This window comes from Eptesicus fuscus, chromosome 23 (assembly GCF_027574615.1).
Source record: "Eptesicus fuscus isolate TK198812 chromosome 23, DD_ASM_mEF_20220401, whole genome shotgun sequence".
NCBI lineage: Eukaryota > Metazoa > Chordata > Mammalia > Chiroptera > Vespertilionidae > Eptesicus > Eptesicus fuscus.
In genome coordinates this window covers 5385645-5865973 of record NC_072495.1, presented here as the reverse complement: position 1 = coordinate 5865973, position 480329 = coordinate 5385645, and the positions used below count along the sequence as shown (strand labels likewise).

Below are 480329 nucleotides of genomic sequence, written 5' to 3'. Positions count from 1 at the left end.
GAATCAAGTAGCTCAGGTGGGAGGAGAGAGGGAGCGATGGAGACTACAGACAACTGGAGAGCCCATGTCATGTCTAGAGCACCATTCCAGATGGTGGTTGCTATGCAGGAAGGCAGCCCTGGTATCCGTTCACTTCCTGCCAAGCAGCTGCAGGGAGGTGGTCACATGGCCCATGACAAAAGAAAGAATGAATAAATGAGTCTTCACATACTTGGGTAACAACACTGGATTCAGAAAAACGAGAGCTCAAGAGGAAGGTCTTGATGAAGTTTGTACAGTGACCAATGATGAACAAGGTCGAATGCCCTGTGGGCATCACCTGAGAGTTGTTTAAAATGCAGAGCCTCAGGGGCTACCGCAGACCTATTCATCAGACTCTGCATTTTAACAAGACCCTCGGGGATGGGTGTGCATATTGTAGTTTGAGAAACCAGCTGGCCTCTAAATGCCTGTGTTACTTTTTTTGCTGTCCCGCGATACTTCAAGCAGAACACTTCAGTCCAGGGAGTGTGATGATATTAGGTTGAACCTTGTAAAATTACAGTCAATTCTTTTGTGACTTACAAAAACGGCAATTTCAAATGAGATTTCAATTTCGACCCAAACTATAAACTGTTCTGCACATGGGTCTACAAAGCTCCGTAGGCACACAGAGGGGGTTAACACAGTTCTTTAAAAACTGGGAGTTACACATGAAATGCAAATTTCTAGTTTTCTTAGAACATTGCACGGTGTGCCCACACTGCTTCCGCCTGCCTGAATGTCAACAAACAGCTGGAGTGGGGGGGTGCCCCTTTGACAGGGCATGAGCTCTCCCGTTCCTCTCAGCCCCCCAGGTGACCCCTCACTCACTTGTTTCTTGCCAGGACCCTGCAGGTATGTGACTGTGGGACCCCTGCTAGATAGTGAGGTTTAAAGGGAAGCAACACAGGTCACCTTTGAAGCTGCTCCATGAAGGGGCAGGTGTGCTCGGTGATTTGGGTCCTGTCATAGGTGCCCCCTATCCACACGGTGGTATTTTATTCAGCCATAAAAAGGAATGAAGGCTGACACCTGCTACAGGTTGATCCAGGCCCCCACCCTCCCGAGAGCTCTCTGCATCTGTCCCAGCTTGTGCCCCGTGGCTGCTGCTCACCTGACCTTTTTCCCTGGGCTAAAGCTACTGAGGGCAGTACAGCCTTTCACATGTCTGCTGCTTCTCTCCCCTTGGGGTGTTCACAAAGACCCTTCCTGGAGTGACCCCTTTCTCTGGAAACAGAGCTTTTGCTTTTGATGTCAAACCAGCCCATGCCTACTCATTCCACAAGAGCTGAAGGGGAACCAGCCTCCTTCCTCCACTCACAGGGAGCACACAGGCCCAGGCCCCAGACGTTGTCCTGAGTGTGTGCCTTGGGGTTACCTGAATGGGCTGGGTTTTTACCTCCTGTTGCACTCGGTCAGCCCCTAGAAGACAGCCCTTCCTCTGCACTGAGTGACATATTCCCACCTGATTCAGCCTCACCTGGCAAAACTCTGCAAATTTCCCCCTGAAATAAAAATCACGGAAGAAAGAGAATGACGTCACTTTGGAAAGAGAATGACATCAGTATCTAAGCTGACATCACAGAGGGGAAGGAAGGCTTATGGGGAATCTATAATATTAAAAGCATAATATGCTAATTAGACCGGATGTCCTTACAGATGAAGCCGCGGCAGAGGCAGCCGCGGCGGCGTGGGGGCCAAGCCCCTTGCACGAATTTCGTGCATCGGGCCTCCAGTGTAGTGGATAAGATGGCACAGGTCCTGGGTTCCAATCCTGACTCTGCCATTTACTGACTATGTAGCTTTGGGCAAGACATTTATCTCTGTGCCTGTTTCCTCGGCTGCAAAATGGTGAATAATAACAGGGTCCACTTTAGGGCTCTTGTGAGGGTTACATGAAATAATGTCGTATATCTCTATGCCACTTATGATTTGCCTATACAATGACTAATTTACTATTTTTCCTTTAGTTGGCTCACTTTTTACCTTTAATATTTATTAAACTGCATCATAAGGAATAATATCCATGAATCATGGTATGAAGTTGCTGGCTACTTTTTTTATTATCTATCCAAAGGAATAATGAGTAAATTTAAAAAATGGATACCCACTTGCTCCAATCAGGAGAAGACACTGAACAACCTCGAACTGGGGGACATTCTACAAAATGACTGACTAGTGCTCTCTGAAAGTGTCAAACCCACCAGAGGCGGGGAACAACAGACAAACTGTCACAGATCCGAGGAGATGGAAGAGAAATAAGCACTATAAATGCTGTGGCCTCCTGGATTAGATCCTGGAACAGAAGAAGGCCATTCGTGGAAAAAGTGGTGAAATTCAAATAAGGTCTGTAGCCTAGTTAATAATATGACATCACTGTCAATTTCCTGTTCTCGATCACTAACTATGGCTGGGAATGATGTTTACATTAGAGCAGTGGTTCTCAACCTTTCTAATGCCACAACCCTTTAATACAGTTCCTCATGTTGTGGTGACCCCCAACCATAAAATTATTTATTTTTGTTGCTACTTCATAACTGTAATTTTGCTACTGTTATGAATCGTGATGTAAATATGTTTTCCGATGGTCTTAGGCTCTACAGCAAACACAGCAAATTCTAATGGTCAGGCTGCTGTAGAGCCTAAGACCATCGGAAAACACAGATATTTACATCACGATTCATTAACAGTAGCAAAATTACAGTTATGAAGTAGCAACGAAAATAATTTTATGGTTGGGGTCACCACAACATGAGGAACTATTTTTTTTGTGTTTTTTTTAGGAACTGTATTAAAGGCATTAGAAAGGTTGAGAACCACTGCATTAGAGGATGCTGGAGAAGACTCTCATTGCACTGTTTTGCAACTTTTCTGTAAGTCTAAAATTACTTCAAAATAAAAAGTTCTTAAAAAATGGGTGCAAGGTAAACAGTCCTTTACTTTTGCCCCACCCCATTTCAGCACCTGGCAGAGTTGCCCGTGAATCCCAGCTCCTTCACTTCACAGAACATTGGGGTTGAGTGAGTGGAAGGGGTGTGGCCCCCATCAGCTGGCTAACTAAATGGGTCTCTCCTTCTTGCATTTCTTTTTAAAAACTATTTTTATATGTTTTTATCGATTTCAGGGAAAGGGAGAGGGAAAGAGAGAAACACCAATGATGAAAGAGAACATCAATCGGTTTATCATCACTAAACACGGCCATGCCAAGATCCACGCCCACTGTATCCTGTTGCCTCTACTTTTATTGGGGACTTAGGGGCGTTTTCTGTTGACAGATCATTTCATCTCAATGGATCTGCCTGTTCTGGCTGTTTCACTGGAATCCCACAGTGAGTGGCCTTTTGTGTCTGGTCTCTTTCAAGGATCATCGATGCTGGAGCACATATCAGCACTCCACTCCGTTTCATGGCTGAATAATATTCCATTGTGCGGGTAGACCATTCATCCGCTGATGGACACCTGGGTTGTTTCCACCTTTGGACTGTTGTGAATAATGCAGCTAAGAACATTCACGTACAAGTTTTTGTTTAAACGCTTGTTTTCATTTTTTCATGGGTAGGGGTTTCCCATTGGGATGATGGCAATGTTTTGGAACTAGGTAGATGTGATGGTTGTAAAACACCGTGGATGTACTAAATGCCACTAACGTGTCCTTCAAATTTTATGTTATGTGAATTTTATCTCAATACAAAAAATGGGTACCACCCGGAGTATCTACCACATTTTGGAAAACCTGTGCTTATGTGAGCCCAGCACTTACCACAGCGCCAGGCCCTGAGCGAGTGTGCCGAGAACATTGGCCAGTGTCATTATCATTGCCAAAGCCACGCCAAATTCCCAGCTCCCACTCCAGAGCTCTTTCTACAACACGACGCTGCTTTCACCGTGAAAGTTCCTCCAATTTAATCTCCTACTCTCCTTGAAGGTCGGCAATAAAATCCCAGGGCCGCTGGGAAACCAGCACAGAATGCTCTGCTCTGTCACCCAAGAGCTGCTTTCGCAAGACGCACACCTGGCTGGCACGACACAGCTGGCCATCGCCTCCGATGTACGCTCAGAACAACACAGAGTGAACATTCAACAGACACCATACTGGTTACTTGTTGACGGAATACAAAACCTATTTCGGCAGCTTATTCAACAATCCTTGCTTCCTCAACAGAGTGCACGCTTTATTTCCCCAGAACTCGACCCTACAATTTGCTGGTTAAGTCGCAATGCCCTGGCACTGTTCAATGGAGTTTAGAATGCCCACTCCCCAGTACCTGGAGACATATTCTGGCATTTGGGATGGAAGGAAATGCCTGGTTTGTTGTCAGAATCCCATGAGGACCCTACGGAACACTGGACACATCCCAGCATGCCCCAGCTCAGGGAAGCATCTTTCTGCTCCGCACTGGTGGGTTGGGGATAGTTTACTACCAGTGATCAGTGAGCTCTTCCTCTTCCCTCTGCCTCCAGATCTGTTCTCCACCTTCTCAAAATGTACCTGGGCCCCAGGAAGAGGCTGGCCTTTATGGCTATCAACAGGCTCCTTGCCTTCTGGCTTTTGATTGGGTTTGGTGGATGGGGGGCACAAGGGAGATGAGAGGAAGGGAGAAGAGAGGTCACTCTCGCTTCCTCTGCTCACTCCTGTCTTAGGGCTGTGGTCTGGAGAACTTTGCCTTCCTCTCTGAGCACAGCTGCCCTATTCCTGGGCCCAAAGGGTTTTGGTCATACTGGTCCCTCCGCTGCTTCATCAGGCTGGGTGGCACCACTGCCCCTGTTGCTAGACCCTGGACACTTTGCCCTCCCTTGTCAGTACTTTAAACTGTGTCCTTAAATAATTCTTCCATTAAATTATCTTGGAAATCCCAGCTGCAGGTCTTCTGTATCCTAGTTTGACCCTGACTGACAAATCTACATATCTATCTATCTACCTATCTGCCTTTAACATAGAACCATTTGAAAATAAGATACTTCAGCCCTAAATTCTTAAATCCCCATTGTACCTCGGGTCTAGAGATGAGGACTATCAGAAGCAACCCTAATGGTCAAGGCATGTCTAAGTGGAATTATCCAAATGGCCATCCTCACCCTTACTAATAACCTGACAGAGCACCCAATATGTGACAACAATTTTTCAACTTCAAAAAAATATATATTTTTTATTGATTTCAGAGAGGAAGGGAGAGGAAGAGAGAGATAGAAACATCAATGATGAGAGAGAATCATTGATTGGCTGCCTTCTGCATGCCCCACCCTGGGGATTGAGCCCACATGTGCCCTGAATGGGAATCTAACCATGATCTCCTGGTTCATAAGTCGACACTCAACCACTGAGCCACACCGTCTGGCTGTACAAACCATTTAATGGTCCCACTAACCCAGGGAGGTGGAGTTATCCTCCTGCTTACAGAAGAGAAAAAGGTTGAGAGAGAGACTGGATAACCTGCCAGGGTTACAGGGTGAGTGGCAGTGGGTGAACTCAAATCCAGCCTGGATGGGCTCCAGCATCCTGCCCCCCAGCCCCTCCCATCCAGAGCCCACATCACGGCAAGTCAGACCCCTGTGCCTGGGAGAAAAGCTTGCTGACCCCGAGAAGGATGTCTAAGCTGCAGTTTTGAATCACCCTTCAGAATTCATATGCATTCGGGCAAGCCAAGGCTAGGAAGCTGGCGGTGGAAGAGGCAACCTGAGAAGGTATTGCAGGACGAACCTCAAGCTCATTCCTGAATTCCTCAAGAGCCGGGGAGCCTGCTCTGCCTTTGACAGAGGGAACTGTTGCCTGCTCAGTGTCCCAGATGCAATGCACCACGGAAGAGGGCTCGATTGGGATGCTAAACAGCCGTAAACGACATTGTCACCAGCCTTCATAAAGCACAGTGACTCACAGCCCTAATTAAAATGCAGAGGGGAAAATGTAAAAAAGGCTGCCACGGAGAACAGTGACCTTCTGCAAAACTGCAGGGTTATTTCTTCCAGGAAAAGAGGTGCCCATGAGTGTGTGTCTGTGCATGTGCAGGTGTGTATGTGTGTGTGTGGAGGGGGGCTAGAGTTGGGAGGGTGAATATTATTCTCCTAAGAAAAGTCGAACTAAAGCTATTCTGGCTGCCCAACTTTTATTATGAAATACTTCGACGCAGAAAATTAAAGAGCACAGCACTTATAAACTTCCAACCAGATCCAATGACTATTAGCATTTGCTGTATTTGCCCTGTCTGCCATATCTATCAATCAATTGATTGATCCTTCTATCAATCCATCTATCCATCATTTATCTATCCATCTATCATCTATCTCCCTGCCTCCCTCTTTCCCTATCTTCTATCTACCTCCATCCTTCCTCCCTTCCTCCCTCCCTTTCTTCCCACCTACACGCCTGCCTACCTACCTACCTACTTACCTACCTACCTGCCTACCTACCTTATCTTTTACAATGAACCATTTGAAAATAGGATGCTTCAGCCCTAAATTCTAAAGCAAACATAGTCTAAGAATAAATATAATCTTCCATAAAATCCATAGTTCCATTGTTACACCCAAGAAAGTTAACTATACTGGGGAAATGGTACCGAATACCCAGTTAAGGCTTTTTACAGGATGGTAACCTGAGTAGTGAATCAGACCCCTGCGGCTTAGGAGAGAAGCTCATCTACTGCCAGCAGTGGCTGCTGAGGGCTCTGGAGGGGGAAGACTTTAGGCTTCCTGGGAGCTGGTTCTGGCCGTCAGTCTCAAGATGAAATGTCCAGGGTTCACTGCTTGGCACCAGTTTGGGGCCAAACAAGATATCCCGTCTGGTTACACCACGTGGTTTTAAAAAGAGCCCCCCTCAAAACTGAATCTCATCCAAGACAATCACCCGTTTTAACTGCAAGATGTGGCTCCTAATAACTTCTTGCCGTTTCTGAAATATAAACTGATAAGGCATCGCCACTCAAAAAGAAATATCTTCACGTCTGAGGGCAAGTCTTGAAGAAGGTTATCCCCCCCACCGAGAAATCCTGGGTGGGGAAGGCCGCAGTTAAGGAAACCACATATATCTACACGTAGGGGTTTGTGCATGTTTGTTAAAAAAAAAAACAAAAAACAGCAAAAATATCAAGCCAAAAAAAAAATCCATCCAGTCTCATCATTTTATAACATGCCTTGCAACAAAGTTATTTCATTTCAGTGACTATCATACAGGGGAAAATGACAATGAAGGTCTTTCCAGCTAAGACTGATCTTAATAAACTAACACCCAGATGTTATTGACCCTTTTCATTACCTGAATTCTGGTACATGAACATAATTTGCTTTCATTTTCCTTACTGAGTGTTTTAGAAATAAGAGACTGCTTCCCAAATCAAAGAGAAAAACGTGCCCAAATTTGTCAGTTGCTAACGAGTATTACTCTGATTTAATTCTGTAAGTTACATTGTTATGCTTAAAATTCTTGAAATGAAATACAGCACCAATGTGATCCGCATGGCCCTTTAAATGACCAGAGGATGGACGGACCACATTGTTTGTCCCATTGCGTCCTAGTTACTGGCAAGTTGATCCCTGCCTCAGACACTGAGAGTACTTGAGGGTCTTCCACTGCTTTAGGCCTCAGTCTCTTACGGGTCTGGCACGGGCTGGGGGTCAGAGCTTGCTTGTTTGATGCAGAAGCAGCTTTCCTGACTTGTTGAAGACACTAAATCCTTTAGCTGAGAAACACTGGATGCTCATCAGTATCATCTGATGTGAGCAAGCTCCTTTCTTCACTCCTACCTGGAGACGGTTTCAGAAAGGCCCGCCTTTTTGATCCCCATGGTAGTCACGTAGCTGCCAGGTTTTGCATAGAGAGACTCCCGAGTGTTAGCTAGGTTCCCGGCAGAAGCGGGGACACTTTTCAGGACACCCCTGAAAAATCTGTGGGATTTCTCTCAGGTGCCTTTAGTCCCAAGCTCCCAAAGCATCGTGGATAGCCCCAAAGAAGGCCTCTGTTTTCTGGGGAACCCCCAGTTGGGAAGTGGTGACCTTATAATGAGAGGTGACAGTGTACAGAAATCAGAGGTGGGGAGAGGAAACGCCGCCAGGCTGGACGTGGGAACTGGGTCCTGCAAAGGGCTCCGTGCTTCCGTCCCAGCAGAGAAGTCTTTCTCTTAGGACCTGTCAGCAGAAATCACAGATGCAACGAATGGACCAGGACTGGGCAAATATTTGTCTCGGGCAAGTCACAGAACGTTATGATTAAACATGTCTGAGGGAAGTTAGTCTCAGGGTTGTAAACTGAAATGTCTTGAAGGGCCAGGCAAGACATAAACAGTATTTAATGGTGTGGCCTGTGACCCAAAGGCAACAATAAAACCAAACCAAATCAACCAAACCAAACCAAAATGCAAACTCAAACACACCTGCAGAGCTGCCCTTGAGTCCCAGCTCCTTCATTTCATAGAACAGAACATTGGGGCTGAGTGAGTGGAAGGGGCGCAGCCCCCATCAGCTGGCTAACTAAATGGGTCTCTCCTTCTTGCATTTCTTTTTAAAAAATATTTTTATGTTTTTATCAATTTCAGGGAAAGGAAAGGAAAGGAAAGGAAAGGAAAGGAAAAGAAAGGTAAAGAAAGGAAAGGAAAAGAAAGGAAAGGGAGAGAAACACCAATGATGAAAGAGAATTGTCGATCGGTTTATCGTCACTAAACACGGCCATGCCAAGATCCACGGCCCCTGTATCCTGTTGCCTCTACTTTTATTGGGGACTTAGGGGCGTTTTCTGTTGACAGATAATTTTCATTTAATAAGGTCAAGTGGACTCAATTTTCCAGACTTACAGGATGATGCTCATGATTCTCCTTCCTAGAACATGTGTGTGAGCAACATTAGCATATGCAGGACATGCAAAGGTTGGGGTTGTGTATGGTGGGGGGGGGGAGGCAACTTAGCTGTCCAAATGAGTCGCTTTGATGAAACCAGTGGTAGTTAGACAGGGTTTATTAGCTCCTGTGTTACTTGGTTCATAAAGTTGTATCTGATAGGTCACTTTTTAAAATATTTTTTAAATTGATTTTAGAGAGGAAGGGATAGGGAAACATCGACGAGAGAGAAGCACTGATTGGCTGCCTTCTGCATGACCCCCACTGAGGATCAAGCCTGCAACCCAGGCGTGCGCCCTGACCAAAACTGAACTGCAACCTCCTGGTTCATAGGTTGATGCTCAATCACTGAGCCACTTTAAAAAGGAATTTCCTCTTTGAAAGGACAGATGAGTCAACCAATGGGGCTAAATGTGACATTATCATATATAAGCACTTTACAAAGAGTTAAGACACTGAGGTTCTATCCTAGCTTTGTCAACACTGTGCTGTGTGACTTTCAGCCAGTAACATACCTTTTCTGGGCCTCAGTTTATCCATCTGCAAAATGAGGATGATGGACAAGAGCTGAGGGCAGACTCCTGGATAAGTCTCATTAACAACATACAAACTTCAATCTCCCCTGAGGACACTGATTCATTAGATGTGGGTGGGATCTCTCTTCTTCTAACCACGACCTTGGTGGAGTCTGATGCTGATGGTCCCCTGGGCTGTTGTTGAGCATGTGCTAGATCAGGTGACGACTCGATGCTATCATATATTAGAATGAGAGAAATGGTCACATCTACCATCACCGCAGCCTTCATATTGTTAACCACACAAACCCAACTGACCCTCAGTGGCAAGCCCGTCCCTTTGTTCACAATGAAAACTGGTTCTGGAATACCAAATTCAACTTCTGCGCAACCTGGTTTCCAACAGGAAAAAGCTCCAGTTCTAAAGAGTACAGATTGTTGCCTGTGGCTCTCAACTGCGATCCAAGACTCAGACCCACAGAAACTGAGTGACAGGCACCCCAAGACATACTCTCCAAAAGGCAGCACAGCCACACCTATGTGTGCTCATAATACCCAGGTGAACTGACACTCAAATCTTCCTGCATCCTTGAAAATCAGAATCCACAAGAAAATTTTTTGACAACTGTCTGGGTGGTACCTTGGACAGCGCCTTGCAGTTCAGCTCCAGAGACCCTCAGAAAGCAGCCTACCCCACCAGTCCACTCCTAGCCTCTCACCTTTCCCAGGGATGGTCCTTCCCTAATGAAAAACTCAAACTGGGGGTGGGGTTGCTTTGGCCATCTGGGGAAAATGAAGAAGAGGCAGGAAGAGCAAAGGGCAGGCTAGTCTGGAAACCATCTCCACATTATTGGCCCCAAATGGTTGCTACAGAAGACTTCTGGGGTTCCCTATTTTGTACAACCACTAATCTTGGCATAAAGCTATTGTTTCCAGAACAATTTACCACAAAATCTTCAAAACAACCCCTTGTGAGAGTTATTGTTCTCATTTTGCAGATAATGGAACTAAAGCTCAGAGAGGTTAAGTAACCAGTCAGAGGTCACACAGCCATGCAGTGAGCTAAGGTTGGTTTCAAGTAGAGATCCTTACCAGATCTCTTTATTGTGCTGCTTGCTCTTTTTCTACATGGTCTGGGACTTTGGGGAAATCACAATTTTTGGAGACAAAGTCCGCCCGATTTTGGAGTAGTCTCTGGCTGAACAGATGTATCAGGACATGAGGCTGTGGTTGCTATGGGAGGAGCACACGTAAAAATGCTTACCTGCTCAGTGAGATATAAAAAATTCCCCCAAGAAGAAGCCCTAAACCAGGACTGAGGTCTCCGGTTGTGCCACTTCCCAGGAAGGTGACAGTGGGCAGTTTGCTTGGCTTGCTCAGCCTCAGTTTTCATATCTGCAAAATGGGATTCAGAACACCGTGCCGGTGACCTGGGGGGAGTATTCCTGGGGATATTCCAGGAATACCTTGCGTGTGGCAGGGCCTTGGAGATGGCACAAAGCTGTGCATCCTTCAGGCTTCTGAAACTGGGGCTGCTAGAAAGGATGGGGGTGGGGGTGCAGGACATGGTGGGTCAGAATGTCTCCCTTCAGAGACCTGCCAAGGCTTCTCAAATCTGTCTGCTGAGATGCTTGAGGGCAGAGGAGAATGGATGCCACTCCCACAGGCTGGGCAGGAGGCTTCTACCCTGTTTTATCTAAATTCCAAATAACGATGGGGAGAATCAATGCTACTTTGCATCTTTGTAAACCCCTAGTGCTTGCCAACCCCTGTTGGAGACAAGGAAGAGGAGAGGCTTTCCTTCCTTTCCCTGGGGACCAGCCTGAGGCTCAGCCCCTTCCTCCCTCCTGGGCCATCGGAGGAGGCCAGACAATGTGCCTGCACCCACTGGCCAGCCCTGCACCTCTGCCTGGGGACACCCTAGGGCCTTTCCTCTGTGGTCCCTGAGCTCCCAGGCTGAGCGGGGCTGTAAGGGTTTAATCTGCGGGAAAGAACCTATGCACATTCCCCGGGCTACCTGGGTCCCACTGGAGGTGAGTGCAACCCACTGTAGCCTGAGGGACGGTCCCCCAGTTTCTTTGGGCAGTAAACCACTGACCACCAAACCTCCTGGATCTGGATTTTAAATAATAAAAAAGCAGCAACGTTTCCTGTGAATTGAGCACTCAACCTAGGCTTCACTTTCACATTCATGAGAGCAATGAGGATGCTTGCAACATTGCCGCCATAAAGATTTACACTGTTTCCCATGTTACAGACAGCAGAATGCCGGCTGGGGAGACGAAGGGACTCACCTAAGGCCACACAAGCACAGGGTACATCTAGGGCTAGAACCCAGGGGCGGCCCTCCGAAGCTTCCTGCCCTAGCTCTCCTGCCTTCCTCTGGCGCTCGCCACTCCACGCTGGGTGCCGCCCCGACAGCACGGTGGGTCCCAGCCAGCAGGGAGAACCTCGGCACACTGGTCACAGTGCTCTGGGGCCCAGAGCAAAGGTTTGCAGTCTCTAGGGCTTGGTCTGGGGACTCTCCTCCGACCCTCAGACCCAAGGGCCCCTACGTGTCCCTCGAATTTGGATCTTGCAGGGACCCTGTTCCAAACCTTGGCCACCGGGAGCAAACAAACACATGGCGCGCAGTGCACACGGTCCCGGCTTCTAATCCCACAGAAGCGCACCCCTTGCCAATTAAGGAGGCGCACGGGGAGCCCTAGAGCCGCTTTCCAGCCGGAAGCACAACTTTCCCAGGTTCTGGGAACCAGCGCTCTTACACCCTCGTCCTGCCGGACAGAAGGAAGAGGTGCAGGCGGCCCTGCCATTACAGCGGAGCGCAATGAGGATCCTCTCAAAGTTGAAAGCCAGGCAGGAGCGACGTTCCAAGGAGCAGAGCCCGCCCAGTCTCGGTCCCCCACCGAGGGCGGCTGGCGATGCTAACGAGGCCGCCATTACCCCGGGCTCGCAGGTGCCATACCTCAGAGGAGCCAGGCATGAAGGAAAGCTTAAAGTTCAGGTTGGGCAGGTGCCCAGATGCCCAGGGCTAGCGTCCCCCAGCCTAGGCTGCCCGCTGTGGGTAGCAAGCGGTGCCAGGGTTCCGCCATTAACGTCGGAGCATAGCTCCGAGCGAGCGAGCGCGCGGTTGGAGGGAGACTGGGTCCCCGTAAAGTTGGAGCAGGGTGGGTTGAGGACCCTCGGACCAGAGCCCCCTACCCGGGGCCGCCGCGGGGAGGGGACTGAGGCTGCCCGAACCAAGTTGGGACTTGGCAAAGCCCGCGCCTCTCGCGCGCACTGGGGGCTCACGGGGGAGCAGGTAGCCAGAAGGAACCGGGAGGAAGCCTGGGCCGAGAACTCACCTGCCGCGAGCCGGGCGGCACTGAAGCTGCCTCTTCGGGCTGCGCACCCGCCTGCCCGCGGGTCCTCGCGCCAGCCGCCTCTTCCTCCTTCCCCTCCCGCTTCTCTTCCTCCCAGGTCCGAATCCTCGGTCCACCGCCCTGCGCGGCCGGAGGACGCCAGTCGCACCCACTCACGCCCGGGTAGAAGCTGCGCGCGTCCTTCCCCCGTCCGCTCCGCTTTGTGTTTCTCCGATCCCTCCCCACCCCCTCTTGCCTACCCCTCACCCCTCCTCTCCCTCCTCCTCAGCGATCCCAAGTTCAGGACGGAGGCGGTGGGTCCCCCTCGCAGTGTCGGGCGCCCTGCACGCGCGCCCCTGGCTCACCCGGTCCCGCGGCGCTTGCGGCAGCCCCTCGGAGGAGCCGCGGCTTGGAGATGGCACGAAGCTAAGTAGCTCCTAGCCCAGCGGCTGGAAACGTGGCATAGATATGCAGGGACTGAGCCATGCGCTCAGTGAGGGTCCTGAGGGGGAATTTATTTCTTAATGTCCCTCCTTTATCCTATCATCACTGAAACGAATTAGTGGTGACGTCCAACCCCGCTGGTTTATTGGGTGTGGGGAGGGAGACGTGGCAACCCTCATTAAAAGAGCCGCTCTGGGCTCCAAAGCATACATCTTTTATATAACCTAATTTCCATTTTTTTTCTATCAGGAAACACACACACACACACACACACACACACACACACACACACACACACACACACCCCAGGACAATTTCTGGGAGCCAGGAGGGGGCTGAATGTAGTAGCCACCAGGGCAGTTCTCTTAGGCAGAGAGGACCAGGATGGAGGCAGGGATGGTTATTTCTGTTTCTACATCAGTGTTGGGATAACATTCCTTAATGGGACAGTGGGATACAGCCTCTCCCACTGGGTAGGGCTGGGGGCCCCCAGCAGCCACCAGAAGATTGCTGCCCGAGTTCTGACCCTGGCTCCTGGTGGGCAGCCAGGAAGACTGGCAGCCAGGACTGGGAATGCTGCCTTGTTCTGGTCTTCCCTGCAGCAGGACTTAGGCCCGGCAGCTGGGGAGGCAGCAGGGAAGGGGCAGGCTCACCTGTGGCCTGGTGCACCTGCAGATGGGGAGAGGCTGAGGGCTGGGCTGGGGGAGGGGAAGATGCAGAGAACCGAGCTCTCCTTCCTTTCTTAGGGACCCTAACATATGGGTAACCATATAAACCCTTCTCAAAGCTGTCTTTTCCTGGGCAGATTGCACAGGATTTTGCATTTCACTGTTGCTGCTGCTCACACACTCTTGGGGAAATCAAGCAAAGAGGAGAATTCAGACACACACACTCAGCACCTGGCTCTGGGTGGCTTGACCCTGCCCTCCCTCCAGTCTCACCCAGGGTAGCAAGCCTACTCAGGCTGGGAGCTGTGCAAAGAGGGAAAGAGGAAACACCAGCCCCCTTTGTCACTAATAAATGCTTTTCACGCTGTCTTGCACATCGAGCATGAGAGAGGGGTGTGACTTTGGGGGCAGGAGGAGGGCGTGAGGGATGAGAGGAGGAGGAGGGAATAGAGTAAGCTGGCAGGGGTGCATGGAGGTCTGTGTTGTCTTCAGCACGCTGGAAAGAAGACATGAGACATTCCCTCTTGGTCCCGGGGCTATGCCACTTCCTGACTGTGCCCCACGGGGCAAGTTCCAGAGCCTCAGTTTCCCCAGCGGTGAAATGGGCCTGGGGTCGTTGTGATGGTAGTGGTGAAGCGCTTGGCAGAGTGCCTGGCATATAGTAAATGCTCAGTAAACAGGAGCCAAGAATAATAATAACAACGATGAGAATAAGAACAGTGACATCAAGGCTGGATGGGGCATCCCAGGGAAGCCGGGCTGAAGCCGAGTCCTTCCCGCCGGAGCCCTACTTCCCCTGCCGGAATCATTTCAAAGTTGAGTGCTGGGCTTCAGTGGTGTCAGACTCAGAACACTGCTCCCCTTAATTACCATGGCAACTGGGGAAAATCAGGAAGCCAGGGGGAAGGGAAGCTGCTCTTCCACTGGGCTGGTGGTTCACCTGATCAGAACGGGGACCATGCCTGCACGGGTTCAGGTGGGGCCAGAAGAGGCCCAAGCTGGGGACACCTCCTGTTCTGAAACTGGGGAGAAGGGTGGTTGATACACAATGGGCAGCCACGAGATGGTGGGGTCAGGGCCAAGGCTGGGCTGGGCCTGAAAAAGGCAGAGTTGGCCTGGATTCAGGGAGAAGGGGCAGAAACCCCATTCCCTGAATTCTGTCCTCACTGTCAGGGGTCCTGGTGCAATTGAGAGCAAAGCACCAGTAGGTAATATAGTGCTTGAAGCAGATCTGGAAAGACAGAGCTTCCCAGCCAAAGTGGGAGTTGGTCATCACAAGGGTATGTGCATGGGCATAAGAACAACAGAGAGAGAGAGAGAGAGAGAGAGAGAGAGAGAGAGAGAGAGAGAGAGAGAGAGAGGAAGACTCCCTCACTCTGGTTATTTCTGTGGGATTTGGGTACTCGTAACAAAACCAGTTGTAGCAATAGAAAAAACAATGGTGAGCTTGTGTGAGCACTCAGTATTTCACTAGTCTTGAACCAAGCATTTTATAGGAACATCTCACTGACTCATCATAAAAATCGCAAGAGATGATTCCTTCTTGTTCCCATTTTACAGAGGGGAAAGCAGAGGCTGTGAGAGGTGGTGACTTGCTCAGGTCACCCAGTGAAGTGGTGGTAAAGGAACTATTAGGGCTCTGGTCCTACTGACCCCAAATCGTGTCTCCTCCTGCCTCCCCACCGCCACCTTGTGAAGAAGGGGGAGTGATGATTCAGAGCTGTCTTTGGGGTGGCAGGGGAGTATCTGGCTTTTGGGGACATTCCCCACTTCACTTGTGCTGGGCCATGATCCTAGAGGGCTTAAACAACTGGTGCTGAAAGACCAGAGACTCGTAGCCACGTGGTGGCCCTTGGACTAGGCAGAGTGACCGTGTCCCAAAAGCTCCTGGGCATGGTGGCTCTTTAAGTCTTTCCCCTGCGCATTCACTCTAACCTGACTCCACCAGGACCCCCTTGGTCTTCAGAGGAAGATGTCGATAGTATCACCCTTTTCCCAGATTCAGGAAGCAGAGACACATCCAGGGCTCAGCACAGAGCAAGCTCTCCCTGAACGGTCACCAAGATAACAATTATTCCTGGATCTTCTCTCGGGCTCATAGCCTCCGTCCGTGTGGATGGCAGGTGGATAAAAGGCCTCTCCCAACCGAAGAAAGGCTCCCCCCTCCCCACTCCTTGCCACCTAGACCCTAACCAGTCCCCACCCAGCAGCACAGAGGTGGCCCCTGGGAGCCTAGGGGAGGAGAGGGAAGAAGGTTCGTCGATGCGGCTGCCACCGAGGGGGTAATACATTATCCAGGGCTAATGAAAACATAATTATCTTCTTTTGGCTGCAGAGAAGGGCTAATTTAATAGGCTGCGATCGAAAAGCATCTGCTGAATTCACCCAGCAGTGAAAACACTTGAAGGGCTTGAGCGGCAGGGGTAGCAGGCACATGGTGGCTGGCCATGTCCTGCAGCTGTATCAAGGTGGCAGTGGCCCCAGGGGTGGGGGATATGAGGGTGCAGGGCAGAAGCAGCAGAGGGGGGTGGGGTGCGGCAGCTGACAAGTATCCTATGAGCAGACAGACTGGACTACTTCCCTGCTATGTGATCTTGGTCCACTTCTTTGCTTCTCTGAGCCTCAGCTTTCTCATCTGTAAAATGGGATTAATCCTCCCTCCCTCCCATTGTCTGGGAAGAATAGATGAGAAATGTGAGAGGTATTCTGGGACATTCTTAGTAAGTGTTTAGCAAAGCTCACCCCTTTCTAACACATTGCTGGGCCAGTTCTACTTAGAGGTCTTAGCGTAGCCATCCCCTCTTTGGAGATGCCCCTATTCCGAGCCCCCACAGTGCCTTTCATAACACATGACACTTTAGAATATGTACTTCTTTAGTGCTGGGCCAAGAAGAGCTCCACAAAGGCGCTGCGGGTCTGTCCCATGTCTCCCTCCAAGCCAGTGCTTCCCAAAGCATGCTCCCTGGGCCAGAGGCCTCGGCACTCCCTGGAAACTTACAGAAATGCCAGTTCTTCAGACTGATGGTTGCCAGAGGAGAGGGGGATGGGGGACAGGGTAAAAAAGTGAAGGGATTGAGAAGTACGAATTGGTAGTTACAAAATAGTAATGTACAGTCTAGGAAATAGAGTCAATCTGATTGTAATAACTATGTGTGGTACCAGGTGGGGACTGGAAATATCGGGGATCACTTTGTAAAGTATATGATTGTCTAGCCAGTATGCTGTGCCCCTGAAACGAACACAAAATAATATTGAGTAAAAGAGAAAGAAATGCCAGTTCTTGGACCCTGCCCAGACCTGCTGAATCAGAGACACACCGGGCCCAGCAGTGTTTTCCACAAGCTCTCCAGAAATCCCGATCTTGTTCAAGTTTGAGAACCTCTGCTCCAACCCAAAACCACATCGGTGTTTGTTGAACAAATGAGGGCTCCAGCTATGTAACAATAACTCTCTCTTTTTAGCCATCAGCTTCATGCCAAAACCAGTGTGTGATGTCAGCCAGCCTCTTATTCATCACGCACCATCCCTCACACCCTTCCAGCCTCTGGCCTGAGCTGAAGGCACACAGCATGCCCTGAAAGACCCAGCGGATGCCTTCTGTGTCCCCTGCTCCCATTGCACATAGATCCCCTCCCTTAAGTAGAACCCCCCTACACCACCCACCCAGGTCCCCTGATTCTGGAAAAGAATCCAGCTTTTGACCGTCACTAGGCACGTGGCTAGGGAAGTCGCTCTGATGTGCTTATGCAGGATGATGTCTACTGGTCAGCCTTGCAGTAAGGAAGAGAGGGACAGCACCATGGAAGGGCCCCTGGAGACGGCTGTCCCCGGCTCGGGCACTTTATATGTGGGGAGGCCAAGACCCAGGAAGGTTCAGTGATTTACCCGAGGGCAACAGCCTGTCAGTGGCCCATCACATCCTGTCCTGGCTTCCAGCTCAGGATGTTGATGCTGGGGTCCTTAGCTAGGTCAGGGGTCTCCACAGTGCCCTGGGTCCTCGGGGAAGGCAGGCCAGCAGGGCCAGGGAGCGAGCTTGCCTGAGAATCTAGAAATGTCAGAATGGGTGCGGGTGACACAGTAGCTGCTGCTAGTCAACATCTCCCCCCACCACCCCGGAATATTTGCAAAACTCTGACAATGAAGAGAGGAGCCCTTTAAGACTTAAAGAGGCAGCCTGGGTATACGAAAGAACATTTTATTTGAAGCTGGGACATCTGGCCTTCAGACCTGGCTCTATCACCCATGGGCTGTGTCAGCTTGGGAAAACCCCTTGGCATCTCTGTGTCTTAACTGGAGGACGCTGAACTCCCTGGAATTATATGCAAAATCAAGTAAAAGTGTGCTTTTCTGGGGTAGAGGGTTCATAGTGTTCAGTGGCTCATGGAAGGGTCTGAGATCTTGAAGAGTTTAAGAGCATCTGAACCAGACGTTCTCTCAAGGTGCTTTAACGGGCAAAATGGAGGCAACTTCTTGCTGGAGAAACCCCTGCTGGCTAGTTTGCTGGTGGTGCCCTTTGCTCTATGCAGCCCAGCCAGGCAGAGGCAGTCCCCTAAGTGCCCGACAGATGGCACTGAACCTTCACTGTAGCCTTTCTGTGTTCCAATACCTGCCATGTAGGTCTGAGCTTCTGTTTACTCAGCTTTGGAGACCACTGCTGAGCTGACCTGAGTAGGATCAGAGTTCTGGGCATACCTGGGACTGTCTGTATCTTCTGGTTGCCATCCAGTCTGGTAGCATCTGTCCACAGAGGAGGCAGGTGAGGGTGGGGGCATTAGGGTGTGGGTGAGAGGAGGGGTGAGGGGCCTGGAGCACCCCAGGAGACCAACTGAAAAATAGGATGGAGCTCTACGTTTGCTGTTTATACCCCAATTCAGTCCTTTTGTTCTCCCCTACACTCCCATTGCAGGGCTCCCTACCTGTGCTTCCCACCCTCAACTCAAGACACCATATCTCAGAATCCTCTAAACCTGGAGTGACTGATGGCCGGCCTCACTGGGGTGTGAAAGGTATTTGCATTATGAAGTCAATGGCAGGGAGAAGCAGCCAGTGCTTCCAGGGAACACAGGGAATGGGCTGGGTCTGAGACATTAGGGAGCAGTGAGGCCTGCGGCTAACTGGAGAGGGCATACCCACCTAAAAGCATTCACATTCAAATGTTTTCAAAGCAATGTTCTACCAAACTAGACCACTCTGGCTGCCAGTGTGCGAAGTCAGACCAAGGTCTTAATCAGAACACAAAGTGGTGGTCCTCACATTGGCAGATGCATAAGCACCGCCTGAGAAAGAGAATACTAGTTCCTGGATGCTGCTGCCAAAGATTTTGAGTCTGTGGGTCTCAAGTGGGATTCAAGAGGTTGTATTTTTAGGGAGCTACTTAGGGGAAACTGAGGCAGTGGCCTTCTGGTTCCGAGTCAGTTACTCTGTGCTAGTAAAGCACCCCAGGGAGCTGGCTGGGTCATCATTCTCAGCTTGCAGAGACTTCAAGTTCAATGACACAACATCAGCAACAATAACATCCCTCACCCCCATCAAAGCAGAGACCGCTTACAATTGTGGCCCTCCCTGTCATACCACAGGCCTGCAGAGAAAGGATGACACATCTGGCCTTATTTCTAAGAATCAGGAAAACCCTGAGACCAGTCCTTGGAAGAGGGTGATGGGGAGGTGGTAGAGAGAGAGGCAGGTAAAATTTCATCTTGGTGTTCTAGAAAGCGACCAAAACTGGGGTCAAGGTATTTGACTTCTCATCCTCCATCTACTCTGGGTCTCTGCTTCCCCATCTATAAAATTAAGGGGGTTGGATGGAGCATAACCTCCTCCTCTGTTCTAGAACCCCCTGGGACTCTGCAGCAGTATCTTGAGGCTGCAGGTTGTGCAGGTGGTGGTGGGGGGTAACGCTGGAGGTCTTGGGGACTCCTGCCCTAGTCTCTCCCTCCATTTAGAGCTGACCTGTTTTACCTATGTATCTGGCTTCCGCATTTAGCTTCCATTTGAAAATCCAACTTGAGAGCAACTGGTCTGGGAGCTCTCCGTGGCATCTTCTATTGTCCATTTAATCATTCTGTTTTGGGGGGCCACGTGCCAGACACTGTGCCAGGGGCTGGGGTTCCTGAGACCCCCAGGCAGGAATTCTGCCTCCTGGAGCACTCAGTCAATAGGGGAGCCAGGCGAGTTCTCGGTCCTGAGCAGTGACAACCCAGCCTGCTATTGTGCTGACACTTTGCAGCTGATACTGCCCCAAACCCTGAAAGGGATCCTGCTGGCCTCACCATGGCTTGTAAACCTTAATGACAGAACCCCCTTCCTTCTCCCCAGCTGACAGCCCAGAGCTCTGTTAGCTTCATATGTCTTGGCATTTGATTTATTCAAACTGACACTCAAGCAAACTGTCTCACACTCTTCTCTAATTGTGTGGAAGAGGGGAGTGTGCAAGTATGCGGTGTGATTCAAAAGCTTTGGAGTCAGTCCAGGGTTTTGCCACTTCTAGCTGTGTGACCTTAGGCAGGATAATTACCCTTTCTGAGCTTTCTCATCTGTCAAAATTGGGGATGATGACTTCCCTACCTGATAGGATTGTGATGATTAACAGAGGTAATGTATGTGAAGCCCTTGGCACAATCTTTGGCACATAATACATGCTCAATAAATCCAGGCTCTGCCTCTTGCTTGCTGTGTGACCTTGGGCAAGTTACTTAACCTTTCTGAGCAGCATTTACCTGCCTTTCAAAAGCTTTGAAAATCATATTAACAAACAACTATAAATCACCTGGTATTTAGTAGGCATTCAACCAAGGTCCATTCATTGATTCATTCAATAAATATTTACTGTAGCACCTCCTGGCAGTGGCCCACTTATATCCCCTGGCACCTACCATTCCCAGACATGCGGCTCCAACTTCCAGCTGGCAGCACCCACAACTCTTTTGCAGATGAGCTGTCAGGGAATTAGCATAGCCCCCTACAAGTTCCCTCAACCAGTGCTGACAGGCGTTGAGCTGTGTGGTCTACACTGGCTCCCAGGACTGCCCTGAAGGATTCTGCTCCCATTATCCACAGTGGTAACTTGCCAGCTAACACACTCTTTCTTGGCTCCTTCCTTTCCCTGTCCCCCCACCCCCCCATCACCTCCCAAAGAAATTCACTGCAACCAACACTCGTCTGAATCCATCTGCTTCTGGGAAACGGAAACAAAAACTAAACTAAGACATTGACCGAACTCTTACTATGTGCCGTGCCACACACTGGACTCCATCCTGGGTCTAGATTAATGATTAACTGAACAGACAGGGTCCCAGTCCTGCCATCAGAGCAAACAGACAGAAAACAAAGAAGTCCATAAAAAATTAATTGCAGTTGGTAGAGGAGGCCCCTTCTCTCTCTCCCCGCCCTCAGAGAATGTAAGGACTTTCCTTAGCACACACCCAATTCTTTCCAGAATTGTAATTATTATTTTTCCTTAACCATCCAACGAATAAGCCTTGGCCAGAAGCCACATCTTACTGATCATGTATTTTTCCCCCTACAAATGCCTGGCCCAGTGCTTTGCACTCTTCTCCTGATCAATATTCCATGAACAACCAGTGTATGTTCTAGGCTGTGGGGACACAGCAGTGAGCAAAACAGACCTAGACCTGGCCCTCATGGAGCTGAAAGTCTGGTTGGGGAGTTTGACCATAAAGATAATAAAGACATCCATAATAAAAATAATCTACAAGTAAACAAACACTATGATGTCCAATTGTGGTAAATACTATGACAAAAATAGCAAAGTAATGGAGCAGAGAAGGGGACTGTGCTGGGGGTAATTTTATTTTATTTTTTAAAATATATTTTATTGATTTTTTACAGAGAGGAAGGGAGAGGGATAGAGAGTTAGAAACATCAATGAGAAACATCAATCAGCTGCCTCCCACACACTCCCCACTGGGTATGTGCCCGCAACCAGGTACATGCCCTTGACCAGAATCAAACCTGGGACCCTTGAGTCCGAAGGCTGACGCTCTAACCACTGAGCCAAACCAGTTAGGGCAACTGGGGGTAATTTTAGAAAATGTGGCAGAGAGGGCCGGTTGGAGGATATACATACAATTGGTGCTCAATAAAGGAATGTTCAATATAGGAAGGAAAATCTTTGGGTATCCAGCCAATGAATAATAGCACAGATGAGGATAGCACCTTCAATATGAAAAAAATAGGAATTTCCTAAGCACTTCAAGGAACCCTGACCCCTCTCTGAGTTGATGCCACAGGAAAGGTATCAATGATTCCATTCAGAGATCGGTTGGGTCCGTTCTTTAGCTAATTAACACCCCCAGAGAGGAAGCAGCCTTGGTGTTTGATTAATACTAGTAGGAGAGCTGCTAGAATCAATGAGGGGCCTTCTGAGGTCTCGGGAAATCACATGGCACTGGAAAAACAAGGTCTGTAGCAGATTCTGCAAGAAGTTTCATGCCCGAGAAGTGGCCAAGGCCAGTAGCTGCTAAGACCTACTGCCTGCCCACTTGTTCTGGGCACGATGCTGGGTGCATCATATCCCACACTGCTTAAGGCTCACAAAGATCCTGCGGCTACTATTATAACTCCATTTTCCAGGGGAGGAAACTGAGGCTCAGAGAAGGTTTGGTATCTTGCTTAAGTTCATGCAATGACAATGCAGTGTGTTAAGGGCGGGTGATGAGAGGAGGTGGTGGTGGGAGCCCAGAGGAGGTAATGCCTCCCCAGCCTGCAACAAAGAAACTCCTTCCCCACGGGAGTCTGACCTCCAGGCTGAGGTCTGGAGGAGACTGGAGCTTGCCCAGCAAAGGTGGACAGGGAGGAGGGGGAGGAGTTCATTCCAGAAATATACAAGGACCTGGAAGTGATGGCATATCCAGAAACCCCTGGGAGGCTGCATTTGCCAACAGAGAAAGTAACCAACCCCTTGCCTAATTTTGTGTGGCTCAAGGTTTATTTAGCTGAATGCAGGTCGAATTTCTAGAGCCGTGGTTAAATTCTAGGCTGCCCACTACTCCCCAGAAATGCAGTGTAGAGGCTGTGGGCGCCTCTGGATGGTTCTGGGCCATCAACAGCTGTGGTGGGTTCCGGGTGACCACAGCATCTGACAAGTTTGCCCGCACCCGCTGCTGCTGGCACCCAGAGCACCTCGTCCCCTTGCCCAGGCCCGCGCCCCCACCCAGGCCCAGCGATGGAGCTCTAAGCTTTTTAGCAGCTTGATCAAGTGTCTCTGACTGTGCCTTCAACTCCCAAATTGCTTGATGTAACCCATTCTTTCCTTCTCTATGACCACCTCGCAGTCTGCCATCTTCCTGGGTCACGCCATCAGTCTGCACCCTGCAATCCAGTTTCCTCTCCCAACTGAGAGACATCTTTCCAAAATGCAAATCTGACCTTGTCACCTCCCAAGCGTGGAGCACTTCAAAATCTCCTGTGCCCTCTGGACGAAGCCCAGATTCCTTAGCATTCCTTGGTTCATTTACTCTTCCCAACCACAAATAGTCAATTGAGCACCAATGGATGGTCCTTCTGAGGTTTGATGAGGCTTTAGCTTTTCGGCGGACTTGGATTATTTCCATTTGCTAGGAGTGGGTCCTGTGAGGACACCTCTTCTTTTTGTGGGCTCAGCATTCACATCCCTACTCAGGCCACAGCACCTCACTTTTCTATGGGAGCTCCCCTCCCTCTTCACATGCAGTCCTGGGGCTCTGGTTCCTGCCCCTTAGTTGTCCGGCTTTTCCTTGAAATCATAGAGCTACCCTCAATCCCTCCAATACATTCCTCATTTTGCCGGAGTTTTGTCAGTCAGCTTACAGCTCTTGAAACCTAATGGATGGGGCCACCTCTCACCTTTCAGCCTGAAGAGCTATGGGCTGGCTGTCATCTGTTTACCCCCCACCAAGGTCCACTTGCCCCCTTTCTGTTCCCTGCCTGGTGCCCTTGGAGGCTGACTCAACCAGCAGAGTCCCTTGCCTCTGGCTATGGCTGGATTCAGCCAATGGAAAGCATCAGCACAACAATGGAGGCTAGCGGACAGTGAGGTTGCATTTACTTCCTCCAAGGTCCCTCCCTATGGGCTAGAGAAGCAGGGACGACATTCCTCTTTTAACGGTAGTCCTTTGCACACAGCTCATTCCCAGCTTCTGCTAGCTCTCCCTCCTCTTGCTCTTTGAGGCACCTCATGGTTCTGGGTTCTGCACTCCCCCTTGTGGTTCCCGTTGACCCTGACCACACGTTTACAAACAGACCCTTCATTAGTCTCTCCACCATCACACAGTCTGAGTGTGCATCCCTTGTCGTCAAGACTCTGATATAGGGGAGGTGTCTACCAGGATCTGTGCCTGCTTAGGATCAAGATGAGATGGGAAGCAGTGGTGAGTCTCCCAGGGTCCTGGGAGATGGAAGGGGGATAGAAGATTGGGGGAAAGACAAAGAGACATCTCCCCAGGTATTTATCCAAAAATAGGAGTGCTGAGACGAGACCCAGCTAGAAAGAGCTCTGGGTTGCAGGTCCATTACTTCCTTGCTGTGTGACCTTGGGAAAAACTATTTCCTGTCTCTGAGCCTCATCTTTTCATCTGTAAAATGGGAATAATAGAACCTCCCACATCAGGTTGTAGTGGGGTGTCAATGACATCACTCATTCACTCAACAAATAAGTACTGGGCCCCTACTATGTGTGGTTTTCCTGTCTTCTCTTTTCCTGTCCATTGATTGGAAGCAGAGGCCCTAGGCCCTAGGGCCGTGGTCGGCAAACTGTGGCTTGCGAGCCACCTACGGCTCTTTGGCCCCTCGAGTGTGGCTCTTCCACAAAATACCATGGCCTGGGCAAGTCTATTTTGAACAAGTGGCATTAGAAGAAGTTTAAGTTAAAAAAATTTGGCTCTCAAAAGAAATTTCAATCATTGTACTGTTGATATTTGACTCTGTTGACAAATGAGTTTGCCGACCACTGGCCTAGGGGATAGTGGCATCATAAGATGAGAGCTCCCTGGGTCTCTGGATCACCACTCAATTAGCCTTTATTTGACCTAAGTATACATTTTTATTCCTTTGAGCCACTGAGATTGTAAGGTCTATCTGTTACAGCAGCTGGTACCATCTTAACTTACCATGGGTACAATTAACTAGGAGAAAGAACCAGCAGGACTGGGTGATGGATTGGCTGTTGTGAATGAGTGAGAAGGGGGTCAAAAACGACTTCTAAGTTTTATCTTGAACAACTGTGGAGATGAAGTTGACGTTTCCAGAGCTGGAGAATATGTGAGAGTTCTTTTTTTTTTTTCCTGTGGGAGTAAAGAGTTGAGTTTAGAACACGATGTCTGGGAGACATGTGAATGGAGATATCGAGTGGAAAGTCAGATGTAAGGACTCAGAAGAGGCCTGAGCTAGGACAGTTCAGGAATTTGTTGCCTTGTAGATGGAGTTTGAAGTGCACAGTAGGCACTCACCATTCTCTGAATCAGGATGTGAATCCTTTCTTCCTCACTTCTACTCAGCGTTTGGAAGTTGGTGGGCACAAATTGTCCAAAAGCGATTAAAGAGCCGCCCCCACTCAAACCCGACAGCCGAATAACCATCTATCCTTGCTACGTTCTTGTATACCCATTGCAGAAGCTCTCTGAGCTCAGAGAAGCCTGGAAATTAAGCTATTCAAAGGCTGAATGAAGGTAATTCTGAAGATGCTTAATACTGCCTTCCTGCTGTGTTGGGTAAAACACTCACTCATCTTTGATGCAATGAAAACCACTTGAATCTCTGCCTTTTATTTCTTCAAGCAGCTTCACCTAACAGGCTGGGGTGTGAAAGCAGAGTGTGAAAAAGGCAAGGCCCGCCTTCACCTGCCTCTGGATCAGGCCACCTGTCTCTCCCCTGGGCTACAGGTCTTTTATTCCACGGGGGTGGGGGTTGGGGGGGCTCCTGGGCAGGCTGGGGAGGCAGCTTGGCTAGGAAGAGACCCTTGGCAAAGCTGAGACTTTCACCCAATGGCCTCTAATCCCAGGGTAGAAAACTCAAATGGCCTGCAGGAGCCAGCCAGTTAACGACACAGAAAAATGAGTCGCATGAGGGACCTTGGAGAACTAGAGAGCACCAGTCCTGTTAAGGGGGTAGACGCTATGTGACTCCAGCTGACTGTTGCCATGGGGAATGAAAGTCCAGTATTACTAGATCCTTTGGCTTCTCAAGAAAAGCTTCAAATTCAGATTTCATATGAAGTCTTCTGAGTTTTAACTGATGGTAACTAATTAAATTTAAACAGCATGCTGTGGGCCAAACAAGGAACGGGTGCATGGTGCATATGATACCTGTGCTCGAACCCAGCGTGAACCCTCAGGGAGTTATGGAATGGACATGTGCCTCCTTCCTAAGAAACGGCCCGAGGGAGAAAATGTGTAATCATTCTGGAATTGTTAATGAACTGACACAAGTTCATTGACTCAGCTACATAAATTGTAAACCATAATTTACGGTTCTTTTTCTCCCTCCTTTGGTGAGGTAAACATTTTAAGTTTTTCAACAGGTGAGAAAAAAAATGTACTGAGAGCGAGTTGGGCTCTGAGTGAGGGCTGTGTGTGTCTTGTTCACTGATGAATCCTCAGGCCTGAGTAGATACAAAAATATATTTTTGAATAAAGTAATGAATCAACCATAGAACCAAGTCTGCATGCTTCAGGGTCCAGTGGTTCCCCAAGGCCCATGTTTGCTACACTTAAATTATTCTCTAAAGAGGACACCCTTAGGATGCTGGTGCAACATATGATGGTCCCCACTGAGGCACGCACACTTAGCATTGACAAGGTAACATTGCTTGATGTAACCCGTTCTTTCCTTGATGTAACCCATTCTTTCCTTGATGTAACCCATTCTTTCCTTGATGTAACCCATTCTGTGTAGCTGGTCTGGAATTCTCTTTACTTCCTTCTCTTACCACTAGAATCTTTTAAGCCCTTAAGCTGCAGCTTGAGCCTTCTCTACAAACAAAACTGTCAGTGACCTACAGACAATAGCACCAACAACATTCCCATTTAACGAGCAGCTACTACAGCCTGTATAGCATGTTACTGTACTGAATACCATAGCCCACTGTAACACATATCTAATAAAGAGGGAATATGCTAATTGACCCTCACACATCACAAAGATGGGGGCACCCACAGCCAAAAGGAGGGAATATGCTAATTGACTGCCACACCCTCAAAGATGGCAGAGCCCACAGCCAATAAGGAGGGAACATGCTGACTGCCATGCCCTCAAAGATGGTGACGCCCACAGCCATAAGGAGGGAATATGCTAATTGACTGCCACGCCCTCAAAGATGGTGGCACCCATAGCCACAAGATGGTGGCGCCCAGTCCCCTCAGCCCCGCTGGGGCAGCAGGCAGGCCTGGCCACTCCGTGCGCCTGCCTCTGGAGTCTTCCAGTCCCCATAGCCCCACAGCCACCCAGGGCCGGCCCAAGGCACAGGCAAGCCTCAACTGTTGGCTGCCCAGCTGCCCAGGGCTGCCTGAGGCTCAGGTAACCAGGGCCGGCCAAGGCTTGCGCTGCCAGCAGTGGCAGCAGCAGAAGTGTGATGGGGGTGTCGCTTTCCCCTGATTGCTGGGTCACCTCCCACCCCTGAGGGCTCCTGGGCTGTGAGAAGGGCAGGCCTGGCTGAGGGACCCCCCCCCCTCAAGTGCATGAATTTTCATGCACCTGGCCTCTAGTGGTTAAGTATTTGGGTATCTGAACATATCTAGATATAAAAGACATACAGTAAAAATACAGTATAGGTTACAGGTTTGATCCATGGCCCTGGTTGAGGCATGTGTGCAAGGCAACCAATCGATGTTTCTCTCTCACATCAATGTTTCTCATTCTCTTTCTCTCTCCCCACTCCCTCCCTCCCTCCCTCTCCTCCTTCCACTCTCTATAAATCAATGGAAAAAATATCCTCGGGTAATAATTAACAAAAAAAATTAAGAAAAAAGAAGACATAGTCTCATGTCCACACTAGCTCCATCCAATGCATTCTCCTCACAGCAGTGAGAGTAATATTCTAAAATACACGTATATCCTGTCGCCCCCTTGCTTCACGCTCATCAATAACCTTCTGTTGGCCTTGGGATGGAATGAGTTTCAGACCCCCATCGGATCAGTCTCTGCCCACCTCCCCAGCCTGCCTCCCCCCTCCTTCACACCATGACCTAGACTTCAGCCAAAAACTGCAACTCACAGTTGAGCCATTGTCTGCCTCCGGCACCTGCCTGGAATAACTTTCCACCCCTCTTTACCTGGTTAATTCCAACCTACCCTTCAGATCTCAGTGGAGAGGTGAGCTCCCCCAGGAGGAAGCCTCTCCTACCTCCTGAGACGGGTCAAGTGCCCCCTCGGTTTCCTGAGTCCCTGGGGCACCTCCAACCTGGCAGGGTTCACTGCTCTTGGCTCCCTGGCAGCTTGTCTGTCTCTGTCTCTGTGTCCTGGTCATGACTGGCTGGCTCTCCAATGCCTCACAGAATCGCAATAAAAAGTTTTGAATGAATTATGATCGCTCCTTTCACCTCTGCCTCCTGTCCCCTGCTGGGATCCCTCCAGGCTCTGTGAATTATAAAGTCACCGGTTCTCCAGAAGGTAGGGCTAGGGTGTCTGGAGGGGCCACGTCTGCCTTAATTCAGACACACCCCGGTGCCCAAAATGCCACCATTAGCAAGTCAGTATCTAAGGGAAGCATTGCCCCGCTCTGGGGGGTCCTCAGGTGGAGACCCCACAATAAGCATGCTACCCTTCCCTGTGTATGTGTTGCATGCTATAGTATTGCCAATAGCAATGCCACCAGGGGCCAGAGAAGAGGCTATTTCTGTGAGGCTGTGTGGTGCAATGGTTACCTTCTCTGCCTGGGTTGGAATCCTGCCTCTGCCGTTTCCCAGCGGGGTGCTTATCTTTGCCTCAGTTTCCCCCTCTGTAAAAGGATCTGGATAAGAAGAGCACTCAGTTTTGGGGTTAGAATAGGCATGCAGTGCTATGAAGCTAGTGATGTGTTCAGTCCAGGACTGGGGTATAGTAAGACTTTGAGAAACCCAAGTTATTATCATTATTCTCCTTTAAACTGGAATTGAAATTATGTTTGCTTCTCCAGAAGACCTGGCCTTAGGTCCCAGCTTGCTGCTGACTCTCTGGGTGGCCCTGAGTAAGTCCCTTTCCTTCTCTGGGATTCCCCAGCTGTTCTCGGGTTCTCCCGCCTGGGTAGGCGGGCTCTGTCAGCAGCTGGGAAACAGCTGCTGCATCCCCAGCCGAAACCTGGCCCCTCTGAGGAGGGGTTGGAAGGCTGGCTGGGTGGGAAGTGGGTCTGGGTCACCCAGGGCTGATTTGCCTACAGGAGCCCTGGATGGCATGGCTAAAAAGCTGGTAAACTATTCTTTTTCTGTTGCTGCTACCGTTCCTATTGCTGTCACCGCAGGTACGGTGACCACCTGTGATGGTTTTCCTAGGACCATCCTGGTTTTAGCCTGTCTGAGGGTCACTGGAGGGTCGTGGGCAGCTGGGACCATCTAACACAGCAGACTACCATCTCCGGGGACAATAAGATTGATAACGGGACAGATGTGGCTACTTGCGGCTCTGAGGGGCTGCCCCAGCCGCCTGGCATTGCTGGCCTTGGGCAGGGGAGGGGGAGGAGGGGTTGTTGTGGTTTCCCTTTCTGCACCCCTTTCCACAGAATATCAGCTGCCCAGTGGAGTGAAAGCTGAGTCGTTTCCAGCTGCAGGGCCTTGTGCCCCTGCCTGGACCTCCCTCCCTTTCCTTAAAAGAAATTCTAACAGTGACTCAAGACCCAGCTCCAACATCAGCCCCGCCTCCTGACGTTGGGGCAGCAGAAGCCCTCCCCTCAGCTACTGCCGGTGCCCACAGGCACATCGCCACCCTCCGGCCCCATCTCCCAGTCTGCACAGCAGGAATGATCAGAGCGGCCATCTCTCAGGGTGAGCAGGACAGTCACGTGAAGTAAGACATTTCAAGTTCTTAGACTGGTGCCTGGGGCAGAGTAAGTGGTCAATAACCGCCAGTGACCGCAAAAGGGACGGCAGCAGCGACAGGAAAAGAACAAGTGATGGCAATGCTAGTGGTTGTGTTTGGCGTCCCCCTCTCCCCTCTGGTCCCTTTCTTTCACCTACGTAAGAACTGGTCACATCTGTATCCAGCTGGACTGGCCTGTACACACTCTCCACATGTCTGATGGACAATGTGAGATTACAGGTTTCAAAAGCTCCTTTTAAAGGTCCTTCGGCAAGACAACGAGGACAAGAACAGCCAGCCTTCGCTCAGCATTGGCCCCGTGCCCAGCAGTGTGCTAAGTGCCCAGTGGTCCTGTGGCCGCTTTGAACTCGGTAAAGGCTGGCTGGCCTGGTGTGGCCTATCAAGTGTTCCCCGCGTGCCGGGCACACCACCATACCCTCCCCACTGGTGGTTCTCAGCAGGGGTGGGTTCGGGGGAGTGCATACTGACCCCCAGGGGACACGTGGCAATGTTTGGAGACGTTATTGGTTGTCACAGTTGGGGGTGGGGTGCTCCTGATATCTAGAGGGCAGAGGTCAAGGATGGTGCTAAACATCCCACAAAGCACAGGGCAGCCCCTCACCACCGAGACTTACGCAGACCAGCATTTCAATAGTGCCAGGGTGAGAGAGGCTGTCCGTGTGTGTTACCTCCTATTTCATCCCCCCAGCCTGGGACGTGAGGATCAGAGAGGAGGAAACCAAAGCTCAGCAAGGTCCAGGCGAATGTCACATGGAGCCAGGACACGATCCCGGTGGATCTGATGCCAGACCCTCTGCTCTTTTCGCCTCTGCTCTGGGGTGCAGACTTGGACTCAGTGCAGAGCAGAGCCAGCTACCCTGGCGGGAGGGGGACTCTGCTGATTAGCTGAGCACGGCCTGTCTGAGGGTCACTGGAGGGTCGTGCCAGGACAGAACGGCTTGTCCAGAGCCCATGGCAGGCCCACGGGAATTCTCCCGGCCAGCCAGAGCAGCCACCAGATGGGAGACCAAATAGAATTTAATATCTGACCAGCTGCAGCCGGCAGCCCCCGGACTCGGCAGGCCGCCCTCCCGGCAGATGAGGAGGCTCTTCTGGCAACACTGCCACCCTGCGTGCTCGATTCATGGCTGGGCCTGGAAGACCTCACTGCTGAAGATAGTGTCTCACGTACCACAGACTCATGCACACATGGACGTACACACATGTGCGTGCACACACGCACACACACGGCCTCTGTCCCCGGGTGCCAGGTGCTCTGATGGGCACTGAAACCATCCCTCTCTGCCACAGGCCTGCTCCTCTGCTCCTCTCTAAAGAAACTGGTGGTACTGAGCTCCCATGGGGGGATCTGTGCTCCACACTGAGATTTCTGTGAGAGAAATTGAGCCCACCCTACATCTCCAGACATTGCCACCCCCCGACCCCACCCCCGCTGAGAATCGCCAGTGTGGAGTGTATGGTGGTGTTCCCGGCACACGGGGAACACTTGATAGACAGAGGCCACACCAGGCCAGCCTTTAGAGACCCAGTGGCCTCACCCTCAAGCCCCCCGCCACTCCCGATCTGCTTCCAGAGAAATACAACCAGCTTCACCCCTTGGGAGTCAAGGGGGTGCGTACGAGCTGAGAATCATTCTAAATAAGTGCCTCTCTCGAGAGCTGTGGGAGCCACAGTAATTGAGGATTTATATCTGGCACCAGGCACTGTGATGCATGTGTCACCTTCAGATCCTCATGACAGCTCTGTAGGTGCTGACAGAAACCCCACTTTTGAAGCCCAGAGAGGTTAAGTTTTTCCCCCAAGGTCACAGAGCAAGTACACCATTTCAGGGTTTTCTAGGACACCGAGAATTGCCAGAGATCATGCAGGAGGTCCAGCATAGGGCTGGCATATGGCAGGCAGCCCAGATCAATCCTTGTCCCTGTGGGGTCTTAGGGAGCCCTTGTCAATCAGAGACAAGCGCTGCGCCTAACCAGTCTTGCATGTAGCTACCTCTCAGGTGTGCGTGAGTATGTGTGTGTGCGTGTGTATGTGTGGGGGTGTGGCACTCTGTTCTTTTGTGGTGGTTGAAACACACCTCGTCGCCAGGCAGGGAGTTAATATCATTGACTCGTTCGGCCAAAGCTTTCTTTGAAAATAAGGCCGTGGCCCATTTCACATCGACTCCATGTCTGAGAATGGTTCCAACTCTTGAATTTGCATCTTCTGAGCCTTCACCCTGGTTTAGAAGCTGCAGTCTTCCTTAATTAATTGATTAGCCCAATGTGTCTACGGGGTGAGTGTGTGCCAGGCACGAGGAAGACAGCATGGTGCTGGCATAGCTCTGCCTGGCGTGTCCCGACACAGAGAAGAGCCACTGTTTGCTCAGCTCCTACTCTGTACGGGGTGCTGTGCAGGCCCGACACTGCCTCCTCTTCAAGGCTGGACTACCATCACTTCCGTTAATTTGGGGCTTAGAGGCATCTGTGGCTTGCCCAGGGTCCTAGGATTGGTTGGTGGCAGAGGTAGGACAGGGAGCCAGGCCTGACTAGGGCTAAGTCCCCATCCCTTCTGGGTAGCAGCTCTGCCCACACCTGGAAGGGTGCCTTGCCCTGGGCTTGTGGGGGTCATGAGAGACAGACCCGTTCCGTTTGCTTCCGGGTTATACCACTGCACTCTGCCCCTGTCGGGATCCAAGGCAATGACCCACAGCAGCAGCTCCGCTCCCCTGACTTCCACCTGAGCGGACAGTGCCCCTGGCTCTCCCCCCCAAGGCGCTGGCTCCCGCTGGCCCGGAACACTGGTCCGCCGGGGGAAGGAAATCGCATTACCCAATTACGGTTTGTTTGCAAGGCTCCCCGGGCCAGCCAGGAGGCTGGCTTCCTGACCCCATTCATCAGACATTCAAATCCCCAAGTTCAGGGCAGCCCAGACGGTCTGTGGCTGGATCCCAAAGGACAGTGGCCTGACCTCAGCGGAACGAGATGCCAAGGACGAAGACACGGCTCCCATTCCAGCGGCTCCTCCCTGTTCCCGTGACCTAACTCCTCAGAGCCTCAGCGCCCCACCTGTAAATGAGGGGCAGTAACCGCATTCGGAAGACTTTTTGTATCCATTTTCCTTGCGTACCAGCACCCCTGTTTTTTAAGGAGGCATGTTACCCCTTTCTGTGATGGATTGCTCTTTGTTCCGCTCGTGCCTAGCCGGGGGGCGGGTCACACGCAGCCACAGGGCTGCAGTGGGGGTTAAGCAGGACGATGCCAGCAAAGCACTCAACCCCGCCGGACACTCGGAGGGACCCAAGCTGCCCCCTGCCCCCAGGAAGCCAGACCTGCGCCCGCTGAAACCTCCCGTTGGTGGGGCTGGGACCTAGTGGCTCGCTTCTAATGCAGAGAGAACAGCCAACGCGACGGGGCGTCACCTCTGAGACTAGGTTCCAAGACACAGAGGCCGGTCTTCGTGCCTCCTCTTGCGCTTGCCTGGGTGAGGATTGCTTATGATGATGCACGGGGTGAACCCGGGTCCCGGGTCCCGGAGCCCTCTCCGGGGGGGCTGCCCGGTGCAGAGGCCGCTGGAGGGAGACGGCGTCCGGGCACCAGCCCGCGAGGGAGCCGGGGAGTGGGTCCCCCCGCCCAGGGGCGCCTTGAGGTGACTGGTCTGCTCCCCCCCGGCCTTTAGGAGGATCCAGGGGGCTCAGGCACTGGTGCCCTGTAAGCTCTGAGGCCTGGAAGGTACCGCGCCCCCTTATCCCCGGGGGCGGGGGCGGGCACCTTCCAAGGCCCCAGGGGCTGCCTGGAGCTGCCACAGGGCCGAACCCGTAGATGCGATGTCTCCCCGCCACACGCAGTGTCATGTACACCTCAGGCACAGGAAGCGGTTTGGACACCGACCAGTAGTCAAGCGGTCAGTGTACCCACAGGCTGCAAGGAAAGGCGGCGGAGGCGGCCTCCACAACCTTACCTTCCCTGGAAGGGCGGCTTCCGGCTTCTCTCGGGCGGGTCCCGACCGCCGGCCATGCTACTCTTGCACTTCGGGGCCCATACGGGGTAAAACGAGGGTGACAAGAGCACGAGCATGGAGGTACCCCAACAGCGGCCCGACCGTGACTGCGGCCACGGCCGCCAACCGCCAACCAAGATGGCGACCGAGCGACTCACGCGGCGGCAGTGGACGGACACGCAGGACACAGGGCGAAGCCACGCCCCGGGCGGGACCGCAAACCACGCGAGATTTCATCACTGCTCAGAGCCACCCTGTTCAAACTTAGGAGTCATTTCTGGAATTTTTAAAAATTAACTCTTATTGATTAACTTTAGAGAGAGAAAGAGAGAGAAGGGGAGGAGGGAGAGAGAGAGAGAGAAACATTGCTTCGCTGTCCCACTCCTTTCTCACTCATTTATATGTTATTCGTTGATTCTTGCACGTGCCCTGACCGGGATGGAACCTTGGCGAATCGGGACGAGGCTTCAATCAAGTAAACAACCCGGCCAGGGCCGGGGTTTTCTGACATTTGTGGGCGGTGGTGGCGGCAGGTAACTGTAAGGAGGGGAAGCTAAACCGGGGCTAAGAGGAGACTGCTTCCGCCCTGGCCTGGGAGCCCCGAGCACTGTCCCGCAGCCGAGGCTGCAAGATTGATCCCTGGTCAGGGCACAGACAAGCAACCAAGGAATGAAACAAGTGGAACAATAAATCAATGTTTCTATCTATCTATCTATCTATCTATCTATCTATCTATCATCTATCTATCTATCTATCTATCTATCTATCTATCTATCTTATCTGTCTCTCTGTCTATCTCTATCTCTTCCCCTTCCTGTCTCTCTAAAAATCAATTAAAGATGCCTAGCATTTTTTTTTTAAAGAAGGGACTACTTCATTTGCTATTTTTCTGTTAACTATTATTACTCTGGCAACTACCCTTCCCCCACCCCTGACCAAGTACTCTCTGTGTGCCAGGCACTTTATTAAACCCATTTATCTACTTGCTTAAAAAAATACCCATTTTATAGATGTGAAAACTGAGGCTCAGAGAGGTTAAGAGACCTATACATGGTCACACAGCTAGGGATTCAAGCCAGGGTCAGACTGGCCACTAAGCATTTGCTTCTCGACAGTTTTCGGTGGGGCCTTCTGAGACAGCCTCCTCAGGAACCCTTTGCTCGCTCCAGGAAGCACCCCCAGCCTGTGCTGGGGTCAGTGAACGGCAACAGTGTTATCCTGTCCCAAGAATCACTCAAAGCTGAGACGGGTCCCAGGAGACCCAGAGATTAGTGGGTGTGTGGCATCTTTTCCCTCAGTCAAGAGGGTGTGGGGCTGCCTGCATGGAAGAGGGGGCCCAGATGGCCTATCTGAGCGCCAGACAACCGGGTTCCTCCCACACCCTCTTGGATCTGAGCTCAGAGGCGCTGGTCTCTGGCTTCTGGCTGTAGGTCCCTGGAGGCCCCTAGTGGAGTGTGGCCCCCACCTGTGTAATTGCAGGGTACAGGACCCCCCGTCAGCCCTCCCTCCCTGGAGAATCTCATCTGACCCAGAGGTTTCCAGTTGCCGTGACCTCATCCCAGCTTCCCCATAATGTACGCTCACGTCCACGTTAGTTGATGTTGCAGAGGCCATGAACTGGGCTAATTGTTTGCAAATAGCGAATTGTGAGGTTTCTTGGCTGATTACGGGCCATTAGAGTGGGAAGCAGCAAGGTTCTGCTGTATGATAGATCACTAATGAAGGACCCCGGGGATGCCATCTGCCCGGATGCGATTCAGGGGCCTCCGCATGGCCTGGCCACCCAGCGGCCTCAGATGGCCTCCAGCCTGAGACCACAGGAAGGGCATGGCTCCTGCACAGAGCAGGAGGAGTTCTCCCCTGTGGAGATCCCTTCGACGTCCCGCATTTTCATGGGGTGATGATGTCACTGAAAGAAAGGGCCTCATGGTGGACTTTCTGGCCGCAGAGAAAGCAGACCCTGGTAATATGGACTTCCCGGCCATGCTAAGAGCTATTATCACTACTATTATGATAGCGCTATGTGCCAGGGACGGCACCTGTGGTTTCCACAGATCTCCTTTAATTAATGCATCAACCGTGTGAGGAAGGCACTCTCGCCACTCCCATTTTACAGATGAGAACACTGAGACATGGAGTGGTGACCTCACACAGCCAGCAGGAGACAGAGCTGGGCTTTAACCCCATGTGGCCTGGCTCTAAAACGCATGCTTTTAACCACCACTCCCCAGGAGGGAGGGGCCCACAGAACAAAGATCCGGGGAGGTGTTTGAAAAGCTCTCTACGTGCAGGCCCGCACCGTCCACTCTGATAAGGATCTTGTAACTGGTCAAGTGACGGTCTGGTGTGCCTCACCCTGGTCTTCGTCATCCTGCTTCTATGTTTGAAGGTCAGCAAGTCTCCTGGAGCTGGGATGACTGACGGACATCACAAGAAGTGGGCCGATGTGAGATCAGAGGTCTGGCTGAGTTTTCCGAGGCCCTCTCATGATACCGACTCTTTAAAATCATTCTCGTGGCTCTGCTAGGGGGCCCCAGCCCCCAGTCTGGCCCTGAGACAGTCACTTCCAGTCACAGCCTCCCAGGATCATTCCCTTACCTGCTTCTCTCTCTGTTTTTGAAGCTCTTCACTCTTCCTAATTGTCCTGATTTCAGTTCTTTCTTGTTCTTGTCAAACACCAATTTAAAAAATGAGTCATCATTAACTTCACACCACTCTTCAATTATAATTAGGCCTATTCCCCTCACTCTTCCTCTCTCTCTCTCTCTTTCTTCTTCCACTTGGAAACACCAGAGGAGAAAAATATTATCCTTTTCTGACATTAAAAAAAAAAAAAATCCCTTGCTCTCATAGTGTGATTGGCTGCTCAGCTGTGCCCGGGCTGATCCCAAGCAGCGTGTGCTTCTGGCTGGTTTAAATGCCACATGAGGACCACGGCTGGGGACACAGCAGCTCCGAGTGCCTCAGGAGAGGCCGTGTGGCTGACAGTGGCCTTTGATGGCTCCTGGGGGCATTGGTCACTGAGCCCAAGCTCCAGGTCTCATGGCTCAACCTCCCAAACTGGCCAGCTCAGGCGTGAGTCAAAGCTGAGGTTGCACCATTGGGGACGTGAACCTCCCGTTCACCCCCAAGCAAAGCTGGCCTGGCTTTGAGTCAGCCCTGGGCAGCAATCCTAGGTGCTGCCGATGGAGCATCTCCAAGGACCAGCGAGACGGCTGCTTGGAGGGGCTCCGTTCATTCAGTCACCGAACATGGGCAGCATGTCTACCGGGTCTCAAGGCTCCACTGGGAGGCAGGGAGGCAGGACTTCCCAGTGTTAGGGCAGGCTCTGGATTCAGTGCCTGAGGCTGCTTCTCACAGGCTGTGGGATGTGGAGCAAACCTCTCAGAGGTCTTAACCTCTCTCAACCTCAGTTTTCTCATCTGTGAAATGGCAGGAAAACGAGCACCATCCTTACAGGGCTGTTTCAAGACTTGAAATGGATGATGGTTTCAAGGGCAGTGAGAAGTCAGAAGACTTAAGGACAACGCACCTTCCCGAGGGGGAGGCGCAGGGACCAGCAGTGCCGATGGATCCAGTCACTGGGACTGTCTGGACTGAGTGTTTGGAGTCAGAAATAAAAAAGAAACTCGGCCAACCAATTACGAAGAAGGGGCCGAAGGCACGCAGAGAACGACATCGCCTGAAGTTGAAGAGGATGGTGGCAGCTGTCAGAACAGGGGTTACCTCCAGGGGCACTTATTGATTGGGGGCACATGAGGGAGATTGCAAGATGCCCTGGAAATTTTGTTCTTATTGATTCCAGAGAGGAAGGGAGAGGGAGAGAGAGAGGTAGAAACATCAGTGATGAGAGAGAATCATTGATCGGCTGCCTCCTGCACGCCCCACATCGGGGACTGAACCCGCAACCCAGGCATGTGCTCTGACCGGGAATCGAACTGGAATGGGGACCTCCTGGTTCATAGGTCAACGCTCAACGACTGAGCCACGCCAGCCGGGCTGGACATTTCGTTCTTCATCTCGATCCAGATGGTGAATACATGGGCATATATTCGTGTTAAATTCCACCATGCATATACCTTTAAGATAAATGTACTTTATTGAGGGTATGTTATAAATCAATCCAAAAAGAGAGCAATACACAAATGGAGGGTCTGGGAGAATTTGCAGAAAGGGCCGGGCGAGGGGGGAAAGGAGGAACAAAAGCTCAGCGACCAGGCGGAGCGCCGTGAGCCAGCCATGCGGATGTTCCGTCCCCTAAGAAGGCCGCGCTCTGTAGTGTGGCTCAGAGCGTGGTCCCTGGGCCAGCTGCTTGGGTGTCAAGTGGCAACTTGTTAGAAATGCAAATTCCTGGGCCCCGCCCTAGCTGGGACTCGGGGTCCGGGGGAAGATGGGGACATGTGGCTTTTGAGGTGCCTTGTAGACAGTCCAAATGTAGAGGTCGCTGAAGGTGTGTTATAGGAATGACGATGGAGGGGTGATCGGTGTTTGCTAAGACAAGGAAGGGGGAGGGGCTTGTATTTGCAAAGGCACGGAGGAATGAAGGAGCAATTCAAGTTCTGGGACCTGCCCGTCGGCCTGGTCTGCATATGAGAATGTGTGGAGGTCTTGGGTTTGAGGTTGGTGTGAAGGCTGTGTCTGGGGGGTCCTGGGTGGGAGCCAATGGCCCTTGTGCTGAGAAAAGGGAGGAAACTCTCTGAGGCCGGGGCAGCCCGAGGGCTCCCCTCATTCATAAGCCACAGGGACTTCATAACATACCTCTTCCCTCTTCTCCAACCTGCAAGTGCCTCGGTCTGGCAGTGAAACAGGCCCCGGGCCGTGATTAAACATCCACAGTACACTCGGTTATGTGTCCAATTTAGATTTAATAAGAAGGTTCCTGGACTGCGTAATAAAATACAAGGAGCGCGTTATCAGGTGAGGCCTGATGGGTATTTAATTAGACGCAGCGGCACAGGGCTTCGAGGAGCGGCTGGATGAGGATTTGGCAGCGGGTCTGTCCGTGTTGCTCTCCGGGACAGCAGCCGAAAGCCCCAGTGGGGCACAAGCACCGGTGACGAGCCTTTGTCGGTGCTGGGAGCTGGGAAGCTGGGCATCCGCATTGTCCCAAATGCAGTGCAGATGGGATTAGGTGGGAGGAAGGTCCGAACAGACCCATGAAGGTCACGTGTGAAGGAACAGATCCCTGTCATGTGAGTGGGAGAGACCCTGGAGCAGGCCATTGTCAGGAACGGGGAGAGACAAACAGGTTCATTCAAATCCAGCTGACGCCTCTGGGAAGGGTGTCGTGGGGGCCGCCATGTTGTGGGGAAGCCCAAGCAGAAGCTGGTCATCTGGGGTCACGTGACAGCCATGGCTGCTGCCACCGAGGGCAGCCAGGCTTGGCAAGGAGTGAAGGGCACCGCCTTAGCTGGTCCCCTGAATGCCCACAAATTCCGAGAAAAGACACGATTTGACCCAAAGCCCAGCTTCCTGACGAGCTTGCCCGTGATACCAGCCCCCACCCTGCTGTCCATGGGCTGGCATCCCAAACCAGAAATGTCCCCTGGAGCAACCTCAGCTCCTCCTTCTCACCAGCCCTGGGCCCGCGGGATGCAGAGTCTTAGAAAAACCCAACTCCATTCCCTGCACTGAATCAGCAGAGAACTCCCTGGGGAAGAATGAGCAAACAGCAAAACTATTAAACAGAAGAACAGATGATACGTTCAAGAGAAGGGGGCATTGCTGCCTTATGGGACGGAGGGATTAAAAGAAATCAGAGAAAAATTTGCCAAATTTCCAATTCCTGTTTTTGATACAATTCTAAGGGATGCTACATCTAAGAAGCGACAGGAGGCATTCACAGAACAGGCGGATCTGGGATTAGGGGGGCTGTGAGATGGAGACATAATCACTCATTAAAACCGACAATGGAAGCAGGGACACAAGACGAAGATTGCAGAAAAGTAAACCAGAGAAGAAAAAAAGAGCTTGAGGAATTCACTCAGAACTCAGAAGAAAAGTTAAGAAGATTGTCAATGTAGTAACGTCCAGAACTATTGAGAATATTTTAGCTTATTTGAGCCAAACTGACCAGAAAATGCTCCATCAAATGGCAGTTTTGCAGCTTGTTTTATACAATCAAAGGAGGAGACGTAAGGAGGAAGGGTAGTTGAGTAGGGAGGTGGGAGGAAGAAAAGTGGGGAAATATTTTCTGAAAACCTCTTAACACCTCAGGCCTCAGTTTCCCCAGGCTTCTGGGAGTCTGGCTGGCTGACCTCTGGGGTCCCTGGAAGGAGGGCCACTGTGCAGTGAGCCAGCCCGGCCCCCTCCGGAAGGACACAGCTCTTTCCTGTCTCAGAGCCGGTGGCCTGTGAGGCACCTCAGGGCACGGAGGCTGCGTCTACTGCATGAAACCACATCTTTGCCCGTGAAAGGGGTTAACTGAGACCAGCTCAGGCCAAGGAATCTCAAAGTTTGCTTTTGGAGCAAATTTAAAAATCATAAAAGGGGCTCTTGGCCAATGCTTAGTGTTTGGACTTGAGTGAGGAAGGTCCTGAGAGTTTCTGGCAAACCCACTTGGGTTTTCCCTGTGAAGACAGACAGGAGGATGGATGGAGCGTCCCCGGGGGCTTGTCAGGCTTTGGCTTCTGATGAATTACAGCCAATTTGGCTCAAGGGGAGGGAGGCCTGTGCCCAGTGTGAGCAGCCCGCCTCCTTCTGCTCCAAGGACAAGTGATAGAATAATAGCCCCTTCTACTTCCACCGTCTTATTTGAGCTTCGTGACAGCCTGCGAGGCAGGCGGGATGGGTGTATGCTGCCTTTAATATCAAGAAGGAAATGAGGCCCAGGGAAGTGAAGCCACTGCCCAAGGCCACAGAGCTAAGCAACCGGCAGCAGCTCCGAGGCAGGTTAAGTGCTGGTGCCACCAACCAGGAAGACTCTACATGAACAGCTGACCTCGACCTGCATGAAACACTGTCCTTGTGGTAGATTGCAAAAATGGCAAGGACACTTGGGGTGGAATCGATTTCCCCACCCCCCACCCCCCACCCCCGGATCTGGACTGAGCATGTAACTTGCTTTGACGAACAGAATGCAGCAGAAGTGACATTTCCCAGACCCCCGTGTAGGCTTCAAGAGGACGTAAGCTCCTCTCATGCACTTAGAGCTCTGCCATCGTCACAGGTGAGCTCGGACGAGCTTGTTGGAGGATGAGACACCAGGTGGGGCAGAGGCAGACATCCCGGCTTAAGGCCTTTTGGATCAGCCAACCCGGTAGCTGAACGCAGATCCAGACTGCCAACTTGCAGAATTATGAAGTTCAATAGTGACTCAGAACAACAAGCATTCACGTTTTGGGGTGGATTGTTACTCGGCAAAAGCTGACTGATACATCACAAGGAGAGAGAGTTTCAAAAGCCATCATTGACCTGACCTCAGTGAGACTTGGAGCTTCCATAGAAATAGGACCTTCGCCCCTCATGAGGCCAGAGCCTCAGTCTGTGCTGTCTCATGGTCAGTCCCCTTGGGGACCCACCCAACCTGCTTCCAAAGTCGGGACCACGGATGCTTCGTGCACAGTGAGCAGATGCACCGGCACCCTGTCTGAAGGGACCATTTTATAGGCCGTTAGTGGGTTCACTAAATCCAGCATAGTGTTTAAGAGCATGACAGACAGACAAATCCCGGCACAACTGTACCACTCAACAGTCATTCTACTGCCCCAAGCCTCAGTTTCTTCATCTGCAAAATGGGGAGTATTAAGAGTCCTCACCTTCTAGGATTGCTGCGAGGCAGCAATCACCTAATAATATAAACGGCAGGTACAGGTGTAGCACTGAGTAAACATCACCACGCGTTAGGTATCACCGCTTCTGGGCCGCTCTGTGGTGGCAAACTCCAAAACCAGGCCGCATCGCGTCCTGACGGCTCTTGTATTTCCCAGGGGAGGATGCGCCATCCTCACACTGCAACAGAAAACTGAAAGAGGCCGAGGAACACAGAGCCCGGGGCTCTCAGCCTCAGCACTCCCCACCTTTAGAACCAGGCCATTCTTTGTGCTGTTGGTGACGGGCCTGTCTCGCGCATAGTAGGATGTTGAGCAGCATCCCTGGTCTCTACCCGCTAGATGCCAGCACCAACTTCCTTCCCAGTTGTGACAGCCAAAAATGTCTCCGGCATTGCCTAATGTCCCCTGGGGAACAACACTGTCTCCAGTTCAAAACCACTGACACGACCACCCTCAGATGCTCCAGAAACGGGGCGGGACTTCCTCCAGCACGGGGCACAGCAATAGGTGGAGAGGCAGCTAAAAATAACGGCTACCCAGTCAAGGGCCATACATCACAGCCGAGGCAGCTCCCTCGCCCAGGTGATGCCATCTGCTTCCCAGGTAGGGAGGGAGGCCGAGCAGGGCGAGAGAGGGCGAGAGCGAGGAAGAAACGGGACCGCGTGGGAGGAGGGGGTTTGGAAGGCGGAGATGAAAGAAGACACTGTCATTGTGTGGGTTCCCAGGAGCGGACCCTGAGGTGAGGCTTGGTTGGTGGTGACTTATTGGGAAACGTCTCCAGCAAAAATGGTGGGGGGCCAGGAAGGGGAAGGTGCCCCAGGGAGAGGTGAGAGTCAAGTCCCCGGAGGCTCAGTCCTCCAGAGCAGGGCTGTCTGCACGCAGGGAGCACCCCAGGGCTGTCCCCTTTAGGACACGAGGGAGCTGCACCCCCAGTCTCTGGTTAGGGGTCACCCCCAGGAAGAAGCACATCCCCGGGTCCTCCGATTCTGGCTGATGGGAGTGGATGCACATGGAGGGCTGATGGGCCCCAGCATGGGGAGGGAGCTTTTTTCTTTTTATTGATTTCAGAGAGGAGGGGAGAGAGAGAAGTAGAAACATCAGTGATGAGAGAGAATCATTGATTGGCTGCCTCCTGCACGCCCCCCACTGGGGAATGGAGATGGGCCCTGACTGGGCATCGAAACGTGACTTCCAGGTTCATGGGTCAATGCTCAACCACTGAGCGACACCGGCCGGTCGGGAAGAACCTGGGTACGCACAGGGCGCTGACCGTGTGCGCCACACACACCAGATTGAAGAAATAAACACCCCCCCCCCAAGTGCCAGGCACCGTGCCCACAGCTTCACGCGTATGACCCCACCTCATCCCCACGGTACGCCCAGGATGTGGGTGTCGTTGTTCTCATTAAAGGGGAGGTGACTGTCCAAGGCGAACTCCTGTTCGTGCCAGAGCAGAATCTGAACTCAGCTCCTCCTGGCACCACGTTCTGAGCTGTGACTTCTAGACCGTGGGAAAATAGGAGAGATATAGAAATAAGGGGACCCCATTCTCTTTCCCTTGCTTCAGAGCTGCCTCGAACCCGATTCAGCCAGTCTTGCCCCTGGAGAGCGGCCCGGGTCAGCCCTTCTAGGTGTGGGGGCTGGAAGGGGTTGCTGAGGGGTCAGAACCCTCCGTACGACCACTGTTGATGCCCTGTTGCACCGAGGGGATGCTGGACAAGCTTCGGGGGTGGCGGGAAATAGGATGACTTGTGGGGTATGTTGGAACCCTGATGTGGAGGGTCCCAAGGCAGGGCCTCAGCCCCCAATACCTCCCGGGCCCGGCTGGGTGTGTATAAATGAGGAATCGGGCTGAGGTGGGGGCTGGATTGGCCTGAGGAGCCATTGCCCCGCCCCCTGGAGCACCTGTCTGGACCCTCAGCGTGGCTGACTGTCCCAGCGGGCGTGTGGAGGCAGGCTCCAGTGTGGCCGGATTATCTGATCTTTGACAAGAAGGTTGAAATCCGGAGTATTTTTTTAAATGTAAAATCTCACGAATTTTAATTTTGGCAACAAACCTCGAAAAGCAAGCGAACCCAATTAAGATACGACACTGCAGTCTAAACGGAACGTGCCCACCTGAGCTGCCCGTGAGTGATGATTTTACGTAAGATAAGGTACGTAAAACCTCTCGTATGCCCAGCCCCCCTGAGGCCTGACGCCCAGCCACCTGGCTCAGCCATTCTGTAAGATTTGGGGTGGGAAGGTCACGGCCACGGGCTGCCCCTGTATTTCCCACTCCCCGGCATTTTTGCACTCCCGGTGACAAATACCCCCCGTGATCAGTTTATTTTTCTGCATTTTCCAATTTGCCTACAAAGAACATAGATGTATGAAATTTTTTAAAACCACATTGGCAATCTCTCTAAATAAAGCAAGTCTGGCTGAGCTGACTTGATGGATTCCAGTTCCAGCTTCCAGATACACCCGAGTGGCCTTCCGTCTCCGCATCTGCCTACCCACCTCGCCATTCTCAGTTCTCATACCACAGGCCCCAGCCTTCTCTGGCTCGTTCCTGCTGTTCCTTCCTCCTGAGACCCCCTTCTTGTTAACATTAAAATTTAGGGTGGGAAGGACCTCACCTAGCTCGTGCTTACTCATCTTTCAGGTCCCAGGTTAGAGCTGCCTCCTCCAGGAAGCCCCCCCTGGTTTCCCCAGGTTAAATGAGATGCTTCCACCAAGCTCCCTGCCTCATCCAACTACATGTCCCAGGTTCCCCCACCAGCAGGCTCCCTAATGACCTGCCCATGGGTCTTGCTTGCTCTTTAGGGAGCAGGAGCCCCAAACCCAGACACCTGCCATTATCTCTGAATAGGGTCATTCCCATGGCCACCAAGATACAGCGATCGGCCCTCAAGCAGATGACCCTCATCAAACAACTTTTAACTTCTGCCCCCAGCCCAGGCTACGAGCCTGTGGTGCACTCTGAATCAACAGTTAAAACAGATCCTGTCGCTTCCTTATGACAGCATACTCGTATGGCCCCGTTGTGGGTGGGCGTTATAGGCAGTCTCATTCGTTCATTGCCAGCATGAAAAACACAGCAGTGAGTTTTGTAACCTCTGACTGTCCTCCTTCCCCACGAGCCTCAGGGAATGAGGGTCTGGATCTCTCTCCTGGCACGCCCTGGTGACCAGGACCGCCTTTCCAACCCGCTCTGCCCATTCAAACCTGCCCTGTCCCCACCCTCCCTCCAGGGCCCACAGTGGTGATTCCCTTGACGAACCAGACTCTGCCCAGGACGGTCAGGGTGGGTGGTACCAGGGCGGGGCCTCACCTGCACAGAGACTTGGCAGAAGGCCCTTCCTACTGGGCAGAATGGCTGGGCTCCTGCCTGCCCAGGCCTCCTACCTGCTGAGGCTGCTGAGACCCTTCAAGGCTCCTCCTCCTCCTCAGGAGCCCAGCGGATCCAGAGGGCACCTCTCTCCTCGCCCTCCTCGGGCTCCTGGAAGCCTGGCACTGAGCTGGTCTGACCCCGGCCTCCGTGAGCCCTCCCCCAGGGCCCTGGGCCATGAGAAACAGCCCAGGTGTGTCCCGGGGCCCTGATACCCAGGCCCAGCTGTGCCCATGATCCTGGGGCTGCACATGAGGCTTCGGGGCTGCAGCTGAGGGTGGAGGAGAAGGTGGAGCTGAGACACGGCTCACTCACCTCTGGGCAGCCCCTGCTGGTTGTCTGCCCAGAACGGGGAGCCTGTTAGACACTCAGGCTCTATGAGGACCCCAGGAGGGTTCTAGAGAGCTGGTGTGTGTTTTACAACAGGCGCACCAGTGATTCTCACAGAGGGGCAAGTGGAGGCAAGAGTGGAGGAAAGTTCTGGAAGGAGCCTCTGGTGGAACGGGACCTGGGGGCTGGTCCAGGCAGGTAGCAGAACTGATGGGAAATGCAAGCAGAAGCAGGAGGACTAGCAGACGGTGGTCAGCCAGACGGACAGACAGGCAGCAGCCTGCTTGTCTCCCTCTGAGTCTTCACCCAACTTGTGATTACACATTTGTCTATGTGTCTGTTTGTTGTTGCTGTGTACCCCACTGGAAGGTCAGCCTCAGGAGGGCAGCGACTGTGTCTGCCCTGCTCCCAGCAATGCCCAGGCCTAACACAGTACCTGGCACATAGCAGGTGCTCAATAAATATTCGTGGAATAAATGGATGAATGAAATGGATGCATGAGATGAGGGACAGACAGACCAGCAAATAGATGAGCATATGGATGAATGGGGTAGATAGATGGATAGATTGATGGGTGGGTGGATGGGTGGGTGGGTGGATGGATGGATGGATGGATGGAAGGATGGATGGGTGAATGGGTCAGTGGATGGGTGGGTGGGTGGGTGGATGCGTGGATAGATGGATGAATGGATGGATAAATGGATGGGTGGCTGGCTGGCTGGATGGATGGATAAGTGGATGGGTGGATGGATGGGTGGGTGGATGGGTGGATGGGTGGGTGAATGGCTAGCTGGATGGATGAATAAACGGATGGGTGGATGTGTGGGCAAATGGATGGATGGGTGGATGGGTCAGTGGATGGGTAGATGGGGGGATGGATGGGTGGATGCGTGGATGGATGGATGGATAAATGGGTGGCTGGCTGGCTGAATAAGTGGATATGGTGGATGGGTGGGTGGATGGATGAATAGATGGATGGATGGGTAGATGGATGGGTGGCTGGCTGGATGGGTGGATGGCTGGATGGGTGGATGGGTGAGTGGATGGATGGGTGGATGGATAGATGGGGGGTGGATAGACAGATGGGCAGAGGAACAGAGAGGTGGATGGACAGGTAGGTGAACAGCCACCAGGGTTGGCATTCCAGGAAGCCTCCTGTGCAGTATTCTGACCTATCATTCCATCCCAAGAGATTCTGCTCCCCACGACTGTTTTGAAAGTTTAAAAGTGCATAGTGGCCTAGAATTGTTCGAAGTCACTTTGGCTCAGTGTGTCTCCAGCCTCTGGAATCATACACACTCTAATCTATACTAATAAAAGAGTAATATGCTAATTAGACTGGGAGACCTTCCAGGAGACCTTCCGGACGTTATTCTGGACAAAGCCATGTTGGTGGGGCTGAGGTAGAGGCAGTTAGAGGCCAAGAGGGGAGAGCAGTTGTGGGTGATCAGGCCAGGATGGGACAGCAGTTGTGGGTGATCAGGATGGTGGGGGGCGGGGCCGTTGGGGGTAAGCAGACCAGCAGAGGGGCCAGTTGGGGGGGAGCAGGCAGTCAGTGGGGGTCAGTTGGAAGTGATCAGGACAGCAGCAGGGAGGCAGTTTGGAGTGAGCAGGCCAGCAGGGGGGCAGTTGAGGGTGAGCAGGCCAGTGGGGAGGGGAGGTGGGGATGAGCAGGCTAGCAAGAGGGGCAGTTGGGGGTGAGCAGGCCGCAGGCAGAATGGTTAGGGGCAATCAGGCAGGCAGGCAGGCAGGCAGGTGAGCAGTTAGGAGCCAGCAGTCCCAGATTGCGAGAGGGATGTCCGACTGCCGGTTGAGGCCCAATCCCTGTAAACTGGCAGTAGGACATCCTTCGAGGGGTCCCAGATTGGAGAGGGTGCAGGCCGGGCTGAGGAACATCCCCGCCCCGTGCAGGAATTTCATGCACCGGGCCACTAGTGTTTAAATAGTAGATTCAAAATAAACAGTGAATATAGACACGAAGAAATGGCACTTTTGTTACTTCTCTCCTTTGCCTCCACGTGGAGTGGCATTTCAAATGTATTTATATTTAAAAGCGTGAAACAGGGTGCGAACAGCTAGGAAAATATTTTTGTTTTTTTGTTAAGCACAAATTTTTAGTTCATTTCTGACCTATTTTACTGAATTTGAAGATAGCTTTAAAACTGAAATTTATCCTTTTAAAACGATTGGTTTAAAATCAAAGAATAAACCATGAAAATAAAACTTCTATGACGGCCTTGTTACTGAAAATAATTCTGTCATATAGGGGAGGGGAGTGTTAAAAAAAAAAGATCAAATATCCTCGAATCTAACTGTTTCCCGGAGGCACTCTCCACTGAATTTCTTTTCAGTCTTGCTTTATATTGCCCCATGTATGTATGTGTGCCGACAGAGTAAACAGAGCACTATGTTGCATATGTACAGATAAATACCTATGAATATCATTACCCTTTATACCTTATTCTGTAACTTTCTCACTCGACAGGATGTGTCTAGACCTCAGCATCTGAATGCAGGCAGGCTAGCGCTGTTTGAAATAGCGATGGCCATGAGAGAGGCCGCGTTTTGCTTATTCGCTCCTGTCCTGACGGGCACTGAGGCTGCTTCCAGCTCTTTGCTATCATAAATAACGTGCCCTGAGCAGGCGTTCCTCTGGACGTGGCAAGGTCGGGGCAGGCAGAGCTCTCAGTTGAAAAGTCCATCATGTGCCCTCCTGAAGGCCGCTCGCCTGCAGCTCCTGACGGCCCCGGGTTATTTTCACCCCTGCCCTTTAGCTGGACGGCCCCGGGCCAGGCGAGGCCCCGCATGCCTCTCTCATCTCAGGTGGCGCCTCCCACATGATCCCGTGACCCTGTGGCCATCCCAAACCCAGCACCACGAGCCTTGTGATCTGGGCTATTTAGGCAAGCTCCCCAACCCCAACACACACACACACACACACACACACACACACACACACACACACGCACAGCCCGTGGTCTCTCCATGCCAAGGAGAGATTTCCAGGCCTGATCATGTTACTCGGCTCCGTGTTCCTGGGCTGGCAGGTGGGGCCGGGGATCCCCGGTGGTTCTCATTGTCCACACTGTAGCTTTTCCATCTCCCCGCAAACATCCCCCTGGCCACTGTCCATGCCTGTGAGGGACACCAGGCACACCCCAGTTCAAACCCTGGCCACGGAGGGACTTCCTGTGTGGCCTTGGGCAACACACTTAAGCTCTCTGAGCCTTGGTCTCCGTAACCATAAAACAAGGATAGTCACCCACCTCACAGGAAAAATAACCGTGTCTTCCCATATAGTTGACTTCTCTATTCCCTTTATATACCTGTCTGCCTCCCCAACTAGCCTGTGACACCCTTGAGGGTAGGGACAGCATCTTGCTCACTGGGTCCCCAGAACATGGCATGAAGTAGGTGCTGGGTCATTGAAGAATTAACAATTGATAATGAAATAATTACAGCTACTCTTTGTTGAGTCCTTACTCTGTTGGGCATCATTCTTTCTTCTTCTTCTTCTTTTTTTTTTTTTAAATATATTTGTATTGATTTCAGAGAGGAAGGGAGAGGGAGAGATAGAAACATCAATGATGAGAGAGAATCATTGATTGGCTGCCTCCTGCATGCCCCACACTGGGGATTTAGCCCACAACCTGGGCATGTGCCCTGACTAGGAATCGAACTGTGACCCCCTGGTTCATAGGTCATCACTCAACCACGGAGCCACACTGGCCGGCCTGGGCACCATTCTTTATGTGCATTTTCTCACTTAATCCTGCAGGCCCTCCTTGACCCAGCCCTGCCTTTGTCTCCAGGCTCATCTCTCTCTACCATCCCCTACCTCCCAGCCTCCAGTCCCTGGTGGATCAGATTTATGCTGAAGTCTAAGATCCACAGCTCTAGGGAACCTAAGGGGTGTGTGTGTGTGTGTGTATTTGCGCGCGCGCGCATGCGTGTGTGTGTGTGTGTGTGTGTGTGTGTGTCTGCGTGTGTGTGTGTCTGTGTATCTGTGTGTGTGTGTCTGTCTCTGTGTGTGTGTGTGTGTGTGTATGTGTCTGTGTGTGTGTCTCTGTGTGTTTGTCTCTGTGTGTGTGTCTCTGTGTGTGTGTGTGTCTGTGTGTATGTGTCTGTGTGTGTGTCTCTGTGTGTGTGTGTGTGTGTGTGTGTGTGTGTGTGTGTCTCTGTGTGTGTGTGTGGCTCGGTCGATTGAGTGTCATCCCATACACCAAAAGATGGCAGGTTCGATTCCCAGTGAGGGCACATACCTAGGATGTGGGTCTGATCCCTGGTCAGGGCATGTGTGGGAGGAACCAATTGATGTTTCTCTCGTTCTCTCTCCCTTCCTCTCTCTCTAAAATAAAATAAAATAGCAAAATACATTGAGCATTGTTTGTTTTCCAAACTCCCAACAGCTCCCCCTTGCCCAGCGGTTCCTGCCACTCAACTCCCTTGTCTGCAGGGATGCATTCTTTCATGTAAAGGAACCATCCTCAAAATGCCCAAGTACCTCACTGCTCACTTATTTGAAGGAGGAGGAGGAGACGGGGAAGAGCGGGAGGGGGAAGAGGGGAAGAGAGATGACGGGGGAAAGAGGGGAGAAGAGGAAGAAGAGGAGGAGAGGGAGAGGAGGAAGAGGGGGAGGAGGAGAAGAGGAAGAGGGGGAAAGAGGGGGAGAGGAAGAGGAAGAAGAGGGAGAAGAGGAAGAGGGGGAGATGAATGAGGAGGAAGAGGAGGAGGAGGGGGAGAGGGAGAGGAGGAAGAGGGGGAGATGGAGAGGAGGAAGAGGGGGAGAGGGAGAGGAGGAAGAAGGAGAGAGGGAGAGTAGGAAGAGGGGGAGATGGAGAGGAGGAAGAGGGGGAGAGGGAGAGGAGGAAGAAGGAGAGAGGGAGAGGAGGAAGAGGGGGAGAGGGAGAGGAGGAAGAGGAAGAGGGGAAGAGGGAGAGGAGGAAGAGGGGGAGATGGAGAGGAGGAAGAGGGGGAGATGAATGAGAAGGAAGAGGAGGAGGAGGGGGAAGAACCAGACTGTTCTGTACACTTTGGTCCAGACCACTCACTCCTAGCCACCTTCTCTCTCCCCTCGTCCCACCGTCCTTCTTTTTCTGTCTGTCTGTTGACCCCTTATAGAAGGGACGAAGATTCCAAGCCAGACTTGCACATTTCTAAGCTGCTACGAAGTCCCCTTCTTATTACGGGTTGAATTGGGCTCCCCCTGCCCCACCTCCAATTCCTATATTGAAGTCCTCACCCAGGACCTGGGAATGCGACTTTATTTGGAAATGGGGCTGTAGCAGATGCAATTAGCTAAGATGAGCTCATGCCGGAGTGGCAGAGGGAATTTGATAGGACTGGTATCCTTATAAAGAGAACACCACATGAGAGGGACAGACAGGCAGAGAGGGAGGCCGATGCGAGGACAGGGAGAAGGCCACTAAGAAGTCCAGGAGGGCTCAGGCCCCAGAGCTGAGAGGCAGGGAGCAGATTCTCCCCCGCAGCCCTCGGGAGGAACCGCCCCTGCCGACCCCTTGATCCTGGGCCTCCAGCCTCCAGGCTGTGAGATGATGCATTTCTATCGCCCAGGCCGCCCAGTGCACGGGAGCGTGCGGCAGCCCCAGCAAGCTGGCACACCTCTTGTTCAAGATGGTCAGTGCCCAGCCCAGCCACACAGTGGACTGCCCCCGCCTGTCACAGCCCACAAGTGGGGCCCTGGCGCCCAGAGAGGTCACAGGCGCGCCTGGCCCCCCAGCCTCCCGGGGCCGAGCAAGGGGCGGCTCTTCCCTTTCTGCGACACACTGTGGGTGGCGATGACAGAGGGAAGCAGGGTCCGTCCTTGGTAAGGGCGCTAATTGGCATGAGCTGGTCGTTCCGGCCAAGCCCCCAGGAGGGGCCGGGACTGAGCCGCCCACCTCAGTGGGTCTCTCGGCCTGTGTGTGGGAGGACATGGCCACAGGCCGTGGGGCTGCTGTTTCCCTGCCCATCAAAGTCACGGGGGGGGGGGGGGTTGGGGGGTAACATTCCTCCCAGGAGACAGGGCCGCTGTCTCAGGGCCCACTGGCTTCTCCTGTCGTTAGACAGCCTCTGAACTCTAGGAATGGGACCCCCCATCCAATCGAGGGTGCCCCGAGCTGTCGTCAGCGGTGTTGTCCCGCGTGCTGTGCCACCGTGAGAACAGCCCACAGGCAGCCGGCCGGGAGGGTCCTGCCCTGGAAACCCGGGGGCTTTGGGAGTGAGGGGCTAAGGGAGGCTCCGCCCAGCACGCAGCCCACACAGTGCGCCCCCAGGCTGGGCGCAGAGGACACCTGGTCAGGGGCCTTCGGGCCAGCCACCCGCGGCGTCCCCTCTGCTGCTGGCGCCCCGTGAGCTCCGGTTCAACGACACCATCTCACGCACTCCCCTGTGGGCATGGGAACCAGCTGCCCTCTCACAGGGACCCGCTCGCGTCAGGACAGCGGCTGTTAGAAACGAACGAACGCACCCAGGTCGACATCCTGGCTCTGCCGCTTCCTGAATGGCCGCGGGTGAGTGACGCCACCTCTCTGAGCCGCAGTGTCTTCATCGGGGTTTATGGGCGGGATTGCTTTGTTTGTCCGAGAATGCTAATGCATTAACGGCTCGGGACGAGGGAGATCTCCGAGCCAGGGGGAGGGTTGCCTTGATCAACTCACAATTGCTTGCGAGCCTGTGCTTGTCCACAGACTTGGGAACCCGATCGTCTGCGGCCACTTGGGTTTCCAAAATCCAAGGTCACTGAAATGCCGCTGTGGGTAACTGCCCGAGACCCGGAGGGCGGCGCCCGAGCCCGCAGTGGGGTGCACACCTCCCGAGAGGGCTCGCACGCCTCAGGGTGTGCGCCTTCCTCTTTAGAAATACGGGTCCCACCTTCGAGGAATGCGCAGTCCAAGGGGGAAGCAAACAAGGGAACAGGTCATCTCGATCAGGAATGACAAGAGCTGTGACGGGGTGACACTGCGGCTGTGGGAGGGTACGAGGCCTCGGAGGGTCAGGCGGACTTCTGGCAGAAGCAGGAGGACCGGTAGGGGATGCTGCGAGGGGGGAAGAGCCGTCCAGGCAGAAGGAACAGCACGTGCAAAGGCCGGGGCAAGAGAAAGAGCGCCGAGCGGGGGGGGCGGGGGGGGGGGGTCAGCTGTCTGTCGTACAGCGGGAAGGATGAGAGAATTGGCTAGAATCCGGGGCTTTGGGTGGAGTGGAGTTTGGGCTCTGTCCCAGGGAAGTGGGAAGCCTTGGATGGATGCTCAAGAGACGTGAATGAAGAGAGAACGTGTTAGAAAGATCTTTCTTGCAGGAGAGCTCTCTCCCAGAAATCGGGTGCATTTTCTGAACAGGAACGGCACGTGGGGGTCATGTCGCCACGGCTGGGAATGGTATGAAAAGACATTCAGAGCTGACTCCTCGCCCCGAACCATCTCCTGCCGGCGGAAAGCTAGCGACGCTGCCCCAAGGGAAGCTGACCGCGCAGGCAGTCACCGGGCCCCTGGAGCGCTGGGGGCGCTCAGCCCTCGGCCAGGAGAGACGGTGGTGCAGAATGATGGCCACGGAGCCCCTCGGCCGGGCGGCAGGAAGGATTGCCCTGGGTCCTCCACTCCCTCCCCTGGTGCTGGGGTGGCCGGAGGCTCCTGGCCCAGGTAGGCCGCCAGGCGAGGGGGTACGTGTGATAGGCCCTGGGATACAAGAGAAAACGCCCCCAGATCCCTGCTTTCCGGAGCTTATGATTGTGCAGGTGCACAGGACCTAGCATACAAGAGTGAGTTAGCAACATGGGAAATGCAGGAGAGGCGGAGAGGAAAGGAAGGCGGAGGACCAACCTCTCATCTGAAATAGCGAGGAGTCACAATACACCGCCTGTAGTGGATGGAATAGGAAATACAGGAGCAAAGGCAGGTCTTAAAGTTGCCACGGTAACCGATGTGGAACTAAAAATAGCGATGGACCTCCACTGGGAGGACAGGGCAGGCATGTCCACAGATAAGGCCTAAGGTGGGAATGTCGATAAATACCAACGGACGCGGGCGCGGGTCTGGGAGGTTTGGAGAGAACCACAGAGCAAAGGGAAGACACAGGGCAGGAAGCGCCGAGAGGAGGAAGGGGCGGGCACTGACCCAGGCTCTGCCCCTGACTTACTTCTTCAGCCTGTGCGTGGTCTGGAGGACTTTGCGCATGCACGTAGAGATAAACCCGAGCTAACGGAGTCCAACGCACGGCAGTTAACGCTGTCGACTTGGGAGCAAGGGGTTTATGGATACAACGGAGAGGGGCGGCGAACCTGGACGGGAAAATAATCACATCTTCCCCTCCCCTCCCCTCCCCTCCCCTCCCTGAAGGGCAGCATTTGCCTTTCTTAGGAACCTAGGCCAGAGCCAGGCCGGTGTTATCGGACCCGTGGCTTCGTCACGGATAGAAACCACAGGCCCGTTCATGTCCCCTTGCAGCCGTTGCAAATATCTCCAAACATTTATGCTCCTCCCCCCCTGGAAGGCACAGTTTTTGTTTCCACCGACTCCAAGCGACTCTGGTTCGTTAACCCATTCACAGAGAACACCCATGTTCCCGTATCACACTTGCTTCTTTAACATGCATGTTTTGCCGTGACATTTCAATGTAATCGGTTCCTCTGCAGTCCCGTGTGTTTTTTCACGCATTGAAAACATACGTCTGAGGACGGGTTGGAGGCTTTGTGAGGCCCCCACGGAGTCCAGGAACGAGGCTGAGAGCCGGCTTGGGGGAAGGAGAGGGGCTGGGGTGCTCAGGTAGTTGGTGAAGTCGCCACAGGGCGCAGGAGCCACAGGTTGGAGGCAGCTGGGACCCGGGGGATGGGGAGGGACACGGAGATGGATGTGCAGGTGCCGAGGAAAGGATGCGGCTGGTGGGCCAGTCACAGCAGCAGCCGTGGCAGAGCGACAGGCTACTGAGCTCCCAGGTTCCAGACGCCGGCCCAAGCCCGTGGCAGACATGATTGCATCAGACCTCGACAACAACCGTACGCTATTTCTCCTTCACAGCCTGGGAGGCACGGCCCCGCGGGCACGTCAGGGAGCTGGAATTCAGACAGTGGTCTGCCCACGCCCGGTCCACACGGCCAAGAATGGTGGGAGGGCTTCTTCATGGAACCGACAGAAACCCAGGAGGAGACGCAGCGAGGGAAGCCGGGCCCGGGGTGCCGGCGCGCCTGGGAAGACCCAGCGGAGGCCTTTGCCCTGCCCAGCTGCTCCCCAGCACCCTGGGGCTCGGGAGGCTCCAGGAACCCCGTGCCAGGGGTCTGGGCATCACCACACATTCAGACCCTGCCTAACCTCCCGCCAGTTCATCATTCAGATCTGCCTCCCCATCTTAGCCCTTGGAGCCCTCCTGGCATCCACTGTTAATGCTGCCATAACCTCTAATGGGGCTCCCCAACTTGAGCGCGTGCTCCCGCTATTTCTGGATGCACATGGAATTAGGTTCCTGATACTGGGCTCCCTGGGGGGCGGGGGGCCCTCATAAAATGCTGGGGTGGTACTGTAAGCGTTATCATTGTGTGTTTACCTATAGGACATTACATCGGATTCACTGGTATCGGTCCTATCACCAAGAATGGCCACACAGCCCAGCCAGCGTGGCTCAGTGGTTGAGCGTCAACCAAGAGGTCACGATTGGATTCCCGGTCAGGGCACATGCCCGGGTTGCGGGTTCGATCCCCAGTGTGGGGCATGCAGGAGGCAGCCGATCAATGATTCTCTCTCATCATTGATGTTTCTCTCTCTCCCTCCCCCTTCCTCCGGAAATCAATAAAAACATTTTTTAAAAAAGAAAATGGCCACACATTTCCAGGGACTGTTCTGTTACGAAGGCGACTGGGCCGAGCTGTCCTGCTTTAACTGCCGCTGGATCATGAGAACAGGCCGAGGACCCAGCACGGAAAGGAGCCGCTGCGTCTGGTGAAGGCCAAGGCCGAGGCCGGGCACCACGCCGCACGGACAGACTTCGCAGCCGGGTGAGGAGGGGAGACAGTGACGCCATCACAGGACCCTCGCGGCCGAGGCCTGTGCCTGCGCTGAGAGCACCTCCGCTCTGCCCACCGCAGGTGTTCTGAATTCAAACCTGATGTGTTTTGCAATTGTATTGCATTTAATTTACGGGTTTGTTTTGGCTTTATATATTGTAAGGGGATCATATTACCTCAGTCCACATTTAAGCAGCAGCATCGTAAAAAGATTCCCTGGCGATGCGGAGGGGGAGGTGTCTGTGAAAACATGTGCCCTTTAAAAGCAGTCCGTGTTTGAAAGACACTGAGCCACGTGCCATCCTGCAGGCCACGCTGACGGCTCAGAAACCGCGGCCCATTTGGAGTTAATATTCCAAATGCTTCGCTTCTATCCGGCCTGTCTCCGTGGACAGGCCCTCCGCTCCGGCCCGGTGATTTAACGTCCTTAAATGGGTCTGCACCTATTTCCGGCAATGGTACGTAAGGGTGGGGTGGGCCACCTACAATCCTCACTAGCTCTGCCTGGCGTGGCTCAGTTGGCTGGGCATCGTCTCAGGCATCGAAAGATTACTGGTTCGACTCCCGGTCAGGGCACGTGCCCGGGTGGCGGGCTCGATCCCTGCTGGGGGTTGTGCAGGAAGCAGCCGATCAGTGTTTCTCTCTGTCTCTCCCTCTCCGTTCCTCCCTCTCTAAAAATTAATTTAAAAAATATATAAACACCGACTAGTACCTGATAGGTGGTAACCGCTGCTAATACTGCTATCTCGTGGGCTGAGGGAAGATGTCCAATGTTCCGGTCTCCATATCTACATCCCGGTCAGGAGAACAGAAGGGAAACTGAGTCAAGAGTGGGGAAACGCCTGGGACGGAGACAGGGGAGCGTCCACGAGGTCTGGGAACGAACACTCTGGCCTGGAAACCCAGTCTGGGGGGAGAGGCCCAGCTCTGTGTGATCGTGGAGAAGCCACTGGACCTCTCTGAGCCTCTGGCTCCTGAAACGTTAGCTAAGCTCATCCCGGCCTCGCCCAGGCAACAGAGGGGATGGGCCCCCAATGGGGTCAGGGCTGGGGCGGGTGTGGCAGCAATATGATCGCTGGAGCGGCAGTGAGGAGGCAGGCAGAGATGCTCAGAGGGCGGTGAGGGAGGGAGAGGCAGAGGCCGCGAGATGGAGAAGGGGCGTCCCTTTCCTGCCTTTATTTTCTGTTCCCGCCCTGAAGCCACGCAGGCAAGGTCCCCAAGGCGCTTCCCTCCCAGCTCCTCCCTCCACGGGCTCAGCTCCTCCCTGGCCCAAGCGGGGCTGCTGAGGGGTCGTGGCTGGAAGAGGGGAGAGGCCCAAGGCTGGGGGTGCAAAGCTCAGAGCCCGCCGGCCGCAATGGGGGCCTGTACCCCGCAGTGACCCTCAGCTCTGCAGGATGTCAGGGTCAGCCCTTCTCAAACATTCACCGGGCGCTGGAGGGCCCCCAGTGTGTGCCCGGGCGAGGAGGAAGGTGGGGGGCACGGCTCCGTGCGCAGGGCCAAGTGGCCAGAAGAACGCATTTCCTTCCCCAAACCCGGGGAGCCACAGGCCAACAGCCCGCCGCTTCCTGAGACAGAGCGTGTTTTCTCTGCTTTGGGCTTTGACTCTGAAAATATTTGGGTTTGATCTGAGGTCGTTGGTTTTCCTCTGTGAGCACCAACCGCCTCTGTATAACGCGCTGTTCCGGGGAGGCACGGGGAGCGTTGCGAAAGGGTTTCCCCAGCCGTGTTTGCCTGAATGATGAACTCTGCTCTGTTTTACACATTTGTATAAGAACTTCCCTCTGAATTCAAAAGTGATTTTTAAAATGTGTTTGGCAGAGGGGGCTGAGGGGTGTGTTCAAGTTATGGCCTCATTTATTCCTAATGAGGCGGAACGGAAGTGGACCCAGGGGAGAGATAGAATAAAGAAAGAAAGAGTCAAAGGACAAAAGAAATAACAGAATGAACTGTGTGGGCTCTGAATAGGCCCCTTGTGCCGCGCCTGAGCAGCTGAGGGCTGTGCCGGTGTGAGGCGGGGTGTTATTCAGGCAAGTAGAGGAGGGAGAGAGAGGAGTGAGCTTCTCATGCTAAGGATCCGGAATTTGAGAAAAAAATACATGACATACCTACTCACAGGTATACATGTTCACAGATGCAGACATCGACACATATACACATGTTCACACTCACACATGCCTCTCATGCAATCCTTCACACACTGTCTCACACGCTCATTCCCACAATGCTCACATACAGATACCACACGAGTGCAAGCTCATTCGTCCACACCCTTCCACACCCATGTATACACATTCAGTACATGCATTCTCACACATATACTCCCCCACAACTCCACATACACCCCCCTCACACACGCTGTGTCCTTCCAATTAGCCGTCCCTGCCGGGGGCCCCACCCGCCGCCCTCCCAGCAGGGCTCCGGGGAAAGCAGAGCGGACGCTCTGTCCCCCTGTGCAGCTCACGCCCTCCCAGCCCGCCTCCAGGCCGCCGTCCCCGGCCCAGAAACTGCTCCAAGCTCCCGTCTCCCTGACCCCTTGGCGACGCCCCTCTTTTTGTCCCGTCCTTGGTGTCTGATGGCCACAGCGTGAACTCGGAGCCCCATGAGTAGAGGGGTCCTTTCTGTCTCATTCACACACGCATCCTCTGAGCCGGCGCACAGTTGGTGTTCCAGAAACGTTTGTTGAATGAATGAGTGAGTGAGTGAATGAATGAATGAGGATGTGAAACGTGGAGGAGGAGAGGGTCTGCTCAGACCAGGGCTCTGGGCTCTGAGACTGAGGTGTGGGAGATGATGGGGGGCTGGCCCACTCCAGCTCCCAGCCCTTCCTGAGCCAACTCTGCCCAGCGCCTCCCCCACCCCCACCGCTGCCCCCTCCTGCAGGGCCCGCGGGACTGCTCCTCTGGGGACCTGCCCCGGCGGCCACCGCCGGCTCACCCCTGGGCCTCTGGAGCTTGCAGGAAAGCGCTGTGGTCTGACCAGCCTCCACACCAACACCGCCGTCTGCACCGCCACAGTAGCAACCGCCCGCCTGGCACTAGGCTGCGCTTTTCCCACCCAAATCCTACCGACGGTTCTAGAAGGCAGACCCCAGTAGCATCTCTGTCCTAGAACCGAGCAGAGGCTCCGGGAGAGAAGTGATGGGGGGGACGACGGGGGCAGCATCTGGCGACTGGCGGAGCTAGGAGTTGAACCCAGGACCCGAACTCTCACTCCCTCGTCTCCCGACTTCCCACGTTGGGTGTGGCACCCCTCAGCCCTGTGCTTCTCCACTGGGGCCACTCGCCTCTCTTGTCCTCACCTGCCCACCCTCTCTCCCGGCTGGACCGGCAGCTACTCAGCGGCATGGGAGACGGCCCTGGTCCCTTGCCCAGCGGTGTGCCAGGCCAGTACACCATTCACCAGCTGCTGACCTATTTTCTTCTGGAGAACTGCCTTACGACGTACATTGGCTTACCGGGAAAATGATCCCCCCCTCACCCCAGTGAGGACAGCCTGACAGCACCAAGGCCCGCCCGCCGCGCAGGTGGGATCCACCCTGCAATGCGGCTCCTGCTCCCCAGGCCCCCACGCATCGGGCCCAGCCTCGCTCAGCCCTCGGCTGCCCTGTTCTAGAAAGTACCGCGCCCAGACACACACGCACAGAACGTCACGTCTCGGGCTCCGCGTCCAGGGAACCCGACCTGACCTGTCGGCTGTGTGGCCCGGGCCAGTGGCCAGTGGGAGCTTCACGTGCATTTACTGGATGACAAGCCCCTTCTCTGCCCCATCGGAGCCTCTGCCCCACTCGGTGGGCCTTGGGGTCAGGCCGTGCAGGGAACCGGGTCCCGGCCCGGGGAGGAGCGTGGTTCTCCAGTCACCACAGCACCCCCAGCGCCTGGACCAGTGCCTGACACAGGAGGCGCTCAGTGACTATTGGTCGGATGCATGAATGAGTGACTGACTGACTGACTGAATGAATGAATGAATGAATGAATGAGTGCTTCATCCTCCCCCTACCAGGTGTCTGCCTTTCTCAGTTCCTACCCAGCTCCCTCTGAACCTCCAAGGCCACTTCAGCCATCACCTGCTGGGGACCCTCCCCTGCCCCGTTCACCCAGGCTGGCTTTGACTCCACGCCCGCACAACTCAGGGGTTCACCGAGGGACCTCAGAGGCCCTCAAGGGCGGGGGATCAGAGGGAGGCTGGGCTGTTCAAGACCCCGCCCTAGGGTCACCCAGAACCTTTGGTCTATTTCCAGGAGGTTTGTTTGAACAAAAGTCTCCGTGGCCACTAGGACTAAGCAGCCCTCTGCTGTCTTGCAGTTTTATCCCCCCACCCACCCCCACGCCCAGGACGCTGCCCCATCCACATTTTGTGTGTAGATGTCCTGCTTAGGTTTCCATCTAACTGGCAACTCCTTGAAGGTTCTGGCCTAGAGGTTAGAAGCATGGGCTTTGGCATCAGAAAGTTCTTGGCCACATGATTAGCCCCTCTTAGCCTCAGTTTCTGTAGCTGTAAAATGGGAAAGTAACAGAGGTTCCATCTGAGAGTTCAGGACGGTGAACCATAGAAAGGGCTAAGCACAATGCCTGGCTCCTGGCACATAATAAACGGTACCTTCTAGTATTTATTGATCACCCAGCCAGTGCTTTGGACATAATTGATACTTAATCATCAAAGCTATCACACTGTCCTTTGCAAAGGGCAAGTAAACATGGATGTGTGTGCAGCTCATCTCGTTCTGCTGTGGGTGTGTCCCAGGGACCTCAGGTCATGACCCCTGGCTCTAGTGGGAGCCACTAATTCCAGGTGGACAGGCAGCTGCGTGGCCAAAGAGGGCCCTATCCCTTGCTGCAAAGGGACCAGGGAGGAACCCCGATGTCCCTCTGCTTCTGCCAGCACCCGGCTTTCTCCCAAGTCCAGGCTGGCGGTGACAGACAGCAGGGAAAGTTGGAAGAGAGAGTTGGTTCTCATGTCTCAGATCCGTGGGCGTATCTGCAGCCTACACAGAGCTGGGTGCATAGTGAGCACTTGACAAATCCCGTGGAGTGGGTGCAGGAATGAGGACTGAACGGATGTGAGGTCCGCCGTGGAATTGTTGCCCCGGTGAGGCGTCCCTCCACCAGTGTTTCTGAGAGACTGAAGGAATTCCAGGTGTTCTATCAGGTTCCCAGTTCTGAGCCTAAGTCCTAGCCCACAGGAGGCCTGGGATGAATATTTATGGCGAAAATGAGCTAGACACACCGTTACCCAGAAAGCAGCTGGGCCTCAGCTCTGCGAGTGCTTGCCCGCCGCCTTGCACTTGCCCCGGACTCCAGGCACCAAGCCCTCGAGGCCAGCCACCAGCCTGGCTTGGCCTCAGCCATGTGGGGGGAGGGAGGGTCTGGGAAACAGAGCCAGGGCCCCGAGGGCAGCACTGAAGGCCCTGGGCCGGCCTGCCCGCAGCTCCTGGTGCTGCCCTGGGCCCACACTCGCCCAGACGGCCTGTGCTCGAGGGAGCAGACCGGAGTGCCCAGGGCACTGCCCAGGAGCCCTGGTCCGCACGGCGCTGGCAGCGGTACAGCCTCTCACACGGATGGGCACGCGGCTGCGCTCCCTCTCGGACCGGCTCTCTGCCGGGACCCAGCCTCCGCCCCAGCCGGCGCCTGGAGCCACGCTCCGCAGGGGCGCTGGGGGTCCTGCTCATCTCCCAGTGCGCCCCCTGTGGCACAGACACGTGGCCACGCACCCAGCATCGCTCCACGCCCCCGGGCCTGCCATCCCTCCCGGCACACCTTGCCTCTGTGCCACGCAGATGGTGGCCACAGACCACCTGGTGTGCCCCCAAGAGATGGGACACAGGGGACGGGGCCCCTTTCCTGGAGAGTGGAACCTCTATTAGCCCGGAGCTGAGGCTGAGTCCACAGTGCAGGCCCAGACACAAGCCACGTCGCCTCCTTGCTTGGAGGTGCCCGAGCTGTCCCCTCCCTCCCTGACCCCCCCCTCCATGCCGTGAGCAGGCAGGGGCCCCCTCCTTTGCCACTGGGGGACTGACTCCCCTGGGAACCAGGAGCGGCTCAGACCCCGCAGCGCTGCCCCGCCTGCAGGCTGGACCGGTGTCCCCAGAAGCATCCGTGGCCCTACGTGGCCCGGCCATGCTCCAGGACGTGGCCTCCCCCTGAGCTCCGAGCGCAGGCAGCAGCCTCCCAGGGCCGTGTCCACGCCGGCCCCCTACACGGCCACCCCTCCGCGCGAGCGGGCAGGTCGGAGGGACAGGCCTGGGATGCTCAGACCGGCGGCGCGAGAACCAGCTCCACTGGGGCGACGAGGAGTCGGGACCCTGAAGCCTTCCCTCACCCATCAGGTCTGGGGGTGGCCCTGGCACTGTCCGACCCTGGCGAAGGACACTGGCCTGGCCTTTGGCCCCCGTGGGTTCCCTTCAAGGAAGGCCGAGGCGAAGGGGGTCCGAGATGCTGGGAGGCCCCGGAACGCCCCAGGAGAGCCATCTGCACACACGAGACGCCCCCTCCCCGGGATGCCCAGGCTGGGCTCGCCAGGCCCGCCGTTGGGGAGCAGAGCCCCCGCCCGGGTACTCACTGGCTCCTGGGCCTGCCGTGGCGTGGCGGCCGCCCCCTCAGGCAGCGCTCCCGTCTGGAGAGGCCGGCGGCACTAATCGGCCGCCTGGTGCGGTGCGGCCTGGTGGCTGGGCTTTAATTGACACCAGGTGGCCCCTCCCCAGGGGCAGGCTGGGAGGCGGCTCTGCTGGCCGGGAGGCCAAGCCCCGAGCGCACCCGCACCCGGGCCTGGCCGGTTCAGGCTCCTGGGGAGGAATGAGGGCAGTCAGGTAGCGCGGCGCCCCCTCCTCCCCTCCTGCCACCACCTCCATTGCACACCAGCCCTGCTTCCCCGGGCTCTGACCTTTCTTTCATTTCAGAGGCAGCAGAGTGAGAGCTTCCACAGGAGCGTGGCTCAGGTTTCCCGGGCTGGCTGGGGACAGCCTGGAGTGTGTGCTGGGTCTGCAGCGGCCCAGCTGAGCTCGCTGGATCCCGAGGAGCCACTCTCCGTCCGTGGCCAGAAAGGACCCCAGACCATCTTTCATGGAAACCCTTCTATAATCCAGGCCCTGCATGATGCCCACGCCATCTCCCATCAAACTCTCGTGCCCGGAGAGGTGGGTATTTTTTAACCCCATTTTGCAGATGAAGAAACGCAGGCTCAGAGAAGTTAAGCTTCTTCCCTAAGATCACACAGCAGGAGGGATGCCAAGTCGGGGATCTTCGCTGCCACCTGCACAGTAGGTCATGGTTTTCCAGATAAGAAATCGAGGCTGAGAGAGAGGAAGCCGTTCGCAAGGCCACACAGTGAAGTGAGGAGTTGGGATTTGCCACCAGCTGTGTCGGGCCTGGCTGCCAGGAAGAACCAAGTCCACTCCTGGACCCTCAGCCTCTCTCCTGGCCCTGCTTCTGTTCGGGCTCCAAGTGAATCACAGCTGGGGTTTGGGGGGGAAAAGCAGGGATGTGGAGTCAGAAGACCTCTGCCGAATTTGCTGTGTGACCTTAAGCAAGTTACTCTACCTCTCTGGGCTTCACTGCAGTGAACACCAAATGGGAGGCCATGTTGAAAGGTGTGTGACTGGGGTTGGGGAGTGCCAAAGTGGTCCTTCTGCAGTCCCGGTAGCCCTTCTGAGGGGCCCCCACCCCTGCATTCTCCTCTCTCTGCCAGAGATAGCGGGACCCAGCAGTGAGGAGCACACCCCGACTCTGCAATAAAGACCTGAGGTTGAACCCTGCCTCTGCGCCCCACCAACGCCCTGACTGTCAGAGGTCACGTCACTTCCCCAGGTCTCCATTTCTCACCTCCCAAACCCGGCCTGGGCCGCGAGGACAAGGGAGAAATGGCCCAGCGACCGCCTTTTCACTCAACAACACCGACTGGGCACCTGGCCTGTGGGAGTCACCGCGCTGGGGTTTCATGGTGGACAGAACCATCAGTCAATGAATGGACAGACGATAAGTGAAAAAACACACGAATAAAAACGTCGTTCCCCAGATTAACTCCTCGACACATCGAAGTAACTATTGCTGTTTCTGTGCTTAGCCAACAAAGAAACCTGAGCACCTACTCTGTGCCTGGGACTGTGGAGGCACTGGGCACACAGCAGTGAGCAGCGTGGACAGACGGGTCCCCGTGCACAGGGACTTCTAATCACTAACCACGATCACATGTAGCAATAATGACTCAACTGCCGCTCTCAGGCGGGACAGGCCCCACACACGATGATGCTTCGGTTTCCTCACTGGTGGAATGAACATGCCTGCCTGCTGGGTCTGCCCCTCGGAAAGCTCCAAGGTGGAATGTGGGATTCCAGAATGTTCTTAGGTCTGATCCTCAGTGAGGCTCCAGGTCTCCTTTTGGCCTGACGGAGGGCAGCCTGGCAGGCAGCTCATCCCCCTGGCGCGGACCCAGACCCCACGTGGGCTGGGAGCGCCGAGCCCGTGACTCAGCCGGCCTGGCTTGTCAAGCCGAGAAGGGAGCGGGCAGCTGGCTGGGCCGTCGGCCATGGGGCCTCCTCGGCCAGACGTGGGGCAGGTGACGTGGGCACAGACTGGGGCTTCAGGCTGACAGGGGAAGGGCCCTGAGGTCAGGTGACTGCCCCCTGGCTCCTGGTGGGGAGTGAATGTCACGAGGAAAGAAGGCAGTCTTGTGAGAAGCAGGGAGAAGTCAGAGTGGGCTGCCTTGTGAGGTAATGAGCTCCCCGTCAGTCAAAGGATCCCCTCAGGATGCTGTAGCGGGGTCTCCAGGATTGGGAGAGAGTTCTAGAAAAGCCAGCTGATGTCTATGCCTCCTCCTGGCATGCTTATGGACATCACCTTCTCCTGCAAGCTTTTCCTGAGTCCATCTCCCACCCCAGGCAGGTGGCTCCCCTGAGCTCCTGGGGCCCCAGGCTGACCCCGGCTCAGCACTGACCTCATGGCACCAGGTTTGCCTGTTTGTCCAATGTACCCCCAAGACTGAGCTCCCCCTTCTCTGTCTCATTCACACCATTATCCCCACCCTAGTGCCTAAGCCAGTGGTCGGCAAACTGCTGCTCATGAGCCACATGCGGCTCGCGAGCCACGGTTTGCCGTTCTGTTGACTAATGAGTTTGCCGACCACTGGCCTAAGCACAGAAAGGGTCGCACAGTAGGTGCTCAGCAGATGTTTCTAGTGTTAATAAATGCATAGAGATGATCTTTGACCATTTGAGACTTCGACAGCAGGGAGCCCTGCCATTTTACTCACTCATCCTATCTAATAAGGAGGGAATATGTAAATTGACCATCACACCATCACAAATATGGCAGTGCCCACAGCGAAGGTGGGGTTTCCATAACACAAGATGGCTGCGCCCATAGCGGAAGCCGAGTTCTTGTAACGAGCCTTAATGAGCAATCAGCAGGGACCTGAGGCTGCGTGGCGCTGGGCCGGGGTAGGGGACCTGAGGCTGCGCCCCCCGGCTTGGTGGGGCTTGACAGGGCACCTCAGGCCATGCCCCTCACCTCAGCACCAGGCCGGGGAACCTCAGGCTGCACCCCCTGCCTGGCGGGGCTTGATGGGGGACCTGAGGCTGTGCCAGGGAACCTGAGGCTGTGCCCCCCTCCTGGTGCCGGCCCCCGCCCCCCACCCTGCAGGGCTTGATGGGCGACCTGAGGCTGCCCCCCCCCCACACCTGGCAGGGCTTGACAAGGGTGGGACCGGCTGGGTCTGGATCTCGCCCAATGGGGGTGGGGTTGGCTGGGTCTGGGTCTCGTGCGATTTTGAGGTGCATGTGGGTGGGCGGGGACTTGACTCTGGGTCCCGTGGCACGCCCCAGACTCTGACAGGAGGAAGATTTTCATATACATTTTACTAATTTTCTTTCATCTCTGACACTTGCATTATAGAGAAAGGGCAAATAGCAATATTAAAATATTTCCTCTAATCCCCTTTTAATGTACACGAATTTTGTGCACCGGGCCACTAGTTTGAAATATAAGAACCATTCTCCTGCGTGTGGGACAAAACTAGGCACCGATCATGGGGGCCTGGGGCTGTCGTGTATGTAACGGAGCGACCACAAACCGGGCGCAGGGAGTGGTGTGGTCAAGCTGCCTCCTGCCCAGCCCAGTGTCCAGGGGACATTGCTCAGCTGCATTTCACGTCTGCCTCCTGGGCAAGTTCTTCTAGAATTTCCAGCTGTTGTTCTTTAAGTGGGATCTAATCTCCCCTCCATCCTTTTTTTTTTTTTTTTTTAAATAAAATCTCATTGGTATTGGAAAATGCCCCATAGGGAAAGAATCAGGATGGTGCTAGAACATAGCAGAAATGCTGTCTGCCGGCACGCCCCAAACCTACCCCAAGGCAGGCTGCGGGTATGGAACCAGATGTCAGCGGGAAAAGAGAAAACCACTGAACAAATCGAAAGGAGTCCAGCGCTAGAGGGGACCCAGTGCCCGGCAGGGAGTGGGGCGGGAGAGGCTGGGTCCACAGGTCCCGGCCAGGCCATCACAGGTGCGCGTGACTCCATAGGCAGCTTTCTTGTAGGAAACCCAGCTCTCCGAACCCCAAAGACACATCGGTTCCAAGCACAACCTAGTAAGGAGGCAAACGTCAGCCTTCCCTGAATTACGAGCCAGCGAGCGAGGCCCCACACTAAAGGCTCCCATCCATCATCTCCTGGAGACTTCTCCGCCAGCTGAGAAGGTGGGTGTGAGTGTTATCCCTACCTGAGGCCCGAGGACACCGAGGCTCAGAGGTTTGCAGAAGGCGAAGGTTCTCCCACCGGCAGACTCTGAGAGCAGGAGCCACAGGCAAGCTGTTTATTAAGGAAGCGGCCCCAGGAGAGATGGGCAAGGGGTGGGGAGGAGGCAGGCAAGGAGCAGTTTCAGGCAAGGCCCTGGCCTCAGCCTGACCCTGCGGAGGGCTCGGGAGTGTGAGGTCCACCTGGGAGGTCACAGCAGACAGTCACTGCTGAGGGCTGCCCTGGGGGCTTGCGAACTCAGCCCGGCTCCTGGAGGACACAGTTTCTGAGAGATCCCAGGAGCAGCTGTTAGAAGCCAAGGCACACGGGGAGGGAGGAGCACTCAGAACGGCGGCCACGGGGGCTCCAGGCCATTGAGTGGAAGAGCTGGGGTTCACAGCCCTGGCATCAAACTCCAGAGCTGGGACTTCAGCACTAAGTTGATGGCGCCGGGCACTTGTCTAGGGACGTGTGCTGGGCCATGCCGAAGGGTTCCCTGGCCTTTCAAAAATGGGAAGGGTATATTATTTTTATTTTTATTCCTCAAATGATGGCTGCCCTCATTTTTTGCTGAGTAGCTAATCTTTCTTTCTTTCTTCCTTTTTCTTTCTTTTTAAAGATTTTAAAAGTTGATTTTAAAGAGAGAGGAAAGGAGAAGGAGAGAGAAACATCAGTGGGAGATGTTTCCTGCATGCCCCTCCCCGGGGGTCGAGCCACAACCCTGGCATGTGCCTTGACCAGGAATTGAACCGGCAACCTTTTTGATGCATGGGACGATGCCCAACCAACTGAGCCACACTGGCCGGGGCTAGCTAGCCTTTCTTTTATAAAATAATGGTGACAGTGAGTTGGAGAAATCTTGTCTGAGTTTTGCTTTGCTTTTTGATGTCTTTACTTGGCAAAATAGAAAGCTGAGACTATATACGTTTCCCCTAAGGTTCCCCACCCTTTCATTTAATGGTTCAGAAGACATGGGTTATCAGGATACATGGTCTGTAAAGGATCCAAGGATGTACTCCGAGCTTTCCCCATGGCTGACAGCAGTGTTTCTCAAAGAACTACACGGAACACAAATCCTCCCAGTTAGTGAACGAAGGGGCTGGAGAGTTGGGAAAACTCCCCTCTCCAGCCCTCTCTGGGAGAGCTTACAGGTACAGGAGCATACTAAAGGCTCTGACAAGTCCTGTAACAAAGAGACACACTTAGCTTCACCCAGGCCCTTTGCACCACACTCACCAGTTTGCCGTGAGCGTATTTCAGGGAAGCTCTGGGCACTGGCTGAAGCCACCGCTCTCAGCGCCTCAGAGTGTGATTTCCCTCATTGGCTTGTTAGTGGCGAGATGTGACTTCCCGTGTGGGTAACCCCGGGGAGCTTCCTGAGTTACAAACGGTGCAGGGGAAACAAAGGCCCAATGGCCAAATGCGGTGGCAGCTGAGAGCGCGTGGAAGGGCAGGGCCTGGCATGCATGCGCCTCGGGGGAGCGGGAGTCCCCGCTTGTCCACCTGCGCCCCGGAACAATGACCCACCCCCTGGAGCAATAATCCTGGATTATTCAGACAAACAGTGATTGCAGGGCATGGTTTAGAAACACAAATGCAAATGTCATGTAAGGCCTCAGGAAGGGGTGGGTGAGCGAGTGTGGGGATGAGGGTGTGCGGGGAGGGGGGCAGGTGGGGGAGCGGTGGGAATGAGTATTTGGAAAGTGGGCAGGTGTGGATGTGTGTGGGTGGATGTGGCGGGGTGAGCACGCGGAAGGCAGCTCCTGGAAGGTCAGGTGGGGCCGCCTCTGGAACCTGCAGGCCGGAGAGAAGAGGGTCTGAGCCAGGGGCCAGGACCCCCCCTGTCCAGCCCACTGCCTCCTGGAGCTCAGGCCTCCTTCCCGCCCTCCCGCCGCACTCCGGCTCGGCCGGCCTGGGCCCCGGGGGCTCCTGGAGGAAGTAGGAGAAACACACCCAAGTGTCGTGTGGGGTCCCCGTGTCTGCCCACTTCTCATCAACTGACTGCTGACCCCCGGACTCCCACCGCCTGTCAGGCCGAGCCCCCTGGCATTCAAGGCTCTCGACGAACGTCCCCGTTCAAGTCCTAACCCTGTTCCCCGGGTGCCCCCATCTGCAACACGGAGGGCTTACTCTGTGCTGAACACTGAGCAGGTTACGCCATGTCGTGGAGTATTCATCACACACGAAAGAGGGACTATTACGACCGTTACAGGTGACAGACGGAGGCTCGGAGACACAGTGACTTACCAGGTCGCAGAGCCGCCCAGTGGTTTGCAGCTAAGACCCAGCCCCGGCTCCGGGGTCACCTGCCTGCCGAGCACACAGATGCTCTCCGCTCAGGCAGACTGGTGTGTGTGTGTGTGTGTAGGAGGGGCGGGGGGGGAGGCGGGGCAGACCCCTGAGGCTAGTGTCTTGAGTTTGTTCTTCTCCAAGTGCGGCCCACCCAGGTGCAAGGTCAGCGGCGCCCTTTCTAGCTGCAACTTGGAGCGTGCGTCACCTCAGTGAGCTTCTGTGGCTGCCACACGGGGACGGCCATCCCACCTCCAGGGGCTGTGCTGTAAGCCAGGTGAAGCATAAATGAGCACCTGCTGGATGCAGGAAGGGGGGCCTCGCTGGCGCCCTGCCAGCGCCCTAGGTGTTGAGTAATTCTTACTTGAGTTGGAGTCTGTCCCTTGGAAACTCACATGATTTCTCGCTGCCTTTGCACAACGAAGGTGGATGAATGGCTTTCTTCTGGGAGAGCTTTTCTAATGGCTCCCCCTGCAAACCTGCCAGCACTGCCCTCCCTGCCCTGTACTTAGCTACTTTACCCCAGGGGCTCTTCACCTCGGCGCTGCTGACATTGGGCTGGACAATTCTTTGTGGTGGGGGTCTGTCCTGTGCATTGTGGGGGCAGCATCGTGCCTGGTTGAGAACCGTCGATGCATGGCGATCTCTTGAATTCATTGCCATCTGTCTTTGGGGGAGGCGCCCAGAACTGCAGTTCAGAGCACGGGCCCCAGATTCTAATTGTCTGGGTTTGGGTCCTGGCTCCGCACTGTGTAACTCTGGGCAAGTTACTTACCCTTTCTGAGCCTCAGTTGCTCCATCTGTACAATGGAGTATTTGCGTTCACAGGATTCATGCGAGGATTAAATGACAAATGTAATGTGCTCGCCATTGTGCCTGGGAAGAGGCTGCTGGGAGACGGGAGGCGAGGGTGGGCTCTGCAGGGTCTCGGCCTGGGCAACGGTGCAGAGGAGCCCAGGGACCAGAGGGTCTGAGGCCATGTCCCCGCCACCGGGCAGCTGGGGGCCCTCCTCCATGCCTTGTTTCTGGCTCCCAGGCACTTCCCCTGCCGCCTGTGCACGGAGGTTAATGAGCTGTTCAGTTTCCATGTCTTGCAAGGCCTCCCTCCCTTTCTCCCTCCCTCCCTTAGCTCAACACCTTCTGTGCCTGATTGATGGTGGCCCTGGGGCCACAGAGGACCACAAGCCAGAACCGGGTCAATGTATTAGTTCCAGGCCCCGGGGAAGACTTTGCCCCCTTCTCTTCTGCTCGAAATATGAGATGAGGACTGAAGGTTCTGGTCTTGTCTCACCCACCTCCCCACAGCCACACTGTCTGAGCTAAATGCAGATCTGAGCTTGAAATATCTAATGTTTATTGGTTGTATATGCCAGGAATGGTGTTAAGTTTTTTACCCACTCCTCATTCTGACCATAGTTCTCTTAAGTGAGAGTAGTTATCATCATCTCAATTTTATAGGCAGAGAAACTGAGGTTCAGAGGGGACATCCCTGCGCAGCCAGGTCACACGGCTGGTCTACGTGGGACAGCCCAGGACTGAACTCAGAGGCTGCAGGAGACTTTGCCTTCTTGGAATCTCCGTTTCCCCATCTGCAAAACGGGGCCACTCATATGAGTGTGTCAGACACCAGCTCTGAGAGAGAGACTGGCGGTGAGCTGGCGCCTGGGTCAATTCGCAGTGGAGGAGGAGCATTCTGGGTGCAGAAACTGGGGGTGAAGTTTGCTCTGGAGTCACTTAGGCTGTTCCTGCACCACAGCCACCCTCGCGGTAAATACTGACTCTACAGCAACTGGCACCTGTAGAGAGCTTTCTGGGGGCCAGCACTGCCCCAAGCACTGGTGTTCACTCACGTCAGCCCCACGACACTGGGAGACAGGGGCTCCAGGTTTAATAACCACCCTCTCTCACAGAGGAGGAGACGGAGGCTCAGAGCTAAGCCGCCCACTCGAGGCCACACAGCTTGCACGTGGTAGAACTCGAGTTTGACTCCGGGTCTGTCGATGGGCTCTGACTCCTGAAATGTGTGCAGAGAAGAACATACTGTTCTGCCTGCAGCTCGGGCTCCAGGGAGGCGCTGGGAGTTCCACTCAGAGCTGTCCTGTCGCTCTCCGCTCCCAGCTCTCAGCTCCTTCTGTCCTGAGTCCAACAGTCCCTGTTTCACTGGCTGGCTTTCCAGATCGGAAGAGGTCTTCTTGCATAAAAGCACTCGGTGAACTTGAGAAATTCAAGCTCAATACTTATGAGCCCGTCGTGCTGTGTGTGGACCCAAAAGAGCATGAGGTTTGGGGTCTCGCCTTGGGTTGGGCCAGTTACTTCATCCTCTGCACAGCTTCATCTGTCAAATGGAATTGGGGATTCGGGGGATTCAGGAGATGATGCTGAGTACTTCGTGGGCTGGGCATACAGCAGGAACTCTCTAGGCAGAGTAATAGCTGTGTGTGTGCGTGTGTGTGCATGTGCATGTACACATACGTGTGTGTATCTATGCATTTACACCATATTCATCCCTACAGAGAAACCTAGCCAGATGGAAGAACAATAGGCCAGGCTATGATAATATGCATTACTGTTCAGCAAAAACGCACTTCCCTCCTCCCATACTAGGTGGAGTCTACAGCCCTTCCTCAATGACAGGCTGAGTCATGTGACTTACTTTAGCCACTGAAATGTTAGTGGGTGTGGTTTGAGAAGATGCCTTGAACTTGACCTAAAGTCTAATGAGGAGCCTTAGTTAAGCCCAATTATACAGACCCAGGAGCATGAGAATAAATGCTAGTTGTGTTAAGACGTGGCTTTGGGGGAGGTTTGTTACACAGCATGATTGTGGCAATAGCTGACTGATACACTGGCCAGTGTCACATCTCAAGATTCCTTCTGTGCAACAGACAACAACAGAATTCAGAGCTGTTTTGGCGGCAGTGCAATGCAGTAATTCTCAAATTCTTTATTGGCATAAATAATTCAGACACTGGATTCGCACTAAACATTGCACTAAACACAAGAAACAGCAAGCTTGTCGGCACAGAGGCACACTACCTGTCCGACAGCCCACGTTAGAAAGACTTTTTTGAGAAGTGTAAAAAACGTTATAAATGACTCTGTACAAATATACACTGTGGACCCTCCATCTACCTGGCCTTCCTCTCTTGGATGCATCTGAATCGATGGTTCTTTCCCAGCTACGAGACGTTGGCAACGAGTGAGAGACAGAGACCGAGACAGACACAGAAAGGGGAAAGGAAAGAAGTGGCCTCAAGAATGCAAACCAGCTTCTTACAGGAACGCGTTCTGCGACAGTCAGCACAACCACAGAGAAAACAATATGGGCCGTTGGTCCATGTCGGTCTGTACAAGAAATAGTCTTTATATATAATATATATGTATAATATTTATAGGTATATATACTTTGTGTATAGAAAAGGTAACAGCATAATTTACATACAGAGAAAGCCTTTTTCCAATGACAAATCTCCTAAGGTCAGTAACTGAGAGGAACCAACCACGGAACCATGCGTAAGTGTGGGGCCCAGTGCAAAACCAAAGCTCAGGGGGAGGGAAATGAGAGGCGTGGGGGCACTTGACCACCCAAGTTGGAGATATTCTCGGCCTGGCCCAGCCATGGGCAAGGACACTGACCTGGTGTGACCAGGGCATCTGGCCCCAGGGAATCCCCTTGGCTCCCTGAGATTGAGCCTGCCCTATGGATGCTGACCCCACCTCACCCGGGAGGTGTCATGAGACTTGGGCATCCCTGCCCCCGTCCACCAGAACACACGCATCTAAGAAACACCCACCACCCACCACCTCCCAATCCCAGTCTTCCGTCTTCTTCAGGAATGTCCCCCGAGAGGTGGGACTCCTGGGTCATTTCAGTTGAGCTATTAGTAAGAGAAACCACATTTACTGAGCTCCTACTGTGTGACAGGAATTTGGGGATGCTACTGACATTCATTATTTCGTTTGCTCCACAACCTTGACGGTTAGGGATATACTAAGTGCAACACGGAGCCAAGAAAATCCAAGGGCGGCTTTGGAGGACCTGCTGGCACTGAGAAGTCGATGGTGAGGTCATTGTCCAGACAGAGCTGCTGAGTGGAACCAGGTAAGCAAGTCCTGCTAATTCACAGCGACCACGCACACCAGGGGCAGCCAAAGACACTAGGTTTCCTACCTCTCAGGCCCTGCTATATATTTACAGGGACAGCAGGACATACCCTCCCACCGAGGTGGTTGAGACATTCTTTCCCACACTGTAGTCTGTATGGCAGACTTGGCTTGTGGTCCACTATGACCCCTAGGTCTTCTTCAGCCACTCTGTAACAAACCAGTATTTTGCCCATCACACCTGTAATATTTAGCTGGAGACCTTTAGCATAAGGTCTTTCCCTCAATAAATTTCCATGTTTATGCATGTCCTTGACCTTGATGGCCTATGCACAGAGTGACATAGACTGTCAGGAAAGAGGCCTGGGCGAGAGGGCTGAGGGAGGTTTTCTGGTGTGGCAAGGCAGATCTGTGGGCCTCACAGAGATCAGAGACACGGGCCATGGGAGGAGGCAGAGGGAAAATGAAGCAAAAGCAAAGATAGGGAAGAAATGCTTTAGAGAGAAGGGCTGATGGCCAATCCATCAATAGCAGAGATGCCCATGGACTGAAGACCCCGACAGAGGAGGACCGAGAAACAGAGACCTTGGGACAAGGCAGGCAGGGACAGAGAGGGAGGCCCACAGGCCAGAGGGAGAGGCAGAGAGAACCTGAGGCCTGACTCCAGTAAGCACAGCCCCTGGGACATCTTCCCGGGATACCAAGGCCGACAGCAGGACCAGGGCGTGGTGGGGGGAGAAGTCGAGGCCTCCACTATCTCCTGTCTCCGCCGCTGGACTCGGTTCCCGGTAAGGAGGGGTCACGTTTCTTCCCTTTGCCCAGAAGGCAGGAGGCACTTTCTAAATTTGCGGTGAGTATACCAAGTCAGTCTTGGGGAGCGAAGGGGTAAGGCTGCTTGACGCTGGGCTCAGCTGAGGGTGTGGCCAGCGGGTGGGGGATACAAACTTTTAAAATATGGAAACATTTGTAAAGAATTCTTCAGCAGCTTAATTGGAGGCATTTTATATCCACGAATGGGTCAAAAAGTAGGAGCTCTGGTGGTACTGGGGGACCAGGGCGCCTTGTGAAATGTGGGCGCCGTACGGAAGCTCATGGTGGGGGGAGGGGGCAAGGGCTCCCGACTGCTTAGAAGTCAGGGTCAGAGAAGCCGGGCGACATGATGCCTGAAGTCACCATTGGGGCTCCCAGCCTTTCATTCCTGACAGCAGGGCTGGGATGTGGGGGTGGGTGGGGGAGGAATAACAATCCACAGCATTCCCCGGGGGTGGGTGGGGGAAGAAGGGGCCGGTTCTGATGGTGCTCAGGTCTGGCCAAAGGCAACTCACACTCCTCTAATGCCCAGTCCTGCCAGGCACTGCCCCGCTGGCTGCCCGCGATTGGCAGGGGGCTGCACAGCGCCCCCAGGAGGCGGGCCGGGAGGGCAGGCGGGCCCTGGGTGTGGCAGGAAAGTCCCTCAGGCAGCCTGTGACTACACTGTAGCTACAGAGCAGTTACTTGAACTTACATGAGTTCATATGTACCCATTTAAAAAGTACTCTTATTACTATTGTTGTTACTCTAGTATTATTAGCAACACAGATAGAAAAATAAGCAGAGGAAGATGGCTACACGCTTGGAGGACCAATGCATTGCATTAATTGTCCAGGATGCACTTAAAGCTGCCACTGCCCCAATCCGGACAGGGGGGTGGGGGGAGGTCAACCCACCAGGGAGTGGGCCCAGCCGACTCAGCATCCTTCTTAGAAGGTGCGTGGCTGAGTGTCCCCACTTCCCCAGACAACTTCCCCAGCCCAGGCCTTCGCAGTGCCCGACTGCCGACCGTTCCCCAGTCCTGGGACTGCGGGAACCTGGGATCTGAAGCCCTGTCCATCTCCATCCCCAAACCAGCCGCCTGGGACGGCGGAACTGCCTGCCACCTCTTGTCCACACTGTCCGCTTTATTGCTTCATCTCCACCAGAGTCATTATCGCTCTCCGCCAGAATCAACTAGGGCCTGGAGGGGGACCCTCCTTCCCCGGAAGCCAGAGGGGATGCCCTGAATAGCCCCCAAGGGCAGCACTGGGGTTGCCTGAGGCCAGTCTTAAGTTTTCAGTCCAATAAGGGGATTTGCTTCCCAGAAGGACCGGGACAATGGAGTGGGTGACTGTAGGGGGACAGGGGAGAATGTGCAGGAAGAGCCCGGCCTGGGTGCTGGCCTGGGGTCAGTGCCTGCCCAGGAGTCGAGGTTTCAGACCGTCTTGTCCATGTGTAAGAAAGGACCCGTCCACACCCTCCTCGCCTAGGTGGCCTTCCAGCCAGGAAGATGCTAAGTGTCGCTTTAACGCCCATCTGCATGCCCAGCTACTCCCTGCCTTTCCCGGTTCCCTCTGTCCGCTTCCCTTTTCCTCCGAGGAGGGCTGCAGTGCAGGAGGCTGGGTGTAGATCCCGGTGATGTGGCCGGGAGACAGCGTCCTCCAGTGAAAATCGGACGGGACACTTGTCCTTAACCCTCCCAGGGCTTCCCACTGCGAAACCTTGCCTCAGAAGGAAAACCTTCAAGACCCTCCCCAGCTGGCCGCGCCTCACCTCCACCCCAGGCCCCAGCCCAGCTCATCCACTGTCCCCCTGCTCCCCCACCCTGCGCTGTCCCCGGTGCTGTCTGTCCCTCATGCTGCTTCCTCTGTCTAGAATGGGGGTGCTCCCTCCACGTAATCACGTCTCAGGTCACTGGTACCCCCACTGGATTTCCTTCCACAGGCCTCCGTGGGTTGTAATTTATACATTGCTGTTGGCTCGCTTCCTGTCTATCTCCCCCACTGGGCTCTAAGCTGCAGTTTCATTCATCCCTGATGCCGGGGCCTCAGATAGAGTAGACGCTCAATCAATAACCAGTTGACTACATGCCGATGAAGACATGAGCCCAGATTGTAAACGGACCTGGACGTGGGCATCGCTGTGAGGACACGAGACCCCTCCCACCTGGCAGCCCTCACTCACCTGCGGGAAGGCTTCTCTGCCTAGCGCCTGCCTGTTTCCTCCTGCCGGCCCGGCACCAGTCCTTCCAAAATTCTCACTCTAGCGCTGGAGGTCAGGGTATTTTTAAACTCAAAGAACTAGGCAAGCTGGTATTTTTTTTAAGTGGTGGAAAAGAAAAATTAAGATTTGTTTTTAATCATTAGACTTTCAAATCTAAGAAGGCATGATGCAAATAGCACGTTGGCATAAACAATTGCTGCCCGCTCAATGGAGGGAGGGAGCCATTCTTCTGAGCTAATTTAAGCTACATACATGGCAGCTATTTTTCATCCCTACTATTGTGTAACTTTCTCCTCAGCTCACGGTCCAGGGGGAGATGTTATCTGGCAGGAGATGGGGGTGGTGAAGAATAAGGGGAGGAAGGAAATGAAGAGGCAGTGGAGCCACCAAGCTAGTTATGAGAGGTGATTCTAGAGCTGGTGGTCCACTAGGATCCCAGGGATTTCATCTGGGTGGAAACTAGAGTTTGAGCCTTCCATGCTAGGAAGAAACCAAAAAGCAACTGGAGTCAGGTTCCTTTTCCTCCCCCGTCCTGTACATGCAATGTGCCCTAACCTCACAGATGTCTAGATTGAACTACAGAAACTTTTACAAACCACCTCAAGTAAAGAATGGCTTTCCTACTCCCCCGCCCACTGCCACATGCACGCACACACAGCCACATGCACGCACACACACACACACACACACACACACCATCTTCCCTTAAGGTCCCGGGCCTGCAGCCCAGCTGTCTCTCGCGTGGCTGGGGGAGCACTCAGGCCTTGAGGGAGCTGTTCCCGGAAGAGGAATGATCTCTCTCCAAGCAGCAGACTACCACAGGGTCAGGCGGGGGGGAGGGTCTTAAGGACAAAGTCTTCCTTTCTGAATTTTCCAAGTTCCCTATTGGAAAAGAGCTTCGGCAGGGCCCTCAGAGACTGTTACCAGCTACAGCCAAGACTTCAAATGACTGGATTTCTGGAAGTTTCCAAGACCTTAGTTGTAACTCCACCTCTGCCTCTAAGAAGGGACTTAATGTGGGAGAGTTTACCTTCCCGCTCTGGGCCCACGTTCCTTCTTCTGCAGAAGGAGGGGAGGCATGAGGTGAGCGATGGTCACTCGTTCGCCCTGAGGCTGCAGGTGGTCCGCAGGAGGGCATGCTGGGATTGATGTCTGCCAAGAGCACAGGAGGGGGTAGTGGTGGAGAAATGTCATATATTTGCCCTCCCTAGATTAGATCCCTCTAGATGTAGATCATTCTAGATCCTCATTCCAATAACTTGGCTGATGATATAAATTCAGGTAAACACCGCAGTGACCCGTCATGACATCCTCTATTATTTCCACACTGGTCTCCAAGCCGCGGTTTGGTGGGGAAGCCACCCCACTACAAATCGGACCCCTTCATTGGGAGACACGGTCAGCCAGAATCTCCTTTGTGGCGTCCTTGTGCGGGGAACCACTGTTCATACGCGTGGAACTGGGGTCTAACAGCATGGGGCCTGCGTAGGGACAGGGCCGATCTATCTTTCCCAGCACCCAACCTGCAAATGCTGGTGGTCAGCTGATCTTTTCTGTGGGCCAGTCCTTTGGTCTTTGCTCAGGGTACCATGCAAGATACCAAGTCGGACTCACAGAGGTCGATCTTACTGGAGATTGAGAAACCAGCTTGGGAAAGCGTGGGCAAAACAGCCTGCTATTGGCCTTTTAGAGATTTAACCACACAAGACTGTCTTAAAAGCTCTACTAAGTCCTGCAATCAAGAAATAAATGTAACTTTGTTTTGCCTAAGCATTTCCAGTGCATACTTGTCCCAGAACCCGTCCAATAACGCTGGATGCTTCAGTCTGCTGTGGAATTAATGTCTACGGAACACGTTCGGTAAACTGGGTCTAACCGCGATCACGCATGCTTCAGACAAAGCCCATTTCCTCCAGCTCCGAGCTCAATAGAGACAGTGGCCATCTCGCCCCTGCAGAGGCGACTCCTTCACATTCTTGGGGTGAAGGAAAGGGGCTGTGTGAGCCGAGTGAGCAGGAAGGAAGGGCCCCTTCCCAGCCCCTGGAGGAGGAGCACTCACTGGTGAGCCTCTGGGACAGAGGACCAGCTAGACGTCCAGTGAGAGGGGGCGAGGCCGGCTGCTGGAGGAGCCCAGATGCAGCTCTGCCAACCTACACTCACATTTCCTAGAAACCCGGGCGGCTGGCAGCCCGTCAGTCTGGGCATGTTAAGTGGGACCTTCCCCACAAACTCCCACAAGCGTCCCCACCCTCCCCTGCACTTCCTTCAATGGCTTCCTGTTTTCCCCCCCCTCTCCTGGTCATGAGCTGCAGGGAACGTCAGATGCTGGGGCTATACCATCCCGACGGGCTGCCGGACATGAGCCCCTCAAAATGGTAGTGGGCTCCTGGGAATGGACGAGTCCAAGGACTCATATTTACATTGGCTCTACACTTAATAAGCTGGTTTGCATCGATTGCCCATCCTTTCCTGGCCTGTGAAATGGGGATAATGGTACCTCGTGGGGATTCAGGTGGCCTGGCACATAGTAAGTGCTCAGTGAACAGTGGCTGCTAGACATGGGTCATTACTCTGCCGCCTAGGGCCCAGATGCCTGGGGTCACTTGACCAATGGGTCTCTTTATGAGTCACAGCCATTAAACCTGGCCAATTCACTTGGGGTGATGTGGGATCCACAACACAGGGCCTGGCTGTGGGAACCCCATTACTGCTCAGCCTGGCCAGTGGAGCCCCTCTGGCTGCAGGGAAGGTGTCTGACCCCTTGGGCCACCACCTCACTCTTACCCAGCAACCCTCCCTCTCTGCACCCTGTAAACGTTTACTGAGCATCTACTATGTCCCAGGCACTATGCTCGATGCTAACACCTGGTCAGGGGACTGAAGCTCTCCCACCAAATCCCTGCCCCAGCTGGTTAGAGAACGGGCATGAATTGTAGGGCTTTGAGACAGGAGTTGGGCATGTGGATTAAGAATCAGGAGCAAGGCCCACTGTGGGTGGTATGACGTGGGTGTGTCAGAAAGAACGAGAACCTTCAAGACACTGGGTCCCGTGTTCCGGGGCCCAGACTGATTCTCATTCCCCTCCCTTACAGGTGTGTGCAGGTGAGGGCTGGGTGGAGTGAGGTGAGGCTGGGGGCCAGGGAGAGTGTCCACCTGAGCCTGCGTGGATACTTCCTCACTTTACAGGCAAAACTGAAGGAGGACACAGCGAGCGCACAGCTCACCAAGGTCCATTCCTTCCCACTGAGCGAGAGCAAGAATGGAAACAGACGTGGGGTCACCAACCACATCAGACTGGGTGGAAGCGCAGTCATTCGATGGTCATGTGATGGTCCCACTGCAGACAGGCCGCCCACCCTCACCCACGAAGCCCAGGGCTGTTGGTCCCCAGGGATGGAGGTGTCAGCGAGAGGCAGGGTTGAGAAGAGCGAGGGCAATGTCCCGACCCTCATGGCTACGGGGTTCTGCGGACTATTCTCCAAGGGGGTCTGCTGTGAGACCCAGAGGATGCATCAAGGCACAGAGAAACCTCCTGAGGGTGTACAGGGTGAATTGTGTCCCCCCAAAAAGATGTTGACGTTCTGATCCCCAGGACCAAGAATGCGACCTTATTTGGAAACGGGGCACTGCAGATGCCATTAGTTGACATGAAATCAAGCTTGAGTAGGGTGGGCCCCTGATCTCATGTGACTGGTGTCCTTAGACGAAGAAAGAGAGAGCGAGAGAGAGAGAGACAGCAGGGATGTATGTGCACCTGGGACCACCCAGCATGAAGCCAACTGTCTGAAACCAAGGAAAAGGGCCTTGGGAGAAACCAACCCTGCCAATACCTTGATCTTGGACTTCCAGCCTCCAGAAAGGAGAGAAATGAATGTTGGTTGTTGAAGCTGCCCCGTCTGTGGTAATCCTGAGACTAATCCAGCCTTCAAGTCCAGCTCATCCTCCCATCCTCCAATGCCCCAATTCCCTCCACATCCTGCAGGCCAAGTGGTCTCAGGGTCTGCTCACACTTAAGGACCGGGGCTTTCTACCTCCTGAGACAGCCCCGTGCACCTCAGGGCAAGAGGTAGGAAGTACTTCTCTTGCTGGAGCACGTTCTCTGCCCCTCTGCCCCACCCCTGGCCCTGTTCCTCCCCTGGTTTCTTCTTCAGTCGCACAGATCTCTAGCTCAGAGGTTGGCAAAGGTTTTCTGTAAAAAGCAAGGCTGTAAGGTTTTCAGCTTTCTGAGCCACACTGCCTCTGGCCCGCAGCATAAAGAAAGCATGGTCCATATGTAAATGAAGGTGTGGTCATGTGCCAATAAAACTGTCTGACATTGACACTGGAATTTCATAGAGCTTACACGTCCTACGGAAACCTCTTCTTTTGGTCCCCTCCACCCCCAATTAGAGAATGTAAAAATAAAAACGATCGGTGCGCTGGCTGCGGTCCATGGGCCATGATTTTTGCCAACCCCAGCTCTAGATTTCTTAAGACAGCGACTGGGCCTGGGCTAAGGGTGTGCCACTCCCTCCACGATCCTTAGATGATAAGCTCAGGAGGGACAAGGAGAGGGAGTCGGGTTTGTGTGAGGGGTGGGGCAAGATGCGTGCCCGTGGGATGGGAGGTGGGGAAGAGGCAGAACCAGGTTTCCTGAATACAAGAGTCTAGTCCCCAGAGATCCATCCAGGGCTTCTATTGACGGAGAATCCAAGATACAAATGGAGAGAAAGAGGGGAGCTCCAGAGCAAGACGAGATGTTTCCCTTTGACCAGATAAAGGAAAACCAGGACAACATGATGATTTCCTGTCTCCACCTTCTCTCTGGGATGGTGACATATGCGGACATCCCTACATAAGGCCAAGGGGTGCTCTCCCTGTGAAGGAGTCCCTGTGTTGTGGGTGAAACTCAGTGTGCAAATCCACGACCTTCAGAGAAGGCAAGGTCAAGGCTTCCTGGGGAGTCTGCACTCTCTGGACTGGTCCCCGTGGGAAGCCGGTGTGCATCTGGGTTTGCGAAAGCGAGGCAGACAGAAACACCTTGCTGCTGGGCGTTGGGCACCTGCACCCAACTGTGATGGGACAAGTACACACACACACACACACACACACACACACACACACACACACACACGATCTTTGTTGTGTGGGTTCTATAGCAGGATCACAGGCAAACATGATATAAAAATATAAACACCCCCCTTTTTTTTCCTTGCAAAAGATTAGGCCCTCCTCCCCAAACTTTCCCAGTGAATACAGGTGAGGTCAGCAGGGAAAGCATGGCTGGGCTTTTCCTGGATGGAAATGTCTGACCTTGGGCCTCCGAACAATTCAGGGTGGTGTAGCCGGGAGGGGGGAGGGGCAGGACGCCTGGTGCAGGCTGGCTGCTCCGAGTCTGAGACGAGGAAGCTGGGACAAAGGAAGGATGTGGGCGAAGAGGGAAAAGTTAAGGGCAGGGGATGGGCCCCAGGAGACCTGGTTGGCAAAACAGAGAAGTTCAAGGGTGCAGAGAAGGCTGGAGTGCCTCCCTGGGTCCCTCAGGCGCTGTTTTCAGTCTTAAGCTGGTGCTGTGACCGGTGGGAAATCAGCCTTAGAGGGCCCCATTGGGCCTTACCCAGGGCTCTGGGTGGCCGTGCCAGTTAGTTAGCTCTGCAACAAGAGGAGAGAAGGAGCAGGCTGTGGCTCTGGTGGGCACTTCTGCTGCAGGGTAGCTGAACCCCGCCTGCTTCTCCCTTTCTCGTTTCTTCTCCCAGCAAGAGGCCCAAGACAAGGACTGCCAGCCCCGGGCCCAAGAAGCTCTGGCTGGATTTCAGGCCCTCAGGAGGCCAGCGGGCAGAGCCGAGGCTCAGGCCTGGGGTCAGGTGGGGTGATGTAGCGGCAGCTCCGCTAAGAGCTGCCCCCAGCAACACCGAAGAGGCGGGGGCTTGTGCAAATGTGTGTAAAATGCCCCCAAGACACACACGTGTTGAACTAAGAGTCACAGAAGTCCTGGGAAGAGGAACTGCCTTTAGGAAGAGCCCCCAGGGCCTTCGCCTCAGGGCCCTGCAGGGGACAGTGCTGGGCAGGCACTCGGGAGGGTTCTCTGGAGGCACAGGGGCTCCCTCGCCTGGGGCCTTGGGAAACAGTACTAGTCTCATCACTGTCCCCAGCTTGGAAGCAGGCGTGGCCCCCAGAGCTCCAGCAGGTCTGAGGGTCGCCCAAGGTGGGAAGACCCTCCCCCTGGTTGGATGCTGAGTCTGGCTCAGGTGGGGTTTTGAAGTCTGGCTCCCTCTCTGGGAGGGAGATGTCTGGGGAAGGTAGTGACCAGAAGAAAAGCAGCCAGGGCAGTGCCCGGACGTTCAGAGAGGCCGCGCCGGCCCTGGGCATGCTGTCGGCTGCTGCCCCCTGGGGACAGACCTCCCTTTAATGCCAGGTCAGATGAGTGGGGTCCAGGGCTTTGGGAACGTAAGCCCTGCCCTTACAAGGTATGGAATGTAAGGAACATAAGACATCTCATTGATGTTTCTCTCTCGCTGATGTTTCTATCTCTATCCCCTCTTCTCCCCCGCTCCCCCACCTAAAAAAGACACCAGAAAAATAAAGGAAGAAGAAGGAACAGAAGACAGAGGCTCCCACCACTTTGCGAGCATGACCTGCTCACTGCATCCTTCCTCAGGTATGTGGGGGTCACCGGCCAGGCAGGCATGAAGGTGAGAGACAATGCAGGGCCTGAGCAAACAGACCCCCTGTAACGAGGACACCACTGGGGCTCAGCACAGGCTGGAGTTGGGACGCAGAACCGCTGTAAACAGCTCCCTCCTCGCCTCCCAATGGCACTTTTTAGGGGTGAAGGGGAGGGGAAATCCTTTGCAAACAGGATGCTGTGTGCACCCCCTAAAACCCAACACACACGTGTCCCAGGAACCCGCATCTGTCCTTGTGGTCGACAACATTAGCTGGTGTAAGTGCCGAAGCAGAGGGAAGGGAAAACAATGTTCTAGAAGCCCCTCCCCAGGGCCCCAGTTCTCAGGGCCTGGGCTTCAGGGGTGTCATGGACGAAAGTGAGCTGAAAGGAGCCCCCAGAAGTCATCCTCACTAGGGAGCCACTGTGCTTTCTGAACGGCAGGGGCAGGGCGGGGCAAAAGGGCGGCGCTCACAGAACAGGAGTGGGAGGTCTGGGAACCGACCCAGTGAGGCCCAGAACGCGGGCGCATGCGAGACTGTCTGGCTGCACTTGGGAGCTGTGTGAGGAGGTGCCACCCAGACAGGCTTGGGTTGGGGCCTCTGAGACCAGACGTTTACATAGAAACAGCTTGTCCCTCTGCCCAGGTCAGCCCGTAGCCCCCGCTAAGCTGGCTCAGCCCTGCACGCCCGCCCCGTGTTCCCTGAGGGCTCAGCCGGGACCCACTGCGCAGAAACCAGGACAGCCCAGGACACACTGGGACGCGGAGCCGCCTGGCTCTGGCTTGTCAAGGGGAATCGAGCGCAGATGGCTTCGCAAACACACGTACACATGTGCCCACGCACATGGGTCCCGCGAGCCTGCTCCCTGGGCCTCCTGCCCTTGTCGCCACGGCCCAGGGACTCCACACTCAGTTTGCATCCCTCCTCCCTAACCTGCCCGCACCTTGTGCATCAATTCCGTGTCTCCCTGGCTGGTCCTGTTGAGTCCCAGCTCAGGGGTCCCCAACTCTTCCCGAGCAAAAGGACACAGGTCCGGGGTACAGGGAAGCGACCGAGCTGAGTTGTGCAGTGCTCCCAGGCCGGCCAGGTGGTGCCCTCTGACGGCGAGCCTCTGGCCTCCTAGGCTGGCAGAGGACAGAGCAGGGGAGGAGAGGTGGCTCGGGAGCTGAGGCCGCTGAGCGCCATCCCTTTGTCCAAATGTCACAGCCTGGAGCAGGGAGAGAAGGGAGAGAGTGGCAAGATGTCACACGGATGGATGCGACAATGCTGTCTTTTGTGACCTAGCACCCTCTCTGAGGCCAGGTAGTTTGAGATGAGCTGTTCCCATCCTCTGCAAGAAAAGGTGGAAGGGACTTCTCCTTATTGAGGTCCTACTATGTGCCAGACTCTGTGCCACAATACTTGATCTCATTTAAATCTGAGACTAGCCTGCAGATAGGTACATCGTACCCTTTTAATAGATGAGAAAACTGAGGTTCAGAGAGGTTTAGTGTTTTGCCCAAGGGTGCACAGCCAGGAAGCAGCAGGGTCAGGATTTTAACCCAGAACTCTTCCCACTGAAGTACATAGCCTCTGGACTAAGTAAGGAGGTCACCCAGTATGTGGGCTAGGAGGGGGCCCTGTGGGGCTGGAGTACCAGCCTGCATGCATGTGGAGCTGCCGAGAATGCTTGGTAAGGGCTGGAGCTACAGGAAGAGGGGGTGAGACTAAGTCCCACACCACAGACTCCTGCGATGAGGAGAGGTTTGCTGACTACTGCTGAGACAGAATCTAGGCCTCTAGGGCAGAAGTATGTAGCCAATCTCCCAGGATGGTTCTGGAAGAGACCCAGAAGGTACACAGGTAATCTTTGCTAGCAGCTGGCAGAGTGGAGGGGTCAAAACCATGGATTTAGGGTCTAACGCAGCCTGGGTTCTATTACTTGCTCTGCTCCTTACCAGCTGTGTGATCCGTGGGAAGGCACTTGACCTCTGTGTGCCTTGGTTTTCTCTTAAGTAAAACGGTGACAGTAATGGCACCTACCTCCTGGGGGAGAGGGGCTCTTAGGGTTCAGTGAGGTAATGCAGATGGAATCCTGACATGGCACCGGCCACACATGTTTAATCAGTGATACCCAGACGACAGGTATGTGCTGGTGGTTGTGATGGTGATCTAGACTGGTGCCATGCGATGGACATACAGTGCAACCCAAAAGAAATGGGAGCAGGAACACGGACCCATGAGCTGTACGTTTGAAATGGGAGAATTGTATGCTATGTGAACTATATCTCAGCAAAGCTGTTTAAAATAAAGTCATCTATGTCAGTATAAATTTTCTAATCATACTTTTAAAGTTAAAATGTAAAATTAATCTTAACGATATATTTTACTTAATTTAAATAGCTCCAAAACATTATAATTTCAACATGTAACCAATACTGTCTATGTGATGTAACAAATTATGCTGCATCCTCTTCTTTCTCCTACTTCTGAAATCCCATGGGCTTCACACCTACAGTCCATCTCCATTCCACTCCCCACTCCGAGTGTCCAGTGGCCACACATGGCGAGTGGCTGGTATTGGACAGCAGAGGTCCAGGCCCCACTACTCAGAGGGTGACCCATGGACCGGCCGCCCAGCATCACCTTGGAGCTTGTTGGAAATACAAGATCTTGGGCCCCACCCAGACCTACAGAATAAGAATTCCCTAGGTGATCTGAACACACATTAAATATGAGGTGGCCGTCTCTGGAACACGGGCTTGCCTTGCCTCCAACCCACCATGGGCTGAGACATACGAGATTCTAGAAACCACAGCTCCTCGGATGTGACCACCAGAGGGGCGAACCTGAGAAGCGAGAGGTGAGTTTTGACTTAGCCGCCCACGCCCCTGGAACACGCCAGCTGGAGCTAAGACCTCTTGGTGGGTCCCCTTTGCAGATTACAAACCCCTGCTGCCCCGGCGGCTTCGGGAAGGACTCTGGCATTGACACTCCACTGAGGGAGGTCCCCAGAAACACACGTATTGCCTCAGAGCCACTGGGGTCCAGCCAGGAATAAGGGCGAGGGGAGCACAGAGCCTCCTATGAGGAAGTCAGAGACGCTTGTGGCAGGGCGTAGGGAGAACTTGCCCTACCTGTCTGTGTAACAGAGAATGCTGGGAGCTCAGAGTTGCCTTGATGGGGACAGGCTGCTGGTTTGAGGGAAGACTTCCTGAAAGCTAGGCCTTGTAGAGGGGTATGCGGAATACCTGACATGTGGGGCTTGGTGGGTTCAGGGTACCACCTTGCCACGGGATGCTCCACCCACTGGGCATCAGCCTTCATCGGGGAGAATTAGGCAATGAGGTAGCACAGTAGCCACATGGCAGTGCTAGGGCCCAAATCCCAGAGCAGACTCCCCTGAACAGAAACCTGGTAGGGACAAACGGTGGCGGGGGAGGGAGGTGGGTGCATGGGAAGGAGAAGGTTGGCAGAGGAGTTGGGGAAGGGAGCAACAGGTGACCAAGGCCAGAGGACATGGGCAGCGGGGAGAGAGGCCAAGGGAGAACACCTACTCTGCCGACTTCCAGAAATGCCCGGGGTGAGACAGGCGGCGGTTTCGTTTTGGCAGTTTCTCCAGCATGTCCATGAGCTTGGTGAAGGTAGGTCTCTCCTCTTGTTCAAAGGCCCAGCAGAAGAGGAGGATGTCCTAAAAGAAGCCAATATGTGATGATTTAACATAAATGATGTCTATATTACTCCTTAGAACCTCATTGGATCTGTCCATTTGTATACCCGTTTGTCCCACTTCCATATTCTTCAATCATCCATCCACCCATCATCCACCCATCTGTCCATCTATCCATCCATCCATCCATCCATCCATCCATCCATCCATCCAAAGATCCATCCATGCATCCAACCACTCATTCATCATCTATCCATTCATCATTCATATACCCATCCACCCATCCATTATCCATCCATCCATCCATCCCATCTATCCATCCATCCACCCATCCATGATCTATCCATCATCCATCCATCCATCCATCCATCCATCCATCCATCCATCCTTCTACTCACCTACTTTGTAGGCCAGTGGTCGGCAAACTGCAGCTCGCGAGCCACATGCGGCTCTTTGGCCCCTTGAGTGTTCTAATGCCACTTCTTCAAAATAGACTCGCCCAGGCTGAAAACCCACTTCTGCGCATGGCACGAAGTTTCAATCGCACTGTACGTGTGCGCCCGCACATAGTATTTTGTTGAAGAGCCACACTCAAGGGGCCAAAGAGCTGCATGTGGCTCGCAAGCCGCAGTTTGCCGACCACTGTTCTAGGCCATATGGCAGACTAGGTTAGCCCTATTCTAGAAGGCCTGGAATACTCTGAGATCAATAAAATACTCCTCAATGAGTTTGTGAACATTGTTCTTAATGGGGAGGGAGAAAAGGAATCCACATCACAATTCTATAAGTGCCCTTCAAAGTCATAGAGGGGAAATTTACTTATAGTAATATTCTCACCTGAGAAAGGAAATTTAAGAGGCAGGCAGTCCTTAAAAGCATTCCAGATAATTACTCCCTCCTGACTCATCTGTCTCTGATCAAAGGAGGGGAATTCGCCCTAGATGGTTTGGCTCGGTGGATAGAGTGTTGGCTTGCGGACTGAAGGGTCCTGGGTTTGATTTCAGTAGAGGGCACATGCCTCAGTTGAAGGCTCCCGGCCCTGGTTGGGGGCATGTGGGCGGCAACCAATTGACGTGACTCTCTCACATCGATGTCTCTCTCTCTCTCTCTCTCTCTCTCTTCCTTCCTCCCTTCCTCTCTCTCTCTCTCCCTCCTTCCTCCCTCCCTCCCTCCCTCCCTTCCACTCTCTTTAAATCAATGAAAAAAATATCCTTGGGTGAAGATTAAAAAAACAAACAAACAGAGGAATTCTTCATGCTATGTTTTAGAGGGCAATTATTAATATACTAGTGACCTGGTGCACAGATTCCTGCACACTGAAAGGAAATTAATTAGAAGGTGGCCGGTGGGGCAGGACTGTACGAGATGGGCCGGACACACTCTGGAGCCAACCTCCTGCGGCCCCTCCCCGGCGTCTGCAGAGTGAGCGGGGTCCCTCCAGCAGGTGGGGTCCCTCAGCCTGGCCTACAGGGATCGGGCCGAAACTGGCTCTTCGACATCCCCCAAGGGGTCCCGGAGTGCGAGAGGGCAGTCTGCAAAGTTGCTGTCGTACAGGGTGTGGAACACAAATGCAAGTGTGCAGTAAGCCAGATTTGGTGCCAACAGTGCCCTAGCAACAACATAACCCACGGCCGAAGGTGGAATCATGCGGCCCCATGGGGAATTGGGCTCCCTCCTCTCTGGTTTTGGGGTACATCACCTGAGAACCGTTGCTGCCAAGTCACTGCAGCTCGGCAGCTCCTGTGTTGAGCGTCTGCCCCCTGGTGGTCAGTGTGCATCATAGCAACTGGTCAGACAGTCAGACACTTAGCATATTAGTCTTTTATATATATAGATACTCAGGCTTTTCTGTTTCTGTTCTGAGTTGAACAATGCCTTAAATTTTTTAACATAGATGCTATTAAAATTAGATTACCAGTGATATTTTAATGAAGGTCTTTTTTTAAATTGACAGAAAAAGAAGGATTCCCTGGTTCTACTTAACTTAGAAGTCCATTGCCAGTAAAACCTGGCCAAGTGCTACTGCGCCCCTGATGGTAGGAACCTGAATTGCAGGCACGGTTCAGAGAGTTTTGCCTTCTAAGCTCCAAATCATTATAGGACAAGGCTGTGGGCATGCTTTTTGGTTACCCTTTGGGAAAGCACTTGCAACCTTCACACACACAAAAAAAGAAGGCCCTGAACCTGGCACCATCCAGACTCACCGAGATCTCTTTTCCCACGCCGATCTGGCTGAGGTTGGGTTTCAGGCCTGTGCCCATTTGCCAGATGATTGCCTCTGCTGGCTGGGTCTTGAAAGGCCACTCCCTGGCGTGAAGTTCATACCAGATTGTTCTGTTGGCAGACGTTGTTAAAGGGGTGTTGGTGTGATATGTTACTCGTATCCCTTCACTAACACCCACGCACCCGCCAGCCTGCTGGCTGATCACTCTGTCCCCTATTTCTTCCTCACGGGGTTGCTTAAGGCTTTCTTGGTGTCTTAGAGTCATGCTTATCCCAGGATACCGTCCCTGGTGCCTTGATTAGCATGAATCAAAACCTAGAACCTGAGTAATTTAATAGAGTGTGGCTGTGACCTCTGACCTGTAATTCTAGAGAGCCACTGTAGGGGAATAATTAAGGATATAAGAGTCATTTACAAGGATGTTCTCTACAACATGATGCGTAACATTGAAGAAAGCAGGAATGACGCAAGTGTTCAGTAAAAGGAACAGGCTGCATGCATCATGGTAAACCCATAAAATGACATGGAATCCTACATTATTAACACATTTCAAAAAAAAAACCTTGCTGACATGACAAAAATGCTCAATATATCATTTTAAATTAAAAAAACCCAACTATGTCTAAGATATAATGTTACTCTTTTTAAAAAGGCATTACATATGGGTCGACAAAAGAATGAAGAGAAACACTGTAAAGTGTTAACAGTGGCTATCTCTGTGACAGGATAGGAATTTTCCCTTTTGTGCTTGGGTTTTTCTAAGTATGAATCATCCTGTAGAATAGATGAAAGGAGGAAAACGGTCTGAGTCAGGTTGCCTTGCGTTCAAGTTCTGATTCCACTCCGCACCGGCTGCGTGATGCTGGGGAGGTCACGTCACTTCCCTGAGTCTAGGTTTCCTAACCTGCCAACTGCAGTGGGAGACTGTTTATCTGGGATGCTGAGTGGAGGACAATGCGATGCCAGGTTTATTCTAGAAGGATTGACTTTGTCATCACGTGTTTCATAGACAATGACAGTGTAATGACTGCAGAAAGGTCTGCTCCTGTGAGCAGCACATGGGAATGGACAGGGCCCAGGCTGGGCAGGATAAACGATGCTGGGAGGTGTGGGGGGCAGTGAGGACCATGTGGGTGTTCCTGGGATGCGGGTGTTGGAGCTTTTCCGTGAGGACAGGTCTCAGCTTGAAAGGGTTAAAAACAGAATGATGGGGAACCAGCTATATTGTAAGAAATATTAACCGTGTTAACCGGGACCGTTTTATTCTGATTAAAGAAGGCGCAGTCCTCCCTGGCTGGAGCTGACGTGGAGATGCAGCCCTTCCTCCCCATTTGGAGCTGCCTGTTACCTGGAAAGATGAGCAAAGGTCCCCAGCCCCTTTGGCACACCTGCAGGCCTTTGCAAACCTCCGGCCTGCTCACCTGTTAATTTGGGCACTTCCTTCGCTATTTCCCAGGTAACCCCAGCCCTTGCAAATCACTCAGCCCTTTGAAGACCTCTAGCCTCTGCATTCCTATAAACTGCCCTTTGCCTACTTTCCTTTGTACTTATGTCTATATAAGCAGCTGGCTTATGGGGGGCTGCACAGCAGATTTTTGTGGATAACCTGCTGCTCTCCCATGCTGCCGGCAATACTGGAATAAACGCTCATCTATGATTCAACCCTGTCTCCGCTTTATTGGCTTGAGTAGTGACAGGCAGCACAGATCCACTGTTGGTCTAGTTACAAGCTCACTGAGAACAAGGCTCTGCAACTCAGGGACTCCCTGAAACCATCCTCGGAGCTGACCTTTCCTCCGATCTAGGCTAATCTGTGTAAATCTGCCTTAAAGAGCACGAAGCACCCTGTTACCCTTCTGAATCAGAGGACTGTGTCAATCAGGCTATTTCTAGGGTTCCACTTCTCCCTCAGCATCGCTTCTCCCTGCTGACCTCACCCTTCTGGGGTGGGGAGGGGTGCTGCCGCTCAGGGCTGGGATGTTGCTTTAGATGCTCAGGAAGTTCTCAAGTTAAGTGCTCAGTGGTTGATATCATCATCACAATAAACAGTAACACTGATTGAGTGTTTACTTCTCGGTACATATGCCCTGTCCTTCTGGGAACTGTGAGTAACAAAGCACCCTTTCAATGGCAGTCGTAGCCCCATCTATTGGCCCATCATATCTGAATAACAATGAAAGCTCCATTTTAAAACAGGAGGCACTCTCATTATCCCCATTTTACAGATGAGGAAACCGAGGCCCAGGAAGGTTATGTTATCTTACTCGAAGTCACACAGCAAACAGAGGTTGAATCCAGTTCATCTGACTACAGAAGTGCATCACTGGCCATTGTGCTCGACTGGCAACCCTATGCCCCATCATGCAATGGGGGCAGAGAATTATCTGGGGGGACACCACCTGTAGTTGATGGGTGAGGGCTGGTGAGGAGCACAGACAGACTGCAGGCTGCAGGCGCCGCTCATGTGAAAGGAGAAAGGGAGGCTGTGGGAGCGAGAGCTCGTGCTGGGCTGGGTGCCCTCTGGGTGTTTGCTCACTTACTCCTTACAACACCTCCGTGGGTTTATGATCTTTAATTAGGGCTTTGCGAGGTGAAATGACTCCCTGGGTCACAGCACCAAATCTGGAGTGAGGCTGCCCTACGTTTGACTCCCAGCTCCTGCCTGACATCGGGCAGGTCACTGAGCCCCTCGGAGCCTGTTTCCTCACCTGTCAATGGGGAACGGTCATGACACCTGTTCATAAGAGCCCGGACACAGCGCTCACTGCGCTTCTGAAAGTCCCTTTTGTTCTAAGTCATGCTTGAGCATGGCGTTCCCAAGCACCAAGGGGCATCTAATTGGCAGGAAACCAGAATGCAACAGTGTCAGGAACAAAGGTCTCCTTAAAACTTTCTTTTGCACCCAACTTGCAAGAGAAACTCACTTAAAGAAAAATACAAGTTGCTCAAGATGAAAACACCAGTGGAAAAGTAATTACTTACTTCGGTACATTTTGTTAATTACATTCTTCTTTCTTTTGCTAAATTTATATGAAAATATACCAACTTAATTACCGCAATTTGGTTTCAGATAACAGTTCCTAACTAGATCAAGATTGGTGCATAAACGAATCAGGGAAAATGACAGCCACTAATGGGGTCCAAGTGACAGTCGTTGAGAATCCTAATGTGCCAGGAACCCCCTTCCCAGGTTGTACAGAGGGGGCGCAGTGGGTACTTTTCCGTGGAAGATGGCCTAACATCCCTCCGTGGTGCTCAGTGTATCTACACACACCTGCGGGGCTGCGGCTTTCCCGGGCAGCTTCCCCAGCGTCATCTCCACCAGCCCTGCCCCCACCCGGGACGGCTCAGGTGAGGGTGAGCCGGGCCACTGGAGGGAGGAGGGCACAGTAGCCTTCCCAGCTGCACCTTCTCAGAGCACCCGGCCCGCACCTTGGGGCTGTGTGTCCTGAATCCTCACCCCTCTCTACTCCCAAAGACATCTCATTCAGCCCGGTCCGTGTGCCTCAGTGCTTGAGCGTCGACCTATGAACCAGGAGGTCATGGTTCGATTCCCGTTCAGGGCACATGCCCAGCTTGCAGGCTCGATCCCCAGTGTGGGCATGCAGAAGGCAGCCCATCGATGGTTCTCTGTCATCACTGATGTTTCTATCCCTCGCTCCCTCTCCCTTCCTCTCTGAAATCAATTAAAAACAAAACAAAAAACCACAGACGTCGGGTTCTCTCCCAGGATGGCGGTTGCCCTTTACCGACAATCCTGAACTCTTCTTTCCCAGGCTCGAGCTGCGCAGATTCTGCGCCTTCTGGTTGGCTCCACTGGCTCTACTGGCCAGCTCATGGCAGCTCAAATCACTGTGTACAATCGGCCCTCTTTGCCTTCCTGTCCCACCTCCAGGGTCTCTCTACCTTGGTGAGGTGCTAACTCTCCCTCCGCCCAGGTGCTTAAGGTGGAAATCTGGCCGCCACCCACATTCCGTCCACCATCAAACCCCATCGCTCCCATTTCTGAATGCGTCTCCATTCCCTGTTCCCACACCCGCTGGCACTGACTCAGTGGACAGCACCAGCATCTCCGCCTGCACTGGTCACCCAGCCTCAATCCTGTCCTTCTCTTTTCCATTCTGCACACAGTAATGTGGTTGTGAATGAGCCAGGTAGCCTGCCATGGTCCATAACCAGTTAGAAACCAGGCACGAAGATTTGTTGGGGCCACCCTTTCTACTGCACCCATCAGATCCCCCCAATCTCAGAAACCCAGCCACTCTGCCCCCACAGACAGGTGCCCTGTCCCTCCCAAAAGCAGCGAAGGAAACCTGGGCCGTGGGCCTCTACCGGGGCTGAGGCTCTCGAAGGCCAGGGTGGCGCCTACCCGAGGGCAAAGACGTCCGAGTGCTTGGAGAAGGGCAGCTTGTCCTCCTCCGTGTCGGGGGACAGCTGGCGGATGATCTCGGGCGCCAGGTGGCACAGCCAGCCGTTCTGGATGCGCAGCTTGTCCTCCCGCCTGGAAAGCAAAGCACAGAGTGAGTCCTGTGTCGCTGGCTGGGAGGGTCAGGCCCCAGCGCGGAGCCAAGCCCCTGTGCCATCTCTGCTGGCTTCCTGCACCTCCCTGTGGGGGCACTGCCTGACCTTGTACCTGAGGCTAAGACCCAGTGGTAGTGGCACAGGGAAGGCTGGTCTGCAGAGAGACACGCAACACCCAAACCATCGTGGGGTCCCTTCGCCTCTGAGGCGCACCTCCCCCACTGCATTCCATAAATACAGCCGTCTCATCACTTGTGGAGTCATGTTCTGTAGTCTCCACACACATGTATCAGCGAATACGACATTGGTGCTCCTGGGAAGTACAGACAGAGGTTGCGTGCGCACACAACCTCTCACATACATCATCTCAAATCCCCAAACCACCTGTCCTGGTCCATTCTGTTTTCTTTATTTTGCACAAGAGAAGTTGAGGCTCCGAGTGCTGAGTGCTTGTCCGGGGCTGCCCCTCTACCCACTGCCAGCTGGCCCCAGGGCTGGGGCTTCTTGCGCTGCATGGCAGGCACCCCCCAACTCCACCCCCTGGTCATCTCCCCATGGCGCTGGAGCAACAGGGAAGAGTGGCCCTTTGTTCAGCCTCAGCGGGGAACAGGCCTGTCACGTGACTCCAGTCCTTCCCCACCCTGACACCAGGCTCTGCTCTCGCACCAGGAGCCCAGCGGAGAGCAGGACCAAAGGGGCCCCGTCCTCCTGGAGCCCGAACTTTGGTAGGAAAAGGCGATGACAAGTGACTTAAATAAACAGGAAAGACACAAACGATAAGCACTGCACACAAAGTTAAAAAGGGAAAGTGTCAAAGATAAGAGGAAGCTGGCTTTAGGTAAAATGTGAGCTAAGATGGGCATGACCCAAAGGATCCAGCCCTCTGAACAAGAAAATTGTAGGCAGGAGGGGTAGTGAGACAAAGGTCCAAGGCAGGCCCCGTGTGGGGTGTTCTCGAACCCTAGAAACCAGTGTGCGTGGCACAGGTGACCCCATCCTGTGTATCCATTCGAATGGGTCCATCCAAGCCCGGGTGCCTGGGTTGGTGGCTCCCCTTCCAGCCCCGTCAACAATGCTGCGTGGGCGTCTCTGGGCATCTGTGAGCATTCCTCGGGAGGCACCCTTAGAGGAGACGGGAAGCTGGCTCCCTTCTTCACACTCCATCTTTAGCAAGTGCAGAACTTCCCATTTGAGACGGAAGTCCGACCTCCCGCGAGTCTCCCCTTTCTCCTAGGAAAGGACCGGTTGATACGGGAGAGTGGGCAGGTGTGGGAGAAGGGGATGGGTATCTCCAACCATCAAGAGTGAGGATGTGCCCTGGCTGACGTTGCTCAGTGGTTAGAGTGTTGGCTGCACACCTAAGGGCCACGGGTTTGATTCCTAGTCAAGGGCACATATCTGAGTTGCAGGTTCGATCCCCGGTGATCCCCATTCCCAGACAGGCATGTGTTGGAGGCAGGCAATCAATGTGTCTCTCTCACATTGATGCTTCTCTCTCTCCCCCCCCTCCCATCCTTCCCTTCTTCTCTCTCTGAAAATCAATGGGGAAAAAATACCCTCAGGTAAGGATTAACAAACAAACAAACAAACAAACAAACAAAAAGGAGTGTGGCTGTGACGGGCCAGAGCCCCCACAGCAGTGGGGCCTCTGGGGTGTCTGCTGGGCACCCCAGGCTGGCTGGGTTGGAGGCTTCTTCCAGGCCAAGCTTCTGAGCTCCGCAAGGCGAGGCATCGCCTCCTGAACTCATTCGTTCACATCCCACAGCGGGGGGTCCTGCCCTTTGAGAGCAGCTATTCTCACCCTCCGCTTCCAATACAGCAGCCACTAGCCATCCCGGCTACTGAGCAGCTGACATCCAGCCGATGCAACTGAAGAAGAGAGCTTTTTACTTATTTGAATTAGAGTTAAAATAGCCACCTGTGCCTAGTGGCGACCACCTTGGACAGTGCTACGCTAGACTATTATTTACAACAAATGGATTTTTTTCACTCCTGTGTATTTTAATAGGTTACCTTTTAACATGACCTTACGTGGGAATGAGCACTCTTTAAGTACACATTAAAATTAATATGGAAAATGTTTGTTCATATCCTCCCTGAAGTCGTCCTGCAGACCTCGCTTGGGGGCGGGAGAAGCCTGACGAGAGAGGCTGCAGGAGTCTGAGTTCTGGTTTGGGCTGGCTAGTCCTTCGGGTGGGGCCGTTCTGCGCATGGCAGACGGTGAGCAGCATTCTGGCCTGTACCCACTGGACACCAGTAGCACCTCTTCTGCCTGTTGTGACAACTAAAAAGGTCTGCAGACATCACAATGTCCCAGGCAGGGGCGGGAGAGTGTAGTTGAGCATCACTGTTCAAATTTCTACATTAAATAAGGAAACGGTCCAAATTTCAGTTTTTCACCATCAGTGACACGTGACTTGCTCCTGTGCCCTACACAGCGGACAGGATATACACATCGCCCGCTAACAGCAGGGATTTAAGGACCCATCTGTTGCTTACTAGCTCTGTGACTTTGAGAGACCTCAGTCTCTATTTTCCCACCTACAAAATGGGTACATAGTTTCACATGGCCGGTGCAGGGACGAAAGGGAGACAATGCCTGGCCCAGGGCTGTGTTAGCTGCCAGGGCCACACCATCAGTGGGCTTAGGTATCACCTGTGGGATGTGTTTTTCTACCTTGAGGACTCAGAAATGAGGCTGAGAGTAGAGCCCAAAGTAAGAATGCCATCCAAGAAAGAGGGGCTGTGGCGATGGCGACAGGGGAGTGTGCCGGTCCCCACGCAGCAAACCTCGAAATAAGTGCTGCCGGGGAGCCAGCCCGCCTGGCTTCTGGGTTCTGACTCGAGGCCTCTTTCCACCTCTCTATTTACTGATGTTTTTGATCATTTTCTGCCTATTTTCTTACCTTAGATGCTCTATCTAGATGGTTCTGAAGACTACGGCAAATTTTGGGGGGTGGAGTAAAATCTAAAAATGAAATTTAAGCTTCTGTTCGTTTCCGCATCACACAGAAAGAGCCAGGTCAAGTCTCACCCGACTTAGGATGGTGGGACTTACTGGCAGACTAAAGTATTATGGAGCATGAAGAAAATTCACTTTGGAGAGGCCTGGGTGTAGCGCAAAGACACCAGTTATCCTCAAAGGGGAGAAACTGAAGAGGAAGGAGAGAAACTGTGAGGCTGCCTCTCTGGGTAGACAAGCCATTCGTCATACGTGGAGCTCCGTTAGAGAAAACACGCAGGGTTTGGAGTGTGCGTGCGTGCGTGTGTGCGTGGTGTGTGTGTGTGTGTGTGTGTGTGTGCACACTTTCCAAATTAAAAGCCACACAGGCGGCCCTTCTGAATTATGGGTTGTTTACTTGGGATCAAGCTGTTTTTCACACGGTCACCTCGCTCTAGGGTGAGAGGCGCCTGAGAGTTAATTACTTAACTGGTGGTTAATGATTCTCCTGTGTGATATTGAGGAGGTCTATGCAAATTAATACTAATTACAACTCAGCAGCAGCTACTATTTGTAGTTTCCTGTGCCCCAGGCACGGCGCTGGACTGCATGTGGCATCTGATTTTATCCGCACAAGGACCCGGAGGCAAGCACAACCCCATCCGTCATTTTCCTTGCAGACAAGGCAACTGAAGTTCAGAAAACGTCCATGACTTGACTGAAGTCACAGTTAGTAAGTAAGTGGCCGAGCCATGCTGGGCCCCAGGTGTGTCTGACTTAAAATCCCTCGCTCTTAACTGAAGTCCTGCTCCACTAAAATGAATGGATTCGTAAGAAAACTTGGAGGGAGGCTCTTGGGTGATTCCCACTTCCGGGTGAGCACTTGGGATGAGGGAAGAGTCCTCAATGAAACTCAAGGGCCAGGGCTTTGCAGGATTTGGAGATGCTCGGTGCCCACCTGGGAGTCAGCCCTGCACCCTCACAGGGCGGCCTGGCTGCTCAGCGAGGTGACCTCAGGCTAACACCACGTCTAGTTCACTAAAGCCATTTAGGGTGACTCCCCGTCCTGATCGTTGTCTGTCAAGAACCCCTCTGAGCCCTCCCACCACTTCTCACCTGCCAGCCTGCAGCACCCCGGAAATGCTGAAGAGCCCAAAGTCTGTGATCACCACTTTGCCATTGTCGTAGAAGACGTTCTTGGACTTGAGGTCCTTGTGCAGGATTCCCTTGGCGTGGAGGTAGCCCATGCCCTGCCAGGAACAAGGCGACAGGGTTGTCAGAGGAAACCTGAGTGCTCGCTGCCACCGAGGCCTGGGGTCCCGGTTCACGCTCCCTGCTTTGCCCCTGGGACCACACCCATAGCAGAACCAGGGCCCAGATGCAAAGGCAAACAGGTGGGTGGGAGAAGGCCTGGCAGGTGGAACAGGCAGGATCCCCAAGACACAGATCTGCCCCCTGCCCTCAGACCACTGCAAGACCGGCTCCATCTAGCCCCTCAGCTTCCTGAAGTAGAAACAAAGGAAGATCTCTCCAGAAGAAAAAGGGTGGGGACAAATCTGAGATGAGGGCCCCTGAGAAAGAATTTCATTAGCTGTCTCCACCCCTGCCCCCCATTCCTCTTTGACCTGCTCCTTAGTCTACTTAACCCCGCCCCTGCCCCTGCTGAACACACTGCGTTCCTCAAGAGACGTAACAGGACTTGATCATCAAAAACATGGAGAAGAACCTGTTGAAGGTGCAGCTCAAGGGTGGGTGTCTAGAGATCTGTTTGCCTTTATGAGGTTACATTTTTATTGCTTCTCACCCCTTAGTCCTGACACTTCCAATGGAAATGAAAGATCGGATACAACTGACTAATGAGGCATCTGCCAGAAAACACAGGATGTTCCTGCTTGTTTTAATTCCAAACAACATCCAATAATTGGATGTTTCCCCAGCAGCCAGAGAGAGATGGCTAACACACCTGGGAATTCAAGGGCTTGAGGAGTAAAGGATGCTAACAAGGAGAATGTTCCCCGCCCGGTCCCTGTACATGTCCAATTATCATGATGACGAGGCACTAGATAGGAACCAAACACTGATAGACCAGCCCTAATGGTTGTATCTTGGGGCAAAATTCTTAAATACACTTGGCATAACATTTGCCAAGTCAAGTCTGCTTTCTTTGAAGCCCAGACTATTGGTCTGAAGCCAGACTATGAGTCTCAAGAGGGGGCACAGTCTTTCTGAGGTTCAGGGAGGGGGGGCCCAGACCCTACGGTACCTTCACAATTTCTTGGGCAATCTGCCTGGTTTTATTGACATCCAAGACGATCTTGGCGTCCCGCACCACCGAATAGAGGGTCCGTCCTTTACAGAGGCTGAAAAGGACGAGAGAAATCGTTGGTAGCTGTTGAGATGAGGTTGACCTTGCCTGGCTGGCGTGGCTCAGTGGTTGAACATCGACCTATGAACCAGGAGGTCACGGTTCAATTCCAGGTCAGGGCACATGCCCAGGTTGTGGGCTCAACCCCCAGTAGAGGGTTGCAGGAGGCAGCTGATTGATGATTCTTTCTCATCATTGATGTTTCTCTCTCTCTCTCTCTCCCTTCCTCTGTGAAATCAATAAAAATGTTTTTAAGATGAGGTGACCCACACAGTTATTAGAAGTGACATGTAATAGGGTGGACTTGTGGACATGCCCGTTAATCCTATGGTATAGTAAGCCTGGGACGGGAACTCAGGCTGGTTCTGGGAGGCGGGTCTGGGAGCAAGTTCTTCTGGGCTCTCCAGGATCTTCACCAGCACCCCCACGCCCCACCCCAGCCTCCAAGGACACCTGCGGAATCTAGGAAGTTCCCTCTCTCCCAGAGTCTCAGGAGGGAAAGCTGTGCACACACCAATGATGGACGGGTCCTCAGACCCCACTCAGACAGCACTCTGCCGGCCACTCATCCCAGCTGCTCCCGCTCGCCAGGAGCCGTGGTTTGTGGGGACAGTGATAAAAGACCAGCAAAGTGGCCACTGATGCATACTAATTACCATCAGCAAATGATGCATTAGTCTTCAGACAGAAGTGTGTAAAGACCAATAATACTTCCCCCAAACCAGATGCCTGTCTAGATAGAGGGTTTTTCAAACTATTTTCAGCCTCATTGAGTTCATTTCCAGGACCAGTGGTTTAAGATGAATGACAAGATGGAAAGGGACATTATGCAGTGACAGTCACACCTTCTCATTTAGTTGCTGGCATGCACATCTGTCCTTCCCCTGCAAAGTGAGCCCGACCAGGCACTCACAGACCAGGCACTCAGTAAATAGTCACTGAATGAACGAGTGAGGGAGGGAGGGGATGAATGAGTGAATGAATGAATGAATGAAGTTCCAGATTCACCGGAGCATCCCCAGCCCCTAGCACCACGTCTCACTCACAGGGTCCAATGCTGGCTGAAAGAAGCCGGAATGACATTAGGAAAGTTCATTTTCCATCTACCTCAACATAAGAGCTTGCATTTTTCTTTGATCTATGATTTTATTGCTGAAATACCATAGGCATTCTATTCATTCCCTTAGAATTTATTGAGCCCTTGCTGTGTGCTAGACTTGGCTGAGATAGTGTGGGTCAGGTCGGAGCTCCCGTATTAGATGGTTTCAGGCTAAATCCCAGCTCTCTTCCTGAGTGACTGTGTGTCTTGGTGTGGGTACTTAACCTCTCTGGCCCTGTTTCCTCATCTGTTAAAGGGAACTAATGATTCCTACCTCGCATAGTGAGCAGGAAGATAGAATGAAAAATGGAGCTCCGTACCATGTTGGCACTTGGTGGGAAGTGTAACAGTGGTTAGGAGAACGGAGGCCTAGAGCTAGATGCTATGGGTTAGAATCCTGGCTTGTCAGCCACTGGCTGTGACCCCAGGTAGGTGAGTTAACCCCTCTGAGCCTCTGTTTCACTGTTAGTAAAATGCAGTCAATAGTTCCTGCTTTCTAGGGTTCATAAGAGAATCACATGAAATCGGGTGTGTAACACATGGTAAGTACTCAGGTAATGCTGGCTACTAAGAGAGGTAGCAAATGGTCAACAAACACTTGTGCAAGCCTACATAAGTTTACACACACACACACACACACACACACACACACACACACACACACCATATCTATTATCTCTCTATCCATCCATTCACTCACCCAAAATGCTAGCCCATGATCTCTAAGATTCACTTCCTCACCTGCTTAAGGTGAGAGTCGCAGGGTAGCTGACTCACAGGGAGTCTGATTCACCTGTCTGGGTCGCTGACTCAAAGCTGTCCCCCAGGCCGGTGAGGTGAGGCGGGTGAGGCAGGCAGTGTGTCTGCTGAGGCTGCGGGAGGAGAGCTGGAGGTGGGGTGGGCTGCGCAGCCAATTAACCACATTGACATTTAAATATTCCCAAGGCGGGACTGTGGGTAGATTCCCTCCCCTGGATACTCCGTCCTGAACAGACACCTACACTCCTTACAGGGCAGAGCCAAGAAAATACCATCCCGCGGCAGATGGCGCCGCAAACAACTGCAACAGGCTCCCCGGCTCCCCGGCTCCCCGACTCCCCGACTCCCCTGCTCAGGAAAACCAAGACAGGTTGCAGGCTTCACATGTCCAACCCGTCTTTTTCCCGCGCACCCTCCTCCCCAGCAGCAACCGCGAACATCTGCTTCTCTCACTGCCCCGTGGCGTCGGGAGCCACGGGATAAGCTAACACTGACTGGGGGACATAAATGGTACGCCCACAGCTTGGCGCATCTGCTATGTGAAATATACAAATAACCCACGACCAGCAATTTCTCCCCTAACGAAGCATGTACCCGGCAGGCATACATACTCGTATTCACCCACAGACATGTACTAGAATGTACTAGAATGTTCCAGAATGTTAATAGCAACCTATCCTAATAGCCCCAAGCTGGAACTAACACAAATGTTTACCAACTGAAAAATTGATAAATTGTCATTTATCCATATAACAAAAAGAACTATATTCATACCGTACTGCATAATAAACAAACCATCGCTAACTGCAAAACAACAAAACAAAAAACCCCCCCTCACACACACACACACACACACACACACACACAAAAACGTGAATGAAGTTCATTAAAATGTTGAACAAAAGAAGCCAGATACACAAGACTCACACTGAATTTATACAATGAGAAAGACAGGCAAAACGGATCCACGTGCCTCGAGTCAGCACAGAGGTGCCCCGTGGGGCTGCGGGCTGTGAAGGGCAGGCGGTGCGGCCTTGATCTGGTGCCTGTTCTATGGAGATGCATTTAGTGAAAATCCACCAGGTTGTGCTCTTAGGATCCAGACACTCTGGCAGGTGTATTATCCTTCCAAAAAAAAGTTTACTTAAGGAAATCAGCAAGAAAAGGATGAACCATTCATCCATGGCCTGGGAATTTAAGAGGAAATCTAAGCCAATACTGACACCCCAGGTGTCCATTTCTAACGTCCTCCCTGTCCCCAGGGCAGTGACTGCAGAGGAGCCAGGAGCTCCCGAGGCTGGCTGTGCCCACCCAGGTGTTTTGTCTTCACTGCCTCTGAGACTCGGGCATGTCATAGGTCCTCGGTGAATGGAAACTGTATCGTGGCTACAAACAACACCTATGGCATGGAGATGAACGAGGCCTGCTGGCCTCCATACAGTGTCAGTCTGGGGGTCAGGAGAAGGTGTTCTAGTGGCAGGAGGAGATATTTAGTAGCCCTCTAGGCATGCGCGCGCACACACACACACACACACACACACACACACACACACACTCCCTCTCAGTCTCTCTCTCCTCAACGAACATCCTTTTTCCAAGAGGAGGAGCAGAGACTGAAAATTTCTTATCTCGTCCGCAGGCCACCATGTCTCCCAGCCCTGGCTCCAAGCAGCTCATATAAGGCCGTCTTCCCACCTCACATCCCGGTGACACAGGGAGCCTTTTGGCCAAGATGACACAGCAAGTGTGAGACATTCGTTGTAAACCAGCCTTAAAGAGGCTGTCAGAAACAATGAAATAAAACCATGTGGGTTTATCTCCAAGGGCCTCTGTCCAAACTGACTCATTCTGCCCAAACAGTGGCTGGGACAGAAATCTGGCAGCTCGTGGCGGCCACTTCCTGTCCCTCCCCCAACATCCTCACCACCAGGCCCAGAACCCCGGCTGGGTGAATGGTGGGGAGTGTGTGTGTGTGTGTGGGGGGGGGGGGGGGCGGGCAGCCACCTCTGAAGACAGACTATCAGCCCAGCGCTGCCACCTCGGTGCCCACTTGACCTTGGGGACTCATGTGAGGATGCTCACAGCACCCACGTTTGTAACCACGGGTGGGGCTGCTAAAGAAGCCTCCCGAATGCGCCCACATCCCGATCCTCAGCACCAGATGTGGCCTTACGTGGCGAAGGCCCTGGCCGCTCCGAGGCAGCTCGTTCCAGTCAGAGGTGGGGTTAAAAACACTGGCTCTGTCAGCAGGGATGCACCGTCCCTCCTCTGCCCAATGTCTTCTAAGCACCTTTAAAAACTCAAAACCCCTTTTAATTGTCCTCCGCTCCTTCCCCCTGCCTTGAGCAAATAAATCCCATTCCCAGCAACAGGTTGCACGCTCCATCAAATGCCAGCCGCAGGCCTGAGCTTTCAGGTCGTTCATGAATCTAACTTGGAAGATATTAAACCTTGGGCCTCTGGGGCCTTCTAATCAAAAGTGCCCGGTGAGCTTCCTAAGTGAGAAATGCCAGCTGTGTGCCACCTGCTTAACTCCACGTGCGCCCAGGAATGAAGAGTTATGGGGTTCCATTAAGCAAGGGGCTGGTTGGAGGCTCCTGTCCCGGGCAGAGAAAGATGATAGCAGCCTGCCAGGCAAAGAAATATGCAAAGCAGGAGCCTGGCTGCCTGGAGAGCAGGCTGAGTTTTTGCTAAGGTTCTTTCCCTCCCACCCTCTCCAGCCTTTGATGCTGCAGCAAAGCTCTGAGAAGGGGGAGGGGAAAGGAGACAGACTAGCAGTGTTACTGGGTTCTTCTCTCTAAGGGTTGGCTGCACTGGGCACTTTTAAGGACTGGGATGGGGTTCTTCCCATTAGGGGGCGCTCCTGCCGCTGACTGTGACCCACGCATCTGGGCATCTGGTGACATTCTGCCCTCCCCGGTCTGGGCTGCACAAGGGCATAAGCAGCCGCTGCGGAGGTGCGGGCTTCCAGGCCACTTCCAATAGCAGCCTGGCTAGTCCTCTGCCTCCTGTCGCACTGCATGGTCCGGCCACCATCCAACACTTGCTCTTCTTGACCTTGTCCAAAGACACCCCGGGGCAGGCTGCTCCCTAACTCTGCAGCACATTCCCTCAGCATCTCCTAAGGGTCAGACTATGCATCTCGTTCGGTATCCCTCGAATTGCAACCAATCATTCCAGAACCACAGTGAGGTTTTTGCCAGATCAGCCAACTCGTATTATTTGTCACCTCCTACTAGTTTTCCTTAGATGCACTGCCTTTGGAAAGTAAGTGGATTTTTATAACACTTTCTATCATTACCTTCTATCATGACCAGATTGAAAGCAAGAATCTCTAGCCCCAAAGAAATGTAAAAATAAATACAATGAAAACAAACACATTAGAAAACAAAATTAAATCCTAGCCTGGCATTGTGGCCTGCCCCAGGATCTGAGGTTGAGGCCTCCACTTTTTGTTTTTAAAAGAAAGTTTAGCAAATAAGGGTTAGGAAGGTGTTAAACACAAGACTGAATGGAGACTCCTTCATCCATGGGCTCTCTCCACAGGCACTCCGCCAGCCTTCCGAGAGGGACACTGTGCACATGAGGAAATCCAGGGGCAGGAAGCTTAGGTAACCTACGCAGGGGCACCCGGCAGCAGGTGACAGGGTCAGGATTTGAGTCCAGATCTCAAATCCTCACATCTTTCCAGGATTTCATAAGATCCCTTGGGAAAAGATGATTTAGCCCAGGAGAAACTGATGGCCGGACCTCCACAAACCCTTGTTTGTCCATGAAGCTTCGCTGAGGACCCCTCCCTCCAATTCTAGGCTTTTCCTTCCACCCTCCAAATTCTGGGCCAGCCCATGGTCCATGCGGGCCTTATTGTCCATTTGCTGCTTCTGTGCGGAATGCCCAGGGGTCCCCCAGCGAGAAACAGGGTAGACTGAAGAGGCTAGGTCATCTGAGAGAGTCTGCAAGGCCAGAGGGCAGCACACAGCTGGCCACACCCGGGGGGCACTCGGGAAATGTTCCAGCAATGAGTGAATGGGTGAGTGCAGGAATGAATGCCTCCTGCCACCTTCCTTCTTCCCATTGTCCACTGCAGCTGGAAGGGCAGTGTTTATGACAAGGCCCGTCTTGCCTACTGGCTTAGTGCACAGAACTGGCCATGAGACAAACCGGGTCATGGTGGCGATGAAGCTTCCAGATGCTTCCCTGCTTGAGGTGCCACGTGGCATCAAAAAGCCAAACAGACCCCTGGCCCTGCCCTCCAGGGCTGGGTATCGAAACCTATCAATTCTTCTTGCTCTCTGACCAGAACCACATTTAAAAAGAAAAAAAAAGAAAAAGAAAAAAGCTCAATAGAAGACTGAATATTCTGTCTTTAAAAAGTATATACATACCACCTAATTTATATGCATTAAAAATCCACAGAGAGGACTGACTCTGAGGGGTGTTAGCAGAACTATTTCCAGGTTGTGGGAAAAGGAGCTTTTCAAGTTTTATTTCTTCTTGCTGTTTATCTCTCTTTTCTAATTTTTCTCCCATAAACACGTGTTATTTTTGTAAAATGAGAAAAAAGCAAGGAATAAAGCACCTCTCAATCAGACTGAAATGAAACCAGACACATGTTTATGCTACAGACAGTTTGGAAAATATTGAACTGGCAACAGACTGAGATGAGAAAGTACAGTCTGGGCCGAATTCATACTCCAGGCAGCTCAGACTTGTTCGGAGCTTCTCTGGCTGCGACTCTGAGGGTCGCAGCAGTTTCTGCTCGTCTTTTGCACGGGGGTTAGCATGTTCTGGGCAGAGGGCAAGTGACTGGTGCTGCCCGAAAGCCCTGACAGCAACCCTTTCTCTGGAAAGGTTCAATCCCATTGAGGAAGACAGTTTACTATGGAGTTTCTAAAGTGCTCCAGGGCAGCTGTCTTCCATGCAGTTACTCAGGGATCCGGGATATCCCAATCTCATGGCCCTGTCTTATCATCCTGTGACCGTGTGGCTGGTAAGAGGGGGAGGGGCAGACAGATCAGTGATGCTTGTAACCCCAAATGGCCGTGTCCTTCCGCCCAGGTGACCAGGGGCCCAAGAGAATAAATGGAGATGGCAGGTGAGGAGGGGAAGGGCAGGAGGGGAGAGACACTGGGAGAGAGAGAAACGGGAATTAGCATGGCGTCACCCCACAAGGAATGGAGAAAGTCTAGCAACAGAGGAACATGCTGGGAGGAACGGTTCCTTTCAGAAGCAGAAACAGGAAAAGAGAGTGCTGAGGACACGGAGCTCCTAGGGGCACAGCATCGGGCGCGTAAGAGCTCGGGATCTGAGCTGCACAGATCTGGGTTCCAGAGCCAGCCCTGGTCCCCTGGCCTTTGGGCAAAATGCTCAAAACAAAAGTAGGTGGATAAAGCAGAGCCTACCTCACAGGTGTGGGGGATTAAATTAGAAACTCGTGCATGAAAACAACAAATTCTGCTCCACAGCGCCCCCTCCCAGGCCTATGGGGTACTTCACTTCCCCGTCTCCTGTGCTGACCAATGAAAAGTGACCCCTGTCACTTCCTGGTTGGGGGCTGAGAAGCCCTTTGCTGAATCTTCAGTCTCACTTGTTTTGTGCCTCTGTGCCCATGGAGGTCACAGGATGACAAGACAGGGCCATGAGATTGGGATATCCTGGATCCCTGAGTAACTGCATGGAAGACAGCTGCCCTCCTATGACACTGCCCCGCCTATGACAAACTTTATGTAAGAAACCAGCTCTGAGTGAGCCACAAGGATCTGTCACCTCCATTTGTACAATTCCAGTGGTTGGCAAACTCATTAGTCAACAGAGCCAAATATCAACAGCACAACAATTGAAATTTCTTTTTTAACTTAAACTTCTTCTAACACCACTTCTTCAAAATAGACTCGCCCAGGCCATGGTATTTTGTGGAAGAGCCACACTTGAGAGGCCAAAGAGCCACATGTGGCTCGAGAGCCACAGTTTGCTGACCACAGGCCTATCCCATCCTAACTAATAGAATATGTAAAAAGGTTAGTGCCTACAACATAGAAAGTACTCGATAAATATTGGCTGTTATGGCTAATTGGTGGTCCTCAAAGTACAAACTAAACAAAAATCAGATATTCTGGCTAGGGTCAAACTTTTACGGGGGGCATCGCCAGGGAAACGGAAATCTCAGACGGCAGCTGTGTTTTCCTCGGTACTGAAGCCAGCATGGTCCTTCCCGAAGGCCCACAGGCACCTCCATTTGTACGTAACTGGGCAGCACAGTGGTTTTAAAGAACCAGAGGCGGACGGGAACCCGTGCTCGGTGAGATTCAATTTTGTGTTTTTGTTAATAGCTTTCTCCTGCTCCTTGCAGATAGAAAGCAGGTCACCCCAGGGATTGACCTCACCTCTCAATCATTTAAAAACAGAAAATAAATGCCCAGAGAGGTTAAAAACACAGATTCTGTGCCTGGAAAGGTTGTCATGTGACAATGTTGCATCTTCATGGAAAGATAAAAACTCGATGTAATCCTATTACGAATATTTCCGTGGTGGCCAAGCCTTACTTTGGTAATCTGTTTCAACTGAAAGTCCCGTCATCCCCAAACCCAATTTAGAAGGTGCAGGAACAACATGCAAGTCTGTGCTGATTTCTCAGAGATGAACGAAAATCGTCACTTGAGTTCATCTGGGGTTCTTTTCCCCTTAAGCTCTTAACTCCAGGGCACCAAGAGAATCCCTTCATGTTTTTCTGATAAACCTTGCCCTCCAGGCCTCCTTAAATCCCACAGGCACTCTAGCTTCTACCTTTAAAGCTTTGAGGGCAAAGATGCAGAGATCTTAGGCTGGAACCTTGGTGGGAGCAAGTGCCCAGGCCTGGGGCTGGGATGTACAGGAGAGAAGTTAGGACCAGCCAGACCATTCCTCTACAGAGCTCAGAGCCAGAGGCCTGACCTCATGCCAGTCCCGACACTGTCCTCTCCACCAGGGTGGAAGCTGGCACATCATTTCAGCCCCACTGTGGGTGCGTACGGGCAGCCTCACTGTACATGAGGAAAGGGAGCTTCAGGGTTTAACCCAAACCCTGGAGCCAGCACATGGCAATCCTGCCCCTCTGGCCAAGACAGGACCCCAGGCCTCTGCTTGTGTGTGTGTGTGTGTGTGGTTTTCATCGAGCACCCCAGCGGCTTGCTCAACCTGAGTTGCTCATACTCAGGGAACCCCAGACAAGTAACAAAACTCCTTGGAGCCTATAGGCGATGGAATGTTTGTGTCCCCCAAAATTCATTGTTGAAACCTAATCCCAATTGAGGTGGGGCCTTTGGGGGCAATTAGGTCATGAGGGTGGAGTGGAATTAGTTCATGAGGGTGGAGTGGAATTAGTTCATGAAGGTGGAGTGGAATTAGTTCATGAGGGTGGCGTGGAATTAGGTTGTGATGGGATTAGTGCCCTTATGAAAAGGTCACCAGGGAGCTCCCTTGCCTGTTCCATCATGTGAAGTGACACTGACAAGACAGCCGTCTATGGCGGCGAAGCGGGTTCTCACCAGACACTGAATCTGTCCACACCTTGATCTTGGACTTCCCAGCCTCCGGAACTCTGAGAAATAAATGGCTGCTGTTTATAAGCCACCGGCTAGGGTATTTTGTTATAAGCAAAAGACAGGTTATTTTGTCTGCAAAATGGGGACAACCGATTATATTCACCTCTCAGGGTGGCTGTGAACTTTGGTCACATGCTCAGGACAGTGCCTGGCACACAGGGGACTCGGTCACTATCCACCCCATATGACGAGTGCTCATCTCTGAGGGTCAAGGGCTTCACCCTTTGGTGCCCCCGACACTCCCAGCGGCACCATGTGTTCCAAGCCAACTGAACCACTGGCGCTGTTCCAAACGTGGCGTCTCCTTTCTCCTACCTCCTCCCCTCTACCAGGAACACTTTCTCCACTCCCCATTTCTCCCAAAATGTCTTCTTCTTCTTCAGGGAATAGCCCATCTCACTTCTCTCCGAGTTCCTGTCACACCCTTCGCACACCTCCCTTCAGACGACCCTTTCCATGTGGTGCAATGGTCGCTGAGCTGCTGTCTGTGTTGGCTGAGTGGGAGAGAGAATGAATTATTAACAAAGTCATTTTTGAAATTTTCGATTATGGACACAGGTCTTGAGCATCTAGGACCCAGAACAAACCTTCCAAGTTGATACACACGCCACGGTATCGGGCCAACGAAACATCATCCTGTTAAAATTAGAAGCGAAATGTCAAGGTTCTCAGAGGCAATTTCATAAATAATTCCAAGTAGGCAGCCCGGAAGACGCAGATGATGGATTTCATTGGCTCTCCATATTCTATGTTAGCACACTTGCTGGCAGCCTGAAAATGACATTTCTCTGCCAGCCAGGTTCACCTCTTTTCCCACTGGGCGAACATTGATGCACTTTTTTTTTGAGTTGTCAATTTCAGGTTGCGATTTCTATCCCTGTTCAGTCCATGGGCAGGAGGGTCTCTTCACTTCAGAGATTCAGAATCACCACCTTCTTGGTGCCCAAACAGCCCTGTGTTGCCTGCAAGCCTGACTGTCGCCTCCCAGTACGGCTTCAGAAACCACACAGGAGATGGGAAAAGGGAGCCGGGTCCAGAGGCCTTTCTAGGAGAAAAGTGGAGAAAAAGACCTTGGGTTTTTCCCTGAAAGGGTAGAAGCTGGATAGAGACCCAGGTGAGTGATCAGAGGCTTCACAGCAAAACACAGGCTCAGGCCTGACCGGCGAGGCTCAGTGGTTGAGCATCAACCTCTGAACCAGGAGGTCACTGTTTGATTCCCCGTCAGGGCACATGCCCAGGTTGAGGGCTCAAACCCCAGTGTGGGGCGTGCAGGAGGCAGCCAATCATTCTCTCTCATTATTGATGTTTCCATCTTTCTTCCTCTCAGAAATCAATAAAAAAATTTTTTTAACAACTCACACAGGCTCATTATTTAACGACTCTGTGCCTATTTAACGACATCGTCCCAATGTCACTGGGTCATTGGGGGCTCAAGGAAGACCACCCACTGCTGTCAGCAAGTTGGGGGCTCTTGTTTCTGGTGAACCCCAATGCCTCTTAGTGGTCTTCAATTTCTCGGCTTCCCTCCCTCCAGGCTGCTCGCCACACAGCAGGGGAAAGAACTTTGTGACTTCTCCAGTGAATCACCACCCCACCCACACCACCCCCATAAAGATGACTAAAATCATTCAAATAAAGGTTTTGGCAGGGGCACTGGTACCTAGTAAGTGGGGGGCAAACATAGATTTACAGTTGTGAGTACATGAAACACAGAGTTTATTCTTGTATTATTATTAATTACTGTATCATTTTCCATACAAACAACTGTACACCTGCTTTTGTCTCACCCAGTTGGACATCCTGCTCGCAATCTGGGACCGCTGGCTCCTAACAGCTCGCCTTCCTGCCTGATCGCCCCTAACCACTCTCCTGCCTGCCTGATTGCCCCTAACTGCTTCTGTCTGCCTGCCTGATCGCCCCTAACCGCCTCTGCCTCGACCCCTGCCGCTGAGGCTTTTTCGGAAGGTCATTCAGCTGTTTGGTCTAATTAGCATATTATGCTTTTATTATTATAGATTATTATAGATTTTAGAGCCGAGAGAGAGAGAGAGAGAGAGAGAGAGAGAGAGAGAGAGAAAGAGAGAGAGAGAGAGAGAGAAGAAGGAGGAGGAGGAGGAGGAGGAGGAGGAGGAGGAGGAGGAGGAGGAGGAGGAAACAGTGATTTATTGTTCCACTTATTTATGCATTCATTGGTTGATTCTTATATGTGCCTTGAGGGAATCGAACCTGCAACCTTGGTGTATAGGGATGATGCTCTAACCAACTTAGATACCCGGCCAGGGCTCACCATCTCTTTGATTCTGAGAAGGGAAAGAGAAGTTTGACGTGGATCATTTTGGGAACTATACGGCAGTTCCTAATCCTGGTTCCTGACAGAATTACCTGGAGAGCTTAAACAAAGTGACATCCAGCCCCACCCCAGATCAATTGAATCCGGGTCTTTCTGGGGTGAAAGGTGGAATCCAGGTATCACTCATGATTAAAAACCTCTCCAGGTAATCTGAATGGTAAACCAAGGTACAAAACTGGAAAAGCTGCAACCACTCATTTTAACTCAATAAAGATGGAAAAATTCATTTTTATTGAAATTCATCTAAAAAACTATCTGCTCCCTCGTATCTGTTTTGGTATTTTTGTTTGTTTACAAAACACTTTCATCTTTCTGGTTTAATCTACTACTTGAAACAATTCTGTGGTATAAGGATCAGTGTGCCCATTCTACAGAAGAGGAAGCTGAGGCCCACAGAGCCCAGAGACATGCCTGAGGCCATCCAGCACCAGGATGGAAACCAGGTCTCCCAACTCCACGTCCCAGGGGCCTTCTTCAAACAAAAGGACCAGAGATCATCAGGACATTTACATAAAGCCAGGGCCATACATCTCACAGGAGGGAGGGAGGTTTTGACACTTGACCTCAAAAGATGCTCTTATTAGGGTTGGTTTTTATTGCGATAATGAAATGGCAACATAGAGCCAATTGTCCAATTTGGAGGGAGGGGATGGGGCAGGAGGGGTGGCCTGCTTCTTAGAGAGAAGCCATTTTAAGATAAAGGGAAGGTTTCTGAGTTGCACGGCAGGAACCATGAAGGCTGGGGTGTCCGTCTGTCACCCGCCGCCCCGTCTGCCTGGGGTGACAATGCTGAGTGAGGCTCTGACACTGGTTGGTTTTCTTGAGTGGGCTAAACGTAGCCTCGTGATCTTGCCTGAACTATGATTTGCTTAGCAAGCACTTTCCCTATAAATAATGAATGCCTACACCCAGCCTGCTGCTGATAAATTATTATGAGTTGGGACTTAATGGGGTGTAAACTATGTAGTGAACAGCCCGGCCTTTTGGTCTGCGGCCCCCACCCCACTGCCAACCTCTGGAAAGTGTGCTAAGCTACCTCAGAGCCAATCAGATTGGCAACCCCCCCTGCCCAAGATCACCCTCTGAGCACCCTCTCCTCCTTTTGTTATCATGCTCATCAGCACAGAGGGCCATAAAAATCAGAACCACGGCAAGGAGACGTGAAGGCCAAGGTGACTCGGATTCTTTTAGCCTTGTTGCCTGGGTTTTCATTTGAGTGGTCTGCTCTCTTTTCATTTCTGGGCATGTGACCCACAGTTCATTTCCACAGGTGTGCAGCCTGCTGAAGTTCCCACCTGAGGATGCTTCCGTAGACGTATTAGCTGTGGGCTCTCACCCAGTGATACCAGACAATGTTGACCACTCTACCCTCTGGTCTTGCCTTGCTTCCAGGAGTTGGCTTTAATTATGACCTGCTGTCTGCCTCCACTACGTCCCAGAAGAGAAGCCCAAAGTACTCATTCCCAGCAACTGGCAGTACCTGAGAGAGAGCAGGCTCTCAGCTACCATTCCCAGAACAGCTAAATGGCTGGTTACTCATGAGTGGGGGGATGGGTACGTGAAGGGATGGACTGAAGGACTGGAGGATGAACTAATGAATTGATGGAGGAGTGTTGAGTAGGAGATGTTGAATAGATGGATGATGGGAAGAACAGATGGGTGGATGGGTGGATGGGAGAGTGGACAGATGAATGGATAGAAGGATGCGTGGAGGATTGGTAGGTGGAGAAGAATGGGTGGAAAGATGGGTGGGTAGATGGGTTTGTGAAGGGAGATGGGTGAATGAAATGATGAGAAGTTGGAGGGATGGATGAATGTATGGCTGGGTGGCTGGATGAGTGGTCACCTACTCATAAAGGTTTAGCTTAGGTCACCCAACCCCAGGCAAGGAGGTAAATGAGCCAGCTAAAGATCAAGTATGTTTTAATCATTTCACAAACAAGAAAAGTGAGAGCTAGACAGACCGAAGGCTTGTCTAAGACCACACAGCAGTAGAAGAAACTGAACTCTTGGCTCCTTCCTCCCTCCCTGCTTTTCCCTGCTGTATTCAGCACCGGGTGGAGGCCTATCCCTCTGGAAGTCGTGTAAACAGAGCCCGTTTTTCATCTCTAACTCTGTAGCTGGTGATAAAATAAGCCCCAGGGATGTGCCAGCATCAAGATTGAAAGCAGGCAGGAAGGAGAGGCCAGAGAGAGCAGAGTTCCCATGGGAGGAAGGGCTGCTCGGCCAGCCGAGAAGCAGCGGTTTATTAGCAGGAGAGAATAATGACACACTGGGCTGAAAGGCGGCATCTCCAGTCTTGAGAAACTGTCAAAGGCAGCCCTTCTTGCTTGGAGAGGGATCGAATGCAGGTGACTGAGATGCTCAGACAGTCCCTGATGGTCTACAAACTCCTCCAAGCAAGCCCGCTGGGAATCCTTGATCTGCGCTTCAAGTCCCGAAGGACTGTGCTAACAACTGCCTCGAGGGACTGGCCTCAGCTGGAAAATTCTGCAGATGGTTGTGAGCCTTCTTTGCCTTTGAAGATCTTTGATCTACTCCCCACTTGGCACTCCTTCGGGTCTTTTGAGCTCCTAGAGGAAAGCGAATCCTCTGAATCCTCTTTTGAAGAGGACTCGGAGAGGAATCTTCTGATGAAAAGCAAGAGCAGTGTATCAACCACAAGGCTTGTTTCTGCCAAAGAGCAGATGACAAGAGGGCCGGGGAGGGGGGCCCGCTGCTCCTCGGTCACTCACGGGATGAGGACAGTCACTGTCCAGAGACCACTGCAGGGCCTGAGCCTCAAGAAGGGGGGACTCATTGCAGGTCCCCGCAGTTGCAGTCCCAACTTTAAGATGACGGTACAGCTCACACCAGCTGCATGTCTTTGATGAGCCACCTCATCTCCCTAAGTCCCAGGCTCCTCCACAAAATGGGGAAAGCAATTCAATGAAGCAAAATCTATAAAGTCCTTAGCACAGAACTCAGCACGTAGTAAATGCTCAACAAATATGTTCCCCTTAACAAATATTCAGAGTGTCATTTCATAACAAAGCCCTCTTTCATATTAAAAATGATTAACCAGGCAACCAACTTCCCTTCCTTATTTTTAAAGGACAGTGACGGCTGCACATCAATCACTGGCTTTGAAAACAACACTGCGCAGTGCCCAGAGAGAACATCTCCCGGGAGTAGATTCATTGCCAGCCTCAGCGACTCCACGCCGCCATTCTGATGAGTTTCAGCGCTTCCTGCTGGGAGCTGTTCCTGGGAATGGATCTTCCAGCTGTGCCTCAGACCCCTCCCATGACTGTCACTAGCATCGTCCTTCCGGTTGGAAGAGTGAATAGTTCCATTCCCACCTAAACCTTAGCCCTAACCTGGAAATGCTCATGGTAGCCCCTGCGATCACAGGGGCGTTCAGACCCAACGTCACTGGGCAGGTAAGTAGGGAAGCCTGCCAATAGGTGCAAACCACAGGCCGACCAGCTGTGAGGGTGCAGGAGCTCTCAGGGTCCCTTTTCCATTGCATCTCGTCTGTCCTTTCTACACCAGCTTCTGAATTCTGAAGCCCCTTTGCTGCAACACTGCCTGCCCCGGGCTTCCATGACAACCGTCTCTCAGGCCCCTTCTCATCAGTCTTCCTTGCAGCAGCACTCTGTCCTCTTCTCACTTTGATTTTTTGCTCCAGGGCCACTGGTTCTCAACGTGGGGTTCCCACACCTGCAGCAGCATCACCGGGGAATGTGTGGAGAAGGCAGTTTCTCAGGCCCCCAGCCAAGAGCCAGGGAATCGGAGACTCTGGGGGTGGGACTCGGCACTCTGTGTGCGAGCCAGCCCTCCGGGATCTGAGGCATGGGCAGGCTGGAGCAGCACTGCCCAGGCACCTGCATGCCTATGGCTCCTAGGAGCTCACAACACAGATGGCTCCCGGTTCTAGACCTCGTCTCTGAACTAGGATGTATCGAAATGCCTACTTAACACAGCCCCTTGAAAGACTTGGTGGCACCCCTCACACTCAAATGCCAACCAAACTTTCAGTTTTGCTTTCTGAATCTGATGCAGTTTCCAATCTCTTTCTCAGTGAAGGTGGCCAGCACCTCAGCAGCCAGGCCTCCCCTGCCCTCCCCTCCCCCACCCACCATCCTATCCAATCCTCCCCTCCTCTCTTTCCTTCTCCCCGGAAGGCCAAACAACGCAACCCATGGGCAGAGGGGATTTCTGGGCACTCAGACATGCAGAGCACAGAAAAGGTAAACACTAAATACAGGCTCTTTTTAAAGCAAACCTCTCCTTGGATTTCTGCAGCTCATCAAAAACCCATGAGCACCTACAGGGTGCCAGGTGCCGTGCGCGGATGGACGGATCGTGATAGTCTCTGTCCGTCTTTTCTGCCTCTCTTGCTCCCCTCTGCTTCCAAAACAAACTCTTATTTCACAATCAAAGATATATGCTCCCAATGCGTACAGCAAGGCACCTATTGATTTTCTTGTTGCCAGTCATTATCAAGATTTATTAATCGCCCCCGCTCCCCATTGATTGAAGAAAGCAGAATTCCCAGTGGCCAATCAATCCTGATAGACTCCATGACAAAGAGTCAATATCTATTTATTATTTGATGTATGGGCTTCATTATCTTAAACACCATCAGGCTGGGACCCGCAGAAGTTGAGCAGTGCCCAGGCAGCTGGAATTAGGCTGGGAATGCGTCACCCCAAACCCCAAGGCTAGCAAGTTCCCAGAACAGCGAAAACGTGCTGATCCCACGCTCTCCCCCTTCCTTCCCACTGGCAGACCATGGAGTCCGAGGACAGCGAGGGAAAGGGTCAAACGCCTGGGGTTCAACTGGCACCTGCTGCCAACTCAACAAGTCACCAGCCAGGCACATTTGGGGTTCGGACAATGAGACTGACTGGGAGGTAGGCCAGCCTGTGCCCTCCCGAGGGCCGGGGGACCCAGCAGTGGAGGGTTCTAAGGCATAACAAAGGCGATGACGTAGGCACTGCTGAAACGGGAAAGAGAAGAAGAGGATGGTTTGATTCGGACTTTGGTCTGGGTGGGTCTTGGGTTCCAACCCTGCCCCTCCCGAGCTCCAGGACCGTTGGCATGTGCTTTGTCTTTCTTTTTTTTTTTTTTTTTTTTTTTATTGATTTTTTACAGAGAGGAAGGGAGAGGGATAGAGAGCTAGAAACATCGATGAGAGAGAATCATCGACCAGCTGCCTCCTGCACACCCCCTACCAGGGATGTGCCCGCAGCCAATGTACATGCCCTTGACCGGAATCGAACCTGGGACCTTTCAGTCCGCAGACCGACGCTCTATCCATTGAGCCAAACCGGTTTTGGCATGTGCTTTGTCTTTCTGTTTCCTTGTCCAGACACGGGAATTGACGTGCACCCACTTCAGAGGGTGGCTACAACTTAACATGAGAAGCCCCAGTATCTCCCCACAGGCTCCTCAGCTCGCAGGGAACCGGCTTTAGTGACAACGGGGCCTCTCTCCGCGAAGTCACCGTGAGTCTCCGTGTGCCCACCTGCCAGCGATGCGGAGGAAGCCGACCCCCGGTGCCGGAACCCGTTAGGGGCCTGGTGTGGCCCCACTTGCCTGCTAACAGGACGGTGCCACTGGCTAAACAGAGAAGGCTGTTGGAAATGTCTTCCTTCCCAATGCTCGGCCAGCTCACTGCCGCTCCCCTCTTGGGGGACATTTCTAAATGTCTCTTAGAAACGGGGCGTTCAGACCTGCGGGGCTCCCAGTGATGTCCCATTAGGACCAACTCCAACTGTCCAGGCCGTTCCTGGAGGAGGGACATGCAGCACCACCCTGCTCGCTGCAAGCTCTCCTGAGAAAAGGGATCGCCCCAACGTGGGCTTTCTAACGTGCAGACCAGACTGGGTCCCTCCTCTGGTGAAATCACTGGCGGCTCCCCCGCTGCCTCCAGGAGAAAAGTTTGGATCCCTTAGCACATACTCATGGGGTCCAGCTTCTCGGCTCTCGCTGTTCCTGTGCGGATCCTCTGTACCAGCTCTCGACTGCCCCCACAGCCCCAAGTCCTGACCCCCCCACCTCTAGCCCTTTGCAGATGTTGTTCCTTTTATTAGGGATGCCAACACTGTCATGTCCATCTGGCCAATTGGAATAAGGAGAGGGATCTGGTCCCCACCGCCCCCTATTATGACTCTGTTTGCGAATCATCCAGTGACTGGTCTCTCTGTGAGCTCCATGGGGGTGGAGGCCACACACACGATGAGCATTGGGGCAAATACCCCCAAACCACACAGCCTCCTCATTGCTGTCATTGCATCATTTACTTCCCGTAACGAACACCGTTTTTGTTATCATCACCGTTCACTCTCCCACATCCCAGCCAGCCACCCTCCAACTGGCTTGTACTACGTTTCACTAGGTGCCACTCATTTCTCAGGGAGTCTAGTAACCAGCGCCACTCACTGTGGGCTGCTACGCTTGCCTGGAGCACGGGCTGGGATAATGCGCGTGGACGTATTTTTGGAAACGGGTATTTATGTATTCAACAAGTATTCTTGTATTCAGCCTAATATTTGAGGGGCTGGGATATAGAGGTGAGACCATAGCTGAGGTCTGGCTTTCCTGAGGCTTATGTTCTGAGTGGGGGAGGATGTAGGGAAGAGAGACAAGAAGCAAACAAACAAATCGAGGAACAAAAGAACTGTCGCCTCTGGTGAGGGGTGCCCCGATGAGAATAAAACACAGTGATGGGATGAGAGGGGCTGGGGGCAGCAGGAGCCGCTGGGGATTTGCTTCCTAAGTCCATCTCTTCTGGTTGCCTCTACCGCCCTGCCTGCTTCTTCTCAGGCCCCTGTGCGGGGTGACCCTTCCCCACCAGGCCCCTCAACGCTGGTGCTCTAGGCTCTGTCCTTGGTCCTCGGGTGACCCCTCAGTCTTCCCTGGATAAACCTCAGCTTCCACTGAAGCCCACAGCTTCAATCACCACTTCTATGCCAATGACTCATGCGAGGGTTATTTCCAGCCCCAACCTTTCATCTGATCTGGAGACCAGCATATCCAGCTCCTTACTCAACACCTCCTCTTGGGTGACTTGAAGTTTAAAGAGGTTAAGTAATTTGGCTAAGATACAAGCCAGGCACTGGGACATAAGTCAGAGTAGTCAAACCACAGCCATCCCCTCTATCATCTGATATTCTAATAAATTCTATTTGTAGTGCCAAAGGCACCTGAGAGGAAATATACTGCTTCGAATTGCTGCTATCATGATCGTTATTGCTAGAATATTATCACTATTACTCTAGCAGCTAGGAGGTACAAATATCGAGTGCCTCCAGTTACAGGAGGTATTAAGCTATAGCCTTTCTATATAAGCTCTTCAATTCTTATCACTATCTTGCAAGAGAGAGAAATGTTACCCCATTTACAGATGAGGAAACTGAAGCAAACAGGAGTGAAGAAATGTGCAAAAGACTCAAATTTTTACAAAGGGAGTGTTCATACATACTGTGTTTAGTGAAATGGCGAGTCACAAAATGGGGTTGCTGGCTGAGCCTATCTTCAACGTATAGAAGATCTATCCATCCACGTTCGTACGTCACAGAGCTGCGGGCTCTTCACCAAAACCTGCATCGTTTCCCTCCCAGGAATACAGGGAGCCGTTTCTCAGCCCCCCTGTGGTCAAGGTACCATGCCAGCCCAGAACACATGGAATGATGTCCACCACTTTTAAGCATGTCTCATAGAAACCTCCCACATGTCTTCCCATGCTCTTCCCCCTAGAAGCAAAGAACTTGAACCCTCAGAGGACTCCAACATATGGCAGTGGTCTTGGATCCCTCCACGCATGAAGAAAAGCCACATACAATCCAGGAACACCACCCTGGACTATTACATGAGCCAGAAATGGACTTCTACTGGGTTCGGCCACTTAATGTTTTTAGGCTTATTTATTACAGCAGCTACCATCAACCTGACACATACAAACTGTGAGTTTGCACATACAATATGCCCCCACTTAATGCTGTCCACAGGTTCTGCAACTGTAAGGTAACGACAAAACCACTTTTCCTATAGGTTAACTGATATAGACAAGAGTTGAGTTCCTAGGGCACATCATCAACGTTTTAATGAAACAATGTGATTTGAGGACCTGCTGTATATTAAGACAACTTCCTGGAAGGATACACACCAAAATATGAATGTGATTCTCTCTGGCTGGAAACATTACGGGTGAATTCCACTTTCTTCTTTTTGCTGATCTGCATTTTCAGTAACAAACAACTTGTGTTGTTCAGTTATTTTTTTTAAGTGGTAACAGATGTCCCACATGCTAATTCGAAGTCTTTGAGAATGGCGGAAAGTGGTGGCCAGTGGCAAAGTCTTCTTCACCCGTGCAAGTCTTCTGCTAGTCATGTGACCATTTACCAACAGGCATAGGCAATGTACATGAGATGATGCTAATAATAATAATGATAACGATGCAGCCCATTTATAGCACTTCCTTCACAAAAGTCCCGGACGCTTTACATTCCGGCACAATTAAAGGCAGCCACAGACAAAAAACCTTTCAGCTGCGCTTTATAAAGAGAAAGCAACTCAGCTCTTTGAACATAAAAGGAAGCCGATTCTACTAGATGACGAGGGACGCAATTTTCATGTGCTCGGACCCCCCAACTCTTGTACGTTATATTTAGGACAATCAAACTGGCCTGAAGGAGAAATAATCACAAAGCCCAGAAGTACAGAGTTACAGAAAAAGCGAGTCGAGATCTTAATGGGGCAACCAGTTACTGTCTTAGCCGAAGGCGGGGCCCTCCATTTGTCTGTCTGTAAATAGAGCAGCTCGGCGCTATTATATTTGAAAGCCTGAAAAATAGGAACTGATGTGGAGTTGGAAATACATAATCTATTAAAGAGCTCTGATATTTACCAGATTTAAAATGCTGTGCAAATGAGGCCCTATGGGATTTCATTACTACCGTGTCCCTGGGAGACAGGTGGGGGCTGGGTGTCGCACGCATGGGGGCAAACAGTCAAGCCCGCATAACAGGGAAATTGCATTCACACTCAGGCACTGGCAAAGGGACTGATGACATTCGACAAATGAAACATTTTAAAATTTCTTCGAGAACATGGGGAAATCCTTGGCTTGTACGCAGGAGAGGGGGCCTGGGCTTTCTTTTGTTACCAAGCGCCCAGGTCATTCTGATATGATCAAAGGTAGAAAAATCCAGTGATAAGCTATTGCTCATGGAAGGAGCCTGTTTCCCTTGACCTGGGCCAGGTAGCCATGACAGAGAAGGCACATACTCAATGAATACTCAGATGTACATTTGCTCAGATCCAGGTTCTGCCAGTTATTTGCTCTTTTACTTCTCTGACCTCAGGTTTTCCCACCTGTAAAGTGGGCACAGTGATAAAATGGGAGACCATCCCTGTGCCTGGCCTAAAGCAAAGCACTTGCTGAAGGCTGGTAGAATCTGTTGTTTTTTGGGATCATCTGGAGGAGCTCCGCATTGATAAATGCCGATGAGGGTGAATTAAATAAATGCCCCTCAACCAGGGAAATGGTTTCAGCAATGAGGATCAGCTGTGCCTGCTCAGCTTCAAGTAAAGGGACTGTATGAGGGAACCATAGTCTCTACTGAGCCCGAAGCTCTCCCTCCGTGTCTTCCTTTCCTGAATGAGGGCCAGAGCGGAAGCTGAGGAAGGCATCAGGACGTGGTGATAAACCTTTCTCCCGCCCCACACCCTAAAACATTAAAAAAAAAGAATCTCGCTGACTTTTATCATCTGTTTTCTGGGGATAGACGCACGGGAGTAAGAATATGCAGATTCCTGGAAACGTGTGATTGGAACTGTTTTGGATAAAAACAGCAGTGTGTCCCCACAGGAAAGGTTAAAAGATGTTTAACCTTAAGAAAGGGAATTTGATGACCAGAAGGGTCCACGTGTCAGGAAGGGTAGGAATTTTCCCCGGCAGGTGTGCTCGATGGTCGGAGCATTGGCCCGCAGACTGAAGGGCCTCAGGTTTGATTCCTAGTCAAGGGCATATATCTCGGTTGCAGGTTCCATCCCCGGCCCCGGTTGGGGCACGTGGGGGGAGCAACCAATCGATATGTCTCTTCACATCAATGTTTCTCTCTGCCCCACCTTCCCTCCCTTTCCCTCTTTCTAAAAATCAATGGAAAAAATATCCTCAGATGAGGATTAACAAAAAAATAAAAAGAAAGGGTAAACACCTGAAGTAGAAAATGATGGGAAGAGGCTAAAGAGTAGAAAGAGAACCGAGGCTGTATTTCAGGCTGTTAGAGAAGCTGAAGTCAGACTGAAGGTCAACCCGTGAGAAACCCTTCGGAGGCCCATTGACGGGAGGGTGGACAAGCAAACGGCAGCGATGCACACCGCGGACTGCTATGTGGCCACAGAACTGACTGCTGATGCACGCAACGCTGGGTGAATCTCAACAGCATGATGAGTAACCAAAAGCCAGACACAAAAGAAATCCGCAGCATGATTCCATTTACATAAAGTTCAAGAACAGGCAATAATAACTGGCGTGGTATAATTCAGAACAGAGGGAATGGGGGCGTATGAATTGGCTGGAAGAGGCACAAGGGACTTTCTGGGGTTACTTGGGTAATAGCAACATGGGTAGGAATTTTTTTAAATGCCCCTTGGGCCTGCACCCTTTCTTTAGGACGTTTGCCCTCAAAAGCACCAGGTCCTGCCCCTGCAACAACCCTCCAATGGCTGCCTGCTGCCCTCAGCATCAAACCCAGCCCTCTCCCAGCCTCCCAGGTCCTACAACAGAAGGTCTCAGAGGACAGAGTCACATGGAGGAGGTTCTGTGCTGAGGCCTGAGCCCCATGCAGATAATTAAATGAGACTCCAGGGCAATGTTCTTAGAGTGGGCTGACTTTGCACCAGGGGACATCTGGCAATATCTGAAGACACTTTCTGTTATCCCCACTAGGGACTTGTACTACTGGTATCTAGTGGGAAGCGAGGGCAGGATGCTGCTAAACACCCTACAATGCCCAGGACAGGTCCCTAAAAATGAATGATCTGGCCCCAAATGTCACAGTGCCGAGGTTGGGGTTGAGAGACTGCTGTAGGCATATTATTTCAAAAGTCCCCAACCTGCAACCAGACTTGAGAGCCCCTCCCCCACAAAACTGGCTCCTGCCAGTTTCTTTACCCTCACCTTCTACCCTCTGCCCTCATGTTCTGCTACCACAGTCTTCTTGCTGGTCCTCCCCCAGAACCATCAGAGAATAAACGTGTGTCATTTCAAGCTGCCAGGTTTGTGCTGATTGGTTATGACAGCCCTAGGAAACTGGGTGGCACCCAGGAATCCACGTTACCGACCATCCCCCTTTGGGCTCTGACACAGGAGATCGGGGGGCCCATACTGTGGGCAGCAGTCCCAGGCTGCTTCTCAAACACAGCCCAGTCTCAGGGATCCAGAGAATTCTGTTAGAGCTGGAAGGACCCCACCGCAAACATCCACTGCTACCCGCTCATTTTAGAGATGGGGAAACTGAGGCCTGGGAAGCTCCGCCGCAAGGTGGGAGGATGAGAGATGCTTTCATTCAACTCTGTCTTTACTGGCTTTCAGATTCCATTTGGAGGTTTCCAAATGAGTTATTGCGCAGACTGTCGATAGCTTTGCTATCTTATAATGACCCAATCGTGGAACGATTTAGCAATCCTGCTAATTGCATTTGGGGATATAGCAGTTGGGTAACTAGTTGGTGATTACTCATTCCCAAGAGCCCTACACATTGCATTACAAGGAGGCTAATCTTAGAAATACTTGTTAACGTCGATGATAATTACTAAGTAATTGGCTAGAACACGCCATTGTGAATTTCTCCAGGATCTGCCAGGTAATTATCTGGTCCTGTGTTCCCTGTAAAATAAATCCAGAGTCCAAAAATGGTTCTAGTTCGTTGGCTAGTATCCAACCACCGGCCTCTGCCAGCCAACTGTGCGAATGCGAGCGATTAATCAAATTACTCAAATATTTGCTTTTGAACTGAATGTTAAGAAACCTGGATGGCCAACAAGTGGACGGTGCTAAATGGGAAAGAGGGGTGCACAGAGGCCCCCCCAAGATAAATATATAATCACCCAGTAATGTGGGATAAATGCCACTTCTTTGGAGGCTCATCTGGCTTCTTCACACAAAATACCAAAACACTTCAGAGACCAATTATTTGTCCCAAAGCTGCAGCGCCTTTATCATGGTGCCAGGAAGAGCCTGTGCTATTTGTGAAATTTGCAGGCAGTTATGATGCTCGGGAGGGGGCTCAGAAGAGGGGCTGCAAACACAGCTGGCTTGTAGGATGGAGAGACACATTTTCATAAGGACCACTTATTTTTCAAGGATGGCTGCTAACCGAGCCGTCTATTTCCAATTAGCCAACCCTTGGAAAAGGGGTGAGAGAGGCTTGGGTACCTGGGTTCCACTGATAACCCTGAAAAAGTTGGAGGATGGAGGCAGGAGGTCCTTAGAAAGGCCAGGCAAAAGAGAAAAGACAGTGGATTTCAAATTTCTAATTTGGGGATGTAAAAAAAGGGATTAGAAAGCCAGAAGGTGAAAGAAAGTTCGAGAGCAGACTGGGGGGAGTAATGGGCAGAAGGCCAGTGCTGGGAACAGACCACCTTCCAATCAGACCTGTGCACCCCAAGGAGAGGCTACTGCCTGCCTGCTCATGAAGACACGTGCTGGGTAAGAAAGGGAGCTAAGGGCCTTGTGTTGGCAGGTTGTAAAAATGGCCACAGAATGTCCCGTTCTCTGCATCCATGCCCTTGCAATGTGACACTACAAATCCTCCCCTCCAGAGGCAGGGTCTGTTTCTCCATGCCTTAAGGCTTAAGCGGAGGGTGAAAACGTGTCTTGCTTTGGCCAGTGGATATTAGCCAATGTGACACAAACAGAGATGTGAAAGGCACTTGTCTATTGGGGCTTGACCTCTTGCCATTCTTGGAGCCCTGGGATCACGATGGGAATGAGCCTGAGCTGCCCTGTTGGGGGATGAGAGGCCACGTGGAGGAGAACCGAGGCACCCCAAAGGGCATCCAATACCGACCAGCCCCCATCTGATCTGTCAGCTGACCACAGACACATCCAAGAGCCCAGCTACTGAGCCTGGCTCAGTGCAGAACTGTCCACAGAATAGAGAGAAACTATGAAGTATGGGGGTAGTTTGTCACTCAGCAAAAGCTTACTGATACACTCACCTAATCAGAACCCCTCAGCTCCTGAATATTCCCTGGGCTGATTATTTGAGAGCCACGGCTGTCCTGTGCAGAGTGGACAACCACCATTTTCACCCCATTTAAGGAGAGTTGAAGGACTAGACCCAAATCCCCAATCCTTTGCAAACACCGTTTGACACATGGGTTCCAGTCAACCCACCATCTGCATCAACAATCGTGACAGACAATCACACTCCTACCAATCACCCAGGTCTTACAAATGGATTCATGGAGGCTTTAATCACAAGGGAACAAACCAGACACACCAGTTCTTCCCTGAGCACACAGCTCCCGCCACGGACCTGCCGAGATGTGAGGCTTATGTATTCGGGATATTACTGCTTGAGTTGAGTTCTGGGAGACGGGGGCTCCTAATTCACCTTTGGCATCACGGGCTACCCCAGAACACCGCTGCTGTGGCCAGTCCTAATGCAACAAGGGAGCAGATGCCAGTTTAAACACACGCCGAAGGATTGTTCCACGCCGTTCAACTAAAACTGAAGCTATTTTTTTCAATGTTTATGTTACTGGGCAAGGTTAGAAAGAGCAAATGCAAGAAAATCCCTACCACCTGACATTTTCCTAATGTCAATTCTCTACTAATGACCCCTCTGTGTAACGACAGACCGCGGTTCCTGGACATTTCAAACCACAATGGTAAAGGCCCGCACACATGCTCTGATGCTTTGAGGAAAGCCAGAGTAACAGCCATCAGAATCTTACTCCAAGGGTTAGCAAACTAGGTCCGTGGGCCAACTCAGCCCATTGCCTGGTCCTGCAAATAAAGTTTTATTGGTACACAGCCACGTACATCCATTTGTGTGATGTCTGTGGCTGCCTTCAGACTACAATGGCTGAGAAGTTCCTATAGCAACTGTATGACTGCAAAGCTGAAAATATTTACTATTGGAAAACGTTTGCAGACCCGATTTAGTCTGATCCAGTTAATTTCCATATGGAAAAGGTGAGGCTCAGAGATGTGGTTTCACAAATACCTGAAGCACGGGGGATCTAGAACCGACTTCCTGACACCCTGCGCAGTGCACTGCTGAGGAATTTCAGCATTCAGAGGGTTTTCTGGAAGGGCAAACCTTCAACCACACACCTTGTGAATGGTAGAGTAAACCCGAATCCCCATTTCTTCACTCTGCCAGAGGCAGAGCTGTGGGACTGACCTGGTGATGATGGCCAGGTGGGGCGGGCTCATGCAGGCGCCCATGAACAGCACCACGTTCTCGTGCCGCGTCTGCCTGTAGGCCATCACCTCCCGCTTGAAGGCCTTCAGCTGCTCCTCGTTGTCCCTCTCGATGTCAATCAGCCGGATGGCCACCTCACCGTGCCAGCGGCCATGGTACACCTGCCCAAAGCGGCCCTTCCCGATGAGCTCGCCGATCTCCAGCTGCTCGAAGGGGATGTCCCACTCCTGCAGGAAGATGCTGGTCTGGCTGGCCTTGCGCGGGAAGCTCCGGGCCGAGAGGAGGGACAGGTTCATCTCCTCGAAGTCGTCCTCCGACTCCTCGGCCTCGTCGTGGCCCTCTTCGTTCTGTGGCCGAGGGGGAGAGACTTAGCTGTCCCCGCATTGCCGGGGACATGGTGCCCTGCTGGGTCCGCTATGCGCGGGTGCAGGCCTGGACATGGCTCTCTGCACTCTTCACACCCTGAGAAGCCCAGTGTCTCTGAGACACGCCCCCCGCCCTCCCAGGTATTCAGTGGAGCATAACCCTCCTGGGGATTTATCCGGCCCTGAGCTGTTTTTTCAACCAAGAATGCAAATGGCTTGCCAACTTCTGCACAAGTAGCTTTTCCATGATGCACACCATATAATGGCCCATTAGGCTGGTGCCGGGAGGGGTCACCCCTTAGTAGTTGTCCCAGAGTTAGAACAGCCACCACTCAGGACCCCGAACCCTGACCTGCCCCAAGCCCTCTGCATCAGCAAGGACATCACTCGACTTTGCCGAGTTCCAGGAAGCCCTGGAAAAGCTGGCTTCGCCATCCCCAGTTCTCACCTCTGATGTCGGCTCCACTTCAATTTGAAGTAATGGATTTCCTTCCAAGCTTTAAAGAAAGAGAAATAAATGTGACCCTCAGGTGCAAAGGTGGGCCCCTATATTGAGCTTATCCTGGTATGAGAAGCTTATCCCTAAAGTGAGAAGCCCTCACCACCAAGCCTTCATCTCGAATTTCACTTCAGGGCTGCTGTTGGAAATAGTCCATGACCTCGCCGTAAAAAGCAGCGCACGAGGACATTGTTTTCAATACATTTTTCTGGGCTGCTCAGGGCTCATTTCTCATGACTGTCTTGGTTTCCACTAACCTAACAGCTTCCTTCTACACTGCCCTAAATGCTGTGGGTGGAAGAGTCCTCAGAGCCCTAGGTGTTCCCTAGGAGAGAATTAATCAGGTCTCCAAGGTTCACTGGGATTTGGTATCTTCTGAAAGGATCTGAGTGTTCATGTGTTCGTTCGTTCGTTCGTTCGTTCATTCATTCATTCATTCATTCACAATTCTGTGCCAGGAACAGTGCTAAGCCCTTAGAAGGAAACAGACTTGAAACTGGCTCCTGACTTTAAGAAACATTATATTACCACTGAAGGAACTACAGCGAGTACGCAGATATTGTGCAGAAAGGCTAAACAAGGGCCTAAAGTCAGGTAGGAATTGAATAAATGGAGTGACATGGAAATTCCCAGGGGAGAGGATTCCTGGATGGATTTGGGAGTCCATCGTGTTTAGCTGGACCTTGCAGGTCATACTGAATCGAGATGTGTGGAATGAGAACGAAGAGGAAGCAACACTGTGTTGGACTGGAAGACGCAGGTGTGTGTGTGTGTGTGTGTGTGTGTGTGTGTGTGCGCGCGCGCGCGCGCAGGAGCACGCATGTGCATGAGATGCTTTCACAGGCTCATGAACTGCAGTTGTGTTGCAAACCTGGGAGCATGCTGGATATGGCACTGGGAGCCCAATGGGTGTGTGCATGTGTGTGTGTGTGTGTGTGTGCGCGCGCGTGCGCGCGCCCGCGCGCACTAAGTATATATATTGAAGGTATAGTGTGGGTATTATGGGATGTGCTCTGTGCAGTTGTCCCGGGCATGTGAGTGTGGTATCACTGGGTATGTACTGAGGCTAAGAGGGGATGTTGAAGTACATGGGATGCGAGGGGATGGGATATAGGCACAGTGTGTGTTAAAGGGTTTCTGGGGGGTGATTTAGAGTAGAGGATGTGTATGTGTTATTAGGGTGAGCTACAACAGGTGGGAGGAAAGAATCAATGGATACCATGCCCCCTTCCTATTTCCCCAGCTCAGCAGATTCTCCTACCCACCTCCTCATCTGGGGGCCTCCCCGATCCTGACCCTCAGACCCCAGGAAGCTGCTGACCCTGCCGACAGAGTCCATCTGCTCACTGGAGGGGCTCCCAGTGAGAGGACGTCTGAAAGACGTAAGAACTAGCAGGAGAAAGGAGGGGGTCACAAAGTGGCATTTGCCATCATATTAACCAAATACTTATAGTTATTCCGACGGGAGGCGGAATGACACTGCACTGGATAGCTGATATGCTGGGAGCCCGACGCCCTGGGGGAGGCTCGGGTGGGACAGTGAAGCTGGGATCCCTCCTCATACCCTAGGACTCAGCCTTTCTCTGTTACATCCAGGCGAGTCTACAGCAGCCGGGCTATTAAATCATTTCCCCTCTGTGAGGAGGTAGCGCCCATCCCCCAGGCACACTGAAGCAGACTGCAGGCAGGATTAACTGTTTTCTCCCCGGCACTCCCTGGCTGTCGGTTCCTAACCTGGAGCCCGTCTTGCACAAGTTGTGGAATCGGTTTGTGCACGGCAGAGAAATGATCCGGAGCTCCATGTCAGCACAATATCCCCCGGCAAACTGCTGCTCCTTTGATTTCAGAGATGTACCACTTGGGTCTTTAACAAAACCCATAACACGGGTCAGAAAAACTGGAGCAGTTAGCAGAGACGGAAGAAAAACCAAGTAGGCAAAAATGTGAGTTGAGAAACCAGCAAATCGAAACTAGGTGCCTAACATGCCCCAGACTTTGGTCATAATCAGAGAAGTTAAGGAAGACGATTTCACTTCAGCTGCCCAACCACTGACTGCCCGGGGGCTGAAGATGCCCACACAAAGATGTTCCTTGCAGAATTGTGTACAACAGTGAGATGTGGGAAGATGTAAGATCCTGTAATCAGGAAATGGGTAAGGAAATTACCCCACATTGATACAACATTCTACAGCCGTTAAAAACAATGTGTGCGAAGAGTCTGGAATAATATGAAAAATGCGACATTATAGCATTCTCGGATGAAAAAGTAGGATAGAGACTGTGTATATCATGGGTCACACAGAGATCAACTGTGAATAGAAAGAGCACATATCTAATATTTTTACAGAATAGTCCAAATTTTCCAAAAGTAGCTTATATTATTTGTGTAACAGTATAAGCCTGAGGTCAGTGAACTTGTTCTGTAAAGGGCCAGATGGTAAATATTTTAGACTTTGCGGGCTATATGGTCTCTGTCGCAATGGCTCCACTCGGCAGTTGGAATCTGAAAGCCACCAGACAGTATGTTGCAAACAAATGGGTGTGGACATGTTCCAATAAAACTTTATTTATAAAAACATGCGACACATTGGATTGGTCCACCATAGGCTGTAATTTGCTGACCCCTGGTATACACCTAAATTGTACTTTTTAAAGGGGGGACAAGGACATAGAAGAACGACTTCCATTGAGCGCTGGCTCTGGCCCGCACACTGTCTTTCTGATCCTAGGAGGGTCGGGGGATCAAGTCCAGCCCCTAGCAATCACAAGTGACAGGCAGGGCCAGGGACACAGGGCAGAGCTGACTCGTGGGGGCCTCCTCCGCCTGGGCTGCCACACTCTCCCTCTCTTTGCTTGCCTTATCCCATGTCTCTCCTCCCCTACCCTGCTATATCTCCCTCCCCCCCCCGCCCCCTGCCTCCCAGGATGTCAATTCCAGGAAGAGGAAGGCAGAGGGGTCCTGAGTGGACTGCAGGCCGGGGGGAGGAAGAGGCCACTGTACCACTTACATGGGATTCGAGGTCACTGGATGCAGGACGACCTGGGGCGCCCGGGTCGGTGTCTCCAGCACTGGCACCACATCTGACGGCAGAGATTAGACGGTCAGGACCCGAACGTGGAGTCCACACCCGCCAAAACCTGACTTCTGGAAGCTAGTAGCTGCTCACCAGCTCGTGGGTCCCCGGGGCGGGCCAGTCCCCTCCCCTTCCTCGACCACCTGCTTGGATGCACCTGTGGTCCAGATGGCATCTTGACCAAAATTCCCTGTCGTTACCTAGGGGGCTGCCAGAACCTCCAAGCCTCTGGTCGTCTCCAAATCCTCCCCACTCTCGATTCCCTTTGGAATGATGAGGTCACATAGTTGACCACCTCTCCCCTTCCATGTGGCTCTGGACCTCTCCTGCCCTGGCCCATCCTTCCACTGTGGACCACCTTCCCAGACCACCTCATTGGTGCCATTGCGCCCTTGGGACCCCCCACGCTTTCCTTTTCCACTTCCACGTCCAGCCATTGTCCCGGGGCCAGGTGATTCCACCACACCCTCACTGAGCTTGTCCACCCTGACATTCCCCTCCATCCATCCCACTCCGAAGGGGCTGAGCTCACAGGGACTCACCTGGGAAGATGAACTGCTGCTTGTACTGGTAGTAGTGGGACGCTAGCAAGAGAAAGAAATCACCAAAGTGAGTGCTGCCCTACAGCAGTCCCTTTGGGTGCCCCACTGGGCTCCCACAGCCACGGTGTGGGTTCTCTGCCTGCCCTTGAGGGTTTCCAGACTCCTGCAGACACCCCGAATTCCAAGGGACTGAGACGTGTAAAGACACCAGAGCGTTAAACATCCAAGCCAACCCTCTGGTTAAAAGCTCCCTGAATACAGAGCACCCCAAGTCAGAGAGTCATTCGGAGCACAATCCCATTTTTGGCAAATGCATAAGAATGCACACAGAAAGAAGTGTGGAACCACAATCTAAAATGTTAATTTTTTCCCTTTGGGCAGAGTGATTGCAGTGACTTAAAAAACAAGGATGAGTTTCCTGTGTTTTCCAAATTCTATGCATTGAGCATTGTATTAGTTTTCTTATTGCTGCTGTAACAAATTATCACAAACGTTGTGGCTTAAAACAGAACAAATTTATTGTCTTACAGTCCTTTGGAGGCTAAGAGTCTGAACTAAGTCCTAAGGGGCTAAAATCAAGGAGTGGCCAGGACTGGTTCTTCCTGAAGTTTCTTGCCTCTTCAGGCTCGTGGGCTGCCTGCATTTCTTGGCTCACAGCCCAATCTTGGCTTCCGTCTGACACTGCCTTCCACTGTCTTTGACCTTCTTGCCTCCCTCGTCTGAGGATCCTTGTGATTACATTCAGAGTCCCCCAGAAAATCCAGGACAATCGTTCCACTTCAAGATCCTTAACAAAGTCACAGCTGCAAAGTACCTTCTGCCATATAAGGTAACATATTCACAGATCCCGCGATTAAAACGTGGTCATCTTCGGGGGACCATTAGTCTGCCTACCACAAGTATGAATTTTCACGTGTAGGGAAAAACAGATGTAAAAGAAATATCCTCAACGTCACTGCTGATTCTCCCACAATTCATTTACTTCCAGTTCACCCCTCTCAGAGGCCAGTTCTTCCAGACAATTCCCAGTGTTCGAACTTACTGAGGGGCGGTGGGTGGGGAGGTGAAGGGCCTGGAGCAGGGGAGCCACTGTGTGTCAGGAGAGCCACTGTGTGTCAGGGGCAATGGACAGATCACACAGAGCTTTCTAGTCTCAAGTAAAGGAAGTGAGCAGGGATGGGCTCTGATACGAGTCTCAATGGTTGAAGATACTTCCAGAAACACTGTTATTCATTCAGGGACAAGTTACAGCTGGAAGCGGGCTCACAGAGGATTGGCACAGTGGTGCCAAGCCTGAGGTCTGAAGGCTGATCCTGGAGGCAGGGCTGAATCCTCGCTCCTCTGCTGGCTGTTGGTGAAAGCTTGGGCAGCTCTCTCCAAGTCTCAGTCTCCACGTGTATACTGTAGGGATGATAAGAGTCTCCCCCTATAGGGCTGAGCTCATCCTTATCCTATCTAATACAGAGGGAATATGCTAATTGACCATCACTCCATCACAAAGATGGCTGCACCCACAGCTGAGCTGAGGCCAAGTTCCCATAAGGAGCCTTAACGAGCAATCAGCAGGGACCTGAGGCATAGCTATGCCCTCCCCTGCCCCTGTGGGGCTTGACAGGGGACCTCAGGCCACACCCCTTGCCCCAGGGCCAGGCCGGGGGACCTCAGGCTACGCCCCCCACGAGGTGGGCTTGACAGGGGACTTCAGGCTGCGCCCCCCACCCTGGCACCAGACTGGGGGACCTCAGACTGCACCCCCCGCCCGGCGGGGCTTGATGGGGGACCTCAGGCCACGCCCCCTGCCCCAGCACCGGGCCAGGGGACCTGAGGTTGCGCCCCCCTGCCTGGCTGGGCTTGACAGGGGACCTCAGGCCGTGCCCCCCCACCCAGTGGGGCTTGACAGGGGACCTCAAGGTGCACCCCCAGTGCTGGGTCGGGGGAACTCAGGCCACGCGCCCTGTCCTGGTGCCAGGCCAGGGGACCTGAGGCTACGCCCCCTGCCCAGAGGGGCTTGACAAGGGTGGGACTGGCTGGGTCTGGATCTAGCCCAAAGGGGGGGGGTGCAGCCGGGTCTGGGTCTCACACGATTTTGAGGCACATGTGCGTGGGCAGGGACTTGACTCTGGGTCCCATGGTGCGCCCCAGACTCTGACAGGAGGAAGGTTTTCATATACATTTTACTAATTTTCTTTCATCTCTGACACTTCTATTATAGAGAAAGGGCAAATAGCAATATTAAATTATTTCCTCTAATCATTAGAGGAAATAGAGTCTAATGAATCCCCTTTTAATGTGCACGAATTTCATGCACCGGGCCACTAGTATGAAATAAGAGTGCATAGTAGGGATGGAGTAAGTATTGGCTGCTCTGAATGAGCCAATATCTTTCGAAGCTGTCTTAACAGACAAGAATGATTTTTAATTAAGAGGCAATCAGATAGCTTCAAAGAGCTAAGCCATTAGCTGCCCTTGAGGTTGGAATTGATGGGATAATCCCCACCCCCAACCCTACCCTAGGATGGAGAGCAAATCCTGGCATCTCAGGATCCTAAGCGCCTGGTCTGGCACCTGTACCAGTGGGTGCACAACTCATGTTTGTTGAATTAACTCCCTTTCTTTTAGCTCAGGAAGTGCCCAAATTCCAGGTAGCTGGAATCCAAATGGATGCATTTTTTATTCTGGAAAATGAGTTGCCCGGGATGGGAAGCACAGCAATTCAAGGTTACAGAGCAAAGCTTTAAAAGAAAACCAACCTCCATGATTTCTGGGGCCTTCTTCTGCTAGGTAACCTAGGTTTTGGTTTGTTTTTAATTGCATGCAGGCATTTTGCTGTCAACAAGGGGCTAAAATTAAAGAAAGAAAAATACCCGAGGTTCTCAATAGGCTTAGCTGATCTCTTCCCTCCCGGCGGGAATGGGGGGTTCAGTGGCTGCAGAAAGGTTAGCTGGCAGTGACAGCCTTTTCAGGAGGAGTGGCTGGGCAACAGAAGCAAGCCCTGCTCTGAGGAGGGATAGGTGCCGGGCAATGGGACACCCCGCAAATGCCTGCACGCAGAGTCAACCCCTTCTCGACTCTTCCTGCAGGAGCACAGCTGTGCCTGGTGACTGAAGGGAGGGAGCGGCCGGGAAAGGGGAAGGCGTCACTGTGAGCCCTGTGCTCGCTGATAAGGGACACCAGCGAGAAGCGGCTCCAAGGGACAGCTGGTGATCCCGAGTGGCCTGCCCGGAGCACCTGGTGGCTCCTGGGCCGCTGGCATCACGAGGTCATGAAGACAGAGAGGCTTAGATGACCAGACGTCAGAGGACCAGGAGGCCACTGTGAAAGTGCTTCTACTCTTTCCTAAGGCCTCCCCAGTCAGCAGACTGAGTGGTCTTCTGAATGGAAGGATCCAGAAGGAAGAAGGACCCCTTGCCTCAACCTTTCAGTGGCCTCCTACTGTGTCTTCAATAAAATCTAAATTCCTGCTCGGCCAGTATGCCTCAGTTGGTTGAGCATTCTCCCATGCCCTAAGAGGTCACCGGTCCATTCTGGTGAGGACACATGCCTGGATTTCGAGCTTGATTCCCAGCAGGGGGCGTGCAGGAAACCGATCAACGATGCTTCTAGCTATCTCTCCCTCTCTCTCTCAAAATCAATAAAAACGTATTTTTAAAAATCTAAATTCCCACCCTGCCCTTCAAGGCCCCGCCAGGCCTCATGCCTGCAGCTGTCTCACTTGGCGCCCTGCTCCCTTGTTTGTGGCCCTCAGGCCACTGGACAACTTTTCAGCTCCTCCTGTGGCAGGGCCTCTGCACGTGCTCCCCTCTCTGCCTGGATACTCTCCCCATCTTCAGGACTCACCTGCTGCTGACATTTCCACTTGAACTTGTTTTCTTCTTGAATTTGCTCCCAGCACTGTTCTTCCTATCATTTTCATGTGTGTGTTTGCTTGGTTCACACCTGTCTCTCCCACTAAGCTACAAACTCCATGAGAACAATCCCCACCCTCCCATGTCCTAATCCCTGGAAACTGGGACTACATTACTTCACATGGCAAAAGGGACTTTGCAGACGTGACCATGTTGAGGATTTTGAGATGGGGAGACTATGCTGGGTTCTCTGGGTGCATCCTAAATGCAATCACAAGGGTCCTCATGAGAGAGAGAGGCTGGAGGATCCGAGTCAGAGTCAGAAAAGGAGATGTGAGAATGGAAGCAGAGGCTGGAATAGTGTGGGGCCACCAGCCAAGGAATGCTGGCAGCTACTAGGAGCTGTCAGGCAAGGAGATGGATTTTTCCCCTAGAACCTGGCAAAGAAAACACCCTGCTGCCACCTTGATTTTCAGCTCAGTGACACAAAATTTGGACTTGTGACCTCTATTACTATAAGATAATAGATGTGTCCTGTTCTAAGGCATGAAGCTTGTGGTAGTGTTACAGCAACAACAGGAAACTCATACTGGATGTGTCTGCTTTGTGCATGTCCCCTCTGTACACAGTGCTTTGGACAGTACCTGGTACATAGGAGATGCTCAATAAATACTTGTTCAGGAAATAAATACATGGATGTGGTCAGAAGGCCAGAAGATGACTTAACGAGGGGAAAAACCTGCAGCCCTGGGCAGTGCATGAACTCAAGTGGGAATGTGTGAGGTAGAAGAATCCTTGGGGTCCTGTCACCCACCTACGTCCTTTCAGAGGTGAGAAAGCTGAAGCCGGAGGTCACATGGCAGGGGTGTGATAGAGGATATTGAATCCAGAACTCCAGCCTGCTCATTCAGAGCCCCCTCCCGATGTGGAGGTAACACTCAGAACGCAGCCCGCTCAGGCGTGTGGTCCCTGAGATCCTGGGCCCAGGGTCCCCTGCCAGTGTCAACGATTTAGCTCATAAGACAACTGCCAGCTGCCCCTGTGACTTAGACTTGGGTGGAGACACCAGCTTGCTGCTGACCAACAGACAGAGTCTTTACTTCTCGGAGCCTCCGTGTCCTCGCCTGTTAAATGGAGCTGATAATACCTCGTGGCTACTCTAAAATCAAGTGAGGTCATGTGTGGCAAGTGTCCTGCATGTAAGACTCACTCCACATGCCTTCAAGCGTGCCCCCAAGTGACCCTGGCATGAACCCAACACCTCCTCGCCTCCCCAAGCACTGAGGTACCTGGCAGGTTGAAGGTCTTCTGCTGCCTGGTGCACTGCGGGGAAGGGTGGAGGGGAGACGGCGGCGTGGCGCTGGGAGGGAGCGGGGGTGCTGGCGAGGAGGGCGTGGAGGACGTCGTGGACGAGGGGTTGCTGCTGGAGTCCGGCTGGTACGGGACGGGGATGTGGTCCTGCAGAGAGAAAGCGGGCGGGGGCCGCAGTGAGAGTGAGCGGAGCAGGAAGAGACCCAGCCCAGCTTCCTCAGCCCCTGTCCTTCCAACGTCCCTGAGAGGTGGCAGCCAGCTGTGGAAGGAACGGTTTCTGTAATGAAGCTCCCGCCCACTGTCTGGACCCCAGAGTGAAAGGTTGCCACAGAATGCAAGCACGTAGGTGACAGCCACGCTCCGTTCTCTCGGAATGGGAAAGAGCCACGCGGAGGTGCCCAGTGTGCTCTTCCCATCCCGACACCTCTCCTTCCGAGTGTTTATTAAAGAATCAACAGCCAGACAGCTCAGGAGAGAGCGTGAGGAGCCTCCGCACTCCCCCACTCTCCCCCCACCCCCCGCATCTCCACTGGAACCAGCACTGCCTCTCCTGGCCCCTGAACCTGCTCTAAAGCAAAGATGAAGATAGAATCCACATGTGCATCCTCAGAATGGCCCTGGCGGGTGAGTCAGGAGCTGTGGAGTGGGTTGAACGGTGTTCCACCTGTAACCTCAGAGGGGGACCTTACTTTAAAAAAGGACTCTACACGCCATTAACGTAAGGATCTAGAGATGAGATCATCCTGGGTTGGGGTGGGCCCTAACTCCAATGTCAAGTGTCCTTATAAGAAACAGAAAAGGAGAGACACGCAGAGGAAAAGGCCATGCGCCCATGAAGGTGGAGGTTGGACTGATGCTGCAGCTAAAAGCTGAGGAATGGCAAGGATTGCGGGAGCCACCAGAGGTTAGGAGAGAGGCATGGAGGGATTCTCAGGGTCTCCAGAGGAACCGGCCCTGTTGACACCTTGATTTCAGACCTCTGGCCTCCAGAATAAGTGACGGATGTTTTAGCTTCCAAGGCTGTGCTCATTTGTTAAGGCAGCTCCGGGAAGCAAATGTAAGCAGGATCTGCAGTAGCCAGGTGCCAGGCACAGTGTGGTCCTTCAATAAATGTGTACTAGACAAAGGGAAAAGGGAAAGAAAGAAATGAAAGGAGGAGAGTTGGAGGGGTGGAGAGAAGGAGAGACCGAGGGAGAAGATCTATCTCTTCCTACTAGACTATGTCGTACTCATCTTGGAATCTGCCGAACTTAGCACAGAAACAAAAACTAAGAGGTTGCTCATAAATGTTACATGAATGAATGAATGAATGAATTAATGAATGAATGAATATTAAAAAAGGAAAGATGGAGGGAGGGAGAGGAGGAGGAACTGTCTTTATGGAGAAAGGAATTATCTCTACTTCCTTGAGGATAGGAACCATGTCATTCTCTTCCGTGTAGCAAAGCTCAGGGCTGAATCAGAGAGAGAGAGAGAGAGAGAGAGAGAGAGAGAGAGAGAGAGCTGCAGATGATGCCCACTTTCCCTGGCAGAATCACACCCATAGGAGGGGACTCAGATCTGAATCCCAATGGGACCAGCAGCAGGAGGCTGTGTTCCATTGGAAGGAAACTCAAGCTCCCACCTCATGCAGGGAAGGGCTGATGGCGCCATTCCTCTTTCTGGGCACAGCTAAGATGTGGAAACATCCTTCAGGACCATCCAGTCCAAGCCCTTCACTCTATAGATGGGGCACTGAAACTCATAGAGGAGGGGTGACTTGTTGGAAGCACACAGAGTTAATGGCCCAGGTCCCGACCTCTAGCCGAGAAGCAGAAACACAAGGTTGTGCCATCTCCACACTTGCTCCTCATCATCTCCTCCATCTCCACTTCCCCCTCCATCTCCACTTCCTCCTCCATCTCCACTTCCCCCTCCATCTTCCCATCTTCATCCATCTCCTCCATCCTCCTCCATCTCCTTCTCCTCTGCCTCCCTCCTCTTCTTTCTTCTTTTTCCTCTTTTCCCCTCCTTCCTATTCATCCTTCAGCTCTTCCACTCCACCTCCCTCTTCCTCTTCCTCCTCCATCCTCTTCCTTCTTCCACTTCCTTCCTCCTAATCCTCCTTGATTTCATCTTCCTCATTCTCTGTCTTCTTCTTCATCCATTTCCATGCCCTGAGTATCCAGTGCTGGACTAAATTCTTTACACATATCACTGTATCCAGTCCTCTCCAGAATCCCAATAGTAGTGTCTGCTATGACACTTCTCATTTTACAGAGGGAAACATCCAGGCAGAGAGATCTTGCTCTGATCACATAGCAAGTGAAGAAACTGAGTTCCAGGCCTTCTGATTAAAAAATGCAAACTCTAACCATTATGCCGAATGAAAAAGCTGGGCTTCTGCGAACCTGGATTGACTGAGCTAGACCGGAGAGGAGACAGACAGCAATGAAAAGGAAATCTTCAGACCAAATTGGCTTAGAAATCTATTGCACTAACTACATCATTGCCTGACAAAAAGAATCTGTGTGAAGCCAGTGAGAAGAGAAAGAGGGAAAAAATAACCCAGCTCTATGATAGATTCTGTCCACCTTCATGTCAAAGCCACTTTCTTAATAGAGGTTAATTTATTTCTCTTATCAAATTCTCCTGCTGGCAGACAAGCAGAACAATGTCACAGTAATTGATCTATCGGACCCGTGTTTCTGTCCCATCTGACACCAAGAGGCTCATTCTGCCTATGAATCGAGAGAGGGGGGGTTTTGCGATGGCTCTGAGCTCCTTGTCCCCAAGATGTCACAAAGGAAAGGCTGGGTACAGGCATGCAGTTACTTCCCAGGGGCCTCATTGTGCAAGCCCCCTCGTCCCTTCCAGAGATGGGGATCCCCTCTCCTAGAGACCTACATCTTTCTCAAATAACAAAGAAAAGTGGACCCAGCATGAAATTTTGATTGGAAACCCAAGATGTAAGCTGATGATAATAGCTAGAATTTCCTGGACACTTACCATGTGCCAAGGAACTGCACTAAATTCTTTCAATGTTGATTATTTCATTCTTCCCCACAACAACTCTCTGAGGTTGCTTTTATTACCCACCATAGATGTTTTAAAACATGGCCACAAATTCCTCGGACTCTTCCCATCAACAGAATGGGGTCTACATCTCCTCCCCTTGAATCTGAGTAGGCTGTGACTGTTTCTATCAGCAGAATGCAACAGAATGGTCACTGCCAACCCTTGGCTAATGCAATCAATGCATGGACTCATATTGCCAGGCTATAAAAGCCCATGTATCTTCCACCCTGTTTCTGAAACAGCTGCCATGGGAGAAGCCTAACTATGCTGAGGCAGCCATATGGGAAGGAAGCCCAAGCCACAAGTAGGTCCACATGAGGGGCTCCTGTGGAGCTTCTACAGAGCCCAGGCTTTGACTCATCCCAACCTGGGCACCAGGCCTCTGAGTGAAGGAGCCTCTAGATCGGGGACTGGCGAACTTTTTCAGGTAACAAATCTATTGGGCTTTGTGAGCCATGTGGTCTCTGTTGGAACTGCTCAATTCTGCCATTGTAGCATGAAAACAGCCATAGACAATAAGAGTGTGGCTTGTTCCAACAAGGTGGTAACTGGATTTACCACACAGGTGGTAAACTGGATTTGGCCTGTAAGCCACAGTTGCCAAACCCTGTTCTAGATTATTCCAGCTCCCCACTGTGTAAGTTTTCCCAGTTGAGTCCCTGGACATTATGAAGCAGAGACAAACAATCCCCCCTGTACCACTTCTTAATACCTGCCCCACAGACTCCAGGAGCATAATTAAAGGGCTGTTGTTGTATACCACTAAGTTTGTGCAGCAGTGCATAACTGGAATGTACCCATTTTACAGACAAGAAAACGGAGGCTCCGAGAGATTCCATTACTTGCCCGAGTCTCACAGCTGGTAAATAGAGGAAGCTAAGGCTGGTTGCTAGGTTTGCCTGATTTTAGAGGCCAAGTCCTCAACTAATGAGATGATGCCGCATGGAATCGGATGGTGAATGACTGAAATCTACTAGTAAAAATGGTGGGTGATAGCAGGAGAGTAAAAGGACATGGGATGTGGTGGGGAGGCATGGAGAAGGAGGTCAGAGACAGAGGGAGGGACCATATTATGCACTGCCTTGCAGGGTGCAGTATTTGATTTGTTTTCTAAGTGCACTAGAAAGTTACCAGATGCTTTTTAAGCAGAGGTGACACAATTTAAATTATATTCATTAAGAAGCACTCTGGTTGCTGTGTGGAGAACAGACTGGGAAGGGGGCCATGTCCTCTGCAGCCTCATGCAGAGAAGTGAGACTGGGCCTCTCCAGCGAGAAGTCCCAGTGCTCTTCTGGGTCCTGAACACAGGTTGGTGACCTGCCACTCTCAGGCTGATCCACACTTTACCCACCTTCAGTACCATGCACGGAGGCGTTCTGGGGCTTGAGAAGCCACCTGTTGGCATGTACAACTTTTGCCTCCAACTGTGGGGCTGGAAGCATCCCTGGGATAACTTTGGTGGAGTCCAACCAGCAGACCAAACAAAGGGTGTGGAAATCACACTGAAAATTTCCAGGCCACATTGGAAAGAAAGATGCCTCGACAGGCCCACGTCTGAGAATCAGCAGGAAGTCGAGCAAAGTGGCTGTGGCTCGGAGATCAGAGCCCCAACACACACCCGTCCACCGTCTCCGGCAGGAGCTCAGAAATAGATCCCTGTCCCCTGATGGTTTGACTCAACAGATGTGTCAGAAAGCCCAGAACCATCTGCAATGCTAATCCCGCCAGATGGCGAAACATCTCACAGAGCAAAGAGTGCGGGTCTGGACCACTATGGAACCTGTCTCAAACTCTCCTGCTAATCCCTACTGACCCTCCTCCACACACTCATTCATTCTCATTTCCAAGTGCCGGCTCCCTCAGTTAGACAGGTTCCTGGCACACTCACTCCACTGATGGCTGGACGCCTGCCCTCCAAGCTTGACTCAACACCAACCACACAGAATTAGCAGTGCCCGGGTGCTGGGAGGCGAGGGCAGTGCTCCCGGGTGCCCACCGAGTCCTGCTCCGGACCCCTCCTCCCTCCTGCAGCGGGAGCTCCAGCCGGCCCAATAGAACCCCAGCCTCACCTTGTTGATTTTGTTGGTTTTGGGGAGCGTCTGACTGATGTGCAGGTCCGAATACCGGGGTGGCTTTCGCAGAGGGTTGTTGATGTCACACGGGACCGACTCTGTCCGGACTAGCCTTGCTGGATCCGTAGGGATAAAAGCAGCGATTTGGGAGTTTAAGTATTACTTGGGCTTCTATTCGAGGACAGCAGAGGCCCACCCCCAGGCTGGAAGGGATTCACTAAAAATGACCGCTGTCATGTCAGGGTAGTGGCATCGGGAGCTCTTCGTGGCCGTTGTTTTTACTGTCAATATGTGACTTGACCATGACAAATTACAATAATAAAACGGAAGCTAACTGTTTGTTTTCAATACCATAATTGTTTCACATTGCTGCTCATTTCAGAACTGAACTCCTGTGAAATACAAGAGGTTCCTGATTTCTCAGGGTCTGTAATCACTGGACAAGCTCATTATGGCCACCCATCCCTGCCCCGTCTGACCTTCATGTCAGGATCACCTTTCATTACTTGTCGGATTTCTCAGGCTTGAGCAGCCTGTCCCATGTCGAAACACATTTGTCCTAATCAAGGCCACTGGGGTCCCTGGAGGAAAGGCATGGCTTTCCAAGCCTCCATCTCTGCATCATCCTGAAGCTACACAGAGATCTGGGCACGGCTGATGCTAAATAAATACTCACTGCGCCAAACCACATCACCCAAGCCCTTCTCCCTGTTACCCCTCTGTTATTTCTACACGTACAGGGACCACCGGGAGGGACAAAAATGAGAAACTCAAATTCAAATTTGATGCTAATAAGTGTTACTTATTAGCTTTTTTTATTGCGGGGGCGGAGGGGGGGGGTATTAGTGGAAAAGTTAAAAGCTTTGGACTGACCCAGGGATTTAATTTCTCTGCTTAGCCTGAGCAGCCATCACCATAGAAACCGCCACTGTTTCCAACTTCCTACTAACGATGGGGTGGGGCAGCAAAAATCTGGTGAACTTCTGGAAAGCTCTGTTTGCTTCGCATGTACAAAGCGGGGCCCACGGCTGTGAAGGTGGGTGGGAGGGGGCCCTTCTTCAGATGTCAGCCCCTGAGAGCCGTCTCCCTCCAGCAGGCTGGGCTGGTCTCCTCGTGGGGGGCGGGAGCCAGAGGAACCAGCTACGGATGGGAATTCGGTGGGAGGCGATTTCCCCAACAAAGCTGACCACAACAGTTCAAGAACAGGAGAATTCAGGTTTAAAACAGCCTCACTGAGTGCGTACAGTTGTTCAAGGAGCAGATGGCTCTTAACTGGGATGTGGGTGGGAGGGAGGAGGGGCAGGGGGACAGGGGGACAGGGCACGAGAAGAGAGATCAAGACTTTCCCTTCACTTGCAATTTCCAAAGCAAAGATCATTGAAAACCAACGGCCTGCTGGCTTTGGGACATGTCTCAGCACTTTCGGCAGCTGTTTGCCGCCTCCTTCAGCTTTCCCTTGGGTTTGTTCCGGCAGATTCCCCTGAGCAGGCACTGACCAGGGCCAGGGGCTGGGAGGGGGCTCGCGAGAGGACGAGGAGGAGCTCAGCCCCCGCTTAGCAAGGCTCTACCCCCAGTTGGAGACTTAGCTTTATCCAACCTGTAGATGGGGGGTGGCAGGGAGGAGGCCAGCAAGAATTTTTAAACTTTGAATAAGTTGCTAACATTTTAAAATAAGCACAGAGCACATACAATGAGTTGGGCTTTTCTTTGGTGGGAAATGCTGCAGCATAGGTTCAGGAGCGGCTGGTGTGGCTAGTCTCCCTAGACAGCGCCGGGGCTCTCTCTCCACCTCGCACGGCCCCATCTGGCCAGCTTGTCTTTCTTACGGCACTTGCTTGGCCCTGGAAGGCATCTGAGTTGTAACTGCTGCTCCAGAGCAGCACTTCTCAACCTCAAAGCGCACAGGACTCAGCTGCAGATGCTGCTGAAATGCAGATTCTAATTCCGTGGGTCAGCAAGGGAGGCACCAAGCTCCCTGCTGATTCCAGCACTGCTGGTCCTTGGGCAGCAAGTGTTAAATACTTACCTCCTCGGTGGATGATGAGGAGATGACAGGGCGGGGCTTCTTTGGTGCATTTGTTGTGGCACTTTAACCTGAGAGAAAGAGAGAGAAGGATGGATGGATGCATAGATGCATGGATAAACAAAGTGATGGATGCATAGATGGATGGATGATGAATGGATGCATGGGTGCATAGATGCATAGATCATGGATAAATAGATTGATGGATGCATGAATGGATGCGCAGATGGGCAGATGATGAATGGATGAATGGGTAGATGGATGGATGCATGCATGCATGTATGATGCATGCACAGATGAACAGAAGGATGAATGAATGCATGGGTGGATGGGTATACAGAGCAAAAGCAGAGTGGACTTTTTGAACACCTTTGACAAACCAATATGGAGTCACTGTCAGCCGTGATAGTCATGTCAAGCACTATGTCAAGACTGAGGTAATGGGGTGTAATAGGAACAGGAACACCCAAAACCACAAGTCTGGACACTTGGGTAAAGGCTCCATCGGGACTCCGATATGAGTGGGATCTCCACCCCTCAGGGGCTATAAGAACTCAGAGCTTTGACCATTCAACACAGGTCACGCTGGGAGCATTGAGGGACTTCCACTCCAGAGGCTGTTTGCCGCCACTCCAGTCACCTGGCTTGAGACTACTGTGGACACTGCCAGTGACCAGAAGTTTCCCCTGGATGCTCACTCTGCTCGCTTCTACCACATAAGCTCCCCCTCTCTGAGTGTAGCCTGCATGTGACTCTACTGGCTTACTGGGGAGTTCTCCCCTACTAAACCTTTCGGGGATGCTCCCTTGCCACAACAGTGAGTGGACAGATGGGTAGATGGAGTGATGGGTGGGTAGATGGATCGATGAGTGTGTGGATGGGTGGATGGATGGGTAGATGGGTCAATGGGTGGGTGGATGGATAGATGGATTGGTGGGTGGATGAGTGAGTAGGTGGATCGATGAGTCTATGGATGGGTGGGTGGATGGATAGATGGATCGGTGGGTGGGTGAATGGGTGAGTGGATGAATCAATGAGTGTGTGGATGGGTGGATGGATGGGTAGATGGGTCAATGGGTGGGTAGATAGGTAGATGGATGGGTAGATGTATCGGTGGGTGGGTGAATGGGTGAGTGGATGAATCGATGAGTGTGTGGATGGGTGGATGGATGGGTAGATGGGTAGATAGGTAGATGGATGGGTAGATGGATCGGTGGGTGGGTGAATGGGTGAGTAGATGAATCTATGAGTGTGTGGATGGGTGGATGGATGGGTAGATGGGTCAATGGGTGGGTAGATAGGTGGATGGATGGGTAGATGGGTCAATGGGTGGGTAGATAGGTGGATGGATGGGTAGATGGGTCAATGGGTGGGTGGATGGATAGATGGATCGCTGGGTGGGTGAGTGAGTAGATGGATCAATGAGTGTGTGGATGGGTGGGTGGATGGATGAATGGATGCGCAGATGGGCAGATGATGAATGGATGCATGGGTAGATGGATGGATGGATGCATGCATGTATGATGCATGCACAGATGAACAGAAGGATGAATGAATGCATGGGTGGATGGGTATATAGAGCAAAAGCAGGATGGATGGATGCATGTATCCATTGGTGGGTGGGTGGATGGGTGAGCAGATGAACTGATGAGTGTGTGGATGGATGGGTAGATGGGTCAATGGGTGGGTAGATGGGTGGATGGATGGGTAGATGGATTGGTGGGTGGGTGGATGGATGGAATGCCCCCGTGGTTCAGAAAGCTCTGAGTACTATGGATACCAAATTGTAAGATGAGATGGGGTAGCTACTGAAAAGATATTATCATTGGCAGCCAAGAAATTAACTCCGGAGAGAGTCTGCTACCATACCATTCTCACGGGTCAGCCCTGGGTGGCCCAAGAGAGGGTATACACTTCAGCAGTGCCCACTTCATGCTATAAAGACATTTCCCCCTATCAGTCTGTATTTATCTTTGTCATCATCATCTTCCAATCCAAATAATCATCTACCATTTACTTGAAGACTCATTTGACAGCCATGGTACTACACATTTTACAGACATTATGCCACTGGATCCTTATAACAACCTTATGAAATAGGCATTATCATCATTCCATCTTACAGATGGAAAAACAGATGACCTGACTTGCCCTGGGAGAATACCTGCGTCAGTGGTGGCCTCTAATTTTTCTTAAAGGCTCTCGCTGTCGGAGACAGCCACCCAAGGCAGTGATGGGAGCTCTCCTTCACTGCCGGGAGGGTGGGGCATGCAGGTTCCACACAGAGAGGGGAGCTTATATGTGGTAGAAGCGAGCAGAGTGAGCATCCAGGGGAAAGTCCTGTCACTGGCAGCATCCACAGTGTCTCAAGCCAGGGGACTGCAGTGGCAGCAAACAGCCTGTGGAGTGAAGTCCCTCAGCCTCAGAGGCAGAGTTAGGCGTGGGAGCACAACCGCGGCTCATGCAGAACATCCAAAAGAACCGGCTCTGACGCTCAGGCTCTTCGCTTCCCATGGAGGTCCAGATGTCAGAATTAGTGCCTACACATCCAGGACCTGCTCATCAAGTCCGCAAGCTAGGAAACCACATAGACCCTGGAGGGCGGGGGGCACCGGGACCGAGGCCAAACTGTTGCACAATGCAGACACTATGTCCCACTTACGAAGAATCATATTTTTCCAGTGAAAAATATGCACGATTCCACCCAAATCAGATCCCAAAGGTTTGCCCTCTGAGGTTCTGATTCAGTAACTGAATGTGAATTTCCAGCAAGTGTATTCCAGAGTTTAAGAACCATCATGTAAGAGGGGCACATTCTCCTTCCCAGGTGAGAGATGTCTGGGAGCTTCTCTTACAGAATACACCATCTCCCCCACCCCCAAGGGGGGCGGGGTAAGGCCAGGTCGTATACAGATAAATCTGGTTTCAAATCCTTACACCACTACTTCCTGCTGTGACAACTTGGGCAAGTGGCTGATCAGCTCTGAGCCTCAGTTTCCTTACCTGTGAAGTGGGGACAATCACAGCACCTGCCTCACGGTGCTGCAGTGAGGACTAATCATATGACACAAATAAGGTGCTTGGGACAGATACTTGCAGCAGCAGGTCCTGTCCTTTTTACTAGGTGGTTACTGTCATCATTGCTAATTTGTACAGCCAGCCCCTAAGATCCTCCGCAGACAACCTTCTCTGGCTGGAAAGGTGGGCTGGCTGAAAAGCAGGAAGCCGGAAATAGCATGATGGGGAGCTGGGTGATGAATATCTCATTCTCCTCTCTCTTCGGTAGGACAACTCAGGGGTGTGTCAAGGTAGGGCTGGACCAAGTTGCCCATAACTGCCCTCTGAGGCACCTGTGCTGGCCGCTTTGCCTTCCCTCACTCCCCCACTCCCCTGCTGGTGTGGGCTGGGATCTTCTCTCCAATAAACCAACCATCTGCCCTTGAGTCCTTGTCTCAAAGTCTGTAGAAACATGGGAGGCCAACCAAGACATGATGATTATTACAAGAGGCAAAAATCAGAACACCAGAGTGGTCAGTCCCAGAGCCCTCACACCAGAACCAAGCCCTCTGACCACACTCCCGTGTGTCTCTTTAGCCCATAGTCCTTGATGGTGAATTTCCTTCCCAGGTGCTCTGTCCCACAAGGAGGAAAAGGGGGAGCTGGGGAGCACACAGCTGATGACCAGGGACAAACGTGTGCACCAGCTGGGCCCAGAGGAGCACCGTGACTTAGTGGGAACGGCTGACTGTGGTTCCAGACCTAAGCCTGACCTGAGGTTCTACCCTTGGCAGACCAAGGGGACATCGTCTGCTTCGCTGGGGCCCAGGGTCCTCATGCACAAACTGTGACGAGGGTCACACGAGAAAATGCCCAGGTAAGTGCCCACGCAGGCAGCCAACAGGCAGTGTTTCTGCTTTCAGAGCTGAAGCACACCGAGTGCCCTCAGGATGCCCACATCCAGCCGGGAAAATTGACTTAAAACTTTCATTGAAAATGGTTCGTTTTTTTGTTTTGTTTTGTTTTTTTAACTTTCAAGGCTAATAGAATAAGCTTCAGTTGTCCAGAAAAGTTGCTTACGCGGAACATCTCATTCCCCAAAGGAGCTGCAGGCTAAATGAGACATCCTCTCCGTCTGAAAATTAAATATGTGAATTTATCTGGAGGGCAGGATCTGGGTCTTCCTCATCTTTGTAGCTCCCGTTTCCACTGCCCGCCTCGGTGCCTGGTCTGGGGGCTGGTGCATAACACACTGGATCAGTATCAGAGAGATGGAGAGAGAGGAGGGAAGAACAAGGGAGGATCAACAGATGGAAACCGGGTCCAATGCTACCGATGTAGGAGCACTGATAGTCTCTGTCACAATTTGTGTTTGAAAAATGATATCTGTTTCTTATACTCATTTCCCTTGAAGATGGTGAAATGCAAAAATGTCCCTCTCTGCATCCCTTCTCCCCGCCCTCTCTCCTCCCCCACATGGCATTTCCTTCCTTGCTTTTTCTTGTGGGGATGGTGGAGAGCTCTCCTTCCCCTGTGGGCATGAAGAGGGGTCATGGGAAGGGAGGAAGGCGAGGTAAGCAAGGATGGGGCAGGAGACTGGATTTTCATTCTGAGAGCAAGGGGAACCAAGGAAGGATTTGTAAGCAGGAAGGTGGAAGCTGGATAAGCATTTTGGAAAGGCCCCTCTGGCAGGACCTTTACCAGCAAAGGGCACCAGGTTCCCCTCCTACCTTTCCTACCCCCTTTCCCTAGGTCACTGCGCTCAGCGCTCCTTCACACTTCCTGCAGAATCAGGAAACCAAATCAGGACCCCCTGTGCCTGGGGCTTTGTTTCACTGAATCGCCTGACCCAGCAGTTGTCTCAGTTTGGTTCCCCTACGGTCTCTTCTTTGAGCCAAATGCTTCCAGAAACATCTCCGTATGTTCTCAGTGGAGGATATCAAAACACCCCTTTCCTCACTGCTGACAACACAGTGGGGTTGAACTCTCTGGCCTTCAACTCGTACAAAGAAACCCCCAGTAACATAATGAGAATGGTGCTAGGAAGTGTGAATATATAAATCAGACCACAGGCCCCAGGGGCTGAATGAAAAATTATCAGGAACCCCCAGCACTGTTCTCTCCCTAAGAGGACACTGTACCCAAACTACAGGTTTATTCGCTGCTGGGGATGCCCCTCCAACCCTCTTCATCCCCCAACTTCCCGAGAGAGGAGAGAGTGGCCACAGGGTCGTCATGGCTCCCAGGACTTGGAGGTGTTTATCAGAACACGAAGACCCATTTGTCATCTTTCAATTCAAGAAAGGCTGATGGGAGAGAGTGGCAGGAGGGATGAGAAAAAGACAAATAGCTCCAGTCCAGGGTCAGGTCGAGATCAGAGTCTCACATTCCGTTTTGATTATTTTGTTCAAGGAGGAGCAGAGTGGGGGAGAATTTTTGCCGCCCTTCTGTGTGGCCAGCACTTAGCTCATGTGAGTGGTTAGGAGTCCAGGTTCTTGAATCAGAAGGATTGTATGTAAGTTTGAAGAGCAGATCCACTCACCATGGGAATTTGGGTCAGCTATTTAATCCTAAAGATCTCTGTTTCCTCAACTGTAAAATGGGGATAATAACAGACCTTATCTTCCATGGTTGTTGCAAGGATTAAATGAAATCATGTATGTTTTTAGCAAAATGTCTGGCACTTAGTAAGTCCTCAATATATAATATGATCATCACCATCATCACCACCACCATCACTAACATCACCACTACCACTATCATCATCACCATCACCATCATCATCACCACCACCATCATCACTACCACCACCATCACCATCATCATGACCATCATCATCACCACTACCACCATCACCATCATCACCACCATAATCATCACCACCACCATCACCATCATCACCACCATCATAATCACCACCACCATAATCACCACCATAATCATCACCACTACCACCATCACCATCATCACCACCACCATCACCATCATCACTATCACCATCACCACCACCACCACCATCACCACCACCACCATTATCACCACCACTACCATCATCATCATTACTACCATCACCATCACCACCACCACCATCATTATCACCACCACCACCATCATTATCACCACCACCACTACCATCATCATCATCACCACCATCATCATCATCACATTCAACCCCCACCTCAGCCCCCAGTAAAGTTATAATCATCCCTCACACAACTGTAATTAGTCCCACATTTTTGCTTATAATAGTAAAAATGCATATAAGGGACCATTAATTCCCACTCTGATTATGGCAAAAACTGAAGTGTTTCTATTAATGGAAAAGTGAATTCAGGCTTCAAGCTGGTGATCTCTGAAATACACGCTCATAATTATATCCTGCCAATGTCCTGCCTGTTGTACAAGTACCTGAAGCTTCCAGGAAATTCACAGCAGCTGCAACATCGGCGCTCATCATCACCCCAGCTTTTCAACAGCTGAGAAAATTAGTGCACCCAATGGCTCTAACCAACCATGGCCTACTTCACACTTTTATCTCCTCATCACAGACAAAACATTGTATTTGAAGCGAGAACACAGGCTAGGGGGATATACAGGGCACGAAGGGAACCAACAAACACATGAAATCCAAGTGAAAAGATCCATTAAGAGAGCAAAACTGGATAAAGGACTACATGGCTGACTTAAACAAAAATTAGTAAAACTGACAGCTTTCAGGAAGAGAAAGAAACACAAGCATGTCCAGCCAGGCTACTGCAGGCAGGGGGAGAGGGGGCTTGTAGAAAGTGCATTAAAGCCCCACTGGGACAAATGGAAAATCTAGTGCTGGTTAACTCGGGTTCCAAATGCCACTCTCTACCTTTCTAGGGAGATGCTTATGAAGTGCGCAGTGACCTTAGTGGGAACACATGAAATGTTTCCATTAGCATGGACCTGCCTCCAGAGAACCTGGGTCAGCTGGGACATGGGCCTTGAGTGCTCAACCCAGACAAATCAGAATGCTTGATTGCTATATAACCTGCTGATTATTTTAGAAATAGCACTTAGCCTAGCCAGTGCTGCTCAGTGGTTGAGTGTTGACTTATAAACCAGGAGGTCACAGTTTGATTCCTGGTCAGCACGCATGCCTGGGTTGCGGGCTTGATCCCCAGTGGGGGGTGCAGGAGGCAGCCGATCAATGATTCTCTCTCATCATTGATATTTCTCTCTCTCTCTCCCTTCCTCTATGAAAGCTATAAAAATATATATTTTAAAGCACAAGATCTTTAAAAAAAAAAAAAAGAAAAGAAAAGAAAGAAAGAAATAGCACTATAATGCTAGCACTCTGAAATGGAACAAAGCATACCCCAGTCCCAGGGGTTGGGAATGAGTGATTTACTACATAACCAGTGCTTGCCCACCAAGGGCAATTTTGCTGCCTTCCTCCCTCACCCCAGGAACATTATCAATGTCTGGAGACATTTTTGGTTGTCACAACTGAGGGTAGAGTTGGGGGGCTACTGGCATCTAGTGGGTGAAGGCCAGCAATTCTTTGAAACATCCACAAGAGATCCCTAGACAAAGAATTACCTGGCCCCAAATGGCAACGGTGCCCAGTTGAGAAACACAGATATAAACCCTTCAATTTGTCTCCTACGGTGACCGGTTCAGAAAATACCCAAAGAAAAACAGAGAACGAGAACTACAGAGAAGTAGGAAATAAGCTAGATTTTCCAGACCATTGACCTTGCTTCAACCCACAGAGGCGATATGGTTTTTGTTTCGTTGTTTATACTTTATCCTATATAATAAAGTAATATGCAAATTGACCGTCACTCCAACACACAAGATGGCCGCCCCCATGTGGTCAAAGATGGCCACCCCCATGTGGACACAAGATGGCCAGCAGGGGAGGGAAGTTGTGGGTGATCAGGCCAGCAAGGGAGGGCAGTTGGGAGGGACCAGGCCTGCAGGGGAGGGCAGTTAGGGGTGACCGGGCCAGCAGGGGAGGTCAGTTGGGAGCGATCAGGACTGAAGGGGAAGGCAGTTGGGGGGGACCAGGCCTGCAGGGGAGGGCAGTTGGGAGGGACAAGGCCTGCAGAGGAGGGCAGTTGGGGGGGGACCAGGCCTGCAGGGGAGGGCAGTTGGGGGCAACCAGGCCTGCAGGGGAGGGCAGTTGGGGGCAACCAGGCCAGCAGGGGAGGGCAGTTAAGGGCAATAGGGCCAGCAAGAGAGCAGTTAGGCATCAATCAGGCTGACAGGGGAGATGTTAGGTGATCAGGCTGGCAGGCAAAAGTGGTTAGGGGCAATCAGGCAGGCAGGCAGGCGAGCAATTGGGAGCCAGCAATCCTGGATTGTGAGAGGGATGTCCGACTGCCCTCGAGGGGTCCCAGACTGGAGAGGGTGCAGGCTGGGCTGAGGGATACCCTCCCGTGCACAAATTTCGTGCACCGGGCCTCTAGTATTAATAGAAAATCCATTTCTGCAATGAAGAAAATGCTGAACAACTTATTTAAAGATTCTGATTTGAAGGAATCCTCAAGTGATTAATGTGCCTGGGTTACTTACCAGTACATGTCTTATCACTTTGAATGAATGTATGCATGAGCCTCGTTTTCCATCAGAGAGGTTTAGAAACTTTTCCAGAGTCACCCAGAATCTGAACCCAGCTCTCTCTGGCTGCCAACTCTGGACTCTGATGCTGTCTTACTGAGTGAGGCTCCCTAGAAGCAGATCCTGAGATGGGTATTCCTACAAGTGATTTATGGAGGTTCTAGAAGACACCCCCTGCCTCCCATGCTCCAGCCCATGCAGAAAAAAAAGCACCTTGGTTCCAACTCTTTCTTTCTAGAGTACAGCTACCCAAGTCCCGTCTTGAAATGCAGATGAGAGGAGAGGTCCCAGGCCTCAGCTGCCCACAGAGGAAAGAGGCAGATAACATGATCAAGGCTGGGGAACCCATCAGCACCTTCTTGCAAAGGCGAACTTCAGCCAGCTGAACCCACATTATCAGACAATACTCAATTGTGCTGACATCCGACCACTTAGAATGGAACTCCACTCCGCGCTCATGAACCTATTTGATGAAAACGCCTCGATTTAGATAACTGCAAATTGCTTTCTGAGCATAATTTCCTATTAGTTCATTAATCTCTCTATTCAGAACGCCAACAAGAAAGCTGATGATAATTCCGGAGGAAGTGGGCGTGACACAGAAGCAGGAGGGAAGGGGGTGAGACACTCAGGAGTCTCCTGGCTTCCTGGGTGGAGGGGTACCCCAAAATTAATTCATAACATTAGTCACTGTATTCACTTTTGTTTATTAAGGTCTTATCATGGGCCAAGTAGTAGGCTGAGCATGTTACCTTATTTATCTCAGATTTTAAAAATAATAAAAATCTCATGAGTAAATGAACAAATGGTTCTGCTCATTTTTTCTAAGAAGCTGCCCCCCCACCCCAGTCTCGGTGCCACCTCTCTGAAATTCCACTGGTTACTGTCTTTATCGTGCACTTCTGTTTCACTGAAATTCATTTCTCAACAGCTGTGTCTCCCCTAAACTCCTGGACAGTGGGGTCTGTGTGATACCTGTCTCTGACCCTCATCCAACCCTTCTATCTTGCCCATAAGTGTGTCCAAAACTTCGCTACCTTTGAAAACAAATACCAATGACCTCCCATCCTCGCTGTTCTTAATGCAAAAGTGGCAGGGTTTTAGTCACAGAAGAACACATTCAAATTTCAACTGCGATACCTGTGATGTGGGCTCACCGCTCCAAACTGGAGAGAGCGCTCACCCTGCTGTAGTCACACAGGGACATGTCAGGATTCCCGAGCGTGCCAGACCTTGCAGCAGCGACACAGTCTGCTTCCCACCGAGGCAGGTTTCCTAAGGGCTCAGCAAACTGGTGCCCGTGGCACAGTGGAGCATGGCGTGGCTTGAATTCTGCCATGCTCACACCAGGCATCACTTTTGCAAAAGGTGAGTGAGGAGAAAGTTCTGTAATAAAACCTCGTAACTTGGGGGCAAGGACATGTCACTGACTCCTCCCAACAGTCCTGTGGTGGGTGCTCCTAGTGCGTCCACTTTACAGATAAGGAAACTAAGCTCCCAGATGGCAAGTGTCTTGCTCTGGCTCATACAGGGAGTTGGGCGATGGAGCTGGGACTCAAACTCGGTTCTGGCTGCTTCCAAAGTCTGTGCTTCTAGCAGCCAGCCCTCCCCCAGATCCTCATACTTCCCCCAGTACCCCCACCCCAACCCTTGGCAGGCTCTGAGCCTTTGCTCATTACTTCTTGAACAGAGGACAGAAGCATGGGCCGCCTCTGAGTTCTGCATCCAGTGCCGAAAATTAAACCGGCTCAGGAAGCCTCAGCCTCTCCGACTCCTGGCTGTGTCCCTGTCACCTAATTACCTGACTTCAAAGCCTCCACACCGCAGGTGCGAGGCTGTGAAAGCTGCCTTGTCCCCCACAGAACACGGTGTGACTGCGCACAGCCCGGGAGCAGCTGGTGTTCAGGGGAAATCAGACAGCCATCCGGTTGGACTCCAGGGCCTGGCCTTGTGCCTCTCGGAGTGGGAAAGACCAGGGGCCAAAATCTTCAGAGCTCACCTGAGAGCCTAGGTCTGTGGAGGGCCAAGGTGGGCATGCGGCCTCCCAACACAAATGCTTGGTAATTACTGTCCTGTCTGTCTTCCCTATGTCCATGGAGCTGAAGGCTCCTTAGGGGCTGGAACTAACTAATCCTTCCCACAAGGGACAGGAGCCTTCCCTTCATCACTCAGGTGAGACCTCCAGGCTGGCAGGAAGAGGGAGCCCTGGCCCCTGTGGCTAGCCCACCTCCATCACCAGGCAGGGCTGGGGGGTGGGGGCCTGGAGGAGCCCAAATGAGAGTTTGCAGCCTGGGACAGACAAGGCTACAGAGGAAGAATGTTTCCTGCCATCTTTTTTTTTTCCATACACACACACACAAACACACACACACACACACACAACACACACACACACACACTAGAGGCCCAATGCATGAAAATTCATGCACTGGAGGGGGGTCCCTCAGCCCGGCCTGCCCCCTCTCATAGTCCAGGAGCTCTCAAGGTCAGGAGGCGACACCCCATCACACCTCTGCTGCTGCTGCCACTGCCAGCAGTGCAAGCCTCGGCCGGCCCTGGTTACCTGAGTCTCGGGTGGCCCTGGGCAGCTGGGGGGCTGAGGGGACTGGGAGACTCTGAAGGCAGGTGCACGGAGTGGCCGTGCCCGCCTGCCACCCCGGTGGGGCTGAGGGGACTGGGTGCCACCATCTTGTGGCTGTGGGCGCCACCATCTTTGAGGGCGTGGCAGTCAATTAGCATACCCCCTCCTTACTGGCTGTGGGCACTGCCATCTTTGAGGGCAGGACAGTCAATTAGCATATTCCCTTCTTATGGCTGTGGGCGCCACCATCTTTGCGACAGTGTGAGGGTCAATTAGCATATTCCCTCTTTATTAGATAGATATACTCTTATTGATTTCAGAGAGGAAGGGAGAGGGAGAGAGATAGAAACATCAATGATGAGAGAGAATCATTGACTGGCTGCCTCCTGCACACCCCCTACTGGGGATCGAGCCTGCAACCCGGGCATGTGCCCTGACAGGGAATTGAACCCTGACTTCCTTATTCATAGGTCCACACTCAACCACTGAGCTATGCCAGTCAGGCAGTTTCCTGCCATCTTTTAATATAAGTGGCTCCCATCAGCAGTCAGATGTATATTCATTTGTAATTCTTTGATACAGTTGAATGTTATTGACTGTTTTACAGTCATTGGACCAGAGTGGGTATTTGATACACATTTACGGAAGGAGAGAGGGAGGCCAGGCAGAGAGGCATGTGTGACCTCTGACAGAAGCCTGAGCCTGCCACCGCACCAGGCTGTCCTTCAGTGCTGATTTCTTGAATGCTCACTGCCACATTAGGCAGGTATGATGATTATTCCTCTCATGCAAATGAAAATACTAGAAACAGAAATGGGGGGAATCACCTCCCCCCCCCCCCCACCCCCGCTCAGAGGAGAAACAATAAGGAGAAAAAGACTTCACAAAGTTTAACTCAGGAATTGGCAAACTACAGCCCAAGGTCACACAGCTAGAAAGTAAGAGAGCCAGAATGTAAGCCCATCTTAGTCTGACTCAAGAGCCCACATTGGGCACCATAGCTTTTCTACAGCTTCCCCACCTTTTGCCAGCCATGACCTGGAACGTATGTGTGGACGTGGGGTGGGGGGGAACTCGGGACCAACATGATGCCACAGAAAAGTTAGGTGCCAGGGTTTAAGTCCTGATTGCCACTTCCTGGCTGTGTGACTTCAGGCAGGAGATTTATCCTTGCCAAGACTCAGTTTTCACATCTGTAAAATGGGGAGAATCATCACACACACACACACACACACACACCCCACTGCCCCTGCTGAGAGGAGAAACAATAAAGGAGAAAAAGACTTCACAAAGTCTAACTCAAGGATTGGTAAACTACAGCCAAGGGGGCCCAAGCCAGCTGTCAGAATATTTATGCAAATAAAGTTTTATGGAAATATATAAATGTGTCATGCCAATTTGGATACTGTCTCTGACTGCTTTTGAGCTACATGGCAGAGCCGAGTAGTTGTAAAAGAGACACTATGGCCTAGACCAGTGGTCGGCAAACTGCGGCTCGCGAGCCACATTTGGCTTGCGAGCCACGGTTTGCCGCTCTGTTGACTAATGAGTTTGCCGACCACTGGGAAGGGGCTTAATCACAAGGAACAACAACAGCCTGTAATTATTGGAATCGAGAGTCTAGGTCAGTGGTCGGCAAACTCATTAGTCAACAGAACGGCAAACCGCGGCTCGCGAGCCGTATGTGGTTCGTGAGCCGCAGTTTGCCGACCACTGGCCTAGACGCAAAGCCTAGAATATTTACTATCTGATCAGCTCTGGAAAAAGTTTGCCAACCCTGACCTTCAATGCTATGGAGCTGCAGGTGCCCCCACACCTCAGCAGACAGCACTATGCATTTATTTCTAGCACCGCCCATCAGCTTGGGTTCTCTTTCAGAACTGCTTCCCTTGAGCCCTTCCCCAAATATACAGGTTCATTTAAGACTGATTTCCAAAAAACGGAGCAAGCAATTCAACTGAAAGTCAAGAAACCAAACTCCCATCAGCCATTTCAGGGTCCAAGGAAGCGCTGGCTGACACCAGGCACCGTGAAAAGATGCTTCCAGGTACAGCCACTTACTTGCAATTTTTACACTTGAGGCCAAAAAGCATCCCTTTCCCACAAACTGTGCACGTCTGAGACATCCAGTACTTGGTGGAAAACCTGTGGAAAAGCGACAGAAAATGGTCAAGGTTAGGGTGATGGCGACCCGACTGACCTGTCTCTATCAGGATGAACCCCTTAAAGGTAAGACCTCCAGGCTGGCACTTGATTGAAGTCCTGCTTCTTCCAACATGTGATTTAATCAACTTGCTTAAGCCCCTGGAGCCTCAGTTTCCTCATCTGTAAAGTGGGATAATAACAGTATCGACCTCATAGGTCATCTGGAGGATTAAACAAGGTCATGAATAATGTCAGGGCTTTCACACAGCACCTGACACATAGTGAGCCCTCAATTAATTGGGTTGTGATTGTATTACCTGATCATTCCTAAACAGTCAATCAGTCATTCAGCAAATGTTGCCTGATGTCCTACTATGTGCCAAGTTCAGTCTAGGGCAGAGTTATGGAAGGGGCTGGAACTGTCCTTGTAGCCTCCAAAGCAAGATGAGGCCTCCGGGAAGTCCTGCTAAGCCAGTGGTTGGCAAACTCATTAGTCAACAGAGCGGCAAACTGCGGCTCTTGAGCCGCATGTGGGTCGCGAGCCACAGCTTGCCGACCACTGTGCTAAGCCAGTCCCCATCAATGCTAGCCACATCACCTGGGAAGCTTCAAGAGGGGACCACGCCCCAACAAGCTGAATCCACCAACTACAGGAGAGTCCCCTAAAAGGAAAGCCTTTCAGAACCTCAGCTCCTCTCCCTCCCCAACCACCACCACTTGCTGCAACCAAGGCAGTTTGGAGGCCTCTGATATACAGCGGTGAACCAGCAGGAATGGAGGTGCATCCCTCCATTTCCAGCCCATTGGGGCCAGGGTACTTTCTTCTCCAAGAGATAGCAGGCACTGAGCCAGCGAGTGGAACTGAGCCAAGAACATGGCCAATCCAGGGCGGAGAACTGAGTCAGGGGGTGTTGCTTAGCCAGGGGTGAGGCCAATACAGGGGTGGAGCTGAGCCTAGGGGCAGTGCAGAGGAAAGAAACAAAAAATAGGCCCCTCCTTGATGCCTTTCTCTCTGCATCTCACTGCCTGACCATTGATGTGTCTATCACGTTTCTCACCACTTCCTCCACCACTTTCTCATTTGAGACTTAACAAGTGTCCTGTCAACATATTTCTTTCAAGAACTGTTGATGAGATGCCTTTCCGGGACAGCATGCTCATGCCGCCTCACCCAGCTATGGTGATGCGTCTGCCCTCCACACCCATAGCCCTAATCTCTCCCTCCTGTCCTGGTCTGTTAGCTGTCTAACCCTCCACCAGACCATGAGATCCTCAAGGGCGCAGGTCTACATCTCTCTCAGTGCTGCAGCCATGGCACAGAAATTCTCTACAAATACGAGTGGAAAGAATCCATGAATGAGTGAACCAGTCCCTCAGCCCATTCACGGAGGCCTTGGTGCAAAGAAACCTCTCAGCAGCAGTGTTCAAAGAACACAAAGTGCTGAGGTCAGCTAGCCTGTAGATCCATCACTGAATCGTCCAGGGCCTCAGCTTTCCAATCTGTCAAATGGACATGACCACACTTTTGCCATTTACCCCACTGTGTTTTTGAGGAGACTGTGAGGATAACGAGCTAACCTGTGGAAAGTAAAGAACTTCTTATAAGGGATGACTGGTAGTTACAAATCTCCCTCTGTGTTCCTGCAGAGGTGGCCCCATGTACTCAACACGGCTGGAGCTCTGTACTGACTGACACCTCAGAAGAAGTGACCATCCATTCTGAGTGGGGAGACCCAAAATTAGGATGTAAAGCATTCATTTTGACAAGGATTCCAGTTATTAAGTGGTTATTATATGCCAGGAACTTTGCTTAGCACTTTAATATATTATCTCATTTAATCCTCACAACCAACCTGTGGGTAGGCAGAATTATCTGAGGAGAAAATTGAGCCTCAGAGAGGTTACGTAACTTCCTCAAGGCTGCAAAGCTTGCCCTAGCTGGTTTGGCTCAGTGGATAGAGCGTCGGCCTGTGGACTCAAGGGTCCCAGGTTCGATTCCGGTCAAGGGCATGTACCTTGGTTGCGGGCACATCCCCAGTAGGGGGTGTGTAGGAGGCAGCTGATCAATGTTTCTCTCTCATCGATGTTTCTAACTCTCTATCCCTCTTCCTTCCTCTCTGTAAAAAATCAATAAAAAATATATTAAAAAAAAAATAAGGCTGCAAAGCTTTACTATCTGGGATTGGAGCACAGGTCAGTCAAACTCCAAAGCCCTGGCTTTAAACCATTATGTGCTAATTTTATAAGGGCCGGGTTAATAAGACGCAGACATCTCAGTCCCTGGCCATCACGCTGAGGTTTAGCCTGGCCCATGAGAGAGCAGCATGGTGACATAGCAGCTGGAGTGACATGTGCCCAGCCTCTCCCCACCACAGGGGCCACAGTGCCCAGCCTTCACCATGCTGGGAGGTAGGAATCCAGCCTACCTGTGCTTGATGGAGTTGCTAAGGTCTCTGCGAGAGATCTGCGGGGACCAGCGCGGTACTGACAGTGTGTCTGTGGGGAGAGAAGAGAGGAGGAGAGCCTGTTACACAGAGGGTCGGAGGCTGGCGTGGGCCCATTACATAGAGGATTAGAGGCTGGTGTGAGCTCCAGTCAAACCCAGTAAGAGGGAGGCTCGCCCCTCAGGAAGGACAATGACCACATCACTTGTTAAACCAAAGCCAAGCAGAACACTCGTGTAGCTTGTTTATCTCAACCCACGCAAGGTCCCCCTGGGCAGGGCAGCCAGAGAGTGCCTTGAAGGAAGCCAGTGTGTAAACAATAAGATTAAGCATCACTTCCATCTACAGAGTGCTTAGTGTGTATGGGTGTATGTGCTGGGTGTATGCTGACACGTGCCTCAGTTCAGTACATCGTGAAACAATCCCAAAGATAGGGGTTGTTAGCATCCCCACCTTGAAGGTGAGGAAGCTGAGGCCTGGGGAGAGGAAGTCAGTTGTGCACGGTCATACACCTCAGAAGCAGCACAGTCACTGTGAATCCAGGCTTGAGGGGCTCTAGAGCATGTGCTCTTGCAGGCAAAGTTCTAAAGCCGTAGATTCCAAATGCCAGTCACGCAAGTACCACCTTCCTAATTTTGGTCATGACCCTGTACAACCCATAGAATTATTTGTTTCCTATTTTAAGTTGACTCTTTTGTTTGTTTAAATACATTTATTTTAAAATCAAACTCTATATGAAAAACTAGTATAACTTTCTATATGTTATAGGTAACTATCCTATATAATCCTATATAAGAAAGAGGTAATATGCAAATTGGCCATCACTCCAACACACAAGATGGCCACCCCCATGTGGTCAAAGATGGCCGCCCCCATGTGGACACAAGATGTCCGCCACAAGATGGCCGGCAGGGGTAGACAGTTGGAGGCGACCAGGCCTGCAGGGTGGACAGTTGGGGGGATGACACAGGCCTGCAGGGGGTGGACCAGGCCTGAAAGGGAGAGCAGTTGTGAGTGATCAGGCCTGCAGGGGAGGGCAGTTGGAGGGAACCAGGCCTGCAGGGGAGGGCAGTTGGGGGAGACCAGGCCTGCAGGGAAGGGCAGTTAGGGAGCAACCAGGCCGGCAGGGGAGGGAAGTTAGGGGTGACCAGGCCAGCAGGGGAGGGCAGTTAGGGGGCAACCAGGCTGGCAGGGAAGGACAGTTAGGGGTGACCAGGCTTGTAGTGGAGGACAGTTGGGGGTGACCAGGCCGGCAAGGGAGGGCAGTTTGGGGTGACCAGGCCAACATGGGAGGGCAGTTAGGGGCAATCGGGCTGGCAGGGAGCAGTTAGGCGTTGATCAGGCTGGCAGGGGAGTGGTTAGGGGGTGATCAGGCTGGCAGGCAGAAGTGGTTAGGGGCAATCAGGCAGGTAGGCAGGCAAGCAGTTGGGAGCCAGCAGTCCTAGATTGTGAGAGGGATGTCCAACTGCCCATTTAGGCCCAATCCCACCTAAATGGGCAGCTGGACTTCCCTTGAGGGGTCCCAGATTGGAAAGGGTGCAGGCTGGACTGAGGGACACCCTCCCCCAGTGCATGAATTTTGTGCACCGGGCCTCTAGTTTAAAATATGTCCAACCATGAACCATCTAAACTCATTCTAGAATAAAGGGATGGACTGATGAACAGGTGGATAGGTGGATAGATGGATAGGTCTATGGACTGGTTGGTGGGTGTGTGGATGGATGGATGGATGGATGGATGGATGGATGGATGGATGGATGAATGGATGAACATGTGGGTAGGTGAATGGTTGAATAGGTGAATGGATGAACAGATGAGTGGATAGATGGGTAGATGGTAAAATGCTAGGAGGGTGAGTGGGAATGTGGATGGATAGATAGGTAGATGGACTGGTAGGTGGGTGGGTGGGTGAATGGATAGATAGATGAATGAATGGTTGGAGAGGTGGGTGGCTGAACAGATGATAGGCAAGATGGGCAGATGGGTAGGTAGGTGGATTAAGTGATAGGTGAGTGAGTGGATGGGTGGATGGATGGATAGGTAAATGGATTGGTAGGTAGGTAGGTGGGTGAGTGGGTGGGTGGAGGGTGGGATGGATGGATGGATGGATGGATGGATGAATGTTTGGATAGGTAGGTGGATGAATGGTTGGATAGGTAGGTGGATAGAAAGATGACTGGATAGATGGACAAATGGGTAGATGGGTGAATGAATTGCTAGGTGGGTGGGTGGATGGATGGGTGGGAATGAGGGGGAAACAATACATCACGCAGACTTCAGACTGGATTCCTGTCCCCATCTGGTCTTTTCTTTTTTATCTTAGACTAAATCCCAGTGACCTCCACTGACTGAGTTCTGGGACTTTTTCTGCAGACTGAGCACCAGCCCCCACCTTCCCTCCACTTCCCGGCTCCTCACAGACCTTGAAGGCGCTGAGAGGTGTGAAACAACAGCAGAAATGAACTAGTGCTGCCTGTGAAAGCTCCACCAGCCAGGGAGAGGAGAAGCCAGAGGCTGATCCGCACGCCAGCTCTCATTTCTCAGGCGAGATGAACTGGGCCAGCTCCCTATTTTCCGAGCTGCAAATGCATGCCTCATTTTTCACAGCAATTGTAATGGAGTTGTGTGCTCATGGGGGAGCCAGGCTTGTCTGAACCGATCAGGGAGCATTTAACCCCCAGCCCATTCAAACCCTCTCTTCGGTCTCCTGACACTGGCGGAGCCATCTGAAAGCTGTTTCCAGAAACCCCAGTTCTGCCCTGGGACCCTTCCTCAGAGAGCTAATGATTCTCCAAGCCCCAAAGGGCAGAGAAAACACAAGAGGGACGCAGCCTGATAGATCACTCACTCAGAATCATTGCCAGTGGAATCCCCTCTAGTTTAACTAAAAACTAAATGTCACCCCTTTTGTAAGCCCATTTTACTACTTGTTTCAGTTTCCGAGAAAAAAAAAAAAAAAAGAAAAACATTTGAGAGAGAGAGAAAGAGAGGGAGGGAGAGAGGGAGGGAGGGAGGGAGGAAGGGAGGGAACGCACACGCTTTCTTCCCATTCCCATCTCCTTTGGGGACTGAAGTGAGATTTGAGAGGAAGGATTCTACCTGCTAATTCCTTAAAATGTTTTCTCCAGGACCAGGATGGGCGAAGGGGTGAAGTTGTGCTGGAGAGGAGGGTTAGCTCAGATACACCGCCTCCTCATGGGGAATCCACAAAACTGGGAGTGCCACATGGGAGCTCCATCTCCTGGAGCATCAGTAGGGGCTGTCACGAAAGGTGTGCTGAGAAGGATTTTGAGGCTCACTAGGAAAGAGCACAGAGATTGACTAGCAATGCCTGCCAGGGTGAAGAATAGGGTCATACCTACAAGTCTGCATATATTTACCTCTCTGGCAAGGACAGAGACCACATCTTTGTCTCTGCCTCAATGCCTCAGAGCATAGGGCAAAATAAGTATTTAAAACATGTTTGTTGAATCTAAGATTATCCTATATAATAAAGAGGTAATATGCAAATTGACCCTGACGCCCTCATGTCACAAGATGGCCGCCCCCACATTTTCACAAGATGGCCAGCGGGGGAGGGCAGTTGGGGGGGGACCAGGCCTGCAGGGGAGGGCAGTTGGGGGCAACCAGGTCTGCAGGGGAGGAGAGTTGGGGGTGATCGGGCCGGGAAGGGAGCAGTTAGGTGTCAATCATGCTGGCAGGGGAGCAGTTAGGTGTCAATCAGGCCAGCAGGGGAGCGGTTAGGGGCTATCAGGCTGGTAGGCAGAATGGTTAGGGGCAATCAGGCAGCCAGGCAGGCGAATGGTTAGGAGCCAGCAGTCCCGGATTGTGAGAGGGTTGTCCGGCAGTCGGACATCCCCCAAAGGGTCCCAGATTAGAGAGGGTGCAGGCCGGGCTGAGGGACATCTCAGTTATAATATAAACACTGAGTGTACTGGTCACTCACTATGTGTTACCCATTGAAGTTTCTACCTGGAAGCTGTGCCTTGTTGCACTCAGGGTTCTCATTATTCCCGCTGTACAAAGGAAGACACAGGAGCTCAGATAGGTGCAGGGACTTGCTGAAGGTCACACAGCCAGGCACTAGCAGCTCCTCAAGCTGTAACTCTGCAACTGTTCACAAGTCCTCCAAAAGCCCGTACACCAGTGTTCTCAACTAGGGGCACTTAGGGCCCCCAAGGGACATTGGGCAATGAATGGAGGCATTTTTGGTTGTCATGCTAGGGTGGGGAGGATGCTACCCGTATCTAACAGTCAGAGGCAAGGGATGCTGCTCAGCATCCTACAGTGCATAGGACAGCCCCCCCGCCCCAGCACAGAACTAACCAGCCCCCAAAGTCAATGGCGCCAAGGATGAGAATCCCAGATTCAGACGTTTTTACTTCTCCGGGCATCTCTCTACCCCATCAGCCCCCAAAAGATCCGGATGGTGTTCCTGAGGCTCAAGTCAGCAGACAGCAAGTCCTCTTGTATGATAAGCTCATCTCACTGTTCCACTCATAGTCTAATTATCCTGTTATTCTCAATTACAGCGCCGTCTCGAAAAAGCAGAAGTAATTAAGTTTAGTCGTTTGGTTTCATTCCCCCAATATCTGGTTGAAGGATGAACTCTGTCCATTACATTACGAGCTGCAGCAGCATTCTTCTCAGGCTCTAATAACCTGCTCACAGCGTCACATGAGGAGTGAAGAGCTGAACTCTGAGACCCTCCCTTTCCTTGCTGCGTTTGGATTTCATTACACTTGCCAATGCAAGCCTTAAAGCAAAGGGAAACAGTTTGAAGGGAAGGGGGGTGGAATTCTATGAAAATCGAGGCCTTATCATAACAGAGAAGGCAAACAGCATTTACAGCAATTAAACTGATACAGACACTTCTGCTTAACAATCAAACCGCCTATTAAGAAGTCTCCATAGCTGAACAAAAGATTCTTTTTCTAGTCTAATTTTCTGATAACAAGTCATGCAGACACGGAGGCAGAACTGCTGCCTTCTGTCCCAGGGGGCGAATAACAGACATTTCTCCTTAGACATTTTCATTTCCTCTGCCTGGAAAGGGAACGTGTGAGGGAAGGTGGGGTCTTCTCTCTTCTACAGGCCCCCACAAAAGTGCCTCTGCATAGAGGGGATAAACCAGGAGCCCTGGTCTTTGAAACCACCTAGGTAGCCAGATAGACAAACAGAAGCCTCGACAGAAGAAACCGACATTAATAAAGCATTCATGTAATGTAGAGCTTTGATATGAAAAACTCAGAGTCAGACATCAGAAAAGAATAGAAAAACCTTTAACACAGGAACACCAGGTGAAAAACGGAGACAATAAAGAGAAGGAAGAGGAGGAAAAAGAACTGGAGGAAAAGAAATAAGAATAACAATCAGCCCAGCATTGTGGCTCAGAGGTTGAGTTACCTTGAACCAAGAGGTCAATGGTTTGATTCCCCATCAGGGTATTTGATTTCCAGCTGATTGATGATGTTTCTCTCTCACCGATGTTTCTATCTCTCTATCCCTCTTCCTTCCTCTTTCTTTAAAACTCAATAAAAACGTATTTTTTTAAAAAAAATAACCATCAGAAGAAAATAAAAAATAATAGATATGCTTTTTTGTGGAGTGTTACCATGTACCATGCACTATTGCCAAATAAGGCTTTTACATATACTATCTCATTTAATCCATACCTGACAGTGTACGCATTCTGGTAACCATCAGCTGTTATCATTAGCCCCATGGGACACCCCATTTCGCTTCTAAGGATATCAAGTAGTGATGCCATTTGCCCAAGGTCACACAGCAAGTAAAGGCCAGGACTGGAGTTTTAAATTCAGGTCACATAGCCGGGGCCCAATAAATGACAGTCCATTTCATCTCCATTCACAGATGGGAACAGAGGTTTAGAAGCAATAAATGACTGTATAGCTAATAAGTGACTGAGTGGAGATTTGAACCACAGACAGGAACAAACTGCATTGCATGCTTCTAGTCCAGACTGCCCTCCACATGCAGGGAGTTCAACCCACCTAATGCTGTCCATGCCTCCTCCCTGCGTCTCGGGGAAGGCAGAGGAAATGAGGGGCACCCACCCTGTTTAAGCTCAGGGAAGGGCCACAGAGCCCTGGAAGATGATGTTGTTAACATAAAAACATTCAAACCTGTAGAGAATTTTGTGAGTTTATTTGAGTCAAACTGTCGACAATTGCCGGGAAGCAGAACCTCAATGGATTGAGACAAAGCTCCTGAGAATGGCGGGTTACAGCTATATTTATACATTGCAATCAAAGGAAGGGACATAGGTGGGTTACATGAAATCCACTGGTGATAGACTAGAGAGGTGAGAGAAAGCAAAGTGGGGTTGAGGGGTGGGAGGAGGGGTTAACCCCTTGGATTGGATAAAAGGTAAAATGATAGACATATACTTAGGTGGGTGCAGGAACAATTAACATGATAACAATGAAGGAATCTGCAGTATCTGTCCTGGCGCCCAGGCACATTAGGTTATGCCCCAAGGGGTCCGGAAAAAGGGAAGTTACAAGTTACCCAGACATTTCAAGGGTATGTTATCATAGATGCAAAAAGACAGCTAGGCTCTGTTAAGGTAAAGGTTGACCTTGTCAGTGAAGATACTGGCTTAGGAGGTGACTACCCACCACCACTGCTTTTAATTAAAGTTTAATTTCATCCTTTGTGGTTACTTTAGGTCTCTGAGTTTGCAAGACCACCATGCGGGCCTTCCCTGAGCTTGTCCAGGTTAGCATGTGGCCCCTTTCGTCCACAATGTAATAGCCTGTTGTTCAGTCCTTCTGTTGTTCATGCAGTTATCCAGTAAATGCCTTCTGCCCCTAATTGTTCACATTCTAATCCCTGGAACCTGTAAATCTGTTACCTGACAGACAAAAAGACATTTTGCAGATGTGATTACGGATCTTGAAATGGTGCAATTTCCCCAGGTTATCCAGGTGGGCCCAGTGTAATGATAAGCGAAATAGGGAGGCTGAAGGGTTACCGTTAGAGAAAGAGATGGGACGATTGCTGGCCTTCATGATGGAAAGGAGGAAAGAGCCAAAAAATGCTGCCGCCTTCAGAAACTAGAAAAGGCGAGAAAACAGACTCTTCCCCAGAGCCTCCAGGAGGAGCCAACTCTCCTGCCACCTTGATTTTGGACTTCTGGGCTCCAGGACTTGTATGATAATAAATCTGGGTTGTGTTGAGCCACTGAGTTCGGTAATTTTTTTACAGCAGCTATAGGAGATACATACAGTACCTATTTTGTGCCAGGTAGGGTTTTAGGAACCGGGGGTATAGTGAACAGGGTAAGTTTTCTGAGCTTAGAGTCTATAGGAGGAGGAGGAAAGTGACATATTCCATGAAGGAAATAAAACAGTACGACCCCGAGATTTGTTTTAAGTCAATGGGAACCTGGAAGTTCATTAGAACAGTCAGGATGCAAGGATGCTGGGTGTGGGGAGGGGAGTCATCTCACAATTTTAAGAGCTCCCTCTGGCGGTGGAGGGGAGAATCGCCTGACAGGCTGTGACAAAAACAGGAGTGCCCCACTCCCATCCTCCAACTCCCCACCCCTAGCATCAGGCCAGTGGTCTCCCAGCCCAGCCCTTTCCCACTTGAGCTGCCAAGATCCCACCTGCTGCCCCCAATTAAAAACAAACAAACAAACAAACAAACCCACACCCTGGGACAGGAGCGGTGATCAGCCTTACTTACTGTACATATCCCAAGTGGGAATACACCTCTTAGAGCCATTTCTTCATTTAGTGCAACAACGCTGTGAGGCTGTATCCCTAATTTACAGATAAGGAAACTGATGGTAACTTAAAGCCCATCCCTAGTACTTAGAGGACTTTAAAGTTGAACCCAGTTTCCTATTGAGCTAAAGCCTTGCTACTCTCTCCCCACCACATACACTATTAGCTTCCTATAATACATCTACTTCTGAGACATGTGCATCATTTATTGTTTAAAACATGCAGCCCTATAGAGGGATTGAGCGAGAGAGAGAGAGAGAGAGAGAGAGAGAGAGAGAGAGAGAGAATACACATGGACATGAACAACAGTGTGGTGGAGTGGGGGTGGAAGAGGGTATAAAGAGGATAAACGGTGATAGAAAAAATAAAATAAAAAACCACACAAAATAAACATGTGGTCCTAGAGTTGGACAGGAGCACAAGAAACTGTCGACTGACGTCTCTGAGCCTATAAGCGGTTTTGGATAACAGAGGAGCTACCCTATCCTTAAATGCTTCCCTGGAGATAAAGGTCTCGGAGCACATAATACTATCTATAATAATAAAAGCGTAATATGCTAATTAGACTGGACAGCCAACAACCTTCCAGATGTCATTCCGGATGTCCTTTTGGACAAAGCTACAGAGGTGGGGGCAGAGGCAGTTAGGGGCAATCAGGCAGGCAGGCAAATGGTTAGGGGTGATCAGGCAGGCAGGCAGAGTGGTTAAGGGTGATCAGGCAGACAGGCAAGTGGTTAAGGTAGATCAGGCAGGCAGGCAAGTGGTTAAGGGCGATCAGGCAGGCAGGCAGAGGGGTTAGGGGCAATCAGGCAGGCAGGCCAGTGGTTAGGAGCCGGTGGTCCCGGATTGTGAGAGGGATGTCTGAGGGGTCCTGGATTGCGAAAGGGTACAGGCCAGGCTGAGGGACCCCCCAGCCCCCCATGTACAAATTTTGTGCACCGGGCCTCTAGTTAATAATAACAGCTAATATTTATTGAGCATGTACTGCATGGCAGGACTCAGATTAAGTGCTGCAGATGTATTATTTAATTGGATCTCTGAAACTTCATTTCAGGTAGTAGAGCTGGGATTTGAACTCGAACATCAAGCCGCAGAGCTTATCCTCAGAAACACAACTGAAGTGAAAGTTCCATGTTGCCCCCAAGCTTCCAGCTCAGCCTGAGTGAGAATTTAACAATGACGCTGCTTTCAAATACACAGGAAGATTCTCTTGGGCCCAAAAATACCTGAAAAGAATAGAAACTTAAACTATTCAAAGTTTCTTTGGGGGCCACAGGCCCGTCGCCAGCTAAAGCCCCACTGATTTAGCCAAGGTGCCAACCAGTCCTTGACGAAAGCTGCTCATGACATTATGGGCATAGCAGGGAATAGCTCTATTTGCTTTAATATCCAATTCAAATGGATCAGATCTAAAAGCATTTTAATGACGTGTGCCTCTAAAGGTTATAGCTCCATGATTCTGCCAGGCCAAACTGAGTTTCTTGGTGAATATGGTTATCATTTTCTCCCTGAGACAACGATAACCCACTTCCCAAGCTCCCATTTCATCATCCGGGGGCTATGGTGGCTATGCAGTTGTCCGGGGAACCACTGGCACCAGCGGGTGTGTAGACGAGGTGGGCCCAGGTGCCACGACAGGAATGAGATGCTAGGGATTAACCAGGATTGTGCTGCTCACTCTCTTTTTCCTCCCATTGATTTTTAGAGAGAGTAGAAGGGAGGGGTGAAGGGGGACAGGGGGGGAGAGAGAAACATCGATGTGGGAGGGAGACATCGATTGACTGCCTCCCACATGTGCTAGAGACGGAACCTGCAACCCAGGTATGTGGCCCCTTACCTGGAATCAAACTCACCACCCTTCCGTGTGAGGGCTGATGCCCTAGACACTGAACAACACAGGCCAGGGCCTGTGCTGCCTCCTCTGGATGGAAGAGACTAGTCCCAGGAGAGACCAATTCAGGATCCCCTGGCATTGAGGCCAAACAGAGCTACCACCTAGAAGCAGGAACACGGCAGGAACGGAGATATTGTGGTCAACCCAATCTGCATGGATGGGGGTTTAAACTAGAGACAAGACCTTGAGCGTGGACCTCCTTTGGAGTCAGAGCCAAATCCTTCTTTCTGAACAAGAAGGGCCTCCAGGTCATCCAGGTGCCCACTGGCGTGTGGGAGAGCGCGAGGGACTTGCAGCAGACCTATGTTCCCACATCGGCTCTGCCACTTACTAGCTATGACACCTTGGGCACTTGCACCTGAGTCCCTGTTTTGTCGCCTATAGAAAGAGGGTCATAATATCTCCCTCATAGGAAAGTCAGGAGGATGAAGTGGGGTAATATAATTGGAACAGGGCTTGGCTGAGTGCCTGACATACTGTTATTACTGCTTTTGTCATTGTCATCATCACTCTGCCTCTAGAATTAACACACCAGTTAGAACATGACAAAGCTCTCCAGGACTCTGATTTAGAGCAGTGCTTGGCAAACTGTGACCCTCAGGCCACATCCAGCCTGTCACCTGCTTTTGTAAATAAGATTTGATTGGCACAGCCACACCCACTCGTTTACATATTGTCTGTGACTGCTTCTGCAACAGAGACAATAGGGCCCCCACCGCCAAAATTAATTATTACCTGGCCCTTGAGAGAAAAAGTGTGTCAACCCCTGATTCAGAGCTGAGGAACTCATTTCCTTGGCTGATTAGCAGTGATTTTTTTTCTTTTTCTTTCCCCCCTCAGCTTTACGGAGGTATAATTGGCAAATAAAATTGTAAGATATTTAAAGTATACCATGTGATGATTTGATGTACATCTACATTATGAAATTTTTTTTTTTCTTTGAAACCAGAAGACCTGGGCTGAAGACCCACTTCTGTGACTCACACAGTGGAAATCCTTGGACAAATGGCCTGTCTTCTCCAAGCCCAAATGTGCAGGACCCCTTGGCATCACCCCCTGCTCACCTAGTCCTAGCACCGTGTGGGGTGCTGCTTCAATGCCCATGTAACAGAAGAGTGGGGCTGGGTGTGGGGGGACCGCGAGCAGTCCAGCCGAGGTTCTAACCCACTCCAGTCTCACCCCCACCCCGGGCTCTTCCTAGCGCTCACTGTCTCCTGCAAGGTCTCCAATGACATGCCACTGCTGAATGAATCCATGTCAGCCGTGAAGACAAGGGAAAGGAAAATTAACTCTCTCCTCTCACTGCTTCTGTCTGGGCTAATTAATATGATTATCCACTTGTCACTTGATCAAGGCAGAGAGAAGACCCTGAGGATGTGTATGTTGCAACGGGAGGGGTGGTGGAGATGGTCATGGCCGAGAGGGCAGACAGGGAAAGGGCCCTCTGGGAGTGTCTCCAGGTGGAAGCGTACCTGGGTGAGACAGGGGAGCAGGGAGGGCACGGAGTAAATGGTAGCCCAGCAGACAGAGGGCTGATGTACAAGGCAGAAGGCAAGAAAGTGCAGAGACTGTGAGGGGAGGACATCACAGAGTCACAATTCAAGTCTCTTCGGTCACCCCTTCCTCCTGGCCCCAGCCCTGGCTAAAATTTTTTTAATGGTGAAACCATTGCCCTGGCTGGTGTTGCTCAATGGTTAAAGTGTCATCCGTGCACTGAAGGGTCTCAGGTTCAATTCCTGGTCAAGAGCACATACTTGGGTTGCAGGTTCGATCCCCAGCACTGGTCAGGATGCATGCCAGAAGTAACCAAACAATGTGTCTCTCTCACATTGATGTTTTTCTCTCCCTCACCCTCCCTCTCTCCCACTCACTCTAAAAATCAATGAAAAAAAATCCTCAGATGAAAATTAACAAAATAATAATAAATAAGCAAGTAAATAAATTTTTAAATGATGAAACCAATTTGGAAGCACCTTCAAGATCTAGTGGGGAAACTAGAATATATTTATTTCAACACCCCCCTCCCCAAATCATTCTCCCCTTTTAAAAAGACCATCACCATCTCCTTACTGCTGAGCTGGGGTCCCCAGTTCCCCATAAATCAAACACGTGGACAGGGATGGCACCACCCGACGCTGGAGTCACCCCTGTGGTTTATTTGAGCCCCTCATATGGCCTCAATTAAATCCCACTGCGGGCAGAGAAAGAGAAGACAGCAGAGGCACTTAATTACATTTCATAATGTGCTCACCACTGAACGTACTGAAGTGTATTGGAGATTTTTAACCTCGTAACCAAATAATGGGAGACCCGGGTGCCACATGTGTAATTATCTTCCTTGCGGGGAAGATAGAAGGAGAATCCGATACGTTAACTGTAGGCCAGGTATGCATGCCCGATGGCGGGGGCAGAGGGGAGGGGAGGGCATAACAAGAAAAGTAAGGCAATGAGCCTCTAATTCCATGAGACACACCCACAGATTGGAGGGGGAGTGGCACTGTCATTCACCCCTGATTCTAAACCATGAGACATATCAGGAAATCTCTCTTTCCTCCTCTCAGGTAGCCCTTCCCCACCCTGCTCCTGTAACTGCCCCTCGATATAATTTTACTGCTAGGGTCTGGAAAGAGGAGGGGGTCATCTTAAAATGTCAGAATCTGTTTATGAAACAAGGTAATAAAATTAAAATGCAAAAAAGGAAATAAAATCTTAACATCTAGAAAAATGCAGAAGAATCTCATTGTGGCAATGGATCCACCTCGGTTTGGTTGAGATGTGCTCGGGAAATAAATGATCAAAGAGGAAAGATGTGTGGTGCTACTCTAATATGATCCTGAGGGCGGGCTTGCTGTATTATTTAATATCATTGTCTCAAGGACTCCGCTATAGCATCCTATCTACTCAAGTGACTAAGAAAGGCAGATGGGGAGGAAGAACATGCCGATCCCAGGCCAAAGAGGAAGAAAGCCCCCGTGTATCTGAGAAAGCGACAGGACAGCGCTAGGAGCCAGTCCCGGGCTTAAAATCGCCCATGGCCATTTCTGTCCCTGGCCCTGCCCAGTCCTCCCTGAGTCCCACATTCAATGAAGCTGTTCACTCTATCTAAAAACTCTCCTGCACCCCCTCCCTACTTCTCTTCGCCCCACTCATGCCAACCTCTTTCCCAAGATCCAGCTTAGGCATGGCTCCTCCAGGAAGGCCTCCCTGAATGCACAGGGCAGATGCCCTGCCACGCCCCTCCTGCAGCGTCCTGCGCTACCTCTCCAGGCGACATCCTCATTATGCAGGGAGTCTCTGCTTACATGTCTCTTTTCCCCACCACCCTTGACTGTGAGCTCCTGGAAAAGAGATGCTACCAATTACTCATCTTTATGTGTTCAGTGTCGCAAGCAGAGTTTGGCTTAGCGCTGAGAGGTGAAGGGTTTTTCTTGCTAACTCCAGCAAAAACAAGCCAGCAGCCCAATGCTCTGAATGGCGGCTTCACTTCCCCATGTCCTGTGAGACCTGGGTCAGGCGTCCCAGGAACCCAGGGGTCCCACTCTGCCCTGACCCACAGCTCCAGCCCCAGCTCCCAGGGTGGGACCTCGGCTGGGGCAGCTGACTAGATGAAGCCCATCTGTGCAAAGACAGAGCCCACCACTTCCTTTCCCATCGTTGCCCCTGCTCACCTGTCTGTCCAGGGCCCCCCAGTTACCTTAGCACCGGCAACGCTGTCTATTCCTCCTGACTCTCATCTGTAATGGGTCCCTCCTGAGGACAAACTTACAGTTTAGGTCAATTTTCACATTCAGTCCTCTCAGCCACTCTGTCAGGGAGGTCTGGTATCGCTCCCATTTCACAGATAGAGAAACTGAGGTTCTGAGAGCTTAAATGAGAGAAGCAGAGTTATAAAAAGAATGGGGTTTGGAGTTAGGAAGGCCAGGGTATTTGCCCTGAGTATGCCACTAACTGGACAAGTTACTTAACTTCCCTGAGCTGCTGCCGAGTAATAATGATAACAGCTAACACGGCCGTGTCAGTGTTCCCAGAACTGTCAGCTACTGGAGTCATCTGATGCCTGTGACCCTCTCTCGCATTGTGATTTAATTCAGGGGTCAGCAAACTATAGCCATGGACTGAATATGGCCCACAGCCTGTTTTTATATATAAAGCTTTATTGTCACACAGCCACGCCCATTGTCTATGGCTGTTTTTGAACTCTACGGGCAGAGTTCGGTAGCCACACAGGGACCATGTGGCCCGGAAAGGCTGAATTATATACTGACTGGATCCTTAATAAAAAGTCTGTGGACCCTTGATTAATTTGTACTGCGGTATGGCCTGGGTTTGAAAGTTTTAAAAGGTCTCTAGGTAATACCAATCTGCAGACTAGTTTGGGGTCTGCTCACGTGGGTGTTTTACTTGCCTGAGCTCATTGACTCTGTAACAACCATGACTATTTCGCTCCTGTGTCCTCAGCAACTAGCATAGTGATGGGCATGGACTGGCATTTCCACAAACACTAAATGAATGAATGTTTAAATAAATAAAAGGATGAGTGAATGAATGAAAAATCCACCCCGTGAGGTAGGTACTGATGCCCCCATTTTGCAAATGGGAAAACTGCGACTCAGAGGTCGGCTAAGGAACATGTCCTTCTGGGATTTAAACCTCGAGGGGGAGGCCCCATTTCTGATATTCAGGAAGGAGGAGACACCACCAGCAAAGCTATCGAGGGGGTCCTTTTGTGTTACTCCCTGGGAGAGAAGCCCTGAGCGGGAGGAGAGGCAGCCTGGAGACCCAGAGAAGCTGGGGCCAGCTTCAATGCAGAACCATCTCAGACCACAGAGATACAGGACCTGTCTCTTCCGACCCGAAGAAAATGCTAATTGGAAGCGGCTGGCTTACTGCGCCCTGGCTCCGGCTTAAGTGAGGACAAAACAAGAGTTGACAGACAGAGGCCCCACGCTGCCATCACCACAAATGTCCCTGTGAAGGGAGAGAAACAGCCAGCCCTGTGCTCCATCAATTTCAATTGTAAATGGCCTCATGTTGAAATAGACCCACAGAAACAGCAGTGTCAGTGCGGTGTCAGACGAGGGATGCGCAGACCACGGGTCAGGGCTGCTGGGACAAAGGGCTGCTGAGAAGGTCCCCACACAGAGTCATTCTGTGGAATTCGCAAGTGGGGCTTGGCATCTGGACCCAAAAACAGGCTAAAGGAGCTGTTCGTGGACTTTGTGATGCACGATCTGGGCTTCCCAGGAGCCCAAACCCCCTCTTTTGCCTAAGAAGCAGGGGGTTGACATATGAAGCAAGAGCCTGGCACGTAGTAGGTGTGCATTAAAAGACAGCTTTCCCCTTGAGCAATCCAGATTCTTGTTCGCTGCTTCTCTCTGGCCGGAGGAGACAAAACCTGGGCAAGAGGCTCTTTTGGGAAGAAGGCCACGAGTCTAGGAAGAAGCAGCGGCGAGTTATGGGGAGGGCAGAGCTGTCTAGGTCCCTCTGGCCATTTATTCGTCCCCATCACCGTGTTCTCAGAGCGCGTCCATAGCCCTGGCTTGCCCCGATGTGATGGATGGGTCTTAAGTTCCTCGCACACTACATCATCAATTACTTTCATATTTATTGCCTTGAACTGAGTTTATGGATCTTAAATCAGAGCCGCTCAGAGTTGCCTGAGCTGAAATTCTCCCCCAATGGAAATGTGGCATTTTTTAAAAATTATGCAGCCACCCTGTAGTTAACGTTCAGTGGACGTTAATTGTCCATGGAACAAAGGGCTGCTGAGAAGTTCCCCACACACAGTCATTCCGTGGAATTTACTGCCTGAGTGGGCTCAGCGGGGACAGACCAGGCAAGCGCATTGCGAGAGACCCTGGTTCCCCTTTAAGAAACCCCAGACACCAGGCACTCTCAAGTCTGAACTTCAGGAAATAGTCTGCCTCGCTCGCTCAGCTCCCCAAGACTCAAAGTGCCATCCAAAGAGATGTCGTACTGTCTGCAGTTTGCAGACATGGTGGAGACAGCCTTGTGATGGATCACATTCCAAGGTCAAGATGGGGTGTCTATATTCCAAAGCACCCCAAGTAGGGCTGAGGTGACAAAGATGTGACCAGTCCTGGTCCTAGTGTGGCAGCCGTGAAGGTGAGGCCACCGAGACGGGGACCTGTGCTGCCACGGGACCGTGGTTCATCAGTGAGATGTGTTGTCAGTATCAGGGGCACGGAGGAGCCTCCCCACAAGGACTTGGAGATAAGGAAGGAAGTGGACCCTCCAAGAGTGAAACTAGCCCATGCCCTAGTGGCTCAGAGGCCAGAGAAACCACACAGAGCTAACGCAGAGGTTCCTGCAGTGGGGGATGGGGCTCCCAGGGGACATCTGGCAATATCCAGAAGCATTTTGCAGGGTAACAGCGGGGGTGGTGAGGGGGGAGGTACTACTGGCTTCTAGTGGGTGGAGGCCAGGGATATTGTTGAACATCCGGCAGCACTAAGAATTATCCAGTCCAAATGACAACTGTTTTATAGTTCAGAATCCCTGCCCAAGGAGCCAGGAGGAGATCTGGATCCAGAGCCTGTTGCAATCAGATTAAATGATAGACATATTGAGAGGAGGGCTCAGTCAACCACGAAAGGAGAGACAAAGAGAGTCACAGGGGTGGATGCTGGCTTGACCCTCTCAGCCATCCAGGTGACAGGCATCTGAGGCACTGGACACCATTCCTCCTTCTAGTAACAGCAGCCTGGTTTTCCACTGGGAAATTACCCTTCCGACATCTCAGTCCTAGAGGTCAGAGCAGGCTGAACCTCCCTTCCAGTCCTGACCCAGGCACAGGGAGTCCAAAGCATTCTAACTCCTCGACCACCATGATTGGTTCAGGGGTAAGCATGTGACCCAAGATGGGCCAATCAGAGCCCAGGAAAACCCTGGGACCTTTTTTCCTTAAGGATATCCTCTAGCCCCTAGAGTAGCTAAGCTGGTGGGCTGCACCTGAGCACCCAGGGGCTACCTGCAAGAAGGACCTGGCCTGAGTTGAGCCGCACACTAGAAAAGCAGAAGCAAAAGATACAGAGAAACCAAGGGTTGATATATCATTTAAGCCCTGGAGCATCTCCAGTTATGATTAAATTCTCATTTAAAAATATCTACACTAATATAAGAGAAATATGCAAATTGACTGTACCTCCACAACACCCACCAGCCAATCAGGAGTGAGTATGCAAATTAACCCAACAAAAATGGTGGGTTGATTTGCATACACAGGCACAGAGCAAAGACTGAAGGCTCCGGCCTGAGCAAAGACTGAAGAGGCTTGGCTTATCCGCTGTGGCCAGAGAGAAGGCCTGGACCTGGGTGCTGGAGGAAAACTGGTGCCGGCAGCCAGGGGAAGGAAAGCCTTTTGCACAAAAATTCATGCAACAGGCCTCTAGTATATATATATACTTCATTGACTTAGAGAGGAAGGGAGAGAGAGACAGAGAAATATCAATGATGAGAGAGGATCACTAATTGACTTCCTCCTGCACGCCCTTACTGAAGATTGGGCTGCAACCCTGGCATGTTCCCTCACTGGGAATCGAACTGTGACCTCTTGGTTCATATGTCGATGCTCAACCATGAAGCCACACCAGCTGGGCTCTTCACCTTTCATAACGCTGACTACTCTAGGTTAGTGGGTCTCAAACTTCATGCATCACAGTCCCCTGGAGGGCTTGGTAAAATACTGATTTCTGGACCTTCGAGTTGTCAGTTCACCAAGTTAGGGAAGGCAGCCTCGATCCCTAATAGGATGGTGCACTGGAAGATACTGAGTAGCGTCCCTGGCCTCTATCTGCTCCCCAAGCTATGACAATAATGTCTCCAAACATTGCCAGTGTCCCCCAGGGAATGGGGCAACGGTGCCCCGGGTTGAGAATCACTGCTCTAGATCAAAGACACCCAAAAATGCACATTAAGAAAGGAACCACCAACTGCAACCCCCAAACTTCCTGGGCTCGTGATCATGGTCCCAGCTATTTATCAAGGATTGAGGGTGAGTGTGGGAGTTAGGACAGCTTGCCTAAACCTATCACTCCTATGGACATCTGACATCTGTGAAGCCAAAGAGCCTCAGATCCTACAGCCAAATGGCTCTGTCTTCTCAAAGTTTCCCCAAGTTCTCAGAGAAGCCCCCCGCCCAGGTGCAGTGACTCAGCCCGGTCACGAAAGACAGAATGGCCAACCATAGCTAATCACTGAGGAATGAGTCCGAGCCAGAGACAGCCAATGCTCAAAGACCGTCTGATTGCAAATATCACAGAGGGACATAAATTCACAGAGCGGCCCCAGGTTCCCAATTCTCAAGCTCAGCAAACCAAATTCGAAGGTGCAATCTTCGGAGGGTTTTTAAAAAGCCGGGTGACGGGTAGTCGGTGGGGAGAAGAGGTGCCGAATCCGGGCCTGATGGATGGGTGTGGGTGCAATCAGACTCGTCTTCAGAACTCTTCGCTCAGACACCTGTCCCCTTTGTCCCTGGAGTTTGGCTCTGAATGTGCCCCTGGACCACACTCTCCATCTTCTCTACCTGGTGCTCCTATTCTTGTAGAAAGGCACACAACCTAATGATGGATTTGTTCAAGGCGATCATTCTCGCTTATGTGCAAAACAAAGGCAGGATTGATGAACAGCAAGAAGCACATTCACTGGCCTGATCTATGCCTTTCTCCTTGGAGCAGGCACCAAGGCCTCCAGGCGCATGTCAACATCTCTGCATCTGTCAATAGGACCTTGATTCTCTAAAGACTGAAAGGGGTTGTCAGGGCTGAATGTGTAGAGCCAGCTCAGGGATTTGGAGCCCCAGTCAAAGCCTCCAGGTGACTCTTTTTGCATCTGCTAGCGTCTTTCATCCGGAAATATTACCCTTGAGTGAGGGCTGAATGGGGATGCTAAAGGCATGGGGAGGAGGTTGCGGGGAGGGGCGCTCCTGTGCTGGGAACAGCTCGGTCCTGCTTCCTGAGCCCACATCTCAGTGCTGCCTCTGGCTGAGTCTTTCACCCTCTCTGACATCGGTTACTTCCTTACCTGCAGTATGAGACTCCAACCCTGCAAGGTGGCTGTCGGATTCAACAAGCCTCTCAAATCATGCTGCCGGATTGGCTCTGCCACTTGTCAGTGGTAAAACTCTGGGCTAGTTCTTGCTTAATCTCTCTGTGCCTCACTGGTAATCAAGCACTTAGAATGGTGCCTAACCTTTAGGAGGTGCTTAATTCATATTTAATATTTAACAAATATCCCTCTCCAACTCTACCCATTAGAAAGGGTGACATCAAGCCTGGCCAGTGTTGCTCAGTGGTTGAGCATTGACCAATGAACCAGGAGATCACAGTTCGATTCCCAGTAAGGGCACATGCCTGGGTTGTGGTCTCGATCCCCAGCAGGAGGCAGCCGATCAATGATTCTCTCTCATCATTGATGTTTCCATCTCTCTCTCCCTCTCCCTTCCTCTCTGAAATCAATAAAAATCTATATATATATAAAAGCCTAATATGCAAATTGTCCCCTCGAGAGTTCAACCAGGAGACCGGGAGTTCGATCGCTCGCTATGATGTGCGCTGACACAGGGGGTGGCACGGACGAAGGAAGGCCCCGATCGGCCCTGATCGCCGGCCAGGCCTATGGACCCTACCCGTGCATGAATTTCCTGCACTGGGCCTCTAGTATATATATAAAAAAGAAGAAGAACAAGGGAGGCACTGGTTCATCTCAGCCTCCCCTGTGCTGGCCCAGGACCCGTGTGGCTCAGAGTGGTCACTACTAAAGGTCTAGCTGCATTAAATTAAGGCAGGGCTGTCCTAGTGTGCACACAGATGAAATCGCTCTCACTTACATTAATGACAACTGAGATGCATTCACTATGCTAAGAGCTTGGGATGTGTAGCCTTATTCCGTCTTCCCAATGACTGTGGGAAAAGAGGCAAATATCTCCCCTTCCACAGGTAAGAAAACAGCCCAGAGAGATGCACAGCTGGTGGGTGGAAGCCAACACTGAGCTCAGGGTGGACGCCTCAGCAAGCCCCAAACAATAAGGTCTGCAACATCTTTGAGGGACTTGTGTCCCCTTCTGGCCTCAGCTCACCTCCCTGAGCTCCTGTTCCCTCCACAAATGGGGGATCGTATCTCCAAAGGGGAGTCGGGCAAAGCTCAGAGCTGCCTGGGCTCGTGCACTGGGAGAGGAACAGGGAGCAGGCTTGATTAGCAGGGGGTGACAGAGTCAGGCGTCTGGCTGACAGGAGATTAACCGGGGGTTCTGCAGATGTGAGGCCCACAGACAGGTATGACAGGAGGGGACAGGGTTTCTAACACCATTGGTGCCCTACTGGGAAGAGCGGGGCAGAGTGTGGGCACAGTGGCACCACGTAGGAGACTGGGCTGTCCCCAAGGCCACTGAGTGTGACGGTTCCTTAGCACTGATGCCTGGCCTGCAGGAACCACTGACACATGACCAACTCGAATGCAAGGGAGGCGCCTCCTCAATGTTTCCTAAACTGTTGCAAAGGCGGGAAGGAGTTGGAGTGAAACAGTCAGAGTTTGAATTCCTGGTCCACTCTGAGTCTCAGTTTTTTCATCTGTACATCAAAGCTGAAAACAGTGCCCACTTCTTGGGCTTGTGAATGACAGACTGCCTATCAAGTGCCAAAGACGAGGTCTAGCACTTGCCTGTGTTTTACTAAAAGCTCGCCTTGACTATGTGTTTCTCAGAGACATGAAGGTGCCCAGAGAGCTATCGAGCTTGTAGTAGCTGCTCAATTAAGAAAAAATATCCGCCAAATGCAGGTATGAGCAAACAAATGAACGGAACCTTGGATCATTTGATCATCGCCTCCTGATTTAGATTTATAAAATGCCATTATTACTTTTAAAACAAGGAGATCTTAGTCCAGAGAATGAAGAAACTTGCTCATGGATAAGTTGTGACTTGGCAGCTGTGACTCGATCCCAGAACTATGGGAACCAGCCCCAGAACCGCTACCATGCTGGGCAGAGGAGGGACAGTGCTGGAGGCCCAGGATTCTTATAGGGGTCTGTGAAAATGCTTTCACTTTCATTTCTTTTTAATTGAAAGAAAAAATGAATGTACAAATAATCCCCTATAATAAAAGGCTAATATGCAAATCAACAACAGCGGAACGACCAGTCACTATGATGCACACTGACCACCAGGGGGCAGATGCTCAATGCAGGAGCTGCCCCTGGTAGTCAGTGCGCTCCCACAGGGGGAGCGCAACTCAGCCAGAAGCCGGGCTCCCAGCTGGCGAGCGCAGCAGTGGTGGCGGGAGCCTCTCCTGCTTCTGTGGCAGCACTAAGGATGTCCAACTAACGGCTTAGGTCCACTCCCCCTTAGGTCAGTCTCAGGGAACGGGTCTAAGACATCAGTCAGACATCCCCCAAGGACTCCTAGACTGTGAGAGGGCACAGGCCAGGCTGAGGGACCCCCCCCCCCCCACCAAGTGCACGAATTTTGTGCACCGGGTCTCTAGTCTATATATATAAAAGGATAATATGCTAAGTGTCCAACTGTCCACACAGGAGCTGTCATGACTCGCACCAACCATTTACAGAGAAACGGTACCACAGACCTGGCACCCACAAAATAACACTCAGCTTCCCCCAAGTAGGATACAGGCCCCGCCACCACCACGTAGCGCTAGCCCACCAAATTGCAGCCAATGTTGCCAGGACCCCATGACACAAAATACAGCCCACAACCCAACCCAGCCAAGCCCGGAAATGGTTGCTGTGGGCTGTGGGTAATGACGTCATGTAGCAATGCTCAGCTTCCTCTCCCTAGTGACTAGCCTCCTTGGAATTTCTTCAGCCCAGGAACATGATTTGCTTTATAGCCAGGTGGAAACATTTTACACTTTAACCAAATGTCTGTGAAGCATTTTCCCATGCCTCATCTCATTTGATCCTCACAGAAGTCCTAGAGTAGGTAAATAGGAGACTTAGTGGAATCCTATTTTCTTTTCATTAGCCAGAAAACAGAGATTTAGAAACTTGACCCGACTGAAAAGAAGAAAGAAATGGTGGACCTTGAAAATGACTTCAGGTTTTCTCACTGCACAGAATATAGTCAAATATTCTACAGTTAAATATTTTACCCTTTGTTCTCCCGTGTGATCTACAATAATAATCTGCTTCATGTTGATATTTACTGCTGTGTTGCTGACAATTACCTGAAAGAGAAGTTGGGGTGCCTCACTAGGGTGGGAAAAGTTTAGCTAAATCAGAAAGCAGGTCTAATTAAGCAAGTTTATTCTATTTATATAAAAGTCTAAGTTGACTCATGCATGCACGATACATATAAAGCTCTCGCTGGCGCCAATTGCACGCATGTGTTTCGATCTGTCATTGTCTATCATGAATTTGGTTGACACTTGTATTATAGAGAAAGAGAGAATAGCAATATTAAAATATTTCTTCTAATTAACTTCCTTTCAATGTGCATGAATTCGTGCACCAGGCCACTAGTATATAATAACTCCAGCATGAATTGTGGTTGTCTTGATGACAACATAGTCACAAAATAGAATTTTTTATTTTTTTAATGGAGAGAAGGGCTTGTGAAGGCTGAAGTGGTTCACTGGGGCCCTGCTGGACAGCACAGAGCTCAGTGGGGACACACCCACGGGAAGAAGCAAGGAGCTCTGAGCCGAGGCTAATGGATGGAGCTAAGCACTGAGGCCTGGGATGAACACAGTTGGGGAGTAATAGCTCAAATTGGGGGTGAACGGGGAATATTAGGAGCCCACCCATAGCCAGGGAGCCTCCTCCCTACCTCATGTCAATAGGAAGCCCCGCTGTCTCCCAGCCTTCTTTACATGCATCACATCCCCATTACTCCTTATGCCCTACTCTTTTTTTTTTTTTACTGATCTCAGAGAGAGGAAGGGAGAGGGAGAGAGGGCCAGAAACATCAATGGTGACAGAGAATCATCAATCAGCTGCCTCCCACACCTCCTACTGGGGATCAAGCCTGCAACCCGGGCATGTGCTCTGACAGGGAATCAAACCGTGACCTCCTATCCTAGTTCATAGGTCAACGTTCAACCACTGAGCCACACTGGCCAGGCCCTACACCATACTTTTTGTCCCTCTCTTTATCTCCACTCTGCACCTCGGTCCCAATCTCAGACAGACACCTAGAGACTTTAGGAAAAAGCATGTGATTTTGGAGCCAGGTGGCCAATTGATTTCATATGCTGGGTCAAACCCCAGCTCCACTGCTTTGTAACTAAGAGACACATGACTTCACCTCTCTTGGCCTCAAGTTCCTCGTCTTTAAAATGGGGATAAGAACCTCCCATAGGGTTAATATGAGAGTAACAAGACAACAACCCACATACTTTACCCGGCATATAATAACTACTCAATGAGTAATATCTGTTGCCACCATCAAAAGAATCTCCCTACAGTAGAGTTCAACTATCCCAGAGGCCAGCAAAGTGGCTGGAAGGCCACACCCAGCTCACCATCTGTTTCTGTATGGCCTCACTCTAAGAATGATCTTTACATTCTTTTAATGATTGAAAAATATTTTTTAATTTAATTTTTAAAAACTTTTAATGAAAAAAAATTTAGAGCATTTTATGACATGTGACAATGATATGAAATTCAAATTTCAGTATCTGTAAATAAAGTTTTATTGGGACACAGTCACGCCTTTTCACTCCGATGTCGGTGGCTATTTCTGGATTATAGTGACAGAGTAGTGACAGAGACCATATGGCAGCGTTTCTCAATGGTGGCACCACTGACATTTGGGGCCAGGTGATTCTTCCTAGTGAGGGCTGTTCTGTGCCTTGTGGGGTGTGGAATAGCATCCCTGGTCTCCACCCACTAGACAAATGCCCATAGCCCTCCCTTCCGAGTTGTGATAACCAAAGATGCATCAAGACATTGAGAGCGCAAAGTCATATCACCACACCACCCCCCTCCCCCACCCACCCCCACCCCCGTTGAAAATTACTGCCATATGGCCCACAAGACCTAAATTATTTACTATCTGGCCCTTGTGGGGAAACTCTGCCAATTCCAAGCTAACCCAACTCCCTGGTTGCATAACTGAGGAGACAGTCCCGGGGCGGGGAGAAGGGTACACCGGCTGCTACCGGAAGAGCAGGGAGTGCCTGAATGGTTTCCTTATGTTTGTATTTTTTCTGAGTGTTCTTTCTACTGTATTACCCGGCCTCCAGGGTAGGAAGGTTTTTTAGCTTTTAGGGAATATAAATCAGTACAATTTCATAGAGTAATCTGGCAACATAATTCAGTAGCTTTATAAATACGCACACTCCATGACACAGATATTATTCTTCTAAAATTGCCACCTAAGGAAATAATCATGGATGCACACAAGCTCGGTAGTTATGGCAATTGTTTTGCACTTGTAGAAGTTTTTAGAATGCCCCTGGAGTAGAGAACAGCCCTAATAAAACACGGGCACTGGGTGGGAAGATACTAGGCAGCCAATGAAACTTGTTCCAATAACACACACACACACACACACACACACACACACACACACACATACTCCAAGTTTTATATATAAGAATAAAATTAGAGAGCTACTTAACTTCAAAATATTATAAGAACTCCAAGTAGTCATGTAATTTCTGCAATAGACTGTTATTAGTATTGTGTGAAAAATAAGTTATTAATTTATTTAATTTTTTAAAGAACTTGAAAACCCCTCTCTTCCCTCCCTCCTGAATCCTCAGCACCCAGTGAGGGTGTGGGGTGGTGAAATGAAGGAAACTGGAGAAAGCGTGACTCCGTGGTGGGGATGGGGTGATTGGAAAGGAAAAGCTTAAGCAACTCTGACTTGGCTCTGATTTACAAGGAAGCTTAGGAAATCCCACAGGGTGTGGCAAGGCCAGCGAGAGCTTATGCTTGCTTTCTCTCTCTCTCTCTCTCTCTCTATCTCTCTCTCTCTCTCTCTATCTATCTTTCTCTCTCTCTGTCAGTCTGCGGGCCCATGATCTAACCACTGATCAAAACTGACCAGGGCTCAATTTGTACTTTTATTATTGTTATTAATACCATAAACATATATGTTTTCATCTGAAAGATGTCCTTTATAGTTAGGTGGAAATGTGCAAGGTATAGAAAAACACAAATTTCATGAAATTTAAAAGTAGGACAGTACTAGATGGATAGAAAAATACTGAGGAAGGATATACACATTCAGGCTGTATTAAGTGGACATACTCCAGTAGAGGGGTTTGCCTGTTTTACTTGGTACACTGTTTTGTTTAAATGTATTGCAATAAGCATAAATTGCTCTTTGACTAAAAACTGAAGTCGTAAAAATTCTAGAGAAAAATTTTTCAAAGGATAAGATGCACAGAATAAAGTACACAAATGGAGAATTGAGAATTGACTGGACTTGTTCGACTAGATTAAAAATAATACTAAATGCTCTGAAATCTCTGGAACACCTCTCTCTGGGGCAGGGGGCTGCTCAGAACTCAAGCTCCTCATGTGACAATGTGAATTTAATATCTCTATTAGGAGTAAATGATCGGTCCCGCTGAGAAAAGGGGCCTAACAGAAGATAGAAGGAAAGGCTACTGACATAGTCATGTGGAGAAAGAAGGTCTCTTAACATCTCCCTCCTGTACTTCAGTGTGTTCACCTGTGGCAACTTGGGGAGGAGAAAATGAATCAACACCACAGGGCTGACTTTTAATTTACACCCGTGAAATAATTCTGACGTCGTTCAGAAGTGTTCAACCAGTGTGTATTCTGGAAATGTCACCACTGCCCCTGAAATTTACTTTGATATTCTCTGAGTTTTATCTATTTAAATTTTTTTTTTATTGATTTCAGAGAGAGGAAGGAAGAGGGAGAGAGTGATAGACACATCAATGGTGGGACTCATGGATCAGCTGCTTCCTGCATGCTCCTTACTGGGGATGGAGCCCGTAACCCGGCATATGCCCTGACTGGGAATCAAACTGTGACCTCTGGTTCATGGGTCAATGCTCAACCACTGAGTTACACCGGCCGGGCTTATCTCTCAACTTAATATGTGAGTGTGGAGAGACCGGTTCTCTGACTCCTGTCCTGACATAGGTTAAGACTTGGCCTGAATTTTATACTAGTGGTTGCGGTTGAGATAAATTTACCTTAAAAGAAAATCTACCTTGCTCTCTTCTGCTCCCACCTGTGGTACCCTGGGCCTCTGGGGTGCTCCCCACTCCCATCTACCTGCTGTGGGAGGAAGAATCTTGGAGTAACAGCAGAGGTGACCACCACCCTCTCTCCTCCTGGTGAGACGCACCCACAGTCCTGAAAAAGCACGTCCCCTTCTCTGCAGTTACTCACACCTACACGGGCATCATGTGTGATTTTTATCTAGACACTGGAGTAGCTCGGGCTCAGGGGTGAAATCCCTCCCAGTGACTCCAGACCTTGAGAAAGGGTGGTGTCTGCTAGCCAAAGTTAAACGCTTTGCTGTTCCTGCCCACTCCCCTGCCTCGCCCATTACCTGCCCATCCCCAAATCTTTGGTCTTCAGTAAAACATCAGGACCATCACTAGGTCCACCTTGGGACACAGCAGACTGGACAGACCCATGAAGATACAAAACATCGTGGTGGCAGTTACACAGGCGTAGACACCTGTCAAAACCCATCCAATAAGAAATGAAAATAGGTGCAATTTATTGTACCTCAATAATTGGATGTAACCCTAACCGGTTTGGCTCAGTGGATAGAGCGTTGGCCTGTGGACTGAAAGGTCCCAGGTTCGATTCTGGTCAAGGGCATGTACCTTGGTTGCAGGCACATCCCCAGTACGGAGTGTGCAGGAGGCAGCTGATGGATGTTTCTCTCTCATCGATGTTTCTAACTCTCTATCCCTCTCCCTTCCTTTCTGTAAAAAATCAATAAAATGTATTTTAAAAAACTGGATATAAAATATCTATATCAGACCTAGGCCAGTTGGGGAGACAGCTCCTAATTCTGGAACATCCCAAAGCCTATGAATTAAGAAATTAAATCACAGGGTAGGGGGCGGCGGCGGGCTAGAAGGGGTCAATGGGGAAAAAAGAGGTCATATGTAATACTTTCAACAATAAAGAATTATTTTAAAGAAATTAAATCATGATGAAAATAAAAGATGAAGTTCACGTTTCCTAACTCCAATATCTGGATCTCCTCTGGGACTGACTGCATCTTCTGGTTTGGAGTCGTGTCTTCTGCCTCCTAACATGCCTGGCAACTATTTTATTGAATTCCTCAAATTGTACATGAAAATTGAGATAATTCGTGTTTCTGGTTGATGTTATCTTTCTCCAGAGAGGACTGAACTTTTGCTTTTGGCAGGCAGTTAAGAGAGGGGCCAATCACATTAATTCAATCAGGGGTTGAGCAGAGTTGAGGCTCGGCCTCATCTTTAGAAGCACTGCTCTATTTCTAGTTGACCTTCTTCCTACGGTGGAGCCCCTCGGGCCCCTGCTGGACAACGCTGGTGTTTACCGGGGTCCCCCCATTTGTCCCGAGCTCCAACATGGAGCACAGACATCCTCAGCTTCTCGGGCTCTGAGTGCCACGGTGGATTTAGCCAATACCTTGAGGGGACAACAGCATTTAACTCTGCGCTCCCTCCACGGTATCTCCTTTCTTTCTTGGACCCTCACTCCCCGAGTTGCTCGCTGATGCCTTTAAACATGGTTTTAAAAACATCCTGCCCAGCATTTACAGTTATTCTTGGCAGGAGGGTTGGTCCACAACCTTGGAAGCAGGAATTCCTGCATACCCTGGGGGGACACAGAGCCAGCCCCCACCTCTAAGAAACTTATAAATTTTCAATTTTCATTGAATTACTACAGGGGCGTCGGCTGTACTGTCAGGCTACCAAGCGGGTGCAACCGCTTCCCCCAGCAATGTTTCCTGGGTGCAGTGAGTCTCAGGGAACAATTCCGATTTTGAACATTCTAATGAAAATGCACACGTGTGCGGCACGTCAGAACATCCAAAGCGATGCCAAGTCATCATCTCACTTGAGCCTCACAATTGATTTTTTAAAAAACAGCATTATTGAATTGTAATTTACATACTGTGAAATTCACTCATTTGGAGTGTCCAGTTCAGTGACTGTCAGTAAATTTAGAGTTTGATCATCACCACAATCCAGTTTTAGAACATTCCTGTCACCTCTGAAGACATCTTTGGCCCATTAGCAGTCACTCCTTTTCCCACTCCCAGTCCCAGGCAACCCTTCATTTACTCTCTGTCTCTACATAGTTGCCAAACCCAGGAAAACGGCATTGGTATGATACTATTAACTAAGAAGTTCTTTGTTATTTACATGCACATATATGTGGATGCATCAACTGAATTCTTGCTCTGTACCAACCTATTGACATGTTGCTATCATTAAACCCCTTTGAGGTAGAGAGCATCATTCTCCCCATTTTAGAGATGGGAAGACTGAGGCACAGAGAGGTTAAATAACCCACCTAAGTGCATGCAGCTCATAAGTGGTGGAGTTGTGATACAATCCTGGATTCTGACTCCAGAGGCTGTGCTGCCTCCCACTCCATAATAAAACTCCTTAACATGGGGATTTAGATTAGATATCCTCTTAATCTTCCCATGGTGATTTACAGATGGTAGGGGCTGGATACATGTTTCGGTCTTGGTTTGGATACATAATTCAGTACTATGGGGTATGCCTGGACTGGACCTTTTTCTCTCCCTGCCTTCCTAGAACTTGCTGATAAGTCCAACTCATAAGAACTACCTTTTGCTGCCCATGCTGGAGCCAGGGGGATGACCCCCTATATACAACTGATCTTTAGTTAATAATCTTTTACATTGTATTAACCCATTCACCTATCTAGGCATGTATTTGCCACTAGCTTGTTTTCTGCGGGTATACCAGGAAGCTATTTTGCTGCTCAAGAATAAATGATTTATGAGGACTTTCATTATTTCCTTTTTTTTTAAACTTTGGCATTTTGTTTAACGAATGATAAAAGGGGCTCACATTTAGTACAGTGCTTTTGGGCTTAAAAGTACTTTTTGTGTGTTATATCATTTGATAAATAATGATAATTATCCCCATTCTACCCTCAAGTAACTTGATTCATCTTATTTGTGAATACATCTAAAACATTGAGGTTTTGCTGGGTTCCGGGTCTTAATTAGCACTTAGTATGCTTAGAAAAGGAACCGATGAAATATTATCTGGATTTATTATCATAATATTTAGCATATTGGAATATAAATGAAGAAAGATAATTAGGCATGAAAAATATAGATAAAAGTCAAGATTTTTTTCTTAAGAAGACCTAGATTAATGAAAATCATAAAGAAGAATCATGCAGTGTTTTTAATCATAGAAGAAGAGTCTAAAATGCTTTAAAAACAGAGTAGTTACACAGGGTCAGGCCTTGTGGTTTTAAAATGGCATCTCCCTGGCAGCTCCTGACTCAGATACTGATTCATTCTTTCAGCAAGCACTTATTGGGATTCTTATTCTACCATCGCTCATCAGCCTGGGAAGCAGTTTTACTTCTCATGGAGCCCATCGCCTGGGGTTCAAATCCCCAGGTCTAGGGGTTCAATACCAACAGGAAATAGTACCATTGTCCTTATCAGCAGGGTTCCTGCTTCTTTTGCAGAAGCCTTGGTTCCCATAGCCACTTTCTCTAGCTGCCAATAACACCTATCTTGAACCCATGCAACCAATGACCACAACTTCTGCAAAACCTTATGTCTCTAATTGCTTCTGTCCATCTGCATTCCCACTGCTGGGTCAAAACCATCACCACGGCCACAACCTCCTGACTCCTTTGCTCCCTTTGCCTTTTCCAATTCATCCCCCAATTAATTGCCCAACAGGGAAATCTGATGCATGACTTCTGCTTAGAACCCTTCCATGACTCCCACTGTTCTTCAGTCAAAGCCTGAACTCCGCCATGTGGCCACCAGGCTCTGTGTGCTCTGCCCCTGCCTTATCAGCTTTGTTTTGTAATGGACATCCCCCACCCCACCAACTCCAACCTCTCTCTCTTCTCTCCCTCCCTCCCTTTCTCTCTCTTTCTCTCTCTCCCCCCCCTCCATTTTCCCCTTTTCTAGCTATACTGGTTTCTTTCAGGTCCTCATACCACCACATTCTTTCCTACCCCAGGACTTTTGCACATGCTATTCTCAAAGCCTGGAATACAACTGAGTCACTCCTCAGTCTGCAGTGAACTAGCATTTCCTAGAAGGGACGCTGGGAGATGTCACTCCTGAGAATACATGTGGCATGGGGAACAGCACTTCCTTAGCACTTTAGCATCTCCTGCTTCTTCCTCTAAGTGTGGGAGGAACCCAGCACTCCTGACAGGGCTCTCCTTGGCCTGTCCATGGGCACTCCCATGACCCACTTCTGTGTAGGCCCAGTGGGCTGAACAACAAAGCCAATGGTGGCTCACACAGTGAAATTTGGAGGGTCCAATTGGCAGAAGACTCACTGATGTCTCTTCTTTTGCAAACATGAGACTGAAGGCAGTAGTTTCTCTGGAGGACGTATGCAGCTCTCCTTGAAGTACATCGCTTGGACTCCCTGCAAAACTGCTTTATTGACCTGCATTTTGGTTCTTATGTTTCCTCGTCATTGTGTGACATTTTAGGCCAGACCCAAGAGGGATTTGTTGAGGATGTTGATTGCTACAGTGATCAGTGCCCTGTCAAGGACCTCTGATGTCAGGAACAGAAAGAGTTGTGGTTCTTATACACTCTTGTTTTGCTTCTTATATTATGGAACCAGTGACTGAGTCAGGTGATTGATTGTCTTTTCCTCTTTGCTCTGGCCAAGGAAGTTCAAAAACAAATCTTTGGCCAGCTTCTCACAATTGTCAGCATAGGTGTTATGTCTCTTCTCCTTCCTTCTTGCCCAGCTTTTTAAAAACTAGTTCATTCAAAAAACCTTTTTCTTCTATAATGTATGAATATAAATAGCTCTCAATATTTTCTGGGATAAAGGAAGGCATAGATAAATAAATGTGCAAACGTGCCCAGCCGGCATGGCTCAGTGGTTGAGCATTGACCTATGAACCAGGAGGTCACAGTTCCATTCCCAGTCAGTGCACATGCCTGGATTACAGGCTCAATCCCCAGTGTGGGGCATGTAGGAGGCAGCTGATCAATGATTCTCTCTCATCATTTATGTTTCTCTCTCCCTCTCCCTTTCTCTTTGAAATCAATAAAAATATTTAAATAAATAAATGTGCAAACGTGAGGTATCGTTATATAATTCCTCCAATGTTCACGCCTGAGGGTGAGCGGGCATCCACCACATGCCCTGTCCTAGGCTACATCATCCAATTTGCATTATGACATTTAAAGAAATGGAAAGGCTCAAAGAGGTTGGGTAGCTTGCCCAGAGTTGCAGACCAGCAACTGGCAGACTCAGGTTTTCATGTCAGCTCTGTTTTTCAAAGCCTGTGCTTCGAACTACTACCTTCAACTCCTCCACTGGAGCCCTTGCTGACTCAGTCACTCGTCTCCTTGTCTTCTTCTCACACCCAGGTATTCCAGGAGTGCTCATGGCTTGTCACGTGTTTTCCTGGCATGCAGCACCGTGTTTGGGATATGGAAGAAGTCCAATAAATATTTGTTGAGTGGGCATGAGCTTAGGCTGGGTGTGGGGAGAATTTAATTTCTAAAAGTGGAATAAATAACATTTCTAAACAATTCAAGCATTTGAAAATTCTATTTAATTGAATCTTTTTAGTATATAATGAACCTGGACGGTTTTGCAGATGAGAGAGAAACTTTCCAACCATCTGAGTCAGACATTGTTACCTTTAAGGCAGTGGGAGGTATTAGTTAACGTGTTTAATCCTGTTTGACCCTGTCTACTGGGACAGGGAAAGGAATCTTGGTAACTACAGTTCACAACACTACAGCAGCACAAATAGATGCTTGAAAAGCAGACGCTAGTTGAATACAGCAACTTTTGTTTAACGGAAGAGGCTCTCTGCAAGAGAATCTTTCTTTTGCTTTGCAGCGTGTTTTTGTGGGTGTTTTGTTGTTGTTGTTGTTTTTTTTTGTTTGTTTGTTTTTTAGTTTTATTTAAGGCGGGTTTGGGGTACAAAGTCTGTGGAGACTGATTGTAAACCTCAGCAGTATTGACTCTCTGAGCTCGAATTACACATGTAAAATAATATGCAAGAAATGATTTAACCTTGAGCAAATCACATACCAAATCCTGGATTCCCAGAGGACTGGGTACTTTTTCCTCAGCCATGACACTTGCACAGGCCAACCACCAATGCAGGCAGCTGCCAGGCCAAGACTGGAAGGAGAGAAGTCACACTTAGCATATATAGTGAGGAGGGATTTCCATTTCAGGGCCTGTTCCCATTTCTATGAGAACCCGCCACCAGGCAGGCTGCAGCTCAGGCGGGAGCACTCCGAGCCCCAGCAGGGACCTGCCTGTCCTGAGACACCTGGAATCATCTAGGTTACCTCCGAGCCCGACACAGGGCTCTGGATGTTCAAGGTGACACTGCGTACATGTCCAAGGTGCTATGGATGCTGCTGCCCCAGCAAATCAAGCATGCCATGTGCACACAGACAACTGCAGCCCTCAGAGGGCCAGCCCACAGCCCTTCTCTCAGGGTGCAAAGCCCTCAGGACAGGACAGAATCTGCTGCTAAAACTCACAGGCAGGGGAATCAGGCCTCCCATTCCCTGTTCTCGGTGAGCGCTTGCTCCTTCTTGCTCCCATGGCCGAGCTTTCCTGCTGTTACAAACACGACCAAAGCCAAGAAGGTGTATTCAGAAAGAAGCACAGGAGCCAAGCATCACATATTTTAAATCATGAGAGTAGATGATTAGGAAGAGATTAAAGCTAAGCGAAAACTAAAGGAGATGAATGACCTAAGAGTTAAAAATGAGTTAGAATTCCAATAAATAGAAGATATTGAGAATTTTTACCTTCAATAGTAAGACAAAAGAAAGATTTAAAATGAAAAAGACTGCCAGTCAGTGACACGCAAATGTAAAAGATGGTAAGCAAAGGAGATGAGAGAGTAAGATAAACGGTTTAAAACTAAGAGATGATAAATGAACAATGAAAGAGTAAGCGATGGGTTTTAAGGATTAAGAAAAGGAGTTAACAGAAAAGGTAAAAAATAAATTTAAGAAGTGAGGGAAAACTTTTTTAATCAACATTTTATTCTGGAATACCTTTTGATTTACAGAAAAGCTGAAAAGACAGTACCAACAATTCCTATATACCATTCACCCAGCTTCCCCTCATGTTAACATCTTATATAAATTAAGTTTGCCCTGGCCGGTGTGGCTCAGTTGGTTGAGTATCATCCCATGCACGAAAGGGTCACCCAGTTCGATTCCTCGCCAGAGCACATGCCCAGGTTTCTGGCTTGATTCCCAATAGGGGGCATGTAGGAGGCATCTCATGATATTTTTCTCTCTCTCTTCCTTTCTCTCTCTCTAAAATCAATAAAAACTTCTTTTTTTTTTTTTAAGAAACCAATGTTGGGACATTGTTATTAACTAAACACCAGACTTTATTTGGATTTCACTAGTTCTTTCACTAATGTCCTTTTTCTGTTCCAGGATTCCACACTGCATGTAAAAGAGAATGATTTTTAAAGAAAAGAAAGAAAAAAATTAAAATTACCCAGATACATATAAAAAAGAAAAACGGAAGGATAGAATCAAGATGACAACCAGTGGAAAAGGACAGAAAACATAGGAACAGTCCTGGGTGAATTTAGATACCTGATAAATGACACGCTGGCATGGCAGATCCGTGGGGGAAAGAAAGGTTATTTGATAAATGGTGCTGGGGAATTGGTTATCCGTTTGATAGGGTAGGAGAAATAGAACTCTGCCTTATACCACACACCAAAATCAATTCCAGATGAATTAAAAATTTTAAAAGAATATATAGGACAATATGTTTACAACCTCAGGGCAGAAAGAATTTATTAAATAAGATTTTTAAAAGCCAAAACCATAAAGGAAAGAAATGATGCATTTGACTACATTAATGGTAAAATCTTCTATTCATCAAAAGAGCCAATAAATGAGAAGATATACCACAAATCAGTAGGAGATATTGTTGCCACATATTTATAAAAATAATTAGAACCTAGACTTTTTTTTTAGTTCCTAAAGTCAGTAAGAAAAAGAGACAACTCAATAGAAAAATAAAATGAGCAAAAGACATTTCACAGACGATGAAACATAAGAGGCCACTTGAGAAAAGACCCTCAACCTTGTCAGCACTCAGGGAAAAGCAAGCTGAAAATGGGCTGAGACACCATTTTATTCTACCAGGTTGGCAAATCAGTTCAACAGTCTGGCCACACGGAGGTTGGCAAGAGGATGGAGCAATAGGAACACCTATGCATTGCTGGTGAACATATAAATCAATGTAATCATTCAGTCAACCAATTAAATATCACCTCGTCCAGTGGTTCTCAACCAATCAGGGGTGATTATGCCCCCAGAGGATATTTGGCCATGTCTGGCAGCATACGGTTTCCTTTTTTTTTTTTCTTAAGGTTTTTTTATTGATTTTTTTTTTCTTATAACAGAGACAAAAGGAGAGAGAGAGAGGGAGAGAGAAACATCGATATGAGAGCAAGACATTAATCAGCTGCCTCCTGCATGCCCCCTTACCATAGACTGAGCCTGTAACCTAGGCATATGCCCTGACCAGGAATTGAACCCACAACCCGGGCCTGTGCCCTGACTGGGAATCGAACCAGCAACTATTTGGTGCACAGGATGATGCCCAACCACCTGAAACATACCAGCCAGGGTAACATACTGGTTTCTTAAATGTGCTTGTTGGTTGGGAGAGGTGCTATTGGCATCTTACAGGTAGGGGGCAAGGATCCTGCTAAACATCCTACAATGCACAGGACAGTTCCCACTACAAAGAATTATTCATGTCCAATGCCCACTGAGCTAAAGTTGAAATAATTTGATCTTATCAGGTTGACGACTCTCAGACCCAGCAGGTCTACTCCCAGGAATAGTTCCTTGATTGGTCTTTCCAATGCTTTCCTGATAAAAGTTAAGAAGTGTGTTTATATCTAGGACTAAATCCCAGACTTCCCCCTAGAGAGGCTCAGGACGAGACCCAGCAATAAAGATTTTTAAACAAATGCTCCAGTGATTGGTACCACCCGAAAAGTTTGGGAAACTGTCCTGGATGCTCAAGTGCACCAGGAGAACATCCAGGAGTGCTTCAAAGGGAAAAACTGGGAAAGAACCCAAATGTCCCTCGACGGAGGCATGTACGCAATAACTGTGGTCTATTCATACAACAGAATGTCACATTTCATTGACTTTTAAGATGCCACTGAGTGTCAGGTCATTAATTTATGAACCACTAAGAGAGAAAGAGGCTGCCAATTAGCCTATGACACAGTGCTTTCTTATACTTAACCTGTTAAATTTAGTGTTATTTGAAAATCTCCTAGATTTATTTAGACATTTTATCATGTGTCATGCTGCTCTGTTCTCACAGAGCCTTTCCATATAGACAACAGGCATTGAGAGTTACTCGTTTTCAAGGCCAAATTGCAGTGTAATGCTTTTGAAGACCTTTTAAACTCCCATTAAACTCATTCACGTGAGATGGACAAGGCACCAAGCCGCAGAAGTGATGCCACCTGAGGAGCATGTCCACGTGCACTGGACGGGCGAGCAGTAATGACAACTGCAGCACACCGTGCCAGGCAGACAGTGACAGCCAGGTGCCATAGGTCGCAAAGCGCAGCCCAATTTCAGGGGTGCTAAACTGTGGGCAGACGTGAGCACCTTAGAATCGGGGAAACCAGTATGTGACAGCATGAGATGAAAGAATCTCCAAACCAGAATATTTCGTTTTAAAAGCAACAGAATACACGAAGTAGGATCCCATTTGTATGAAGTTCAAAAACATGCAAAACTAAACTATGTATTGTTTAGGGCCACATGCTTGTGAGGTGTTCTGCAAAGATGAGCAAGACAAAGAAAAACAAATTCAGGGTGATGCATCTGGGGGGTGGAGGGGATGCCATCAGGAGATGCACATAAAAGAATTCTAGGAACTCGTGACGTTCTGTCTCTCAAGTTCAAGTTCAGTTTCTGAGTATTTTTACCAGGCCCAGGACTAGGGAAACTGAGGCACAGGCCTCTGGCACAAAATTTAAGGGGGTGGACAAAACACTCCAGGAGCAAGATAATAATATTTGTTACATTTTTTAATGGGATGCAAAAAAATCCATGATGAACCAACTATCAAACTTTTATACGAGGACAGGAATCGACCCTGCACTTCCATGACCTTGCCTCCCCTGTCACTCTCTAACCCCAGCCCAGGTTCGAATTAAACTTTATTAACAAAAACAGGCAGCCAGTCCACAGGCAATATCTTGCCCACCTGATTTTTTAAAATAGTGCACTAAAGTTTACTAGTATTCTTTAAAGTGTATGTAGATCATACACATACACACATCGGCACATACACACATATGTATATATGCAAAGACACTATTTTAAAAAAATATTTGACAGAGAAAACCAGTGAGAAGAACACGCATCACAACACTGGGCTGGAGGTCACTGCAGCAGCCACGCCCCTGCTGGAAGGAACATGCTGCTCAGCCTTATCGGTCGTTACAGTAGATCAAGGCATGCGTCCGACTGCAAACTCCAAACAGGGGCGGGGGCTCCACCCAGGCCCCTGCAGCCTGGCCTAGAGTCCTTCTCAATCAGCCTCCCCCGTGAGCAGGACTCTGCATTTTAGAAGCCTCTTTGCCATCCACACTTGAATTCAATCTTTATCATACTGCTGTGGGTCAAGTAAAGAATCCTCACTCTCCAGATGGAGAAACTGAGTCCCAGAGAGGTTGACTAACCCGCCCAACGTGGCAGTGAAACCACTAGTTTATGTTGGTTTCAAATCCATCCAGCACCCATTCCATCCTATGCAACTGACTGGTGGCCTTTGGGAATGAAGACGTGTCTTACCTGGTTTACTATTAAATCAGAAAGTGGGGTGGCAACAATAAGCAAAGGGGGTCCCAATGAACCTCTTTTGGATGGGAACATGTAAAGCCTCTCCCCACAGTGTTGCAGGCAGTATAGCCCCGTCCGTGCACCAGGGGGTGGGCGGCAACAGCTGTGTCTCACTGGCTCCCACCCCTCCTCCGCCAAGAGCCCCCATGGGCTGCAGCCAGACTCTCTTCCCTGGCAAACAGCCGTCCAGGGAGCCAGGAGCCTTTTTGGGAAGCAGCACTTAACTCTTTATGGTCACTGGGAGGCCATCTGCAAGGCCATCACTCGAACTCACTGATGGATGAGCAATTTCACAGCTGAGAAGAGCGCGTGTCATTTTCCCGAAAAGCACCCAGTTTACTCCCAGACTGATCACGCAGTCACGGGAGGCTGGCTCCTCGGCATGGCCTCAAGTACCTCAGGGCTGGAGAGGGCCCTGCAGAGATGCTTGTCAGTGTCCTAGGGCGACTCTAACCCCAAACTGGGAGCCTTAGAACAGCCCAAGTGTGTTCTCTTGCAGTTTGGAGGCCAGAATTCAGGGTATCAGCAGGGCCAGGTTCCCTCTGAGACTTGATGGGATGTGTCCTGGCCCCTTCTAGCTTCTGGGGATGCCATCGATCCCTGGAGATCCTGGGCTCACAGCTGCACCCCTCAATCTCTGCCTCTATGGTCACATGACACTCTCCTGTTGTATTTGTCTCTGTGTCTGGAACCCTCTTCTTAGAAGGACACCAGCCATATTGGTTGAAGGTCCCACCCTCCTCCAGTGTGACGGCATCTTAACTCGACTGCTTGTGTTTTCAGCAGCCCCATTTCCACACAAGGTTGTGTTCTGGGGGCTAGAACTTCCCATATTCTTTTGGGGAACCCTATTCAACCCACAGCAGACCCACCTGTCAGAAAGAAGCTGCCACGGAAGGGAAGTGTGGACAGCACAGGTGAGCCTGAACCCCAGGTGCTAAACTAAACCCTGGATGTGGCTCCCGCTCACCTCCATCTCTCTCCCTTGCTCCTACAGGTGCACGTGCTCCTTCTGCCTTGAATGCACGTCCATCCCACTTGTCATCCACTACCCTACTTCGCTATCAGGTCTGCGTACACCGCACTAGTTCACGGAAGCCTTCCCTGATCCCCTGGCTAGCTCAGGTGCCCCTGCTCCCTGCCCCACAATCATTGCTCCCCTGTTCTAGTTTGCACAGCATCCTGGACACCCGCTTTGCAGCTCTCATCACTGGCATGATTGGCTGTTCTGTCTCCCCAGCAGCCTGGAGGTTCCGTGAGGATGGAGGTCTTGAATGTCTATTCACCCCTGTGTCCCTGATACCCACGCAGGGAGTAGGCGCTCAAAAATATTTTTGGTGAATGCACAGATGGGGGATGGCTCTTGAAGAGCCATTTATCAACTCAAAGGTTATGCTGTCGGAAAAGCCACAGTCCCCCAGGCCCCAGAGCTGGCTTTGAAGGAAAAGTGGAGAAGCGCTCGGGAGCCCAAGGCAAACCAAGCCCTGGCCCCTTGGTCAGGAAGAGGTTTAGGAAAATGGTTTAATCCGAAGAGCCTGATCCCACAGTGAGACCCTGCGGAGGCCGGGTAATTCCTCCCTGGACTACATTCTCCTCTTTTGCAGTGTGAGAAAATTAGACCCAGCCGCCTCCCAGAGCTGTTACAAGGAAGACCCCGCCCTCTGACATGCCCCAGGTGCTAAATCCATACTGGGGTGGGAGAGGGAGGGGTCTCTTTAACAGTCTTGGGATGACTGAACCCAATTAAGGAACCAGAAATTTGAGGAAATATTCTCCCTGCTAGGGGCTCGGTTTCCCATTCATAACATTTCTAGGATAGCAGTTTCCTGAGTTTCAAAGGAGAGTCTCAAGGGCCACCACTGTTGGAGGACAGGAGGAGGGGAGGCCCCCAGGGATGGGATGCAGCCCCTGCTGCCCATAACCCAAACGGCTCCACTTTTACCTGCTTGTACCCATTCTGGGGGGATATATAAGGTTTTTTCCCCGAAGAAAGAGATTTTTACTGAATAGTATTAATGATCAACCTTTAAAACTCCTAACTAGAAAAAAGGTTCCTGACTTGAGTTTTATGGGCCAGAAAATTTACTAAATAGGGGAACTGCCTAGAGTTGGCAATGTTTTTTCCAAGCAAGGACACTACACGAAATGCAACCGTCATCTATAATCACCCATCATTTCACTTTACAAAGGACGTTTAACACCAAAAGATTCAAAGGGTGTTACTGCAAACTAAAGGGTTGTTAGGTTCACTAACATACTTCATGGAAACAGTATCGTGTTTCTTGTTGTTGTTGTGTGTGTGTGTTTGTTTTTTTAATCTGGCTGGAAGCTGGTTAAAAACATCGCCATGTCGCAACGCTGGTCTCTGTGTCGTAATTCCATGGGAGCTTGTTCAATACCTGGATTCTGGGCCCAGCCATTAGTTGGGCATTGGGAATCCCAGCTTCAAACCCCAGCTCTGTACCTCTGAGCAAGTCCCTTCCACTCTCTGGCCTCAGTTTCCCCATCTGTAAAATGAGGGGTTGGACTCAATGATATGAGGCCCCTACCTATTCTAAATCTCTATGATTCCAGAACAGAGCTTAAAAATTGGGAGCCCCCAAACCCAATACGACCCACACACGTTTGGGATTAATACCACCTCACACAATGTTAAAAGATTTGTGGTTAGGTGCTGATATTTATAACTTGGAGGGGTTTCTCATAAAAGTCATGGTCTTCAACTTTTGAAAAATTCCAAGGTCTAGCAGCCCCGGTCCCTCCAAGGAGGGATGCACTCACAGAGAAGGACACAGCTCCGCTGCAGGCTTCCTGCCCACACTGCACAGCCTGAGTCTAACGGCGAGGAAACATCAGACAAACCCAAATGAGGGCTATTCGGTAACGTAGCTGGTCCCTACTCATCAAAGATGTCCACGTCACAAACAACCAGGCTGAGGGGCCGTTCAAGCTTGGCACACTGCCACATGTAATATGTGATCTTGGGCTTGCAATGCCAAAAAAATTTTGCTATCCAGGACCCTATTAGAACACTTGCTGATTAAAGTCTTGATTCAAGGTCAAGTTTACTGAATCTGGTAACTCTGCGTGGTTACGTAAGAAGTATGCAACCTAGTCTCAAATGGTTCATAAAAGTAAGAGAGAACTCGGGGTGGGGGATTAGAGAGAGAAAGCAAATGTATGTTGATGTTAAAAACAGACAGGTCTTAGTAAAGGGGGTACAGGAGTCCTTTGTGTTTTTTTGCAACTTTTCTGTAAATTTGAAATATTGCAAAATAAAAAACTGAAACTAAAGATCATCATAGAATTGAGTGATTCTCAAACGTTCGCCTCAGAATCCCCTGCAGGGCTGGTGAAACGCGGGCGCTGGACCCTCCCAGAGCTTCTGATTCAGTAGGTCTGAATGGAAGAAGGCGGGCAGGTATGTGCGTCTCTAGCAAGCTTTCAAAGATGATGCTGTCGCTGTTGGTCCAGGAAACACTTTGTGAAGCCCTGGTCCAACCCGGTTTAAACTGTGGAAGTGACCACCAACAGAACTAGACACAGAAAGTGCTTTGTAAAAGCAGGGCTGGGAGAGGGATGGCGCGAGGGACCGTGGTTTTCATTAGGAACCGCTCTGTATCATTCTGTTTGCTTCTGGGTATCTATATTGATGCCTACAAAGCATCTAGATCAGCACCTGCCTGGCAAGAAGCGGACAGTCAGTGCATGTCAGGGACCTGCTGGGACCTGGGTTTCCAAAACACAGCGCCAATGACAGGCAAAATAGATGCTTTCTGCGTTTGCTGGGGGTGGGGAGGTGGGACGGTGGGGAGCAGCATTCTTGGGGAGAAAAGTTCTCTGGGTTGCTCCTATGTTTTCCCCTTGGAATTGCCGCCACTGAGTCAGGTCAGACACAACCTTCCCAACCTCTCTCCTGATTCTGAGGTGAGAGCGTGGTTTTCAGGCAGCAAACTTTGGTCAAGACAGCTCCTCCTCCCCCTCTTCCAGCGGTAACGAACCTTGGCCTCAAGGCTCATTAAACCCCATTATATAATCACCCCCATACCGAGTCTCTTTATAACCCTTCCGGTGGCTGGTTTCTTGGGAGTAGGCAGTTCGGCTTCATCGCTCTTTATTGCTACCTGCTGCTGCCTCCTCCCCCAAATCAGGCACCCGCCTCAGCCCCAGGCACTCCAGGCCAGGCCCTCGGCAGAAGGACAGCTGTCTGTTGCCTGGTCCCCAGGACAAAGAATAGGAGCTGCTTGGAGAAGAGATGGGGAGAGGGCAGAGTAAGATGGGGGGAGGGGAGGGCATGCCGCTTTCTAAGACACCTCCCGAAGGGCAGTATTTCATGAGACAGGGGCCTCGGACAGAACGCCAGCTGGTGTCATTAGGACCAAGATAGGGACGTCCAGGGACCATCAGTCACTTGTTCCCTCCGGTGGCTGCTGCCCTGAGTGCTGGACCCCCACAGGCAGCTCATGAAGCAGCGCACAGAAAACTGCAGGGGGGAAGTACCCTGTCATTCTTCATCCCCAGGACCGAGGAGCTGCAGAAGCTGGAGCTGAATTCTTGCAGCTGCCTGTCCCCCACCCTGGGACCATGGATGCTCTGAACATCGACACCGAGTCCCGGGCGGTACCGACTGGTGAGCCAGTGCAGGCGCTGCTCTCTCGGAGGCAGCCTCGAGGCCAGGCTGTTCTCCCAGCTGGGCAAGTGAGACAACCTGAACAAGGCCCCTCTGGAAGAGCAAGCAGGCTTCTGTGAGGGCGGCTTTGCGATCTCATTCCTCAGGGGATGGCAGGGTGGCGGGTTCGGAATGAGTGCAAACTCCACCTCCTTCCCGACTTGGTGACCTTGGGTCAGTTCCGTAAACTCAGCCCATTTCCTTGTCTATAAAATGGGGGTACTAAGAGCACCTACGTTATGGAGGAGTGGGAAGCTTAAGTGAAATAACAGGTGTAAATTACTTTAACCAACTTGGTGGTGCCTGGAACCTTGTCAATACACAATAAATGCCAGTGGCTATTACTATCACCATTGTCATCATTGTCACACACTATTCCAGTGCACAACATCCAGCAATCGCTCCCAACGCCACCCTTTATTGAAACTTGGTGTTCGAAGCCCCAGCCCTGTGCTAGGAAACTTACATGCATTCCTCATTCTGTCCCCACTATGCGTCCCTGCAGGTAGAGACGGGCTCAGGGGCTCCATGACTTGCCCAGTGACACCTCAGCAACCACTGAGTTGCTGTCAAGCCAAAATCACTTCCAGCAGCTGGCATGATGAAATGATGCCTTCCATCCAGGAGGCATTTTTTTCATTCTGAAGAAGCCTCTTCACAGCGGTCACAGAGTCTGCCTGACAAGGCAGCTGGCATCAGAGAGACCCGTCAAGGAGTCACTGGCAAACAGCTTACTGGACCAAAAACGTGGAGGGCATCCGATCAGATTGTCCTAGGGCAGCATGGCGGGCGAGAAGGCAACGCCGAGGAAATGCAGCGAGGACAGGGAGCCACGTCCACCGCCCTCGGCTTCTCTGGGGAGCCGTTCCCTCCTGAGTCAGCACCTTCCACGGAGCACAGTGGAAGCCCATCTCTCGTGTTTTGTGCATGGCTAGCCTTGGAGACAGATCCCTCCATACTCGGGGGCTCCTGCCACTCCCTCCCTCCCCAGCTGGTCATCCCAGACCAGGGAAGTAGGACAAGCCCCGAGGAGGTGAAGTCCTCACAGCCCATCCGAGGTGGCTCGGCACCCTGAGGGCCCGAGGCTCGGCCACTCTTCGGCCTAACGCTGTCTCCCAGCATTAGGGTCAGGGGTAATAAGATGGCATGTCACTTCCCCTCACACTGAGGCCACAGCCAGAGCTGACAATGACAAACAGGTAGGCGGACTCGGCCTGGCAGGGACACCGCCCCCGGGGCTCTATTGCCCGGCACGGTGTGTGTGGGGGCGTGGATGGGGAGGGCACTAGAGGCAGGAAGCTCTCTTCTGAAACTCAGAGTGGTGGGAGAATGGGACGATTACAAGCAGGGGGAACCAGCGCCCAGCAGCTGTGTCCTCCCAACATCCCAGCCCAGAGTCTCCACACCAGCTTTCTAAGTGAGTTAGGAGGTGCCCAGGAGAAGCCCTGAAATAGACCCTCATGGAGTCTTTTATCATCCAGTTGGGGAAACTGAGATCCGGGGAGATAGAGACAGGAACTCACTGCAGGAAAGAGATGGAATCTGAGCAGGCTAGAATTGGGCCTGGGTTCAAAACCTACCACACAGGCAACACCATTCACCTTCTGAGCCTCAGTTTCCTTATCTGTAAAACGGGAATAACAATGCCTGCCTCAGAGTGTGGTCAGCCTTAACGGTGGCAAGGCAGGGACAACGCCACACAGGCATTTGGTGGCAGCACAGAGACTCCAAGAGAGAGCGTCCCACGTCCCGATGTGGAGCCTGTGCCACCAGGCTGCCTCGTTCTGTTATTTGTTAGGGTCGACGCAAACGGGGCTGGTCCACGGGGTCCAGCTACTATTTGGTTACACACTCATTCTCCCAGGGAGGCTCCAATGCTCTCGTCCTCCTTTCAAAGAGATCCAGGGTCCTCCCTGCACACCGGGGACACTGTCCAAAGAGGCACCTGTGCTTCCAGGGCCTCTTAGCGCCAGGCGCTGCTCCGCCCGCGGCACAGGAGAAGCCGCTCCGCTCCTCTCGGATGGAGACCAGGGCAGGTGCGAATGTTGGGAGCCATGGTGAACTCAGCCCCGGTTTCCTCGTCTATAATACTCTCTTTGGCAGGAGGAGGGATCTAAATGTGCAAGTCCATGGTTTGGTTTTGTTTTAAACAAGCTATACGTGTTTCTGCTCTGGCCAGAACTAAAGAACAGAGCTGTGGCCAAGCCCTCCGAGGTGGGGCTAGAGAAGAGGCTAATACACATCCTAACAGCAGCCAATTATGAAGCACTTACTGTGCAGACAGCTCGACATACACGAGCTTATCTAATCTCACAAACATCTATGAGATGACTCTATTGTGATCCCCATTTTACAGATGAGGAGACTGAATCTCAATGAGGCTCTTCAATTTGCTCAAGGTCAGGCAGAGGGCTCAAAAGTAACCAAGGTGGGACTGGAACCCAGGCACTTCCCCCCAGGGCTAGGACGTCCTGCCTCCCCCCACTGTCGTCACTCATCTGCTGTCATCACATCTTTTCCTCATCTGGGCTCACTGAGCCACCCTCCGACGGCCACATGCCTGCCACGCAGCCCACTGTCACGGAGCAGGTCTGGTCTCTGACAGTGATCCCTGCTGACTAATTGGTAATTGGCTTTCTGGTGCTGATGTGGGCCGCGAGTGCTATTTTGGTTTGCTTTGTTCAGGGCCTGCACCCCCTGGGCCTAAACAAGCCAGGCTCTGGAACTTCCCCTAACGACGTCCACTTGGGCCTCCTGCTCCTGAGTGGATGCAGGCTGCACATCAGTAGACTGCAAACTGAGTTCGGCCTCACTCCTCCTGAGTTCCCAGGAAATAAAAGATCTGGTCTTGGCCCTGGATGGGCGCTCACTCAGTGGTTAGAATGCCAGCCTACACACCAAAGGGTCGCCTGTTCAATTCCAGTCAAGGACATGTACCTGAGTTGCAGGTTCGCTCCCCGGCCACCGGTGGGGCACGTGTGGGAGGCAACCAGTCAATGTGTCTCTCCCACATCAGTATTTCTCTCTCTCTCTCTCTCTCCCTCTCCCTCTTCTTGGTTCTCTCCCCACCTCCCTCCCTCCCTTACACTCTCTCTGAAAAGCATGGGGAAAATATCCTCAGGTGAGGGTTAGCAACAACAACTAGTTGGGCTTTTCTCAGGGGCTCCCCTCTGAAAACGGCTGTGTCTGTTCTGCAAAACGGGCCTCTGTGAGGAGAAGATTAAGTGCCTTCTAAGACCTCAGCCCCCAGAAAGTTCCATTTCCGCTCTGAGTAATAACAACTTTATCTGCAGCAGAATCCACAGGAGCAGAATGTAAACCACCTTGGGCCATGCTCAGCCCAGTGTGAACCCAAATACATCTTGGAGATGTAAAGATTATACTGTGCTGACCTGTGTGTGGGAGGGGTGAAATAACAAAATATAATCACAGCAGCCTTATCCACAACAGAAAGAGAAAAAGGCTGGGACCGGCAGCTGAGAAACAGGAGAGAGGAAAAGCTAACATTTCCATCCTTGAATACCCTCCGTTATCCCTGCACACCTGCAGGGCCAATGGCAGCAGCCAGTCGACCTGGAGCGCCGATGACACCCCTTCCCTTGAATCCATTCAAAGAGGCGTGTGTGGCGCAGGTGGGAGGTGGCAGGCGAACATTTCAAGAGCATTTTCACCACAGAAAGGAACACGGAGCGAGCGCCGCACCTGGCAGAGAGCACAGCCCTGGTGCAGTGACTTACTTGAGGAGAAGTTGGCCTCGGTGTGGACCGGAGGGGTGGAGGGCAGGAAGGGCCCTTGTCCCACGAAGAAGGAGCGGAGGGAGCGCTCGCACAGGAGCGGGGAGCGCTGCTGAGCTGGGATATTCTCACAGCTGCCCACGCTGCTATGGATCTTGAGGTTCAAGGGCTTGCTTTTCTTCTTGGCTCTGGAAGGGAGACAGAGGGAAGTGTATGCGTACACACACAAAATGAGAGCAGGGAGCGCCAATCTCCTTAGCAGGGCGCCCAACACCCACTCCCTCCTTAACCGGGCCCTGTGGTCATCCCCACCCCCGTTTCTCACCTCCAACCCTTTGCTTATGCTGTCCCCAATGGCAGGAATACCATCCCTTTCTTTGCCTGGTTAATCCCCATCTTTTTTACTTTATTTTTATTTATTAAATTGATTGGGGTGACATTGGTCAACATGAATATACAGGTTTCATGTGTGGGTTTCTATGTTATAAGATCTGTATGTTGCACCATGTACCCACCACCCAAAGTCAAATCTTCTCCTGTCACCTTATATTAGGATCCTCTTCTCCCCCCACCCCCTTCCCTCTGGCTACCACCACACTGCTGCTTGTGTTCTTAAGATTTGGTTTTATATCCCACATATGAGTAAAATCATATGGTTCTTAGCTTTTTCTGACTTATTTCACTTAGCATAACGCTCTCAAGGTCCATGCATGTGGTGCAAATGGCACTATTTCATCCTTTCTTATGGCTGAGTAGCATTCCCCTGTGTACATGGATGAAGAAGATGTGGTCCCTATGCCCACTGGTCCTTTATGACTTGTCTCTGGGGTCCTCCCCTCCAGGAAGCCTTCCCTGACACCCCAACTCCCCAGCAGGGCTGAGTGTCCTCCTCTAAGAAGCCCTCGCTTGGGTTGGCTGTCCCTCCTCAATCCTCCTAAAACAGTCTGTATATATTTCTGTGGCTGTACTTTCCTATTTTCCAAATTCGTTCTTTCAGTTTTTATCATCCAAGTGGACTGTGGGTCTTTGAGGGCAATGATTCTGTATTGTTCATTTCTCTGTCCTTGGCAAGGATAGCACAAAGCCTGCACACAGTAGGTGCTCACTGAATGCTTATTCAGTGACTGATCTGGATTAAGATTCTGGCACTTACCACACTGCATTCTAATACTGTCTTCCACACTCAACTGCGGGCTCCTTGCGGGCAGGAACCTGTGGTTTTCGTTGTTGGATCTCTCAGATCCTTGCTTGGCACTCGCTGAATAGAATGAACCTCCCCAGCTGGTTTGGAAACGTCCCCACTTACAAAGAGCTTAGGTGATCAGTTTATGAGCGTTTGGTTTAAAATGGCATCCAAAGTCAACCTCACTGCTCTTCTCCCCCTCTCCACAGCACCCCATTCAGGTCTGGCCAGGAGTTGGGTGCCCTCTTGTGGCCAAAGTGAACCCTCCTTGCAAATTTCCACGTTCTGGATGGAGCACCCAGGAAGGTGTGTTCATGTAAGACTGAAGGGCTCTCATGTGAGCAGCCCTGCCCGGCGGCCTGCTGCTCCTCTGCTGTAAGGAGCTCAGGGGTGCCCACAGAGTCGCCCCCTCACAGGGCCTGTGGTCAGCCCTGCGTGTCATCTTCCCAGGGCCTGTGGCCAGGCCCAGGACGTGCCTCCCGCTGCAGCAGCACCTGCTGGTGGCTCTCCCTGCCCGTGGCGGAGAAGAGAAGGAAGCAGGGAAGGGGTGGCATTCATTCCACACGAGTGTCCAGTCGTGCAGATCCAAAGAGCAGTGTCATTTAAGAGTGAAACTCTCAGGCCCTGGGGTCAGGGAGACCAGGGCTTGGGTCCTGACCGTGATCTCAGAAGAGTGCTCTCACCTCTGTGCCTCAGTTTCCTTAACTGGACAGTGAGAAAAATAACAGCGCCTACCTACGGAGGATGTCATGACAATTCTACGCGATCGTGCGCCTGGCACAGGGCCCACCACAGAACGAGGGTTCAGGTCACCCGTTGTTAACGTCACTATGACCAGGTTAAATTCGGTGTCTGTGTAGCATGGGTAGAACCTCAAAGAAGCCAGACATTGAAGCCAGACTGTGTTTTTCACCTGAAACATCCACCAACTCTCAACTCACTCCCCCTGGCAAATGAAAAGGGTGCAGTCAAACCCTTCAGCCAGAGATACTGTTGTCATCCCCAAACCACAGGCGGGAACCTTGAGGGCCACCAAGTGACGAGGCCAGTTCCTTGTACAACAAGCATGTCAAACTCAAAGGCTAACATGGGCCAAATAAATGCAGCATGTGGCCTGAGGGCCACAAGTCTGACATGCTTGTTGTACAAGGAGAACCAAGTCTAATCCAGCACAAGTTTAACAGTAGCTTAATGAGAGTCGAATTGCCTTAAACAGATGGGGCAGAGAAGGGGTGTATATAAACAAATGATAGTTGGACAGATGGATGGATTAAAAAGATGAATAAATAGATGGATTGGTGGGTGGATGGGTAGATGCATGAATAGAAGGATGGATGGAGGTAAGAATGGATGGGTGGATAGATGGAAGGATGGATGGGAGGAAGGGAGGGGGGAGGGAAGGATGGGAGAAGCGAGGGAGGGAGGAAGAGAACATGGAAGGAAGGATGAAAATGGAAAGAGTAAATGAATAAAGGACGGAGAGGATGGAGGAAGGCAGGAAGGAAGCATAGGATCCCTGAGGACAGATACAGCTTATTTTTCTTTTTCTAGCCCCTGGCCACCCCCTGCCTAGGTCTCTAGCTGGCACTGCACACAGAGGGCTCTAGCTCAGCACACATTAGCCAGCTGCCTCTCAGCGCCCTCACCACAAAGAATACCGAGGGACTGCCCCATCTGGTGTTTCGTCGCTGCCCCATTTCCTGCTCCAAGAGTCTGTTGGGCTTTGGGTTAAGCAGAGCCACCAGCTCACATGGCCTCTTCACCCTCAGCTTCCTTGAGTGTGGGGTTGTGTCCTCTTGAACTCAAGAGCCATAACCCGGCCAAATCCCTCAGCATCTCGTTAGCAGTGTCTGGAGTGTCTGGCCCGGCCAGTTGGGAGGAAATGACAGGGCTGGGAAAGGCAATGTCCTTGCAGGCATGGTGGGAGGACAGGCGTGAGCTCACCTTCTCCCACACCACCCTGTGCAGCACTATGCGCTAATCCGTTTATGGGGACACAACCATTTCCCAAAACGGGAACAAATGCCCGCTGGTCTTCCACGTGGCTCAGTGAGCTGTCCAACCTCTCTATCTGGCCCTTTAAGTCCTTTGCAGTTGGCCTGGTCTGATGACCTACTAGGAGGCCTCCAGGAGAGGCCCTCTTCAAAACCAAAGAATAGCACCAGTTCTTGGGTGAGAAGGGAGGAGCAGGGGTACCTACGGACCCTGAATTCAGGTGCTCAGATTCCAGACAAGGGGGAGGCTTGAAAAAACAGGGGCCTGCCCAGCTGGTATGGCTCAGTGGCTGAGCATTGACCTATGAACCAGGAGGTCCTGGTTTGATTCTCGGTCAGGACACATGCCTGGGTTGTGGGCTCAATCCCCAGTGTGGGGAGTACAGGAGGCAGCCAATCAATGGTTCTCTCTCATCATTGATGTGTCTATCTCTCCCTCTCCCTTTCTGTAATCAATAAAAAATATATAATTAAAGAAAGAAAAGCCAAGGGCCTGGTAAGTCTAACACTGGGAGGATATTTCATGAGAGGCCACTCTGCTCCTTGGCCACAGGTGGCCACCCTCACTTCTGGCTTGAGCACACCCCACGCGTGGCATTAATAAACCAGGGCTCTGGTGAGCAAGGAGCACAAGGACTCCTTCAAAATGCAGAAGCAGGAGCTTGAGGCATGAGCTGTCTTTCCCCAGGTGTGAAGGAGCAAGCCATGCTTTTAGATGACATATGAATGATATTTTTGTATTTTAATAGTTAAAATTTGAAAAACAAGCTTTCATACCATACCAAATTATTTCCTGGCATACAGCTTTATGTAAAATACACTAAGAAGAAGAAAAAGAGGAAGAGAATGAAGGACATGAAGAGAAACTGAAAGAAGGAGGTGAGAAAGAAGAAAGGAGTAGGAAGAGATGGTGATTGAAAAAATGTTACGTAAATTCACGGTTCAATTCCCGGTATAGGTCCCACCAGAATGCCCTGTCCCCGAGCTACCCTTCCACCCAAACTGGACCCAGACCCTTCTCTTCTCTGACTTGGTCTGACCGTGGAACAAATCACCCAAAGTAACCCCCAAATCCTACTTCCTGAAGCCTAATTCACCCCATGAGCGGCCACCCCTGCCACCTGGTATCTTTTTCCACATCCTGACCCCACCCTCTTGGGGTTGGTTGGGTCTTGTCATAGCACCTCTATGGTTCTTCAAGTTCTGGCCACACTTTTGAAGGACATACATGTTTTTCTGATTATGTGATGACCATGGGCCTTGACCACCTGTCTAGAAGTGCAGGAGGGCAGGGATCATGTGTGACTTGATTTTTGTGGATCCCCAGGGCCCAGCACAGACCCTGGCATATCCGTAGTGAAGCTCTCTTAAATGAATTCAAGAACGTCCTCGTGCTTCCAATGCACCATCCCATAAAAGCTGGTGGGCTCCTCGTGGAAGTGAGTTGGAGGGGCGGCCCTCCAGTGGATCCACTTTGCCTGGATGCTATGAACAGGCCAGGCTGGCCCCCCACCCTGACTATTCATTTCTAATAGGAAGTGTTTGCTGTACAGAGTGCCGGGGGAGGGAGAAGGGTGGTAATGAACCTGCAGGGAGGATAAGGGCCTGCACTAGCCCACCTGGGGGGTGATTCCAGCACTCAGGACTGCTGACGTCAGCAATGAGATCTGGCAGGCTGAGTGGGCAGGAGTCAGGCGCTGTGCTCAGGACATGCTATCTCATTTGGGAGAGGAATAATTATGACCTCCATTTCATAATTAAGGTGGCTGGGGCTTTCAACAGTTAATATACCCAGATCACAACTCCATAAAAGCTTGGAGTGTGGTCACAGATTTCACTGACATCCTATCTAATAAAGAGGGAATATGCTAATTGACCCTCACACTGTCGCAAAGATGGTGGCACCCACAGCCAATGAGGAGGGAATATGCTAATTGACTGCCACGCCCTTAAAGGTGGTGGTGCCCACAGCCAATAAGGAGGGAATATGCTAATTGACTGCCATGCCCTCAAATATGGCGGCGCCCACAGCCATAAGATGACGGCGCTCAGCCCCTCAGCCCCCCAGGGCTGGCCTGAGGCACAGGCAAGCCTCAGATGTCGGCTACCCAGCCAGCCACCCAGGGCAGCCCAAGGCTCAGGTAACCAGGGCCGGCCGAGGCTTGCGCTGCCAGCAGTGGCAGCAGCAGAGATGTGATGGGGCATCGCCTTCCCCTGATCGCCGGGTTGCCTCTCGCCCCTGAGGGCTCCCGGATTGTGAGAGGGGGCAGGCCAGGCTGAGGGACCCCCCCACACACACCGCTCCAGTGCATGAATTTTCATGCACCGGGTCTCTAGTTATATATATAACTATATATAATTAGAGGCCCGGTTTTATATATATAACTATATATAACTAGAGGCCCGGTGCATGAAAATTCATGCACTGGAGGAGGGGGCCTCTAGTATGTATGTGTATGTGTGTGTGTGTATATATATATATATAACTAGAGGCCCGGTGAATGAAAATTCATGCACTGGAGGTGGGGGCCCTCAGCCCAGCCTGCCCCCTCTCACAGTCCGGGAGCCCTCAGGGGCGAGAGGCGACCCGGCGATCAGGGGAAGGCGATGCCCCATCACATCTCTGCTGCTGCCACTGCTGGCAGCGCAAGCCTCGGCCGGCCCTGGTTACCTGAGCCTTGGGCAGCCCTGGGTGGCTGGCTGGGTAGCCGACATCTGAGGCTTGCCTGTGCCTCAGGCCAGCCCTGGGGGGCTGAGGGGCTGAGCGCCGTCATCTTATGGCTGTGGGTGCTGCCATCTTTGAGGGCGTGGCAGTCAATTAGCATATTCCCTCCTTATTGGCTGTGGGTGCTGCCATCTTTGCAATGGCATGAGGGTCAATTAGCATATTCCCTCTTTATTAGATAGGATTGATTTCAGAGAGAAAGGGAGAGGAGGAGAGAGGGAGAGATAGAAAGAAACATCAATGATGAGAATCATTGATCGGCTGCCTCCTGCATGGCCCTATTGAGGAATGAGCCTGTAACCGAACATGTGTCCTGACTGGTTCAACCACTGAGCCTATTCTTAATCGTTCTATTAATCCCACTGTAGGAGCTCATCACATATGCCCATTTTACAGCCGTGCTTGCACAGACCCAGAGCTGTCTAGGCCATCAGTTTCAGGATTAGCTGGGGAGAACCAATCTTTCACTCACAGCCTGGGCATCTGGCCAGAAGGCTGGTCTTGGCCAGTTCTTGACCTGGACATGGACAATGCTGCCTCTGTCCCATGGAATAATCCAGAATCCACGGCCCCCTCTCCAGGCAAACACCACGGTTGGCTGGCCCAGCCTTCCCCACCCCTCTGAGCTCACCCAGACAGCCTGGGCTCTGCCTCCCAGGCCTGCTCTGTACTGGCGTCCAGGCCCGCTGATTTTCCTGCCTCCCTGTGATTAGCGACTAATCTTATTTTTTTGTTCCCCGACCCATAAATCAGTTACAGACCAAATATTTACACAGGCCATCATTTCCGACTAAACCAAGGCTCATGACAGCCCTCATTATTAAAAAGGATGACTGATTTGGGGCAGAGATTTCACGGGCATGTGGATGGATGTTTTCTTTTAGGTTTCCTTCCCCATCCCCTTGCCCAAAGAAAAAAACAATTTCCAAGAAATACTGGTTCAGAGATCTGCTCTCACTGTTTCCATGGGGCCAGTGGGACATGGTCAGACCCCAAAGTGCTGGCCTGTGCTGGCTTCTTCACCCTTCTCTGGGAACCCTTCTCTGGCCTCCCCCTGAGCAGGGAACCATTTGACTCTCAAACATCCCCTAAATCAGGAACCCTAAAGAAGAGAGGGGGAGGGGCCAAGAAGGGGAAACTGGACAGCATCATTACTCTCAGCCCAGGACACGCAAGGTGACCGAGGGAAGCCATGTGTTGAGTTGGTAAGATCACCCGGTGGGGCAGCAGGAGGCTCCGTCATTTCTTAGCAAGTCACCTTGGGCTATGAGGCTGGTTTTTCCTCCGGTCAAGTGCAGGGATTTGCTGGGTGGTCTCTGTCCCTTTCTGCCCCATGTATCTTGGTTCTAATTATGACAGCTGCCATTCATTGAGTCCTCACTATGTGCCTGGCCTTGTGCTAAGCATTCTACAGGCATTAACTCATTCTGTTCTTTGTTGTTGTTAATCCTCAACTGAGGATATGTTTCCATTATTTTTAGAGAAAGTGGAAGGGAGGGGGAGAAACAGAGAGAGAGAGAGAAACATCGATATGAGAGACATACCCAATAGGTTGCCTCCCCATGTGCCCTCACCAGGGCCAGGGATTGAGCCTGCAACCGAGATACATGCCCTTGACTGGAATAAAACCTTCAGTCCACAGGCCTACACTCTATCCACTGAGCCAAACTGGCCAGGGCTCATTCTGTCCTTTAAGATGGGGTTTGTCACCTACAGTGACTTACTAGGACCTCAGAACGTATAAGGGGCAGAGTGAGGATTTGAACTTGGCTGTCTGACCCCAACGCTCTTAGAGTTAAAATACACTGCAGACTCCTTAGGACCCGGTTCTGCTGCTTGGCCCCCTTCAGCAAGGAAGCACCCTCCCACGTGGATTCCCATCACCTGAGGTCTCCATATGAATGCGTCCAGGGTAAGCATCCTAAGCGAATACAGGATTGGCAGTTGTCTGCTTAGGTGGGAGCCGGCAAAGGGCTTTCCCTCTGCAGGGCAGCCGGAAATATTTTTTTAGGCAAACTGTGAGATTTTGCCACTATTGAGTATTTCACCAGAGCTGCTTTATGCTAGGAAAAATGAATTGAGAGTGATTCCTTAAGGACATGCCTAAAGAGGCAATATTTTAATCTAGCAATTCTATGAGAAACACACTGAAATGCATCCATCACAGCCTCAGAGACAGACAAGAGCATCTACCCACTGTGGAGGGCTTGAGAAGAACTCAGACTTAAGTTCCTGGGGCCGGCTAGGCGCCCGCCAACCACCAATCCTCAGCTGCTCTTAGTGTCCTTACTTGTAAAATCTCACCCTAGAAGCTCCTCCGTCCTCACAGTGATGTCTCTCCCCTTCCTGCAGACCTATGGCGTGACCTTGGGCAGGTCAGGCTCTGCCGGCTTTGAGTCCTCTTGTTTAGACAATGGGATCACCCCTCCAGACCTTCCATGCACCCTGGCTTCTGTGGGGGCAAATGCATCAGCACTTGCTGAGCAGAGGGCACAGTAAAACTTCAGCTGGTGTCGCCCCAGCAGCACGGCATTTCCACTAAGTCACTCATGACTGTCTGACGGGGACTCTGGGAAGAGAGTCTGGAACTCTTATTTCCATGTGAGGGTGAAGAACTGTTGCCTGAAATCTGTGTTGTTGCTTTTTCCAGCCAAGGCCTTCAACCTGCTTTCAGCTTTTGCTGATGTGGGAAGAAAACTCACTGCCAATCAACACATTTTGTGTGATTTCATCTATATAAACATAAACATAAATATAAACATAAGAATGTAATTATGTATAAACACACCTACACGTTTGAATATATTTACTACATATTCCTGTGATATATTTAAGGTCACAGAAAAAGAATTGGAAAGGTTTCCACTGAGAAAGACAGTAGAAGTAAGAGGGTTGGGGGAACCTCCAAATTTGACTACGTGTATGAATCTTTTGCAGTGACAATGCCTACTATGTCTGCAATGCACGTGTAATCTACACTAATAAAATAGAAATATGCAAATTGACCTTACCTTCACGACACCCACCAGCCAATCAGGAGTGAGTATGCAAATTGACCCAACAAAGATGGTGGGTTAATTTGCATACACAGGCGCCCAGCGGCGGGGAGGCGGGACGCTTGTGTCATCACCATGGCGCCGACGCAGGCGTTTCACACCGCCCCAGCCACTCCGGGCCTCTGGGCAGCGTGGGAAGGCAGAAAGGCAGCTCCGGGACAGAGCAAAGGCTGTGCCAGCAGCCAGCGTAAGGAAGGCCCATTCTGCACGAATCTTTGGGCATCGGGTGTCTAGTTTGTAAGGAAGGCAAAAGCAAGGAGGGCAGGAAGAAAGAAAAGGAGGCTATATATCAATAAAACTTTATTTTTAAAAATAGGCAGTGGGCTAACTTTGGCCTACGGGCCATGATTTTCTGACCATTAGTCTAAATATCAATTCCAATTGGACTGATGGCTGCCAGAGGGGAGGAGGTAAGGGATTGAGAAGTACAGGCTAGTAATTACAAAACAGTCCCAGGGACGTAAGGTACAGCACAGGGAATACAGTCAAGCGCATGTGATAGCTATGTACGGTGTCAGGTGAGTGCCTGAAACATCAGGGGACCACTATGTAAAGTGTATGATTGTCTAACTGCTATGCGGTGTGCCCAAAACTAGTACAAAATAATATTGAATGTCAACAGTAATTGAAAAATAAAATATCAGCTCCTGGATGTAGGGTCATGGCAGTTTTGGTAACTACTATACCCCTGATGTCCAGGACACACCCTGGCACACAGTAGAAGCTCAAGAAACAGTTGTTGAAAGAATGAATAAAACCCAGCCTCTCTCTATTCACCTGGAAAACTAACAATTCAACTGCTATCCTAAGCCCTTGAAGGGGAATGTGGCTGTTACTCCTTTAAGTGATTTGAACTAATTGTTGCCAGCATGCAGGTTAATGAAACTGACTGATCTTAAAAAAAAAAAAACAACTTAAAAAAAAAAAAAAAACCTGAAATAAGCCAGTCGGAGAAAGATAAATATCACATGATCTCACTCATATGTGGGATATAATGATCAACATAAACAAAAATAGATCCAGAGACAAATGGCAGGGGAGGGCAGGGGTTAGAGATCAACCAAAGGACTTGTATGCATGCATATTAGCATAACCAATGGACACAGACACTGGGGCTGTGGAGGCTTTCCCTGGGGAGTAGGAGTGGCAGAGGGAGGGGGGGTCAATCAGGGAAAAAGGAGACATATGTAATACTTTAAACAATAAAAAAAATAAAACAAAATTTTTTTTTAAAACTGCCTAGCTGGTCATTGGTTTGATTCCCAGTCAACGCACATGCCCAGGTTGTGGGCTTGATCCCCAACAGGGGTCGTGCAGGAGGCAGCTGATCGATGTTTCTATCTCTCTATCCCTCTCACTTCCTTGCTCTCAAAAAATCAATAAAAACATTTCTTAAAAAAATCAGTTCTCATTCTCACATCAAAAGGGTCCCACTCTGGGGCACTTTGCTGGCTTAGAAAACAGAGAAACAGGGCCGATGGCTTCTGCTCAGCATCGAAATAGGTTTCTCAGCCCCCACCAGGCACAAAAGCTGGTCCGTGGTCCTGTGGGTGCCCAGATCTGCGGGCAGAGGCTCCCATCTCCAAGGAAACTGCATCTATAAATGCCACATGGTGTTTTCCAACCATAGGCAAACATTCTGATTCAGAGGAAAATCTACAAACTTTCGCTCCAAAATAGGGACAGGGCTTCAGGGGGAGCCTGACATGGTGGGGGGCAAGGCAGCAAAGGGGACTTTCAAAAGAATCAGGGATATATATATTTTTTAATATATTTTTATTGATTTCAGAGAGGAAGGGAGAGAGAGGGAGAAACATCAATGATGAGAGAGAATCATTGATTGGCTGCCTCCTGCATGCTTCCCACTGGGGATCGAGTCTGCAACCCAGGCATGTGCCTTGAAGGGGAACTGAACCATGACCTCCTGGTTCATAGATCGACGCTCTATCTCTGAACCACGACGGCCAGGCCTGCCGGTGAATTTTTAAAGTACGGGGAAACGGCTGCACTTTTGGACGCTTTGTTCCATGGAGCCCTGGATTCAAGGGCTACTGGCATTTCAACAGGCAGACCAGGGAGTAATGCCACGAACAAACCGCTAAGCCTGTGGAGTCTGACTTTGCAGAGAAGGAACGCAGCAGTGGACACTGAGGCCCGGCCCTCCCCTTGCTCCGCGCACCTGGGAAACTGGGTAAGAGGCTCCCTCCCTCCTCCGCCTGGATATGCAAACGCACCTGCCCTTCAGCATAGGATGAATTATGCATCAGGTTGGGCAGGTTGACAGAGACAGGCAGCTGCCCACCAAAGGCCACTCGGGGTACAAACAGAGCCGTCACATCAAGATGTTGCAAAAGGCCCCTCTGCCCCCGTTCGCCTCGGCACAAATCTCTGGGCTGTGTGGCTGTCTCCATCCCTGTCCACAGCGTCCATCCCAGCTCGCTTGTGGATGCAAATGCATCTAGAGAGGTAGTGTATGTCATGGGCCAAGCGTGAGCTGCAAATTAAATCAAGGAGTGAAGTAAAAATCACACTAATAGAAGTTTCACCATCTCTCAGGGACCTCGCCATGCTGGGCACTGGGATATGCATTTCCCCAACACGACCTCCAATCTTCAGAGCCAATGTGGGAGGCGAGGATCATGTCCCCATTGTACAGAAGAGGAAACTGTGGCAGGGAGAGTGGAAGCTGCTTGCCCCCAAGGCCCACAGAGGTGGCTGGTTTAAGGTGTGTGCTCCTTCACCTCTGCACGTTGTCACTGACACAATCAGGCTGGCTGGGGCTCCACAGAAGGAGATGACGAATGTGGAGGGTATGGAACAAAAAGACAACCAACCCAATGACAAAATGGGCAGAAGACTTGAATCAACATTTCTCCAAAGAAGATAAACAAGTGGCAGCCAACGGGCACATGGAGAAATGCTCAGCATCATTAGTCATGAGCAAAATGAAAAGTAAAACCACCCCGAGATACTACCGCACACCCACTCGGGTAGCTATGATTAAAAGAATGGAAAATCAGTGTTGCTGTGGAGAAACAGGAATCCTCGCACATTGCTGGTGGGAGGAAAAGTGGTGCAGCTGCTAGGGAAAGAATGGGTGCCTCTTTAGAAAGGTAAACAATGACCATGTGATGCAGCAACACTCCTCCTAGATACATATCTAACAGAATTAAACTCACACAATTACACATGCATGCATGTTCAGGCAGTGTTATTCCCAATAGTTACAAGGTGGAAACAGCCCAAACGCCATTCATGGATGGATGGATAAATTGTGGCAAATCCATACAATGGGATGTTGTTCAATCTTGGAAGGAAATTTTGGCACACGCTGCAGCATGGATGAACCTGAAGACATTGTGTTGAGTGGAAGAAGAAAATCACATAAGGACAACTCTTACATGACTCCACTTACAGGAGGCACTTAGAACAGTCAGTCACAGAGAAGGGAGGTAGAATGGCTGTTTCCAGGGCTGGGGGAGGGGAGGATGGGGACCGAGCTTCAGTTTAGGGAGATGGAAAAAGTTCCAGAGACGGACAGCAGTCATGGCCACAGAATGTTAATATGCTTCAGGCATGGATGGCATACCTGAAAATGGTTAAAATAACAACCAAGATGAAATGGGGAGGAGGGGCCTGTGGGGAAAAAGAGGGGGGAAGAGAGAGAGAGAGAGACAGACAGACAGACAGACACACTTGGAGAGGTAACTGCTTTTCTTTAAGACTAAAGGGAAGGCGGTTTCCTGGGAAAAGGGAGCTGAACTGGGGGGAGGAAGCTGGAGGGAGGAAGCCATCAGCTGGCTGGGTCTATTTCCTGTCCACCTCCTCCACAGCTGTCACACATCTTGTCTAGCTGTGTGCTCTCCACCTGCTCAGACCCAATTTAATTGGAGGTTCAGGGCTCCCCAAGTGCCAAAAGCAAATGCCAAGGTGGTGACCATCAGCGAAGGAGCTGGGAACCCAGGTTGGCTGAAGTGCAGCGAAGCACCGCCTGCCCCTGGGGAGGCTGCCGGGCCACCGCCCGGGTTTCCTGGAGTCCCTCCACATGGTCACCAGTCTCCGCACTGTACGGAAACCAGTGAACGGGGAACCCTGAGTGAGAGCGGACACTCAGAGGCACAGCGTGTGCCAGCTTTCAGAAATAACCAGGGCCCTGACCATCTTAGAATGCCTGAGCTGTGCCTACAGCAGAGTTCTGCAGCGGACACCAGGAAAAATGCAGGCTGGAGTCAGACAAACCTGGAATGGCTGCTCTGCTCCTTGGATTTCTCTCCTGTAAGAGGGGTGACGTCTTTCCTAGCGTGGCTGGAGGCAGTATCTGGAGTTCATTTGGGGCGTGGGCTCGGAATAGCAATGAAATTAGGAACCCAGCTCTGCAGCGGCGACCAGCAGCTCCATTTCAGCGAGGTTACCTAATCTCTTTAGGAAAGGGACCCGACTGAGGTAGATAGTGCCATTCCCACAGGGACTCTGCTCACTCCGGTCCTCCCTGGGACTAGCTAGTATGTCCACTAATGAGGGACTGCGGACATCCACAGACAGCTGTGACCTCCCCTTGCCACGTCCAGGTGACGTCAAGAAACCCCTATGACACTGGACCCAGGAAGCCTCCACACCTGTAAAATGGGACTAACTGTAATGCCCACCTCCCTGGGTTGCTGGGAGGGTTTCCTGAGATAACACATGTCACCTCACGGCACACACGGAGCGTGACACGACGTATGCACCAGGATAGACAGATGAGGGGGCTCCAGCTGCCCCGGGCACCCAGGGGACTAAGCCAACTTCGATGCACCTTTAACCATTTTATAGGACATGGGGGGGGGGGGGGTAGATCCACTAAAAAGCTCCCAGCACAGGCAGCAAGACACTGCTCTCCTTGTCCTCCTTGTCCCTGGGGCAGGGAGCCATGTGAGTTCTTTCTCCCCAGACACCCACAGGCTCGGGCTCTTTATGGTTCAAGTTCAATTTGGTTTTCTTGTAAAAGGACGTCCACACAGTTTTAAAGTGTTACTACAGCCCAGGAAGGTCCACAATGAAAAACAAAAGGCCCCCTCAGGAGGGCTTCAGGGGAGCTGGGAATGTTCGGATTCTTCATCTGGACGCTGGTTACACGGGTATGTTTCTCTGATAAAAATTCAAGGAGCTATATACACTGATTACGGCGCATTTTTGTGGACATGTGTTAGATTTCAATAAAAAGAGTGTTAAGTCCCTTGTTATGGGTTGAATTGTGTGTCCCCAAAGAAATGTTAAAGTCCTGACCCCCAGACCTAAGACGATGACTTTATTTGGAAATACGGTCACTGAAGATGTAATTGGTTAAGTTTAGATGAGGTCATATTAGAGTAGATATGATTTGTGTCCATATAAAAAGAGAAACTTTGGGCACACAAGTGCATATAGGGCAGATGATGTGAGAGACACGGGGCACCACGTGCAGATAAAAGCAGAGGCGGGGCGATGCTTCTACCAACCACGGAACGCCAAAGACGGCCAGCAAACCACCAGAAGCTAAAGGAGAGGCCTGGAACAGGCTTGCTCAGCAGGAAGCAGCCCTGCCAGCACCCTGGTCTGGACTTGGAGCCTCCAGCACCGGGAGACTGTTTCTGTGGCTAAGCCATCCAATGTGCAGTACTTTGCTATCGCAATGGCATCTCTGGGAACTAACATAGCCCCTTTGTCCCTCCCTCTGATTCTCAGTGAGGCTCCGGAGAGGTCCCCACTGTCAGAGAGGTCCCCACTGTCAATGCTTTTTTTTTTTTTTTTTTTGGTTAATCCTCATCTGAGGATATTTTTCCATTGATTTTTAGAGAGAGTGGAAGGGAAGGGGAGAGGCACATCAATGTGAGAGACACACTGATTGGTTGCTTCCCACACATGCCCCAACCAAGGCCGGGGATCAAGCCTGCAACTAAGGTCTGTGCCCTTGAGGGAATCAAACCCAGGACCCTTCAGTCCTCAGGCCAACACTCTATCCACTGAGCCAAACTGACCAGGGCTATTAATGGTTTCTTGTGTGTCCTCCAGAGAAGTTGTTTTGATCACTACATCTGTAATCCCTTCCTACCTTTGTCCACGGTTCTGCTGCGGGTGGTCACATCCCAGACTCGGAGCTCCAGGCCCACTTCTCAGAGTGAAGTCTGTTGGGACCTCTGGGCTCAGAGCAGCCCCCACACCCACCCATCTGAGATCACAATTACTTCAATATGGGGGAGCAAAAAGGATGCTCGGAGCAGCTCCCATGCACGAGCTCCAAAACATACACAGCCCTGGCATCAAGATCCTTGAGAGATCTTTCCTGAATGCATCCCCCGCAAAAGCCTCCAGAAATCTCGTATGTCACATTCTGTCCCCTCACTCACCTTGGTTTTCTCTAAGCACCACCTGACATTGTGTTATTTCATGTTTATGAATCTCCTGCCTGGGCCGTCATAGTCTTACTGGCTGCCTCAGGACCTTTGCACATACCGTTCCCTTGACCTGAATACTCTTTCTACAGAAACCCATACAGCTTGATCCATCATTTCATTCAGTTCTGTGCTCCAATGTGCCCTCATAAGAGCAGCCATCCGAACCATATCATCTAAAAGGGCAGGTCTCCCCCCAGCTCTCTCTACCTCCTTTCCTTGGCTCTCATTTTCTCTGTGGCAGTTATCATCATGTGAAGGGCCTTTGTATGTTCTGTTCTGCCTTCGGCTCAGCATCTAAGATGGGGTATAGCATGTGCTAGACATTCAACAAACACCTGTGAACAAATCCACGTCACAGCATGTAAAATGCCAGTGACGCCTGGTCAGTCTGGTTCAGTGGATAGAGCATCAGCCTGTGGACTGACGGGTCCTTGGTTTGATTCTGGTCAAAGGCATGTACCTTGTTTGTAGGCTCAATCCCCAGGCCTGGTTGGGGCTCATGGTGGAAGCAACTGATTGATGTGTCTCTCTCACATTGATGTTTCTCTCTGTCTTCCTCCCTCTTTCTCTTTCTCTCCTTCCTCTCTCTTTCTCTTTCTCTCCTCCTCCTCCTTCCCTTCCACTATCTCTAAAAAAAAAAATTAATGGAAGAAATATCCTCGAGTGAGGATAAAAAATAAAAAATAAAATGCCAGTGATAATTATCACTACCCCATTACTGAGTATTGTCTGTGCATTCTCTCACTTAATTCTCCCATCGGCCCAGGAAAGTAGGGATTCTTGGGAGTTGAAGATGGCTGCCGATGGGAAGGCAGACTGCAAGACAGTGCGTGGGTGAGAGAACAACAGGGGAGTGTGTGGTTGCACGGGGAGTGTTTGTTTGTGGGTGAGGGACAGCTATCCTCCAAGGGACTGTAGGGGATTGCCAGGCGGGGTTCCCCTGACCGGGCAGCCTCCACTGCTGCTGGGATCCCTCCCGGAGAGACCAGCTCTGACTCGGAGACCACGCCATCTTGAAGGGGAGAGTGGATGTTATCTGAAGCCTAAAAATCCCGGGAATCTACACCACCACACACAGCGAACAGCTGCGAACCCAGGAACACCAGACGCCAAGCAACGCGAATACCTGGACTTGGAGGAACTCTGCACCTCCTCACGGAAAGGTCAGATTCCGCCTGGGATAAGGTGAGGTCTGTGATCCAGGCAGGAGAGAGAAACGCGCACAACGGGAGCTAGAGGATCTGGGGAAGTCTGAGCCAAAAAAAAAAAACACCTGCGGCCGCTGGGGCTAGCGTGATCTGCGAATATGGAAGGGGGTCCGCAGGGCTGCTAACAGAAGGGAACTCTAAAAAGAAACCCATAGCTGAACTGGGCGCAAAACGGCAGCCTAAATATTTTAACAGTGTGCCGGCTGCTTAGACCCAAGGGGGAAAAAGACTGCACAGACTTGCACGCAGCGCCAGAGTTCTGCACTTACCCTGGCTCTTCTTTCTTTCTTTCTTTTCTTTCTTCCTCCTCCTCCTTCCCTCCCCCCTCCTTCCCTTCCCTCCCTTCCTCCCTCCCTCTCTTTCCTTCCTTCCTTCCTTCCTTCCTTCCTTCCTTCCGTCCCTTCTTCCTTCCTTCCTTTTTCTTCCCCCTCTTTAAATCCTTGCTTTTGATTACTAAGCCCAATACATAGGATCACCCAATTGGGGACACTCTAAGAGACTGCAGGGGAAAGTTGTGTTTGTGGAACCTGGGGATCAGAGCAGGAATCACGATCAGAGAAGCAGCTCTGGGGCAGCCCATTCCCCCCACCCGGTATTAAGTGCCACAGGGAAAACAAAATCTAAACACTAGCTAGAGAGGACCTATAGACCCGGAGGTCAATCCAGAAACACTGTGACCGAGGGCTTGAATCACAAATTGACTCTTGTGTTAACACAAATAAAGGAGTATAAGAAACAATGAAGTACTGCCTGCTTGAAAATCAGGACTGTGGCTTACAACACTGAGGAGCAGTGGAACGCAGGGAACTTCAATACTGTCCTGACTAGGAAACAGGCGTGCCACACAGAACAGGAGAGGAAGTGAATGACCTTCAATACTGCACATTTTTATTTTTTCATCTTTTACTTAAACTTAATTTTTTTTTCCATTTTCCTCACTTGATTTTACCTTTTTAATTATTACATTTTTATTTTTAATCAGTATTATTACTACTACTATTTTATTTTACCTTTTTTAAAAAAGTGTCATTTTATTTTCTCTTTATTTTGGGATTAGTGTTCTACATTCTATTTTCATCTTTACTTTAGCATCATTTTACTCTATCTCAACTTTACCTTTGTGCCAACACTCTCTTCCTCACTTTTCCCCTTTTGTTGTGCTATTTCTCTTACCTTATTCCTGCTTTAGACTTTCCCTATTCCTTCTTTTTACCCCCTGTTAAAATTTCACCCTACTTATATATCTAATTTCCAATCCCCTGCTCTAAGTCCATACACACCTCTCTCTCTTTCTTCACTATCCAAATTGTGTTTTTTTCTCTGTCCTTTTGATGTTGTTTGCTTGATTGTTTATTATATTGTTTTTTTATGCTTGTTTGTGAGATTATTTCACTTTTTCTTTTTGTTTTGTTTTTGTTTGTTTTTTGCTTCTGTTTTCCCTCGCCTCACTTGATATTAGTTGTTGTTTGTAGTTTGCATTCATCTCTAGGTATTTGTTGCTGGCATTTGTTGGGATTAGTGGCTGTTCCATTGGAGTTTTGTCCCCATATAAATAGTTTTTCCCCTCTTCTTTTTTATTCTCTTTCTTTTTTCTCTTTTTTTCCCTTTTCCCAATTTCATTTTTGCACTCCTTGTTTTTTTCATTTTTTTCCTCTTCCTCTTTCTTATCCCCTAATTCTCTTCTCTCTGGTGGTCACCTTTATTTGGGGTTATTAGTATCATGAACACGTTTGTGTTCAGTGCCCTGTGCATTGTGCCTTGTTGTGTTGTATTTTGTGCCTTTAAGTCAATGCAGTAGAGAGAGAACTACATAACCAGACACCCAGAGAAGAGAGATCATGGTGAGACAAAGAAACAGCCTGTATATAAAAGAAAAGGAGGCATCACCAGAAAAGGAAGTAAACGAAATGGAGGCAAGCAACCTGTCAGAGAAAGAATTCAGAGAAATGGTCACAAGGTGGATGAAAATAATGGAAGATAGCCGAAACCGGTTTGGCTCAGTGGATAGAGCATCAGCCTGCGGACTCAAGGGTCCTGGGTTCGATTCCAGTCAAGGGCATGTACCTTGGTTGCGGGCACATCCCCAGTAGGGGGTGTGCAAGAGGCAGCTGATCGATGTTTCTCCCTCATCGATGTTTCCAACTCTCTATCCCTCTCTCTTCCTCTCTGTAAAAAATCAATAAAATATATTTTTTAAAAAAAGAAAATAATGGAAGACAAATTCAACAATATGTGTAAGAACCAAGAGGAAATGAAGAAGAACCAAGAAGAAATGAAAAATGACATCGCTGCTATAAAGAACTCAATAGAAAGCATCAACAGTAGACTAGAAGAAGCAGAGGGCCACATCAGTGAGGTAGAAGACAAGGTAAGAAAAAATACTCAAGGAGAGCAGCTTCTAGAAAAAGAAATTTAAAAGCAGGAGGAGAGCCTAAGGGAACTTTGGGACAACACGAAACGAAACAACATCCGAATAAGGGTGCCAGAAGGAGAGGAAACTGAGCAAGGAATAGAAAACCTGTTTGAAGAAATAATAACAGAAAACTTCCCTGATATAGGGAAGAAAAAACTCACACAAATCCAAGAAGCTCACAGAGTCCCAAACAAAATGAACCCCAAAAGACCGACGCCAAGGCACATTATAATTAATTTTCAAACACCAATGACAAAGTAAAAATCTTAAAAGCGGCCAGAGAGAGACAGAAAGATACCTACAAAGGATCCCCCATCAGACTAGCGACTGATTTCTCAACAGAAACACATCAGGCCAGAAGGGAATGGAATGAAATATACAAAGTCTTGCAAAGGAAGGGTCTGAATCCAAGAATACTATACCCAGCAAGGCTATCAATCAAAATTGAGGGTGAAATCAGGAGCTTCACGGACAAAAAAGGACTAAAGGAGTTTATTACCACCAAACCAGCAATGCAAGAAAGGCTAAAAAGAAGCAATAGGGCCCTAACCGGTTTGGCTCAGTGGATAGAGTGTTGACCTGCGGACTCAAGGGTCCCAGGTTCAATTCCGGTCAAGGGCATGTACCTTGGTTGCGGGCACATACCCAGTAGGGAGTGTGCAGGAGGCAGCTGATCGATGTTTCTCTCTCATTGATGTTTCTAACTCTCTATTTCTCTCCCTTCCTCTCTGTAAAAAACCAATAAAATATTTTTTTTTTAAAAAAAGAAGAAATAGGAAGCTAAGAAGGAACACAGAGGTAAAGAATAAAAAAGTGACAAACAAGTACCTATCAATAATAACTTTAAATGTAACTGGATTAAATGCCCCAATCAAAAGACATAGGGTAACTGAGTGGGTAAGAAAACATGACCCATATATCTGCTGTCTACAGGAAATCCACCTCGGAAAAAAAGACGCACACAGACTGATGGTGAAGGGATGGAAAAAGATATTTCAGGCAAGTGGAAATTAAAAAAAAAAGCAGGGTAGCAATACTTATATCTGACAAATTAGATCTCAAAGTTAAGGACATAAAAAGAGATAAGGAAGGCCACTTCATAATACTAAAGGGAGCAATCCAACAAGAAGAAATAACTCTGGTAAACATATACGCACCCAATACAGAGCACCCAAATACATAAAAAAAACTTCTGGAGGATATCAAGGAGAGATTGACAGCAATACAATCATAGTAGGGGACTTTAATACCCCACTATCACCACTGGACAAATCCTCTAAACAAAAAATCAGCAAAGAAACATCAATCCTAAATAACTCACTAGACCAGATGGAATTAATCGACATATTCAGAACATTTCACCCCAAAGCCACAGAATATACATTCTTCTCAAGTGCACATGGGTCATTTCAAAGATAGACCATATATTGGGACACAGGCAAAGTCTCTTCAAATTCAAGAAGATAGAAATCATATCAAGCATCTTCTCAGATCACAATGGCATAAAACTGGAAATCAACTACAATAAAAACAATCGAAAAAAATCAAACACATGGAGACTAAGTAGCATGCTATTAAACAATGACTGGGTTACCAAAGAAATCAAAGAAGAAATAAAAAACATCATGGCAACAAACTACAATGAAAAAAAACAATTCAAAATCTATGGAACACAGCGAAAGCAGTCTTGAGAGGGAAGTTCATAGCTCTACAAGCCTACTGCAAAAAACAAGAAACAATGGTAATAAATTACCTAACCCTACAACTCAAAGAGAAAGAGAGCAACAAGCCCAGTGTAAGCAGAAGGAAGGAAATAATAAAGATCAGAGCAGAGATAAACGACATAGAGACAAAAAAAAATACAAAAGATCAACAAAACCAATAGCTGGTTCTTTGAAAGGATAAACAAGATTGATGAACCTCTAGCCAGGCTCACCAAGAAGCAGAGAGAGAGGACCCAAATAAACAAAATCAGAAATGAAAGAGGAGAAATAACAACAGACCCCACAGAAATACAAAGGATTGTTAAAAATATATACTATGAACAACTCTATTCCAACAAACTGGACAACCTGGAGGAAATGGACATATTCCTAGAAAAATACAACCTTCCAAAACTCAATCAGGAAGAATCTAAACATCTCAATAGGCCAATAACTCTGGAAGAAATTGAAGCAGTCATCAAAAAGCTCCCAGCAAACAAAAGCCCGGGGCCAGACAGCTTCACAGGAGAGTTTTACCAAACATTCAAGGAAGAACTAAAACTTATCCTACTCAGACTATTCCAAAAAAATTCAAGAGGAAGGAACACTTCAAAGCTCATTCTATGAAGCCAGCATCACCCTAATACCAAAACCAGATAAAGACAACACAATGAAAGAGAATTATAGGCCAATATCCCTCATGAATATAGATGCCAAAATCCTCAACAAAATTCTAGCAAATCGGATCCAGCAGTACATCAGAAAGATCATACACCATGACCAAGTAGGATTTATCCCAGGGATGCAAGGATGGTACAATATCCGCAAATCAATAAACGGGATACATCACATAAACAAATTGAGAGATAAAAACCACCTAGTCATATCAATTGATGCAGAAAAGGCATTTGACAAAATCCAACACCCTTTCTTGATAAAAACTCTCAGCAAAGTGAGAATAGAAGGATCATACCTCAAGATAATAAAAGACATATATGACAAACCCACAGCCAACATCATACTCAATGGGCAAAAACTAAAACCATTTCCCCTAAGAACAGGAACAAGACAGGGATGCTCACTCTCACCACTCCTGTTCGACATAGTACTGGAAGTATTAGCCACTGCGATCAGACAAGAAGAAGAAATAAAAGGCATCCAAATTGGAAAAGAAGTAAAACTGTCCTTATTCACAGACAACATGATATTGTACATAAAAAACCCTAAAGACTCCATCAAAAAACTATTAGACTTAATAAATGAATTCAGCAATGTAGCAGGATACAAAAGTAACGCCAAGAAAGCTATGGCATTTCTATACACCAATAGTGAACTTACAGAAAAAGAGACTAAAAAAGCAATCCCATTTACCATCGCACCAAAAAAAAAAATAAGATACCTAGGAATAAACTTAACTAAGGAGGTAAAAGACCTATACACAGAAAACTACAGGACACTGAAAAAAGAGATAAAGAAAGACATAAACAGATGGAAGAATATACCATGTTCATGGATTGGTAGAATCAACATCATTAAAATGTCCATACTACCCAAAGCAATCTATAGATTCAATGCACTCCCCATTAAAATACCAACGGCACATTTCACAGACCTAGAAAGAACTCTCCAAAAATTCATCTGGAATAAAAAAAGACCCCAAATAGCTGCAGCAATCCTGAGAAAGAAGAACAAAGTAGGTGGGATCTCAATACCAGATTTCAAGCTGTATTACAAAGCCACTGTTCTCAAAACAGCCTGGTACTGGCACAAGAACAGACATATAGACCAAAGGAATAGAATAGAGAACCCAGATATCGACCCAAACCACTATGCTCAATTAATATTTGACAAAGGAGGCATGAACATACAATGGAGTCAAGACAGTCTCTTCAATAAATGGTGTTGGGAAAATTGGACAGATACATGCAAAAAAATGAAACTAGACCACCAACTTACACCATACATAAAAATAAACTCAAAATGGATAAAGGACTTAAACGTAAGACAGGAAACCATAAAAATACTAGAGGAATCCACAGGCAGCGAAATCTCAGATATATGCTGAAGCAATTTCTTCAACGATACCGCTCCTAGGGCAATGGAAACTAAAGAGAAAATAAATAAATGGGACTACATCAAAATAAAAAGCTTTTGCACAGAAAAAGAAACCATCAACAAAACAACAAGAAAGCCCACTGTATGGGAGAACATATTTGCCAATGTTATCACTGATAAAGGTTTAACCTCCAACATTTACAGGGAACTCATACAACTTAATAAAAGGAAGATAAATGATCCAATAAAAAAAGTGGGCGACGGACCTAAATAGATACTTTTCGAAAGAAGACAGAAGGAAGGCCAAGAAACATATGAAAACATGCTCAAGGTCACTAATTATCCGAAAGATGCAAATCAAAACGACAATGCAGTACCATCTCACACCTGTCAGAATGGTTATCATCAACAAATCAACAAACGACAAGTGCTAGCGAGGATGCGGAGAAAAAGGAACCCTCCTTCACTGCTGGTGGGAATGCAGACTGGTGCAGCCACTGTGGAGAACAGTATGGAGTTTCCTCAAAAAACTAAAAATGGAGCTCCAATTTGACCCAGTAATCCCACTTCTAGGAATGTATCCCAAGAAACTAGAAACACCAATCAGAAAGGATATATGCACCCCTATGTTCATAGCAGCACAATTCACCATAGCTAAGATTTGGAAACAGCCTAAATGTCCATCAGCAGATGAGTGGATTAGAAAACTATGGTACATCTACACAATGGAATACTACGCTGCTATAAAAAAGAATGGATGGAACTGGAGAGCATTATTCTAAGTGAAATAAGCCAGGCAATGAAAGAAAAATACCACATGATCTCACTCATTTATGGAAAATAAAGAACATTATAACCTGATGAACAAAATGATAGATACAGAGGCAGTAAAGCACTGAACAGACTGTCAAATTACAGTGGGAAGGCTGGGGAGTAGTGGGGAGGCGGGGAAAGAGATCAACCGAAGGACTTGTATGCATGCATATAAGCACAACCAATGGACACAAGACACTGGCGGGGTGGGATGAGGGCATGCGACAGGGGGTAGGAGAGGCTAGGGGAAGGTCAATGGGGGGCAAAAAGGAGATATATGTACTACTATGTGTAATACTTTAAAAAATAAAATAAAATAAAATAAAATAAAATAAAATAAAATAAAATAAAATAAAATAAAATAAAATAAAATAAAATAAAAATAAAGTAGGGATTCTTATTCTCTCATTTTACAGATGGGGTACAGAGTGACCCACAAAAAGCCATACAGCTCCTGAGTGGTGGAGGTAAGATTTGACCACAGCTATGTTAGCTCCCAGAGCCTGTGGACTTGACCCCTCCACTCGCCGCCTCTACATTCTATGTGACAGTGACCGTCATGGTCCACTTTGCCTCCCCAGCCAGGGTCTGACCTCAGCAGCATCGTAGAGTGAGGTCCTTAATGAAATGCAAAGTAAAGGCAGCCAACTGTAAGCATCAATTGCCTTTCTTATTTATTCTTCCTGCACAGGACTGGCCTGCTTGTTATAAATAATAATAATAAGTCAGTGAAAAATGATGCTGCCCGGTGCCATGGAGATACATGGAGATAGAAAAAGCCTGCCCGGGCTTTAATGGGCTTCCTGCCACTGGGTGTACTTAACTAGGTGAGGACACTATTAACTGCACTGATGAAAACATTTATTTACAAGAAAGCCACAGAATGAGGGGAACCATTGTGTGGGAGCAAATGTCGGCACTACTCCAATGGCTGGAACGTCCTCTTACCGGGCTTTGTACACGCAGCGCCAGTGCCATCATGCAGGGCAACACTGAATACCTGGTTCTGGATGATAAAAAGGGCCGTCCAGTTTACCTCCATTTGCTTTTCAGCAGCCCTCCCTCCACCACTCCAGGACAAGCCCCCATCATCTCTCACCAGGTCCTCCTGAAGGCTCACCAGTCCTCTCTCCGCGCTATAGGAAACTTTTAAAAAGTTTAAAGCTGGTCACACCACATCTTTGTTTACAAACCTTTAGAGGCTTCCCAGGGCTCATAAAATAAACACCAAATTCTTTAACATCACCTCTGAATGATACCTCTTCCCAAAGGATATATGCAACGGGATGTACGAAGGTTGCCTTATTTTGGGGGAGGAGGAGAGGAAAAAGGTACTGGTAGGTTTAATTCAGTTAGGAATCTTGAGGTAAAATAATCCTGGATTGTCCAGCTAGGCCCTAAATCCAATGACAAGTGTCCTTATAAGAGAAAGGCAGCGGGAAAGGTCACACAGAAGAGAAGACACAGAGGGGAAGGCCAGCTGAAGGTGGAAGTGGAGACTGGAGGGATGCATCACAAGCAAAGGAACACCTGGAGCCACCAGAAGCTGGAAGAGGCATGGAAGTATTCTCCCCTCGTGCCTTTGCGGGGGGAGGGGGAGAACCCCTGCTGACACCTTACTCAGACGCCTGGCCTCCAGAACTGAGAGAATAAATGTCTGTTGTTGCAAGCCACCCCATCTGGAGTAATGTGTTAGCAGTCCCAGGAAATGAATGTGATCGGACCCCTCACTGTCTCTTCCATCAGACTGCTCTTCCTCATTCACTCGCATGCAACATGCTTCCCTGTCCACTCCAGAGCCTTTGTCCATGCTGTTGCCTCTGGCTGCCCCCAGTTAACTTCTTCTACATTTGCAGATAGCAATTCACTCATAACTCTCCTAAAGAGGCTTTCCTGGTATCAACGGCCAAATGTGATTCTCCATCACACACCCTCCCAACACCAGGCACCTCTCTTTGCTAGACCATCAGTTACCATCCCAAAGGGGAGGGATTCAATCATCTCCCACATCCAAATCTGTCTTCTTCTACCTGATATATAATAGACACCCAAATACTTGATTGAATGTTGAAGGGAGGAGTAATTTAGAGAATCTCAAAAACAGGTTCTATAACCGAACATCAAAGAGACCCATCAAACTAAAAGGGGGGAGTGTCTGTGGGTGAGCAGGCAATTCAGTCTGACTCATTTTCCCAAAACCACATCAGAGTCTCCAGAAGCCATTTCCAAAGCCTGTGGATGGTGTCAAACTAGGACGTCTTGTCCTCTAGACGCCCCCGTGTCGGCAGAACTAATTTCCTCATTAAGGATCCTCTTTATCCTCGCCCCCACCAAACTGGAAAATTCCCAGAGACCAAGTCAAAGGCTCAGGTCACTTGCAAACAGGTTCCGTGCAACTCCTGGAGCTGGTGGCCAGCACATCGTGGCCCTTGTAGAAGCTCCTTTCTGGTGACGGGATGCTGAGCTGGGAAGATCACCCAGAGCCACCACATGACACATGCAGGGCCAATTTCCTCCATGCGCAGTGGGACCACTTGGGGAGGGGAAGCCAGGCAGCTCTCCCCCCAACTCGGGTGGAGAACGGGTGAGGAAGGACCGGTTTCCAGCAACAGACTTGTTTCCTTCTCACTCTCTCCAAACTCCAGGTCACCCCCCTTCCCACCTGCTCCCCCGAAAAAGCAGCCCAGAAATGAAGGGGAGCAGAAGGAAGCCAGGACCACACCAGGGTCAGGGGGAGAGAGAGCGAGATGGCTCTGGGCTTGAGTCACAATATCAGATCCACCACGTGCCAAATCTTGGGCAAGTTATTTAACCTCTCTCAGTCTCACGTTCTTGTGTGTAGAGCAGGAATTAATTTGTCCCTTTGGCAAATAATTATGGAGCACCCATAGGGTGCTGGGGAGGCCGGGACTAGGATGAGATGATTATGGAGCACCCATAGGGTGCTGGGGAGGCCGGGACTAGGATGAGATGAGTGAGGCGCCAAGGGCACAGGATTTAAGGCAGCACTGATTTTCAGACCCTCTCCCAACCCCAAGAGGGAACGGCTCCTGAAATACTGCTCTACATGCCCCTCTCTAGCTTCTAGCCCCGGTGCCGGGTACGAGTCCAGAACCCCATCGAGGCCATTCCACGGCCGTGAACTCTAGGAGCTGAAGGGGAGAAAACCAGCCTTCGCTTCCTGACACTGATCCCAGGGCCACGACAAAAACAGCGAAGAAATTGCACCTTGAAGCTCTTAAAAGGCAATTCCATCTCCCGCTGAAAAACCACTTGTATGTCCCAGGCTAGACTGAACTTATCAAACACACACAGCTACCCAGCAATCTTCCCAGAGAGCAGGATTAGAGGCCAAAGGAAATTAACGCAAACAGACCCCATAAATATCTGTCTCTTCCAGACTCGCTCTGCTGGGGTGCCCACCCGCTCCTGACCTGAAAGCTGTGCGCTCCAACCGCATGGAGACAGCAGGCACCGAAATTACCCCACTCCACAAGGAGTAAATAAAACAGGGAAATCAGCTAGTCTCTTGACTTTGCAAAGAAGCTGTGCAGGAAGAAAGAGCAAAACAGCACATTCCTACCACCAGGATGTATTAACATACACAGAAGGCATTTGGGCAATTTCTGGGTAAAAGCTTCATCTCATTTCGGGGCAGTATTTGACGCCTGCACGGCTTCCCATGGGGTTCCAACAAGCCCTATAACCTTCGGGATTATCTGAATTCAAGGAGGCCGTTTGGCATTCATGGAGGGAGGGAATTCATAATCACGCCTTCACTGCAAATGCCGCCTGAGCCGCAAGTGCCCCTTTCATATCAATTGTGTTCAGTGAGGGAAACTCAGCTTTCATAGGCGCAGCCACGAGGGCCGCCTCCCCCCCACGCCATCTCCAGCCTAGTGGGCAGGTGGAGGGTCTGTGGAAGGGAAAGCGGTGCTGGGTAAAGGGACAGGAACCCGAAAGCACTTGCTCCTGGGGCCTTTGTGCAGATCCCAGATGACGCACCACAAGCCGTGGCTCCGAGGGCGCGGCACGTGTCAGCTGCGGGCATTTCCCAGCAAGGAGAGGATCTGACCACCTGCATTGGTTTCCTAGGGCTGCTGGAACCGACCCTCACAAACTGGGTGCCTTAAAACTATGGAGTTTATTTTCTCACAACTAGAGGCTGAAAGTCTAAAATCAAGGTGTTGGCAGGTCCACACTCCCTCCCAAGGCTCGAGAGAGGGATCCTTTCTGTCTTTCAGCTCTGGTGCTCCATGGTATTTCTTGGCTTGTCGCTGCTCACTCTAATTTCTGTCTGTTTTCACGTGGTCCTCTGTGTGTCCCTGAGTGTCATCTCCTCTTCTTACAAGGACAGCAGGTACTGGGTTTAGGGCCCACCATAACCCAGAATGGCGTCATCTCAATTCGATTACATCTGCAAGGACTCTTCTTCCAAATGAGGTCATATTCTGAGGTTCTAGGTGGACATGACTTTGGAGGGGACACTATTCACTCCCACTTGTTGCTCATGCTGGGATTGTTTTATTAGAAGCTACTACCTCTAAGTGTGAAGAATAGGATAAGGTCAGAAGGAATCATGTGTCTGGCCTTTTCTTTAGTTACTTGTCCTGCAAACATTCCTTAAGGGCCTACTGTGTGCCAGGCCCTGGGATAGATGTTGGGGATGCGACTGTGAACTAGGGGCTGGGAGTTCGGTCCGTAAAGGACGGCTTAATGACTGACGGAAAGTCCTACAGAGGGGCAGTCCTGGGGGTCCGAGAGCGGGTGAAAAGCTCGTGGACACATAGTCTGGAAGGTTCCTAGAGGAAGCCGGGACCAAATGGGGGAGCATACTGGTCAGGCAAAGGACATTCCCAGAGAGGAGATGCACCTGCCGATTCTCAACCTACAATCCCATTTCACAGATGGGGAAACCAAGGCTGAAGAATACCAGCCTTGTCCACTCACCCCAACATTCTCCCAGCTATACAATAGGCCCATGTATGTATTGAGGAACTATCAGGTGCTTGGAATCAGAGACACAGGACAATGTGGATCAGAGGCAGGTGATCTTATGGGGCCCCAGGGGTCACCAAGCAGAGGTCCCTAACCCAGTCCTTATCCTGCTAACGTTAGGACCCAAGCTTGGTGGCAAACAGCTGTCTTTTGCTGCTGAGTGACAGTTTCCATCTGCTTCATTACCACCATTACCCCGAAATCTCATTTGCAGCTAAGTGCTCTCATCCCTAATTGGTTCCTGATATATTGGGCTGTGACAGAGCACTTAGAACCACCAGGCCAGGCTGGGACCAGGGGCTGCCCTTGTCTTTGGAAACTGGGCAGTTGATGAGGTGGGAGGATGCAGGCTCTGGAATCCAGCAATCTGGAATTCGTTCCCAGCACCTCTACCCACTGCTCTGAGCCTCAGTGTATTCATCTGTGAAGTGGGGCTGATGACACCTACCTCACAGAACTGTTAGGACAAAGGGAGGTGGTGACTACATTGTCTAAACTTCACTGAGTCCCTGCTGTGTGAAGAACATTAAGCTGAATGTTTAAATGCATTCACTAGTTGCAACTTCCCATCCTGTAAACCGCCTGCAGTGATCAACCCCATTTCACAGGTGGGGAAACTGAGGCTGGCAGAGGTGAAATCACTTGCCCAAGCCACAGGCAGTGTTACCTCTTCTCTTTCAGTATTGGTCATTCTGCATGAAAAACAGACTTTAAAAGTGGTCCATCACATGGGTAGAGAGACAGAAAGCAGGTTGGTGGCCGCATGGAGCGGGGATAGAAGCGGGGATTAACTACAGATAGGCACAAGGGATCTTTTGGGGTGATGGACATATTCTAAAACTAGGGTGTGATGAAAGTTGCTCAAGTCTATAAAATTAATAAAGTGCACCGAATTGTACTTACAATGAGTGAATTTTATGGTATGTAAGTTAAAAAACATGATTTTGCTTCAAAAAAGTGATTTGGTCAGTGGCATGGCTAAAAAATATGAACTATATGCATGTAATAAATAGGAAAGATAAAGCAGATATGAAAATGTATGTGCACATTGCCCGGCCAGTGTGGCCCAATGGTTGAGCATCGAATTATGAACCAGGAGGTCACAGTTTGATTCCCAGTCAGGGCACATGCTGGGGTTGCAGGCTGGATCGTGCAGGAGGCAGCTGACCAATGATCCTCTCTCATCATTGATGTTTCCATATCTCTCTCCCTCTCCCTTCTTCCCTGAAATCCTCCTATATGATAGCGGTAATATGCAAATTGACCCTCATGCCCTCACAAGATGGCTGCCTACAACCAGGCCTGCAGGGGAGTTAGTGAGGGATGACCAAAAAACTGAACAAGCAGGCTGCGTGGGGTGACCAGGCTGGCAGGGGGGTTGGTGAGGGACGACCAAACGACTGCACAGCAGGCTGTGTGGGGTGACCAGGCCAGCAGGGTAGGGCAGTTGGGGGAGACCAGGCCAGTAGAGGGGGGCAGTAAGAGGCAACCAGGCTGACGGGGGGGCAGTTACGGGTGACCAGGCCGGTGGGGGAGTGCAGTTGGGGCGACCAGGCCAGCAAGAGGAGCAGTTGGGGGCAATTAGGCTGGCAGTGGGGGCAGTGAGGGGTGACCAGGCCGGCAGGAGGGGAGGCAGTTAGGGGTGACCAGGCTGGCAGAGGGGGGCAGTTGGGGGCGACCAGGCCAGTAGGAGGGGGCAGTAAGGGGTGACCAGGCCAGCGGGTGGGGGGACAGTTATAGGAGCAACCAAGCCAGCAGGGAGGGGGCAGTTGGGGGTGACCTAGCCAGCATCAGGGGGCAGTTAAAAACAACCAGGCCGGCAGGGGGGCAGTTAGGGACAGTCAGGCCAGCACACAGAGGCAGTGAGGGGTGATCATGATGGCAGAGGGTGGGGCAGTTAGGGGCGACCAGGCAGGCAGGCAGGTGAGCAATTAGGAGCCAGTGGTCCAGGATTGTGAGAGGGTGCAGGCTGGGCTGAGGGGACAACCCCCCCATGCACGAATTTTGTGCACTGGGCCTCTAGTCCTACCTAATAAAATAGTAATATGCAAATTGACTGCACCTTTGCTACGCCCAAGCCACGCCTACCAGCCAAAGCCATGCCCACCAGCCAATCAGGGGGAGTATGCAAATTACCCAACAAAGATGATGGTTAATTTGCATACGCTGAGGGAGGGAGGAGTGAAGACTGAAGACAACTTAGAAGGAAGAAGGAGGAAAAGCGGAAAGCAAGGTGGCTGCCAGAGGGAAAGCCCGAGCGGGGCGGGGCGAGGCGGAGCGGGGTGGAGCGGGGCGGAGCGGGGTGGAGCAGGGCGGGTGGCAGCAGGGCGCAGGTGTAGGTGCTGTATCCCCAACGGCGGCAGTGGCAGCGGCAGCGCACGCGGCCACAGTGGCCGCTTGCAGGATTCTTCCTGCAAATGGGCTACTAGTCAATAATAAAAATAAAACATATGTCCACAAAAACTTGTATGTGAATGTCCATGCCAGCATTATCTCCATCACCAGGTCCTTAACTTACCACACCTGCAAAGTCACCCTAAATCCAATGACTAGTGTTTTTTTTTAGAGAGGAGGGAAAGAGTGATTGGAGAAGGCTGTATGATTGATGTGCTCATACGCCAGTGAGCATCAAGGACTGCTAGCAACCTCCAGGAGCTCAGAGAGAGGCCTGGAATGGGTTCTCATTCAGAGCCTGCAAGAGGAACTGACCCTAAGGACACCTTGATTTTGACATTTTGGCCTCCTGAACTACAAGACAATAAATGTCTGTTATTCAAGTCACAGATGGGGTCATTTGTTACAGCAGCCCTGGGAGACAAATCAACTTCCAACCCCAGAAATGGCAGCTCTTCATCTCGATGTGATTTTTCCCGAGAAAAAACTTTTGGGGGGAGGTGGTCGGCAGGAATTGGAAGCGGGTCGGGAGGTGGCAGGTTACAATATAGGCAGGACACTTGGGAGGGAGGAGCTACACCTATCAATAACTTGATGGATTTCACATAGTAACGAGCCTTGTGATTGGGGGAGCGGAGGATGGGATGGGGTTCATAGGAGGAACACCAGCCTGAGGGAGTTGAGGAAGGCTTGCTGGAGGAGGTGCCACCTGAGCTGAGTGTTCAAGAATAAATGGGGAAGAAGACAGGGGAAGAAGAAGACAAGGAAGGGCAAAAGAAAGAAACAAGGACAGGAAAGACACATGGTTGGGGATTGCTGGAGAGGAACGTGGAAGGACAGGAGATGCAGATGGAGAAGCAGATGGGAGTCATCCCCAAACTCCCCGCAGAGAGAAGCCAGATGAGAGCATTCCTTCAACCAACATGTACTGAGTCTCCACTGAGTGCCAGGCATCAGGCTGGTGACCCTGCAGTGAATGAGACAGCATCCCACAGGAATCACTGAGGGTTTCTCAGCCTCGGCACCCTTGACATTTAGGTCAGACATTTGTTGCGAGGGGCTGTCCTCTGCATTGTAGGATATTAAGCAGCATCTCTGGTCTCTTCCCAACAGATGCCAGTAGCAAATCCCCCCCCTCCACTTTCCCAACTGTGACAACCAAACTTGACTCCAGGTGTGGCCTAATGTCTCCTGGGGAGCAAAGTCACCCAGATTAAGAGCCACTTGCCTTTGGGGGAGACAGCTACTAAATGTGCTTGACTCTAGATCCACACCCAGTTCTCATCCTAAGAAAAAGGGTCACAGAGTAGGTTTGCTTCTTCCTCTCAAGGGGGTGGATCTGGAGAGGACCTTGGCATTTGAGAGGTATTTGAAAAATCGCTGTAATATTGAATCCAAGCCCTGTATCTAGGGAGACACGAGTGAATAAAACATAGTGAGGCCCGACAAGTAATGACAACATTTGAATATGGCCTCTTGCTCCGAAGCATCAAACCGTCGCTTTTGTTTTGTTTAAAGAAAAAAACAAATTACCAAGAGAAAAATTGGCAGGTGACATCAAAGGCCTTGAGGGCATCTGGATTTGATTATCTGCTTCTCATCTTTTATTTAACAAGGAAATGGGAAAGTTTCAGAGCATTCTGGGGGGAAGGAAATAATGGAGCATTCAAATGCATGACAAAGTATGAATTAGGGCTGAGCAGAAAGCTGGGTTGCAGGGTGGATTGTAGGGGAGCCTGAGGTGCTTGCACCCCCCGACACCCCAGGTGGCCTTGGATGCTGGGGCAAAAGCACCTGATTTTGGAACTCAATGCGGACAGAGCAAGTGTTCTGTGGTGTTGAAAAGCTTTGGGGTCCTGGGTTCAAATCGGAGTCTGCCCCTGCAGGCTGTGGGGTGGAGCTCTGAGCATGTCCCGTGGCCTTTGGGAGACTCAAATTCTTCATCTAAACCCTGAGAAGAATCAGACCCGTGGTTGTAAGAATTCAAAGAACTGTGTGAAGCATTTAGCTCAGGGCCTAACAAACAGTAGCATGGAATAGGTGCTAAGTAGCATTATGCTGGTGATTTTTAACAAATGCAAACTCTGACCCCTGCCTTCCTGCCTGGCACCATGTCACATCTGCTCACTCACCATGCTTCATCCATGCCAACATTTTTCCATGAGCACACTAAAACTGTTCCTGCTTCAGGACCTTTGCACATGCTGTTCCCTCTGGGTAAGACAGTCTTCACTCCATTCTCCACTTGGCTAACGTCTATATACCCGCTGGAGCTTGTCTTAAATGTCACTTAATCAGAGACACTTTCTCTAACTGTCCAGTCTAAATCACATCCTCCCCACCTCATCCCTCATTGTGCCCTTTATTTGCCTTCTCCATTTAATATAACTAATTGAGTAGCTATCTGTTTAAAGAACATTGCCGCCTCTAAGTTCTAAGAGGGCCAGGATATGAGTTGGCTGACAAGCTTGCAATCAAATAAGTGAAACCATTCCAGTATCCTGAGTGTTATGAAAGAAACGCACAGGGTGCTGAGATAGAGGATGACAGGGTGGTCAGGAAGGCCTCTCTGAGCAGCTGGAGCTCAGACTGAAAGGATTAGAAGGAGTCGGCCATGCAGAGAGTGGGAGTGGAAATGAGGAAGGTATTCCAGGGAGACAAAGGCATGTGCAAAGGCCCTGAAGCAACAAGCTCTTGCATGCTCCCAGAACTCACTGAAGACCAGTGTGGCTGGAGCTCTCTGGAGAAGGGCTTTGAGAAGGGAATCATGGTTGAGAGGCCAATGGAGACCCAGTGGGAACAGTCACATCAAGGGTGGATGGAGTCATGCTAGATTTTGGAGGTGGGATTGACACACCTTGCGGATTAGAGAAGTCTGGGCGTGAGAGATCCATGGATCACACAGATCGGAAACTGGAGACTTTGGCTAGACCTCTTCCTTAATTTTTCTTGGCTGGCTCTTCCTGAAATTCTCCATGGTTCTCTCTATCCATCATCACCGTAAGCTCTTGCGGAAATGCCCTTTGCTACTTCCCGTGATATTCAAAACCGTGGGCAATCCTGCGGTGAGGACGAAGGCCTGAGGGCCCGCCTGTGGCTGGCTGTGTCGCCATGAGGAGTCAGCCTGGTGATGTGGGGATCAGCGAGACACAAGTGACCACACCCTTCTCTGTTCCTGCCACAACCACCACTGCCTGGAGGAGCTGCGCTGAGCTCAGGGCCAGGATGTATCTCCATGCAGCTACAGGTGAGCCAGCCAGGGCGGGAGGCACTCAGAGCCAGGGTTAGATCAACCACCTCCAGCCTCCCAGGCCCAGAAACGGGCTGCAGGTGGGCTCGTGCCTGTCTCATCCCCTGTGGGCAGTGACCAGGCCTCTCCAGCCTTGTGCTCTTTAGCAAGAGGCAAGGTAGAAGCCCAAGGCACCGTCTGTATTTGTTCAGCAGCAAAAATCTCATCTCCACTAAAAAGATGCTCTTGCGCTCTTCTCCAGGAGCCTCAGCCTTGAGAGGTGATGGCGACTCTTCCCAAGAAAAGATGCAGCCTGGGACGGAGTCTCAGGGCGGAGCTGGGAGGCGGGAGAGAGTGGGAGCCATGAAGACCACAAAAACCTCAGAAATACCACTGGCTGGAGGCAGATGAAGGGGCTGCTCCTTCCTGTCCCGGCAGCATGGACACTCTCACCAGCTCCCTCCCAGCCTCACCCCTCCACCTGTGAAATGGAGCAATGAGCTTGATCTGTCTGCTAGAGGAGTTGAGGATAAACTCCAGCGCTCAGCATGTGGAGAGGAATTCTGTCTCCAGGCTGCCTCTCAACTCAAGACGGCAACATCAACTCCAGAATGTCCAGCCTGCTGGCCCGCTGGGAAGGTTCTGGACTTGCCAGCCCCACAATCTCATGAGGCGATTCCTTAAAATAGAGATAGTTACAGCTATAGATATAGATACAGGATATATATAGAGAGAAAGGTGATATTGATCTAGATATAAATGATATAGATATACATGACATAGATGAGATATAGACATAGATAATAGATGATATTGCTATAGAGATGATATATATATATATATATATATATATATATATATATATATATACACACACACATATACAGAGAGAGAGAGAGAGAGAGAGAAAGACACAAACACACAGCCTGCTGGTTGCTTCTCTGGGAACTCTGAGTACCACAGATTTGGGCATGTTAGCTAATACTCTCCAAAAAAACATTTCCTAGCCAAGGAAGGGTTAAGAGCAGTGACTTAGGGACTAAAACAAGTAAGTATTGTTTCACTTACTTGTATAGTTTGTGTTTGTCACACCAGCACCAGGTGAGGACAGGAAGGGGCAGGAGAGGACAAGGGACACCACAATCACAGCCTTTGCCTCTCTTCCTTCCTCCCTTCTGTGCGCCCTGAGGAGCAGGTACTAGCCTGAGGGGTGAGGTGGGGCTGCATCCTGGCCGGACAACAGGGGATGGGGCACTGGCACAAACACAACTTACTCCCGGAGGCTGACTCGACTTCAACTGCCCAGGCTCCCTGAATGCCAGCAAACACTGCTTCTAAGTCGGAATTAAATGAGTTCAGCACAGAATTACTTGAGCTGTTTGGGGGCCGAGAGGGCAAATTACTCCCCAATACTTTATTCCTTCTGCACTCACTGAAGAGGTCAGAATGATTTGGAGGCAGGATGGGGAAAGCAGCAGCTCTTCATTATCAAACCAGCTCTTTAAGTCTGCCTCCAAATGCCTGTTACTGATGCAGAAGGAGGATCTGATCTCAGGTTCCAGTCTCACTGATCTATTATTCCTTTTGGAGCTGCAGGTGGAACTCGCTCATGAAGCTGCAAATTCTAACACCGCACCGTTCTCTGAAGGGAACTTTAACTAATTAAGTGGAACTTTTCCTTTACCCTAACCTGTGCCCTGCCTGGAGTTGCATGAGGAGAGGCAAGAGAAGAAGCAAAGGAAACCTGGGGGCAGCTTGCACCCATCTGCCCCTAGGGATTAGCTAAGGGGGGACAGATTCTCAGAGCCTGGGGAGGAGAGGGAGGAGGAGGGTAAGGAGGAAAAGGAGGGAGGGTCTAGAAAAGGAGGAGGGAGAGGAGGGGAGCGGGGCAGCAGGGAAAGAAAACACAGAGAATCTACCTGGTGCCTGCACTTCATTGACACCATTCCAGTTCATGTCTACAGCAACCTTTGAAGCAGCTATTATGCTCAGAGAGGTTAAGTGACTTGCCTAAGGTCACACAGCTGCAGGGATCTGAATCCAGTCAGTCTGACCTCTAAGCCCTGTGTCCTGCAGCAGCTGCCTCCGGACTCACACGGGCATTGGAGTCTGAGGGGCCCCACTATTACCAGTGCTTCCCATCTGGAGAGAGCTTTGCCCTCCAGGGGACGCTGGGCAATGTCAGGAGACATTTCTTTGTTGTCACAACTTGGGGAGGGGGTTGCTATGGCACCTAGTGGGTAGAGGTAAGAGAAGCTGTTAGAGACCCTCCAATGTACAGGGAAGCCCCCACCACAGAGAATTCCGTAACCCCAAATGTCAACAGTGTCGGGGAGAGCACTCAAATCACCCACATGCACCCTGGCTCTGGCGTTCCCCTGGGAATCTAGAAGTTCCAGCCAGCATTCATTTTTTTGCCCAACACCCAGGATTAAAACTCACCTAGTAGTAAGCAGATATTTGGGGAATTCTTGCCTCTCCGCGTTGCCCCTGGATACATAAATTCTCATCTAAATTCACCGTCACACTCACAATTTCACAGTGCAAGAGAGACACAACTTTCTCATTAAGGGGCGCGTTCTAAGTTTCTCTCCACTGAGATCAGCAAGAATCTGGGCTCCCTTGAAATGATGTGTGGCTGTAATTAACATTAATGAAACACTAAGTCGCCCCATGCCAGCTCAGGAGAATCACTGTTGGAGGGTCTATGAGCTACAGACCACCCCATCCTCCTCCAGCCCCCGTGCAAATACAATGCAACAATCAGGAGGACCCTGGAAGGGAACACAATCCCACTTCAGCGGCCAGGGAACACGGAAGGGCCAGAGCTCCAAGAAGGACATGGAGCTCCAAGAAGGATCTGGAGAAATAACAGCTACAAAAACCTGCATTTGGTGGGACGAGCCAGTGTGAGATTTAGTCACTTGCAAAAAAAAGAATCCTGTCATTACAAAAGGAGATCAAGTACAGCACCTTTTGAAAGAAATATACTTTTATAACTTTTAATGCAGTCACTTCCTCTGGGTTAAGAGTATTGTCTAGAGGTGCTGCAAGAATCTTTAATAACTGGGTTATAAAACGGAATAGAAACAGGCTCTTCTCAAGTCACCGGGCATGCACAGAGGTTCATGAGAAGGGCACTTTTTCTAGGACCATTTTCGTGAAATCCAATTGTTTGGGGTCCGTGAAAGTAAAGCTACTGCTCAGCAAACTTCAGTCAAGTCATTCCCGTTGAAATAATTCAGAACTGGACTGATGGGGCATCAAATTAATGTGGCCTTCAGGGCTTTATCGTTGTTCTTGTCCGACTGCCACCCAGGAAGCCTCCACCTTTACCCTCAAGCCCTGGCCCATGAGGTTGGTGGGTGGGTGGCTCTTGGTCAGATGGGGAAACTGAGTCACACATGCCTAGTCAGAATTAAATATGTGAACTTCAACCCTCCAAGCCAGGCTTCCTGCCATGAAGATTAATGAGGTGACAACTGTCAGTGGCCAGGAGGCGGTTAAAACGAAAGAGCCACCCAAACACTGAGACTGTTTTTAGCCTCTTGAATACGTAGGCCAACAGCAGCCCTGGCAAAGCATAGGGTAGTGTGACCACCTCCCTAGAAGAGAGGACGGTCACCCTCCCAACCAGCTGCCCTGCGTGGGCCCAGTGGGCTTTCCATTTTGGTGGACGTCAAGGAAAACATTTATTGAATGGCTGTGCAGGGTTTTACATTTAGTATGCAAAGGTGACCTGTGGCGTAACATCTGGACAGCAGACAAGTTTTATCGGGCTCATATGAGGCTTAAATTTGGATTCGTTGGCAACATTTTTTAAAAATAGAGAAATTCCACACTAAAAATTCCATACTTCTGGCTGCTCTTGATAAACTATAAGTCTGATAGCATCCCCTCTTGAAAGCAAGTTTCTCGCTTTCCCACCATCCCCTCTGCTGGCACGCCCTCCCCTCCCTGACCCTCCCCAGGTACACTCTTCCCTCTCGGCAGGGACAGCCCAGCGGCACCTCCTATGGAAAGCCTCCCCAGGCACTCTGAGGATCGATCTTCAAAAACTGTCCGTGTCCAAACCAACAAAAATCATTATATGAGTATCTGAGACCCAAGCTATCTTTAAGGCCTGCGCTTTCTATTTCAATTTTCTCTTTAAAACATAACATGTTTCGGGGATAGGATTTAGTGTATACCTTTTGTTCCTAATTTTTTTTATTTTAATTTTTTTTCAATTATAGTTTACATTGCATAGTGGTTAGACAATCGTGTACTTTACAAAGTGTCCCCCGATATTCCCAGTCCCCACCTGGCACCATACACAGTTATAACAATACTATTGATCACATTCCCTGTGCTGTACTTTCCAGCCCCGGGACTATTTTGTAACTACCAATCTGTACTTCTCAACCCCTCCACCTTTTCTACCCAGTCCCCCAATCCCCTCCCCTCTGGCAGCCCTCAGTCTGTTGTCTGTGTTTATGAGTCTGTTTTGTTTTTGCTTGTTCTTTCATATTGTTCTTTAGATTCCACATAAACAGGAAATCAGAATGTAAGTCTTTTAAACTCCACCTGGAAGTGAGCAGCAATGCCCCCTCGGGTGCCGAGGACTCAGTACAGGTTCTGACCTACCATTTGCAAATACAAATGGGACTTTTCCTCAATAGCGATGCAATGGGCAATGTAACCTTTCCACTGGGCCCTGAAGAGTCATGAGAGCCGAAGTGGCTTTGCTGCTGGCAGCTACACTACCAGCATCATCTCTTTGGGTCATCAGCAAAAAATAGTCTTGCCCCGCCCCGGCCATGCGGTTCTGGGCTGCTGGGTGCTCCACGATCTACGTCAAACAGGCGGGGGTCTGAAGCACAGGACACCGCAGCGGCGTCAGAGGCACAAGAACATGCCAGGAATAAATGGGAAAATCAGCAGAGACAAGAAACATTTTCAATCCCTTGTAGGGATGGCTGTTTGCAAGTGTTCAGCCCTAGCTTTGATGAGTCACTCATTAGAAGAGAAAAAATATGACCTTTTGTGACTGATTCCAGGAAGACTTGGGGGTGAGTGGTGGGTGGGAGTTTCAAGGAGTCAACAGAGTCAAAGACACTGGGAAGAATGAGGCCTGACTGTTTAGACAGTATGTCCTCAGGGCAAGTGAGAACTATGTTGGGTGAGAAGTAAGAAAACCAGTGAACAAAGATGCCAGGTACAGCTAGCTTAGGCTTTTTCATCCTGGCTACGTCAGTTTACACACACACACACACACACACACACACACACACACACAGAGGAAATAGCCTGCAAAGAGGCATCAACAAAGAAAAATAAACAATTAGCTTACTTTTTCTCTCCCAATCGCCCTCAACAGGAGCCCAATGAAAGAGGGGGAGCTGAGAGAGGGAAAAACACAGAAGAGATGGAGGAGAGGGGGCCAGGGAGCCGATGGGAATCAAGACAGTGTGGCACTGGCATAAAACAGAACAGAATGCAGGTGTGAAATAGGCCCACATAATCATGGCTGATTTATATTTGACAAAGATTCCTCAATGGAGAATAGGTGGTCTCTTCAACAAATGGTGTTGTAACAACTGGATACTCATGTGGAAAATAATGAGGCTTGATCCTTACCTCACACCATATGAAAAAATTAACGTGAGACTGATAATAAACCTATCATAAAAGCTAAAACTGTAATACTTCTAGAAGAAACCAGGAGACTATCTTGGGACTTGCAAAGATTTCTTAGACAGGATATAAAAAGCCTTAAACACAAAAGAAAAGAAGTGATTAACAGGACTCCATTAACACTGAGACTGTCAGCTCTTTGAAAGACAACGATACGCAAGTGATAAGGGAAGCTAAATATCCACAAGACATAATCTGACATAGGGCCTACCACACAGTTAAGAAGAAGATAATCAACCCAATTAAAAATTAGGCAAAAGACTTGAACAGATAGCTGAGAGAGAGAGAGAGAAATGGCCAGTAAATCCACAAAAAGATGTTCAACATCTTTAGTCCTCAGGGAAATGCAGTGATTAATTAAATAATGCAAATTAAAACACAACAAGATACTTCTTCATACCTACTAGAATAAATAAAGTTAGAAACCTGACAATATCAAGCGATGACAAGGATGCAGTGCAGGGTTCCTCAACCTTGGCACTCCTCATATTTGGGCTGGATAATTCTTTCCGGAGGGTGAGAGGGGGCTGCTGCATACACTGTAGAATGTTTTATCAGCATCCTTGGTCTCCACCCCGGTGATAGATGCTAGCAGCACTCGCCTGTACCCACCCCCCCCAAAATTATGGCAACCAAAAACAAGTCTCCAGACGTTGCCACATGTCCTGTGGGGACAAAACTGCTCCATGCTGACAACCACCGACTTCTCACACATTGCTGGTGGGGATGTGACAGTACTACCACTCTGGAAACAGTATAATGATTTATTATAAAGGTAAACAAATAATCTGGCCAGTATGGCTCAGTGATTGAGTGTTCACCTATGAACCAGGAGGTCATGGTTTGATTCCAGTCAGGGCACATGCCAGGATTGCGGACTCCATCCCCAGTGTGGGGCGTGCAGGAGGCAGTCAATCAATGATTCTCTCTCATCATTGATGTTTCTATCTCCCTCTCTCCTCTCCCTTTCTTTCTAAAATCAATAAAAATATATATTTTTAAAATAATAAAGTTAAACAAATATGCTATGACCTAGGAATTCTACTGCTAGGTATTTACCCAAGAGAAAGGAAAACATTTGTACATAAAAAATAAGTAAATAAAGCCCTGTATAGAATGTTCATAGCAGATTTCATCCCAAGAGCCCCAAACTGGAAAGACTCTAAAATACCCATCAATGGAAGTGTAGTGAGCCCTAACCCTAGCACTTGTGAATGTGGCCTTATTTAGAAACAGGGTGTTTGCAGATGTGATCAGTTAAGCTAAGGTCATAATGGATTAGAGTGAGCTCTAACTCTAATGGCTGGTGTCCTTATAAGAAGAGGAGAGGACATACAGAGGGAAGAAGGCCCAGTGTAGACAGAGGCAGGGACTGGAATGATGCGGCTACGAGCCCAAAACACCAAGGACTGCCCTGAGTCCCCAGAAGCTAGAAAAGGCAAGAAAGAATTCTCTATCTTGAGAAAGCAAGGCCCAGTTAACCCCTTGATTTTGGACTTCTAGCCTCCAGAACATGAGAATACATTTCTGTTGTTTTAAGCTACTACGTTCGTGGTACTTTGCTGTAGCAGTCCTAAGAAACGAACACAGTAAGGAAGGAATAAATAAACTATTGTGTACTCACACAATGCAATATCAGTAACACATAGTAACAAAGTAATACAAAAGAATGAACCACTAATCTATACAACATGGATTAATCTCAAAAACATCATGTTAAGTGAAATAAGCCAATCACAAGTGTGTATAATGCATGATTCCATATACAGGATGTTCTATAAGAGGCCTAAGCTATGGGATAAAAATCAGAATTGTGGTTGCCTTCAAGGGGGGGTGGGGGGGATATGATGGTAAAGGAGGCATGATGGAATTTTCCAGAGTGAATGAGAAATGTTCTATACCTTTTTTTTCTTTTCTTTGTTAATTCTCGCCCAAGGATATTTTTTCTATTGATTTTTTTTTTTAGAGTAGAAAAGAGGAAGAAGAAGGGGAAACACTGATGTGAGAGAGAGACATCGATTGGCTGCCGCCAGCAGGCGCCCCAACCAGGCCGGTTGAACCCACAACCCTTTGGTGGGTGGGCCAACACTCTAATCACTGATCCATACCAGCCAGAACGATGTTTTATATGTTGACTGGGGTGGTGGGTACCTGGGGATATATGTTTATCAAAATTCAATGAATTTAAAGTCTGTTTTTTATTGTATTATATTAATAATCACTTTTAAAAATTGCCAATAAAGAGGCTAAAGGGAAGAGAGAGGATAGTTGGGAAGCATGTGACCTGCTCACAGTGACAAGAGACAGATGAGGAAAAAGGAGGGAGAAGGCAAAGGGGTCATGTGAGAAAAAGACCCACTTTGTCCCACCTGCAGGAAGCTCCATCATTTTGCTACACCTGCACTCACCACGGTTAAGTAAACTCACTAATTCTTCACTGGAGGCCAAGTGCAGAGCTGCTCGCAGCAAATTGGCCCAGGCAGACATCCCAGCTGCTGTCCATTATAACCTGGGACGGAACATTAACTTCTGAGAGAGCCTCTGGCTCCCTGTGAGCCCCTCGCCTCCCACACTTCGGAAATATTCTTGAAAACCTAAATGGATAACTGAGAAAAACTCAGAACACAGTGCCTGGTGAGCAACCCAAGGCCCCCCAGGGCCGTGTAACACTCCGAGCGTGGAGAATGGCCCCGAGGTCCAGACAGCACCGAGCTCTCAGTTCATGGGATGCTGGGTCCCTAGCCCAGGAGCTGCAGACACAGGAGGTCTCAGGTAGGAAGTAGGGGCCTGAGGCCAAGTCATCTATGCTGCCTTCCCCCACAGCCAAACCATGACAAAAGGGTCACAGCAAATGTGGGGAGGGGCCAAAACCATTAGCTTTGGCACCAGACAGTCCAGAGCTCAGGGGTCAAGACTGCTCCCTACATCATTTCCAAGTGGGAAAAATGCTAACTGGTGCTAAGAGATGCAGGAATGCAAGGAACTGGTGCTCAAAAAATGCTGGCTTCCTTCTGTGAAATGCAGGCAACACCACCTTGATGTTGAGTTGGAAACTTTACGTTTCACGTGAATTATATTCCTTGCTCACAAAGAAGTTCCCTACGGGAGACTTTGTCTTCGCAACAGCCCTTGAAGGAGGGTGTTGCTGCTCTGCCGGTCCCCGGAACTCCGCGAGCAAGGGGAAGAGCCCCCATCGCGGGCAGACCTCTTGCAGCAGCTCCAGGAAGGGGCCCCACACATTCACAGTCTGGGCTGCGCCTGCCAGGGCTGAACACTGCTTGCATAAAGTGTGATGTGATGTTAACATTTGAATTCTGAGAGAGGACAATTCTAAGAGATTTGTCCAAAAGCACAGTAAGGAACGCTTCCTGTCACCAGCCAGGTGCTTCCACATGTCCCTGCCCAGCAGGTCTTCAGCCGGGACACTGTCTCTTGCCACCATCCCTGCTCTACATGAGCGTACCTGGACATGGGCCCTCCCTGTGTAGCTTCTTTCACTTTCACTCTGTAATAGAGAGAGAACTAGACTGATAGCCTGGCGGGGGGTAGGGGGGCGGACAGGAGGGAAAGGTGGTTTCTAATGCTGAGGTGGAGAATCATTCATTCATTCACTCACTCATTCCTCCAGCAAACATTCACTGAGCCTTCAACTATGTACCCAGAGCTGTTAAGCACACAAGTGACAGAGAAGAATAAGACGGCATTCCTACCCTCAAAGAACTCACAACCCAGGAACACAGTAGGGACTCAAAACCTGCTGGATGCACAAGTGACAGGCACAACCACCACAGAAACTGCCTGGGGTACATAGTCTTTTAAGTCCTGCCACTGGGTCAGATCTGTATTGCATTTGCCACCCACCGATCAGCTAAGGACAGGATTCCTCAAGCATTTTCTGAAAGGGCCAGGTAGTGAATCCTTTAGGCTCTACCAAGCATAGTCTCAGTTGCAAAGGTAGCAAGAGACATTCAGTCCATGAGCAAGTGTCACTGTTCCAATAAAACTTTATTTACAAAAACAGGTGGTGGACCGGATTTGGGAAGATGTGATCCTAAGTGAGTTATATAACTTGGTTTCTTCACTACAGCAGAGAGATGGTGATACCAGCTACTTCGTGAGGTTGTAGAAACTGATACTACATATAAAGTGCTTGGTACCATGCCCATAGCATGGTAAGGACTCAATAAACGTTGGCTGTTTCTACCGTTTTTATTCGTTGCACCACAGTATGGTAACAGAAATATGGAGGCAGAGTTGGAAAGAAGTGGAGGGTCAGTTTGGTGTGAGGAAAACCATAGCCATTTAACTGAGAGCCTCTCTAAGGTTAGCCATCAGATCAAGGACAAGGACAAAGCCTTCCTAACTGCCCCCCAGGGCTGTTGCTGTCCAAAAAGCTCTCCCTCCAAAGATAGGGAAATTCTCAAGTCCTCAAATTCTCAAGTTCTACAAAACAGAGGGTGTAAGGAAATGAGTCTGTACCTTCCCTGGGCAAAGAACACGTTTCTTAGATAGTCCCCCATCATATTCACTGAAAACAAAATGTTAAGCCTCAACACCTTGGGAAGTGAAACCCAAGCTGGTGCCAACCTCAGGTGACACCCGACACAGGTCCCCGTCCACCCCGGCTGCTCCCCGCCCGGCTCAGTGGTTAAAGCCCAGGTTGGTGCAGGCATCTTCTCCCCCTGGGCCTGCGGCAGCAGCCCGCCCCTGAAAGGTCCTCTCTCCAATGTACAAAGTGTGACCCTGAGACCCGAGCAGGGCTGGAAGATACGCCCGCCCGGTGACTACTTCCTGAAAACCTTTAGGCCCCTAGAAAATTCACCTCGCCTGCTCCCCTCACAGCTCCTGGGAGCCCTGCCATGGTGGAAGGGCCGAGGAGGGAGGCCTGGAGAGTTGTTACTAGTTTTATTCTTCCTCTATTCATTCAAGTTGACAAATGCCTCCAGCCTGAGGGGAGCAGGAGGGGGAGGGAGGTGAGCTGGAGAGCTCTCGGCAGCCACCAGACATCCCCGGGCCACACTCATGTTAAATTGCAGAGTCCCCACAGGCCCTCGCCCACCAGCTGTAGGTCAGGAGGCCATGGGAGGTGACGCAGGCAGGGAAAAGAGCAGCCCTGGAAAGTGCCATCCTTCCCGCCAGCAGCAGATGGCAGAGCCCCCACTGACTTCTGCTTGCTGTGCCGCCAAAGCCACACTCTCCTGCGTCCTGGGAGGCAGTACTGCATACTTGGAAGAATTAATTAATAGGAAACGGGAACAAAAGGGCTCAGAGCAACTGGACTGAGGCCTTAAGGCTAAAATGACACGTGACACGTCACGAGAGCCCTTCCTGAGGCCCCTGCTGACGGACTTCAGGATGAACTCCCAACCGCCCACAGCTCCTCCTCTGCACCCTCACTACTCCACAAGCACGCACAGGCTCCACGTCGAGCCCTGGGCCATTTTCAGTACCCAGCCTGCTGTTCTCCTGCCCCCACACTCTCCCCTCTCTCTTCACCCGGCCAACCCCACCCACTCTGCAGGTCCCTCCTTAGGTCCAGTGTTGGCAAACTACAGCAGCCCAAAGGCCAAATCAGCCCACCACGTTTTTATAAATAAAGATTTCCTGGAGGAGCTTTGGCCAGTGTGGCTCAGTTGGTTGGGCATTGTCCCATGCACCGAAAGGTTGCTGGTTCGATTCCAGGTCAGGGCACATGCCCGAGTTTGGGGCTTGATCTCTGGCAGAGGTGTGTAGGAGGCAGCCGATCCATCGGTGTTTCTCTCTCTCCCCTTCTGCCTTCCTCTCTCTAAAAATCAATAAAACTATTTTTTTTTAGAGGATGTATTGGAAGACCACTGTGCCCATTCATTTGCTTATCACTTATGGCTGGTTTCACCTACAACCTCAGGGCTGGGTGGATGCAAGAGAGGCCGCAGGATGGCAGACCCCAGGGCTCTTTACTCCCTGGCTTCTTACAGGACACGTTTTCTGACCCCTGTCTTAGAGGACAGTTCCTCCAGGAAGCTGTCCCCGGCTCCCTGGGATGTTTTAGGTGATCCTCATCAGGCTCCTGCAGCCCTAGCCTTACTTTCTCTGCTCCAGGCCTTTCCCCACTGAGCTATAAACTGATGTTTTCAGCCCGACTCCTCTGAACCCTGAACTCCAGGCCCCTCACACAGACCCTGCACGTCAAAGCACTGAAAAACAAGTTTGCAGAATGAACCAAGCCAGTGAGTGTTTTGCTGCTGGGCTGCAGAGCCTAATAAAACCACTAAACAGGGCACAACTCCTTCAGGCAGCTGACACCTCAGGGGGGAGTCTGCACAGCAGCTTTGTGTCTCTGGGACAGAGAGCAGGGAAGGCCCAAGAATGAGCCCGCCCAGCGAACAAAGGAGCCTCAAATTTGTCCTGGAGGAGTAACTGCTCCCAGACCAAACGCAGGGGAGAAGAGAGGAGAGTTTCACTGACAGATGGGGCTCAGACTCTCCCAAATTGGGACTCGGACTCTCAATCTTATTGATGCTTCCAAGGTAGACCCCACCACCCTCCTTGTCCTGCTCCACACACCTTACTGTTCTAGTCTCCTGACTTAGCATTCTTTCCTTCTCCATTGTAAGCTCCCGGGAAGCCAGTCATTTGCTCGCCAGAGAATCCCTGTAGGACTTGGTAAAAATGTATGATGAATGAATGAATGAATGAATGAATGAGACTCAATCATCAAATCCTTCAGTTGGGCATAATGTGTTACAGAGAGCCCGACTTCACTCTGGGGTGGGCCTAGGACCTGCCCTTGCCCCAGTAGGGAACCTAGAGGTGCCCTATTTAACAACAATCAATCATGACTGTCTTGACGTCTGCCATGCTGAGGCCACACACTTGGCTTTGAATTGTTTCCTCATTTCGGCCTCCAGTTTCTGGAGGCATTTCTGAGGTCTCAGCTGTCCCCAATCTTGCTCCTGTCCTGTCTTGGTTTTCAAAGGCCTCACGTACTGCCCGTCTCCGTGTGACTGCTCCTCCCCATGCTGATATCATGCCCTCATCCCGGTTCCCATTATCTTAAATCAAAGTGCTGGGCAGCTGCCCCGATGACTCAAGCCACTGTCAGGAGCCAATGCACAGTGGAGAGGTTGGCCCTGGGAGGAATGTTTCTATCTCCCCATTTATCACACTAAGAAGTTCATTTCAAATTCTATCAAATAAGTCAAAAATCAAGACAGAGAACAGTGCCTTCTCTTTGTCTTTTCCAGAAGTGGCACCACCCTCTATAGCGAATAGATTTTGAGCATTTAATCTGGCAACCAAGTGACACTGACTCCCAGAAGGCTGGACCTTTCATTCAACTGGAGGAGGGAAACACAAGTCTATTCAGGCTTCCCTGAGCTGGGCGGGTCTTGGGCCTCAAGACAGGCAGCCCCCCACCTCCCCGCTCCCGCAGCCCCGGGCTCAGCTGCCCCAGGGCACCCCCATGCACTCACTTGGGCGTGTGGGCCTCGTCCACTCGGTGGCCCAGCTGGAATTCGTGGGACTTGCTCCGATGCAGGGCCGTGAACCCCGGGAGCAAGTGGATCAGCTTCCGGGAGGAGGGCGGTGGGGTCCCTGGGGGCTTCAGCTTATTCTTCCTCCTCATGGGCGGCGTGCCTGGAGGGGTCACGGTGGTGACGATATTAGGGGTGCGTGGCGGGGTGCGGACTGCATGCCGCTGCCGGGGCGACGGGGGCAGGGAACGGTGGCCTGAATCCAGGGGCGGTGGTGGGCACAGGCCCGGGTAGGCGTCCACGGTGAGCTTGTCCACTTGGGTATACACAGGGGCTCCAGGGGTGGGGCTGGCGTGACAGTAGAGCTGGGCGCACTTGGACTGCACCCTGGGGCTCTGGGAGAGGTGGGGGCGGATCCATGGCGTCGGCTCCGGGGCACACACTGGGCTGTTCTCCTTCCCCGTCTCCGTGGTGGGCCACTGGATGGTCCAGTCTTGTTTGGAAAGGTTGCCACCTGAGTTGTAACAAAGGAGCAGAGAACAAAACAGGTGTGTTACACTGTCTGTACTTATGCACATGTGCACATTACATGTATACACTACACATGTGACTGCATATGCACACTACACTGTATTTGCTCAAGGGATACAAGCTTATTGTCCATTTAACATATGTAAAACTGTTTAAGAAAGTACAAATATTTATTAAGTTATCTTCATCATATACTGCATTCCAAGGCCACAAAGAAGCAACCTGGACATTGTCACTAACTATAGCTCTCGCCCTCCCTGGGTGAAATGGAAAGAATGTGTGATAGGGACTCAGAGAGATCTGGCTTAGAACTCTGGCTCCAACAATGACCAGTTCTGTGGCCTGGGGCAAGTTACTTGACCTCTCTGAGCCTCGGTTTTGATGTCTGTAAAATGAGAATGATTACGACTCCCTTGGAGGGTGCAATGAGGGTCAAATGCATTCACTCACTCACCCAAGTGTTTCATAGATATCTGAACCCCTCTCAGGTACCAGACATTATTCTAGGAACCGAGATAGAGCAATGAATAAAAAAGACCAAAGCTCCTGTCCTTGCAGAACTCGCATACTTTGTGGAGGAACAGGGAAGAAAGGGGGATAAACAAATAAATGACACAGGTAAAATGTTATCTATAAGATGCCATGTACAATACATTACCTGTGATTGTCAGTGATAATAAGTGCAATAGTGGGAAAGAAAGCAGGGCTTGGAACACACAAAAAAACCAATGCTGGGGAGTCCCTTCAGTCAGCAGAGAATGAGGAAGTGACAGTGGGCATCTGAGCAAATATCAGAGTGAAGTAAGGAGCACACAATGAAATAGAGTGAGTGAAGCCGTCAGCTCAGAGCCTGGACCAGCACGATGATGCAGACAAGCAGGCAGGTGACTGAGGACGCTGGAGACATCTATTCTGGGTGCCTGGGATGCATCCAATTTGCTCCCCAGGCATTCACTGTGCTTACCTTACCTGTCCTGTAAAGTAGGTGCTATTGATTCATTTTATAAATGAGTTGTGAATGAGTGACAGGACTTGGCTAAAATCCCTTCCAGGGTAGTCACCTAGAGGTAAGCTGGGCCCACTGCCCCCCTTCGCCTACAGTTCTTCACACACACACCCCTCCACTATATTCAAGGAAGCACCAAGTTGCCCCCGAAAGTATCCCTGTCCTGAAGTTGTTTCAAATTAACTTGCCCCCGCCCTAGCCTGTTTGGTTCAATGGATAGAACATCCGTCTGTGGGCTGAAAGGTCCCGGGTGCGATTCCTGTCAAGGGCACATGACCAAGTTGCGGGCTTGGTCCCCAGTAGGGGACATGCAGGAGGCAGCCGATCAATGATTCTCACTCATCACTGATGTATGTCTCTCTCTCTCTCTCTCTCTCTCTCTCTCTCTCTCTCTCTTCCTCTCTGAAATCAATAAAAATACATTTTTTTAAAATTAACTTGCCCTGATGAACAGAGAGGAAGAAAGGCTTTACCCCTGTCCAGTTCTCATCACCATCAAATCCTCGCCTCTCCATGCCTCCATTTCAAAATCAGAAGTTTGGGGATGAAGAGGCAAAGAACCTCATTTCATCGTCCCACTGCCAGCTGCTCCCGGGGCGGGGCCTCCACTCCTCCCTTGGAAGGCTGCTGCGATGGGCTGCATTATATCAACTCTTCCCCTGCTGCTTTGATCCCCTTTTTAATAGAGTCTCAGGGAAAAGGGTAATTTTTCATTTTAAATAGGGGAGGTGTGTACCAAGGTGCTTGGAGGGTTATTCATCGCAACCCTTGCTATCTTGTCATCCATTTCTGGAAAACCATTTTATTTCAAGTCTTGAGCTGGGCGGGGAGAAGGGAATAGGTTTTAAGGCATGAAAGGTCTGGGGATTGATTGAAGACATTTCAAGATGCAGGGGGTTTTCTTTTGATATTCTCTAGTAAGGAACTAAGAAATAAAAGACATTTATTTTCGAGGGAGGAAATGATTTCAAAAAGTCTAGGCAAGTGTCTAACTTCTTCATCCTTCCCATTAAAATGCTATAAACAAGCCAACGCACGACTCAGAATGCGTCTGAATTTCAGAGCCAGCCTCGGATGACATGCGCGTTAGCCCTTCAAAGACAGAACCGGCAGAGACCACTGTTCAGAATCGCCACTGCTTGCAACTTCTGTGAATATTTCAAAGTGCTTGTTAGTTTAATCCTCCAAGCTTTCCAGAGAGAATTAGGTGCTGGTTGAATATATTAGACTGAAGTTACTAATGAAACAAAAAAAGTAAGTTTTTACTTTAATCCTCATAACTTTGTAGTAAGAAATGGAACTTTTAGATGCTGGTTGATAATGTTTAAATAGAGTCACTGGTTATGCAAAAAAATCGTAGTAAGAACAATTATTATTAATGTAAATAATAGTTACTGTTTACTGAGCATTTACTATGTACCAGATAGTCTTCTAAGTATTTTATTTTATTTTTTTAAATAAATCTTTATTGTTCAGATTATTACAGTTGTTCCTCTTTTTTCCCCCATGGCTCCCCTCCACCTGGTTCCCACCCCACCCTCTGCCCTTATCCCACCCCCACCACTGTCCTCATCCATAGGTGTACGATTTTTGTCCAGTCTCTTCCCACACCCCTTTCCCTCTGAGAATTGTCAGTCCACTCCCTTTCTATGCCCCTGATTCTATTATATTCACCAGTTTATTCTGTTCATCAGATTTTTTATTCACTTGATTTTTAGATTCACTTGTTGATAGATATGTATTTGTTGTTCATAATTTTTATCTTTACCTTTTTCTTCTTCTTCCTCTTCTTAAAGAATACCTTTCAGCATTTCATATAATACTAGTTTGGTGGTGATGAACTCCTTTAGCTTTTTCTTATCTGTGAAGCTCTTTATCTGACCTTCAATTCTGAATGATAGCTTTGCTGGGTAGAGTAATCTTGGTTGTAGGTTCTTGCTATTCATCACTTTGAATATTTCTTGCCACTCCCTTCTGGCCTGCATAGTTTCTGTTGAGAAATCAGCTGACAGTAATATGGGTGTTCCCTTGTAGGTAATTAACTGTTTTTTTCTTGCTACTTTTAATATTCTCTCTTTGTCTTTTACTCTTGGCATTTTAATTATGATGTGTCTTGGTGTGGGCCTCTTTGGGTTCTTTTTGTTTGGGGTTCTCTGCGCTTCCTGGACTTGTAAGTCTATTTCTTTCACCAGGTGGGGGAAGTTTTCTGTCATTATTTCTTCAAATAGGTTTTCAATATCTTGCTCTCTCTCTTCTTCTGGCACCCCCATAATTCGGATGTTGGTACGCTTGAAGTTGTCCCAGAGGCTCCTTACACTATCTTCATATTTTGAATTTTTTCTTTTTGCTTTTCTGGTTGGGTGTTTTTTTGCTTCTTCATATTTCAAATCTTTGACTTGATTCTTATGATCCTCTAGTCTGCTGTTGGATCTCTATATATTATTTTTTATTTCAGTCAGTGTATGCTTAATTTCTAGTTGGTCCTTTTTCATATTCTCGAGAGACTCACTAAATTTATCGGCGGTTTCTAGAAAATTCTTGAAAAACCTTATAACCGTGGTTTTGAACTCTATATCCAGTCATTTGCTTCCCTCCATTTCTGTCATTTGTGACCTGTTTCTTTGTCTCCGCATTTTGGCTGCTTCCCTGTGTTGACAGCGTGGTTTTGTATGCTAGGTGTCCTATAGGTGGCTCAGCCTCCCCAGTTACCTGAGGTGGACACTCTTGTGCACCCCTTTGTGGGCTGTGTGCATAGCCTCTAGGCCAATTGGCTATGAGAATCAGCTGTGTCTATGAACTTCTGTGCTGGAGACACCCTTATGGGACAAGACTTGCTTCAGTGGGGCTTTGGTGCTCACTGAGTCTGCCCCCTGAGTGTGTCCCTTATGGATCTGAGGAGTTGTAATCTGGATGGTCCCACTCTGACCACTGGGTCCACTGGCTCTTGGGTCTCTAAGGAGGTGCTAATTTAGCCTCTGCCTGAGGCCACCCAGCAGGAACTACGGAGAGATCTGCAGATTCCTCTTCTTTGTTTGGGGTTTGGAGGTGCCCAGATGAGGTCTAGCTGTGAAGCAATGCAAGCTGCTGTGGGGTCTTGGGCCTTCTTTTGGATGTTCTGGGTCTCTCTGACCCAGCTGCAGTTTGTTAGGTAATTTTAGATTGCAAAGGGCCAAGCCATACATATGCAAAAGCCTCTGTGCACAGCTGGAGTGGGGCGGTGTCTCAGGGAATCCACAGGGCGTAGCAAACAGCTATGGCTGATCCTCAGCACTGCTCTAAGAGGCACCTCTGAGAGAAAGCCGCCCTCGAGTTCCGCCCGATGCCAAACAGTCCAGTTTCTCCCCATATGAGTCTGGGTCCCCAGAGTCTCGCCTGGAACTGGAGTTCAAAGCAGTCAGGAGCTTGTGTCTCCCTCCGGATTGAAAAAAAACAACAGCATACTCAGTTGCCAGCCCTTTCCGCGCTCGTGCCTCCGTAGCTCTGCACTTTACTTCTGCACCTCCTCTGAGTCTCAGTGTGCTTTTCTCTTTCCTTCTAGTTGTAGAATTTCCACTCAGCCAGCCTTCCTGTGGGTCTGGATGATGTCCGTTTTGTCTTTTGGTTGTAGTTTTGAAGTGGTTGTGCGAGGCAGCAATTTCAGGTGTTTACCTATGCCGCCATCTTGGTTTCTCCCTAAGTATTTTATATGCATCACTTTACATTATCCTCCTGAAACCCTATGAAGAAAATTCTGCTACCATCTCCATTTTTCAGTGGAGGAAACAAAGGATTGCCTAAGACACTGAATTGCCCAAAATCACACAGCAGGTAAGAGTATGGCTTCCAATCCAGGCGTGTACCCCTCACCACCACGGCTCTCTCGAGAGCCCCCACACCTCCCTCAGAAAGCCCTAGAAAGTCTGAACACTTTCCCACAGACCTTCAGATCACCGACAGAAACAACGCCTTCTGACCCTCCAAAAGTCAACTATGACACTGGTTTCAGCCATAATCCCTGCAAGGGTAAAATCTGAAATCCAGGAAGAATTTTCAAGTTTCTAGTGTGCATAATTGCAAAAAGAAGTAAGTATGGACAGATGAAAAAAACACAGTTGTCAAATCAATTCAACATTGTCAAGAATCTAAACCTAAGACCTCATGAATGAGCTTGGCATCCAGCCAAACCGTGGATCCCGCTGGGCATTGTCCCTCCCCCAGCATGTCCCCAAGTCAAACTAAGCAAGTGTACTGACCCCAGTCTTTGCAGGTCAGTCATCTGGGAGATGGGATGGGGCAGAGACCTTGGGTTCTGACCTGGTAATGCTTCCCAGGGTCCTGCTCTACAAAGCATTTGCGATTTTACTCTATACTCTAAAATTATGAACAACAAATACATATCTATCAACAAGTGAATCTAAAAATCAAGTGAATAAAAAATCTGATCTGGCCTGATTAACCTTTAGTCACTAACTTCAGGATTGGTAGCTTTTCTGTTTTAACAAAGCTCTTTTTTTTCTAATTTACTTTTTATTGAGATGAAATCCACATTAACCATTTTAAAGTGTTGAATTCAGTGGCATTTAGTACTTTTACAATGCTGTCTCTATCAATTTCAAAATATTTTCATCAATCCCCAAAGAAAAGACCACACCTACTAAGCATTCATTCCCCATTCCCTCTTTCTCCCAGCAACCACTAACCTGTTTCCCATCTCTATGGATTTACCTACTCTGGATAGTTCATACAAGTGGAATCATACAATACGTGGTCTTTCGTGATGGCTTCTTTTTAAAAAAATATATATATGTTTTTACTTATTTGAGAGGGGAGGGAGAGGGAGAGAGAGAGATAGAAACATCTATGAGAGAGAGACATCCATCAGCTGCCTCCCACATGCCCCCTACTAGGGATTGAGCCCTCAATCCAGGCATGTGCCCTGACTGGGATTTGAACAGGGACCTCTTGACTCATGGATTGACACTCAACCACTGAGCCATGCTGGCTGGCTGACTGGCTTCTTTCACCTTGCAAAGTGTTTTCAAGGTTCATCCATGTTACATCATGGATCAGAATCTCGTTCCTTTTTATGGCTGAGTAATATTCCATGATATGGTTAGATCACATGTTGTGTACCCATTCATCAGCTCATGGACATTTCGGTTGTTCCCACCTTTTGGCTATTAAGAACATTTGCATACAATTATTTGTTTGAACAACTGTTTTTTTATTATTTGGGGTGTATACCTAGAAGTGGACTTGCTGGACCACATATTCATTCATGTTTAACTTTCTGAGAAACCACCAAACTGTTTCCCACTGTGGCTGAGCCATTCTACACTCCCACCAGCACTGCACTCCATCCAGACCAAGGGTCCCAAAAGAAAACCCACCCCATCGCTTAGGGATGAGGCCAATGTTATGTGGACAATGTGAGGGGAATCCACGGGGGGTGTTTTCTGTCCTTTCTCTCACCATTTCACCCCAAGGACAGGATCAGTCACTCAGACTGTGCATCGGGACAGAAAGCTAAACTCCAATGGAACCCCTCCCCTCATCTTTTGGGCCAGAAGAACAGAAGAGGGGACCAGAGAATGGGGAAAATACCCCCTAAAGAAAAGAGCTGGAGAAGGGGGTCCCTAATTCTGTGTGTGACATGATACACTTGCTTTGAACAAACCCAAAGAAGCACACGAAAATTGTGAAAAATAACCTGGCCCCAGACTGCCTCCCACAGAAGGCAAAACAGATGTGCAGTCTGACCTAACCAGATTGGTGGCTTCAAAAATCAAAACGAACAAGCAAAAATCGATATTCTCCCAAGGAGACCCAGAATCCCGCAACCAATATTCCAAATGTCCAGGAGATACTCCAAAACCACCGTCACGTTCTATGACACCCATAATATAAAGGAAGAAGAGTGAAAACTCAGACCAAAGTAGGCTCTTAGTAAATGGTAACATTATCTTTGCTCTACTTACTCTGAGAGTTAAAAAGGAAATAATGTCTGATGGATTGCTTCTCCCCAGGGAGAGAAGTGTTCCAACCACACGAGACACACGGGAGGCCCAGGTCTTCCTGAACACCAACCACAATGCCCACGTCTTCATACAGAGCACAGTGTGAAAACCCAGCGGCCCCCGCCCTCCGCCCGCCCAAGTCTCTATACTAAGGCTGATTGTAATGATATAAAATAGCAAATAAGATTAGGAAACCAAAATAAATGGGCTTTCATTATGTACATCAGCTCTGGGCTCAACCATCCAGCATCCTTCCCTAACCAACTGCTTGTTATTCTCCGTCACTGCCTTCCCACGTAGCAAAGTTAAAATGTGTATTCACCTGGTTTTTTCCATTTATTGTTGCTCTCCTCCCCTCCCTATCGACTGCAAGGTCTGAGTGGCTCACACCGGTCTTGTCCAGCCTGGGCTCTATAGCACATGTAGATGCCTGGCACTGAGTGGGCACCCAAAGATGTTGGAATGAACGAAGAAATGAATGAATGAGAGAAAGGAAGCCAAGCGATCAGTTCATTAGTCAAAGTAAAGTGCAAAGATCATTTAGGAATGGGAGGGTAAGCAAACCACAAGGGTAGGCATAGCAGGAGCTTTCTGGTGAGCAGAACTACCAGACTTCACCAGAGCAGACTAATGAGAAAGAGTGCGATCTCCCCAGATCTTCATGGAAAGGTTTGGACAACTACCTGCCTAGACATGTGAAATGAGGAGAAATGATGGCAGAAGATTCTTGAAACATCTGTCAGCTTTGTAATCACCTCTGTGAAAGGAGCCATTTTAAAGAACAATGTCCCGGTAGTTCACCAACTTCAGAAGTCAGACCCTCCCTATAGGATGAAACTGGGAAAGAGAAGTCTTGGGAAGAGATTGAGAACAGACAGCTTTCTTTCTGCTGGAAGCTCTAGACCAAGGGATCTCCGAGTTGAGCACGTCCCTACATTCCCCGCCCCCGCCCCCCCCCCACCACCACCTCTCAAACGAACAAACAAACAACAAATAAATGGTCAAGACCCCCACCGCAGTCTGTCCCATTACACCTCCCAGATGACTGTACCGTGATGCAAAGTTGTGTCTCCCTAATAAACTCTTCCCTGTTTCTGTATGGAACAGAATCGCCTTTTCCAGATTTCTCTCAACGCTTCTCGCCAACCCCAAACAATAAATTGCACAGTTTGGTGTCCGCAGTAAGTGGCCCCTGTATAAATGCGTGGAGCTTATCAAAGGGCAGGACCTGACGCTCCCTCGCTAAGACACAAGGAGGGTAAGAGGCTCTGCACAGAGCCAGTAACACTCCGTGCAGCACCTTGCCAGGCTGCCTAACGTCCGTGCTCACATGCACAGAATACTGCAAAGCGGACAGTGGAAGCACCCATCTGAGAGATCCTTGCAGAGTAAACGGGACCCTACGTGGAGAGTGCTCGGCACTGGGCCCGGCTCAGCACAACCTCAACCAAGGTTGCTCTTATTAGGAATCTCAGCCACTTACATCAGATTAGCAGCCTGTCCCGGCCCCTTGGCCGCAGATCCTAGGGCTCTGTCTCCCTCTCTGACGCACTCTGCTCCCTTTGCTTGTCTTTTGATGCTGTTTGGCCACTGTTTCTCCAGAGCTGGAATATGTCAGAATGTGACTGATGCACCCAATTGTAAAAATAACCAGTTATTTTTATGCTGAGCACATCATCCCTAAAAATAACCGAGTGTCTTAGAAGTGAAGGCGCCACAGCAAATGTTGGGTTGCATCAGGTGCATGCCCACTCACAACACCACGCACACATACACACACACCATGGTCACTTTAAAAAGGATGGAAAGCCCTGGCCAGTGTGCTCGATGGTTAGAGCATCAGTCTGTGCACTGAAGCGTCTCTCCGGTTCCACTCCTGGTCAAGGGCACATACCTGGGTTGCAGATTCCCTCCTTGCCCCTGGTTGGGGAGCATGCAGGAGGCAACCAGTAGCAACCAGTCAATGTGTCCATCTCACGTCGATGTCTCTCTCTCGCTCACTCTCACTCTCACTCTCTGTCTTTCCCCCTCACTTTCTCCCTTCCACTCCCTCTGAAAAGAAATGGGGAACATATCCTCAGGTGAGGATTAACAAAGTAAATACGATGGGACTGGAAAACACACCAGCTTCCATCAGGGAGGGGTGGAGTGGGGTTGACGGCTCCTCCTTCATTCTCACTGCGGGATGATGATGGTGACATTGTATGGAGAACTTGTCAGGAGGCAGCTCCTCGGGGACAGGGATGGAAGAGGCTGCCTCCCACAGCCTCAGAGCCCTGCAGGCTAACAGGTATCCCCGTGCCCCCCATTCTAAGCAGGTGCCATGCTTCCTTCTATTAGCAGGGAGATGGCCCCCTGACATGTTGTCCTGATTTGTATCACCAAGGGACACCCACTCATCATTCCCAGCCGCAGGAGACTGTCCCTTGCCTTTGAAAGCACCCGGGAAGCTTGTTTCTACCCCTTACACTCCAGGGACTACAGGTACAAGGTTCAAAAACCTCTATCTTTTTCAGAAAATAGATGAAACGCAATGTATCAGCACTGTCATCCTTCTAGAGACATCACCCAACCCTGCCTCCTCGAGACACCCACTCTGGAAAACGATGTCACCTTTCACAGGAAGATCCCCTGCCAAAAGGAACAGGCTAGCACACCAAGAGAACACGACGAGGTTTCCACTGTCCCTACATGTGATGCTCTGGGAGCAATTCGGACTCTGCACAGATGCCCTGGTGCCCAGAGAATGACATCTGCCCTAAGGTGCAGGAAGGAGGTTGCGCCAGCCTGCCCGCAGGAGAACGTGGGGTCAGCATGCCTGCAGGCTGGGGCCGGAAGCCTGCATTTCAACACCAGTTCTGCCTCTTACTAGTTGGGCATTTGTGAACAAGGGACTGTGTGAGCCTCAACTTACCTGTCTGTAAATTGGGGAGAATCATATCTGCCAGGTAACATGGTGGCTAAGGACTAAATGAGACAGTGTAACGAAATCGCCTGGCACTGTGTCAGGCATATAGTAAGGACCAAGTCATTGTCCTTGTCGCCATCACCATCAAGTTTATCACTTTGGACGAAATGGAAGGGCTGTAAGCCGCCCAGTACACTTCCTGACCCATGTTACATTCCTGAGTGTCCTTTCTACCCACGAGAATACCACTGTGTTGGGCGAAGAGCATGGTCTTTGGCGTCAAACAGACCTGGATTCAAACCCCAGCCCTGCCACTTATGAGGCACGTGCCCCTCATTCCCCCAGCCTCGGTGTCCTAGGCTGGAAGTGCAGCCAACAGTACCTAGTGCCAGCACAGGTCTGAGGATAAACAGCTTCTCAGCTCGCTCTCGCTCTGTCTCTCCAGGAACATGGTGATGAGAGCCCGCTCGCACAATGAGAGCCCCCATGGAGCCGCAGACCTGCTGTTAAGCCTCCCCAGTCCCCGGGATTCACCCAGAGCACGGAGATCAGCCTCAAGTCACTTGATTCACTGTCACTGATTCAACCAGTATTTCCTAAGGGCCCTGTGTGTCAGGTTCAGAATCACAGCTGGGGACACTACGGAGAGCACAGCCACGGCAGCCCTGCTCCCCCAGTGCATCCTGGGAAACAGTGAAAGCAATCCTGACACCAAGACCAGACGATAGCTCGAAAAGTTAAACACAGAATCAGCTCACGACTCCAGTTTCACTCCTGCAGACGCTCGCCAAAACCCGGAAACAGGCTCAAGCGGCTCCTGGCATAGGTGCTCACAGTGTTTGCAATAGCCAAGTGGCTCAGGGCAACACATTTAGTGCCTCAGAGTCCTGGACAGCAGAGTCTTCCTGGGCTAAAATCACAGCGTCACCACAGTGGTGGCCCCAGGGGGCAATCTGTTTCCTTGCCTTTTTCAGCTGCTCAAGGCCTCCCACATTCCTGTGGCTCCCAGCTCCCTCCTGCATCTCCAGACCCAGCTGAGGAGCACCTTCAAATCCCTCTCTCTGACTCTGACCCTGTGCCTTCCTCTTCCTCTTGTAAGAGACTTTGTGATGATATCGGGCCCCCCTCTCCAGACCTTTCACTCAGTCATATCTGCAAAATCCCTGTTGCCATATAAGGCGCCATAGTTACAGGTTCCAAGGATTAGGATGCGGACATGGAGGGTGGGAAGAGGGGCATTGTTCTGCCTACCCTTCTCTCTGAGCCTTAGTTTTCTCATCTATAAAATGGACATAATGAGTTTCCTCAAAAAATTAAAAATGGAACTTGGGTTTGATCCTAAACTTCTGGGAATATAGCTAAAAACCCCAAAACACCTATCAGAAAGAATATATGCACCCCTATGTTCATAGCAGCATTATTTACAATAGCTAAGATTTGGAAACAGCCCAAGTGCCCATTAGTAGATGAATGGATAAAAAAGCTGTGGGACATTTACACTATGGAATATTATGTAGCTGTAAAAGACAGGGATCTCTTACCCTTTAGGACAGCATGGATGGACCTGGAAAATATTATGCTAATGAAATAAGCCAATGTGAGAAAGACAAATATCACATGATCTCACTTATTTGTGGAATCTAATGAACAAATGAACTGACCAACAAAATAAGATCCAAAGCACAGAAGCATGAACAGACTGACATACCTCAATGTGGGGTTGGGTATGAGATAAACCAAAGAGCTTATATGTTTATATGAATAGCCCATGGACATGGGCAATCGGGTAGTGAAGACTTGTGGGGGAGGGGAAGGGTCAGGAAGACGGGAGTAAAGTGGGTGAGGAAACGAGACAGCTGTAATACTATCAACAATAAAAAATGTATTAAAATAGATAGGCAGATAAAATGGACATAAATAATAATAGAACTGATGCCCTGAGTTTGTGTGAGGGTGACTGAAGGAACAGAATGATCTCTTAGCATGGCACCAGGGACAGAGCAGGTGTGGGGATGGCCAGTCATGGTCCATCCCCTTCTGTTTCCTACCCCAACTCTTTCCCAGAAACACCCAGGAGCCCACTGCATCATTGGAACCAGGATCTGCCAAACTCCTCATCCAAGTTTCAGGCTCAGAAGAAAGTTCCATCTTGACTCCCAGCCCCAACTCTGACAAGAGGGTGTCATCTTCTATTTATATAAAACCCTAAGCGACCAGTCGACCTTTTGACCGGTCGCTATGATGTGCACTGACCACCAGGGCACAGACGCTCAACGCAGGAGCTGCCCCCTGATGGTCAGTGCGCTCCCACAGCAGGAGCGCCACTCAGCTGACCGCCACAAGCCTCTCCTGCCTCCGTGAGCAGTGGCGGCAGCAGGTGCAGTGGGGCCGGGATAACCAGGAGCGGCGCCCGGCCCGGGCTGGGGCTCCTCCCCGGCCACCTGCTGCTTTGCACACTACTACATCCCTTGCAGGATCGGGCCAAAACCGGCAGTTTGACATCCCCAAAGGGGTCCCAGATTGTAAGGAGGCACAGGCCAGGCTGAGGGACCCCACTGATGCACAAATCCGTGCACCAGGCCTCTAGTTCTTCATATAAAAGTGAAAAATGAATCCTCACCCCACCCCCACCCCCACCCCCGCCCACCTGGACCTGGGAAAAATGGGATTCCTCAGGCAGGCTTCATTACTGGGACTCAGTGCCATCTGAATAATAATTGCATTCTGAAGCTGGAATTGATAAATGTCCCGGGCATTGTCACTACTGGATGTTTACCTGATCTACTTGATGAATATTAATTCATACAAAAAACATTTCCATTCCTGAAGCAATTCTGGACGAAACAATCCTCCCTGCCCCCCGCCCCACTACCAGCAGCTGCCAAAACAGTGTGCAGAGTTAAGTAACAACAAGCCCTGTCAGAGTGATTTATGGGGCATGAAACAAAGAGGGAGAAGGACTTCAGCCGCTCCCTCGTTCGGGAACACCTGGGGGAGGAACACTGCGTTCCTTCCAGGGCTGGGACAGTGAGCTTGCAGGCCACTGACAAGAGGGTTTGGACAACATATATCGCTTTTATGCCACAGTATCTGAGAGAGGGATAGGATGCCTCATGCACCCTTGCCCCATGCTGGGAAGCTTATATAAAGGAGTTAACATTTACTAAGCACTGGCTATGATGCAGGGACTTCAGACATGCATTTAACCCTCACTACACACCTGTGAGATTGGGCACATCCTTGTCCCCATTTTACAAATGAGCACACTGGGGCTCTGAGAGGTCAGGTGACACATGTTGAAGGTCACTGCTAGAAAGTGGCAGAGCTGGGTCTGGAACCCAAGTGTGACTCCCAAAGACCATTCTCTTACCACTGCATCAGGGGTCAGCGAAGCATAGCCCACCTATTTCTGTAGATATGATTGACCTGGAATGCAGCCATGCTTGTTCATTTATAGACTGTTGTCCGGCTGATTACACCTTAGAAAGGGTGAGTTGAGTAGTTACAACAGAAACCATATGGTCTTCAGAAGCCTGAAATATTTACTGTCTAGGCCTTTAAGAAAAAGTTGGCTGGGCCTGCTTGCTACCATGCCATTTGTCAGCATGTTTGCGATCCATTTGGAGACCCTGGATACATGCTCCGTAAACGGTAGCCAAAGTCATCATCATAGTCATCATTGCTGCTGTGGTTTCAGTAGCAGTTATTATGCTGCTTTTACTATCGTCACCTCCTCGAGACAGAGAAAGAAAGCTCTCCAACCAGTCCATTAAGGAACCAGCCTTCAAGATAATGTGTTTCCTGCAGTAAATCACGAGATTCCTCAACTATTTAAAAATATTTTAAGTCTTTCCATGTTTCCGGGTCCTTAATGAGGATTGAAATCAAAACTGCATCCTTCCACAAGCTCTTCTGAAAATGCTAAGCTTCTCACCACAGAACAATCCCAGAGGTGCCGTCAGGCACACTGTTGAAAAGGCCACGGTTACTGACCAAGACACGCCGCAGGTGGGAACAGCCACAGGAGGGGCATCGCCAGACATCAGGCCCACTGGCCATCGCCAACCTGTGGTCCTCGCAAGTCGTGAAGGAACTGGACTCAGATAAGTAGGGGGCCAATCAACCCAGTTTGCCAAGGACCAGGGCATCTCCAGGAACCTGGGACTTGCTTTGCTAAAATCAGGAAAGCCCCAGGCAAACCAGGATGAGTTGGTCATCTTCATCCCAAGACACTGGTGCTGTCACCCCATCAGCAGCAGACAGGAACGCCCCCTAAAGTCACCCCCAGAGCTCTTCATGTGGGGGACCTGCTTATTACATTCCAATACCCAGACACGCCTTGTCAGGGAGCAGCTCAGCTCTGCTGAATTCGGACTCTGAATATCACCTCAGCTATCTCCGAACCATCTTGGCCAACACAGAGATGGGAAGTGGGACACACTTCTCTAGAGGTGGTGAGGGTGGGGGGTGAGAATATTGACTCCAGCCCTCCTGCTCATGAGCTGGATCATTGTGTGCCTCTGAGTCTCAGTTTCCTCATCTGTAAAACAGGCACAATCAAAATACTTGCTTCACAGAACTGGTGTCAGAATTAAATGACCCCAAATGACCAGAGGGCATAAACAGAGCATGAGCCTGAATAACTGCCTTGTGCTAGATGCTCTTTAAAAGGTCTCAGGACCTGAATGTTAACTGTGTTGATTTATTTGCATTTCAGACCTAGATGAGAGTGGTCCCTGACACAGCAGCGTTAGCCTCCTTCTGGGCTGGTTAGAAATGCAGATTCTCACACCCTTTTCAGGACCTGCTGAACCCCAATCTTCAGTGTAACATGCTTCCCAGTGATTCATGTGTACATTGAAGTGTGGGAGGCATCATTTGAATGTCCATCATCTCCTGTCAGTCAAGACTTGGGAGGGACATGGGTCTGAAGACAACCCAGGATGGGAGAGTGGGATTCAGGGCACGCTTGCTCTGGCTCTGGCTGCTCACCTGCCACAGTTTCCAACCCCCTTCCTACTGCCTGGACCCCACCCCAGAACCGAGATCGGCTCGGCACATGGAGCCCAGGCAGCCAGGGTTTTAAAAGCTCCCAGTGACTAACTTCAGCCTGGGTGAGACTCCTCCAGGCATCTGTTTAGTTAACGGAGTCAGGCTAAGGCTCTCTTTTTTAAAAAATGAGATGAAATTCACATATGATAAAATTAGCCATTTTAACAGGTACACTTCAGTGGTATCTGCATTCACAATGTTGTGCAACCATGAACCTCCTGGTTCATGAGTAGACACTCAACCACTGAGCCACACTGGCCAGGCAGAACTTCCTTCATTTTAAGTTTGGCTGAATCTAGGGTCAGACATTAATAACATCACCCCCAGAAGAGACCCTATTCCACGAGTCAGTCACTCTCCATTACCTCCTCCCCAGCCCCCAGCACCCGCCAATCTGCTTTCTGACTCTATGGGTTTATCAGTTCCAAGCAGTTCACAGAACTGGAATCATAGTGTGCTGTCTTTTGTGTCTGTCTTCTTTCAAGGTTCACCCATGTTGTAGCATGTATCAGAACCTCATTCCCTTTTTTTTAAAAAAAATATGTTTTTATTGATTTCAGAGAAGGATAGAAACATCAATGATGAGAGAGAATCATTGATTAGCTGCCTCCTGCACGTCCCCACTGGGAACCGAGCCCTCAACGCAGGCATGTGGCCTGATGGAAATTGAACTGTGACCTCCTGCTTCATATGTCGACGCTCAACCACTGAGCCACACCAGTGGGGCAGAACTTCATTCCTCTGAAATCACATTCAACTGGTGATCACATTCAACTCAACTGGTCTGTGAGTCAAAACTCAAATTAATTCCTGTAGAGGCTTCAAGACTGGCTGGACCTCGGGAACAGGCCTTTTGCTTCCTAGAGGGGGCAGTCCCTCCCACACCAGTCACCCACCTTCCCCAGCTCCCCCTCCTGTCAGGATCCATTACAGAGGGACGTGGGTAAAGAGGGCACGTCACGCCAACCTGTTCCACTCAGCCCCAGCGGCTGTGACACTTCCTTTTCGTGGTGGGGATCGGCGGTGCCATAGGGAATGCCAGGCTCTGATGAGACCTGACAGGGAGGGGAGCTGATGGGGGAGACAATGTCACTCTCCCCCGACTCGCTGCACCAGAAACAAAGCGAGGAGGAAAGGAAGCAAACGATTCCTGGGCCTCTCAGGAAACTGAGGCTGCACTGCATTTTAGAAACCTACTTCCAAATCCTACCTGACCACCAGGGTGTCCCTCCGCCACCTAAAAACCACAGAGGCAAGGCTTGCGTGCGGCATTTAAGAAATGGAAAGAGGAATAGAAAATGCACACACAAAAAACACTATTACTTTAGAATATTCCACAAACTGGCTCCATCAAGTAATACAGCTCCACAATGCGTTAAGAGGTGCTGAGGGAAAGAGGGGCCTCGTGCTCTAATAAATTTGGATTAGCTCCCTCTTTTAGAGATTCTCCGAGCCAGTTTTCAAATTAAAGGCTTTGTCAAGTCCTGCAAGAAAGAAAACTACCCTCATTGAATTTAATACATCTGATCAAGGAATAATTTCTCTGTGTGGGGGGACCCTAACCTATTAAATGCATTTGAAAAACCCCTATATCTATTGAATTCTTTATTCAACATGTTTATTGAGAACCCACTCTGTGCCAGGCACAACTTGAGGGACTGAGGATGTGGAAGTGGATAGTTATGATCTCTGCACCCAAAGAGCTTCCACTTTTGTAGGCAGAGACCGGTAAGAAATAAGGAGATAAACAAACAAAAACAACTACGCCTGAAAGCCACTCTTTTAGTATCTGCCTCACAGATGTCTTTATTAAACCTCCATGGCCGCCTCCAATCAGGGGTGACATCTCCCCCTCTGAGCTCCTACAATATTTATGGTCTGTCCCATTCGGGAGGTGATTAACTGCTCTGCCTGCACGAGCTCCCTGATAATGGCGAACATTCACAATCTCTTGAGTTATTACCTACACTCACACAATGCCAGGAGCTCTCCCTTCCCCCAGCTGTGACAACCAAAAATGCCTCCAGAGACTGCCAGACATCTGCTGGGGAAGGGTGGGAAAATCCCGCAGATGAGAAACACTGTCACCTTCTCAGAAAGCGCGTCCCTGGCCACCTAACCTAAAATTATCCCCTCACCTGAGTATCATCACTCACTATTCCTCTGTCCTGACTGTTGGCTGTTCATAAAACTTACCACTGGCCTGGGACTTAAGCTCCTCAGGCACAGGGGCCCAGCCCACCTTACTCTCTACTTCATCCCTCACACCTAGCCCAGCTAATAGGGGCTCAATAAACATTTGCTGAATGAATGGGGGGTGAACGGGATGCCAGCGATGGGAATGGATGAGGATAGGAAGACTAGGTCTCCGGAAGAGGATAGCATGGTTTGACTCTAATTAACTCAGTGATTTAGAAAGCGTAAGGTGATTCAAGTGGCGAGGAAGAAAGAGGGAAATTCAAGTTTGGAGGCTGTGGGCATTTCTGAGGTTCAATTACTGTAGCTCTCTCGACACAGCTCCCAACTGGGAGGAAGTAGAGTCCAGTCTGAGCCTTGGCCAAGGCCACTACCCCTCAAGAACTGACCACCAGTGAGCTGCTGGTGGTGGAACCTTGCAAGCTGATCTGGATTTCTGCCTAACTGTGGTTGGTCAAATAATGAGTCCATGCAATTCACCTGCTATGACTCTATGACTCCTGTCACTGCAGTATCTCCATCAAATGCTGGTTTAATGTTAAGTGAGTCCTCTGTCAGTTTTAAAGATGATACTGACTGGCAATTGAACCAGGACATTTTAACCCTCACTTAACATTCCCAGATACTATGCAGAAGAAATGAGAGGCAGCTACTGCAGTATGGAGATGGTTAAACTGCGCTTAAACAGACCTGTGGCTAGTCTTTGCCTTTTGTTTATTTGTTTTGGGGGGTATTATTTTTGGATGCTTTTAGAAAAGGGAAAATAGAAATTAAAAAAAAATGAGTAAAGTTAATGAGCTTATAAATTGCAAAGCTAAACAGATAAATAAATGAGAATAATGTTGTGAAACAAAACAAAATTAAATCAAAATTAAAATGCACTGTGATGTGTTTTAAGAGAATATCAAACTTGGTAAATCGATGGGTCTTCATGGAACCCACAAGTAAAGATAGATTTTTCTCCTGCTTGCCCACCAAAGTCAGGTCCGAGCTCACACCTTCTCAGTGACAGGTACTTCAGAAATCTATTACACGGAGGGCAGACCTGGCTACCAGAAGCCCAAATCTGGTCAGGGTGACTTCTGCCCTGCTGGCCCTGCCGTGCCCTGTACAGCACAAAGAATAGCCCATTCTGCCCTGGGACAACCCTGATTTCAAACTGTATTACAAAGCTATAGTAATCAAAATAGTATGGCATAAAAACAGACACATAAACCAATGGAACAGAATTGAGAGCTCAGGAATAAACCCACACATATACTGTATAGCCAGCTAATATTTGACAAGGAAGCCAGGATCGCCAATGAGGAAAGGCTAGCCTATCTAATAAAAGAGTAATATGCAAATTGACCATACATCCACCACACCCACAAGCCACACCCACCAGCCAATCAGGAGCAAGTATGCAAATTAACCCAACCAAGATAGCTGTGGCCACAGAGAGAGCAGGGGGCTTGGGTTTCCCTGGCAATGGAGGAAGCCAAGCTTCGTGCACACCCTGGCTGGCCCTGGACTCCACTCAATGCTACAAAGTTTCAATTATAGAAGATAAATAAATCCCAACAAAAATGGCGGCAGCCACGGAGTTGGAGACAGCAAGAGGCTTGGGTTGCCACCGGCGATGGAGGAAGCCAAGCTTCATGCACACCCTGGCTGGCCCTGGACTCTACTCAATGCTACAAAGTTTCAATTATAGAAGATAAATAAATCCCAACAAAAATGGCGGCAGCCACGGAGTTGGAGACAGCAAGAGGCTTGGGTTGCCCCCGGCGATGGAGGAAGCCAAGCTTCCTGGCCTGCCTTGGCCTCCACTCAAGGCTACAAAGTTTCAATTATAGAAGATAAATAAATCCTAACAAAAATGGCTGCGGCCACGGAGCGAGCAGGAGGCTTGGGTTTCCCCAGCGATGGAGGAAGCCAAGCTTTCCGCCCACCCTGGCCTCCGCTCAAGGCTACAAAGTTTAGCCGAAATAGGTTTGGCTCAGTGGATAGAGCGTCGGCCTGCGGACTCAAGGGTCCCGGGTTCGATTCCGGTCAAGGGCATGTACCTTGGTTGCGGGCACACCCCCAGTAGGGGGTGTGCAAGAGGCAGCTGATCGATGTTTCTCTCTCATCGATGTTTCTAACTCTCTATCCCTCTCTCTTCCTCTCTGTAAAAAATCAATAAAATATATTTTTTTTAAAAAAAAGGCTACCAAGTTTCAATTATAGAAGATAAGTAAATCCCAGATACCAGGGCCTCTGCTTGGGTCGCTGGGGGGTGTGGCCAGCCTGCAAACCACCACAGGTTCCTCGCCCAGGCCCCACTCCCCAAAGGAACCCCCATCCTGATCTGGGACACCGTTCAGGGCAAACCAGCTGGCCCCCACCCATGCACCAGGCCTCTATTGTATCTAATAAAAGAGTAATATGCAAATTGACCATCACTCCAACACACAAGATGGCTGCCCCCATGTGGACACAAGATGGCCAGCAGGGGAGGACAGTTGTGAGGGACCAGGCCTGCAAGGGAGGGCTGTTGGGGGTGATCAAGCCTGCAGGGGAGGGCAGTTAGGGGTGACCAGGCCAGCAGAGGAGGGAAGTTGGGGGTGACCGGGCCTGCAGGGAAGGGCAGTTGGGGGGGACCCAGGTCTACAGGGGAGGGCAGTTAGGGGCAAACAGGCTGGCAGGGGAGCAGTTAGGCATCAATCAGGCTGGCAGGGAGTGGTTAGGGGGTGATCAGGCTGGCAGACAGAAGCGGTTAGGGGCAATCAGGAAGGCAGGCAGGCGAGTAATTGGAAGTCAGCAGTCCTACCGGGATCGGGCCTAAACGGGCAGTCGGACATCCCTCGAAGGGTCCCAGATTGGAGATGGTGCAGGCTGGGCTGAGGGACAACCCCCCCCCATGCACGAATTTCGTGCACCGGGCCTCTAGTCTCTTTAATAAATGGTGCTGCAAAGTGGACATCCACATGCAAAAAAATGACATTGAATTCCTATCCTATACCACTCACAAAAATTAACTCAAAATAAATTAAGGTTTTAAACATAAGACCTGAAGCCAAAAAACTACTAGAAGAAAACAGAGGGACTAGCTCCAATCAACAATATGAAAAGAAAACCTACAGAATGGGAGGAAATAGTAGCAAACCATATATCTGATAAGGAATTAATATCCAAAATATGTATGTTAGAATATTTTTTTAAAAAAGGGCAAGAGATAACAAATGCTGGCAAGACTGTGGAGAAAAGGGAACTCTGGTGCACTGTTGGTGGGAATGTAAAATGGTGCAGCCATCATAGATAACAGTATGGAGGTCCCGCAAAAAATTAAAAATAGAACTACCATGTGATCCAGCGATCCCACTTCTGGGTATATGTCCAAAGGAGATGAACTCACCATGCCAAAGGAATGCCTGCACCCCCACGTTCACTGCAGCACTAGTCACAAAAGGGAGACAAGGATACAACTACATGGCCATCAGTGGTGAATGGGTACAGAAGACGTGATGTATATATGTAATATATACAATGGACTATTCGTCAGCCATAGAAAAGAGGGAAATCCTGCCTTTTGCAACAACATGGATGGGGCTTGAGGGCATTATGCCAAATGAAATAACTGAGACAAAGACAAATACGATATGATCTCATGTATATGTAGCATCTAAAAACACTGGACTCATAGAAACAGAAGGTAGAATGGTCACTGCCAGGTCAAGGTACAAACTTGCGGTTGTAAGATGAATGTTACAACACGGGGACTAGAGTAAATAATACTGTATTGTATACAAAGTACCATGAGAGTAGAGCTGCCATGTTCTCACCATAACAACAACAAAATGGTAATTATGGGAGGTGAAGGGTGTGTTTACTACCTTATTGTGGTCATTGTTTCACATCACTTATATACATCGCACACCTTACGCTTACACAATGTTCTACATCAATTATAACTCAATAAAGCTGGAAAAACTAATGTTCCCTGCTTCTTGTTTCTTAATGTGGCTACTAGAAAATTTAAGTGTGGCAGCCCAGGCAGCCACACGGCAAGGCCACGTCTCGGAGTTCTGCTGAGGACCTGTCTGAGGTTTCAATCACTGGCATCAACCTCCAGAACTAGGAGGGCAGGTCAGCTTTTAGATGATTCTGATTCCCAGCCAGCAAGGAGCAGAGACAAACCATCCCCACAGTCCCCTGTCCCAGTTCCTGGCCCTGAGAATTCACTGGCACAGTAAGATGGTGCAACACCAAATTTGGAGGAATTTGTCGCAGCTGGAACAACAGCATTTACAAGTGTCTGTGAACTGGCTTTGCCGTAGTCATCACGGAACCTTTGGAAGGTCGAGTGATTGAGTTCACAATCCTGCAGTCTGTGTGCTCCTTAAGAGTAAGGTCCACATCGGTCCACAGCACAGTCACCCTTGTATCCTCAATGCCCGCACAGAAACCAGCCAATGGAACAGCTGCCTTCACTGGGGCCAGGCACTGAGCTGAGGGCTCTAGATGCAGCGCTGCAGTTAATTCACACAACCACCCATGACATAGAGATGCCCACCCATTGTGCACAATGAGGCTGAGATAGAAGTGGTGAGTCTGCCTGTGGTTCATTAGCCCGTAGGTGGCAGAGCAGTAATTCTAACCCAGAGCTGTTGAGGTGGCTTCCACACCCCGCACTCTACACCCCGAACCATTCCACAACCCAGCACAAAGCAACCTCCAGGAAAATGAATGGCTAGATGGGTCATTTTCTGTCTGCGATGGCTGGGCCGCAAGGCTGGGTGCCCTTTGGCCAAATGTTGCCAGGAATCCAGAACTGGGCTTTCAATCAAGGGCAACTCTTCTTCATCAAAGTTTTGAGACGCCATTCAAGGACTTTCAGAGCCTCTCTGTGAGTAAGTTTGCTGAGAGAGACATCCCTTAAGACCTGTCTATTTGCATCTGAATTTCGAAACCATTCTAGTAAGCGTTATGAGACCCTGAGTGTGGCCTAAGAGATAATGACCTGATGTCTCCCTCCCTCAGTCACCCTCCCCGAAACACCCTGGGATATTAGATGGATCTAATTAATGATTCAAAAAAGAAAGGGTTGGCATGATGCTTATTCCACATCATCACTATACATTTGGATGGAAACGAGTTAACCCTCCCACAGCAGGGTCACTGCTCGTTAAAGAAGGAGCACCCCACTCCAGGTCTGAGCTCCGGGTCTCATTACTAATGGCCCTCTTCCAACCCCTCCATTTTTATAGGCCAGCACTGATGTCACCCACAAGACCTGGAGTGGACCCCAGAGGACTATGACAATGGATAAAGACAGACTTCCGGAGGCACAGCAATGGGGCCAAATCCCAATGTCACTATTTGACCTTGGGGAGGTGGCCTACCCCGCCAAACCTTAATTTCCTCACCTGAAACGGGAAGCTCAGCAGAGGCAGTATCATGCTTGGTTGCTCCCACCACTGACTCAGAGTTTGACCTAGCTCTGTGGCCTGGGACAAGTTGCTTAACCTCTCTGTGCCTCAACTTCCTCATCTGTAAAGTGGGAGTAACAGAACATCTACCTCGTAAGGTTGCTATGGGAATTAAGTAAGCTGAGATGCACACAAGTCCCTGCTCTAATGAGTGGGCTCTTATGGGCGAGCTTATATTGTCGCTGGGAGAAATGGGTGAATGAGTGCCCAGGAAGTGCTTAGCGCAGCGCCTGCCACCGGAGAAGCATTTGATAAATGCTCGTGGGTGCTGTTGTTTATTGTGGTTATTGTCACTTCTGAGCCAGCCTTTGATCCTGCTGAAAACTTCCTGTGGCTGGAGGAGGACAGAGACCGTAGTCCTTGGCTGCGTGATTAGGCAAATACTGTCCTCAGAGACAGGCATTCTGTGTTCTCCGGTCACAGGACACCAGGGGACTGGGAGTTCTGGAAGGCCTGCCCAGTGAGAACCAGACAAAGGAAACTGAAAAGGTTCGGTCCAGAGAAGACAAAACTGGAAAGCAGCATAAGATGGTATCTTCCGATAATCAAAAGCCACATTAAATGTCATTGTCCATGGAGGTCTTCCCTGACCATGGCACCCCCCAAAAAAGGTCAGCTCCCCATTATCAGCTCTCATAGCTCCTACACCCCTCCCTTCCAGAGCATCACTCACCCGGGGTAAATCATTCTTTATGAATGTCTAACCCCTCCCACCAAACCACGAACTCAGTGGGGCCAGGGTCTGGGTGTGTCCCACGCACCACTGTGGTCAACATACTTAGCATCAATCCCAGGGAGATGATGAATGGGAAAGGACCAGTGGTCAGGAATGAGAGGGAAAGGGCACACCCCAAGAAGTCAGGAGGGCAGAATTAAGGCCAGAGAGAGAGAGAGAGAGAGAGAGAGAGAGAGAGAGATGCTAGGAAGCCAGTCTGAGATTGTTCAAGGGTGAAACACGCAGAACAAGCCAGCCTGGAAGGGCACTGACTTACTTGGGAGTGAGCTCCCCGTCGCTGAGGGCATCCATGGCAAATAGGGGCCTATTCCGCATTCTCTCATCAGCAAACATCCACTAGGGCATATTCTCTGTGCAGGGCGTGTCCTACGGTGTGTCCCAGGCCTCCCAAGGGGCTCCAGAGCTGCAGAGAGCATCCCCGACCACATGAGGCCATCTTAAAGTGCAATGAGAATAAAGGTGCTCGAGGGCAGTTTGGGGTTAATACACATGTCTCCTGTCTTGATCCATGATGATGGTTTCCTGTGTGTATACGTCAAAACTCACCAAATTGTATACCTTTTGAAATTTATTATAAGTTGGTTATATCTCAATGAAGTTGTTAAAAAATATATCACCTTTAAAAGAAGTGGAATGAAAGTAAATGATCCAAAGACCAGATGATACAAAGATGCTCAAAGATGTGTGGGGCGGTCATGTGAATAACAGCAAAAATGAAACACAACATAACCCAAACCCAATGGTTACGCAAATTCACCACATCCACAAGAAGAAATGAGAAATAGCTATTAAATGTGGTGTTTTCAAAAGCTAATCAATGACATGGCCAAAAAAAAAAAACAGAGTGAAGGAAAAAGGATGTAAGAGAATCTACATAATTTGATATTGTTTCTATTTTGTTAAAAATGCATAGGGGGAGAAAAAGCCTGGGAATTATCACAATTAAAATATAATGCTGAGTTACACCATTAATTTTTAAAGCATTTTTAAATACTGAAAAAGCCCTGTACAAACTGTAAATATGGGCTCGATCATGGGTGATTTGGTTTTTCTGTTTTTATACATTTTTTTTATTTTCCAGGATTTTTGCAAATAAAAATGATTTTACAATCAAAAAGAGAAATAAATATTACTTTAAAACAACAAATAAAGAGTATGTAAGGTCTTCCCCCACACCAGTTCTGTGGAGAGAATTCAGAGGAGCATTAAATTTGAGGTGACCTTGACCCCCTGAAGACCGACCCCCATGACCCCTCCTAACCTCCTGAGGAAGGTTTGGGGAGCACAGAGGCTGTGGGCAGTCGGAGGGGGGTGCTGGCTGATGTAGATGCCGATTGGATTAGTGCCTGGGTCTGTTTTCCTCTAAGTGGATTAGGCATTTCTTGAACTTGCTCCAGTGGGTCCCGGAAATTCAGCCCAGGACAGTCCTGCGGTTCGTTTTCAGAGCTCGCTGGAATATGTTTAAGCATGTAATAAATACATTTAAGCCTAATTGGATAAATCACTAAATCAGATCGTTATCTTGCAATTTGAAAACCAGGCTCCAGCTCCAGATCCCAGGGGAAGGAGGAATAGGAAGAAATAGAAAGGCTTTGGGCAGATGGCCAGATCACATTCCTACCCAAGACCATCCAACACCAAAGGCAAAGAAGGGCACCCTCCCCCCCCCCCCCCCCCGCCATCCCCCAAACCCAGATGCTCATCAGCTGCTGACTGGCTTCAAATTTACAACCAAACTTTGCAATGGTCAAAGTGTGAAGAAGCATCTAGGTGCTCCCTGCAATGTAGGACCTTTCAGGCGCACCAGTGCTGGATGGAGTCCCAGGTGTGGTTCATCTGGTCTATCTCCTGCCTTAAAGTGAAAGACCTTTCAAGTTCTCCACCAGGACCACCAGAAAAGCCAGAATCATCCTTTTTCAAGTCTGAAAATATGTTACGACAAAGCGCTGAGGAATTGACATTAAGGGGCAAGAACTTGAGAATCCGGCAGGTCTACGTCCAGACCCCAGCTCTGTCATTAAATGTGTGTGAGGCCTTGGACAAGTATCTTAGCCTCTCTGTGTCTCAATCTCTTCCTCTGTAAATTGGAGATAGTGATAGCACCTATCTCATGGTGCTGTTGGGAGGATTAAATGAGATAATACATACAAAGCACTTAGTTCAATGTCTGGCACAGAGTAACCAATCCATGTTAGATACTTTTATGGTCTGAATTATTTTTTTTTATTGTTTGAAGTATTACAAATAGTAGTACATGTCTCCTTCCCCCCCCCCCATTGATCTTTCCCCAGGATTCCCCTACACCCCGACACATGCCCTCAACGCCCCCCCCCCAAGTGTCTTGGGTCCATTGGTTATGCTTATATGTATGCGTACAAGTCCTTTGGTTGATCTCTTACCTCTCCCGCCTGCCCCCCAAACCTTTCCCAGCCATCCTGCTATAATTAGACAGTCTGCTCGATGCTTCTCTGCCTCTGTATCTATCTTTTTGTTCATCAGGTTATAATGTTCTTTACTATCCATAAGTGAGTGAGATCATGTGGTATTTTTCCTTCACTGACTGGCTTATTTCACTTAGCATAATGCTCTCCAGTCCTATCCAAGCTGCTGCAAATTGTAAGAATTCCTTCTTTTTTATACAGAGTAGTATTCCATTGTGTAGATGTACCACAGTTTTCTAATCCACTCATCCGCTGATGGGCATTTAGGCTGTTTCCAAGTCTTAGCTATTATAAATTGTGCTACTATGAACATAGGGGTGCATATATCCTTTCTGATGGGTGTTTCTAGTTTCTTGAGATATATTCCTAGAAGTGGGATTACTGGGTCAAATGACAGTTCCATTTCTAACTTTTTGAGGAAACACCGTACTGTTCTCCACAGTGGCTGCACCACTCTGCATTCCCACCAGCAGTGCACGAGGGTTCCTTTTTCTCCACATCCTCGCCAGCACTTGTCATTTGTTGATTTGTTGATGGTAGCCATTCTAACAGGTGTGAGGTGGTACCTCATTGTTGTTTTGATTTGCATCTCTCGTATGATTAGTGACTTTGAGCATGTTTTCAGGTCTCTTGGCTTTCTGAATGTCCTCTTACGAAAAGTGTCTATTTAGGTCCTTTGCCCATTTTTTTATTCGATTGTTTATCTTCCTTTTGTTAAGTTGTATAAGTTCTCTGCAAATGATGGATATTAAGCCTTATTGGAGATAACATTGGCAAATATGTTCTCCCATGCAGTGGGCTTTCTTGTTGTTTTGTTGATGGTTTCTTTTGCTATGCAGAAGCTTTTTATTTTGATGTAGTCCCATTTGTTTATTTTCTCCTTAGTCTCTCTTGCCCTAGGATCTGTGTCTGTAAAGGTATTGCTACGACATATGTCGGCAATTTTGCTGCCTATGGAGTCTTGTAGGATGATTTTTATGGTTTCCCGTCTTATATTCAAGTCCTTCAGCCATTTTGAGTTTGTTTTTGTATATGGTGTAAGTTGGTGATCTAGTTTCTTTCTTTTTTTTTTTTTTTTGCATGTATCTGACCAAATTTCCCAGCACCATTTATTAAAGAGTCTGTTTTGACACCATTGTATGCTCTTGCCTCCTTTGTCAAATATTGAGTATAATGGCTTGGGTCAATTTCTGGGTTCTCTATTCTGTTCCACTGGTCTATATGTCTGTTCTTATGCCAGTACCAGGCAGTTTTGAGAACCGTAGCTTGGTAATATAGCTTGATGTCTGGTATTGTGATCCCTCCAACTTTGTTCTTCTTTCTCATGATAGTGGTGGCCATTTGGGGTCTTTTTTTATTCCAGATGAATTTTTGGAGAGTTTTTTCTAGATTTTGAAATATGCCATTGGTATTTTAATAGGTATTGCATTGAATCTATAGATTGCTTTAGGTAGTATGGACATTTTAATGTTGATTCTACCAATCCATGAACATGGTATGTTCTTCCATTTGTTTATGTCTTCCTCTATCTCTTCTTCAATGCAGTTTTCCAAGTACAGGTCTTTTACGTCCTTAGTTAAGCTTATTCCTAGGTATCTTAATTTTTTGGTGCAATGGTAAATGGGATTTTTTTTTCATTTCTCTTTCTGTGAGTTCATTATTGGTGTATAAAAAGGCCATAGGTTTCTGGGAGTTAATTTTGTTCCTGCCTCATTGCCAAATTCATTTATTAGGTCTAGTAGTTTTTTGATGGAGTCTTTGGAGTTTTCTATGTATAGTATCATGTCATCTGTGAATAAGAACAGTTTTACTTCTCCTTTTCCAATTTGGATGCCTTTTATTTCTTCTTCTTGTCTGATCACTATGGCTAGTACTTCTAATACTGTGTCAAACAGGAGTGGTGAAAGTGGACATCCTTGTCTTGTTCCTGTTCTTAGGGGAAATGAATTTAGTTTTTGCCCATTGAGTATGATGTTGGCTGTAGGTTTGTCATATAGGGCTCTTATTATGTTGAGGTATGATCCCTCTATTCCCACTTTGCTGAGAGTTTTTATCAAGAAAGGGTGTTGGATTTTGTCAAATGCTTTTTCTGTATCAATTGATATGATTATTTGATTTTTGTCTCTCAGTTTGTTTATGTGATGTATCACATTTATTGATTTGCAGATATTGTACCATCCTTGCATCCCCAGAATAAATCCCACTTGGTCATGGTGTATAATATTTCTAATGTATTGCTGAATCTGATTTGCTAGAATTTTGTTGAGGATTTTAGCATCTATGTTCATAAAGGATATTGGCCTGTAGTTCTTGTGTGTGTGTGTGTGTGTGTGTGTGTGTGTGTGTGTGGTGTCTTTATCTGGTTTTGGAATTAGGGTAATGCTAGCTTCATAGAAAGAGCTTGGAAGTGGGCCTTCCTCTTGAATTTTTTGTAATAGTCTGAGGAGGATAGGTTTTAGTTCTTCTTTGAATGCTTGGTAGAACTCCCCTATAAAGCTGTCCAGACCAGGGCTTTTGTTTGCTGTAAGATTTTTTATCACTGTTTCAATTTCTTTGGTAGTTATTTGCCTATTCAGTTTTATTCTTCTTGGTTGAGTTTTGGGAGCTTGTATTTTTCTAATATGTCCATTTCAACTAGGTTGTCCAGTTTGTTGGAATAGAGGTGTTCATAGTATTTTTTCATAATCATTTGTATTTCTGTGCGATCAGTTGTTACTTCACCTCTTTCACTTCTGATTTTGTTTATTTGGGTCCTCTCTCTTTGCTTCTTTGTGAGCCTGGCTACAGGTTCATCAATCTTGTTTACCCTTTCAAAGAACCAGCTCTTGGTTTTGTTGATCTTTTGTTTGTTTGTTTGTTTGTTTTTCTGGTCTCTATGTCATTTATCTCAGCTCTGATCTTTATTATTTCCTTCCTTCTGCTTACACTGGGCTTTTCTTGTTGCTCTCTTTCTCACTCTTTGAGTTGTAGGGTTAGAGAATTTATTACCATTGTTTCTTGTTTTTTGAGGTAGGCCTGTAGAGCTATGAACTTCCCTCTCAGAACTGCTTTCACTGTGTCCTATAGATTTTGGATTGTTGTGTTTTGTCATTTGCTGCCATGGTGCTTTTTATTTCTTCTCTGATCTCTCTGGTAACCCAGTCATTGTTTAATAGCATGCTATTTAGCCTCCAGGTGTTTGATTTTTGTTCATTGTTTTTATTGTAGTTGATTTCTAGTTTAATACCATTGTGCTCTGAGAATATGCTTGATATGATTTCTCTCTTCTTGAATTTGAAGAGACTTTGCATGTGTCCCAATATATGGTCTATCTTTGAAAATGACCCATGTGCACTTGAAAAGAATGTATATTCTGTAGCTTTGGGGCAAAATGTTCTGAAGGATGTCAATTAATTCCATCTGATCTAGTGAGTCATTTAGGATTGATGTTTCTTTGCTGATTTTTTGTTTAGAGGATTTGTCCAGTGGTATTAGTAGGGTATTAAAAACCCCTACTATTACTATATTGCTGTCAATCTCTCCCTTGATATCCTCCAGAAGTTTTTTTATGTATTTGGGTGCTCCTGTATTGGGTGCATATATGTTTACCAGAGTTATATCTTCTTGTTGGATTCCTGCCTTTAGTATTATGAAGTGGCCTTCCTTATCTCGTTATGTCCTTCACCTTGAGATCTAATTTTTCAGATATAAGTATTGCTACCCCAGCTTTTTTCATTTCCATTCGCCTGAAATACCTTTTTCCATCCCTTCACCATCAGTCTGTGTGAGTCATTTTTTCTGAGGTGGATTTCCTGTAGACAGCAGATATATGGGTCATGTTTTCTTATCCACTCAGCTACCCTATGTCTTTTGATTGGGGCATTTAATCCATTTACATTTAAAGTTATTATTGATAGGTACTTGTTTGTCACCATTTTTATTCTTTATGGCTGTGTTCCTTCTTCGCTTCCTAGTTCTTCTTTTTACAGCAGACCCTTTAGCATTTCTTGCATTGCTGGTTTGGTGGTAATAAACTCCCTTAGTCCCTTTTTGTCTGTGAAGCTCCTGATTTCACCCTCAATTTTTATTGATAGCCTTGCTGGGTACAGTATTCTTGGATGCAGACCCTTCCTTTGCATAACTTTGTATATTTCATTCCATTCCCTATTAGCCTGATGTGTTTCTGTTGAGAAATCAGTCGCTAGTCTGATGGGGGATCCTTTGTAGGTAACTTTCTGTCTCTCTCTGGCCACTTTTAAGATTCTTACTTTGTCACTGGTATTTGCAAATGTAATTATAATGTGCCTAGGCATCGGTCTTTTGGGGTTCATTTTGTTTGGGACTCTGTGAGCTTCTTGGACTTGTGTGAGTTTTTTCTTCCCTATATCAGGGAAGTTTTCTGTCATTATTTCTTCAAACAGGTTTTCTATTCCTTGCTCATTTTTCTCTCCTTCTGGCACCCCTATTTTGTGGACGTTGTTTCGTTTTGTGTTGTTCCAAAGTTCCCTTAGGCTTTCCTCCTGTTCTTTTAAGTTTTTTGTTTTCCTAGATGCTACTCTGGTTGGGTATTTTTTCCTACCTTGTCTTTTAGATCACTGAATTCTTTCTCTGACATATTGCTTGCCTCCATTTCATTTACTTCATTTTCTGGTGATGCCTCCTTTTTTTTGTATGCGGGCTGTTTCTTTGTCTCCCCATGATCGCTCCTCTCCTGGTGTCTGGTTATGTAGCTCTCTCTCTCTCTCCTGCACTGACTTTCTCTGGGCAAGATCTAACCTTTCCATGAGAAGGTGCAGAGCTCGTCCAAGTCTGCGTATTCATGCTGCTTGAGACCTGGTATTCGTGGGTTCACAGCTGGTCCCTGTATGCTGTGGTTGTAGGGTCCTGGCAGGTATCCATTTCTTCCCAGTTGAAGGTAAGGCTAGACTTCTGATCACAGACACTCTCTCCTTCAAGATGGTGCAGTCTCTGCAGCAGAACCGGTTGCTTTGGGAGAGATTTCAGCAGCAGTGGAGGCTGCCTGGTCAGGGGAGCCCAGTCCAGCAGTCCCCAACAGTCCCTTAGAATATAGCTGTCCCTCACTCACAAATAATATGTCCACACACTCTCCTTTTGTTCTCTCACTCACACACTATCTTGCAGCCTGCCTTCCCATCGGCAGCCATCTTTGATCTCTGAATTATTTTTTATAGAACTCAGTATTTTCTTTATGTGGACATACATTATCCCCATAAGATAAAAGCTCCCAGAGGACATTTTTATTTTATTTCAATAAATATTACCTGATATGCAGGCTCTGGGAGAGGTGGTAAGGACATAATAGTGAACAAAACAGAGATGGTCCTTGGCCTCAAGAAGCCTCCAGTGTTATGAGACAGATGTTAAATAAGCATAGAAATAAACATATAGTTCATGACCAGGACTCATGCTACAAAAAGGAAGAACAGGGTATCTCAACAGAAAACAGAGGGGTGCTATTTTGAGTTGGGGGACAGAAAGGAAAAAAATTTTAAGCCAGAATGTGAATGTTTAGTAGGAGTCAACTAGGGGCGAAGAGGGGAGAGAATGCGTCAGACAGAGGGTATAGCATATGCAAAGGTCCTGAGATGAGAAAAGCATTCAAGGAACTTGCAGGGGGTGGGTCAATGTGACTGGATGACATTGAGTAGGAGAGAAAATAGAATGAGATGAGGCCATTGAGGTAGGCAGGGTGGACCGTGCCTTGTAGATGATGTGTTTTAAGCAGGGGAGTCATGTGATTTGAGATTTTAAGAGAGTAACCTGGCTCCAAGTGGAGAAAGCTTTGGAGGGGAGCAAGTATGAAAGCAAGGAGACCAGATAGGATGCTGCTACAGTCATCCAGGCAAGACTAGGGTAATAGTGGTGAGAAGCAGGCAGATTTGACATGTATTTGGAGACATAATTCACATGGCCTGGGGACATACGGCAAGCAAGGAGCGAGGATAGGTCTGGAATCAGAATGACTCCTAGATTTCCAGCTTAAATAACTAGAGAGATAGTGCTGTCATTTACTAAGAAGAGAAAATCTAGTGGAAGAGCAATTTGGGGGCAAGATTTGTATATTCCATTTTAGGCATATAGGGACCAGAGGAAGAGGAGAAATACCAGGAAGTACACTTTCCTGATAGCCAAGAATAAAGGGATGTATCCTAAATGAGGAAGTGGTCAGTGGTTGTACTAGTATATGAGATCAAGTGACAGAAGACAGATGTGTCTGTCATATTATAGGTTGTCAATGAATGTCTGTTGGGTGCATAGATGGAGAGATGGGTACATGGATGTGTGCATGGGTGCCTGGATGGATATGCACATGAATAGAAGGGTGTATGGATGTATACATGCATGGATGGGTGAACGGGTATATGGATGAATGTGTGGGTGCATGGATGTGTGCATAGATGCATGGATGGATATGTGCATAGGTAAATGGTGGGTGCATGGACATATGCATAGGTGCATAGAGGTGTGTGCAGGGGCAAGATAGATGTGCACATGGATGCTGGATGAGTATGCAAATGGATAGATACACAGATGTATTCATAGATGCATGGAGGTAGTGGCTCCAGCCACATAGAATTGTAGTCAGTTCCTCAAGCAGTAACTACTTCTCTCCTTCACAGAACCAACCATTCCCTGTATCTAGAGAACTCTTTATGTCACATCCACTCCCCTAGACATTCTTCAGATCTTAGGTCTTATGTCACTTACTCAGAGAGACTTCACTGAGTACTCCAGCTAACATGGCTCTCTCACTACCTTCTTCACAGCACTGATGAAATTCTCAAATCACCATTTCTTTGTTTAATGGTCTGTCTCCTAATTAGGTGGTTCAGTCAACAGGGCAGGGACCTTGTTCATCATTTCTAAATCTTCAGAACTCAGCAGAGTGCCTGGTGCATCGAAGGAACTTGGTGCCTATAAAATAGATGTATAGGTGGGTAGGTGTGTGGATGGGTGGATGGATGGATGGATGGATGGATGGATGGTTGTTTGGATGGATAGGTGGGTGAGTAGATGGATAGTTATATGGATGGATGGATGGATGATGGATAGGTGGATGGATAAGTGGGTGGGTAGGTGGGTGGATGGATGGATGGATAAGTGGGTGGGTAGGTGGGTGGATGGATGGATGGATAGGTGGGTGGGTGGGTAGGTGGATGAGTGAATGGGTAAGTGGGCAGATGGAAAGATGGACTGATGGATGAATTGATGAATGGAGCAAAGGGAAGGAGAGAGGGAAAGAGTTGGAGGGAGGGGAAAGGAAGGGATGAAGGGTGGCTGGGTGGCTGGGTGGATGGATGAATAAATGGATGGATGGATGGATGGATGGATGGATGGATGGATGAGCGGATGAAAGGGCGGATGGATGGGCGGATGGACGGACAGACAAACAGATGGGCAGAAGAACCTCATTCCCTTCTAACCTGTGCTCAGGACAACTGTCCTAGTCTCGCTCAGCCTCTGCCTAGCTACCAGCTGTCAAAGCCCAGAATGGTCGCAGAGAAGATGCCGAACGCTCCCAAGTGCTAAGGGACTTAAATTCTCTTTGATATGGCAATTCTGCTGTGCAGCCTCAGCCAGAGCTGTGGCGACACCCACTAGCTTGTTCCTGTTTTACTATCTTAGATAAACAAGGCAGGGTCAGGCTACTGGGCACCAGGAAGGAGGGAAAAGGGAGATTTTAAAAGACAAAGAGGGGAAAAAAACACACTCTAACAGGCAAACAAACAACAAAGAAACACTTTTAAAATGCACCATTTCTTAGGGAGGGGGTCAAGTGCCCCACTCAAAATATTCAGAAGAAGACAAGCGAGAGACACATGAAGTCTGAGGGATGACCTCTACTAAGCACTGCCTGACATTAGCAGAGGCAGTTATTAGCATTTGGTGAGATCTTCTTAAAAATACACACGCGTACACAGAACTGATTAAAGTATTAGGGCTCCTATTTTCCTACACTTTTTATTTAACCCTTGTGGAAAGTAGCTTTCTCTTTTATAGCTCTGTTCTCAGGAGCCCTGAACTCTACCTCTGACTTCAAAAAGCCTTTACAGCATTGGCCAGTGTGGCTCAGGGTTAGAGCACTGGCCCACGCATGGAAGGATCGAGGGTTCAATTCCCGATGGCACGTACCTGGGTTGCAGGTTTTATCCTCTGCCCAGTCAGGGCATGTGCAGGAGGCAACCAATTGATGTGTCTCTCTCACATCAATGTTTCTCTCTCTCTCTTTCCCCAACCCTTCCTTTCACTCTCTCTAAAAATCAATAGAAAAAATATCCTCGGGTAAGGATTAACAACAGAAAAACAATTAAAAAGAAAAGCATTACAAAGGCTAGAGAGAGGAGGAAAGAGAACCAAGTCTGCTTTTCAAAAGGGAAAAAGGAGAAGGCGTACCTGTCCCTGACATTCTGAAGACTGGCTGATCTCGGAAATGCTAACCCTAAAGCAGTCAGCCCCTTGGCAGCTCCTGGGCTCTCTCTCCATACATATCTATAAGCTGGACCTCTGCCTGGCAGACATATCCTGTTGCCAATATAACCTCAGCCACACAAGGATGGGCAGTTAGTGGTTAAGATCTCATGTCAACTGGTCTTAACACTTACTAGTTGTGTATCCCTGGCAGTGGCTTCACTATAAGCCTCAGTTTTCTCATCTGTTAAATGGGGATAATAATAATAATAACTGCCATGTAAGGTTATTGTAAGAAATAAATTAAATAACCTATGTGAAAAGTGGATCAATGTTGGCTGTTGTTATTGTTGTCAATGATTCCTGTATTTATTTAATATTTAGAAAGCACTATGTATATGTAAATACCTTATAACTCATTAAATTCTCATTACAACCTTATGAGGTAGTAGTAGTGCTCTCCTCATTTTGTAGGAGATAGAGACCAGAGAGGTTAAGTAACTTGTACAAAGTTATACAGCTACAAGGTGACGGAGATGGTACTCCAACTTCAGCTGACTGATTCCAGGGTCTATGCTCTTAGTTCCTACATTAGGTTTAAGTATGATCCGTCCACAGTTCAGTTTTATCAATCCCTGGCTAAGCCAGTATCTCATATTATCCTTCCAACCTCCGAGTGAGATAAAATTCAGCAGGGATTCATATTGTTCCCATTTTATAGATTCTAACACTGAGGAGCAGAGCAGCTCGGGACTCTCACGTTAACTCTGAGGCTATCACTAAAGTCCATGAGGTCAAGACTGTGTGTTTCTTTTCCACTCTTGTGTCCCCAGAGTTTAGTACAGTGCCTGACACAGAGGAAGTCCTTGGCAGGTACCACCCCAATACCAATTTTGTCCTTAAACAGCATTTCCCAAAGTCTGCTTCAAAAGACACCGTCTCAACACATACTTAGTGGAAACAGAAAGCACAGCCAAGTTCAGGTGGAATCATGACATTATAAGTAAAATAAAAATAAAAAAATAAATAAGTAAAATCAATGCATAGCAACTTATTAAGTACAGCAAGAAGCACTACAGGCAAGAAACCCGTTTGATCCTTTTTTTTTTTTTTTTAAGAAAAATCCCTCAACATCTTTTAGAAAATGCTGCCCTGGATAATAACCTAATTACTAAGCCATTTCATGGAGTGCTTACTGTGCACCATGCACTGGCTTTATATATTACTAGAGGCCCAGCACGCACGGAATCATGCCTGGTTAGGGTCCCTAGGCCTAGCCTGACCTCCATCGCATGGCCTCTGCCGCCCTGCAACGCTATGAAGCTCCCCTCCCCAGGACCCTCTGCGATGCTCACGGCCCTTCGACTGCTCCACGAAACTCCCCCACCCTGCGACTGTTTCACAAAACTTGCTGCTGCCTAGGTGACGGTTCCACTAAGCTCACGACCACCCCACGAAACAGCCCACCACTGCCGCTCAACAGTCCCCAGTCCCGCCCCGCCGCCACCCCGCCTCATGGTGAGCGGCTCAGGGGCTGGGGAAGAGGGGGGACTGAGAGGTGCTCCATGCACTTCATGGTGAACAGTAGCCCGTGCAGTCGTGATGCCACCTAGCTCTTTATATATATTAGGATTAATTCATTAAATTCTTAAAATAGTCCTAAGAAGTAACTATTATAATTATCCCCATTTCACAGATGAGGAAGCACAGATCTGTAAACCTCTTTATCAAAACAAATGAAAAAAACAACAACAAACCTGGACCTACCCTTGTGGCCAAGCTGTCCTGAGTTACAGAGGCAGCCCAATGTCCAAGGTCAACTGGTCCAAATCCTGCCAATTCCAGGAGCTCTCAGCCTTGACCTCAGGCCCTCAAAGGGCTACTAGTATCCAGACCACATGGCTGTCCTTCTGGGACTTGCTCACTCTATGAAATGCACCAGATGGCAGGTCCCTCTCCCCTGGCCAATCTCCCAACTGCCATCTGTACTCCACTGTGAACACAGGACTGGGCCTTAGATAATTCTAGTGCTAACATTCCCATTGGCCTCAGAAGGCATGGAGTAAGTTCCAAAAGGATGAAGTAGTTCTGAAGGGCCTGGGAGACACTTGAGATGGGTATAAAAATGGAAAGGCAATCTGGATCCAGATCGGCCAGCTCCAAAACTTCCCACAGATAGGGTGACCTTGGGGTGACTCCCCAGTCTGATGAATCCAGTCAACCACACTTAGACCCTAGGCTGTGGTTTGGAGCCAACCATCATGGAATGAAAACAGAGAAGTCGCCATTCCTGTCTTCAGAGTGCTCCCACCTGACCCCTCAATTATTTTACTAGCCTCATCTCCTAAACCCTCCTCCAGGTTAACTTACAAAGCCCTGAGCTGGTCATGATTTATCCCACAATTACATGCCTCACTACAGGTTATTCCCATATCTGGAGGGTCATGGTCCCTCAGCCTTTTGGAAACTTTCCCTTTTTATACCCATCTCAAATTTCTCCTCCTCCATGAAGGAAGGCTTCCCTAGCATTCACCTGCACTCTGCCTCCAAAACACTGGCTATTTCCTCCTCCATGTGAACACAGCAGCAGACACAGTCCTTTGCACCTTAGTGCATTGCAGTAATTCCTTATAGAGACAAGAAACACCTAACATGGGGCTTGTCGCCAAGAAACGGTTTCCTAAACACTCAATGAATAAGTGAATCAATCTACTTGTTCACAAGCCAACACAGCAGAAACAAGTGAAAAACAATAGAGGAACACACTCAAGGACTAGAACAGAGGCTGGCAAACTTTTTCTGTGAAGGACAAGACAGTAAATATTTCAACAGTGAGCCATATGGCCTCTGTTGTAACTACTCAGCTCTGCCATTATGGCACAAAGGCAGCCATAAATGGTACATGACTGAGTAGGTATAACTGCGTGCCAAAACAATTTTATTTTAAAAAGCAGGCAGCTGGACAGATTTGGCCTGTGGGCCACACAGTTTGCTGACCCCTGGATTAGATAATTGAATACATCTCAAAATGGCATAAAGGAGATAAGTTCATTCTTAGCAAGTCATCCTCTATTTTGCCCTGAGGACAGCCGGCCAGTCCTAAACAGAGGGAGGGAGGGAGGGAAGAGGGAGGGTTAGGGGAGAAGGGTGGAAGGAATGCCATCTCCTAAGAAAGCCTGAATAGTTTCTGGATGATTAAGAAGATTTTCTCAAAACTCTCTCAGACCTCAGGCTTCAAACCCTCAGGGCAGACATGAGAACAAAACCTAAGTGAGCTACAAGTTAGTGACGGATTCCTACAGGCAGATGCGACTTTAGCCACAAACTTAAAATACAGATCTGTGGTGCTGTTTGGTTTGGTTTGGTTTGGCTTTTTGGGGATTTTTACCATTTTTACTAATACTGTTATTAGTAATACCATGTTTACTAATACTGTCGTTTCTATTGATACATTCTTCTCTAACTGAATGTCTTGAAAAAGAAAGAAAAATAGAAAATTTGTTCAAGGTAAAAAAACAAATCCCAAGAACATTTAATTAAAGCAATAGGTTTCTTGACTATAAAAGAAGAAAGATGTGACATGTCCCAAAATCCAGCTTCCTCCCCTGCCCGTCTCCCAGGGCATGAACAATCCAAATACTTCCCCCAGAAACGCCCTGATGCTGTTACCAACACGCCCCGAACGCATTACATCCTGTCCATCCGGGCAGAACGTGCTTGTGTTGCTCTTTCTTCCCCCTCCCTAATAGATGCATTTGAAAAGACGTCTGAGTTATTGGTTTGCTCTTTCTTCTTCCATCCTGGTTGTTGGCTGATGCTATCTCTCCACCAGCGTCCGGCCATTTCTTGCCTCAAGTGAGAGGTTTCATGCCAGCATCACCCCAGCAGAAACCTGCAGCCTGGCCCATCTCACTAGAGGCAGGGAAGGGGCATCCCAGGATCCCTCTTCAACGCCTCTGAGAGCTGGCCCATGTGGCTTAGGTGCCTGGGCTTCTTTCTTCATCTATAAATTAGGGCACCCCCCTTCCCACTGAAGATAGTGTGGGGAAATGAAGTATAATTGAAAGAGAAGTGAAATCATCCTGCAGGAAAGCCTGAAACATACAATGAGATCAGACAGGTGAGGAAGCCTGAGAGGAACAATGACTGCTTCCCAATAATTATGACAGCAAGGTACCCATTACCAGGCCCCATGGCAACTGCATGCCAGGCCCTGGCCAGGCTTTGCATATTTTATCTCATTTCATCCTCACCATGAGCCAAGAAGTAGGGACAATTATGGTCCAAATTTTTAGGCCAGGAAATGATGGCTTGCAGAGATGCGAGGGTTCAACCAGGGCCATGAAGCTGGTACCTCACACCCAAAGCCAGGAATACAGTCGGTATTTAGTAAATGCTGGTTAGAGCTGAATGCACAAGTGAACTACATAGTAAAATATCGTCGTCTCTTAACTCCCCCAACCTCTGTGGACAGCTAACCCGGCTCTGTTTTCAAAAGTAAGAGGAAGGGAGAGGTGAGGTGACCCCAGGTGAGCAATAAAAATAATCAACCCAAGAAGAAAGCAAAGAAACCCAAACACATCCTGAAACTCAGCGTCATCCTGAAACTCAGCGTGGCTGTTCTTCCTCTAGAAAGCACCCCCTGAATGCTCTTGGCTGCACTGGGCCCCCCTGCCTGCCCGCCCCCCACCTCTGCCGCAGTTCCTCCCAGCCACCATGCTCCCAGTCTATGAAGAATAACAATGGAGACGATAATCACACTAACACTATATATGAGCCCTGCCCTTCTGACGGTGCATCTGAGCCAAGGCCAGGACAGGAAGATGACACTAATTCCTTACGTTCCAAAAATCCACCAAAGGTGCCACTGGGTGAATATGGAGATGCACACAATAATGATAACAACTGGAAGCCGGGCATGAACTGTACAGTTATCCATGAGTGTGGGGACGTGATGACTGGGTCGAGCTCACTCACCGGCGTGGAAGGTCAACCCTGAAACACAGAATCCTGAGGGAAGGGTTTATGGACCATCTTTCCTGTCCTCAGGCATTTGACAGACCCAGATACCAGGCTCCGCCGGGCCATGTGGCTCGTCGGCTCTCACAGCCGGAAGAGACAGGAGAGGAGAGACCTGACCATCTGGCCTCCAGCCCTGAGCTCTCTCCACTACTGTCCCTTCCATGAGCAGTTCCTCAAGGAAGAGAGTGATCAGAGCTGTTGACCTGCAAAACAGAAATTTTAACGAAGTCCCTAGTAAGAGTGGGAGAGTTTATGCATGTGAGTATGAGAATACTCGTGAGTGCAAGTGTGTGTGTGTGTGCATGTGTGTGTGTTGGAGGGAGGGTGTCACAGCAAGGCCCCTAGCTTTCATCTGGTTCCTGTAAACGTGAAAAAGGACCCCTGGGAAAATCATGCTCTGGGCCTGAGAAGCCAGAATCCAACTCAATTATGGTTTTCTGTGCTTAAACAGAGCCTCCGTCTTCACAAAATGCCCTGGCTTTCGTCTGGCCTCAGCGTTACTTACGTTGTCATCATCATTGACATCATTATCCTCCTCATCCTCCCAGCCACAGCACCATCCGGTCAGCGCAGCCGGCGCACGGCACTTAAGGCAAGGCCACCGTTCTCAGCCGGGAACACTGGGCATCTGGGGATTGGGGGGTGGATGCTACTGACACCTGGTGGGTAGAGGCCAGGGAAGGTGCTGAACACCCTCCAGTGCAGACGACAGTGCCCTATAAATGAATGATCTGGCGTCAGATGTCACAGGGCCGAGGTTGAGAAACTCTGAGCTGGCCCTTTACGTGCCATCACTGGAGACTCCCAAGATAAGCTCCTACCTGGGGCCCGAGAGCTGGTGAGCTGACATCCGGTGGCATGCCCAGATGCTGCTCGCTGCTCCTAAGCACGGCTCCCCGGGCCCCCAGTCTGCAGTGAGGAAGGGCCACACTGTGAACCTACACATCCCCTGCCTGGAAGCCCCTCAGTCTAGACCCTTGCTTACTTTGGGGGCATAAATATAGTCCTGTGATTTTATAAAAGACTATGAGGACTTCTCCAACCTCTCGAATAGGTCAAAGGAAGACTGTGATTGATTGCTATCTGTTTTCTGCTCCAAGATGCTAAAGGGTGGCACTGCCCACGTCACCCCCATCCACGGGGCATCAGCTCTGTCAAATTCAGGGGCTTGATGAACGTCCTAGCAAAGCCCTCAGCTGCCCACATGCATTGCAGAGCCAGCTTCACCAGCTCTGGGTCCTGGCGACCATTCTGCTCCTGAGGGCTCTGCCTTCTGGAAGCAGGCTGGAGGCAGAACAGGGAGCAGGGAGAGAAACCTTTGATCTGGCCCATTCATTGGGGTCTGGTTTCCAATTCCGTCCAGCCAAGAACCCAAGTCAGGTCCTGCTCAAATCAGGGAGGCAGCCCCAGACAGGCGAGTGCACACCTCATTGCACTTATTCCTAAATGGTATGCATGGTGACGCCTGTTTCAAAGCCCGGGACACTGATGGGGAAGGGGCTGGACCAAGTGCATTCCGGCCCCGTGATCCAGCCGGGACCCTCAGGCCAGGCGCAGAACTCACATGACTTCTGGACTGTGCCACTAACGGGCCAGGCCAGAGGGATGAAGATCCAGGAGCCCAGCCCCCTGACCCTGGGGCCCACGTCTTTTTTATCTATGTGTCCCAGTGCTGGGCACGTGGCAAAGGCTAAGACACTGATTTCCTTTGAAACGAATCCTGCTGCTTCTCTTTTCAGCCTTTCTGTTAACAGGCTTGGGGGGTGGGGGGTAGGGGTCCTACACAGCTTGAGTCACCCCAAAATCTGGCCCCAAGCTCTTTCTCGAGGTCTCCCAAGGCAAGGAGGCCCTGCCTCTTTGCAGCTCTCTGCAACACCACACACTATTACTTGGAGCCTGCTTTGCGAGGTTCCTTCTTGGCAGCTCATTTTCTTCTCTTAATTGGTCTTCCGTGTGGCAGGGAGACCAATGCCTCTGTGACATGAGCACTGAGGGGCCACGAGGGGCAGCAAGACCCCCTCTGAGCAGACTGAGGCAGGCAGGACCTCTGAGCTTGCTCCATGCTGTGAGCTCACTCAACGCTGGTCAGGAAAAGAGACTAAAGCTGCTCCCACCCCTCCCACCGCCTAGGGTTTCCGCCGGCCCAGGACGCCGCGTCTCTAACACAGAACAAGCCCCTGCTTGTCCCTGCCATCGCCGGGTCCTGCCTGTCTCCTCTCTGGGACTCAGCTTGCCCTTATCTGAAAGTTGAGATGATTAGACTGAGGTTCCTTCCAGTTCGCACCCATGTAGCTCTTTCTCCGCGGCACTGAGCACGTTCTTTGGCTTCTCAGCTGAAGGAAGATTATCCGGCAGCGCCTCCTGGTGACGGTCAAGAGGAGAGGCCCCAGTTGGATGGTGTCCAAGGCAATCCATACAGGGAGGAAAAGGCATCTAAGTGTCTGCAGCCAACCAGCTCTGTGACCCTAACACTGGCAAGCAAGGAGACTAGGGCTTAAAGCAAAAGCACAGTCCTGCCGCACACGCAGGTCCTCCGCCCACCGTGACAATGAAGGCAGAGGTCTTCAGAAGGCAGAGCTTGAAAAACAATGGCAGCACCGGTCACCCAGGGTGTCCTGGTATCTGGTTACAAAGCCTGTCCCCCTCACTTCTCCTCCACAAAGTACCGGTCGGAGAAGGGAAAGACAAAAGTGCTAAAGAAAGAAATGGATCAGATGATGAAGCTAAACTGAGCCTGTTCCCAAGGGCAGGGCTGACGCAGGGCCAGGAGCGCCAGCAGGTCTCCGTTTGCCTGCAGAAGGGAGGCCATTCCCAAGTGAGGAGTAAGGTCAACAGGGAGATCCGGGCTGTGGGGACCCCACCTTCAGAATCCCATGGGGTTGGCGGTGGGACATATTTATTCCAAGAGAAGAACCACAGACCCCCTCAAATGACCGTGAGCCTCCAGGGCCACTACCCAGATGTCACTCGAGATAATGAGATATGGTCCTCACCCCCAGAGCTCACAGTCTGGTAGGGAACAGACAGGGAAAGTGGGCATGGAGGACACTGCAAGTTAAAGCACGTGCTTTGGGTGAGACTGACATGAGTTCGAGCACGGGCTCTACCTAGTACTACCTGTGTGACTCTAGGCAAGTTACTTAACCTCTCTGGGCATGCCCATCCTTCCAGCCCTGGCCACTTGGTATAGTAAGTCATCAACAGCAGCTCCGTGTAAGTGCTGTACCACTTTAAGGGAGACTATCCTCGGTGATCTGAGTGGGCCTGACTCAACCCATTGAAAGGCATTAAGAGCAGAACTGAGGCTTCCCTGAAGAAAAAGAAATTCTGCCCACACACAGCCTGTCCATGGACCTCAGACTTGCCAGCCAGCCTCCACGATCACAATGAACTCCAGGCACTAAATCTCAATCTATTATCCCGCCCTGGCCAGCGGGCTCAGTTGGTTGGAGCATCATCCCATACACCAAAAGGCTGTGAGTTCGATTCCCAGTCAGGGCACACCTAGGCTGCAGGGTTGATCCCTGGTTGGGGCTCATACAACAAACAACCGATCAATGTTTCTGTTTCTCTCTCTCTCTCTCTCTCTCTCTCTCTCCTCTCTCTCTCCCTCCCTCCCTCTCTCCCTCTCTCTTTCTCTTTTTCCCCTCTCCTCTCTAAAATCAATAAAAAACATGTCCTTGGATAAGGATTTTTTTTTTAAAGAATGTTAAAAAAAATAATCTCACTGTATCTACCCCACTAGCCCTGCTTTTCTGACACACCGCTGTGACCACCCCATCCAAGCTGGCCTCCTAGTCACCATCGCATCACTCCATTTTAATTCTCAGCATCAAACTCAACACCACGGGACACATTTCCTGTGCATCCTTTCACTGTGCCCTAGAGCAGCGCTGGCCAGGAGAACTTTCTGTTGATGATGGGAATGCCCTGGAACTCACTGTGCCGACAGGGAGGCCACCAGCTACTGGGGGGCTATGGGTCACATGAAATGGGGCTAGTGCCTGAGAGGTGAATTTTTAATTCTATTTCCTTTTCGTGAATAGAAGGTTAACTTCCACACGAGTCTAGAGGCCACCCCAATGGACAGCTTGGGTCTAGAAAAGAAGGACCACAAGAGCAGGAAGCTGGTTAGCCTTAACCATCACCAAACCATCACCACGTCCCCAGTCCCCAGTGACCGAAACAGAGGACGTGCTATCGATCTTTACAATGAATGAATGAGCCATGTGTAGGTGAGCGGGGCTGCATTAAGTCCCTTGCACTGGAGAATGCTAACGCCGTCCTACACCTGTGTAAGGGATTCCTAAAAACCCACGGAACGGGACAACAGGGGACGTACAAGGAAGGGAGACGAAGGACAAAGATGCTGCAACTCGCCAGACACTGGGGCTCTGGGAGAGGTGGCTCTTTCCCAGCGCCCAGCCCTCCCAGAGGTGGAAGCAACGGGAATAACAGGGCAATCAAGGCGGCTCTTCCTCTTTGTTCTAGGCACAGGACGGCGGCTCTGATGGGCTTCCTTCAACACCCAAACTGCAAGGACCAGGGGAGCATCTGAGGCCGCTGTCCTCTTTTGGAGCCACTTTACATCCAGTTTGCACCTGGCTGTCAGTTCCTCCCTGGACCCGCAGAAGGAGCCGAGGGGGCCCAACAAAGTAAGCTCCAGGGAGGTTGCCAGGGTGGGGGCGGGGGCCTGTCTGTCAGGGGCACCCTGGCCTTCTCTCTCTCCCCTTGCCTGGCTGGCTGAGCCTCTTCTTAGACGTACCAGCATCTCACTCCAAGCCATCCTCCTACTCTGCAGCCGGTGTTTGTTTGAAAACTGGATGAGTGAGCCAGGCATCCTCTGCTCAAAGCCTACAATGCAAGCTCTGAGCCATGATCCTCCGAGGGGGCTGGCCCTGCCCACTTATCTGACCCCAGTTCCCACCGCTCTCCCAGCATTCCCAGTGGGCCAGCCACACTGGTCTCCCTGGCACAGGCTCCCTCCTGCCAGTAGACACTTTGCATGTCCCCGCCACCCCTTTGTCATCAGAACTCCTCCTTCTTCTTTAGGTCTAGGCTCCATCCTGAAGCCTCGAGAAAGTCCCCAAGCCCTGGAACCCACCCAGCACAGTGCCAGATGCATAGTGGGTGCTTGAAAAATATGTAGGGGAGGGAGGGGTAGGAAAAGAAGGGGGGAAGCAGTCTTCCATTATCTGGAGCTTGGGTTTTTCCTTGGGAAAGTGAAGACGCAAATGAGCATACATTATTAAAGCAATCACAGGAACATGCTCTTCAGCAGCCAAGTCAGTGTCACCCTGTGACCTCAGCTCTGTATGACCTTGGGGGAGGGGGGGCGGTGCAGAAATGGGGCTGTGTGCCCTGGGAAACTGCTTGGGGTTCTGCTTTTATTTCTGGTCAGGGAAAGGCAGGCTACCCCTAGAGAACAATCAAGCCAAGCACGGGGAGATGGGCTCTCAAGAAGCGGCAATGTTGAGAGAGACAGTGGCTCAGAGGGAAGAGAAGACAAAGACAAACAGGGAGCGGAATGAGAAAAGCTGAAGGCTAGGGGTCCTTTGGAGACAAAAGAAAAAGAGGGATAGGAAGGAGAAGGAGGAAAGCGAGACGGGGCAGAGAACGGCTAGAGGACCCTGGTGATGATGTTGATGGTGATGGTGATGGTGATGGTGATGAAGGTGTTGGTGATGAAGGTGGTGATGGTGATAAGGTGCCTGGCATATAGTAGGCATTCAATAAATTTTGATGTATGAGGGAATGTTGTATTTTTTTTTAATTTCAGGCCACAGCTGATATGATAAGGAAAGGTGAGGAGACCCTGGCTTTGGAATCCCTTGAGCTTGTTGATGGAATAATTAAGTATTCTTTGGTGTCAGGCTAAGGCTGATCTAACAATCTAAGAGACAAAAGGTTAAACTTTCCTACCTTTGGGGCATCTTGGACACTGGGAAATAAAGATAACCCCAAAATCCAAAGAGAAAACTAAATTACTGGTAGAGTCACAACTATAAAATAAAGTCTCCCCTATCCTCGGAGAGGAGAGGAGAGGAGAGAGGAGGGAGAGAGAAAGAGAGAGAGGGAGAGAAGAGGGAGAGAGGGACAGGGATGGGAACAGGGAGGTGGGGAGAGGGCGAGAGAGAGAAATTACACATATTCTTGGTCAGGTACAAAGCTTTTTTGTCTCCATGAGTTTCTCAATACAACCTGTATCCCTTCAGTCATTTAACAAACATGCATTGAGTCCCCACTACACACTAAAATTTAAAGTATCTAATTTCATCACTGTAGGAGACTCCAGCTGAGGGCTGGGGAGACCGAGATGAAATAAATATAGTAAGAAGGAAGAATCAAGAACTAGTTTGTTCCTTAGTTTGGGATAAAATTTTGGATTAAGGTGAAAGGCAGGAAATAATGGAACCATTTAGAAGCTTCAAGGAACCAATGATAATTTTTGAGGGAAGAAGAGAATTTAAGACAAGAAGGATTGGTAGAGAATGGATCGCTGCTTCCCCCTGGTGGAGAAGAGTAGCAAACACATCATTCGGCTTTCCTGTACTTTCTTGAACAAATAGAACCTGGACGAGGTGCTAGGAACAGAGGGATGAATAGTAGCATACTGCACCTGTCCTTGGGGAGGTCACAAGCAGATGAAGGAGTGAGACAAAAAAGTGACAATCCGTCTAAGGCAGGACCAATTGGTAACAGAAGCATTCATTCATTCACCCAACAAAAGTGCAGAGGCCTTGAGTCAGGGGCTTGAGAATAAGCAGGATTCATGGGGAGGACACAAGTGGGAGGGAATTCTAAGCAGTGGGTTGAGTACCAAGAAGTGAAATCCATGCGTGATCTAGGAAATTCCAAGTAATTAGTAGATCTGTACGACACTGAGGGCTGGAGGGGAAATGTAAACAGCACGGTTCCAACTGGAAGCCAAATCCCAAGGTGCTTTGCAATCTGTGGGAAAGACTATGTATGTGAAGCCACTGGTGAGTTTCACACACATAGCGAGTGTGCAGGAGGCAGCCAATCGATGTTTCTCTCTCATCGATGTTTCTACCTCTCTCTATCCCTCTCCCTTCCTCTCTCTAAAATCAATTTTAAAAAATTTTAAGAGAAATGTGTATTGAGTCCCTACAATGTGCCAGATATTGAGCTGGGGGTGTCTGACTGCAAATAAAGTAGTGAGCAGAAACAGGTAGATCCCTGCCCTCCTGCAGCTCACACTCTACTGGGGGGAGAGGCCTCTGTTAAAAGAAATCACTCCCCACAAAAGGTTAAAATTAACATGAGGAAAGTGGTACGGACACACACAGAGGCAGAGCATGATGTTAGGACACTGAGAGCCGTTTGCTGAGCTGAGCTTCCCTTGTTGCCCAGTGCAACACCTGGCCCTGCTCTCAAGGACTCAGTGGCTTCAAGGCTGGCATCGGAGGCAGGACATGGTCAACGGAAGCTCAGCTGCTTGGAAAGAGCTGATAGAGGCAGGAGGATCAAGAAGATTGGCATTTTTCAACCCATAGTGAGGTGTGAAATGAAAGTGGCAGGTCTTTTCCAGCATTTGGTAAATTATGTAAAATAAAATAGAAAAGAATGTAAAATACTGCGCATAGTAAGAACTGGTACTGTTTCATGAAACTAATTTCAGTTGTGTATGTATATATTCATGTGTTCGTGTATAATGTGTGTGTACAAGGTTGGAATATAAATCATTTGTTACTGTGTGTCTTTTTTTATATTTTTATTGATTTCAGAGAGGAAGGGAAAGGGAGAGAGAGATAGAAACATCAATGATGACAGAGAATCATTTACTGGCTGCCTCCTGCCACCCCCTACTGGGGATCGAGCCCACAACCCAGGCATGTGCCCTGACCGGGAATCGAAACATCACCTCCTGGTTCATGGGTCAACACTCAACCATTGAGCCACACCGGCCAGGCAATGTTTTGATTACTGTGTGTCTTGATCAAAAAAGTTTGAAAAACACCAGATCAGATGCTCTCTCACGGTCTCCCCCAGCCCAGGATGTCACAGGGGTGGCTGCTCAGCCCACAGAGGGCTGACATAAAGGCCTGTCTCAGGCAGAACTGGAGTCAGCTCCACTTATGAGGACTCTGCCACACTCAGTAGCCCAATTCTGATGAGGAGCTATGAACTGAAAAGCAATGACGAACCTAACCTCACATGCTCACTCTCATGCACTGTGGGGGGCAGAGGGAGAGGAGAGGGAGAGGCATAAATTGGTAAAAACTTTTTGGAAGGCAAACATGGCAATGTCCACCAGAAGTCTTAAAATATGTAAACTTTTTGCTGCAGGAACCACACTCCTATGCATTCTCACTAAAGGAGTAGCCATGGATGTGCCCAAAGGTAACACTCAGAGCTAAGTGTCTAAAAACAGCAGTGATTGGATAAATGTATTGACAAAGGCCTTAAAATGTATTGACAAAAATGTGTATGATACAGCATTGTAATTAGGCACCATTTCTTAATGGCGCACTAACTACTAGATGTTTCTCATGTAGGTAGAGAGAAGTCACCTTGAAGCAGGTTTTGTCTGTATTGCATGATTGATAGGCCACTCTTAGTCATGCAAATGTTAGGTGAGCCAACAGTATTGTGCTAGAGTAAGGAATCACATGACCTTTACCGTGTTTAACCAGGGGTGATTCTACCGCAACACCTCCCTCCCCTGAGAACATCTGAAAATATCCAGAGACATTTCTGTTTGTCATGAATGGGAGAGGGATGTTACTGGTATCTAATGGGTAGAGACCAGGGGTGCTAACAAGCATCCTTCAAGGACAGGTCAGCCTCCAATTCATGGTCTCTTTTGATGCTGATCACAGCCCTGATCGGGATCTGCTAGCAAAAAAAGAATATAAAAGAGCATGCAGGGTGGAGGGGAGAGAAACTGGGCCAATGACCTGTTTCAGACAGGCTCTGTTTTGTTCACTGATGTATCCTCAGCCCAACTAGCACAAAGTAGTCACTCAATAAATACTTGTTGAAGATTGCCTGTTGAATCCAGCAAGGGCATCTGTGGTTATAAGTTTCTGCCTGACTGTGCCCGATTCATGTACAACAGTGACACCTTGTGGTGGGAACTGAAACCACCACACAGATGGACCAATAACACTTTTTGGCGCGTGTTTGCAGAGCTGATCCCATAACAGGGAAAAGACCACAGAATTTGTGGAAAATCATAAAGCTAGAGAGAAGCAGGAGGCCTTAAGAGAATGGTATCTGATGTCCTGCTAAAAAAAGGAGGCAGATGCGAGTTTGAATAACTTATAGGAAAGATCAAAGAAATATGACGACATATTTGGATTCCAAACTGATAAGTCACAGAGGTTATTTTGTTAGGTTTAAAAGAAAACACAACAGGTTTTGAAATAATATGGATAAATAATCCTAATTCTATTGCTTAAAGGTAGTATACACATACCTATTGGTCTGGAAGAAGTACACCAAAAAATATATACCAAAATGGTAATAGTAGGTCCCTAGAGCAGTGGTTCTTCAACCTTTCTAATGCCACGACCCTTTAATACAGTTCCTCATGTTGTGGTGACCCCCAACCATAAAATTATTTTCGTTGCTACTTCATAACTGTAATTTTGCTACTGTTATGAATCGTAATGTAAATATCTGTGTTTTCTGATGGTCTTAGGCTCTACAGCAGCGGTTCTCAACATGTGGGTCGCGACCCCCAGGTTGAGAACCACTAGCAGGGTCACGGCCTTAGGAAGGTTGAGAACCACTGCCCTAGAGGGTGATGCTTAGGGTAGTTATTATTGTTTTTATGTTTTCTGAGTTATTTTATAAAGAATGTGTAATGTCTACGTAAAAAAAAAAAAAGAAGAAGAAGAAGGTAAATGTTGACCCAAAATACAACACTTCAGAATGTCTAAGGTAAACGATTCTGGTCTCCTGCGCACATCTTGTATTTCCAGTACCTGGACCCTAATTTTCCAGAACCCAACGTCCCACCACCTCAGAAGGTCTCCTTTGGGGCCGAGTTCCCAGCAGCTGCGCTGACCACTTTCCTCTGCTCGCATGTGGCATTTACCACCCAGAGCTGATACTGTCTCGTCCAGGCCTGCAGCCGCGGGCACCGGAACCTGGAGGCCCTGTGGCAGACCAGACGTCCAGCCTGCTCACCTGACATGTGCACATTCCGGAGGCAGGAGAGGGAGGCATTGAGGCGGGCACATTCCTCCTGGTTGGCTCCGTATTTCTCCACGGTTTCACACACCTGCTCATCCGTCATCTCCAAGAGGTCCTCCAGGCTCAGCTGGCCCGGGGCGATTTCCTAGGGAGGGAAGAGTAAGCAGACATCAAGTGCCTAGAGTGGAGGAATGACGTCTCAGCCTCCACACTGCCCTCTAGTGGTACCTAGCTGAACACCCTGCACTGTGTGAATGGCTACTTGGTGTAATAGTTGGGTCTCTGATTTGGGGGTCAGACAGGCTTGGGAAAGTTTTCTCTCAGCTGTGCCACTCATTAACTAGATGACCTCGAGCAAATCATTTAACCCGCGTAAGCCTCACTTTACTCACCCAAAAATGGGAATCGTAAGTGCACATACTGTGTAGGGGAGTACGTGTGCTTAGCACATGGCGCTCCATAAATGGTCTAGTTTATTACTTGTCTGTGTCCCCATGCAGCTTCTAAGTTCCTTATGATCAAGACTCTAATTTATTTATCTTTGGAGGCCTGCCGTGCCTCCTGCTCAGCTCCTACGGCAGTGTCTTGTCCCAAATTCAGGGTGAACTCAGAGCAGGCAGCCCAAGTCTCCTGACGGCTGTCCTCCACTCTCTGATAGTCTTAGGCAGGTATCCCTTGACCGCCACCAGTAACCATCCCTCTTTCCAGAAAGGCTGTGTCTCCAGACACGATCATATGTATACATACTGAAATTTGTCAAACTTCCATATTTACGCATCTATAAAAAAGAGCCTTCATTTTATAGGACTTAATGGTATCCAATGTTTTTACATTTATTATTGTTGTTATTTTTTTATTGATTAAGGTATTACATATGTGTCCTTATCCCCCATTGCCCCCCCTCCCTCTGTTCATGTCCTCACCCCCCTGGTGTCTCTGTCCATTGGTTATTTGTTATTTAAATAAGAGTTTCAGATAATTGAGGATGGAGATTCAAGGGCAATATATGGCATACCTGTGCCCTCTTGTGGCCCGATCTGTGTGTTACAACAAAATCAGACATTTTCCCTCTACAAACACACACACACACACACACACACACACACACACACACACACTAAACTAGCAACCAAGAAGAGGAAAAGTGTATAGCACTAAAATTCTATCCAAAAAAGAAAAAAGATGCATGCAAAAGCCATGAAGCCCGACTGGTGCCTTTCAAACTCGCCAGGGCAGGGGACAGAGAGAGCAATAACTGAGTGGCTTAGAGGCTTTCTCAAACAGGAACATCTTGCAGGTAAGCCTCACTTTAAGAAAGGTGACCAGAATCTGAAAGTACAAAGTGACTCATATTTAGAAAGGATATTTCCCAACATAAAAGAATTATCCTCTTTGCTGCAGGATACACTTCTGCATTTCAACCTTATAATTTACCTCCCAAAATATTCAATTTACACTGAAGTTTAAGGAGACACACACACACACACACAAACACACACACACATCACAGGAGTAAAGATACTAAAAATGGAGAAAGCCTTGACAAACCTGGGCCAAAAGAACAGATGGACTTCAATTGGATAAAATACTTAATACTAGTAATAGTAGTAATAATAATAATAATAATAATAGAAATGGGTGTAGCACTATTTTAAGTGCTTTTCATGGATTTTCTTTTAAAAAGGCAGCCCACATAAAGTAGGTACTTTCATCATCATCATTAGTCTGTGACTAGAACACTGAAATTCAGAGAGGTTAGAACACTGGCCCAAAGTCACACAGTAAGAAAGTTTGAACCCAGACAGTCTGTCCTAGGAGCTTTCTCTGTACTTCTAGTTCCTCCAGAGAAAGGGGCCCTTTGGTGTACACACTGTGAGCTACAGACAGAGCTGGGAGCCCCTGTCCTCACCCCCTGGCAATGATTCTCACTGATTAAGGGAAGAACCAGAGCTTGGGTACCTGCAGGCAAGGGGAATCAAAATGAGCAACGCTGTGAAACTTGGGAGCCTGCAGGACCCAAACGGGCAGCAGAGTTCAGTTCACTGCCACCGACAGGAATTTATTTCAGTGTGGTAAGCAACTCCGGTTTTCCAAGAGAAGGCAGAGATCTGGGGTTTTATACAAATGCTTTCAACTTTTAAATATCGGCTCAAAAAAATTTTGAACACATCAGCCAAGCAAAAAATGTCTGTGCATCAGATACAGCTTCAGGCCTTCGTTTTCAATCCTTGGTCTAGAAGATCTGTCTCTACCTAATCTGTCCTGTTTGATAAATAAATGGTCCCAAAAGCTTCTGAACAGTGTACTGGGCCATGCAAATAAAATGCAGTGTTTGTACTTATACAGGGCTGTTCCCATTAAGGATATTCACACAAAACTGTCAGCCTGGGAATGAATTAAAGAAACAGCGACTCATACCCCGCCTGGTGTGCATGTGTGAGATGGGGTGGAGGAATGGGGGTGGGGGGTGCATCTAGCCCAGGATTATGGGATCTGGTTCAGGCAAGATCACATCTAGACAAGGTCTGAAAAAGACAAAAGTGGAAGAGGATCTTCCAGGCCACTTCGAGGAGGAAGCAGGGAGCCCCCTAAGAAATGGCCCATGCCCTGCAGGGAGGGAGGCACCCCTTTCCGCCCCAGGTCAGGGAGGCCCTGGCAACTGGAAATGGGGGAAGGACGGTGCTTTCCATCTCTGCCAGCCCCACCCACTCACTAGTGAAATGAGTCCCTTCATCTCTGGGCCTCAGTTTACTGCTCTGCACAATGTGGTGATAGTTGTAACTATGTCAAAAGGTTGTGGCAAGGACTTGAACAATCTCAACACTTGAGGTCCTGCATGGGAAGCCCTCCGCACAAGGCCAGGCACCAAAGATTCGAGGAGAGCTGGTTTTATCTGGAAGGGCTCGGCCCAGATGCTGGAATCAGCGATGACCCAGGATCCAAGAAGGCAAGGAAACCCCACCCTCCTAGAGACCTTAAGCACGCGCTCCACTCCTCGAGGGCGGACACAGACAGCATGTGCTGGCTCTGTTTTGCCATCGGAGAACCTGCCGCTTCCGAAGTTTGCAACAACAATAACAACAACAATACTGAGCTGACACTGACCGAGTGCTGGTAGGTGCCTAAGTACAAGCTGAACATTTTATCGGGATCACCGTATTTCACACGCCAGCTATGGAGACGGTCATCGCCCCATTGAGCAGATGAGAAAACTAACACCCTGAGACTGCAGTCCCTGGCCACATGGATTAACATTAAATATGACTCGAAGTTCAGTTCCTCAGCCACACCACTAACCACAACTCAAGTCCTGGAGAGCTACGCGTGGCCGGTGGCCACTGCATGGGACAGCACAGACAGTACATATGTCCATCACAGCAGAAAGCTCTGAGGTAAAGTGACTGAGTTCATGAGTGGCAGAGCTGAAATGGCCCGTTCAGAAAGGGTCTCTGATGCCTTCACCCAATCCATATTACTGAGGGCCTACGATGTGCCGGGCACAGCCAAAACCCCGTTACCCAAGGGACTGGCTGCTGGCCCGTAGGGAGCAGAGGGCAGGGGCCGCCGCCGGTCACCTCCAGGACTTCCTTGCGCACGTCGACAATTCGGAACCAGTGCCGGAGCTGGGGGAAGCCGTCCAGCTCGGCGTTGCGTTCCTGCAGGGCCACCTTCTTTTTGCAGGACAGCTGCCGGCTGAAGTACTTCACCAGCTTGCTCTGCAAAGACACAGGAGGACACGTCTCAGAGGCACCGCCGCGAGGACAGGCAAGAATCTCCCCTCCCCGCCTGAGCCCATCCAACTCCATACTCTAAAGGAGAGGGGACACGCATTGGGGCCACTTCCACGGGGGGCCTTTGGGCTGCATGCATGTACATCTCTACTGCTCGTGTCCTTGGACCCAGCAAGTCCACTTCCAGGACTCACCCTACAGACACCGTGTCCTGTGCATAAGGACTGTGTGGAGCGGCGACTTTCCATCCTTTTCGCCTTAAGGCACACAAACCAGTTACTGAAATTCTTCAGCACACCAAAAACATAGGGCATATTTTTGTCAATCTGACAAAAAGAGAGTGTAATTTTGATTCATTCACACCAAACGGCTATTGTGTTGGCTGCTGTCATTGTTTTACTTGACAATCTAAGGGAAAAGAGGTCAGTGCCCTGACTAAAGAGTCAGGTGTTGCATGTTTTAAAAACTGTTGTGGCACACGGGTTGAAAATACTGGTGAACGGTAAGGGAACATTTCTTACCGTTCAGTCTGCAATGGCAAGAGATCGCAAACACTCTGAGGGCCCATCAGCGGGAGACTCATACATGGGGGTCCACACACACACCGACAGCCTATGCAGGCAGAACATGAGATGAGGAAGCGTGCTGTGCACCAATACAGAACGGTCTCCAAGACATGTTGATAAATAAGCATGAATACTCTCCCATTCACATGGAAAATGTTAACACGTATGTATCTCCGCAAATGTAGGCACTTTCTGGAAGGATTCCCAACACCCTGGGGAAGGGAGGAGAGAGGGCCAAGAAGAGAGGCGGGAGAAAGGAGTTTACTTAACTCCTTTTGTGCCATTTGAGTCTTAAGTCACATGCAAACATGCACGAATGAACAAATGCTTTGAAAACCAGGTGGACCTGCACGCATGCTTCAGGAGAGATGCCGTGCCATGAGAAAGAAACGTGCTTTCTTGCTAGTTATGTAAAAACTAGCAATGCTAAGCCTGGCCGCATGACTCAGTGGTTGAGCATCAACCTATGAACCAGGAAGTCACTGGTTTGATTCCCGGTCAGGGCACACGCCCAGGTTTCGGGTTCAATCCCCAGTAGGGGGCGTGCAGGAAGCAGCCGATCGATGTTTCTCTCTCACTGATGTTTCTATCTCTCTTTCCCTCTCCCTTCCTCTATCTCTAAAATCGATAAAAACACATTAAAAAAAAAAAAAAAACTAGCAACGTTAACAACAGAAAGGCAATACATGTCTTCAGTGAGCAGTGTGGAGGGCACACCCAAAGCCCCAAAGTGCAGAAAGGATAACTATTTCAATTTACTTTAATTATTTAACAAATACATGTATTTATTTCCTTGTAAAAAAGTTAGAACATTTCAGATAAGACCAAAGCTCCCTCTACTGCCGGCTCCCTCTCCCTAGAGGTGAAGAAGGAGCGTGCTGAGATCAGTGCACCCTTCAGGACCTTTTCCTGTGCACTTTCACACCTACATGTAGAAACGGCAGTGTGGCTTTGTCTCGGGCTGGGTGGCTTTTCTCACATAAATTGCATCATGCACTCTGCCTCTTCCTGCAGCTGCCTCTTCCCCTCAGTAGTAAGCCTCAAGGGCCTTTCCCGTTAGTTCCCAGATCGGCCTCTCTCTTTTGGATCTTCTGCATGAGGGATCCCTTTGATACCAGGGTCAAAAGCTCACGATGCATGCAGTTCTGTGATGTCTGCTGGGGCATCTTTGTCCGCTACGATAAAGCATTTTCACGAATAGCAGCCACACTAGCAGGCACCGTTTACTAGATGCGTGCAGTGCCTGGCGCCTGGGATAATTGCTCTGAATGTGTTTGTTCACTTTTTAATCCACACATTGATGTCAACTGAGGCTGGGAGTCTGAGCCTACTAGTCACGTGCCCAGACCCACAGAACTAATTAAGTCAGGGTGGGACCCCAAGGCTCCTTCTTTATCAGGCTGCTATACTTATGAGTTGTTCAGGGGTCCTCCCCGCTGAACTAGAAATCCAAACATTGGGCATCAGCCCCTCAAGGGCAGAGAGTCTCACTCATTTTGGGATGCTTTCCATGTATTGTGGGAGAGGTACGTATCTGAATTCCAGTTCTGAGGCTTCAGGAAGTCACATCAGCTCCCTGAGCCTCCGTTTTCTCATCTGTAAAATGGGCCTGCGGAGGCATCATATGCGATAATGTCGGTGCAGAAGACAAGCTGAGTCCTCCCCACAAACACCATTTTCTAACCAGTTGTTGAAAGGAATGCTTGGATTCTGGAGAGGAGCTTCCAAGGTCACACTGAGACTGGACCTACCCGTCCCAGGAACAAGAATCCAGGGGTGTCCACACTGTGATGCATTAGCAATGGGGGAGAGGGGGAGGGGTTTAGGACACAGGTGGCGTGGGGAAGACAGGTGGGGAGGGCAGCCACAGGTCCAGAAGCAAAGGGAACCAAGAATCACCTTTCAGGAAATGAGCACAGCTAGTCTGAGCTGTGAAAAACCCAGAAAACGGCTCAGAGCGTGAAACTGGACTGGGCAGAGATTGAGAGCACTTCCCAAATGGGGATCCTGGGATTCAGCAGCCTTTCCCACCAGGTCCCCAAGACTGGGGGCTATCAGCTGACAGGGGTTCTCTCTGAGCCACTGCTATGATATGCACTTTTTAGGAATTATCTAGTTAATCTGCATAGTGATATGGTGATATAGGACCAATTATTGCCCCCTTTTACAAGTGGGAAAATCGAGGCCCAGAAAGGTTAAATAACTTGCCCAAGGTCATTGATCAACTAAATAAATGAATCAGTATTTAAACCCAAGTCAACAAACTCTTATTGACAAAGAATGTCATGATCTACTGTCAAGTGAGCAGCAAAAACAACAAGTACGGTATGGCCCTACTTTCTGAATATAAAATAAACATATGTGTATATCTATATATATAAAAGCCTAAGTGACCTTACGACCGAACAACCGGAACAACTGGTCGCTATGATGCGCACTTACCACCAGGGGGCAGGTGCTCAATGCAGGAACTGCCCCCTGATGGTCAGTGTGCTCCCACAGCCAGCCAACCTCCCCCAGTCCCTGCCCGCCCCCGGCCGGTATACTCTGTGAACGAATTTCATGCACCAGGCGTCTAGTACATATATAAAATAATATTTATAATATATTAAATATGTAGTGTACTATATATATGTAGTATATATATACATTATACATACATATACACATATATAATACAATGTTTAATATCCTACCTAATAATAGACAAATATGCAAATTGACCGTACCTTCTCTATGCCCATGATTGGCCAGGAGGCGCGGGGGGGCGGGACTCGGGGTGGCTGGGGTAGCTGATTGGGCGGGTGGGACACTGAGCTGCATCGCCAGCAGCGGCACGAGCTCAGCATCTGCGCCATGGCTGTGCTGCGGCACAGAAGGGGCCTCTGGGGCAGCGAGCTGACGTCCCGCCGCGCAGACCATCAAAAGCGGGGGAGCTGGGTGCCTGTCCGCTCAGGCAGCAGGCCTTTCAGAAGCGGAGGAGGCTTCTGAAAGGCCTGGTGCACCAGCGATCGAAAGGGAAAGCGTGGGAGCTGGATGCCTTTCCGCTCAGGCACCAGGCCTTTCAGAAGCCTCCGGCGCCTGGTGCACCAGCGGACAGGCACCCAGCTCCCCATGATTGAAAGCGAAAGCGTGTAGGGGACCCTACACGTGCATGATTCAATCATGCACTGGGCCTATAGTATATTATATGCACATATACATAACATATACTTAATATTTAATGTATAATTGTGCATTAAATACATTACAATGGACATGTAAAATAATATATAACATATATATAATACATATGTACTATGCACACACAGAGACTATAAATAAATGCTCCAAAATGTTAGCAGCTGCATCTCTGGGTTATTATAGGTGAGACTGATTTTCTCATTTCTGTGCACTTGTATCTTATAATTTTTCTATAAGCTTGAACTACCTATATGATAATTAGTTACAAATCTCATGAAAATCAGATATTTGCCAACAAAAAGATATGTGGGACATACACAGTGTCTGTCAACCATTTCATCGAATGCATTTTGAATATATATAATCTGTACTGGTAAATGATATATAGTATATATGCCAGGTATTCTGCTAAGCACTTCCTACACACTCTTTCACTTAATCTTCATGATAATCGCAATAATATCCGCATGTATAGATGAGGAGCTTGAGAGCTGAGGAGGAAGCTGCTCTCCCAAGTTACTAGATAACATTCTAAGTTCCCTCTTTCCCCAATTTCCTGACCATTAGAATTATCTGGCGATGTCTGTTTAAATATCAACCTTTCAGGCCCATTCCCTATAAATTTTGATTCAGTAAATCAAGGAAGAGCCCAGGAATCTGTAAAAACATGAGCACCCCAACGATACTGAGAATCAGGCAAATGTGAGCATCATCCCTCTACCCCCTGAATTGTGTAAGGAAAGCAGTTTATTTCTCAGACAAGCTGAAGCATCCAGATCACTGGGCCACAGAGTCAGGGCAGAAACCCTGTTCTGGAAGCCAGGGTGCGGCACCCCCCTGAGCACAGTGGACATTTACCAAGCCGCTCCCGGGGCAGAGACCTCATCCAGGCCCTGCAAATTCAGAGAGCAGTCTGCCCCGGTCCAGGCCTGAAGGAGCTCCCAGTGGGGCCCACGAGACAGATGTGCAAACACGAATCACGAGGCCGAAGGACGGGAGCCAGAACAGAAGGGCAGCCAGGGTTCAGCGTGGGCACCAAGGGTGCAAACGAAGAGAACAGCCTCGCGAGGGCCGTGCCCCTCGACCACAGGATGACAGTGATGGGAATTCTGTCTATGCCAAGACAGGATCTCATTTGTTCATTTAAAGTCCCTTTAGGTGCTTTCTAAATGCAAAGAAGTAGGGATACAAAAATAAATTGTGCCCCCTCTGCCCTGAGACAGGGCTATTCCAGGTGTGGCCTGAAGCACGTGGCCTGAAGGCCAGGCCCCTTGGGTCAGGTACAGAAAACTGAGAGCATTTAGACATTTGGATAGCTAATTGGCAGGATAATCAAGTCTCCTGAATCTAATATTTTCAAAGTAAGGCTTGTATTTCACTTGAGTTTTTTTGGTGCCTTCCATTTTTCTAGTAAATCATTTTATCCTAGTTTACACAAGTATTGGCTACAAAGCACCAGGAAATAAAAAGCTGATTCTTCCCCACAGAAGGTGGGAGAGGCACTGACCTCTGAACTTGGGGGATTTGGGGCATTGAGCTTAATCCCCTACATCACTAAATAATTTTCCAAATGGCTCCAAAGGCACTGCTTTATAAGAGCGCCATGACAACACTGAAGTGTGTGTCAGATTGTTATTGACATTCTACATATGGGGAAACTGAGGCTCAGAGGCATTGGAATGGTGCCCGAGTTCATACAACTAAAGAGGCACTAGGGTCAGGATTTGAACTCAGGATCTGATTCCAGTCCTGTGCTCTCTGATGAAGCAGAGGGTCCAAACAGCCTAGAGGTCACAACTGAGAAGCACAATTAGAAAAGGGCTTTAGTGGTACCTCACCATGCCAAGTGTCCTAATTTATTTGTAGGTCACCCTCAATTCAAGTCCATGCAGAGCTAAACTGTAAAGAGTCCAAAGGTTCCCTCTCCAAGTGAAAAAAAACACCGGGCTTCTGGAAATAGCACATCCACACTGAGCCCGCCCCCTGCGCATGTATTGCCTGGGTGCAAAATAAGCTCTCCCGGGCCTGGGGTCAGAAGGAACCCAGGACTTGGAGAGAGCAGGAACCCAGTGATGCAGTTCTCTGTCTCCACACCAGGGGGCAGTCTGGCACCTTTCAGGCAGATGGAACAATGTCCAGACCCTCCTGGATCTCAGCATCCTCAAGGCCTTATTCCTGTACTCTGCATTCTCAGGGTGGTACATTTAACAGCATAAACAAAACAAAATAAATAAATAAAACTTTAGGGTCAAGACATGTGACAGAACTATAAATAATCATGTCCAAAGTCTCTGCTGTGAAACCAGGAACTTTTCACTCAGAATGAGATAAATCTAGAGACCACGGGGCAAGCCCCTGGGGTTAGGTTTGCTGGAGCCCAAAACCATCCCAGCGTAGGTGCTATTAAAAAACACACACATGAGATCAGAGGTCGTGAAAGCTGGGAGTGAGGACCTTCTAGTGGTCTTCTCTGTAAACCTCATGGCATTGCCAAGGGGAAGTTCGCATCTCCCACACATTTCACACATGAGGAAACTGAGGCTCGGGAATGTGACATAATTGGCCTTATAATCACAGGGATGAAAAGGCAGGCAAGCGCCAGAACCTTCTGTAGCCCTCAGGGCTGCCTGGCAGCAAGCACCTCACATTGCTGCCTTCTCTTTAGCAAGCACAGGCTAGCAGCTGAGTTCAAAGCCATGAACCCATAGGGTCCTGCTGCCCAGAGCTCTCTCCCTCCCGCTGTTGGCATAAATGGCACTTTCCTATCCACCCTGTGACATCCCTTCCCAACCACCCCCAATGTCACCATCATAGCACCCTCATTTTTTTCCTTGGTAGTACTCATCGCTATCCTACAAATTGTCCTGTTTATTGGTTTCCATGGTTACGCTCCCCCATCACCACTATCACACCCCCCCCATCAGAATGTCAGCTCAAAAGAGCTTGGGCTTTGCCTGTCCCCCCAACCCCACCCCTTTGCATTCAGAGCAGTGCCTTGCATACAGTAGGTGCTCAAGACATTTTCCTTGGCCGTTCAGTAACCAGTATCACAGGGGAGGGCAGCCTTCTCTCCATAAACCCAACTCCATTTCCAGCGGGCTCTTCACATTCAGAACCGGGGCCCTGGCTCTGTGGCCAAGGCTCTGGGGTTCTCAGCCCTGGCACGCAAGGGTAAGGAAATCGCCACAGCAGCCACAGCCAGCAGCCCCACGCCTTCCCGCGGTTGCCAGGGTGACCATTGTCATAACATCCCCAGCGCACTGAGGGCCAGCTGACGGGAGAGAATTATTTGACTCGCCAAGGTCTCAAGTAACCTGCTGATTTGCATCCCTGAGCAAAGTCCCCGCTGAGGGCTGGAGGCCTGGGAGACCGTCCTTCTTCTCTCCCTTCCCTCCCCCTCCATCCCAGATAGAGCCCCATCCCTCTGGCCAAGGCAGACAGGACCCACCGGTCCGGAGCTGACCCCCAGGGATGCTGGAATGAAAGCCTGAAACCACCTAGTGCCCACTGCTTTGAGCGAAGCCCTCACTGCTGCTGGTGGCTTCTCCCTTTCTTTACAGTACGACTGCTACCGAATATTACAAACAGGAGAAACAGTTCGTGGTGTCATGAGCTCCTACTAGACGCCAGGCCCACTGGTAGCGTCCTCACATACTCGTTATTATAACGTTAATATTTATGCTATAACAATACATTATGCTATAACATATAGTCTATCTATATACTGTATATTCATAGATATATTTATAGATATAGGTAAGAATTCATAGACATAATACATAATATAATTTGAAATGATTTTATATTATATAGCATTGTTATATATTTATAATAAAATTGACATTTCTTAATACTTTTATTTGCCAGCCCTGTGCCTACTGCTTTAGGTTAATAATGGTGCAATTCTCAACAAACTATTACACAATAATACTGAGTTTTAACTAAGCACTAACTATGTGCGAGGCTCTGTGCTAAGTGCTTTGTTAATATTACTTGTCATGCATCCTAAGGGCTAAAAACCCTTTTATTCCCATTTTGGAGGTGAGAAAATGGAAGCACAGAGTGACAAGGTAACTTGCCTCTGGTCACAAGGATAACAAGCAGGGGCTGAAGTGGCCCCAGCCTGTCCCTGTCCTTATTTCCACAGCACACTTAAAAACTGCTGAGCTTGAGCTTGCAGCAGAAACCCCGAGGGGAGCTTGTTAAGAATACACATGCTGAGCCCTTGCGTCCCCCAAACCCACACATGCAAATCAATGGCCCTTGGGGACAGGGGGCTTCTCTTCTCGTTTATTTTAAACAAGGTCCCCAGATAGTCCTATCAAAAGCAAAAAGTCCAGAACCACAGCCTTCGGTTTTTTCATCTACCGTAATGGCAATTAAGCGATCTGATTAAATGAATGGGTCCAGAAGGGCTGAAACTCCCAGAGAGGGCAGAGTGGCATATTAGGACCCTTACTCCTGAAAAGGAAGAGAAAAAGGCAGGGGGAAGGGGGAAAGATAAAACTGCAGGGTCACCTCAGGCAAACTTACCACTCCCAACCTTTTCAAATCAAGGTGGGGCCTGTAAAAAAGATTAATAAATAATAACACACTTTTGTCCAGGGCTGGGAGCAAAGGTCTAAATTATCTCCCACTGTCCACCTTCCTGTCCACCTTCCTGCCCCCTCTTTATCATTCACCAGGGACCAAGCTATACAGAGAAATATAAGCTTGTAAGGCTTTGCACCTATACGCATTTTTAACCCTGATACCTCCCGGGAAGTGGCACAGAGTTGTAAAAAAAGAAACTGTTTTAAGCCTGTGGGCAGGCTCTGACATAGAGGAGGCGTGGCTGGGGCGGAGTCATGCAGAAGTTCTGGAAGGCCGGGCCTGGGGTCCCAGGGCAACTGGGGGGATTGAGAGCTAAATCCAAGAAGCAGCTAAAATATCTGTGGAGGGTCTGCCCTAAGCAATGTGTTGCCTTGTAGTCCACTGCCTGAACTAGAGGGAAAATAGAACTAAGATTCCAAAAGTCAAGGAAGGTCAGATGAATCAAGGAAAAGACACATAAGCACAGGAAGCACCATGACCCAATTGGGCAATCCTTTATTCTGACTATGGAAGCCTGTTCCCTCTACAGCTGCCCTGCCCAACACTCAGGACAAGTAGCTATGTGCAGGTAAATTTAAATTAATTAAAATTGCATAAGTAATCAATAGAGTGAGTGAACAGGTTTAGTGTCGTATGTGTACCACTAAGAATCCAGAAAACATCCCTTACTGGTCATGATGTGATCTCGGGCAATCAAAGAATTGAATCCCCAAAACACTTAAGCTTAGAATTGTGTGAGATAAACTACTTTCTTTAATGAGTTAGCATCTTTAAGTTCTGGGAAAATCTAGGTGAATAAGAGTCATATTTAGGATAATTAAAATCCATAATGTTAACATCTGAATGAAAGAGTTTTTACATTTGAAGTATTTAATTTATATATTGTCTGTTTTATATAATTTGGCCACTTAGAGTAAGACTTCACCTTTTTAAATCTAATTTGAAATGTGTAACTGAATAACTGATTTAGACATACATTTTAGGTTGAAATTGTATTCAACTTATGTACAATTTAAGAAGTGGCTTAAGGCTCGGCTTATTTATAAGTTTAATTTTTTAGATTTCTATGTGCCATATAAGTAGTTGGGAAGGCTTGTCTGTTAATAATTAGAGCACTTTAAAAAGTCCTGTATATCATCCTGGCTTGGTGTTGCTAAGTGGTTAGAGTGTTGGCCCATGCACCAAAGGGTCTCGGGTTAGATTCCTTGTCCAGGGCATGTACCTGGGCTGCAGGTTCGATCTCTGCATGCAGGAAGCAACCAATCGATGTGTCTCTCTCACATCGATGTTTCTCTCTCTCCCTCACCGCTTCCACTTTCTCTAAAAATCAATGGAAAAAATATCTCCAGATGAGGATTAACAAAAATAAAAGGTCCTGCATATCAAATTTATAGATACAGTTTAATTGTTTAAAGATGTTTAATCCACTAAGGTTGTCAGTGGAAGCAAACATCATGCAAAATCCCCTTATGTGTGACTGCAAAACTTTACTAGCCGTACACAAACAGAATAACAATGTATGTGAGCTGAAATAGAAGCATATGGAGAAGAGGGGTGTTGATATTTTTTGCTTTAATAAACTACACATTAATTTCTAAAACCAAAAAATACGTCCATCAAAGTGAAAATTCCGTTCTCCAGCCACACAAACCACATTTCAAGTGCTCCAAAGCCATATGTGGCTAGTGGCTGCTGTACTGGACAGTGTAGACATGAAATATGTCCATCATCTCATAGGATGTGTCGTTTAAATGCACGTCCAACTTTTAGCAGATTTCTTAGGAAACAAATAACCCAGAACATTTTTCTCCAAATAAACATATAACTCTTTCCAAGATCCTGAAGGAAATGAGGCATCCGTCCATAGCAGAGCCTGGGGAGGAGGGAGAACAGTGCCAGGAGCACGGGCTGTGAAATTTACCAAGAATGAGGAGAATCCATAAAAATCTGCAGGACAAAGCACAGAGGCTATAAACACATCCTCGAACCCCTCTCCAACTTATTTCTGGTGGATTTTTGCCAAATTTTTGATATTACTGTCACCCTGACCCTTGCTCAATACTGAGCAGCTTTGGATGGGAAATCAGGGAGTGGTTCCATCGATTCTGATTTTTTTTTTCCATTTGGTAAATTGCACACACAAGCTAAAGGACTGACCCAAAAATACAGTTGGAAAATTTCAATTTAGCCAGAAAATGGTCCAGCTAAGATGAACCATACAATATCACCATGCCCTTTAAATGCATGGGTGAAGGAAGACTACAGTGAAGTCAGCAGCCCAGCATTCAACTCCCCGCTATGCAACGAAGGAGCCGTGGGGCCTGGGGCCTCGAGCCTCGAGCAGGCCACATAACCTTGCGCAGACTCGATTTTCTATCGATTAGGTGAGAGGTTAGAAAAATAGAGACCTTCCAGACGACTCCAAGTTCAAAAATTCCAGGATTATTCCTAGAGGTGACCCTGATGGGAAAGGCAAAAGCATCCTATGTAAGTTTACACACAAGTCTTGGCTTTGCTGGGCAAGGAAAACCATTTTTTGTGTTTCCTTGTGCTCCATCTGGGATCTTGGCAACAGGGTCAGTGTTCCGAAGAGAATGCAAGCCAGGTGCATGGTGCAAGGGGTTGGGTGTGAGCCTCCTGGTTTTGCATGCAAGCAAGAAAAGCCAGAGCAGGGAGAGTCTCTGCCACCATCAATGAGCAAAGTGAAGTCAAAAAGAGGTTCAGGTTGAGAGTTGTTAGGGAAACCAGGTTCCTGTCTGACTCTCTCCCAAACGAGCTTGGACAGAGTAGATGTAACCCATTCTCCATGATGTTTCTTCTCCCCATTTTCCTCCCCCTCAGCAAAAAGCCACACTTGCTGCTCCGTACCTTCCAGGTACGTTTGGGGGTTGAACGAAGGGTTGAGGGTTTCTGCCAGAAGGTCCCTTCAGAGGTGTGGGTGGTACTGTCCAGCAAGCTTGGGACAGTCTCCCACTCAGATCGTGCTGTGGCCATGGACAAAGGGCCGAGGTCCTGAGACTGTCAACCTTCTTTTCCTGTGGCCTACACACTCCACTTCCCCCTCAGACATGCATTTGCTCGGTTCCCAATGCACGTAGAGTGCCATCCACATTCTTCCCATCATAATCCCCACAGCCTGTTTTTCTAACACCAACTCCACAAGAAGGTTCTTCTACTCCTCAAATGAGCCAAGCTTGCTCCTATCCAGGGCCTTTGCATATGCTGCCTCGTCACCAAGAACCGTCCTCACACACACACGTCTCGCCAGCTGTTCTCATCCTGCAGAGCTTCATTCACAAGTCACATCCATTACAAACAAGACAAATGAGGCCCCAGTCCATTATTCTCTCCCATATCGCCGCATTCTTTTCTTTCACAGCATTTATCACGGCTTCCGTTCATATTTCCTGGTTCTATTTGCTTAACATCCTTCTTCCCTGGCACGACCTTAAGCACCACGAGGACAGGCACCAGTCTCTTTTGCATCCTCTGAATCTCCAGGCCCTAGCCCAGTGCCAAACACATAGTAAGAGCTTAATAAATATGTGTCAGATGACAAAGTGAGTAATCCCTTATACTTTCCTCCTCTCCCTTTGGCCTTCACTAGGGGATCTCAAAGTGGGATACCCACACCAGGCCAGCAACACCAGCTGGGAACTTGTTAGACATACCAATTCTCAGGGCCCAGACTCATGGTATGAAATTCCAGGAGTGACAGTGCAGTGTTTTCACTGGGTGATTCTGATGCATGTTTAAGTTTGAGAGCTCCTCCTCTAAATCCTTCTATGCTACTGAAATGACCTCCCCTGCCCTTTGACCTCTTGTTCATCCTTCAAGTTCTAGCTCAAATGTTTACTCTCCCTGGAAGTCTTCTTTCTTCCTCACTCAGGAGAACAATCCACCACCTTCAACTCCCAAACCACAGTGTTTGTGCTTGACACCTACAAAGTGTTCCCTTGTTGGCTATATTCACATCTCAATTCCCCCACCAGATGGTAAGAATCTTAAGGGCAGAGGGTCTTGTCTTTGTCATCACTGCATTCTCCCAACCCTGAATCCAGTGATTTCCCCCCAGGAAGTAATTAAAACTATAGAAGGAATTTACAAATGAATGAATGATGTGCAGAAAAGAAATGAAAGGTGTTCTCCATGCATAAAACCCACAACTGCCTAAACAGCCCTGGGTTCCAGGACTGAACTCCAAATAGCTTTTGTTTTGTTTGTTTTGATTTGTGTTGGGGTGTGGAGGGGGGTGGTGAGTAAGAGATGCAAGCACAACAGACTGGCAGCTTCAACCATCTGCTGCTAACCTAGGTATGAGGTTGACATCAGAGAGACGTGGAAAGAGAGAGAGGAGATTCTTTCACTCACGTGACCTCTTTAGTGTGGTAACTACCCCACCACTGCTGTCCTATGGCCCCTGCTCTGTCATTTCTGCCAACCATCTCAGCAGCTAATACATCGCAACAGCAGTCTCCATCGTTCATGCTCTTTATGTGTGTTTTCTCAAATCCTTACTGCAAACCCGAAAGGTCGGCCTCATTATCCTCATTTTACCAATGAAAACAGTAGGTCCATTGGCTTCCCTGGTGTAAGTCTAGCTGGGTGTTGGCACAGCTGACCCAGCGTTGTCTGGTTCCAAAGCTGCCCTCCTTCCACAAGCTGTGGTGGCCAACTGAGTTGCTGAGATGGAGCCAGAGGCCAAGGCTGTGGATTTAAATCCAGCAGAGCCAATTAGTGACTATACATCCTAGAACAGTGGTCGGCAGACCGCGACTCGCGAACCACATGCGGCTCTTTGGCCCCTTGAGTGTTCTAATGCCACTTCTTCAAAATAGACTCGCCCAGGCCAAAAACCAACTTCTGCGCATGGGCCACGAAGTTTCAATCGCACTGTACGTGCGCGCCCGCACGTGGTATTTTGTGGAAGAGCCACACTCAAGGGGCCAAAGAGCCGCATGTGGCTCGCAAGCCGCGGTTTGCCGACCACTGTCCTAGAACAATTAATATCACCCAAGGTCAAGAGGAGGAGAACAGGAGACTGATTAGCTTAGGGGCTCCCACCCCCAGTACCACAATCCTATTCAGGGGCCCCTTAGAGGATGTGTCCTGGACACATTTATAGAGGACATTTCCCCAAAATCCCGGAGGCAGCTACAGGCCTCAGCAGGGAAACACCATGCAGCCATAAAAGGCCAGACAACCTCAAGAGGAAAGCACCTCACTGTTCAACAAGGCCCCACTTATAGCTTCCTGTGTTCCAAATCACCCTTCAACTGTCCCCTACAAACACACCCACATCAGCTTCCTCTTGAGCGGAAGGGAGTCACATGTGATAAGGTGTTCAACCTTGGAACCCTATGTTTGCAGAGATCTGGAGCCTAATCATTCTTCTCTATCCATCTATCCACCATCTATCCATCCATCCATGCAATCAAATCATCCATCTACCTATCCACCCACCCATCCATCCACCTGTCCATATATCGATCTATCCATCCATCAATCAATCATGCAAGCATTTCACTCATGGTACCTTCCCGGTACTATATAATGAAAACATGGGAAAGCCAGGATAGATTCCCATCTTAAAAGCCAATGACATCGCACTGGGCTTAGCAAGCTGTAGGTACCTGTTACATCCAAGTGATGTAGATAATAAAATTAGTTTATAACCAACAACATAGTAGAATAAGATAAGATCATGTTTTACAAGTGCTTCTCATAGTGACTGGCATCGAGTAGACAATGACTAAATAGTTGATTTCCTACAAGTGGAAACCACTGTGCTAAGCCTTGAGATAAAATGGTGACCTTGGCGGACTTGACCCCTGTCTTCATGGAATTTCTATTTTGTGGAAAAGAGAGACAACAAGTAAGCAATAAATAAGGTACCCACTGGTTGTGATAAATGCTGTGGTTGCAACCAAGAACTTAAAGCACGTAACAGGAAAGGACCAGCCAAAGGAAATCTCCCTACACCAGGGGCCAGGCAACCACACACAGCATGTGCAAAGGCCCTGAGGTGGGAAAGTACTTATTGGCATGTTTCAGGAACTGAGAGCTGAAATATCATAGGCAAAGAGAAGAAAGGAGATTAGGTCAAAGATGGAAGCAGGGTGGCCATAGCTGCCAGGGAATTATTGTTTACTGGGTACAGAGTTTCTGTTTGGAATGATGAAGAACTGGAGATGAACCGTGCTGATGGCTGCACAACGGTGTGGAAGTACCTAATGCCCTTGAAATAAACACTTCAAATTGCTGAAAAAGTCAATTCTAAGTACTTTAAGGAAAATTGTGGTAAAATATGTTCCTACAGAAGCCCCGTATAACAGATTCCATTTTCCAGATGTAGAAACAAGGGCAATCGGGCCCTCAAACGATTTGCCCCTGCAACTCCTGTGCAGGTTAGTGGCACAGGCAGGATTAGAACCCAGGTCATCCAACTCCATGGCACTGCACAGGGAGCTGCCCCTCTTCCCAGCTTCAGACGCCTCTTCATGCTCAGGTCACATGCAGAAGAAAGCCCAGGCACCAGACCCAGTTCATGGGCAGAGGAAAACTGGTCTCCTCTGGTTATTAGCAGAGTGAGGCACTGGGTGTGGAGGGCGCCGGCTGCGTGGCTCTCACAGGAAAGGAACCCAAGGTGAAGTGGAGGAACCGCACGTCCACGCATCTGGGCAGCAAACTTGGCACACACGCACGGCAGCCTGAAACTTTCCACCGAAATCCCCACGTGCAGCTACGTAGCTCTTGGGGGAGAATTAGCACGGGTCCCCAGGGCTGAGATTTTCCATGTTTAGCTTCAACCCAAAGGAAAATTTTGTTAGAAAGTTTAAAGGGCGTGACTATTTTTAAATAATGAGACACTGGGTTACAATGTCAGCACACTCACAGAAGTGAGAAAGTCTTGTGCTTTGCTACTTCTTTGGTCCTATTACAATTCAAAGGACTCAAATGCAGAATAAAATAAAGAGTTAATCATTAAAAGCCTACCATAGGCCAGGATCTTGCTTGACCCTAAACTAGTGGTTCTCAACTAGAGGCTATTTTGGCACCCAGGGGATGCTTGGCAATGTCTGGAGACATTTTTGGTTGTCACAATTTGGGGGAGAGGGGTTGTTACCGGTATCTAGTGGGTGGAGGCCAGGGATGCTGCTCAGCTCAACATTCTACCATGGACATCCCACTGCACCGCCGCCCCCAACAAATATCCAAGCCCAAACATGAGTAGTGCCAAGGTTGAGAAACCTTCTCCTAAGCCAATGGTTCTCAAACTTGATCCCCTGGAGGACTTGCTAAGTACAGATTGCTGGGCTCCACCCCAGAGCTGTGGTCTGGAGAGGGGCCCACCTTTGCGTTCCTGCCAAGTTCTCAGGTGAAGCTGATGCTGCCAGTCCGGGAATGACAGTATGACAAGCACTGCCTTGGTCACCCTCACAACCCTCTTGAGGCATCTGCCTGTTCTCCCAATCTTATGGGTGCAAGACCAAAGTCACGTAAGCTATGAAGTGACAGAACCAGTATTCAAGCCCAGATCCATATAATCGACGGTACCTTTGGCATGCGTCTTCTTCAACCACAGCCATCCTGTCAATGAGGCCTGTACGTTTCAGATTCAGGGGACCAGGCCCAGAATTCCACAACAGTGTTCTCCTGGAAACACTGCTTATAAACCTAGCAATTTTCAATAAGATCGCTATTGTGTTAGTCTTTTGCAGGTTCTAGAAACTTATCATCGATTCCAAAGTATTTTCTTCATGATTTCATGCCCAATTTACTTTGTGGGGGCCCCTCCCTCATACTTCATTCAGACCCATTTTATTGCACTTGAAGATGTTTATATATCCATAAACCATAGTTTTTTCTTCTTCCCACGTGGATCCACCCTGGGACATCTTTCTGCCTAACTTTGCATCACGTGTGAATGGTGTAATGGAAACAACGTTGGACTGGGAGCCAAGAGACTCGGGTTCCAGCAGATGGGAAAAGGACGGTCTCAAAGTGGAATATTGCAACCTCCCACCTTCTACCTCGAAGGGTTACTGGATTCCCTTGTTAACGGGAATTACCAGTGGGCCACCTTGCCTCGCGGTTAAACATCATCACAGCCAAAACCGGTATGGCTCAGTGGATGGAGCGTCGGTCTGCGGACTGGAGGGTCCCAGGTTCGATTCCGGTCAAGGGCATGTACATTGGTTGCGGGCACATCCCCCAGTGGGGGGGGTGCAGGAGGCAGCTGGTCGATGTCTCTCTCTCATCGATGTTTCTGGCTCTCTATCCCTCTCCCTTCCTCTCTGTGAAAAATGAATAAAATATATTTAAAAAAAAAAAAATCATCACAGCTCACTTCAGGAAAATTAAATCATTAAATGGTCACACGAGGAGTGTGCGGCCACATACTGTATGATTCCATTACTATGAAATGTCCAGAAGAGGCAAATAGAGACAGAAAGTAGACTAGGGGTTGCCAGAGGCTGGGAAGAAGAGGATTTGGGGAGTGACGGCCAATGAGTATAAGGTTTCTTTGGGGATGATGGAAATGTTCTGGAATTGGACAGTGGTGATGGTTGCACAGCCTTGTAAATATACTAAAAATGACTGAATGTACATTTTTAAAGGGGGAAATTTTATGGTACGTGAATTCTATCTTAATTTAAAAAAAAAAAAAAAAGCTTCCTGTGTGATTCTAACATACAGCCAAGGAACTCAGTCTCCGTCTCTATAAAATGGGTATGCCGGTATCACCCCCCTCTCAGCCAGGTCAAGGCTGCCCTAATGTTCAGATGGGGAGAGCTTGGCGGGGCTGGTGCTGTGTCAGGCAGGGCTGTGTCCCTTCCTCCACTAACCAGGAGGTGTTTGTGCCACAAGCACTTTACTGCCCACCCTCTGCCCTGTTCCTCTTTGCCCAAGTCGATGGGGGCTGGGACTCAGCCTGTGGGTGGACAGTATTATCCTGATAACTCGTTATCAGAAATTATTGCCTCATGAGCATCCATCTCCCAAGCTGTGACAGATGCCAGTTTCAAGCCACGTATGCACAGCAAAAATTATCTGGAGGGGATTAAATACCCAGGCACGGGCGCCAAGGAAATACACGCAAACTAACCACAGCCATGGCACTCGGTGTGGCGCGCAGAAAGGTGGGAAGGTTGCTTCCCCTGACCCGGCAAGTCTTCGATCTCACTTCTTTTAAGAGAAAAAGAGAGCTCTCAGTCTGCCCGGCAGCCTCCATTATCAGGCAGCATGAAAGGTTGACTAGGAAACCACCACAGCTTGGCAGTGTCCAAAAATACACTCAGAGCTTAGCCGGCGTCTCCTGCGATTCCCGTGCAAGGGGCCCATTCCGGCTTCCTCTGTCTTCATGCTGTCCCCATTACCTGGCTGAACAGACATGCCTTTGAGGTGGCAACAGCCTTCAAAGGGATGGAAAATTCTCCCCCCGTGGGAATCCCCTTTGGTACAGAAATAAGCATGAGTTGGTAATTTTCCTTTTCTTTTTCTTTTTTTTTTTTTTCTTTTTTTTTTATGTGAGCGAGGTGACTTGGGTGCTAGCTTGCTGCAGTGCAAAGAAACCTGGTGATGCCAGATCATTAGCACGGCAGAAACCACCGAGCAGATGCCCTACAAACAGATTGGGCTCAAGTCCCCAAATGGTTGGGAAAAGTGTTTGGTTTCAAGTCTCCTATGAAAACACCCCCGCAGAAGTTTCGGTTGGCTTGAGAATACAGCCACCCACACCCATGGGCTGGCAGTTTATTGTGTACACTATGTGAGTGTGTGCGTGTGCGTGTGTGTGTGTGTGTGTGTGCGCGTGTGTACACTCTTGCATGCAAACAGCCACACAGACACACTCCACTCAGCAACTTGGCACCTCCGCTAGGTGGCTTCCTTCAGACTCCTGCCTTCTGCACATCAACCTCCTGCAAACCAGTTCCCAGTCTGGAGGGTTAGGAGACACAAACACACGTCAGAGGGTGATGGAATTGGGAACACACACACTGACAGGCAGACTCCCCCTCTCAGCAACTGTCTTAGTGCGAAGCCAAGTGCTATCACACTTGTAAAGTCCTCCAGCTTGAGAAGAGGTTAGTGAAGCTTCTCTCTTCCCACTTTCTTTGAGAAAACAGCAGGAGGTTTCTATGGGGCCCTGGGGTCTCCTGGCTGGCTTTTGTTGGGGTGGGGTAAGGACCTGTCTAAATTAAATCCTGCCTGGAGGTAGGAAGCAGGATCGGATGGCCTGACGCTCTTCCTTAGGTGTGTGTTATTAAAAGCCCCTCCCTTTCCCAGGGCCTTCACACTACAGACCCCAGCATCTTGTAAGCACAGGTTATCTCCAGGCATAGGTATATGAATTTGATTGATTATGTCATGGATCCTTAGGGTCCATGAGCATAAAAATCTCCACTGACCCCAAGGCCATGCATCCAGTAACTCCCCACCCCACCCCTCTTTGGGATACCACAATAAATTGTAGAGAAAGACTTGTGGGAAGTTGAACAGTGTGCAGAAAGACCATACACTAACATCTAAGTGTTTTTTTTTTCTCCAGGAGGCTGCAGTAGGCAGAATTCTAAGATGGCCCCATGACCTGTTAGCCCTTGAGTTTGGCCAGAACACAAGATTTGCTTCTAGCCATAGAATATGGCAAAGATGATGGGATGTCAATCCCAGAATTAGGACTCATTATGTCAATCAATGGAACAGAATAGAGAGCCCAGAGATAAGCCCTAATCTTTATGGTCAATTAATATTTGACAAAGGAGGCAAGAACATACAATGGGGTAAAGACGGTCTATTCAATAAATGGTGCTGGGAACACTGGACAGATACGTGCAAAAAAATGAAATTATACCACCTTCTTACACCATACACAAGAATAAACTCAAAATGGATTAAAGACTTAAATGTAAGACTCGAAATCATAAAACTCCTAGAAGAAAATATAGGCAGTAAATTCTCAGACATTTCTCATAACAATATTTTTCCTGACATATCTCCTCGGGCAAGGGAAACGAAAGAAAAAAATTAAACAAATGGGACTATATCAAACTAAAAAGGTTTTGCACAGCAAAAGAAACCATCAACAAAATAAAAAGACAAGCCACTGAATGGGAGAACATATTCACTGATACATCACAAACATACTGCACAATGCTGAGAGGTCAATAAGTCTCTGGCATCAGATTGCTCCAAGTCAAATCTTGGCTGTATTACCTACAATCTGTATGACCTTGGGCAAGCTCCTTAATCTCTCTGAGCTGAAAAATAGAGGCTACACATTCTGTGCCCAAATACTGCATGGGCATACTCAGGTTGAAAAATTATTCGTTGTTTATCTGAAATTCATATTTAATTGTGCATCCTGAACTTTACCTGCAACCATACCTTGGGGCAACCAGTTCAAATATCCCAATCTAACGCCTACAATACCACTGCAGAGAAATGTGTGCAATCCATATTGCTGATGATGACCAGGACAACTAAAGGTCACATTTTGCTTAGTCTTTTCTATTTAAGAAGGCAAAAATAGTTGTTAAATGTGTACCTTAAAATAAAAACTTTGAAATGCTTTGTCAAAAACGGTTCACATGCTAGGCTTTGAAGGAGGTGTCACATGTCAGGGAAAATCACTTACAAGGAATAACAGTGTCCCTGAGGCTACACAAAGGAGGGAGAGGTGTGACCATCAGGCCCCTTATTCAGGACGGTTACTGATTTAGCCAAGGTCACAGGGCTGGTAAATGGTGGGCCGCAAACTCAAGCCCAGCTGTGTTTAACTCCAAAGATGCTGTTCTCGGCCCATGGGCCAGTGTTTCCTAAATATGTCTCTGGCATACCACCTTTCTGATTTTGCCACAAGCACTGCTGTCTATTTAAAATCACAACTCTGACTTCTTTAAAATTTGTACCAGGTATTCACGTTAATGCAGACCTACTTTCACTATTCATTTCAGCCTGTCCTACAGAGTATCTGTAAGCCATACCTTAGAGATGCTAGTTATGTATTTGCTAATACAAACACAATGAAACATGCAATGATTAACATGTTTGGCGCACATGCCAGACCCCAGCCCCAGATGACCACAGGTACCCTGGGTGGTCAATGTGCCCCACTCTGAGATGCTTGGAACTCTAGAACTGGCAGAAGCGATGAAGGGAGGCGGGCACTCAGAGGAGGAAAGAGAAAAGCTAATGTACTGTGTAGGCCACACACCACAGTTACGGTATGAAAATGATGCAGGACAACCCTGGCTGGTTTGGCTCAGTGGCTAGATTATCGGCCTGCAGATTGAAGAGTCCCAGGTTCCATTTGTGTGAGAGGCAACCAATCAATGTGTCTCTCTAACATCAATATTTCTGTCTCTCCCCCTTCCACGCTCTCTAAAAATCAATGGAAAAATACCCTTGGGTGAGGATTAACAAAAAGAAAAAAAAGAGAGGAAGTTATACAGGACCAAGTACTGCTATGAATGTAGTCTCTTCTCCATCAGGAAAGAGAGGCAGGTGATAAGGATTGGAATCACAGCTCTGCCTCACACCTGGGAACAAGACATGGCTCCGCAATAAGAGAAAAATAATAAATAAAATTATTACAAGATAGGAGTCATATATCCTTGTCTTTCTGAAGAGATTTGGACTAAATTACACCAAGTTCCCCTTTTTCTGATCTGATTCCATGACTCAAAAAGTAGGAAGATTACCCTGGCTGGGTTAAAGCATTGTCCCGATATGCCAAGGTTTTGGGTTCAATCCCCAGTCAGGGCACATACAAGAAGCAACCAGTAAATAAGTGAAACCACAAAATCAATATTTCTCTCTGTCTCTCCCTTCCTCTCTCTAAAAATCAATCAATCAATAAATAATTTTAAAAGTAGGAAGATAGTATGTAATAATTAGTAAGAAAATGATAATTGGGTGATCATGAGAAAAGTTAACATTCATCCATTCCACAAATATTTACTGAGTACCTACTATGTGCCAGGCACTGTTCCAGGTGTTGGGGATACATGGATGATATACCTTTTAAAGAGTTACTTGTCTTCATACAGCTTTTTTTCTAGTGAGATGTAAGCTTTTGATGTGTCCAGGATTCTCTCACTAACTCCTCCCAGCAGCAGTTTTCATCAAATCCCCTGGAGGACTTGTTAAAACACAGATCCCTGGGGCCCACTCTCAGAGTTGCTGATTTGGTTAGGTCTGCAGTGGGATCTGAAAATCTGTAGTTCCAACAAGTGCCCAGGTGATGCTAATTCAAAGGGACCCCAGTATGAGAAACACTACCTTTCAACAATTCTATAAAGTAGGTATTTTTCTTTTCCTCGTTGGATAGATGGGGAAACTGAGTCTCGGAGAGGTTATATTTTTTGCTCAGATTAACGCAGTAGTCAGTAACACCAAGATTCACACCTGGCTTTTTTAAATACAAGGTCTATGAGATCAGCCACTGTGATCCACTGTCTTTGTTCAGGATGGGAGTCTTCCATGCTGATTCAGCAGAGATTGAGCAGGTGCATTTCCAGCAAGAATTTATAAAACTTAAGGACATGACTCCTCAGCTTGTGAATCGGGATGTGCCAGGTCTGGGAGCTCAAGATGACACTCGGCAGATATCTCAGGTGAGATCTGGTCTCCAGGTGAGGGCACCAGCTGCACCCCTCTCCCAACACCCTCTGCTAACTAATCTGCAGGGCTGGATTGACGTCAGCCACAATGGAAACTGCTTTCCTGCCCTGACCTGTTTAGAGATTAGGAGAACACAGAACAGAGAGAAAGAGAATATCAGAAAAAAAAAAAAAGTGAATGGAAAAATCTGCACACGAACCAACCACCTGTAAGAGTACAAGGTGAAAGCAAGTGAGCCTCACACTGTTTAGTCATGAAATGCAAATGAAGAGAAATTAATGTGTTAGCTTTCCAGAAATATCTGGAGAGGAAATATTAAAGCTACATCTGTAATAGTTTTAATTTTTTCCTTTTTTTCTTCCTACAAAGCCATATAAGAATATAACTGGCGTCATAATAACCCTTTCACTGCCCTTCCTTGGGAGCTGCCAATTTGTGATGAGTACTATCATCACACTGCTTGTCTTCTAGAAAGAAAAAAATCAAATGGAAGCCCCTAGTGAGAGCTGGAAGACCCTGGAAGATTCAAGTTGGATAAAGGTAAAGCGGTAATTAGTTCCCAAGAAAGAAGCATTCAATAAGAAAAAGAAACATTTGAGTTGGGTATTTGCTAGAGAGAGTGGTTGAAAGCAATCCGTTTACAGTGTGGCATCAATATCTTCTATTTGTGTTTCGTGTTGAAATGAAAGTGATTCACATATGGAAAAGCAAAACAGACTATATTTAAATGAACCTGTCATGTATCCATTTACATGCCTTCCCAAGTAAACATCAGGAAAAAAGAACCAGAAAACTCATTATATTTTACTTGGTTTATGCTTTTTTTTTTTTTTTTTTTTTTTTTTTTTTTGCAAAACTAATTATTTACTTAGTTTGGCTTTCTTCTGGATTACATTTTAGAATCCACTGGCATGTTTATTGAGCAAGGCTGCCTTGTGAGAAAAACAGGGCTTCTGAAATCCGAACAAATGTGGAAATGCACACCCACCTTCACCTTTAAGGGCCTTCATCACGGCAAAATATTCCTAAGCAACAGCCTTAGGGAGAGAACAGTAAATTGAAGCACAGTTCGTGAAAGCTGCCCTTTCTACTACCTGGAGGATGTCTACAGTTTAGCAATTTACGTTTCTCTATGACACAAATACATAAATACAATATTCAGTCTTTGGGATATGAATGGAAAATCCTCGGGGTCAAAGGTAAAAAAGATTTGTGTGTTATTCAGCATCTGTGAGGTCAGAAAGACTTTGCCATGCTGTGACTCTTACAAGGATGGGGGTGCACAGCATCTGGAGTCATACACCCCCGCAGACAAACATTTTAACATACTACAGAGAAAAGCTATGGACTTTGAGAAAGTCACACTTGAGTTTCCAAAGCAAGTTATAGGATATTCTTTGGAATTGTTAAGGCAATGAGGCCATTGAGCAATGAAATGTCCCATTCATTCCAGTATTTATATTGCTAGAGGTCTTCTGCAGGCGAGGCAAGTATGACATGAACATGCAACACCAAGAAGCAAGTCAGTCACAGCACCAAGACTCCAACTGGGTTCTGACTCCTGAGACGAAGATGCATAGCCTTCTACCATTGGTTCTCAAACTGGGTTCCATGAAACCCTCAAGGGTTCCATGATGGAACCTGGCAGGCAGGAGTCCAATGCCACCAACTGCTTTGGCCTAGTAACCTCACTTTCACCTACTTTTTATATTGGCATCTGTGGTAAGATTTCACTGGGAAAAAGGGGTTCCACATTCTGAACTAAATTTGGACACCACCTCACTGTCCCCACTGGTGTCGCCTTTAAAACAAATTCACTCGGAAGCTGACTTCCACCCTACCAGGTCTAAGCCACCTGACATCATTTACCAAAAGGACAGTGGTGAGGTGGGAGACGATGCCTCCGTGTGTCTCCAGTTCTCTTTCCACTTCCTTCCACCCCAGCTCCTATGTTCTTCCACTGGCTTTACCCTCCAGCCCAAAGACCTAAGATACAACTTACCAAAATGTGGTGTCCATATGCCTGTTAATATCAGGAATAGCCCGTCTGGTGTGGCTCAGTGGTTAAGCTTCAACTTATGAACCAGGAGGTCATGGTTCAATCCCTTGTCAGAGCACATGCCCAGGTTGTGGGCTCGATCCCCAGTAGGGGGCATGAAGAAGGCAGCCTATCAATGAATCTCTCTCGTCATTGATGTTTCTAGCTCTCTCTTCCTCTCCCTTCCTCTCTGAAATCAATAAAAACATATTTTTTTAAATCAGGGAATATTTTAATTGATACCCGCACATGGCATTACTCTGAATCACATGGTATAAGTTATTCCCTTTTTCGAATTCTTCTTCAATTACGTCAAGATTATACCCAGAAGTCTCAGTTTGCTAATCTCTTTCTTCTAACCAAGAAAGATTGTAATAAGAATACCTGCCTCGTAGGATGGCGGTGAGGTTCAAATTAGATACTGAGTGAAAAGGGTCCCGCACAGCGCCTCGCATAAAAAAAGGAGTTCATGCCGGCTAATGGGATCTTGCTTTGTGCCTGTTCCTGTACGAGACTAAGAAAAGCAGGGTTGGATAATGGCCCTGCCCCCAGAAGCATTGTGTTTTATATTTTATCACAATTTAAACTTACTTTTCTTTGTTAAAAGCTTCGAGATTCACAAGGGCCCTGGAGACAACTGGAGAAATGCACTGAGCAGCACAGGCAGGGCCGGAGCCTTGCCTGCGCTCCCTCACTATGGTGCACAGTGTTGCTGCAAACAGCATGGCAGGATGCCTGAAAAGAGGTTCTGGACCGTGTTGCTTTGGGAACTCTTTGTTGAAAGGCCAGTTTAGAAGGCAGATATGTGTCTAGCATGAAGTGTGGCCTAAGAAAAGGGCATCTGTGTGTGCTCACCTATGCTCCCTTGTCACTAGCAAAGGGAAAGATACCTTCACAAAGACTAGAGGGATGGTCATACTGGAAATTCACTACCAAATGCTCCTGCCCTATAGGCCACAGAGAACCTGCTAAAGCAAGTGGTCATAGTACTCACTTTGCCTTTAAGATACCATGTGTTTCAAAGCCTCCATCAGTTATGCCTGATGAACTTCTATGCATCCTTCAAAATCCAAATGAAATTTATCTCCTGTTAAATCTCCTCTATGGCAGACTATTATTAATATACTAGAGGCCCAGTGCACGAAATTCGTGCATGGGAGAGATGGATCCCTCAGCCCGGCCTGCACACTCTCGCAATCCGGGACCTCTCAGGGGATGTCCGACTGCCCGTGGGATCGGGCCTCAACTGGCAGTCGGACATCCCTCTCACAATCTGGGACTGCTGGCTCCTAACGGCTCACCTGCCTGACTGCCTGATCACCCCTAACCACTCTCTTTCTCTGTCACAAACACACACACACACACACACACACACACACACACACACACACACAAGCAAGGAGAATTATCCTGCCCACCCCACTAATGGTGGGCCTGGTCAGGTGACTTGCTTTAGCCAATGGAATGTGAGTTGACAAGATGTTGTCGTGAGACAAGGGTGTCCAGGTAGCTTCGTTCCAGAATGAGAGTCCCACGGAGCAGACTTGAACCTAAGCCATAGCCTATAGCAGAGCTGCTGTTACAGTGACTCACAGACTAATGAGCAAGAAACAGTTGTTTAGTGTAAATCACTGCAGTTAGCCATTATATGTTACCGCAGCAAAAGCTGACTAATACATTCTCCAAACAAAATTTTCCTCCTCTGCTATGGATGTACTTGAACATGTCTCTATCTGAGGACTTACCATACTTTTAAATTTTTTTCTTTACAAGCCCACATCCTTATGAGACGGTTCCTTGAGGGCAGGAACCATCTCTCTCCGTTGCTTATAGTGGCAGACATTCAATACACTTGCTGGATACATTATAGTATTGACTAGACAAATGCCACAATGCATGATGATCACAAACTCTCAACCTCTGCAGGCATCAGTAGCAAACACAGGGATTGTTTTAAACACTCCAGCACATTGCTTGACAAGAAGCCAGAGCCTATGCTTCTTGGGCCAGTAGAGCCACTTGTCCTGAGCCTCTAATCCAGAAAGGACTTCGAATTCAGACATCAATGCCACTCAAAAGGCCATGAATCATTATATCCTGTGTGTTACACATGTCGATTTCCTAAATGGAATCATTTAAAACATATCACCCACTTACATCATTCTGCTTTGGCCTTTCTTTATGTTTCTTCATTTCTAATATTAAGGAACACTAAAAAAAAAAAAAAAATGGATGTGGGTTAGATCTCTCTCAACCTCTGGGAGGTGTTGCAATAAATAAGTCTTAGATTTTTGCCCTAACCGGTTTGGCTCAGTGGACAGAGCGTCGGCCTGCAGAATGAAGGGTCCCAGGTTCGATTCCGGTCAAGGGCATGTACCTTGGTTGCAGGCACATCCTCAGTAGGGGGTGTGTAGGAGGCAGCTGATCGATGGCTCTCTCTCATCCATCGATGTTTCTAACTCTCTATCCCTCTCCCTTCCTCTCTGTAAAAAAAATCAATAAAATATATTTTTTTACGTCTCAAGGCCTGAGCCCTGGGCACTCTATAAAAAAAAAAAAAAAAGAGTCTTAGATTTTCAATGCCATTATGTACTAAATATAAAAATTAATTTTTATCAAAATTAAGCAGCCAAGTTGAGTGGAGGAAAACTTTTTTGCTGGTATTTAGCAGTTCATATTGAACCTTGCTTAATGCTGTACCTTGACTTTCTTGTTAAAATAAACACGGGAGATTAGTATTATTCAAATGATGGTATGTAATATTCTTCTGGGAAACACAAAAAATACATACCATAACCTTAAGATGAATTGGAACCCTGGAAACTTAGAGCAAAACCTTGCCAATATAGGACATTTCTATTATAATATATGCCATTATGAAAGACTGCAGTTCTATTTGTCCACAGGGATTTAAAGTTATCTGTGAGTTTTTAATGGACAGAGAAAGGCTAACAACATAAGTTAAGCAAGAAAAGTGAGACATGGAGCATTATATGCAGATGACCTCAATATATAAAGGGGGAAAATGTGTCAGTGAGTGCTTTTGGATGGTTGGATTATGGAACTGTTTTATACTTCTTCACATGGATGCATACTGTTTTATACTTCTTCACATGGATGCAAATGTTCAACAAGGAACCAGATTTAAAAATATAAAGTAGAGGGCAAACACATTAAAAGGAAGAGTCACCTGAGTTTAACACTTTAGAGGACAGCATTTTTCTCTGACCAAGGCTCCTCGGATGTTGTATTTCAGGAAGACAGTAAGCAGGGACCTTTAAAACAGTGAAATGCCAGCTAGGGAGGCTTACCTAGTTAAAAAATAATAATAATTCATTGGTAGTCAGTCCCCTCAGGGCAGACACTGTTTCCAGCAGTTCTGAAACCAGTCTGTTCCAAATTAACCTTTTGGTGCGAGTCTCCAGCAGGCCAAGAGGTGAGAGAGAGGCCCTACCCTGGACAGGGGGGGCCGGGAATGGAGATAAGGTGACTGTGACATCTAGAAAAGGAATGATGTATCCTGTCCCCTCCCCAGGCTGGCTTCAGAAGCAGAGTGCTCGTCCCCAGGTGTCCCAAAAGGAGAAACACCCTGGGATTTGTACAATGAGTTTCTAGACCAGGACACAAGGACCTGGTTTCCTTCAGCTGTGAGCTGCTCACATGACAGAGGGTTGGAGGAGCTTTGAAAGTCCCCTCTCCCACGGAAGCAAGTGCCAATGAGTAGTAACAATGCCCAGCCTTGTCTGCCCCCTCCCCTTCCAAGCCTCTTGCTCTTCCCCTGTAAACCTGCCCTTCCTACTGAAGTGAATTGAACAATATCTCCCCAAAACTCACATCTACCTGGAACCTCAGAATGAGTTTTATTTGGAAATAGGGTCTTTGGAGATTTAATTAAGGTAAGAATTGAGAGGAGATCATATTAAATTAGGTTGGGCCCTAAATCCAATGAGAGTGTCCTTATAGGAGACAGACACACAGAGAGAAGCAGAGAGGGGAAACCCATGTGAAAACAGAGGCAGAGACTGGAGGGATGCAGCCGCAAGCCAAGGGAACCTGGAGCCACTAGAAGCTGAAGAGAAAAGGGAAGGTTCTCCCTCTACAACTTTCAGAAGGAGCATGGCCCTGCTAACACCTCGACTTTGAACTTCTGGCCTCCAGAACTATGAGAGAATAAATATATATTGTATTTGTGGAATTCTGTTTCAGCAGTCCCAGGACTCTACATTCCCCCAAGTTCTCCACCCTGACCTCTTGAATCTGGCTCCTATACACCACCCTCTCCCATGACTTTTCTTCTCTGTCCCTCTCATAACTCTAATTAGGGCAATTGGCTCCAAAGGAGTTCTAAGGGGGTCCTGCCACTTACTGGCTGTACAATACTGGATATATAGTACATCACACTCTTAGTTCATCAGATTTCCTATTTGAAAAGTACGAAGAATAATATTCTGGGTATATTTCAGCACAGTACCTAACTCTTAGAAAACACTCAACTGACTTTACCTGTCATCTTCAGTAGTGATTTTACTCAGTTATTTGGGTTCCTTTCCTTGGCATTTCCCCCTAAGTTGATCTTCACAGCCTTGGATGAAAGTGTAGCTAAGAGAACAGTGAAGGGTTCTGGGGTTCCTGGAACTACGCAGAAAAATAAGTGGTTGCTAAATAATAAATTCCAAAATGTTACCCCTTTATAGTTTACAAACTGCTTCCACTTTGTGGTTTGTTCTCACAATAACTTTGCAAAGCAGATACTATTATCCTTGATGTATAGATGACAAAACAGAAACTTGGGAGAGTTGAATTCACAGTCAACTCATATTTAATGGGCACAGACCTCCGATTTCTTACCAATCAGATTTGTCAGATTATGAAGAGATTATAAGATCTCTGATTTCCTTCTCTGTGTATCCTGCATCTGCCTCAGTGTCTGGTGACAGCAGCAAGTGTTTGACAATACGTACTTTGATGAAAGTAGCAAGTGATGAACTTTCATATGCATTAGCTAAATACAATGGGAATTTGAGGATTTCACACTGTAGAGGGCTGGGGGTCAGCAGAACATCTCAGAAAGATGAAGCCAATCACAAACACATTCCAGTACCCAGGATTCCAGCTGTGCAATGAAGATCAGTGACACCAACAGTTGGGCTACAAGATCACCCAAAGCCATTACTGTAGCAGCAATAGTCTGTGTCTGCAGTGACTTTTCCTTCCCAAAAATCAAGATGCAAGGTCACTTGCATCAAGTGCACTTAGGAAGACAGTGAGACAGAGAAATTTCAGCTGAGATGAGCATGCATCCCCTCTTTTAACCAATATTCAACTGCACACCTGCACATACCAGGCAGTGGGGGAAGTGTCGAGCAACATTGGTGTGGCCTCTGCCACCCAACTGATCACAGGCTAAACATATCCTGGGAAAATAGTCAAATGTGTGTCTTTCATGGATCCTGGCAAACTTAGAAGCTTTGGCTTGAGACATATCCTAAAATGTTTGCCCTGGCTGGGTGGCTCAGTTGGTTAAAGCATCGTCCTCATATGCCAAGGTTGCAGGTTTGACCCCCTAGTCAGGGCACATACAAGAAACAACCAGTGAATGCATGGATGAGTTGAACAACAAATTGATCAAATTAATGTTTCTCTCTGTCCGTGTCTTGCTCTCTCGCTCTCTCTCTCTCCCTCCCTCCCTCATCAATAAATATATTTTTAAAGTTTTCCTCTTTATTTCAAGATCTGATTCAAATATCTCCTCCTCCTCGAAGCTTTCTCTAAGACTTGAAGAAGATTAACGGTCTCTTGCCTGCACACTCAGAACACCCTCCCACCATCTCCCCCACACCCAGAATTACCAAAGTCTGTTCTACCATTAAACAGACGTTGGGGAAATGGCCAATTTATCACTTTGCCAACTGAAAGATTAGCAAATAATTCCACTTCTGTCTCTTGCATTTCCCCCAGTCCATCGCATTCTACATTCTGACAGTCTCCACATGAGTGTTCCTCCAACTAGACACATGAAACCTTGAGGGTCCTCAGATGACGTCTTGGGGGGCGGGGGTGTGTATAAGTTCCATACAAGAATTTTACAACTTGAGTTTTCACTTCAAAGGTAATTTCTGTAAATGGTACAGGGAATATACACCTGCTGGATCACCCAGATGTCCACCTTGTAAACCAGTCCTGCCCAGCAATTTCAGTGACTACAGGTGAGCTTCAATTATCACAGGCTAATGAGACTAGAACTGAGGAGGATTTAATACACAAGATAATGGGTCCCCTCCCCCAGTAAAAGCCCAATGCAGTCACCCCTGCCTTTCTTCCTTCCTCACACTACTGGAAAGCTAAGCCACCAAAGGCACACATCTGAGGTTCACCAAAGACAAAACAACTGAACAAGAGCTGGTGGAGTCCCATGCAGGGGACATCCAACCCACAGGCCAGATCCAGCCCACAAAAGTTTCTTTTCAATTGTGCATTAGTTGACAGCCTTTGAAAATTAGGAGAAATTACATAAAAGCTGAATGTCTGGCTTCTCTTGAAAAACAGAGGCTCCAGCAATTTTGAACACACGTCCCTGTGTGGGAAACTCAGCTGGAACGCAGCCGTGACTGTCCCCACCTTCAAGTTTGCTCCATCCCCTCCCCGCCTCCTCATTCCTTATTATCTCACACCCGGTCAACGGCAACTCCATTAGGGATGGCTTTCCGATTGAAAGAGGAGGCTGACACCTGGCCTGAGCAGCCCTGGCCTAGCAAGCAGGCAGCTGTTATTGAAGACGCTGTGTTTATTTCAGGACACAGTCTCAGTCACTATGATGGCCTCTGTGGGACCTCTATGCGTTTGAGTTTGCAAACCTTAGCCTTACATGGTGCTTGTGCAGCATCCTAAGCACACCTCTGATCATGCCACTCTCCTGTGCATGAACTTCCACTGGCTCCCACTGCCCATCAAAGTCCATATCCAAAGCTCTTGATGCCATTACCTCAGTCTCGATGGCAACTTCCACACACTGCAGCTACAGATCCTGCGCTTCCTTGCCTTGTCACCTGTTTATTCGCCCTATGACTTCTCCCTATTGCCTCCTAATGACCCCTCAATATCCATCTCAAAGATGGTCTCTTACAACTTCTGTAAGTAAACTCAAAGCTCAGGATGGAGAAGGCGGGTGCCCAGGGTGGCTGCCACACCACAGAACAGGGTGCAGGGGAAGAAGTACTGCAGGACAAAGAAGCAGAGTTTCTAAGCTGGGGGTCCACCTGGCTTCAAGATGGGCTTGCAGCCAACTGATGGCAAACTTCTTGGGAGGCAAACTTAGGAAACTGTGGACTCACTGTGGGTGGAAACACAACACCCTCCTCACTCAAAATCACAGCTATTGTGTCCTGTTCTGACTCCCATAGCAGTGTTTGAGCTCCGAGAGGCAGGAACAGTTTAGTGATCTGGCTCAGGGACAATCCTGGCTCTGCTGTTTACTCACTGTCTGACTTTGACTTACTTAACCTGTCTGAGCCTCAGTTTCCTCATCTGTAGGAATAAGACCTCCCTTCAATGGCTATTATAATGATTACATGAGCCAATATAAGTAAAATCCTCAGAACAGTGTTGGACACATTAAATACTATAAAGTGCTGGCTGCTGCTGTTATTTTTAATTCCACAAATGCCAACTGTGACATCTGGCATATGATAGATGTTCAGTAAATATTAAGCAAGTCGAACCAGCTTTGAGGCCACACAGCGAAACCTTATCATAAAGAGGCTTTTAGAGACACTTCTACACAAGGTGGTTAACACAGTCTTTGGAGTCAGACCAATCTAGACTCTGCTACTAACAGGCTGTGTGACGCTGGGTAGGTTGCTTCACCTCTCTGAGCCTCAGCTTCCTCATCTGTAAAACGGGTGCTGATATTATCTCCTCAGAACTGCTGTAAGAACTAACCACAATCAATATAAAGCTCTTCTACCATGCCTAGCACATAATGAAGGCCCTTAGGTGACAGAAGTCATGATCACAACAAAGTCATTGCATTGAGTCCACTTACTCCTACTTACTCCTTTTCCAACACAAATCTATAATAATAAAAATGTAATATGCTAGTTAGACTGGACGTCCTTCCAGACGTCCTTCCGGACGACCTTCCGGACGAAGCTGGGACTGCGAGGGAAGCCTGAGCCCCTGGTGCCTGCCAGCGGCCAGAGGGAAGCCCAGGTCCCGGGTGCCAGAGGGAAACCTGGGTCCCAGATGCCAGAGGGAAGCTGGTGCTGGCAGCCAGGGGAAGGAAGGCCTACCCTTGCACGAATTTCATGCATCGGGTCTCTAGTAATTATAATGGCATCCACAGAGGATGCATAGCTAGGAAAGTGTTTTGAAACTTTCAAAATAAAAAGAGGTAATCAGGACATAGTAGATGCTCTTCTTACATATATAAATACAAATCCCTACAGAGCTTAGCAAATGTATGTTTCTGTGACAGCTCTTTATGGAGATTGAATACTTTTATTTGCCTAGAATTTGATGCGCTAAATGTAAACAAAGTATGATGAAGAGAGTTGGTCCCCAGACAGAAGCCAGGGCTCCTTCCCAAGCTCTCTGAAGCTTAGCTCCTCGGCAGGCATGTTGACGCGGTATATTTAGGCTGCTAATCACACCCAGGAATGTTCCCACCTATCTGAAGACAGGGCAAACCCAAGTGAGTCTCAAATTAGCAACATCCTACAAAATCTCACCAGGCAATCTAATGCAAATGCTTTCACTTCTTCTCAGAGACATTCTGTGAGAAATTCTCCCTAACAGCCTAAAGTTCATGGCTCAAGATCAGCTCTCAGGACAATGTAATGAGCCTCTTAGTTCAATTCTATGTGGCTGAAAAAGTCCACGTCGATCAACTTGTGGTAAATGAAAGCACAATTTGCATATACAGGGTGGGGCAAAAGCAGTTTTATAGTTGTGAGTATGCAAAACAGTTTATTCTTGTATTATTATTAATAATTTGTATTCTTTTCCATACGAACAACTGTAAACCTACTTATGCCCCAGCAAGAGTTCCCTAAAGAAGATCCAGATAGCCCTGGCTGGTGTTATTCAGTGGTTAGAGTGTCGGCACACACACCAAAAGGGTCGTGGGTTCGATTCCCAGTCAAGGGCAAGTACCTAGGTTGCAGGTTCGCTCCCTGACCCCCATCAGAGCACTTGTGGGAGGCAACCAGTTGATGTGTCTCTCTCACATCAATATTTCTCTGTGTGTGTGTGTGTGTGTGTGTGTGTGTCTCCCTCCTTTCTAGTCTCTCTAAAAAGCAATGGGAAAAATATCCTCTGGTGAGGATTATCAAAATAAATAAAAAACAAAGAAAATCCGGGTAGATCATATGGTAGGGCTAACAACTATCACAAATAAATCTCATGGGAAATTTTACATGAGCTTGACCTCATGTAAGAAGATATTTCTGAAGACCCAGAACCAAGAGAGTTGATAGATTTGATGACTGACACACCAGACCAGTGACCTATTGACAAAGAACAATTACGTGAGAAGAATGGAAACACATCTACACCAAATAAAACACAAATGTTTAGAGCTATCAGATCCCAAATAGAAAATAATCCATTCTTACTTGGGGATTCATTCATCCATCATTATTAAGCTTCTAACACGTATAAAACATGTACAAGCGTGGCCTCTCCCCTCATGGAACTTACAACTTAGTGGAGAGTGAAGGAGAAAGAAAATAAAGGGAAATAAAATGCAATCTATCCTCATTATTCACAGATTTGCCTACTTGCTAAAATGTACTGGTAACTCCAAAATCAATACTCGTCGTGCTTTCACTGTCATTTGGGAACATGTGCAGAACAGGAAAACTTTGAGTTGTCCACTCTACCTTTCCAGAAGAGGTCAAACCAAGGGACATTCTGGTGTCTTATTTTAACTTTCATTCTATAAACAAGTGTCTTTTCCATGGTCTATTTAGAGCCACATCTTCATGCGCCCCTCTTTTTTCTTTTTTGGGTGATTTCACCCCAGCCTAGTGCTAAAGTGCTGTCTTGTGTTTCTGAGAGCAAGAAGGCCAGGATGTGCCTTATGGGGAGTATATGAATATGTGTGTGTTAGATACACTTCGTTCCGGCATGAGCTCTAGTAGTTGGCCATGAGTTCAATGTTACCGTACACTAAATCAGATGTCTTTAAACAGGAACACACATAGCACAAGGTCATGTGTTGATAAGTTGGCACAAACACAACCAGAGGCTTACAGGAACCTAGCCTTGTGTCTCCCTTGATGCAATGGTTCAGTCTTCGTTAATTCATTGAGGACTTTATAGAATTACTGTGGATAATAACAACTGACTGTAACTAAATCTATATACACATTGAAGCAAATGACCAAGCTGAAACAGAACAGGGGTGCCCTTTAGGTCAGTAGAGTATACTAGTATAGTGTATATAGTAATCTACCTTTTGTGTAAGAAAGGGAGTAGTAGTAATTAATATATTTGTTAATATGTATTGGCTATATATATATACACACATATTTTCTTTTTAATGGAGGTTAAAACTAAAATAAAAATTTTCAATGAAACAAATGAACCTATCCATACATCAAGTTGGTGATATAACTATACCGAGAAAAAACTTTATGTGCAATGTCAAGATATTATGTGCTTGGTTATAAAATACACAACAGCATCTATGAAATATTCCTGCAAAAGAAAATAAACAAAAAAAACTGAATCTGACCAAACATCTATCATTTGACAGGAATCATGGTGACAGAGGAAAAGTTAAACCATACCCCCAAGGAAGGTGAAAATTCTACAGGACAATGACTCAATTTCTTTAACAAGTAAGCAATATTTTAAAAATTAAAGGCACTATGAAGATAAAGAATTTAAGAGACATAAAAATCAAATGCAATGTGAGATTCCTGAATGAATACTGATTCATTTACAGGTAAACATCTCCAATCTTTGGGATTTGCTTTAAAATACCAAACACAAGTGGAATGGAGACAAAGGAAACAAGACTGCAAAATGCTGATTACTGTTAAATCTGGGTGATTGTTCATGGAAGCCCACTGTACTATTTTATGTTAAAATTTCCCATTAAGAAAGATTTTTAAAATAACAAATTGGTTCCTATTGACTTTATTCCTTAAAGAAGAAAACTGTTAACAATGATAATTTTAATACCTGGTGGTATTTTACATAATAATTACATAACAAGGACAGCAGCAGTAGCTGTTAATATTATTACTTCCTGCATGCCTGATATAACGCTAAGCATTTTACACATATTATCTCCTTAAATCCCAATGCTGAGAAGTAGGTCCAATTATTATCTGTATTTTACAGGTGAAAAAACTGAGACACAGAGTTGCTCAAAGATGCACAGAGTATGCCCAAAGAGCCACAGCTGATCAAACAGCAATCTTAGACTTGAACCCAGGACTGATTCCAAAGCCCTGGATGCTTATCTATTATAGGACCCTGCCCAACGTGCCTTTTCAGAAACAAAGTAATGCCTGCCTGTTAATCTTTCTCATGTAGCTCTGGAATCAAACAAGAAAGAAAGCCTGCTCAAAACCCGCCAATGAACTTGATTTCACATATCAAACATTTTTATACTGGTCTAAGATCTGCAACTGATCGGGTCTCATTTTGCTGCTCTGACCGGCTCCTCCGCCCTCCAATCCAGTTACACAGGTATGCTGGCTGTTCCTCTGAGACCTCAAGGCCTTTGCACAAGACGTTGCTCCTCCTTTAAGTGCTCTTCCCCCTGCCCCGGGTACCCCCGTAGATCACTACCCCACTTCCTCCTAGTCTTTGCTCAAATGGCATCTTTTCCATGAAGCCTACTCTCCTTTCTTTTTTTTCCTAATACCACCTTCTATCATGCTTTTAGTTTACTTATTGTCTGTCTCCCCTCACTAGAATGTGAGCGGCCCTAAAGCAGGGCTCTTTGCCTGTTTTACTCACAGATGTATCGCCAGCACCAAAGGCAGTGCATTGTAGGTACTCAAAACTGAGAAATTGTGAGTTGGGATGAAACAGGCCTTGGAAGAAGAAAATGGGACTGAAAATACCGTAAAAGGGCAAAGTCAGGGAGACTAGACAAAAGCTGGAACACAGGAGTGTCCAGGGACGACTCCTCCATGGGACCTCAGTTTCAAGGTGACATCTGGGCTCCACCCACCCTCTGCAGTCCTGGTTCTACCTTTGCAAAGACTCTAGTTCCCATCTTAGCAGACAACTAAGGCGACTGGCTGTGAGGAAATGTGATTATACATGTATGACTGAATAGTGGTGGGGGAGAGTCCTCCTCTTAATCTGAGTTAATAGAAGACTGCTCTCATTATCGTTAATCTGATCAAAGAATGGCCAGCTCTCAGACCTGTAGCATGCTCGGAATGAATTTTTCATAACTCTGCAGAGACATTTTCTGCACTGCTGTTAATAATAAACCACAAAGCACAAGGCCTAAAATGTATTTCCATTCCACCACCTCTTCTCTCCTGGCTTTATTTTCCCTCCGTCCACCCTACCCTTCTCGAGGTCTTGGCCGTCTATTATTATTATGGGATGGCTCGTGTGTGTTGTGGTGTTAAAGAACCTGCCTCCAGCTTAGGGGACCAATAAATTCATGTTATGCTTTCGAAAAGTATTTGAGAAGTGGGGTTCATAGGTTAGAGAGTTTTATTCAATTTGAAGAGACGGCCTAGTTTTTCTGTGAGGAGGGGGAGATGAGAAAGGGAAAAGATGCAGAGGAAGCCCGTTTAGAGAAAGGAATACCCCCCTGCCTTCAATGGGCCTGAAACACTCTTCATCCCAGCCACACCCGACTTCATTTGCTTCCTCAAACGCCCCATGCTATTTCCTACCTCCAGGCTTTTGCACATACCGTCCCTGGGCCTGGGCAAGCCCTTCCTCATCTCTAGTTAACGCCATCATCCTTTCAGGTCTTCGTTTTAAAATCACATCACTAGATCCATGAGCAGTATATTCATGCCCCAGGAACCTACTAGCACAGTGCCTGATATGCAATATATTTGTACGACATAAGTACTATATGGGCAAGACTTTGTTCCAGTCTAATGCATTTAACATGTGAGGACACAAAACAAGTCTCTACAAGTTCAAGAAGATTGAAATCATATCAAGCATCTTCTCAGATCACAATGGAATGAGATTAGAAAACATTCAAACACCTGGAGGCTAAATAGCATGTTATTAAACAATGAATGGGTTACCAATGAGATCAAGAAATAAATAAAAGCCCTAGCCGGCTTGGCTCAGTGGATAGAGAGCATTAGCCTGCTGACTGAAGGGTCCCAGGTTCTATTCCAGCCAAGGGCACATGCCTGGGTTGCAGGCTCAATCCCCAGTGCGGGGTATGCAGGAGACAGCCGATGGATGATTCTCTGTCATCATTGATGTTTCTATCTCTCTCCTTCTCCCTTCTTCTCTGAAATTAATAAATATATAAAAATAAATAAATAAACAAACAAACAAACTTCCTGGAAACAAATGAAACACACAACAACCCAAAATCTATGGGGCATAGCAAAAGCAGTCCTGAGAGGGAAGTTCACAGCACTACAAGCCTACCTCAAAAAATAATAATAATAATAATAATAAACTATTTAATCCTACAACTTAAAGAATTAGAAAGAGAACAACAAGAAAAGCCCAATTCTAATAAAGATTAGAGCAGAAATAAATCACATAGAGGCTAAAAAAAAAATACAGAAAATCAATGAAACCAAGAGCTAGTTCTTTGAAAGATAAACAAGACTGATGAACCATTAGCCAGACTCATCAAGAAACAGAGAGGACCTAAATAAATAAAATCAGAAACAAAAGCTGTGAAGTAACAACTGACACCACAGAAATACAAAGGAGTGTAAGAAAATACTATGAGCAACTATATGGCAACAAGCTGGACAATGTGGATGAAGTGAACAAATCCCTAAAAAAATACAATCTTCCAAAACTAAATCAGGAAGAATCAGAAAACCTGAATAGGCCAATAACAACTGATGAAATAGAAACAGTAATCAAAAAACTCCCAGCAAACAAAAGCCCTAGTCCAGATGGCTTCACAGGGGAGTTTTAGCAAACCATCAAAGAACAACTAACACCTTTCCTCCTCAAACTATTCCAAAAAATCCAAGAGGAAGGAACACTTCCAAACTCTTTTTATGAGGCCAGTGTTATCCTAATTCTAAAACCAGGTAAGACACTTCAAAGAAAGAGAACTATAGGCTAATATCCCTGATGAACATAGATGCTAAAATATTAGCAAAATATTAGCAAAACAGATCCAGCAATATATTAAAAAAAATCATGTGGAAGACAGTATGGAGTTTCCTCAAAAAAAAAAAAAAAGATCATACACCATGATCAAGTGGTATTTATTCCAGGGATGCAAGGCTGGTACAGTATTCACAAATCAATAAACATGATACATCACATGAACAAACTGAAAGACAAAAAATCGCATGATCATATCAATAGATGCAGAAAAAGCATTCAACAAAATCCAACACACGTTTTTGATAAAAACTCTCGGCCCAGTGTGAACAATTCATAACCTGGAATATAGAACCGGTATAGCCAACGAGGCAACTGCACGAGCTCCAGGGAACTGTCACCTAGACCCTCATGTACAACCACAACATGTATGGAAGGAATTTTTGATTCTCAAGTTCCTATCTGTGTACCAGCCTGCACCTGGGGACATTTCTTTAGTTTATGGCAGAGGAAAAACTATGTCCTCCCAAAGGGTCCCCATCCTCCTAGCAAACAAATGTCCACAGCAGCACTATTCACAATAACCACAGGGGGAATCAGCCCAAACATCCACTGATGGATGGATACACAAAATGGGTCTATCCATATAATGGTATGTTATTCAGCCATAAAAGGGGATGGAGTACTGACACATGCTACAACATGGGTGGGCCTTTAAGAGTGAAGAGGGCCAGACATGAAAGGCCATGTATTATATGATTTCATTTGTATGAAATATCCATAGCAGGTAAAACCATAGCAACAGAAAATAGATTAGTAGTTGCCAGGGGATAGAGGGCAGGGAAATGGGAAAGACCGCTAACATATATAAGGGGTGTGTGTGTGTGTGTGTGTGTGTGTTGATATTCTAGAATTAGATAGGGGCAATGGTTGCACAACAGTGAGCATATATTAAAAACAATTTTATTGTATGCTTTAAAATAGTAAAATGGTGAATTTTATGTTATGTAAATTTTATCTCAATTTTTTAAAGCCTGAAAAAAAGAGAAGCTGGGTGACTATACTAATAGCAGAGAAAGTAGTTTTCAGAGCAAAGACAATTACCAGGGATAAACAGTAACTTTACATAATGATAAAGGGTCAATTAGCTAAACAAACAACCATCTCAAATGTGTCTACACTTAACAAAACAGCTCAAAAATAAATAAAGCAAAAACTGATGGAACTGCAAGGAGAAATAGACAAATCCACAATGACAGTAGTATGCCAACACCCCCTTCGGTGTAATCAATAAAACAACCTAAGAGAAAATCAGCAAGGAAACAGGGGATTCTCAACAAGATCATCAACCAATTGTATTTAATCGATACACACACACACACACACACACACACACACACACACCCATATACAACACTGTACTCCTCAACAACAGAATATACATTATTCTCAAGTGCACACGTTACATTCACCAGGAGAGAAGATATTCTGGGTCATAAAAATAAACCTTCAAGATTTTAAGAGAATTGAAACCATATAAAATGTGTTCATTGACCATAATTGAATTAAATGAGAAGTCAATCACAGAAAATAACAGAAAATATCCCCAACAATTGGAAATTAGACACCAGATTTCCAAAGAAAATATGCATTGAAAGAGAAGCCTCTAAAGAAATTAGAAAATATGTGAACTAAAGAAAACTGAAAATATAACATATCAAAATGTGTGGGGTGCAGCGAAAGTAGTCCTTCAAGGGAAATTTATGGCAATAAATACTTATATTAGAAAAGAACAGTCTCTAATCAACAATCTAAGCATTCACCTCAAGAAAATAGAAAAACAAGAGCAAAATGAACCCAGACATGCAGAAGAAAGAAAATGATAAGAACAAAAATCGATAAATTTTAAAACAGAAAAACAATACAAAAAATAAGCCAAAAACTGGTTCTTTCCAAAGATGAATATAATGTATAAACCTCTAGCCAGACTGACAAACAATAACGGGGAAAAAACACACATTATCAACATCAGGAATGAAAGAAAGGACCTCACTATAGATCCCAGACACTAAAAGGATAATAAGAAATACAATAAGCAATTCCAGTCATGTAAATTCAACAACTTATATAAAGTGTTCCAATTCCCTGAAAGCCACAAACTACCAAAATTTACCCAGGAATAAATTAAAGAAGTTGCATTTGTAGCTTAAAATACCCTGGGGGAGAGGGGGAAGAGATTGCTAGGTTCAGAGTTTCACTGGTGAATTCTATCAGCATTTAAAGATGAAATAACACCACATCTACATAATCTAAGGAAACATTTCCCAATTAATTTTATGAGGCCAGGTTTACCCTGATTCTGAAACTAAACAAAGGCAGTACAAAAAAACAAAAACAAAAAACATCCCTCATGAATATAGACACCAAAATCCCCAACAAATAGTAATCAATCAAATCCAGCAACATATTAAAGGAATAATGTTGCCTTTGGGATTTATCACACAGCACTATTTCTCCAAAGAAATACAAAAAGTGACATCTAGACTTGTTCTGCCTTCTAACTAATAAATACAAAGCCCCTGCATGGCCCCTTGATGGGTTTTTCTTTTTTAGATATCTGTCTATTTAGATATCTGTCTATTTGCCTCATTGCTGGAGTCCAGGCTCCCCAACCCTGCCCAAACACCACACCTTGTGGATGGGCACACAGAGAATCACTCCCGACCACTTCTGACTGGCATAATACTCTGTGTAGGGTAGGTGCACAGGCAAAGGGAAAGTCACCATTGCCAACAGCCCCCGATCCCAGAGTTCCATCAGAATGGAACTCACACAGGAGAGAGCAAGGAGAAGGTGGCTGTAAAGTTTGGGTCAGAGACTTGTCAGGAGTCTGTGGGCATGGCTATCTCTTGTCTCTACCTGGCAGGTTCCAGATCTAGATGCAAACTCCTCTTGAGAATGCTTCCTCAGCCAAGAAGGACAGGCCTCATTCTCCCTTCTCCAGAGAGCAGAACCAAAGGATGGAGGTCATCAAGGAGCAGATCCAACTCAACAGGTTCGATCCAACAAGTCTAACCATTATAACTCACCCACACCAAAGGCTGCCTTGTGCAAGGACCTGAACAGACACCTCTCCAAAGAAGGTATACCTTACAAGTGGCCAGTAAGCACATGAAAAAAAATGTTTAACACAATTAGTCATTAAGGAAATACAATCAAAGCCACAGGATGGCTATAACAAAAAACAATCTAAAATAGCAAGTGTTGGCAAAGATGTGGAGAAAATGGAGCCCTGGTGCATTGCTGGTAGAAATGTAAAATGGTCCAGCGGCCGTGGAAAACAGTATGGCGGCGTCTCAAAAATTAACAACAGAACTACCGTATTACCCAGCAATTCCACCCCTAGTTACATACTCACAAGAATTGAAAGCAGGGACACAAATATTGCACATCCATGTTCACAGCTGCGTTGTTCACAATAGCCAAAAGACAGAAACCACCCACGTGCCCATCCACAGATGAATGGATAAACAAAATGTGGTCTGTCCGCAGAATGGAATCCTATTCACCCCTAACAAGGAATGAGGGGCTGATACATGCTACAGCATGGAGGAACATTAGAAACACATGCTAAGTGGAATAAGCCAGGCACAGAAGGAGACCTGGTTCCATTCCTATGAGGTACCGAGAATGGTTAAATCCAGAGGCAGAGGACAGAATGGGGGTCACCATGCAGCCGGGGGAAGGGCGGGCACAGAATTTCTGCTGGAGGCGATGAGAACGCTCCGGAGAAGGGCAGTGGTGATGGCTGCACAAGATCGCACTCGATGCCACTGAAACGTACATTTAAAAATGGTTCAAGTGGGAAAAAATAAAAATGGTTAAAATGGTAAACTTTGTTACTTATGTTTGACCACAACAAAAATGTGAATTTTTTAAAAAGGCCGCCTTGTGAGATGGTGTTCATCCCAAGTGACCAAGCCCCAGCGGGCCACGGGGCGGGCGGTGGGTCCCGTGGAGGGTCTTCCTACCTGGACAGGACACTTGGCTGTGGCCGCTGACTTCTCCCTTCGCCACAGACACGTCAGACACGTTCCCGTGGAGGCCCAGCGCCGCCCCGGGTACAAGCGCGCGCCACAGAATGACGTGTCCGTCCGTGACCACGGACCGCAAACATGGCGGCGGGCCCGTGGGCTGCCCCGGAGCTGCGAAATTCCTCCCGCCTAGTGACGTGGCGGCCAAGTGACGTGGTAGCCATGGAAATGTCGTAAAGCAATGCATTGCTCACGTGCTTGTGGCAATGCTGGTGTAAACAAACCTGCGGAGCTGCCAGGCGTGCAGCAGCACAGCGCCTGCCACTCACTGTGTACAGTCCGCAATACTTGAAAAAGATAGTAAATGCTATGTTAGTGGTGTGTGTGTTTACATACTATGCTTCTTCGCATTCTTTTATTTATTGCTTTGCGAGAGGAAGGGAGATGAGAGAGAGAAACATCGATTTGTTGTTCCACTTACTGATACTTTCATTGGTTGATTCCTGTAAGTGCCCTGACTGGGGACTGAACCTGCAACCCTGGTGTATCGGGACAATGCTCTAACCAACTGTTACCCGGCCAGGGCTATCATTACTTTATTTTTTTTTTTTATTGATTTTTTACAGAGAGGAAGAGAGAGGGATAGAGAGCTAGAAACATCGATCAGCTGCCTCCTGCACACCCCCCACCGGGAATGTGCCCGCAGCCAAGGTACATGCCCCTGACCGGAATCGAACCTGGGACCCTTGAGTCCGCAGGCCGACGCTCTATCCACTGAGCCAAACCGGTCTCGGCAGGGCTATCATTACTTTAGAGTGTACTGTTTCTACTTATAAAATAAAATTTTTAAAAGTTTGCTGTGAAACAGGGTGCCACGTTACACAACAGCAGCCTCACACATCTCGTGTTTACCGCGCCTCTTGACTGCATTTTCTCTTGTGTTTGATTTAATCTCTTGTTATTTTATAAATTTCATGGAGCCTAAGTGTACATTGTTTATAAAGCTTACAGTAGTGGACAGTAATGACCTAGGTGTGTACATACACTCACCACTCTCTCACTGACGCACCCAGAACATCTTCAGTCCCGCAAAACTCCATTTATGTAATTACCCTATTCAGGTGTACCATTTTTCATCCTTTAGACCAGTGGTCGGCAAACTCATTAGTCAACAGAGCCAAATATCAACAGTACAACAATTGAAATTTCTTTTGAGAGCCAAATTTTTAAACTTAAACTTCTTCTAACGCCACTTCTTCAAAATAGACTCGCCCAGGCCGTGGTATTTTATGGAATAGCCACACTCAAGGGGCCAAAGAGCCGCCTGTGGCTCGCGAGCCGCGGTTTGCCGACCACTGGGCTATAGAGCCTAGATGTGTAGTAGGCTATACCAGTGTGCCACAAGAATTTTTACAACATGCAATATTTTAAAAATGGGGCACTGACCTCTTTTCCCTTAGAATTCAGGGGTAGGGAGCCTTTTTCCTGCCAATGGCCATTCGATATTTATAACATCACTCGTGGGCCACACAAAATTATCAACTTAAAAATTACCTGCTATATTTGGCCAAACATTTAATTAACTCACCCTAATGCCTTGGCAGGGACAGACCAAACGATTTCTCAGGCCTTATAAGGCCTATGGGCCAGATGTTCCCCGCCCCTGCTTTAGATTGTCAAATAAAAAAATGACAACAGCCAACAATAGCCGTCTGGTATGAATGAATCAAAACTATAGCTATGTTTTTGTCAAGTGGCATAAATATATTTTTTTGGTGTGCCACAAAATTTTAGTAATTAGCTTATGTGTGCCATGAGCTGAAGAAGGTTGAAAACCAGTGGGCCATACCATTTAGGTTTGTGTACGTGCTCTCTGTGATGTCCACACAACGATGAAATCACCTAGACCCGTGGTTGGCAAACTGCGGCTCGCGAGCCACAGGCGGCTCTTTGGCCCCCTGAGTGTGGCTCTTCCACAAAACACCACGGCCTGGGCGAGTCTATTTTGAAGAAGTGGCATTAGAAGAAGTTTAAGTTTAAAAAATTTGGCTCTCAAAAGAAATTTCAATCGTTGTACTGTTGATATTTGGCTCTGTTGACTAATGAGTTTGCCGACCACTGGTAGACCAGCGGTCACCAAATGGTGGTCCATGATGTCCAAAAAGTTGGCGACCACTGGCCTGGATGACACATTTCTTAGATGGTATCCCTGTCGTTAAGTGGCACATGACTGTACTTTTGTTACCCAACTTAGAGTTGTGATGAGCACATGGTTTAAAGACTAAAGCCTGCCAGGCACTGATGAGACGTGAGTCATCTGTGGGCGAATTCAAAGATTCAGATCTGGTATCAGAATCTTGTTGGCTTATGTCACCTGCAGCCCACCAGGTGTGCCATTATCCCGTAGAAGACTCCTATGGGTTTCCTCTCATCCTGGATGTGTTAGCCCCCTGCCTCTCAAACACTGGGGGCTCAGTTAACATTCATTGAATAAATGAATGATACGTTCAAGAATGACACCTCCCAGAATGGCTAAAATATACTAACCACCACAAAGAGCTAAAATGCCCTCCCCTCCCCATACCAATCTATAGGGAAGATGAAAATCAAAAGAACTAAAGGTAAGCCCTAGCTGGTTTGGCTCAGTGGATAGAGCATCGGCCAGCAGACTGAAGGGTCCTGGGTTCAATTCCGGTCAAGGGCACATGCTTGGGTTGTGAGCTGGATCCCCAGTAGAGGGCATGCAAGAGGCGGCCAATCAATTATTCTCTCTCATCACTGATATTTCTATCTCTCGCTCCCTCTCCCTTCCTCTCTGAAATCAGTATATGCTCACACAATTAATGAGCATTTGCCATGTTCCAGGCACTCTGCTCAGCCCTTTACTGCGCAATCCATTTAATCAGCATAACAATCCTATGTAAAATGATCCTGACCTTATAAGCAAGAAAACTGAGGCTCAGAAAGGAGAGTGCATTTGCCCAAGGTTAGTAAATCCTGAACTCAGACTAGAACCCAAGCAGTCCATACTGTAAAGCCCAAGCCCTCCTAATTATTTAGCTATGCTGCTTCAAGCACCCACCGAAATTTCCAGGGACTCAATTAAGTTATTTTTTCTGAGCCTTCATCTCACTTTTCTACTGGTCCAGGGAAATCAAAGGAACCTGTCTTTGGAATGCATCCACTGCTTGAGTCCATGGCTACCTAGCAACTCCAGGAGGGTCATATTTTCAGTCTTTATCAAGATTTCCACTATAGCAAAACAGAGAAATCACCTCAATGCTCAAAAGCAACGCTGTCCAATCGAAATATACAATGCGCCATCTACATAATTTAACATTTTCTAGTAGCCTCAGGAAAATAAAAGAATAAGGTATGAGTGAAATTAACTTTAACATAGTTTATTTAACCCAATATATCTAAAACAATCTGTTTTCAATATGAACAAATAATTAATGGGATACATTAGTTTACATTCTTTTCTTCATACTAAGAGTTTGGAAGCTAATGTGTGTTTTACACTAATCACACATTTCAATTAGAATTCCCCACATTTCGACTGGTCGGTAGCTAATGTGGTAAGTGGCCACCATTCTGGACTTCTCCAGTCTAAAATGTTTGCCTCTCTTTTTCTCATCTTTCCTTGTCTCAGTGGATGCTCTACTTTGTCTTTATCAGTCCTATATTTCTTTTCAATAGTTGTCATCTATAATAGTCACCAATGAAAGCATTTGAGAGACAGAGTATGCCATCATGACTCCCATTAATCCTATAGCTATCACCTCTGATCACATCACCATTGTCATCTGCACTTCCCCTTCGTCCTCTGTTTGCTCTCATCTTCCTTTCTTCCCTCCCAGGCCATTACCCCTTCGGAAAATCCATGGTTGAGCAGTAAACCTCTTCCTCTATCCGTGGCCACCTTAATTCACAGTTCGGGTTAAATCACTGGCTCTAAACCTCAGTAAACTCACTTGTAAAACAGGAACAACCACACTTGTGGTCACTACCCACTTGAGAGGTGTTCCAAAGGTCACAGATACCCTACGCTTTGACTTTCTCCTCCCATTTTTGTCCCTCTTACCGTCCCATTCCTCAGCGCCTCCATCCTCCTTCCCAATGCCACATGTCCCTCATCTTCCTCAGCTGGACACCTCCCCATCCCCCGTATCCAGAGCATCACCATGGGAATGAGGAGGAAGGCCAGGTCCCAGCAACTGGGAGCAAATGAGTGGGAGCCCAGAAAATAACCGACTCTCTGGGGGAAGAAGACTCCCCAGTTTTCTGCCCGTTAAAAGGAGGAGGATAACGAGTGCCCCAGTAAAACCCACCCCAAAAACCCACAAGGACAGTAAAGCCCTTCAGAAATAACTTTTGCCACCGGCTCAGAATTGTGAGACCACCTCCCACCCTTATCTTTACGAGAACAAGGCAGAAGGAAGAGGCTGGGTCTTTGCAGGCTGGCCACTTCGTGTGAAAAAACAAGTCCTCCTCCTGTCCCCACAGGTTCCCAGATCCTTCCCAACTAGAAACAGGAAAGGTGAGATTCCAACCTGACGCAACTGTCTCCTTAACCCTGAGCCCTCGGTCATCAAAACACAGGCAATCAAAAAATAAAGTGAGCCCTAGCTGGTTTGGCTCAGTGGATAGAGCGTCAGCCTGCAGACCAAAGGGTCCCAGGTTCGATTCCAGTCAAGGGCACAAAAATGGGAGGAGAAAGTCAAAGCGTAGGGTATCTGTGACCTTTGGAACACCTCTCAAGTGGGTAGTGACCACAAGTGTGGTTGTTCCTGTTTCACAAGGGCACATGCTGGGGTTGCGGGCTCGATCCCCAGTGGGGGGCATGCAGGAGGCAGCCAATCAATGATTCTCTCTCATCATTGATGTTTATCTCTCTTTCTCTTTCTCTCCCTTCCTCTCTGAAATCAATAAAAATATATTTTTAAATAAATAAATAAATAAATAAATAAAGTAAAACACAATCCCATGCTGAGGATGTGGTGAAATGAGCCCTTTCCCACCATGCTGACAAAGGGCAATTTGGCAAAACCTCTCAAAAGTCCTGAAACTTGGCACATCCACTTCCAGGAATTGAAGGCGGGGATTACTACAAGCCACAAGGATGTCTACTACAGTGTTATTTATAATAATGGAAAAGTATAAACAAACATCTGACAATATTATTTAGGTTAAATAAATTATGGTACATCCATGTAATCCCATGCAGGTATTAAGAATAATATATATATAAAAAAGCCTAATATGCAAGTTGTCCCCTCGGGAGTTCAACCAAGAGACTGGGAGTTCAATCGCTCACTATTATGTGCACTGACCACCAGGGGGCGGTGCGGAATGAAGGAAGGCCCTGGCCGGCAGCCAGAAGGAAGGCCCTGGCCAGCAGCCAGAAGGTCCTGATCAGCCCTGATCACCGGCCAGGCCTAGGGACCCTATGTGTGCATGAATTTCATGCACTGGGCCTCTAGTTTTATCATCCTATATAATAAAACCCTAATATACAAATCGACCGAACGGCGGTACGACCAGTCGCTATGACACGCACTGACCACCAGGGGGCAGTCACTCAGTGCAGGAGCTGTCCCCTGGTGGTCAGTGCACTCCCACAGGGGGAGCGCCACTCAACCAGAAGCTGGGCTCACGGCTGGTGAGCGCAGCAGCAGGGCGGGAGCCCCTCCCACCTCTGTGGCAGGAAGACATCCCCCGAGGGGTCCTGGACTGCAAGAGGGCGCAGGCTGGGCTGAGGGACCCCTCCCCACCACCAATGCACGAATGTCGTGCACCAGGCCTCCAGTATGAAAAGATGTTCCGGACATATTAAGAGAACTTCGTATCTCCAGCTTTCCTCAGATTTCCAGGCTCATCTACCCAACTGTATACTTGAAAAATACAACATGTCCAAACAGGACTTGATTGTCAAGTTCAACCTATTCCACCCCCAGTCTTCACATTTCAGATTATGGCACCACCATTTGCTCAGTTCTTAGACCCAACACCTAGGAATAATCCCCAATTCTCTTCTTTCACCCCCTCCCCATATCAAATTCATGAGCACCTCCCATGCACTGGACCTTCTGAATCCAGCCACTTTCCCCTTCCCCCCATCATCATAATAACTCAAAGCACAGTCAATTTTTGTTTTGACTTCCACAGTAACCCCCTAACTTTTCTCCCGGCTCCTATTCTTACCCTCAACAGTCTCTTTTCATTCAGCAATCCAAAGGATCTTTTAAAAACATAAATCAGTCTCCACCCTCCCCCTATTCACAGAACAAAACCCTAGGATCCTAGGTAAGCCCTCTATGACCAGGTTCCTGCTTCTGTCTCCCACTGCGTCCCTCATCCCTTCCCCACACCCACTCACTCCACTCCAGCCACAGCGGTTTCCTTACTGTTTCAATAACATGCTGAGCACATTCCCACCCAAGAAATTTGCATCTGCTGCTCCCTCTACCTAGAGTATTCCCCATATATTTCATGGTTGGCTTCCTCAAGTCAGTAAAACGTCCTCAAGAGATCCTTGCTGATTATCCCATGCCTCTCCCTCTTTCCATGCTCTTTGGTTTTATTTTGCTCAGGGTTTCTTCATAGCTATGGTACATTGTTATACTAGTATTAGATTGTTCGTTGGCCCCCAATGAACATGCCTGCTGGAATCAGTACCCTTGGATAGTTGCTTCCAAGTTGACTCTGGGCTTATCCATGTAACTTGCTTTGGCCAATGGGACATAGGCAAAGGTTATGGAAGCAGAGGCTTAAGAGGGGCTGCCTGCTGGGGTTTGGCGCCATGGAACACCTCTGCTGCCACCATGTAGGAGATCTGGGCTGTCCTGCTGGAGAAACCATGCGGATGAAAACTGAAGTACCCCAGCCAACCACCAGCCATGTGAACAAAGCCATCTTGGACCATCCAGCCCCAGTCAAGCTACCAGATGACCACAACCCAGGCAAGAGCAGCAGAACTGGCCAGCTGGGTCCAGCCCAAATGGTAGACTCCTGAGCAAATAAATGATTATGGTTTTAAGCCACTACCTTTGGGGTGGCTAGTTGTGGAGCAATAGATAACTGTGACAATAGCTTATCTGTCACTGGCTATGGCAGAGGCTCCTGGATATTCAGCAAACTGATTGTCTCTTCTTCCTGGACTCACCTCCCCATCTTCTTTGCAGTGATTAAATTCTAGCCAATGAAATGCAAGCATAACTGATCAGGGCAACTTTAGGGATGGGGCTTTTAAGGGGCTTTGCCTTCTCCACATTTTCTCCCCTTCCTGGATGAAAACAATGACAATATTGCAAAATGGAAGGGGCCTGGAGTATGAAAGAATGGCCCACCAACTAAGAACATTCATCTTGAATGTTCTGTGAGCAAGAAAAGATTTCTAGTAGATGCCCAGCTTTCGTGGCTCAGTGGTTAAGCGTTGACCCATGAACCAGGAGGTCACAGTTCAATTCCTGGACAGGGCACATTCCCAGATTGTGGGCTCAAACCCCAGTGTGGGGTGTGCAGGAGGCAGCCGATCACTTGATTTTCTCATCATTGATGTTCCTATCTCTCTCTCCCTATCTGTTCCTCTCTAAAATCAATTTAAAAAAAAAATTTTTTAAAAAGACTTCTACTAGAGCCATTACACATGTAGGGACCTATTTGTTAGACCCTATGCTAATTAATACACTGACCAACATTCTCAGTCCACTTGCTTAGTGTATGTCTGGCACCCAGACCATCTGAAAGGCAGGCAGGTGACACTAGGAAGGGCGGGCACTGGCCAAGTCACACATGAATGAAAGCACCAGGAGAGCAGGGGCCTCACCTGTCTTGTTTGATTTCCAGTGCCTCAAGCAGAGCTGGGCTCACTAAATAATTACACCTGCTGTAAATTAAATACGGCCACAAATGCTCTGCAGCTCCTCCCACCAAGCGGAGGAGTCTGCATCACCATCATCGAAATCCAGGCTAGCCATGTGACAGTCACCGATCAGAAAACACAATGGAAGTGGCACTGTGTGACTTCCAAATCTTAAGGTATCTTGCAACTTTCGCTCTTGCCCTCTTGGAACACTGGGGACATGTAAGAAACACAGGCTCTCCCACTGGAGAGGCCACATGGAGGGAGAGGCTCAGCTGTCTCAGCCACCAGCCAATCCGCCAGCTGATGTGGTCACATGAGGGAGCCCGGGCAAGAACGGCAGAAGTACCACCCACCCAATCCCAGTGCACAGAATCATGGAAAATAACAACTTGTTGTCTGAAGTGCAAAGTTTTCTAAACATGATTAAGTCTAAGGGTGGTTTGTGACACCACAATCAATCATAGAGACTGAACATATGAAGACCAAATAATTGATATGTGTATGGCTACATTGCTCTTGCTATATAAGGAGATTCTGTATGTATCCACCCCCAACCCAATCCCTGGTGTTTGCCTCCCCTTCTAATCTAACCAAAATAGAACCCAGGTCAGAACCACCCACACTTGGCCAGCGCCCGCCATTTCTAGCGTCACCTGCCTGCCTTTCAGATGGTCTGGGTGCCTGCGGGGTCTTTTCTGTCCCGTTCACCTTGCAGACCATGAATCCGCAAGCTAGCTTGTGGGTCAGGGTTATGGTTATGGTTAGAAAAAATATCAAGAAGAAAACAACACTTTGTAATGTGAAAATTATATCAACTTTGAATTTCAGGGTCTACAAATAGTTTTATTGGAAAATGCTCACTTATGTATTGTCCGTGGCTGCTGTGTGCTGCAAAAGCAGAGCTGAGTGGTTGTGATGGAAACCACATGGCCCACAAAGCCTTAACTATTCACTATCTGACGGGCCCTGCTGCAGGCTGCCATCAGACTAACCTTGAATCATCTTTTTTACTGTATTCAGTCCCCAACTTTTGAAGACTTCTGCCTCCTCCTTCAAGGGGATGAAACTTGGTGCTACATCAGATCCCAGGAGTTAGCAACCTAAATTCGTTTCCAATGACCCTCTATCGGGTATTATCCGTTTTGTGTCTTCGTTTGGTTTGTTCTTCGTGAGCAGCAAGCCACCCATTGCGATCTAAACCCTCCCCGTTTCTCACTCCACTCAGGGTCCCCAGGTCCCCAACCAGGATAGCTTCCCTGCTTTGCCAAATGTTTCCCCAGGTGAATTCTATGGAACATCGATCCCAAGGGACAGCTTTGGAAAAAAGGAAACTACAGACTCTACCTCTTTGAGTCACAATATACGCATCTGGCATGTTAAAGGCTCTGAGAAGTCTTGCAGTAAAGACACCAGTTTCCCTTTGCTTAACTCAACCGTTCCCAAACATATTAACCATAAATCCGTTTTGTCTACAGAACACTTGTTGACTACCAGCATCTAGAACAGTGCCTGGGTTTCAGCATTTGTTGAAAGTATGAAAAATGACAACATTCCACAGAACTAGGAATCCATAGAACATACCTTGGAAATGCCGCTCAAGCTCTTTCTTCTCTCTCTTCGACCTGGGGTGTTCCCTCCCGTGTCTTCTGTTCCACACATGTAATGCTAATCATAATAGCTCTCATTCACTTAGCACCTGCAGGCACTGTGCGCGAGACCACACGAGACCCTAGAAAAAGTCATCTCTTCCAATCCTCACGACCACCTCTGAGGTAGGTATGTTATTCCATCACTGCCATTTTGCCAAAAATTAAACCATGGGTCAGAAAATTTAAATCACTGGCCCAAGATAAAGCAAGTAGAAAAGCTAGAATTCAAAACTATCCGTCTAACTCCAAAGCTCATGATCTTTCTCCTCCGCCAAAGTCTGTCTCTATAACACACTGTGACTGATGTGCTGGCTCTCCACCTGATATCGCTCCCTGCCTTCTTCCATGCTAGCTGAACCCTGATTTGTAGGAAGAGGCAACAGGTCAACCAAGGCAATGGATCGTGACCCGCCAAGCCAATCACGATGGTGTTGCAACCGGGACAAGCATCTGACCCAGTTCTGGACAAGAAGACATAATTAAACATCAGCTGTGGGGGTAGGGAGGAGGAGCTGTCCTGAGAGAGCCCAACAAAGATATGGACCAGTTATGCCTCGACCCTCACCCACTTCCCTTCCTTCCTGCCTTGAACTTGGTGTAACGGCTGAAGCTTCAGGGGCCATCTTGCAACCATGAGTATTTGCAAAGACATCAGCTCTGATATTAACTTACTGAGCCAAGGACATACCTCCAGACTTCTTGTTACATAAGAAAAAGGAGCCATTATTTGATTAACCACTGTGGCTGGATTTTCCGTTTCATGCAGCTGAACCCATTCCTAATGGACCCGTATGCTTCTCCCCAGATTATTTACTGTTTGGGCTTTATCATTATTTCACATGTATGTTATTAGCCTTGCCTCCCTAACCATGAAGTACACTTCCTGAAGGCTAAGCCCATGCTGCATGTTTTTGTTTCTACAGGGGTACAGGCATGTTAGTAAATTTTGCTTATTGTCAAGGTTTTCGGGGATAATCAGTTCAATTTAATGCTTTAGTGTTTGGGAGCAGGAAGCTGTCACCATCAAGTGGCTGAGATACGTGTATCTATCTCCTAACAGGTTAGTATTTCTCAAAGTGTCAATATGGAAACATACATCAGAAACATCTGAACTGTTTGCTAAATGCAGGTTCCTGGGCCCCCTCCAATCCCAACTGAATTAGGCTGTCTGGGGTTAGAGGATGGGAATGTGCATTTTTAACAAGCTCCCTGGGTGGTTTGGATATGCAACATTTGAGAACTGTTGGGATATAAAAACCCTGTGGGTTCAAAGCACGCATGGGGTTTGGCAGGACTTGGCTAGACCCTGAGTCACCAGCCCCTCCTCAGTGGCCCCACTCCAGCCCTAAAGATCTGGGAACTTGAGACCCTCTCATGGGCAATATGGATAAAGTGATTGGCATGCCCTGAGGCGTATTGGGACTAGGAAACCAACAAACAGATGCAATCTCAATCACTGTACCATCCCACCATGCCAGTGCCTCATCCCCCCGTGTAAAACGAAAACCACCAGGCAGAAAGGCAGCAACAGTGCCCAGGGCCCACTGCGGCCATCGCCACTGTCCAGGGAGCTATCAGAGGGCAGGGCATGTGAACAGAGGAACTTACACAAACCAGCGTGTGGGGCTCCTGGCTCAGCAACAGAAGAGACTGCAGGTGGCCCTTTGGTTTATTTGTGTATTTACTGCATGCAGCTCTGAGCAGAATCCTACCTTGGGCACTGCTCAGACAGAAGGCTGGGTCAGGGCATCCCACACTTTTTCTTCCCGCAGCAGAATCCTAGCCCAGACTGTTCTCCCAAAGCTCCGAGAAAGAAAATACCTGTGCCTCCCGACAGAATTTCCACTCCTCTGATACCCCCCTGACATTCATCTTATTTCATTTCTGAGGATCATTTTCCCCGATGACAGGTGCACAGAGCCATGTATTTCCAGGGTAGCAAACAGGATATTCAACACACACACACACACACACTTTCAAAATGATGACCTTTCTGCCTGCTGACATCCAGCCAAATTCAAAACCTCGGAGGGAAAAGACTTAAAAGTGAATCGGAGAGAGGTGGTCATCCAGACTACAAGGGGGTGGGAGGAGGTACGGGACACAGACGGGCTAAAAGATTCAATTAAGGACTGAAGAGTTCAGGCCTTGGAAACGAACTCAGTGACTGCCAGCTACTGGGAGTTCCCAAATCTAATCAAGCCATGTGTACAGCTGGGCCAGTTTGAGGAAGGGAAGTGAGCCCAGCCCTTCGGATGTTTCAAACAGCCTGGATGCCCCGGGATTCTGTGGACGCCAGGCATATCCTACGGCTCTTGAAACCTTCCTCCTTTGACCCAATGGCCTTCGGAAGAAATAATTGCTGCCATCTTCTTTCTGAGCAACTTTGCATCCACCCTACCCCACCCCCCACCAAAGTGCTTCGAACTCCCCCTCAAGTTCTGTTGGAGAGAATGTTACAACAGCCGAGGATAACTCTCCATCTCCACCTTTCCTCAGGGTCCCACCGAGATTCAAGAGTATCTTCCCACACCACTTGTGTGCTGGTCCGGGCATATTTTTAAACATCTTTTTTACACATTTTAGGCCTGCAACAGCTCCCTGCATCAAAGTAATTCGATTGAAAATGGGTAGCTCAATGGGGATATTTTTTAATGCATCTTGCCTCCTGACATGTATATCACTGGGGAAAAAAAATCCAAGGAGCAAAAGGGGGGCTGGGACGGAGGCGGAGAGAAGAAGAGGTCTATATTTATAGGCAACCCCATTCTGCGAGCAAAAGCCACCTTTTGACCACCTGCAGAATGCGCAGGATCACGTGGGTTCTCTGCAGCGCCTTAATGTCTTACCCAGCACACAAGCCCCCGTGGCATATAAACAAATCCACAAGCGCCAACGCCAGAGAACTCACTCCTCAGAGAGGAAGCGGATGATGATAACGGCCGCAAAAATAATAATAAAGAAAGAATAACAATTACTACTACTACTACCACCACCCTGCCAAGCGCAGACGACAGCAGTACAGTAAAGGACAGCCAGTGCTGGCTGTGCAAAAAGATAAATCACGGAAAACCACATCGTGCCCCCCTTGCAACCCTCCCGCCCCCCCCCCCCCAACAAACAGAATCAAAGGAAAGGGGATGGTGGGGAGAGAGGGAGGGGAGGAAGGATTGCAATCCCCCACCCCACCCCCCGTAAGCAACACCTACCTCCAGGGTCCGGATTTCTTTTTGTGTGAGGTCGTTGGAGGTAGCACATTTGGTCCTAAGCCCTTCCAGGTTGGAGATACTCAGGTCTATCATGTTTTGGACCAACTCGCACTGCTGTAAGGCTTTTTGCAAACTCAGAGGCTGCTGCTCCTCGCTTTTCGTCATGTTTTCCTCATCCATCGCTTGCTCTGCAAGCCCCCTTTCCCTCCTCCTCCTCCCAGAGAGAAAAAAGGGGGGCAAGGGGGTGTAGAGGTAGCCTACCCCCTACGCCTTCCCAGCCACTGCGACTCCTCAATGTCTCATGAAGAAGAAACCTAACATCTCACACAGGGTTGAGGGGGTGGGGTGGGAGGAGGGGACAAGAGCCAAAATTTATTATTTTATTTTGGGGTATCAAGCCGACTCCATTAGAATGTCTCCTCTCTCTCTCTGAGTCTCTGGTCCCTGAAAAGGAGAGATGCCGTTTCTCAGAAGCAAACCAGGTGATGTGATGCTGTCTATACACTTAGGGAGGAGGAGGAGGAAAAAGAGGAGGGGGAGGAGAGGAGGCGGAGGGAGAGGCGGAGAAGAAGGGAAATAGCGCTCACTCTTTACACACCGGCTCCGTGGAGGGCAAAATTATATATTTTTGGCTGGCTGGCTTTTATGTAAAAAAAAAAAAAAATCTGGTTTGCCCCCCTCCCAGTTGCAGTGACACGGCATCGTCCACCGTTTGGGGTGCTTTAGCGCGTTCTCAAGAAGCTGTCTGCATTGCTCCCGCGGCTGCGGCGGCGACTGCGGCTGGCGGCGGTCTCCTCCTCGCGCTGCTGCTGCTGCTGCTGCCGCCGCCGGGTTCCGGGGATGACGGCTGCTGCATTCGCTCCTGCCTCGCTCCACACCGACATCTTGCCTGTCAATCAAAGGGCGGGGGGAGCGAGGGATGGAGCGCGAGCAAAGGACCTGCAGGGGAGCGGGTTGGTGGAGAGGCGCCGTGCGCGCATCCGCCCCAGCCCGTGCCGGCCCCGGCGCGCCAGGGACCCGCCGGAGGAGGCGGAGGAGGAGCGCGCAGGCTCGCGCACCTGGCCGGGGAAGGGGCCGCTCCCGGCGGGGGCAGGGAGAGCGTGGGGCGGGATTTCTAGGGGATGCGGAGCTCGCGTGGCAAAGTGAAATTACTACTGGGCGTGCGTGCGAGCGAACGAGGGCGGGCGGGGTGCAGGGGAAGCGCGCGCGGCGGGCCGAGGCTACTCCCCGGGGCGGTGGAGGTGGCGGGGAGTGAGTCCGGCGCGCGGAGGCTGGGCGAGGGGGCGGGGAGAGGGGGTTTCGTGCGGGGGTGGGGGTGGGGGCCACTACTACAGCCCCGCTCTCGCGAGACGAGGCCAGAGGACTGCTCAGCAGGTGCGCTCCGCCCGGGAGCAGGTGTGCGCCCAACTTTAAAACCCTAAGTGCGTGCTGGCGACGCGTCAGCGTGAACCTGGGCACGTCTTCTCTGGCTTTCTGGCTGTGCGTGCCTGCCTTTTTGTTCATTTGTGCTTTCTTGTTACTGGGGGGAAGGAAAACAAACCTGATGTCTTGCGTGAGCTGTAGGAAGCTGCCTCCCAGAATTGGTACCCTGGCCTGCAGTTACCCTGATGGGTGGCTTTCCATTTGGAAGGGGATGTGCCTGAATCTGATTGTTACCAACTCCCACATGTCCTGCATGGTCTGTCCCTGGCCTACCTAACTGACCTTATACCTGCAAACTATGGCTCCAGAATGGCTTTCACACTTTAAAATGGGGGGAGGGGAAATCAAGAGAATACTTTGTGACGTGACAATTATAAGATACTCTAATTTCAGTGTCCGTAAATAAAGCTTTATTAGAACACCACTCACTTGTTTATTGCGTTTACCTTTGCATTAACTATAACAGCAGACTTGAGGCGTTGCAACAGACACTGTTTTGACTTGCAACGCCTAAGATATTTACGTATCTGGACCTTTACAGAAAAGTTAGATGACCCTGATTAAATCACCGAACATGTTCTTGCCTCCGAGTTCTTTGCACTCTGTGTCCCCACTGCCCAGGCCACACTCCCCCCATCCTCTCCTGTTGCCTCCTTGTCACTCAGTGTCAACTCATCTCCCTGACCATCTGAAAATAATAGTACTCCCCACACAGATTGGCCAAAGAATATATTTAGGATAATTAGAAAAAAGCACCTCTTTCTCCAGGTGAACACAGCTCTATGCCAAGGAACTAGGCTCATGGGGTAGAGTCGAATCAGAACACGGGGCACAACGTATGTCCCTTAAAGGAAACCACTTGAGAAATAGAATGACAGCCAGTGTTGGCAAACTTCTTTCAGGCTGTAGGTCATGGGGTTTTACAGTTCACACAGAGCTGAGTCAGCATTTTCAAAGTCCCTCTGCTGAGGAGAGGCTGCAGGTGGCCAGACTTTTGGACTATGAAGTTTATGGATTCCTGTTCTCTGGTGAAATTATCTTTTCATCTATTTTGTCCCATTATTTGCTTTGTTTTTCTTGAACATATTAATCACCGTTCACTTAAAGCCCTTGTTTCAGTCTAACACCTTGGTCACCTTCGAGGTCTGTTTCTATTGACTATTTTTCTCTGTTTTCGGTAACTTAGTCCTGTCTCTTGGCGGGCCTTATCATTTTCACTGAATGCACAATTGGTGCATGAAAAAAACAAAAAATGAAGAGAGTCTCCAGGTGATGTTATCTCACTCTTAGAGAGGGCTCCCCCTTTCCCTAGAATGTGAGCCTCTCAAATTTTACCTCAACCCTATGACACTGCCAAAGGTTCTGCTTGTTTCTCTCTCCCCAACAGCAGGAAAAAGTGACTCAGAATGTCAACTTGCCTCAATACAATTCCTCTCGCTCCAGAATCTTGGCCCCTCTAGTCTTGGTTGCTTCCAAGCTCTCTGAATGCCTTTAATGATGGTGGTGGTGGTGGTGGTGGTGGTGGTGGTGGTGGTGGTGGTGGTGGTTGGATCTGACCTTTCCAGCTATTTTCCGATAAAGTGGAGACTTGAGCAATGAAAGTCGCCCCCAGCTCAGAAGTCATCAGCTGGACTCTAAGCACACACAAATGCATTGTTTGACCACCTCTATTTTTTGCAACTGATTGCAAAAATATTGAATATAGTAGATATTTGTTATGCTTTGTATCCATCCAGCCTCCTTTGAATATCCTTCCTGTTTGGAAAATGCCCCACATTATGAGTCTCATGTCTCCATAAGAGAAACCAAAGCACTTTTCCAGAAACTTCCTTGCAACCCGGTTTCATGTGATCGAGGCTCTGTCACGAAACAAATCACATGAGATTTCTACTGGAGGGAGCAGCACCGAGGCAGTCTCTCTCTGAGAGTGAGGACGCTGCTTCCAGGTGCCCTGCCCTGTACAGGCTTGGTGTCCACGCTGTGGTTTGGGCATCCTTCCTGGCTGCACAGTCCAAGCCTGGTTCTCCTCTCCTCTCCTCGAGAGTCTCCGGGCTTTGTAAGCACCTGCCTTAGTCTGTTCAGGCTGCCACAGCAAAATGTCACAGGCTGGGCAGCTCCAACAACAGAAGCTGTTCTCACGGTGGTGAGGGCTGGAAAGCTGAGATCAGGGCACCAGCATGGTCAGGCTCTGGTGAGAGCTCTCCTCCCGGGTTGTTCACGGGACCTTCTCGCTGTCCTCACATGGCTTCCCGTTCTCCCAAGGCCCCAGCCCCACTGGGGCTTCACCCTTCTGACTTCATCTTTACCTCTGAAAGACCCTAAATACACACTGGGGGCTAGGAGTTCAATGTGTGGATTTGGGGGGCACAAGTCCATAGTACTACCCTGTGAAGGCCCTTCTGCTCACACTACCTGGAGTAGATTGTGTCATTTGCAGTAAAGAACTCGGACTAACATTCTTGACAATAACTCAAAAACAGGAGATGCAACCAAAATTTTAAAAAATGGAGCCTTTTGGCCTTTCTGGGGAAATGGGATGAAGTGCCATACTGGGGAAGAAGTGGCTGAAGGTGAGAGGCCGCTGTCCCTTTCAGATGGAACACAGGTTCCAGTTCACTAGCGTCCCCACGCAGCCCCCTTCATTCATTATTTCCGTTTCCTGCCTGGCCCCTGTAGGCAATTGCATTTGCTGCTCCTGGTAGAGCTTAAGGAGGTTTGAACCTCAGAGCAATATGAACCTCACCAATTTCAAGCTTGGAGAACTGGAGCTAACGGAGGAGAATTGTGTTGTTGGTTTTCATCCCAGATACTGCATACTACCTCTGACTGACACGTCTCATGGCTTCCTTGGCAGGGGGAGTAAAATATTGCTACTGGGCTACTGCATAGGCTGAACTTGGTAGTATCTCATTAGATGCCACCGTTTTTTGTTTCAACTGTAAGAACAGTCTGATATTCAGGTAGTAGAAGTCCAGTCTAGTCCAATCAAAACTGTCTGCTCACATCCAGTTTAATGCCTTCTTTGCTGCCCCGTCTGGCCACAGATGGCTCGGGAGCCTGCAGTGCAGGCGGGCAGGAGCGTCCTTCCCCGCCTCCTCTCTAGCTCACCTCGCTGAGGCACAGGAGCGGAGAAATGGCTGGGAAAGGGCCCCTCAGCTGAGAACAGGTGAGCACAGGTAGAGTTCTCTCTTGAGTGTCAGGTGCCCTCCCCCCATCCCGGGTTCTTTAACTGGCAGATCTTTGGAGACCTCCATGGGGACCCAATGCACGTTCTAAGTAACCTCTTGCGCACCCCTTTTCCAGTCATAGCCCTGGAAGTGCCACGCATTCCCTTCCTGAGGTCCCTGGCCTGGCGGGCTGCCCTCCTGGGTGCGTCTTTTCAGGCTGACTCAAGCCTAAGAACGCATCTTTGCCCTGCTGATCTCTCTCCTCACCGCCGTGGTGGGCAGCCCCAGGCACCCTTCAACCGGCAGTGAGATGCCGGAAACACCCCCCCCCCCCTTGGTGTTCCCAGTCTGGAGAGTGACTCTTCTTTGAACCATCCTCTCTTGGCTTGGGGGTTGGAAGGGAAGAAGAAGCTGCTCCCCGCCCCCCACCCCCCTTACCAAGGCCTGTCAGAGAAACCTCCTCTGGATAAAATCTTGACCTTGTCTTATATAGGCTGGAGGTTGGTGTTTATTGATGGTCAAAGGACCAGTCTGGCCACCTCTTAACAGAAGGAAGAAGTATTGTTTGTTACCCACTGCCCTGACCTTTGAAGCTTTACCTGAAGTTCTGGGTCAACAGGAAAAGTCTCATTCCACATCCTGTTACATTAGCGATGAGCTGGCTCAGTGTCTTCTAAGTTGCATTGTGAATAGGAACACAGACTGGGAAACGGTAGGTTAGGAGGTAGAGGGGTGGCCCATACACCTGGACTCAGACTAAACTGACATTGACTTCTTGAAGGGCTCAACATACTGCTTTCCCAGGACACTTCTTTTCTCTGTTTTTCCTCTTTTCTACTAATTCTTCAGGGGGAGGAAAATCTCTGAATACTAGTACCCAGGATACCACCAAATCTTCCATAGCTGCAAGAGGATTATTATTGTTCTGTTCTAACTCATGGATCCCCAAAACATAAATGGCTTTTAAAAAATACCTTTGATCGCCCTGGCTGGTGTTGCTCAGTGGTTAGAGTGTCAGTCTGCACACCAATGGGTCTCAGGTTTGATTCCCGGTCAAGGGCAGGTACCTGGGTTGCAGGTTCAATCCTCAGCCCTGGTTGGGAGGCAATCAGTCAATGTGTCTCTCTCACATCAATGTTTCTCTCTCTCTCTCTCTCTCTCTCTCTCCCCTCCTCCCCCCACTCCCTTCCACTCTCTCTAAAAATCAATGGAAAAAATATCCTCGGGTGAGGATTAACAACAACAACAACAAAATCAGTTGACGAGTGCAGATAGAATGTTCCTATCTTTAACCCTGTGCATTTTTTTTCCAACATCAGAAAACTGACTTTTTTTTTTTTGAGTTCTCCTTTTGGCCTTTTGCCTCTTTGGCTCTTAATTTTCCAGTGCGAGCAAAACAACCAGATCACGCTCGTGATGGCGAGATAATTTGAGCTCACAGTAATGGACAATTTAGTCCTGTGATTTATGCTGGCTTTACAAATTAAGCACTCAACGATGCACTGTGAATTTTCAGATGTAGCACCCTCAGGATGGGAGAGGATGCGTACTGTGACCCTCTCCAAGCACTCAGACACACACAGCCAAGGAGGTGAAAATTGCAGTAAGTGATGCCATCAACCAAGCTTGCTTACTTCTTTCTCTCGCTATCATTTTTTAAAATATATTTTTATTTATTTCAGAGAGGAAGGGAAAGGGAGAGAGAGATAGAAACATTAGTGATGAGAGAGTATCATTAATCGGCTGCCTCCTGCATGCCCCACACTGGGGATTGAGCCCACAACCCGGGCACGTGCCCTGACCGGGAATTGAACCGTGACCTCCTGGTTCAAATGTCGACGCTCCACCAGAGCCACCCCAGCTGGGCCTCACGCTGTCTTGTCTGTGAAGTTCTGCATTTGCCCAAATGGTGTCCTTGACTGAACTGGAAAAGGGCACCTGCTCTTCAGAGGCAGCCAGGGTCACCACTTGGGGGGCAGAGTGTCATCGGGATCTCAGACTTGCCCCCCTAACCTGGGCACCTTTTGGGGGAAACCTAGCATCGTAGGCAGCAGCCCTTTTGAATTAACGACTCTTTTGTTTTGTTCTGTTTTTATTTTTTTGTTAATCCTCATCCGAGGATATTTTTTCCATTGGCTTTTAGAGAGAGTGGAAAGGTGGGAGGGAGGGAGAGAGAGAATCCAAAGGCAGCCCACGGGGCCAAATTTGACCTGCAGTTGAGTTTCATTGGGCTGCGTGGAATTTTAAACGAACCTGAACTTGTGGCTAACAATTCTAAAGTGGGATATTTCACATGAAAAAAATCTGATGGCCGATTTCTTTGGAAAAATCCAAACGCCTGGCCCCACTTGAGCTGCAGTTGCCCCAGCAACGTCCAGAGGAGCACAGAGAAGGGGCAGCTGCCTGGGGCCGAGGCTCCCCTTGCCCCGCCTTCACCTGGGATCCCCCCGATTCTGCTGTACCTGCCCGGTCCCCATCCACACCAGCACCCGCAGAACAATCCGCGGACATGGGTAAGAGAGGAAGGAAGCCCAGCAAACTACACGCTGACTTCATTTCCACTCCTTTGCCATGAGCCATCAGTAAGCCACCATCTCTCCCAAAGCCCTACGTGACCTTCAAAAGGCGATGAAGTTTCCCCTCACAGGAGTGGTTTGTAACCTCAGCTGCACAGGGGATCACCGGGGAAATTCTTTATATGTGATGCCTGGGTCATATCCAGCAGAGATTCTGATTTAGCTGGTGTGGGGTGTGACCTGGCCCTCGGGATTTTGAAAAGCTCCTCAGGTAGTTCTAACGTGACCCCAAAGCTGACCCTCCCTCCCTCCCTCCCTCTTTCCACTCTCTACGGCTGCCTCTTAGAGAATTGCCCCTTTTTGGCCTCAGATGTCACAGGTCAAACCACATACAAGTTGAGAATCTTCAGTTTTTACTAAACTGTCTGTTGTTTTCTATATCTACCCTGGTAAGCATACACTACCTCTGGCTGCCCAGCAGTTCATCTTGACGGGTACAAGAAACATATGAATAAATCATCTCTTGTTTTTGGAGGGGAGTCCATTGCTTCATTATCAAAAACAGCTTCTAAAGCACCTCATAGCATCGAACAGTGACCCCCAGGTTTGTCTCACTGGCGTGACGAGCTCTAGTCTACAGTGTATCAGAGTTCAAGGAGACGATCTGATAAAGGACACGTGCTGTTTACCCGGGCTGGAGTCTTAATGGTTTGTCACGTGAGTGCGTGTGCATTGTTCAAAGTGATCACCCCTTTCCAAAGTGCAACTGTGACGCAATTGCTGACATCCCGGCCACGCATTTTCCATGTGCTCCTGCTCGTGAGCTCTCTTCAGCAGCACAGAAAGGCATCTGCTGGCAGGAAAACAAAATCTGTTCCGTAGTCTGGACATATCCAAGGCGAGCTACCTACCCTGGTACAGACCTTTCCCGCAGGCGGCTGCGCCCGGGTCAGAGATGAAGCCCACACCTGCCTCCCGGCGCTCACGTGGGCCATCTGTCCGGGCGGGAGACCAGAACGCCCCTCCGCAGCTGTCTGCAGCTTGCCCTGCGGCACCGTGTTGGTTCAGCTTCCAGCACCCATCTGCGACTTGGGTGGGGAAAAGGAAATAGAGAGAAAAAGAAACGCGTGTAGTGAGTGAGTGAGATTGCCCACCTCGATCCTGGCTGAGCCTCAAATCACCCACAATTCGGTTGCCTTCCGCAAGGCACAGACCCTGACTTTATTGAGCTTCTTTTTGCATTTGAGTCTGAAAAAATGGAACTGAAGGCCCTTTACAAGTCTCTTCTGCAATTTTTGGACTTTCCTTTCCTTTGATGAAATGGGGGGAAATCAGAAACGCTGAGTGGGACAGACCACAGGTTTTCCCCTGTCTTGTGCTTTTGTGCATAGAATCAGATAAATCACTTTGGTTTTCTTGGTAAATTTAAAACACTTGTTGTTTTCGCCATTGGAAGTACAAACGTTGGCTTTTTTAAAGACAGACCTAGTCATTGATTCATTCAATTCCAATATCACTGACTTTCCAATTACAGACAGTCTGGTTTCCTAGTAGAACGACAACAGCGTGGAGCACTGGAGGGCATGATGAACCTTCATCACCAGAGTTGAGGAGGGGCAGGTGACCACGGCGGGTAAGAACGTTGGCTCTGAGCCAGGTGGCCAGGTTCGAATCCCAGCTCTGCCACCTCCTGGCCCTTAAGGGAGTGATTTCGTCTCTCGGTGTCCGGGCTTCCTCCCTGTAAAAGGAGGGCAGTAACAGTACCTGCCTCCTAGGGTTGTCCTGAGGACTGAATGACTCCACGTGTGCAGAGCGCTTAAGGTGCTGCCGGGAAATCAGATGAAACCGCCGCCGCCTCTGAAAACAGAGCCACGGTGGTGACACAAAGGCCAGGGCACTCCCTGCGTGAAGGATTTACATCACGCAGCCGTACCGGTCTGTTTTCTAAACCCACACCAGGTTACACTGGGAAGACCAGTTGAGAATTCCCTAAGTGCCTCATGCTGTCCAGTTGCCTCAGAACCGCCTGGATTGCTTATCCAAACTGGCAAGTCCCAGCCCTGGCCGGGGTGGCACCCAAAGGTAGTCAGCTCGATGCCCTGTCAGGGCACAGGCCCGGGTTCTGGGCTTGACCCCCAGTAGGGAGCATGCAGGAGGCAGCTGATCGATATTTCTATATCCCTCTCCCTTCCTCTCTCTCTCTAAAATCAATAAAAACATATTTTTAAAAAGATGACATCATTTTAAAAAATTGCAAAATTCCAGGTCCCACCACAGACCTACTGGGGCCCTCTGGGGTGAAGGTCCTAGTCGTCTGCATTTTAACAAGCATCTCACGTGATGGTGATGTGCCCTGACGTTAGAAAAGTAGGAAGAGTTAAGAGCTAGTGACGCCTGTGTAGCCAGATACTGCTCTCACGGACCCAGGAAAGCCGTGTCTCCAAATGTCCTTCAGGTGGGCCCTTGATTCACAGTTTCGTCCCATTACGGTATTTTACAGCCTGTGACAGCGTCTGCTTATAATTTTCTGTGAAATGACTCACGATTTTTACAAAAGTAAGTTTATCTTAAAAGGGAAATTTATTTCATTAGTGCCAATGAAAACTAGATTATCTTGCCATAATTAGATGATAACTGTAAAAGTAAATATATATTTTTAAAATAATGTTATTAAATTCTACCTACACACTGTCACCTGCTGAAGCCCTGAATCTGCAGCAGCATCTTTGTTCAAACAGAAGGATGGGCAGGCGTGAGGGGGTACAGACTTCCTAGCGCCACGTGGAGACGCTCCTGGATGCGGCGATTGGGAGGGGGGGCGCCCGGGGAGCCGCCTCACTGGGTGATTCAGTGCCGGCGAACGTGGTGTGTAAGCAGCACCTGAAGCCATTTCCTGGTGAATCAGGGCGCACACGTTGTGCAGAACTGCAGCGAAGTCTCCGTCTGAAAGTTGATGGACTCTGGATTAGCGAAAAGCAAGAACAACAACAACAGCAAAAGCCTCGGGATATCTGAGACGCTGGTAGGCGTGGTTCATGCTGCCCCAGGACCTCCCGCCAATGTCACCTTCGGAGGGTGAGGTGTCGGGCAGATCTGGATGGGACTCAGCTACCCACTCTCTTCCTGTGCTTTGTGACCTTGGGCAAGTCTCCAGAAGCCTTCCTTTCCAGAGCATTAAATGAGATGATACCTGTTCAAGCCGGGAGGGAGTGACGAAAGATGATGTATAAAAAGCCTTAACCGAGCATGGCGCCTGGTTGATGTTCAGTAAATGGCAGCTTTTAAAAATTACCAAGACTTGAGTCGGACCTGCATTACCACCAGTTGTCCACCATCCAGAACTGAAATGTGAGTGCTGACATGTACACATAAGGAACTGGTGGACATTGAAATTGGGTATCAAAGGAACTGTTGGCCCAGAAAGAAACTCACTACAGACCGACTCATTTGCCTGTCACCATAACCATTATTGCTTGTCTCATTTTCGGTTCTTATAAGTGTATTTCTAAGAGCACATGATCTCACTCATCTAGGGGAAATAATGAACAACATAGACTGATGAACAAGAACAGACCCAGAAACAAGGAGGCATGGATTAGACTGTCGGGCCTCGGGGGAAGGGTAGGGAAGGGTGGGGGTAAAGGGGGAGATCAACCAAAGGACTTGTGTGCAGACATATGAGCCCAACCAGTGGTTAAGGACAACAGGGGGGTGGGGGCATGTGTGGGGAGGGGGGTGGGATGGAAATGGGGGGACGAGGACAAATATGTGATACCTTAATCAATAAAGAAATTTTTAAAAAAATAAAGAACTAAAGGTAGCATTAAAAAAATACATAAATAAATAAAATGTATTTGATTACATTGAGAAAAAAAAATTACCAAGGCTTCATATTTTTAACCACTTTTGATAGAACTCTTTGTAAAACACTGTTCTACTTCCTAAATACAGTGTAACCACTTGATGACTCAGCGTTATCATTTTTTGATGTCTCTACAGTCATTTTATTGTCATTGGACACATTTCAAACAGCTCCCCATATTCACCCTCCTATTTGGTCATCTCACATACGCAGTGGGCTGATAAGCAAGCTAAATATCCAACAACAGAGAACTGATTAAGTCATAGCAAAACTACATGGACAGCCAATAAAAAATGCAAAAAGATGCTCCCGCAGTAATCAGAAAAATACAAATATGCTCCATGAGATCTTTTTTGCCCACCAGCATAGCAAATTTAAAAAGGGCCATATTATCTAAGGTTGGTGAGGACATGGCCAGCAAGCACTTCCATGTACTCATGGTGAGAGTGTACATTGATTGTACAACCCTTCAGTAGGGCATACGCCCTAGGAATTCCGTTTCTAAAACAACGATGCAACAGAATCTCTTCCATATAAGCACAAGATTGTTTGTGCAAAACCACAAGTGTTGGTAAGAATGTGGAGAAGTTGGTGGGAATGTAAACCAGTACAGCCGCTGTGAGAACCAGTATGGTGGTTCCTCAAAAAATTAAACACAGAAATGCCATATGATCCAGCAATTCCACTTTAGGGTATACACCCCAAAGAATTGAAAGCAAGGACTTGAACTGAATGATACACTTATAAATGGTTAAAATGGTAAATTTTATGTTAACTATATTTTACCACATTAAAAAAAAAAAAGAATACAGTGCTAAGCCAAAAAGTGCCAAATTTGAACAGAATTTTGCTGCACTTGGGACTTTTTTCTTCTTATTTCACAGTGAAGACTCTTTGCAATAGTACAGAGGATACTGCAAATGTGATCTCAAAATAGGCAGAATGCTACTGAGTTTGTCTTTTTTCATTCTGTTTCATCTTCATTCCTGTAAAAAAGTACTAACAAAAATTTGCCAATGTTTATCAAACAATTAATAATTAAACAATTAGCCCTAGCTGGTTTGGCTCACTGGATAGAGCGCCAGCCTGCGGACTGAGGAGTCCTGGGTTCAATTCCGGTTAAGGGCATATTTCGGGTTGCAGGCTCGATCCCTAGTGTGGGGCGTGCAGGAGGCAGCCAATCAATGATTATCTCTCATCATTGATGTTTCTATCTCTCTCTCCTTCTCCCTTCCTCTCAGAAATCAATAAAGATGTATTTTTAAAAATAATAATTAACAATTAGAGATTGTGATGAGTATGCTCTTCACAAAGTTTACAATTATGAAGGTTCATTAAGATAATGTGTATAAAGTGCTTAGTACAGTTCCTTAGTTGTTATTTTTATTGCATTTAATTTTCAAATCATTCCTATGACATAGGTATTATTGATATCCCCATTCTATTGGCAAGAAAAACCAAGATTTAGAAAAGTTAGGTGATTTGTCTTAGGTCACACCACACATGGCAGAATTGAGGCTAAAAAGCTCCAAAAAGTCAAACTCCAAAGTCTCTGTGTTTGACCACTGTGCTGAGAATATTTTGTCAAGTCTTTAATTTCATGAAAAGATTCTAAATATTCCTAAAAGTACAAAAACGCAAATTTCAATTAATTTTTTAAATTTCAAAATATAATTTACTTAGTTATTACTCTAGTCAAATATATTATAGTACCAGAGGCCCAATGCACAGAGTTTGTGCAAAGGGCTCGGCCCTCACAGCCCCGACTGGCCCTCGCAGCCCCGGCTTCGTCAGGTAGGTCGTCCAAATGGTTCCGGACAGTTGTTCTGTTGTTCAGTCTAATTAGCATATTAGCTCTTTATTATATAGGATTACTATCCTCAAATCATTAAATGAGGTATTCAAAACAATAGAGGTGAAAAGTACATCATTTTAAAGAACCCTGTTTCCTACCCTTCCCTATCATACCTCTCTTGTTCTATTCCATAGAGGCAACCACCCTCAAACCTTATACCTTTTTTCTGGTACTTATCACCATCCTTCTATACTGCAATTTCTTGGTTTATCAATTTTAGGATGGCTACCGGCTCATTTCTCTCACACTAACACACGCCTTACTTACCTCCTCCTATCTCTCCAACATCATTACACAGCAATTGTGTGTGGGAAATGTTTATATTATGACCATATAAATACCGCTTACCACCAAACCAAGTAGATGTCCTCCTTTCTAGTGCAACCCTTTGATTTCCCTAGAGTTAATAATACACTTTTTTTCCCTGGATTTCTAAGTATTATTTCTTAGTATTTTTCCAACTGCTCTGACATCTCTGCTACAGGCCTTTCAATATCCTATATAATAAAAGCCTAATATGCAAATCAACTGAATAGTGGAACTACTGGCAGAACAGCTGCACTGACCACCAGGGGGCAAACGCTCAATGCAGGAGCTGCCCCCAGCCCACAGGCCAGCCCTGCAGCGGGAGACGACCAGAGGCAGGTGGTGCCAGGCTGGCCAAGGCGGGTGTCAGCGGGGGCCCCCCTGATCACCGGCCAGGCCTAGGGACCCTACCCATGCACGAATCCGTGCACCGGGCCTCTAGTTTTTTCTATAGTCAAAGAATCAATTTCATGTTTTTTTCTGGAGACTTGCTGCCAGAGTCTCCATTTTCTTGCTCCAATCTGGACAAGTTGCTCTGTAGGACCTGGTGCATAGCTGTCATTTTGAATCATCTCTTTGCTGTTTATCTTCAGCATTCCCTTTGCCTCGCACCCATTTTGAATCTCTTCTTCGCTAGTCTTATCTTACTCTTTCTTACTTTACTCTTTCATTTCATTGGGGCACATTTATAAAGTTTTACTAAAAGAAGATAAGTGGGAGATGATTTTTTAAAGTATCTACATGCCTGAAAATATCTTTGTTCTAACCTTACTCTTCAGTGATAGTTTGGCTGGGTACAGATTGCTAGACTGGGAAGCTATCAACTACTTTCCCCTCAGGTGTGGCACATCTGTCTCTAACACATACCTATTTTATTCCTTAATATTGTCTAAGTGGGTTTGCTGGAAGAAGCCATGTTTAACTGCAAATCCCTCCAACATTGTCTTCCAATATTTATTGAAATCTCTCATCCACTGTTGTCTCTCCTCCTGTTCTCTTTGTCCTTGTGGGTTAATATTTTTTTATTCTTTATTGCCTGTTAGCCAGATTTTTGGAGGAAAAGGAAATAAATATGTCTCCCAATGTGCTATTTTTAATTGAAGATTCCACAATGGCTGAAAACAAAGCAAACTTATTATCTTACAATTCTGGAGGTGGAAAGTTCAAAGTCATCTTGCTGGGCTAAAGTTAAGGTGTTCATTCTAGGGGACAATCTATTTCTTCCCATTTTCCATCTTCTTAAGGTTGCCCGCAATTCTTGGCTCATGATCCCAGCCAGTAATCACTTAATTCCAACCTCTGCTTCCATTGTCACAGCTTTCTCCCTCTTTCATTTATAAGGACTCTTGTGATTACATTCGGCCTAGCTTAATAATATAGGTTAATCTCTGCATCGCAAGATCTTTAATGGTGAAATCTTACCATTTGCAACAGCTTGGATGGATCTAGAGGTTTCTATGCTAAGTGAAATAAGTCAGTCTGAGAAAGACAAGTCCCATATGATTTCACTCATATGTGGAATCTAAAAAATAAATAAATAAATGAACAAACAAAATTGGAACAGACACAGAGAGTGGACTGGTAGCTGTCAGAGAGGAGGGGGTTTGGGGGGTTGGATGAAAATGGTGAAGGGATTGAGAAGTACAGATTGGTAGTTACAAAATAGTCAAGGGGACGTAAAGCCCAGCATAGGGAATATAGTAAACTAGAGGCCTGGTGCACGAAATTCGTGCACAGAGGGGGGTTGTCCCTCAGCCCAGCCTGTACCCTCGCCAATATGGGACCCCTCAAGGGATGTCTGACTGCCCGTTTAGGCCCGATCCCACTGGGATCGGGCCTAAACGGGCAGTCAGACATCCCTCTCACAATCCAGGACTGCTGGCTCCCAACTGCTTGCCTGCCTGCCTGCCTGATTGCCCCTAACCGCTTCTGCCTGCCAGCCTGATCACCCCCTAACCACTCTGCTGCCAGCCTGTATGCCCCCAACTTCCCTCCTCTGCCGGCCTGGTCACCCCTAACTGCCCTCTCCTGCAGGGTTGATCACCTCCAACTTCCCTCCCTTGCAGGCCTGGTCCTTCTCAACTGCCCTCCCTTGCAGGCCGGGTGCCTCCCAACTGCCCTCTCCTGCTGGCCATCTTGTGGTGGCCATCTTGTGTCCACATGGTGGCAGGATCTTTGACCACATGGGGGCAGCTATATTGTGTGTTGCAGTGATGATCAATCTGCACATTACTCTTTTATTAGATAGGATAGAGGCCTGGTACAGGGGTGGGGGCCAGCTGGTTTGCCCTGAAGGGTGTCCCGGATCAGGTGGGGTTCCCTTGGGGCATGGGGCGGCCTGAGCGAGGGGCCTGTGGTGGTTTGCAGGCCGGCCACGCCCCCTGGCAACCCAAGCGCAGGCCCTGGTATCTGGAATTTATTTTCCTTCTACAATTGAAACTTTGTAGCCTGGAGCGGAGCCAAGCCTGGGGCTCCCTCCGAGGCCGGTAGCCATTTGTGTTGGGGTTATAATTGAAACTTTGTTGCCTTAAGCGGGTGGGCCCGGCCAGGGTGTGCAGAAAGCTTTGCTTCCCCTGTTGCCGGCAGCAACCCTGGCCTGCTCTCTCAAGCTCCATTCTGCTGCCATTTGTTTGAATTTGTTTACCTTCTATAATTGAAACTTTGTAGCTTGAGTGGAGGCTTAGGCCTGGCCAGGGCGGGCGGAAAGCTTGGCTTCCTCTGTTACCTAGGAAACCTTGCTCTCTGTGGCTGTAGGCATCTTGGTTTGGGTTAATTTGCATGCTCGCTCTGATTGGATGGTGGGCATGGCTTGTGGGTGTGTCGGAGGTATGGTCAATTTGCATATTTGTCTATTATTAGGTAGGATAATAGTGTAATAACTATGTATGGGGCCAGGTGGGCACTGGAAATACCAGGGGACCACTTTGTAAAGTATATGAGTGTCTAACCACTAATACACCTGAAACTAATATAAAATAATATTGAATGTAAACTGCAATTGAAAATAAAATGTAAAAAATATATATCTTTAACTTATCACATCTGCAAAGTCCCATGTGCCATGGAAGATAACATATTTACAAATTCTGGGTATTAGGACATATTTGGAAGACCATTATTCTGTCTACCGAAGTGACCAAATAGATACTCTAGAGCTGTGGTCGGCAAACTGCGGCTCGCAAGCCACATGCGGCTCTTTGGCCCCTTGAGTGTGGCTCTTCCACAAAATACCATGGCCTGGGCGAGTCTATTTTGAAGAAATGGTGTTAGAAGAAGTTTAAAAAATTTGGCTCTCAAAAGAAATTTCAATCATTGTACTGTTGATATTTGGCTCTGTTGACTAATGAGTTTGCTGACCACTGTTCTAGAGTAATTGATATGAGTAGCACCAACCAGATACACTGAATTTGATCTCTACATTTGTCTACAATAATATCTCATGTACATCGAGAGATTACTTTCTCCCAAGCACTGTGCTAAGTACTCGACATGAATATCTTATTTCTCGCAAACATCTCTGAGGTAGGTACTATTATTATAATCCTCAATTTTCAGATAAGGAATTTGAAACCCAAAAGGTTAAGCTATTTGCCTTTGGTCGACAGCCAGTAGATGGAAGAGTCCTTATTCAAACCCTGGTCTTCCTGACTCCAGAGCTGGTGCCCTAGTCCATGTCTCTCTAAGCCTCCTTTGTTTGTTGCTAAGGTTCGGCCTTCAGGCTGCTAAACACAACCACCTCCCCTCGCCCTATGATGTGCCAGCTCAGGGTGGCACACCACAAAGGCTGAATGAATATTTGTTGAATTTAACTCCCCAAAAAAGTAATTTCTTGCCAGTTCCCACATAACCCATAGGGCATTCCCAAATTCCCATTTTCTCATTCTCAAACCTAATAAACTTTTATTGGGCATTTACGTGCCAGGCACTGGAGAAATTCAAAGATGAATAAAACATGTGGTTTACTTCAAGGGAGCTTAATTTCCAGTGAGGGGGTCGTGATGATGACCTTGGAGTAATTTTAAACTTTTCTCCTTTCCAGCCCCTTAGATAATCAGCAATGAATTGGAAAACAGGAAGTATCACGTTATTGTCTTCCCCAACTATCCACAATAGGAACCTGAAGAACAAGAGTCTGGAAGCTCTTTCAGATTTCTTTTCATATTAATACTAGTGGCCTGGTGCACAAAATTCATCCACTTGGGGGGGTCTCCCAGCCTGGCCTGTGCCCTGTCACAGTGTGGGAGCCCCCCATGATCCATCACCCCAAAGAGGTAGGCCCTGCCCACCCATCCGGGGCTCCTCAATGGATTGCCCCAAAGAGGTAGGATGGAGCTGGAGGAGACCTGTGGACCCTAGGCCGGGCTGCGGCGGAGGCCTGCAGACCCCCGGGCTGGGCCCGCAGCAGAGAGCGGAGGCCTCCCTCTGCACGTGCCTGCCTAACCCCAGCGCAGCCTCACCCCCATCCCCGATGCTGCAAGGCCCCGCCCACCCACGCCTGCTGTGCATGCCGCCTGCTGAGCGGTGGTGATGTTACAGCGTCCCGGACAATTTGCATATTTCTCTATTATTACATAGGATATTTTTCCTATGCATGCGCACACGTACACACACACGAACACACACACACACATACAGGGACAATTTTAGGTTTTGTTTCTATCTTTTTAAAATGGGAGCATGTTCTACATATTTTTCTCATGGTTTTTCCATGTAGGGGTGCTCAGTGGCTATATTTCCACTCTCACTTCCTCTTAGCTGTTTTATTCTCTTACCAATGCTGGTCAAAACTGTTTCAAGTGTTTTCCCCCCAAAACTGGCAGGAAAGGAACTTCCTTTTGCAGCTCAAGTCCTGTTTACAACAACCTTGAGGAATGGCAGGTCTACCGTTTCGTAAACCATCTGGCACCTGGTCCCCAGAATGACAATTGAAAAGCCCAAATTGGAAGATCTCTCCACTTGTAAGCTTCCCAATGCCTGCAGGATAAATCCCAATCAAAAATGCTTGGCATAGCATACGAGGTTTGTCACCGTCTGGCCCTGGAGCCATTCAGCCTTGTGTTGTGACCGTACACACTCACATCCCACGCCCCACTGGCCTCTGTGGTCTGCAGGCTCTCAAATGCATCCGCCTGCCTGGGGCGCAGGCCTTCCAGCACGTTCTCTTCTCTGCCTGGACAGCTTTCTCTACTCCCTCCTCATCAGGGTACGTTCTACTCATTTTTTGAGTCTCCGATGAAGCATCATTTCCTTTAGGGTCCACCTCGGCCCCTCCCACCCTGGTCTTCCTTCACCTTCCTTCACTGGGTTCCAGGCATCGCACTGGTACTTAACAGACCGTTTTGCCTACAGTTGTCTCTGTCCCGCCCCAGGGTCTGTCTCCTTCACCTGCTGTACCCCCAGGGCATAACGCTGTCAGGGGCGCCTTGTAGGAACCCTAATGTTGGCTGAATGAGTGATGATGAGTGACTCATGGGGAAGTTTCACTGCTTCTGGTTAATACACAAAATAGGTAGGGGCAGTCTCATGTTGAATATTTTGTTCCACTGACAATGAGAAGAAAGAGAAAAAAATCATTTACTAAAATAAAGGCGTCCTAGTTTCTCTTTCAGAAGTACCTCATCCATTTTAAGAGTCCTTCTTTGCTGGTTTGTATTAATTTATTCATGGCTTTCATTATAATCCAATGTTAAACGAGTCTCTCATAACCCAATGGCCTCAGCTTGCTGTTTGTTTCTGTGGTCTCTTGCTCACAGTGGATGGTGTGTGTTTCCTTGCGTGTTTTGTCGTTTGGAAGGAGTGGATCCTTATTGGGGGGGAACCACGAGGCCGAAGGTTTGTCCTTCCAGAGTCTGTGGTTAGCTCATTTCTTGGCCTGGGGTTTCCCCACAGTACAAATTTGAACCCAACACCTATGTGAGTCTCGTCTTATTGTGACAAGTTCGGCAGGGCACTTCCTGCTCCAAATAAGAAAGATAAGCGTCCTTGTTATCTCCCAGATTTTCCCTCTCTTCCCCCCCCCACCCCCGCCTGAAGGTGGAGCTCTTTGAGGGTCCTTGTTCTGTGGAGGCTGCAGTTCCAATCCCCCCAGCGTCGTCCCCCGTCCTTTGGGACCACAACAACCCAATCCGCTCCCCCGCCCCATGCCGACCACCCAGCCACGCTGGTGCCACACCCTCTTTTCCCACTCCTGAGGGCTGTCCCTCTGTTCTGGCATCTACAGGGGTGTTGGCTGTATTTTATCTAGCATTTCTAGACGACTGTTACATGTGGGAAAGTTGTTAGATGATCTAGTCCAAAATATTGCCAAAAATAGAAACCCAGTAGGCTAATTTTTAGATCTTTCCCTCAGGTTTTTAAAAAGGTCACTTTGTTCTCTTCTTGTCTGTATATTTACCACTTCTCTCCTATTCTCTCACTTAAACAGTTACATTATAGAACAAAATGCCGTATGCTAATACTTTCCTCATGTATAAACCACTCTTTCCCCCCTTGTATTTGTCTCTTCTTACTGTTTTTTTCCCCTCTCCTCTCCTAACTATTCTTTTATGTAATTTTCCAGTGAACAGGCACCAAATATAGCTAGTATTTGATCTATATGAAACCTGCTAATTTAACTGCTCTTCTCAAAAATAAAAAATAAAAAATTCTATACCAATCTTGCAGATGGGAAAAAAAAATTGAGGTCGGCAAAACTTCTAGCAATGTTTCCACACGTCCCATTGTCAAAATGCTGGCAAACTTGCAAACACTGGATGGCTGTTTTAAAAAATTCCGTGGGAGGAAGGTGGAGGCGGGTATAGGGGGCATAAATGGTGATGGAAGGAGACTTGACTTGGGGTGGTGAACAAACGGTACAGTGTACAGGTGATGTGCTGTGGAATTGTGCACCTGAATCCTGTATGATTTTGTTAACCAGCATCACCCCAATACATTTAATAAAAAGGCCAAAAAAACCCTCAGTACTAGTATTCCAAGTCATATTTAAGTTATTTTAGACCTAGATCAATTTACTGGGGACTGAGATCTAGGTACATATGCATATAAATATTTCTATTGCTGTGCAAGTACATCGGTGTACTTTATGCGGATGGTATTTGCAGCCCAGGCATGCTATCGCAGAGGGTGCAGTCTATACTGTTGTCCAGCCCTACTCGTGGCTTCCTTGGAATTTCTCATTTACATAATAGCGAGGGAAAATGAGGTAAGTGTTGAACTGACGACTTTTGTCACTGCTCTAATCAAGGTTACATATTAACTAACTTATAAATAAATCACTCTCCATAACAGAAACATCAGCAGCTAAAATGGCTTATAAGCACAGCCACAAAGCTTTTCCAAAAGAACTTTTTTAAAACTCCTTAGTTGTGTCAGCTTTGATTAATGCATATTCTACCTGGCTTTTCTTCTCAACCTCCACAAAGATTTTTTTTTTTAATCTATTTTATTGATTTTTTACAGAGAGGAAGAGAGAGTTAGAAACATCGATGAGAGAGAAACATCAATCAGCTGCCTCCTGCACACCCCCCACTGGGGATGTGCCCGCAACCAAGGTACATGCCCTTGACCGGAATCAACCTGGGACCTTTCAGTCCACAGGCCAATGCTCTATACACTGAGCCAAACCGGTTAGGGCTCCAAAAAGTTTTAAGAGTTTGTAAATCCCAATTTTAAGGATTGATAAAATCCTTTCTGTATCAGTTACCTATTGCTGCATCACAGGCCACACATCTCAATGTAATGGCTTCAAATGACCATCGTTTTATTTGCTCACGAGGCTGTGGGTCAGGAACACCAGCAGGGCTCCAAGGGGCGAGGGGCGGCGGTGGGCCTCATTCCCAGGCTGGGGCTCAGGACTGTGTGAGAAGGCAGCTGTGCCTTCTGGCTGTCAGGGGGCCTCCTTTCTGGCCATTGGCTGGGTTTGGAGTCACTTCTTTCAGCCTCTTTCTCCAGCAGGACAGCCTGGACTTTTTGACATGGCAGATGGTGTCCCCCAGATTAACGTTAAAACTTGTAATCTCAGCTTAGAAGTCCCAGAACTGAATATCCACCACATCTATTGGTCAAAGCAAATCAAAGCCCAGCCCAGACTCAAGGAGAGAGGACAGAGACTTCCCCTCTTGAGGGCACGAGTTGCTTGCGCCCGTAGGGATGGGAGGAACTGTTGGCGGCCACCTTTGCAGACAATCTACCGTGATCACTTTACCCAGATAAACAGCACTCGTTCTGTTTTTGCTACAAATCAACAGATCAGTGTATTAACTATAGTTTAGTACTAGTATTAGGTAGTTTATAGTACTTGCACTGAATATGTGCAGGTACGTCCCCAAGTATAAGTCTATTTAGGGCATTGTTTGAATGTTAGCATCTACAATTTCAAGAGAGAAGGTGCAATCTCACTTGATTGATATTAAGGCTTAAGTTAAATTCAGCTGGTCCTTAGCCTGTGAAATATCACCTGTAGTTCGTTACCCCTCTGGGTCTTCTTCCTGGTGGTCACTTAGGAGTGTGGGAAGACACGAATAAATTACCTGCTTTCCTTATTCTGATAATACCATATTGCAATTTTGGAATAACGGTCTAATCTCACTAATTATTTTCAAAGAAATAACACGATTTTGATTTTGCAAATTTTATCACACCAAGTTCTCCGCAATCGGGTACACCAAGATCTTACCATCGAAACCCTTCCTGGTGTTAAGCAGATGGATAATTTTGACACGCGTATGTATGGAATTAAGTTCCATGACTATCCAAACACGCAAAGCACTTCCATGGCATTTGGAATTATGCAATGGAAAATGTTTCCAGTGATGCCCTTTTATGTGTTAATTTTGCAAAATGTATTCTCAATTATAATTTCAAATCACCTGAGCAACAGAAGAACATTAGAAGTTGTATAAAAACCAAGGACTTATTTAAATTTAGCATTAAGAAAACATTTTAATTAGTTGGCACCAACTGAAGATAACCCATATTTAACAAGCCAGTTCCAGTTGACACTTGCCAGAATATGACATATTGAATATTTGTTTTTGTCTAATACCCCTTAGACTAAGAAAAAAATTTTAAAGCAGAGAGTGTAAAATAATCTACTCCCATGAGACTGAGGAAACTTTAATTAGACCCCTTTAAGGAAGAAATGTGCTGTCGTTAAAAAATTTTTTTAATGTGTACTTTAAATGACCTTTAAATTTCAAGACTTTTTCAAGACACAATTGTCCAATCTTCATATTAACGAACATGCCAGATATTTTAATTTCCTGCATATCTGCCAAGTCTCATCAGTTTGGAACAAGATTTAATTTTAAGGGGCCTCCCTTTTAAAAAAAAATACACTTTCTCATATTTTGAAAGAGGTTGAAAGAGGTTTTTTAAATATATTTTGCCCATTTATATCTTTGAAACATGTGGACGACCTTCAAGTTTAAAAATTCTCCTCCATACTGACTTGGGACAGCCTCGGCTCACCCATTTTCAGTGCTCCTCTCTTGCTTTACTTTTCAGCAGCGCATTTATTTAAAATATACATTTTAAAATCGCATTGTCATTGAAGCTGGGCCAAATGCTTTGAAAGAGCGAGTTGAGGGGGACTGGAGGGCGGGATGAAATGTCTCTGAGTAGCACCTCTTAGTGCAGCGTCTACCCTATAACACAGTGTTGTGTAACGCTGCCCTACAACGTGATGATGGGAACTTGCGTTTTCTTATTACTATTCGTCCTGGGACTGAATCTCCAGTCTTTTGCCGATTGAAGATCCATCTCTCACTTCGCTACCTCTCCCTGAGGGCAGGCAGACAGTCCCCTCGTTTAGCGTACAGACTGTACAACAGGTACTCGCCAATGTTTTTTGGTCTCCGCATTTTCAGCCTCACAAACCCAAAGGCAGTGGGATCCATGCCTGGACTTACATCAGACAGAGCCCGGAATAATGTAGCTACACTCCCGTCACCTCCTTCCTAACACCTTTTTCTCTTTTTCAATCATGATGACCCCACAGAGTCCAGCCCAGGGCAATAATGCAGAGAGAATCAGGAAAGATACCAGAAGAAGAAATATTTTTTTATTTTACCAGCCTGGAGGGCCTGTTATTAGTGACAGAATAAAGTGATTGAGAAATTAACTGGACTTGTTTTCTACTCTGGACACATCACAAAGACTACGCCCCCCCCCCCCCCCAAGCAATTAAACCTCACAGAGTCCAGAGGTGTTGGGTTTGCCTACCTCAGGGGAGCTCAGGTGCCTAGGAACTTGGGGATTTGGAGTTGAATTATCAAAAGGCCAGGCCCTTGGGGGAAGGAGGTGGGAGTGCTGTGTGAGAGGACTGGCCCAGCTCCCTGAAGACTTGTACTCAGGGATGCAGAGCAGCAGCGAGGAGCAGGACGGTGGGTAAGAGCTGCATCGTGTGGTATCCAGGGCTGACCCACTGACACGTGCACACGGACTGCCTGGAGACCTAAAGTGCAATTTTGATTCAGAAGGTCTGGAGTGGGTCCGGCGACTCCGGCATTTCTAAGAAGCGCCCAAAGGTGCCGATGCTATTGGTCCTGGGACCCCACTTTGAGTCGTAAGGGGTAAGGAGGAGTAGGTAGGACTTCAAAGGAGGCCACAGGAAAGTCTAAGTTTGGAATCACTGGAAGCAATGGCAAAAGTTCTGAGTGGCTGAGTTGTACACTGAGGCAAAGCACACATTACCAAGGGCTGCCCATTTCCAAAGGGATCATTTCAGTCTGTACACGGAGCATCTATTCCAACAAACGACAGAAAGAACCGAGCACTAATAGCCCTTCTCCAAATTTTCTGGCCTATTTCCCCACAGCCTCTTAGGATTCTTAAATGACCCCAGGGAAGGGAAGGAACCCAACTCCCCATAGATTGCATTTCCAGACTACCTTGGTTTGAGAAAGGATCAGCGGAGGACCTGAGCCAAATATAGTTAATCTAGAAAAATTAAGAAATGTTAATGTTTTGGCACCCAAGTATCATGGAGCAAACTCATATGAGTTACCCTTTTAATCTCAAACTTAAAAAGAATCGGATTCAGGAATCAATAAGTAACCATTCGTCAGTTTGTCTTTTCCTTTTTTAAATATATTTTTACTAGAGGCCCAGTGCATGACATTCGTGCACTGGGGGGGGAGGGGGTTCCTTAGCCCGACCTGAGCCCTCTAGCAGTCCGAGACCCCCGAGGGGTCTTTAGCGCTGATGCAGACTGGGAGAGGCTCCCGCCACCGCTGCTGTGCTCGCCAGCCCTGAGCCTGGCTTCTGGCTGAGTGGTGCTCCCCCTGTGGGAGCACACTGACCACCAGGGGGCAGCTCCTGCATTGAGCATCTGGCCCCGTGGTGGTCAGTGCGTGTCATAGCGACCGGTCATTCCGCCGTTCAGTAGATTTGCATATTAGGGTTTTATTATATAGGATTTATTTCAGGGAGGAAGGGAGAGAAAGAGATAGAAATATCAATGATGAGAGAGAATCATTGATCGGCTGCCTCCTGTACACCCTACACTGGGGATTGAGCCCACAACCCGGGCATGTGCCCTGACCAGGAATCAAACCATGACCTCCTGGTTCATAGGTTGATGCTCAACCACTGAGCCAGGCCAGCCAGGCCATCAGTTTTTCAATCAACAAATGTTAGGGACTGATGAATGGATTTCCCTAAGCCCTCAAATGGGGCATTTTGGAGCTTCTGACAAGAAAAAGTAGTTGAAGAACTCAAGTGCCCCAAAAGAACTGAGGACTTAAATAAATTCCTTATCAATGATTTTACCATGGTCACCAAAGAAAATGGCCCTTCCCCTTATACACACTCTTCAAATTGCTCTTTAAGATTTTTTTCCTTCTTTAAGTCCTTGCTCTTCATTTAAATATGACTTCACCAGGATAAACATGTCCAGGAGAAAGACCCAGTTTGATTTTCTTCTGCCAGCAGCTTCCACAGATAGCCTCGCATCCCCCTCTCTCATGAAAACAAGTCTTAAAAAGAAAAGAAGGCAGTAAGTGCTGTGTCCAGAGCCCAGTTCGTTCCAAAGCTGACAGGAATGAACTCCAGGGGTCCCTTTTCCCAATCCGATTTCAAGAGCAGATGCCTTTCACTGGTCATTTTGTTTGTGACCTCTGATCCAGCCATCTCCACGACCTGATGTTTTATTAGAGCATTTCCAAATCTGCTGCTGATTATAGAAGAAAAGTGTGCGCCTGTCACAAATCCATACGGAGAGACCAGCTTGATTTGCCCTCAATCCTCCAAGTCTAAAATCAAAACAGAAGGTGAGAAGGAATGGCCATATATTTTGCCTGATCTTCTGTCCTTGAGAGACCAAAAGTCACAAAGTGATCCTACAGTAGTTTTGGTGGGCCAGCAGTTTTTGTTGTTGTTGTTTTTAACTTGTTGACATTTAAATATAGGAATTTCACCAAAAAATCCATATTTCTGGTTTCTCTTGACAACTCAGAAGATCTGGCAACATTTGGCTGCTCTCTCAAATGGCTGAATACTGGCGCAGTGGACATTGGTGATCCTTTGGCCGCCAGCATCTGCAGCCCCTCTCCCACGTTCAGGAGAGGTTCCCGTTCACAAGGCTTGATGAGAGGCAGATGTCTTTCCCATCATTCAAGTCATCTACCAGGTACTCCCTAGCAGATGACCCAGGCCTGGCCGATTTGGCATGTCTCCCAGGCTTTTAAATGGGGTGCTAGTTTTAGGAAGAATCCAGTGCAGGAGAATATTGGGGGATTCTTTATGACAGTAGAAATGGTGGAAGCAACATCCAGGTTCTAGGGGCAGTAGGATCCCAAGGTCAACAGCAGCAGCGGTTTCCTTCCTGGCTTGGTTCTGTGGAGTGACTTTGACCATGGTTTTAGTTCTATGGCCTGTCTTTGTCCCATTTCCCAAGTCCTGTTCTCCAGCCTGCCGGCTGACTGTGAGCTATTCAATATTTCCTTGCTACATCCCTTTTCTGCTTAAATCTTTCATCTAGAAACTCTGCTTCTGAGGCAGGGCACAGTTTCCACCAAATCCTCTTCCTTTATATCCTAACTTCCAGACTACATATAGACATGTGACTTGTGGCCCTGGTCTTCATCTACCTTTCTATTCAAAGTGGTAGAATTTTGGCACTGGGAGAGAGGCTAAAAATCACCTACCATGAGGATCACAAAGTAATGAGAAAAGTTTACCAGAGCTGCCCCGCTTACATCAAGTCCCCTTACATCTCATTGGGCAGAACTGGGTCACGTTTCACCCTGTAAGCCAATCAGGGGAACTAGGGTTGCTGTGGTCGGCATAGTCTACAGTTCAACTTTGGCTGAATATTAGAATCACCTAGAAAGCATTTTAAAATACCAATGCTGGCCAGGTTCAGACGGCTTCACAGGGGAGTTTTACCAAGCATTCAAAGAAGAACTAGCACCTCTACTCCTCAAACTATTTTAGAAAATTCAAGAGGAAGGAACACTTCCAACCTCTTTTTATGAGGCCAGCGTTATCCTAATTCCAAAACCAGATAAAGACACTACAAAGAAAGAGAATTACAGGCCAATATCCCTGATGAACATAGATGCTAAAATCCTCAATAAAATATTAGCAAATTGCATCCAGCAATATATTAAAAGATCATACACCATGATCAAGTGGGATTTATTCCAGGGATGCCAGGTTGGTACAGTATTCACAAATCAATAAACATGACACATCACATAAACAAACTGAAAGACAAAAATCACATGATTATATCAATAGATGTAGAAAAAGCATTCAACAAAATCCAGCACCCATTTTTGATAAAAAAAACTCTCAGCAAAATGGGAATAGAGGAATCATACCTCAAGATAATAAAAGCCTTATATGACAAACCTACAGCCAACATCATATTCAATGGGCAAAAACTAAAACCATTTCCCCTAAGAACAGGAACAAGACAGGGATGCCCACTTTCACCACTCCTATTTAACATAGTACTGGAAGTGCTAGCCATAGGGATCCGACAAGAAGAAGAAATAAAAGGCATCCAAATTGGAAAAGAAGAAGTAAAACTGTCATTATTCACAGATGACATGATATTGTGCATAGAAAACCCAAAGACTCCATCAAAAAACTACTAGACTTAATAAATGAATTTGGCAATGCAGCAGGATACAAAATTAACACCTAGAAATCTATGGCTTTTTTATACACTAATAATGAACTCACAGAAAGATAAACAAAACAAAAAAATCCCATTTACCATTGCTCAAAAAATAAAAAAAGATACCTAGGAATAAACTTAACTAAGGAGGTAAAATACTTGTACTTGGAAAACTACAGGACATTGAAAAAAGAGATAGAGGAAGACATAAACAAATGGAAGATTATATCGTGTTCATGGATTTTAGAATCAACATCATTAAAATGTCCACACTACCCAAAGCAATCTAAAGATTCAATGCAATCCCCATTAAGATACCAACGGAATATTTCACAGATCTAGAACAAACTCTCCAAAAATTCATATGGAATAAAAAAAAGACCCTGAATAGCTGCAGCAATCCTGAGAAAGAAGAACAAAGTTGGAGGGATCAAGCTACATTACAAAGCCACTGTTCACAAAACTGCCTGGTACTGGCACAAGAACAGACATATAGCCAGTGGTCGGCAAACTGCGGCTCGCGAGCCACATATGGCTCTTTGGCCCCTTGAGTGTGGCTCTTCCACAAAATACCACGTGCGGGTGCGCACGTACAGTGCGATTGAAATTTCGTGGCCCATGCGCAGAAGTCGGTTTTTGGCTCTCAAAAGAAATGTCAATCGTTGCACTGTTGATATTTGGCTCTGCTGACTAATGAGTTTGCTGACCACTGGACAATGGAACCGAACAGAGAACCCAGAAATCAACCGAAGCCATTATGCTCAATTAATACTTGACAAAGGAGGCAAGAGCATACAATGGAGTCAAGGTAGTCTCTTCAATAAATGGTGTTGAGAAAATTGGACAGATAGATGCAAAAAAAGTGAAACTAGACCACCAACTTACACCATACACGAAAATAAACTCAAAATGGATAAAGGACTTAAAACCTAAGACAGGAAACCATAAAAATCTTAGAAGAACCCATAGGCAGCAAAATATCAGACATATGCCGTAGCAAATATCTTTACCGATATATCTCCTAGGGCAATGGAAACTAAGGAAAAAATAAACAAATGGGACTACATCAAAATAAAAACCTCTGCACAGCAAAAGAAACCATCAACAAAACAACAAGAAAGTCCACTGCATGGGAGAATACATTTGTCAATGTTATCTCCGATAAGGGTTTAATCTCCAACATTTACAGGGAACTCATACAACTTAACAAAAAGAAGATAAATAATCCAATCAAAAAATGGGCAAAGGAACTAAATAGACACTTTTCAAAAGAGGTAATACAGAAGGCCAAGAGACATATGAAAACATGCTCAAAGTCACTAATCATCTGAGAGATGCAAATCAAAACGACAATGAGGTATCATCTCACACCTGTCAGAATGGCTATCATCAACAAATCAACAAACGACAAGTGCTGGTGAGGATGCGGAGAAAAAGGAACCCTCGTGCACTGCTGGTGGGAATGCAGACTGGTGCAGCCACTGTGGAGAACAGTATGGAGTTTCCTCAAAAAATTAAAAATGGAACTGCCATTTGACCCAGTAATCCCACTTCTACAAATATATCCTAAGAAACTAGAAACACCAATCAGAGGATATATGCACCCCTATGTTCATAGCAGCACAATTTACCATAGCTAAGATTTGGAATCAGCCTAAGTGCCCATCAGCAGATGAGTGGATTAAAAACTGTGGTACATCTACACAATGGAGTACTACGCTGCTGTAAAAAAGAAGGCATTCTTACCATTTGCAACAGCATGGATGGACCTGGAGAGCATTATGCTAAGTGAACTAAACCAGTCGGAGAAAGATAAATATCACATGATCTCATTCATTTGTGGAATATAATGAACAACAGAAACTGATGAACAAAAATAGAACCAGAGAAAAAAAATATTTTAGAATAGAAGTAATCCTGTTATTTGCAGATTTTTTATATTTTCTACAACTTTTGTGATATTATACTATGTTAGTACAGTTTTGATAATATTATTATACTTAAATTTTTTTTCTTGAAATATTAATGTTTATTACATGTAATATTATTATATTTAAAATCTTTTAAAAATGAAAATAAAATACCAATGCTGGGTCCTACACACACACACACACACACACACCACCACACCACACACACACACACACACACACACACACACACACACGTGTCTAATTTAATTCATCTGACTGGATTTCTGGCACTGGAATTTTAAAAATCCTCAGATACTTTTAATGTGGCCCCTCTCTCTTGTCCAGCCCTCCACTCCTCCCCATTTTATAGGTGCCAATACTGAGGTCCAAAGAGATACTAAACAACTTGCCCAAAGGCCTATACCTTCAAGTAATTGCAAAAACAGAAACAAACAAAACCACACACACACATAAATGGCATTCAGTAGGACACCTTCGTTTTCCCAGAATATGCATGTGAGTACCCATTCTTTTTCTTAGAAAGTCGAGTCGTGGAGAGCTCAGCGACGGAGAAGCAGTAGAGTGTGTGGCAGTGATTCTCAAATTTGATCACATCAGAATCCCCTGGAGGGCTTGTTACAACGCAGATGGCTGGGCCCCCCTCAGAGCGTCAGGTTCAATGGGTTTGGGGTGGGGAGAAGAATAATGAGCATTTCTAACAAGTCCCCAGGGGACAGGTGCTGTGCTGCTTGCTGGTCAAGGACCACACTAGTGCAGTGGCGAAGGCTTAGGCTAAGGAATCACGCTGCCTGGTAAGATCCAGTTCTGCCCTGACACCTCGTCAGAACATGGGCAAGTTACTTAACATTTGTGAAATGGGGCTGATATTAGTTTGGGCTTATCGTAACCATCAAGCGAATATAATAAACATAAAGTACTTAGAACTGTGCCTGGCCTATAGTAACTGCTTAATAAATATTAGCTATTACCACTCATTCGTTCATTCATTGAACAGTTATTAATTAAGTGCTTCCTTTGAGCCAGGCTCTGTTCCTGGCACCGGGAGTACAGTGGTGAATAAGCTCAAAGCCTAGCGTCCCTAGGAGCTTGCAATCCGCGGTGGAGGCACACAATAACCTTGCAAATACACAGTATGTCACAGAAGAATGCTGCGCTCCCAGCGCACTGAACAGCAGGCGCGCACAGAGCTTCGTGAGAACTTGATCCAGTCTCGTTCGCATCCTCCAGTTCAAGGAAGTGGCGGCATCATGTTTCTAATGCAAAGGCCCCTTAGCAAGATGGCTCTTACCGTGGTGCCTGAATGAGCCCCGGCTATGGCATTTGATCAAGGTTCTCCACAGCAATAGAACCAATAGAAAAATGAAATATATATACATCCATGTGTCATTTATATTTACGCAGATTTAAAAATATCTATATCCTATATTATACAATAAATATACATTATTACTATATAGCATTATATATTAATAACTTAGTTACATAAGAGATACTTTAAATATTTATATAGTTATGTATATATTATAGAAATTGGCTCACGTGACTATGGAGGCCTAGGAGTCCCACACTGTGCCATCTGTAAGCTGAAGACCCGGGGAAGCGGGAGGTGTAACAGTCTGATTCCTAAGGCCTGAGGATCAAGAGCATAGGTGTCCCAGGGCAGAAGAAGATGGATGTCCCAGCTCAAAAAAGAGGGCAAATTCACCCGCCTCTGCCTTTTTGTTCTAGGCAGCCCCTCAACAGATTAGATGGTGCCCAGTCACATGGGTTCAGGAGATCTTCTCAGTCTACTAGCTCCAACGCCAGTCTCTCCCAGAAACATCCTCGGAGACACATCTCATAAATAACACAAACATTAACCCTCACAGGCACAGTCACACCAGCCAATACCTGAGGTTTTGTTTGAGAGGGAACGTTCAAAACGACAGCGGGAAGACTGGAGAGAGTGTCAGAAGCAAAGAGACGGTGGCCATGCACTGGATGCTTTCTAGATGTTATTCCATTTAATCCTCAGAATCATTGTGGGGTAGACATTGTGGGAGGAGGGGAGGAAGCGATCTGCCCTAAGCTAAGTGGGGAAAGTGGCACGCTGATGACCTGGACAACTATGTTAGAGTTGGCCTGGCAGCAAGCAGAGCGGAGGGCCACTGTCACAGCACAGGCCACATCCGACCCCCTTCTTCTGAAGCCCCAGGCAGGGGCAAGGGGGAAGCCATAACTGAAGCCATGTGTTTGCCCACTGTCCCTCTACTCTGTTCCTGAAGCAAGCGACAGTGATGTAATAAGATGCAAGGGGCAGCTACAGCTACTGCTGAGCCAGAACACGATGACCCCAGGCCAGCCTCATACCCCATATTGTCTTCCTCAACAGGTAAAAAAAATAAAAAAAAACCTTTAATAAAGATGTAAAAGACACTTATTGCTGGGAAATACAGACCAGTAAATCAGAAGAAAATAAAAGTGGTCTATAATCCCCTCACCTGGGGGGGGGGGGGGGGGGGAGCACTAAAATTTTGATGGCAATTCCCCTCTTACCTTCAAACCACAGGGAGCCTGTCCTCTGTGCCCATTAACTGCCCTTTCCAGTTGCACATGTTAACTAACTGGAAGTCCTCTGTTTGTTTGTTTTGTTTTCACTCTGGACTTGTTTCTGGAGGGTGGTTCTCTCCATTTTGATGGGTGAGGGGCATGGGTTTGGGACACATGGAAAGTGTGTGTGTTTGGAGTTGCTTTTCTATTCGTAGCACTCACCTCACAGCTTTGGGGCCAATTGTTTTTCGAGGCTCTTTTCAGATGGCATCTACATTCAAGAGCTGGCGTATCATTTGGGGATGTTTTTTCCTCCGGGTTTTGTAGCGCTGGCGGCTTTCTGTTCCTTTGAACGGCAAGCGTTTGGACTTTGGCGATGCCTGGACTTGGCTTTGGCCGGGAGACTTTAATGTGCAATGATGACCGGCAGTTGCAGGGTGGCCTTGCCTCTCCCTGCTGCCCCTCTCACTGGGCTCAGGGAGGTTCCCGGCCAGGCGGAGAGGGCAGTGCCAGGGAGGTTGAGGGCCCGCGCTTCGCCGTAACTAGGCAACAGGCGCCTTAGCAACAGAGAGGGGGCGGGACCTAGAGAGGAAGTCGGAAGCAGCGACGAAATCTCGCGAGAGCTGCTTTTGCGCGCGAACTCCAAGTGCGAGGGTCCCAGGATTAGATCTGGGCTGGGCTCAGTGCTGACCCCCGGGGACGCCACGACTCCAGCGGGTTGGACACCTTCATCGCCCGCCATGGAAACCTCAGCGCAGCAGCAGCAGCCGCCGCAGCCCTCGGCGTCCAAGATCAGGAACCTGCCCTGGTAGGAGAGGCCTGGCTGCCGCGGGAAAGGGGGTCGGCCTCTCGGAGAGGCGGTGGTAGGGGTAGGCCAGGGGCCGGGTCCCCGCGGGACTTCATCCCTGCGCCCCGGACCTGCGGCCGGGGCGGAGCCTCAGAGGTTCGTCTCGACCTCCCCCAACTACCCAGTCGCCCTCCGTTCTTAGGGCTTTGGCCAGGGCTTTCGCACCTGGATGACAGCACGGGGATTTGATCCCCGTCTTGACATTGCGTCGGCCACAAATGTTCGATGCGATGACTGGTCAAATTCTAAACTAAAATAATAATCACAGCCTCTAGTTAACTTTTATTTAAGTGGCCTTCTGTTAGATCAGCAGGAACCCGATTAGATGTTTGATCTTGACAAAGATCCTAGGAGGTAGGTATTCCTTATTCCAATTTTACAGTTGGAGTAATACAGCCAAAAGGTTAAATGATTTGCATTAGATCCAGAACTAGAAAATGGGTTTGGATTTGAACGCAAGTGGCCTGAATTCAGACTTGTACTCACAACTATGTCCTAATGATGTTTTAAAGACCACAGGGATTTGGCTCAATTGCAGCAAATTCAGGTTGTTCTTGTCTAATAATAACTTCAATTTGTTTTTATCATTGTAAAAACATGTCACTTACCATTTATAGTTGAAAGCATTCTAAAGTGCACAATTCAGTGCCATTAAGAACATTTAGAATGTTGTGCAACCATCCCCCTATCTAGTTCCAAAAATTCCCATCACCCCAGATGGAAACCACATACCCATTGGCAGTCACTCCTCATTTCTCCCTCTCTTAGCCCTCAACAAACACTTATCTGCTTTCTCTCTCGATGAATTTGCCTTTTCTGGATATTTCATATAAATCCAGTCAATATGTGGGCCTTGGTGACTGTCTTCTTTTCATTTACCGTGTTTTCAAGGTTCATCCATGTTGTAGTGTGTAACACCATTTCTTTTTATGGCTGAACAATAGTCCATTGTTTGGATATACCGTCATTATCTGTTTCTGTATATTGGGTGTGAGTTCAATTTTGAGTTCAGCTTGAAATCATAGGTGCCCATCCAAGCTGAGGTTATAGGCAGACAGCTGGAAAGGTGAAATTAGAGTTTATCAACCTCAGCATTATTGACATTTTGGGCCAGATTCTTGATTGGGGGGGGGGAGGGGTATGGGGGTTGTCCTGTGCATTATAGGATCTTCAGCAACATTCCTGGGGCCCACCCACTAGATGCCAGTAGCACCCTCCACCCAGCTGTGACAACGGAAAGTGTCTTCAGGTATGGCCAGATGTTCCCTGGTTGAGAACCACTGGTCTCTATTCAAACATGAAGGTTCTTCCTCTTTTAGTGAGGATACGAAAGGATTCGTGTGCACATAACAGCCTGTTCTTGCATTTATGTGTGGAGTAATCCATGCCAAATTGTATTTCAGGGTTGAAAAATACCGGCCACAGACACTGAGCGATCTCATTTCTCATCAGGACATTTTGAGTACCAGTAAGCATCCGCGTTATCCTAGTTGAAGGACCTTTCAACTTCCTTGGTGGTGTTGTCTCTGCTGAGCAATCACTTGGAAGAGGCTCGCTGAGCTTTATGGGAGGTTGCTGTAAGCGCGGAGTCCTTCGGGTCTTTTATTCCTGCCTCTGCCTCTGATTTAAACATGGGGTTGCAGTGCCTTCCGCCCACCTCGAGGGCCTGCAGTGAGTGAGGCTCTGAGAAACTGATGGAGTCTCTTTCTCCCTAACGCTCAGTTCAGAAGTTTATCAGTGAAGACCGGCTGCCACACCTGCTTCTCTATGGTCCTCCGGGGACAGGAAAGACGTCCACCATCCTGGCCTGTGCCAAACAGCTGTACAAAGACAGAGAATTCGGCTCCATGGTCTTGGAGGTAAACGGGTTATTCTTACTTGACAAAAGACTCCAGTCTCTCTCAGTTCTGCTGCTTCTGTTTTAGTTTACAAGGAAGTTGTCCTGCTGGTTGGGAAAGAAGCAGATATATCAACTCACTTTTTTCTATAATTGACATGTTGGTCTGGATTGGCATTAGCTAGAAGGCAGTTGTAGGGCTTGGTACCTTCCTTGCCGTTGCCAGCTTGTACCCAAACACTCCGTGGTCACTCAGTTGCTGGCTGCCTCCATGTGCCCCTCCATGTGCTTCTCCACGTTTCTGCAGTGGGTTCTTGTCCGGAAAGCTGAGCTGTACTGACTGCAAGCTCCCTTACCCTCTGGCTCCTGGTTAGGTCTGGCCAATAGGGACCCTGGCAGGAGTGGGGGAGGGGAGGAGAACGATGCTTGGTCCTGCCTGGGAGCCACCATGGGCTGACAACATCCCCCTCTACGGGGCACATCACACTGCCTTCTCAGGTGGCATCACCACGGCCCCACCAACCCCTTAAGAGCTGGGGGTGGAATGGGCCCCAGCAGTCCCTGACCTGCTGCATAGCCCTGTGGTTTCCCCACACCCCACCAATACCTTTTAAAATGTCTTCATGTAATTCTCTTCAAAGCACTGAATTTGAGTATGCCACCTCTTCGCTGCTGGGACTCGACTAATACACTTAGATTACAACATTCTAAATATTGTTGATTGCAAGAAAAACACTTAGTTTTTTTGTTCGAGATCTTAGAACCTCGCTGCCACACCTGTTCTCACCTCAATGTGTTAGACACTTGGTAACTTCTGGGTTGCTCTAGGTTGTGGTAGCTAACATTAGCATCATTCTGCTCGGGTCAGAGGTCACTGAGACCAGGCCACTTAGCTATTCCTCCAGAGTTTGCCAGTGATTGTCCTCAGAAGGGGAGAGAAAAGTCAGTCTTTTGCCTTTCAGACTGAATGATCCATCTAGTGAGCTAGGAGTTTTAATACAAATGTGATCTCGTTTTTTGAATAGTGATTATCTCTTAGCTGTCATTAGACTTGGAGACCTAGCTTGCTGAGCTAGATTGATGAAAAGGTACATTAATTCATAAATCATCCACCAACATGTTTTTTATTTATTCTGGCTTCTCTCTTCCACACTTAGCTGAATGCTTCAGACGACCGAGGAATAGACATCGTTCGGGGACCAATCCTGAGCTTTGCTAGCACAAGGACAATATTTAAGTAAGAAATATTTGCATAATTTCTCTCCCCCAAGATTTTGATCAGTGAGATTATACAGCTGAATTTTTTTTAGCCTCCCTTTGCCAGTTTATAAAGGCCGGGAGAAATGACTTTGTCAAAAGCAGCCTAAAAAAGACATAAAGTACAGGGATGGTGGTAAAAAAAAAAAAGTTAAAATGCAAATATTGAAATAAAATGTTATCTAAGTCTGTATTAGCAAGTTCTTGGGGGAAGCATTAACTTCATTTTATTAGTTAACTGAGGAATGATTCCATTCTGAGCCTGAATGAGCTAGTTCGAATTTAGACAAAAATGAACTGAGATCAGGATGAATAACTAGGATGGTGGCTAAAATAAAAAAGATAAAAAGACAGGCATGAGTGAAGGAGGTAGGGGAAAAAAGCTCTAGAGTAATAGGATACTGTGCGGAAGAAAGATGAAGGTGCCGGAGACCATAACAAAAACACAGACGTTAGACCTCAGTTCCCTTAAGAGTTGAAGGAGTGATGGGGGTTTCCTCTGGGACCACAGATGTCGGCTCTGGTCAGAGTTCTGGGAGAAATGGCCTGAAACAGGGCCTGGTGGCACACTGTGAAGATGCAGGTTTGGGTCTGAAGCGGAAGGGAGATTGAAATCTCTACGTGGTGCCATTTGTCTCCCTAGGAAAGGCTTTAAGCTGGTGATCCTGGATGAGGCGGATGCCATGACTCAGGACGCCCAGAACGCCTTGAGGAGAGGTAAGGAGGGCTGCTAGGTCCGGCGTGTTGGCTGATGAGCACATCCGGAGAATTGGGAACCTTGGGCATGAGATACGACGTGGCTCATTGCCATTTTCATTCCTTTCTGGCCCAGAGAAATCTCTGTATACCTTTCTCCATGTATCCCACCTGACGATCTAGGCAAAATATCTCCATTTTGGGGTTTCCCCTTTCCACAGCTTAAAGACACAGGCCCTGTTGGGATTCGTGGTGTCTCATTCTCCTTTTCAGCTGGCTTTGATGTAAGGATTGGGGATTTTGTATCATTTGATGGAAGGTTATGGAAAGTCTTTCATCCCTAAACTGCTGGATGGACATTCTGTTGTTGGTAACCTTAGATACAAAATAGCCAGGAAAATTCCAGAAATTTAGTCACTCAGAAAGCTGACATTACTTTGCTCCTTGCCAATAAATGATTTGGCAGGGAAGGGAGACTATCCTGTGGTTTGTCTGTCTGAAGGGGCCTAGGGCAGCTCATTTCTTTGAAAGGACATTGGTCATCTCACTGAGATCCAGAGGTACTCGGCTCAAAGGAAAGGCTGACCTTTAGGCGTTCTGGGGGGAAGGAGAGGCTGGGGAGGAGGAGGAAGGCAGAAGATCTGGTCCCGGAGCTTTGGCAGTCTTTCTCTGGCATCTAGTTCTGCAGAGTGACTGTCTGTCTGGGCAGATCCCTGTGCAGCAACATTGGTACCTCCCCAGAGAAGCTGGTGCCATAAGCATCTCTGAATTCGGGTTCTTCTCTCGTCATCGCTCTAAGGCTTTGAGACAAGGTCCACCGGAAAGTCTGCAAAAAGCCGCCCCCTCCCCACCTGGTAGAAGGTGGAGCATCAACCTGCCAAACAGAGTTGTATCCCAAGGGCAGGAACACTGGCTTTCATATCTTAACTAGCTTTCCCGTTGCAGGAAAAATCCTGCAATAGGATTTCCTGCTGCACTCTACCCCGCCTCCGTTCCTCCCTTGTGGCCCACCTCACCTTCTCCTCCAGCCTGCCCGTGTTTCCCTTCTCCCCCGGCCCCGCCTCCGCCCCACCCTTGTCGCCCACCCCGCCTTCTCCTCCAGCCCACCCGCGTTTCCCTTCACCCCCCGGCCCCGCCTCCGCCCCGCCCTTCTCCTTCCCCCCCCCTCCCCGGCTTGCTTGCTTCTTCGAAGCTTTACTCCCTTCTGCAGCTCTTGGCTTCTTTGGATGCTGTCTTGATATGCAAATCAGCTGCCATCTTTGTTGGGGTAATTTGCATACTCATCCTGATTGGTTGGTGGGCGTGGCTTGGTTGGTGGGCGTGGCTTAGGTGTAGCGAAGGTGCGGTCAATTTGCATATTTGTCTATTATTAGATTAGATGGGATGGGATGGCAAGAGCACAGGAATCATGGTGCATCTTAAACAGAGAAGCGTTTTGTAAAGCCTGTGGGGTGACATGTCGGTCAGGTTTGGGAAAGAGAGTGGGTGATTCCCAGTCCTGACCACCCGTGACACCCTCTTGTTCCTGTAGCATCCTCGTTTGTTTGCATTCTTGTTACATTCCTGTTCCCTGCACCCTTCATGTGACATTCAGTATTGCTGGGTCCTTTGAAGAATCAGAATGGACATGAGGGGTTTTCTTTTCCCTTGCCAGTGATCGAGAAATTTACTGAAAATACCAGATTTTGCCTCATCTGTAACTATCTGTCAAAGATCATCCCCGCTTTGCAGTCCCGGTGTACAAGGTTCCGATTCGGTCCCCTGACCCCTGAGCTCATGGTCCCACGCCTGGAACATGTCATAGAAGAAGAGAAGTAAGTATATGGCAAAGCAGGAAAGGTGGGGGTCTCGGGAACGAGTGTGGGGTAAGGTGGTATTTGTAAACGACTTCGCCGAGTGCCCAGCTTCAGGGTCTGTTAGCGGTGTGTCCGGGACATTGTTCATGAAAGTCATCTGGTTCTTCTCCCGACTCCATCCTCCTCCCTGGAAGCTGTCCCAGTTTCCTCCTCTTCTTTTGTCATTGGAAACTGCACGCTGCCAAGTCCCTTCTGCTGAGATGCCTCTCGCCTTGTTTGACTGGAAGGGAAGGTCCTGGGATAATACATTCTGTGTAATCAGATGCCGAGCGAGAAACCGAGCTGAGCTGCTGCTTATTTGAAAGGTGCTTTGACTCTGTGATCACACCTCTCCAGGGCTCTTTCCTCCCCAGGAAGCAGGATTCACAGCCAGCTGCTCAACATAGCGATGCTTGGTCCTACGTTAGGGTCATTCTAGACTTGGAGTGGGCTGTGACCACTAACGTGAAGCCGTGGCCCCGAAATACCAGAGTGAATTCTAGATCCTGTAGATCAGGAGAGTAGTTAACTCCGTCCTCCCCTTTTCTTCTTTCGTTGTTTCCAAATCTTAATCATTTCAGGCCATCTTGTTCCCTTGGGGAATGCCTGGGCTCTCAGGGGCCTCTCAGCTCTGCCGTTTCCTTTCAGAGTTGATGTAAGTGAAGATGGAATGAAAGCACTCATAACTCTCTCCAGTGGAGATATGCGGCGGGCTCTGAACATTTTGCAGGTACAGTGCTACTCGTAGCAAATCTCAAGTTGTGGCTGCGGAATAGTTTTTCAAGAAATACATAATAGTACAGCCAATCTGTAAATTCAGAAATCTAGAACTGGGAAGACCTTGACCTCCTAATGTGTCGAGATCTCCCCACCCTTTGTGTTTTGATTAATTGAAAGAGTAATTTGTTGCAAACAAAGGAAAGATAGGGGAGGATCCTGCAGCGTAACAGCCAGCAAGCTGCAGCCCCCTCCCTGGGGCCGCCTTTACCTGTGAGAGCGAGTGCAGGATTCCAGCTCCTGTGCTGGGTGATATTGCTGCCCACCTGCATGCTGCCTCAGCAGTTTCCTCCCGACCTGCCTGCAACTTGGTGGCAGCTGTGGCAGCCACCGCGCTTCTCTCCCCATCCTCTCCCTGTCTGCGCAGAGCACCAGCATGGCCTTTGGCAGGGTGACCGAGGAGACTGTCTACACCTGCACAGGGCACCCGCTCAAGTCAGACATCGCCAACATCCTGGACTGGATGTTGAATCAAGACTTCACCACGGCCTACAGAAGTATCCTTTCTCATGTCCTGCCAACAGCACTCTCAGTTCCCAAGGCCTGAACTTGACCCCAGGAGCTACAGCCAGCACCTCCCCCCTCTGGCAAGACAGTTGGCCATGTGAGAGACTGCTCAGCTTGTAAGATGTAGGAGTGAGACGGCTTGGGTGGAGTGGATACGTGTCTGATGCCCCGAGTTCTTCCTGAAGGACTCTGACCTGGGTACCTGGGAGCCACCTGACCCCCAGATGGAGAGATGCAGCTGGACCGTGGTGGGAACTGCAGTCATTTTCAAGGAGTCGGTTAATCTTATCTTGCTGTGAAAGTAAAAGCTGGGTGCAGTGACATGAAGTCACCTAGGGAGAGTATTTGGTTCTGTTCTCTACTAGACAGCTGCCACCACTGCATCTTTTAGAAAGCCCTTATTGAAGAGGGAAATGAGAAGAGAATTGGGGTTCATGGGCAGTTTCACATCGAAACAACTGTACTGAGATTAGCTCTACTTTCTAAAGTCGCTCACGAGGGTTTGGATTCAAAATTATCCGCAGCACATTTGTTCTGGAACTTTCCCCTTTGCCTTAACTGCTCCTCTCTAGATATCATGGAGCTGAAGACTCTGAAGGGGTTGGCATTACATGACATCCTGACGGAGATACACTTGTTTGTGCATAGAGGTAGCTTACATCATTCTCCAGTTTAGAAGCCGTCAGAAGGGGGCGTGCTTTATGGTTAAGGGTGATTAGAGAGGGAACACGAGGCTTCATTTTCTAAGCAAAGAAATAGGAATGAACCATTATAAACCGAACCCCTCATTTTTAGTTTTGTCTTGTTACTTAAACTTCATTCCGAAAACACTCTGAACCCCTAGAGCTGCTGGGGAGAGTGGACACTCCTGAGGGCTTAAATTTAATTTCCTCCCAGGGTTTGTGTTGTACAGCAGTAAGTAGTATGTTTTAATTCACATTTCGAAAATAACATTTTCCCCAAAAGGAGAGGGAGAAGGAAGATCTATTTTCATGAAAACCAAAACAGTCTCATCTAAACCATCTTAAGTTCCACACTAGGTTGTACCTTCTATACAGACTTGGTTCTCCACACGGGAATCACCCCAGGCCAAGCAGTTGGCCTCTGGGGGGAGAACCAGGTGATCGGTTGTGCAGCCTTTTGGATGCGCTCTTTCCTCTGCAACAGCCAACTGCACAGACGGTCAGGTCCATGACTGCTGCTTCTACCGGCGCCTTTACGGCCTCTTTCTGGCTGGCTGGCATGTTAACTTCTGCCCAAGAACATGGTTGGCTCAAGCCCAGCTTTGCACTTTGTGAAAACTGAGCATAAATTGACTTTTAAAAAAATCAATAGTTTGTTTGTTTTTAAAATTGGGAGAGGAAGCGAGACCAGCTTTTACGTTAACTTATAGAGCCACCCAGTTGCTAAGAGTGGTGTTGGAGACTCCTCCATGTCCTTCTGATCACTCTGGAATCGGGTGGGGCGGGGGGGGGTGGGGGAGGGGCTAAGGGTGAAGACACAATGGAGGGGATGAAAACCTGTCTACATGTTACTTCCTTAGAGGTGTATCTAGTGATCTGAGGCCGAAAGGAAAGTGTTATCCATCTGATCTTTAAACAGCACTTGTCTTCTACGGAATGACAGGCTCATTCATTTCATTGTGTTTTTCCCCCAGTTGACTTTCCATCTTCAGTTCGAATACACTTATTGACCAAAATGGCAGACATTGAGTGAGTATCTACTTCCCAATTTTAATTCTTTTCCTTCTTTTTCCCCTGTTGTGGTTTGTTTCTATTTGCTTGGTTCCAAATTTTTTGTCTAAATCATTCCTGTACAAGTATGATCGTTTTTGGTGGGATTATTTAATGAAAGATGGGGAAGGGTGTGAGATGCTCATTCTAAGAGCATGAGGAAACACAAGGACAGGTATGACTCAGTTACATACTTGAGATAAAGCCCTCAGAGGTTGGTCTGCATTGGCTGTGTTAATGCTTTTGACATTTGGGAGCCTGCTCCAGTGCAGACCTCCAGCTGTGAAGGCCTGCGTACCCAGCATACTGGTGGGGAGTAAGCAAACTCGCTTTTCCACTTTGCCTTATTCAGTGAGCTGTTAGCCCCCAGCAAAGCTGGCCGCTGTCATTTAAATGGACAAAAGCATTGGTTTCAACATCAGACTGTTAGCGTAGGCCAACTCTAATCTGCCCTCATTGGCTTATGGCTGCACAAATTAAGTGACTTACCACTGCTTGTGAATATGATCTTGCTTTCAATGGCTTAACCACTTAAAAGGTGACAAGAGGCCACTTTGGCTCAGTGGATAGAGTATTGGCCTGCAGACTAAAGGGTCCCAGGTTCAATTCCGGCCAAGGGCACATGACTGGGTTGTGGGCTCGATCACCCCCAGTAGGGGACATGCAGGAGGCAGCCAATCAATGATTCTCTCATCATTGATGTTTCCATCTATCTCTTTCCTTCCCTCTCTGAAATCAATAAAAAAAAAGTGTGTGTATGTGTATGTATATATGTGTGTGTGTGTGTGTATGTATGTATATGTATATATACGTTTATATATGTACACACACACACACATATATATATATACATACACACACACACACACATATATTTAAAAAAATAAAAATAAAAGGTGGCAAGATGAAATGGCAGTGTTCTGCTTACTGACTACACCCCAGAACCACAGACCACAGGTGTATCAGCCACACTTCCCAGTGAATTAAGAGGAAGGAAATCTTCATTATAACTCCTCAGTGCATTTTGTAGGTGAAGAAATAACCCTTAACCACATGAACTCTGCACATCTTTATAGAGCTAGAACAAAGTGAAGTTCAGAATACTGCTAACTATTTTTTAGACTTAATTTTTCCTTTAAATTGGTGAGGAAAAATGATGTGTTGAGGACACAGAGGAATGTTAGAGGACACATACAAGGCTGTCGTCCAGGATAAATTCTCATTACCTCCTAGCCGCCTTCGGATGCTCCGTCTTTGATCTTTTTTCTTGTAAAGGGTTGCTGTCTGTGGTATTGTCTGCTCTTACCTTCTGGTTTCCTTTAGGTACAGACTGTCTGTGGGCACCAACGAGAAGATTCAGCTGAGCTCCCTCATTGCAGCTTTTCAAGTCACCAGAGACCTGATTGTGTCGGAGGCCTAGGCGCCGAGGACATTTGCTGGTCTCAGGCCCAGCAGCAACTACAGAGCAGAGGCCTTGGTTACGGGACGGACTGCTGCCCGCATCAGGGGATGAAGCCACAGAAAAATTCTTGTTCCAGGCATGGGTGAGCAGACATACAAGAAGTACCTTGTTTGTGGCTGTTTGGAGCAGAGTGTACAGAACAATTTTGGTGAACAGCTGTCTCGCTGCACTGCCCACTTGTGTTTTATAGGTAGAAAAAGGCGGACACCTTTATTTCAACTGTAAGGCTTTACCCTCTAGTTGCTTGGATGACAGGAAGCTAGCCTACTCCAGGTCATTTTGGACTATAAGGCTTTCAAATCTAACATGGCCCATGTGTCTTCCAACTCAAGATAAAAACAACATCTCCAAAATCACGTATAGTCTGTGACACTGTGTCTACTTGGAGAGCAGATGTTAACAGATTTCTGGCCCAAACTGTTATACTCATAAAATGGACTCAATTCTCTTCCTTTCAAAACTGGTCTTTTTATTTCTCCTCTTGAAGCAGAGGACTTACTAGCAGGTTCCTAATTGTGGGTGGACAGTAGAGAAGACTCATTTTTATGCCATTAGGGGCTGGAAGTTGTGTAATACTCACATACTTACTGCAGGGGGCGGGGGAGGGGAAGGGGCACAAGATTGAGCCTGACTCTACACCTGCCTCTGGGAAGGAGAGGCCTGGTGCGCGTGTGGCAGTTCCTTAGCAGTCAGTGCTGCATTGGCATCCCTCGTCAGAATTAAAGTAAAGCAGCTCTCTTGTTGGTTGTGTTACAAGTGACTTCTTTCCTTGGTTATAAAGACACTGACTTAGTCAGCTTGCATCTGTATGAACACTTCCACCTCTGATACCACAGCATCAGCTTCGGAGGCTGTTTTAAAAGGGAGGAGTCGGTTTTTCCATCACTCACGTGGGACTCGCTCCCCAAGGACCCAGCACCGTTGGAAGCTAATGGCTACGTGGGGCCTCCAGGAAGCCACCCTGAGCCTCCCAGACTACACTATTCGCGATTTTGCAAGATAACCTCAAAATTAAAAACGTGCCCAGTCCATTCCCAGCTGTCCTGTTGTACTCACTGTTTTAAAGGTGACTTTTTTCCCTAATGGAAAAAATGGAACAGAGAGCCAAAGCTTTTAACTCTCCTTCCACGAGTCTCTCATCTTGAAAAGAAATGTTTTCTTCAGCAACAAAGGCGGCAGATGAGAGATTTCTCTCCTTTTGCAACACGTTTTATATTACCCTGGCCTCCATAGCGCACCTAGTAAGAAAGCCAAAGGATAAGATGTTGCATTTCTTTTAAAATTATTTAAAATATATTAAATTTTCCAAAGGCAGATTATGTTTGAAGGAGGTGTCCTGATTAGATAACTACATCACTGGAGGACAGTACTTTTAAGGAGCTATATTTGTGTAGGGGTAGAGCTGAAACTGGCTCACAAGTCCAATGAGGAGAAGCAGCAAAGTCAGACCTCGTACATGAGAATATCGGCTGAAGTGATGACAACAATGCTTTACACAATTAAGGAGACATCTTCACAACTGTTCGACTTCAGTACTATGGTTTTTAGATATCAAGAAAAACACAGTTGTACCTTAACATCTGTTGAGAAAATACAAATAAATATGCTAACGAAAGGCAAACAACCAACAGCTCAGCCATCGGAACAGTCATGCAGTTTAGGAGTAAATCCTTGTGTAACCTGGCATATAAATTTGTCATCTGCACATGCACACCATTGTTTAAAAAAAGAAAAAGCCAATTATAGTGTATTAGTCAGGAGCACAGCCTCTGAGTCACCTGTAATTTAGTTAATACCTCATACCAGAGCCTGCTCCATGAAAACTTTGTCCCGCTGCTCAGAGAGAAGCTAGAGGAAGGAGAGACTTGCCAACATCAACTCTGACACAGGAGGGGAGAAGCTGAGACAAGGCCGCTCTGCTGCACCTGAAGCAGCCTGGGTGAGGCAGGAGCCACGCTTCCCAGCACAGGGAGTTGAAACCCCTGGGCCACTAGAGGCTCGCGAGGCCTAGAACTCTTCTTACCAAAACGTCATTATCTGCACTCTGAATCAAAACTACCAGAAAGAATTCAAGACTTGTTTCTCAGTGGGCTGAAGATTTCAGATAAGGCTCTGTGGCCACGGAAGTGGAGTCCCCTCCTCTCTGACTGACGGTCACATGTCATGGGGAGAAGATCCACTGGAATCTGGTTTTGCTACATTCTGTTCACAATCACAAGGAGAAACTATGTCCATCCAAGACCAGGTGTTTGGCCCATTATCCCAGCTACTCCCTCGCCGGGGAGATGTATCTGCCACAGAGAAAACGCGAGACCCTGTGGCGTTGCTTACAAAGTCCTGTATGTGAGGAACTCTTTCATTTTCTTGGGGATTGGCAGTGCCAGCACTTGGTAGGTGGTGAGGAAGCTCCGGAGGGCTTTCCGGCATAAGTGCTTCAGTGATGACAGGACTCGAGGAGCTGTCCAGAACTGGACGTGACCATCCCTTGTCCTGAAACAAAACAGAAACCAATGCATTCAGCCAGACCTTGGAAATACTTGTTTCCACTGTGACGGATACTAACGTTTCTACTCTGACTTGCACTAGCAGGAGCCTCCGGAGAGTGAAATGGAACCCTGGCTCCTGAAATGGATGTAAAAGCTGTGGTGCTGAATAATTAAGGCTGCTAAGAGGATTATAAGAACTCCAGACACCTCTGACACCCAAGTGCTATCTCTGCCAGCACAGCCCTTGCTCAGTCATACTGTGAGTTCAACAGAAGGACGGACGCCACCTCCTGAATTACAGATGGTCCCTGAAAGGTGGTCTCTGCAGAAAGGGTTTCCATGTAAATTCTGCATCATTGTAATGTATGCGTCCTTGCGGGCTTGGCCCATACGTTGTCATGAATTGTAACTCTAATTACACTGAGATTAAATATTAAGAATAAACGATAACCTATATTGGCAGAACAGGATATTAGAGTTTTATGTAATCTTGAATTTCCTTAGAGCCTTCCTCACAGGCAGGAAAATTCTAAATGCTTTCTTTCCTTAAAAAGCTACATGGTATACTCAGCAGAAACCGCTGCCCATCTGGTCAGCAGTTAGATACATACCCTGTGGCAATAACTCCACCATGTGGAAAAAATGTGCAGCAAAGACCATTGGTCATAGGAGCAAATGCAATTGGAGTTTTCAGTTCCAGGGCCCAGATCCTGAGAAGTCTGGATGAGAAAGAAAAGCATGTTTGCACATTAGCAAACCGGGGCCAGACCCCTCGGGGAACCTACAATGACGTGAGCACCTGCTCCGAGGCCACATAAAGAGAGCCCCCGTTACCTGTCATCCGCCACAGTGGCCAGGTACAAGCCTTCTGGAGAGAAGCACACAGACCTCAGGGAGCTAATGTGGACATCACTGTCATCCATGGGGGGTTCGAGCTGGGTGTGGCTGAGGAGAAAGAAACAGGACAGTAAGGGGTGATGGCCACCCCTCACCCTTCACCTTCATCCCCAGCAGGAGGCCAAACTACCTGGCTATGAAAAGGCTCAGGACGCATCTTGTACCCCATATGGAAAACCTTGGGACTTGCAGACTAGAAAAGAAGACTGGAGAGAAGTGCATTTACTAAGGCTCCAAGTGGCTTGCAGAGGGGGCTGAAGGGTTGCTAACACTCCCTGTGCCAGTTTCCTTATGCAAAGTAGGTCAGCCCTCACTTGAATGCCACGGTACACACTGAAAGTCTTTTTTAGGCTAAGATACATGATAATTATAGGCCTACCTATTATTCGCTTTATAAAACAACAGAGATAAAGGAAAAAAATAGACCAAATTTGTGAGAACATGAAAATTCATTATGGAAATAGCAGTTTCGATAAAAGGATCGTTCTGAACTTGTTACTACAGTTATTAGTAAATGGAAAAAAAGAGTCACTTTGAGGTTTCTTAATGCTGAATCCAAAGTATAGTCTCACTTAGCAGGAGAGTTGAAGGCACTTGGGTCTAATTTCAGAACTTAATTGACAAGAAAGCACTACTGTATACCAGCCTTAGAATAAGCACTGAATCCGTGTCTTTTACCCGGGATGCCCCGACTCTAAAAGGGACATGTCTCATCCAACACAGGTTTCTCATCAGTCACCCCACAAGGAAGCCGTAAGCAGGGATTCGGGTCCTTACTGGAGCGACCTCAGCCTCTCGCCAGTGTAAGGGTCCCACATGATCACGTTGGTGTCGTAAGAAGCCGTGACAAGCAAGGCAGAGTCAGGGGAGAAGTCACAAGAGACGACACTGCTTTGGTGGCCCTCTAGCTTCCGGATTAACGTGTAGGACCGCATGCTCCAGAGGAAGACCTGTGGGAAGCGACAGGGGCCTGGTCAGGGGCGGAAACACAGTATCAGAACGTGAGCAGTGCCCACGTCAGGCCTCATGGCCAGAGGAAGCCACGTTCTCCACCCGCCTTTCTACAGCTCTTCCCAAATGCATCACGTAGGCTTAAATAAAGTAATAGTTCCGCTTTCTCAAGGTGCCTGGCCAAAGGACATGCTCAAGGAGTGAACCTTAAGGAAGAGCAAACGCGGCCAACCTCAGGGAGCCTGCCGGCCAACGGGTCAGCAGAAGCATCCGAGTTCTGCTCCTGAGCGGTTTGCAAACGTGCAGCACGTGTGGAGGAAGACCTCAGCCCCGTGCTAGCTTGTCCCTTCATTTAATACCAAGAACGGGGCCAGAGGGAACTCCAGGCCTACCAACTCCTGCATGTGCCGTGCCATTTTACACCCCTCTGTGCTCACAGGACTGTGGAAATCGGCCCCCACCACGGCACATCGGACACAGCTCATCACTTTAAACCTTCCTGAGAGTCATGATAAATAGGACTTTATTTTCTTTCCTTTAAGAAAACTCGCACTTTCACATAGTTCCAAACCTCAAATGAATGATTAACCACCTGGGCTGCACCAAATAATTGAATTCTTAACTTTCCCACGTCAACCACAGCAAACAGCTCCATGCAAAACTGTTCCCAAAGTATTCTTGGGTTTCCAATACTTCTCTAAAAATAACAGGCAGGATGACAGGGCAAAGTTCAATAAGTAGCTGTACATTTTATAATCTGAAGTGATAATCCTAATTAGGTCGCTATAAACTAGATGGTTCAAAGGAAATCTAGACCCATACATGGGTTGCAACTTTTAAAATCGTAGACTCTCTAAGGGGAAAAGAAACTTAAAAAGCACCCCTTCCCCATTTGTAAAGACAAACAGGCCTCCAATGAAGGTAGCAATCTACGTAAACTTAACTTCCTCTTTTGGCTCATGTCGAAGTGCAAATCAAAAGGGAGGTATGCAGGAGGCAGGGTTTGAGATATATGCCTTACTTACCTTCTCACACACAAGGTGGCTACAAACCTCCAGGTCTTGCTGAACTAACGCAACAGAGGAAATGGCACCCGATGTGTGAAACTTACCGACTTTTCTCCAGCTGCAGAGCAAAGCATGCTGCAGTCCGGGGAGATGGAGCAGCAGTACACCCACTGCAGATGGCCCGACAACACCTGAATCTGCTTACCTGGCAGACAGAGGGCAGACAGTGAGCGGTCTCAAACCACGAAGCAGGAAGACTGAGGAACGTCGTGATGGGCCACCCTCCCAGCTCTGTATCAACTGAGTGCCACCGCCCACTTTTTAATGCATAGAAAGAAATAGGACAAAACCTGTCATTTAAATACCTGAAATCTATTCATATCATATTCTAACACCCAAAGGAAATCACTCCCCACTGTTACACCAAACTCCACGGGATCATCAGGATAATCGGTGTAGACAGATCAGGTTCGATAGATCCCTCTGATAGCAAAGGACATTCTTTTCCAGTCCCCCCACCACCTCAGTTATACTTGGAAGCATCCTTCCAAATCTGAGAGAGTGGATCTTCACTTCTCTCTGTAATGGTTTCCCCTCGTCACAAGGTTCCCACTCCCTCCCCTCCCCCCACCAGGTGTCTGGAATAGCAATGGTGGTTACTAGGGCCACGTGCTCTGGAGTGAGGTGAACATGGGCCTGCACCCTGGCTCCACGGTGCACTTGGCACACAATCCTGAACCACTCACGTCCTCTCTCCAGGTTTCAGTTTTTGAAAACAAAATGCCCACCCATAGGGAAATGAGTGAATAAAGAGTGTCACAGGTAGATCCACCCTGTTAATTCCTATTAAATTAAGAATCTAGATTTCCCATGAAGTATTAATGAAAAAACAAGATTCAGAAAAAAATATGAAGACTAGGATTCCATTCTTGTGAAACATCATAACTCCAAAACCCATAAATGTAAGAGTGTGATTGTCCGAATAGGATCATACAAGTGTAAGCAAAACATGGAAAGAAATATGGAAGACTCTCAGCATGGGTTACACAAGATTACGGGGGGATTATGGAGGAATTCAATAGAAGGGAGAATTAGAAAGATGGCAAGGCTGGCATGGGTGGGAATCAAGCTAAAATAAAAAGAAAAAACTTTAAAAAAAATTTTTGTTTTGTTAATCCTCACCTGAGGATATTTTTTCCATTGCTTTTCAGAGAGAGTGGAAGGGAGAGAGGATGGGGGGAAGAGAGAAACATTGGTGTGAGAGAGTCATGTGGACTGGTTGCCTCCCACACGTGCCCCGACCCCCAATCAGGGCCAGGGAGCAAACCCACAACCCAAGTATGTGACCTTGACCAGGAATCAAACCTAAGACCCTCCAGTACTTGGGCCGACGCTCTAACCACTGAAAACCCCAGCCAGGGCAGGGGAAAAAAAATGTATGTATGTGTGTGTATGTGTGTGTGTGTGTATATTATTTTTTTAAGAATATATATGGTTGACAGAGAAACATCGATCAGACCATTAAACCTCAGAGGGAAGGTAGGGGAGGGTAGGGGTAAGGGGGAGAGATCAACCAAAGGACTTGTATGCATGCATATAAGCCTAACCAATGGATACAGACAACAGGGGGGTGAGGGAGGGGGGTAACAGGGGAATAAGGACACATATGTAACACCATAATCAATAAAGAAATTTTAAAAACACATACACACACACACAAAAAGAATATATATGGTCATTTATAAATGTACTAGAGGCCTGGTGCATGAAATTCGTGCACGGAGGGGGGGGGGCATGTCCCTCAGCCCAGCCTGCACCCTCTCCAATCTGGGACCCCCTCGAGGGATGTCCGACTGCCCGTTTAGGCCCAATCCCAGATCGGGCCTAAACGGGCAGTCGGACATTCCTCTCACAATCCAGGACTGCTGGCTCCCAACTGATCACCTGCCTGCCTTCCTGATTGCCCCTAACCACTTCTGCCTGCCAGCCTGATCACCCCCTAACCACTCCGCTGCCAGCCTGATTGATGCCTAACTGCTCCCCAGCCAGCCTGTGTGCCCCCAACTTCCCTCCTCTGCTGGCCTGGTCACCCCTAACTGCCCTCCCCTGCAGAGTTGATCGCCTCCAACTGCCCTCCCTTGCAGACCTGGTGCCTCCCAACTGCCCTCCCCTGCTGGCCATCTTGTGGTGGCCATCTTGTGTCCACATGGGGGCAGGATCTTTGACCACATGGGGGCAACCATATTGTGTGTTGCAGTGATGGTCAATCTGCATATTAGTCTTTTATTAGATAGGATAGAGGCCTTGTGCATGGGTGGGAGCTGACTGGTTTGCCCTGAAGGGTGGGGGTTCCCTTGGGGCATGGGGCGGCCTGAGTGAGGGGCCTGTGGTGGTTTGCAGGCCGGCCACGCCCCCTGGTGACCCAAGAGGAGGCCCTGGTATCTGGAATTTATTGACCTTCTACAATTAAAACTTTGTAGCCTGGAGCAAAGCCAAGCCTGCTGCTCGCTCCCCGGCCAGCAGCGATTTCTGTTGGGGTTAATTCACCTTCTGTAATTGAAACTTTGTAGCCTTGAGTGGAGGCTTAGGCCAGCAACAGAATGGCTTCTTTTGTAACTGCGGAAACCCAAGCCTCCCTCCCGCTCTCAGTGGCTGTAGCCATCTTGGTTGGGTTTATTTGCGTATTTGCTCCTGATTGGCTGGTGGGTGTGGCTTAGGCATAGCGAAGGTGCAGTCAATTTGCATATTACTCTATTATTAGGTAGGATGGGTGTGTGTGGATAAATATAAATTTTTAAAAGTCAGTCTTGGTTTCTCAGCTATCAAACAAGAATAGTACACCTGCCCTGAGGTCGTTGTGAGTGTTGAATAAATTAAGGCACATCATGTAGGGCAGGGCCCAATACCTGGGAACACTGCATTATTCCCCTCTTCTTTGAAAAGCCCTAATAATTGGTCTAGTCCATTCTGCCCACTCTGTGTCACCTGCAGCTTCCCAACCACCAAGTGATTTTCAAAGCCACTTCAAGAACCTTCCTTCAATGGTGACAAGCTGCCTCTGGACACACACTAGACGGCACTGCCTTTGAATAACCCTCCCGGTCAGCAGGCCTGGCTAGGATTTTATGACTACGAGTCCCACGGGAACGGGAAGGAACTGTACAGAGTTCTCTTAGCGACTAGGGGCCCTCAGGTGAGGAAACTACAAGCACCTCCTCCTCAGCTGTTTGGACAAATGATCGGGCTCGTTTCTCAGAGGGAAGCAGACAGGGCCCCTCTCACGGTTTGGGGAACAGCCATGGCTCAGGCAGGAGTGCGATGCCTTTGCATTATCAGGGATGAGTGTGTCTCTTCATGAACTGCCGCATCACCAGTTCCTCTCTCCACCTCCCTCCAGCCTCGGCGTGCCCTCCAGGTGGGGGAGAAATGACCTGTTAACCAATTCCCCTTCCCTCGGTCACTCCAGTTTGAGGTTCAACACCAGAGATGTGTGGAACTCTTTGCTGGGCTGCTCCTCTATCTAATTCTGTTCAAGGCAGAACTGCATAAAAGCTGACCCCCGCGAGCCTGAGAGAATTCTTCTAGACCTGGATTCTACTTCACAAGAAACTTTATTTCTAACAGGAAGTGCCCAAGGAGGATGACTTCCTCTAGATCAGCAGTTCTCAACTGGGGAGACTGTGCCCTCCACGGGACACGGGCAATGTCTGGACACATTTTGGTTTGTCCCGACTGTAGAACCCATCTACAGGGTAGGATGCACAGCCCATAACAAAGACTTATGCAGCCCAAAATGTCAGTGATGCCATGGTGAGAAAGGCATTCTCCATCACCTTTTCAATAAAGGTGCTATCGATAGTGGCAAAAACTGGTTCTACTGGTTTTAAAAAAAAAACTCAGTTTTTTCCTTACAGTGTATAAATACGTATTCAATCAATAGACAGATATACAGAATTTAAATCTTCAAGGGATGAAGGGAGAGTGATCAAGAAAAAAATGTCTGAAAAGGCTCCTAAAGAAACAATAGAAAAAAAAGATGGAGAAACGCTACCTGGGTAAAAATGACACAGGGAAAGTAGGGAAAGGGGCCAATATAGTATTTTAGGAGTTCCCCGGGAGTCCCATCCCCTCCATACCATGTTTATTCAGGTCCCAGATGCGCAGAGTCTTGTCCCGAGACGCAGAGACCAAAATCAAACTGCCACTGGGTGTGAAGCTCAGATCTCTCACAACATCCTGGTGGCCGGAAAGATTCAAAAGCAGGAGCCCTAGCGGGGCAGCAGGAGCACTCAGTCAGGGGGGAGATGGCACCTGGCCTGCCCTCACAGCTGCACCCTCAGCCAGCTGGGGGCTGGGGCCCTTCAAGCCCCGCCCTTTCCCCCCCCTTCCCCCCCCCTCCCCCCCACCGCCGCCCCGATGAGGACATGCACACGAGCCTCCAGGACCTTGTGCCAGCCAGAAACGACCTACCTGTCTGCACCTCCCAAATCTTGATCTGCCCGTCGTTGAGTCCCGTAGCGAGGATCAGGCAGGAGACATCTGGCCCCGGGGGGTGGTGGCGTGCCCAGAGCTTCCTGCTGGGTGGAGAAGGCCACGGGCTGAAGGCCAAGCCCCAGACAATCTGCCCACAGTCCAGAGTCTTCTCCTTCGGGCTGCCTCGCCCCTTCGTATCATTTTTGCTGCTTCGGCTTTTGGCTTCAAACCCTTTCGGGATGCTGGGGAAGTAGAGAGTTCTTAATGAGTATGCAACTCCCAGGTCAACCCACTTTTCATCCTGGGGATCTAAGACCTGAAAGCCACAGGAACAAACTGGGCCTCGGTGAATTCTGGTGTGACTTTCCTTTTTAGAATCCGTGTAACAGAGGCTTCCCTGGCCTGGGCTCATCCCCTCTGGGACAGCCCTGCCCTGGGGGACCTGCCTGGGGGATACAGTCCCCCCTGCATGGGGGACCTGCCTGGGGGATCCAGTCCTCTGGGGTTTTGGTGTGAAAGGAAAGCGCACTCAGCTTTTCCCACGGGAAAGAAGGCACACTGCGGGTGTGGCGCTAGGACAGCACGGAGAGCCTCACCATCCATCTGCAGCTCTCCCGCCTGAGGAGGCTCCCAGCTCCAGCTCAGAACACTCCCAAGAAGCAGGGAAATATGCCCTTTCTTGCCCACACGTTGCTTGGTACACACTGATTCTGCCTTCACTCGCTATGTTCCAACCAATTACTAAGCCTCTATCATCCACTTCCTGCCAGCAGGATAGTCAACGGAGAGAAAGAACCCATGGAACTACTCAGGGGCACACTGAGCAACCTGACCCTCTTCCTTTAACATTCTCCTGTCACACTCAGTCCCTAACAACGGGGCCTTCCACCGATCTGCCTGGAGCCGGGATCTCAGAGGCCTGAGCGGTCAGACAGCCGGAGGTTCGCCCAGACGCCTGGCCTTTCCTGCCTGTGGTGCCCTGGATCAGGGCAAGCACGGCCTACTTTCCTGTGTGGCCCTGACCACACTCCGGGGTGAACCAAACTAAGGGGAATGGAGATGAAACGCTAGAACTGAGTTCCACGAGAAATCCTGTATCACAAATATGTAGCTGGACCTTTTTATGTTCTACATTTGTCCCCCAAAGTAAGGAAATCACATGTTGTGGTTGAAAGAGACTAAAAGATTTAACCAGCTGACAAAGCGCGGAGGAACTGAAGCAACGTAGCCTCCTGTGGCTCTAAAGCTCTATTCATCCAGGTCAGAGGCGGGCAAGCTCTGCCTAGGCCAGCAGCCTGTCTTTATAAATAAAGTTTTAATGGAATACCACCACGCCCATTTGCTCACCTGTTTTCTATGGGTGCTTTGATGCTGTAACGGCATGGCTGAGTGCCATTGACAGACATATGGCCTACAAAACCGAAAATACTTACTATCTGGACCTTTACAGAAAAAAATTGCTGACCCCTGGTCTAAATGGCCCAATATAGTCTGAGATGTTGTTATTCTGACAAAACATGTGGGTGTGATAATGAATATCTTTTTGATTGGGCCTGCCCAACCCACACATGGCCCCGCACACATCGCAGACCGGCCTGGCCCTGCACAAGAGCCTGAGTTTGCCATCCGGGGAAAAGGCATGTAAAAGGCAGACCATGGAAAAACTTCACAGGACAGCGTGACCCTCCAAAGTTATCCTAATTTCTGTATTTGAATTAAGGGATACTTTTATAGCTACTTTATTCCAAAGAAATTAAGGCACATTAATATGTTAAATCATTTTAATATCACACATTTAATTTCTCTAGAAAGATACTAAAATCTCCACCTTAGGGGTAGAGTTGACTTTCCTGTGGTCCCCAAATCAGGGGCAGATCTGGAATCAGAACATAAATAAGTCTTGGGTATCCTAGCCTACTGCTCAACAGATCCCCTGGACTTCTGAGTTTGTCAATGAATCAAGGGATGAGTTACATGGGAGGTGGGGAGGTGCAGCTTGAAAAGGGATAACTAAGCACAAGGTAGATTCATTGGGAGAACTTAACTTCACTGAAATTAAAGTTTCTAAAAATTGTATTTCTCAAAGTATTACAACTATTTGGTTAGTATCAATTACTTGCTCCATATCAAAAGCACATATGACATTTTAAAATGTGTAACAATCCTGGGCCCGCCCAGAGTGGCTCAGTGGTTGAGCTTGACCTAAGAACCAGATCAAGGTTCAATTCCCCTCAGAGCACATGCCTGGGTTGCGGGCTCGATCCCAGTAGGGGGCGTGCAGGAGGCAGCCTATCAATGATTCTCTCTCATCATTGATGTTCCTATATCTCTCTCCCCCTCCTCCCTTTCTCTCTGAAATCAATAAAAATAACTTTTTAAAAAGGTGTAACAATCCTAAGAAGATCATAAATGCCCCAGATTCCTCCCTTTTTAAAGGACTTAAAAAATTATTTTGATTTATAAAAATAGAGAAATGTGGGAAAAATTTGGAAGTGAGGCAATTAATAGTTAATATAGGAAGACTATATTTACCTACAGTACTGTATATATTTAAGTACAAGAATGACTTTTAGGGAAAAAAGCAGATATTTTACTGATTTTAGAGAAGGGAGAGAGAGAGAGAAAGAGAGAGAGAGAGAGAGAGAGAGAGAGAGAGAGAGAGAGAGAGAGAAGAGAGAAAGAGAAACATGGATTGGTTGCACCCGACCAGGGACCGAACCTGCAATCTAGGTATGTGCCCTGACCAGGATCAACCCACAACCGTTTTGGTGTACAGAATGATGCTCCAACCAACTGAGCCCACCTGGCCAGGGCCATTTTATGCTTTTTAAAAACTTTTTCAGACTATAGACTTATATCAGACTTAATTCTGGATATGAAGTTTAGTCCCCTGTACTTAAAGTGAGTAGATCAATAAACAATGAATGGCCCTATCCAGTTTGGCTCAGTGGGTAGAGCGTTGGCCTGTGGACTGAAGGGTCCCAGGTTCGATTCTGGTCAAGGGCATATGCCCAGGTTGCGGGCTCCCTTCCCCAGTAGAGGGCATGCAGGAGGCAGCCGATCAATGATTCTCTCTCATCATTGATGTTTCAATCTCTCTCTCCCTCTCCCTTCCTCTCTCTGAAATCAATAAAAATATATCTTACAACAGCAATGAATGACCTTGGCATTATCATTAAACTGACTATAGAAGGAACCAAAATTCACGACTAAAAAAACAAAACAAAAACAAACCACACACGGAAAACTACAAGACATTGAAAAAAGAGATAGAGGAAGATATACGCAAGTGGAAGAATATACCATGTTCATGGATTCGTAGAATCAACATCATTAAAATGTCTACCCAAGACAATCTACAGATTCAATGCAATCCCTATTAAAATACCAACAGCATATTTCACAGAGTTAGAACAAATATTCCAAAAATTTATATGTAATCAAAAAAGACCCTGAATAGCTGCAGCAATCTTAAGAAAGAAAAACAAAGTTGGAGGAATCACAATACCAGATTTCAAGTTATACTACAAAGCTACCTAACTCAAAACAGCCTGGTACTGGCATAAGAACAGGTATATAGACCAATGGAACAGAACAGAGAACCCAGCAATTGACCCAAGTCATTATGCTCAATTAATATTTGACAAAAGGAGTCAAGATAGTCTCTTCAATAAATGGTATTGGGAAGATTGGACAGATACATGCAAAAAAATGAAATTAGACCACCAACTTACACCATACACCAAAATAAACTTAAACTGGGTAAAAGACTTAAATGTAAGATGTGAAACCATAAAAATCCTAGAAGAAACCATAAGCAGCAAAATCTCAGACATCTCTTGTAGCAATATGTTTACAGATACATCTCCTAGGACAATGGAAATTAAGGAGAAAATAAACAAATGGGACTACATCAAAATAAAGAGCCTCTGCACAACAAAAGAAACCATCAATAAAATAACAAGAGTGCCCACCCCATGGGAGAACATATTTGGGTTAACCTCCAAAATCCACAGGGAACTCATACAACTTAACAAAAAGAAGATAAACAACCCAATTAAAAAATGGACTAAGGACCTAAATAGACACTTCTCCAAAGTGGACATACAGAAGGCCAAGAGACATATGAAAACATGCTCAAAGTCACTGATCATCTGAGGGATGCAAATCAAAACGACAATGCGGTACCATCTCACACCTGTCAGAATGGCTATCATCAACAAATCCACAAAGGACAAGGGTTGGCAAGGATGGGGAGAAAAGGGAACCCTCGTGCACTGCTGGTGGGAATGCAGACTGGTGCAGCCACGGTGGAGAACAGTATGGAGTTTCCTCAAAAAATAAAAAATGGAGCTCCCATTTGACCCAGTGATCCCACTTCTAGGAATATATCCCATTTGACCCAGTAATCCCACTTCTAGGACTATATCCCAAGAAACTAGAAACACCAATCAGAAAGGATATATGCACCCCTATGTTCATAGCAGCACAATTCACCATCGCTAAGATTTGGAAACAGCCTAGGTGCCCATCAGCAGATGAGTGGATTAAAAACTGTAGTACATCTACACAATGGAATACTACGCTGCTGTAAAAAAGAAAGAATTCTTACCATTTGCAACAGCATGGACGGACCTAGAAAGCATTATACTAAGTGAAATAAGCCAGTTGGAGAAAGGTAAGTAAGTGTCACATGATGTCACTCATATGCGGAATCTAATGAACAACATAAACTGATGAACAAAATAGACCCAGAGACATAGAAACATCAAACAGACTCAAACCTCAGAGGGAAGGCACAGGAGGGTGGAGGGGAGAAGAGATAAACCAATGAACTCATATGCGTATGTGCATAACCCACAGCCACAGACAATAGGGTGGTAAAGGCTTGGGGGAGAGGCGGGTGGGAGGGCAATGGGGGAAAAAAGGGACATATGTAATACTTTCAACAATAAAGATTTACTTAAAAAAATACACACAATCTTTGACAGCTGCTAAAATATATAAAAACTAGGGGCCCAGTGCACGAATTCGTGCACCTTGAACAGAACTGTGGGCCACGAGGCTGTGGTGGGCACAGGGGCGGGTCTCGGCCCATCCTCTGTGCCCCCACCTGGCCCCTCCTGCAGTGGCCCCAGTCCCCTGTCTGCTTGCAACCCTGCTACCACAGCCGCTGCTCCCATGCACTGACGGTGTGGAGCGATTGGGGCTGGCGCCGTCAGTGGGTGCAAGTGGCAGCTGCTTGCCTCGATAGCACCTCAGGAGCAGAGGGAGGTGGAGAAGCCCTGAGGGGCGATTGGGGCCGGCAGCAGCTGCTCGCACCCGCTGATGGCACGGAGCGATCAGGACCGCATTGGGCGCCGGCAGTGGGTGCGAGCAGCGGCTCTGGCGCTGGCAGCAGGTGCAAGCGCCAGGCAGGACCGCAGTGCGCGGGAGCAAAGAATTTTCAGTAACCACCAAAGGCTTGCCCCGATGACAGCGATCGGCGCCCTGCCTTGGTCTGGTGCCCCTGCTCACCTGCTCCACCATCCCACCGCGGCTGACACCCACCACGTTTCCTCTGCCACCTGCTGCCGACGCCCACCATGTTCTGCGTGTGCCCCCTTGTGGTCAGCGCACGTCATACCGACAGGTTGTTTGGTTGTTCCACCGTTCAGTCTATTTACATATTAGGATTTTTTATATACAGATGCCACAATGTCCTTAACCATTCTCTCATCACCCAATTTGTAGCTATTTCTGATTTTTAACTACTGCATAATTAATTTCATGATGAAAATCAGTGCATGTAAATAGAAGTAAATGTCACTAGAAGGACATTTTTAAGGTTTTTGATGCCTATTGTCAAATAGACTTCCTTCCAGAAAGTGCACAAATTTATCCCCTTGACCCCAACAGTGTACAGAGTACCCATCTCAACAAACTCTCATCAGCTTTACCTATTATCAAGGCAACAAATTTCAAACTAAACTTCTAAAAAACTTAAATCTAATAGACAATTTATAAGAAATGCCTAAAGCAAAACAAATGAAACCCTCAAGGGCACAGGCCGTGTTTGATTTACTTAGGATTCTCGCCCCTAGCTCAGTTTTAGGCAAAGAAGATTTGCAACAAATGTTGGCTGAATACATAAATGCAGACAGAGTTACCCTGGAACAAATGAAAAAATGCAAATGCTGGGCCAACTGACTGGGGGCTCACAGCTTTCAGACACTGGGACCTGTCCAGCCCAAAGACAGAAGAGTATCCGAAACTAAACGTGGTAGATAATGAAAAGATAATACCCTATTTTAAAATGGGCAGAGGATCTGAAGAGACAGTTCTCCAAAGCAGATACACAAAGGGCCAATAAGCACGTGAAAAGGTGCTCAACATCAGTACCATCAAGGAAATGCAAATCAGAACCACAAGAAGATGCCATTTCATACCAACCAGGATGGCTATGCTATAATCAAAAAGACTGGCAATAACAAGTGTTGGGAGGGTGTGAAAAATTTTTTAAACTCACACACTGCTGGTGGGATTGTAAAATGGTATAGCCACTTTGAAAAAGCCTGATAGTTCCTCAGTTAAACACAGAAAACATATAAAATCATATTGAGACAGGCCAGTAAGGCAGGACAAATGGAATAGGGAAACTGAGGCAGTTAGCTGAACAAACTAGCAAAGCAATTTACAGTAGATACAGAAGGTCACCTTCCTAGAAATAACATCTAGGCCTCAGTTGCATTTCAGCTCCAGACCAAGGAAAGCAGCAAAACCAGGTGGGCGCCACCAGGACCAGCCACGATGACTGACAACCCCCAGCCCTAACACGGACCAGTCAGTCAAGACCGGGAACCTGGATGGGCACACCTAGGAGACTGATGAATATCCTGTAGAGACCCGCCCCTGAGACCTTCCCGCCTTTGAGAAAGAGATAAAGTCTCAAGACCAAGGACCCAGGGCGCGCTCTTGGCCTAGGGCTGTGGTCGCCAACCGGTGGTCCGTGGAGCAGCCCCTGCCATTCCCTTCCCCTTCTTCCTCCTCTTCTTCCCCCCACGAGCATGCATCTCCAAACCCCAAAGGACCCACAAGACTTGCACCAGTGGCAGCTCCGTCGTCAGAGGCTAGTCCCCTAAACCTGTTCCCCAGGCGCCCTCCGCTGACTCCCCAGGGCGCTGAGGCAGCCCCCCTAGGCTCCCGTTGCTTCTTCAGTGCCGAGTCCTTTCCTGTTTCACGACCCCAGCTTTAATACACGTTCCCTCAGTCACCCGGGCTCGTGTTGTGAAATGTTTCCTGCGCCAAGAACCGCCAAGGGCCAGGTCCCCTTTCTGGTAACAATACGTCCACACGAAGACTTGTACAGCAATGTTCATAGCAGCACTCTTTGTAACAGTCAAAGGTGAAAACAACCCGAATGTCCACCAACTGATAGATGTATAAACGTGGTTATCTCCACACAATGGAATATTATTTGGCAATGACAGGAAATAAAGTACTGATACATGCATCATCATAAATAACTGAAAACATTATGTTGTGAACGAAGCCGGTCAAAAACGTCTACATATTATCTGATTGATATGAAATGTTCAGAATAGGCAAACCTATAATGACACGAAGTAGATTAGTGGCTTCTCAGGGCTGGCGAGTAGAGGGGTTTGGAGGGTGCCAGCTTAGGGATGTGGGGTTTCTTTTATGAGTAATGAAAATGTTCTAAGATTAATCATGGTGCTAGATACACTCTATTTTTTTTTTCTTTTTTTTTTTTTACAGAGAGGAAGAGAGAGGGATAGAGAGTTAGAAACATCGATGAGAGAGAAACATCGATCAGCTGCCTCCTGCACACTCCCCACTGGGGATGTGCCCGCAACCAAGGTACATGCCCTTGACCGGAATCGAACCCGGGACCTTTGAGTCCGCAGGCCGACGCTCTATCCACTGAGCCAAACCGGTTTTGGCTAGATACACTCTAAATGGGCAAATTGTATGGTGGGTAAATTATATCTCAATAAATCTGTTTTAAAAAACTTGGGGCTACCATAATCTCGATGGAATTAGTTTCCCCACGGCCTGCATGTGGGGCTCTGGAGTCTCCGATGAGGGACCCCTGAGCTGTCCCGCGTGCTCCCTCCTGTTCTTGGGCAGGAAGACCCACGAGTAGGCAGTAGTTTGAATAAGCGCTCAGGTTCCTCGGCACTTGGGCTGCCAGAGTACTTACAACTGCTCCTCCAGCGGCCAGGGGATCAGCTTGACAATGCAGTGTCCTTGAGACCAAGCAAACCAGGAGCCATCTGGGGAGAAGGCGACACTCCAGGTTTCACAGCTCGACTTCCAATCGAACTGCTGGGGGCGCCCGGGCTTGAGTTCGGCCAGCAGCAGCGGTTCCTCTGGGACAGGAGACAGCATGCTTCAAACCAGCACTCTCACTTCCCTCCTCACCTCCCTGACTCAGACGCTGAGAGCCACTGTCTCACCATGGCACGGGGTAGGGTTCTGGGAGGGAACTGTCCCTTAAGTGACCTGGGGCAGTAACAGTAGCCAAAGGCCACATTCCACGGTGGTTACTTATCTCTGGCACTCCCCTCTGCTGGTTAACCATGACTCAGTAACCTTTGGAAGGGTAAGCCCAGTGACCAGAGGCCTCCTTTTCCTATGAAGCCTAAAGAGGAAGAAAGGAGAGGGCCAGATCAGGACTAGACCAGGCAAGGCTGTGCTAGATGGTGCAGATCAGGAGGCTTTCAAATGTATTTAAATTCTCCTCAAAAGAACCCGCTCCTGGGAGAAAAGGGTTATCTGAAACTCACTCCCCCCTCTCCCCTCCCTCCCCACCCCCCTCCATTATCAAGACTAAAATACAAAGTTCAGCACTTGCCCTGCTTCCTCTTGCTTAGACCAGAGTCCTGCCCGGAGGAGCTCATGCTCATTCACAGCTAGACTCCTTTTCCGCTTTTGAGAATCCCACCTAGATTAGCACCTGGGAAGCATACCCCGATCTCACACGATCAGAGCAGAAATAAGCCCCTCTGCTTATTTCTTCTCTCCTGTAGTAGCCAATTGCCCTCCCCCTCCCCCGCAGAATGTAAGCATCTTTGTTCGAAAACAGCGAGTCGAGTTCATCCTTGTGTCTGCCGGGCCTGGCACAGCACCTTGTGAGGAGTTAGGTGCTGGAAAGGTGTGTCTTCGTCCTGGTCACCTCTCCTCCACTGGAAGGCTGTCCGTGGCTGGGGAGGCTCGTAAGTTAAAGGCCCTCGGAACTGACTTTCTGACCACGATGATGTGTAATGGTGAGACATGCTAATATATTAACTGGCTTCCCTCCTGCATGAGGTCACTTCCTGATGTGTATGTTCCACTTTAACAGTTCCGAGACTTTGACCCTTTTATAGCTGTTACCAGATAGAAACTAATTTAAGCACCCATAGTTCATATATTCTAGGATACATCTTTATGTCTTCTCACATTGTGACCTCCATGAAATCAGGGTATGTCTTACAAGTATGGTTACACAGGCAGTATCTTTTTTCTCAGTGATACATAGGCCAATATGATCCATATCTTGGATCCAATGAAACAGGTGGTAAGGGTGCATATATAAGTGCACCATATAATCATATCAAAGCTTTGGTGGCTTTGCTATTTAAGGAAGTTTCCTTTATATTCATTCCCTGAGGTTCTATATGTAAATCTAGGTTTTAAAATATTAAGTCTAAACTGGTGTTTGTACAGGCCCCGGTAATTCCTCCTAGAAATTTGTGTTCGTGCACGTGATCCTTTCATTTGTATCATTATTTTTCTGTAGAAGCATATTCCTCTGGATGTGAGTGTTTACATGACAAGAATATTTTACTATATATTTTAAATCCGAAACAGATCTCTTAATGTTATGCAGCAATCCTGCAACAGCTCCTTCCAGGTATTTCCTTATGGTGACACAGCCCTAATCTGGTAATGCTTTCTACACGTAGCCCAATGGTTCTCAACGGGGGCGGGGGTAATTTTGCCCCCCGGGGACACGTGGCAATGTCTGGAGACACTTCTGTTGCCATAACTGGGGGTGGTGCTACTGCTATGTAATGGGTGGAGGCCATGGGTGCTGCTAAGCATCCTACAATGCAGAGGTCAGCCCCCACATGAAGAATTTTCTGGCCCAAAATGTCAGTAGTGCCGAGGCTGAGACCCCGTATGCACACAATGCCAAGTGACACGGACAATGACAAAGTTCACTATTCCGTCCGGACTATATTTACACAGGCTTCACTTCCCCCGCACGCACACTGGCCATCCTCTGGAATACCAGAGGCTCTACATAATGTGGAAAGCGGTCATCCTTGATTTTTCTCTTTTCTTCCCCTCCCAATCCAAATCCATTAGCAAGTTCTGTCAACTCTGTTTCCAGGAGACTTGGCAAACCTAACTTCCCTTCCTCTCCATGGCTACTATTCTAATCTATGCAACATCATCATCTCTCACTAAGCAGCCTTCCAACTGCTCTCCTAGCTCCCGCTCTGGCCCCTATCATCCATTCTCACCTTCCAAAGTAATCCGCTTCAATCACTCTTAGAATAAAATACAAACTCACCCTGCCCTCAAGAGTCCTGCACAAACTGGCCCTGCCTTGTCTCCCACCTGGGCTTATAGCTCTCTTCTTGCTCCTGGCTCTAGCATACCAACTAGCCTTCTCTCACACCTTCACGGTGCTCCATTAGTTCCAACCCCGGGGCCTTTGCACCAGCTATTCTCATCCCCAGGAATGCCTCAGTGGCTGGTGCCTTCTCTTCATTCAGGTCTCAGCTAAATGGTAGCTCCTTAGAGGGCCCTTCTCTGACCCCGGAAAACAATCTCCTTCACAACCTCTCACTTTTCTTTCTTTTTTTAGAATTCTATTATTATTATTATTATTATTATTATTATTATTATTATTTATTTCAGAGAGGAAGGGAGAGGGAAAGAGAGCTAGAAACATTGATGAGAGATTGATGAGAGAGAATCATTGATTGGCTCAAGCCTGCAACCCGGGCATGTGCCCTTGACTGGAATCGAACCTGGGACCCTTGTCCACAAGCCAATGCTCTATCCACTGAGCCAAACCGGCGAGGGCTTCTCACTTCTTTACAGCACAATCACTAATTTGATTATTAACTATCTTCCCCAACTAGGACATTAACTCCACAGGAGCAGGGACCTTGTATGTGTATCTCCAGTTCCTGGCAGAGTTCCTGGCAGAGAACAGGCAGGCAGTAAATATTTGTTGAATAAATATACATGATATACCTCCTTAAATATAAATAAAATGATGCCCCCTAAACTATTATGATGCCTGTGCCAAACATTTCACATGAAATGCTTCTTAAACATGAGCCATCCCCAGATTTCACACTCTATTTCTGTGATTTGAGGATTTAATTCTTGCTATTTTAGGCTCAGGAATCCAGGAGCTAAAAGAAGAACCCAGTGACTCCTGTCTCTTCTTCAATTCTAGAACGAAGGAAATTCTGAAGGGGGAGTCTGGGCCCCAACTACCATTGGCTGCTGGAAAAGAAAGCCGTACTTAGTGCTGGGCTTACAAACCCGAGCCAAGGGGATCCAGCTTCATCTGGGATTGCACCTGCCACGGCCCTTCTTGGTGAAAAAGATCAGGGTTTTCTAATCAAACACTGCGATGTGTGTGGACACAGGCTGAACGGAAAGGTATTTATGATGGGCCTTGTCTGTGAAAGGAGACTGCCTTAACACGGAGATGGAAGCTATGGCTCCAGGCAGCAGGCAGCAAGGCGATTTGCCGTGCCTCAGGATCATTACATCAGATGTTCCATCAGCCTGGGGAACGCTGCCTGGTGGGCCCCAGATCTCACCCTCAGGGTTGGGTGCTGATGTCGCCTTCTCAGAAGCCTTTCTGGCCTCACAATCTAAAGTGACCCAGTTAGGCCCGGCCGGTGTGGCTCAATGGTTGAGCATCAACCCATGAACCAGGAGGTCCCAGTTCGATTCCCGGTCAGGGCACATGCAGGCTCCAACCCAGTGTGGGGCATGCAGGAAGCAGCTGGTCTGTGATTCTCTCTCATCATGGATGTTTCTCTCTCTCTCTCTCTCCCTCTGCCTTCCTCTCTGAAATCAATAAAAATATATTTTAAAATAATAATAAATAAAGTGGCCCAGTTAGGCTGGCTGGTGTGGCTCAGTGGTTGAGTGTCGACCTATGGACCAGGAAATCTTGGTTCAATTCCTGGTCAGGGCACACGCCCGAGATTCGGGCTCCATCCCCAGTGTGGGGTTCGCAGGAAGCAGCCGATCAATGAGTCTCTCTCATCACTGATGTTTCTCTCTCTCTCTCAATCTCTCCCTCTGTCCCTTCCTCTCCAAAAATCAATAAAAATATATTTTTTAAAAAATAAACAAAGTGACCCAGTCACTTTCCTCTCACTCCATTAAATTTTCTTTATAACTATCGCTCATCTATCTTTTCTTGACTGCACTTGTCATCTTCATGTATTTATTGTCCATCTCTTCCCCACCCCAGCTCAAACATCTGTTCACTGCTGTTGGGCTGTGCTGTCCAATACAGTAACCACTAGCCACACGTGGCTATGGACCAATTAACAGGTGGCAAGTCCAACCCAAGATTATGTATATAATACACATCTTATCTTGAAGACTTAATACCAAAAACAAAAATCTAAAACATATTAGTAATCATGATTACACAGTGAAATGACGTTTTAGACATGTTGGACTGACAAAGATAGAGTTTTAAAATTAATTTCACCTGTTTCACTTTTTTATGCAGCTACTGGAACATTTTAAATTATATATGCGGCTCACGTTTCATTCTATTGGCCAGTGCTAGCACATAGCAGGTACTCCACAAATATTTGTTGAATGAATAAATGAACTCCAACCTCTGCTCTGAAGATACCCGCTCTTGTCCATTGTAACCCCATTACAATAGGCTTTATTCAGTTTAAAAGAATGTAAAACTCTCAGGCTTTTTTTTTTTTTTTTTAACAGTAGCTTGGCAGCTCTCAACAGCTCTGCCCACACCCCAAAACTCAGTGGTCAATCGTTAGGAAAAACCCAGAACTGGAAACAGATTCTTGCTAAAAAGAGAGGCCAGCTACAGATCACTTTCAGATTTAACTATTAAGGGGTCAATGGAAATGACAGCGGAAGCTATAAAAAGATTCCGTAAGATTCGGGCGAACAGTAAGGGCCATTTATAAAGGGAGTCCTGTGGGCAACAGGCACTGAAAGAAAGCCCTTATCTAGATGGGAAGGCAGCGAGAGTGGCCTCTACACCTTCCCCTGAATGCCTGACTCCAGCAAACAAAGAAATGTCATTTCCCAAATTAAAAAGTTACACCACCCCAGGGAATACCCTGGGGTTTCAGCCTCCCCACCCACAGCCCCTGCCCCGTCCCACAAGCCGGGGAAACGGGCGTCAACACTCGGAATCCGCCAGGGCAGGAGGAAGCGAACTTCACTGGGAGGAGGACACAATGAGGTTCTGGAACACAGGCTGAGCCCTAGGCCTCGACCCCTTAGAATGGTTGCTCCGGGAGCTGCCTTGAAGTATGGGGGTACACGAGAGAGTTGGGACTCCCACAATAAATCCCCGGCACACACCCAGTTTTCACACGGGTGGGTTTTCGGGGCAAGGTGGGTGGGAGGGAGAAGAGGGGCACGTCTGGGGGTTTGGCCTTTGCACAAGGACACCCTCCCCCCGGAGGTGACAAGTTCGTGGGGCGGCTCGGGTGCAGCCTACCCCCCGAGCCCACGCTGGCCTCCGGTGACAGCTGCCGGCAAGGACCTCACCCATCGGGCCCCCTAAACTCAACCCGCCACACACGCACCGGGGACCCGCACCCCGGCCCCACCCAGCCCTACGAATCCCTCTTCACTGGGAAAGGCTCGGAATGTAAACAGTACATGTTACACGTATGTTTTATGTGTGTTACACATTTTTTTATGTATTTACATTTACTTTTGTTTTTTTTAAATAAGGACCCCAGACCCCATTTTTACGAGTAGGCAAGTTTGGGAAGCTCCCAACCGCCCCCGGAGGCAGGTATTTTTCTATCCATTTTGTGAATGTGAAACTGACACTTGGGGGGCCAGGGGGTCCCCGACCGCACAGTTCCTAAGGAGCAGCGCGGCTCCCCCCAGACCTGCGCGCGCGGCACCCGGCACCCGGCAGCCACCCCCTCGGGTACCACCCGTGAGGGCTTGGCGCACCCCGCGTCCCACCCGGGACCCTACCATGCGGGTGGGGGTCCCCGCCGCGCGAGGCCCGTCCTCCCGGTCCAGCCGGCGGCGGGGGACGCGGTGGCGGCGCTGACAGCGAAAGTGAAACAAAGCTGGGCTCCGCGCGCCCCCCGCGCCCCGCGCCCCCGCTGCCCGCGCACGGCCCCGGCGGCGCCCCCGCGTCCCCTCCGCGGCCGAGCCCGCACCCGCCCCGAGCCCGGCCGGGCCCCGGGGCCCCACTCACCTCCGGCCTCCATGGAGGACGCGCGGCCGCGACAGGCGGCGCCTCAGCCCCCCGGGCCGCCGGCCCTCATTCCGCCGCCCCCCCCCCCGCCCCGGCCCCGGCCCCCGCCCCCACCCCCGCCCCCGCTCCTCCGGCCCCCGCTCCCGCCCCGGCCCCGCCGAGCCCGCCGCCGCCCGGAGCGGCCATCAGCTGCTTCCCGTCACGTGGCGGCGCGGGCGGGCGAGGCCGGGCCGGGAGGGGGCGGGGCCTGGTCGGGGGCAGGGGGCGGGGCCTGGACGGGGGGCGGGGCCGGGCCGGGCCGGGCCGGGGCGCGGGCGGGACAAATGGGGGGCTGAGGGGAACGCGGGGGGGCGGGTAGGATCAGGGCTGCGGGAAAACGGAGGGAAGTGGCGCTGCAGGAATGGGGGGTGGGGGAGAGAACGAGGGAAACGGGGGGCGGGGAGTGGGGCTGAGGGAAGACGGGAGGGGGCTCAGGTGGGCGCCAACGGGTGAAAATGAGGGGGGAGCGGAACATGGGGGGAGGGTAGAGCCCGAGGGGGTAAGGGACGGAGTCGAGGGGAACCGGGTGAGGGAGACCGAGCGCGAGGGCTGGGCAATCATACGGGGGGGGGGGGGGGCTGGGTAAGAAGATCTGGGTAGAAAAGTGGGGTGCGGCAGGGAGCAGGGCTGAGGGAGGGGATACTGAGGAGAAAACTAGGGGAGCTGGGGCTGGGGAATCCCGGGGGAGGGGGGGCGAGTAGAAAGGAAACGAATAAAAAAAGGATCCGAGGCCACGGGGGACCAGGGATTGGGGAGACAAAAGCGCGGCCTGAGGAGGGACGGGGGGCGGGGGGGTCCCCGCGGGGGACGGGGCTGCCGCTGAGGCTGGAGAATCGGGGAGCCCGCAGCGGCCGGGGAGCGAGGGGGCGGTCACTGCGCGGCTGGGGGCCCGGGGTCGGAGAAGGGGTGAGCCGGCTGTTGTCAAAAAAATGGGAACCAGACCCACCAGTGAACGTGTGTGCACCGCCCGGGGACACGGGCCCTGCGCGGTGAGGGCGGGGGGGCTGGAAGAGGTTAATGGGGGGACCTATGTAATACTTTCAGTGAAGATTTAAAAGTAAATAAAATGTTTTAAAAATGGGAACCAGGAAAAGAGCCCCGCGGCCCATGGAAGGACCAAGGGTAACGTGGGCGGTGCGGAGGGGCAGCTGGCCAGGGAGCCGGGGGCAGGGAAATGCGGGGCCAGCAACGGAGACGCTGCGGGAACGTGGGGGGCCCTCGGGGGCGAAAGGGGACGGGAAAGAGGCCCTGGGGACTGGGTGTGTGTGCGCCCCCATCAGGGACTGGGTGTGTGTGCGCCCCCAGAGGTCAATGGGGGCTCAGAAGTCACACACCAACAGGGAGGCCCGGGTGGGAAGTAGACACCCCGAGGGAGACGGGTTAAGGTAGGAAACGTGGGTTTGGTTAGAGAGGAAGTCCATTTAAAATGGGGCGGCTTTGCTAGAGCCAGGGAGCTTGGAGTGAAGTGAAGAAAAGGGGGGCGGGGTGGCCCAAGAGGGAAGGCCTGGAACAGGGTAAGGGAGCGGAATTGGGCAACCTCAGATGGGAGGGGGGTGAGACGTTGTGGGGACTGCCGCTGGCTGAGCCCAGGCGACAATCTCCAAAGCCATCAACAGCGAGGACCACGGGACCGGAAGGCTGATGTGAGCTGGGCTGTCAAGCGGTCCATCAGTTCTGTTTTCCATGGTGACTTCTAGCTCTTAGAAAGCCTGCCCTCTGAGCAGGGAGGCAGAGGTAGGGAGGGAAAAAAGGAAGAACAAACTTCTCCGGGAGATTTTAAAAAGGTGAGGGGAGATTTTAAAAAGGTGAGGGTGTCTCGGTAGGTTAAGAGGGTGGGTAGTACCGACAAGCCACGGAGAAGAATAAAATGGCAACGAGGACAATGTTGTTACCCACAGTGGGAAAGCTAGTAAAAAATTGGGGGAGGTAAACCCATTCCCCCATATCTTTCAGGTTACTAATCAAGTCTCAATCAAGTACACCAAAGCTTTTATTTAAAAATAACTTTATTCCATAATCTTTTTTTAAAAAATTCATTATAACCTCAGAATGAATTTCTCCCAACCCACCTCCCCACATCAAATATTAAAATGTAAAGAATGCAGAAGATCTGCCTATTTTTCTTTGCAGCAGATCCCGGCCAGCCCCATGGTGAGAAATACCGGTTGGCACTTATTGCATCATCATAGCTTTTACCCAGCAAGGAGGCTTCCCCAGGTTTCAGTGCACGGGCTGTGGAAAATTCCCGTCATGTGCCTTCCTGCTGCAGGAATAGGGCCTGTCTGTGCTAGGGAGAATTGGAGCTAATATCAAAGCCACAAGTTTGCAGGAGCCCTTTCCCCAGTGCCCACCAGGTTTTGAGAAAAAGAAATGTCAGTTGTGATAGCCCTGAACTCTCTATCTTCCTGGTTCTGATAAGGAGACCTGGTCTCTGAGTTTACAATGCATTCAGATAAGAGTGCACGTTACAGCGTGATGTGACAACGTGGACTTTGCCCCACAAAGTCTGTATCCATTGTCAGCAGGCTTGTGGATGGTCACTCACTTCTAGGGACCTGCTCATTTGGAGATGGGTCATCTTAAAAGAAAAAGGGGAAGAAAAAAAAAGCCCTAATTCTTTAAAAATCCTTAAAACTTGAAGATCCCCCAGGACCAGGGTTCTTAACTGACCCAGCCATATTAATGTGTACACAGGGCTCAGATGTCAGTGAGCAGTCACAGCTCCATTAGCCAAGGGTTTATAGTGTTTGGCACCAAGCTCTGGAAGCTCCCATTTGCTAGTGGAAAAACTCCGCCTCGAAGATTTTGCTACCTCTTCAGGTACGTGTGCAAGAGAAGAGGAAATGGCGGAAACATCTCAGTGATCTTGAAAAACCACCCGTGTTCCCAGCTAGGGAATTTTTTCCTACAGTTTCTTTTCTTTTTAAAAAATATTGTTGCCTCTGCATAGTAGACACCTAGATTCAGAAATGGAATTAAAAAAAAAAAAAGAAATGGAATTCATCTAAAGAGTCTAGCTCAGTGTTCAGTAACTGTAGAAGCAACCTGCCTGGTGTCCTGTTCTGTGAATGACACGAACTTCGACTGATTAGGGTGGTTACATACACGAGGTACCACGCAGCAAAAGACCCAGCCCAATGAGACTGCAGAGGTCACGGCCGGTCCTGAGGGGTACACATGTGCAGCCAGCTCCTGAGCTCCCAGTGTTCTGAGCTTGGGCGGGACTCCCTCCTAGGGACTTGCTTCGTTTAGTCCCTTCAAGACAATGGGCCAACCCCAAGCATACCTGCAGGTCACCAGTGTCTCACTACGAGGCCCAGTCCATTCCTGGAGAAGTGAAGTTCTCCTTTCAGCTCTAGGTCTTGCCCATCAGAGCAGAATGTGCAACATTCAAGAATGCAAATTCAAGTCAGATTTTTATACTTAGCACACACTCTTTGCACCTTTATAAGGCCCCGGACATTTTTAAAAGAGATCTGAGTGAAATCGGGGGAGGCGGGGGATACCTCTAAACTAGACAGGTTCTACTGGAAGCATCGGCAGCTTAAATCCGTCAACGATAGTTTCATTAGAAACTCAGCATTGTTGATCAGTGTATCTCCATAGCATCGTTAAAGAGAAGATGGAAACCAGCTCTCCATCCACGGCCGGATGAGCTGGTCTGCCCAAGTACCACCTCCCACCAGGTACTCCCTTACAAAACGCTTCTCCTGCCTTCTCGCAAAGTCCCAGGGGAAAAGAAGAATGGGAAAGGCCGAAAGCTAACAGCGTCATGTAAGAGGCTCTTGTTTAAATATGAAGCTTTGCAAAACGTGAGGTTCTAATGAAAGGCACTTTCTCCACAAGGCCCCTACCTCTTTTGAAAATAATTCTCTTTCCAGGGAAGCAAACATCGTCAGGAGAGCTCTGATAAAGCCCTCGCCTGAAACCATTCCACAAAGAAGAATGGCGGGTCCAGGCAGGAGCTCGCACCCGACAGCTGACATGGTTTTCTTCCACCAGGGAAGGCAAAGGAGAGGATAACGAACATCTCTTGAGCACCTCTTAGGCACGTTCACATCCCAGAGTCCTCACCATACCCCTGTACGATAGGTGTGATTGCACCCATTTTACAGATGAGGACACTGAGGCCCAGGGGAGAGGTAAAGCAACCTGCCCAAGCCCATGAAACAAGTAGCCCAGACTCAGTCCTGGGTGTTCCCAACTCCAAAAGCCTGACCCGCACTGCCTCCCTCTGACCAGCATCAGTAGCTGACGCCGCCTCACCTCTTCCGGTGAGCTGACATTTACCTGGCTCCTTGGCTCACCTGGGCAGTGTGACCCAGGAAGTGTCCCTCTCCCCCCTCACCATGCCCTGTGTGCTGAGGTAAGCTGGTTACAGACTTCACTAGTGGCAAGGGCATTGCGGCCAAGGGCCTCCTCCCACGCCTGCTCCCCCAAATCAGCATCAGTCGACCCGGATAAAGCCAGGAGTCACAGCGAAAAGGGCACCTCCGATGCCGAAGGCAGCTTTCCCACACACATTGCCCCTGTCCCCAACGTTTTTCAGCATCATTAAGAAAAGTTACAGCAAATCAAACCAGCTTTTTAAAAAATGGACGGAGAGATGTGTGTGTGTGTGTGTGTGTGTGTGTGTGTGTGTGTGTGTACGCGCTGAGAGCCCCGGTTTAAACCCTCAGGCAGGGGTGCAAGTCAAAGCAAAAGGAAAAGCTCATCTTGCATGAGGCTCCCCAGCTCTTCAGGCCGATAGGAGGACAGCTCTCTTGCTCACACCGGCCTGTCTTCTTCATGGACCAGGTCACTCTGCTGCTCACTGCTCTCATCTGGAGGGAAAAGGAGACCAGGTTCGGAATGATCTCAACAGAGGTGACCCTGCTCCCATCAGCCTTCAAAAATCTCGATTTCCGGTCCTTTCCTGTGAGCCTCAGAACCGGATGTCCTGCAGGAGCAGGTGAGGGGGCTGTGTGTTCCCTTTTCACCTGTTCTTCCCGCTCAACATCCTCTAGACGTGTTTGACACTGTCCACCCTCCATACCCGTGGCTCACGGACCCCCCTCGCCGGGACGCCCTCTCTCCTTCCAGCTTATTCAAACGGACTATCCTGAGAGACTTGCCTCAGAGCCCACTTCTTCCATTAAGCCCCTCCTGACCAAGGAACCCCCGAAGCTCTTGTCTGTCTCCTGAGGTCCTGATTGGTAAGCAGGTCATTCATCGGGCAATGAACCCAATTCCTCCTGCGGCAGCGCCCACGGCTCCCTCAGAGCGTTGGTTAAGTCTTGCCTCTGTTCTCCTTGTCCCCACGTTTTAACCTGTCCGCTCGAACTGGTCTCACCAAGCTCCCTGCCTGCAGGGAGTACTGGCCTTCCTTTTCTACTCTCCGACCGCACCGATGCCGTGCCTTTCCCAGAGCAGGCCGCTGGTAAACGCTGATCCGTTTAATGGTTGCACTGGTAGCTGATAATGGATGCTCAGCTTAAACGTTAACCGTCTTCACCAGCCTTCAAAACCCGAGCAGAGGTTTCCTTCCCCCCCCCCCCCCCTCCACAGCGTGGCAGGAATGCTGCGAGGAGAACAGCTCACCCTGCAGAGGCGGGAGCCCATTGGCCATCCAGTCGATGTTGCCGTTCACCAGGGCGGTCACCCTGTGGATGTGGCCATGCTTGTGCATTTCTTTTGGGAACGCCTCCCTCTCATTGGCTTCCTCCTCCTCCTCTTCTTCTTCCTCCTCCTCCTCCTCTTCTGCAGCATTTTCTTCCTCCTCCGCCTCTTCTTCCTCATCTACCAGAACCATGACGTCACCCATGTCTTGTCCCCTAATTGCCACAGGGAGAGAAAGGGTCAGGAGACGCCCTGTTTTGCAACGTCAGCCCTCGCTGACTAGGAAACCCTGCGTTCTTGGCAGCCCCCTGGGTCACGTGGGAAATTCGTCTGGCATTTAACTCGGTTATGTCAGGAGGTGACAGTGGGACTGTAACCTCTCCAAGAGACACAGCCACAGGTGGGTACAGATAACCTTACCTCGTTCTGGGCGAGTTTTGTCATTCCTCCCCTGCTCCTGGGGACGGTGACCTCCTTGTCCCAGGCCCCTAACATTTTACTCCCCTCACAGCACGCACTCAAAAGCTGTTCCTTTCCCGAGGTGCCCTTATTTCTGCTCCACTCACTGAAACGTCTCCTCCGCCTCCTCATTATTTAGGGCCCCGATAAATGTCTCCTCCCCTGCCCCCTGAAGTCCGGTCCTGAACTACGATTGCATTTGGAGTCTGTGCCCCGCGGTGGAGCGTGTACTCGCTCTTGGATTACTGCTGGTTTTGCCTCCCCAGTCAGACTGGACGTTTCTTTAGGAAAGAAGAGCACGTGCCACAGGCCAGGGACAGTCCTGGGAGCATCACATCCCTCATTTAATCCTCACAGGCCCCCTCGGGGACACAGAGGCCACACGGCTCAGGGAAGGTCGGGGTTTGCCCCGAGCACAGGGCGTGGCAATGGCAGAGTTTCGATCTGAACCTAGGTGGGCTGGTTCCAAAGCCTTTCCCACTGAGCCTCACTGCTACGTCCTGTGAGAAGGAAACCCGGGCAAGGACAGACTCCCTGGGAGAAGGGTCCTCAAACACAGGCAGCAAAGGTAACATTGTCCCACGGAAAGAAAAAAAAAAAAGGTCCCAAAACAATAATATCTCCTCTCTGTGAATGGTGGGCTGAGAACAATCACATCCTGGCTATTGAGGGGTAAGAGAAACAAACAGTCCTTTGCTCCCGCTCAAAACCTCCTCTGGGAACGAAGCACACGTTCCCTTTGGGTGCTCTGTCCCTCCTGAGGTGCCCTCTCGGGAGGGGCTCCAGGGCGCGCTCAGACTAGTTTTCCCCAACACGCAGCAGGGCCGGGGCTTATTCATCCTTTCCGCTCCCTTTAGAAGAGCAGGCGAGGTAAATGCATGAATAACCGGGCTCCATAGGTACACACTGACTTTCTGCCTCAACGACAGCGCAGCAACCTGCCTGCCCCACCCTGAGGTCCAGCGCTGTAAAAGGAGCACAGACTTTGGAACAGTCAGACCAGGTCTGAACGCCAGCACTGCCATTTCCTTCCGGGGTGAGGCTGCAGAAATTCCTTCCCGGACCCTCTGTGTCCCTGTCTGGAAAATGGAGATGCGCCTGCACCCCGAAGAGTTTATAAATAATGCCGAGGGCAGCCCCCAGCCCCGTGCTGGCTGGGGGAGTGGCTGTTCTGGTTCTTATGAAAGGAAACACAACAGCAATGAGGGCAGATCATGGAAACGGGTGTTTGACAGGGGCCTCGGGAACACTCACCTGATAGTGTTTCCTACTAAAGGGAGAAAGGAGAAACAATTAATATCCAATAACAGCGCTTCAGCCTCCCACACGTTCTCAGTCAATCTCACATCGACCAAAGGAAGGACGACGGAAGGCCGGCCCAACGGGAGAGGGGACACAGGGTGTCTGGGATGGTGCCGATTGAACATCTGGGCCCAATGAAGAAGCCTATGGGGTGGGACTTCCGGTGGGCGCCTAACCGAGGCCTCCGTCCTCCCCCCCCCCCCCCCCAGCCACACCCTTTCAAAAAGCCCAAAAGAGAAGCAACAGGACCCGGGAAGAGCTTACATTTCCAGCAGAACACGGGGCTGTAATAGAGCAGGAGCCCCGAGACAATGGCCAGGCCCAGCAGGAGGAGGCTCACGATGGTTCCCACGATCCCCACGATGTTCAAGGGCTCTGCACAGACAGATCACACTGTTGACTCTTCCCCCCGGCACGCCTGCAGCCAGCACAGGCATGCCTCCCCTCCTCCGTCTGGGTCCTCGTCTTATCTTGGTTTCATGATGTTGGGCAAGGCATATGACCTCTCTAAAGCAGGATCGATATCTCATCTCCCCACCTCAGACCGTGTGTGGGAACCAAGCGAAGCATGTGATATACAGGAACATGGGAAAGTTAACATCTCTACGTGTCTACCACACATCAAGCCTGTCTCGAAGGCCACAGTCATTAAGAGTGAGAACAGAATAGAGAATCCAATCGCAGGCCCACGCATAAAAGGAAACTTCACAGGCCCACGCATAAAAGGAAACCTGATATATGATAGATTAGTGAGTAAATAGAGGAACTATTTGAGAAATGGGTGCTGGCATAAATTAGGGGTTAGGGGAAGAAAAACTTGATCCTGACCTCACACCATTCACAAAAAGCAACCCTAGATGGATTAAAGATTTAATTGTGGAAGGCAAAACAATAAAACATTTACTATCATTGTGATGGTTGGACAGTTAAGGATTTTTAAGATAAAAATTGCTAATGATACAAAAATAAATTCATGAAATCATCTACATTAAGGTAAGAATGTTTGCTAATCAGAGGATACCATAAAGGAAGTGAGAAGGACCAACAAGGAACTGAAAGAAGACACCTCTAACATAAAACTAACAAGGAATGGGCATGCAGAATTTCTAAAGAATGCCATATCTATAAGAAAGGGTAAGATATATCAAGAGATACAAATATGTATGAATTTCATAGAAGAAATACAAGCAGCAAATAAACATGAAATAATGCTCGACCTTCTGAGTAATCAGAGAAATTCAAATTAGAACCACAGTGAGGTTCCATGTTATACCTACCTGATGGACAAAAATCAGAAAGCGCCTGGTGAAAATGTGGAACAATGCCGCTCATAAAATACTCTTACAAATGGAAACTGATCTAATCACTTTGTAAGGTAATTTGGTTACCCCCAAAAGATAGAAAATGCACATAACCTGTTACCCTTCATTTCTACTCCTTATACATATCCTAGAGAAATATTTGCCAGGGGGACCTGGTGTATATATACACACAGGAGTTGGGTAAAATATTTTCATAGCAACACTGTTTGTTCATCAAAACAAAACAAAAAAACAAAAAAATCAGAAACAACACAAACATCCATCAACAGGAAAATCAGTAAGTAGTTGTGTAATAATGACACAATGGAAAGTTATACAGCGATGAAGAGACACATTGGCATGAATAAATCCAAGGAACAAAATGGGGAGTGAAAAAAAGAAGTCACAAAAGACTATATTTATATGGTAACCAGCATTTTTTAAAACTCAAAACCAAAAATAAACAGCAATACTATTTAGTAGTGTGTACATACATAACAAATTTTTTTCTTAAGTCAGACATGAAATTCAGAATAGTGGTTACTTTTATTTTAGGAGGCCAGGATCAGACTAAAACAAGGCCTACAGGTGTGGTTGCAAGATAAAATGCAGGCCCTGGCTGGTTTGGCTCAGTGGATAGAGCGTTGGCCTATGGACTGAAGGGTCCCAGGTTCGATTCCAGTCACGGGCACATGCGTGGGTTGTGGGCTTGATCCCCAGTAGGGGGCGTGCAGGAGGCAGCCAATCAATGATTCTTTCTCATCATTGATGTTTCTATCTCTCTCTCCCTCTTCTTTCCTCTATGAAATCAATAAAAATATATGTTTAAAAAAAAAAAAGATAAAATACAGGATACCAGTTAAATCTGGATTGCGATAAACAACAAATAATGCTTTAGAATAAGTATGCCCTGTGCAACATTTGGGACATACTTACACCACTTAAAATTATTCTGTTTCTCTGAAATGCAAATTTAAGTGTGTATCCCATTTTATTAGTTTTGATGTTGTTACTAAACCTGGCACAATGCCTACCGGTAACTTCAGCAGTGCAGGCCTGTCCGACATCTTAAGTGGGATGCAGTTTCTTGGGTGTGATGGTGTTCATTTTGCTATTATGCTTCACAACTTACATTATAGTTTTTATTTTTAGACATTTCATATTTATATATATTTTCACAATATATATATTTATATATATTTTTTCACTATATATAGATTTATATATAGTACAGATCGGTAGATATCCTTGGGTATATAACAGATATTAAGCACTCTTATCACTATGCAAATATTAGAGATCTAGGACTGGACACTCATTTTTCCCGTCCATCTTGTCAAGCCACAAGCAAGCAGATCTGCCTCCTCCCAGGCGGCAGAGACCCACCCGCAGGGGCGCGCCACGCTGCCGCTCTCAAACTTCCGCATTTGGCGCCTCTCCTCTCACTCACCTTTCACGCTCAGCCAGGTGGCCACTTCCCTCACCCCCACGGGGTTCTCCGCCCGGCAGACGTAGTAGCCCTCGTCCAGGTCCTGGGAGCAGTTCTGGATGGTCAGGGTGGAGCTCTGGCCCTTCTGGGAGATGACATAGTGGCTGCTGGGCTGGACGACCACCTCAGGCTGGGTGAGGTTCCGCAGCCACAGGATCTTGGCAGAGGGGTAGGCTCCGGACACCAGGCAGGTGAGGGTCACATTGCCCCCCACGAAGCAAGTCTTCATGGGCTCCGAGAGAAGGGAGGGGCTCCCTGGCGATCAGAAGGAGATAAAGAAAGACAAATGCTTAAGAAGATTCAAGCGGCCCTGGCCGGTGTGGCTCAGTGGATAGAGCGTTGGCCTGCAGACTGAAGGGTCCCAGGTTTGATTCCAGTCAAGGATATATGCCCAGGTTGTGGGCTCCATCCCCAGTAGGGGTTGTGTAGGAGGCAGCCAATCAGTGATTCTCTCTCATCATTGATGTTTCTATCTCTTTCTCTCTGAAATCAATAAAAATATTTTAAAAAAAAAAAAGAAGATTCAAGTGGTGTCCTGAGATTTTCAAGAATATTATCTCCTTTCTAATGAAGCAACTTCAGGAATTTCTGTACCACACCTGGTCTTATCTATATATGTAAAAGGCTAAGTGACTGACCACCCGTCCGTCCGACTGACCAACCTGTTGGTACATATGACGCGCACTGGCAATCTATAATAATAAAAGCATAATATGCTAATTAGATCGGACAGCCGAATGACCTTCCAGACAAAGCTGGGGCTGTGAGGGCCGAGGGCGGCCGCTGTGGCTGCGAGGGCTGAGCCCCTTGCACGAATTTTGTGCATCAGGCCTCTACTTTAAAAACAAACATTGACTTGCGCATGCGCGATACATATAAAGCTCCCATTGAATTTCTTAATAGTATTACTCCTTCGGGAATGCTATGTCATAAATTAAAATTGAAAGTGGGTGCAATCATTATGCTACTGAGAAATCTTAATAGTAAATGGGGTCTTTGTAATGGTACTAGATTTATTATCAAAAGATTGCGACCTAACATAATCAAAGCTGAAGTATTAACAGGATCTGCGGGAGGAGAGGTTATTCTGATTCCAAGAATTGATTTGTCCCCATCTGACACTGGCCTCCCATTTACGTTAATTCAAAGACAGTTTCCCGTGATGCCAGCATTTGCAATGACTATTAATAAGTCACAAGGACAAACTATAGACAGAGTAGGAACATTCCTACCTGAACCCGTTTTCGGACATGGTCAGTTATATATTGCTTTCTCTCGAGTTCAAAGAGCATGTGATGTTAAAGTTGTAAGTATTTCATCACAAGGGAAATTAGTCAAGCACTCTGAAAGTGTTTTTACTCTTAATGTGGTATACAGGGGGATATTAGAATGAGTTTAATCAATTTATCAGTCATTGTTTTTATCAATGTTTTTATATCATGTTTTTGTTGTTTTTATATCATGTCTTTATTGTTGTTATATCCTGTTGTTATTGTTCATTTATTAATCAACTTATATATTCTTTTCATATACATTTTACTAATTTTCTTTCATCTCTGACACTTCTATTATAGAGAAAGGGCGAGTAGGGATATTAAAATATTTCTTCTAATTAATTTCCTTTCAATGTGCACGAATCCGTGCACCAGGCCGCTAGTATAATAATAAACACTAACATTTACTGAGCACTGACAATGGGCGAGGCACTGTTCTACATATTAATCCAATTAGTTCTCATAACAACCCTGCCATTAGTTCCATTTTGCAGATGGGGAGACGAAGGCACGGAGAAAGTTAAGTAACTTGCTCAAAGTCACACAACTAAGTAAGGGGTGCAGCTAAGATGTAGGGTGACGCCCTGTCCTGGTTTGCCAAAGACTGAGGGGACCTGGGCCATGGGGCTTTCAATGCGAAAACAGGGGAAGTCTTGGGCAAACCAGGATGGATTGGTTCCCCTATGTAAGACGGAACCCAGACAGTCAGGCTTTCGTAGACCACATTCCTTACTTCTGTGCTGTTGGCTTCTATGTGTAACAACCACATTGACCATATATTTTTAAAAAAGGGCATACAGCCTGACAAGGGTGTTCAAGGAGACAATAGGCAGCTGTATTAGTTTCCTATTGCTGCTGTAACCAACCGCAGCAAACTCGGTGGCTTAAAACAAAGAAATGCACGCTTTTATAGTTCTGGAGGTCGGAAGTCCAAAATGACATTATTGGGCTAAAAGCAAAGTATTGGCAGAGCTGGTTCCTTCTGGAGGCTCCAGGGGAGAATCCATTTCCTTGTTTTCCCAGTTTCCTGAGCCACCTGCATTCCTGGGCTTGTGGCCCCTTCACTCCAACCTTTTGCATCTGTTGTCACATCACCTACTACTGAGGGTGACCCTCCAGCCTCCCTTCTGTAAGGGTTCTCGCGATGACATTGGGCCCATCCAGAAATCTAGGACAACCGCCCCATCTCAAATCCTTAATCACATCTGCGAAGTCCCTTTTGCCACGGGAGGTAACCTAATATAGGTTCTACAGACTAGGAAATGGCCATCGCTGGGGGACCTTTACTCTGCCTACCACGGTTCTGTTCTAAAAATGCATAGGGTGTCCCTGTGGCCTTGGGGTCTGACTGAGCAGGACATGAGGCTCTGTAAGGTGGACCGTAGTGATCCATTTGCTTTCTCTGCACAAGAAACCTTTTCCCAAAATGCACACCAAATTCATCTCGGGGTTATTAAGACCATATTTTTGGCAGCTGGGAGATACAGAGGGCACACTGGGTTCCCGCCTGGGAGGGTGAAATGGCACACTTCCCCTTGGCAGTTGTTCCCAGAGAGAATCTAGGGTTTCATTGCTGGCATCCTGGGTAGAAGGGTGGGGGAAGGAGGCGGGGGGGTAGGGGGGGAATACAGACCAGGCCTCTCTCTGTAGGTCAGGTCAACAAAAGAGAATCCCACAAACCTAGGTTTGCTCAGGACACTCACATGTTGCACCTGTTCTTGGATCAATGGTCAGGTCCCCCACCCCACGTTGCTAAATCACACCTTCCCCTGTCTGTGGTTAACCCGCATTTCCTTTGGGGTCATGAAGCCAGGAGCAGTGTCAAGCCTCAGTATGTTTGCATTTTGCAGGCCCCCAACCAAAGTTTGAGAAATGGCCCCCCCGTCCTTTATTAAAAGCAAAACAAATAATTGGCTAGTCCCGCCAAACTCCCAAAGATCATGTACATAAATACACTTTTGACAAACACAGCAGTCATCCCTCAAAAAGCTGAGTCACCCATCCATCTATGAATTCAACGAGTTTCACTTAAGAGGATGCTGTGTGCAAGGGTGGGGTCAGGGGTGGTGGGGTGGGTGGTGCGAGGGCCTCAGAGATCTGCAAGAGGTGGACCGCATACCGGGTCCTTGACATACTGGGCTGGCCAGTGCTGCAGCTCAGCATGGACTGAGTTGGGTTTTTTGTTTGTTTGTTTTTCAGTTTAGGGACCTACATGCTGTTTAAAGAGAGATATGAGCAGCAGGACTCCCCAAAAGTACTACTTTTCATGATTTTGGGGGCTACGCTGTTCTGCATGCCTAAGGTGGACATTGACATTACCTCTCAACGACTTACTTGTCCCCCCAAGTGAATGGTGACCCAGACACCCCCCTCTCCCCCAAGGGCCTTGCTACTGGAAGTGGGGTCTGTGGACCAGCAGCAGCACTTGCTGGGAACTGAGTAGAAATGCAGAGTCTCGGGCCCCCCTCAAACCCAGAGAGTCCGAAGGTGCATCGTCCCCAGGTCCCCAGGTGACTTGTGTGCATCAAGGCTTGAGAAGCGGTGGGGGCTCGAGAGCCCAGGAGGGAACAGGGGAAAACTGGACAATGTCGGAGTCCAGAAGGTTCCAGGTTCTGTGCCTGCTTCCTGGGCTCCTGGGGTTAGGAAACCTTCCTGTCAGCTCCCTTCTCCAGAGACACTGCCTAATCCTGGGCACTGACAGGGCGGGGCAAGCGCAGGTCTCTAGTTGCTCATATGGAAAATAATACAATGATAAGCAAACAATAGTACCAGCTGTCATAAAGCCATGTCTTAATGAGCAAACAGGAAAAGCCTAAAAAACGAGGGGTAGCACTTACTGCCAGGAGGAACTCTGGGGAGTGCGTACTCTCACAGTCTCTCTAGAGAGGGACTGCCCTGGATGCAGGGCTTCTTTCTGGGGGATGGGAATTTCCTGGAATTAGGTGGTGGTGACAGCATTGTGAACATACGAAACGAACAAGCAAACACTGGATCAGCTGGTTAGACATGGAAAGGCTGCCTGTTTGATTTCTGGTCGGGGCACATGTCCAGGTTGCAGGCTGGATCCCTGGGTAAAGGGCATGCAGAAAGCAGCCAATCACTGTTTCGCTCTCACACTGATGTTTCTCTCTCCCTCTCCCTTCCTCTCTCTAAATATCAATCAACTATTTTTTAAAAACCACTGAATTAATACATTTTAAAATAGTAAAGTTTATGTTATGTAAATTATATCGCATTTATTTTTAAAGTTTGCAAAAAGCCACTTGGGCCGATTTGGCCCGTGGGGCATAGCTTGCTAATCCCTGTTCTAGCACAGGAAGTAAACCTTGGTCCGCCTGTTGCCCCAGGCCGGGCACAGTGTCTGACACAGAGGGACCCCGGGGCATGTCTGCTTCGTGCCATTGGAATGGCCCGTGACCAGGAACACAAGCACCTCCTGGCACGGCCAGACTCACTTCTCAGCCCGGCACCTCTGAAGATGATCCTGATAAACCATGAGGAAAATCTCACCACGGCCAATAAAACCCAACACGCTCGGGCCTTGCACACCCGTGGTATTAGTTTCCTGAGCTGTTATAATAAAGCCACTGGGTGGCTTAAAGCAACAGGCAGTCTCTACTGTTCAGAAAGTCAAAAGTTCAAAATCAAGGGATCAGCAGGCTTGGTGCCTTCTAAAGGCTCTGAAGGAGGCACCATCCCATGCCTCTTCCTTAGTTTCTAGTGGCTGCCAGCAGTCATTGGCATTCCTTGGCTTGTAGATGCATCATTAATCTCTGCCTCCATCATCAACTGGCGGTCTCCCTGTGTCCATGTCCAAATTTCCCTCTTCTTATAAGGATGCCAGCCATTGGAATAGGGCCCACCCTCATCCAGTATGACCTATGACCTCATCTTACCATAACAACATCTGCAAAGACCCTATTCCATAGGTACCTAGGTTAGGACTTGAACACAACTTTTTTGGGGGGACACAATTCAACCCACCACACCCACCTAGGCTCATTGGTACCTCAAGCACAATGCTCTGGCTACACTGATCTTCTCTAAGTTCCTCAAATGCCAAGTGTGTTTCCACCTCAAGACCTTTGCATCTGCTGTCCTCTCTGCCACAAATATTCAACCCACAGTCAACTTCACCCGGTCAACTCCTTCTCGTCCTTGAAGTCTCAGCTCAAAAACTGTACAGGGTGGGGTAAAAGTAGGTCTACAGTTATTCATATGGAAAATAATACAATCTATATATATATATATAAAAGCCTAAGCGACCATTACGACCGTTTGACCGAACACTCAATGCAGGAGCTGCCCCCACTGGTGGTCAGTGTACTCCGCCAGCCAACCTCCTGTGGTCCCTTCCCTCCCCTTCCCCGCCCTGGGCCGGCCCCGATCACCGGCCAGCCCGAGGGACCCCACCCATACATGAATTCGTGCACCAGGCCTCTAGTAATTAATAAACAGTAATACAAGAATAAACTCCGGGGGGGTGGGGGCATGTGTGGGGAGGGGTGTGGGATGGGAATGGGGGGACGAGGACAAATATGTGATACCTTAATCAATAAAGAAATTTAAAAAAAAAAGAATAAACTCTGTGTTTCCATACTCACAACTGTAAACCTACTTTTGCTCAACCCTGTATTACTGCCCCAAGGAGACCTCCCTGCCACCTTCCCTAAAAGAGACTCTCTTACAAACACCATTTTATTCTCATAATTATTCTCACCATCTGAACCCATCTTATTTATTGTATTTTCTGTCTTCTTTCCACCTCCACTCCACCCAGATTTTAAGCTCTGTAAAAGAGAAATAGTAATGTGTCCAGAAATTCTTTGACACTTCTCCCTTCAAAAAGTGTTGCCTAAAAAAAAATAGTGCCTAATTTTCCCCACTCTCCTTGAAAGTGAAGCCAGACTGAGTGACTCACTTCAATGGACAGAACGTGGTGCAAGGGAAGCCATGTGACTTTGGAGGCTTGGTCATATAAAGGATACCATCTACCTAGCTTACTTCCTCTTGTATCACTCACTCTGGGGGAAGCCAGCCGCCATGTTGTGAGGACACCCAAGTAGCCCTGGGGAGAGTCCCACCTGGAGAGGAAGCGACTTGCCAGGTGTGAGAGTGAGCGCCTCAGAAGTGGAGCCTTCAGATGATTTCAGCCCTCCCAGCGAGTCTTGCAGCTGAGACCCAGGCATGGTGAAACCAAGACAAACCATCCCCACTGTGCCCTCTTGGAATTCCTGACCCACCGAAATCCTGAGATGATAAGTGATTTGTTGTTTTAAGCCATTAAGTTTGGGGGTAATGTGCTACGTACAGGAGATAGCTAATAAAAACGCTTGTTTGTCTTGTTCACTGGCCCATCTCCAGCACCTAGAAACCGCCTCGTCTACAGGGTGCTTAATTAATATTTGTCAAGTGAAAAACAGCTCAGACTAGGACCAAGAAGCTTGGTTAAGCTTCAAAGGTTGAAAGGAAAGAAACCCAAAGCAAAAGAAATGAAGAAAGGGAAGGAATTCGGTTCATTCTGACATCCTTAGATTTCTTCCCTAGACCTTCTTCCAAATGGTTCTCCCAGAGGAAGGCGGGTAGATCCCTACCCCAGGACAAGGCAAGCCGGACTCACGGATCTGTACCACACAGCTGGCTCCCGACTCCGGCCCTGCTATGTGGCTCCCAACACACTTGAACTTCTTGCCATCTGACAGCTGGGACCGGTTCAGCATCTCCACTCCCAACTTCGACGTCCCCACAACCACACCTCCTGGCTCTTCTGTCCACAGGAAGTTAGGGTCTGGGTATCCCCCGTCCCAGCGACAGGTGAGCTGCAGCAGGAACAATCTTGGTGACATCTCTGCCCAGCACTCAAGGTCTGACAAAGGGGGAGCTGCAAAACACCAGAGGGAGCATGGGCTTACTCCCCGATGCCGAGATCGGCCCGGGCGGGGTCCTCACAGAGCCAGGGGAGCAGAGACAGGCCGTGTACCCTGACTTAGCGCCTGGCACGAATGAAGGCCTGACGACAGTCAGGCTTCCTCTGCCGGGTGTTCCACCTCCGAGGGCCTGGCCTGATTTCTCTTTGTATTTCTCACTAACTGCGTGTGGCTATCTTCGTTTAAATTAACAAAACAAAATGACCAATTTAGTCCCTCCATCACACTACCCCCATTTCACGTGCTCAGTAACTACACGTGGTAGGTGGTTATTAGACTACACAGTACAGAACATTTCCATTATCACAGAAAGTTCTAGTAGACAGTTTTGGTCCCTAGAGGGGGTACAGGTGGGACTTACTCCCACCCCCGACATAGACTTCCTGTTTACCATGCGCACGTATTACTAAAAACACAACATTTTAACAAGTTACAGACCTATAAATCCAATGTAATCCACGTGCTAATAACTCTATATCAATTCACATGTACTATATATGCATATTATATTATGTATGCGTATGACCATATCTTATCTAATAAAAGAGTAATATGCAGATTGACCATCACTCCAACACACAAGATGCCTGCCCCCATGTGGTCAAAGACCCTGCCCCCATGTGGACACAACATGGCCACCACAAGATGGCCAGCAGGGGAGGGCAGTTGGGAGGGATCAGGCCTGCAAGGGAGGGCAGTTGGGGGCGATCAAGCCTGCAGGGGAGGGCAGTTAGGGGTGACCAGGCCAGCAGAGGAGGGAAGTTGGGGGCAAACAGGCTGGCAGGGGAGCAGTTAGACATCAATCAGGCTGGCATGGGAGTGATTAGGGGGTGATCAGGCTGGCAGGCAGAAGTGGTTAGGGGCAATCAGGAAGGCAGGCAGGTGAGCAGTTGGGAGCCAGCAGTCCTGGATTGTCCCAGATTGGAGAGGGTGCAGGGTGGGCTGAGAGACACCCCCCTCCCCTGTGCACGAATTTCGTGCACCGGGCCTCTAGTATTTTACATAATACACATAAATAGGAATAACTCTGGATCTTATACTAATGGGTATATATGTAGCATCCACAAGAAAAATGATTGGACATATGCCAAAATGATGGCTAGAGTACAAGAGATTATTTTCTTCTTTATACTCATCTGTGTTTCCTACATCAAGCATGTATGACTTGATATGCAACAAATGTCACTTAGGGTAGAGAAAACAGAGGCGTTCGAAGGCTCTGAATCACGCACGGATTAGTCGTGTGTCATTACCCTGCCCACCCACTGTCTGTTCTCGTGCTCGCCCTCATTGGCGGAGTATGAGTGCACGGAGCCTCCCTGCAGTGGTTTCTATCCGTAGTGCATGTGGTGATCATGTCTTCACCCCCAAAATAAAGGCTCATGAACTGCTGGTCCCTAACAGTGCTGGAGGGCCCAGGGTTCGGGAAGACGATGCAGGAGGACTGGTAAACGAATCCACACATCGTGGTCCATCCACGCAGTGGAGGAGCATTCGGTCCATAAGAAGGAATGAAATACTGACTCATGCTACAACCTAGGCCAGTGGTCGGCAAACCCATTAGTCCACAGAGCCAAATGTCAACAGTACAATGATTGAAATTTCTTTTGAGAGCCAAATTTTTTAAACTTAAACTATATAGGTAGGTACATTGTTATTCACTTCATTAGGGTACTCCTAAGCCGGCCTTTGCTAAAAACTCAAGGGGCCACAGATCCGCACGTGGCTTGCGAGCCGCAGTTTGCCGACCACTGACCTAGGCGAACCTTGTGAATGAGATGCTCAGTGAAACTGGTCACAACAGGGAACACGTTGTGTGATTCCATTTATGGGAAAAGTCCCGAGTGGGCAAACGCATAGACACAGGACGCAGATCCATGGGACGGGAGTGAGAGGGGTTCGGGGGAGGGGACGGGGTGGCTGTTGAGGGACACGGGATTTCCATTTGCAGTGATGAAAACGTGTTGGAACCACACAGGGGTGATGGTTGCACAACACTGTCAATGTGCTAAGTGCCAGTTATACATTTTCTAGTGGTTAATGCTATTGTACGTCCTTCCATCTCAGTTAAAAAGAAAGAAGACAGCAATGAGCGAGGCAGGAGCTTCCCTCTGTGGCTCCCAGGGGCTCTGTGCCTTACTTAGTCTAGGAGAGGTGGCTCCCTCCCGGACCCGCAGCCCCGGGTGTGTACACGAGTGCCGAGGGAGCCGCAGAAGCATGTTAGGACACACGCAGCGGGCGAGCCTTTGTAGACAAAAGGGAGAGGCACACACGTGCGGTTCGGGCGAGGGAGGGGGAGGGGATGCCTCTTACGCACCGTAGACCAGGAGCTCGCTGGTCACGCTCCTCTGTCTCCCACTGAGCAGGTTCTTGGCCAGGCAGGTGTAGTTCCCCTGGAGGTTTTGCGACATCAGGAGCAGCGTGAAGCAGCTGGCCGTCAGGTTGTTCCCAAAGGGCTCGGCCTTGGAATCGGGGGCCTGGAACCACCACTCAATCATGGGCGGAGGCCGGGAGCTGCTGGCGCAGCTGAAGTCCACCCGGGAGCCCCGGGTGGTGTAGAGGGTGCCATTGGGGAGCACGCCGGTGGTGGAGATGTTGACTTCGACCTGGTAGGGGCCGCCTGGGAATGACAGAGGGGGTGGGGGACGGCTGAAAAGTTCATTGGAGCCCCTTACCGGCTCTCACTGGTCTCAGAAATGATCAGGAAGCAGCCAGTAAGGATAACAATATCTATCAAATACTTCCTTCATGACAAAGGCCACGCTAAGTGCCCTGACGCATCCTCTCACTTAACCCCCAGTGATTGTGTCTGATTTACAGAAGAAAGAGAATGCAAATCGCTCCTTTTTAAGAACACTGGTGAGTGGAAAAGGCATCTGTGCACTAAAGAGTTAACACAGCAGGCCTGAGTCTGTTTCCCAAAAGGCCAGCCTGCGGGGTGACTGGGGACTTGGATGTCAGGGGGTTCCCACCATTCCCAGAACTGGTAAGAGTGGGGCTTACTGTGCCTAAACTGCCGGTACAGACAGCGTGGTTTATAACGAACCTCAGCTTTCCTACGGAGAGTCTAGAGTTTGGGTACATGCGAGAGGAGGCCAGAGTGACCGGCCCCCAATAAAAACTCAGGGTGTAGAGTCTCTAATGGCTCCCGGTAGACAGCGTTTCACACGCGTTGCCACACTTGTTGCTCAAGGAAATAAGCGCGTCCTAGGGCAAGGACTCCAGGAAGCCTGCTCCGGGTCTTCCCTGGACTCAACCCCAATAAAAGGCACCGCAGGTACCTTCCCCCTCTGCTGATCTTGCTTTGTGTACCTTTGTCATGACCATGTTACATGCTGAGTCCTGTGAATTCTCCTAGAGAGAACCCCACAGCACAACTCCACACTCAAAGGCAAGGGCAAACTACTCAACCTCTCTCAGCCTCCGCTGCCTCACCTGTGAAATGGGGGTGACACCAGAACCCGCTTCGTGGGCTGGTGGTGACGATTACATGAGTTAGTCTAGTTCAGCACTCAGGACAATGCCTGATTGTGGGAAGCACTTGATAAATGCTAGGTCTTATCTTCATTCCCCTCACATCTCTGAACTTTCTTGTCCCCAGAAATGCCCTCCCACTGTTGGTACACAGCGCACCTAAGAGGCCACGTCGCCTTTGATGAAAAGAATATACCTCCTTATACTAAAGTCATTTTGGGGTTTCCTCTGAAGAAGAATCCAGGAAGGGCAATGCTAGGCCCAAGGAATGAAACTATGACTACAGAAAATTTTGAGCAGAAATAGGCCAGTGGGAAAAATTATTGGGGGGAGGAAAAGGCTTCTCCAGAGCCCCTCACAGTACAGCATCTATTTCATTTCTATCTGAAGCCATGGTATAAACTCTAGAAATTGTGGATTTCTGAGGACAATACCCTTGACCACATGCTTGTCAAGTTGGGGCTGGTTCCTAAGAGTGCCGGCGATCTGTTAGAATCATGTCACCTCCCACAGAGGGCCTGGGGGGGATTATCCTGTGGTTTGGGAGGTGCTGCACTGTCCCATTCACTGTGGCTGGCTAGGTGGTTAGGTATGTGGACCAGCAGGTCCGAGGGAGTGCCCACAGCTGGCAGACACCCAATTCAGCGCAGAGTGCCTCCGAGGCCCTGGCAGCCAAGCCTGGGCCAGAAAAGGCAGTGAGTTCGATTGGCCAGCCAGGTCTTTCAAATTGTGGTCTCACGGGCCACCGTAGCCGGGCATGGACAACGTGGACTCCCAGAAACGGGGTGGGAGGAGCTTTGGACCAGCACAATTCTCGGCAAGAAATGGAGTTGGAAAACGGGGAATAGACGAGAAGGACGCAAATGGAAGAGTTCAAACAAAAAGTTAAATGAGAGGCCCTGGCAAGCGTGGAGCAGTTGGCTGGGCATCTTATCCAGGCCTTGGTCAATGTCAGTTTCAGGTCTTGACTCTTTGTGGGATGGATGCCTTCGTCTAGCAGTTATGAGCTTGTACTCTGAACTCAGACAGGTCTGGATGTAAATCCTACAGCAGCTTATAAATGGACTACCTTAGGAAAGTGCCCGCCCTCCTCATTCTCACTTTCTTGTCCTTTTTTTATGAGATGAAAAGAACAGGAATAACTTCTACCACTGGGTTTTCGAAGGATCCAATGAGCTACCCCGTAGCCTGCTGTTTGACCTGAGGTCAGCAGTCTATAGGTGTTTATCTGATGGTATCGGCAACAGTACACCTGCAGACGGATTCTAGACCACGCATTGGCAGCAGATGGCCCACTATCTGTCTTTATCTGGCCCACAAGCTAAGAATGGTTTTTACAGATGGATATCCGCAATTGATTTGATGAGGGAGAACACTAACTTTGAAACCCAATTAAGTGAAATATTATCTCCTCCAGAAAGAATTCTGTTCTTCTCATTAATAGGCCTACACCACCAAAAAAAGCACTCAATTATCACTACAATTTGAATTTTGTCAATAATATGATGTAAAAGTTGGTTTTCTTTCTTTCTATATAAGTACTTACGTATATAATATCCTCAATTTTACCCATTGGCCCGTAACACCTGAAATATTTACCATCTGGATCTCTACAGAAAAAGTTTGACTCCTGTTCTAGAACAATCTACCACTGCTGCTACCTTCCTCTTCTCTGCTCTCATTCTTGACATAGAGCTCACTTCTTTCCTTCCCCCGTAACTACAGGTTGGCCAGTCAAGGGTCTCAAATGGTTAATCTGCATCTCGGGCGCCCACATAGAGGGAGATTCCATCTCTGCGTGTGGGTTCCTCGCCAATAGGAAAAGTGGCCTTCAGACATTTACTCGTTACCGGCTTTTTTATCTGAAAACGATCTAAGAATCCACTGGGTAGTCTGCTAGCCGGTGGGCATATTGATAGTTCTCCTGCAGGATAAGATTCTGGGAAAACTTACAGAAACTGTTTTCATGTCACTTTTAGAGACTGACCAAAAACGCAAACACAACCACCCCATTGCCTCCCGGTCTCCCCAGTGACTGTTGATTCTGTCCAAAGAGTGGGAACCCAGAGGTCTGCAGCCCGTTAACAGCACCCGTCGCTGCTTCTGATGAGCTTGGCAAGACTCAGATGAATCCATCTCTGGGCAAGGATCACCTGTCTTCCGATGGGGGTCAAGGATCTGTCTTCAGTGTGCCCAGCAGTCCTCTCCCTGGGACCTCAGGTTGTGATGAGGCCCAGTGCCACCACCGCCAATAGAGACTGAGTGCCAATGGGATGGCCCAATTAGCGAGGGAAGCACGGGACTTTCCTGAGACTCTGTCTCCTGTAAGTCTGGAGTGACAGCCACATCACCGGGTAGAACAGAGCACCTCCATCCTCCAAACCCCACCTAAATCCACCGGGGCTCTTGTGCCACCGGCTCCGACGCTCCCTGTACACTGGTTGGCTGGCTCTGTGCACCCTGACTGCGGCCTTTCATGGGCTAATCTCTAGCGGGATCACCCGCTCCCCAAGGCATGAGAGATGATATCTTGAGAGAAGCACAAAGTCTACCGGAATGTGTTGAGGTCTGTGCCACCGTCCCCCCTCCTCCAGCCTGTCTGCAGGTAGATGCACCGCTGTTCTAACCTTACACCCACCCCAATTTGGAGGCAGGAGGGGATGGATGAGTCAGTGACATAAACTGCCATGGCAGCCTGAACTGCTCTGGACCCTGGGATTTCTGTGCTCTCAGGAGAGGCAGTCCCGATCCTAACGGCAAGACTCCTCAACAGCACCATTACGTTAACCGGCATTAGAGCAGGGACTTTTTGTCCTGAGACGAATAACAAGAGTCACATCATGGTGCCCATTCCGGACAGGCTGCCTCAGCCCAGGCGTACGGAAACCCTGACTCCTAGAAGGCAGACTCGCCCAACACCCACCGATCAGTGAGCAAAGATCCAAGTGGGAGGAGGGAGATGCTGCCGCCCTCACACAGCTGGCTTTGTGCTTCTGCAGTCACACACTCCAAGTCACTCCCCGATAGCAACTGGTCACATCCCGAATATTTTCTCCCGAGCATGCAAGGCCGTGTGAGAATGTTTCCAAATGTTTCTCCTTAAGCGACTCAGTTATCAACCATGTCAGGGAAAAGATGGGACAAATGAGATCTGGGCACACAGAGTTCCCGACCCACAGCAAGCAACTGGTGGCTGGGAACCTGAGATGCACTTTTTCCCACAGGAATCCCATCACCTGCCTAACCAGCGGATCAAAGCAACGTGGACCAGATGTATCCTGTGTGTCTAGCTCTGGGCAGGGTTATCTCATGAATAGGCGCAGTGAGTCTGTGCTTAGGCTCCACAGACGATAAAGTTAAGGTTGGATGAGTCCAATGACTTCCCCAAGGTAACAAAGACAACAGCCAGCAGGACCTAGATTTACACCTTGCGCACCTGGCCCCGACTAGAACACTGGCTCCGGGCGGGCGGGGACCTTGTCCCCTGGCCCAGTGCCTACAACAGTGCCTGGCATCAGGCTCTCAACAAATATGTGGTGAATAAAGGAAGGAGTAAATGCTGTATTTTACAGATAAGGAAACTTAGGAAGCAGCAAGGTGAGCAGCATATGGGTATTCCTACTAAACTACACAGCAAACTTCTTCGGTAAAGGGGCAGAGAATAAATATTTGAGGCCTTGCAGGCCATACAATCTGTGTCCCAGCCAGTCAACGCTGCTGTCACAGCGCCAAAGGCAATGAGATAATATGTAAATGGACAAGTGCGGCTGTGAGCCAATAAAACCTCATTTATAGGCCCGGAGATTTGAATTTCATATAATTTTCCTATGTCACAGATATTACTCTTCTTTTGATTTTTTTCCAACTGTATAAAAATGTAAAATAGTATGGGTAGTTTGCAGGCCAAACAAACCTAGGCAGCCGACTGGGTAAGGCCCACAGGCTGTACTTTACCAACAACACGGTCTAAAAATCACGCATGTATATGGACACTACTTCTGGAAAGCACAGTAGTAATAGTAGCTCATGCTAAGCCCTGTGCTAAGCACCACAACCTAAGAGCACATACCTGGTATCCCCACCTAATACATAAGAAAAACCAAAGCTCAGGGATATTAAGCTCCTTATAAAAAATGATAAATGACAGCCGAAGGATTGGAACTCAGGTAGTCTAACTCGATTATGTTGTTCTCTGACTTTGTTGTATAATAAAATGATATTAACAACAAGCTCAACGGAATAGCTAGCTATTATGCCAGGAAACATTTATAGCACGTTATATAGGCCGACTGGTATCTATTCATCACGCAATTCTATGCGGCAAGAATTCTTTTTATCCCCATTTTACAGATGAGAAAATACAGGTGCAAGAGGTCACTCAGCATGCAGGTGGCAGAGCCCAGAATGAAACCCAGGCCATTGACTCCAAAGCGCTCCTCCTGTCTACTGCTCTGTGCACTGCACCCGCCGGTCCCAGGCCCTCCCACTCCACTTACTGGCCACCTGCAGCCACACTTGGAACCACCGAGTCACGTTCAGGGCCTCCCAGCAGGTGTAGTTGCCCTCGTCCTGCAGGCTCAGTGCCTCGATGTGCAGGGAGCTGGCATTCACCAGGGAGAAGCGTGGCTTGGCTGGCGGGCGGCTGGAATTGGAGGACAGGAGGAAGATGGGCTCCGAGTCATTCCGGTACCAGGTCACTAGGCCCCTCGTTTCCGAGATGTTGCCGCAGGGCAGAGTCATGTTCTCATGCACCTCTCCGATGACGACAGCCTCCAGTCCTGCACAAGGAAAGGTCAGGCTGTTACTGCCTTTCTTGGTGTCTGAACAACCTCCTTTTTTGCACAGTCCCTCCACATTAGGAGTTAAAAAAAAATCAGCTGTAGGTTTTTGAGATGCAATAACACACAGAGCCCCCACCCTGTTGGGACGGTTGGCCAGTATTTGACATGAATCACAAACAAAAGCACAATAAGATACCTGCCACTTCACATCCACTAAAATGGCTAAAATCAAAGACAATAATAAGTGTTGGCCAAGATGTGGACAAATGGGAACTCATACATTGTTGGTAGGATTTTTAAATACTTGCAGCTACTAGGAAGACAGTTTGGCATTTTCACACAAGATTAAAGTTACCGTGTGACTCAGCGATTCCACTGTGAGGTGTATACCTAACAGAAATGAAAACATATGTCTACACAAAAACTTGTATGTGCATGCTCACAGCAGCATTATTCATAATAGCCAAAAGGCAAAACCAAATGCTCATCAACTGGTGAATGAATAAATACAGTGTGGTATATCCACACAATGGGAATATTATTTGGCCATAAAAAGGAATGAAGAACATGCTACATCATGGATGAATCTTGAAAGCATTATTTTAAATGAAAGGAGGCAGTCATAAGACCACAGCCTGCCCTAGCCAGTTTGGCTCAGTAGATAGAGCGTCGGCCTGCAGACGGGTCCTGGGTTCAATTAGAAGGGTAGTAGAAGGATCCTGGGTTCAATTGCAGTCAAGGGCACATGTCTGGGTTCCAGGTTCGATCCTCAGTGTGGGGCGTGCAGGAGGCAGCCGATCAATGATTCTCTCTCACCATTGATGCTTCTCTCTCTCTCTCCCTCTCTGAAAGCAATAAAATATATATATATATATATATATATATATATATATATATATATATATAAAATACCACATACTTATGTGGTTCCATTTATCTGAAATGTCCAATATAGGCAACTCTATGGAATAGAAAATAATTAGCAGATGTCTGGGTCTGGAGGAAATGGGAGTAGTGGGAGGGTTGGGAATGACTGCTAATGAGTATAGGTTGTGGTTTTTTTAAATGATTTTTTTAAATTTTTATTGATTTTGGAGAGGAAGGGGGAGGGAGAGAGAAGCAGAAACACCAATGATGAGAGAGAACCATCAATCGGCTGCCTCTTGTAGCCCCCTACTGAGGATTGAGCCCACAACCCAGGCATGTGCCCTTGACTGGAATTGAACCCAGGACCCTTCAGTCCACAGGCTGATGCTCTGTCCACGGAGCCAAACCAGCTAGGGCTAGGGCTTATTTTTGGGGTGATGAAAATGTCCTGGAATTAATTAGTGCTGATGGTTGCACAGTATTGTGACTATATTAAAAACTATAAATTGTACACTTTAAAATGGTGAATTTTATGGTATGCGAATTATATCTCAGTAGAGTTATTATTAAGAAAAAACAAACAAACACCTGCCAGCTGCCTCTGGAATCCTTCTCCTTTATAAAATAAAGAGTAACAGTTATCTGTACCCCAATCTTTTGTCTGGTTAAATGGGGCTCCATTTGAATGATGTGAAGCCAGCCCAGAACCACAGGATTTCTGATTCTCTCCCCATTTTGACCACACCATGCCCAAAAGTCAGGACAAGATGAAAAATAAAAAAAAATCTAAGCCACTTGCTGGAAGGCAAAGAATGCCATCTAATGCTAGAGATTCCAAAATGGCAAGAAATGCATCTGGGAAAAAACAACACTTTAAAAAGCAAGGGAGGCCCTGACCAGTTTGGCTCAGTGGATAGAGCGTCGGCCTGCAGACTCAAGGGTCCCAGGTTCAGATTCCGGTCAAGGGCATGTACCTTGGTTGTGGGCACATTCCCAGTAGGGGGTGTGCAGGAGGCAGCTGATCGATGTTTCTAACTCTCTATCCCTCTCCCTTCCTCTCTGTAAAGACTTAATAAAATATATTAAAAAAAAAAAAAAAGCAAGGGAGAATTGTTTTTAAACAATTAGGCCTGGGAACCCAGTTCTCAGTGACAATTCCCACCGAGGAGAAATGAGCTGTAGGATTACAGATGCAACATGTGTTCATGAGACCTACAGACCTGCCTCTTTCCTGGCTCCTGGCAAAGGGATAAAGGAGCTTGGAAAAGCCCTGGTGAAAGGTTAGTCTCGGAACCGGAGCTAACAATGGTCTCCTCCTCCAAGGAACAGGGTGGCACCATCACAGAAGAAACCATCTCAAGGCACTTCCACCTCCCCTCCTGGCTTTGCTCACTCCATCCTTTTAAACCCATGAAGCTGCAGCTGACCTTGGAGATCTGTTAGCTGTGGCAGCCTGTGGGCTGGGTTCAAGTTGAGGCAGGCTGAGTCCTGGCTCAGGGCAGAGAGTACAGTCATCGATTAGTGATGTCTGTGAAACAGACACAGAAAGGATAGTTGGGCGGGGGGGGGGGAGCCCCTAGTTCCATGCCTGCTTGTCCTATAACCCTTCATTTTACATTGAGAAAACTGAGGTTCAGAAAGCGTGAAGTAATTTACTGAAGGTCCCTGTGAGTCACCGGGAGAGCTGGGAGCATTCAGGTGTTCACGACTCCAGGTCAGAGGGACGTACTCCGGTCTCCAACCAGACAGGGCGGGACAATATGACAGGGTCAGTTTGCGTTGTTAGAAGTCATCCACCTGGGTGGATGGGCCAGAGGGCCCGGGTGTCTCCCAACGGAACAGAGGGGAACGCAACAGACACGGCCGTTTCCAGCGATGTCCTCATAGTATCGTGGACAGAGTTGGGGTTGCACCCAAACTTTTTTTTTTTCTAGCAACTTTCCCCCCAAGAATGGCCCAGGATTTACAATCTGCGGCAACAGTGGAGGCATGAGCATTGTCTGGAGTTAAGGGACAGAAAAAAGACAATTTTTTCCCCCCAAGAAAACTCTCAATTTGGAAAACAAACAACAAAAATAAAACAACTGGGGAAGCCCTCAGCCCCGTACACAGAGGTGAACTTGGTCGGGGCATCAAAATAGCTGGGCATGGCCGCAGAGGAGGCGGTCCTGCCAGGTGAGCCGCAGCCCACCCGAAAGCTGGCTGGTTCCAGGAGGGTGATTCAAACCGGGCTCTGAGGTCCCCAGGCCCCGGAGTTCACCAGGAAGTAAACCTGCAAATAGCTGGGGAGAGGCAGCACGGTGACCACTAAGTCAAAAGAGGGCCGGGGTGAGTGCTACCACAAGGAAAGAGAAACAAAGCTGGGGTCCTCAGCCCCAGGGAAAGGGGTGACCCCGGCTCAGTTCCCGCAGGAAAGCAGGCTGGGCGCAGCCAGAGCTTCAGAATATTTTCCAGATAAACTGGAACCTAGGTTATGGGAGATTGGACTGTTTCTAAATAATCGCTAAACACAAAACAAAATAAAAACTTGTGCGAGCCTAATAGGAACTTTTGGCACTTGCTGCTAGGAAGCTCAGGGAGCAATTCCTACAGGAACCTACAAGAGATGAGCTGGGTGTGCTGGACTGGGCAACGCAGAAAATAGCACCCCAACAAGGATTCTGGCAAACTCCACCACCACCTGATCCTTCTCCTGCCCCTCCACCCAAGACCTCTCACTCACTGCTCTGCATACCACAGACATGCATTCGCTGGTGAATTAAATTTTAAAATAGATTTTCCATCTTTTTATATTCTGCTTATTTTTGTAGGCAGCCCCCTGCTCTTTATTGCTACAAGGTAGGGCATACATAAAGCATTTAAGACCTTTTGTCAATCATGTCAAGTGTAAGAGGTCACGCCGAGTGTAGAGGGAGTTGTTTGTAAGCCTGAAATTATTTCAAAACAACAACAAAAACTAAGTGAAGTAAGGAAGCACGGCTTTAAATGCGCGAGTCCACAGAAGCCTGCCTGCAGGGGTGTGCAGGGAAAACCGCAGGTTACAGGTGTAAGGCAAGTTCAACCTGAGGCAGAGCGAGGGACGAGCGGAAAATAAAACCTCGACTTTGAGCACCTGCTCGGCAGGTAAAACCAGAATGCGAATTTACATCCGACGCTTAAAAACAACAACACTTTCTCCCTCCACGTGCGTCTCCGTTTTCCCAGGAAAGCGTCAGAGTTCCCACGTCCCGTTTCCCCACGTTCCCCGCCGCCTCTGCTCAGGCCCCGGCCGCCGCGCGCTGCGCACCCCGGAGCGTGGAGACCTGCCCTCCCTGGGGCGCCCGGGCACAGCCCTCGCTGCAGAGACCGGAGCTGCGAGCAGGAAACTCCGGACCCCCCCGGGCGGGGAGCGGCCGCGGCCACCACCGGAGCCCGCGGAGTCGGGGGGAATTCGGTCTCGGGCTTTGCCTCCCCCCCACCGTTGCCTGGCAAAACCCAACTTTTCCCTCCGGATCGCGGCCCTTACCTGCGGCGACCCAGCGGGCCAACAGCGCCCCGAGGCAGAGGAGGACCTGGGGCTCGGGTGCCCGTGCGGCCATCTCGCCCCAGAGGCGGGCAGGGCCCCTCAGGAAACGCGGGGTCTGGCCGGGCGGGGTGTGCGCCCCCCAGGGCTCGGGCCCCCAGGGGACCAAGTGCTCCTCCCGGGTCCTCGGCACGACGGACCAGACCCCCTTTCCGCGGCCCCGGGAAGGATGCTCGGGGAGCGGTGAGTCTGCTGCGGGGCTGCGAGCGGCGCGGGGCTCCCGGCGCGATTCTGTCTCCCGAGCGCTCGGCCCGGGGTGGGAGGGCGCACCCCGCCCCTTGTACCCGCCACCCACTCCGCTCGCGGAAAACAACAGCAGGAGCGGGGCTCCCCCCCACCTCCCATCCAGGCGGGAGCCCGACTTCCTCTACCTTGACCGGGGAGGAGGGCTTTATGCAAAGGGCGCGCGCCCGGGCTCGCGGAGCCGACCCTGCCCGGCCGGGGGAGGAGCGCACAGGCTGGGCCCTCCCCGAGCCCGCGCCGCCCTGGGCGGCCGCCCGAGTCGCGGGGACGGCTGGGCCGGGCCGAGCTCTGCAGCTGCCGCCGGACGGCACCCCCGTGTCCCGCGGCCGGCGGCTCCCTCCCGGGCGCTCCGCCTGCAGCCCCCGGAGCGGCGTCGCGAGCGGCCGGGGCGGGCGGCCAGGCTCGGGGCTCAGGGTCCCCTGGGCGTCCCGGCGGCGCGGCTCCCGGGACTCCCTCGTTTCCCGGTGCTCCCGGCGGGCGCCAGGGCCGCCATCGCTGCCTGGTCTGCCGTTGGCAGCGCGCGGGCAGGTCGAGGGCGGGCGAAAGAGGGGCCCCGAGCCCTCCCCGCCGAAAGCAGCCTCGAGACTCCCGTCCTGGGAGCTGGCCCCGGCCACACGGTCCGATGGCGGGCCCGGGAGCCAGCGCCACTCATCCCCCGGGAGCTTTCTGTTTGTTTGTTTTTCCTTCTCCGTCTCTCCACCCCCATCCTGGCCGTTTCCCGGAAAAGTGCATTCCTCTCCGCTCGGCCACACCCGCCCGCATCCGTCCCCGGCCTTCGGGGACCTGGTGTGACATCCTCAGGAAGAGGGGACACTGGAAACGGCCCTACCAGGAACTTCCTCTTTAAAAAAGGCAGTTCACACAGTGAGACAGTCATTGTACCCTCTGGGCGCTGCAGGTATGCGTGTTTGTGTTCAACTTTTCTGTTTTGGAAAATTTCCCCATCACCTACCTCACCATGAAATGTTGAGGAAAAAACCAAACACTGCTATAAAAAAAAAAAAAAATCCCTCGTTCTGTTGCTCCAAGGCCCCTTACTGAAATACTTCGTCCATGATGAAATCCGCTGGACACCAATAAAAGGGTGTGTTTCGCCCGATGAACTGAGCCATAAAGTCGCCGTCTTTTTACCTTTCCTCTTCTGCTGGATGGTGTTAACGCTCAGCCAGCTCCTGACGGTCCTCCTCTCCCAGCCCCTTCAGCGGTGGCCTCATCTTCTACCTGGTGAAGGAAAAAGGAAAGCAGAGTCCACCCTAGACAGACCTCTCCCTGTATTCCCAGTGCCTGGTGTCACCCAACCTGTATTTTTGTTAAATAAACAAATGGAAGTTCGTTGGCTTTGATATTGCAATTCCTTAAGCTTTCCTGACCCCTCCATCCTCACTGGGGTTGACAAGATACCGGTAAAATCGACAACTGGCAAGTTTTCCGCCGAGGGTGGCGAGTTTTCTGACTCTGGTGTGCTGGCCCGGGGCACTGCACGCAGCAGGCCCCCCTGAGGTGTCAAAGGCACGGTCCTAAGGCCAGCGCTCTAGCTCCAGGAGACCCACCTCCTCCACCACCTACAGTGCTGCCCGTAGCAGTTCCCATCTGCGTGGCTGAGGCCTTTTCCTTTAAAGCCACTGTACCAACTCAGTCTCACTGGGCCTCCCCACCACTCTTGGACCTAAGGAATTATTGAACCTCATTTTATTGGTTTGTTTGTTTATTATTTTTAAAATATATTTTATTGATTTCAGAGAGGGGAGAGAGAGAGAGAAACATCAATGATGAGAATCATCTACGGCTGCCTCACTGAGTCGGGGGGGAGGGGGGCGGGGAGGAAGGGCGTAATTCGCAACCGGGGCACGTGCTAGACTGGGAATCCAGCAGTGACCTCTTGGTTCATAGGTTGACACTCGACCCCTAGCCACACCGGCCTGGCCAACCTCGTTTTATAAGTGAGAAACCTCCAGTTCTGGAGAAGGTGAAGTTCTAGATCACAAAGCCAGCTGGTGGTAAAGCCAGGACTGGAACCCATGTCTGTTCAACTCCAAGTCCAATCTTGTCACTTACACAAGGGCTGCCGTGTCTGGGTGCCCTGGTGTCATCAGGGCGGCAGACACGGGCGTTCCTCTGAGCAGGGCTTGCAGGAAGCCTCGAGACCAGGAGGTCAGGGACAGAGCTGGCCCAGGACACATCCACCCTCTCTGCCCCCGAGACAGGGGCTGGCAGGAAACACCCTGGTAAGTGCTTCACATACCATTGCACCCTCAGCACAGCCCTGAGGGTAGGCATTGCCAGTCCCAATGGACAGGAGGCTCAGAGAGGCCAGGTTGCATAGAAGTAAGTGGGAGAGCTCAGGCTCAAACCCAGCGGGGTCTGAGGCAGGGCTGTCTTGTTCCGTCTTGGAGGGAGGAACAGAACGGGGCTTCGGCCTGGCTCCACAGCCCGTGCTCCAGCAGCCACCCTGGGTCTTTGAAGCCATCAAGCTACCCATTATGTCTGCCCCCACTACTCCTCTTGTCATGTCTCCTAGAGGTGATGCTGAAAGGTTTCTTAGCAACAACCTGCTTCTCCTAGCCCCGTGCTCAGCCTGCTTCACCTAGCGCCGTGCTCCTAGGGGGCTTCAGAAAGGGCTGCCAACCAGGAACAGCGGAGGGTAGAGCCTGGCCCCTCAGGTTCAGCCCTGGACCCCTCACTGCAAGAAGTTCTAAGAGGCAAATGACAAAACCCTATGTGACACCCCCCCCCCCCCCCCCCCCCCGTGGATGGGCCTGGGACCCACAGGCCAGCACCTCAAGGAACAGGAGCAGGCCTGGCTGATCCTCTGCAGAAGAAAGCCTGCTAAACCTTCCGAAACACATCTCCTCCCACCTCCCCTTGGCCGCCTGCCCAGAAGAAAAGAATCAGGGTACAGATCCTATAGCAAGAAAGTTCCAGAAATCAGGCCAAGTTCCAAGAAGAAGCTGACAGGATGAGATGGAAAAATGGAAAGTGGACAGTTTGTACTTCAAATGTCTACTATTTCCGACTCCTTTCTGGACAGGAGACCAGGAGGGTGAAGCTTGGTGTCTCCGGCTGGCAGAGAACCACAGGACTTAGAAGGCAGATCCACCCCGGAAGGCAAAATGCCGCTTGCAGAGGGACCAGGAGAGTGATCATCCCGTTCCCTAAGAAATGGGGAGCCGGGGGCTGAAGAGAGGCGGTAGCTCGCCCGCCCTGGCAGATGAAGCAGCCAGAGGTGTGTGGTGAAGGTCTGACCATCACCATGGCTCCTGCTGGTGGGGGTGGGTGATCCGTAGTGCTCACCATTTCTCATGGTGGAAATACTGCTGCTACCACCGATTTCAAGGTTTCTGAATTATAGGCACCGTGAGCTCTCCCGAGTCAGTACCAGGGAGCAGCCCCACCTTCTACCAGTCAAGTGGGACACTTTGGGCAGGATCACCCCGGGGACGCCTGCGGGGAGCCAAGCAGATAACTCAGGTAGAAAGCCATCTTTTTTCACTCTCTTGTTCTTTGATCTCACATTCACCCATTGAATGCATTTGTGGGCCAAGGTAAGTGTTATTTTCCTAACTCCAGTTGGGATACTGGAATTGACAACAGTAAGTGCATTTCATTTATGAGGCTAGAGGAACACAGTACACTCAGGGTACCCCGAGAAAGCTCAGATAAAACATGGTTTTCTGAGGGTGACACATCCATTTCTTAGATCGCATTGGCTTTGTCCTGATTACAAACATACCATGCCCTTCTAGAATAATGAGAAAAAATAGAAAATAAAATGTGACCATAATCCACCTAGAAATTATCACTGTCATTACTAGAAACTTCTCATATTTTCTGCTGAGTTCCAATGTGTGTGATATTTTTTTTTCAAAGTTGTAATGACAAAGCTTTGATTTCTGCTCTTTTTCCTTATTTGTCTTTTTAACTGGAAAAGTAATAAAATACTAATATATATAGTATATATAGCTTTGCAGGCATTGTGCTAACTGAAATAAGCCAGTCACCACAGGACAAATCCTGTGTGATTCCCCTCATTCGAGGTTCCTAGTGCAAATTCCTAAAGACAAAGAGCAGAAGGGCTGCCAGGGACGAGGAGGAGAGAAATGGGAGCTGTTGTTTAACCTGTCGGTAGGCTGTTTCAGTTTTGCAGGATGAAAAGACTTCTGGAGATGGAGGTGGTGATGGCTGCACCACCATGTGGATGTACTTAATGCCACTGAACTGTACGCTTAAAGGGTAAGGCAGTACATTTTGTCACGTGTGTTTCACCACACTTAAATTTGTTAATGCAGAAGAAAACTGGCAAGTAGGAAAACCACGAGGGGAAAAAAGGACACCTCAGGGACAGAGAACACAGATTCTTCGTTAATGAATCAAATAAAGAAAATCCAAGCAATTTTATATGAGTTTATATCTTGAAAGGAAGCCTTCCGCCCACCTCTCCCTCCGCCCACCTCTCCCTCCGCCCACCTCTCCCTCCGGCCCCGTCCTCTGCCCCCGGACAGCCAGTCTCATCTAGGCTCCAGGGTTTGCTGGTAGCCTGACAGGCACCTGTCGAGCATTCTACAGCATTAACGTGTGTGTTTTCAATGTTTACGTGATGATAGAGGATCCATCTAGGATGACTATCCAGATTTTTGAAGTTCACTGACAGTTTTCTTCTAACAGCTTTATTGAGGTGTGTTTCACATACCATGAATCCTCCTACTTAAAGTGTACAGTTCAGTGGGGGTTAGTATAGTCATCACAGTCACTTTAGATTTTTGTCACCCCCGAAAAAGAAACACTTTACTCTTTATCTATCCCCTTACCCCCCCCCCCCCCCCGCCCCCGCCCCAGCAACCACAAATCTGCTTTCTCTCTCTATGGATTTGCCTATTCTGGAAATTTCGTATCAGTGGAATCTAACAATATAGGTCAGGACCGGCTGCTTTCACTTAGCATAATGTTTTCAAGGTCACCCACGCTGCAGCGTGTATCTGTACTTCATTCCTGTTTATGGCCCAGTTGCATTCCACTGGACAGAAACACCACATTTTCATGGACCCATTCCTCAGCTGATGGACAGCCAATAAATACTTAAGCCACTGAGTAACTCAGAGGACTTGGGTCACCTCTTTCCTGGTTTCCTCTCTGCCTCCCCCTCACTCCCCGCATCTTTCTGGAAATAACGTGTCCTTTCTTCCCTGGCTGCCCTACCGTGAGCAGAGTAGAGCGGCTCTTTCCAGAAGCCTGCCTCTCTTTAGATTGGGCTCTCTGGGTGCCCAGGCACCTGGCAGGGGTTTGGTCAAGTCGTATCTGATGCCATGATTCTTCCTTCTTCAAAGATTTCAGGGAAGCGCCTCTGGGTGCATTAGCCAGGGGTTCCCAGCTTCTTAGGGTCCCAGCCTCTGGGCACTGTCTGCTTCAGTTCTTTCTCCCAACCTTGCAAAACTTCCATCCCATTTTCTCAAAGACAAGCATACTAAACTTAATCCAACCCTAAACTTCTTGCATTCCCTTTCCGAGAGGACGTTTTCTTGCTTAACCAGCAGAGGCATAGTAACTACTTGCACACCGGCTCTCCCAGCCAGTGGCTGACGTCCTGGGAGATTTTGAGAAAGTTCCCTCACAAAAGACACAATCTGCTCTTGCCAGGCACGCTCTCCTTGGAATGTCTCCTTCCATTCTTTGAGCAAACCTCCGGAGGAGGTACTATTCTTACCCACATTTCACCAAGGAGGAGGCTGAGGCTCAGGGGTGAAATAAATTCCCAAATAAAGTCACAGCCTCAAGCCCATGTTTGTAAAATGAATCATTTCTTCTTTGGACCTCACACTTACTTAAGAGCAATGAAAACTTACAGTGGAGTAGAGAGGATTAAGAACCTTGTAATGAAAACTATGTACTCTCTTCCCAAGGAAATGCACAAATTTACAACATTTAAAAAAAGCAATTTTAAGAAGCTGGGTTGTGGGGGAGAAATCCTGCAGGTCTAAGCTGGAATTGTAAACAGGGTGGTTGGGTCCAGGAGGAATTAAACACACACACACACACACACACACACACACACACACAACACAACACAAAATAGAAAAAAAACTTACTTATAAACTTGAATCACTAGGTGGCGCTCTCAACCCTGTATGGACTCTGGGTTCCCAGCCAAGGTCTTCTAAGAGATAAGAGTTGGTCTAAGCTGCATAGGACTCAAAACAGTTTCAGAGATTATTGGTTTAAACAACAACTCTCACCGCCCAGAGGAGGAGCAGAGGGCCAGGGTTGTTCAGCGGCTTGTTCAAGGTCACATATCTTGGACAAAGCCAGGACTCACCCACATCTCCAAGGTCTGCTATTTCTGAAATGTATCACATAGGTCCAGTCCTCTGAACAGAGCACAGCGGACACAATGCAGAAGTCTGTTATGATGAGCCAGGGAGTGAGCTTTTGTGCGTATGAACAGCGTGAAATTGGCTACTGTGCTGTGCTATCTGCGGGAACGAGAGGGCCTATCTGCTCCCCCCACAAACGGGTCCAGGGCTCATGTTTCTTTTTTTAATTCCTCCTGTGGGTGAGGCACCGAGCACATGCTCTGGGTCCTTAGGAAAGTTATTTTTCCCTCTTTGAGCCTCAGTTTCTGGGGGTTACTGAGTGCCAATAAAGCACCAAGCAGGCAGTAGATGCCCAATAATTGGTAGTAATTAATACAACCGCACTTCTTGCTCCTGTCAGTTTGACACTTTAATTTGATGCTTTACAGTTGCCCTCTCTTAGACCCAGATGACTAAATGCATTAGAACTCAGTGTAAAAAGCGAGCATGACTGGTCAGAGGGGCTAAGTCCCTAACGGCAACTTCCTCCGGAGCCGGGTTTGGGGCGGGCAGCTTCCCCCTGTGAGGTCTGGCGGAAAGCCTCTGTGCCTGCGTGGGGCAGGCCTGAGAAGTCACACACAGGTTTTTAACTCGGAGCTGGACACCTCACTTACCTGAAAGCTCGATTGGGAGCCCATCGCTCTGACCTCACTTGGCAGTTGTTGGTGGGTTTCAGTTCCTTGTGGGATATTGGACCCACGGCCTCGGATCCTCCCCAGCTGTTGGCCAGAGGCCACCCTCAGTTCCTCGCCACCTGGGCCTCTCCACCCGCGGGGCGGCTCACGTCATGAAAACTGGAAAGCTGAGAAGGCAGTCGACAGCGTGTGCTAGCAAGACAATTCGCCGTCTTATGAGACCTCATTACAGAAGTGACATCCCATTAACGTTGCCTTATTTTGGGGGTAGAAGCATTCAGGCCAGGGGCGGGGCTTATACAAGGCAATGGCTATCTGTCAACATAAGCCAATCCAGGAGCAAACAAAGCTGAGGAATAGGGTGGGACAGATTCGGATGGCACCACGTAAGCCCCCGGATCTAGACACCGAAGTCAGCCACCCACTGACCTCCCCGGACCCCAACCATAGTTTTCTTCTTTAAAGATTCTAGTTTGTATTGGGTTTTAGTCTCTTGCGACTGAAAGAGCCCCGATGAACATTTTAAAAAATGTGGGCAGATTCTGTGCCTCTCACGGGACAGAGCTGGGCTCAGGCCCCGAGGAGCGTCGTGTTTGCAGAAACGGTGCTGGTGGCCTGGCCCGCGCCGGGAGCCCTGCTGTGCCGGAGGTCGGTTCTGGAGGTTGGAGGCTCTGTCTCTCCAGGGGCCCGTTTCTCTCTGTGAACCTGCTCTGTTTTCCCACTGCTGATGGCGTGCCTCCTCCTGTATGTCTTTTTACCCAAACTCCCTGCTGCCTCTGATTTCCAGCCTGCACCAGACTCTTCATGGCCCCCCTGTGCGTCTTCTCCTCTCTGCATTGGCTCCCACCGTCGTTACCTGCCTGCTTCTCCTTGGCACTAGCGTAGGCTCAGGAGGTCGGATCTGCGCAGGTGAACCTGCTGAGCCAGGCCAGTTCCCGGGTCGTAGGAGAAGCCTGTGGACTGGTTGGCCGGTGGGTCGGGGTGGACTCAGAGGGCTTTCTCGGGGTTGCGGGCATGGCAGGTGTTCTGCAGCTTGTCTTGTCCAAGACGCAAGGCAAACCATTTTTCATCAAGACAGTGGAGATGCTGGCCTAACGGTCACAGTGTGACAGCACTAACGTCTGAATGGATGACGCTCCACTGAGTTTCAGCAGGATCCGGGAGGCCTGGTTTCTATTTCTAGCTCCTTCTGAATAAGCAGGTCCTGTGCAATAACCAAGGACTCTTTCTGTCACAAGTGAGGAACAACCTAAACAGGCACCCGTCCAAAATGGAATGTGCTGGCTCAGGTATTTGAAAAGTCCAAGGGTAAGTCTTGCTTCATGCTTGGCTCCATGCAGAGGTCAATGTCAATGTCAATGTCAATGTCAATGTCAATGTCATCATACCATAATCTCTCTCTCTCTCTCTCTCTCTCTCTCAGCTACTTTCCTCATTGTTGACTCCATTCTCAGGGTGTACCCTCTTCGGTTGTGGTGGCAGGCTGGGCCCCAGCAGCTCCAGGCAGACATCCTCCCTCCGCAGCAGCACTGTCTGGAAGAGAGATTCTGTCTTCCCAGTGGTTCCAACCAAGGTCCCAGAACTGAGCCTCATTGGCCTGGCATGGTTCACCTGTACATGCCTGAACCAGTGGCTAGGCCGGAGGGATGCAATGCTTTGATTGGCCAGCCTCAGGTCACATGACCACCCCTGGACCACTGCCCCTCCCAACCACATGAACTAAGTGGCAGAGGGTGGTTCCCCAAAGGAAAAGTGGGGTGCTAGTAATTGGAGAAAGAGAAATGGATCCTGGCCAACGCAACACCAGTGTTTACACCCATTAATCTGTTCACTTCTCTTTCCCAGTCTCTAAAAGGATGTGCTGTTTGCAAAGTAATTCTGCAAATAATCTCTGAGCCGACATACGTTTTTTTGCTTGTGACTTCCAAAATTTGCTTTAAAAAAATTAAAGTGAGGTTCACAAAACACAGAATTCACCGTTTTAAAGTGAACAGCTCACTAGCATTTAGTGCATTCGCAATGGTGTGCAACCACCAACTCTGTCTAGTTCCAGGGCATTTTCATCACCTCAAAGTAAAGCCCCGGCTCACTGAGCAGTCACTCCTTGTTCCCTCCGCCTTTCCCTTCTGGAAACCATCAGTCTGCATTCTGTGTACGAGTTTACTGACTCTGGACATTTCACAGAAGTCAAAATATGTGGCCTTTTGTGTCTGGCTCCTTTCACTTAACACAACATTTTCCAGGTTCATCCACGCTGTAGCATGTGTCAGAACTTCATTCCTTGGGGTGGGCTGAACAATATTCCATGTGTGTATATACTAGAATATGCTTGTTTTTTTGTTGTTTATTTTTTATGTTTAATTGTGGTAAAATACACAGAACACAAAACTTACCATCTTGCCCAGCCGGTGTGGCTTAGTGGTTGAAAGTCAATCTATGAATCAGAACGTCATGGTTGAATTCCCAGTCAGGGCACATGCCGGGTTTCAGGCTCCATCCCCAGTACAGGCAAGCAGGAGGCAGCCGATCGATGATTCTCTCTCATCATTGATGTTTCTCTCTCTCTCCCTCTCCCTTCCTCTCTGAAATCAGTAATATATATACGGTCTTAAGCATTTTTAAGTGTGTAGCTCTGTGGCATTAAATACATTGAGGCCTTTTTCATTTTGCACAACTGAAACCTTTTATTTATTAAACAACAACTCCCCATTCCCTCCTCCCCACTCAGGCTCTGGCAACCACCATTCTACTTTCATCCCTAGGAACTTGACTACTTTAAATACTTCATATTAGTGGGATCTCACAGTATTTGTCCTTTTGTGACCAGCTTATTTCACTTAGCATAATGCCTTCAAGGTTCATCCATGTTGTAGCATGTAACAGGATTTCCCTCTCTTTTTTAAAGGTAGAATAATACTCCATTATATGTACTAGTATATGTCACATTTTCTTTATCCATCCATCCATTGCTGATGAACACTTACTTCCACTTCTTGGCTATCTATACATATAAAAGGCTAAGCGACCATCGCCTCTGAAACAACTGAATGGACGACCGAACAGGCTGCGTGGGGCGACCAGGCTGGCAGGGGGGGTTAGTGAGGGGCGACCAAACGACTGAGCAGCAGGCTGCATGGGGCGAGCAGTCCCACAGGGGAGGCAGTTAGGGGCGACCAGACCGGCAGAGGGGGGCAGTGAGGGGCAACCAGGTTGGCGGGGAGGCAGTTGGGGGCGACCAAGCTGGTGGTGGTGGGGCGCCGTTGGGGGCGACTACGCCTGCAGGGAGGGCAGTTGGGGGTGACCAGGCCAGCAGGGGGGGGGCTGTTAGGTGCAATCAGGCAGGGAGGCAGGTGAGCAGTTAGGAGACAGTGGTCCCAGATTGTGAGAGGGTGCAGGCTGGGCTGAGGGGACCCCCCCCCCATGCACGAATTTTGTGCACCGGGCCTCTAGTTGTGAATAATGCTGCTGTGACCATGACGTGCACATATCTCTTCAAGCCTCTGCTTTAAATTCTTTTGGATATACTAGTATATCCAGAAGTGGAATTGCTGGATCATATGTTAATTTCATTTTTTCATTTTTTAAGGAACTAGAATTTGCTTGTTTTTAAAATTAATTTTCTGCCTCTTTCCTAAAAATATTTTATGCAGAAGATGCCAGTAAAAATGTAAAATGTTTTTTTTTTTTAAATGCTTTGAAATTCTCAAGAAGAAAAGCAAAATCTCAATATAAAAAATCTAACAAGTGGAAACCTAGAGACCATTTTTTAAAAATAAATCTTTATTATTCAGATTATTACAATTGTTCCTCTTTTTTCCCCCCATAGCTCCCCTCCACCTGGTTCCCACCCCACCCTCTGCCCTTACCCCCCCACACACACACACTGTCCTCATCCATAGGTGTACAATTTTTGTCCAGTCTCTTCCCACACCCCCCACACCCCTTTCCCCCTGAGAATTTTCAGTCCACTCCCTTTCTATGCCCCTGACTCTATTATATTCAACAGTTTATTCTGTTCATCAGATTTTTTATTCACTTGATTTTTAGATTCACTTGTTGATAGATATGTATTTGTTGTTCATAATTTTTATCTTTACCTTTTTCTTCTTCTTCCTCTTCTTAGAGAATACCTTTCAGCATTTCATATAATCCTGGTTTGGTGGTGATGAACTCCTTTAGCTTTTTCTTATCTGTGAAGCTCTTTATCTGACCTTCAATTCTGAATGATAGCTTTGCTGGGCAGAGTAATCTTGGTTGTAGGTTCTTGCTATTCATCACTTTGAATATTTCTTGCCACTCCCATCTGGCCTGCAGAGTTTCTGTTGAGAAATCAGCTGACAATCATATGGGTGCTCCCTTGTAGGTAACTAACTGTTTTTCTCTTGCTGCTTTTAATATTCTCTCTTTGTCTTTTGCTCTTGGCATTTTAATTATGATGTGTCTTGGTGCGGTCCTCTTTCGATTCCTTTTGTTTGGGGTTCTCTGCGCTTCCTGGACTTGTAAGTCTATTTCTTTCACCAGTTGGGGCAAGTTTTCTGTCATTATTTCTTCAAATAGGTTTTCAGTATCTTGCTCTCTCTCTTCTTCTGGCACCCCCATAATTTAGATGTTGGTATGCTTGAAGTTGTCCCAGAGGCTCCTTACACTATCTTCATATTTTTGGATTCTTTTTTCTTTTCTGGTTGGGTGTTTTTTGCTTCTTTGTACTTCAAATCTTTGACTTGATTCTTGCGATCCTCTAGTCTGCTGTTCGATCTCTGTATAATATTTTTTATTTCAGTCAGTGTATGCTTAATTTCTAGTTGGTCCTTTTTCATATCCTCAAGGGTCTCACTAAATTTATCGGCCTTTTCTAGAAAATTCTTGAAAAACCTTATAACTGTGGTTTTGAACTCTATATCCAGTAGTTTGCTTTCCTCCATTTCTTTCATTTGTGACCTGTTTCTTTGTCTCCGCATTTTGGCTGCTTCCCTGAATTGATGGAGTGGCTTTGTGTGCTAGGTGTCCTATAGGGCCCAGTAGCTCAGCCTCCCCAGTTACCTCAGGTGGACACTCTTGGTGCACCCCTTTGTGAGCTGTGTGCACAGTGTTGTTGTAGTTAAGCCTTGATTATTGTTGGTATCACTGGGGGGAATTGTCCTCCAGGCCAATTGGCTGTGAGGATCAGCTGTGTCTACGATGGGAGAACTTCTGTGCTGGAAACACCCTTATGAGACAAGACTTGCTTCAGTGGGGCTTTGGTGCTCACTGAGTCTGCCCCCTGAGTGTGTCCCTTATGGATCTGAGGAGTTGTAATCTGGGTGGTCCCACTCTGACCCCTGGGTACACTGGTTCTTGGATCTCCAAGGAGGTACTAATTTAGCCTCTGCCTGAGGCCACCCAGCAGGAGCTACAGAGAGATCTGCAGATTCCTCTTCTTTGTTTGGGGTTTGGAGGTGCCCAGATGAGGCCCAGCTGTGAAGCAATGCAAGCTGCTGTGGGGCCTTGGGCCTTCTTTTGGAAGTTCTGGGTCTCTCTGACTCAGTTGCAGTTTGTTAGGTAATTTTAGATTGCAAAGGGCCAGGCCATTCATATGCAAAAGCCTCTGCGCTCAACTTGGATGGGGCGGAGTCTCAGGGCGGAGCAAACAGCAATGGCTTCCCTTCAGCCCTGCCCTAAGAGGCCCCTGGGTCTCAGTGTCCTGCGGTAATCACTGCAAGCACCTCTGAGAGAAAGCCGCTCTTGAGTTTCGCCCGCTGCCAGACAGTCCAGTTTCTCCCTGTATGAGTCTGGGTCCCCAGAATCTCGCCCAGAACTGGAGTTCAGAGCAGTCGGGAACTTTTGTCTCCCTCCCGATTGAGAAAGCCAGCCGCATACTCAGTTGCCAGCCCTCTCCGCACGCACGCCTCTGTACCTCTGCCTTCTGCAGCTCCTGTGAGTCTCAGTGGGGTGTGCACACAGTCTTGTTGTAGTTAAGCCTTGATTATTGTTGGTATCACAGGGAGGAATTGACCTCCAGGCCAATTGGCTGTGAGGATCAGCTGTGTCTTTTCTCTTTCCTTCTAGTTGTAGAATTTCCACTCAGCCAGCCTTCCTATGGTTCTGGATGGTGTCCATTCTGTCTTTTAGTTGTAGTTTTGAAATTGTTGAGCGAGGCAGCAGTTTAGGTGTTTACCTATGCCACCATCTTGGTTTCTTCTCCCTAGAGACCATTTGGAGGTCAACTTCAAGAACCATGTCTCCATCCAGATCCTTGGCTAAGAGCCAGCGCCTGGGTCCCCTGGAGCCACAAGTACAAGACACGGCAGGGCCTGGACAGCTGTTTCTGAATGGTGGCCATGGGATGGAGCTTTATTTCATCCAGGCCTCCCGTAAGAAACACTTTCTCTAGCAGAAGCACGCCTAGTAAAACTGGAGGGACGCCATCCCACTAAATAACCACATCAGTGAATTTCCTCCCCTCGCTCAACAAACAAAAACATCCTGTGGTTTTCCAGGCTCTTGTGTTGGAACCCACCCACAGCAGCACGGACAGAAGCTCCCCGCCCAGACACACACACAAATTACGCCCAGTATATGGTGGTATATGGTGGATGTGTGCCAACGTATAACATTTCTGTCTTTTCTTTCTTTCTAAAAATTGCTTTCTAATACATGAACAGTGTTCTGAGAAATCAGTAAATATTGAGCATCTGCGATATGCCAGGAGCCCCTAACCTCCCCCAATGTTGGGTTTTTACCTGGGTGTGTAGGGCACTTCTTGGTTTCTGGATAAAAACGAGGCTTTCTGCAGACATTTGCTGAGCACCCGGCTCCTCCGCTATGGCTGGGAGTCGCTCTCTCTTGGGTGTCCTGCCTCTGCCCAGACCTGCTCCCAACTCTGCAGAGAGCTCTCACCACAGACCAGACAGCTTCTCTTCTCAGGTGGATGGCGGCCTTTGGCAAGTCCCCGAGACTTTCTGAACTTCAGTTTTCTCCACTATCAAAGGAATGAGAAACAAGCTCAACTCTAACAGCATATGTAGGATTAAACAATTCACCATGCCATTGTATTGGGTAGTCGTTTAAAAAAAGATGTGGGTCACACATTCCACATCTATTGTCTGGAACGTGAACATAATATTTGTGGAGATAGAAATATTTGAAAAAAATTAGAGGGTAGCCCTGGCCGGTGTGACTCAGTTGGTTGTGTGTAGTTCCCGTGCAGGAAAAGTGGCAGGTTTGATTCCAGTCAGGGCACATGCCCACTAGGGGTGTGCAGGAGGCAACCGATAGATGTTTCTCACATTGATGTTTCTCTCTCACTCTCTAAAATCAATAAAAACAGATTTAAAAGAAATAAAATGGGGATGATGTTAAGTTTTTTAAAAAGAAAAGAAATGAGAGGATAAACCTGGTTGATCACTAGGTTCCCTTTTGGCTTAAAATTGGTCAACCACAGAGGTCCCACCCAATGTGGAATTTGGTATCCCAAACTTAAAAGGTGAATGATCTTTGACCCAGTAACTCCACTTCTGGGATTTTATCCTAAGGAGAAAACGCCAGAAAGTACTTGTAAGGGGCATGTAAAACGACACATATTGCAGAGATATTTCTATTACATAACAGTGAAAACACCTTAAATATTGCTAAATGGGGGATCGTGTTGTAAACAAGCGACAATCCACACCATAAAATCCTGTGCCGCCATTAAGAATGTTGCAGTCGCCCGGCTCAGTGGTTGAGTGTCAACCTAAGAACCTGGAGGTCATGGTTCGATTCCCGGTCAGGGCACATGCCTGGGTTGCGGGCTTGATCCCCCATGTGGGGTGTGCAGGACGAGGCCAATCAATGATTCTCTCTCATCATTGATGTTTCTACCTCTCTTTCCCTCTCCCTCCCTCTCTGAAATCAATAAAAATATATATTAGAAAAAAGAATGTTGCAGTAGTCATTTTTTTATAGATATGATGGGAGGAAGTGAAGAAAAGCAAATTACACAGCATGTATGTATAATCTGGCCCCATTCATATGGAATACATACTTTCATATATGCATATTCATATTTATATACTAGAAGGAAGTCTGGAAGGAAATACAGTATGATGCTCATTGCTTTGGGGTGTTAGGTTTATTAAAGGTCTTTACTTAATTTTATATTCACTTATTGATATTTATGAATCTATAATAATAAAAGCATAATATGCTAATTAGACCGGACATCCTTCCAGACGTTCTTCCGGATGACCTTCTGGATGAAGCTGGGGCTGGGAGGGAAGCCTGGGTCCCTGGTGCCTGCCAGGAGTCAGAGGAAAGCCAGGGTCCCGGGTGCCAGAGGGAAGCCGGTGCCAGCAGCCGGGGGAAGGAAGGCCTACTCTTGCACGAATTTCATGCATTGGGTGTCTAGTTTTTATATAATGGACATGTAATAATAGTAACAGCTTCCCACTTGGAGGTGCAGGCTGTGTAGGAAGCACATCTTATGTGTTTTATTTAACGTTCACAATGATCATTTCAGGGGTATTGGTAAACCCATTTTACAGAGAGGGAAACTGACGCTGAGGCTTAGGATAAGTCGTATACTATATTAGTTTCCTATTTCTGCTGTTACAAATTACCTCAAACTTAGTGACCTAAAATCAACACGAATTTATTATTATTTTTTATTATTATACTAGAGGCCCGGTGCAAGAATTCGTGTATGGGTAGGGTCCCTCAGCCTGGCTGGTGATTTGGGCCATTGGGGCTGTGAGAGGTTGGCCAGTGGGAGTGGGGCCGAGGGAGGTTGGCTGTGGGTGTGCACTGACCACCAGGGGGCAGCTCCTGCATTAAGCATCTGCCCCCCTGGTGGTCAGTGTGCATTATAGTGACCAGTCGACCAGTCATTCTGTGGCTTAGGCTTTTATATATATAGATTTTTTAAATCCTCACCAGAGGATAATTTTCCATTGATTTTTAGAGAGAGTGGAAGAGAGAGGAAAAGACAGAGAGAAATATCGATGTGAGAGAAACACATCAATTGGTTGCCTTCTGCATGCACCTGGACCAGGGCCCGGGCCAGAGAGGAGCCTGCAACCGAGGTACGTACGTGCCCTTGACCAGAATCGAACCTCGGAGCCTTCGGTCTGCAGGCTGATGCTCTATCCACTGAGCCAAACCGGCTCGGGCGACACAAATTTATTATCTTACACTTTCGGAGGCCAGAAGTCTGAAGTGGGTTTCACTGGGATAAAATTGAAGTGTCAGCAGATCTGCCAAAGAGTGGCCTTGGGCTCCAAGCAGAGCACCGTAGCTGGGGCCCCGGCCAGTCTCTCCCCACCAGTCAGCTCTCAGAGGAGCATTCTCGGGGTTGCCATGGGGGTTATCCTGGTGATTTACCATGCGACACCTTCACTAGGGGGAAGCTTTTTGGAGGCCAGAGACCATGTCCGCCTCCTCTTTATTCCCAGCACTCCTCGCTTGGGTGTGCTTAAGGACTTTGCATCTGGCCTTTGGAGCTAGGCAGGCTTTCACTCTTGCTTTGTCACTTACACGTTTCCAAGCCGCAGTTTATTACTTATCTATAAAATGGGGATACTAGCAGGACCTTCCACATTGGGTTGGTGTGAGGGTGAAATGAAATGCTCAGTGTCAAGGCCTGGCACATGGTAATGGTCAGTAAGTGTTAGCCTTCTTCATTGGAGCACTCTGACCTGCACACAGTAGGTGCTCAGTAAATGGTAATTGTTGTTATTGGCATGTACATTCTGTAGGCGATGGTATGGTCATTAGTGGAATGCAATAGCATGCACTCGGTAAACAGGAGTGGTCATTACTGGAGCATGCCAACCTGCACACAGAAGGCACCCAGCAAATATGGTTTGGTTGGTTCCAACCATTATTTTAGTGTAAATAGTTCCAGTTCTCTCTCCTCAGTGGAGACAGAGAAAGGTACGGGCACATCCAGATGGTCCCAATCACTCCCTGAGCAAGCCAGGAGAATAACACCACCTTCCCAGGGCAGGTGAGGGAGCTAAATAAAGCACATTAAGTGCTTTGTACCCCACAGGATCCCCATAAAGTGGCTCCCACCTCTTAAACATCCAGTGAGCTTCTGTGCCTAGTCCCAGAGAATGGTTCAAAGCAAGTCTTTAAAACATCTCTTTCTGAGCATATTCTATGGATCTGCAACCATCATTTCTGACCAAATAAATAGTTGTTTTCTTTTTTAAACACATAGCTTGTAGGATGGCATCTGCTATCTCATGAGCATTTAATGAAAGCTGTTTACAATAAACAGTGAGCGGAAAGGTGTTCTGCTTTCTCCAACTGCTGAAACATAAGGAGGATGCTGTTGACATCGGAATAACAGGTGAAATAGCCCTTTTCTGAATGTGATATTTTAACAAACAACAAACACACACGCACAAAAACGAAGCTTTGAACCTAACACTGACCATATGTTTTTAAAAGTCACTTATCCGCCGAAAACCGGTTTGGCTCAGTGGATAGAGCGTCGGCCTGCGGACTCAAAGGTCCCGGGTTCGATTCCGGTCAAGGGCAGTACCTTGGTTGCGGGCAATCCCCAGTAGGGGGTGTAGGAGGCAGCTGGTCGATGTTTCTCTCTCATCGATGTTTCACTCTCTATCCCTCTCTCTTCCTCTCTGTAAAAAATCAATAAAATATTTTTAAAAGTCACTTATCCTATATAATAGAGATAATATGCAAATTAACACTCATGCCCTCACAAGATGGCTGCCTACGACCAGGCCGGCAGGGGGGTTAGTGAGGGATGACCAAACGACTAAACAAGCAGGCTGCATGGGGCGACCAGGCCGGCAGGGGGGCTGTGAGAGGTGACTAGGCTGGCAGGGGGGGCAATTGGGGGGTGACCAGGCCATCAGGGGGTGGCAGTTAGGGGTGACCAGGTCGGTGGGGGGGTGCAGTTGGGGGTGACCAGGTTGGCAGGGGGGGCAGTTGGGGGCAACCAGGCAGGCAGGCAGGTGAGCAGTTAGGAGCCAGTGGTCCAGGATTGTGAGAGGGATGTCCCAGGGATCGGGCCTAAACCGGCAGTCGGACATCCCCTTAAGGATCCCGGATTTGAGAGGGTGCAGGCTGGGCGGGGGACCCCCCCCCCCCGCCCCGCCGGTGCAGGAATTTTGTGCACCAGGCCTCTAGTTTTCTTATAATGATGATACTATCAGGTATCAAGTGTGTCAGGCATTATTTTAAGTACTAGGGGTAAGACCAGTGAACAAGAGAGTTTATATTCAAGTGGGCAGTGGTGTGTTTCAGATGATAAGTTTGTAGTTCCAAATGCTCTGAATATTAGAAAAGAGAAAGGACAGAACAGGTGTGGACACAGGGAGCAGCATTTCCCAGGCGTGATGGGTGGGAGAAGGTGGACGTGATCGTTTAGATGAGTAAAGGTGAGCTGGGTTATATAAGAGCAAAATGAGGACTGAAGGAAAAGGGGAACGAGGGGCAAAGTGTTCCAGGGAGAGGGAACAGCATGTGCAAAGTCCCAGAGGTAGAAAGACAAATCTGACTGAAACAAATGAACAGGGTTTAGAGCAGTGGTCCTCAAACTTTTTAAACAGGGGGCCAGTTCACTGTCCCTCAGACCGTTGGAGGGCCAGACTATAGTTTAAAAAGAAACTATGAACAAATTCCTATGCACACTGCACAAACATTATTTTGAAGTAAAAAAACAAAATGGCAAAAACACCCGCAAGTGGCCTGCGGGGCCGTAGTTTGAGGACGCCTGGTTTAGAGAGAAGAATACAAGAGAGGTGGGAGAAATCTGCAGGAGTCTGGATTTCACCCAGGCGATGGGGAGCCATAGAGGACTTTAGGACAATGGGAGGGGTGAGGTGCAGATTATCCTGACTTACATCCGAGCAAGGTGAACGGGCTAGAAAGGGAAACTGGAGGCAGTGGCAGAGAGATACTACCAATCCTTACTGGGAAGGCGGGGGAGGACGTGGACAAGCGGAGCCATTGGAAGGGCATTAAAGCAGCTTTGGTGGAGGGAGAGCCACGTGTCAGCAACATAGGGATAATAAAGGTTTAAAAATATCACTTCCCAGGAGTTTTGTTTGGAACAAATTGGAGGGGGTTGAGAATCAAATACATCTGCAAATGTATTTGTTCATAGAGAAAAATGCTCGAAAGTTCGCTCAGGCCCTACCACCAGGAGGTTACCAAAGCAAGTGAGCATGCGCGAAATTACGGAGGGGGCAATCCGGCTTGTTTTAGGCAAGGCCTTACCATTTCTGAATTTAGAAGGTCATGCAAAAAGGTTAAAAAAAAAAAAAAAGACCAATGGTAGTTCAATTACATTTCTTGAAGCAACTGTCTTGCAAGCCGAGCCATAGCTCCGGGGAACTCGGGACGGCGGGTGGCAGATTCCCTTCGGGCAAAAAGAAGGGCGAAGCCGGCGGCGGGGACCCGAGCGCGAGACGCCCCGCGCCACCAATCAGAGAGCGGGGAGGGCGAGGGGGGCGGGCGGCGGCTCCTGCGCATGCGCCTCCCCTGCAGCGGGCTCGCGCGCTCTCCGGCCTGTTTGCGAACCGCTTCGAGTCGGTGCTGTGGGCCTGCCCCCGGTTCCCCCGCGTCTCTCCGGTAGTTCCCCGCTCGGCCCCGCGATGCCGGTGGACCTCGGCCAGTGGTCCGGGCCCTTGAGCCTGCAGGAGGTGGACGAGAAGCCGAAGCACCCGCTGCAGGTCAAATACTCCGGGGCGGAGGTCGACGAGCTGGGCAAAGTGCTGACGCCCACCCAGGTACCCGAGGGCGCGGGCGCGGCTGCCCGGCACCCGGAGGCCTGCGGGCCGTTGGGGCGGGGACCGGGCGGAGGTGGGGCGGACCTTCCAGCTGGCGTGCGCGCAGTCCACGGAGGGCCGGGGGTCGGGCGCCCACGCTGCAGGCCTGCGGTTACCCCGAGCAAGGGAACTCCGCAGCTGGCGGGCGGGGCGCGGCCCGCGGGTGCAATGAATCCACTTTCCCGGGACTTCTAGGCACAGGCTGGGTCTTGACCTGGAAACGGCCGGGACCGCGGGGGGCGGGGCAGGGAGGCGGCCATGCCCAGAAACGAGGTGGCCTTGGTCGCCCCCGCGTCCCCAGAGCCTCCCCTCGGGCCTGGGGATTTTAGGTCTCCTTTTGGGGAGCAGAGGCCCCACCCGAGGACACATGACGCATTATGTAACTGGTGATCATCAGTGCCCAGCGCGGCCTCCTTTGTGTTAGCGGGTCGGGAGGGAGGGAGTGACCTGCAGCTGGAAGGCTCGAGGGCAACGGGCCTTGTTTTACAGTTTGGCCTCTGACGCCCTCGATCGAGGCGGGACCAGGTCCTGGCGCCTGGAAGTGGAGAAACCAGAAAACCAGCGTCCCAAGACCCTGCGAGTAGTTAGTCACGAAGCTCTGGGGCCGTGGTGTGAATACAACTGCTATCGATGACACTTGATGGTTTTGAAATATAAAGTGCTCATCTGGCAGCCTCCCCTTTTCCTGACTCACTCTCCACGTCTGGCCACCTCGGGTTTTCTCCTTTTCTGTGCACTTTTAAATGTCCGGTTAACTCAGATTTCACGTTAGCAGGCCCAGGTAACCTCCTGGTCACCAAATCTGGAGACCCTGTCATTTCAGACAGTGCAAGGTGTTGGTAAAAGAGGACTCCGTCAGCACCAGGGTTGAAATCCTGATCCCAAATCTTTCTTTTAATAACATGCGAGGTTACCAGCCTTGTATTGCTGTTGGGACTAAAATAAATAATGTGAAGAGCATATTAAACTTCAGCTCCTGGCGCTTAGTAGAGTCGACACGCTTTAGCTTTTACTAATAATCTACTCTGTTGGGAATTTGATGGTTGGTTACTTTAGCATTTCTGACTTTTTTTTTTTTAACTCCAAACTGGTCCCTTCCTACAGGTTAAGAACCGGCCCTCTGGTATTTCATGGGATGGCCTTGATTCAAGTAAACTCTATACCCTGGTCTTGACGGACCCAGATGCTCCAAGCAGAAAGGACCCCAAATTTAGGCAAGTTGGGGAAAGTTGGGGAACTGCGGGTCATCCAGATACGAGCTGGTGCTTCTCGCTGGGTGTCAGCCCTTCACTGGACGGTGCTGTGCTCGACCTGGTTGGCATGTTCGCATCCATGCCTGAGCCAGAGTGTGCATTTCCCGCCGCTTCCCTCCCCAGAGAGGAGACTGGGAACTACTGAGAGCCACCTCTGCCTGCGGCCTGCTTTTCTACAGCCCCCCGAGCTTAGAATGCTTTTTACATTTTTTAATAATTGGGGGGGAAATTGAAGAAAGAAGAATACTTTGTGAAAATGAAATAAACTTCACCTTTCAGTGCCCATAAATAAAGGTTTATTGGGACACGGCCACGATAACTTATTAAATCTTGTCTGTTGGCTGCTCATGCTATCGCCAGAAAGTTGAGTGGTTGTGACCGATACCGTATGAACTGCAAAGCCGAAAACATTGACTGTCTGGCTCTTGGCAGAAAGTTTGCTGCTTTAGACCAGCGGCCGCCGACCTTTCGGACCTTAGGGACCACCGGTTGGTGACCGCTGCTCTAGACAGTCTCAGAGGGAAGGAGGCGCTGGGTCCTCTCTTCTGCAGGCACATGAGGTTTGTGATGGCCAAAGAGGCAGGACTGTCCCGTTCACGCCGCACCCTGGCATGGAACGGGGCGTCACGCACGTTGGTTGGTGGTGCAGCGGGTGCGTGCTCATTTCCCCCGTGTTGATGCTCCTGTGTTCTCTCCTAGGGAATGGCACCATTTCCTGGTGGTCAACATGAAGGGCAACGACATCAGCAGTGGCACCGTCCTCTCTGATTACGTGGGCTCTGGGCCTCCTAAGGGCACAGGTCAGTAAAGGCTGCTTTTAGGGGGAGCCTGGGTGCACATTAGGATTGGCCTGAAAGTGCTGCCGATTTTAGACCAATTCTGAGAGCTTTATTCTTTTATTTATGAGCGCTCTTACCCTAGTGGAGGCTTCAGGTAGTGCAGTTCACTTCCAAGGCAGTGGAGTCAGGTGGCTGGAACCTGGGGTTCGGGTTAGATGGACTCTCAGTGTTGCCGCTAGGCTGCTGAGCCTTTAGCAAACAGGGAAGTCTGAGGAGATACTAAAGAAGCAGTGTTGCAGGATGCTTGAAACGGCTTCCTACAGGGGCTGTATGTGGACTGAACACAGTTAAACCATCCAAGTTCTATTTTCAACTTTGGCCCTGTGGGATCTTTGAGCTTTTAGTTCCCATAAAACGTCTAAGAAATGATCATAGTTTCCAAATTAATTATTAAAAATTGGCTCCTTTATCTCTGTAGCTTCCCTTTTCTCTTGAAAATCGAGTGTGGTGTCTTGAAAACACTCCACCCTTCTCATTCTCGTGCATTCATAAAAGGAAGGTAAAGGTACATCTTTCTCAGGGACCTATTAAGTTCTCTAGGGCAGTTATAAAATTAGGCAGTTTAATTATGGTAAGTACACACATGAGAATAAAGCAATTCTCTCAAGTAGGAGTTCTGTTCTCATTAACAAAAAAAGCCTCAGTAACTCACCCTTTTTTCTTTTGCTTTTTTTCATATTCTTTTAGTAAGGTGTAACTTACATATAATAAAGCCACAGATTGTAAGGGTTTAGACAGTGGGTATTGATGGATGCACGTACCTTTTTAAGTTAACTTTTCCCAGAGCTAACCATTTTCTGACACTGCTCTCCATCGATTACTTTTGTATTCAGATGAATGATATGCAGTATGCATTTGTTTTGAGTGATTGGTCTCTTTCACTGGAGATCATGTTTGAGATTCAGCCATGTCACTGTTTGTATCAGTAATTTGTTTCTCTTTATTGCTAAGTGGTATTCCATTGTGAATATGCAGTTTGTGCAGCCATTCTCCTGTGGGCTGTGTTTAGTGTTTGGATATTGTAAGTAAAGCTGCTGTATACGTTCTTGTCATTGGTGGGCATAGGTGTCCATTTTTCTTGGGTAAATACCCAGGAGTAGAATTGTCGGGTCATAGAAATTGCCCAAGAGTTCTCCAAAGTGATGATGGAAAATTTTTGCACTCTAATCAGCAGTATATGAAAGTTTCAGAAGATCCATATAAGATTCATGTAGATCCCTATCAAAATTCATCCATGTTGTAGCATGAGACAGGATTTCTTCCGTTTTTAAGGCTGAATAATATTCTGTTGTATATTTATACCATGTTGTGTTTATCCATTCATCTGCCAATAGATATTTGGGTTATTTTCAACCTGTTGAATATTGCGAATAATGCTGCAGTAAACATGGGTGTACAAGTTTCTAAACAACTTTTCTTTCATGTAAAGCAACTCGTGGCACCTATTTGAGCGCAGTACCTAATTGGAGCTTGTAGAAAGCTGCAAGGTTCAGAGGGTGCTTGCTGGCTTGCTTTCGTACGTGCATTGCTGCTTAGCTGGTTAAAGTGAATTGGGCCATTTCTTTTAAAGCAGGTCTCTTGTCTTCCAAGGAAGTAAGTTTTGGAGGTAGAAAGGTGTTCTCCTGTAGCCTGTGCAGGTATAATTGGGGTCTGATGAGCTAGGGATTTGCTGTGCCCTTCCTCCATTTCTCATGCATTTTTTAGCATCTGCCTGCCTGCCAGGCACTGAAGTTAGATAGGTTCTAGGGAGATAGTGGTCAATAAGACAAACACCGTAGCTTTATGGGGCTCTCTTTTCAATGAGACGGTTAAATTAACAAGTAAGCATTTTAGATAGCCATGCTACTGTGACAGAAGTAAAATGGGCATCCTCATGGGATGGTGGGAAATGGCTGGTGACCAGCTCCTACTGGAGATGGGCGGGAATCCTGCAGTGGGATGAATGAGGAGCAAAGAGCAGTAGGAGGGCCAGGTCCTGTCTGTGTAAGAGGCTGTAATGCAGGGTGTGGACTGCATACCACTTGCAGTGCAGTGTCATTGGATGTGTTTCAGCAGATGAGTGACCCGACTCATTCTACCTCTCTGGGTTCTCAGCATCTTTGCAGGTGGGGTGGTCTGGGTCCCTCCAAGTTATGAAAAAGGATGATGCCTCCATCAGATGCCTAGCTGTCTGTGTATCTTCCCTCCTGCCTCTCCCTCCAGGCCTTCACCGCTACGTCTGGCTGGTTTACGAGCAGGCCAAGCCGCTGAAGTGTGACGAGCCCATTCTCAGCAACCGATCTGGAGACCACCGTGGCAAATTCAAGGTGGCATCTTTCCGCAAAAAGTACGAGCTCGGGCCCCCAGTGGCCGGCACGTGTTACCAGGCGGAATGGGATGACTATGTGCCCAAGCTCTATGAGCAGCTGGCTGGGAAGTAGGGGAAAGCCGGGAGACAGACATCACCCTGGGGGCCCCAAGCAGTGTTCTCAAGTTCAGTGATGCATGTTGATTTCTCCTCTTCCCTGTTCCCACGCTCACAGGCGAGACCTGAGCAGACAGAGCTGTAAGGTGACTTTTCCTTCTGCCTGTCCTTTATCATTGTACAGGGTCACACACCCTGGATTTATGTTTTGATCAAATTTGAACTCCATTTTGGGGGCTATTTTGGTACCAGGATGTGGTCATCAGATTGTTAATATAAGAATAACAACCCAGAATTTAAAGGTGTATCCTCTGAAGAGCAGCACTGGAAAAGCAATCTGGAGAGTCCCTTTCCTGTTAAGCTGCAGGGCTGGGTGAGGGGTTATCTGAAATCCGTTAGTCTGTGCCTGTTCAGTTTATCACTCTTCCTTAGTGTAACAAAAGCCAGTCTGGAGTTGCTAAATGGAGTTGTGTTAATTCTGCTGTTTGCTTACAGTTGAATAAAAATAAAAATTGTGTGGAAAAACTGAGCCTCCAGATATTTTGCCCTTTTGGATATGGGGTTTCAGAAATGTGGGAAGTCAAGAGACTACCTGGAAGGGTGAAGATCCCTTTGGCTGACCAGCTGAAATGACTGGGACTTGATTCAGGGACCCACACATGCCATTGAACTATAGCAGGAACAACTATTCATTTAAATTTGAGGTTTTTTTTGTTTGTTTTTTTAATCACAAAACTTTAGTCAAGTCTCTTTGCCCCAAAAGCACCTTTGCTTTTTGTAAGTGGTTCCGGACTCATGGTGTAGTTGTGTGTGGACACCATAACAGTTGGCTATGAAATAGCCTACACACTCTTGTTTTGACTTATAATCCATATAGAATCAATACCGAAAGGGGGCAGGGGCGGGGGCGGATCGATCACTCACAACAGTTGATGTACCAGGAAAGGGGTTTGAAGGTCCACGTCACTGACCTGGTCTGTGGGGGGACAGGATCCCCTTAGGCCTGGCAGGCACTAAGCCGGGCTGGGCTTTCCTCCTCCCTTTTCCCTGCTGTACTTTCCTGGAAAATTGTTGGAAATGTTGCCTCTTATAACCTCTGGGGGCAGATAAGGTAGACAGTAATTTATTTTTTACTTCAGGGGTTTAAAATTTATTTTTTTTTAAAATTATAAAAAGTTGTAAAGAAAACTACTCCGTTGACCTTAAAAGTAAATGTGAAAAGTAATGCACCTGGTTAGACAAGGCAGACAATGTAGGA

The 480329-nt window shown here is 48.9% G+C and overlaps 6 protein-coding genes and 1 pseudogene across 8 annotated transcripts; 2 read left to right on the top strand and 5 right to left on the bottom strand.

Annotated features, from left to right (window-relative positions):
• Positions 1–85556: 85556 nt before the first annotated feature.
• Positions 85557–357754, bottom strand: KSR2 (kinase suppressor of ras 2). The gene is made up of 19 exons (XM_054712551.1): positions 357575–357754; positions 302407–302547; positions 298826–298976; positions 248918–249431; positions 201607–201791; positions 156471–156540; positions 153961–154044; positions 140735–140800; positions 138704–138830; positions 133556–133724; positions 128422–128463; positions 127814–127886; positions 124755–124803; positions 123921–124288; positions 97623–97719; positions 96476–96609; positions 92267–92398; positions 87878–88007; positions 85557–85694 (listed from the first exon to the last, which is right to left on the bottom strand). The coding sequence occupies exons 1-19, from the start codon at positions 357752–357754 to the stop codon at positions 85557–85559; spliced, it is 2850 nt and encodes a 949-aa protein (XP_054568526.1).
• A 542-nt stretch (positions 357755–358296) lies between these two features.
• LOC114231932 (uncharacterized) lies at positions 358297–367857 on the bottom strand. The gene is made up of 4 exons (XM_054712841.1): positions 367746–367857; positions 367365–367622; positions 365591–365767; positions 358297–358463 (listed from the first exon to the last, which is right to left on the bottom strand). The coding sequence occupies exons 1-4, from the start codon at positions 367852–367854 to the stop codon at positions 358297–358299; spliced, it is 711 nt and encodes a 236-aa protein (XP_054568816.1). The 5' UTR covers positions 367855–367857.
• Positions 367858–389931: 22074 nt separating this feature from the next.
• RFC5 (replication factor C subunit 5) lies at positions 389932–400890 on the top strand. Its single transcript, XM_008142757.3, has 11 exons — positions 389932–390098; positions 391541–391605; positions 391860–391996; positions 393132–393211; positions 393875–393948; positions 395582–395741; positions 396411–396492; positions 396907–397036; positions 397619–397696; positions 398704–398758; positions 400103–400890. Exons 1-11 carry the CDS (start codon positions 390031–390033, stop codon positions 400197–400199), a joined length of 1026 nt encoding a protein of 341 aa, XP_008140979.2. The 5' UTR covers positions 389932–390030; the 3' UTR covers positions 400200–400890.
• An 873-nt stretch (positions 400891–401763) lies between these two features.
• Positions 401764–424612, bottom strand: WSB2 (WD repeat and SOCS box containing 2). 2 transcript variants are annotated; one of them, XM_054712336.1, is made up of 9 exons: positions 424523–424612; positions 418259–418427; positions 410053–410297; positions 409719–409850; positions 405687–405787; positions 404402–404574; positions 403562–403672; positions 403339–403446; positions 401764–402731 (listed from the first exon to the last, which is right to left on the bottom strand). In XM_054712336.1, exons 1-9 carry the CDS (start codon positions 424533–424535, stop codon positions 402569–402571), a joined length of 1215 nt encoding a protein of 404 aa, XP_054568311.1. In that variant the 5' UTR covers positions 424536–424612; the 3' UTR covers positions 401764–402568. The 2 variants fall into 2 exon arrangements, with proteins under 2 accessions (XP_054568311.1, XP_008140981.3); XM_008142759.3 differs by lacking the exon at positions 424523–424612 and having other exon boundaries at positions 418259–418461.
• Positions 424613–427543: 2931 nt separating this feature from the next.
• On the bottom strand, positions 427544–454611 carry VSIG10 (V-set and immunoglobulin domain containing 10). Of its 2 annotated transcripts, XM_008142761.3 has the most exons (9): positions 454539–454611; positions 449882–450163; positions 444229–444531; positions 441605–441865; positions 434672–434965; positions 432185–432295; positions 431873–431888; positions 430142–430374; positions 427544–429384 (listed from the first exon to the last, which is right to left on the bottom strand). In XM_008142761.3, the coding sequence occupies exons 1-9, from the start codon at positions 454609–454611 to the stop codon at positions 429329–429331; spliced, it is 1629 nt and encodes a 542-aa protein (XP_008140983.2). In that variant the 3' UTR covers positions 427544–429328. The 2 variants fall into 2 exon arrangements, with proteins under 2 accessions (XP_008140983.2, XP_054568425.1); XM_054712450.1 differs by lacking the exon at positions 441605–441865.
• Positions 454612–454637: 26 nt separating this feature from the next.
• Positions 454638–455503, bottom strand: LOC129148070 (translation initiation factor IF-2-like; annotated as a pseudogene).
• An 18780-nt stretch (positions 455504–474283) lies between these two features.
• Positions 474284–479600, top strand: PEBP1 (phosphatidylethanolamine binding protein 1). The gene is made up of 4 exons (XM_008142762.3): positions 474284–474536; positions 475680–475789; positions 476528–476628; positions 478870–479600. The coding sequence occupies exons 1-4, from the start codon at positions 474402–474404 to the stop codon at positions 479085–479087; spliced, it is 564 nt and encodes a 187-aa protein (XP_008140984.1). The 5' UTR covers positions 474284–474401; the 3' UTR covers positions 479088–479600.
• The last annotated feature ends 729 nt before the right edge of the window (positions 479601–480329 follow it).

Coding starts and splice junctions, on each gene's coding strand:
- PEBP1 (XM_008142762.3), top strand. CDS start 474,402: ATGCCGGTGGACCTCGGCCAGTGGTCCGGGCCCTTGAGCCTGCAGGAG. Junction 474,537..475,679: donor AAGTGCTGACGCCCACCCAG/GTACCCGAGGGC, acceptor CCCTTCCTACAG/GTTAAGAACCGGCCCTCTGG. Junction 475,790..476,527: donor AGAAAGGACCCCAAATTTAG/GCAAGTTGGGGA, acceptor GTTCTCTCCTAG/GGAATGGCACCATTTCCTGG.
- WSB2 (XM_008142759.3), bottom strand. CDS start 418,446: ATGCTGTCTCCTGTCCCAGAGGAACCGCTGCTGCTGGCCGAACTCAAG. Junction 410,298..418,258: donor TGGCCGCTGGAGGAGCAGTT/GTAAGTACTCTG, acceptor CTACTTCCCCAG/CATCCCGAAAGGGTTTGAAG. Junction 409,851..410,052: donor GATTTGGGAGGTGCAGACAG/GTAGGTCGTTTC, acceptor CTGCCCCGCTAG/GGCTCCTGCTTTTGAATCTT.
- LOC114231932 (XM_054712841.1), bottom strand. CDS start 367,854: ATGCTCTGGAAAGGAAGGCTTCTGGAGACTTGCCCAAGGTCACAAAGC. Junction 367,623..367,745: donor CGACACCTCACCCTCCGAAG/GTGACATTGGCG, acceptor ATCAACTTTCAG/ACGGAGACTTCGCTGCAGTT. Junction 365,768..367,364: donor GCTTCAGCAGGTGACAGTGT/GTAGGTAGAATT, acceptor TCCCCACCCAAG/TCGCAGATGGGTGCTGGAAG.
- RFC5 (XM_008142757.3), top strand. CDS start 390,031: ATGGAAACCTCAGCGCAGCAGCAGCAGCCGCCGCAGCCCTCGGCGTCC. Junction 395,742..396,410: donor CATGTCATAGAAGAAGAGAA/GTAAGTATATGG, acceptor GTTTCCTTTCAG/AGTTGATGTAAGTGAAGATG. Junction 398,759..400,102: donor ACCAAAATGGCAGACATTGA/GTGAGTATCTAC, acceptor GGTTTCCTTTAG/GTACAGACTGTCTGTGGGCA.
- KSR2 (XM_054712551.1), bottom strand. CDS start 357,754: ATGGATGAGGAAAACATGACGAAAAGCGAGGAGCAGCAGCCTCTGAGT. Junction 124,804..127,813: donor CCAGTGACCTCGAATCCCAT/GTAAGTGGTACA, acceptor CTTTCTTTAAAG/CTTGGAAGGAAATCCATTAC. Junction 88,008..92,266: donor TCGGACGTCTTTGCCCTCGG/GTAGGCGCCACC, acceptor GTCTGCCAACAG/AACAATCTGGTATGAACTTC.
- VSIG10 (XM_008142761.3), bottom strand. CDS start 454,611: ATGGCCGCACGGGCACCCGAGCCCCAGGTCCTCCTCTGCCTCGGGGCG. Junction 444,532..449,881: donor AGTGTGGCTGCAGGTGGCCA/GTAAGTGGAGTG, acceptor TGTCATTCCCAG/GCGGCCCCTACCAGGTCGAA. Junction 441,866..444,228: donor CAGCGAGCTCCTGGTCTACG/GTGCGTAAGAGG, acceptor GGTGTTTTGCAG/CTCCCCCTTTGTCAGACCTT.